At 46.5% G+C, this 576,716-nt stretch overlaps 2 long non-coding RNA genes across 4 annotated transcripts; both read left to right on the top strand.

The window, feature by feature from the left end:
* Positions 1-176,893: 176,893 nt before the first annotated feature.
* On the top strand, positions 176,894-180,728 carry LOC123044769 (uncharacterized). The gene is made up of 2 exons (XR_006420338.1): positions 176,894-177,480; positions 177,565-180,728. It is a non-coding gene; the product is annotated as an uncharacterized lncRNA (long non-coding RNA).
* Positions 180,729-549,269: 368,541 nt separating this feature from the next.
* On the top strand, positions 549,270-554,753 carry LOC123044770 (uncharacterized). Of its 3 annotated transcripts, XR_006420341.1 has the most exons (3): positions 549,275-549,986; positions 550,073-550,226; positions 550,326-554,753. It is a non-coding gene; the product is annotated as an uncharacterized lncRNA (long non-coding RNA). The 3 variants fall into 3 exon arrangements; XR_006420339.1 differs by having other exon boundaries at positions 549,270-550,226; XR_006420340.1 differs by lacking the exon at positions 550,073-550,226 and having other exon boundaries at positions 549,270-549,986.
* Positions 554,754-576,716: the final 21,963 nt, after the last annotated feature.

The raw sequence follows: 576,716 nt of genomic DNA on the forward strand, positions 1-576,716 counted from the left end.
AATTTGAATATTTCGTTTGTCGGTTTAAAGGAGGTGGACTTGGATCTTTTATCGAGTATCACGTCGTCCCTGTTCACCGTGGAGCGCAGCGCAGTCAGTTCCTCGGCCGCTAGGGCTTCGGATAGTGCCTCAAGGGCCAGTGCGGCTGTCTTGTTTTCGGTGCAGAGTGCTATGTCCGGGTCACTAGCAAGAGTGATGATTCCGTTGGGTCCGGGCATTTTGAGCTTCATGTACCCGTAATGGGGTATAGCTTGAAAGATTGTGAATGCCTCTCGCCTTAATAGAGCGTGGTATCCGCTGCTGAACAGGGCCACTTGAAACATGACCTCCTTGGACCTATAATTATCCGGTGTGCCGAACAACACATCCAGTGTGATCTTTCCTATACAGCATGCTTCCCGGCTGGGGATTATTCTTCTAAAGGTTGTGTTGCTTTGCTCAACGCGGCTCCAGTCTATTTCCATTTTTCGAAGGGTTTCCTCATAAATGAGGTTCAATCCGCTGCCACCGTCCATGAGTACCTTGGTAAGGCGAAAGCCATCCACTATTGGACTGAGGACCAATGCGGCTGGTGCTCGGGCTATTCAGAATTTAGGTTCATCACTAGCATTAAAGGTAATAGCCGTGTCACTCCATGGGTTTATTGTTGCTACTTGGTAGACTTCGGCAAGGCTGCAGAGTGTTCGTTTCCGCATATTATTTGATGCGAAAGTCTCGAAGACTTTTAATACCGTACTGGTATCCCTGGGCTGGTGCTCTGTGAATTCTGGAGTTAGAAGCTCCTCACCACTTCTGGCCACCTACCGGAGTATCCAACAAGCTCTAAGGCTATGAGTTGGTGTGGCGCCCTCTGTACTATGAATTTTACAGGGTCCATTGAGCCATCCCTCCAGTACGGTTCCATGCCCTATAGAGGGTTTTTGCTTTTTGGTGTTTAACCTAGGTGCCTGGCGATAATGCACCCTTTTATTTCGGACTAGGGTTGTATTCAGGACCGGATTGTCCCAAAATTTTATTTCGGTTTTCCAGGCGCTTTCCATCGCACAGTACTTTCGTACTATGGATGCCAAGTCGGCGAAGTGTGTAATTTCACGGCGACTTATGGTGTTGAGGATTCCCTTGTCCGTGCAATTATTGCAGAAGAATGAGATTGCATCCTCCTCGCGGCAGTCCTCTATCCTGTTCATAACCAGGAGGAATCTGGCCCAGTAATGGTGTACTGTTTCTGCGGGCTCTTGCCGAATTTGGGATAGATCCCTTATGTTAGGGTGGGCGGGTGGAATTAAATCCGGAACCTCGCCCAATCTGAGACTTTGGGGCCAAGGAGTTTCCGAACTGGGAAGCTTGGGTTCTTGTATGTTGTCCAATGAATCTAGCCTGCTGCCTGACTTTAGGTTCAGGGATCGAGTGACGTCCTCCCCTCCGCGGGTATCCGTCTTGGAGGGGTCGGGAATCCGAACATAACTAGTCCTTAAGATAAATGAAGGCTTGCCGCACTGTTCCTCCACCAATGTGACGCGGTGGGTGGCCTGGGGAGAGTTAATCTCTCTCAGATCGGGTTTAAGCCCAATCTGATCGTAGTCTGTAGCGACTCCCAGGGCGGCGATTCGATCCAAGAGCTCGTTTAAGGAAGAGAGCTCCATCGGATCTAACTGCTCGGCGAGTTCAGAGTTGACGTGGAGATTGCTTTCGATGACCCGAGAAGTCATCGTCGGTGCGGCGGCCGAACAGGCGGTCATAAGAAAATCGCCTAGCCGGAGAGTTTGGCCGATAGCCAAACCTCCTTTGGCCACCGCACCGTCTTTAAAGACGGGATGAGGCATCGTCCTTCCTGATGACGACGACATAGCGGAACTCTCAATGAAAGCACCAATGTCGGTGTCAAAACCAGCGGATCTTGGTTAGGGGGTCCCGAACTGTGTGTCTAGGCGGATGGTAACAGGAGACAAGGGACACGATGTTTTTACCCAGGTTCGGGCCCTCTCGAAGGAGGTAAAACCCTACTCCTGCTTGATTAATATTGATGATATGGGTAGTACAAGAGTAGATCTACCACGAGATTAGGGAGGCTCAACCCTAGAAGCTAGCCTATGGTATGATTGTTGTTCGTCCTACGGACTAAAACCCTCTGGTTTATCTAGACACCGGAGAGGGCTAGGGTTACACAGAGTCGGTTACAATGGGAGGAGATCTACATATCCGTATCGCCAAGCTTGCCTTCCACGCCAAGGAAAGTCCCATCCGGACAGGAGACGAAATCTTCAATCTTATATCTTCATAGTCCAAGAGTCCGGCCGAAGGTCATAGTTCGGCTATCCAGACACCCCCTAATCCGGGACTCCCTCACCAGCTCCTAAATCACATAAAGTAGCTTTAACATAATTTCTTTTAATGCACCATGGTATAGTTGGTATTCCTGAATTACCTAGTTTCTTAGGTACTCCATCCTTGAAAGAATAATTAGCAAGCATAGTGGAGATTTCAGCTTCATGTATTTTCCTTTTATTAGTGACAATGTCTTTCATGTATTTAGCATAAGGGGACATCTTTAAAATATCAGTCAAACGAGTATGCAAAAAGACTGGCCTAAGCATTTTAGCAACGCGTTGAAATTCTTCATCATCCTTTTTCTTAGATGGTTTAGGTAGAAAGGGCATGGGTTTCTAAACCCATGGTTCTCTTTCCTTACCATGTTTTCTAGCAACAAAGTCTCTTTTATCATAATGTTTATTTTTTGGTTGTGGGTTATCAAGATCAACAACAGGTTCTATCTCAACATCATTATCTAGTTCTTTTTCGTTGTCCTGTTGAGTATCTTCATGAACATCGTCATTATCATTCTCATTATCACTAGGTGGATGTTCATTACCAGATTGAGTTTCAGCATCAAAAATAGAAATATTATTATCATCAAGAGGTTTTTCTATTCCAGGTTCACTAGAAGTATGCAAAGTCCTATCATTTTTCTTTTTCTTTTTCTTTTTAGAAGGACTAGGTGCACCTGTCTTAATTCTTTGAGAGTCTTGTTCAATTATTTTAGGGTGTCCTTCAAGATAAAGTGGTTACTGAGTCATTTTACCTCCTCTAGTTGCTACCCTAACAACATAATCATTCATATTATTGTTCATTTCACTAAGCAATTCTCTTTGGGATGTAGCTACTTGTTCTAACCGAGTTTGAACCATAGAGGCATGTTTTCCCGAAGAACTTTTGTAAAACACTAAGTTACCTCAACAGGGATATGCTTCTCCCCAACAATACGTGTTTCCTATTTCTTTTTGACAGTAGGTAGAGGGAGTTGAAAACTTCCAATGGTAATTGTCGGAGATTTTTCAATAACATTAATACCATTCACTTGGAGTTGTTTCTTCGGAAAGTACACCGTATGCTCATTACCATTGATATGAAAAGTGACTTTGCTTTTATTGCAATCAATAACAGCCCCTGCAGTTTTCAAAAATGGTCTACTAAGGGTAATAGTCATGTTGTCGTCCTCGGGCATCTCAAGTATAACAAAGTCTGTTAAGATAGTAATGTTCGCAACAACATCGGGGACATCCTCACAATTACCGATAGGTATGGAAATTGATTTGTCAGCCATTTGCAATGACATTTCAGTAGGTGTAAGTTTAATCAAATCAAGTCTTTTGTATAAATAGAAAGGCATAACACTAACACCAACTCCTAAATCACATAAAGTAGCTTTAACATAATTTCTTTTAATGGAGCATGGTATAGTTGGTATTCCTAGATCACCTAGTTTCTTAGGTACTCCATCCTTCAAAGAATAATTAGCAAGCATAGTGGAGATTTCAGCTTCAGGTATTTTCCTTTTATTAGTGACAATGTCTTTCATGTATTTAGCATAAGGGGCTATCTTTAAAATATCAGTCAAACGAGTACGCAAAAAGTCTGGCCTAAGCATTTTAGCGCGTTCAAATTCTTCCTCATCCTTTTTCTTAGATGGTTTAGGTGGAAAGGGCATGGGTTTGTGAACCCATGGTTCTCCTTCATTACCATGTTTTCTAGCAACAAAGTCTCTTTTATCATAACATTTATTTTTTGGTTGTGGGTTATCAAGATCAACAACAGGTTCTACCCCAACATCATTATCTGGTTCTTTTTCAGTTTCCTGTTGAGTATCTTCATGAACATCATCATTATCATTATCATTATCACTAGGTGGATGTTCATTACCAAATTGAGTTTCAACATCACAAATAGAAATATTATCATCATCAGAAGGTTTTTCTATTCCAGGTTCACTAGAAGTATGCAAAGTCCTATCATTTTTATTTTTCTTTTTCTTTTTAGAAGGACTAGGTGCACCAGTATTAATTCTTTGAAAGTCTTGTTCAATTCTTTTAGGGTGTCCTTTAGGATAAAGTGGTTCCTGAGTCATTTTACCTCCTCTAGTTGCTACCCTAACAACATAATCATTCATATTATTGTTCATTTCACTAAGTAATTCTCTTTGGGATGTAACAACTTGTTCTAACTGAGTTTGAACCATAGAGGCATGTTTTCCTACTCCTCTAACATCATTAGTGATTGTAAATAACAAGTCACTCATGCAAGCAATCATATCAGATTTTTTAAGTGTTTCATAACATAGGCATTGAAGTGATCTTGCTTCATTATGTAGTTATCAAATTCGTACAAGCATTGACAAGGATGTTTATTATAAGGGATGTCACCTTCATCAAACTTTAAAAGAGAATTTACCTCCACTACCAATGGTGGTGTGTAAAGACCATGTATTTCTTCAATAGGTGGTCAATTCTTAACATATTCAGCTTTAATACCTCTTTCCTTCATACATTTCTTTGCCTCTTGCATATCTTTAGGACTGAGAAATAAAATAACCCTCTACTAGGAGTGGGTTTAGGCGATGGTCCAGGAAGTGTCCAATCATCCTAATTCTTCAATATATTATTCAATAATTCCTCAGCTTGTTCAAAATTCCATTCCCTGGAAACACAACCAGTGCAACTATTTAGGAAGTCCCTAGTAGCATCGGTTAGTCCATTATAAAAGATAACAAGTATTTCAATTTTCTTAAAAGGTTGATCAGGCAAAGCATTAAGCGATTGGAGAAGCCTCCCCCAAGCTTGTGGGAGACTCTCTTCTTCATTTTGCACAAAGTTAAATATTTCTTGTAATGCAACTTGTTTCTTATGAGAAAGAAAATATTTTTAGAAAAGTAATAGATATCTCTGACATAGCTTTTCTTGGGGACTACACAAACAACCAGGAGCAAGAGTATTGTACCATGTCTTAGCATAACCCTTTAATAAGAATGGAAATAACTTAAGAGTATAGTAGTGGCGGATTTTCTCATCATGAGAAAATAGGGTGGCTATATCATTTAATTTAGTAAGATGTGACACAATGGTTTGAGTTTCATAGCCATGGAAAGGATCAGATTCAAACAAAGTAATTAACTTTGGTTGACAGAAAATTCATAATCCTCATCAGTAACAAAGGTAGGTGAAGTAGCAAACTTAGGATCACATTTCATTCTAGCATTCAGAGATTTTTCTTTCAACTTGCATACTAGTTTGTTAAGATCATCTCTATATCTTCAAGCAAGAAAGTATCTAGTTACCTCTCCATCCATAACATAACCCTCAGGTATATCAGACAGTTCATATCTAGGAGAGCTAGGTCTAATAGGTGTTTCATAATTTTGAGTTTCAAAGACTACATCAGTTTCAACAATTTCACCAGTTTCAGCATTATCAATATCTTTAGCTTTGACAATTTGTTCATCAACAAATTCACCTAGTGGCACATTCTTATCAAGCAGAGTACTAGCATTATCATAAGCATCATTCATAGCAGAAGCAACATCATCAATAACTTGTGACATATCAGAATTAATAGCATGCGGTGGTGTCACAAGCTTACTCAAAACCGAAGGTGAATCAAGTGCAGAGCTAGATGACAGTTCCTTACCTCCCCTCGTCTTAGAGGGGAAAATCTTGGTTCTGGTATCTTTAAGATTATTCATAGTGATAAATAAATATAAATCCCAAGTGACTCAGCAAATATAGCTATGCTACCCGACAACGTTGCTAGAAAAAGGTTTTGATAACCCACAAGTATAGGGGATCACAACAATTTTTGAGGGTAGGGTACTCAACCCAAATTTATTGATTCGACACAAGGGGAGCCAAAGAATATTTGTAAGTATTAAAAGTTGAGTTGTCAATTCAACCTCACCTGGAGATTAAATATCTGCAGCAAAGTGATCAGTAGCACACTATGATAGTTTGATAGTAGTAGTAAAGATAGCAGTGGTAAAAGTAATAGCAGTAACAATTTCGTAGTAGTTGTTGTTGGGGAACGTAGCATGCAAATTCAAAAAAAAATCCCATGCTCACGCAAGATATATCTAGGAGATGCATAGCAATGAGGGGGAGAGTGTGTCTACATACCCTCGTAGACTGTAAGCGGAAGCGTTTCACAACGTGGTTGATGTAGTCAAACTTTCTTCGCAATCCACCGATCAAGTACCGAACGTACAACACCTCCGAGTTCTGCACACATTCAACTCGGTGACGTCCCTTGCCTTCTTGATCCAGCAAGATGTCGAGGTAGTAGATGAGTTCCCTCGGCATGACGGTGTGGTGACAGTGATAGTGAAGTGATCTTCGCAGGGCTTCGCCTAAGCACTATGAAGTTATGGCCGGAGGCGTAAACTGTGGAGGGGGCGCTGCACAGGATAACAATTGATCTGGTGTGTGCTAGGCACCCCCCTCCTCATACATATAGGTGGAGGGAGAGGGGAGAGGCCAAGGGGCGCCCCAAGTGGGGCTGAATCCCACTTGGGCTCCTGCCCTGGTTCGGCCCCCCTTCCTTGTATAGGCGCGAGGGGAAGGAAGGGGGAGGTGGCGCCCCCGTTTCCTTTCTCCCTTGATGAGGGGAAGGAAGGAGGGACTTGACCTCCCCCCTTTCCTTTCCCTAGGGCTGGCCGGCTTGGTGGACTGGCGCACCAGCCCCTTGTGGGCTGGTCTGTCCTTCCCTTGGCCCACTAAGCCCATATCTTTGCCGGGGGTGCCCGGAACCCCTTCCGGTGACCCTATATGTACCCGGTACCCTCCGGAACACTTCTAGTGTCCGAATACCACCATCCTATATATGATTCTATACCATTCGACCATTTAGAGACTCCTCGTCATGTCCGTGATATCATCCGGGACTCCGAACAACATTCGGTCACCAAATCACATAACTCATATAATACTATATCGTCATCTAATGTTAAGCATGCGGATCCTACGGGTTCAAGAACTATGTAGACATGACCGAGACACCTCTCTGGTCAATAATCAATAGCAAAACATGGATGCCCATATTGGCTCCTACATATTCTACGAAGATCTTTATCAGTCGAACCGTTATGACAACATACGTAATTCCCTTTGTCCATCGGTATATTACTTGCCCGAGATTCGATCGTCAGTATCTTCATACCTAGTTCAATCTCGTTACCAGCAAGTCTCTTTACTAGTTCCATAATACATCACCTCGTGGCTAACTGCTTACTCATTTGCTTACAAGCTTGTGATGTGTGTTACCGAGAGGGCCCAGAGATACCTCTTCGATACTCGGAGTGAAAAATCCTAATCTCGATCTATGCCAACTCAAAAAACACCTTCGGAGATACCTGTAGAGAATCTTTATAATCACCCAGTTACGTTGTGACGTTTGATAGCACACAATGCATTCCTCCGGTATCCGGGAGTTGCATAATCTCATAGTCGAAGGAATATGTATTTGACATGAAGAAAACAATAACAATAAAACTGAACGATCATTATGCTAAGCTAATGAATGGGTCTTTTCCATCACATCATTCTCCCGTTATCAAATGACAACTCATGTCCATGGTTAGGAAACCTTAACCATCTTTGATCAACGAGCTAGTCTAGTAGAGACTCACTAGGGACATGTTGTTTGTTTATGTATTGACACATGTATGAAGGTTTCCAATCAATACAATTCTAGCATGAATAATAAACCTTTATCATGAATAAGGAAATATAAAATATCAACTTTATTATCGCCTCCAGGGCATATTCCCTTCAGTCTCCCACTTGCACTAGAGTCAATAATCTAGTTCACATCGCCATGTGATTTAACACCAATAGTTCACATCGTCATGTGATTAACACCCATAGTTCACAATGCCATATGTCCAACACCCAAAAGGTTTACTAGAGCCAATAATCTAGTTCACATCGCCATGTGATTAACACCCAAAGAGTACTAAGGTGTGATCATGTTTTGCTTGTGAGAGAAGTTTAGTCAACGGGTCTGCCACATTCAGATCCTTACGTATTTTGCAAATTTCTATGTCTACAATGATCTGCATGGAGATACTCTAGCTAATTGCTCCCACGTTCAATATGTATCTAGATTTAGACTTAGAGTCATCTTGCTCAGTGTCAAAGCTTGCATCAACATAACTCTTTACGACGAACTCTTTATCACCTCCATAACCAAGAAACATTTCCTTAGTCCTATTTAAGGTAACTAAGTATAATTTTGACCACTGTCCAGTGATCTACTCCTAGATCACTATTGTACCCCCTTGCCAAACTCATGGCAAGGTACACAACAGGTTTGGTACACAACATGTCATACTTTATAGAACCTATGGTTGAGGCTTAGGGAATGCCTTCCATTCTCTCTTTATCTTCTGCCGTGGTCGGGTTTTGAGTCTTTACTCAACTTCACACCTTACAATACAGGCAAGAACTCCTTCTTGGAGTTATCCGTTTTGAACTCATTAAAACCTTGTCAAGGTATGTACTCATTGAAAATCTTATCAAGCGTCTTGATCTATCTCTATAGATCTTGATGCCCAATATGTAAGCAGCTTCACCGAGGTCTCTCATTAAAAAATTGTTATTCAAGTATACTTCTATGCTATCCAGAAATTCTATATAGCTTCCAATCAACAATATGTCATCCACGTATAATATTAGAAATGCTACAGAGCTCCCACTCACTTTCTTGTAAATACAGGCTTCTCCGAAAGTATGTACAAAACTATATGCTTTGATCACCTCATCAGAGCGTATATTCCAACTCCGAGATGCTTGCACCAGTCCATAGATGGATCACTGGAGCTTGCACACTTTGTTAGCAGCCTTAGGATCAACAAAACCTTCTGGTTGCATCATATACAACTCTTCTTTAAGAAATCCATTAAGGAATGCAGTTTTGACGTCCATTTGCCAGATTTCATAATCATAAAATGCGGCAATTGCTAACATGATTCGGACAGACTTAAGCATCGCTACGGGCGAGAAAGTCTCATCGTAGTCAACTCCTTGAACTTGTCGAAAACCTTCTACGACAAGTCAAGCTTTTTAGACAGTAGCATTACCATCAGCGTCCGCCTCCTTCTTGAAGATCAATTTATTCTCCATGGCTCGTCGATCATCGGGCAAGTCCACCAAAGTCCACAGTTTGTTCTCATACTTGGATCCTATATCAGATTTCATGGCCTCAAGCCATTTATCAGAATCTTGGCTCATCATAGCTTCTTCATAGTTCGGAGGTTTGCCATGGTGTAGTAACATGACTTCCAGAACAGGATTACCATACCACTCTAGTGCAGATCATGCTCTGGTTGACCTACGATATTTGCTAGTAACTTGATCTGAAGTTTGATGATCATCATCATTAGCTTCCTCTCTAGTTGGTGTAGGCATCATGGGAATGGATTTCTCTGATGAGCTACCTTCCAAATTGAGAGAAGGTACAATTACCTCATCAAGTTCTACTTTCCTCCCACTCACTTCTTTCGAGAGAAACTCCTTCTATAGAAAGGTTCCATTCTTGGCAACAAAGATCTTGCCTTCAGATATATGGTAGAAGGTGTACCCAATTGTTTCCTTAGGGTATCCTATGAAGACACACTTCTCCGATTTGGGTTCGATCTTATCAGGCTAAAACCTTTTGACATAAATGTCGCAACCCCAAATTTTAAGAAACGACAACTTAGGTTTCTTGCTAAACCACAATTCATACGGTGTTGTCTCAACGGGTTTAGACGGTGCCCTATTTAACATGAGTGCGGCTGTCTCTAATGCATAACCACAAAACGATAGTTGTAAATTGGTAAGAGACATCATATATCGCACCATATCGAATAAAGTGCGGTTACGACATTCGGCACACCATTACACTGTGGTGTTCCAGGTGGCGTGAGTTGTGAAACAATTACACATTGTTTAAATGAAGGCCAAACTCGTAACTCAAATATTCGCCTGTGCGATCAGATCATAGAAACATTATTTTCTTGTTACAATGATTCTCCACTTCACTCTGAAATTCTTTGAACTTTTCAAATGTTTCAGACTTGTGTTTCATCAAGTAGATATTCCCATATCTACTTAAGTCATCAGTGAAGGTGAAAAAATAACGATACCCGCCGCGTGCTTCAACACTCATCGGACCGCATACACCGGTATGTATTGGTTCCAATAAGTTATTAGCTCACTCCATTGTTCTGAAGAATGGAGTTTTAGTCATCTTGCCCATGAGGCATGGTTCACAAGTATCAAATGATTCATAATCAAATGATTCCAAAATTCCATCCATATGGATTTTCTTCGTGCGCTTTACACCAATATGACCTAAACGGCAGTGCTACAAGTATGTTGTACTATCATTATCAACTTTGCATCTTTTGGCATGAATATTATGAATATGTGTATTGATACGTCTCCAACGTATCTATAATTTTTGATTGCTTCATGCTACTTTATCTACCGTTTTGGACTATATTGGGCTTTATTTTCCACTTTTATATTATTTTTGGGACTAACCTATTAACCGGAGGCCCAGCCCATAATTGCTATTTTTTTCCTATTTCAGTGTTTCGAAGAAAGGGAATATCAAACGGAGTCCAAACGGAATGAAACCTTAAGGGACGTGATTTTCTCACCGAACATGATCCAGGAGACTTGGACCCTACTCCAAGAAGTGCCAGAGGCGGTCACGAGGGTGGAGGGCGCCCCCTGGGCGCGCCCCCTACCTCGTGGGCCCCCTGTTGCTCCACTGACGTACTCCTTCCTCCTATATATACCTACGTATCCCCAAATGATCAGGGAGGAGCCAAAAACCTAATTCCACAACCGCAACCTTCTGTATCCACGAGATCCCATCTTGGGGCCTGTTCTGGAGCTCCACCGGAGGGGGCATTGTCACACCCTGCATTTTGTAACATTTCATTTGCATTATTAAAGCATGAAAATTTCGACCAACAAAAACTTTTGCATTATTTGGCTTTTATTTGGAGTTGGTTTTCTCTTTGTGATTTTTTAAGTGCTCTTTAAAGTCAACACAACTCCACCTTATATACTTCATCTCCTTGCCCCAAACTTCTGCCCAATGATCATGCCATGTGTATAGAGCAATATAGTATTTTCTTACAAAAATAATTTGGCCAAATAGTATTTTCAAAAATTAGTTTTCCAAAAACCCGTAAATTGAGGTTTGCACTTCAAGTACTTGATTTGGGGCATGAAAAATATTTCAAAAGGTATATTTGAATCCTATTAGATGTAGGACTCCCATAAACCACAAAAATATAATTTAAAAAGCTATTTTCCTATTTTATTTAAAAGCTTTTTCTTAAGGCCACAAATGGTCTTTAATAGGGAAAAATTATTTTATTGTTGCAAAAATATTTGACAAAAATCAAGGAAACACAGTGGACATATATTTTCCATATATAAGAGTTTCAACACATGGTCATGTTCAAAATATTGGACAAAACCTCCCAAAACCATTTCTGCCCATTTCAAGGATTTGAAATATTTCTACACGAAATATTTTCAAAACAATCCAAGGAAAATCCAGCAAGTCACAAGTGCATATTGTGATCACCTTGCAAAGTCTCATGTCAATTAAAGTCATTTTGGTTCACCAAAATGCCCCAAAACCCTCTCTGACCAGAATCATATTTGAACAAGTTTGTACTACCAACTTTCTCTCCTTGACCCCAACTTTTGCGAGCATGTTCACATGACCAAATGAGGCCACTACACCAAGTGGGGCATCAAGGAGAAGTGATGTTCTCAACTAGATCTACACAAGTTCATTTCTGCTAATTTCTAGGGTTTGCCAAAGTTTCATTAGCAAACTCTTCCAAATGAGCTCATCTTCCTTTTTCCCTATCATTTTGTCATGACAAACATCCCTGCCAAGTTCCACAAGAAGTAAATTAGTGCAAGTACCCCAAAACCATATCAAACACCTTCTGCATGTTAACTAAAAACCCTGTTTGGGGCTCTTCCACTAATCTCCATGAGCCCTACTTTTTACCACAACCCCTCCTAGCCCCCTTTCACCTCCAGTAACAATGGAAAACCCACAGCTCAATTATTGGATGGGTAAAACCCCACTTTCTCTCTCTGGACAGCCCATTTCTCCCTCTTCTTCTCCCTCTCTCTTCTCCTACTGGCCACCCAGGGCATCCAAGGCCATCTCCTACTTCTTTACTCCCCCATTGAGCTATGAGACACCATGGGACGCGCCCACATTGCATAAAGAATGGCCATGCCGGCCATTTGGGCGCTCTGGAGCGCGCTACAGTGTGCTCCCGCACTATAGCCGCCCCCTTCCAACCGCCTCCGGCCACCTCGGGCCTCCCCAGCGCGCCCGACGATGCTCCTCGACGTCCTCAACACGCCACAGCATGGTCCCCCTCCTCCCTCTCCCTCCTCTCGCCTCAGCTCGCACACGCGCCGGTCGCCCGAGAGCTCCAATGGGCAGCCTCACACGCGCGGCGTCTCTGACCCCTCCCCGCTCTCTCCCTTAGGTCCACTCGGCGTAGTCCACGCCCAGAAACACCCCAGACACGATGCCAGCTCCTCCAGAGCCCTGTGGCAATGAGAAGGAGCTCGCCGGTGCACGGGTCCATGACACCCCGCTGTTCGCCTATTTAAGGGCCTCCCCGAGCCCTCCTTTGCTCACCGCTCGCTATCTCACTCCCCAAAACATCCCCCTGCACCCCCAGTTCGTCTCCAGAGACGCCTGAGCTCGAGATCGAGCTCGAGCTCTGCCTCTTGGGCTCGCCGAAGTTCGCGAGGTACATGCCTCCCCCGCTCCTCCTTGGCCTCGATCTAGAACCCCTGCAGCCCTCTGATCTTTCCCCCCTTGTTTCTCCTCTCTGTAGCCACCGGAAACGGCCGGAACCGCCGCCGGACGAAGCCCCTCCGCCGCGTGACCTCGTCGCCGACGAATCAGGCCACCCCGGCGACTGAAACCACCTCCACCCGAACGGCGACACGACGCTGAGCCCAGCCGTGCCCTCGCCCGACCTCGCCGTTCCCTGCATCGTCTCCGATGAGCACGCCGGCCATCTGGACTCGGGGTTAGGGATGACAGGCGGGCCCCGCCTGTCGGCCTCTCCCCTCCATCTCCCCTCTATCTCTCGCTGACGCCTGGGCCCCGCCCGTCAGGATTAAACCTGGCACGCGCGCGTGCACCAGCGCGCTCGGCCGCCTCTCTGGCTGGGCCTGCTGCGCTGCGGCTATTCTGGCCCAGCAGGCACGCAGCCCTTTTTCCTTTTTCTTTTTCTGTCACCCTTCCAAAAATTCCACAGGATAAAATATTTTTCCAAATAAATTAATTCCAACTCCCAAATTCCTAAAGTATTGCAACCTATTTAATGGTGCAACTTTCATTCAAATCCAACAAACTTTTCTTCACTGTAAATATTTAAATGTGACTTTAAGCATTTAAATATACCTTTGTAAATCCATTTCTCCTATTCTGCTACTCCAAATTCAAAACTAGGAATTTTCCCTTCTTAGTTTTCACCCTAGTATTTAACAAAAATGAGTTGACATTTTTCTGAGCACTTTGGTTTTTCTATTTTATTTTTGCCTTATTTTTCTCGTTATTATTTTGCGACGATAGATTGCGTTGCTGACGAAGGAGTTGGACCAGAAGACTTTGAAGACCCAGAAGACTTTGTTGAGCCAGGCAAGCAGCCCTTTGACCATGTCTATGAAACCCTTTTTATGCATGTCATATAGCACCATATTGTTGTTGCATCGGAATCATGATGAGGTGGTATCCACTTTGATGGTTTGCCACCGTACTTCCTCGTTGATACTTGCATTGTGCATAACCCTACCTTCTTATGAGGGTTATGACGGTGGGAGTAGATAGGATGCTAAAGTAGTGCTACGCAAAAAGGGACGAGAATATGCATGGTGATGGAGACAAAGTATTTTCAAAAGACTTTTCGAAAACCCCATCGGGTGCCACTTATGCTCGAGGAGATGATGAGATGGGCAACCACTTGATGACGAAGTGGTGTACCAAGGCAAGTGTGTGTGTTGTTTTCAAAAACGGATTAGATTTAAGATTTGTCGACTGTCCCAACCTTACACGCGCAACCACTCTACCCTTATATGGGAAAGGGCATTATTGATTACCTAGACCGATACTAGCTTGGAGCCCACATTACTAGTGACGGGAGAGTTGTTGGTGCACTCTCTCGGGACGGGGTCGTGCCAGGTAGGGCGGCCAAGAACATTTTTATGGGGCACCGGACACACCGTTGGTACCCTGTGCCAGTATGTGATGAATATGGGAGCGATGCTCCACAATTTTAAGATGTGAAATGTTGGGCACGGGGGTCACTACCAATCGAGTGGACTCCATGTTAGTGTCGTCTAGGGAAAGGTAGTGATCGGGTGCGTACCCCGGGTACTTGAGGTATCGCGGGTCGTGGATGACACGGAAGTTCCCCGGATCTTGTGGGTAAAGTGTGCAACCTCTGCAGAGTGTAAAACTATTCGAATAGCCGTGTCCACGGTCAAGGATAGTTGGGCGGTGCTGCTTAAACTATGTCCAGAGTTTACAAACCAGTGTGTGTGTTCGGATAACTACTTGGGTCAAGTCAAAGGACTTGACGTGATTGAGATGGGTTGGTGCCCACTCTATTTATGTTGATACATGTAACCTGTCCTCATGGTTACTTGAATTCTCTTGATGCATGTCTTACAAGTTGTTGAACATGTCATTGCACTCAAAACCAGCTTTCTGCAAAAATTTACCTATATCATGTATTGTTACATCTTGGACCAAAACATGGGTTGCTTGCGAGTACATTCAAAGTACTCATTGGATTGCGACTAGTTATTTAATTGACCAGGCATGGAAGAACCGGAGTTCGAAGAAGAGTTCTTTGGAGACGAACATGTGAACTAGGACGTTTCCCAGTCAGAATGCCTGTAGGGTTAAGGCAGATGGCATGGGTTCTACTTATCGACGAAGATTTCCGCTACTTGTGTTTCATTTGATGTTCAGCCCTTAAGGCTTTATCAACGTAAGACTTGACCATAATGGTCATAATTTGTGTAAGACAGTATGTACGGATGTAAGACTCTTGTTATTCAGCTTCTGTGTGTTCAGTGAGCATTGTCTCTGGGATCACTGTACACGTGCATTCGGTGATCTCGACTTATGAGTCGGGGTCCCCATAGAGCTGGTATCAGAGCCATCCTGACTGTAGGAAGCCTTAGTTAGCATGGACGTTAGTTAGCTTGAGACCATCTAAACTTCTCTTCTTTTCTAAAGCTTACCCAACCCAAGATATATTTACCTTATTGACCTCGCCCATTAAACCTTTGTAGATGGCTGCCGTACCCGAAGACTTCTTGACCACCGGATATCCCGTGCTTCTCGAGGATAGCCTCAAGAAGTGTCAGTTTCACAGAGCCCCCATTTTCACCTACCATGAGCATTGGATCAATGACACCGAGACGGAGTATCATGTGGAAGTGATCGTGAAGGCTAATGACTCTCCCACAAGCTGGTTCTTTGAGGGACCCCAGATGGCAACTCTGGTTCTTGCCGTCGAGACGGTAACCCTCAAGGCACTCACCCGCCTCCGGGACCTTCTTCCAGAGATGACAGACGAGTTGGCAACCCGCTTCTTGCCTTATCGGAAGGAAGGTGAGGATGAGAGCAGTGCACCAGCTCCACCATTAGAAGAAGGGCTTCCACTCTGATTCCAGACCTACTTCAGCCTTTGTGATGATAGTTTGGCACAACACTTGGCCTCAGAATCAATGGAGCTCCAAAAATAACTTCATGAGACCAAGGCACTTCTTCTCCAAGCTCAAGTGAAGATGGATAGGATCAAGAAAGAAGGTGCTCCCCCTGGACAACCCGCAATCGCATACAGAGGAGGAAGACCCCCAAAGGATGGAGAACCACCACAGCAACACCGCATGAGCGCAAGGGATTACCGCAAGCTCTTCACCCCACCAGCAAAGCAACACTGTGTTGAACTCCTCCACTCCCCCACCCCTTCAAGTGAAGAGGAAAGTTAGGATGCTGATGATGAGGAGGAAGACCCAGAAGAGCCAGACTACACGACGCATTCCACCACTTAGGCATCATTCACAACTTGGATATGCCCGTTAGTAACCCCTACGGTAGGATAGGTCATGTACCCCTATGTGAAGTCGAGTCCTTGTAAGGGTTCATATGAAACCATGTAGTGTTGTGTTTGCTTTTGATGTGTTTGATGGACGTCGTGCTTTCCTTCGGGAACTTGTAAGCGACTACATCACCCATTTGGACTTTAATGAATGTGTTTGGCCCTCTTGGCCCTTGCATGAAAACAATTAGTGTCATAACAACCCCCTTACTAGGCGTCCCATCTATATTGCTTTCCCCATCTTTCCCAATCATGAGACCTTGACCGCTCCAACAGGATGCCTGTTGTAACACGTACTGGTACCTCTACCCAGCAGCAAGAAGCCAGAGGTTCTACTGAAGCAGGAGTCAGCCAGGACCAAGCCCGAGGACAGACTCCACCCCCACCACCTCCTCCAAACATGGACATGGCTCAGCTTCTCCAAGCCTTCCGAGAGGAACGCCAAGCCAACACTGCAGCCCTCCAGATGATTGCTCACGCTGTCAATCGCCAGCCGGCGGGACACGGCAATGGACGTTCCACATTGGTGGAGTTCAAGAAGCATGCACCACCCACCTTCATCGAGACTGCTGAACCCCTGGATGCAGACGACTGGGTCCGCACCATTGAGGACTTGTTGGAACTAGTCGGCTGCACTGAAGACCGTGAGAGGGTGGCATATGCTGCCCACTGTCTCGGGGGCACTGCTAGAGCTTGGTGGGATGGATTCAAGGCCATGCATGCTGAGCAAAACATCACTTTGAATGACTTCAAGGCAGAATTCCGCAAGGCCCACATTCCTTCCAGAATCATGGCCATCAAGAAGTGTGAGTTCTGAGCCCTGAAGCAAGGAAGTAGCACTGTCAAGGAGTACATGCAGAAGTTCAGTGTTCTCTCAAGGTATGCTCCTGAGGATGTCAGCACTGATGCTGCCAAAAAAGAGCGCTTCATGGAAGGCCTTAACCAGACTCTGCAGTACTCGCTTGTTGTGTGTGACTGCCCGACCTTTCCTGATCTGGTGAACAAGGCACTCATGCTTGAGGACAAGCGACGTGCTTTGGATGATATCCGTAAGCGCAAGATGATCAGCAAGGGTAGCTCCAGCAACCAGAAGCCTCGCCCGTGGAAGCCAGCCCCGGTCAAGCCAACCTATCAGCAGCCAAGAGCTCCTGCACCCCGCACCAACTATCCACCTCAGCAGTATGCCAACCCCAGGCCAGCTTACAACAACCCCAATAACAATGCTGGCAAGAGCAGCAACCCCAACCAAGTCACTTGCTTTGGATGTGGTCAGCCAGGACACTACTCCAAGTATTGCCCCAACAAGAAGCCCGATGCCCCGCGCCCCAATGCGCAGAACCCAGGACAAGGCCGTGGAATGCCACCAAGGAACCAAGCTCCCCGCAACCTGCCCAACAACAGCAAGGGTCATGTGAATCATGTCACTGCAGAAGAAGCCCAGGAAGACTCGGACGTCGTGCTGGGTACATTCCTTGTCAATTCAGCACCTACAACTGTCTTGTTTGATTATGGAGCCACGCATTCATTTGTCACCCAAAAGTTTGCATTAAAAAGTGGCATGACCCCTACACCCCTGAAAAACCCTATGGTGGTACAAACCCCTGGAGCAGAGATGAGAGCCAAGATAGGATGTAAAGGAGTCGGGATTATCATTAATGGGGTAGAATTCCTAGCAGACCTTATCATCGTAAGATCACAAGGCTTGGATGTGATCTTAGGAATGAATTGGCTCATCAAGCACCAAGGCTTGTTAGATTGCGCCAACCGGACTGTCACTGTGACAAATGAGCAAGGAGTCGAAGTTAAATTTGCCTCCAACCCCTCCTCTGCTCAAGCCAACCAAGTCAACTGTCTGACTGAAGTTGGATTGGAGCAAGTGCCGGTAGTATGTGAATACCCCGATGTCTTTCCTGATGAGCTACCAGGAATGCCTCCTGACCGAGACATTGAGTTCATCATCGAGCTCATGCCCGGAGCAGCACCCATCTATAAGAAGCCTTATAGAATGGGATCGGAAGAGTTAGCAGAATTGAAGAAGCAACTGGAAGAGGAGTTGAGGAAGGGATTTATCCGCCCTAGTGCCTCCCCTTGGGGATCATCTATTCTGTTTGTGGCAAAGAAGGATGGTACCATCCGCTTGTGCATTGACTACCGCTCCCTCAATGAAGTTACAATTAAGAACAAGTATCCACTTCCCAAGATTGAAGATCTGTTTGATCAACTCAATGAGGCCAAGGTGTTCTCCAAGATCGACCTCAATCTGGGTACTACCAGCTGAAAATCAGACCCCAAGATATTCCGAAGACGGCATTTCTAACCAGATATGGCCTGTATGAGTGCACGGTCATGTCCTTTGGATTGACCAATTCCCCGGCTTACTTCATGTATGTCATGAATAAGGTCTTCATGGAATATTTGGACAAGTTTGTCGTTGTATTCATTGATGACATTGTTGTCTTCTCAAAGACGGAAGAAGAGCACGAGCAACACTTGAGGATGGTCCTAGACAAGCTTCGAGAGCACCAACTGTATGCCAAGTTCAGCAAGTGCGAATTTTGGCTGCGTGAAGTTGGATTCTTGGGTCATGTTTTGACCGAAGAAGGATTGTCGGTCGATCCCGCTAAGATTGAAGTCGTGACTGAATGGCAATCCCCAAGCAATGTGAAGGAAGTCAGAAGCTTCCTCGGACTCGCAGGATATTACCGCAAGTTCGTTGAAGGATTCTCAAGCATTGCCCGACCCATGACTCAGCTCTTGAAGAAGGACAAGAAGTTTGAATGGACTCCGAAGTGCGAAGAGAGCTTCCAGGAGCTGAAGAAGAGACTGACCACCGCCCCAGTTCTGGCCACACCAGATATATACAAGGAGTTTGTGATATACTGTGATGCGTCAAGAACCGGACTAGGAGGTGTCCTGATGCAAGAGGGCAGAGTCGTAGCTTACCTTTCAAGGCAACTACGGCCTCATGAAGAGAACTATGCTACCCATGATCTTGAGTTAGCAGCAGTGGTTCATGCCCTGAAGACATGGCGACATTACCTCCTAGGGAAGCGGTGTGAGATATACACGGATCACAAAAGTCTGAAGTATATTTTCACTCAAAAGGAATTGAACACGAGGGAAAGAAGATGGCTAGAGTTGATCAAGGATTATGACCTCAGTGTTCAATACCACCCTGGGAAGGCTAATGTGGTAGCAGATGCATTAAGCAGAAAGGCTTGTTCCTTGAATGCTATGCTTAAGGGCAAGCTACCCGCCTTGTATGGAGAACTTGAAAGCTTCGGGTTGGAACTGGTTGCACCAGGATTCTTGGCCAACCTCGAAGATAGGCCTACCTTGATGGATGATATTAAGGAAGCTCAAAAGGGACATGAAAGTATTGAAGGCATCAAGAGGAAGATCAAGGCAGGCAAGGCCCCAGGATTCTCAGAGGATGAGAAAGGAATTGTGTGGTTTGGGAATCACATTTGCCTGCCCAACAAGGTTGAGCTCAAGAATCTGATCTTGCAAGAATCTCATGACGTCCCATATTCCATCCATCCTGGAGGAACCAAGATGTATCAAGACCTGAAGGAAAGATTTTGGTGGCATGGGATGAAAAGGGAGACTGCCACCTACGTTGCAAAGTGTGATGTATGCCAAAGAGTCAAGGCTGAATATCAGCGACCTGCTGGATTGCTCCAATCACTCAAGGTTCCCAAGTGGAAATGGGATAAACTCGGAATGGATTTCATCACTGGACTACCTAGGTCAAACAAGGGACATGACTCCATCTGGGTCATAGTCGATCATTTGACCAAAGTAGCCCATTTCATTCCTGTTAAGACTACCTATGATGTTAACCAGCTAGCAACTCTATACATCAACAAAATCATAAGCCTTCATGGTGTTCCCAAGGAGATTGTGTCAAATCGAGGAACCCAGTTTACCTCAAGGTTCTGGAAGAAGTTCCAAGAAGCCATGGGGACCAAGTTGTCCTTTAGTACTGCTTTCCACCCACAGACCGGAGGTCAGACAGAAGGAGTGAATCAGATAGTCGAAGACATGCTCCGAGCCTGTGTCTTAGCATATGGAGCTAGGTGGGAAGATTGCCTCCCTTTCGCCGAGTTCTCTTACAACAACAGTTATCACTCAAGCCTTCAGATGGCACCATTTGAGGTGTTATACGGATGGAAGTGCTGCACACCCCTCAATTGGTCAGACACCGGAGAAGGACTTGTCTTTGGGCCCGATATCCTCCGTGAAGCAGAAGAGCAAGTCCATCTTGTCAGGGAGCGTTTGAAGACTGCCAAGTCAAGGCAGAAGAGCTACGCTGACTCACGTCGTAGAGGCGTAAACTTCCGAGTTGGAGACCTTGTCTATCTCCGGGTCACACCTCTCAAGGGGACCCAGCGCTTCCATGTCAAAGGAAAGCTCGCCCCAAGATACATCGGCCCCTTCAAGATCACTGACCGACGAGGAGAAGTGGCTTACCAGTTGGAACTGCCACCTGAACTATCCGATGTGCACAACGTATTTCATGTGTCACAACTCCGGAAGTGCCTCCAAGTTCCAGTCAAGCCTGATCTCTACAAGGACATTGATCACCAAGCCATTGACCTTCAGCCTGATTTGACCTACCGTGAGAGGCCCATCTGCATTTTGGATGAGGCTGAGCGACACACTCGAAGGCGCACCATCAAGTACTTCAAGGTCCAGTGGAGCAACCACACTGAAGCAGAAGCAACTTGGGAACGTGAAGAATACCTTAGATCCGAGTTTTCGTATCTCTTTAAAGCCTAGTTTAGGAATCTCGGGGATGCGATTCTTGTAAGGGGGTTAGGTCTGTCACACCCTGTATTTTGTAACATTTCATTTGCATTATTAAAGCATGAAAATTTGGACCAACAAAAACTTTTGCATTATTTGGCTTTTATTTGGAGTTGGTTTTCTCTCTGTGATTTTTTAAGTGCTCTTTAAAGTCAACACAACTCCACCTTATATACTTCATCTCCTTGCCCCAAACTTCTGCCCAATGATCATGCCATGTGTATAGAGCAATATAGTATTTTCTTACAAGAATAATTTGGCCAAATAGTATTTTCAAAAATTAGTTTTCCAAAACCCCTAAATTGAGGTTTGCACTGAAAGTACTTGATTTGGGGTATGAAAAATATTTCAAAAGGTATATTTGAATCCTATTAGATGTAGGACTCCCATAAACCACAAAAATATAATTTTAAAAGCTATTTTCCTATTTTATTTAAAAGCTTTTTCTTAAGGCCAGAAATGGTCTTTAATAGGGAAAAAATATTTTATTGTTGCAAAAATATTTGACAAAAATCAGGGAAACTCAGTGGACATATATTTTCCATATATAAGAGTTTCAACACATGGTCATGTTCAAAATATTGGACAAAACCTCCCAAAACCATTTTTGCCCATTTCAAGGATTTGAAATATTTCTAGAGGAAATATTTTCAAAACAATCCAAGGAAAATCCAGCAAGTCACAAGTGCATATTGTGATCACCTTGCAAAGCCTCATGTCAATTAAAGTAATTTTGGTTCACCAAAATGCCCCAAAACCCTCTCTGACCAGAATCATATTTGAACAAGTTTGTACTACCAACTTTCTCTCCTTGACCCCAACTTTTGTGAGCATGTTCACATGACCAAATGAGGCCACTACACCAAGTGGGGCATCAAGGAGAAGTGATTTTCTCAACTAGATCTACACAAGTTCATTTCTGCTAATTTCTAGGGTTTGCCAAAGTTTCATTAGCAAACTCATCCAAATGAGCTCATCTTCCTTTTTCCCTATCATTTTGTCATGACAAACATCCCTGCCAAGTGCCACAGGAAGTAAATTAGTGCAAGTACCCCAAAACCATATCAAACACCTTCTGCATGTTAACTAAAAACCCTGTTTGGGGCTCTTCCACTAATCTCCGTGAGCCCCACTTTTTACCACAACACCTCCTAGCCCCCTTTCACCTCCAGTAACAATGGCAAACCCACAGCTCAATTATTGGATGGGTAAAACCCCACTTTCTCTCTTTGGACATCCCATTTCTCCCTCTTCTTCTCCCTCTCTCTTCTCCTACTGGCCACCCAGGGCATCCAAGGCCATATCCTACTTCTTTACTCCGCCCTTGAGCTACCAGACACCTTGGGGCGCGCCCACATTGCATAAAGAATGGCCATGCCGGCCATTTGGGCGCTCTGGAGCACGCTACAGTGCGTTCCCGCACTGTAGCCGCCCCCTTCCAACCGCCTCCGGCCACCTCGGGCCTCCCCAGCGCGCCCGACGATGCTCCTCGACGTCCTCAACACGCCACAGCATGGTCCCCCTCCTTCCTCTCCCTCCTCTCGCCTCAGCTCGCACGCGCGCCGGCCGCCTGAGAGCTCCAATGGGCAGCCTCACACGCGCGGCGTCTCTGAGCCCTCCCCGCTCTCTCCCTTAGCTCCACTCGGCGTAGTCCGCGCCCAGAAACACCCAAGACACGGCGCCAGCTCCTCCCGAGCAATGTGGCAACGAGTAGGAGCTCACCGGTGCACGGGTCCACGGCACCCCCCGTTCGCCTATTTAAGGGCCTCCCCGAGCCCTCCTCTCCTCACCACTCGCTATCCCACTCCCCAAAACATCCCCCTGCACCCCTAGTTCGTCTCCAGAGCCGCCCGAGCTCGAGATCGAGCTCGAGCTCCGCCGCTTCGGCTCGCCGGAGTTCGTGAGGTATAGGCCTCCCCCGCTCCTCCTTGGCCTCGATCTGTAACCCCAGCAGCCCTCTGATCTTTTCCCCCTTGTTTCTCCTCTCTGTAGCCGCCGGAAACGGCCGGAACCGCCGCCGGCCGAAGCGCCTCCGCCGCGTGACCTCGTCACCGGCAAACCAGGCCACCCCGGCGACCGAAACCACCTCCACCCGAACGGCGACACGACGCTGAGCCCAGCCGTGCCCTCGCCCGACCTCGCCGTTCCCTGCATCGTCACTAGTGAGCACGCCGGCCGTCTGGACTCGGGGTTAGGGATGACAGGCGGGCCCCACCCGTCGGCCACTCCCCTCCATCTCCCCTCTCTCTCTTGCTGACGCCCGGTCCCCGCCCGTCAGGTTTAAACCTAGCGCGCGCGCGTGCACCAGCGCGCTGGGCCGCCTCTCTGGCTGGGCCTGCTGCGCTGCGGCTGTTCTGACCCAGCAGGCATAGAGCCCCTTTCCCTTTTTCTTTTTCTGTCACCCTTCCAAAAATTCCACAGGATAAAATATTTGTCCAAATAAATTAATTCCAACTCCTAAATTCCTAAAGTAATTCAACCTATTTAATGGTGCAACTTTCATTCAAATCCAACAAACTTTCTTCACTGTAAATATTTAAATATGATTTTAAGCATTTAAATATACCTTTGTAAATCCATTTCTCCTATTCTGCTACTCCAAATTCAAAACTAGGAATTTTCCCCTTCTTAGTTTTCACCCTAGTATTTAACAAAAATGAGTTGACATTTTTCTGAGCACTTTGGTTTTTCTATTTTATTATTGCCTTATTTTTCTCGTTATTATTTTGCGACGATAGATTGCGTTGCTGATGAAGGAGTTGGACCAGAAGACTTTGAAGACCCAGAAGACTTTGTTGAGCCAGGCAAGCAACCCTTTGACCATGTCTATGAAACCCTTTTTATGCATGTCATATAGCACCATATTGTTGTTGCATCGGAATCATGATGAGGTGGTATCCACTTTGATGGTTTGCCATCGTACTTCCTCGTTGATACTTGCATTGTGCATAACCCTACCTTCTTATGAGGGTAATGACTTTGGGAGTAGATAGGATGCTCAAGTAGTGCTACGCAAAAAGGGACGGGAATATGCATGGTGATGGAGACAAAGTATTTTCAAAAGACTTTTCGAAAACCCCATCGGGTGCCACTTATGCCCGGGGGAGATGATGACATGGGTAACCACTTGATGACGAAGTGGTGTACCGAGGCAAGTGTGTGTGTTGTTTTCGAAAACGGATTAGATTTAAGATTTGTCGACTGTCCCAACCTTACATGCGCAACCACTCTACCCTTATATGGGAAAGGGCATTATTGATTACCTAGACCGATACTAGCTTGGAGCCCGCATTACTAGTGACGGGAGAGTTGTTGGTGCGCTCTCTCGGAACGGGGTCGTGCCAGGTAGGGCGGCCAAGAACATTTTTATGGGGCACCGAACACACCATTGGTACCCCGTGCCAGTATGTGATGAATATGGGAGCGATGCTCCACAATTTTAAGATGTGAAATGTTGGGCACGGGGGTCACTACTAATCGAGTGGACTCCATGTTAGTGTCGTCTAGGGAAAGGTAGTGATCGGGTGCTTACCCCGGGTACTTGAGGTATCGCGGGTCATGGATGACACGGAAGTTCCCCGGATCTTGTGGGTAAAGTGTGCAACCTCTGCAGAGTGTAAAACTATTCAAATAGCCGTGTCCACGGTCAAGGATAGTTGGGCGGTGCTGCCTAAACTATGTCCAGAGTTTACAAACCAGTGTGTGTGTTCGGATAACAACTTGGGTCAAGTCAAAGGATTTGACATGATTGAGATGGGTTGGTGCCCACTCTATTTATGTTGATACCTGTAACCTATCCTCATGGTTACTTGAATTCTCTTGATGCATGTCTTACAAGTTGTTGAACATGTCATTGCACTCAAAACCAGCTTTCTGCAAAAAGTTACCTATATCATGTATTGTTACATCTTTGGACCAAAACATGGGTTGCTTGCGAGTACATTCAAAGTACTCATTGGCTTGCCACTGGTTATTTAATTGACCAGGCATGGAAGAACCGGAGTTCGAAGAAGAGTTCTTTGGAGACGAACATGCGTACTAGGACGTTTCCCAGTCAGAATGCCTGTAGGGTTAAGGCAGATGGCATGGGTTCTACTTATCGACGAAGATTTCCGCTGCTTGTGTTTCATTTGATGTTCAGCCCTTAAGGCTTTATCAATGTAAGACTTGACCATAATGGTCATAATTTGTGTAAGACAGTATGTATGGATGTAAGACTCTTGTTATTCAGCTTCTGTGTGTTCAGTGAGCATTGATCTCTGGGATCACTGTACACGTGCATTCCGTGATCTCGACTTATGAGTCGGGGTCCCCACAGAGCTGCTATCAGAGCCATCTTGACTGTAGGAAGCCTTAGTTAGCATGGACGTTAGTTAGCTTGAGACCATCTAAACTTCTCTTCTTTTCTAAAGCTTACCCAACCCAAGATATATTTCCCTTATTGACCTCTCCCATTAAATCTTTGTAGATGGCAGCCGTACCCGAAGACTTCTTGACCACCGGATATCCCATGCTTCTCGAGGATAGCCTCAAGAAGTGTCAGTTTCACCGAGCCCCCATTTTCACCTACCATGAGCATTGGATCAATGACACCGAGACGGAGTATCATGTGGAAGTGATCGTGAAGGCTAATGACTCTCCCACAAGCTGGTTCTTTGAGGGACACCAGATGGCAACTCTGGTTCTTGCTATTGAGACGGCAACCCTCAAGGCACTCACCCGCCTCCGGGACCTTCTTCCAGAGATGGCAGACGAGTTGGCAACCCGCTTCTTGCCTTATCGGAAGGAAGGTGAGGACGAGAGCAGTGCACCAGCTCCACCATTAGAAGAAGGGCTTCCACTCTGATTCCAGACCTACTTCAGCCTTTGTGCCAATAGTTTGGCACAACACTTGGCCTCAGAATCAATGGAGCTCCAAAAAGAACTTCATGAGACCAAGGCACTTCTTCTCCAAGCTCAAGTGAAGATGGATAGGATCAAGAAAGAAGGTGCTCCCCCTGGACAACCCGCAATTGCATATAGAGGAGGAAGACCCCCAAAGGATGGAGAACCACCACAGCAACACTGCATGAGCGCAAGGGATTACCGCAAGCTCTTCACTCCACCAGCAAAGCAACACCGTGTTGAACTCCTCCACTCCCCCACCCCTTGAAGTGAAGAGGAAAGTCAGGATGCTGATGATGAGGAGGAAGACCCAGAAGAGCCAGACTACACGACCGAGCATTATGAATCTTGATGAAACTAAAGATTATCTTCCTTTACCTAGAAGGCGTTTTAAGAATTCGGAGTTTCTAGATCTTGATGATGAAATTGATGAAAGTGGGATTGAAAGAAATAAAAACCTAGATTTTGCTAAACCCACTATTTTTGATCTCAAGGAATTTAATTATGAAAATTGCTCTTTGATTGGTTGTATTTCCTTGTTGCAATCTGTGCTAGATTCTCCTCATGCTTATAGTCAAAATAAGGCCTTTACTCAACACATTGTTGATGCTTTGATGCAATCTTATGAAGAAAAACTTGAGTTGAAAGTTTCTATCCCTAGAAAACTTTATGATGAGTGGGAACCTACTACTAAAATTAAAATTAAAGATTATGAGTTTCATGCTTTGTGTGATTTGGGTGCTAGTGTCTCTACTATTCCCAAAGCTTTGTGTGATTTGCTAGATTTCCGTGATTTTGATGATTGCTCTCTAAACTTGCATCTTGCGGATTCCACTATTAAAAAACCTGTGGGAAGAATCAATGATGTTCTTATTGTTGCAAATAGGAATTATGTGCCCGTAGATTTTATCGTTCTTGATATAGATTGCAATCATTCATGTCCTATTATTCTTGGTAGACCTTTCCTTAGAATGATTGGTGCAATTATTGATATGAAGGAAGGGAATATTCGATTCCAATTTCCCTTAAAGAAGGGCATGGAACACTTCCCTAGAAATAAAATAAAATTACCATATGAATCTATCATGAGAGCCACTTATGGATTTCCTACCAAAGATGGCAATACCTAGATCTATCCTTGTTTTTATGCCTAGCTAGGGGCGTTAAATGATAGCGCTTGTTGGGAGGCAACCCAATTTTATTTTGTGTTTTTTTGTTTTTTCTTCTGTTTAGGAATAAATAATCCATCTAGCCTCTGTTTAGATGTGGTTTTATCTTTTAATTAGTGTTTGTGCCAAGTAGAACCTATAGGATAACCTACGATGATAGTTTATTTGATTCTTCTAAAAAACAGAAACTTTGCGCGCACGAATATAATTTTGCTAAATCACAGAAACGTGATTTTGCGTTGATTCTTTTTTCTGCTGTTCAATAAAAAATTGTACATGACTTCCTATTTTTGTAGAATTTTTAGAGTTCCAGAAGTTTGCGTTAGTTACAGATTGCTACAGACTATTCTGTTTTTGATAGATTCTGTTTTACGTGTGTTGTTTGCTTATTTTAATGAATCTATGGCTATAGTTTATAAACCATAGAGAAGTTGGAATACAGTAGGTTTAACACCAATATAAATAAAGTATGAGTTCATTACAGTACCTTGAAGTAGTCTTTTGTTTTCTTTCTCTAACGGAGCTCATGAGATTTCTGTTGAGTTTTGTGTTGTGAAGTTTTCAAGTTTTGGGTGAATTCTTTTGATGGATTATGGAACAAGGAGTGGCAAGAGCCTAAGCTTGGGGATGCCCATGGCACCCCCAAGATAATCCAAGGACACCAAAAAGTCAAAGCTTGGGGATGCCCCGGAAGGCATCCCCTCTTTCGTCCACTTCCATCGGTAATTTACTTGGAGCTATATTTTTATTCACCACATGATATGTGTTTTGCTTGGAGCGTCTTGTATTATTTGCGTCTTTGCTTGTTAGTTTACCACAATCATCCTTGCTGTAACACCTTTTGAGAGAGCCATACATGATTTGGAATTTGTTAGAATACTCTATGTGCTTCACTTATATCTTTTGAGCTTGATAGTTTTGCTCATAGTGCTTCACTTATATCTTTTGAGCGTGATAATTTTTGCTCTAGTGCTTCACTTAGATCTTTTAGAGCACGGTGGTGGATTTGTTTTAAAGAAACTATTGATCTCTCATGCTTCACTTAGATTATTTTGAGAGTCATTAATAGCATGGCAATTTGCTTAATGTTAATATACTTGGTGTTCAAGATATGTGAAACTTTATTTTGAGTGAATTGAATACTAAGATAAGTTTGATGCTTGATAATTGTTTTGAGATATGGAGGTGATAATATCAAAGTCATGCTACTTGGGTGATTATGAATTTGAGAAATGCTTGTGTTGAAGTTTGCAAGTCCCGTAGCATGCATGTATTGTTAAAGTTGTGTAACAAATTTGAAACATGAAGTGTACCTGGCTTGTGCATCCTTATGAGTGGCGGTCGGGGACGAGCGATGGTCTTTTCCTACCAATCTATCCCCCTAGGAGCATGCACGTAGTACTTGATTTTTGATGGCTTCTAAATTTTTGCAATAAGTATATGAGTTCTTTTGACTAATGTCGAGTCCATGGATTATACGCACTCTCACCTTTCTGCCTTTGCTAGCCTCTTCGGTACCGTGCATTGCCCTTTCTCACCTCGAGAGTTGGTGAAAACTTCGCCGGTGCATCCAAACCCCGTGATACGATATGCTCTATCACACATAAACCTCCTTATATCTTCCTCAAAACAGCAATCATACCTACCTATCATGGCATTTCCATAGCCATTCCGAGATATATTGCCATGCAACTTCCATCATCATCATCATGACATACATTACTTTTGTCATATTGCCATCACATGATCATGTAGTTGACATCGTATTTGTGGCAAAGCCAGCATGCATTATTTTTCATACGTGTCACTCTTGATTCATTGCACCATCCCGGTACACCGCCGGAGGCATTCATATAGAGTCATATCTTGTTCCAGGTTTCGAGTTGCAATCAATAGAAGTGTGATGATCATCATTTTTAGAGCATTGCCCAAATAAAAAAAAGAGAAAGGCCAAAAGAAAAAAAAAGAAAGGCCCCAAAAAAAGAAAATAAATAAAAAGGGCAATGTTACTATCTCCTTTTCCACACTTGTGCTTCAAAGTAGCACATTGTTCCTCATGTAGTGAGTCTCACATATTATGCTTCAAAGTAGCACCTTATTCTTCATGTAGTGAGTCTCATTAAGTTGTCTTTTTATACTAGTGGGAATCTTTCATTATAGAACTTGGCTTGTATATTCCTATGATGGGCTTCCTCAAATGCCCTAGGTCTTTGTGAGCAAGCAAGTTGGATGCACACCCACTAGTTTTCTTTTATTGAGCATTCATAGCTCTAGTGCATCCGTTGCATGGCAATCCCTACTCCTCATGTTGACATCAATTGATGGGCATCTCCATAGCCTGTTGATTATCCTCGTCAATGTGAGACTTTCTCTTTTTTTGTCTTCTCCACACAATCCCATCATCATATTCTATTACACCCATAGTGCTATATCCATGGCTCACGCTCATGTATTGCGTGAAGGTTGAAAAAGTTTGAGATTATTTAAGTATGAAACAATTGCTTGGCTTGTCATCATGGGTATAGAAGTTGGGAACATCTTTGTGTGACGAAAATGAAGCATAGCCTAACTATATGATTTTGTAGGGATGAACTTTCTTTTGCCATGCTATTTTGAGAAGACATGATTGCTTTGATTAGTATGCTTGAAGTATTATTATTTTTGTGTCAATATGAACTTTTGTCTTGAATCTTTCGGATCTGAATATTCATATCACAATTAAGAAGATTTACATTGAAATTATGCCAAAGTATCACTCCACATTAAAAATTCTTTTTTATCATTTACCTACTCGAGGACGAGCAGGAATTAAGCTTGGGGATGCCTGATACGTCTCCAACGTATCTATAATTTTTGATTGCTTCATGCTACTTTATCTATTGTTTTGGACTATATTGGGCTTTATTTTCCACTTTTATATTATTTTTGGGACTAACCTATTAACCAGAGGCCCAACCCAGATTGTTGTTTTTTTGCCTATTTCAGTGTTTCGAAGAAACAGAATATCAAACGGAGTCCAAATGGAATGAAACCTTCGGGAACCTGATTTTCTCAACGAACGTGATCCAGGAGACTTGGACCCTACTCCAAGAAGTGCCAGAGGCGGTCACGAGGGTGGAGGGCACCCCCCTGGGCGCGCCCCCTACCTCGTGGGCCCCCTGTTGCTCCACCGACGTACTCCTTCCTCCTATATATACCTACGTATCCCCAAATGATCAGGGAGGAGCCAAAAACCTAATTCCACCACCGCAACCTTCTATATCCACGAGATCCCATCTTGGGGCCTGTTCCGGAGCTCCGCCGGAGGGGGCATCCACCATGGAGGGCTTCTACATCAACACCATAGCCCCTCCGATGAAGTGTGAGTAGTTTAGTTCAGACCTTCGGGTCCATAGCTAGTAGCTAGATGGCTTCTTCTCTCTTTTTGGATCTCAATACAATGTTCTCCCCCTCTCTCGTGGAGATCTATTCGATGTAATCTTCTTCTTTTTGCGGTGTGTTTGTTGAGACTGATGAATTGTGGGTTTATGATCCAGTATTATCTATGGAAAATATTTGATTCTTCTCTGAATTCTTTTATGTATGATTGAGTTATCTTTGCAAGTCTCTTCGAATTATCCTTTTTGGTTTGGCCAACTAGATTGGTAGTTCTTGCAATGGGAGAAGTGCTTAGCTTTGGGTTCAATCTTGCGGTGTCCTTACCCAGTGATAGAAAGGGTTCCAAGGCACGTATTGTATTGTTGCCATCGAGGATAACAAGATGGGGTTTTTATCATATTGCATGAATTTATCCCTCTACATCATGTCATCTTGCTTAAGGTGTTACTCTGTTTTTAACTTAATACTCTAGATGCATGCTGGATAGCGGTCGATGAGTGGAGTAATAGTAGTAGATGCACAATCGTTTTGATCTACTTGTCTCGGACGTGATGCCTATATACATGATCATTGCCTAGATATACTCATAACTATGCTCAATTCTGTCAATTGCTCAACAGTAATTTGTTCACCCACCGTAGAATACTTATGCTCTTGAGAGAAGCCACGAGTGAAACCTATGGCCCCCGGGTCTATTCTCATCATATCAATCTCTATCGCTTTATTACTTGCTTTGGTTTTACTTTGCCTTTTACTTTTCACTTTGCATCTATCTATCAAAAATACCAAAAATATTATTTATCATCTCTACCAGATCTCACTCTCGTAAGTGGCCGTGAAGGGATTGACAACCTCTAATCGCGTTGGTTGCGATTTGCTATCGTTTTGTGCAGGTACGAGGGACTTGTGCGTGGTCTCCTACTGGATTGATACCTTGGTTCTCAAAAACTGAGGGAAATACTTACGCTACTTTACTGCATCATCCTCTCCTCTTCGGGGAAATCCAACGCAGTGCTCAAGAGGTAGCATGTATCACTACGATGAGATTCAATAAACTATTCACATTGGGTGTATGACCATAGAAGGTTTTATTCATGTAAACAGAATAACAATTATTCTCTGAATTAAATGAATAATCGTATTGCAATGAACATGATCCAGTCATATTCATGCTCAACACAAACACCAAATAACATTTATTTAGGTTCAACACTAATCCTGAAAGTAGAGGGAGCATGCGATGGTGATTGTATCAATATTGCAATCATTTCCAACACACATCATCACCTCGCCCTTAACTAGTCTCTGTTTATTCTGCAACTCCTATTTTGAGTTACTAATCTTATCAACTGAACCAGCATCAAATACCCAGGAGCTACTACGAATACTAGTAAGGTACACATAAATAACATGTATATGAAATATACCTTTGTTTACTTTGTCATCCTTCTTATCCGCCAAGTATTTTGGGCAGTTCCACTTCTAGTGACCATTCCCTTTGGAGGAGAAGCACTCAGTTTCAGGCTTAGGTCCAACTTTGGGCTTCTTCACGGGAGTGACAACTTGCTTGTCATTCTTATGGAACTTCCCTTGCTTTCCCTTGCCCTTTCTCTTGAAACTAGTGGTCTTGTTAACCATCAACACTTGATGCTCTTTCTAGATTTCTACCTTCGCCAATTTTAGCATGGCAAAAAACTCGGGAACCGTTTTCATCATCCCATGCATATTATAATTCATCACGAAGTTCTAGTAACTTGGTGATAGTGACTAGAGAAGTCTGTCAATCACTATCTTATTTGGAAGATTAACTCCCACTTGATTCAAGCGATTGTAGTACCTAGACATTTTGAGCACATGCTCACTAACTGAGTTGTTCTCCTCCATCTTTTAGGCGAAGTACTTGTACGAGGTCTCATGCCTCTCGACATGGGCACGAGTCTGAAATACCAATTTCAGCTCTTGGAACATCTCATATGCTCTGTGGCGTTCGAAATGTTTTTTAAGTCCCGGTTCTAAGTCATAAAGCATGGTGCACTAAACTATCAAGTAGTCATCATACTGAGCTTGCGAAACATTCATAACGTCTGCATCTGCTCCTGCAATAGGTTTGTAACCTAGTGGTGCATCAAGGATATAACTCTTTTGTGCAGCAATGAGGATAATCCTCAGGTCATGGACCCAGTCCGCATCATTGCTACCATCATCTTTCAACTTAGTCTTCTCTAGGAACATATCAAAAAACATAGGGGAGTTACAACGCGAGCTATTGATCCACAATATAATTTGCAAACACCATCAGGACTAAGTTCATGATAAATTAAAGTTTAATTAATTAAATTAAATTACTTAAGAACTCCCACTGAAATTGACATCCCTCAAGTCATCTAACTATAACGTGATCCAAATCAACTAACCCATGTTCGATCATCATGTGAGATGGGGTAGTCATCAATGGTGAACATCTCTATGTTGATCATATCTATTATATGAGTCACTTTCAATCTTTCGATCTCCAGTGTTCTGAGGCCATGTCTGTACATGCTAGGCTCGTGAAGTTTAACCCAAGTATTCCGCGTGTGTAAATCGAGCTTACACCTATTGTATGTGAACGTAGAGTCTATCACTCCCGATCATCATGTGGTGTCCTGATACGTCTCCAATGTATCTACTTTTCCAAACACTTTTGCCCTTGTTTTGGACTCTAACTTGCATGATTTGAATGAAAATAACCCGAACTGACGCTGTTTTCAGCAGAACTGCCGTGATGTTGTTTTATGTGTACAAAACAAAAGTTCTCGGAATGTCCTGAAAATCCATGGAGGCACTTTTTGGAAAATATAAAAAATATTGGTGATAGAATCAAGACCAGGGGGCCCACACCCTGTCCACAAGGGTGGGGGGCGCGCCCTCCCCCCTGGGCGCGCCCCCCTGTCTCGTGGGTTCCCAGAGGCTCCGCCGACCTCAACTCCAACTCCATATATTCTGTCTCGCGGAGAAAAAAATCAGAGAGAAAGTTTCATCGCATTTTACGATATGGAGCCGCCGCCAAGCCCTAATCTCTCTCTGGAGGGCTGATCTGGAGTCCGTTCGGGGCTCCGGAGAGGGGGATTCATCGTCGTCGTCATCATCAACCATCCTCCATCACCAATTTCATGATGGTCACCACCGTGCGTGAGTAATCCCATCGTAGGCTTGCTGGACGGTGATGGGTTGGATGAGATTTACCATGTAATCAAGTTAGTTTTGTTAGGGTTTGATCCCTAGTATCCACTATGTTTTGAGATTGATGTTGCTATGACTTTGCTATGCTTAATGCTTGTCACTAGGGCCTGAGTGCCACGATTTCAGATCTGAACCGATTATGTTTTCATGAATATATGTGTGTTCTTGATCCTATCTTGCAATTCTATAGTCACCTATAATGTGTTATGATCCGACAACCCCGAAGTGACAATAATCGGGATACTTCTTGGTGATGACCATAGTTTGAGGAGTTCATGTATTCACTATGTGCTAATGCTTTGTTCCGGTTCTCTATTAAAAGGAGGCCTTAATATCCCTTAGTTTCCGCTAGGACCCCGCTGCCACGGGAGGGTAGGACAAAAGATGTCATGCAAGTTCTTTTCCATAAGCACGTATGACTATTTACGGAATACATGCCTACATTACATTGATAAACTGGAGCTAGTTCTGTGTCACCCTATGTTATAGCTATTACATGAGGAATCGCATCTGACATAATTATCCATCACCGATCCATTGCCTACGAGCTTTTCACATCTTGTGCTTCACTTATTTACTTTTCCGTTGCTATTGTTACAATCACTACAAAACTCCAAAAATATTACTTTTGCTACCGTTACCTTTATTATCATACTACTTTCCTACTAAATACTTTGCTGCAGATACTAAGTTATCCAGGTGTGGTTGAATTGACAACTCAACTGCTAATACCCGAGAATATTCTTTGGCTCCCCTTGTGTCGAATCAATAAATTTGGGTTGAATACTTTACCCTCTAAAGCTGTTGTGATCCCCTACACTAGTGGGTTATCAAGACTAATTTCTGGCGCCATTACCGGGGAGCATAGCTCTATTCTCTGAGTCACTTGGGATTTATATCTGTTGATCACTATGAAGAACTTGAAAGACGCGAAAACTACGATTTTCCCCTCAACTACGAGGGGAGGTAAGGAACTGCCATCTAGCTCTGCACTAGATTCTCCTTCTGTTTTGAGTAAGCTTGCGACACCTAAAGCTGCCACTGCTATGAATTCTGATATGTCGCATGTTATTGATGATGCCACTTCTGCTATGCATGATACTTATGATGAAACTACTTATGTGCATGATACCACTTTGCCATTAGGTGAATTTCTTGATGAACAACTTGCTAGGGCTAGGGAGAATGAAATTATTGAAGATGCTATTATTGATAATAGTGATGATGAAAATTCTCCCAATGATTATGAATTGCCTGTTGTTCCTGAGGGTTATGTTATGAATGAAGAAGCTGCTAGAGCTATCTTTGCTTGCAATGATAAATATGATCTTAAGAAGTTATTAGCTAGATGGAAGAAACAATCTCTTAATGCTAGAATGAAACCTGAACCTGCCTTTTCTACTTCACCTATCTGTGTTACTGATAAGGATTATGAATTCTCTATTGATCCTGAGATTATTACTTTAGTTGAATCTGATCCTTTTTATGGCCTTGAATCTAAAACTGTTGTGGCACATCTTACCAAGTTGAATGATATAGCCACCCTGTTTACTCATGATGATAAATCTCGCTATTATTATATCCTTAAGATATTTTCGTTCTCATTAAAGGGTGATGCTAAGACTTGATATAATTCTCTTGCTCCTGGTTGTGTGCGTAGTCCCCAGGATATGATTTATTACTTCTCTGCTAAATATTTCCCTGCTCATAAGAAACAAGCTGCCTTGCGGGAAATATTTAATTTTGTGCAAATCAAAGAAGAGACTCCCACAAGCTTGGGGGAGGCTTCTCCAATTACTTAATGCTTTGCCTGATCATCGTCTCAAGAAAAATGAAATACTTGATATCTTTTATAATGGACTAACCGATGCTTCCAAGGACTACTTGGATAGTTGTGTTGGTTGTGTTTTCAGGGAAAGAACAGTCGACGTAGCTGAATTACTATTGAATAATATGTTGACTAATGAAAATAATTGGACTCTTCCTGAGCCAATTCCTGAGGCAATTCCTAAACCAATTGAGCCAACTCCTGAACCTATTCCTAAACCCACTCCAAAGAAGAGAGGTGTTTTATTTCTCAGTCCTGAAGATATGCAAGAGGCAAAGAAATCAATGATAGAAAAAGGTATTAAAGCTGAAGATGTTAAGAATTTACAACCTATTGAAGAAATACATGGTCTTAATATACCGCCTGTTGAAGAACCACATTGTCTTGATAACCCGACACAGGTAGTAAAGGTAATTTCTCTCTATAGATATGATAAAGTGAAGTTCCCTCTACTAAATTTCATAGCCCATGCTTAGATGAATTTGATGACTTTATGGCTAGACAAGAAAGTTTTAATGCTTATGTTGGTAGAGAGTTAAAGAATAATGCTTTCGAGATAGGACGCGTGAGCGATCATATGGCTAGAGTTAAAGGTGAACTCAAACTCATTAGCAAATATGCTTCTATGGTTGCTACTCAAGTTGAGCAAGTACTTAAAGCTCAAGATGATTTGCTTGATGAATTAAATAATAAACCTGATTTTGCTGTTAGAGTGGCTACTAGAACTGGTAGAATGACTCAGGAACCTTTGTATCCTAAAGGCCACCCTAAGAGAATCGAGCAAGATTCTCAGAGAAATAATTTAGAGGCACCTAGTTCATATAAAAAGAAGAAAAAGAAAAGGATAGAACTTTGCATGCTTCTAGTGAACCTATTGTGGACACACCTGAGAATCCCAATGATATTTCTATTTCTGATGCTGAAACACAATCAGGTGATGAACATGAACCTAGTGATAATGTTAATGATAATGTCCATGTTGATGCTTAACCTAGCAAACACAATGATGTAGAGATTGAACCTGCTGTTGATCTTGATAACCCACAATCAAAGAATCAACGTTATGATAAGAGAGATTTTGTTGCTAGGAAGCAAGGTACAGAAAGAGAACCATGGGTTCAGAAACCCATGCCCTTTCCTCCTAAACCATCCAAGACAAAGGATGATGAGGATTTTGAGCGCTTTGCTGAAATGATTAGACCTATCTTCTTACGTATGCGCTCAACTGATATGCTCAAAGTAAATCCCTATGCTAAGTATATGAAGGATCTCATTACAAACAAAAGAAAGATACCGGAAGCTGAAATTTCCACCATGCTAGCTAATTACACTTTTAAGGGTGGAATACGAAAGAAACTTGGAGATCCGGGTGTACCAACTATACCATGCTCCATTAACAGAAATTATGTTAGAACTGCTTTATGTGATCTTGGAGCCGGTGTTAGTGTTATGCCTATCTCTTTATATCGTAGACTTGAATTGAATAAGTTGACACCTACTGAAATATCTTTGCAAATGGCTGATAAATCAACTGCTATACCTGTCGGTATTTGTGAGGATGTGCCTGTTGTGGCTGCAAATGTCACTATCTTAACGGACTTTGTCATTCTTGATATTCCCGAGGACGATAGTATGTCGATTATCCTTGATAGACCTTTTTTGAATACTGCAGGGGCTGTTATTGATTGCAACAAAGGCAATGTCACTTTTCATGTTAATGGTAATGAGCACACGGTACACTTTCCGAGGAAACAATCTCAAGTCCATAGCATCAATTCTATTGGAAAAGTTCCAACTATCATTATTGGAGGTTTTGAATTTCCTCTCCCTACTGTCAAGAAAAAGTATGATATTCTTATTGTTGGGGATGTTCATATCCCCGTTGAGGTAACTTAGTGTTATTCGAAATTTCTCCTGTTCCGTGTTATTCGGAATGAGTTTGTTAACAAGACTTGATCAACCTTGTTAGTGGATTCATTTTGATGATCATGAGATGGATGAAATAGAAGGCACAACCTTCTCTACCGTCTTTTTACTTTCTGTTATTTAGAATAAATAAAGCAAAAATAGTATTATCCGTCTGTTTTCTGAATTATCCGTGCATTAAAAAATATCCCGAAAATAAAAGTGCTCCAAATGCCCTGCAAATTTAGTATGATTTTTTTTGGAATATTTGAGGATTTTAGGCACTAAAATCACTGCAGGAGGGGCAAGCACCAGGCCACGAGAGTGGAGGGCGCGCCCACCTACCCTGGGCATGCCCCCCTGTCTCGTGGGCCCCTGGTGTCCCCCCTCCACTTATGCCAGCACCCACACACTCCATCTTCTTCCCTAAAAAAATCCCCATCCAGCTCAAGCACGAGTTCTAGCTTGTTTTGTTGCGATTTTTGATCTCCTTGCTTAAAGCTCCATTCACAAAACTGCTTTGGGAGATTGTTGCTTGGTATGTGACTCCTCCATTGGTCCAATTAGTTTTTGTTCTAGTGCTTTATTCATTGCAAATTTTTGCTGCATAGGTGACCATGTTCTTGAGCTTGCATGTTGAATTTATGAGGTCCCAAGCAATTCTAATGCATGATATAGGCTCTAGGCACTTGTGGGAGTAGTTGCTATCAATCTTGTTTAGTTTTATTCACTTTTATTTTGAAGTTACTAAAATTTCAGAAATTTTTCAGAAAAAGAATTATGTCTAGGAGATTGTATCAAGGTGGTTCCTCGGTAAAGAAAGGGCCCAGGATTGCTGTACGTGAGCAAGATGTTGAATTACCAAGGTACACGGATGTACGAGCTTGTGAGTGGCCATCCGATGATTGTATGATCGAAGCAAGCTTTAAGGAGGAATTTGACGCGTATGTGCGTAATGCTGAGCTGGAGGACTTCTTACAAGATAAGTGTCCTCGGTACTATCAATTGATTGATTCCTTTGTGCGGAGGTTTAAATATAACTGTACGCGTAATTCTCCTAGTGTCCTATTTGATATTTATGATACATCTTATACCATGGACTTAGAGGATTTTACAACTGCTTGCAAACTTCCGCAGTGGGGTAATATTAATGACCCCCACAAATATGAATTTAGAGATTTCCTTGCTAGTATTACTGTGGGAGAATCCAGGGACATAGCACAAGCTACCATAGGGAGCATTCATTTTCCTGCTATACATTATTTTGTTCTCTTCATTGTTAGATGCATTAACGGTAAAGACGAAGCATGTCATATGTGTGTCCCTGATCTTTGTGTCCTCAAGAGTGCTGTGTTAGGTTATAAAGGTTATAACTTGGGGGCAATAGTTGCACGTAGGTTGCAGAATAATGGTAGAGCTGGAGATTTATTTGGAGGAATTTATGCAACCCGTGTGGCTAATTATCTTGGTATAGCCCCACGAGAGGGGGATATGATGTTACCTCCTGCTTATTTAGATTATGACGCTATGGTCAACCATCATTTTCTTAGAGGAATGAACAATTCCTCCATTATCGACTAATCTATGATAGACGCAACGTCATCCATGTTACTCTTCCCGCTCCTCTCCTTTTTGATTATCAGGCAAAAGGAAGATATGTTGTTACCAGGGAGGAAGCAGCTAAACACGAGGGGAGAGCGGAGGCGGCTCGCCAACATGCCGCAGCTCAGGAGGCGGTTAATGCTGCATCTTAGTACGACCCCAGTTACAACTACGGATATCAGCCAGGCGGTCCTTGGTATTAGACCAACTTAGGCCAAAAGCCTAAGCTTGGGGGAGTACGTATTTCTCACTGACTTTACATTCATGTTCACACACTAGTCGTCGGTGCTCATACTCTTTCACTGTATTATCCATGCTAGTTTCATTTCCTTTTTCTAGCTTTCTTCTTGTGTGTTTGATAAACCTTAAGAAAAACCAAATAAATTTAGTTAGTTTAATTTCCATGCTTGTAGTAGAAATTAAAAAGAAAACCCAAAAAGATTTCTTGTTCTTCTTCTTACTCGTTGGGAGCTTTCCCGTGTAAATAGTTTTATTCTCTTTTCTTTTCTTTGTGGGTCGAGAGTACAAGACCATATTGAAAATGTTTAGTGGCTCTCTTATGCATGATTATTTATTTAATTTAGAGCCCATATTACTTTGTCTTCTCTCTTGAGTTGAATGCTTGCAGATTCCAGCTTAGTCCAGTGCACATGCACTATTATTATTATACACATCGTTCGGTCGTGCAAGTGAAAGGCAATAATGATGATATATGATGGACTGATTGAGATGAGAAAAGCTGGTATGAACTCGACCTCTCTTGTTTTTGTAAATATGATGAGTTCATCATTCCTGATTCAGCTTATTATGAAGTAAACATATTTGCAATGACATTTAGAGATTATAGTTTCTTGTCCCAAGCTTGATTAGCTATGAGTTATAATGGTTTACCTTGCGTGCCAACGTGCTACTAGAATGATTATGATGTGGTATGAAGGGATGGTATCCTCCTTTGAATGAATTGAGTGACTCGACTTGGCACATTTTCACGCATGTAGTTGAAACAAATCAACATAGCCTTCATGATATTTATGTTCATGGTGGATTATATCCTACTCATGCTTGTATTCGGTGTGAATTAATTTTAATGCATGTTTATGACTGTTGTCGCTCTCTCAGTTAGTCGCTTCCCGGTCTTTTGCTAGCCTTCACCTCTACTAAGCGGGAATACTGCTTGTGCATCCAAACTCCTCAAGCCCCAAAGTTGTTCCATATGAGTCCACTATACCTTCCTATATGCGGTATTTACCTGCCGTTCCAAGTAAATTTGTATGTGCCAAACTCCAAACCTTCAAATGAAATTCTGTTTTGTATGCTCGAGTAGCTCATGTTACAACTAGGGTTGCCTATATCTTCCATGCTAGGTGGGTTATTCTCAAGAGGAGTGGACTCCGCTCCTCATTCACGAGAAAGGGCCGGTAACCGGGATGCCCAGTCCCATGATCCTAAAAGGTCAAAGCAAATCAAAATAATTAAACAAAACTCCCCCAGAGCTGTTGTTAGTTGGAGGCACTCGTTGTTTCGAGCAAGCCATGGATTGATGCTTGTTGGTGGTTGGGGGAGTATAAACCATTACCATTCTGTTTGGGAACTGCCTATAATGCATGTAGTATGGAAGATACAACCATCTCATAGTTGTTGCGTTGACAACGAAAGTATGCCGCTCAAAATGTTATTCCTCTCTATTTTAAAATCGAGCTCTGGCACCTCTACAAATCCCTGCTTCCCTCTACGAAGGGCCTATCTATTTACTTTTATGTTGAGTCATCACCCTTCTTATTAAAAAGCACCCGCTGGAGAGCACACTTTCATTTGCATTCATTACTATTGGTTTATATTGGGTATGACTTGACTGGATCTCTTTTACCATGAATTACAATGTTTAGCCAGTCCTTGATCTTTAAAGGTGCTTTGCATTTATGTTTTGCGGTCTCAAAAAGGGCTAGCGAGATACCATTTTGTTATATCATGTTATGATTGTTTTTAGAAAGTGTTGTCATCCGAGTTTTATTATTATGGCTCGCTAGCTGATTATGCTATTGATATGAGTAATTGTGAGACCTAAGTGTTATTGTGAGTATGGTTAGTTCATAATATTTGATGAAACCTGAATGCTGGCTTTGCATGTTTACAACAACAAGAGCAATTAGAGTTTGTAAAAGTTTTTCTTTATCACTTTCAGTTTATCAACTGAATTGCTTGAGGACAAGCAAAGGTTTAAGCTTGGGGGAGTTGATACGTCTCCAACATATCTACTTTTCCAAACACTTTTGCCCTTGTTTTGGACTCTAACTTGCATGATTTGAATGAAACTAACCCGGACCGACGCTGTTTTCAGCAGAACTGCCATGATGTTGTTTTATGTGTAGAAAACAAAAGTTCTCGGAATGTCCTAAAAATCCACGGAGGCACTTTTTGGAAAATGTAAAAAATATTGGCGAAAGAATCAAGACCAGGGGGCCCACAGCCTATCCACGAGGGTGGGGGCGCGCCCTCCCCCCTGGGTGCGCCCCCCCTGTCTCGTGGGCCCCCTGAGGCTCCGCCAACCTCAACTCCAACTCCATATATTCCGTCTCACGGAGAAAAAAATCAGAGAGAAAATTTCATCGCGTTTTACGATACGGAGCCTCCGCCAAGCCCTAATCTCTCTCTAGAGGGCTGATCTGGAGTCCGTTCGGGGCTCCAGAGAGGGGGATTCGTCGCCGTCGTCATCATCAACCATCCTCCATCACCAATTTCATGATGCTCACCACCGTGCATGAGTAATCCCATCGTAGGCTTGCTGGACGGTGATGGGTTGGATGAGATTTACCATGTAATCAAGTTAGTTTTGTTAGGGTTTGATCCCTAGTATCCACTATGTTCTGAGATTGATGTTCCTATGACTTTGCTATGCTTAATGCTTGTCACTAGGGCCCGAGTGCCATGATTTCAGATCTGAACCTATTATGTTTTCATGAATATATGTGTGTTCTTGATCCTATCTTGCAAGTCTATAGTCACCTATAATGTGTTATGATCCGACAACCCCGAAGTGACAATAATCAGGATACTTCTTGGTGATGACCATAGTTTGAGGAGTTCATGTATTCACTATGTGCTAATGCTTTGTTCCGGTTCTCTATTAAAAGGAGGCCTTAATATCCCTTAGTTTCCACTAGGACCCCGCTGCCACGGGAGGGTAGGACAAAAGATGTCATGCAAGTTCTTTTCCATAAGCACGTATGACTATTTACGGAATACATGCCTACATTACATTGATGAACTGGAGCTAGTTCTGTGTCACCCTATGTTATAGCTATTACATGAGGAATCGCATCCGACATAATTATCCATCACTGATCCATTGCCTATGAGCTTTTCACATCTTGTGTTTCACTTATTTACTTTACCGTTGCTATTGTTACAATCACTACAAAACCCAAAAATATTACTTTTGCTACCGGTACCTTTATTATCATACTACTTTGCTACTAAATACTTTGCTGCAGATACTAAGTTATCCAGGTGTGGTTGAATTGACAACTCAACTGCTAATACTCAAGAATATTCTTTGGCTCCCCTTGTGCCGAATCAATAAATTTGGGTTGAATACTTTACCCTCAAAAGCTGTTGCGATCCCCTACACTTGTGGGTTTTCATGTCCCAACACGACAAACTGTAGCAACAGTGCATACTCAGGGAGAACACTTTTACCTTGAAATTTAGTGGAGGGATCATCTTATAATGCTACCGCCGTTCTAAGCAAAATAAGATACATAAAGGATAAACATCACATGCAATCAAAAATATGTGACATGATATGGCCATCATCATCTTGTGCTTTTGATCTCCATCTCCAAAGCATTGTCATGATCTCCATCATCATCGACTTGACACCTTGATCTCCATCGTTGTGTCATGGTCATCTCGCCAACTATTGCTTCGACGACTATTGCTAACTCATAGCGATAAAGTAAAACAATTACATGGCGTTTGCATTTCATACAATAAAGAGACAACCATAAGGCTCCTGTCGGTTGCCAATAGATAACAAAACATGATCATCTCATATAATAATGTATATCACATCATGTCTTGACCATATCACATCACATCATTGTTGGGGAATGTAGTAATTTCAAAAAAATTCCTACGCACATGCAAGATCATGGTGATGCATAGCAACGAGAGGGGGAGTGTATCTTCATACCCTTGAAGATCGCTAAGCGGATGCGTTTATCAACGCGGTTGATGTAGTCGTACGTCTTCACGATCCGACTGATCCAAGTACCGAACGCACGACACCTCCGAGTTCTACACACATTCAGCTCGATGACGTCCTCGCTTTCTCGGTCCAGCAAGACGAGTGAAGTAGTAGATGAGTTCCGGCAGCACGACGGCGTGGTGACGGTGTTGGTGAAGAACAATCTCCGTAGGGCTTCGCCTAAGCACTACGGAAACTACGACGGAGGATAAACTAGAGGGGACGGGGTTGTCGGCACAAGACTTGGTGTTTCTTGATGTGTCTTTGGTGCTAGCCCTGCCCCTCTATTTATATGTTGAGCCTTGGGGTCGAAACTCGGAGTGAAAGCCTCCACAAAGTCAGTTTCACCCGAAAGGCAAGAGTCCTTCTCGGACTCCAGGGCCAGACGTCAGGGTTCCCGGCGTCTGGCCCTTGGACTCCGCAAAACTTCCTTTTGCACTTTCCAAAAACCTTGTGGGCTTTCCCCTTTGGCCCAAATAACGTGTTCTCGTACCCAAACATTTCAAGAAACATCCGGAACCCCTTCCGGTGAATTCCGGAACCCTTCTGGAGACCAGACAACATTATCCCATATATTAAACTTCATCTCCGTACCATTCCGGAGTTCCTCGTCATGTCCGTGATCTCATCCGGGACTCCGAACAACATTCAGTTACCAACATACATAACTCATATAATACTATATCGTCAACGAACGTTAAGCGTGCGGACCCTACGGGTTCAAGAACTATGTAGACATGACTGAGACATCTCTCTGGTCAATAACCAATAGCGGAACCTGGATGCCCATATTGGCTCCTACATATTCTACGAAGATCTTTATCGGTCAAACCACATAACAACATATGTTTGTTCCCTTTGTCATCGGTATGTTACTTGCCCGAGATTCGATCGTCGGTATCCCAATACCTAGTTCAATCTCATTACCGGAAAGTCTCTTTACTCGTTACGTAATGCATCATCCCGTAACTAACTCATTAGCTACATTGCTTGCAAGGCTTATAGTGATGTGCATTACCGAGAGGGCCCAGAGATACCTCTCCGACAATCGGAGTGACAAATCCTAATCTCGAAATACGCCAACCCAACATGTACCTTCGGAGACACCTGTAGAGCTGCTTTATAATCCCCCAGTTGCATTGTGACGTTTGGTAGCACACAAAGCGTTCCTACGGTAAATGGGAGTTGCATAATCTCATAGTTATAGGAACATGTATAAGTTATGAAGAAAGCAATAGCAACATACTAAACGATCAAGTGCTAAGCTAACAGAATGGGTCAAGTCAATCACATCATTCTCCTAATGATTTGATCCCGTTAATCAAATGACAACTCATGTCTATGGCTAGGAAACTTAACCATCTCTGATTCACGAGCTAGTCAAGTAGAGGCACACTAGTGACACTATGTTTGTCTATGTATTCACACATGTATTATGTTTCCGGTTAATACAATTCTAGAATGAATAATAAACATTTATCATGAAATAAGGAAATAAATAATAACTCTATTATTGCCTCTAGGGCATATTTCCTTCAGTCTCCCACTTGCACTAGAGTCAGTAATCTAGTTCACATCGCCATGTGATTTAACACCAATATTCATATCTGTATATGATTAACACCCATAGTTCACATCGTCATGTGACCAACACCCAAAGGGTATACTAGAGTCAATAATCTAGTTCACATCGCTATGTGATTAACACCCAAAGAGTACTAAGGTGTGATCATGTTTTGCTCGTGGGAGAAGTTTAGTCAACGGGTCTTGTCACATTCAGAGCCATATGTATTTTGCAAATATTCTATGTCTACAATGCTCTGCACGGAGCTACTCTAGCTAATTGCTCCCACTTTCAATATGTATCCAAATTGAGACTTAGAGTCATCTGGATTGGTGTGAAAGCTTGCACCGATGTAACTCTTTACGACGGGCTCTTTTATCACCTCCATAATTGAGAAATATTTCCTTAGTCCTCACTAACGATATTCTTGACCATTGTCCAGTGATCTACTCCTAGGTCACTATTGTACTCCCTTGCCAAATTCAGAGCAAGGTATACAATAGGTCTGGTACATAGCATAGCATACTTTATAGAACCTATGACTGAGGCATAGGGATTGACTTTCATTCTCTGCCGTGGTCAGGATTTGAGTCTTACTCAATTTCACACCTTTGCAACACAGTCAAGAACTCTTTCTTTGACTGTTCCATTTTGAACTATTTCAAAATCTTGATAAGGTATGTACTTATTGAAAAAACTTATCAAGCGTCTTGATCTATCTCAATAGATCTTGATGCTCAATATGTAAGCAGCTTCACCGATGTCTTTCATCGAAAAACTTTTATTCAAGTATCCCTTTATGCTATCTAGAAATTCTATATCATTTCCAATTAACAATATGTCATCTACATATAATATCAGAAATGCTACAGAGCTCCCACTCACTTTCTTGTAAATACAGGCTTCTCCAAAAGTCTGTATAAAACCATATGCTTTGATCACACTATCAAAGCGTTTATTCCAACTCCGAGAGGCTTGCACCAGTCCATAAATGGATCGCTGGAGCTTGCACACTTTGTTAGCACCTTTGGGATCGACAAAACCTTCCGGTTGCATCATATACAACTCTTCTTCCAGAAATCCATTCATGAATGCAGTTTTGACATTCATTTGCCATATTTCATAATCATAAAATGCGGCAATTGCTAACATGATCCGAACAGACTTAAGCATTGCTACGGGTGAGAAAGTCTCATCGTAGTCAACCCCTTGAACTTGTCGAAAACCTTTCGCAACAAGTCGAGCTTTGTAGACAGTTATATTACCATCAGCATCAATCTTCTTCTTGAAGATCCATTTATTCTTGATGGCTTTCCGATCATCAGGCAAGTCAACCAAAGTACATACTTTGTTCTCATACATGGATCCCATCTCAGATTTCATGGCCTCAAGCCATTTTGCGGAATCTGGGCTCATCATCGCTTCCTCATAGTTCGTAGGTTCGTCATGGTCAAGTAACACGACTTCCAGAATAGGATTATCGTACCACTCCGGTGCGGATCTTACTCTGGTTGACCTACGAGGTTCGGTAATAACTTGATCTAAAGTTTCATGATCATTATCATTAGCTTCCTCACTGATTAGTGTAGTTGTCACAGGAACCGGTTCTTGTGATGAACTACTTTCCAACGAGGGAGCAGGTACAGTTACCTCATCAAGTTCTACTTTCCTCCCACTCACTTTTTTCGAGAGAAACTCCTTCTCTAAAAGGATCCATTCTTAGCAACGCATGTTTTTGCCTTCGGATCTGTGATAGAAGGTGTACCCAACAGTTTCCTTTGGGTATTCTATGAAGACGCACTTCTCCGATTTGGGTTCGAGCTTATTAGGTTAAAACCTTTTTCACTTAAGCATCGCAACTCCAAACTTTAAGAAACGATAGCTTAGGTTTACTACTAAACCATAGTTCATACGGTGTCGTCTCAACGGATTTAGATGGTGCCCTATTTAAAGTGAATGCAGCTATGTCTAATGCATAACCCCAAAACGATAGTGGTAAATCGGTAAGATACATCATAGATCACACCATATCCAATAAAGTGCGGTTACGATGTTCGGACACACCATTACACTTGGTGTTCCATGTGGCGTGAATTGTGAAACTATTCCGCATTGTTTAATATGAAGGCCAAACTCGTAACCCAAATATTCTTCTCTACGATCAGATTGTAGAAACTTTATTTTCTTGTTACGACGATTCTCCACTTCACTATGAAATTCTTTGAACTTTTCAAATGTTTCAGACTTATGTTTCATCAAGTAGATATATTTGCTCAAATCATCTGTGAAGGTCAGAAAATAACGATACCTGCCACAAGCCTCGACACTCATCGGACCGCATACATTGGTATGTATTATTTCCAATAAGTCATTGGCTCACTCCACTATTCCGGAGAACGAAGTTTTAGTCATCTTGCCCATGAGGCATGGTTCGCAAGTATCAAATGATTCATAATCAAGTGATTCCAAAAGTCCATCTGCATGGAGTTTCTTCATGTGCTTTACACCAATATGACCTAAATGATAGTGCCACAAATATGTTGCACTATCATTATCAACTTTGTATAAGTTATGAAGAAAGCAATAGCAACATACTAAACGATCAAGTGCTAAGCTAACGGAATGGGTCAAGTCAATCACATCATTCTCCTAATGATGTGGTCCCGTTAATCAAATGACAACTCATGTCTGCGGCTAGGAAACTTAACCATCTTTGATTCACGAGCTAGTCAAGTAGAGGCACACTAGTGACACTATGTTTGTCTATGTATTCACACATGTATTATGTTTCCGGTTAATACAATTCTAGCATGAATAATAAACATTTATCATGAAATAAGGAAATAAATAATAACTTTATTATTGCCTCTAGGGCATATTTCCTTCAATCATACCCTGCCAAAACAAGTTAGACGTCCTCTACTTTGTTGTTGCAAGTTTTACGTGGCTGCTATGGGCTTTTAGCAAGAACCGTTCTTACCTACGCATTAAAACCACAATGGTGATTTGTCAAGTTTGCTGTTTTAACCTTCAACAAGGACCGACCGCAGTCATATTCGATTCAACTAAAGTAGGAGAAACAGACACCCGCGAGCCACCTTTATCAAAACTAGTTGCATGTCTGTCGATGGAACCAGTCTCATGAACGTGGTCATGTAAGGTTGGTCCGGGCCGCTTCATCCAACAATACCGCTGAATCAAAATAGGAAATTGGTGGTAAGCAGTATGACGATCACCACCCACAACTCTTTGTTTTCTACTCGTGCATATCATCTACGCATAGACCTGGCTCATGATGCCACTGTTGGGGAACGTAGCATGCTATTTCAAAATCATGCAAGATCTATCTAGGAGATGCATAGCAACGAGGGGGAGAGTGTGTCTACGTACTCCTGTAGACCGTAAGCGGAAGCGTTTCACAACGCGGTTGATGTAGTCGAACTTTCTTCGCGATCCATCGATCGAGTACCGAACGTACAACACTTCCGAGTTCTGCACACGTTCAGCTCGGTGACGTCCCTCGCCTTCTTGATCCAGTAAGGTGTTGACGTAGTATATGAGTTTCGTCAGCACGACGGCGTGCTGACAGTGAGGGTGAAGTGATCTCCGTAGGGCTTCGCCTAAGCACTACGAAGTTATGACCGGAGTCGTAAACTGTGGAGGAGGGCGCCGCACACGGCTAACAATTGATCTGGTGTGTGCTAGGCGCCCCCTCCTCATATATATAGGTGGGAGGGAGAGGGGAGAGGCCAAGGGGTGCCCCAAGTGGGGCCGAATCCCACTTGGGCTCCTATCCTGGTTTGGCCCCCCTTCATTGTATAGGCGCCAGGGGAAGGAAGGGGGAGGTGGCGCCCCCCTTTCCTTTCTCCCTTGATGAGGGAAAGGAAGGAGGGACTTGCCCTCCCCCCTTTCCTTTCCCTAGGGCTGGCTGGCCTGGTGGAGGGGTGCACCAGCCCCTTGTGGGCTGGTCTATCCCCCCTTGGCCCATTAAGCCCATATCTTTGCCGGAGGTGCTCGGAAACCCTTCCAGTGACCCTATATGTACCCGATACCCTCCGTAATACATCATCCTGCAACTAAATCATTAGTCACTTTGCTTGCAAGGCTTCTTATGATGTGTATTACTGAGACGGCCCAGAGATACATCTCCGATACTCGGAGTGACAAATCCTAATCTCGATCTATGCCAACCCAACAAACACCTTCAGAGATACCTTTAGAGCATCTTTATAATCACCCAGTTACATTGTGATGTTTGATAGCACATAAGGCATTCCTCTGGTATCCGGGAGTTGCATAATCTCATAGTCGAAGGAATATGTATTTGACATGAAGAAAACAATAGCAATAACACTAAATCATCATTATGCTAAGCTAACGGATGGGTCTTGTCCATCACATCATTCTCCTAATGATGTGATCCAGTTATCAAATGACAACTCATGTCCATGGTTAGGAAACCTTAATCATCTTTGATCCACGAGCTAGTCTAGTAGAGGCTCACTAGGGACATGATATTTGTTTATGTATTCACACATGTATTAAGGTTTCCGATCAATACAATTCTAGCATGAATAATAACCATTTATCATGAATCAGGAAATATAAAACAACAACTTTATTATTGCCTTTAGGGCATATTTCCTTCAGTCTCCCACTTGCACTAGAGTCAATAATCTAGTTCACATCACTATGTGACTTAACACCAATAGTTCACATCATCATGTGATTAACACCCATATTTCACATTTCCATGTGACCAACACCCAAAGGGTTCACTAGAGTCAATAATCTAGTTCACATCACCATGTGATTAACACCCAAATAGTACTAAGGTGTGATCATGTTTTTCTTTGTGAGAGAAGTTTAGTCAATGGGTCTGTCACATTCAGATCCGCATGTATTTCACAAATTTCTATGTCTACAATGCTTTGCATGGAGCTACTCTAGCTAATTGCTCTCACTTTCAATGCATATCCAGATTGAGACTCAAAATCATCTGGATCGGTGTAAAAGCTTGCATCGACATAAGTCTTTACGACGATTTCTTTATCACCTCCATAACTGAGAAATATTTCCTTAGTCCTCTAAGGATAATTTTGATTGTTGTCTAGTGATCTACTCCTAGATCACTATTGTACCTACTTGCCAAACTCATGGAAAGGTACACAACAGGTTTGGTACACAACATGGCATACTTTATATAACCTATGGCCGAGGCATAGGGAATGACTTTCATTCTCTCTCTATCTTCTGCCGTGGTCGGGCTTTGGGTCTTACTCAACTTTACACCTTACAATACAGGCTAGAACTCCTTCTTTGACTGGTCCATTTTGAACTCCTTCAAACTCTTGTCATGGTATGTAGTCATTGCAAATCTTATCAAGCGTCTTGATCTATCTCTATAGATCTTGATGCCCAATATGTAAGCAGCTTCACCGAGGTCTTTCATTGAAAAATTCTTATTCAAGTATCCTTTTATGCTATCCAGAAATTCTATACCATTTCCAATCAGCAATATGTCATCCACATATAATATAAAAAATTCTACAGAGCTCCCACTCACTTTCTTGTAAATACAGGCTTCATTGTAAGTCTGTATAAAACCATATGCTTTGATCACCTCATCAAACTATATATTTCAACTGTGAGATGCTTGCACCAGTCCATAGATGGATCACTGGAGCTTGCACACTTTGTTAGCACATTTAGGATCGAGAAAACCTTCTGGTTGCATTATATACAACTCTTCTTTAAGAAATCCATTAAGGAATGCAGTTTTGACGTCCATTTGCCAGATTTCATAGTCATAAAATGCGGCAATTGCTAACATGATTCGGACGGACTTAAGTGTCGCTACGGATGAGAAAGTCTCATCGTATTCAACTCCTTGAACTTGTCGAAAACCTTTTGCAACAAGTCGAGCTTTGTGGACAGTAACATTACCATCAGCGTCAGTCTTCTTCTTGAAGATCTATTTATTTTCTATGGCTCGCCGATCATCGGGCAAGTCCACCAAAGTCCGCACTTTGTTCTCATACATGGATCCTATCTCAGATTTCATGGCCTGAAGCCATTTACCGGAATCTGGGCTCAGCATAGCTTCTTCATAGTTCGTACGTTCACCATGGTCTAGTAACATGACTTCCCGAACAGGAATACCATACCACTCTGGTGTGTATCATGTTCTGTTTGACCTATGAGGTTCTGTAGTAACTTGATCTAAAGTTTCATGATCATCATCATTAGCTTCCTCTCTAGTTGGTGTAGGTATCACTAGAGTAGTTTTCTCTGATGTACTACTTTCCAATTCGAGAGAAGGTACAATTAACTCATCAAGTTCTACTTTCCTCCCACTCACTTCTTTCGAGAGAAACTCCTTCTCTAGAAAGGACTCATTCTTAGCAACAAATGTTTTAGCCTTCGAATCTATGGTAGAAGGTATACCCAATAGTTTCTTTCGGGTATCCTATGAAGACGCACTTCTCTGCTTTGGGTTCGAGCTTTTCAGGCTGAAGCCTTTTTGACATAAGCATCGCATCCCCAAACTTTTAAGAAACGATAGCTTAGATTTCTTGCCAAACCATAGTTCATACAGTGTCATCTCAATGGATTTAGACGTGCCCTATTTAACATGAATGCGGTTGTCCCTAATGCATAACCCCAAAACAATAGTGGTAAATCGGTAAGAGACATCATAGATCATACCATATCTAATAAAGTACGGTTACGATGTTCGTACACACCATTACGCTATGGTGTTCTAGGTGGCGTGAGTTGTGAAACTATACCACATTGTTTTAAATGAAATATTCGCCTTCGCGATCAGATCGTAGAAACTTTATTTTCTTGTTACGATGATTCTCCACTTCACTCTGAAATTCTTTGAACTTTTCAAATGTTTCAGACTTGTGTTTCATTAAGTAGATATATTTGCTCAAATCATCTGTGAAGGTCAGAAAATAATGATACCTGCCACAAGCCTCGACACTCATCGGACCGCATACATTGGTATGTATTATTTCCAATAAGTCATTGGCTCACTCCACTATTCCGGAGAACGAAGTTTTAGTCATCTTGCCCATGAGGCATGGTTCGCAAGTATCAAATGATTCATAATCAAGTGATTCCAAAAGTCCATCTGCATGGAGTTTCTTCATGTGCTTTACACCAATATGACCTAAATGATAGTGCCACAAATATGTTGCACTATCATTATCAACTTTGTAACTTTTGGCATCAATATTATGAATTTGTGTATCACTACGATCGAGATTCAGTAAACCATTTACATTGGGTGTATGACCATAGACGGTTTTATTCGTGTAAACAGAACAACAATTATTCTCGGACTTAAATGAATAACGGTATTGCAATAAACATGATCTAATCATATTCATACTCAAAGCAAACACCAAATAACATTTATTTGGGTTCAACACTAATCCCGAAGGTAGATGGAGTATGCGATGGTGATCTTATCAACCTTGGAATCACTTCCAACACACATCGTCACCTCGCCCTTAACTAGTCTCTTTTCATTTTGCAACTCCTGTTTCGAGTTACTAATCATAGCAACTGAACCGATATCAAATACCCAGGGGTTGCTATGAACACTAGTAAAGTACACATCAATAACATGAATATCAAATATACTTATTTTCACTTTGCCATCCTTCTTATCCGCCAAGTATTTGGGGTAGTTACGCTTCCAGTGACCATTCCCTTTGCTGGAGAAGGACCCAATTTCAGGCTGAGGTCCAACTTTGGGCTTCTTCACGGGAGTGGCAACTTGCTTGCCATTCTTCTTGAAGTTCCCTTTCTTTTCCTTTGGCCTTTTTCTTGAAACTAGTGGTCTTGTTAACCATCAACACTTGATGCTCTTTCTTGATTTCTACCTTCGCTGATTTCAGCATTGCGAAGAGCTCGGGAATCGTTTCCGTTATCCCTTGCACATTATAGTTCATCACGAAGTTCTAGTAGCTTGGTGATAGTGACTAGAGAACTCTGTCAATCACTATCTTATTTGGAAGATTAACTCCCACTTGATTCAAGCGATTGTAGTGCCAAGACATTCTGAGCACATTCTCACTAGCTGAGCTATTCTCCTCCATCTTGTAGGCAAAGTACTTGTCAGAGGTCTCATACCTCTCGACACAGGCATGAGTATGAAATACCAATTTCAGCTCTTGGAACATGTCATATGCTACATGGCGTTCAAAACATTTTTGAAGTCCCGGTTCTAAGCTGTAAAGCATGGCGCACTAAACTATTAAGTAGTCATCATATCGAGCTTGCCAAACATTCATAACATCTGCATCTAATCCTGCAATAGGTCTGTCACCTAGCGGTGCATCAAGGACATAATTCTTCTATGCAGTAATGAGGATAATCCTTAGATCACGGAACCAGTACACATCATTGCTACTATCGTCTTTCAACGTAGTTTTCTCTAGGAACATGTCAAAAAACATAGGGGAGCTACAATGTGAGCTATTGATCTACAACATAATTTGCAAATGCTACCAGGACTAAGTACATGATAAATAAAGTACAGTTAATCAAATTACTTAAGAAATCCCACTTAAATAGACATCCCTTAAGTCATATAAGTGATACGTGATCAAAATAAACTAACCCATGTCTGATCATCACGTGAGATGGGGTAGTTGTAAGTGCATCTAGTGCCACCCCTAGTTGGTTTTGGAGTATTGATGACAAACGTGGTTGAGGGACTAATGTGTTTGTGAGAATTGTAGGATAACACAGGTAGTGTCCCTCATTGATTCAGTTTACCTACCAGAGACGACCCCTAAAAATGTGTGAAGACATTGTAGACAATGGTGGTTCATGAATACATTCACGATGAAAATTATGACATGTGAAGATATTCACTTGAAGACTATGGAGTGCGAAGACATAGCTGTTTTGTAGTTTCCTTTCTTCTTTATTGACTCATAGGAACCACCGTATTGTTAAGTGGGGTCCAAATGAACAAAGTCAGAGTGACTGAAGTGATGCTCATCCAAATCCTATGTCTTTGAGCGAAGACGATGAGAGCAAATCTTATCTAGAGCTGGATGAGTCAGCTTTGCTTGTAGCCCAAGCCAAGCTGCCGCGTGTGTTTGATATCTGACCGTTGGACACATGTCAGTTCCTTAGTGACCCATGGTCATTTCGGACATATCAGGTCGGGTTGCCTCCTGGCTATAAATAGCCCACCCCCTACACCATAAATTGGTGGCTGCTCAGAGTTAGTGCATGACTTTTGTCGTTTGAGAGCAACCCACCTCTGAAGCATTCGAGAGAGAGATCCTTGCGAGGACAAAGCCCAAAACACCCAGAGCCAAAGAGTGTTAGGCATCACTGAAGTCTTTCTGTCTACATGATCTAAAGACTTGTTACACTTGAGGAATGTTAATCCTCCAGCCGGTTAGGCATCGCGCATCCAAGAGTCATTATGGACTGCCGGTGAACGAAGTCTGTGAAGGTTTGGAAGTCTACCTCGAAGACTTACCAGAGTGATTGGGCGAGGACTGGGTGTCCTTAGCTCAAGGGGAATAAGGTGAAGACACAATCTTCTGAGTTCAATCTCAGCCCCCCTAACCAGACGTACAGTTGTCACAGCAACTCGAACTGGTCTACCAAATCCTTGTCTTCACCAAGCGATTGGTTCTATCCTCTACTCTCCTTACTTACAGTTTGTCTTCATGAAGTCATTGCTTGCCTGCCTGATTCATTTGACTTCATCATGTGAAGACTTACATCTGTTTAGATTCATACTATCTTCCATTCTGATCTTTTATACCTAGTTGCAGTTAGTCTTCATGCTTTCTCTGTATTGTATGCTTGACTAATGCTTGCCTAGTGTAGTCTTCATCCGCTGCTTACTATATAGGCTCAGTTTACCTGTTTGTCTTCAAAGCCACTGTGTTTTGAATACATTCATAAAAATCGCCTATTCACCCCCCCCTCTAGTCAATAACTAGCACTTTCAATTGGTATTAGAGCAAGGTACTCCCTTGTTCCGTGTGATTCGGTTTATCCACTTGGAGTTTTAGCTATGTCGACTGCAAGGATAATCAAGGTCTCCGCTGCGTGCCCCATCTTCGATGGCACTGACTACCCCTACTGGAAGAACAAGATGCGCATGCATCTTGAAGCCATTGATGTTGATCTCTGGTATGACGTCAAGACTGGCGTTCCCAAAGTCGGTGAAGGCGTCACCGCTGCTAATGTCAAGAGATTTGCTCAATTGGACTCAACCGCCAAGAACATCATCTGTGGTTATCTGACCAAAGGATAGTATGGCCATGTGAGTGCAGTGGAAACTGCAAAGCTGGTCTGGGACTGGCTGGGCGTAACTTAGAGAGACTCAAGAATCGATGTTCTTCGCAATCTCTTCAACCACTTCAAGATAAATGACAATGAAAATGTCCAGCTCACGTTCGATTGCTTGACTGATATCACCAATGAGCTATGTGCTCTTGGTGCCACTGAGATCACCAAGCATGAGATCATGAAGAAGCTTCTGAGATCACTGGACAGCTGGTTTGGCACCTTAGCCTTGATGATTCAAGAACGTCCTGACTTCAAAGATCTCGATCCGTCTAACATACTTGAGAGGCTCAACACACATGAGTTCCAGCTATCTAACAAGCGTGATATCTATGGATCCAACTATGGTCGAACCTGTGGTTTGAAGGCTAAAGTTGTTTCCTCGTCTGAAGAAGAATCTGACTGTAGCTTTGGTGATCCTAAAGAGCTTGGCAAAGAGCTTGCAATGCTCGTGAGGAAGTTTCAGAAGTTCTCCAAGAAGAATCGGTTCAGCAAGTCATCAAGATCTAGCTCCAAGAACGACGAGGCTTCATCATGTGATTACAAGAAGAGGACTTGCCACAAATGCAAGAAGATAGGCCACTACATCTCCGAGTGTCCTCAGTGGGATAAGGAATTGAAGAAGAAGAAGAAGAGCAAGGAATATGATTATGATGACAATAAGAAGAACAAACCTTCAAAGTCTTCTTCAAAGTCTTCGTCAAAGTCTTCATCTCACAAGAAGACCTCATCAAGCAACGCTCGTGCATTTATTGGCAAGGAAATGTATTCAGAGGAGTTTGCCTCCGATGAGGTGGAGGTCGAATCTGAGGAGTCTGACTCAGGCGTGGTAAGCCTGGCTCTGGTACCAGCGTTCGTCGCCAAGTAAATGTTCAACACTGAAGACAATGGTCGCAACATTGAAGCCAAAGCTGATGATGATGATGACGACGACTCTGCTCCAACCTACTGCTTCATGGCACGTGGTGCCAAGGCAACTTCATGCGATGCCTATTTACAAACCTCTAGTGAAGATGACCCTAATGTGAATCCAAACCTAGCTATAAGACACTTGCTAAAATTGCAACTGAGCAACAAACTGCTATGGAACATATCCAAACGCTACTAGACAAAAGTGATGACCTGTTGGACGCGGAAATGAATCACACTCAGTCCTTAATCGAAGACACTAAAGGTCTTCGCATTAAGTACGAAGATCTTGAAAGTTGCCATGAAACTCTCTCAGGCGCTCATGAGAAGCTTTCCTACGATTATCTTCAAGGGAAGCAGGATCTAGAGAAACTGGGAGCATCTCATGAAGATCTTCAAAAAGAGAACGATTCACTACTCGCCTAACAGATCAGTAAAGCTCAGGTAGAATTTGTTCCACCATGCTTAAAGTGTCTTGAGCATTATAATCCTGTCTCTGTTGCTGAATGTTCTACTGCTTCTGATGTTGCAATATCTTCAACTGCTGATGTGGTAACTAACCCCTCTACTGGGGATGCCACTACTATTGCTGATGAGAATGCTAGGTTGAAGACATTGCTTGAGACTGGAATGTACAAAAGCCTCAAAGGGCATCAAACCTTGTGCGATGTCCTCAAGAAATAGATTCTGAACCAAAACCCTAGGAAAGAGGGTGTGTTGGGTTCGAGAGGAAAATGAATGTTGATGGTTCATATTGGACGCCTGAGCAGTACCCCAAAACCACCTGGGTTGCTGCTAAGGATCCTTTAGTTGACCCATCCACTTTATCTCGCTTCGCTTGTGCTAACCCAATTGTCAATGATGAATCGTTTGATGCAAATTATAAACTGTTTAAGAATCAGAATGGTGAAGTGTTTGACAGGTACATTGGTACTAACTACAGGAACGGGTCACCCCAGAAGAAGATCTGGGTGCCCAAAGGCTGTCTTGAGAAGCTTCCCGTGAATGTCATCATGACACCAACTGGGAAGAAGGCAAACCCCTGACCAAAGGCGTTATATGGTCCAAAATCTTCATACAGACAGAGGACCACTTATGGTCACCCTAATGCCAATCTTTTGCAGGAGAACTATTATGAGACTCATGAATATGAGCGTGTTTCCTCTAACCGCTATGTTCACAAAACTAAGAACTTTTCTGCATATTCTTAAGAGTACTATTCTCCTCCTACAAAGCTATTTGCTAGGGCTCACAAGCCAAAGTTCTCAGATGCTGCACTTAGACTTATTGCTTCTAAGCCACCCCTAAAGATGTTGGTGGTTAAGAAGAATTAACTTCTCTTACATGGAAAGGTCTCCAGCAGGAAAGCAAAATCTTCTGACGACAATGCTGGAGACCTAAAACATCTTGTGGGACGCAAGATAAAATGCTCCAATGGTCTTATCATGTATTTCATACCAGGGTTCCTTGACCAGCATCCTAACTAGAATCTAAACTTTGATAATATGCTTGTTCGCTACATGTTTCTGCTTCACAATACTCTTGGTGAAGCCTATCCCGCTAACTGCACTGTAGGGTACAACTCCGAAAGCCACTGAATGGATCATGGACAGCGACTACACCAACCACATGACTGGTGATCGAAGTCTTCTTATGGATTCAACCCTTCGTCCATCTACTAAGAGCCACATCACATTCGCTGACACTGGTAAAAGCAGGGTATTGGGTCTTGGTAGAGTTTCTATCTCAAAGGATCAACACATGGATAAAGTGATGCTTGTTGAATCCCTTGGATACAACTTAATGTCTGTGTTAATGCTCTATGATCTGAACATGATTGTGATATTTGGAAAATATTGTTGTCTTGTGCTAATGGAATCTGAAAAATCTCTAGTCTTCGAAGGCTATCGAAGAGGTGATCTGTATATGGTAGATTTCTCAGTAGGACCACAACTTGTCGTATGTCTTCTAGCAAAGGCTTCAGAATACTGGCTATGGCATCGACGGCTAGGACATGCGAGCATGAGGAACCTGTACACTCTCGTGAAGAAGAAGCACATCATTGGCATCGAGGGCGTCAAGTTCAAGAAGGATCATCTATGTGGTGCCTGTGAAGCTGGAAAGATGACTTGAGGCAAACATCCCTCGAAGAGAATCATGAATACCTCACGTCCCTTCGAGCTGCTTCACATGGACTTATTTGGCCCTACTCACTACTCTTCCCTTACTACTACTGCACATCTCTATGGCTTCATTATTGTTGATGATTACTCAAGATACACCTGAGTGCACATAATTCTCTATAAGATTGAAGTGCAAGATGTCTTAAGACACTTCGCAAACAGGGCCATGATGAGTTATGGCATCAAGATCAAGCACATCCGGAGTGACAATGGCACCGAGTTCAAGAACGTTGGCCTCGACATTTATCTTGATACTTTGGGCACCACACATGAGTTCTCTGCTCCTTACACACCTCAGCAGAATGGCATCATGGAGTGCAAGAATAGACCACTCATTGAGATGGCGCGAATGATGCTCAATGAGTATAGGACTCCAAGAAAATTATGGCATGAAGCCATTTATACCGCATGCCACATCATCAACAGAGTATATCTTCACAAGTTCTTCAAGAAGACATCTTATGAACTTCTAACTAGTAAGAAGCCAAATGTCAGTTACTTTAAAGTCTTTGGTGCTAGGTGCTGGATCAAAGATCCACATCACACGTCTAAATTCACACTGAAAGCACATGAAGGTTTTATGCTTGGTTACAGAAAGGACTCACACACCTACAGAGTCTTCAACCTCTTTCACTATAAAGTGGTTGAAACTATAGATGTGCGGTTCGTTGAGACTAATGGCTCACAAAGAGAGTACCTGCCAAATGTGCTAGATGAAGCTACACCAGGTGAAGCTATCAAGCTGATGGGTACTGGAGAAATCATACCCTCCGAGGAACAGGATGAGGATGAGATCATCATTTCTACACCTAATCAACCTGAAGACAATGCTCAGTCTGAAGCCAATGCTGAAGATGAAGACAATAGTCAGTCAGATCAAAATCTTCGTCCAGCTCATCCTCGAGTCACAAATGAAGTCCAGATTGAGAAGATCATTGATAACATCAATGCTCCTGGCCCTCTCACTCGATCAAGAGCTACACAACTAGCAAACTTCTGTGGTCACTTTGCTTTTGTCTCTATATCTGAACCCAAGAAATTTAAAGAAGCCTTCATGGAACCTGAATGGATTCAACCTATGCAAAGGCTTCAAACCTGGTTCACTAGATCCCATTGTCTTCAAGAAGACATATGATGGTTGAGGGAGTCCTGGATTAGGGGGTGTCCGGATGGCCGGACTATGACCTTTGGCCGGACTCCCAGACTATGAAGATACAAGATTGAAGACTTCGTCCCGTGTCCGGATGGGACTTTCCTTGGCGTGGAAGGCAAGCTTGGCGATATGATATGAAGATCTCCTCCCATTGTAACCGACTCTGTGTAACCCTAGCCCTCTCCGGTGTCTATATAAACTGGAGAGTTTTAGTCCGTAGGACGAACAACAATCATACCATAGGCTAGCTTCTAGGGTTTAGCCTCTCTGATCTTGTGGTAGATCAACTCTTGTACTGCCCATATCATCAATATTAATGAAGCATGAGTAGGGTTTTACCTCCACCGAGAGGGCCCGTACCTGGGTAAAAACATCGTGTCCCTTGTCTCCTGTTACCATCCGCCTAGACGCACAGTTCGGGACCCCCTACCCGAGATCCGCCAGTTTTGACACCGTCATTGGTGCTTTCATTGAGAGTTCCTCTGTGTCATCACCTTTAGGCCCGATGGCTTCTTCGATCATCAACCACGACGCGGTCCAGGGTGAGACTTTTCTCCTCGGACAGATCTTCGTATTCGGTGGCTTCGCACTGCGGGCCAACTCGCTTGGCCATCTGGAGCAGATCGAAAGCTACGCCCCTGGCCATCAGGTCAGGTTTGGAAGCTTAAACTACACGGCCGACATCCATGGGGACTTGATCTTTGATGGATTCGAGCCATGGCCGAGCATGACGCACTGTCCCGATGGGCATGATCTAACTCTGCCGCCGGATAGCGCCCAGAGTGCCGCTCAGGTGTCCGCTCCGACCATTAGCTCGGAGCCGACTGCGCTAGTCGGGGACGGACGGTTGGACGCCTCCCCAGGAGCCACAATCCCTATGGTGATAGAGCCGAATACCAGCCTAGTCCTTTGCAAGGCCCGTGACTCCAAGGTGCCGGACTCTGTTCCGGACTTCGAATCTTCTGCACCCCTTCCGATCGAACCCGATTGGGCTCCGATCATGGAGTTCACCGCCGCGGACATCTTTCAACACTCGCCCTTTGGCGATATCCTGAACTCCCTAAAGTCTCTCTCTTTGTTAGGAGAGCCCTGGCCGGACTATGGTCAGCAGGTTTGGGATGCGGACGACGAAGAAATTCGAAACCCACCCACCACCCACTTTGTAGCCACTGTCGACGATCTAACCGACATGCTCGACTTCGACTCCGAAGACATCGACGGTATGGACGCCAATGAAGGAGACGACCAAGAACCAGCACCTATAGGGCACTGGAAGGCCACCTCGTCATATGACATATACATGGTGGACATCCCCAAAGCAGGGGATGGCGATGAAAAAGCGGAGGACGACCCCTCCAAGAAGCAACCCAAGCGCCAACGTCAGCGACGCCGCTCTAAATCCCGCCAAAGCAAGAACGGCGAATCCGGCACCGGAGACGTCAACACCCCGGACAGTGCCGAAGACATCCCCCTCTAGCAGGATTCAACGCAGGAGGACGAAGGAGCCAGCCCTCATGAGAGAGCGGCCGACAGAGAGGTCGAGGACGACAATTATATGCCTCCCTCCGAAGACGAGGCAAGCCTCGACGACGACGAATTCGTCGTGCCAAAGGATCATGTCGAACAAGAGCGTTTCAAACGCAGGCTTATGGCCACGGCAAGCAGCCTCAAGAAAAAACAGCAGCAACTTAGAGCTGACCAAGACCTGCTAGCCGACAGATGGACTGAAGTCCTGGCGGCCGAAGAGTATAACCTCGAACGCCCCTCCAAGAGTTACCCAAAGCGTAGGCTGGCACCCCAACTAGAGGAGGAAGGAACTAAACCTACATCACCAGCGTACGATGCGCCCGATCGGCCACCCCGTGGCCGCGACAGAGAGGCCCTTTGGCCCTCAATCCAAGGCACACCCCCGCGCCGCTCTAAGAATACCAGAGCACGGGGAAACGCAATAGACCTGCAAGACATATTGGAGGATAAGGAAAGGCAAACAAGATCGATCTACGGATCGCGCGAGTGCCCCACATCATGTGACGATAACCGTCACACCGGATATGATAAATACGGCCAGGCCGAATACAAGAGACCAAACTCATCTGAGCTGCGTCGTGGTATAGCCCAGTATAGGGGCGCCGCACACCCACTATGCTTCACAGACGAAGTAATGGATCATCAAATCCCCGAGGGTTTTAAACCCGTAAACATCGAATCATACGATGGCACAACTGATCCCGCGGTATGGATCGAGGATTGTCTCCTTCATATCCACATGGCCCGTGGTGATGATCTACACGCCATCAAATACCTCCCGCTCAAGCTTAAAGGACCATCTCGACATTGGCTTAACAGCCTGCCAGCAGAGTCAATTAGTTGCTGGGAGGACATGGAATCCGCATTCCTTGACAACTTCCAGGGCACTTATGTGCGGCTACTAGACGCCGATGGCCTAAGCCACATAATCCAGCAGCCAGAGGAATCGGCCAGGCAATTCTGGACACGGTTCCTAACCAAGAAAAATCAAATAGTCGACTGTCCGGACGCCGAGGCCCTTGCAGCCTTTAGGCACAACATCCGAGACGAATGGCTTGTCCGGCACCTAGGACAGGAAAAGCCGAAATCTATGGCAGCCCTCATGACACTCATGACCCGCTTCTGCGCGGGTGAAGGCAGCTGGCTAGCTCGTAGCAATAACATAACCAAGAGCCCTGGCAATTCGGATACCAAGGACAACAATGGTAGGTCACGTCGCAACAAGCACAAGCGGCGCATTAACGGCGACAATACTGAGGATACGACAGTCAATGCCGGATTCAGAGGCTCTAAACCCGGTCAGCGGAAGAAGCCATTCAAAAGAAACCCTCCGGGCCCATCCAGCTTAGACCGGATACTCGATCGCTCGTGCCAGATACACGGCACCCCCAAACAACCAGCCAACCACACCAACAATGGTTGTTGGGTGTTCAAGCAGGCAGGCAAGTTAAGTGCCGAAACTCGAGACAAGGGGCTGCGTACTGATGACGAGGAGGAGCCCCGACCGCCGAACAACAGAGGATAGAAGGGATTCCCCCCACAAGTGTGGACGGTGAACATGATATACGCAACCCACATCCCCAAAAGGGAGCAGAAGCGTGCTCTCAAGGACGTTTATGCGTTGGAGCCAGTCGCCCCAAAGTTCAACCCATGGTCCTCCTGCCCGATCACTTTTGATCAAAGGGACCACCCCACTAGCATCCGTCACGGCGGATTCGCCGCATTGGTCCTAAACCCAATCATTGACAGATTTCACCTCACCAGAGTCCTTATGGATGGCGGCAGTAGCCTGAACCTGCTTTATCAGGATACAGTGCAAAAAATGGATATAGATCCCTTAAGGATTAAACCCACAAAGACAATCTTTAAAGGCGTCATACCAGTTGTAGAGACCAGCTATACAGGCTCGGTTACACTCAAAGTGGTCTTCTGATCCCCGGATAATTTCCGAAGTGAAGAGTTAATCTTCGACATAGTCCCATTCCGCAGTGGCTATCACACCCTGCTCAGACGAACCACATTTGCAAAATTCAATGTGGTGTCGCACTACGCATATCTCAAGCTCAAGATGCCAGGCCCTCGCGGAGTGATCACAGTAAATGGAAACACCAAACACTCTATCCAAACGGAGGAGCACATGGTGGCCCTAGCGGCGGAAGTACAGAGCAGCCTCTCAAGGCAACTCCCCAATCCGGGTGTTAAGCGTCCGGACAACGTCAAGCGCGCACGAAGCAACCTACAACAAAGCCGACTGGCATGTTTCGAGCAAGCATAGCAGTGCGGCACCAACCCCAGCCCCCGCCAAACGGTGATAAAGAATGCGGCTCAACCGCACTTAGGGGCTCCCTATTTTGCCGTTTCTTTTTTTATATACTTTCAGGACTCAACTAGTCGGAGGGCCTGTCCGGCAATACACTCGCCGAACACACGATGCAACAACCAGGGCAAGAACAAGCCGCGTCGAATGTCCAGGTGGTCTCTAAAATGAGTTAAATACGTGTTTTTACTTGAAGTCCCGCAGCTTGCCCCTGGAGGGGGACATGTCAAATAATCCCACCTCTTGCTTATCGCACTATTTGTATCATTCTGCTTTCATAGTAGCCCTTTTTAATAAACAAGACATAGCTCTTATCTATTATTGTATTCATCTATTTTTATACATATATGTTCAGTCATGACATTATGCAACCGTACACTTTGGTACGACCAATACACCAGGGGCTTAAGCACCCCATAACGTGGTGTGAGAAGACCGAACACTCTTCTCAGTGCGGCACCCCGAACTTATAGCACTATATGCATCGGCTCCGAATCATGTCTTGGGTCAATAGTTGGGTTTGCCCGGCTCCCATGTTTTGGTACCTTATGTTCCGCAATGTTGGCTAAGGTAGCGCTGGGACAACTACTACGATTGTGCCCCAGCTGAGCTGGGTTAACACCTCAGTAGAGAAAGCTAAAACTGACCATCATGATAGTGCAAGCGACTGGTCGTTGTTCGCGAGGTTTTTCGAGTCCTTAAGGACTTATGCCGCTTAGAGCGAGGAGCCGGATTTATCTGGCCTTGGCGTGGATAGCGCCTCGAACTCGGTCTTCCGAATACTCTGGGCTTCGCCAAAATTTAAAATTATAGAATTCTATGGCTAAGTGAGAGTGATAAAGCATTATAAGTCCGATGGCCTGGTTCGTTGTGCTGAGCGCCTCCTTAGATGGACCCAAGAATGGGAACAAGAGCGCTCAGGTTTATCCCGAACACCCCAGCACTCGTGGCATGGGGGTAGAAGCCGACGACTTGCATCTCTCAGATTTGATAAACGGCCGCACAGAAGGTAATATTTTAAATTAACAAAGCGTTGCTTAACGCATATGAACAAAGTTTTCAGCGTACAGGATAAAAGATGCGAGTCTACTCAAAAATTACATCTTTGGAGCATTCACCCGCTATAAGGCGGGCACCCTTCAGGACACCCTTATAATACATCTCAGGCGTGCGATACTCCTTGCCCGGCGGTGGCGCGTCCGTCAAAAGCTTCTTCGCGTCCAGCTTGCCCCAGTGCACTTTAGCACGGGCGAGGGCCCGATGGGCACCTTCAATACAGACAGAGCGCTTGATGACCTCAATCCACGGACACACGTCCACCAGCCGCCGCACTAGACCGAAGTAGCTCCCAGGCATGGCTTCCCTAGGCCACAGCCGAACTATGAGGCCCTTCATGGCCTATTCGGCCACCTTGTGGAGCTCGACCAGCTGCTGCAGCTGGTCGCACAGGGGCACCGGATGTTCGGCCTCAGCATACTGAGACCAGAACACCTTTTCCGTCGAGCTCCCCTCCTCGGCTCGGTAGAACACAGCAGCATCAGACACACTAGAGGGCAGATCGGCGAACGCTCCTAGAGAGCTCCGGATTCGGGTAAGTAACAGATAATTTACTTTTATATTCTTGCTTTGCATAAAGAATGCCTTACCCGCCGCTATCTTCTTCATCGCCTCGATCTCCTGGAGGGCCTTCTGGGCTTCGGCCTTAGCGGTCTTGGCACTCTCAAGAGCCAAGGCGAGCTCGGACTCTCGAGTCTTCGAGTCACGCTCCAAACTCTCGTGTTTTTCCACGAGAGCCTGGAGCTCTTGCCGCACCTCCGCCACCCGCGCCTCCTGCTTCTCTCGCTCGGTGCGCTCCAAGGCCGCACTGTTTTCGGCCTTGGACACCGCTTCCTTTAGGGTCGCCACCTCGGCCGTGGCCCCTACAACATTTACGTTGGTCCTGTCATTATTTGCAACCAAGTATTTCTATATACATTCACATACGGTATTACATACCCTCCTTATCATCGAGCTGCTTTTTGGCACGGCCGAGCTCGTTCTCGGACCGCTCGAGGCTCTTCTTCAATATATCGACCTCCGCAGTCAGTGCGGCAGAGGTCAGCAGCGCAGCCTGCATTCCCATATTGACATATTTATGTTAGACTCCTGCGTATATCTTTTTAAGATCCTCAGCTCGGCTTTTCTTTCCGAACGCCGAACTGAGCATGAGGGGCTACTGTCTATGCGGTAACATTTTCATATGTTTTGAACACATACCTCAAAGCCTGTTAACAGACTTGTGCAAGCTTCTGTCAACCCGCTCTTGGCGGACTGAACCTTTTGAATCACCACGCTCATAACAGTGCGGTGCTCCTCGTCGATGGAGGCGCCGTTAAGCGCCTCTAGCAAATCATCCGATGCCTCCGGTTGGACGGAGGCCGCTAGCGTAGTAGGCGTGCCCTTCTGGCAAAGGCGCTTCCTACCGGTCTCGGGAACCGTTGATGGTTCTAGAGCAGTGTCCGGCCCAGGGCCGGACTTAGATCCCTCTGGGGCCTTACCCCCTTTGGGCCTGAAGTCCGGGAGGTCGCCTTGCGGAGCCTCCAGGACCACCTCCTCCTGGCTCGGTCCCTTTTAGGACTCCACCTCGACGTCGGCCGTAGGAAGAGGGGAGGAGGCCATCGGAAGTGAAGCATTGTTCACATCCGACGAATTCAGGGAGCCGCTCGACGAATCGTTGAGCTGAGCTTTGGGCGGACTACATAATTGAATTCGGCGTCAGAGAATACCGAATAATAGAGGAGCGCCAGAAGTTATTCGGGTATCCGGACACTTACGATTTTGCCAGGGGCTTAACCCTGGACGGCCATTCCTCACCGCCGTCTTCGGCATCGGAGGCATAGTCCGACAGAAGGGTCTTCCCCTTCTTGGACCCTCCGGCCTCCCCAGTTGGGGCGGCCTTCCTTTTCTTTCCTCCCCTTGCTGGAGGGGGAGAGGCTTCTTCTTCTTCCTCCTCCTCCTCGTCTTCAGAGGCGGAGGGTGCTTCGGGGTTGTCGGGCGATGAATCCGACACCACCAAGCGCCGGGAGCTCTTTCGAGTCCCCGTGGCCTTTTCTTGGCCTTCTTCTCCGGCACCACGTGAGGTGCCGGAACCAGCAGCCCCGTCAATCGGGCGTCCGCTAGGTCTGCTGGTAAGGGCGCCGGACAGATAACCTGCCCGGACTTCTTCAGCCAGTCCTATCAAAGGTAGGGGAGTTTAGATCCCGCATAGAGTCAGACTATGAAAGACAAGAATCCCGTAAAGGGTAGAATAGCTTACCTCGTTGGCCTGACGCCGCGAGCTGAATCCGCAATCTTCAGTAGCGGATGCGGGGGCCTCGGCGCCCTTAAACAACACCTTCCAGGCATCTTCGTACGTGGTGTCGAAGAGCCCTCTCAAGGTTTGGTGCTGTGTCGGATCAAATTCCCACAATTTGAAGGCCCGTTGTTGGCATGGGAGGATATTGCGGATAAGCATGACCTGTACTACATTGACGAGCTTGAGGTTCTTGTTCACCAGCTTTTGGACGCAGGTTTGGAGTCCGGTCAGCTCTTCCGAATCTCCCCACGTTATGCCCGTCTCTTTCCAGGAGGTGAGCCGTGTGGGAAAGCCGGATCGGAATTCGGGGGCCGCCGCCCATTTGGGGTCGCGCGGCTCGGTGATGTAGAACCACCCCGATTGCCACCCTTTTATTGTCTCCACAAAGGAGCCCTCGATCCATAGGACGTTGGCCATCCGGCCCACCATGGCACCTCCACACTCCGCTTGGCGGCCGCCCACTACTTTCGGCTTGATATTAAAAGTCTTCAGCCATAAGCCGAAGTGGGGCTGGATGCAGAGGAAAGCCTCGCACACGATGATAAACGCCGACATGTTGAGGATGAAGTTCGGGGCTAGATCGTGGAAGTCCAGGCCATAGTAGAACATGAGCCCCCGGACGAACGGGTGAAGAGGAAAGCCCAGTCCACGGATGAAATGGGGGAGAAAAACAACCCTCTCATGGGGCCTGGGGGTGGGGATGAGTTGCCCCACATCTGGAAGCCGGTGCGCGGTGTCGTCAGACAAGTATCCGGCCTTCCTCAACTTTTTGATTTGCCTGTGACACTCCACAAATTTTGTGGTTTTTGTTTTCAGAAAGAGCCTTGCTTGGTTTGAAGAAGGTCATTTAAACCCTTCTTAAAAACCCTCTTCTAAGTTTGCTCTCTAAAAATCTTTTCTTGCATTTAGTTTCTTCTAAAAAGAAAACCTTTTTGGTTTTGGGCTTTTATTTGGTTTTGATCCATTCTTGTTTTACCATGCCTCTTATGGTAAAACTCCTCAAAACCCCTCCTTCCACTTTGGGGCAATCCATATTTTTTGTCCCAACAAGTACAACTCATTTTTAGATTTTATTCCATTTATTTCTTTTCCCAAAACAATTATGTCCTTTATTTTGAGCCTAGGTGATTTGCAAAGCAAGTATCTTAATGCCTTCGAGATTTGATCTCAAATCAACTCCTCTGGATGGTCCTTGGTACCCACAACCTAGAACCATCAAGATCTACTCTTCTTCTTTTCAAAATTTTCAAATTTCACCCTCTGCAAGTTTGGACCAGATTTGCCAAATTTGGTGAAATTCATATCTCCACTTCTCCAAAAATTCCACCAAAATTCAGGCAACCTCTAGTTGCAATGAGAGACCACTCCACCAAAAATCAGCTCAAGGAAAAATCCCCACATGCAAAAATCATTCTGTCGAACACCTGGCATGCATTGTTACTATTCATATTCAGTAAAATTCAGAATTCAGTGTCGTTTCTTCGTCAGAGTTTCAGTCACAGGTAAACTGTGCACTTGGCACGTTGCTCACAGCCCCTCCTCCTTGTTCGGAGCACCACACGCGCGCTTGGCTCGTTCCTGGCGTCGGTGGCACCCTGGCCCGCCTGCGTCGGCGTGTCTTGTGGCGGCAGAACCACCGTAACGGCCGACAAGGGGGCACCCTGCGGCATAACGCCGTTCGGCACCGCCCAAACCTCCTGAGAGCTCCGCGTGGCCATCTCCTTGCCAGCGCAGGCATGCAGCACCGTCGCCGTGGCCTGGCACGCGCAGAGCGTGTTCTCTGCCGCCGACGTGCCGTGCGGCCGTTCCGTCGAGGACAGGTCGTAACCACCCCTTTCTTGCTGAGTTGGACACTGGAATGGCACCGGTGCTTCGTCTAGTCGATGCTCAAGCCTCTAATCCAACCGTCCAGCCACAGCGCCGCCGTAATCGCTCGCCGGACTTATCCGTTCACGGCAACCGCCTCGGGCCGGCTATAAATAGCACCCCCGAGCTTGCTCTCACCCCCGCACAACTCCACCACCTCACCAGACCCCGCCTAGCCACTAGAAGAGCCTCGAGGGGCCCTTCTTCCTCAACTCCGGCCGCCTCCGTCCGCCTCGGGCTCCGGCAACATTATCTTCGGTGAGAACTCCTCCACCGCCCTACTCTTGCTCGTAGCCTCGTACCACCTCTAGGAGGCTAACCCCCACTCCAATTTGACCCCCGCAGCCCTCTCCGGTGAGATCCACGATGACCCGAACCACCGTCCGCCGGAGAAAGGGCTGCCGTCGACACAGTGCTCGCCGGCGACCACCACCACCACCCACAGACGCGGAAGGATGTACTGATCACGGAGGTACCACCCGATCCCCCTGCCCCGCCGTGGATCGCCGTCAGCGACCACCGCATCTCTCGGGCGCCGTCGCGCCCTGTTTCCCTCGTTTGAATATTCAAACCTGATGGGTGGAGCCCTCCTGTCAGCCTCTCAGTCTTTTCTTTTAAACGAACTGTTTTCTGGACTTTTCTGCAAAACCCCCTCAGAGTTTTCTGTTTCATTACAGAAAGGTCCCTGGATGAAAATTATTTGGAGTACTTTTTGTGCACCTCGCGGTATTTACATTACGTACATATTTTCTTATACCGTAGATACCAGAGGAGGTGACGGAGCCGCAAACTTCACCCAGTTAGACTCCGACTACTCCGAACCAGGCAAGCATGTTAGAACTCTTGATATGATGAAGTGTTTGTTGCATGTTTGCATTTAGGAGTTTCATTGGCATGGTTATGATCATTTTTCATGCACAGAAGTGGAAAGTAAGTTTCGGAAAGCCATATGTTGTTGGATACATATTGGCATGGCCATGAGATGGCATGAGGATGGGTAAGATGGCAGTGTTGTGGCATGCCAGTCTTACGCTAGTCCATTTGACTTCAGTGCTATCGTGAATCAAATCACATTCCCATTCATTTCCATTCCTGTACTGCCACATGTTTTCGGCAAGGAATATGGCTTAGTAAGTTGCAAACCGTTTTCCTGGTACACACCAAATAGAGAGGCCGGGATGAGGGTTCCATGGCCCTGGATTAAAGCCCGTCGTCCTGTCAGGGGGCATGGGTGTTTCCGGTTGGGACCGAGAGGGGGGCACCCCTTAGAGCGCGCGTATAGAAATTTGATCCCATGCTATTCGAGGTTGTGACCTCCCCGTCTCAAAGTTTTTCTTGGACATTGTCTAGGGTGATTACTGGCATCGTGAGGTGGAATGGGTGTGTACTAGTTAAATGTGTTTCTACCGAAATACCATAAACGGAACTAGTCCTTCGTGACTACGGAAATCCGTTGGCTGTGGTCAGTTAGTGCAAACTCTACAGAGTCACAAATCCTTTAAATCATCTTGTACTTGTCCAAGTACTGTGTTCATCTTATCTTGTCAGATATCAGTCTCGGTGACAAAACCCGATGGACTACATGTGTGTAAATCCGGTTAAAAGTTTATTCTTGTGGATGGACTAACCTGTTGGTTACAATTGATATAAGCCCTTTCTGTGACGTCGCTCAGACGTCCGACTGTGGCATACTTGTTATTTATATTTGATATAAGCCCTTTCTGTGACGTCGCTCAGACGTCCGACTGTGGCATACTTGTTATTTACATTTGATATAAGCCCTTTCTGTGACGTCGCTCAGATGTCCGACTATGGCATTTCTTTTCAAGCCCTTTCTATGATGTCACTCAAACGTCTGACTGTGGCATTTCTTTTCAAGCCCTTTCCGTGACGTCGCTCAGACGTCCGACTGTGGCATTTCTTTTCAAGCCCTTTCTGTGATGTCGCTCAGACGTCCGACTACGGCATTTCTTTTCAAGCCCTTTCTGTGACGTCGCTCAGATGTCCGACTGTGGCATTCCTTTTCAAGCCCCTTCTATGATGTCGCTCAGACGTCCGACTGTGGCATTTCTTTATAAGCCCTTTATGTGGTGTCGCTTAGATGCCCGACTGCGGCATGAACTTTATTTGTTTAACTTTCGAGGCGTCACTCCATACACGCGATCAGTTTTCAGTTATTTGTTTTACTTATCAAGTCATGCAAAAATATTATTATTGGATCGAGCATTATTATTTTTGCTCATGATGCATTCATGCATGCATTTGTTATATCTTTTGTCCGAACTGTCTTGCGAGTACTTTCAAAGTACTCACCTGGCTTGTTGATTTGGCCAGATGTTGATGAAGGCGATCTCATGGATGAAGAGTTCGATAGCGAGTCCGACGCCTAGAGGAGTCCCAGTCAGTCCCATGCGATCCTGCTTTGGTTATTGTATCATATCCGCTTCCGCCACCCCAGATATAAATTCATCGAGCCTCACCTCGACGCTCGATGAGCTGCCAGTTAGGAGTCAAGTCATCCACCACCACTTTTTATCTCGAGCTAGTAGCATGTCACCACACCCCTGTGCCACAACCGCCCTTATGTAAGATATTGGCGAGTTTGTAATAAATTGTTGAGCAGCCTCAGCTCAACCCTGTAATATATTTATGCTACTGGTCTCCTGTTTATCAAGTATTTGTCTACCAGTGAGGATAACTTTTCCTATACTGGGAACTAAAGATCGTTTTTTTCAATAAGCATTTTATTGAAAAACCGGTCGTGACAGACTTGGTACCAGAGCCAGGCTGACTGTAGGAAGCCACTAGGTGCGATCGCTAATTGGTTATTAGCATGCTAGAGTTTATTCATGTTTTTACAAATGTAGTCATTTTTCTGAGAGTCAGCATAAAATTTATGATCTGATCATTCAGAATTTTTGCCTACTTTTGTAGATGGCTGGCGACGAATGTGAGTCACAGATGTTCGCCAACGTGCCTGAGGGGTTCATCAAACTCCTCTCCTTCATCGTTCAGGTCACGATGGGGCCATCCATGTGCCCAGTCTTCACACTTTATCCACACAAGATCAACGACAGTATGACCATGCACCAGGCCGCGGTGCAATTCAGGGGAGGGCGTGCTGAGATACGCCGCTTCCGATTCTTGGGGAGAGCCATGCCTACAAAGAGACATGCTATGCAGATGGCTGCCCGCGAGGCGATAGCTCGTCTTCGGGATGTCCTTCCTGCAATGAAGACCCGTCGCTACCGCTACCTTCCATGCCACGTGCCTTACACCTGTCACTACTCATTCTCTTGCCCCAGAGGAGAACGAGACGAGGCCTTTGAGATACTTGTCGAGTATCTCCGAGCCCTGGAGGCAGCCTTCGGCAGCATGGTGGACGACCTCGTAGCTGCCCGCATGGACTCAGTCCATGGCTGTGCCGCCAACAGGAGGGAACTCCTGCACACCGCTCCACCGCTGACTTTTATCTCGTCCTCAGCTTCTCATTCACCTACCATTCTCGCCACTGCTCGTCGTCTTCCTACCACTGAGGAGTTCAACCAGGCTATTACACCCACTCCCGTTCGCGCTGCACCACTCATTTCACCCACTCCCGTTCGCGTTGCACCACTCATTGCACCCACTCCCATACGTGCTACCCCACCTGTTTCGCCCATTCATATTCAGGTTACTCCGCCTATGGCACCTGTTCCATCAGCTCAGCATAGCGTTCCTCGTCTGGAACCTATTAGCGAGGAGGAGGTTGATTCCCCAGCATCACTGCGTCTCACCCTCGGTAGGCCAAGGGAGATCCTCACCATCCCCGACTGAGTACGTGTAGACGCCATGCGATGTGCCGACTTGTGTGATGTGTTTATATGTACATAGGTTATGAGAAGTAGCATGTTTGCGCATCATGTAGGATCTGGAGAAGTGCACTAGTCTCAATAACATGTCAGGATTATGTACGCATATCCTGAGTGATGTAATGTATAATTATGCCTGCGTGTAAGATATGTCATAGTCCTTCTCCGCGCGCAATCGTGTATTTTCAAAAAAAATCCTGGAGTTTTATGTGTGATTTTATTGACTTTTGCGACTCTCTTTCTTGTCTTACGAGTTTCACAAAATATATCCCCAGAGTGAAAGATGTCTCGTCCGTGGACGCGCTCTATGCCAAATCAGCCCGAAGAAAATTATGGCACACCACCAAACCACAATTTCACTCAGGGACAGACAAGTCAACAGGACAGTGAAACAGCATTTACCCAAGTGTGTCGTCTGTATGAACAGAGTCAGCAACAACACCAGGAAATGATGAACCAATTCATCAATATGGGAAATAACCATGGTCAGTATCAGCAGCAATCCAAGTTATCTGAGTTACAGAAAACGCGTCCCCAAACATTTTCTCACACTGACAAGCCTCTTGAGGCCGAAGACTGGCTTCGAGATATGGAGAGAAAATTTAATTATTGCACAGTGTTCAGACCGTGAAAAAGTATTGTATGCACCACATTATCTCACCGGAGCAGTTGCATCGTGGTGGGAAAACTTCCTGCACATGCACCCCAACGAAAACGAAATAACCTGGGAGGATTTCAAGGAAGGTTTTCATGGGGCACACATTCCTAAGAGTGTTATGAAAATCAAGAAGAGAGAATTTGACGACCTCAAGCAAAGGACCATGACAGTGTCAGAATACAACAGCCAATTCACTCTGCTGTCTCGCTACGCCAATGAAGAGTGCATGACCGAGAGCAAGAAGGTGGAAAAATTCTTGGAAGGCTTGGCACCCGCACTTAAATGCCAGCTGGTTGTACATACCTTCCCAGATTTTAAAACACTGGTGGATAAGGCCAATACTCTGGAAAATGAGCGATGCAGCTTAGAAGATTTCCGCAAACGCAAAAGGGACCAGTCTACTTTTGCTCGCAACCACAGAATCAAGACGGAAATTCAGAAGGGTGGTACACACAAAACCCCGACGAATAATTCACGCCCAATCAAGAATTTCCATGCAAGAGACAAGGAGTTCACATATCGCCCAGGCATTACTTGTTACGCTTGTGGAGAAGAAGGGCACTATGCCAAACAGTGCCCCAAGCCAAGGAACTCAACCCCGAAGCCTAACAATGGTGGCAATAATTCAGCGCCAAAGAGAAACAATTTCAACCCCAATAACAACCACCGGAAGGGTCACCTGAACCACGTGACCAAAGAGGAAGCACAGAACGCCCCAGATATCGTACTCGGTACGTACCCTGTCAACACAATACCTGCCATGGTTTTGTTTGATTCTGGAGCTTCTCACTCATTCATTTTGAAGAGTTTTGCTTTGCAAAATAATTTTTCGATGCTTCCCTTGGAAAAATCAATGATCATCAAGTCCACTGGAATTAAGCAAGTGACCCAGAGTTACTGTCAAGGTGTGGTTATTGAATTTGAAGGATTGAAGTTTTACGCCAACCTTATTGTATTGGAAAGCAAAGGATTGGATGTCATCCTAGGGATGGATTGGTTAACCACCAACAAAGGTTTTATTGACTGCTTCAACCGGACCGTGATTCTCACACACCATCACGGGAAGACAATAAAAGTTTCAGCCAAAGAGAGACAAATACCCCGGCAACCAAGATTAAACAAGGTGGACGTTTCTGAGCTAAACAAGGTTCCAGTAGTGTGTGAATTTCCAGACGTATTCCCAGAAGAATTACCAGGCATGCCACCGGACCGAGAGATAGAATTCAGCATTGAGCTAGCACCCGGAACCGCTCCTATTTACAAGAAACCATACAGAATGGCACCATCCGAATTGGTAGAATTGAAGAAGCAAATAAAAGAATTATTGGAGAAAGGATATATACGAGCCAGTTCCTCACCTTGGGGTTCTCCAATTTTATTTGCCAAGAAAAAGGATGGAACACTGAGATTGTGTATTGATTATCGAGCTCTTAACATGGTCACAATCAAGAACAAATACCCAATGCCCCGAATAAATGATTTATTTGATCAGCTCGCACAGGCCAAAGTCTTCTCAAAAATTGACTTGAGATCAGGATACCACCAATTAAAAGTGCGAACAGAAGATATTCCCAAGACAGCCTTCACTTCCAGATATGGACTGTATGAGTTCACAGTAATGCCATTTGGGCTAACCAACGCCCCCGCATATTTTGTTCACCTCATGAACAAAGTATTTATGAAGTATATGGACAAGTTTGTTGTGGTATTCATCGATGATATTCTGATATACTCCAAAACACCAGAAGAACACGCCGAGCATCTCAGGATTGTACTAGGAGAACTCAGGAAACATCAACTGTACGCCAAATTCAGCAAATGTGAATTTTGGCTAAGACAGGTGGGTTTTCTGGGCCACGTACTCACCCAAGAAGGTATTGCAGTAGACCCGGAAAAGGTCAAGGCCGTACTTGGCTGGAAACCACCAGCTAGCGTAACGGACGTATGGAGTTTCTTGGGAATAGCAGGCTATTATCGGAGATTTATTGAAGGATTCTCCACCATAGCAAAGCCAATGACGCAGTTGCTCAAGAAAGGCAAGAAGTTTGAATGGACGGAAGCATGTGAGAAAAGCTTCCAAGAGCTAAAAAGCAAATTAACAACGGCACCAGTATTAATTGTGCCAGACATACACAAGAATTTTGAGGTGTATTGTGACGCATCCCGGAAAGGCCTCGGATGCGTATTGATGCAAGAAGGCAAGGTAGTTGCGTATGTCTCCAGACAACTTCGCAAGCATGAGGAGAATTATCCCACTCATGACTTAGAATTGGCAGCGGTCATCCATGCACTCAAGGAATGGAGACACTTCCTACTTGGAAATCGTTGTGAAATATACACAGACCATAAGAGTCTTAAGTATATTTTCACACAGCCGGAACTTAATTTACGGCAACGACGCTGGTTGGAGTTGGTGAAGGATTATGATGTTGGGATTCACTACCATACCGGAAAAGCAAATGTTGCGGCAGATGCCCTTAGTCGGAATCCGAGCCCAGACAACGACAGTATACCAAATTTGAGGCCAGAATTTCAACAGGAATTTGCCAAACTCAATTTAATAATGGTCACCGAAGGCAGTGTGTCGAACTTGGAAATACAGCCTACCCTGATGGAAAAGATCAAGGAGGCTCAGCATGGACACCCCAGCATTGATGGCATAAAAAGGAAAGTGAGTTTGGGCAAGGCCTCAGAATTCAACGTAGATGAGCAAGGAGTATTGTGGTACGGAGAGAGACTTTGCGTACCAAATATCAAGGACCTCAAGCAGCAGATTTTGGCTGAAAGCCACACCGCTCCGTATTCAATCCATCCTGGAGGAACAAAGATGTACAAAGACCTTCAGGAAAATTTTTGGTGGCATGGTATGACGTTCATTGCATGCTGTGACTCTTGTCAACGCATCAAGGCCGAGCACCAGAAACCAGCCGGGCTGTTACAGCCAAACAAGATACCCGAGTGGAAGTGGGACGAGATTGGAATGGATTTCATTGTTGGACTACCACGGTCGCAACACGGAAATAATGCCATATGGGTCATAACCGACAGATTAACCAAAGTGGCACATTTTATTCCGGTGAAGACAACTCACACCACTCAGAGGCTGGCCAGACTTTATCTTGCCCGTATCGTCTGCCTGCATGGAGTCCCAAAGACTATCATATCTGACAGAGGCACACAGTTCGTCTCTAGATTTTGGGATCACCTGCAACAGGCACTGGGAACCCAACTATCATTCAGTACCGCATACCACCCCCAGACTGATGGGCAAACTGAACGCGTAAACCAAATTCTAGAAGACATGCTGAGAGCCTGTGTCCTCACCTACGGAACCAGTTGGGAAGAAAGTTTGCCATATGCAGAGTTCGCATACAACAACAGTTATCAAGCCAGCTTGCAAATGGCACCCTTTGAAGCTCTATATGGGAGAAGATGTCGTACCCCACTAAACTGGTCAGAAACCGGGGACAGCCACATCTTCGGCCCAGATATGCTCAAGGAGTCTAAGGAGAAAGTTAAGACGATTAGAGATCGACTCAAAACTGCTCAAAGTCGGCAAAAGAGTTATTACGATAGAAAGCATCGGGAAATCAGTTTTGAACCCGGAGAGTTTGTATACCTAAGAGTTTCTCCTATGAGGGGTCTGCAGCGATTCAGGATTAAGGGAAAGCTAGCACCAAGATTCATCGGACCATTCCGTATAGTGGCCCGAAGAGGCACGGTAGCCTACCAGCTAGACCTACCCGGAGATTTATCCGGTATCCACAACGTGTTTCACATCTCGCTGTTGAGAAGGTACATGAGCAACCCAGAGAAGCAAGTATCACATGAAAATATTGACGTGCAACCAGACCTCACCTACCGGGAGCACCCAATAAAAATATTAGAAGAGTTTGAGAGGAGGACCCGACAGAAAACCATCAAGTTTTTCAGAGTTCAGTGGAGCAATCACACCGAGAATGAAGCAACTTGGGAGAGCGAGGATTTTCTTCGGACAGAGCACCCACACCTGTTTAAGGATCAGCTGAAATCTCGGGGATGAGATTTTTCCTAAGGGGGTAGGTGCTGTGACACTCCAAAATTTTTGTGGTTTTTGTTTTCAGAAAGAGCCTTGCTTGGTTTGAAGAAGGTCATTTAAACCCTTCTTAAAAACCCTCTTCTAAGTTTGCTCTCTAAAAATCTTTTCTTGCATTTAGTTTCTTCTAAAAAGAAAACCTTTTTGGTTTTGGGCTTTTATTTGGTTTTGATCCATTCTTGTTTTACCATGCCTCTTATGGTAAAACTCCCCAAAACCCCTCCTTCCACTTTGGGGCAATCCATATTTTCTGTCCCAACAAGTCCAACTCATTTTTGGATTTTATTCCATTTATTTCTTTTCCCAAAACAATTATGTCCTTTATTTTGAGCCTAGGTGATTTGCAAAGCAAGTACCTTAATGCCTTTGAGATTTGATCTCAAATCAACTCCTCTGGATGGTCCTTGGTACCCACAACCTAGAACCATCAAGATCTACTCTTCTTCTTTTCAAAATTTTCAAATTTCACCCTTTGTAAGTTTGGACCAGATTTGCCAAATTTGGTGAAATTCATATCTCCACTTCTCCAAAAATTCCACCAAAATTCAGGCAACCTCTAGTTGCAATGAGAGACCACTCCACCAAAAACCAGCTCAAGGAAAAATCCCCACATGCCAAAATCATTCCGTCGAACACCTGGCATGCACTGTTACTTTTCATATTCAGCAAAATTCAGAATTCGGTGTCGTTTCTTCGTCAGAGTTTCAGTCACAGGTAAACTGTGCACTTGGCACGTTGCTCACAGCCCCTCCTCCTTGTCCGGAGCACCACACGCGTGCTTGGCTCGTTCCTGGCATCGGTGGCACCCTGGCCCACCTGCGCCCGCGTGTCTTGCGGCGGTAGAACCACCGTAATGGCCGACAAGGGGGCACCCTGCGGCATAACGCCGTTCGGCACCGCCCAAACCTCCTGAGAGCTCCGCGTGGCCATCTCCTTGCCAACGCACGCATGCAGCACCGTCGCCGTGGCCTAGCACGCGCAGAGCGCGTTCTCTGCCGCCGACGTGTTGTGCGGCCGTTCCGTCGAGGACAGGCCGTAACCACCCCTTCCTTGCTGAGTTGGACACGGGAATGGCACCAGTGCTTCGTCTAGTCGATGCTCAAGCCTCTAATCCAACTGTCCAGCCACAGCGCCACCATAATCGCTCACTGGACTTATCCGTTCACGGCAACCGCCTCGGGCCGGCTATAAATAGCACCCCCGAGCTTGCTCTCGCCCCCGCACAACTCCACCACCTCACCAGACCCCGCCTAGCCACTAGAAGAGCCTCGACGGGCCCTTCTTCCTCAACTCCGGCCACCTCCGTCCGCCTCGGGCTCCGGCAACGTTCTCTTCGTTGAGAACTCCTCCACTGCCCTACTCTTGCGCGTAGCCTCGTACCACCTCTAGGAGGCTAACCCCCACTCCAATTTGACCCTCGCAGCCCTCTCCGGCGAGATCCACGACGACCCGAACCACCGTCCACCGGAGAAAGGGCCGCCCTCGACACAGTGCTTGCCGGCGACCACCACCACCACCCACAGACGCGGAAGGACGTACTGATCACGGAGGTACCACCCGATCCCCCTGCCCCGCCGTGGATCGCCATCGGCGACCACCGCATCTCTCGAGCGCCGTCGTGCCCTGTTTCCCTCGTTTGAATATTCAAACCTGACGGGTGGAGCCCGCCTGTCAGCCTCTCAGTCTTTTCTTTTAAACGAACCGTTTTCTGGACTTTTTTGCAAAACCCCCTGGGAGTTTTCTGTTTCATTACAGAAAGGTCCCTGGATCAAAACCCTTATATCTCTTAAAAAGAAAAGTATTTTTGTTTGATTCCTTTTCTGTTCTCTTTAAAATTTTGTCTAGTTGTTTATCAGATTTATTTGAAAATTATTTGGAGTACTTTTTGTGCACCTCGCGGTATTTACATTACGTACATATTTTCTTATACCGTAGATACCAGAGGAGGTGACGGAGCCGCAAACTTCACCCAGTTAGACTCCGACTACTCCGAACCAGGCAAGCATGTTTGAACTCTTGATATGATGAAGTGTTTGTTGCATGTTTGCATTTAGGAGTTTCATTGGCATGGTTATGATCATTTCTTGAATGTTATATTTCATGCACAGAAGTGGAAAGTAAGTTTCGGAAAGCCATATGTTGTTGGATACATATTGGCATGGCCATGAGATGGCATGAGGATGGGTAAGATGGCAGTGTTGTGGCATGCCAGTCTTACGCCAGTCCATTTGACTTCAGTGTTATCGTGAATCAAATCACATTCCCATTCATTTCCATTCCTGTACTGCCACATGTTTTCCACAAGGAATATGGCTTAGTAAGTTGCAAACCGTTTTCCTGGTACACACCAAATAGAGAGGCCGGGATGAGGGTTCCATGGCCCTGGATTAAAGCCCATCATCCGGTCAGGGGGCATGGGTGTTTCCGGTTGGGACCGAGAGGGGGGCACCCCTTAGAGCGCGCGTATAGAAATTTGATCCCATGCTATTCGAGGTTGTGACCTCCCCGTCTCAAAGTTTTTCTTGGACGTTGTCTAGGGTGATTCCTGGCATCATGAGGTGGAATGGGTGTGTACTAGTTAAATGTGTTTCTACCGAAATACCGTAAACGGAAGTAGTCCTTCGTGACTACGGAAATCCGTTGGCTGTGGTCAGTTAGTACAAACTCTGCAGAGTCACAAATCCTTTAAATCATCTTGTACTTGTCCAAGTACTGTGTTCATCTTATCTTGTCAGATATCAGTCTTGGTGACAAAACCCGGTGGACTACATGTGTGTAAATCCGATTAAAAGTTTATTCTTGTGGATGGACTAACCTGTTGGTTACAATTGATATCAGCCCTTTCTGTGGGACGTCGCTCAGACGTCCGACTGTGGCATACTTGTTATTTACATTTGATATAAGCCCTTTTTGTGAAGTCGCTCAGACGTCCGACTGTGGCATACTTGTTATTTACATTTGATATAAGCCCTTTCTGTGACGTCGCTCAGACGTCCGACTGTGGCATTTCTTTTCAAGCCCTTTCTGTGATGTCGCTCAGACGTCCGACTGTGGCATTTCTTTTCAAGCCCTTTCTGTGACGTCGCTCAGACGTCCGACTGTGGCATTTCTTTTCAAGCCCTTTCTGTGATGTCACTCAGACGTCCGACTGTGGCATTTCTTTTCAAGCCCTTTCTGTGACGTCGCTCAGATGTCCGACTGTGGCATTCCTTTTCAAGCCCCTTCTGCGATGTCGCTCAGACGTCCGACTGTGGCATTTCTTTTATAAGCCCTTTATGTGGTGTCGCTTAGACGCCCGACTGCGGCATGAGTTTATTTGTTTACCTTTCGAGGCGTCGCTCCAGACACCCGATCGGTTTTCAGTTATTTGTTTTACTTATCAAGTCATGCAAAATATTATTATTGGGATGAGCATCATTATTTTTGCTCATGACGCATTCATGCATGCATTTGTTATATCTTTTGTCCGAACTGCCTTGCGAGTACTTTCAAAGTACTCACCTGGCTTGTTGATTTGGACAGATGTTGATGAAGGCGATCTCATGGATGAAGAGTTCGATAGCTAGTCCGATGCCTAGAGGAGTCCCAGTCAGTCCCGTGCGATCCTGCTTTGGTCATTGTATCATATCCGCTTCCGCCACCCCAGAATAAATTCATCGAGCCTCACCTCGACGCTCGATGAGCTGCCAGTTAGGAGTCAAGTTATCCACCACCACTTTTTATCTCGAGCTAGTAGCATGTCACCACACCCCTGTGCCATAACCGCCCTTATGTAAGATATTGGCGAGTTTGTAATAAATTGTTGAGCAGCCTCAGCTCAACCCTGTAATATATTTATGCTACTGGTCTCCTGTTTATCAAGTATTTGTCTACCAGTGAGGATAACTTTTCCTATACTGGGAACTAAAGATCGATTTTTTCAATAAGCATTTTATTGAAAAACCGGTCGTGACATTGCCCCTCCGTGACGGAGGAGGCCATCCATCTACCTCCTGGTCCGGACATGATTGGAGTAGGTTGAGGTGGGAAGTGCGGGCTTTGGCATTGGAGCTCGAGCGCGCAGGGACGGATAAGCAAAGGAGGAAGAAGGCGTAAATGGAAAGGGTAGATCCTTATCCCCTTATATGGGCGGCCGAAACTACGAGCCCCCACTGGCCTAATAAAACTCGCTTATCTCCTAAGCGTCGCGGTTAATGGCGCGGTTGGGTTACCCACACCCGTATTGATGAGAATCCCGGAATAAGGGGACACGATCTCTGCTTTGACAAGACGTGCCAAAGAAACCGCCTCGCTAAACGTGCTGAGGTGGAACAATAAAACGACTCGAATAAAGGTTTGGCCGTGGCGTGATGTCACGCTGCGGAATACGTCAGCAGATTAGATTTGTGCAGATATTATTCTCTCTATGATGGTATGTGGAACTTATTTTTGCAGAGCCGGACACTATCCTTGTGTTCAAACATCTTCTATGAAGTATTCGGAGGAGGAACCCGCCTTCCAATGCCGAAGACAATTTGCGCGCCGGACTCGTCGTCATTGAAGCCTGGTTCAGGGGCTACTGAGGGAGTCCTGGAATAGGGGGTGTCCGGATGGCCGGACTATGACCTTTGGCCGGACTCCCGGACTATGAAGATACAAGATTGAAGACTTCGTCTTGTGTCCGGATGGGACTTTCCTTGGCGTGGAAGGCAAGCTTGGCGATATGATATGAAGATCTCCTCCCATTGTAACCGACTCTGTGTAACCCTAGCCCTCTCCGGTGTCTATATAAACCGGAGAGTTTTAGTCCATAGGACGAACAACAATCATACCATAGGCTAGCTTCTAGGGTTTAGCCTCTCTGATCTCGTGGTAGATCAACTCTTGTACTACCCATATCATCAATATTAATCAAGCAGGAGTAGGGTTTTACCTCCACCGAGAGGGCCCGAACCTGGATAAAAACATCGTGTCCCTTGTCTCCTGTAACCATCCGCCGAGACGCACAGCTTGGGACTCCCTACCCGAGATCCGCCGGTTTTGACACCGACAATGGTGAATTGTTTGTGTGTCAAATATATGTGGATGACATTATCTTCGGCTGCATGGATAAGAGATATAGTGACAAGTTTGGATACATGATGCAAGAGGAATATCAGATGTCCATGATGGGGGAGCTGAAATTCTTCCTTGGTCTTCAAATTCGTCAATAGTGCAATGGCATCTTCATATCGCAAGAAAAGTACCTCAAAGATTGCCTAAATTTTTTTGGAATTCAAGACTGCAAAGGGTACACAATGCCAATGCCAACCAAAAGTCATCTCGGCCCTGGTAAAGAGTTCGATCAAAAGGTATACCGCTCCATGATTGGTTCTTTGCTTTATTTATGTGCATCTAGGCCTGATGTTATGCTTAGCGTTTGCATATGTGCCTGATTCCAAGCGGCACCAAAGGAGTCGCATCACCTTGCGGTGAAGCGAATACTTCGATATTTGGCTCACACCCCAACACTAGGATTATGGTACCCAAAGGGCTCAATGTTTGATCTAGTTGGATATTTTGATGCTGATTATGCTGGTGAAAAGGTTGATCACAAGTCCACTTCAGGAACATGTCACTTTCTTGGACGATCTCTTGTCTGTTGGTCTTCAAAGAAGCAGAACTACATATCTCTCCACTGCTGAATCTGAATATATTGCTGCTAGATCCTGCTGTGCTCAGCTTCTATGGATGAAGCAAACTCTCAAGGACTATGACATCAACATGAAGAATGTGCCACTCTTCTGCGACAATGAAAGTGCCATCAATCTTTCCAAGAATCCAGTTCAGCACTCGAAGACAAAGCACATCAAGATTCGTCATCACTTTCTCTGAGATAATGTCAACAAGGGCGACATTGATATCATTCACGTCAACACTGAAGAGCAACTGGCAGATATCTTCACTAAGCCCTTGGATGAGAAGAGGTTTTGCAAGTTGCAGTGTGAGCTAAATATCTTAGAATCCTCAAATGTCTAGTGAATGGACACACATCCTAACGCTTATGCATGTTCATGACTTAGATGTGCAACACACAAAGTAACGTATTTCTTCAATTAATGAAGACTTACCCTCTGAGTGTGAATACATTAATGCGGAATTTGATTTTGGAGCGCCATGATAGTTGTGCTCGTGTCTGGGTCTAATATTTCCTATACGGTGGGTAATGCCACCACCACAATTTTTTGAAGATTTTCATTTGGCTTCATGATTGCATTATGTTCGCATTTGGATTGTCTTCAAAATTGATTTTTTTTCAAAGTCTATATCTTCACAATGTTGGTTTGTCTTCAATATTATATATATGTGTGTTATGTCCTCTACATCACTCACTTATAGATATGTCTTCACGTTGCTATTTTGTTCTGACCTACGTGAATGTGATTGGACCCGAATCCCTTCTGCGCTACTCCTTCAAATTCTTTCTGTCTAAGTCATATGCATTCTGTTGACACTTGTCAAATATCTTCTCTGTGTCCTTGTCAGCAGAAGATACAGAGACACATTTTTAAAGCTGCTTTTAATGTCTTATCATTTGCCTGAAAACCGGAGAAGCCGGAATGACCATCCAACAATCCAGGCATGCATGGGAACATAGATAAACTCCTGATAAGTTGCATGCATGCCACATGCCCTTTAGATGTGAACCGCCAGGGGCACCTGCGTAATTGCGTTGTGCCGCCCTCCTCCTTCCTATAAATACTCGCCCCCTTGCGGTCAATATCTCTTCTTCCACCTCGCCATCTCGCTCAAACCCTAGCGCCACTGCTAGCTCGCGTCAACGCAGGAGACGAAGCGCTTAGCTGGCACGACTTCTTCGACGTCGTCCTCACACCGGCCGCGGACCTTGTCCTTTCCGCCGCCGCCGTAGGTGTCTTCCGTCGCCAAGTTAGGGTGCGGGAGATTGGACTGCTCGGCCTCCCTTCTACCTCGTCTAACAATTCATCTATGGTAATTAAATCTCACTTTTTACAGTCTTTTTGATCTGTCAAATCCATCCACTTCAACCAAAAGTGGTTTACTCACTTCCAAATATGGATATATCACTTTATCAATCTCATGTATTGCAAAGTATGTTCACTTATGCGTCAAAAACTAGTTAGATTCGTCACTTGTACCTATTTGTGGATTTGTACAAATCTGGAACCAACTTCCTTCAATAAGTGAATGTATTTGCATTGTGAGGTCAATGTCTTCTAAACTGATTTATCTTCAAAATCTTCTAACAATTCATATGACCTCTTCCCCTTCCCTCGAATCACTAATACTATCAAAAGTGCATGTCCATGTGAGAATCCCTTGGTTCTCATAGTCTGCATTCATTTGCAGAATTCTTACAACGACACATTGAGTCTCCTGAAGCCAGTTCTTGTCTGACCAGCAGATGAAAGCATTTCACTGTGTTGAAGCCAATCTGTCTGAACATTATGGCTACTGAGAAGTCTGCACAGAAAGGAGGCAGGAAACACCATGGCCACACCGCACTGGACTTTCCTGCAGATCTATATGAACTCTACAAGTCTGACCCTGAAGAAAGCTACACACAGCGGAAGAACCGGATCCAGTGGGTCCGAAGATATTGGGCAGAGTAGTGGTTCAAGTACAAGTTTGTAACACCTGAATACGCTGAAAAGAATGCTATCAAGCGTCCATGGGGTGATTGTCTGTATCGAAATTTTGTACCAAAGACCAAGGCTAAAGCTATTGATTAGGAGTTCTATCCTTGCATGGTCCGAGGACCTCTGCCTGAGAATGCAGACCCATCATCTCTCTTACGGTGTCGTGAAAACAATCTCTTCAAGCGCAACATTCAGTTTGCCAAGAATTCAGCTGTTAAGGACCAGAAGGAGTTTGGCCTCAACTTCAACCCTGGCCCCTCTACACCAAGGTCACATGGTACTCATGAAGCAAATGAGAACAGAATTGGCCCCTTCACCAACTTTGATGGGCTTCTGTCCCATATTGCTGCCCAGAGAGCTGCTGTGGAGCAATCTGCTAAAGAAGCAGACTCCGATGATGCTCCATCACCACCAAAGCAGAAGAAAAAGGCTAAAGCTTCAAAGCCCTGCTCCTGCTGCTCCAAAATCTTCGACCAAGAAGCCTCTAAAAACTACACCTCCTGAATCTAGTGTGCAATCTAAAGATTTGTCTCGTGTGTCCAAGAGGACCATGAAGCAATTGCCCAAGAAGGTTTCTGGGCAACCCCTCGCTATTGTTGTCATTCTGTGCAACGAGGAAGACACCATTGATCTGTCAAGTGATGAAGATCTTGGTGATGAAGCTCTAGAGATGCTGATCAAGAGCAAGCAAGAGGTGGAGATCTTCATTGATCTACCCCTCTTTGATGTTGATATACTGAATAACTTCATCGATGAATGGTTCGACAACCAGAGCATCAACATTGTCAGTCTGCAACTGCCAGTGGGCATCATCGTCACATTCCATGGAGCCATTGCTAATGAATTGGCCTTGGCTCAGAAAATCGTTAAGCTCAAAAACAAGATTGATTATGAGAAGGCGCATTTCAAGAAGCACATGCACAAGCTCAGTGTGGCTGATGTTCAAATTTACAAGAAGATTCTGCATGACCTCAAGACTGAATTTCACAAGAAGCGTGAAGAAGCCAAAGGCTCTCGAGAACGCATGAAGGCTTATGCAACAAGCACATAATGAAGCTGAAAATAGGAAAGCTCTTGGGCGTCCTGGAATTGACCCCAGAATGGCTGCTAAGAAGAACAAGAAGCCTGCCGAAGCTAATCCCCATGCTCCAAGGCGGGGACAACCCAACATTGTCTTCCCTGCTAGCATGACTGGCTCGAAGCCAAAGGTCCCCTCTGTTGCTTCTGAGCTCAAGAAGACCAGGCAAGCTGAAGCTGAAGCCAGAAAGAGGAAGCACAAGGATATATCTGATGATGCTCCCTCAAAGAAAGTGTTGAAGACAAAAGGCTTTAAGTCTTCAAGGAAAGAGCATGCTGCTACCCCAGAGCCCCTCATAGTTGAACCCATTTCTGTTGCCTACCCTGCCTCTGCAAATCGCGAGCGCCATCTCGTCGTCCATGAGCGTGCTCCCACAGAGGCTCCAGAAAGTGAATAAGTTCCAGCTGTTGACCCCAACGCAGCTGAAGACAATGGTCATGAAGACAATGTAATTGATGATGAAGTCCTTCCTCAGCTCGAGCCCCAGTTGGTATCATCACCTGCTCCTGCGAACGGTGAATACATTAGCATTGGTCGTCCATTGATGCCAATTGCTCAAGATGACTCATGGGCTGAGCGCCAACAAGAAGATACCCTAGTACAAGATGAAACACCCCGTACTCCACCTGCTCAAGTCACCTCTTCGGTGCTTGATGATGACAATTACATGGAGACCACTCCATCTCCTAAGGCGTCGCCAGCTTTTTGCAGGCTTTGCAAAGGTCTCAGGCCACCTGTCTCCATGTCGACCATTCCAGGAGAAGATTCACAACAATCTAGCTCAGTGGCACGTCAAGTGTTCCCTGAAGCAAATCCTTTTGAAGCTAAAGTTGCTGACGGCATTTTGGCTGCATCAGCCAAAGAAGAAAGAAGAGAAGAAGAAAGAGAGGCCACACCCCTTCTACTGATCAAGTCATTCTTGAAGAGAATGTGATTGTGCCTGACCCTCCTGTCGTTGACCAGATGGAGGTTGAAAACACTGAGGCTGCCACCAACAATGCTACTGAAGCCAATGACCCTGTCATGGCTGAAGACAATGTGGAGCGTGAAGCAAATGTGAATGCTGAAGCCTCAGTGACGACAATCACCATAGATGGTGTTGTTGCTCCACTGCAGCCTCATACCATGGAAAGGGCCTTCAATCATGAAGGTCGGCTTATCACTGTCCGATGGCCAATTATGGTTCCTCCTACTGTTCCAGGACCCCGGTATGATTATCATGTGGAGCAGAGGCCTTAAGTTCAGAAGCCAAAGCCACGTCGGCCAAGGCTTCCAAGAGCTGTCACTACACAAGGCTCATTCAGTGTGCTCAGCTTCTGAGACCACAACACTTTCTTTGACAGCGCGAAGAACCTATACAAGAAGCCAAAGATCTCCTCTGGCGGATTTTGGAGCCATCAACAGCGAAGCTATTACTCATGCAATATGTACAATTAAGACCAGATTTTTCCGCACAGACATCCGGATTGTGATGCTATGGCTGGGCTGCCATGTTTGGAAGAAGCCCTTGACTGCTTTAGGGATGTTGGTCTTCTGGCTTGACTGATAAAGAACACTGGAATGAAGAGCTTCTGCTGTAGTTCTATGCCACACTACACATTCGAAGCTACAACAGGGATCCAAAGACTTGGATCCTTAAGTGGATGACAGGTGATATACATCACGAAGCCAAAGCTCAGGATATCATTGAGCTTACTTCCCTGCCCACTCCAGGTGAGTTATACGAACCTGGTTGTTCACTCAGCAGAATGAACTGCAGAGCATATTTCAGAAGCCAGAGCCAAACATGAGCCAAATGCTTAGCATGATGAAGCCATTGCCCTAAGACGCTGAATATCCAAAGAACTTCTTTGTTAAGGACCTTGAGTACCTGCCATGCACAGTGTATCACATTCTGAGGCGTACTCTCTGGCCCATCAAAGGCCATTCTTCCGAAGCGAAACTTGAAGGCGCCATGAAGACTTTGGTATTCTATATCATCATTGGCATCAAATTCAACACTCAAGATTTCTTTATCAGACAACTTGCTACTTCCGGGATTGATCTGTTTGGTCTGAAGTTTTATGCTCCATGGGTGTTGGGGATATGACTATTGGGTATGACCCGTCCAGGAAGGGCCGGGTTATACCAATGGCAGTTCATCAATACAAAGCCCATGAAGATGCTGAAGATGGCGGTTCATGAAGCAAGGGTCCAAGGTCCAAAGGCGACTTAAGGCCCGTAGGGGTAAATCGCCATATGTGTATGACTTATATTGTAAGGCTAGTATATTTAGTCACCGAGCCGGACAAGTTGTTTATGAGCCGGCCTGGACTCTGTGAGCCACTAGGCATCAACCTATGTATATAAAGGGACGACCCGGCGGTAGTTCAGGGCAAGAGACAAGAGATCGAAAGCTAGGTCAAGCAGAATCACTCCCTGGTAATCGAGACATAAGCAATACCACCTCAAACTGGATTAGGCCTTTACCTTCACCGCAAGGGGCCGAACCAGTATAAACTCCCTGTGTGCTTTGTCCCGTTTAACCCCTTCAAGCTAACCTAGTTGTGATGGCTCCACGACTAAGTCTTCACACCAGGACATCTGCTGTGACGATTCCATGACAGTTGGCGCCCACCGTGGGGCCAGCGCATAGTGGTTTCGAGTTCTTGAAGGGCAACTTCGAAGGGATCAAGGGATACGCTATGGGCCGGATGACCAAGAGTTGTCGCGGCAAGCTCTACATCGACGATGCAGGTTGGGGCCTCGAGGCCGGCTCAATTGAGTACGGGTACCTGGTCCCCTTTGGCGGAATCCGTGTTTTCATCGGCAAGATCGGCGAACCGGACCTTGAGCCAGACATATGCACCGACATCATCAAGACGGCTCAACGTGCGCAACCCGCCCGAGTTCAGCCCGCCATGAATCGTGCCTCTGTGGGATTCATCCATGGGGCAGAATCTGAGGATAGATCGGTGTCTGGTGGTGAGACGGTCGTCTACTCCGATGGTGAGTCATCCTCTAGTTACACTGACTCGCTGTACTAACTTCAAGATGGCCAGCTTGGGTGCTATTCCGATGGTGATAGCATTCCGGATTCCTATGAGCCACCAAATAGGTTTGCGATTTTCATGGCCGGTACACAGCCAGCGCATAATTCTTCGACTGCGACAGCAATGGTCTCCGGGTCAGCAACGGCAATGGCAACCGGGGTAGGAGGTCCTGTGCACCCAACCGGCTCAGGTTTTGACTGATTTGCTGGATAGTCTGGCAACATTGTTAACTGCAGAGTTTAACCCGGCAAATCAAGTTCAGCACAACACAGAGGTTACAAAGTTTCATGATAAGATAGCACAGGCCAAGGAGGAGCTGAATGCAGGGAACGTTAGGATGGCCACGGAGCAGGCTGCTTTAGATGCTCAGGCACAACAGATTCAGTCAGAGGCCTTCCGGCTTACAATGGATCAGAACGCTTCAAATGAAGTCATGTGGAGGAGGCATCAGTCTCGTCTACCTCTGGTTTACGAGGTGAGAAACCTCTTTTGCACGCCTGGAGCAGGGACCAGTAACCAACCAGAGATAAACCGGGTTGAAGCGCCTGGGGCTGGAGCGCGGGCTCAGCCGCGCATGACGGAGCCGCCTCGTCTAAATACTACTCCGCCTCAGTATATACCAACACCACTAGGTCATTATTCTAACCCTTTGGATAACATAATTGTTGTGCCGACACGCTGGTGGTTCCGCCGGTTGAGGGCGAATCACCGACAGCGATCGAAATACGATGAGTCGGGGAGCTGCTCCAGACGGCTGTGGCTCAACAGGCGGCTTATTCATACAGTCGGGACCGTATCCACTCCATGCCACGTCTGAGAAAAATTTATAGCAGGCATATTGATGAACCGGCCATGTCAAGCAGTGGACGAAATCGCAACCCGCCTCGTGCGCATGAGCCAGTGCGTGGTGGAGGTAATGCTCACAATGTTGTGGATCAGGGTAGAGCACGTTGGGAGGCTGAGCTGGCGGCTCAATACGTGGCTCATCAGCATTCTCCGACTCATCCGATAAATTCCGTGGAAACAGGCTTGACCTTTAGAACTTTGGGTGTTCCATGTTTAGTGCCGGCTCTACGTAATGAGCGCTTGCCTAAGGATTGTAAGGGTCCTTGCAAGATGCCTAAGTACACCGTGACTTACCCCCTAAAGCTTGGGTCGAGAGTTATGAGATGGCCATGGAACTGCTGGATGTTAGCGATGCTGCATGTGCTAAGTATTTCACCATGATGTTGGATGGAACGACTCGCACTTGGTTGAAAGGGCTACCTGCCAACTCCATTGGTTCGTGGGCCGATTTAAAAGCCTGGTTTATTCAGAATTTTAAAGATACGTGCAAGCAGCCTATGTCAATTGTGTATTTGGATGCCTGTATCCAGGAAGAGGGCGAGTCAACAACCCATTGGGTGCGCCGGGTCTCAACTATCCTGCACTCATCGGATCGCATCAATGTCAGCTCAACAATATTGATGTTAGAGAAGAATTGCCGTGTTTTGCCCCTTAAACAAAAGCTAGGGCGGCTCAAGCACCACTACAGCGACATGGGTGAACTAATAGTGGCTCTGGTTAAGTATGCCAACTCTGATGGTACCAAGGACCCCGAGTCTGATGATGAAACCTGGAAAGGGAAAGAAGAGTGGCAACACCAAGAGCCAGCATCATAACCCGGTGAATCGGGGGGCAATGGCAAGGGCACGATGGATAATAGTTTGGACTTTGTGGCTAATACCAACACGTAGAATAATGGTCAGTGTCGTAAGAAAACCGCCTTCCCGGTTTGGAGGGTCAAGTTTCAATCTTGAGCAGATGCTGAATCAGCCCTGTCCGAAGCATAGTACACAGGAAAGATTGTTCGCTCACCTCTGGAAAGATTGCTTCATCATGAAAGAGTACAAAAATTCTAGTCTTTTCTAGAATAATCATGGGCCGGGTGGCGGCTCAGGTTTTGGTTCTCATGGTTCGGGTTACAGTGGTGGCGGTTCTAATTCCATTTTCCAAGGCCAGGGCAATCAAGGCAATCAGGGTAGTTATAATCAACAGCCTAGTCAGGGGGCTCAGCAACAGCAGTAGTCGGGTTATCAGAGTAATCCAAAGCAATTGAATAGTGGGGAGTATCATGCCTTCACCACAAGTCTATGCAAGCGGGATTAAAAGCTCCATAGAAGGGCTATGAACGCCGTTGAGCCGGTGATTCCCCATTACTTGCGATAGTCCGAGCAGCCCATTGTGTGGTGTCGATAGGATCACCCGCCCCGGGTTGATAATCCGGGTCATTTGGCTTTGGTGGTGGCACCTCGGGTTGGAGGATACAAGTTCACTAAGGTACTCATGGATGGAGGTAGCAACATTAATACCCTTTACTATGATACTTTCCGTCATATGGAGTTAACTGATAAAAATCTTTAGCCGTCCAATACTGTTTTTCATGGAGTGGTACCTGGTAAGTCGGCGTATCCTATAGGCAAGATTGATTTGCAAGTAGCCTTTGGGGATGAACATGATTCCAGGGCCAAGAGGCTAACCTTTGAAGTGGTCAAGATTAAAAGCCTGTATCACACTCTGTTTGGACGGCCGACTTATGCCAAGTTCATGGCACAACCTTGTTATGTTTATCTGCAGATCAAGATGTCGGGTTACAAGGGGACCATCACAGTGCATGGAACCGGGAAATAGCTTTGGAATATGAAGAAGGTGACCCTGCTTATGCTGAGTCTACCTGTGCAAAAGATGAATTGAAGTTCTACAAAGACAATGTTGTCCCGGCGGATATGGCGTCTTTGAAAAAGCCAACTACAGAGCATGATTCGATATTGAAGTTTAAGTTAGCCAATGACACTAAGCTAGTTGACTTTGTTCTTGGTGATTCATCCAAGCAGTTCAGCATCAGTGCTAACCTGGATCCAAAATAGGAAAGTGCGCTCATCGAGTTCATCCATGATAACCGAGAAATCTTTGCATGGAAACCTTCTGATATGCCAGGTGTACCGAGGGAACTCACTGAGCACACTTGTTGTGGAAATATCACGTTAGATGTCCTAGCAGAAGAACTTAGTCATGGAGCCATCGCAACGAGGTTAGCCTGAAGGGGTTAAACCGGACAAGGGACACGAGAGTTTATACTAGTTCAGCCCCTTCGATGAAGGTAAAAGCCTATGTCTAGTTGTGATGGAATTATTGGGGTTTCGATGACCAGGGAGCAGATACGCTTTGCCTGGGTCTCGATTTGTTGTCTGTTGTCCTTGAACCGCCGCCGGGTCGTCCCTTTATATACATAGGTTGACGCCCGACCGGTTTACAGAGTCCCGAGGCCGACTCATACAAGTGTTCGGCTCGGTCTCTCCCTTTCCCTATCTTACAACACAAGTTATACAACTATGACGGTTTACCACTATGGGCCCTAATCCGCCTCTAGGCTTTGGGCCTCTAAGCCTTATTAGTAAAACGCCATCTTCTTGTCTCTGTGGGTTTCAGTACAGTTGAGTGTGAACCGGCCCCTCCTGGGCGGTTTACACTCAAAAGTTATATCCTCAACATTAGGCCCCAGATTGATTTGAACCTATTCATGTCAATCTTCAATACTTAGAAAAATTCCGTGAGCATCTTCTGATGATTTTTGTAAACCACCATATTGTCATCTCCCTGTAAACTTTGGTGAACCGCCATGACGTCATCTTCTGTCACTTCAGTAATTTGTGATGATGTCATCTCTGCATAAAAAGATTTATGAAGATTCCCTTCTCTTAATTAATTCCTGAAGATCGAGGTGACAGCTACGCCCCCTTTTGCCGCTTCAGGCCCCTCGATCCTTGCGCCTGCCGTTTTATCCCCTTTTCCCTATAAATAGGGCCGGGGGTCTTTCCTTTTTTCCCCTTGCCTCTCGTCTTCCTTCTCACGACCCGAAGAGCTCTAGCGCCGCAGCCGCCGCCGTCGATCCTTGAATCTACACCGACTAGGCCGCTGCATCACCCTATTCGTACCAGAGCTCCTGCGATACTCCTCCGCTGCTGCGTGGCCCTTGTAAGCTTTCTTCCTGTAACCCTAGATCTCCATTAGGGCTTCGGGTTCATCCGTGTTCATCGACATTCATCAGTGCTTCTCTGCCTTTCCCTTAGCCTCTGTACTTAATCTAGCTATACCTGATAGTTTTCTTTTGCGGTTAGATCCATAACTTTAGTCCACCGCACCACAGCGTCTTGTTGTTCCTGGACAAAAACTCCATCTGGACCTTCTCTGTTCCTCTTAGCGCCATTGTAGGGCTCAAAAAAATTTCTTTATTGAACCACGATAGATCCAAAGTTATACTGCCATATTGTGAAACCTGTTTCTGTAAATACTTAGTAGATTTTAGCTCTGCCTCTTCTGTTTAAGGGCGGTTTAACCTTTAGTAGTTGATAATCCGCCATATGTCATTAGCCCTCACTTAAACCGCCATCTTGACTTGAGTAGTAATTTCCGGTTTACCTCACATACATGCCTTGATCAAATTCCCCGGTTTAACACCGAGTAGTGCACATCAACCTTCAATTGTAAACCGGCCTTCATTTTGCTTTTATAGTTTGTTTTCCAAGATGACCAAGCAATTCTCCGCTTGCAACTGGGTTCCTTCCCAGATAACGGAAACACAAGTCAATGGATATGTTGTAACTGGCGCTTTAGCCTCAAAAAATGTCCTTCATTGGCGAGTCCCTGGCTCTGAGTGCCCTCCTGAGCCTCAAGATGGAGAAGTGATTGTCTTCATGCAGCACCTAGACCGGGGATTCAGCACTCCTGGATCAAAAACTTTCCGGGATGTCCTTGCTAGCTTTCAACTCCATCCACAGGATATTGGACCTAATTCCGTGTCCAACATATGCAATTTTCAAGTATTCTGTGAAGTTTACCTTCAAGAAGAACCATCTGTTGAGCTCTTCCGGGACTTTTTCCATCTAAACCGCCGAACTGAGTTCTCTGATGGTCCCAACACTGAACTTGGTGGGGTGTCAATCCAGAAGAGGAAAGAAGTTGACTTCCCTCATGCAAAACACCACAGCCATCCCAAAGACTGGAACCAAACATGGTTTTATTGTCAGAACACTGCCCCTGCTAGAGAAAATCCTTTGTTGGGTTACCGCGCTCACCAGCTTAGCAACGGCCACCCGCTACCGCAACGACTAACTGCCAAAGAACGACAAGCTTATGCACCTCAACTCGCCAAGCTCTGGGCTCTCCTAGCCAATGGTTTGACTGGTGTTGACCTCGTTCGCTGCTGGGTTTCATGGCATATCCTACCTTTAAGCCGCCGCTCCGGATTGATGCATGAGTATACCGGCGATGCCAAGGATCCTCAACAGTTTAATGAAATAGAAATGACTAATGATGAAGTCAATGAATGTGTGAAGAAGATGCTTGACGAACCTATCGCCGCATGCAACCAAACTGGGCTGCTCCCTTTTTATGCCTCCAACAAACTTACAACGGTAAAACTTTAACCTTGTGCTTTTTTGATCCGTCTCCGCTTTAACACTGCTATAATAATCCTTTGTTTAATTTTTACAGGCCAAAGATTCCTTCTGGAAGAGGAAAACTCAAGATAAACCAGCGAGGGCTCCTCGTGCCAAAAGCAAGGTCACAAAGAAACTGGCCAAGAGGAAAACCGCCGAGTCCGCTGATCCACCCGAAGATATCGAAGAATCAGATCAAGAGGTAGAACTTGACTCCCTCGTCTCCTTTTTCATACACCTTATTAACAATGACTATTACCAGGATGATGCGGAAGCCAGCCGCGTTGATCATGTTGAGGTAATCTCCCTTTCCTCCGGTTTAGATCACATGCTGGTTCAAAAATTTCGCCGTGCAGTTCGGAAAGTAAAACGCTCTCACCCTCTTGCTCATTTGGATCCACAATTTTCTTTGAAGACATATCAACATGAAGGTCGTCGCACAACCCGGCACAGTGTCCAACAAGTCACTTCCTCCGGTTTACCAGACACTCCACCTCGAAAACATCGTCTAGAGGTCTCTTCCTCTTTTAATAAACCTTGTCCCTTGGCGGGTTGCTTCCGATACCCACTTAATCCATCTGATTCGAATTATCAGGTAACTTCTAATTCTTCATCTGGCGACTCATCAACCACGCAATTGCCTCCCCTTAAGACCGTCGCTGGGTAAGTACACTGCCCTTCAGCTTTTTTCTTCATGCGTCGGTTTACCATATTGATCTTTGTTTTGATATTGTAGCGCCAAGGCCCGATTGAGCAAGAAAGTCAAGACCAGTGGCCCCACTGATGAAGTTGAACCGGAGAAGACCCCTGAAGATGCTGGTAGAGACACTAATTAATGTTGTCATGGATGACTCTGCCCCACAAGATCTAGCCACTGATGCTAATCCGCCAGAAGCTGACCCGGCTACGCATGTTGATCCATCAAGCCCGCATGCTACGCCTCCAAGTCTAGCTGCTGATCCGCCGAGCCCAGCCGCTAATCCGTCGAGCCCAGCTGCTAATCCGCCGAGCCCAGCCAGGGATATTGTCAATCCGCCGAGCCCGTCAAAAGGTGGCGATGATGATGTTATTATCACCGGTACTGCTCACACCGTCCCAGGCAATACGGTTGCCTTATCAAAGCATACCGCCAAGGAAGAATTTGTTGCTATGGGCAAGGGGAAGACAGATTTATCCAGCTATGTCAACCTTACTGCCGAAGAACTTCATTCCGGCTTCTTACATCGCCTCTACACAAGCCGAGATTATGAAGCCGGCTTGGTGAACATGATGAAGGAGCGCTATGAGGTAACTTTCCAAACACTTTAATCTTGCTTGTTCTGTCTATCTCCATTGTAGCCCCCAAGGGTTGTTTGTCTCTTGAAGACAAACCAGGACTTGTGAATAAAGAGTGCTTCAACTAAGTAGCCCCCTATGGCCGGTTTAACCTTATCAAGGTGAACCGGGACTTCATGATCCAATATTCATTTTTGCCAACTCCTTTCGCCTTTGTACTTTTTGATCAAATATGCATTAGCCCCCAAGTGCCAAGATTCATACTTGTATTGAGCCTTGGGACTTTTAAATGAACAGAAGGAGAAAAGCATTCCGCATTAGCCCCCAAGTGCCAAGTGTATAACTGGTTATATGCTTGGGACTTTGAGAAAAATATCATCGTCATCTGATCTTTGCAGGCCAATATAAACAACAAAGACTCCAAAATTGCCGATCTTCAAGAGAATATCAAATCCCAGCAATCAGAGCCTTCCAAGGCCAATGATGAGCTTAAAACCTCTTTCAGAGCCATGGAACAACTTAAGGAAGGGTTTAAGAATGAACGTGCTAGCTGGGAAACTGAAAAGACTACATTGTGAAGCGGGTTGAAGACGCCGAGTCAGCTCTTAAACCGGTGGCGGAAGAGCTAACTGGGTTGAAGCACCAAGTAAATGCCATGACCTCTACAATATTTGATAAATACTCTTGTCAACATTTCTTGAATAACCATCTTTGAAATTGCCGGTTTAACATCAAAGTCTTAAACCGTTATAGGTGGCCGTGTTGCTCATCTGGGCGCTGACATGCGGATGAAGCTGAAGGCAGCATATACGTTGATAGAGCAACTGTATACCGATGCCCAATAGGTTATCTGTGCAGTCTCATACAACAAACTGGCACCAACATTGATCAAGGACACTCTAGCAAGTATATCAATGACGCCAGCGCAGATAGAGGAGATGAAGCGATCCGCTGCCAGGGCTGGCACTTTGTTGGCAGTTACTCAAGCCAAAGCATGGATAGCTGACCTGGATCCAGTTGATATTTCCAAGGGCTATCCCGGTGAACAAGAAAACGGGGTAGAATTTGATAATGAAGCCCTCAAAGCCTTGACAAAGGAGATGCGTCCTTTGGCAAGTCAATTGGCGGAAGAGGCTAATTTGACTATTCATTGGTCCTTCTATGATGCCAACAACCAACGGATTGACACTACTGTGAAGGAAGTGCAAAATCTTATCCCGCCAATCCGTAAGCACACTTACGCCCCTGACGTTGATCCGTCCGAACTTATAAGTGAAGAGGCTGTCTTTCAAGCTTTAACCCGGATTGGCTGGACCACCTTGACTTCCAGCCACTGCATGGGGAGGAGGAGGCTAAACCGACACCAGAAGATCCATCAACCTCTCGTCAACCCGACGATGAGTCTTAATCCGGCAACTGGGTTAATATTCACAAATTGTGTTATGTGTAGAGAACAATCATTTATTTTGGGCTTTAAAGCGCCTTGTAATAGGCTAGTTGGCATACTTTGATCTGCTGCCATTGTGCAATGCCACTTGATATTTTAATCCAGCATGATATTGCTATGCTTTATCTGTATTGGTATGCTGTATAAGTCCTGCTATCTGCATGTTAAACACTTAAACATGTCCTGGCGGTTTACCGCCGGACGGGTTATGATACCCAATACAGAAACAGAATCCTCATAACAAAGGTTTATAAGGTACTGAAATATGAATCATATCATACCTTTGATATTAAATCATTGTTGTTGGTCCACCAACTCGTTTAGTAAGGGTGAAAACCCAAATTTTGGGTGTTGGAAGATACCCACCATATTATGCTGGTGCGTAATAAGCCATACCGGGTATTGATAAACACCGGATGATCATTCTGGTGACTTATAGTCAATACCAGACCGGATTAAAAGATGCCGGTTCACCCTTGATTATATGCTTAGCAGCTGATATCTGCAGGCCACACCGGGTTAAAAAACGCTGGGTTGAGATGAAGACATATAGTCTGGCCGGGTCGAAAGACGCCGGTTTACGTGAAAAGTGGACCAATAAAGATAAAACTTGTAAAAATCAAAAGCAAATAAAACTTGTAGTCGAGGCTTTTCATGGGCTGCCAGGCACAAATTCGAGGATGTTCGTGGGCTGCCAGGCCGCTGACTTAAACCATTTGACAAAGCCTTTTAAGATGGGCCTCCAACTAACCAATCGTCGTTTTAACTTTGACAAGTTCAGGGTCTCAATGAGAGTAACTTGTCAAACATTCGGCGGGTCGTGCCAGGATTACCTGGATAGGAGTGGCTTACTTGATGAAAGCAGGTTAACCCGGGGTTTTAGGAGAATACACCAGGCTTCCAAGCCGTGGGTCAATACCCGGTTACAAGGGTCCTTTCAAACTCTTTGTTACTTTACACAAAGAGCCCCCAAGTAACTTTTGTGAGCTGTGATCAATGGGTGCCTATGTTTGAGTCGCGCTTTTAGCAACATAACTCTCTTTGGCCCCTTGGGTGTGAAGCTCCCAAGCTGTATGATGGCATGATAGCCGGTTTAATGGACAAAATGGGTCATTGCTTTGGAAGCAGAAGCCCCCTTGTAATCAGAAAATATGAGAAGAACGACAGAGGCCCTGCTTGTAGCAAGGATGTCGGTTTATTATATTGAGCATAATATATACATTGTCATAATATGTACATAGTGAGAGCCTGTAGCTTAGGTGTAGTAAGGCCGAAGGAGAGCTATGTTCCATGGACGCTGGGTCTCCTCCTCAGAACTGCGTGAGTCTTCTCGAACGTCAATGAGGTAGTATGATTCGTTGTGCAGATTCTTGCTGACCACAAAGGGTCCTTCCCAAGGTGGGGATAACTTGTGCATATCGGTCTGATCCTGGATGAGCCGGAGCACTAAATCGCCTTCTTGAAAGGTTCTTGTTTTAACCCGACGGGTGTGATAACACCACAGGTCTTGCTGGTAAACCGCCGAACGAGCCAAAGTCATGTCCCGCTTCTCATCTAACAGGTCTAGCGCCTCCTGGCAAGCTTGCTCATTGTCCGCTTCAACATAATTGGCAACCCGGGGCGAATCATGATGAATGTCACTGGGGAGAACTGCCTCTGCTCCGTAGACCATGAAGAAGGGCGTATAACCTGTTGATTGGTTTGGGGTGGTGTTTATGCTCTATAACACATATGGTAGTTCTTCCACCCAACAACCTGGCATCCGCTTCAAAGGGACCATGAGCCGGGGCTTTATACCCTTTAAAATCTCCTGATTAGCTCTCTCAGCTTGACCATTAGACTGGGGGTGAGCCACGGACGCTACTTCAAGCCGGATGTGCTCTCGTTGACAAAATTCCTCCATCTCACCTTTGGAAAGGTTCGTGCCATTATTTGTGATGATTCTATGTGGAAAACCAAAATGGAAGATCACCTTTTTGATGAATTGAACTGACGTGGCTGTGTCACATTTGCTTACTGGCTCCGCTTCAACCCATTTAGTAAATTTGTCAACAGCCACCAACAGGTGGGTGTTCTTATCTTTGGATCGCTTGAAAGGCCCTACGATGTCAAGCCCCCAAGTGGCAAACGGCCAGGTGATAGGAATCATCCGTAGCTCCTGAGCCAGAACATGAGCTTGGTGTGCAAACTTCTGACAAGCATCACACAGCTTTACTAGGTCCTCAGCATTAGCATGAGCCGTCAACCAGTAAAAACCATGACGAAAAGCTTTAGCCACCAAGGATTTTGAACCGGCGTGATGACCACAGTCTCCTTTGTGGATCTCGCATAAAATCTCACGGCCTTCTTCAGGAGAGACGCAACGCTGAAACGCCCCTGAAACACTGCAATGATGCAACTCGCCATTAACGATTGTCATGGACTTGGATCGCCAGACTATCTGTCTGGCTAGAACTTCATCTTCTGGTAACTCACCCCAGTTCATATACGCCAAGTATGGAACCGTCCAATTCGAAATGATATGTAAAGCGGCCACAAACTGTGCCTCCGGATCAGGAATAGCGAGGTCCTCCTCTGTGGGCAGTTGAACCGACGGATTATGCAGGACATCCAGAAATGTATTGGGTGGCACCGGTTTACGCTGAGATCCCAGCCGGCTTAAAGCATCAGCTGCTTCGTTTTGACGCCGATCAATTTGCTCAACCTGATAACCTTTGAAGTGACTAGCCACAACATCCACTTCTCGCCTGTAAGCCGACATGAGGGGATCTTTAGAGTCCCAAGTGCCGAGCCACCAGATCAGAATCTCCAAGGCATCGTACTCGGCTGAAGTTCATCTCCTTAGCCACTAGAAGACCGTGGAGTAAGGCTTCATACTCAACTGCATTGTTAGTACACGGGAACATTAAGCGAAGAACATAATGAATTTTATCACCTCGAGGGGAAGTAAGGACAACTCCAGCCCCCGAGCCCTCCAATTGCCTGGATCTGTCAAAGTAAACAGTCCAGTATGTACTATCCGGTTTGTCCTCCGGTATCTGTAATTCTGTCCAATCATTGATGAAATCCACAAGGGCTTGGGATTTGATTGCTGTTCGAGGCATATACTTCAAACCGTGCGGCCCAAGCTCAATAGCCCACTTAGCAACCCGGCCAGTTGCCTCCGTGTTCTGGATTATATCCCCCAAAGGAGCAGACTGACCACCGTGATGGGATGACCTTGAAAGTACTGTTTAAGCTTCCGGCTTGCCATAAAAACCCCATACACCAGCTCCTGCCAATGCGGATATCTTTGCTTCGACTCAATGAGCACTTCGCTGATATAATAAACCGGCCTTTGAACCGGGTATTCCTTCCCAGCCTCCTTGCGCTCTACCACAATAGCAACACTGACAGCCTGGGCATTAGCAGCCACATATAACAGAAGTGGCTCCTTATCAACTGGAGCGGCAAGAACCGGTGGTTCAGCCAACTGCTTCTTCAAGTCTTCAAATGCCGCATCAGCAGCCTCGCTCCAGACAAAATTGTTTGTCTTCGTCAACATCTGGTACAGAGGAATCGCCTTCTCTCCCAACCTGCTGATAAACCGGCTCAAAGCCGCAATACGACCCGCCAGACGTTGAACATCATTAATACATGCCGGTTTAGCCATAGATGTGATAACCTTGATCTTTTCTGGATTAGCCTCAATGCCCCAGTTGGACACTAGAAAACCCAAGAGCTTGCCAACTGGTACACCAAAAACACACTTAGCCGGATTGAGCATCATTTTATAAACTCTAAGATTATCAAAGGTTTCTTGCAAATCAGAGATGAGCGTCTCTGCTTTCCTAGATTTGACCACAATATCATCCACATAGGCATGAACATTGCGCCCAATCTGAGTATGAAGACAATTCTGCACACAATGTTGATAATTTGCCTGGGCACTCTTGAGCCCAAAAGGCATGGATACATAGAAGAAGGCTCCAAAGGGAGTAATGAAAGTTGTCTTCTCCTGGTCCTTAACTGCCATCTTGATATGATGATAACCGGAATAAGCATCCAAAAAACTCAAACACTCACTACCCGCCGTAGCATCAATGATTTCATCAATACGAGGGAGGGCAAAGGGATCAGCCGGGTAAGCTTTGTTCAAATCTGTGTAATCCACACACATATGCCAAGTGCCATTTTTCTTAAGTACCAGCACCAGATTAGCCAACCACTCTGGGTGAAACACTTCCACGATAAACCCTGCTGCCAGGAGCTGGGCTACCTCTTCTCCAATGGCCTTGCGCTGCTCCTCATTAAAGCGACGAAGAAACTATTTGAACAGTTTGAACTTTGGATCAATATTAAGAGTGTGCTCAGCGAGTTCCCTCGGTACACCTGGCATGTCAGAAGGCTTCCATGCAAAGATGTCCCGGTTCTCACGGATGAACTCGATGAGCGCGTTTTCCTATTTGGGATCCAAGTTGGCGCTAATGCTGAACTGCTTGGATGAATTGCCCAGAACAAAGTCAACCAAAATTTAGTCTCATCAGCTGATTTGAATTTCAAATCCGGATCATGCTCTGTAGTGGGCTTCTTTAGAGAGGTCATGTTTGCCGGATCAACATTGTCCTTATAAAACTTCAACTCTTCCGTTGCACAAACCGATTCAACATACGCCGCATCACCTTCCTCACACTCCAGAGCAATCTTACGGCTACCATGAACCGTGATGGTCCCCTTGTGACCCGGCATCTTGAGCTGCAGATAAACATAACACGGCCTTGCCATGAATTTAGCATAAACCGGCAGTACAAATAAAGCATGGTACGGACTTCTAATCTTGACCACTTCAAAGGTCAACGTCTCGGACCTAGAATCATGATCATCTCCGAAAACCACCTCCAGAGCGATCTTACCAACTGGGTAAGACGATTTACCAGGCACCACTCCATGGAAAACGGTGTTTGATGGTCTAAGATTCTTATCTATCAACCCCATACGTCGGAAGGTTTCATAGTACAAAATATTGATAATGCTCCCTCTGTCGATGAGTACCTTGGTAAACTTATAACCTCCTACCTGTGGTGCAACCACCAAAGCTCGGTGACCCGGATTGTCAACCCGGGGCGGATGATCCTCCCTGCTCTAGACAATAGGCTGCTCAGACCAGCATAGATAACGGGGCACCGCCGGTTCAAGAAAGTTCACTGCCATTTTATGGAGTTTCTGATCGTGCTTGCACAAGCTAGTAGTGAAGAAATGATACGGTCCACCGCTTAACTGCTTTGGGTTGCTCTGATAACCCGACTGTTGTTGATTCCCCTGATTACCCTGTTGATGGTTACCACCTTGGTTATTCTGATTGCCCTAATTATTCTGAAACCCTGAGTTTGAACCGCCACCACCATAACCCGGCCCATGTAATCCTGTACCAGAACCACCAGATGGACCCTGATCATACCAGAAAAGATCAGAGTTTTTGAATTCCCTCATGATGTGGCAATCCTTCCAAAGGTGCGTGGCCGGAGCATCCTTTGTCTCGTGCTTTGGGCAAGGCTGGTTTAACAGGCATTCCAGATTCATTCCTCCACCGCGCTGGGGCGGTTTACCCTTACAGCACTGCATATTACCCTGCATACTGGTGTTAGCCACAAAATTGGAATTGTCCGCTTTATGCTTACCATTATTTCTGTAGCCCGCCTGGTTATGTTGTCCCTTTGAACCGGCATTCTTCTTTCCCTTCTCATGTTTCTCTTCATCAGAATCAGGGTCCTTGGTATTATTAGAATCAACATATTTAACCAGAGCCACCATGAGTGTTCCCATATCATTGCAGTGACGCTTGAGCCGTCCCAACTTCATTTTAAGTGACTTAAACCGGCAATTGCCCTCCAACGTCACAATTGCTATATCCAGATTGATGCGGCCTGACGAGTGCAAAATTTCTGAAACCTGACGCACCCAATGGGTTGTTGATTCATTCTCTCCTTGGACACAAGCCGCCAGATCTACAATGGACATAGGCTGCTTGCATGTATCTTTGAAGTTTGCTATGAGCTTGGCCTTCAACTCATCCCATGAATTGATCGAGTTAGCAGGCAGGCTCTTCAACCAGGGGCGAGTCGTTCCTTCTAACATCATGGTGAAGTATTTTGCACATGCCACTTCATCCACATCTATCATCTCCATCGCCATCTCATAACTCTCAACCCACGCCTCGGGGGGTTGATCAGCGGTGTAATTAGGCACCTTGCATGGCCCTTTGAAATCCTTGGGCAACCGCACATTACGGAGAGCCGGGATGAGACACGACACTCCCTAAGAGCTGAAGGCAAGCCCTGTCCCTCGCTCTACTGACGCTATTGGCTGAACCGGGGCGGGCTGATGACGACCCGCATGTTGCGCTGCTAATGCAGCCTCCCTTCGTGCTCTGCCATTATCCACCACATCCTGAGCATTCAAACCACCGTTCGCCGGATTAGGCCCTCGAGGGGCATTACGATGCCACGCACTGCTTGACACGGCCGGTTCGTCCATTTGCCTGCTATAACTCTTGCTCGGACGAGGGGTTGAATGTATTCTGTCTCGGCTGTAGGAATAAGTCTATTGCTGAACAACGGCAGTTTGAAGAAGATCCCTGGCTCGTCGAGTATCAATCACTGCTAATGAATTACCCTCCATTGGAATAGCCGCCAAATGTGATGGTGCCGCAATCATATTATCCAATGGGCTGGAGAAGTGACCCGGCGGTGTTGCTACATACTGCGGCGGGTTATCCATCCGTTGAGGCGGGTCCATCGCCCGTGGCTGATCCGGTGCCGCCCCAGGTGCCTCGGTCTGGTTTACTCCTGCCGGATTGCTAGGCCCAGCTCCTGGTGTACTGAAGAGATTCAGACCTTCGTAAATTTGCAGTAGCCGAGATCAGCACTTCCTTCTCATGACGTTGTTTGATGCGTTCTGATCCAACATAAGCCAGTAATTCTGCGCCTAGATCTGTTGTGATTGGGCATCTAAAGCGGCCCACTCTTCATCCATCCTGGCCTCCTAAGCCGCCAAGTCTGCCTTGGCCTGAACTATCGGATCCTTTAGCTTTGTAACATCCGCATTGTGGTGAACTTGAGTCTCTGGAGTCACCACTGTGGTCAGCAGTGCCATCAAATCGTCTAGTAAACCGGCAAGAACTTGAGCCGGCCGGCGCACCGGGCCTCCTACCCCGGCTACCGATCCGGAGACCATTGCTGCTGTAGATGAAGATTGCAGGGTGGGCTGCATACCAGCCATGAAGATCGCAACCCGGTTTGGTGGTTCAAGGGGACCCGGAATACTATCGCCATCAAAGTATCCTTCAAACCGGCCATCGTGTAGTTGGTATAGTGACTCGGTTTCGCTAGTGGATGATTCACCATCTTAGTAGACGACTGTCTCACCATTGGACACCGGTTCAGATTCCACTCCATGGATGAATCCTACAAACGCACGCTTCACGGCAGGCTGAACCCGTGCAGGACCCGCATGCTGAGCCGTCTCAACGAGGTCGGTGGAGATGTCCGGCCCAGGGCCCGGTTCGTCGATCTTGCCAATGAAAACATGAATTCCACCAAAGGGGACCCGGTACCCGTACTCAATTGAGCCGGCCTCGGGGCCCCATCCTGGATCGTCGATGTAGAGCTTGCCGCGATGACTCTTGGTCATCTAGCCAACCACGTACCCTTGAGTCCTTCAAAGCTGCCCTTCAAGAACTCGAAACCATCGTGGGATAGCCCCATGGTGGGCGCCAACTGTCATGGAAATATCACGTTAGATGTCCTAGCGGAAGGACTTAGTCATGGAGCCATCACAACGAGATTAGCCTGAAGGGGTTAAACCGGACAAGGGACACGAGAGTTCATACTAGTTCGGCCCCTTCGATGAAGGTAAAAGCCTACGTCTAGTTGTGATGGAATTATTGGGGTTTCGATGACCAGGGATCAGATACGCTTTGCCTGGGTCTTGAGTTGTTGTCTGTTGTCCTTGAACCACCGCTGGGTCGTCCCTTTATATACATAGGTTGACGCCCGGCCAGTTTACAAAGTCCCGAGGCCGACTCATACAAGTGTTCGGCTCGGTCTCTCCCTTTCCCTATCTTACAACACAAGTTATACAACTATGACGGTTTACCACTATGGGCCCTAATCCACCTCTAGGCTTTGGGCCTCTAAGCCTTATTAGTGAAACGCCATCTTCTTGTCTCTACGGGCTTCAGTACAGTTGAGTGTGAACCGGCCCCTCCTGGGCAGTTTACACTCAGTAGTTATATCCTCAACAACACTCTTAATATTGATCCAAAGTTTAAGCCGGTCAAGCAATTCCTTCGTTGCTTTAGTGAGGAGAGACGTAAGGCCATTGGTGAAGAAGTGGCCCGGCTCTTCGCGGCTGGGTTCATTGTTGAAGTGTTTCATCCGTAGTGGTTGGCTAACCCGGTGCTGGTACTTAAGAAGAATGGCACTTGGCGTATGTGTGTGGACTACATGGACTTAAACAAGGCATGTCCGGCTGATCCTCTTGCTCTCCCTCGTATTGATCAAATCATTGATGCTACGGCGCGTTGTGAGCGTTTGAGTTTTTTGGATGCTTATTCTGATTATCTTCAGATCATGATGGCAGTTAAGGACCAGGAGAAGACGGCTTTCATCACTCCTTTTGGAGCCTTCTGCTATGTGTCTGTTCCTTTCGGGCTCAAGAGTGCCCATGCGACTTACTAGCACTGTGTGCAGAATTGTTTTCATGATCAGACTGGGCGCAATGTTCATGTTTATGTGGATTATATTGTGATGAAATCCAGAAAGAAGGAAACTTTGATAGATGATTTGAATAAGACCTTTGATAATCTCCGGGTCTATAAGATGATGCTTAACCCGACCAAGTGTGTCTTTGGTGTGCCAGCATGCAAGCTTTTAGGCTTTCTGGTTTCTCAATGGGGTATTGAAGCTAACCCAGAAAAAATTAAGGTTATTACTTTCCTGGTTAAGCCAGTGTGTGTCAATGATGTTCAACAGGTCGTATTGCAGCTTTAAGCCGGTTCATAAGCCGGTTGGGAGAGAAGGCCATCCCTTTGTATCAGATGATGAAAAAGACAGATAATTTTGTCTGGAGTAATGTTGCTAATGAAGCATTCGAAGACTTGAAAAAACAGTTGGTTGAGCCGCCGGTTCTTGCCACTCCTATTGATAAAGAGTTGTTGTTATTATATGTGGCTGCTAATGCCCGGGCTGTCAGCGTGACTATTGTGGTGGAACGGAATGAAGCAAGCAAGGAATATCCGGTTCAAATGCCGGTTTATTACATCAGTGAAGTGTTTATTGAGTCCAAGCAGAGATATCCGCATTGGTAGAAGCTTGTCTATGGGGTGTTCATGGCTAGTCGAAAGTTCAAGCAGTATTTCTTTGGTCATGCTATCACTGTGGTTAGTTCTGCTCCTTTAGGGGATATTATTCAAAACAGAGAAGCCACAGGTAGAGTAGCCAAGTGGGCTATTGAGCTTGGACCTTATGGTTTGAAGTATATCCCTTGCACGACCATCAAATCCCAAGCACTCATGGATTTCATCAATGACTGGACAGAGCTATAGATGCCCGAGGACAAGGCGGATATTACGGATTGGACTATTTATTTTGATGGGTCCAGGCAATTGCAAGGCAAGGGGGCTGGAGTTGTCTTAGCTTCCCCATGAGGTGATAAATTCGGCTGTCTTAAGGTTGATGTTCCCTTGTACTAACAATGCAGCTGTCTACGAAGCCTTGCTCCATGGTCTTCGGATGGCTAAGGAGATGAATTTAAGCCGGGTGAGATGTTTCGGCGACTCATATTTGGTGGCACAGCAAGTTTCAGGCAAATGGGATTCTAAAGATCCACTCATGGCAGCTCATCGTCGTGAGGTTGATGTTATTGCTGGTCATTTCAAAGGTTATCAATTTGAACATATTGATCGTAGGAAGAATGAGGCGGCGGATGCTTTGAGCCGGTTAGGGTCCCAACATAAGCCGATACCACCTAACACTTTCCTGGATATTCTGCATAACCCTTCAGTCAAATTGCTTACAGAAGAAGATCTTACTGTTCCTGACCCGAAGGCGCAATTGGTGGCGGCTCTTCACGCTATTACTGATTGGACAGTTCCAAATTTGGCTTATATGAGCCGGGGCGAGTTACCTGAGGATGAAACCTTGGCCAGACAGATAACCCGACGGTCTAAGTCGATGACAATTGTCAACGAAGAGCTGCACCATTGCAGTGTTATTGGGGCGTTTCAACATTGTGTTTCTCTTGAAGAGGGCTATGAAATTCTTCGCGAGATTCATGAAGTAGATTGTGGTCATCATGTCGGTTCTATGCCTCTTGTGGCTAAAGCTTTTCGTCATGGATTTAATTGGCTGATGGCTCATGCTGATGCAGAGGATTTGGTCAGTAAATGTGATGGTTGTCAAAAAATTTCACGACAAGCTCATGTGCCGCCTCAAGAGTTCAGGATGATTCCAATTACTTGGCCGTTTGTAGTTTGGGGGCTTGATATGGTTGGGCCTTTCAAAAGGTCCAAGGATAAAAGACCCACCTTTTGGTGGTAGTTGACAAATTCACAATGTGGGTCGAAGCAGAGCCGGTGAGTAAGTGTGATGCGGCAACAACGGTTCAGTTTATTAAAAAGGTGATTTTCCGCTTTGGCTTTCCCCACAGCATTATAACTGATAATGGCACTAATCTGTCAAAGGGAGCTACGAAAGAGTTTTGTCAACGTGAGCATATTCGACTTGATGTATCATCAGTGGCTCACCCCCAATCCAATGATCAAGCTGAGAGAGCCATGCAAGAAATTTTGAGAGGCATCAAGCCCCGGCTTATGGTTCCTTCATGGTTTACACACCGAGTTCATGTTATGGAGTGGAGTAGTTACCGTTCGTGTTATGGAGTATCAATACTACCCCAACAGATCTACGGGTTACACATGTTTCTTCATGGTTTACAGAGTAGAGGCGGTTCTCCCTAGTGACATCCGTCATGACTCGCCCCGTGGGGCGGCTTATGTTGAAGCTGACAATGAAAAAGCATGTCAGGATGCACTTGACTTGTTAGATGAGGAGCGTGACCTCGTGGCGGCTCGATCAGTGATTTACCAGCAAGATTTACGCCATTATCATAGCCGCCGAGTTACAACCAGAACCTTTCAAGAAGGCGGCTTGGTTCTCCGGCTTATCCAGGATCCATGTGATATGCACAAGTTATCCCCACCTTGGGAAGGGCCCTTTGTGGTTAGCAAAAATCTGAACAATGGGTCATACTACCTTATCGATGTTCGAGACCACAAGGTCTCACGCACGTCGAAGGAGGAGATCCGCTGGCCATGGAATGTTGCTCATCTTCGGCCTTATTACACCTGAGCCACCGGCTATTATGATGTACATATTTTTACAATGTATATAGTATGGTGAATATAATAAAGTCGGCATCCCTGATAAAGCAGGACCTCTGTCGTTTCATTTCTGATAATAATGAGTCTTTATTGATGCTTCATACGGTCACATGGGGGCTTCTTGTTCATTGAACGAAGCTATGATTACCCTTCAATCCGGCTTATACACCATGCTTACAAAACACTTGGGGGCTTGCTACCCAAGATAAAGGGGCCAAAGAGAGTCTGTTGCAAAGCACAACTCAAACATAGGTACCCTACTTTGAGATCATTTGGGGGTGACCTGCTTAATGAGCAGAGCCTTGATTACTCTCTTGATCCAACTTAATTAAATGTTATTTGGGGGCTCTTTGTTCAACGGACAAGAGTTTATGACCCTTGTAATAGGCTTAAAATCCAGGCTTGGAAGCCAGGTGTATTCACCTAAAAACACGGGTTATCCTGCCTTTTTAAGTCTGTCACTCTACCAGATTGACTGGAATGACCCATCATACTTTTGACAGTCAATCTTATATAAGACCCTAAACTTCTCAAAGTTAAAACAACGATTGGTCATGTGAGGCCCGACTTATAAGGTTTGCATGAAGGTTTAACCCAGTGGATGTGCAGCCGTTTGAACGCACTTGAGATTTCGGCTTGGCAGCCTATAAAAGCCTCATTTTTCTATTTTATTGTTTTTTAATCGAACTTTTTGGGTTCATCTTTGTACCATATTGGCATATGGTTTAAAAACCGATTCAGGCCCTGTAGCTTTAAATTCTATCGCTCATCCTTGAGTATATCCGTTGTTTTTGATAACCCGACTTGGCTTTGGACTATAAGTCGCCAGTATATGATGATATTACATACTTGAAAGCATTGTGCTCTAAGTTTTGGGATACTATGCCTTGCTGCAAACGGTGTTGTAAGACGACAGTATATAACAATTAAACATGGCATTATATGCTCAATATTTTGGGTTGTTACCCGTACTGCACTGGTATGATAAGCCGACAGTATGATTACATATCACAGGTATGATATTTTTTGTTATGATTATATATGGTTATGTTTAAACCGGACCTGGTCATGAACTATTTTAGTCACCAGTGTTTTATATGGGGTATTATGACCCGCCCTGCGGTAAACCGCCAGGGCACTTGTGATCTGTTTGTGTGCAGGATAAGGCTAATCTGCTTGACGCTATCATAAGCATAAAATTTTACTAGTGAATCAGCAGTGTTGCACAGAACGAAACGTTCACGATGGCACGGCAGCTTAAAGTTTTACTAGCCTATTACATGACTCAACGAGCCAAAATGATCAAGTGTTTTCATAAGATTAAATATATGAACTGCCCAGCGGATCAATTTTCTTGGCCTTGACAGCTTGAAGCTTCCGGATCATCCTTCTCTGGTTCTTCGTCCTCCTCTGCTGCCTGGAAGTTTGGTGATGACCAATCGATGCCACACAAGGCTTGGAATTCAGCTTCATCATCTACAAGTTCGGACGGATCAACTTCAGGGGCGAAAGTATGTTTATGGGCTAGAGGGATCAGATCTGTCACTTTGTAAGCCGGCGTGGGCATCTTCTGATTCTCCATATCGTAAGCCGGTTGATATTTTGAAATATCCGTGATGAGCACATGGGTACATCATACATGACATTTCAGAAAAGTGCACAATTTAGTTGGAAAGAATTACTAAGCCGAATCAAGCAAACATATGGCCAGGCGAACGCTAACTTAAGTTCATACCACAATCTTGAACACATGGCTGCACTTTCATCCCCATTGTTGTTGGTTGAACTTAGGTATCACATGGAAGAAATCCAACAACCTATGAGCTCTTGAAGCAACCGGTCTGGAGGAACGAGTTTGAAGAAAACAAGTTTCAAGTGAAGCCGATGTTGTCAATTTTTACCTATGATGTTTCGTGGTGGCACACCCATATGGTGGAGAGACGGGGCCATAGGGGTACATCAACATAAGCTACATCAAATTATCTTTCCAATGCAAAAAAACCTCACATCATTTGGAGTTGTGAGTCAAAAGTACTAGTCATTCTCGTGGAAGGTGTCCAGTCTGTCAAGACTTCGCGAATTTCCGAGGAGCTCTCCAACAACTCCCAAAGTTGACTGCTTATTCACCCAAGGAAGCCATGCAAACATGTTTACTTTTGAAACCATTTTCACACCTAGCTAAGGGGGGTTGTCCCTGCTATAAAACCCCATCTCCCCCATCCTCTTAGAAAAAACCTTTTGTCAAACCATTCAGCTACAAGCTTATGCAACAAGACTGCTAGAGAGATCCGAGAGATCTTGCTACCTTTGCTCTTGTGAGTTCATTCGAATTCGCGAGAAGGAGCCTCTGGTTCCCCCTAGTTCATGCTCTACGGTTCCGGCCGTTTTGTGTGGATTAGTCCCGGTTTGTGGTTCTGCGATTGTTCGGACAACGGGTTGGAGTTCTTGTAGCTTCGGTCAGCCATCCCCAATGTGTGGGTTGCATCCAACCTTGGCAGGTATAAAGCTAGTTATCCCGGCTGCTTGCATCTAGTTATCCCTTCCGATTTGATCCTACGACGTGAAGATCGGGCCACCCTCAGGCGTGAACTCGTTCATCGGGTTCCCACCTATCATCTGGCATCAGAGCCTTCGTTGACATGGTAGGATCTGTTATCCCAGTCTATCTTGCTATCATGCCTTTAGATCGAGTGTTTTTCATGCTATATTTTCTGTCCTAGAAGTCCAAAGCCCCACCAAAAATAAATCCAAGCCTTGTTGGTGCTGAGATCTTGTTGTTGCATACCTTGCATGTTCCTCATCTTTTAGATCTGCACCAAGTTCATCTTCATAATTGCTTTCAGATTTGGTTGTTGTGCTTTGGAAAAAGAGAGAAAAAAGAGTGGCAAAAAAATCAAAGAGAGAAAAAAAGAGTGAAAAAAAAGTCAAGTGAGAAAAAGAAAGTCTTGTGTAAGATCCAAAAGTTTCAGCTTGATAGAAAAAAATCAGAAGCTTGTGTGTTGTGTTTTTCAATCTTGGTGCGAAGGTATAGCAGACCCATCCACATATTTTTCTTGGTTTGCATCAACTTGATTTCAGCACAAGCCCCTTTTTGTTTACCCCATCGAGCTCCATCAAAAACCGAAGCTAGTTCTTTGATCCCTGTCTTTCAATCGGTTTAACACATCCGGGAGAAGCACAATCTGATGTGAACTCATAAGAACTTTGGTGAGTAAGAGGTGAGGTTGTGTGATTCCACAAAATTATCCTATTCCACTTTAGCCCTACTAACATGGCAGGATCTACACCAAGTGTGCGTCGAAAGAATCATGGAGAAGGAAATTGTTTGGCCACCCGCGCTGATGTGAAGCAACTCAAGAACAATATACTCCGAGTCATGGAGAGGATGCTTCACGAGTGTCCTCCAACATGTGGTGATGGGGTTCGACATCGACAATACCCTGTTGCTCATGAAGTGCAACAAAGAAGACATGCTCAAGAGTATGATGTTGCTGCTCGTGGACGTGTCACTAGTACTTATGAAGTGCGACAAAGATGACATGCTCGAGGGCATGGTGTTTCTTCTTATGGGCGTGACAATGCTGCACCTAAAGTGCAACAAGGATGTCATGCTCGAGGGAGAAGTTGTGGCACCCATCGGCACAACAACAACCCACCGCAAAGCATGACCGTGGTTGATGGAGCGGCTCCGGTGATTCATAGCCCATGTTCACCTAAGAGACTCACTCCTAATGTTGGCATCTCAATCACCACTGCTGTCCCAACATCCAAGAAACATGTCCCACAAATTACATGTGAGGAAGAGAGTCTACAATCCAAAATCCCACAACATAAGAGTGATAAGAAAAGCAAGCTGAGTGACTCCACCAAAAGTGAGGAAGAGTGTCCACTTTCCACAATTCCATATATTGAGAGTGAGAAAAGTGAGGTGAGTGAGTCCACAAAATGCGAGGATCAGGTTGTTCATCATGAGATTAGAGGAATGAAAGATCTCCACCTAGATATACCACACATTGAGGGAGAGAAGATTAATGAGTTGTGTGAGTCCACAAAATGTGAGATTGAGATCATTCCACACCTCATTAGAGAGATAAGCGATCCACAACCCAATATACCACACAATAAGAGTGAGAGGATAAGTGAGTTATGTGAGTCCACTAAATGTGAGGTTGAGATTTTTCAACAAGAGAATAGCGAGATGAGTGATCCACCACCATGGGAAATTATTAGTCCACCAAATGAAAAGAGGGAGGAACATTCAATAACTAACATTTCACAAAATTCTCTTTCTTTGCAATATGTGCAGGTGCAAAATGCATACCTATCAGCTCTCTTGCAACGATGGGAAATTGAGATCCAAGAACAAATATGGAGGACATGGAGTACCACTACACAAGGTGCATGTGTGAATATTGATTTTTGGAAAGGCATTCAGGTACTCAATGAGGTAAAACAAAAAGGATCTTCCATTTTGATGAAACCAGAGGTATGCACGTATGAGTTTTTGAAGCAATGGCGTGATAAGATTAGAGAAAAATTGTTTGGTACATCATCCGTCCAGCAATATGATTTTGCTAATCTTGAAGAGGCTATAAAAGATCCAATAAAACTTAATGTTGCACATGATTATTCATAATTTTCTTTTCCTAGTTATTTTGTATTGTCCTCGTGCTATAATTTTGCATACCAAATAAAGTTGAGGACAACTTTTCTCCTAGAGAGCGAGGCTGATAAGAACATGATGATGATGGGTTACAAATTTGTGCTCCATGGAAATATTTGCTGGAAGGAACTCCTAAGTCGAACAAAACATCATGTTTGCATTGTCCATAAGATAGCAAAGCTGAAAACTAAAATACTCTATATCATGAAACCTTTGCATTATGATTTGGTATTGACCTGCTTTCTTTTGTGTTATGACCAAGTAGAGTCAAGGACGACTCCTTTTCAAGAAAGGGGGGATGATGAGGACATCTCGGTCATTGAAACAAGACCAATCATCCCTGTACAAACTCCAAGTTCTAACAAACAAGTACATGATCAGATGCAACACAATTCAAAGGTGAAAGCTACAAATGAGAATTGCATCATTTCTTTGCATGGATATTATCTACTTCCCTTCTACTTATCCTTTGCAGATCAAAGAGTGTCGAGGACGACTCTTCATCAAGGGAGGGAGGGTGATGAGCACATGGGTACATCATACATGACATTTCAGAAAAGTGCACAATTTAGTTGGAAAGAATTACTAAGCCGAATCAAGCAAACATATGGCCAGGTGAACGCTAACTTAAATTCATACCAAAATCTTGAACACATGGCTGCACTTTCATCCCCATTGTTGTTGGTTGAACTTAGGTATCATATGGAAGAAATCCAACAACCTATGAGCTCTTGAAGCAACCGGTCTGGAGGAACGAGTTTGAAGAAAACAAGTTTCAAGTGAAGCTGATGTTGTCAGTTTTTACCTCTGATGTTTCGTGGTGGCACACCCATATGGTGGAGAGACGGGGCCATAGGGGTACATTAACAGAAAATACATCAAATTATCTTTCCAATGCAAAAAACCTCACATCATTTGGAGTTGTGAGTCATAAGTACTAGTCATTCTCGTGGAAGGTATCCAGGCTGTCAAGACTTCATGAATTTCCGAGGAGCTCTCCAACAACTCCCAAAGTTGACTGCTTATTCACCCAAGGAAGCCAAGCAAACCTATTTACTTTTGAAACCATTTTCACACCTAGCTAAGGGGGGTTGTCCCTGCTATAAAACCCCATCTCCCCCATCCTCTTAGAAAACCTTTTTGTCAAACCATTCAGCTACAAGCTTATGCAGCAAGACTGCTAGAGAGATCCGAGATATCTTGCTACCTTTGCTCTTGTGAGTTCATTCGAATTTGCAAGAAGGAGCCTCTGGTTCCCTCTAGTTCGTGCTCTACGGTTCCGGTCGTTTTGTGTGAATTAGTCCCGATTTGTGGTTCTGCGATTGTTCGGACAGCGTGTTGGAGTTCTTGTAGCTTCGGTCGGCCATCCCCAACGTATGGGTTGCATCCAACCTTGGCAGGTATAAAGCTAGTTATTCCGGCTGCTTGCAGCTAGTTATCCCTCCCGATTCGATCCTACGACGTGAATATCGGGCCACCCTCGGGCGTGAACTCGTTCATCGGGTTCCCACCTATCAATCCGTCTCATCAGCAATTAGACTGTCCAAAGGATGTATTTCTTTCACACAAGTAGTGAAGTATTTTTTGTCAAAGGGCATGTCGTCTTCTTTTAAACTTGGATAGCCAGTAGCTAGATCAGCTGGGTCTAGCTCCGGTTGCCATGCTTTAGCCCGACTTAAAACCGTCACGGCACCGGCTCTTGCAGATGACCGTTTTATCTCTTCAACCCTAGCAGGCAAAGTAGAAAGTTTTTTCAAGACGTCACTCAATAGAGTGGGTGCTTGGTTAGTTGGAGAAATCATGGCCTACATGCGCAGAGTTCTAGTATATAGCTGTTCAATGAGCGTATATATAGCTTTGAGCTTCACAAGCATCTCTTGACCAAGGTTGCTGCTCCTAGGACCTGTGTAACAATTGACGGTTGATCAGAGGCAGTTTATGACATGAAAGATAAGACTCGGTTATAATGCTTACCGAAGATAGCAGAAACCATCTGGGATATACGGCGTTGTAAACTGGTAAGCTCAGTGGTCACCTCTTGGAGAGCAGCTTCCGCTTTTTCAGCCCGCTGTGTTAGAGCACTTTTCTCTTTAGCCCGGGTGGTTCTTTCGGCATCAAAATTGTTCTTCAATTTTTCCGTTTCATCGAGACTAAATTTGAATTTTGAATCGGCTTTCCGGGTCTCAGATTCTTGGTGCTCCAGCCGGGTTTTCACATCAGTCAACTACGATTGAAGTTGAGTAGTGGTGTCCTGTATATGCACTAGTTTAAAATCATGTTCATATTTGGATTACAGAAATGAAGTCCCAAGCTTTTTGCAAGCAACAACGCTCTACACTTGGGGGCTAATGAGTACGGAAAAATTCTTCATACAAAGGTACATATAGACAAGCCCCAAGCACTTTAAAAGCAAGAGCACTTGGCACTTGGGGGCTAATGCATATTGCTCGTGTTTCATTATTGTTTTATGATGACCCGGTTGTGCTGTAAACAACCACAACCGGCTCATGGGGGCTACACAAGTAACTTTCATTTATAAACAATGGTGAATAGTACCGGTTCATTCATGCTGATTAAACCGACCCTTGGGGGCTACAGATACATTTGTTAAAGACCTGGTTTAACTCGGAGTGTTTGGACAAGACAGTAGGTTTTCCTGGCTCTTTGAAACCTGTGCTAGTGATTGTCACATCATCGGCATGTGTTCCATCCGGTTTAATTGGGCTTGATGATTCAGTATTCCAAGGATTGTTGTTTGTCTGGTCAACAGAAAGGTTAGGAATTTTTGGTGGAACATCATGAACAGTTTCTTCTGGTTGTGGCACAAAGGTGTCCGACGCTGGAATTTGTTGCTCCAGTTCAGGGACTTTGGGGTCTTCAGCCGGATTGATCACCTTTGCCTTCTTGCTAGTTTTTGCTTTTCCACTGCATGAGTTATGAGAGGTGAGTACAAGGATAAGTGCCCAAGGAGGAAGAAAATAATAAGTAATTGTTCTTACCCAGGGGCAGTTTTGAAAGCCGGTAGCTGGGTCTGTGATGAGTCACCGGAAGAGGAACGAGAAGTCTCCTGATAGTTTGACTCAGAAGAATTAAATGGCTGGCGAATGAGACCCACCAAAGGACAAAAAAGAGTTTAAATTTGGAATGACCTCGTTTCGACGTTTTCGTGGAGCTGGAGTATTTGGTAAGCCGGAAGATAATTCTTCACCTCCACTAGTCCGAGTTTGTCACCGGTTGTCGTGCTGCTGTTGCTTCAAAAGAAAGTGAGGATCCAGATGAGCTAAGGGATGTGAAAATCTTACTTTCCGGGTTATCCTCGAATTTTCTGTCTTGGAAAAGGCTCTGAGTCGGAGGAAATGATAGTTACCTCTTCTTCGACTGCTTGACTGGCCCCCATGTCATCCTGATGATAATCAGTGTCAATAAGATAGTTGAAAAAGGAGCCAAGGGAATAAAGAGCTACCTCCGACTCAGAGCTGTCGTCTAGTTCAAACATCTCGGAAGCACTTAATTTCTTCTTGTTCTTCTTGGCAGTTCTCTTGACAGCTTTTGTTTTGGCCCCAGCTTTCTTGGCAGCTTCATGTTCATATTCTTTATTCCAAAAATCGGATTCAGCCTATGAAAATCGTCAGAGGTTGAGTTAATAGAATATTTGAATGATAAGGTAAATAATTGATTTAGAGACTCACATCTGGTGCCGGGTTAGATTCATAGAAAGGGTTCAATCCCACTTTGTTGCAGTCTTCCGGGCTCCCATTCAGAAGGGTCTTTGTCATTTCATTGACTGCATTATCAGTTAAACAATCGGAGCTGTGGCGCAGTGGATCTTTTGCATCACCCGTATAAGTGCACATTAAGCCGGATCGGCAGATCAAGGGTATGATTCGCCAGGAAACCCAGCACCGAACCAACTCAACTCCGGTTAACCCATTCCCCAGAAGGGATTTGACCTTTCCAATAGTGGGAGCATGTTTGGCTCGTTCAGCAGCGGTGAGCTTTTCAGGAAGATGATGTTTTGGATCGAGTCGCTAGACACGATAACCCGATAGCGGATTCTCGTCAGCCGGAGAGGTTTCTTTACAATAAAACCATGTCTGGTTCCAATATTTGGGGTGGCTTGGCAAGTGGGCATAGGGGAAGATAGCATCTCTTCTCTGTTGAATGGAGACCCCACCAAGTTCTAAGATGGGGCCATTGGTAAATTGTTCTGCCGGTTCAGATAAAAATATTCCCTGAAGAGTTCAACACTGGGCTCCTCTTGAAGGTATACTTCACAGAATACTTGAAAGTTATAGATGTTCGACACAAAGTTGGGTCCGATATCTTGAGGATGCCATTGAAAGGAGTGCAGAATATCTCAGAAAAACTAGAATCCAGGCGGTGAGAAGCGCCGGTTCATATGATCAGTAACAACAATGACCTCACCATCCCGCGGCTAAGGTTTTTTCTCATTTGGCTAGGGAGCACGCCAATACATGACATATTTTGCGTGCAAATAACCGATTTTGATAAAGTCTTCGAGCGTATTTTTGGTGATAATGGAAGGAACCAATTGCATGAGGTAACTATCTTCGACATCATAAGAGAAAAGCCTAAAAGAAATATGTTTGGTTTAAGTTGATTTGCTAAGCCGGAGATAAGAGTCAACAATATATATTGGCGGCTTAAATGGGGCATAATGACATATGACTAGCTATAACTGGTAATGTAAGCCTCCATGACAATACTGATAGTTAAGATCTATCAAGAAGAAAAATTCTGCTAAGTGTTGGATAAACATGTTTTACAGATTGATACAATCAGTTTTGGATCCGACGCTGTTCGGAAAAGAAAAATAAAATCAAAGCCTAGTATTGCAACAACGGAAGAGCTAGTACGTTGGCAAGATTTCTGCATCTGGGAAGCCTATTCAGTGATTAAGAGAAGGTATAGAAATAGATTCCGCGTATTCTAAAGGTCATCTTTGGATCCAAGTAAGGATTAAGTAGAGGTATAAAGAAGAATGATGAAGAACTCCAAGAACTTCAGAAACCCTAATGGAGATCTATGGTGGGGAAGTTAAAATGCTTACTGGGTCTGCTGAGCAATGGAGAGAGGCGCCGCGTTTCTCTGGTCTCGTTCAGGTCGATGCAACGGCCGGAGTCGAGGAAGTTGGTGAGGTCGGCAACGGCGGTGTTCAGATGCGCAGATGCGTCGCGAGGTTGAAGACGAGAAGGCAGAGGGGGAGAGTGAAAAGGAACCCTTGGCCCTATTTATAAGGCTAGAAGGATAAGTGACATGTACGGGAATCGAGGAGACCAAAAAATGGATATGTGACGGCGGAGACGCCTCGATTTTCGGAGATTCATTAAAAGAAAATATTTATTAAGATTTAGGCTTTGTGTAATATTAATGACAGGTGACATCACGGCGGGTTACCACAATCGCAGGAGGTGACGTCATGGCGGGTCATGAGATCTCACAAGCATAAAGGAAGAAGGATTTTTCTAAGTGTTGAAGATTGACATGAACAAGTTCAAATCAATCTGGGGCCTAAAGCTGGGAATATGACTATTGGGTATGACCCGCCCAGGACGGGCCGTGTTATACCAATGGCAGTTCATCAATAGAAAGCCCATGAAGATGTTGAAGATGGCAGTTCATGAAGCAAGGGCCCAAGGCCCAAAGGCGACTTAAGGCCCGTAGGGGTAAACCACCATATGTGTATGACCTATATTGTAAGGCAAGTATATTTAGTCACCGAGACGGACACGTTGTTTATGAGCAGACCAGGACTCTATGAGCCATTGGGTGTCAACCTGTGTATATAAATGGACGACCCGACGGCGGTTCAGGGCAAGAGACAAGAGATCGAAAGCTAGGTCAAGCGGAATCGCTCCCTGGTAATCGAGGCATAAGCAATACCACATCAAACTGGATTAGGCCTTTACCTTCGCCGCAAGGGGCTGAACCAGTATAAACTCCTTGTGTACTTTGTCCCGTTTAACCCCTTCAAGCTAACCTAGTTGCGATGGCTCCATGACTAAGTCCTCACACTAGGACATCTGCCATGATAATTCCATGACAATGGGTGATGCGCTTGATTAAGCGTCATTCAATTATTGACTATCGGCCTTCAACGCGCAACCACATTGTCTTTCTGCCTGATGTTGATGTCTATTGAAGCCATCTACCCCAAGCCTGCCAAGAAGCCCCTCCACCTTCAGAATGCTGAATTCCAGAGTTTCACACAGCCCATTGAAGGTGTTCATGTGCCAAATGTTGCAACTCCTGCTTATCCGCTGGCTGGCAATCTGCGCCTACCGCACCATGCCAATACTGAAGCTACTACAAGCACCATAGCTCAAAGGCCTCAGAAGTGTCCTCATGTCCTAAATGATCGTGAGCTTCTGGTGGCTTTACATCAAAAGTAGGAGAGACATCATGACTGGCTGAAGCGTCAGATGCAAAGTGTCTTGGTGGATGTCAATCTCATTCACAGTTGGCCACCAAGAACTTGTTTGTAGCCCATGAAGCCTGTCGACGGTCCTGGAAGAGTCTCACCTTGCCCTGCGCTGAAGATGATCTTCGCGGAGATGGCTTCACTGAGAATTTCAAGTTTGACTCGAGGCCTCCTCAAAATGCAAGTTGGCGTTGCACACCCTCCATTGACAATTTTGAGTGCTCATCTTCGGCTGCAACTATTGTTGCAAGAGTCGTCGTTGAAGAAGATGATGCCACTTTGCCCGTTTTAACTGCACTGCATCACGATGCTTCACCAGGCCCGTCTGCACCACCAAACTCCAACATCGACCCTGCTGCTCCAACTTCGTCTCCACCTAGGAACAAGTAGATACTCTATGTCTTCAAACCTTTTTGCTCATTACTGACAAAAGGGGGAGAAGCATATGAGTTGATACTCTTCAAGCGGGTCCATATGGGTGGTTGCTTAATTTTTGCTGAGTTCTTACAACTCTCGTTCTGAAACTTTTGGCTTTTGAGTTGTAACACTTAAACTCGATGGTCGTCTGCTACTCTTGCTGCCACTTTGTGATGCGATGATAAATTCCGCATGTAGTCATTTTGCAGACGTCCATTTTCCATTATGCATATCATTATCTTCATTACCTTTTTATATGCATGATGAATTGTCTTCACACTTTTAAGATGGCCTCCACAAAGAAAAACCTGCCATGTGCATTTGCATTCAAAAGCAAACTATTTATATGCACATCTTTAGGGGGAGCCTCTTTATATGTATGAAGACAATGCTTACAAAACTGAACTTTCACATACTTTTATCCCCGTTGAAAACTTCAACCAGTTTGTCATCAATCACCAAAAACGGGGAGATTGTAAGTGCATCTAGTGCCACCCTAGTTGGTTTTGCAGTACTGACGACAATCATGGTTGAGGGACTAATGTGTTTGTGAGAATTGCAGGATAACACATGTAGTGTCCCTCATTGATCCAGTTTACCTACCAGAGATGACCCCTAACAATGCGTGAAGACATTGAAGACAATGGTGGTTCGTGAAGACATTCACGATGAATATTATGACATGTGAAGATATTCACTTGAAATTTATGGAGTGTGAAGACATAGCTATTTTGTAGTTTCCTTTCTTATTTACTGAGTCATAGGAACCACCGTACTATTAAGTGGGGTCCAAGTGAACAAAGTCAGAGTGATTGAAGTGATGCTCACCCAAATCCTATGTTTTCAAACGAAGACAGTGAGAGCAAATCTTATCCAAAGCTAGATGAGTCAGCTTTGTTTGTAGCCCAAGCCAAGCTGTCGTGTGTGTTTGAATCTGACCATTAGACACGTGTCAGTTCCTTAGTGACCCAGGGTCATTTCGGACATATTAGGTCGGGTTGCCTCCTGGCTCTAAATAGCCCACCCCCTACACCATAAATTGGTGGCTGCTCAGAGTTAGTGCACGGCTTTTGTCATTCAAGAGCAACCCACCTCCGAAGCATTTGAGAGAGAGATCCTTGCGAGGACAAAGCCGAAAACACCCAGAGCCAAAGAGTTAGGCATCACTGAAGTCTTTCTGTCCGTGTGATCTAAAGATTTGTTACACTTGGGGACTGTGAATCCTCCAGATGGTTAGCCATTGCATTCTGAGCATCCAAGAGTCATTGTGGATTGCCGGTGAACAAAGTCTGTGAAGGTTTGGAAGTGTACCTCGAAGACTTACCAGAGTGATTGGGTGAGGATTGGGTGTCCTTAGCTCAAGGGGAATAAGGTGAAGACACAGTCTTCTGAGTTCAATCTCAGCCTCCCTAAACAGTACAGTTGTCACAACAACTGGAACTAGTCTACCAAATCCTTGTCTTCACCAAGCAACTGGTTCTATCCTCTACTCTCCTTACTTTACAGTTTGTCTTCGTGAAGTCATTGCTTGCCTGCCTGATTCATTTGACCTCATCGTGTGAAGACTTACATCTGTTTAGCTTCGTACTATCTTCCATTCTGATCCTGTCTACCTAGTTGCAGTTAGTCTTCATGCTTTCTCTGTATTGTATGCTTGACTAATGCTTGCCTAGTGTAGTCTTCATTCCGCTACTTACTATATGGGCTCAGTTTACCTGTTTGTCTTCAAATCCACCGTATTTTCAGGACTTTCATAAAAATCGCCTATTCACCCCCCTCTAGTCGATAACTAGCACTTTCAGTAGTCATCAATGGTGAATATATCTATGTTGATCATATCTACTATATGATTCATGTTCGATCTTTTGATCTCCAGTGTTCCGAGGTCATGTGTGTACATGCTAGGCTCATCAAGTTTAACTCAAGTATTCTGCATGTGCAAAACTGTCTTGCACCCGTTGTATGTCAATGTAGAGTCTATCACACCCGATCATCACGTGGTGTCTCACACGACGAACTGTCGCAACGGTGCATACTGAGGGAGAATACTTGTACCTTGAAACTTAGTTAAGGGATCATCTTATAATGCTACCTCCATACTAAGAAAAATAAGATGCATAAAAGATAAACATCACATGCAATCAAAATATGTGACATGATATGACCATCATCATCTTGTGCTTTTGATCTCCATCTCCAAAGCATCATCATGATCTCCATCGTCACTGGCTCGACACCTTTATTTCCATTGTTGCGTTGTGGTCGTCTCACCAACTATTTCTACTACAACTATCGCTACCGCTTAGTGATAAAGTAAAGCAATTACATGGCGTTTGCATTTCATACAATAAAGCGACAACCATAAGGCTCCTGCAGGTTGCCGACAACTTTTACAAAGACATGATCATCTCATACAACAACATATATCACATCATGTCTTGATCATATCACATGACAACATGCCCGGCAAAAACAAGTTAGATGTCCTCTACTTTGTTGTTGCATGTTTTACGTGGCTATTACGGGCTTCTAGCAAGAACAATTCTTACCTATGGCACAAAACCACAATGGTGATTTATCAAGTTGCTGTTTTAACCTTCAACAAGGACCGGCTGTAGTCAAATTTGATTCATCTAAAGTTAGAAAAATAGACACCCACCAGCACTACAAAAAAAACACTTCCATGATGATATGTTTGTCATAGTAGGTCATGTTTTCTGTCATGCATGTACATCCATGACGATTTTATGACAGAATCAAGATAGTCATACATGTGCTGTCGTAGAAGTGTTCCATGACATTACCAAAATTATCATCACAGAAGTGTCCACTTCCATGACGATAAATCATGCATCATGGAAGTGCTTTCGTCAAGGGTGACCGACACGTGGCATCCACCGTAATGGGTCGCCGTTAAGCTATCTGGTCCGGTTTTGGATCTGATAACCCGCTAACATCCCAGACCAATGGGGATTTTCCACGTGTAAATTTCTCATTGGCCAAAGGAACCATGTGTCGGCTCACCGTTGGGACAGATGGCATCCACTCATTGGACCAAAGGCGCCTATGATACGTCGACACGTGGCACGACCCAACAGAGGCCCATTCCGGTGAAAGGGTCAGCCCGTTTGACTTGGTCAAAAGGTAGCAGTCCAGCCCATGAAAAGCCTATTAACGGCCTGTTTGCATAGCCCATTTACAACCCGTGAAGTCACGACCCGTTATGGCGTATCCGAATTAGGCCCAGTAGCGTCATCTGGGCCGTCCAATATGATTCTAGCCCGTTGTAACTTCCAGCCCATGTATGGCCCATGATGTCTCTCGGCCCATACGAGGCCCTTTGTAACTCTTGGCCCATTAACGACCCGTGGTGAAACTGGCCTGTAATGAACAGTGTATCGCTTTATACCCATTATCGGTCAATTATTCCAGTGGGTCATTTCCAGCCCTATTATCATTCGGCCTTCACAGGGACCATTTATTCTTGGGCTCATTTCCAGCATTCGGTTACTTATGGCCTATCACTGGCCTTTTCTACTTGTGGGCCATATACAGCCCGTGGCTACAGTCAGCCCGTTTGTGGCCCGTAAATCCATTGGGCCATTTTCATAGGGTCATCAAATACAACCGATTAATGAAGGCCCGTTATGGTTGGCCCATGAACGGGCGATTCCAACTCTAGCCCGTTTACGGACCATAATGTGGTCTGTTATTGGCCCATGTTTGGCCAATCAATCATACGGCCCGTAGAAGGTCCATTGATGCTACGACCCATATAAGGCCCATTGTTTCTAAGACCCGTAGAGGGCCCACTATTTCTACGGCCCGTAGGAGGCCCATGGTCACTATAGTAAATATGTAGCCCATGGTTATTGTGCCCTAGTTTTAAAAAAATAGGTTATTATGTCCACTAGCAAACTGCGGAAAAAGAACTGCACTGACTACAAGCAAACAAATAAAGAAGACAACAAGGAAATAAATAAGCAAACAACTTACGCTAGGCTATCATGGCTATTACTGTAACACCCATGATGTGACTATATCTCCCATGTGTCGAGGCACGATTTAGAGGCATAACCGCACAGTGGTTTTGTCGCAAGAAGGGTCATCTTCACACAATCCCATGTAATGAACAAGAATGGGATAAAGAGTTGGCTTACAATCGCCAGTTCACACAATGAACATATAATCCATACATCATTCAGAGTACACACATAGTCCGACTATGGACGAAGCCAAAAGAAAAGAAGATAACCCAACTGCTAGATCCCCGATCGTCCCAACTGGGCTCCACTACTGATCAACATGGAACGAAACATAGCAACGACCAAGATCTTCGTTGAGCTCCCAGCTGAGCTCGGTTGCATCACCTGCACTGGTATCATCGGCACCTGCAACTGTTGTGATAGTATCTGGTGAGTCACGAGGACTCAGCAATCTTGAAACCCGTGAGATCAAGACTATTTAAGCTTATGGGTAGGAAGTGGTAATGAGGTGGAGTTGCATCAAGCACTAAGCAAATATGGTGGCTAACATACGCAAATAAGAGCGAGAAGAGAAGCAACGGAACGGTCGAGAAGCTACAAGTGATCAAGAAGTGATCCTGAAACTACTTACGCACAATCATAACACAAAGACCGTGTTCACTTCCCGGACTCTGCCGAAAAGAGACCATCACGGCTACACACACGGTTGATGCATTTTAATTAAGTAAAGTGTAAAGTTCTCTACAACCGGACATTAACAAATTTCCATCTGCCACATAAACGCGGGCACGGCTCTCGAAAGTTTATACCCTGCAGGGGTGTCCCAACTTAGCCCATCACAAGCTCTCATGACCAACGAAGGATATTCCTTCTCCCGGGAAGATCGGATCAGTCTCAGAATCCCAGTTACAAGACATTTCGACAATGGTAAAACAAGACCAGCAAGACCACCCGACTGTGCCGACAAATCCCGATAGGAGCTGCACATATCTCGTTCTCAGGGCACACTGGATAAGCTAAGCGTACAAGTACCAACATAACCCAAGTTACTAAGGGACGGTCCCGCACGGTGCTCTAGTTTGGACCAACACTCAGAGGAGCACTGGCCCAGTGGGGTAAAATAAGATGACCCTCGGGTCTGCAGAACCGAAGGGAAAAAGGCTTAGGTGGCAAATGTTAAAACCAAGGTTGGGCCTTGCTGGAGGAGTTTTATTCAAAGCGAACTGTCAAGGGGGTCCCATACACACGGCCGCGTAAGGAACTCAAAATCAAGGAACATAACACCGGTATGACGGAAACTAGGGCGGCAAGAGTGGAACAAAACACCAGGCATAAAGCCGATCCTTCCACCCTTTACCAAGTATATAGATGCATTAATTAAATAAGAGATATTGTGATATCCCAACATAATCCTATCCATCATGGAGCAATCTTCGACTTCATCTGCAACTAACAACGCTATAAGAGGGGCTGAGCAAAGCAGAAACATAGCCAAGCAACGGTTTGCTAGGACGGGTGAAAAGGTTAGAGGCTGACATGGCAATTTGGGAGGCTTGATAAACAAGTGATAGGTAGCGCAGCATAGCAATAGAATGAAGAAACTAGAAAGCAAAGATGGAAGTGATATCGAGGGTAATGGTCATCTTTCCTGAAATCCCGCTAGGAAGAAGATCGAATCCATGAAGTAGACGAACCAACGTAGTCGAACGAATCCTCACGAACACAATGTTACCGAAACTATCAAGGGGAAGCACACCCGGAAAGAACCAAACAACATGGTAAACCAACAGGCATAAGCATGGCATGATGCACAAACAAGTATGATGCATGTCCGGTTTAACGAGGCATGACATGGCAAAGTGCAACAAACAATACTACAAGTTAAGTGGAGCTCAATATGCAATGAGTTGCATATTGACGAAACACCACATTCGAGTTATTTAGTTCGCTCTCATTTAGGTACCCAACAATATTAAATGTTATAATCATGGCAAGGGGTGAAGCATAAGTGAACTAACTATTTAGGCAAGTTTAAATGAGGCCGGAAACAACAAACAACAACTCCGAAAAATCCTCATGTCCATATTTCGAATTTGGTACTGTTCTGCCCTAAAACATATTTTAATGTTGTTAAACATGCAAAGTAAGTGCACCAAGTTAAACTAGGCATTTTTCCACTCCATTTACATATAAAGTTTATTAAATTTGGAGCTACGGTCATTTAGTTATGAACTAAGCCATTTTAACATCTTATTTAAGCAAAAATAAAGCAAACAACAAGTCTAAGCATTTTAACATGGATGAAAGTGGAATATTATGAAACTAGATGAAAATCTAAGCATTTTACATATTAAAAACATTTTAATCCGATGCACCATTTGTGAGTTATTAAATGCATGATCTAGAGGGACTTTTCTGTAAAACAGTAAACTCTGGATAATTGGGCAAATTCGCAAAACGGGAAAAAACATGACATGGGTTGAATCTGAGGCGGACTGGGCTGGGGGGAGCTGCTCATGTTGGGCCAACAGACCGAGGGGGAAGCAGATCAGTGGGCGCGTGGATCTGGGCCGCGAGGTGAGGCCGAAAGGAGCTGGCGAAGGCGGCTAGAAGACTTGCTAGCGAGGTCAATGCACGGCTCGGGTGTGCAACTGTGAGGCAGAGGAGGCCGAGCGCGAGCAGGGGAACTTGGCGCGACTTTGGCGATGACGAGGCAGAGCAGCGGCGCCCTGGAACTTGCGGGAGACGGCGAAGGCAAGGGGGGTCTGGTTGGATCCAAGGCGGAGCGACCGGATCAGGGCAGCGGTGGTGGAGAGCGCCGGAGACGAGCTTGAGGCATCGGCCATGTTAGCTCCGACGAGTTCCCTGAGGAGAAGGAGAATGAGCGGTTCCTATCCAAGGCAGAGAGAGAGCACTGAGAGAGAGAGATGAATACAGAGGGAGGAGGAAGAACGAGGGAAGGAGGCGGGGCATGGCGCTGGACCTGTGGCAGCCGGCGGCGACGCTTGCAGGGAGGTCCGGCGACCTGGGGAACGGATTCGGGCGGCGAGGAGCTCCTGTGCAGCACGGGAGCCTGCCTCCTGGTGGCTTGCACGGGCTGCAGGAGGGAGGCGCGGGGTCGTGAGGCCGAGGTAGGGGAACGGCGAGGCGACGCTGGTCTTGCAGGTGAGGAGGGATCGAGGCGCAGAGGGCATCGGGCTCCAGATTGATGCGAGGAAGGACGACCTTGGAGGAAGAAGGTTGCGAGGAGGCGTGGGCGCAGAGGAGCTCCACTCCTCTGGATCGAACAGGGAGGAGGAGGCGCTCGATGGTTTGGCTGGGCGAGGGGATCCCTAGGAAAATGCGGCGGCGGCGGCGCGAGGGACAAATGTCCTAGATTATAGGGTTAGTCTAGATTAGGTATGAAGTTGTTCTATATATAAGGAAAGGGGGATTTAGGGTAGATTTGGACCCTCCGATTAAATCGGACGGTCGACAATAAATAGGTAGCAAGTCCAATTAAGAAACAGAGATGTTTTATGGATGTTTGGGGATGATCCGGACCCATCGGTCACGACAGCCTGGTTCGGGTTCGGAGCAGTTTTTGGACTAGGTTGCGGAGGTGGTCGGTGGCTATGCAAAGAGGCTCAAACGGTCGGACAACAAATGAACGGTTGGTCTCGAAAGGGATATCGAAGGCAAGGGGGGAATGCGGCAACTACGAACGGATGCAAGCTTTATGAAAACATGCAAATGCGCATAATGCTATGTGATGAGATGTATGACATGAACAAAATGCAAAACGAAGACAGAAACCCAACCACGGAGAAAATAATATATCACATAGCCGGGAAAGGCAAGAGTTGGAGTTACAATTATGGAAAGTTACATCCGGGGTGTTATAATTACACATATTACATCCACTAGGCATCAAAGTTCGCCACTAGTGCAAATAAAGGAACAAAGCAACATATCACATACATTGGTTGTCAAAGTTGGCGACCAGTGCAAATAAACGCCATAGCAAAACAAGTACAGAACTGAAAACACTTTAGAAGAGCTCAAGAAACAATATCCTTGTTACCCATAGTGCTGACAAGATGCTTAGCAGGCTTATTAACTTTCTCTTGTTTGGCGCTTAAATCCTCCAGCACTTGCTGTTGCACCAGAAAGTATGCATCTGAATTCTGCAGGGACTTCCTCAGTCCTTCAGCTTCCTGTCACATAACATATGATCGATGTCTTTCAACTTGAAGTTAAGACTCAAGAAGCCGAACTGATTTAGGCAGCAAGTTCGAAGAGCTGGTGCCAGTAGTAGTAGCTAGTAACTCGAACACTACGTCAAGACATGACTTTGGGGTTGTCTTAGTGTCTTCAATATAGTTTTTATCAGCTTTCTTGGAGATCAACAGGGATATCTCACTATCTTGAACCTTATCTACATTACTTCCTTTACCATTGCATAACGGGGCACTCTTCTCCAATATTTTAACCGTATTCTAAAAAAGAAACAAATAGACACATCACATATTTACCATGTTGTATGTGAAACTCATTTTGGTAAACCAGTTCAGTAGTAAGGTGGACAGGTTAATAGCAAGAAACAAACATATTCTATGTAGTATGGTCACTGTATGGTCTATATCATTCTAGTTTATGTTGCCAAATCAAGATAGAGACAATTCAAATCATATCTATTTAAGACAAAGCAGCATACGCAAAATATAAGTGTGGGAAACTACACATCAATAACACACTTGTAATGTGCATGGCATGAGAACATAACTTTTTATTCAATTGAAACTGAAATCAACATAGAGCAAGTTACAACAACAAAGACGTTAAAGAAGCTGGTTTAAAACATACCTGTTGCGCCATTGGAGTTTCAATTGCATATTTCAAATTTGAAATTAGTTGGTATGAATGTCGGTGTCAAAACCGGCGGATCTCGGGTAGGGGGTCCCGAACTGTGCGTCTAGGCGGATGGTAACAGGAGACAAGGGACACGATGTTTTTACCCAGGTTCGGGCCCTCTCGATGGAGGTAAAACCCTACTCCTGCTTGATTAATATTGATGATATGGGTAGTACAAGAGTTGATCTACCACGAATCAGAGAGGCTAAACCCTAGAAGCTAGCCTATGGTATGATTGTTGTTCGTCCTACGGACTAAAACTCTCCGGTTTATATAGACACCGGAGAAGGCTAGGGTTACACAGAGTCGGTTACAAGGGGAGGAGATCTTCATATCGTATCGCCAAGCTTGCCTTCCACGCCAAGGAAAGTCCCATCCGGACACGGGACAAAGTCTTCAATCTTGTATCTTCATAGTCCGGGAGTCCGGCCAAAGGTCATAGTCCGGCCATCCAGACACCCCCTAATCCAGGACTCCCTCAGCAGCCCCTGAACCAGGCTTCAATGACGACGAGTCCGGCGCGCAAATTGTCTTCGGCATTGCAAGACGGGTTCCTCCTCCGAATACTTCATAGAACATGTTGAACACAAGGATAGTGTCCGGCTCTGCAAAATAAGTTCCACATACCACCATAGAGAGAATAATATCTGCACAAATCTAATCTGCTGACGTATTCCGCAGCGTGACATCACGCCATGACCAAGTCTTTATTCGAATCATTTTACTGTTCCACCTCAGCGCGTTTAGCAAGGCGGTTTCCTTGGCACGTCTTGTCAAAGCAGAGACCGTGTCCCCTTATTCTGGGATTCTCATCAATACGGGCGTGGGTAACCCAACCGTGCCTTTGGTATGATTCTCTAATTGAAAGCGAGTCCCAAATGGTTATGGGGAGGGCTCTTGGTATTCCTCCCCTTTATAAAGGGACCAAAGCTCGCCTCCTTTCTTTTCAATCCAATCGTATCCGCCCCTCACCTCGAGTTCCAACACCCAAGGCTCTAGTTTTAGGCGCTTCGGACCTTCGATGATGTTCGGCTCCAACCTTCAAGGCCGGCGGATGCCTTCCTCCGTTACGGAAGAAGATGTGCGAAAGCTGAGAGATGCCAGGTATCTAGCCAGCCAAATCTCGCATAGGCTGCCTGCTCAAGGGTAGGCCATTCCCACTCCCTAGTCCGGTGAGAGCATGGTGTTCACATATCACTTCCTTCGGGGGCTAGGCTTCCCGATTGATCCCTTCGTGAGGGGGCTGATGTTTTATTATGGGTTGGAATTCCACGACTTAGCTCCGGAGTCCATCCTCCAAATCTCATCATTCATTGTCGTGTGTGAGGCCTTCCTCCATATCGCTCCTCACTTCGGATTGTGGCTTAGAACCTTCAAGGTGGAGCCGAAGATGATCGAGGGGCAGCACGCTGAGTGCGGAGGAGCTATCATAAGCAAGATGACTGACGCTCCATGGCCCGAGGGCTCTTTCCAAGAGGAGTTCGGCTTATGGCAACGGGACTGGTTTTACATCACAGCCCCTAGGGGCACCACATGGGTGGCGCCACCTGCTTTTTGCTCAGGTCCCCCACCACGGCGAGCATCATGGGTCAATGAAGGGCTTATCTGGGGGCCGTCCAAAGATGTGCCCCTACTGCAGGACCGCATTTGAGATCTCCTAGAAAGAGATATTAACTTGACCGTAGTGGCGCAAGTTATGCTGATTCGCCGCACGCTGCCCTGCAAACGTCACCCTCTCCGCCTGTGGGAATTTAATCCGGAGGGACCGCGAGTCCTCCAACATTTTATGGGCCGACACCCGTGGAGATGTACAAATTGTTCTTCGGATCACAAGCAAGGTGTCCGGACTTATCCGAGGACGCAGGTCTGAGCTGCAATCGCCCGGATGCTAAGGTAAGTAGCCCCATATTTGGACACGCCATCCGCATTTTCATCATAAAATTGCCCTTTAACAGAGCCATCCTTTGAACAGGAGTGGATAACGAAGGCAAAGCTTATCAGGTGTCCAGCCCCCCTGCCCGAGACCGCGCCGGATCCCGTGTTAACCAAAATGTTGGAGATTATGCTTTCGGCAGAGGACGAAGAGGGGAACCAAGGAGCTACCGCCTCCATGAAGGAGGCTGTCAGGAAGGGAGGAATCGAGAATTCCCCCAACCTGGGAGAGAAAAGGACTGCCTCTGAAGACCCGGAGGGGATGACCTCGAAACGGGGGATGAAATCTTCGTCAGAGGATCGGGTGCCAGAGAATGCCCCGGCCGCATTGCGCCCTCAAGGGGATCAGCTTTCCTCCGAGCCATAAGTAAAGAGAGGGGTTCAAAAATGAGTGGCATCCCTGTTTTATTTCTGAGGAAGATAACCGAAATATTACCTTGCAGTTCGGATCTCAACCCTTCTCAGCAGAGCTCGTCTTCAGGGGATCTTCGTCCGAAGATGATGGAGAGCGAAATGCCTCCCCTAGTTGCACCGTCTTACGAGGCAGGCGACCCTGAGGTGTCGTCCCGGTGGGTTTCTCCAAGTCCGGATCCTAAAAAAGGTCGTCGGGCTAGTCCGGGCGAGCGTACGTCTCAGAAGAACACCGTATGTTGATAAACATGGTGATAGGAAGGATTTCATCCGTGGAAAGCGGATTGTACAAGGCCGCCAGGAGTTTACTTATAGGCTTTGAGGTACGTGAAAAGGTGTACCTTTTGGTAGAGCCGCATATATAAAATGCGCCCTGTATAAATAGTAGCCCCTGAGACTCTGTGTGTCGTCAAGAGTGATGGCGCACAGAGGATCATAACCCCAGGTGTAAAATGTCACCTTTTTATGAAGGTGGCGAGGCGTTTGGTGGCCAGCCGGACTGATGAATCTACTGAGCTAAATCGGCAACTTGACGTGGAGGATGCCGACATCGGCGCTTGTAAATAAGCGGCTAGACGAGGCACAAGGTATGCTCCACAGACATCTGATAAGAGTAGTTCGATGCTCGTGCCTTATAATATATGTGCTTAATGCAGATGGTGCTGCTGCCGTGGAGAACATTCGGGCGGAACTTGCCCGAGCCAAGGAGCAAGCAAGGAAAAGTGATGTGGCTGCCGTTAAGGCGGCTGAAGAGCTAAAAGCCAAACAGGCTGCTCACTGCCAGAGCAAGAAAGTAATAGCCGAGATGGCTATAAAATTGAAGGATGCTGCCGACCGCTGTAAATTTCTCGAACAGGAAGAAAGGGCGGCTTAGAAGGACCTTGAGAAGATCACTGCCGAGGCCAAGGATACTCGCTCTGCAATGAGAGATATGAAGGAGGAGCTGCGTCAGACCGGAGATATCACGGCTGGAAAGCCCTATATGCTGCGGATGAAGTTCGGGGATCCTAAGTATGCTCCATTAGACCGTCAGTGGAGTGCGGAAAACACTTATCTAGATTTGGAAGCGAGTGCGGCAGATGCAACCGAACACTTCCGAGGTTGAGGTGACCATCAATTGGAAGAACTTTTTTGGTCGCAGTTCCACAATCCAGAACGCCCACTTTCTGTATCCGACCGTTTGGCCGCCTGGGCGGAGCTGAATAGGTTATCTGGACTAGCCATGAAGTATGTTGTGAGTCGTTTGTGGCTGGGAGAGCCAGAGCCGAAGAGTTATTCTAGCTTGGTGCAGCAGTTCCTTGGTTCGGTGCCGCATGTTGATGCAATGAAGAGGTCGGCGTGCATAGAGGGTGCACGAATGGCTCTTGCCCGTGTCAATACATACTGGGCGGATATGAAGGCCAGTGTTGTTGCATCCCGGGATTCGGACGAAAGCCCAGTACCTGCCAGGCACTACTTTGAGGAAGTTCTTCCGGGCGCTCATTTAATAGAAGCGCAGTGCTCGAAGGATGTCGTGTTTGAATAGCATGTGCTATTGTAAAAGGAATATTTTGATAGAATATAAAAGCTTTTTATACTTGTGCTTGCAAGAATTATAATACCTCATGTGCGGCCGTTAATGTATATGTGTATATAACCTGAAAGATGGCAGTCGTTAGCTTCAGCCCCCACGCATATAATGTGGGGGTGTTCGCAAAAAGGCGCCTTTTCACACTTAATCCAACATCTTGGTCCTACAAAGGAGGTGATAGCGTGACGAACTAGGCAACCGGACTATAATGCTTTATCACTTTCACTTAGCCATAGGAGTTTCACAGTGGGGCTATTCAATAGCTCCTAGAGGCACCGCGCTCGCCCGAATTTGGGGCGCGTGTGTGCCTGACCGGGAAGCGGCCCTTCATTAATGCAGAGGAATCCTAAAGATTCCGAGAGTCATCGAGTGGTTGACCAGTCTCTCACTATATCATGACAGTCAGTTTTCGGCTTTCTCTACTGAGGTGCTCGCCTGGCCGAACTGGGGCACAATCGCAGTAGTTCTCCTGGTGTCGCGTTAGCCGATATAATGGAACGTAAGGCAGCAAAACACATGAGCCAGGCAAACCCAACATTTGACCAAAGACATGATTCGGAGCTGATGCATATAACGCCAAACTCGCGACGCCGAACACTCCCTAAGGTATTCGGTCTTTATGAAGATAGGCCGAACCAAAGCCCTTGGTAAAAAATCCCCTGGTGTCCAGGTACGCGCAAAATTCTGGCGTGGCCGCATGCCAAGGCGCCAGCCTCCTCCTTGGTTATAGCGAAAATCGGGGGATGTTGTCAACAAGAGACAGTAAAAAAGGTTTACGCAGGGTCTTAATCTGAAAAGAATCCTTGAAACGGGTTCCTACTGCACGTCTGCGCCTGTGTCTCCGTTGTGCCGTATCCTGGACGGGCGTAGCACGATGTTCGTCTGCGAAAGAGAGGAACTTAGTAAAAAATAATCGTGCGAGAAATCTATATTAAAATAAACAAAATATAGTACAGAGACATGAGCAAAATTGAGCCATATTGTCTTCTGGCGTAAACACGTGGAGCCCCTTGTACAGGGTTATGCGGCTATTAAGCCTTTGTATGTTTACGCCAGACTCATCAAGCCGTGTCCGGGATAGTAGGGCTAGATTAGTGTGCGGCTGTCCAGGCGACCGCACCATTACCCGTACTTTGGGGATCAATTGATATTTCCCTTTAATGAGATGATGCCTCATGGACCGGGCATTTTGAGTGTAAGGGATGCATAATGCGGTATTGCGTTAAAGAGGGTGAAAGCTTCACGTCCCAGTAGTGCTTGATAGCGACTTATGAATGGGGCGATGTGGAAGGTTAGCTTTTCGCTTCGGAAGTTGTCGGGTGAGCCGAACGTGACTTCTAACGAAAGGGAACCCATACTCTGGGTATCTGGGCCCGGCGTGACTCCTTGAAAGGAAGTGTTGCCATGGCGAATTATTGCTGGGTTTACCCCCAGCTTGTGGACTGTGTCCTGATATAACAGGTTTAGGTCACTATCGCCGTCCATAAGGACTTGTGTAAATTGGAGTCCGTCAATAATCGGATCCAAGACCAAGGCAGTCCAGCCTGCATTCCGGGCCCCTCTGGAGTAATCCTGGTGATCGAAGGTGATTGGTTGTAACAACCAATGGCGGTGCTCCTCTAGGGCGGGCCGTATGGCGCGTAGCGCCGTTCTGTTTTCCCCTTTTGTCATCTGAAGTGAATTTACTATTTTGACTTCTTGTGGGAACTTCTTTTGTTCTCCGGTGTTGTGCTTGTGGGGTGCGTCGTCATCCTCGCTTGGTGTGTCGAGCCCCTTGTGTTCGGCGTTGAGTTTGCCGGACTGCTTGAAGACCCAACAATCTCAGTGGGTATGGTTTGCAGGTCTCCTGGGGGTACTATGGATTTGACATATTTTGTCCAGGATTTTCTTGAGGTTAGATAGCTCGTCCCTGTCATCTTTGGGGGGCGGCTTTTTCTAATTTTGCTGAGAGCTTTTGAATCCGGCGTTGACTGCCGTGCTCATCGGGCTGTTATCCTTGATCCGGCGCTGTTCTTTGTTACGGCGCGGTTTCCCGTTTCCATCTCTGAGTTCGGATGTACTCGGGTCGCTGGTGCTGCTTCTTGCCAACCAGCTATCCTCTCCTGCGCAAAAGCGGGTCATGCGGCTTGTTAATGCGGCCATTGTTCTTGGCTTTTCTTGGCCGAGGTGTCTGGCGAGCCATTCGTCTCGGACGCTATGTTTGAAAGCTGCTAGGGCCTTGGCGTCCGGACAGTCGACTATCTGATTCTTTTTAGTAAGAAATATGTTCCAGAGTTTCTGGGCTGACTCTCCGGGCTGCTGAGTTATATGACTCAGATCATCTGCATCCGGAGGTCGGACATAGGTCCCTTGAAAATTTGCCCAGAAAGCGTCCTCGAGTGCTTCCCAACTTCCCATGGTGTTTTCGGGAAGGCTTTTAAGCCAATGTCGGGCTGGCCCTTTGAGCTTAAGGGGTAAGTATTTTATGGCGTGAAGGTCATCTCCTCTGACCATGTGTATGTGGAGGATATAATCCTCGATTCAGACTCCAGGGTCTGTTGTTCCGTCGTATGCTTCTATGTTCACGGGCTTGAATCCCGCTAGAAATTCATGATCCAGCACCTCATCGGTAAAACATAGGGGATGTGCGGCGCCCCTGTATGTAGGTGTGCCGCGATGTTCGGATATTTTTGGCGTTGCATTGCTCACTGGAGCTTGCTTTCTTGGCCCATAGATGGATCTAGTTGGACCAGTTTTTTGATGCGAATCCTTGGGCGGATCATGTGCCGTATTGAGTGCGGCGCTCTTTGTCGCTTGAGATCGATCGTGGGGTCGTCTATCCGACCTGGTGGCTTCCTTTTTTTTTGGCTGTGGGTACTCTAGGGCCTCTTCATCAAATTCCGGTAGTAATTTCCGCTTTGGATAGCTCTTTGTGTGACGACTGTTGCCGTACTTGTGTGTGGTATTGAGTACTTTGCCCCATCTGATCCTGAGTGCATCTTCCGCTGTTTTGAGCTTCTGCTTCTGCTTTTTCAGGCTACGTGCAGTGGCAACGAGCCTTTGGTGGAGGCTCTGGTGTTCCAGCAACTTGTCCGGCGTGAGGTCGTCTGGACTATTATCTTCCCCGGGGACGGATTGTTCAGTTTGTCCGCCCTATTTGGACGGTTGCTCGATGGCATGTTCATCTTCCGTTGATTCGGCCTGCTCTATGGCTGGGTCTTTGTCGAGGTGGGGCTTGGCGCGGCGCTTACGCCGCCGCTTTGATTGTTTTTCAAGGGAGCGATCCCTGGTTGCGCCCTTTTGGTCCTCGTCGTTGTTTCTTTTAGGTGTGTCCACCATGTATACATCGTATGATGGGGTGGCTTTCCAGTGCCCTATAGGTGCTGGTTCTTGGTCGTCTCCTTCATCGGCGTCCATACCGTTGATGTCTTCGGAGTCGAAGTCGAGCATGTCAGTTAAATCGTCGACAGTGGCTACAAAGTGGGTGGTGTGTGGGATTCAAATTTCTTCGTCGTCCGCATACCAACCATGCTGACCATAGTCCGGCCAGGGCTCTCCTGACAAAGAGAGAGACTTTAGTGAATCCAGGATATTGCCAAAGGGCGAGTGCTGAAAGACGTCCGCGGCAGTGAACTCCATGATCGGAGCCCAATCGGGTTCGATCGGAAGGGGTGCGGAAGATTCGGAGTCCAGAATGGAGTCCGGCACCTTGGAGTCACGGGCCTTGCAAAGGACTAGGCTGGTACTCGGATCTATCGCCGTAGAGATTGCGGCTCCTGGGGCGGCGTCCAACCGTCCATCCCTGACTAGCGCATTCGGCTCCAAGCTAGTGCTCGGAGCGGACACCTGAGCGGTGCTCTGGGCGCTGTCCGGCGGCAGAGCTAGATCATGCCCGTCATGACAGTGCGGCGCGCTCGGCCGTGGCTCGAATCCGTTGAAGATCAAGTCCCCACGGATGTCGTCCGTATAGTTTAAGCTTCCAAACCTGACCTGATGGCCAGGGGCGTAGCTTTTGATCTGCTCCAGATGGCCAAGCGAATTGGCCCGTAGTGCGAAGCCGCCGAATACGAAGATCTGTCCGAGGAGAAAAGTCTCACCTTGGACCGCGTCATGGTTGACGACGCCTAAGGGTGACGACACAGAGGAACTCTCAATGAAAGCACCAATGTCGGTGTCAAAACCGGCGGATCTCGGGTAGGGGGTCCCGAACTATGCATCTAGGCGGATGGTAACAGGAGACAAGGAACACGATGTTTTTACCCAGGTTCGGGCCCTCTCGTTGGAGGTAAAACCCTACTCCTGCTTGATTAATATTGATGATATGGGTAGTACAAGAGTTGATCTACCACGAGATCAGAGAGGCTAAACCCTAGAAGCTAGCCTATGGTATGATTGTTGTTCGTCCTACGGACTAAAACTCTCCAATTTATATAGACACCGGAGAGGGCTAGGGTTACACAGAGTCGGTTACAAGGGGAGGAGATCTTCATATCGTATCGCCAAGCTTGCCTTCCACGCCAAGGAAAGTCCCATCCGGACACGGGACGAAGTCTTCAGTCTTGTATCTTCATAGTCCGGGAGTCCGTCCAAAGGTCATAGTCCGGCCATCCGGACACCCCCTAATCCAGGACTCCCTCAATGAGTAAATACAGTGATGCAAGAGCAAAGGAGTATGAACCATAGCTACGGAACCTGACCTGAGAACAATTCTTCTTCTACTTTAAGCGTTGACTTGGGGTTCAGAGTGGTGGTACCTGTGCTTTGGGCACTGCAATTGCCTTACTGGAAACATGATGGCATGATATAATTCATGGATAGAATGACATAATTCAAAATATGATGACTATGTAAACATGATGAGATGATATAACTATATTACGTCTTTAGAAAATGGGTTGGCATGCCATAATTCAGATACTTGTTGTCTATGTAAACATCATGGCATGATATAATTCAAATATATGATTTATATACTAAGCAAGTGAGCAGAGGGCAATCGCATATATGATGTGTCAACTAAGGAGATGTCATTCAATATTGTGTATATGATGTAGAAACTAAGCATTGCAATACAACATTTGCATGATATGAATAATATAACCCTGCTAAGTTTGAGCATACATCTCAGGGGGATAATAGGACTGGTCATGTGCCTCTGAATCCTCCTCCAAGGAGCTACCTGTAACCAGCAAGATATCTGCTTCAGCAGGTAGCATTGTCTGCTTTGAAGACCTTGTTTTCACTCAAGATTTCTCCATCACCAATTCAAATGGCCGATGCACAGGAAGAGCAGTTGAATATACAAACATTGTCAACAAATGCAATGAGAAATACAAAAAAAGGACGACATGATATAATTCACATATATGACGCTTGGCTAAATAGCATGGCATTGCATAATTCACATATATAATGCCTTGCAATAAGATGGCATTGCATAATTCACATATATAATGTCTTGCAATAAGATGGCATTGCATAATTCACATATATGGTAATTAGACACTAAACAGGTGGCATTCACACAAAGCATGTCTAATCTAAGCAAATGACATAGCAATGCAAGACACCATACACATGATATGAGCAACATAACCCTGCAAAGTTAGAGCATGCACCTCAGGGGGGGGGGAATAGGACGGGTCATCTGTCTCTGAATCCACCTCTGAGGAGCTATCCGTAACTAGCAAGACATGCGCTTCGTTAGATAACATCGTCTACTCTAAAGACCTTGTTTCCACTCCATATTTTGCCATGACCGTGTCGAATGGCTGATGCACACGAAGAGTAATTGAATGTACCAAAATTGTTGACAAATTAAATACATAATAAAAAATGATGGCATGATATAATTCACATAGAAGATGACTGACTAACTAGGGTGGAATTGCAAAATTCACATATATGATGCCTGGCTAAACAAGATGGCATTGCATGATTCACATATACGATAAAGAAACTAAACAGATGGCATTCACACAAAGCATGTCTAAACTAAGTAGATGACATATTTGATGTATAAAGTAAGCTATGCAAGGCACCATATGCATGATATTACCAACATCAGCATGCCAAGTTAGAGCAAAAACCTCAGGGGGTAAATAGGAGTGGTCTTCTCCTTCTGAATCCCCCTCGGAACAGTTATCTTCCTCTTGATTACAATCCAAAATGGGTGGAGGGGGGGCTGCCTTTGCGCCCACCATGGAGCGACGTTTGCATGAAAATTTATTGCCATGCATGGCTCGTCTCTTTTTCTCTACATGTTCAGTTCCATTGTGTACAATAACTAGCATGCATAGGAATAAAACATAGTGAGATTATGTAAGGAGTCCATGCACAAATCCAGAGTGATGGTAGCAAACTATGGATAGACCCAAAACCAATGATAGCAGGCAGATAATAGCTTTAGGTAAAAATACAGATAATGGCTCCTTTAGTGTTTGTTTGCACCCAACATGAAACTCATAGTAGACACCCGAGATTAACCAGATAGTAGATAGATAGTACTGATTGTTGCCCCAATATGTACCCCACAATCATTTAAAAACTCAAGTTTTAGCATTATTTTGGACCTGACTCAGAGTCTAATAGGTGAACATGATGATAAAGTAGCATGTCATCATATTAAGCGATGCATAACGTAAGCATACATGGAAGAGTGTGGCCTCTCTTGCAGACCCGTGTAGTCCCCAAGGTCATCTGCTGAGTTGATGATGGTAATGTAGTTGTCGTGGCTGCTGGCGGCAGGGAAGAAGATCTGAGGCGGCGAAATACAGTCTGGAGAGCGGATCCCTGCTGTGGTGACCCATCCGTCGTTGGAGCAGCTGAGCTAGGGTGGAACACAACGCAACAGGAGCGGAACAAACCACACAAGATTTTCTTTGACACATATATGTAACAGAAGTAATTGTGTAAGGGCTTGTTTGCATTTGAGGATTCTAACAATGCAGGGATAGGAAATACACAATAATAGGATAGGAATGCACGTGCAAAACAGAGAATTTTAAAACACAAGATTTCTGCCAATCTGGGTCTTTGGTTCACAAGAATTGGAAGATCACAGGATGCAAAGATGTATGGTGAGATCAAGTTAAACCACAAGAAAATGTACAGTTATAATGCTATTATGCTACTATCCCTTAGTCTTTTTCTTCATGGATAGGAATTTGAAAAGGGGGACAAGTGGATATTAAGATTCCTACGGTTTTTCTTTCAAGGAGACACTAAAGGAACAAATCATACAGTTTTCCTTTGCTCCATTCCTTTGAACCAAATGCATGAATAGTAATACCATAGGAAACTTTCCAATTCCTATGTTTTTCCTTCACTTTTCCTTTGAAGCACGGGCGATTCTAGTAGGCAGGCTTGAGCAGGGAAAATCCTACACTCAAAAAATGTTTTTTGTGCTACTTCTACTACTTTGGACTCAGGCCACTGCCCTACTAGCTCAACTCCCAGGCCCATCTTCAAATGCACAGCTCAAATGCACAGAGATAAATAATGATGGCGTTCAAGAGAGTCCATCACAGATAGCTAAGTTGCATGGTACCTCACTACTTGTCATATAGTAGGAGAAATTAATCGTATTTCACGTTACTACATGTGCTCAGTGGACAATATATATAACATGTAGAGTAAAAAAGAGATGCAACAAGTGTACAATCTCTTTGGTGAAGCCATGTCGATCTCAGTGTGATTGGGTTAGTCGGTGAGGATGCTCTGGTTGATTTGGCTGTCGGAGGAGGGGAAGAAGATCTTAGGCATCTGTAGATGGAGCCGGGGGTACTGCTCCGCTGTGATGGAGGGTTTCGTCGTTTGAGCAGCTCTAGTGAGTTGTACAACGACGAGGCTAAAGCAGGACAAGAGAGACAATGTTAACCTGAGTGGAATTCTAATAGCATCTCCAATAGATGAGGTAAAATACATAACCACAAAGTTCTAGATGTAAAATACATCAGCCGCTCATCTCTGAACTTAACTGTCGAAACTAAATTTAACTGCCAAAACTGAATTTAACCGTCGAAACTAAATTTTGCTGTCGAAACTGAACGCACTAGTACTAAAAAAGCAGTAGCAGCAGCAGCAACGCCAGGAGCAGCAGCGCGTTTGAGAGTCGGGGTAGCTGGTCATGTAGCATCATGTCGGGTAGCAGCTGCAGGGGCTTGAGCAAAAGCAGTATCTGCTGCTCGTGCAGCAGCAGCGCGTGGAAGAGTAGAGCAGCAGGCAGGGTGAGGCTACACATCAGTCGACTAGCTTTTTCATCTCTTGTCAGTCAATTTTCTAGCCGTTGGATACGAAATCAAGGGCCTGCAGTTCACCTTCAACCTCCACCCCCTGAGCCGCCAGCCACAACAGGCCAAACCGCCGATCGGCGCTTCCGCGCCGCCTCACCGCCTAGCCCGCCCCAAAACCACTCCCCACCTCCGGTCCGCCTCCCCGGCCATCCCTCTTGCCCCCCCCCCCCCCGTGCCGAGCTTTTTCTCTAGCGATCCCCACGCCATCGCCCCACCACCGTCGGCGACCACCGCCCCCACCCTAAACCCTATTGTAGACAGTGGGGTACCTCTCCGGTGAGCCCCCCTCCCCGCTGCGGCTAGTTCTTGCTTAACTCCGGCGAGCCCCCACCCCCTAAAAATCGACTGACCCAAAAGTCGATTCAGTCGACTGAAGTGTAGCTAAATCAGAGTAGAAGCGCAAGCACGAGCAAGAGCGAGAGCAGCAGCGCAAGCAAGAGCAAGAGCGAGAGCAGTAGCGCGAGAAAGAGCAGGACAGGCAGGGGAACAAGAGCAAGAGAAGAGCAGCAGCCCGAGCAAGAGCCAAAGCAGCAGCAGGACCTACTGATGTGGATGTCGCCGCCGAGGGAGCGACGCCGTGGAGGAAGTGGCCGGCGATGCCACCATGGATGGAGCCTTGCCATGTCGGCTCGGGACCGAGCGCCGACAGCACCGTGAGATCAAATAAAGAAGAAAATGCGGCGATTATTGTAGAACCTCTTTGGTGGTGCCGATTAAGCCTCAGCTTCATCCGAGGAAACGGTGATGCTGGTGCTTGATAACCCACAAGTATAGGGGATTGCAACAGCTTTCGAGGGTAGAGTATTCAACCCAAATTTATTGATTCGACACAAGGGGAGCCAAAGAATATTCTTGAGTATTAGCAGTTGAGTTGTCAATTCAACCACACCTGGATAACTTAGTATCTGCAGCAAAGTGTTTAGTAGCAAAAGTGGTATGATAATAAAGGTAACGGTAGCAATAGTAAAGATAAATGTTTTTGGGTTTTTGTAGTAGTTGTAACAGTAGTAAAGGAAAAGTAAATAAGCGAAGAACAATATGTGAAAAGCTCGTAGGTAATGGATCAGTGATGGATAATTATGCCGGATGCGATTCCTCATGAAATAGTTATAACATAGGGTGATATAGAACTAGCTCCAATTGATCAATGTAATGTACGCATGTATTCCTAAATAGTCATACATGCTTATGGAAAAGGACTTGTATAACGTCTTCTGTCCTACCCTCTGTGACGCCCCCGATTCAATCGTACACTAATCATGCACGCAAATGTGTACGATCAAGATCAGGGACTCACGGGAAGATATCACAACACAACTCTACAAATAAAATAAGTCATACAAGCATCATAATACAAGCCAGGGGCCTCGAGGGCTCGAATACAAGTGCTCGATCATAGACGAGTCAGCGGAAGCAACAATATCTGAGTACAGACATAAGTTAAACAAGTTTGCCTTAAGAAGGCTAGCACAAGCTGGGATACAGATCGAAAGAGGCGCAGGCCTCCTGCCTGGGATCCTCCTAAACTACTCCAGGTCGTCGTCAGCGGGCAGCACGTAGTAGTAGGCACCTCCGGTGTAGTAGGGGTCGTCGTCGACGGTGGCGTCTGGCTCCTGGACTCCAGCATCTGGTTGCGACAACCAGAAAGGAAGGAAAAGGGGAAAAAAGGGGGGAGAAAGCAACCGTGAGTACTCATCCAAAGTACTCGCAAGCAAGGAACTACACTACATATGCATGGGTATATGTGTAAAGGGCCATATCAGTGGACTGAACTGCAGAATGCCAGAATAAGAGGGGGTATAGCTAGTCTTATCGAAGACTACGCTTCTGGTCACCTTCGTCTTGCAATAGGCAAAAGAGGGTAGGTCGAAGTCCTCCAAGTAGCATCTCCAAGTAACATCTCATAGCATAATCCTACCCGGCGATCCCCTCCTCATATCCCTGAGGTAGAGCGACCACCGATTGTATCTGGCACTTGGAAGGGTGTGTTTTATTAAGTATCCGGTTCTAGTTGTCATAAGGTCAAGGTACAACTCCAAGTCGTCCTGTTACCGAAGATCACGGCTATTCGAATAGATTAACTTCCCTGCAGGGGTGCACCACATAACCCAACACGCTCGATCCCATTTGGCCGGACACACTTTCCTGGGTCATGCCCGGCCTCGGAAGATCAACACGTCGCAGCCCCACCTAGGCTCAACGGAGAGGCCAGCACGCCGGTCTAAACTAAGCGCGCAGGGGTCTGGGCCCATCGCCCTGAGCACACCTGCACGTTGCGTACGCGGCCGGTGAGCAGACCTAGCAACCTCCATTACAAAGGAAGTTGCGTTAACGCAGTCCAACCCGGCGCGCGCCGCTCAGTCGCTGACGTCACGAAGTGCTTCGGCTGATACCACGACGTCGGGATACCCATAACTACTCCCACGTAGATGGTTAGTGCGTATAGGCTTGTAGCCAGACTCAGATCAAATACCAAGATTTCGTTAAGCGTGTTAAGTATCCGCGAACGCCGAACAAGGCCAGGCCCACCTGTCTCCTAGGTGGTCTCAACCTGCCCTGTCGCTCCGCCACAAAGTAACAGTCGAGGGCCGTCGGGAACCCAGGCCCACCTCTACCGGGATGGAGCCACCTGTCCTTTCAGCCCCCTCGTCAGGATCACTTGCGGGTACTCAATGAGCTGACCCGACTTTAGTCACCATCTGTATAGTATGTATGTATGTATAGTATATACCCGTGATCACTTCCCAAGTGATCACGGCCCGATAGTATAGCAAGGTAGACTGACAAGAATGTAGGGCCAATGATGATAAACTAGCATCCTATACTAAGCATATAGGATTGCAGGTAAGGTATCAACAGATGTAGCGACAATGTCAGGCTATGCATCAGAATAGGATTAACGAAAGCAGTAACATGCTACACTACTCTAATGCAAGCAGTATAGAGTAGAATAGGCGATATCTGGTGATCAAGGGGGGGGCTTGCCTGGTTGCTCTGGCAAGAGAGAGAGGGGTCGTCGGTGGTGTAGTCGACCACAGGGGCATCAGCATCGTCACGGGGCTATCGGAGAGAAGAGGGAGGAGAAACAGTAAATACATAGCAAGCAAGTGCATAACAGGTGAACAAGCAGAGCTAGACGTGTTCTAACGCGGTATGAGGTGATACCGGTGAAGGGGGAAAACATCCGGGAAAGTACTCCCGGTGTTTCGCGTTTTCGGACAGATGAACCGGAGGGGGAAAGTTGCGTGTTTGGTATGTTAGAGGTGTGTGGTGGACGAACGGGCTGCGTATCCGGGTTCGTCTCGTCGTTCTGAGCAACTTTCATGTTGAAAATATTTTAATCCGAGTTACGGATTAAAAGATATGATTTTCTAAAGATTATATTAATTTCTGGAATTTAATTAATTAATTATTTAATTCGAAAATGAATTTATGACGTCAGCATGATGTCATGCTGACGTCAGCAGTCAACAGGGTTGACTTGGTCAACCTGACAGGTGGGTCCCGTTCGTCATTGACTGTTTAGTCTAATTAATGTTTAGCTAATCTAATTACTGTTTAATTAAACTAATTAGTTAATTAGGTTAATCTAATTATGATTAATTAACTTAATTAATTCCTTAATTAATTAATTAATTTAATTATTATTTATTTATTTAATATATTTTTTTATTCTTTTTTTTATATAAAACCGTTCTGGGCGTGGGGGCCCCCTGTCATAGGCTCACAAGGGCCAAAAGCGGGTGTGGGCTAACGGGTTAACGAGCGCAGCCCAGATGGGTGGACCCGGCAGGGGCCGGATCTGGGAAGCGGTGACCACGGCGAGGTCATGGCCGGAGCGGGGCGCGCCGGCCGTGGCCTGTGGAGAGGCGACCGCGGGGAGGAGCGCTCGGGGCCGGCGCTGTCGGGGGAGCAGGGGGACGGAGGCGAGGGCGCCGTCGACGGGGCGAGCGAGGAGCGGTGGTGCTCGCGCGGGGACAGAGGGGAGAGGGAACCGGCGCGGGAGTGAGGCAACGGTGCGGGGCGAGGCCACGGTGAGCGCGGGCGGGGCGCGTCTTGAGGCCGGACGGGGCAGGCGCGGGCGGAGAACGACGGCGATGGGAGGGGGTCGGAGCATGGCAGGGAGCCATGCGCCGGCACGGACGACGCGGGCGTGGAGGTGCGCTGCTGGAGCGCGGGGAAGAGGAGAAGGAGGGGGGTCCTCACAAAGGGTTGCAGGGTCATGGCAATGGGCTCGGGGAGGACAGGGACGACGAGGTCGGGGTCGGGTCGGCGACGGAGATGAGGTCGAGGCGGCGAGGTCTCCGGGCGGTGGTGGCGTGACGACGGGCGACGACATCGGGTCGGTGACAAGGCGAGGACGCAGCTTCAAGCGAGCGCCGTGCGAGGGAGAGGAGGGGCGATGACGGGCGGCGGCGAGGTGGCCTCGGCCGGTGAAGCCACCGGGCGGCGACCGGCGATGGTGCTCGGGGCGAGGGGCGTCGTTGCCCCTCGATCTAGGTCGGGGGAGAGGGAGGAACGGGGTTGTGGGATCGGGGGGGGGAGGGAGTGGGGGCGAGAGGAGAGGTGGGGATCGTGCGGGTGAGTGGGGGAGGGGGTTAGGGTTTCGTCGATGGAGTCGGGCCATATAGGCCAGGGAGGGGTGCTGGGAATGGGCCGGCCTAACTGGTGGCCAGGTTGGCCGGCTGGGCCACGAAGCCCACTGGGGAAGGGGGGTTTCTGTTTTCTTTTTTTTTTGTTGTTCTTTGTTAGTTTTGTTTTCTGTTTTTATATTTCTTTTCTTTTTTTTTTATTTGTAGTTTCATTTATCTTTAGTTTTATAAAATTTACCCCTAGTGCCTAAATTTGTACTAATCAGCAAACTATTGTGGGATTAATTATTGACCCATAATAAATAGTTTTAGCATTTTACAAAATACAAAGGGCATTTAATTACTTTCTTTTGCTGCTGTTTTATTTTCCTTTGAGCATTTAAACTTTTTATAAAAATGTGGTTTCATCACCATAATTAGTTAGCTATTTTAGACAACCCCCGAACATTTTTAGTCTTTGTTTTGAAACCTTTTATCTTTGCTTTTGTTTTGATTTTGAATTCGAACCGGTTTCGAACTAACGCGAGTTTATCCACAGTAACCGAGGTGACGTGGCAACATTAGTGGGGATTACTGTAGCATAATTACCCGGGCGTCACAATTCTCCTCCACTACAAGAAATCTCGTCCCGAGATTTAAGAGGGAAGTAAGGGGAAAGTTCTGGTTACGATATTCTAACGGATCTTCTCGACGAAGTTAGTTCCTTTCGTTGATGTCTTCAATCCTTTATTTCGATGCATCATGATAAACTCGCCACCATTTCTTCATGAACTCCATCGTACTTACGAATAGGTAAGGGGTAGCTCTACAATGCAAGGATGTTATAAGTGAAAATCATCTGGGGGTATCCCCAGAGTGAACTAATGAGTATCTCGCGAGTTGAACAAACGACACACATCGAGAGCAAAGTAAGACAGGGCGATAAGAAGTTTCAAGCAGATAGGCAATCATTCATTGCCTGAAGCAGAGTGCGAAAGGGGTTCAGAGCAACGGAAATAAGTATTGTGTCCGATACCAGAATAGATCAACAGGCAAGTGGCCCGTGAATTACATACAAAGTCAAGCACGAGGAATAACTTTGACATCAGGTTGTACAGGAGAGTCAGGTTTCAATCCTGTGGAACTGTGGGTTATGGGCCCACCATGTGGATTAAAAGTAGGAAGGACAGTGACATCTTGCACGATCATGTAAGCAAGGCATGCCAGAGGATAGTCTGTCGGTTATGTCGGCAACAACATCGGTACCAAGGGCGAGGGACGAAGAGAACCATTTTCCTGCTCGTTGAACGAGGCGGGCCAATAGGCAAGGTTCTCGTCCATCGGTGGCTACCGAAATGTCATCAACAATAGTAAAAGGGTCTTACTGACACGGTCGTACACCAAGGTGTTTACATAAGCAGAAGAATATTACTGCTTAGATCATATAGACCTCAAGAAAGGTTAAACCAAACAATGGAAAGGACATATCATTATCAGATTAATCAGGCGATGGAAAGGAAAAATGTGTCTTAGTCACATAATTCAGGGATATATCCTTCCCAAGGATAAGCAGAGCATGGTATCCGTGGCAGGATATCATGTAGAAAACCCTTTAGGTAAGGGGAGAGAAATTTCATGACACTACCCATACAAAGGTGTTTGGATAATTGATAAGGAAAATTTAGCATTTGCTTTAAATGTTCTTGTTGAAAATCGGAGTATCACAGACATGCTTCGAGATAGCATTGACATGGTCATCAGGTGAAGATCAGACTTTGGAAACACAAAGGATCCATCAGGAATAACTTGTAGAATAAGTCTTACAATTTCCTCATGGATGAATGGATAACCTTGCTGAAAAGGAATCTATAATGATAGGTCCTCCAGCCGGGGGGGGGGGTGCTAGGCATAACATCATGTTACCGGGTCATCAAAGGATCATCATCATAACTCTTGGAAAGTTGTCCCAACCATCATATTGACCGAGATTCAGATCCAATTGGTGTCAAAATACCTCAGACTCAGGATGCCTGAGAGAAAAAGGTGTAATACCAAATTGACGAGATGACATTGTAAAGTTTCTCGAGAAATGAACTATGGAAGCGAGTTCCGAAACAAGAGTTCATCAGTAAACCAACGAGAGGATGAGGAGGTGGCTGATGGAATCAGCGGCAATTCATCGAGATTAACAAAAGATGGATTCCCACAATTATGTGAACAAGGAGATAACATTTGTCAGATCAAATGGTATAATGATGTATGCTCGAGGAAAACATACACAATTAAACATTGGTTGAAAGGTGCACCCGAAATATGGGCCGGGTTGCACGACCAATGTCAGAATGGTGATTCAATAATCAATAGTCTAAGAATGAATGGCCGACCATTAACTTCAAAGCAATAGGGTTGCTAGAAGGGCAGAATCCAAACAGCACCGTCCACTTGTTGGTACCCCGTTTGGAATCAACTCGAGGACCAAGAAAGAATGATGATGGGGAGAAGTATCACTATACCAAGAATTCTTAAGAGGTGGAGCAATCCTTACAACATTCTTGACATCAAAGATGGTAATACTCCGCGGTAGATCATAACATAAGTTGGATAGCATGGAACTCAAGGTACAACACAAAACAAGAAGAAGTTTTGTGTTGGAGGGAATGCAATAAAGTGGTCGATGAGAACAGGAATCATCGAGGGGCAAGGATGGTATTACCCATCATGAATTCAATTGAATTCCTGGAAGAGCTCATAAGGTTGATGATGATCACGACACAGTTGTCGAGAGATTTCATGCCGTTGTAATCAATCAGCAACGACATCAAGTCAAAGGAAAGACGAAGCAAGAGGTTATTGGATCCACAGTTACGACACAGACTCGAACTCAAGCTTGTTGTTTAAGGTGAAAGGTTATGACGAGGAAATCGACGTAAGCTTAGCTATCGTCGCAAATTGGTGCTCCGAGAATCAAGGACCAGGTAGCACGGTTAGAATCATCACGTCAATGATATAGCCAAACAGGCTAGGAATGGCGTGATCGGGTTCAAACTCGTACTTATAGAAGCTTACTGAAGAGTTGTTGAACCGTAGTGCGGACTTGGTTCAGTTATCGGTGTCTTTGAGTGTTTAATAACTCAGAGCCCGTGAAAAATTGGGATCAGTGGGAAGGTAGCACTTGATGAAGAACTCATAAGAGGTTATGCAGTTCCATGATAATCTCGAGATACCAGGGGTAACACTCAACGACAGATCAAAGTAGAGGTTGGACTGGGGGTAATGCTCTGCAGAAGACAAGTACTCTAACTTGTCTGAGAAATAGAATCAAGGGAGAACAACAATGGTCGGAACCACGGTTGCGTAGGATCAATTCACAGATACCAGATGATATTTATCAAGAAAATAGTTATTATTACAAGAAGTTTCCATGATAGGATCTACATCGTGTCAATGGGCATGAACACAAAGTTCAAGGTCGACTCCCACTTCTCCAAAGCATAACCTTACATTCACTTCTCGTTTCGATAATGGCATTAGTGTTGAAAGTTATACCTAGTGAAATACCAGATGAGTATGACCCGTGAAACTTCCGAGTTCACACATAGTAAGGAAGGCATAGGTTCAACCCATCAGGGCGTCTTACGAACATATACCACAAACTTCGGGGTAAATAATACCAGCTCGAAAGTAGAGCATTGTTCAAAAGCAGATGATACAATTTACCAAGGCATTATATACCCATGGAAAGGCTCTCAAGGTTATTCAATATGAAGGATACTGTCGGATAAAATCCAACAAAGGAACCGATGGTCCACAAGGGATCTGAGGTGAGCATCGGTACTCAACTAGAGGAAGAAGAGTGCAAGGAGATCAAATTATAGGAACAACTGACTAACTCAATTGTCAAATGCAAAGGAATTATGATTTCCAAATCAAGGGATCAGAAGCAATGCTCTGATTAGGGATGGATAAGTTGAATAGCCTTAGGGTACAATCAATGACAATTGGATTGGTCGAGAACCAATTCCAGTTAAAAGAATGGCAGCTTAGCCGAAGAAGTAATTTATAAGGATCAATGATGATTGCGTGCATTCGCAAACATATTGAGTCAACAGACTCAAAATGATAATGACAAGGAATGTCATTAAGACTACGAGACTTATGGCATTAACCATAATGCGAGCAAACAAGAATTTCAAGAGCCAAAGGCTCCAGAGGATTTTCGGAAGATCGAATAGTATTTTGAAGACTTTTGTGAAACTCATGAACAACTGGGGATGAGTGGATACTTGACAAGTGCGGCGATTTATTTGAAGGGGTATTCATGTGGCAAAGAACTGCTAGGCAGTAGGCACAAGATATTCTCGGATCAATAGAGAGAATTTCGGGGTATCTTGTAATAACAAGATCAACTGAGAATAAAAGTAAGAACGTCAAGTGTATGTATTTATCCATAGGGATATTTCGATGGTAGGGAATTGCAAAGGCAACGGGCACAAAGTCTCAAAAGAGTTTCGGCGAGTAACTTCGAAATCTTCTGGTGTAGCCGGCGATCACCTGGACTGAAGGGGCTCTCCGGGAGAAAGTATTTTCGAGAACCTAAAGTCAGATTTTAGTAAAAATCGCTTAACCCGAATAGAAGAGATGTCAGAGTCCCAGAGCATAGGTCGAGGAATAAAAGATCCTACTACCACCCAATGGCGACGTGGGCCCGTAAGGCACACAGCCAAATTAGTAAAAGTTTTGCAATGACTAGACTCAACTTCGGCCAAGGAGTTGGAAAGGGGATTCCTACAGGCAGTCGGCTCTGATACCAACTTGTGACGCCCCCGATTCAATCGTACACTAATCATGCACGCAAATGTGTACGATCAAGATCAGGGACTCACGGGAAGATATCACAACACAACTCTACAAATAAAATAAGTCATACAAGCATCATAATACAAGCCAGGGGCCTCGAGGGCTCGAATACAAGTGCTCGATCATAGACAAGTCAGCGGAAGCAACAATATCTGAGTACAGACATAAGTTAAACAAGTTTGCCTTAAGAAGGCTAGCACAAGCTGGGATACAGATCGAAAGAGGCGCAGGCCTCCTGCCTGGGATCCTCCTAAACTACTCCAGGTCGTCGTCAGCGGGCAGCACGTAGTAGTAGGCACCTCCGGTGTAGTAGGGGTCGTCGTCGACGGTGGCGTCTGGCTCCTGGACTCCAGCATCTGGTTGCGACAACCAGAAAGGAAGGAAAAGGGGGAAAAAGGGGGGAGAAAGCAACCGTGAGTACTCATCCAAAGTACTCGCAAGCAAGGAACTACACTACATATGCATGGGTATATGTGTAAAGGGCCATATCAGTGGACTGAACTGCAGAATGCCAGAATAAGAGGGGGGATAGCTAGTCTTATCGAAGACTACGCTTCTGGTCACCTTCGTCTTGCAACAGGCAGAAGAGGGTAGGTCGAAGTCCTCCAAGTAGCATCTCCAAGTAGCATCGCATAGCATAACCTACCCGGCGATCCTCTCCTCGTCGCCCTGTAGAAAAGCGATCACCGGGTTGTCTGTGGAACTTGGAAGGGTGTGTTTTATTAAGTATCCGGTTCTAGTTGTCATAAGGTCAAGGTACAACTCCATGTCGTCCTGTTACCGAAGATCACGGCTATTCGAATAGATTAACTTCCCTGCAGGGGTGCACCACATAACCCAACACGCTTGATCCCATTTGGCCGGACACACTTTCCTGGGTCATGCCCGGCCTCGGAAGATCAACATGTCGCAGCCCCACCTAGGCTCAACAGAGAGGCCAGCACGCCGGTCTAAACCTAAGCGCGCAGGGGTCTGGGCCCATCGCCCTGAGCACACCTGCACGTTGCGTACGCGGCCGAAGCAGACCTAGCCTAGTGGCGTTCCAGTCCCAATTCGGCGCGCGCCGCTCCGTCGCTGACGTCTGAAGTGCTTCGGCTGATACCACGACGTCGGGATACCCATAACAACTCCCACGTAGATGGTTAGTGCGTATAGGCTTGTAGCCAGACTCAGATCAAATACCAAGATCTCGTTAAGCGTGTTAAGTATCCGCGAACGCCGAATAGGGCCAGGCCCACCTGTCTCCTAGGTGGTCTCAACCTGCCCTGTCGCTCCGCCACAAAGTAACAGTCGAGGGCCGTCGGGAACCCAGGCCCACCTCTACCGGGATGGAGCCACCTGTCCTTTCAGCCCCCTCGTCAGGATCACTTGCGGGTACTCAATGAGCTGACCCGACTTTAGTCACCATCTGTATAGTATGTATGTATGTATAGTATATACCCGTGATCACTTCCCAAGTGATCACGGCCCGATAGTATAGCAAGGCAGACTGACAAGAATGTAGGGCCAATGATGATAAACTAGCATCCTATACTAAGTATATAGGATTGCAGGTAAGGTATCAACAGATGTAGCGACAATGTCAGGCTATGCATCAGAATAGGATTAACGAAAGCAGTAACATGCTACACTACTCTAATGCAAGCAGTATAGAGTAGAATAGGCGATATCTGGTGATCAAGGGGGGGGGGCTTGCCTGGTTGCTCTGGCAAGAGAGAGAGGGGTCGTCGGTGGTGTAGTCGACCACAGGGGCATCAGCATCGTCACGGGGCTACCGGAGAGAAGAGGGGGGAGAAACAGTAAATACATAGCAAGCAAGTGCATAACAGGTCAACAAGCAGAGCTAGACGTGTTCTAACGCGGTATGAGGTGATACCGGTGAAGGGGGAAAACATCCGGGAAAGTACTCCCGGTGTTTCGCGTTTTCGGACAGATGAACCGGAGGGGGAAAGTTGCGTGTTTGGTATGTTAGAGGTGTGTGGTGGACGAACGGGCTGCGTATCCGAGTTCGTCTCGTCGTTCTGAGCAACTTTCATGTTGAAAATATTTTAATCCGAGTTACGGATTAAAAGATATGATTTTCTAAAGATTATATTAATTTCTGGAATTTAATTAATTAATTATTTAATTCGAAAATGAATTTATGACGTCAGCATGATGTCATGCTGACGTCAGCAGTCAACAGGGTTGACTTGGTCAACCTGACAGGTGGGTCCCGTTCGTCATTGACTGTTTAGTCTAATTAATGTTTAGCTAATCTAATTACTGTTTAATTAAACTAATTAGTTAAATAGGTTAATCTAATTATGATTAATTAACTTAATTAATTCCTTAATTAATTAATTAATTTAATTATTATTTATTTATTTAATATATTTTTTTTTATTCTTTTTTTATATAAAACCGTTCTGGGCGTGGGGGCCCCCTGTCATAGGCTCACAAGGGCCAAAAGCGGGTGTGGGCTAACGGGTTAACGAGCGCAGCCCAGATGGGTGGACCCGGCAGGGGCCGGATCTGGGAAGCGGTGACCACGGCGAGGTCATGGCCGGAGCGGGGCGCGCCGGCCGTGGCCTGTGGAGAGGCGACCGCGGGGAGGAGCGCTCGGGGCCGGCGCTGTCGGGGGAGCAGGGGGACGGAGGCGAGGGCGCCGTCGACGGGGCGAGCGAGGAGCGGTGGTGCTCGCGCGGGGACAGAGGGGAGAGGGAACCGGCGCGGGAGTGAGGCAACAGTGCGGGGCGAGGCCACGGTGAGCGCGGGCGGGGCGCGTCTTGAGGCCGGACGGGGCAGGCGTGGGCGGAGAACGACGGCGATGGGAGGGGGTCGGAGCATGGCAGGGAGCCATGCGCCGGCGCGGACGACGCGGGCGTGGAGGTGCGCTGCTGGAGCGCGGGGAAGAGGAGAAGGAGGGGGGGTCCTCACAAAGGGTTGCAGGGTCATGGCAATGGGCTCGGGGAGGACAGGGACGACGAGGTCGGGGTCGGGTCGGCGACGGAGATGAGGTCGAGGCGGCGAGGTCTCCGGGCGGTGGTGGCGTGACGACGGGCGACGACATCGGGTCGGTGACGAGGCGAGGACGCAGCTTCAAGCGAGCGCCGTGCGAGGGAGAGGAGGGGCGATGACGGGCGGCGGCGAGGTGGCCTCGGCCGGTGAAGCCACCGGGCGGCGACCGGCAATGGTGCTCGGGGCGAGGGGCGTCGTTGCCCCTCGATCTAGGTCGGGGGAGAGGGAGGAACGGGGTTGTGGGATCGGGGGGGAGGGAGTGGGGGCGAGAGGAGAGGTGGGGATCGTGCGGGTGAGTGGGGGAGGGGGTTAGGGTTTCGTCGATGGAGTCGGGCCATATAGGCCAGGGAGGGGTGCTGGGAATGGGCCGGCCTAACTGGTGGCCAGGTTGGCCGGCTGGGCCACGAAGCCCACTGGGGAAGGGGGGGTTTCTGTTTTCTTTTTCTTTTGTTGTTCTTTGTTAGTTTTGTTTTCTGTTTTTATATTTTCTTTTCTTTTATTTTTTTTTATTTGTAGTTTCATTTATCTTTAGTTTTATAAAATTTACCCCTAGTGCCTAAATTTGTACTAATCAACAAACTATTGTGGGATTAATTATTGACCCATAATAAAATAGTTTTAGCATTTTACAAAATACAAAGGGCATTTAATTACTTTCTTTTGCTGCTGTTTTATTTTCCTTTGAGCATTTAAACTTTTTATAAAAATGTGGTTTCATCACCATAATTACCTATGTATTATTTGGTTCACTCCGAACATTTAAATTTTAATATTTGAAAACTTTTATTGTTTGCTCGATTTTGAATTTGAAATTCGAACTAGGTTCCGAACTAACGCGAGTTTATCCACAGTAACCGAGGTGATGTGGCATCATTAGCGGGGATTACTGTAGCTTAATTACCCGGGCGTCACGCCCTCCCGTTGCAGCGGGGTCCTTACGGAAACTAAGGGATATTAAGGCATCCTTTTAATAGAGAACCGGAACAAAGCATTAGCACATAGTGAATACATGAACTCCTCAAACTACGGTCATCACCGAGAAGTGTCCCGATTATTGTCACTTCGGGGTTGTCGGATCATAACACATAATAGGTGACTATAGACTTGCAAGATAGGATCAAGAACACACATATATTCATGAAAACATAATAGGTTCAGATCTGAAATCATGGCACTCGGGGCCTAGTAACAAGCATTAAGCATAGCAAAGTCATAGCAACATCAATCTCAGAACATAGTGGATACTAGGGATCAAACCATAACAAAACTAACTTGACTACATGGTAAATCTCATCCAACCCATCACCGTCTAGCAAGCCTACCATGGAATTACTCATGCACGGTGGTGAGCATCATGAAATTGGTGATGGAGGATGGTTGATGACGACGACGGCGACGAACCCCCCTCTCCGGAGCCCTGAACGGACTCCAGATCAGCCCTCCCGAGAGAGATTAGGGCTTGGCGGCGGCTCCGTGTCGTGAAACGCGATAAAACTTTCTCCTTGATTTTTTCTCCCCGAGACGGAATATATGGAGTTGGAGTTGAGGTCGGAGGAGGTCCAGGGGGTCCACGAGATAGGGGGGCGCGCCCTAGGGGGGGTGGCGCCCCCCTGTCTCGTGGACAGGCCATGGCCCCCTTGGCACTAATTCTTTCGCCAAAAATTCTTATTAAATCTGAAAAGTGCCTCCGTGGATTTCCAGGACATTTCGAGAACTTTTCTTTTCTACACATAAAACAACATCATGGCAGTTCTGCTGAAAACAACATTAGTCCGGGTTAGTTTCATTGAAATCATGCAAGTTAGAGTCCAAAACAAGGGCAAATGTGTTTGGAAAAGTTGATACGTTGGAGATGTATCAACTCCCCCAAGCTTAAACCTTTGCTTGTCCTCAAGCAATTCAGTTGATAAACTGAAAGTGATAAAGAAAAACTTTTACAAACTCTGTTTTCTCTTGTTGTTGTAACATGAAAGCCAGCATTTAAGTTTCAGCAAATATTATGAACTAACCATACTAACAATAACACACAGGTCTCACAATTACTCATATCAATAACATAATCAGCTAGCGAGCCATAATAATAAAACTCGGATGACAACACTTTCTCAAAATAATCATAACATGATATAACAAAATGGTATCTCGCTAGCCCTTTCTGAGACCGCAAAACATAAATGCAGAGCACCTTTAAAGATCAAGGACTCACTAAACATTGTAATTCATGGTAAAAGAGATCCAGTCAAGTCATACCCAATATAAACCAATAATAATGAATGCAAATGACAGTGTGCTCTCCAGCGGCTGCTTTTCGATAAGAAGGGCGATGACTCAACATAAAAGTAAATATATAGGCCCTTCGCAGAGGGAAGTAGGTATTTGTAGAGGTGCCAGAGCTTGATTTTAAAATAGAGATTGAATAACATTTTGAGCGGCATACTTTTGCTGTCAACGCAACAACTATGAGATGGTTGTATCTTCCATACTACATGCATTATAGGCAGTTCCCAAACAGAATGGTAAAGGTTTATACTCCCCCAACCACCAACAAGCATCAATCCATGGCTTGCTCGAAACAACGAGTGCCTCCAACATACAACAGCCCTGGGGGAGTTTTGTTTAATTATTTTGATTTGCTTTGATCTTTTTGGATCATGGGACTGGGCATCCCGGTTACCGGCCCTTTCTCGTGAATGAGGAGCGGAGTCCACTCCTCGTGAGAATAAACCACCTAGCATGGAAGATATAGTCAGCCCCAGTTGAAACATGAGCTGCTCGAGCATACAAAACAGAATTTCATTTGAAGGTTTGGAGTTTGGCACATACAAATTTACTTGGAACGGCAGGTAAATACCGCATATAGGAAGGTATAGTGGACTCATATGGAACAACTTTGGGGTTTAAGGAGTTTGGATGCACAAGCAGTATTCCCGCTTAGTATAGGTGAAGGCTAGCAAAAGACTGGAAAGCGACCAACTGAGAGAGCGACAACAGTCGTAGACATGCATTAAAATTAATTTACACCGAGTACAAGCATGAGTAGGATATAATCTACCATGAACATAAATATCATGAAGGCTATGTTGATTTGATTCAACTACATGCGTGAACATGTGCCAAGTCGAGTCACTTAATTCATTCAAAGGAGGATACCATCCCATCATACCACATCATAATCATTCTAATAGCATGTTGGCACGCAAGGTAAACCATTATAACTCATAGCTAATCAAGCATGGCACAAGCAACTATAATCTCTAAATGTCATTGCAAATATGTTTACTTCATAATAGCTGACTCAGGAATGATGAATCATCATATTTACAAAAACAAAAGAGGTCGAGTTCATACCAGCTTTTCTCATCCCAATAAGTCCATCATATATCATCATTATTGCCTTCACTTGCACGACCGAACGATGTGTATAATAATAAGAGTGCACGTGCATTGGACTAAGCTGGAATCTACAAGCATTCAACTCAAGAGAGAAGACAAGTAATATGGGCTCTAAGTTAAATAAACAATCATGCATATAAGAGCCACTAAGCATTTTCAATATGGTCTTCTCGACCCCCAAAAGAAATAAAATAAAACTATTTACACGGGAAAGCTCCCAACAAGTAAAAGAAAAACAAGAAATCTTTTTGGGTTTTCATTTTAATTTCTACTACAAGCATGGAAATTAAACTAACTAATTTGTTTGGTTTCTCTTAAGGTTTATCAAACACACAAGAAGAAAACTAGAAAAAGAAATTTAAACTAACATGGATAATACAATGAAAGAGTGTGCGCACCGACGACTAGTGTGTGAACATGAATGTAAAGTCGGTGATAAATACGTACTCCCCCAAACTTAGGCTTTTGGCCTAAGTTGGTCTAATACCAGTGACCGCCTGGCTGGTATCCATAAGTGAAACTGGGGTAATACTGAGATGCAAAGGCAACCGCCTCCTGAGCAGCAGTGTGTTGGCGAGCTGCCTCCATTCCCCTCTCCTATTCAGTGGCTTCTTCCTTGGTGACAACATATCTTCCTTTTACCTGATAATCAAAAAGGTAGGGGGCAGGAAGAGTAACAGGGACGACATTGCGTCTGTTATAGGTTAGTCGATAATGGAGGAATTGTTCATTCCTCTCAAGAAAATGATGATCAAACATAGCTTCTTTATCCAAATAAACAGGAGGTACAATCATGTCCCCCTCTCGTGGAGCTATATTAAGAAAATTAGCCACACAGGTTGCATAAATCCCTCCAAAGATATCACCCCTTCTACTATTATTCTGCAGCCTACGTGCAACTATTGCCCCCCAAGTTATAACCTTTATAACCTGACATAGCACTCTTGAGGACACAGAGATCAGGGGCACACATGTGACATACCTCATCCTTACCGTTAATGCATCTACCAATAAAGAGAGCAAAGTAATGTATAGCAGGAAAATGAATGCTCCCTATGGTAGCTTGTGTTACGTCCCTAGATTCTCCCACAATAATACTAGCAAGAAAATCTCTAACTTCAGATTTGGGAGGATCATTAATATTACCCCACTGTGGGAGTTTGCAAGCAGTTGTGAAATCCTCTAAATCCATGGTATAAGATGTATCATAAATATCAAACATAACACTAGGAGAATTACGCGCAGAAATATATTCGAACCTCCTCACAAAGGAATCAGTCAATTCATAATATTGAGGACACTATCTTGTAAGAAGTCCTCCAGCTCAGCATTACGCACATACGCATCAAATTCCTCCTTGAAGCCTGCTTCGACCATAAAATCAGCAGATGGCCACTCGCAAGCATGTACATTTGCGTCCCTTGGCAAATTAACATTTTGTTCAAGTATAGCAATCCTTGGCCCTTTCTTTGCCGAGGAACCTCCTTGGTACATTCTTCTAAGCATATTTCTTTTTCTGAAAATTTCTGAAATTTTAGTAACTTCAAAATAAAAGTGGATAAAACTAAACAAGATTGATAGCAACTACTCCTACAAGTGCCTAGAGACTATATCATGCATTGGAATTGCTTGGGACCTCAAAAATTTAACATGCAAGCTCAAGAACATGGTCACCTATGCAGCAAAAATTTGCAATGAATAAAGCACTAGAACAAAAACTAATTGGACCAATGGAGGAGTCACATACCAAGCAACAATCTCCCAAAGCAGTTTTGCGAATGGAGCTTTGAGCTAAGAGATCGAAAATCGCAGCAAAATGAGCTAGAACTCGGGCTTGAGCTGGATGGGGATTTTTTTGGGTAGAAGATGAAGTGTGTGGCTGCTGGCATAAGTGGAGGGGAGCCACCAGGGACCCACGAGACAGGGGGTGCGCCCTACAGGGGGGGCGCCCTCCTCTCTCGTGGCCTGGTGCTTGCCCCTCTTGCAGTGTTTTCAGTGCCTAAAATCCTCAAATATTCTAGAAAAAATCATACTAAATTTGCAGGGCATTTGGAGCACTTTTATTTTTAGACTATTTTTTAATGCACGAATAATTCAGAAAACAGACGGATAATACTATTTTTGCTTTATTTAATCTAAATAACAGAAAGTAAAAAGAGGGTACAGAAGGTTGTGCCTTCTAGTTTCATCCATCTCGTGATCATCAAAATGAATCCACTAACAAGGTTGATCAAGTCTAGTTAACAAACTCATTATGAATAACACGGAACCAGAGAAATTTCGAATAACACTAAGTTACCTCAACGGGGATATGAAAATCCCCAACAATAGGAATATCATACTTTTTCTTGACAGTAGGGAGAGGAAATTCAAAACCTCCAAAAATGATAGTTGGAACCTTTTTAATAGAATTGATGCTATGAACTTGAGATTGTTTCCTCGGAAAGTGTACCGTATGCTCATTACCGCTAACATGAAAAGTGACATTGCCTTTGTTGCAATCAATAACAGCCCCTGCAGTATTAAGAAAAGGTCTACCAAGGATAATAGACATACTATCGTCCTTGGGAATATCAAGAATAACAAAGTCCGTTAAGATAGTGACATTTGCAACCACAACAGGCACATCCTCACAAATACCGACAGGTATAGCAGTTGATTTATCGGCCATTTGCAAAGATATTTCAGTAGGTGTCAACTTATTCAATTCAAGTCTATGATATAAAGAGAGAGGCATAACACTAACACAGGCTCCGAGGATTCATAAAGCGGTTCTAACATAATTTCTTTTAATAGAGCATGGTATAGTTGGTACACCCGGATCTCCAAGTTTCTTGGGTATTCCACCCTTAAAAGTGTAATTAGCAAGCATGGTGGAAATTTCAGCTTCCGGTATCTTTCTTTCATTTATGATGATATCCTTCCTATACTTAGCATAAGTATTTACTTTAAGCATATCAGTTAAGCGCATACGTAAGAAAATAGGTCTAATCATTTCAGCAAAGCGCTCAAAATCCTCATCATCCTTTGACTTGGATGGTTCAGGAGTAAAGGGCATGGGTTTCTGAACCCATGGTTCTCTTTCTTTCCGTGCTTCCTAGCAAAAAAATCTCTCTTATCATAATGTTGATTCTTTGATTGTGGGTTATCAAGATCAACAGCAGGTTCAATCTCTACATTATTGTCTTTGCTAGGTTGAGCATCAACATGAACATTATCATTAACATTATCACTAGGTTCATGTTCATCACCTGATTGAGTTTCAGCATCAGAAATAGAAATATCATTGGGATTCTCAGGTGTGTCTATAGTAGGTTCACTAGAAGCATGCAAAGTTCTATCATCTTTCTTCTTCTTCTTTTTAGAAGAACTAGGTGCCTCTAAATTATTTCTTTGAGAATCTTGCTCGATTCTCTTAGGGTGGCCTTCAGGATACAAAGGTTCTGAGTCATTCTACCAGTTCTAGTAGCCACTCTAACAAGAAAGTCATTTTTATTATTCAATTCATCAAGCAAATCATTTTGAGCTTTAAGTACTTGCTCAGCTTGAGTAGAAACCATAGAGGTATATTTGCTAACGCGGTGAAGTTCATCTTTAACTCTAGCCAGATTATCACCTATGCGTCCTATCTCGAAAGCATTATTCTTTAACTTTGTACCAACATAAGCATTAAAACTTTATTGTCTAGCCATAAAGTCATCAAATTCATCTAAGCATGGGCTATGAAATTTAGTATAGGGTATTTCAACTATATCATATCTATAGAGAGGATTTACCTTTACTACCTGTGTCGGGTTATCAAGACAATGTGGTTCTTTAGGTGGTAAATTAAGACCATGGATTTCTTCAATAGGAGGTAAATTCTTAACATCTTCAGCTTTAATACCTTTTTCTTTCATTGATTTCTTTGCCTCTTGCATATCTTCAGGACTGAGAAATAAAACACCTCTCTTCTTCGGAGTGGGTTTAGGAATAGGCTCAGGAGTTGGCTCAATTGGTTCAGGAATTGCTTCAGGAACTGGCTCGGGAAGAGTCCAATTATTTTCATTAGTCAACATATTATTCAATAGTATTTCGGCTTCATTGACTGTTCTTTCCCTGAAAACACAACCACCACAACTATCCAAGTAGTCCTTGGAAGCATCGGTTAGTCCATTATAAAAGATACCAAGTATTTCATTTTTCTTAAGAGGATGATCAGGTAAAGCATTAAGTAACCGGAGAAGCCTCCCCCAAGCTTGTGGGAGACTCTCTTCTTTGATTTGGACAAAATAATATATTTCCCGCAAGGCAGCTTGTTTCTTATGAGCAGGGAAATATTTAGCAGAGAAGTAATAAATCATATCCTGGGGACTACGCACACAACGAGGATCAAGAGAATTATACCAAGTCTTAGCATCACCCTTTAATGAGAACAGAAATATCATAAGGATATATAAATAGCGAGACTTCTCATCATTAGTAAACAGGGTGGCTATATCATTCAACTTGGTAAGATGTGCCACAACAGTTTCAGATTCAAGGCCATAAAAAGGATCAGATTCAACTAAAGTAATAATATAAGGATCAACAGAGAATTCATAGTCCTTATCATTTACACCGATAGGTGAAGTAGCAAAAGCAGGATCGGGTTTCATTCTAGCATTAAGAGACTGCTGCTTCCATTTAGCTAATAATTTCTTAAGATCATTTCTATCATTGCAAGTAAGAATTTCCATAGCAGCTTTTTCATTCATAACATAACCCTTAGGAACAACAAATAATACATAATCATTGGGGGGACCTTCATCATCACTATCATCAGTAATAGGATCTTCAGTAATTTCATTCCCCCTAACTCTAGCGAGTTGTTCATCTAGAAATTCACCTAATGGCAAAGTAGTATCACGCACAGAAGTAGTTTCCTCATGCATAGCATAAGTGGCATCATCAATAACATGCGACATATCAGAATTCATAGCAGTAGCAGGTTTAGGTGTCGCAAGCCTACTAATAACGGAAGGAGAATCTAGTGCAGAGCTAGATGGTAGTTCCTTACCTCCCCTCGTAGTTGAGGGCAAAATAGTAGTTCGATCGTCTTTCAAGTTCTTCATAGTGATCAACAGATATAAATCCCAAGTGACTCAGAGAATAGAGCTATGTTCCCCGGCAACGGCACCAGAAATTAGTCTCCATAACCCACAAGTATAGGGGATCGCAACAACTTTTGAGGGTAGAGTATTCAACCCAAATTTATTGATTTGACACAAGGGGAGCCAAAGAATATTCTTGAGTATTAGCAGTTGAGTTGTCAATTCAACCAGACCTGGATAACTTAGTATCTGCAGCAAAGTGTTTAGTAGCAAAAGTGGTGTGATAATAAAGGTAATGGTAGCAATAGTAACGATAAATGTTTTTGGGTTTTTGTAGTAGTTGTAACAGTAGCAACGGAAAAGTAAATAAGCGTAGAACAATATGTGAAAAGCTCGTAGGCAATGGATCAGTGATGGATAATTATGCCGGTTTCGATTCCTCATGTAATAGTTATAACATAGGGTGATATAGAACTAGCTCCAATTCATCAATGTAATGTAGGCATGTATTCCGTAAATAGTCATACGTGCTTATGGAAAAGAACTTGGATGACGTCTTTTGGCCTACCCTCCCGTTGTAGTGGGGTCCTTACGGAAACTAAGGGATATCAGGGCCTCCTTTTAATAGAGAACCGTAACAAAGCATTAGCACATAGTGAATACATGAACTCCTGAAACTACGGTCATCACCGAGAAGTGTCCCGATTATTGTCACTTCGGGGTTGTCGGATCATAACACATAATAGGTGACTATAGACTTGCAAGATAGGATCAAGAACACACATATATTCATGAACACATAATAGGTTCAGATCTGAAATCATGGCACTCGGGCCCTAGTGACAAGCATTAAGCATAGCAAAGTCATAGCAACATCAATCTCAGAACATAGTGGATACTAGGGATCAAACCCTAACAAAACTAACTTGATTACATGGTAAATCTCATCCAACCCATCACCGTCCAGCAAGCCTACGATGGAATTACTCACGCACGGCGGTGAGCATCATGAAATTGGTGATGGAGGATGGTTGATGATGACGACGGTGACGAATCCCCCTCTCCGGAGCACCAAACGGACTCCAGATCAGCCCTCCTGAGAGAGATTAGGGCTTGGCAGCGGCTCCATGTCGTGAAACGCGATGAAACTTTCTCCTTGATTTTTTCTCCCCGAGACGGAATTTATGGAGTTGGAGTTGAGGTCGGAGGAGGTCCAGGGGGCCCACGAGATAGGGGGCCGCGCCCTAGGGGGGAGGGCGCGCGCCCCCCTGTATCGTGGACAGGCCGTGGGCCCCCTGGCACTAATTCTTTCTCCAAAAATTCTTAATAAATCTGAAAAGTGCCTCCATGGATTTCCAAGACATTCCGAGAACTTTTCTTTTCTACACATAAAACAACAACATGCCAGTTCTGCTGACAACAGCGTCAGTCCGGGTTAGTTTCATTCAAATCATGCAAGTTAGAGTCCAAAACAAGGGCGAAAGTGTTTGGAAAAGTAGATATGTGGGAGACGTATCACTACTCTTCTAGTGGTGCGGGTGAAGACGATGGTGTGGGAATGGAGGTGGCGCGAAAGACGAGGGGAACATCGGGGCAGCTCCTTGGAGATGGAGGAAGTGGTGGCTGAACCGGCGAGACGGTGAGATCAACGATGGATCCTCATCCGATGTGGTGGATGAGGGACATCGAGGTGTTGCTATGGACGACGTCGTCGGGGAAGAGGCTCCGGCTGGGTGGCGGACGGAGGAGGGTGTGGGGCTTCGCGGGTTTGCAAGGCCTCGGTGTATGTATGGGTGGGTGGATGGGATGGGAGGGGGAACCATGGCTTAGGGGCGCATTCGTCCGAAATGTGGGGTAAGTTATGAAAGTACCCCACCAATTTGAGCTAGGTGGTTCTTTCGGTTCAGGGGTATCATGGGCATTTCGCTTGTCGGGATTTCGCAGGAGGTGGGAGTTTTCACGCGCGTTCTAATTTTGGGAGAGCAAGGTGCGGGTTGAGATGGAGAGAGTTTTCACAGCACAAAGAGACAAAGATATATGCTAAATATTTTGGGCTAACAAGGGGCGGGTTGAAGAGGCGGGAGTTTCGCAGCCCGATAGACAGAGATGCTAGCTTGAAATTTCGGCATAATAATGCGCGGCTTGAAATTTCGGGAGAACAAGCTTAATGTGTACAACAAAAAAAGACAATTCACACCTCATCACTAGAGAGTGCCATGTCCCGTTTTACTATATTACTAGAAATGCATTCAAATACAACAACAAAAAAACTAAAAAAAATCAGGACAACAAACACAAAGTGTACAGTATCAAATCAATTTGCACTTCCCTCAATAATAAAAAAAGAATTCATGTTGTCTAGCATATGGACAAAATTTGAGTACATTTTCCCTGTTTGAATGGGATTGTACTCGGTAGTAAATTCCTATACAAATACGAACTACATGTACATACAATCTGAAATTCAAATATATGTATCCATTTTATGTTGAATTAAAATCATAGTACATGTACTCTAGCTAGATGTTCGGAATCTAAACCCTGTATGATACTACGTACAATGTGTTTAACACGCACAACACACACACAAACACCATTTAGACTAGTAAGGTACATATGCATTGCATGCATGAGATTTGGCAACCAAATTATGAATAAATACCACATTATAGCATGTAAGCTTTGAGTCATATATGCATCATGTAGATGTTTGTTTAATTCTTATAGTTCATCTCATTCAAAATCATCTAGTTTTCATAAGAAAGCTAATCTATTTTAAGATTCATGGAATTATACGTTGTAAAGCATAAAGTAAAAAACAAATAATGGCAAATCATGTAGAAAAACATTTGGGAAATTATGATACAGAAGATTCTATAACAAAGAAGACGTGCTTGTGCTTTGAGGTTTGTGCATCATGCTTAAGTTCAACCATGGAGTCTTCTAGATTGCACATGTGGCAAAATCTGGTGGAATGTAGATGATATCCAATGACCAGTAGTGCTCGAATTTTTCCATCTCTGCACCGTCAGGATGGCTTCATCCAACGACCATCTTTCAAAGTTAAAGTTATTCACACACTATATATAAACTAAAATATAATATATAGGGGTATAGATATAGATATGTGATGCGAAAGCCACCCATCATCTCCAATTAGAATAGCGTGTCCATGTATCGGTGTTCTGGGAACAGGGGTCCCTAGACTTGCCTGCCTGCGGCCCGCGGCGTGGCTCCACCAGTGGGCCAGTACGGCCTGTATTCATCAACCAAACACTCAAGACCCTCGCGAGGGGCCAAGCCTCGCGGGGCGGATGACACAAGGCCTCCTCAGGGGCGGCCTCACCAGGCAGGCTTGCGAGGAGGCGGAGAGATCAAGGCAAAGGGTACCTCGCGAGGTTCCTGTGACGCAAGCCAGGACGACCAAGGCCAGGCGGGCGCTAGCCCGCGCAGTGTCCTCGTTTCCCCTTTGGTGCTAAGGGGGCAAGCGCAGGCGCGGAGTACTAAGGCATCGGGCAAAGGTTTCCATATCCGTGCAACAAGACCAAGACCAGTAGGACGACAGGACGGAGGTCACCGTGGAGCCCAAGATGGCATCACCACCAGCACCTTTGACAGGCGAAGACTACCTTTAGTCAGGATAGCTTGTACTAGCTGTCCCCTTTCACAATGGCCGTTGTTGGATCCCTTCCCGCTCAATATTGGGGAGAGGACCAGGGCCTCAATAAATAGGGCTAGCCACCGCAATAGAAGGGACGGATCGAATCCTTCCCAAGAAGAACACCTCACCAGCTCAAGAACACCTCTCCTCATGAGGCTGTTCTTCCCTTGTACTGTTCATCATCAGCCCAAGAGGCAATCCACCACCACACACATGAGTAGGGTATTACACCACAATGGTGGCCCGAACCTGTATAAATCTTGTGTCTCTTGTGTTGTGAGTTCATCGTGTTAGCTTAGAGATCACGGCGAGGTTGGGAGCGAGATTCGGTAGGGAGAAATCTTTGTGCGCACCCGAGTGTTCAAACCTTAAGGGTTTTGCCGGAACCCAATATCCGACATTTGTCGTGCTAGGTAGGGGTGCGTCGAAGTCTTCCTTCCGCTGATCCGCGTCCCATCGCTTCGTCACGTCCATGTCTGGCGATTCGATAACCAGCGCAGACCGCTAGGCGGCCTGCCCGGGCCATGCCGCCTGCCCAAGAAGACCTCAACCCCACACCCCAGGCGGCCCGTGCACCGTAGAATGCTGCAGGGCACTGGCGGCGCAGTCTCACATCACCCGGCCTTACTCCGCGGCAGGTGCGGGCAACTGCAAGGGCCTCAAGCCATGCCGCGGCTACGGCACCGCACACCCGACGAGAACATGCAAACATGAGAGCCGCGCTCACAGTAGCTCGGGAGCTGCTGTGATGCAGGTTGATGGGGAGCGGTTGGGACGCGTTGCTGGAACGCGTCGCCGAGCTCCTGGATGCCGCGGCCTCGGGGGCACCGCCCTTCTGCTTCCAGCTTGCACCCCGGGCCTCGGCCGGACCACACGGCGGACCTCTCCGCACCCGCGCACCCCCAAGCACGCCCCAAGGCTTCATCGACACCGGCTCAACCATCGGCACCGGACGCCAAGTCGCATCCGCGCCACCATCAGTGAATGAGGGTGCGCGCGCTGCCGCCTACAGTACGGGCGGGCCGCTGCCCTACCATCCTCAAGACAGCGCGCTAGGCCGAGCGACATGGAGCATGGGGCACTACGGCAAAGTCTTCGAGGTGGCGGCTTCGGAGGCTTACGTGCCCCTCATGGTGGAGCGGGAGTACGCACTGGAAGGCGACCCTAGCTCGTTCCTCGGGCCAGGATGGGAAGAAGAGACGCCAGAAGCCGAGCCCTTCCAGGAGCCTCACCAACCGCGTCGACAACAGCAGTTACCGGGTACCGTTAATTCCTCAGCAGCAAGCTTATGCTAACCATGGGTCACAGGAGGGTCAGGTCGCAGCAGAGGGCTACTGCTCGAGCTCGGCAGCATCCCTTCCACTGGGAGGAGTGCACTGGGGGCTGCAGGAGAGGTGCCGGGAGCCAGGCCCCTCCCCACGATGCACAGAGCAAGGCATCCCCCGGAGGTAGGCCCTCTGCCGGGGAGGTGCTGGAAAGCCTACCCCCGGCAGAGGACCCATGGTCCCCGAGGGCACCGCTGGCGTCCCCTTTACCCCTTTGGCGTCGTCCTGGTTTCCGGTCACCGCCAATGGTGGTCGAGGGTGGCGCAAGGCGGGGCCCTCGTCTGGCTATATGAAGCAATGCCCGGTGCCTGTGAAGAAGGCCCAGTGCCTGTGATGCTCGCCGCCCGTGACACTCTCACGTAATAATGAGTGGGGCTGTACACGCCCCGGAGTCTCCGGAGTGCCGCTCTTGGGCCTCGGTGGCTCCCTCCCACGCCAAGTGGAAGCACTTAGCTCCGCGCTGGTGAGAAGACGTCGAAGACTAGACTAGACGCCGGACGCAGCCATTTGCTTTTTGACTCCCTTTTTGTAGTCATGCTTCCTTGCTTTGGATTTAAGTTGGAGTTGAATTTTCGTTTCTGTATGCGGGGAGGGTGACTTTTCTCGTTCGTGTGATTTCTTGCGGTCTAGTTCCTGCTTTAATTTGGAGTCCGCACTGGCTGCCTCCCCCTCGCGAGCCCCTCGTAGGCGGGGCTGGGTGAAGCGCACGCACACTGCGCGTATACCGCACTACGGCCGGCGCTTGCTCTCGCAAGGCCCTCTCGACCAGGTCGGCAGGTCCCTCAGGGGATCCTCGGGAGCTCACGACCTCACGAGCTGGTTCAGCCTGTCCTAGCTAAAGGTAAACTACAACAGCAAGCTCGCCACAGAGCCCGTAGACTCCTAGAAGCAAATATTCAGCTTGGCCCTGAAAGCATAAAAACGACAATCTTTTTACATGAGGGGCATCCCCTCCCAAAATGCTCTTACAACCTTTGGGGCCACGCCCGAGCTTGTGTATGCAGGATAAACAACAGAGAAACACGGGATCAATCAGACATATCAATCACCGCATACTCCTGGTCGCCTCCAGACGCATCGCTGGCGCCACTGTCGCTATCACTGGCATCACCATCACCATCACCGGCGCCACCGTCACCACCATCGACCACGTCGCCTCCATCCACATCGACTACCACCCCGTCGTCGTCAGAAGCAAAGGCCCTAACAAGCGCATCCATGTTATCCTCCACCCACCGCGCCAGGTCGCCCCGGATGGCCTCGGGCACCGGGGCAATGACGGCGTCAAAGTCAAAGTCAGGATTGGTGTTCTGAAGATGGCTGAATACGCGGGAAAACGCGTGCCCAAGCAGGCTGCGGCTCCTCTGCTCAACAAGCTGGTGAGCTCTCTCGGAGCGGTTTTCCAGGTGTGTCACCACGTCAGTGAAGAAGCGGAGATTACTCGCATAGTTGTTCACATGGGGATGCAGGGCGTTCTCGTTACAGATGTTGCCCAGAGCCGCGTTGGCCCTGTTCCTGAGGTCCTGGAGCATGGGGCCGTGCACGTGCTCTAGCGTCTGCCGTTGAAGCACTTCCTCTCTGTTCTGTCGTGCGATGGACTCGGCGTCGGCAACCCGCTGCTGAAGAGGAAGCAGCTCGGCGCGGGCTAGGCCAGCTCGGCCTGCACCGAGACCAGGGTGGCCGCGGTGGCCTCTGCGCGCCGTTCCTCTTTGATTATCCTGGACCTGAGGGCGGCAGCCTTACCCATAGCCTCGGCTTCAACCAGCTTTAGCTTCAGGTCATAACCGCTCAAAAGATCTGCGCGAGCCTCGGCCACGTGATGGTCAACCTCTTCCTAGACCTGGGCCTCACGCACGCCAACATCGTCCTCTGCTTGGGCAACCTGGCGCTCCCTTGTCTCCAATCGCTCAAGATCAAGACTGCGCTCGGCGGCCTCCAGCGTCAGCAGTTCCTCACGCTTCCGGAGCTCCTCCTCCTCGACAGGCGTCCCCCTCAGCGATGCAAGGGCGGCTTGGTGCAACTCCACTTTCTACTCCAAGGAGGCGCTCCAGGCTTGGAGCTCCCACGCGCGCTTCTCTGCAATCTCGCGATGACGGTCTGCCTCACGGGCCTCCTCCAAAGCTCGGGAGCAGGCCTCTCACGAGGTTGCGAGGTACGCCTTGGCCTTCGCGTTGTCAAGCTCGCGCTGGTGGCACGCGAGGTTGATGGCCACCTTCAGCTTATGTCGCTCCTCGATCAGCTGCAGGCCCTCGGCTTCAAGGCGCACGTCTACATCCGCGAGCTCTCCACCAAGCTGGCCCATCGCGTCCATCGCCTTTTGGAAGAACTCGTGGCGGACGATGCTTCATTCACGCACAAGCTTGAGCACGCTGCTGATGTCGTCCCCTGTTGTCGGCGCTGTCGACGGGGTCCGAAGCGGTGCGCCCCCTCTCGGCAGGGGGCTGGGGGCTGGAGCCCCCATGATCGCTGGCTTAGTCTCGCCACTTGAAGAGGAGCCCAGATTGATGCCAACCAGCTACCGTCCACGACTAGAGGAGGAGCCCTAGGTAGGATGGCCGCGTTCCAGGCAAGGTTGGGAAGGAAAGACGGGCTCATGGCACCTTGCAGGCAGGCTTGCTTCTCCGGCCAACCCCACGCCAGGGGCGGCGTGTAGGCTTGGGATGCTCAAGGCTAGCGATGAAGGCGAGGCCGGAAGAGGCTGCCTCTTGGGAGATTCCACAGGCTTGGCAGGAGGGACCCTGAAGAGCCACAGTCAGGAGAGAAATCAGCAATTGGGGAATCACAAGGATAAAGTACTTACTCGTCTATGGCGATGTACTTTCTATGTTTCAACGGCCGGATGGTGCCACCACTGCAGCTTGAAGACTCCTTCCCCTTGCGGAGTGCGGCGAAGTCCACGCGGAACCGGCCCAGGCGTTGGACGTGAGGGCGAGCGCGGCGCATGGCTGGAGAGGCACCCCAGCGGTCGACCTCAGGGGCGCCAAGCTGGGAAGAGCAATCAAGCTCAGCCTCATGCCGGCTTGCCAAGGCCTCAGGAGCTCCAGCTTCAGGAGCCGCAGACTGCATCTCCCTCTCAACAACCGTCCTAGGACAAGCTTCATGGGTTTTGGAGGATGGCGCCTCGGGATCCCCAGGCGGCATCGGCGCCTCGACACCCGAGCCTCCAGCCTCAAGCGATGCTTGCCTCCCTGCGACTACTCTCGGGGAAAGCTCGATGCTGGCGGCGAGGAGGGGAGCCACGGTGACAGGATTCTCGTGAGGCCCCACAAGGCCAACCGGGCGCAACCCCCATTCGTCGAAGGAAGGCATCTGTCCCGCGAACTCAACCCTGTTCGAGCAGAGATACAAGAGGCTACCCTCTTGCGGCATATCGCCGGGCGAGGGGTTGCCAGTCAAGACTTAAAGCACCGTCCTCAGCGCTTCGGGCGAGAGCCCCGACTCCTGAAGCCTCATGTGATCCTGGTCACCGGTCAAGGCCCACATCAGCCGGGAATGGCGCTGGAGAGGAGCAATCCGACACTGGAGGAACTCCTTCACCACCTGGGGCGTAGTCACACTGAAGTCTCTCAACCTCTTCAACCAGAGCCAAATGAAGGAAAGGCGAGGGCTCACAAGCCTCTTGTGGCCCTAGCCGGGGTTGGGGACAGCGGGCAACGATGAAGGCGAGAGCAGGGGGCTGAGCACTCCGACATCCACATACACCCACCGTGTCCGGAACCCACTCTTGGATGGCGGGAGATCAAAATCAATCCCTGAGGTGGCCGTCTCTGCCACAGCCTGGAAGCTCACGCACCCCGAGCGCTGCAAGGGGTCGGTCAGGTGCATCAAGAAGAAATGGCGCAAGAGGGCAACAGAAGGAGCAATGCCCACCATGGCTTCACAATCAAAGGCAAAGATGGCAAGAAGGGCAACGGATTGGGGATCAAGATGCATCATGTGGATCTGGTAATGGCAAAGCACTATGTTGAAGAAGGCGGAGAAAGGGGGAACCAGGCCAGCCCATAGGGCATCGAGAAGAACCATACCTCAGTGACTGTCTTGTCAATGGAGGCGCGGGACGCAGGCTAAGTCATCGTCTTTCTCCACTCGTTGTAGCTGGAAGCGAGCGCGGGGAAGACCTTGCCCATGGCCTCTATGTTGAGCACCAGCGACTGGCCGACGGCGGGTTCGATTGTCGGTGGCGGATTGGCTGAGGACAGAGACTTCTTCCCCTTCTCCACGCTGGTCGGCGCCATGGCAATGGAGGGAGCAGAGCTCGAGTCAGAATGGGAGCGGAAGCATGAGCTCGAGGAAGAAGGGAGAATAGGAAGCACACTACCAGCAAGGAGGAAATAACTGTGTAGGGTGCCGTGGCCGCCTAGCCAGGCGGATATTGGGGCAAGCGGAGACGCCCACGTCCAATCAGTCGCCACGCATCAACCAAGGCCGCAGGCTGTTGGGGCCCGCGGTGCTCTGCCCTTGCCCTTTGGCTTCGCCGCTAAGCCAAGTCCGAGCGCACGTTGGGCCCGGGGGCTACTGTCGGCGTTCTGGGAACGGGGGTCCCCAGACTTGCCTACCTGCGTCCCGCGGCGTGGCTCCACCAGTGGCCCAGTATGGCCCGTCTTCATCAACCAAACACTCAAGACCCTCACGAGGGGCGAAGCCTCGCGGGGCGGACGACACAAGGCCTCCTCAGGGGCGGCCTCACCAGGCAGGCTCGCAAGGAGGCGGAGATATCAAGGCAAAGGGTACCTCGCGAGGTTCTTGTGATGCAAGCCATGACGACCAAGGCCAGGCAGGTGCCAGGAGGGTGCCAGCCCGCGCAGTGTCCTCGTTTCCCCTTTCGTGCTAAGGTGGCAAGCGCAGGCGCGGAGTACCGAGGCATCGGGCAAAGGTTTCCATATCCGTGCAACAAGACCAAGACCACCAGGACGGGCAGGACGGAGGTCATCGTGGAGCCCAAGACGGCGTCACCACCAGCACCTTTGATAGGTGAAGACCACCTTTAGTCAGGATAGCTTGTACTAGTTGTCCCCTTTCAAAATGGCCATTGTTGGATCCCTTCCCGCTCAATATTTGGGGAGAGGACTAGGGCCTCTATAAATAGGGCTAGGAACCGCAATAGAAGGGACGGATTGAATCCTTCCCAAGTAGAACACCTCACCAGGTGAAGAACACCTCTCCCCACGAGGCTGTTCTTCCCTTGTACTGTTCATCATCAGCCCAAGAGGCAATCCACCACCACACACAGGAGTAGGGTATTACACCACAACGGTGGCCCGAACCTGTATAAATCTTGTGTCTCTTGTGTTGTGAGTTCATCGTGCTAGCTTAGAGATCGCTGCAAGGTTGGGAGTGAGATTCCGTAGGGAGAAATCTTCGTGCGCACCCCAGTGTTCGAACCTTAAGGGTTTTGCCGGAACTCGATATCCGACACCATGCATGGATGCAATATGGCCAAATGATGTCTGCCATCAGTATCTCAAATTCAAATCAGTCTGACCTTGTTCAATGTGTATACAGTATGTCATGCTCATTTCCAAACCACACCGCGCATATCTCAGTTATATTCATGCATGCTTGGTTTCAAACATCATGATCTCTTATTCAAATATTTGAATTCAACTTTACATTGATTATGACCTCACCTAGTCTTTTACACCCACAAAGTCATCTTCTCTTTATAATTGTACCACTAACTTTGTGTCATGCATGCATGCACACACACTACCACTCGGCATTATCCATTGCACACATGCAATCTTTTTCTTCAGGTTGGTCTCCCATGCATGCACACACACACACCTCCCCCTCTTCATCATATTGGGCATTCTTTATCTCTCACGTGCATGTGCAACAATCAATGTTCCTCTATGTGTGTGTATATATAGCTAGGTTTTTCCTAGTTTTCCACACAAACCGATCAATCTATATATCTAGTGAGGTCTAACCGTCGTTCTGACGTACACATCGATCAATCTATACCTTTCTGTATAGTATTACATAGCTAATACACACACATTAATTATATAACCAACATCCCCCTCTCATCATCCATGCCTTCCGCTTCATCTCTCAGACGCGCGCACAGTGGCGAAGACAGGGGCAACAAGGGCCCTGCCCCCCGAACATCACTATATATTGAGGCTAATATGAATGTGATAAGTAGATCAATTGCTGGTAAAATGGTTTAAGTTGATGAATTGGCCCTCCTCATAAAGGATTAGCAATGCTTTCCCCCTAGCTCATTTACTTTTCATGGCTCCGCACTGCGTGCAACAGCGCATGTTCTCGCCCCCTCTCTTTAAATATCGATCTCGCACTTGTGCCCTCCTTCATAGTCTCCCTCCACTTGCCCCCTCGCACCATCTTCTAGCCTCCCACCTAATTTTGCCACATGTACAATCTAGCAGACTCCATGGTTGAACTTAAGCATAATGCACAAACCTTAAAACATAAGTGCTTCTCCTTTGTTCTCGAATCTTTTGTATCATAACTGCCCAATTTTTTTTCTAGTTGAATTGCCACCATTTGTTTTTACTTTATGCTTTACAATGCACAATTCCATGAATCATAAAATAGATTAAGGTCTTCTTTGATTCAAAGGATTCTTAAAGGAATTTTGGAGGATTCTAATCCTTAGGAATTTTTCCTATCTTGGTTGTTTGATTCATAGGATTGTAAACCATAGGAATTTTTCCATAGGATTCATTTGCACTAGATTTTATAGGAAACTTTCCATCCACTCAAACCTCTTTGAAAGAATCTTACGTTTTTTTCTCTACACAATCAAACACTCGTATAATCCTGTAGGATTCAAGACGACATTCCACTCTAATCCCATGTTTTTCCTATTCCTGCGTTTTGGAAATCCTACGAATCAAAGAGTCCCTAACTTTTTTTTATAAAAACTAATTGATTTTGAATGAGATGAACTATAAGAATTAAACGAACATCTAGATCATGCATATATGACTCAAAGTTTACATGCTATAGTGTGGTATTTATTCATAATTTGGTTGCCAAATCTGATGCGTGCAATGCACGTGTACCTTACTAGTACTTCCAGTATGTGCAAAACACGTAAATTAGAATTCCAATGGCACGCTACACAGTGTCTCTCTTTCAGTTCATGAAGCCATGTGGCACATGTGGAGGCGTTGTCGCGACCTCCTTGTGTGGATTGATCACAGTGACATGCTGCTGGTTCCAGAAGAATGTACTCGTCCTCTCTCAGGCACACTGGCAGTACATGCATGAAGCGAAGATGTGCACGCATGCACACACGGGTACACGGTGTGATGCATTTTTGTACAAAGATCCACCCCATGTGATAATTTGACATGTGTAAAGTCCTTCACTTCATTGATGGTCAATTAATACAGCGCATGCAAATTGAGTGGATGTTAGGGAGGAAGTAGTTGAGAAAGACATTACTACTCCACTTCATGCATGCGAGTAGTTAAATCATGGGTTGCCACTTCCATTGGTCTGCTTTGTATTTTGTGCCAACTTTTGACCATATCTTTAAGTACTAACATAATATTTATGCATGTCATAAAAAGTGGCATAAAAAAAGGGGGCCAATAAACTAGGACACAGGCAGCATGATCAATTTTTGTGAGGGCTACTGTTGGTGGCCTTTGTATTTAAATATGGATGGAGTGGAGTAGTACTATCTTTATCTTAGCCTCGTAGGGCTCTCCCAGCGCCTAGGCTCGCCTCTCCGCCTCGCCCACCAGATCCCGCCATGGAGGATTCTGCCATGGATAATCTCGCATCGACTGGAGAGAAGTTTGAAGGAGCTGCGCCTAGTGCAGCACCAGAGAGAGGCGCAAGTCGATCTCATGGGAGAGATGCTGAGGGATCTGAGCATCTGGCAGTGTCGCATTGATTTCGAGCTAGGGCTAATGGCAGAGATCATATTCACGAAGTCAATTGCGAACGAAAGAACATGCATGCCTGCGGAATGGCATGAGTAGCCGGTGCAACTGTTCAAATGGGCGGTAGGAGAAGACAAATCGCGAGACCAGCTGCGGCGGCGCCGCTAGGCATGCATCATAGGCGAGGTGAGATGCCCTCCTTCCCCGCCGGCGATGCAGTGACCTACTAGGTTGCTGCTGCAGTGAACTTGCGGCGCCATGGCGGTTTGCAACCGTGACAATCACTCCATCTATTGTATTCCTATGAAAATACTTGGTCGTTTGGAAAAAGATGGTAATTGATTTATCACTAGTTTTGAATGCTTGGTCGTGACAATCGCCCGAAGCCACAACCACAAGTCTCCATCGTGTAATACTTACGGTCGGTCCCACAAATAAACGGTCGGTCGGATCAGCTACATGCATCGGCTTGGTCTGACATGTACGACCAATTACATCACTGATCTGTGCGACGGTATTTGAGCAGTAGTCCAGGAAACTCAGAGGGAGCTGTTTCGGGCCTCGAAACCAAAACCATCAATTAATCTTTAACTTGTTCCCATCTCATTCCAAAGTGTATAGTATAATTATAAGTGCAAACCTTCTCACACCTAGTAGTACATATCAAACATGAACGTGTTCCCACTTTGAAGGTTTTAGTACTAGTGCTAGTACTAGGTTATAAAAAGGGGAACTAGTACCTAGCCGAAAATCACTCTACATATTCCTCCTCATAAGTCTTTCTTGTTCGTCCGTCCTTGCCATGGCCGGTGTGCAGAGCTCTAGGTCGAGAACTACTTGTAACAAGGGAGCACCAACCAAGGCCGTGGAAAAAAAAGCGGGCTCGCCGCCTGTTAGAGACCAGCGAGGGATCCCAGGAGTGCCCTAGCCGCGGAGGCGAGGGCTCCCAGGACCGCCCTAGCCGCAGAGGAAAACATGCCGTGCTGGCGGTGCTGGAGTCGTTATCCCTCGACGACATGCCCGATCAACTCAATAAGCAGGAGGAGTTCATCGACAGCTTGATGGAGCTGCTGAAGGAGAGCCTCGATGACATGCCCGTTGAGCTCAATGAGCATGGGGAGTTGATCGCCAGCTTGGTTATGCCGCTGAAGAAGAGCATTGCGTCAGATAAGAAGGCAATCGGCGAAATCCTTCAACTTCAGGAGGACAAGCCGAAGCTCTACCACGAGCTCGACCTGCTAAAGGAGGAGAACACCGGCTGGAAGAAGCTGCATGAGAAGAGTAGTTCCTCGATGAAGATGCTACAAGCCCTCGTCATTTAAAACAATACAGAGGCTAGCCAACTCGCATGGAGAAGGCTCCCCCGATTTCAGCCTTCGTTAGCCGTTCGATTTTGGTCAACGCAGTCTTTTTTTTTGCTGCTGGCCGTTGGATCATGGCTGAAAAACGTTGGTGCAATTTTGACCAGGCGGTGAGTTGTGGACAGGGAAGGCTCTCCTGCCGCGCCGCATGCGCACGTCGTGGCCTCGTGGGCGCTGTGCCGTTCCCGGATCTTGCTCGCCCCTCTCGTTCTCCTGTTGGTGCAGCTGCAAGTGGGTCTACCTGCTCCTTGGTCCCACACACCGGTCTGATGGCTGTGACTTTTTCGTGTGATTGTTGGCTACCGCGTCGTGTTGTGGGTCAAACGCGCGCTGCGCGCGTCGTCCGTTACGGGGAGCAGTTGCGCAGGGATGGGCCGATGCGTGTGTAGCCGGCTTATGCACCCGCGTCTGCCCTATAGTGATGACGAGTGGACCGAAGTTGCTCTGGTCCCATTCGTCAGTTGCCCTGGCTGCACGTCTCGTCGCGGTCGGGATTCGCCCGTGCGTTGCACTCACTCTGCGGAACGTTCAAAAGGGTCAAAACCCTAGCCGCCAGCAGTTCTCGTCAAGCCCGCGCCCCCTCTGCCTCGTCTGCTCCCTGCTCCCTCCTCTCCCACGACGCCGCCCTCGAGCCCACGCCGCCTCCACCTCGTCTCATCCCCGCTCCCTCCTCTACAACGCCGCCGCCCTCGATGCGCCATAAGGGACGCTATTGACACGTCGGGGATACGCAGCGACGAAGCTCAGCCGGAGCACATCAGTAACCCACTCCTAACCCTATTCGCTCGATTGATAAGAGAAGGGCAACGGATTGGATCGAGGGCGCCCTGGCCTCGCCGCCGCTGCACCTGGATTCGGTAGCCGCTGCTTGGAGTCGCCCTGGCCACCACGTCGAGTCACCTCCGTCGCCGCCGCGAGTCAGCTCCACCGTTGCCGCCAGGAATCCCTTCCCGACAAGGTAGCTTCCTCTAAATCCCTGCTCTCCATGGTCCTACTGCCCTGCTTGATGCATGTGTGCTGTGTGTGTGGCTTCTAACTTGAGAGGGTCTCCGCCGGCGTCGGCCTGCACCGGCGATGCCGGGCGCGACCTGGCTACCAGGGCAGCTTGACTACAGTCTATAGGTGACCACGTCCCTTTTCTCCCCTTCTCCCGTATGTATCTCTCTATGTTGTTTCTCCTCCTTTCTCACATGAAGAAACACACAGAGCAATAAACAATGGGAGAATTTGGGGGCTGCTCAGTTCTGGATATGGGGGCTGCACGGGCTTGGAGCAGCAAGCCATGGCAACGAATGTGAATAAAACACATACTTGTACTGTAAATAAGGTTTTTTCATAGTGAAACTGACAAAGCTTATGCATGAGATAGCGCATCATTGTATTTTGTGATTCAGTTTCGTAGCACAGGGTAAATGCTCCTCTTGACCTATTCTATTTTCGAATAAGGTTGCGCCAGATTTTATTCAAATGAACATTGTAAAGTCTGTACTGTCATGTTCTAGATATGTCGAAATTTCAGACCAAACAAGTTTCCTACTTCTCCCCTTCATGATCTCTTCATTTTTTCTTAATATCATTTAGCTTGCCATTTGTATTTTTGTGATTGGTAGATAAAAGCTTGCACAGTTGCACTTGGCATTTATATTACTATATATTCAGCTAATCGTACAAGAACCATCTTTGTAACAGATCCAGGTTTTGATCTGTCTCCCTATACTTAAGGCCTATGTTGTAAGGTTCAGTGGTCAATTGGACTTTTAATTTCCTAGCTGTAGCTCTAAATAAGGTTTCCTTTGTTATGTAGTATATCCATATTATAATTAGAGGAGAGGAGTTGTACTGCCTTGCACATAATGCATTTTAATTCCTTATTTCTCACATCCCGAAAGTCGCATTACATCTATGAACCATAAGAACTAGAGGTATCAAACTCCCAAGAGGAAATATTCGCCTCCCTTCCGATCTTCAGATCTCCATATTTGGTGAATGCGGTGTTTTGGTTTCGTTGGATTACTATCTCTATTTGGGGTTTAGATATGAATTGATGTTTTAGTTCGAGCGTGGATACTCGGCAGTGGTGATTTAGATATTTTTGTAGAACAGAATAGTTAACTCGGTCTATTTCTGGAGAACTGCAGTGTAGATGATATATGTATGAGCGATCGTAACACTGAAAATGCAAAATTTACAGTATGGTGTAATGATGGTCGGTGGGGTGACTTTTTTGATGGCATTGCCCAATGCAGTTTTTGGATTTCTACTGAGTGGTACTGTGTTTTGAGATTTGTTTTTTTGTGTTGCTATCTGCAGGAAAGTTCCTAGGGATTTGATTGATGGAGGCATCACTATTTGGAGCTGGATTATCCATTTTTGCAGCATCAGCAATGTTGTTTTCGTTTGGAATGGCCATTTCTCAATTTCTAAATCGGCTATACTATACTTCTTGTCAGGTTACATTATCTTGCTTGGTTTCAGTCTATATGTAGCACAGCAATAGGTGACATGGTTGGTTTGTATGTTACACTAAGGAACACCACCATAAGGAAAAGGGCATTGCACTTTGTTTATATTTGGTCTGTTCCTATTCAGTTTGCTGTAGTACTTGCTACACCATTTGAAGTTTCTTACTGTTTGCTTCTTGCTGTTTCATTGTATTCAGTTATGATATATTTTTCAACTATACAAGCACTTGGGTAAGTCAGGAAAACTGAACCAACGACAAACATTTTACTGGTGATGTTTTTTATCTGAGATGTGAAAGATGCATCTTGTCCCCTGATATATTGGCTTAATCTCTTGATTTTTTCCCTGACATGCTAATATAGAGCCAGATATGCATGATTCATCATACACATTACAGCCAATTATCCATTGGTTCTTTTATCCATAGAGGTGATTTTGTTTGGACCATTAGTCTAGGTAGTGACATTTTGATCGATAAGGCACAAGTTTATTTTCTTTTTCACTCAGGCTACACTAAAGTAAGCATCACCGTCAGTGAACAGAAGGCATACAAATCATGAAGTTTTTGCCTTGGCTATGTGCCTTGTTTAGTTGTCACTTATTTATTTCTGGGAAGTTATTAAATTCTCATCGAGCTTTCCTTATGCTTTCCATTGCTAAATAAGAAATTTAAATACGCAATATTTTTAATATCTGAGGAGGCAAGAGGAGATGAAAAAGGGTTGTAACCTGTAAGGTTGTACTTTGGTGCGTCTCTGGGCAATGATGGCTGGATCCATCTGACGCTCTTCCAAGCAGAGTAGTGCAGATTTGCTGACTGGTACAACATCTAAACCTTGGCTACTCTAGCTTCTTTTCACATCTCTTAGTATCAACAAATAAGTTCGTTATAGTATATACTTGAAGATTGCAGCAGGCACAAAATGCTTGGCTAACCAGCCGGTTACTTGAGTTGTGCCTACGAAGGATCAGTAGAGTAGTTGGTTTTTTCTAAAATAAATGAGGATTAGTTTGGTTGCCATGTAACGGTAAGGCCAGAATGGTGGTACTGAGAAGTGGTTCTGTAATGGTCATATGAGTTGTGGAGTTGGAACTTGATTCTTTTTAAGTTGGAGTGGCTAGGTTGTCTATATGTATTGCATTATTTTTCTACGACATGCTGTTCTTTCTAATGATTTATTTTAAAGTTTAGTATTTAAATTTACGGCATTATTCTGCGGCATACTGTTCTTTCTACAACATACTGTTAATATCTTATGCTTTTCAACATTACACGGTTAAAACCTTCTGTATAAGATCTTGCGCTTTCAACATCTGCTCATGGTGCTGTGCGTATTCTGCTATGAACTGTTTACATTATAGAGAGTTGTGGTACCTACATTTGTACAATTCCGTTTAGCTGATGTTGGTTGCTCATACTGACAAAAGGTGCGTTAACAAATGATCGCAGAGCAGCGGAGAAACGTGTTTCTACAAATGTGCCAAAACTGATGGATTTAACTACAGGTATTGCACTATTATTCTACAGGTATTATTGTATTTCATTATCCAACTGTAAGTCTGTTCTAAACTCTAAGCCTGATGTAAATCTGATGGAAGATTGGGCCATTTAATTGGAACCAAAAGGGTGATATGCTCTCAGTTGCTTGAATCTGTCCAGACCTGAAAATTAGATATACTTTGAAAGCTTGATGTATGAGTAGGAGATAGTTGATAAAGGTGTACTCTTGTAGGATATTATTAGTTGATTACCTGCTTCTATGTGGTGAACAAATGAGTAAGCAGTTTTAGTTGATAAAGGTGTAGGCAACAGACCATTTTTGCTCCATTTTTTGGTTTGTAAGTCAAGGATGTTTAGCCTTTCCTGAATATGTTAATTGTGAAACAGTTTTGATGCAATTTTTGAACCGTTCAGTCTGTTTTGTTTGTGCAGTTCATGATACCACATCTGCAGGCTACATCTTGTGTAGATTTGGCTACCACATTATATGATGATGTTTCACTTTGCGCACTCAAGGTTTCAGTAAAAAATTGAATTGAACATATTTTTGTAGACATACAAAAATGGTCTGCATTTTTTACATCGCCCTGAGATCCAATTCAAACTATATTTTCTGCCTAGACTATTGTGTACCTATGAGATCATGTGATAACTCAGACATGAGCCGGTGTCGAGTGTGCAGTTGGGTGCTTATTTGGTGACATCCAGTGCTAACTGTTTTTTTAAGGCCACCCAGTGGAGCGAGGGTGAGTAATGTGGCATCAGCCTATTCTGGACCTGTGTATTATACTCCTTCCGATCAAAATTAAGTGTCATGGTTTTATTCAAAAACCACGACACTTATTTCGGATCGGAGGGAGAGCATTTAAGAGATTCCTTGCATACGCATGATTCAGAAAAGTACAGTGTGGGATGCCATTATAAACTCACGAAGTCTGATCCTGATAGTGACATGATTTACTCTGTTTGATGAAACAGGTCGAAGCCAAAGCTGTTCTTATTGAATCTCATGATGCCCTTGATGCTTGCTGCTGTAAGCAAGGAAATTGAGTACAAGTTTCAACGTCAACCTGAATTTTTATTGTGGATGTTTGAGAGTTAACCTGAATTTTGAAAAAAGCTTTTAGGATGATTAGCTGTAGTACTGTGACAAATAATCAGGAAAGATCATTTTGTAGGATGATCATAATCTTTCATAATAATATTATAGCCGCCGGCCAAACAATGAAGGTTGCACTACAACTACTCGACTACAAGTTTTATGTGGAGTTTCTCTGTATAGCTTGCACGAACTCAGTGAGATCAGGAATCATAGTTGCTCACATTTTTTTCTCTTGAAACGGATGTGTCACCCCTGCATTTTTTCTCGGAATCAAGGATGTTTCAAACATTGTGTGTGAGCTCACCTTCAAAATGTGGCAACAGACCATGCCCATATATGATCAAACAAACCAAACAAACACGTGTATACTGAACCATCTTTAGAGACTTTCCATAGAATGGTTTGCTGTATTTATCCCTCTTCTCTACATTGTTGTGAGTGCAACTGTCTAAATCTGAAGTATTCCGTTCTTCTGTTTGCCATGACGTTCAATGTCGTAACAAATTTCAGGATCAAAGCAAAAAAAATTGCTATGCGTCTGAATTCCCTTTTTCAAGATGATACAAACTTACAATCAAATATTAGTACCCTAATTCCTAATGGTAAAACCTACTTCTACTGACGAAGTCAAATATTTGTAACACTTTGGTGGTTGACTCTATACTCTTATTCAAAAATAAAGTTAGTGAAAAAATGCAAATATTTTCTTCGCATGCATGGTTTTAAAAGGGACTTTGCGCCATTTGACGCAACTGGTCATTTAGAATTCTTTTTGGGGCAATGGGTTATACATTTTTTTTTCAAACTCGGATTTCGCAATGTGATAGACGTTTTCAAAATAGCATGGTTTAACACATGGGCTTTCTACTACGAGTATTGAATATGTCTTTGCAGAATAAAACTATTTTCATCGACAACATGTCTTTAGCGAGTCTTTGAGCCATTTGGCGCAACGGGTCAACTAGTGAAACAAAAGGAGGAGTTGGCGAAGCTCCGCATCGAGCACCCGGCTGCTGTCAAGGTATGTAATGCGGCCATGGAACAGATATGAAGGCTCGCGTCGAGAAATCCTGCGTCATGGACAGAATGAAAAAGATGGTGGAGGAGACGCGCAAGGAGATGGAGGTCGTGGAGGCGTTGAAGAAGCAGTTACGACTCCGCAGCTAGCAACCCTTGATGTACTAGTAGAGAGCAGCGCCCCAGACTTGTGTGTGCGTCTTCTTTTTTTGGGGCAATAATCTTCGTTCTTCTTTTTCTCCTGTGTTTCTTCTTTTGCTTCGGGTGTTTCGCCGCACGTGTCATGTTCTCTGCGAGGCATGAATAGAACAATGCTAACGATGAGCGGCGCCGTGGGATCGATGACTAGCAAATTAGATCATTGTTATCGCCATATGGCACTAGGCTGCCGTGTTTCGTGCTCCTCCGTTGTACTAGTACTCCAGTGGAAAACTTGAGTATACCGCATGGTTCTTTGCTCCTCCTTAGGTCGTCGGCAACATTTATACGAGCAGTCAAATCACAAAGGCCCTCGCCTCTCGTGAAACCGACCAAGCGAGACTGCCCCGCCCTCTAGCCTTTAAAAAAATGTATACTTTGTACAATAGTAGTATTGACGGATTGCACCATGGAGCAAAACAAACAAGATGAAATTAAAAAAAAAGGTGGTACATATAGAGAGCGCTCGTCGCCAAATTCTGCATATAGTACTACTGAAAAAGCTAGTACGTGCTTAAATGGGGTGCTATATTCTATTAAAGAAATTAGCATACCTATTTAATTCTTGGGTTCTTATTATTTATGCCACTAGTTGTGTATCACTACTCAGTTTTATCATTAGAAGTTACAACTACTTAAAAATGCCATCGATCCGTGAGATGCTTGCCCAAAAATGCAATTAGATATCTAAAAAATGCCATCGTTCCATTCAATGTTTGCTCAAAAATGCCATTAGACATTGTTATTTTCACGTCAAACCCATTGACCATGTTATATGACAAAAATAAGCTGATTCTCACAATGATAAGTGTGACCCCACTTGTCAGGAGTAACCAAGCGAATAATTTTACAGGAAAATAAGAACGATGTTGGGATCAAGTATGCCCCACACTTTATTGTACTATAGTGAGATAGAGGGAGAGCTCGCATGTTGGTCCATAGGTATTTATGTCATTATAACCTGGCAAAAGAGATTTGAGTCACAATAATGGTGTCCAGCACAACACACCCCTCAAATAAAACTGAGCACCCTAAAATTATTTGACAACTAAACTACTGGCTATATGATGTTGGCCATATATATTGTACGTATATAATGTGAAGAAACGAGTGGTAGTTCTACCCACTACAAGATGAACTATAAGAAATAATAGTATGTACGTAATGAAGAGTTAAAGTAACGAGAAGGAACATAACATAGTTTTGTCGGGGGCTCAGCACAACACACCCCTCAAATAAAACGAATCACTCTGAAATTAAACTAAGCAACTAATCCAGTAGACACTGCATTACAACCACCAAGAGCAACGACACTGCCACCTTATTCGGACTCCTTGTCCACGTGCTCGACTTCGTCCTTGTCCCTCTTCCTCTTGGCCTATACTTTTTTGCTTGAACCGCGCACTTGGCTCTCTCTCTTCATCCAACCCTTGTAGATATTGAAACAAAGGTAGGCATCCATTGCAGCGTAATTGATGTGCTCTCTATCTAGTACATTCCACTCCCATGCATGATGAAACTTGTACGGAGGTTTCGTCAGTTTACCATACGAAGGATCAACCATGGCTGCTGCCAGGGTTAGCATTGAAGGTTAACGGGAGGACACCAGAACATTCCTCTAGAGGTTGAAGGTCTAGCCTACAACGAGGCCTATCCGACCCAGGACTTCGTTGTCATTCGTAAATTCTACAGAAATGAATTTGACTAGGCCGCCCGTGAGGAAATTATTAAAACCTCTCACTCAACCTCGCATATGTGGTAGACCAAGCACAAGTTATGCACTCAAACCTGGATCACGGCAAGCTTCTTGTTCTCTTCCTCCTTTAGATTCTTCTCTTTTCCCAGGACTATGGGGTATTCAATATCTAGCCTAGCGACCCACTCTGCCTTTGAGCTTTCGAACATGCGTCTGAAGCGAGCAAGGCATCCTTTCACCATCGCGGAAGAACGGGTGTAGATGATGTCAAACTCATCGCCGATGATGGTTCTAACCTTGTACTCACCGCTGATCATGGAGATTTGGTAGGTCATGGATTTGGAAGGAGGGTTAGGATAGTGGAACTGCTATAATGTGAAAGGACGGGACAACTAGGAGCGAACTACCGTAATGTTAAAGGACGATCGGGGACGAGTAGGAGAGAACTACTAGCGGTTTTCCGATTGTAAAAATGTCGAGTGGGGCATGCAAATGGCAGGGCTTCCATGCTCCCATGATATGGGCTTCCGAGAGCCCTTGGATCTGAGATCGAACAGTTGCATGGCGTGATTCTAGACCTATGGGTGAATATCCTATCCTGCAGGGTTATTTTGCAAATTTTCAGCAACTTAGCATGCGAGTGTTCGATCTCAGATCCAAGGGTTGTTAGCTGCCCGTATCATGGTCTTGCCTACCATGATCGTCTCCTCGCTCATGCGGTCGCTCCCTTGGAGATTTCAGACGGCCATAAATGAGCATTTTTTGGCCTACTTCGCATGCATGAAACTACTTCCTCCGTCCAGGTGTGTTAGGCAATCTGATGTTGGCATGTCATACATAATCATCACTTAGTCACTCATACAACAAGGTTAGCTGTAAGGTTGGCAATAAGAGTAATTTTTTTACTTCTCTCTATCTCTTTCTTCGTACTCCCTCCGTTTCAGTTTAGAAGTCCTGCGCGTATACCTAGGTTGTCAATTTTATCACCGTAATATAAACCATATAACACAAAAATTATACCATTTGAAAATAGAACATCTGAAATTTATAATAGTATGTTTTTTGTAATACTGTATATGAATTCTATTGGGTTGGTCAAATTGACGACCTAGGGGTACGCGCACGCCTTGTAAATTGAGAGAGGGAGTAGTATTTATTGCATTTGCCAAAAGGAGTATACATTACTTGGCACCTGTATACCATGGAGGTGGTCAGGAATCGGGAGACTCACGCCAGTCATAGCCCCGCAGTTAAAATGATAATGACAAGTCAAATCATGGGGCCCCACTTGTCCAACAGTAACTCGCCGTCAAATCACATAGCCCTATGTTTGCAGCAGCCTACTCCCTCATCTTCTCGCCTCTCTGTCATACCGACTAGGCGGAACTGCCCCACCTACCGCGCGGGAAAAGCCCCGCCCTTGACTCTTAAATATAATTTTGTATCCATGGATTGTGCCATGGAGCAAAGCCTCAAGAAAACGTTGATACACTTGTATATAGCACGCCCGTCGCGTTCATGTCGCACCCAAGACGGCTGGTCGGTCTGGCACGCCGCTGTCCGATAATATAATTTTATATCCATGTTATAGGTTGCAAAAATAATATAATTTGTAAGTACATTCAAATACGAACCAAACGATAAATTTTTTTGTGACATGCATTCCCATTTTGCTTCAAATACAGTATGTGGTCAAACTTTGACACAAAATATGCAAAACAAAAAAAAATACTTCCAAGACCAGCGCCGCTCCTCTCCTCTTAAACCACCGCCGCTCCTCTCCTATTCCAATGCAAATCCAGCGCCTCTCCTCTCCTCTTCCGTTTCAAAAGCACCACCACTCCTCTCCTGTTCCAATCCAAAACTAGCGCCGGCCCTCTGCTCTTCCATTTCAAAGCCACCGCCTCTCCTCTACCGTTCTAGTCCAAAACCAATGCCGCTCCTCTCCTCTTCCATTCAAAAACAACCGCCAGCGAGTGAAGGTGTTGCGGAGAAGTAGAACGATGGAGGAGTACAACCGATACATGTGGCTTACAGGCGGTGACCCTATGAAGCTAGCTAGAATGTTGGAGATGCAGTCTTGGTTTGACAACCCGGAGCAATTAGCAGCAACAGCGAAAGCGATGGCCCAATATGTGGAAATAAGCGAAAAGGAGGTGATACACCAGCAGGGAGTCGCGTTGGAGTCCATAGAGCTGCTCCTCTGGGCCATGGAGAAAATAGATTCACCAGATCCGATCGTGAGGCTGCAGTGGTGGGAGTATCGATCAAAGATGGAGCATCCACCCGAGATTGAAGGATCAAGCATCTATGCGGTGCCATTTCTGAGTGTGCCATGGCAGAGCGAGCAGGTGGAGTCTTTGTCGACCAAACCCAACTGCAAGAGAAGAAAAACAGTTGGCGCGACAACGCTTCCCTGCCATCCTCTCCCTTGCCGTTCACCTCGTCCCACGGGGTAGCTGTCTGCCCCCAAATAGTCTGAGTGGGTGCTTAGGGGTGTCAGTATTTGTAGGTTATGTTTTGTCTTTCAGATTTGAGAGTACTTTCAGATATGAATGTCTTTTGAATTTCAGATCTGCAGTATTGAGCATATGAAGTATTTCATGAATTCTAGAGATCTATTTTTAGCACTTAGAAATGTAGTTTCATATAGAAGTGCATACAATGTGATTTTCAGAGAAGAAACTATAAATTTCAATTTTAGATAAGAAACTGCAAGTTTCAGAGGCAAAACATTTATATTAACACACCCTTTACAAACAAGGATAACATCATGTTGGAATTTCTATTGATGGTCGAAAATGGAACTACCAGCCAGTTAACATCATGCTGATCAATATTCTTGCATAGCACATCCATATGATGCACAGTCAAAAACATATGATATTTTCAAAATGCCCACATAATGTCGAGTGTGCAAAAAATAAAGAAAACTAGGGACGAAGTTTTTGCAAGTGTTGGACGTGGCGTGCATAGATGACAATGGGGACCCACATGTCAAGAATGGCAGAGGCAAAAAATAGTCCGGCAGGTTGTGAATTGTCAGGAGGAGCTTAGGGTTGTCAGTATTTGCAGGTTGTGAATTGTGTTTTGTGTTGTGTATTTTGAGAGTAATTTCTGATATGAATGTCTTTTGAATTTCAAATTTGTAGTACTGAGCATATAAGTATTTTATGAATTCTAGAGATCTATTTTTAGCACTTAAAAAATGTAGTTTCATATGAAAGTGCAGACAATGTGATTCTCAAAGAAGAAACTGCAAGTTTCTGTTTCAGATAAGAAACAACAAGTTTCAGAGGCAGAGCATTTATATTAACACGCCCTTTTCAAATAGGGATGACATCATGTTGGAAGTTTAATTCATGGTCTAAAATGGAACTACCACCCAGTTAACATCATGCTTGTCAGCATTCATGCATAGCACATCTTCATATGATGCACAGTCTACTGCTATTTTCAAAATGCCCACATAATGTCGAGTGTGCGAAAAATAGAGAAAACCAGGGACAAAGTTTTGGCAAGTGTTGGACGTGGTGTGCGTAGATGACAATGGAGACCCACATGTCAAGAATCGCACAGGCAAAAAAATTGGAGGCATTTTCACTACATCAGGTGGAATCGAACCCGGGCGGAACAACGGTCGTGTAGTGTCACTTGGCCACTGGGCTAGTTCAGTTGTTTTAGTAGAGGTAAGGCACATCGTCTGCCATTACTGTAGCATGTCTTCCCCGGCTCCGGTGGTTCGTTCTCGTCCTCTGCCTTTGTGCGCTCGCTGCGGCGCCACTGTCTGCCATTGCGAACATGCTAAACAAACGAGAGGAAGCTGGAGAGGACTGTACGTGGAGAGGCGGATAGTCGGGACCCACCAGGTCTATGGCCGTACACAAGCAAGTGCCTCATTGAAAACATACTTCCTCCTAATGCTATACTTACGTTGGGGCCCACAGGTTTGTCAACATAGTTAATTTTTTTTGAGGTGCTTCAATCTAGTTACTAAAGGAGATAAATTTACAACCAAGCCGGGGAGCTGGTAGGTATCATTTATTATCAGTGGGCCAGCAAGTATCAGCTGGGTTGTGGGATGCTCCGTCTAGGCTTTGTTTTTTAACGTGCGCGGCCCATGACATGCTGATTTGTATTTTCTTGAGGGCAATCATGTATGGACAGGCTTATGGACCTCCCATCCTAAATTTTATTTTTTCTGAAACATCCGCAAACCAACTTATGTATTTTTATGAAGAAAACGCATAGGTCAGTTTTATTTTTCTATATAAGAATAGGAACGCCCGGTCCAACTTATGTTTCACTTCTAACTATATTATATATATTTATATTATTTTATATGTTATTATATATTATTGTTATTGTCATCATACATTTAACAGATACTTATATATATATAAGAAAACAATATCCCAAGTCTTATTAACTTATAAAATAATTTTTTAACAATTAAATCCTTGATTTTTTTACATTAAGGCAACGAAAATCCTGGTGATTGTGTACAAAAGCTTGCTAACATTTAAGGACCAATGTAATAATAAAGCACTTATTATTTAAATATATTTAATACAAAATGCTTAGCCCCTGTTTATTTTTTGATAATATTGCTGCACCCAACCCAACATTATAATTAGAACCAGCCCAACAAATCGTGTATTTCAAGAAAGTGCAAATGGGCTGTAATTTTTTAGGAAAAAATAAATGGGCCGCATGGACGCTACATTATTTGTTCACCCAGCCCAGCAAATGGATTGTAATTCTAAAAAAGAAGATCAAATGGAGTGTAAATTCTGAAAAAATGGGTTGAATATGTGCCACATTTTTGGAGGCTGAAATGTGGGACAATAGGTCGAATCCCACACAAGTCATTGTCAACTTAGTCAACAAATGATTCTGACATCAACAGTCATTGGATTTACATCCAACAACTGGCATCCATCTTCAATCTCTCATCTTCTTCCTCCAGCGCTGCCAAGACCACCTGCTCCCGCCTCCTGCTGCTAGCAGTTCTGCTTAGCATGCTTCGCTGTGAAGCGCTACCCCACCGTCGACCAGGCCATCCCTCCACCCCTCCACACCTCCTGTTCTTCTCCACCGACTGCTGAACAACGCTGCACCAGAACTAGTTAACCCTCGTACACCTCTCCGTTAGTGAGTCCACTCCCGCGTCTTCCCATCTCAGGCTCATTGTTGTCCGGGGCCTCGCCGTCATCCACCACCTTGGATGTGCCTGGCACGACGTGGTCAACACAAAAAAATGAATACTCCCCCTGCTAGCTAGGACCCACCATGGTGGGAGGCTGACTTGTGGGCCTACTAACTTGACGTGGACGGATGGCTTTGTCAACTTAGTCAATATGAACGATAGCTCCAGTGACTGTACGATGTCCATCCAATGGCCGTAGTGCTTCTTCAACCTCTGGTCTTCTTGCTCCAGCCGCCCAAACGAGCGCCGATCGTGCCACCTGCTCCTGCCTTCGGTGACCGGCTCTGCTGTCGCGCAGGCCTGACCGCCCCACCCTACTCCAACCTCTGGCCAGGCAATCGCTCTACTCGCCCACAACCCCTGTTATTCTGCGGCAACAACAACCTCACACCGCAGCCGAACCCGTCAACCCTCGTACTCCTCTCTGCGTGGGCATCCACTTCCATGTCCTCCCCGGATCCACGTCGTCCCCTTCCTAGGCCTTGCCGTCGTCCACCGCCTTGGTGCTCTTGGCCCGGCGTGGTCAATGTGGTCAAGGAACGACTTCCATCGGAAGAGTACTGTACATGGAGAGGCTGACAGCTAGGTCCATAGCCGCAGCAAGGAAGTGCAACCTTATTATGCATAAAAAAATTATTCCTCCACCTGACAGCAGGGACCCACCGTAAGGGCCTGTGTATTTCGTGAAAAAACGTTCCCCCCGCTGACACCTCGGACCCACCAGCTGTATTGTCACAGGCAAGGAAGTGCCTCCTTATTACACAAAAAATGAAGACCCCCCTGCTAGCTGGGACCCACCATAGTGGGAGGCTGACTTGCGGGCCTACTAAGTTGATGCGGACGGAGGTCTTTGTCAACTTAGTCAATATGAACGATTCTAGCTCCAGTGACCGTATGATGTCCATCCAATGGCTGTAGTGCTTCTTCAACCTCTGGTCTTCTTGCTCCAGCCGCCCAAACGAGCACCGGCCGTGCCGCATGCTCCTGCCTCCAGTGGCCGGCTCTACTATCGCGCAGGACTGACCGCCCCACCCTACTCCAACCTCTGGCCCGGCCATCCCTCTACTCACCCACAACCCATGTTATTCTGCGGCAACAGCAGCCTCACACCGCAGCCAAACCCGTCAACCCTCGTACTCCTCTCCGCGTGGGCATCCACTGCCGCGTCTTCCCAGGCTCCGTGTCGTCCCCTTCCTAGGCCTCGCCATCTTCCACCGCCTTGGTGCTCTCGGCGCGGCGTGGTCAATGTGGTCAAGGAACGACTTCCATCGGAAGAGTACTGTACGTGGAGAGGCTCACAGATGGGTCCACGGCCGCAGCAAGGAAGTGCAACCTTATTACGTGTAAAATAATTATTCCTCCACCTAATAGCAGGGACCCACCGGACGGGCCACCATATTTTGTGAAAAAACGTTTCCCCCTGACTGCTGGGACCCACCAGCTACATTTTCGCATGCAAGGAAGTGCGGCCATATTACAAAAAAAATGATTCTCCTCCTAACAGCTGGGACCCACCAGCAATAACTTCGCACGCAAGGAAGTGCCTTCTTATCCTCCCTGACAGTCGGGACCCACCTGGTCGAAGTGTACGTAGTGTTGTCATTCTGGTCGCGAACGTGTACGTACATACTGGTCGATCGGTGTGTCTGCAGGATGCAGCGATGAACCATAGGCGAGTAAGGAAGGGCACATGTCGTACTGTAGGCGCGGACATAGCATGTCACGCAGTCTTGTCAATATCGTGTACACTTACGTACAGCTTGTCGGCATCCTGGACTTGGGGTATCCAGTCCTGCCTGCCTGTGGCCCACCGCGTGCCCTGAGAACGAGATATGTGCAGCTCCTATCGGGATTTGTCGACACTGTCGGGTGGTCTTGCTGGTCTTGTTTTACCATTGTCAAAATGTCTTGTAAACCGGGATTCCGAGATTGATCGGGTCTTCTTGGGAGAAGGAATATCCTTCATTGACCGTGAGAGCTTGTGATGGGCTAAGTTGGGACACCCGTGGAGGGTATTATCTTTCGAAAGCCATGCCCGCGGTTATGAGGCAGATGTGAATTTGTTAATGTCCGTTTGTAGAGAACTTGACACTTGACTTAATTAAAATGCATCAACCGCGTGTGTAGCCGTGATGGTATCTTCTCGGTGGAGTCCGGGAAGTGAACACAGTTTGGGTTATGTATGAACTCAAGTAGTTTCAGGATCACTTCTTGATCACTTCTAGCTTCTTGACCGTTCCGTTGCTTCTCTTCTCGCTCTTATTTACGTAGGTTAGCCACCATATCATGCTTAGTCGCTGCTGCAACCTCACCACTTATCCATTCCTTTACCCATTAAGCTTTGCTAGTCTTGATACCCATGGTAATGGGATTGCTGAGTCCTCGTGGCTCACAGATTACTACTACAACAGTTGCAGGTGCAGGTTATGCGATGATCATGACGCGAGAGCGATGTTCACTTGTTTTGGAGTTCTTCTTCTGCTTCTTCTTCGATCAGGGATAGGTTCCAAGTCGGCAGCCTGGGCTTTTGCAAGGTAGAGCAGGAAAATAACATGCTAGATTACTCCATAATTGCAAGCAGGGGCATGGATTGATAGAGAATAACCATATGTTCAAAACATCCTTACTGAAGAATCTCAAAATAAGCATGGATCACTCTGTAGCATCAAGTTTACATGGCATCAAAATAACAGCAGAACAAGGACTTAAGTCAGCAACGTCACGAAGCCTAGTTTGCATGCTTGTGCTAGTCACCACACTGATCACAAAAATACATGGCAAGCACCTTTGTAAAGATGGCATGACATAGATCAAAACACATGTAGAGCTCATGCTCATAGGGTGCACACACAAAATGCAATGAAAAAGAGAAATCACCAAGTTCTGATAACAGACAGCAGTTAACATCATATAGCACTCTTGCAACGATGATTTAGGCATCAAGATAAACTCAAACAAGCATGGCACAATGGAACAAAATGAAGAGCATCTCCTGATGAAATTTTTTCCATATCATGCGCATGAAACGGAGCTACGGTCATGGAGTTATGATGCGATGAACAGAGCCACATAATGTAGAAAAATAAGGACTTGAAAGGAATTTCGGGGTCAACTTTCTATCCAGATCTAGGGTTTGCATGTTCTTCGAGGAACGTCGGAGACGGGGCAGCGCGGCGGCCGGAGTTGGACGGGGGACGTCGGAGACGGGGCGACGGAGGGCAGTGCACGGACGGCAGAGCTTGCGTCCGGCGAGGTTGCACGGGCGGCGCCGGAGTGACGAGGTTGGTACGGCGGCGAGGCAGACGGGCCCGCGGGGAGGCGCGGGGAGGCGCTCGGGCGCGGTCGCCCGCGGGCGGCGGCGGCGGGGAGACGGGCTGCGGGGGCCGGCCTCGGGCCCGGGCGGGCCGGCGGCGCGAGAGGCGGCGGTGCCCACATGGCGCGCCCCGATTGGCTCGGGTGCGGCAGCGGATGCGTCCGGCTCGGACCGGACGTGTCCAGCGACGGAGAGGGGTTAGGCTAGGGTTTTGCCCGAAAATTTTGGATGGGGATGTGTATTTATAGGTAGAGGGAGCTAGGAGACTCCAAATGAGGAGCGGTTTTCGCCCACACGATCATGATCCAACGGCGGAGAGCATGGAGGGGGCTTAGATGGGTTATTGGGCTGTTTGGAGGGGTGTTGGGCTGCAACACACAAGAGGCCTCACGGTTCCCCGGTTAACCGTTGGAGTATCAAACGGGCTCCAAATGACACGAAACTTGACAGGTGGTCTACCGGTGGTGTACCAAGGCCACTTGAAAAACCTCGGTCCATTCCGAGAACATTTAACACCCGCTCACGAAATAGACAAGAGGGGTGCGCCGGGTACATGTGGGAGTGTCGGATTGCGAAATGGACAACGGGGAAAATGCTCGGATGTATGAGACGAACACGTATGCAAATGTGATGCGCATGATGACATGGCATGAAATGCATGACATGAACAAATGCAAAACAAAAACAAAACCCAACCACGGAGGGAATATCATAACACATAGCCGAAAATGGCAAGAGTTGGAGTTACAAATATGGAAAGTCACATCCGGGGTGTTACAACACTCCACCACTACAAGAGGATCTCGTCCCGAGATCTAGGACTGAAAGAACTCCGGATATTCGGAACGGAGGTGATCCTTGTGCTCCCAGGTGGCTTCTCGGTCGGAATGGTGTGACCACTTCACTTTCAGGAATTTGATTGACTTGTTGCGAGTCTTGCGCTCAGTTTCTTCAAGAATAGCAACGGGGTGCTCATGATAAGACATATCTTCTTGGAGTTCAATCTCTTCGAAGTTGATAGTGTGCTCATGAGTCTTGAAGCACTTGCGAAGCTGTGACACGTGAAACACATCATGCACATTGGCAAAGTTGGACGGAAGCTCAAGTTGATAGGCGAGATCGCCTCTTTTGCCAATGATCTTGAAAGGACCCACGTATCTAGGGGCAAGCTTCCCTTTGATATCCACCTTGCAAAAGCGTCTCCAATATGCGCTTCTATCATTGGTGGGACCTTCAAGTTCCTTTAGGATAGGAACGCATATTGGGCATGACACGGCCGTAGCCCCGATCGTTGCGCTCGGGGCGTCGACCGACATGGCCTTCTCGAATGGCCCTGAGTTCTTGGCATTCATTGGTGTTGTGGGTGTGGAGATCGTGGTACACATAGTACCGGCTGCCCTTGGATGACTCTGGCTGGTCCCTGCCGTGCTTTCTGTCCGGCTCTACTGCGAGCACGGCTGCTCCCTTACGCTTTACATCTTTGGCCTTGGCTTTCCTCTCTTCTGGGTCTGCGGCTGGGAGCTCGAGAAGGGAGAGGCGTCCTTCCTCAACCCTTGCGCACTTGGTCGCCAGGTTGAACAGCTCCAGAGACGTACACGGATCTTCATGGATTGCCAGCTCCTCCTTCATCTTGACGTCGCAGACGCCATCGGAGAACGCAGAGATGATGGCCTCCTCATTCACCCTGGGAATCTTGAGGCGAGCGTTGTCGAAGTGCTGGATGTATTTCTGCAAGGTCTCTCCGGACTGCTGCTTGATGCAGCGCAGGTCACCCACGACTAGTGGACGGTCGCCGTGCCCTGGAAGTTGGCGATGAAGCAAGTGCGCATCTCGTCCCAGGAGGAGATCGTGCCGGGAGGCAGGTTCAGGAGCCAAGTGCGGGCGCCGTCCTTGAGTGCCATGGGAAACCAGTTCGCTATGACTTTTTCGTCCCTGTTGGCGGCTTCGATCCCCAGCTCGTAGAGCTGTAGGAATTCCGCGGAGTCCGCAGTGCCGTCGTAGCAAGGAGGCAGGTTAGGTTTGAACTTGCCTGGCCAGGCGACACCACGTAGCTCGGCGGTGAAGGCATGGCAGCCTGCGGTGGCCACCAGAGCTCTTTGCTAATGCGGGGCTTGCTCTTGGGGGTTCCCGCGCACCGCTGCCCGGAGTAGCGTGGGGTCTTGACGTGCTGGCGCAGGGATGCGGTCGTGGTGCACTGGTGCCGGGAGCAAACGTACACCTTCTTCGGGACGAGGGATTTCTTGGCAGCTCCTTTCTTGTCATGCTGGCGCCGGGCGCGGTGTGTCTCGTCCTGGGCTGCGCGTCTTGGAGCCAGGGCACCTTCTTGGGGAGGAGGTGGCGGAGGCACCTCCTGATCTGCGCCTCCTGCGCAGGACGGAGGACGAGGGAGCGAGAGGGACGGCACAGGGGAGCCCCGTGCGGTGCTGACGAGCTCGGTGATGCAAGCGAGCCACTCCTCGTAGAGGTTGTCGCCGGGATGGTAGTGCAGGAGCTCACGCGCCAGGAGCAACGCGGCGTGCGCATCCATGGGGGCGCGACGGGCGTGAGACGACGAACCAGCTGGAGTCAGCGACGGGGTGGCGGTGCGGCCTTCCCGCCGCACGGAAGGATGCAGCGACGAGGCCTGCTGCTCGTTCCCCGCCAGGCCGGTGGCGGCGTTGGCGGCAGGCGACAGGGAAGGACGGGGACACCCACCGACGGGAGCCGTCTGGGCGACGCGGGCGGCGAGAGCAGCCCGACACTCGGCTCGAGCCCGGCGAGCGTCTGCCATGGACACGACGTAAGATCGACACGAAACAGTGGAAGAAAGATTCCGGTGCACGCCTACCTAGCGCGCCAAATGTCGGATGTTGGGTTCCGGCAGACCCTTAAGGTTCGAACTCTGGGGTGCGCACAAAGATCTCTCCCCTACCGATCTATGTCCGATCGACTCGTGAGATCGAAGCTACGATGAACAACACGAGGGATCCAAGATTTATACTGGTTCAGGCCACCATTGTGGTGTAATACCCTACTCCAGTGTGTGGTGTGGTGGATTGCCTCAGGGGCTAATGATGAACTGTACAAGGGAAGAACGACCTCGCGAGAGGTGTTCTTAAGCTTGTGCGATGATCTGCTTGGGTGAGTTTGATCGCCTCTCTCTCTGATGAGCACTCGATCTGTCCCCTCTTTGCTCTGTGGTGGCTAGTCCTATTTGTAGAGGCCCTGGTACTCTTCCCAAATATTGAGTGGGAAGGGCGCCAACAATGGCCATTTCAAAGGGGAACATCTAGTACAAGTTATCCTGACTAAAGTTGGTCTTCGGCTGCCAAAAGCACTGGTGATGACGTCGTCTTGGGCTCCAAGGTGACCTCCATCCTGCCGCTCTGCTGGTCTTGGTCTTGTTGCACTGATGTCTGATGCCACGGTACTCCACGCCTATGCTTGCACCCTTTGCACCTAAGAGGAAACAAGGACACTACAAACCCCTGTTCCCAGAACACCGACAGTCGCAGCTCTCCTGGGCGGCTCACAGGTGCCACCCTTCGACCGCCATGTCAAGCAGTTCTATCGGCGAGCAGGCAACACTCAGGGGGGCTCGGGGGCTCCCCCGGGCTAGGCGGCGCCCAAAGCTGACCTCGCCTTCGGCCCCGAAGATCACCCTGTTGCCACGACGGGAGCAGGTGCGCTCCCAATGCTGTGCACCCCCACCATCTGCCACGTGGCGATCACCAAGACCCTCATAGACGGTGGAGCTGGCCTCAACGTGCTCTCCCAGAGGCGTTCGGCCTGCTCCATGTATCGCCCAGCCGGCTCTGCCCCTCCAAGCCCTTCTCTGGAGTTGGAGAAGGTTCCACCAGGCCCCTGGGGCAGATCTGCCTCACTGTCACCTTTGGGACCCGCAACAACTACCACACCGAGCTCGTCGACTTCGACACCACCAAGATCAACTTGCCGTACAACGCCATTCTGGGATACCTAGCCTTGGCACAGTTTATGGCTGAGACCCATCCCGCGTACAACCTCATGAAGATGCCAGGCTGCAACGGTGTCCTCACGGTGGCAGGAGACACCAAAGGCACGCTACAGTCCCTCAAGCTCGCCTTCAAGACAGCCGCGACCGCAATACCCGGCAAGAAGGAGGATCAGGAGGCCCTAGAGGCAGCGCCTGCCAAGAAGAAGCAGTTGTTCTCCCAGGAACGAGCTGAGATGAAGCAAATGCCAGTCTGCGAGGACGGGCCGGCCAGCGCCACCTTCACCATATGGGCTGGCCTCCCACATGATCAAGAGGAGGCATTGATCAACTTTCTGTGAGCCAACAAGGATGTATTTGCCTAGGAACCCAAACACCTGGCCGGGGTCCCGAGGGGGATAATCCAGCACCATCTGAGAGTATGCCCAAATGTGCGGCCGGTGAAGCAGAAGGCTCGTCGGCAGTCCATCGAGAAGCAGGCCTTCATCGTCCAAGAAACCCGTAAGCTACAAGCCGCAGGGGTCATCAGAGAGGTGTGGTACCTAGAGTGGCTGGCGAACCCCGTCATCGTCCCCAAGAAAGGAGGGAAGGAGCGCATGTGTGTTGACTTCACCAACCTCAACAAGGCATGCCCTCAAGATCCCTTTCCGCTCCCTCGCATCAACCAGATTGTCGACTCCACCGCCGAGTGCGACCTGTTGTGCTTCTTGGATGCCTTCTCCGGCTACCACTAGATCAAGATGGCCGTGGAGGATGTGGAAAAGATGGCATTCCTCACCCCATGCGGGGTGTACTGCTACACCTGCACGCTCTTCGGGCTGTGCAATGCCAGAGAAACATTTCAGCGGTTGATGCACATCGCCCTGGGTTCGCAGCTCAGGAGAAACGGGGAGGCCTATGTTGATGATATAGTGGTGAAGTCTTGGGAGGCCAGGACTCTCATAGAAGATCTGGAGGAGACGTTCTCTAGCCTGCGCATGGTGGATCTTTGGCTTAACCCCGAGAAGTGTGTGTTCGGGGTCCCCTCCGGCAAGCTGCTGGGCTTCTTGGTATCGCACAGAGGGATCGAGGCTAACCCAGCAAAGGTCAAGGCAATAGAAGACATGAACCCCCCGCAGACCTTGAAGGAGATGCATAAGCTGGCTGGCTGCGTAACCTCGCTTGGACACTTCATTTCCAAGCTGGGGTTGCGCGCCCTCCCATTTTTCAAGCTGATGAAAATGAAGGAGCCATTCGAGTGGACCCCCGAGGCAGACGCAGCCTTCTAGGACCTCAAGAGATATCTGACCAGTCCGCCCGTAATGGTGGCACCGCGCCCTCTCGAGCCCTTGGTGCTCTATCTGGCAGCAACCCCGCACTCAGCGAGCGCCGCCCTGGTGGCGCTAAGGAAGGAATGCCCGGTCAATAAGCCGTAGCAGGATGCACAACCAGCAAGCGAAGTGTAGCACACCCGAGGGAGGGCATCTGAAGTCTCTGCCGGCACAGCGGCCAACATTCCTCCTGAGGCTACGAATGACCCCATGGTTATCGAGGCTCCGGAGCACATGCCTCATGAGGCCAAAAGGGACCTGTACCCCCGTGAAGAACAAGATTCTACTGATGCCTCCTCCCTCGTTGAGCACCCATCTACTTCGTCAGCACAGTGCTGAGGGAGGCCCGGGCACGATACCCCATGCCACAGAAGCTCTTGCTCGCACTTCTAGTTGCCTCCAGGAAGCTGCGCCACTACTTTCGAGGCCACCCCATCAAGGTTGTCTTAGCATACCCGCTAGAGAGGGTTCTCCGGAGCCCGAATGCAGCCGGGCGAGTTCCTGAATGGAACATTGACCTTCAAACATTTGATCTCGAGTTCAGTACCACCAGGGTCATCAAGGGCGCGGCCCTCGCTAACTTCATGGCCGAGTGAACCAACGCTCCAGATCACGGAAAAGGCGAGGACTGCTCCCCCCTTCTAGGAGATGAAGAACCAGACAGATGGGTCATGTACTTCTGTTGGTGTTCTGGGAACGGGGGTACCCAAACTTGCCTGCCTGCGGCCTGCGGCGTGGCTCGAGGAGTGGCCCAGTATGGCCCATCTTCAACGACACATGCTCAAGACCCTCGCGAGGGGCCAAGCCTCGCGGGGAAGGGCAACAGGAGGCTTCCTCAGGCACGGCCTCGTTAGGCTGGCTCACGAGAAGGCGGAGAGATCAAGGCGGGGTACCTCACGAGGTGCCCGTGACGCAAGCCATGACAACCAAGGCCAGACGGGCGCCAGGCGGGCGCCGGCCTGCGCAGAGTCCTTGTTTCCCCTTTGGTGCAAAGGGGGCAAGCGTAGGCAAGGGTATCAAGCAAAGGCAACAATTTTGGTGCAACAAGACCAAGACCAGCAGGGCGGCAGAACGGAGGTCATCGTGGAGCCCAAGCCAGCGTCATCGTCAGGGTCTTTGGCACGCGAGGACCAACTTTAGTCAGGATAAGTGTACTAGATGTTTCCCTTCAAAATGGCCAATTGTTGGCGCCCTTCCCGCTCAATATTTGGGAAGAGGCCCAGGGCCTCCGCCTATAAATAGGGCTAGCCACCCCCAGGGTAGAGGGGACGGATCCATCGGCATCTCGAATTGATCCCTCCAAAGGGACAACACCACCATAGGAACAGACCCTCGCGAGGCTGTTCTTCCCTTGTATTGTTCATCAGCCCAAGAGGCAATCCACCACACCACACACTGGACACTGGAGTAGGGTATTACAGCACAATGGTGGCCCGAACCAGTATAAATCTTGTGTCCTTTGTGTTGTTCTTCGTGTAGTTTAGGTCCTAGTGAGGCGGTGAGACATGGGTAGGCTGGGGGTGTGATCTCTGCGTGCACCCCAGTTTTCGAACCTCAAGGGTCTGCCGGAACCCGAAATCCGACATTTGGCGCGCCAGGTAGGGGTGCACCGGAATCCGCCTTCCGTCGCCTCGTGTTTCGCCGCCCGTCGCACCATCATCAACATGTCCGGCGACCCGACGGGCAATCCTGATCCCTGGCCGGCGTGGCCTGCCCGCGCAGAGCCGCCTGCCTAGGGCGACCTCAACCCTGCGCCCCAGGCAGCCCGCGGTCCGCAGGGCGCTGCGGACCGCGGGCGACGCGGCCAAGCGGCACCAGCTCTCACGTCGCGGCAGTTGCGGTCGGCAGCGAGGGCCTCAAGCCACGCCATGGCTGCGGCACCATACTCACGGCGAGAGCAGGCGAACTCAAGGGCTGCGCTCATAGTAGCGCGAGAGCTGCTGCAATGCAGGCTGCAAGAAGGTGGCTGCGACTTGCTACTAGAGCGGGTGGCAGAGCTTCTCGGCTCCGCTGCCTCGGGGGCTCACCCCTTCTGCACCCAACTGCCCCCTCAGGCCCAAGCCGGATCGCACGGTGGCCCCACACGCGCCCGCACAGCCTTGAGCGGGTTTCAGGGCCACTCCAACACCACCCTGGCTGTCAGCACCTGGTCACTAACGGCGCTGCCTCTGCCCCCGGCCAGCGAAGGAGGACTCGCCGCAGCCCATGGTCCCAGCGGGCCGTCGCGCCACCACCCTCAGGTGGGCGCCTCAAGCAGGGCTGCATGGCACACGGAGCACTATAGCGAAGCGTTCGGGGTGGCGGCCCCGGAGGAGTACGTGCCCCACATGATGGATCAAGGGCACGCGCAGGAGGAAGATCACAACTTGTTCCTCGGCCCAAGCTGGGGGGAAGAGACACCCGAAGCAGAGCTCTTTCATGAGCCCCGGGAAAGCCTCGTCGACCGCGCTAGATGCTGCAATTATCGGGTACCGCTAATTCCTCAGGAGCAAGCATATGCTAACCGTGGGTCGCAGGAGGTATAGGTCATCGCGGCAGATGGCTGCCCCAATCCAGCAGCTTCCTACCCCTCAGGAGGAGAGCGCCGGGGGCTGCAGGAGAGGGGCCAGGATCCGGCATCACCACCGCGGCCTTCGGAGCAAGGCGTCCTCAGGAGGTAGGCCCTCTGCCGGGGAGGTGCCTCAGGGCCTACCCCCGGCAGAGGACCCGTGGTCGTTGGGGGAACCGCTGGCGACCGCTCTACCCCATCGGCGGCGTCCTCGGTCTCCGACCGTCGTTGATGGCACTAGAGTGTGGCACAAGGCGGGGCCCTCGTCCGGCGATATGAAGCAAGGCCGGTACCTGTGAAGAAGGCCCAGTGCCTGCGAAGCTTGCCGCCCCATGACACTCTCACGTAATAATGAGTGGGGTTGTACACGCCCTGGAGTCTCCGGAGAGCCGCCCTCGGGCCTTGGGGTCTCTGGCCCATGCCCAGTGGCAGCACTTAGCTCCGCGCTGGTGAGAAGACATCGAAGACTAGACTAGGTGCCGGACGCGGCCTTTTCTGCTTTCCTTGCTTTTCCCCTTGGTTGTTGCTTTTCCGTGTTCGGATTTAAGTTGGATTTGAGCTTGAGACTTGCTTGCGTTCGGGGAAGGGGTGTTTAGTCTCGTCCGAGCAATCTCTCGCGTTCTGGTCACCGCTTTGCGTCCGTCCAGCCTGAGCCGCCTCCCCTCATGAGCCCCTCGCAAGCCGGGTTAGGCCCAGCATGCGCGCAGCCCAGGCTACCGTCACCGCGCCCTCTCCGGAGGTTCTCCTTGCCGGTCCAACAGGCTCGCTCAGGAGACATTCATGACACCACGGCCCCCCTGAAGGCTAGGGGCCCGTACGGGTCAAAGGTAATAGGCCAGTCGACTTGCCACGAGACCGGTCGGCTGGCGCAGGCACACGGGTGATATCATGTCTACAAATACGCTAACTGCAAGTTTTTACCTGAGGGGCACCCCTCCCAAAATGCTCTTACAATCCTCTGGGCCAAGCCCGAACTCTCTCTGCGCAGGATGAAAGCAGGAACACCACGCGGTCAATCGGATAAATCCCCCAATGCATCCTCAGGGACACCTCCGGAGTCGCCACTGGCATCACTTGCCTTGCCATCATCTTTCGTGCCGCCGCCGACAGCACCTGGGCCGTTCACCACTCTGCCCTCATCAGCGGCCACAACCATGCCGTCATCGTCGGACGTGAAAGCCCTGACAAGGGCGTTCACGTTGTCTTCCACCCAACGCGCTAGATCGCCCCGGATCGCCAGGGGTACCGGTGCGATGGCGGCGTCAAAGTCGAAATGGTGATCCATATTCTGGAGATGACTGAAGACGCGAGAAAAAGCACGCCCCAGTAGGGCACGGCTCCTCTCCTCCACCAACCTGTCGGCTCTGCCTGCCCGAGCCTCCAGCTGCGTCACCATGTCGGTGAAGAACTGAAGATTACCAGCATAGTTGACCACACGAGGTTCCCCAACGGCTGCCTCGCAGATGATACCCAGGGCCGTGTTGGCTCTTTCCCGGAGCTCACGGAGCATGGGGCTGTGCACGTGCTCCATGGTCTGCCGCTGGCGTATCTCGTCCTCGTTCCACCATGCAACAGCCTCGGCCGCGTCCACCCTTTGGTGGAGAAGAAGCACCTCAGCACGGGAGGAAGCCAGTTCTGCCTGTGCCGCGCCAAGAGCGGCTTGGGCAGCGTCCCCATGCCGCGTCACTTCATCCAGCTTGGCCTTCAGGGCAGCGGTCCTCCCCTCTGCTTCAACCTTGATCAACTCCAGCCTCTCCTTGAACTCGCGCTCAAGGTTCAAGCGGGCCGCCGCCACCCGGCGATCAACCTGTTCTGCGGCTCGGGCTTCTCTCTCAGCAACATCATCCTCCGCCCGCATCACCATGCGCTCCCTTGTCTCGAACCGCACGAGGTCCAGGGTGCGTTTGGTGGCTTCCATCGTCAGCGCCTCCTCGCGTCTCTGGAGCTCCGCCCGGTCGGCCGAAGCCCCCTCCATCGATGCAAGGGCCGCCTCACGCAACTTCACCTGCTCCTCCAGGGAGCTACTCCAGGCCCGGAGCTCCCACGCCCGCTCTTCTGCGACCTTGCGCCGACGGTCAGCCTCCTGAGCCTCCAAGATGGCCTGGGAGCAGGCCTCTCGAGAAGCTGCCAGCGACACCTCGGCCTTCTCATTGTCATGGTCACGCTGGTGGCCCGCAAGGGCGACGGCCACCTTCAGCTTGCGCCTCTCCTCAGCTAGGCGCAGGCCCTCGGCCTCAAGATGTGCATCCTCGTCATCGAGTTCTACACTAAGCTGGCTCACCGCGTCCGCCGCCCTCCAGAGGAACCCTTGGCGGAGGGCGCGGTGCTCCCGAGCGCGCTCGAGCACGTCTTCCGCATCGCCTTCCGCCTCAGGCGCGTGGGGAGGGCCACGGACCAGCACTCCCCCTCCGGGCAGGGGGCTAGGGGCTGGCGTCCTTGCGGTGACCGGACGCGCCTCACCGGAAGCCTGGCCCGGGACCAGTTCGCCCTCCAAAGAAGACCACAGGGCTGACCACCGCCCGACGCCGTCCATAGCCAGTCGAAGAGCCCAGGGCAGGCTGGCTATGCCCCGGGAGGGCTCGCGAAGGATGGTCACGAGGTGCGCAGAATTGGGACGCACCACAGGATGGCCCACCTCTCCGACCGGCCTCACCACAAGGGCAGTGCTGGAGCCCCGGGCGCTTGGGGAAGGAGGAGAGGGCGGGGCCCGGAGGGATGGCTCCCCAGCCATCTCCACGAACTCGGCAGGAAGGGCCCTGCAGGGCGATAATGTCACGCGCAATATGCGATACTATCCTAAAGAGACTCGAAGGTCCCACCAAGGATAGAACCGCATATTGAAACGCTTTTGCAAGGTGGATATCATTACATCAACATTACATAAATAGATGGGGATACATACAAAAGGCATACAATGCCACACGAATACAACATCACAATACATTAGAGCATCATCCGACTACGGATGAAACACAAACAGAAACTCAAATGACAACCACCTTGCTAGCCCAGGCTGCCGACCTGGAACCTATCCCCTGATCGAAGAAGAAGCAGAAGAAGAACTCCAAAACAATCAAACATCGCACTCGCGTCATGATCATCGCATAACCTATACCTGCAACTGTTGTTGTGGTAATCTGTGAGCCACGAGGACTCAGCAATCCCATTACCATGGGTATCAAGACTAGCAAAGCTTAAAGGGGAAAGGAAGGGGTAAAGTGGTGAGGTTGTAGCAACGACTAAGCATATATGGTGGCTAACATACACAAATAAGAGCGAGAAGAGAGCAAATGGAAAGGTCGTGAAGCTAGCAATGATCAAGAAGTGATCCTGAACTCCTACTTACGTCAGACATAACCCAAAAACCGTTTTCACTTCCCGGACTCCGCCGAAAAGAGACCATCACGGCTACACATGCGGTTGATGCATTTTAATTTGTATCTGGTGTCAAGTTATCTACAACCGAACATTAACAAATTCCCATCTGCCCATAACCGCGGGCACGGCTATCGAAAGTTTAAACCCTGTAAGGGTGTCCCAACTTATCCCATGATAAGCTCTCGCGATCAACGAAGGATATACCTTCTCCCAGGAAGACCCGATCAGACTCAGAATCCCGGTTTACAAGACATTTCGACAATGGTAAAACAAGACCAGCAAGACCGCCCGCTGCGCCAACAATCCCGATAGGAGCTGCACATATCTCGTTCTCAGGGCAACACCGGATGAGCAATCCGTACAACTAAAACCGGACCTCAAGTTTCCCTGAGGGGGCGCTGCAAAGGGCTCTGGTTCGGACCAACACTTAGAGAAGCACTGGCCCGGGGGGGCTAAAATAAAGATGGCCCTCAGGTTGGCCGACCCAAGGGAAGGGTATAGGTGGTGGTGAGGCAAATGGTAAAACCAAGGTTGGGCCTTGCTGGAGGAGTTTTATTCAAAGCGAACTGTCAAGGGGGTCCCATAAATCACCCAACCACATAAGGAACGCAAAATCTGGGAACATAACACCGGTATGACGGAAACTAGGGCGGCAAGAGTGGAACAAAACACCAGGCATAAGGCCGAGCCTTCCACCCTTTACCAAGTATATAGATGCATTTATTAAATAAGAGATATTGTGATATCCCAACATAATCCTGTCCACCATGGATCAATCTTCAACTCCACCTGCAACTAACAACGCTATAAGAGGGGCTGAGCAAAGCGGTAACATAGCCAAGCAATGATTTGCTAGGAAAGGTGACAAAGGTTAGAGGCTGACATGGCAATTGGGAGGCTTGAAGAGCAAGTAATAGGTAGCACAGCATAGCGATAGAACAAAGCAACTAGCATAGCAATGATAGTAATTGGATCCAGGGTAGCGGTCATCTTGCCTGAAATCCCCCTAGGAAGAAGAACGAGTCCATGAAGAAGACGAACGGGCGTAGTCGAACGAATCCTCACAATCGCAACATTACCGGAACTAAGAAGCAACACCGGAAAGAAACAAACAACATGGTAAACACAGAAGCATAAACATGGCATGATGGACAAACAAGTATGATGCATGTCCGGTTTAAAGAGGAATGGCATGGCAAAGTGCAACAAACGGTACTACAAGTTAAGTGGAGCTTAATATGCAATGAGTTGCATATTGAAGAAACACCGCATGGAATTATTTAGTTTGATCTCGGTTATGTACCCAACAATATTGAATGTTATTAGCATGGCAAGGGGGTGAAGCATAAGAAAACAACCTAACTAGGCACGTTTAAATGAGGCCGAAAGAACTAACAACAATTCCCGAAACTCCTCATGTCTATATTTTAGATTTGGTACTGTTCTGCCCTAAACACAATTTTAGAGTTGTTAAACAGTAAAACAAAGTGCACCAGGTTAAACTAGGCATTTTCCCACCCCATTTACATATAAAGTTTATTTAAAACCGAGCTACGGTTATTTAGTTATGAAATAAACCATTTTAGCATGGCATTTATGAAAATTAGAGCAAATAGCAAGTTAAACATTTTAAACATGGATGAAAGTAGCATATTATGAAACTAGATGAAAAACTAAGCATTTTACATGTTAATATCATTTTAAACTGATGCATGGTTTATGAGTTATTAAATCTATGATATATGAGGGGTTTTCTGCAAAACTATAATACACTGGATAAAGTTAAAATCACAGCACGGGAAAAAACAGGAGCTGGGCCGAATCTGGTTGGCCCGAAAGTGCACAGGAGAGGGGGCGGGGCTGCTCACCCTGGGCCAAGGCCCGGTTCGGGCGCGGTGCCGGAGACGGCAGGGGAGCGAGGTCGCTCGGGGCCTGGTGGTGCTCGGGCGTAGAGGAGCTCCACGCGGCTGCGGGCTAGAGGTCGAAGAGGATCTCCTCTCTTTGGGTTCGTACGAGGCAAGGAGGAGGAATCGCTCGGGAAGGAGATGGCCAGGGATCGAGTGGAGGCGCGGGGAGGTGGATTTGGATCGGGGCGAGGTGGAGGCTGCCGGTTGGGGTGCTGCTGAAAACGAAGGAGGAAGTGGTGGCTGGCAGTGGATCGGGGAAGACCCGAGGTGGAAGAGAACTAGCGGCGACGGCTGAGGGGATTTGGTGGATGGGGCAAGGCTCCTAAATTCTAGGGTTAGGTAGGTAGGTGGTCTATTTATAGACAGAGGAGAAGGTTTAGGGACTCATCGATTTAGATCCGACGGTCAGAAGAATAGGCTAGGGAAAACAAATAAGAAACCGAAGATATTTAGGGGATGATTGGAGATGATCCGGACCCAACGGTGACGACTGCTTCGGTCGGGTTCGGGAAAGGTTTCAGACGCGCACGCGAGTGGTCTGAGAGAGACTCCGGTTTAGGCAAGAGGAAAAAAACGAAGAACAAGGTTGGTCTCGGAACGGTCAACTAAAGCAAGAGGGAAACACGGCAACTACGAACGGATGCAAGCTTTATGAAAACATGCAGATGCAATGCGCATGATGCTATGAGATGAGATGCATGACATGAACACAGAGCAAAACAAAAGACAAAACCCAACCACGGAGGAAATAACATATCACATCTCCGGAAAAGGCAAGAGTTGGAGTTACGAATATGGAAAGTTGCATCCGGGGCATTACAAGACTCCACCACTACAAGAGGATCTCGTCCCGAGATCTAGGATGGCACCGGAGAGATACGGAAGAGGAAGAGAAGAGGTAAAACTAAGTTGCTTCTTTGACGAATGAGTGAAACCACGAACCTTGAGAGGTTGAGCAATTAAAAAGAAAGAGTACAACAGAGATGAACGAGATTGCAAACAATCTGTTAGAAAAGAGGAACAAGGAGTACGATGAGAACCAAGAGGTTTAGTGATAAGATAGATATTGAAACCACTCCGGTTAAAACTAGATAGAGAAGGAATAAGATTGATATAATTTAGGCAGCACTCCGACTGAAAGAAGAAGGAAAACTTGATAAGATGAAAATAACTTGAAGAGACGACACAACACTCTGGTTAAATGGATAAGCATGAAAAGAACACGGTCCTCTCAATTCGAGATGATGAGTGAGGAGAGCAACATCACCATGCCTCCGGAAGAAAGAATAGAAGATATATCATTGGAATAAAAGAATGGAGAAGAAAATGCCAACTTCTGCCACAAATGATCTTGGAAAGCACCCTTCCAAGAAGGTTAGAACGGAGTTGTTGGAAAACCAACAACGAAAAGAACAAGCTTGTTGTGGGCTTATGGAACACATCTCAAAATTATGAGGAGACAACCCGCCACTAACGGAAACAGTTGATCGGAGTAAGATCAACAAGAAGATGAAAAATTCTTCACCAAGATGATAGAGAGATAACTTGAATCATTGATAAGCACCACAATAGCAACATTCCTTAGGGAAGTCTTTAGGTGAAATATGACACAAGATAACTCCAACAGAGAAGTTGATTGGTCGAAAAGATCTCTTGAACGAAGAGAAAATGATGGATTTAAAATACCTCATTCTTGACAACATATGAATCATGAAACATGAAGGAAATTGTCAAGAGTGACATAACACCACCTTAAAAGATAAGGTAGAAAGAATTGCACTTTGGAATGCAAGATGAAGAATACTTGAGCTCCTCAAAACAAAACATGTGTTGAGCACCATGTTTATTTAGAGTATAGCTTGGCGGGTCATAACTTCAAGAGAAATCTTGAAGAACAAATGAAGAATGAAAAGAATCCTTGACGAACCACCATGTAGAGCCTCCATGAAGAACTCCGGTAATAAAAGGATGATAGAAAGAAAGAGAAGTTGAAAACACAAGGTGAAGCCTTGCGATGATTTGGATGGAGCTATGAAATGAGTAAACTTTGAAATCCGGACAAGAAAGATGAATAACTTGGAACCGAGAATTGCTTCTTGATGAACAAACTCCAGAAGAAGGAATTAATCACTTGGATGAGACAAGAATAAGAATTATGTTATGCGTATCCTTCATCAATTCAAATTGATGACAATAATGGATTTGGCATACTACTTATTCCCGTAGAAAGGATTAAGAGAGATATAGCGCAAATTTGAGAAGGTATTGATGGAACCACCGGTGGGATTGGAAACAACGAATGAATTGATATGATAACAAAGGTAGTAAAATCTTGAACGAACCACCGTAAAAATTGCAAAAGAGAGTAGCAAGGGCACAATTCACCGGGAAGAATTGGAAAATGAATGAAGATACTTGAAGGGATTTAGATACATGAGAACGAAGAGGCCATGAACTTATTAGAGAAAACTTGAATGATGCACATGATAGATTTGGAGAACAAGAGTTGAAGGTTGAGAATGAGTAATATTCATAAATGATGGCATTCGGATTATCAAGAAAGGAAGCAACTCCTGAAATGCATTGGATGGTTGAAAACAATTCTCACAATCGAAAACAATTATGAGAGGATGACATAAGCTAGAACTATGAATCTTCGAGAGAAGGGACAAGATTTAGAGGAAAAACTCTTCTTCAATCTTCAACTGACGACGAGAAACACCACCAAAATTACTGAGATACTCCGTGAGAATGAAAAGCGAAGAGGTTGAGCCAACAATGAAAAGAATTTGAAAGCGATCTTGGAGAAGGCATGTGACTGATGGAATCCATTCTTACGTCACACTTGAATAGAATTTAAGAATAACTCCGGAATAATTGAAAGAGTCAGGTAAGATCCTGGAAAACACCTGTGGGTTAGGGCCCACTCGAAAGAAACATCATTGAAGGATTGCTTGAAATAGAGATTGCACCGGTAGAATTAAATGGCTTGAATGAGATAACAACCTCAAAATAACTTGAACGGATTGAGAATGGAAACACAAATCTTCCAAGATATCTTCAACACTCTGGATAAGAACTGGGAAAGGTGAATAAATAAGAGAGCCTTGGATAAGAAATTCACATGGGAATATATGTGAAACAAAAGGAAGAGACATGATCAACACCAAAACTTGAAATTAATCCACCGGAAAAGAAAATAGATGAAGAGTAATGAACTTGAAGCTCCGTTAGTATCTTCGTGAGAATCACCTGATAAGAACATTGGTTGAAAAGAGTGAAGAGACTTCACATGAATAAATGGATACATGATTAAAATATATGAGTCCTTGAAGAAAAGGGTGGGAGGGCGGTAAAACAAAGGCAACTTGGGGAAGATGGAACAAACACCGTTGAGAAAACTTAGAATTGATCTTGCGGATGTTGAAAATGATCGGATCCACTTGAATATACGCACACCGGTCGGAAAGAATTGACATGACAATCTCGATGATCAAGAAGGATTAGTATTCACATAGCAATATGAGAACACCATTTAGGAAAGGTATGGATTCAACATTTGACTTCGAAGCAACTCGAATACCACAAATAAAACAAAACAAAGGATTTGGCTTGCAGAGTAAGGCGGAACAAACATATGATAGAGATTTACCCAATCCCATATCATGCATCTGTTGGAAAGATATTCTAGGAGCTACTTGAATTCCCACCTATAAACTCCCTAAACTTTCTGGTTATGCAATCTGGTGTTGGGGATACAGGGGAAGCAATATATATCTCACCCAAACTAACAATCCCTACATCCAGCTGTATCCATCCGTCAACACATAACCAAGAAAACTCCGGAAATCATGTACCTCAACCTTCAAAAAGCATCCGTTATACAAGCTATGGCAATACTCCCAAACTCTCGCCCCAGTACTGGGTGGCATCGAGGTTATCTCACCAACAACTGCATAAAAGAGATTTTTGATGTCGGCAAAACTCAGGTATTCCAGAACTGCAACAATAAAATTGTGACGACAACACCTCGGAGCTCAACTCCCCGGGTCACTGCCACATAAAAGACAGGAGGCACAAAGAACAATGTTCTCATCACAAAACCATCGGAACGATTCCAAGATACCCGCGTGATCCTAAAAAAAATTTAGTGAAATTTGAGGAGAGGAAAGTCAAAACATCTACGTCAGGAGACCTCACCAGAGCGACGAAGCAACTGAGGAGTAAAAAGAATCCTACTCTCTGATATATATAATCATAAGACACAAAAATATTTTTCTTCTAGACTCAACAACGGCCAACCATCAAGGGGGCTCCTATGGTCGGTCGAGGCTCTGATACCAACTTGTCACGCCCAATATGTGATACTATCCTAAAGAGACTCGAAGGTCCCACCAAGGATAGAACCGCATGTTGAAACGCTTTTGCAAGGTGGATATCATTACATCAACATTATATAAATAGATGGGGATACATACAAAAGGCATACAATGCCACACGAATACAACATCACAATACATTAGAGCATCATCCGACTACGGATGAAACACAAACAGAAACTCAAATGACAACCACCCTGCTAGCCCAGGCTGCCGACCTGGAACCTATCCCCTGATCGAAGAAGAAGCAGAAGAAGAACTCCAAAACAAGCAAACATCGCGCTCGTGTCATGATCATCGCATAACCTATACGTGCAACTGTTGTTGTAGTAATCTGTGAGCCATGAGGACTCAGCAATCCCATTACCATGTGTATCAAGACTAGCAAAGCTTAAAGGGGAAAGGAAGGGGTAAAGTGGTGAGGTTGCAACAGCGACTAAGCATATATGGTGGCTAACATACGCAAATAAGAGCGAGAAGAGAGCAAATGGAACGGTCGTGAAGCTAGCAATGATCAAGAAGTGATACTGAACTCCTACTTACGTCAGACATAACCCAAAAACCGTGTTCACTTCCCGGACTCCACCAAAAAGAGACCATCACGGCTACACACGCGATTGATGCATTTTAATTTGTATCTGGTGTCAAGTTATCTACAACCGGACATTAAAAAATTCCCATCTGCCCATAACCGCGGGACGGCTTTCGAAAGTTTAAACCCTGCAGGGGTGTCCCAACTTAGCCCATGATAAGCTCTCGCGATCAACGAAGGATATACCTTCTCCCAGGAAGACCCGATCAGACTCGGAATCCCGGTTTACAAGACATTTCGACAATGGTAAAACAAGACCAGCAAGACCGCCCGATGCGCCGACAATCCCGATAGGAGCTGCACATATCTTGTTCTCAGGGCAACATCGGGTGAGCAATCCGTACAACTAAAACCAGACCTCAAGTTTCCCTGAGGGGGCGCTGCAAAGGGCTCTGGTTCGGACCAGCACTTAGAGAAGCATTGGCCCGGGGGGGCTAAAATAAAGATAACCCTCGGGTTGGCCGACCCAAGGGAAGGGTATAGGTGGTGGTGAGGCAAATGGTAAAACCAAGGTTGGGCCTTGCTGGAGGAGTTTTATTCAATGCAAACTGTCAAGGGGGTCCCATAAATCACCCAACCGCATAAGGAACGCAAAATCCGGGAACATAACACCGGTATGACGGAAACTAGGGCGGCAAGAGTGGAACAAAACACCAGGCATAAGGCCGAGCCTTCCACCCTTTACCAAGTATATAGATGCATTAATTAAATAAGAGATATTGTGATATCCCAACATAATCCTGTCCACCATGGAGCAATCTTCAACTTCACCTGCAACTAACAACGCTATAAGAGGGGCTGAGCAAAGCGGTAACATAGCCAAGCAATGGTTTGCTAGGAAAGGTGACAAAGGTTAGAGGCTGACATGGCAATTGGGAGGCTTGAAGAGCAAGTAATAGGTAGCGCAGCATAGCGATAGAACGAAGCAACTAGCATAGCAATGATAGTAATGAGATCCAGGGTAGCGGTCATCTTGCCTGAAATCCCGCTAGGAAGAAGAACGAGTCCATGAAGAAGACGAACGGGAGTAGTCGAACGAATCCTCACAATCGCAACATTACCGGAACTAAGAAGCAACACCGGAAAGAAACAAACAACATGGTAAACACACAAGCATAAACATGGCATGATGCACAAACAAGTATGATGCATGTCCAGTTTAAAGAGGCATGGCATGGCAAAGTGCTTCAAACGGTACTACAAGTTAAGTGGAGCTTAATATGCAATGAGTTGCATATTGACAAAACACCACATGCAATTATTTAGTTTGATCTTGGTTATGTACCCAACAATATTGAATGTTATTAGCATGGCAAGGGGGTGAAGCATAAGAAAACTACCTAACTAGGCACGTTTAAATGAGGCCGGAAGAACTAACAACAATTCTGGAAACTCCACATGTCTATATTTTAGATTTGGTACTGTTCTGCCCTAAACACAATTTTAGAGTTTTAAAAAGTAAAACAAAGTGCACCAGGTTAAACTAGGCATTTTTCCACACCAATTGCATATAAAGTTTATTTAAAACCGAGCTACGGTTATTTAGTTATGAAATAAACCATTTTAGCATTGCATTTATGCAAATTAGAGCAAATAGCAAGTTAAACATTTTAAACATGGATGAAAGCAACATATTATGAAACTAGATGAAAAACTAAGCATTTTACATGTTAATATCATTTTAAACCGATGCATGGTTTATGAGCTATTAAATCTATGATATATGAGGGGTTTTCTGCAAAACTGTAATACACTGGATAATGTTAAAATCGCAGCACGGGAAAAAACAGGAGCTGGGCCGAATCTGGCTGGCCCGAAAGTGCACAGGAGAGGGGGCGGGGCTGCTCACCCAGGGCCAAGGCCCGGTTCGGGCGCGGTGCCGGAGACGGCAGGGGAGCGAGGTCGCTCGGGGCCTGGTGGTGCTCGGGCGTAGAGGAGCTCCACGCGGCTGCGGGCTGGAGGTTGAAGAGGAGCTTCTCTCTTTGGGTTCAGGCGAGGTAAGGAGGAGGAATCGCTCGGGCAGCAGATGGCCAGGGATCGAGTGGAGGCGCGGGGAGGTGGATTTGGATCGGGGCGAGGTGGAGGCTGCCGGTTGGGGTGCTGCTGAAAACGAAGGAGGAAGTGGTGGCTGGAAGTGGATCGGGGAAGATCCCGAGGTGGAAGAGAACTGGCAGCGGCGGCTGAGGGGATTTGGTGGATGGGACAAGGCTCCTAAATTCTAGGGTTAGGTAGGTAGGTGGTCTATATATAGACAGAGGAGAAGGTTTAGGGACTCATCGATTTAGATCCGACGGTCAGAAGAATAGGCTAGGGAAAACAAATAAGAAACCGAAGATATTTAGGGGATGATTGGAGATGATCCGGACCTAACGGTGATGACTGCTCCGGTCGGGTTCGGGAAAGGTTTCAGACACGCACGCGAGTGGTCTGAGAGAGACTCCGGTTTAGGCAAGAGGAAAAAACGAAGAACAAGGTTGGTCTCGGAACGGTCAACTAAAGCAAGAGGGAAACACGACAACTACGAACGGATGCAAGCTTTATGAAAACATGCAGATGCAATGCACATGATGCTATGAGATGAGATGCATGACATGAACACAAAGCAAAACAAAAGACAAAACCCAACCACGGAGGAAATAACATATCGCATCTCCGGAAAAGGCAAGAGTTGGAGTTACGAATATGGAAAGTTGCATCCGGGCATTACAGTTAATCAGTTGAAGCAGCAGGAAAGTAAGGAACAGAGAAAGGGAAAGGCTTACTCATCGGTGGCGAAGTACTTCCTGCGCTTCAGTAGGCGGCAAGGGTAATCATCACCCAAGGCCTCCCTCCTCTTTCGGAGAGCCTCGAAGTCCACTCGGAAGCGGCCCAGGAGCTCGGCGCAAAGGGTCATCCTACGACGAGGAGGAAGCGCCGATGAGGTCGACATCGGGGGCATCACCCTAGCGCCTGCTGCCAGGCGTCGCACCATGGAGGGTGGCTGGGGCATCAGAGGCCTTTGCCACTAGGACTGCGGGCTGCGGCTAAGCCCCTTCTATCACTGCAGGATGGACTTCAGGAGCTACCGCCTCAGGAGCCCCACTTGGCGTCGTTGTCCCGATAGCGGTCGCCTCAGCCCCCGGTGGCCCGTGCCTCCTAGCTCCACCACTTGAGGAGGGACCGTCGTGGGCAACCGGAAGGGCGACCACCACGACTGGGTTCTCGCGAGCCCCCCTGAGGCCTGCGGGGCGCAACCCCCATTCGTCGAAGCTGGGCATCTGCTTCATGAAGTCACCCCTGTTCGAGCAGAGGTACGGCAAGGCGCCACCATGCTGGATGCTGCCAGGAGAAGGGTCGCCAGTTAGGATCATGAGAACCTTCCTCAGCACTTCAGGCGTCAGATCTTCCACTTGGAGCCTCATGCAGTCTCCACACCCCAAGAAAGACCACATCCGGCGGGAATGACGCTGGATAGGGGCAATGCAGCGCGGGAGGAACTCCTTCACCACCTTGGGCGCCGTCACATCGAGCGCCCTCAAGTACGCGAAGCGATGCCAGACGAAGACAAGCCGGGGGCTCATGAGTGTCTCCTGGCCCCAGCCCGAATTGGGGACGACAGGCAAGGTGGGCTCCGAGAGCAGGGGGCTGAGTACTCCGACATCCACGTACAACCACCGCTCTTGGAACCCAGTCGCAGGAGGAGGGAGTCTGAAGTCAATTCCCGAGGCCTCTGTTTCTGGCGCGGCAAAGAAGCTCACGCACCCCGAGCATTGGAAGGGGTCACTGAGGCACAAAGAGAAGAAATGGCGCATCAAAGCAATGGAAGGAGGGATGCCCATCATCGCCTCGCAAACAAAAGCGAAAACAACAAGAAGAGCAATGGAATCGGGACCCAAATGCATCATGTGGATCTGGTAGTGGGAAAGAACCGCATTGAAGAAATCAGAAAAGGGGGAACCAATCCTGCCCACAGGGCGTCAGCAAAGTACTGAACCTCGGTGGCTATCCTATCAATGGAGAAGTGAGACACGGGCCAGACCGTCGTCCTCCCACACTCGTTGAAGATGGTGGCAAATGGAGGAACTAACCTTGTCCAAGCCTTCCAGGTTGAGTATGATTGACTTATCGACGACGGGAGCCGTCGACGGTGACGGGCCGAACGAGGGCACCAACCTTTGCCCCTTTCCCTTCTTCATCGGAGCCATGGAGACGGGAAGGGGGAGGATTCGAGATTGGATTGGAGGCGGAGGCTGGAGCTCGAGAGAAGGAAGAGCAGGAGGCGTGCGAGCGGTAAGGAGAGGGGAGATTGTGTGCACCCACGGGTCCGCCTAGCTGAGTGCAAAATAAGGAGGCGTGGGGGAACAGGGACGCCCACGTCCAATCAACCGCCACGCGGCGCCCAAGGCCACATGCTATTGGGGCCCGCGGTGCTTCGCACTTGCCTCTTCGCTTCTCTGCTAAGCCAAGTCCGAGCGTGCCTTGGGCCCGGGGGCTACTGTCGGTGTTCTGGGAACGGGGGTACCCAGACTTGCCTGCCTGCGGCCTGCGGCCTGGCTCGAGGAGTGGCCCAGTATGGCCCATCTTCAATGACACATGCTCAAGACCCTCGTGAGGGGCCAAGCCTTGCGGGGAATGGCAACATGAGGCTTCATCAGGCACAGCCTCGTCAGGCTGGCTCACGAGAAGGTGGAGAGATCAACACGGGGTACCTCACGAGGTGCCCGTGACGCAAGCCATGACGACCAAGGCCAGGCGGGCGCCGGCCTGCGTAGAGTCCTTGTTTCCCCTTTGGTGCAAAGGGGGCAAGCGCAGGCAAGGGTATCAAGCAAAGGCAACCATTTCGGTGCAACAAGACCAAGACCAGCAGGGCGGCAGAAGGAGGTCATCGTGGAGCCCAAGCCAGCGTCATCGTCAGGGTCTTTGGCAGGCGAGGACCAACTTTCGTCAGGATAAGTGTATTAGATGTTCCCCTTCAAAATCGTCAATTGTTGGCGCCCTTCCCGCTCACTATTTGGGAAGAGGCGTAGGGCCTCCACCTATAAATAGGGCTAGCCAACCCCAGGGTAGAGGGGACGGATCCATCGGCATCTCGAATCGATCCCTCCAAAGGGACAACACCACCATAGGAACAGACCATCGCGAGGCTGTTCTTCCCTTGTATTGTTCATCAGCACCAGAGGCAATCCACCACACCACACACTGGAGTAGGGTATTACACTACAATGGTGGCCTGAACCAGTATAAATCTTGTGTCCTTTGTGTTGTTCTTCGTGTAGTTTAGGTCCTAGCGAGGCGGTGAGACATGGGTAGGCTGGGGGTGTGATCTCCGCGTGCACCCCAGTGTTCGAACCTCAAGGGTCTGCCGGAACCCAAAATCCGACAACTTCGATGGGGCATTTGCTCGGCAAGGCGCAGGGGAAGGGGCCATCCTCATCTCGCCCACCAATGACAAGCTTTGCTATGTAGTACAACTCTGCTTTCAGCGAGGCAAGAAGGTCTCCAACAACATCACAGAATTCAAGGGCTTGCTCAACGGGCTCAGGGCTGCGGCCGCGCTAGGGGTAAAGTCCCTCACCGTCAAAGGGGATTCACAACTTCTTGTCAATTTCTCCACCAAGGAGTACATGCCTAAGGACGAACACATGGAAGCTTACCTAGAAGAGGTGCGCAAGATGGAGAAGCGGTTCATGGGCGTGGAGCTGCAGCGCATGTGCCGCGCGGGACGAACAAGGAAGCAGACGACATCGGTAAAAGAGCCTCTCACAGGCTCCCTCAGGACCCAGGCATGTTTGAGGAGCGGCTCTTCAAGCCTTCTGCGGTTACGGACCTGCCACAGGCACCGGAGACGGGAGCTCCAGCCTATGGTCATCCCTCAGGAGCCCACTTGCTACTCGCGCTTCAGCCCGAGGAGGGGTGCTGGACGGAAGAGTTCAAGGCGTATTTGCTTCAGGGGACTCTACCAGAGAAGGAGGAGGACGCCGAGCGCGTGGCCCACCAGGCCACCACGTACTTCATCAAGGATGGTGAGTCATACTGTAGGAGGCCCAATGACGTTTCTTTGCGGTGCATCTATAGGGAACGGGGGCTCGAGCTGCTGGCGGACATACATGGTGGGGACTGCGGGCACCACTCCTCGGCCCGCACCTTGGTGGGCAAGGCGTTCTTCAGCGGCTTCTACTGGCCCACCACGCTCAACGATGCTACAGAGCTGCTGCGCTCTTGTGAAGCATGCCAGTTTCATGCCAAGCATATCCATCAGCCCGCTTAGGGCCACCAGACGATACCGCTCACATGGCCGTTCGTGGCCTGGGGGTTGGACATGTTGGGGCCATTCCCACGGGTGCCAGGAGGCTACCAATACCTCTACGTCGCCATCGATAGGTTCACCAAGTGGGCGGAAGTAGAAGCCGTGCGCACCATCCCAGTAGGATCAGCCGTCAAGTTCATCAAGGGAATCATGAGCCGATTTGGGGCCCCCAATCGCATCATCATTAACAATGGCTCGCAGTTCACGAGCAATCTTTTCAATACATACTGTGCTAACCTTGGAACGCAGATCTGCTATGCCTCAGTAGCACACCCACAGAGCAATGGATAGGCTGAAAGTGCCAATGCGGAGGTCCTGAGGGGCCTAAGACCCACACTTTCGAGAAGAAGCTCGAGGCCTTTGGCAGGGGCTGGCTCGATGAGCTGTAGTCCGTGTTGTGGTCCATCCGCACCATCGTGACCAAGCCAACAGGAGAAACGCCTTTCTTCCTCGTCTACGAAGCTGAAGCAGTTCTCCCTCACGAGTTCAGGCATCGCTCCATGTGGGTCCTGGCATTCGACGAAACGCAGTAGGATGCCATGCGGAGGATGGATCTCGTGCTAGGGGAGGAACACCACCGTCAAGCCTCGCTCCGGGCAGCGAGGTACCAGCAGGCGCTATGGCGGTACCACTGCCGCACCGTCCGCTCCAGGACGTTAGAGGTGGGCGATCTCGTCCTGAGGCGGGTGCTCTCCAGGGAGGGGCTGCATAAGCTCTCTCCCATGTGGGAGAGCCCATTTAGGGTTGCCAGTGTCTCTAGGCCTGGCGCCGCGCGCCTGGAGACATAGGACGGGGTCCCCATCCAGAATGCTAGGAACATCCAGTACCTCCGGAAGTTCTATCCCTGAAGCAAGGCTCTGGCCTGTGAAGGTCTCCGCTCGTGACACTATCACGTAATAATGAGTGGGGTTGTACACACCATGGAGTCTCCTGAGAGTCACCCTGGGCCTCATGGGGGCTCCCTCCCATGTCCTAGTGGGAGCACTTAGCTCTGTGCTGGTGAGAAGACTAGATTAGGTGCCGGACGTGGCTGTTCATTTGCTTTCCGAAGTTGCTTGCGGTTTTCTTAGTAAGTTTTTCAATAGATTTGGTATTCTCGAGCGCTGGTTCCTCAAGTGTGTTTTCTCTTAAGCTACTTTGGTCCAAGGATGTGAGGGAGGTGGCAGTCGCTCGCCACTTCTCCTCGTGCTCCTCGCACGTGGGGCCAGGAAGATGTGTGCGCCTTGGGCTTGCCTTTGCGCGCATGCACCACGCCAAACCCCATTATTTCTGCTTTATCCTCGCGAGGAGCCCTCGATCGAGTCCACTGGCGTCAGCACCCCTCATGTCCATGCCCCCCAGGCAGCGCGACGTGGTGCATCAGGCCCTTAACCTACGTCAGGGGGCCCACGTAGAAGGGAGGAGGTTGCTCGACAAATTTTCTCTTCCTACAAGGACGACTCTGCCCTGATGCAGTTCCTGATGGCACAAGATGTATGTCTTGAGGGCACAGGGTGTACGCCCTAGGGGGCCTATCAAGTACCTAAGGATAGGTTCTCATGAGGAGGAGAAGGACCGCACGTATAAGGCTAAGCCTTCCTACCTTGACCCATTAAAATTACTAATACTACAACACAACATCAAGTACAACAACCATAACATAAAAAGGCATAACAGCAGCAGTTCATTACACGCCCTCGCAGGGTACATTCTTTTTTTTCGATTCGATTTGCAGGAGAAAGAAAAAGCTAAACAAAGAGGGCCCAAACACGTGCATGCTTGACACCAGTGCCGCATCCTCAAGTAGCACCTCAAGGTAGCCTGGCGCTCCACCAGTTCTCCCACAGGAGATTTGAGGCCACCGGCCTTGAGTCCAAGTTCGCCGGTCCCTAGCTTCAGGCCGGACTCCTCTCCGGCTTCACCGGAGCGCTGCGAAGGGATGAGCCACCGGCGTCCTCGACACGAGCACGACGACGCGGAGGCCGGTCGTAGCCACTGCTGCTCGAGCTCTCGTCCGAGGAGGAGCTGCAGCCAAGAGTGGAGGAGCGCGCGTCGCCAAGGCCAAGTTAGCCATCGCCACCGTCGTCGTCGCTGCTGTCCTCCATGCAGCACCCCACGCGGTGGTCGTCCCCCTGAATACCCTCACGTAGATGGTCGCCAGGCCGTCGTACTTGAAGTGGAGGGTGCACCTTCCGCCCAGGTCATGCGCTCGAGCGAAAGTCTGCCAGCCACGGGTCAGCACCACGCTGCCAGAGGCGGAAACTTCTGTGCTGACCCACAAGGCTCTACTGCAGCACCCATCAGACTGCAGCAAGAGGCGAGCAAGCCCAGAAGAAGGAAGCTCGCCAGAGAAGAAGCGAGGGAGCCGAAGCAAGGTGCCAGCCGGGTTCTCCGACCACACCATGAACTCGGGAAGCACCTCCAGCAAAGAATAGCGCGGCCGAGGTGGGCGCATGATCACGGTACGCCTCCCTCCGTCATGGGGGATGCTCCGGGGCCGGTAGCCCCTGCCGCGGGGATAGGCGCCATCACGGGCGCCCGGAGCAACGCTGCCTTTGGGGGGTGCGCGCCCGCGCCCCCTGGATGTTGCCGGAGGGACCGCAGGGTGCTTGCAGGGACGGCCACGAACCCTCTCGGGAGGAGGGGCCCCTCCCTAGGAGCCTTCCCCTTTCTCGGTCGCTGAGAACCTCTTCAGTGATGCCATGGGAGCAGGACGGAGAGGAAGGAAGCACGCAGGAGCAAGACAAAGGGAAGATGGATAGGGGCTCCGCCCCCTCTCACATTTATAGTCAAGGGAGGCCAACCGCCGGCCTCCACGACCTTGCGCCATCATGACCCCCTGCATGCAGCATCGACTAGTCAAGTGGAGCAGTTGCCGAGGCAACGTGGGGAAGTGGAGTCGCCCACGTCCAATCAGTTGCCACGCGTCATCAAGGCCGCATGCGGTTAGGGCCTGCGGTGCTCCGCACTTGCCCCTTGGCTTCACCTGGAAGCCAAGTATGAGCGCGCCTTGGGCTCGGGGGCTACTATTGGCGTCCTGGACTTGGGTGTATCTAGTCCTACCTGCCTGCGGCCCACCCCATGGCTCCATCGGCGGCCTGGTACGGCCCAGGTTCGACATTAACACCATAAGACCCTCACGAGGGGCCAAGCCTCGCGAGGCGGACGACGCCAAGACCCCTGGATGAGTTGGCCTCCTCGGGAGGGCTCTTGAGGGGTGGAGAAATCTATGCAGCTACCTCATGAGGCTCAGCTGACGTGAGCCATGACGACCAAGACCAGGCGGGCGCGAGGTGGGTGCAGAGCACATGTTTCCTCTTTGGTGCAAGGGAGGCAAGCCACAGGCGCGGAGTCCCGATGAATCAACCAAAGGTTTCCATTCTGGTGCAACAAGACCAAGACCGCCAGGACGGCAAGACAGAGGTCATCACCGAGCCCACTGCAGCGTCATGGACAGAGGCTTTTTGTAGGAGAAGACTACTTTTGTCAGGATAGACTGTACTACTTGTCCCCTTTTGATACGTCTCCAACGTATCTATAATTTTTGATTGTTCCATGCTATTATATTACCCCTTTTAGATGTTTACGGGCTTTATTTTACACATTTATATAATTTTTCGGACTAACCTACTAACCGGAGGCCCAGCCCATATTGCTGTTTTTTTTGCCTATTTTCAGTATTTTGAAGAAAAGGAATATCAAATGGAGTCCAAATGGAATGAAACCTTCAGGAGCATGATTTTTGGAACAAATCTGATCTGGAGAGCTTGGAGTGCAAGTCAAGAAGCTCACGAGGGCCCCACGAGATAGGGGGCCCCGCCCCCCCTGTAGGGCGCGCCCCCTGTCTCGTGGGCGCCTCGGGTGGCCACCGACGTACTTCTTCTTCCTATATATACCTACGTACCCCGAAAACATCCAGGAGCACCAAGAAACACAATTTCCACCGCCGTAACCTTCTATATCCGTGAGATCTCATCTTGGAGCCTTCGCCGGCGCTCTACATGGGGGAATCAACCACGGAGGGCTTATACATCAACATCCTTGCCCCTCCGATGAGTTGTGAGTAGTTTACCATAGACCTACGGGTCCATAGTTATTAGCTAGATGGCTTCTTCTCTCTTTTTGGATCTCAATACAATGTTCTCCCCCTCTCTTGTGGAGATCTATTCGATGTAAACTCTTTTTGCAGTGTGTTTGTCGAGATCCGATGAATTGTGGGTTTATGATCTAGTTTATCTATGAATAATATTTGGATCTTCTCTGAATTGTTTTATGTATGATTGAGTTATCTTTGCAAGTCTCTTCGAATTATCAGTTTGGTTTGGCCTACTAGATTGGTCTTTCTTGCCATGGGAGAAGTGCTTAGCTTTGGTTTCAATCTTGCAGTGTTCTTACCCAGTGATAGAAAGGGTTGCAAGACACGTATTGTATTGTTGCCACCGAGGATAACAAGATGGGGTTTATATCATATTGCATGTGTTTATCCCTCTACATCATGTCATCTTGCTTAATGCCTTACTCTGTTCTTATGAACTTAATACTCTAGATGCAAGCAGGAGTCGGTCGATGTGTGGAGTAATAGTAGTAGATGGAGGCAGAAGTCGGTCTACTTGTTATGGACGTGATGCCTATATACATGATCATGCCTAGATAATCTCATAACTATGGGCTTTTCTATCAATTGCTCGACAGTAATTTGTTCACCCACCGTAATACTTATGCTTTCTTGAGAGAAGCCTCTAGTGAAACCTATGGCCCCTGGGTCTATCTCTTATCATATTTGCTTTCCATCTACTTTTATTTGCATCTTCACTTTTTGCATCTATATCATAAAATACTAAAAATATATTTATCTTATCATAATATCTTTATTAGATTTCACTTTCGCAAGTGGCCGTGAAGGGATTAACAACCCCTTTATTGCGTTGGTTGTGAGTTCTCAGTTTGTTTGTGTAGGTGCGTGTGACTTTTGAGGAGCCTCCTACTGGATTGATACCTGGGTTCTCAAAACTGAGGGAAATACTTACGCTACACTTTGCTGCATCACCCTCTCCTCTTCGAGGAAAACCAACGCAAGCTCAAGACGTAGCAAGAAGGATTTCTGGCGGCGTTGCCGGGGAGGCTTCCACCAAGTCAAGTCAAGATTCGACCTCCTGCCAACGTGCGATTTCTGGCGCTGTTGCTGGGGAGGCCTTCGCCCAAGTCAATACATACCAAGTACCCATCACAAACCCATCTCCCTCGCATTTACATTATTTTCCATTTGCCTCTCATTTTCCTCTCCCCCAGTTCACCCTTGCCGTTTTATTCGCCCTCTCTTTCCCAATCTCCTTCTTTCCTTTTCGCTCTCTTTCTCTTGCCTTGCTTTTGTTTGCCGCTGATCAGTTGTAATATAGCGGGGTTTTTACGCCCCAAACTACGGATGTCGTGTTCTCCACAGGGACTAGGCAAGTCAATGATCGTTCTCAGATAAAGCTAGGTAACACAACTCAGATTATAAATGCAAGAAAATAAACCTAAACTAAACAAGGTAGTTCCCGAAGATCGTCGCCAAAGAAAATGTAAAATAAGCAAAGGGGAGGTTCAGATTGTCTGTATTGTCTTTTTTGGTGTTTTCCTATTACTTGAGAAACTAAGATGCTAACACAAAAGGAAACAGCAGGACATGAACACATATATTTATCTAAAAAGCGTATGACAGAGGGAAGAAACAAGATAATGGACAGGGATGCAAATGCTTCATGTCACAACATATATTACAGGTACAGAGCTAATACATAGACTGAAAATTGAATGATCACACAACTGGCTACCACAGAGAGTAATTTCAATAGAAAATAAAACCAAGAATAGTAACATGAATTTGTTACAGTGAGCTAGCTGACATGGTTTACATCACAAAACACACATGTATTTATATAGTACATGTACTGGAGCTAAAACATGGAAAACTGAATCAATTTCTGCAGTAAGGAACAAACACATAAGGGATCTCACACATACAGTAGCAGAATACTAATTAATAGATGACAAGTACGAACTAAACATATAGCAGGTTATAGGCACTTAGATAATCTGAATATTACAAAGCTTCTTACTACTCCTATTACAGAAAATTCAGAGAATATAGAGAGGGGGGAAGGGATATAGCAGCAGAGGAGGTAAGGAAGAAGCGTAGAAGTGAGGGGAAGGGAGTAGTAGTGGCAGTTGAAAGAAGAAGCCGCGGGGCGCAACAAGGAAGGAGCAGCAGCTGGACTTGGAGAAGAGGAGGCAGCAGCAGGAGGTCGAGGAGAAGAAGGAAGATGCAGCAGGGGGCGTGGAGTTCAGGAAAGCGCAGTAGCAGCAGGAGGTTCAGGTTCAGACTTTGAAGAGGAACAGCAGGGACGCGAGGTGCGGGGAGCAACGGGACAAGGGGAGAAGAAGCAGCAGTAGGGATGGGGAAGAGGAGCAGCAGCAGAAGATAGGGTCGCGCGGGTACCCAGACACCCGTCTGGTCGGGCGCGCGAGGTGCAGCGGTGTAGTGATGGCGCGATGGTGGAGATGGTGGCGCTGGTGGAGATGGTGGCGCTGGTGGAGATGAGTGGATGGATGGCTGGGAGGCGCAGGTGGATGGATGTGATGGTGGTGCTGGGTGGATGGGCTGCGGAAGCGCACCACCACGCCGGCCTGGCCGTGGCGGCGGCCGGAGTTGGAGAAGGAGAGGTGGGGAAGAAGAGAGATGTGTAGCCAGGCCCAAGGAGAAAGAAGGATGCCGCTAGGGATTTTGTTCCCCTCTAATCAGATCTGCTAATTCGCACATTGGCCCTTCTCCTTTTCTTCTTCCTTCACAAGAAGGTCCCTCCCTCCTTTAACTTGCCCCTCTGCTTACTTCGTTTCTTGTCACCCAAGTCCTTTCTTCATCTCTTCTAGCTCCTTGTCTTGTTCCTCTTCTTCTTTCCTGCCCTTAACTCTTATAGTTATCCTCAATGTCGGAATCATGAAGATTTATAGTGCCTTCTCGCACTTTTCTGCAAAACAAACCACTGAGTAGTAAATGATCTTTTATATGATTTTCATCCAACTATATCACAGTTCATAGTACGAATGGATGGATATATCACGATAGATGCTAAATTTGAGTGCCAAATTATATATATGAAATGCACTTATCAAGTTCCCCCACACTTAAATCTTTGCTTGTCCACAAGCAAAGGAATATGACAAAGGCAAGATAATGAACAGTAAACTAAGTAAGGAATGTCCTGGTAAAATAGATCTCCAAACAAGGCATGCTTCAGACTTAGCTAGTGAAAATTAATGGTTAGGAGTGCTACAAAGCAGTAGGATACTAGTAAGCATGACCATTTTAAACTTTTACAGTGATAAAAGAGGATCAACAAGTTTAAATGATGACTGCGCCAAATGGTTCCTAAAGAGAGCATGATCCCGAGAACAAAAAGAACTAGAACTAAATCTCTTATTTGCAGAAATATGACTTTGTGGTTAAACCTATTATTGAATTTGAAAGAAACACACATATTATTTTATTAGTCTCACCGAAGGAACATACCACCGATCCCGAGAACATGGTATACACCTGGCTCAACCAATTTTTATTAATTTTTTTGTTTGTCTCCCCAAAGGAACATACCACCGATCCCAAGAACATGGTATACACCTGGTTCGACAATTACATTTTTATTATTATTAATTACTGCCCAAGCTAACCCGATTTCACATGCCACCGATCCCGGGAACATGACATGCTACTGTAGGTAGCCAGACTTATTTATTCATTATTATTTATCTTAAATGAACAATGCATAAGCACAAAAATAGGAATCATCACTTCTCCATGTCTGGTTCACATGCTACCGATCCAGGGAACATAGCATGCTAATCCATAGTGGTTAGGTGATTGCTCTCAATGGGAACACACTTAGCACAAATTCAGCATCTAAACATGGTGATCTAGGTGTATCAAGGCAAAAGCAGAAAATGATCAAGTTTTCTAGTGTACTAGGGATTTGAGCACTCAAAACTAATAACTTCCACAAATTTCAGCAAAGCATGCATGGTGTAGATCACTAGTTTACAAGGCATTCAGAAATCAAGTTCACAAATTCACATCAAGCACAATGCCAAAGGTGAATTTCAGCTTGACAACAAGTAATAACTAGCTCAAGCAACCCAACTAGCAATTTAATTCAGCATGTATTTATGATATTCAGAATGGGTCATGAAACAGCTCACCGGGCTTTGATGATGTAGCACTCGCTCGATCACCTCACCAGCTGCAGCTCTTCTCCCTTGCTTCCTCATGGATGATCCAGCTTCACTCTTCCATATGTGTGCCCCATTGCTTCTCCTCATCGCCATGCTCTGACTCCACCAGGATCCCAAGGAATGTCACCTCGAACCTGGTCAGCATGTAGTAAACAATACAGTAGCAAAAGCCTGAAATAGGACTCACACAAACAACTACAAGTGATACGGTCGATGCCCTCCAAGTCATCAATGGAATATCCAATTATATAAGCATAACTATAAAGCACATGTTTAGGATGGCAGAAATCAGCATGGTCAATACTCACACGAGGATGACATTTATCATTAAGCTCAAGACTAGCATGAGGAAAGTAATTGTGATCATCACAAATGAGAGCAATGCCACCAATAGTGCATGTATCATCATATCCAAGTAAATGATTTTTCAAATCAATCTTAAGTGATGGCATCATGTAATGCAAGGTAGAAGCAAATAAATCATATGAAGACATGTCATTAAGAGGATTAGATAAACCTGACACATCACGCTCTGTTATGACAATAGGCAAATGAATCTCAGGTTCTTCATCTTCATCTACAGCATCTTCTTTTACTTCTTCGGGAATGGTAGACATTGGATCTTCAACTTGTTCACTTTGTTGTTCGAGCTCTGGATCATCTTGTGCCTTGGCTTCGAGAATTTCTTCTTGGATCTGAAGTATCTCTTCCTCTGGACTCTCGCTATCTTGCTCAGCTGAATGTGAAGGTGTTGGAACCTCACATGTATCAATGGATATCTCAGCCACACTCAACTCAAACTGTGATGATATAGTACTGCCAGCGTTGATGTTCTTCTCAATCTTCCTTACTTCTTCCACTAGCTCCTTTTCACTCTTAATCTTCTTCATTTCCTCTAGTATCACCGGCCTAATTGGATCATCTTCGGCACTCCAAGTGAACTCGAGACTCAAAAGTGTGAGCTTGTCTATGTCATCGAACTCATCTTGTGTGGGCACTTGCACATGAGATTGCACTAATGACTCATCAGGTGCTGGAGTTGTTGGTTGCCCAAATGGAGGACCATTTAACTCCATTGGACACATCTCCTGGTGCTGGGGTATATGAGTGGGAGGTGAATAAAACTGTTGTGGAGCATAGTTGTGGCTCTCCTCTTCATACCTAACTCCCTGCATTGGATAACTAGAGGCAAACGATGAGATCTAAGGGTTATTGCTCCTATATGACATATTCTGGTTTTCAGGCCACCCATGTGTGTAATTGTTTTGGTATGAGCTATGCTGTTGAGCGAAGCTCATGCCAAAACAATCCGGAGGATGGGAGTAACCACGCTGACATTCAGCGGGCGAATGGCCCTGAAATCCACAAATATGGCAAGTAGGAGCAACATAAGGATGGCCTCTGGAATAAGGATCATAAGAACTAGGCCTATCCTCAAAAACTCCTTCTTGCTGTCGAGCTAAATCATCTAATCGATGGGAAATCTTACCTATTAGTTCTTGAACACTTTCCGTGCTGTTTGTAGTGTTGCTCGCATAAGCATGATGATCTGAATAGTAAGCCATATCCGAGAAGATGGTTCTAACCTGCAAAAAGGAAAAGAAAACAAAGAGGAAATAATCTATAACAAGGGTTAGGAGTTAGAGATATATCACAAATATATGGCACAAAATAGAAAACGAAGAAAAACCTAGTCTATAGCCTAGCACAATCGCTCGACGCTAGTCCCCGGCAACGGCGCCAAAATGATCAGTTGTAATATAGTGGGGTTTTTACGCCCAAACTACGGATGTCGTGTTCTCCATAGGGACTAGGCAAGTCAATGATCGTGCTCAGATAAAGCTAGGTAACACAACTCAGATTATAAATGCAAGAAAATAAACCTAAACTAAACAAGGTAGTTCCCGAAGATTGTCGCCAAAGAAAATGTAAAATAAGCAAAGGGGAGGTTCAGATTGTCTGTATTGTCTTTTTTGGTGTTTTCCTATTACTTGAGAAACTAAGATGCTAACACAAAAGGAAACAGCAGGACATGAACACATATATTTATCTAAAAAGCGTATGACAGAGGGAAGAAACAAGATAATGGACAGGGATGAAAATGCTTCATGTCACAACATATATTACAGGTACAGAGCTAATACATAGACTGAAAATTGAATGATCACACAACTGGCTACCATAGAGAGTAATTTCAATACAAAATAAAACCAAGAATAGTAACATGAATTTGTTACAGTGAGCTAGCTGACATGGTTTACATCACAAAACACACATGTATTTATATAGTACATGTACTGGAGATAAAACATGGAAAACTGAATCAATTTCTGCAGTAAGGAACAAACACATAAGGGATCTCACACATACAGTAGCAGAATACTAATTAATAGATGACAAGTACGAACTGAACATATAGCAGGTTACATGCACTTAGATAATCTGAATATTACAAAGCTTCTTACTACTCCTATTACAGAAAATTTTGAGAATATAGAGAGGGGGGAAGGGATATAGCAGTAGAGGAGGTAAGGAAGAAGAGTAGCAGTGATGGGAAGGGAGTAGTAGTGGCAGTTGAAAGAAGAAGCCGCAGGGTGCAGCAAGGAAGGAGCAGCAGCTGGACTTAGAGAAGAGGAGGAAACAACAGGAGGTCGAGGAGAAGAAGGAAGATGCAACAGGGGGCGTGGAGTTCAGGAAAGCGCAGTAGCAGCATGAGGTTCAGGTTCAGACTTTGAAGAGGAACAGCAGGGACGCGAGGTGCGGGGAGCAACGGGACAAGGGGAGAAGAAGCAATAGTAGGGATGGGGAAGAGGAGCAGCAGCAGAAGGCAGGGTCGCGCGGGTACCCAGACACCCGTCTGGTCGGGCGCGCGAGGTGCAACGGTGGAGTGATGGCGCGATGGTGGAGATGGTAGCGCTGGTGGAGATGGTGGCGCTGGTGGAGATGGTGGCGCTGGTGGAGATGAGTGGATGGATGGCTGGGAGGCGCAGGTGGATGGATGTGATGGTGGTGCTGGGTGGATGGGCTGCGGAAGTGCACCACCACGCCGGCCTGGCCGTGGCGGTGGCTGGAGTTGGAGAAGGAGAGGTGGGGAAGAAGAGAGATGTGTAGCCATGCTCAAGGAGAAAGAAGGATGCCGCTAGGGATTTTGTTCCCCTCCGATCAGATCTGCCCATTCGCACATTGGCCCTTCTCCTTTTCTTCTTCCTTCACAAGAAGGTCCCTCTCTCCTTTAACTTGCCCCTCTGCTTACTTCGTTTCTTCTCACCCAAGTCCTTTCTTCATCTCTTCTAGCTCCTTGTCTTGTTCCTCTTCTTCTTTCCTGCCCTTAACTATTATGGTTATCCTCAATGTCGGAATCATGAAGATTTATAGTGCCTTCTCGCACTTTTCTGCAAAACAAACCACTGAGTAGTAAATGATCTTTTATATGATTTTCATCCAACTATATCACAGTTCATAGTAAGAATGGATGGATATATCACGATAGATGCTAAATTTGAGTGCCAAATTATATATATGAAATGCACTTATCATACTATCTTTATTAGATCTCACTTTCGCAAGTGGCCGTGAAGGGATTGACAACCCCTTTATTGCGTTGGTTGCGAGTTCTCAGTTTGTTTGTGTAGGTGTGTGGGACTTTTGAGGAGCCTCCTACTGGGTTGATACCTGGGTTCTCAAAACTGAGGGAAATACTTACGCTACACTTTGCTGCATCACCCTCTCCTCTTCGAGGAAAACCAACGCAATCTCAAGACGTAGCAAGAAGGATTTCTGGCGCCGTTGCCGGGGAGGCTTCCACCAAGTCAAGTCAAGATTTGACCTCCTGCCAACGTGCGATTTCTGGCGCTGTTGCCGGGGAGGCCTTCGCCCAAGTCAATACATACCAAGTACGCATCACAAACCCATCTCCCTCGCATTTACATTATTTTCCATTTGCCTCTCATTTTCCTCTCCCCCAATTCACCTTTGCCGTTTTATTCGGCCTCTCTTTCCCAATCTCCTTCTTTCCTTTTCACTCTCTTTCTCTCGCCTTGCTTTTGTTTGCCGCTATGTCTGAAATTGGGGAGATTATCGTCGATATGGACAATTATGATTACACAGAAAATCCCGAGGCTCCGGCCGATGAACCCCCTATCTTGCATACTAAAAAGTTTCGAATCGGTAGTGGTAACATCATTGACAAAGGTGTTATTCAAGATTTCTTTACTTGTGCCGGTGCTTCACCTTCCATGGGGTGTTCTACTCTTCATAGAACTAGTAGTCTTGCGGATGCTGTCGCTGTGCTTATAGTTGAGCTTGAAAGGCAATTTATGCACATGCATCCTTGCATACAAAGAATATTTCTAGAATTCTCTAATATTGAGCATTCTTCTGTTAAGCGTGCTGTTACTATATTTTTGGCTCATGAATTTAGATTTATCATAAGAGAGGCCAAAGAAATCTTTGCGCACTATAGGGTGGACGCCGGTCATCCTCCCATAGAGGCGATCCTCTATGATCAAGAGGAAATTAGACGTTTTCAATCTTCGGACTATGTCGCTTTTAATGAAAACCTTAGAAAAAAGGTCCCTACCAATGTCTTGGTTGACTTCATTAACGAGCTTAATAATGATTTTGCCCTTCGAAATAATGAGCTAGGATACTCTCTTGAGTATAGGCTCACAAGATTTTGCCAAAAGAATTCTTTTAGTGATGAAATAGTTGTGCACTATGAAGGGCCAAAGGAGGAACCCGTTCCTCCTGTGATTGATCTTGGGGATCTTTGTCCCACTAAATTTAGCCCTTTTGATTACTTTTGCTTACCTCAAAGGAAACTTGCTGCCGAACATAGATAATATGAGATGAGCTTTCAAGATCTATCTTATTATTACGGCACCACTTAGATCTATCCTAGCTTTTATGCCTAGCTAGGGGCGTTAAACAATAGTGCTAGTTGGGAGGAAACCCAATTTTCTTTATGTTTTTTTGTTTTTTCTCCTGTTTAGTAATAAATCTTGCATCTACCTTATGTTTAGATGTGTTTTTATCTTTTAATTAGTGTTTGTGCCAAGTAGAACCTATAGGATAACCTACGATGATAGTTGATTTGATTCTGCTGAAAAACAGAAACTTTGCACACACGAATATAATTTTGTTAAATCACAGGAACGTGATTTTGCGTTTATTCTTTTTGATTCTGCAATAGACAAATTGTCCAGGACTTCCTATTTTTGTATGATTTTTAGAGTTCCAGAAGTTTGCGTTAGTTACAGATTGCTACAGACTGTTCTGTTTTTGACAGATTCTGTTTTTCGTGTGTTGTTTGCTAATTTCAATGCATCTATGGCTAGTTAATCAGTCTATGAACCATAAAGACGTTGGAATACAGTAGGTTTAACACCAAAATAAATAAAGAATGAGTTCATTGCAGTACCTTATGTGGTGGTTTTGTTTTCTTTCACTAACGGAGCTTATAAGATTTCCTGTTGAGTTTTGTGCTGTGAAATTTTCAAGTTTTGGGTAAAGCTTTTATGGACTATGGAATAAAGGGTGGCAAGAGCCTAAGCTTGGGGATGCCCATGGAATCCCAAGATATTCAAGAATAGCCAAAAGCCTAAGCTTGGGGATGCCCCGGGAAGACATCCCCTCTTTCGTCTTCGTTCATTGGTAACTTTATTTGGAGCTATATTTTTATTCGCCACATGATATGTGTTTTGCTTGGAGCGTCGTGTATTATATTAATATTTGATTTTTATTTTACCACAATAATCCTTGCTGTACACAACTTTTGGGAGAAGCCTATTTGATTAGAATTTGCTAGAATACTCTATGTGCTTCACTTATATCTTTTGAGCTTGATAGTTTTTGCTTTAGTGCTTCACTTATATATTTTAGAGCACGGTGGTGTCTTAATTTTGAAGAAATTTCTAGTCTCTCATGCTTCACTTATATCTTTTTTAGAGTCTTTTAGAACAACATGGTATTTGCTATGGTCATAAAGTTGGTCCTAGAATGATGAGCATCCAAGTTGGGTATAATAAAAACTATCATAGAAAAGTGAATTGGATGCTATGATCAACTTGATACTTGATAATTGTTTTCAGATATGGAGGTAGTGATATTAAAGTCATGCTAGTTGGGTGATTATGAATTCAAAGAATGCTTGTGTTGAAGTTAGCAAATCCCGTAGCATGCACGTACGGTTAAACTTGCGTAACAAATTTGAAACATGAAGTGTACTTGGCTTGTGCATCCTTATGAGTGGCGGTCGGGGACGAGCGATGGTCTTTTCCTACCAATCTATCCCCCTAGGAGTATGCGCGTAGTACTTTATTTTTGATGACTTCTAAATTTTTGCAATAAGTATATGAGTTCTTTTGACTAATGTTGAGTCCATGGATTATACGCACTTCTACCTTTCCACCTTTGCTAGCCTCTTCGGTACCGTGCATTGCCCTTTCTCACCTTAAGAGTTGGTGCAAACTTCGCCGGTGCATCCAAACCCCGTGATATGATACACTCTATCACACATAAACCTCCTTATATCTTCCTCAAAACAGCCACCATACCTACCTATTATGGCATTTCCATAGCCATTCCGAGATATATTGCCAGGCAACTTTCCACCGTTCTGTTCATCATTTTCATGACATACTTTACTTTTGTCATATTGCCATTGCATGATCATGTAGTTGACATCGTATTTCTGGCAAAGCCACCAAGCATTATTTTTCATACATGTCACTCTTGATTCATTGCACCATCACGGTACACCACCAGAGGCATTCATATAGAGTCATATCTTGTTCTAGTTTCGAGTTGTAATTCTTATGTTGTAATCAATAGAAGTGTGATGATCATCATTATTAGAACATTGCCCAAAGAAAAAAAAGAAAAAAAAGAAGTAAGGCCAAAGGAAAAAAAGGAAGGCCCAAAAAAAAGAAAAAGAAAGAAAAAAAAGAAAACAAATAAAAAGGGCAATGTTACTATCTCTTTTTCCACAGTTGTGCTTCAAATTAGCACCTTGTTCTTCATGTAGTGAGTCTCATATATTGTGCTTCAAAGTAGCACCATGTTTTTCATATAGTGAGTCTCATAAGTTGTCTTTTTCATTCTAGTGGGAATTTTTCATTATAGAACTTGGCTTGTATATTCCTACGATGGGCTTCCTCAAATGCCCTAGGTCTTCGTGAGCAAGCAAGTTGGATGCACACCCACTAGTGTTTTTTGTTAAGCATTCATTTATAGCTCTAGTGCATCCATTGCATGGCAATCCCTACTCCTCATGTTGACATCAATTGATGGGCATCTCCATAGCCCGTTGATTATCCTCATCAATGTGAGACTTTCTCCTTTTTTGTCTTCTCCACACAATCCCCATCATCATATTCTATTCCACCCATAGTGCTATATCCATGGCTCACGCTCATGTATTGCGTAAAGGTTGAAAAAGTTTGAGATTATTTAAGTATGAAACAATTGCTTGGCTTGTCATCGGGGGTATAGAAGTTGGGAACATCTTTGTGTGACAAAAATGAAGCATAGCCTAACTATATGATTTTGTAGGGATGAACTTTCTTTTGCCATGATATTTTGAGAAGACATGATTACTTTGATTAGTATGCTTGAAGTGTTACTATTTCTTATGTCAATATGAACTTTTATTTTGTATTCATTTGTATCTGAACATTCATGCCACAATAAAGAAAAATACATTATGAATTATGCTAGGTAGCATTCCACATCAAAAATTCTCTTTTTATCATTTACCTACTCGAGGACGAGAAGGAATTAAGCTTGGGGATGCTTGATACGTCTCCAACGTATATATAATTTTCGATTGTTCCATGCTATTATATTATCTATTTGGATGTTTTATATGCATTAGTATGCTATTTTATATCATTATTTGTGACTAACCTATTAACCTATTGCCTAGTGCCACTTGCTGTTTTACCTTGTTTTGTTTTTTCAGAAAGGAATATCAAATGGAGTCCAAACAGAATAAAACTTTTGCGATGATTTTTCTTGGACTAGAAGACACACATCTAGCTTGGAGAGGGGGCAGAGGAGTCCCAAGGAGACCACAAGCTCTCAGGGAGCGCCCCAGGGGGGCGCCCCTGGCTTGTGCCCCCTTTGGGAGCCCCCAGCCCTAAACTTTGTTCTATAAATTCCAAAGTATTCCGAAACCACTAGAAGCGTCCACATAAATACTTTTCTGTCGCCGCAAGCCTCTGTTCCCATGAGATCCCATCTTGGGGCCTTTTTCGGTGATCTGCTGGAGGGGGATTCGATCACGGAGGGCCTCTACATCAAACCTATTGCCCTACTGATGATGCGTGAGTAGTTTACCACAGACCAATGGGTCCATAACTAGTATGTAGATGGCTTCTTCTCTCTCTTTGATCTTCAATACAATGTTCTCCCTGATGTTCTTCAAGTTCTATCCGATGTAATACTATTTGTGGCTTTGTGGATTTATGACCAGATTATCTATGAATATTATTTGAGTCTCCTTTGAATTCTTATATGCATAATTTGATATCTTTGTATTTCTCTTCGAACTATCGGTTTGGTTTGGCCAACTCGATTGGTTTTTCTTTCAGTGGGAGAGGTGCTTAGTTTTGGGTTCAGTCTGATGGTGTCCTCACCTAGTGACATAGTAGGGGTAGCGTATTGTTCCCATCAAGGATGAAAAGATGGGGTTTACATCATATTGCTTGAGTTTGTTGATACGTCTCCAACGCATCTACTTTTCCAAACACTTTTGCCCTTGTTTTGGACTCTAACTTGCATGATTTGTATGGAACCAACCCGGACTGACGCTGTTTTTAGCAGAATTACCATGGTGTTATTTTTGTGCAGCAATAAAAGTTCTCGAAATGAACGGAAAATCCACGGAGACACGTTTTGGAATTAATAATTTTTTTGGCAAAAGAATCAACGTAAGGGGGCCCACACCTGTCCACGAGGGTGCAGGGCGCGCCCACCCCCATGGGGCACGCCCCTACCTCGTGGGTCCCCTGGACCTCCACCAACCTCAACTCCAACTCCATATATTCATGTTCGGGGAGAAAAAAATCAGAGAGAAGGATTCATCGTGTTTTACGATATGGAGCCGCCGCCAAGCCCTAATCTTCCTCGGGAGGCCTGATCTGGAGTCCGTTCCAGGCTCCAGAGAGGGGAATCCGTCACCATCATCATCATCAACCATTGTTCATCACCAATTTCATGCCACTCACCGTCGTGCGAGAGTAATCCCATCGTAGGCTTGCTGGACGGTGATGGGTTGGACGAGATTTACCATGTAATCGAGTTAGTTTTGTTAGGGTTTGATCCCTAGTATCCATTATGTTCTAAGATTGATGTTGATATTACTTTGCTATGCTTAATACTTGTCACTAGGGCCCGAGTGCCATGATTTCAGATCTGAACCTATTATGCTTTCATGAATATATTTGAGTTCTTCATCCTATCTTGCAAGTCAATAGTCACCTACTATGTGTTATGATCCGGCAACCCCGAAGTGACAATAATCAGAACCACTCGCGATGATGACCGTAGTTTGAGGAGTTCATGTATTCACTAAGTGCTAATGCCTTGGTCTGACACTCTATTAAAAGGAGGCCTTAATATCCCTTAGTTTCCAATAGGGCCCCGCTGCAACAGGACGGTAGGACAAAAGATGTCATGCATGTTCTTTTCCATAATCATGTATGACTATATTCGGAATGCATGCCTACATTGCATTCATGAATTGGAGCTAGTTATGTGCCACCATATGTTATAACTGTTGCATGATGAATTGCATCCGACATAATTATCCATCATTGATCCTTTGCCTATGAGCTTTTCACATATTGATCTTTGCTTAGTTACTTCTCAGTTGCCACTGTTACGATTGCTAAAAAACTGCTACTGTTACTTTTGCTACCCCTACCTCTAATTCCATACTACTTTGCTACTAAATACTTTGATGTAGATATTAAGTCCTTCAGGTGTGGTTGAATTGACAACTCAGCTGCTAATACTTGAGAATATTCTTGGGCTCCCCTTGTGTCGTATCAATAAATTTGGGTTTAATACTCTACCCTCGAAAAGTGTTCCGATCCCCTATATTGTTGGGTTATAAAGACCTTTTTCTGGCTCCGTTGCCGGGGAGCATAGCTTTATTCTTTGAGTCACTTGGGATTTATATCTGTTGATCACTATCAGGAACTTGAAAGATGAAAGAACCAAGATTTTTCCCTCAACTATGAGGGGAGGTAAGGAACTGCCATCTAGCTCAGCACTTGATTCACCTTCTATTATGAGTAAATTTGCGACACCTACACCTACACCTGCTATTGATTCTGATATGTCGCAAGTTATTGATGATGCCACTTCTGCTATGCATTATGCTTACGATGAAACTACTTCTACGCTTGATAATACTGTGCCATTAGGTGAATTTCTTGATGAACAACTTGCTAGGGTTAGAGAGAATGAAATTATTGAAACTGATAATATTGATGAAAGTCATGATGAAGATTCTCCCCCTATATATGAATTGCCCGTTGTGCCCGAGGGTTATGTTATGGATGAAGAAACTGCTATAACCTTTTTGTTTGCAAAGGTAGATATGATCTTAAGAAACTATTAGCTAAGCTGAAAGAAAAGTCTCTGAATGCTAGAATGAAATATGACCCTGCTTTTGCTACTTCACCTATATGTGTTACTGACAAGGATTATGATTTCTCTATCAATCCTGAGTTAATCACTTTGGTTGAATCTGATCCTTTTTATGGCTATGAATCTGATCCCTATTTACTCATGAGGAAAAATTCATTATTAATATATCCTTAAATTGTTTCCTTTCTCATTAAAGGGTGATGCTAAGATATGGTTTAATTCTCTTGCTCCTGGTTGTGTGCGTAGTCCCTAGGATATGATTTATTACTTCTCTGCAAAATATTTCCCCGCTCATAAGAAACAAGCTGCCTTAAGGGAAATATTTAACTTTGTGCAAATTGTAGAAGAGAGCCTCCCACAAACTTGGGGGAGGCTTCTCCGATTACTTAATGCTTTGCCTGATCATCCTCTCAAGAAAAATGAAATGCTTGATATTTTTTATAGTGGACTAACCGATGCTTCTAGAGACCATCTGGATAGTTTTGTTGGTTGTGTTTTCAAGGAAAGAACTGTTGAGAAAGCTGAATTGCTATAGAATAATATATTGAGCAATGATAACGATTGGACACTTCCTGAACCAATTCCTAAGCCAACTCCGAAGAAAAGGGGTATTCTATTTCTCAGTCCTGAATATATGGAAGAGGCAAAGAAATCTATGAAAGAAAAAGGTATTAAAGCTGAAGCTGTTAAGAATGTACCACCTATTGAAGAAATACATGGTGTTGATAACCCGACACAGGTAGTAAAGGTAAATTCTCTCTATAGATTTGGTAAGTGTGAAATCTCATCTACTATGTTTGCTAGCCAATGCTTGGATGAGTTTGATAATTTTATTGTTAAACAAGAAAATTTCAATGCTTATGTTGGTGACAATTGAAATGCAATGCTTATATGGCTGAACACTTGAGTGATTATATGTCTAGAGCTAAAGGTGATCTTAAGCTTATTAGTAAACATGCATCCATGGTTACCACTCAAGTAGAACAAGTGCTTAAGGCACAAGATGATTTGCTCAGTGAGTTAAATAATAAAAATAATGATAATGCTGTTAGAGTTATGACTAGAGGTGGTAGAATGACCCCAGGAACCCTTGTATCCTGAGGTCCACCCTAAGAGAGTTGAGCAAGATTCTCAGAGAACTAATGTTGATGCACCTAGTCCTTCTAAGAAAAAAAAATGAAAAATGATAGGACTTTGCATGCTTGTAGTGAACCTGTTGTTGACACACCTGAGAATCCCAATGATATTTCTATTTCTGATGCTGAAACACAATCTGGTAATGAACATGAACCTAATGATAATGTTAATGATGATGTTCATGTTGATGCTTAACCTAGTAATAACAATGATGTAGAGATTGAACCTACTGTTGATCTTGATAACCCACAATCAAAGAATCAACGTTATGATAAGAGAGACTTCATTGCTAGGAAGCACAGTAAAGAAAGAGAACCATGGGTTCAGAAACCCATGCCCTTTCCTCCTAAACCATCCAAGAAAGAGGATGATGAGGATTTTGAGCGCTTTGCTGAAATGATTAGACCTATCTTCTTGCGTATGCGTTTGACTGATATGCTTAAAATGAATCCCTATGCTATGTATATGAAAGATATTGTTACAAATAAAAGAAAGATACCGGAAGCTGAAATTTCCACCATGCTTGCTAACTATACCTTTAAGGGTGGAATACCAAAAAAAACTAGGAGATCTAGGAGTACCAACTATACCATGCTCCATTAAAAGAAACTATGTTAAAACTGCTTTATATGATCTTGGAGCCGGTGTTAGTGTTATGCCTCTATCTTTATATCGTAGACTCGATTTGAATAAGTTGACACCTACTAAAATCTCTTTGCAAATGGCCGATAAATCAATTGCTATACCCGTCAGTATTTGTGAGGATGTGCCTGTTGTGGTTGCAAACGTTACTATTTTAACGAACTTTGTTATTTTTGATATTCCCGAGGACGACAGTATGTCGATCATCCTTGGTAGACCTTTTCTAAATACTGCAGGGGCTGTTATTGATTGCAACAAAGGCAATGTCAATTTTTATATTAATGGTAATGAGCATACGGTACACTTTCCGAAGAAACAACCTTAAGTCCATAGTATCAATTATATTGGAAAAACCTCAACTATTACTATTGGAGGTTTTGAATTCCCTCTTCCTACTGTCAAAAAGAAATATGATATTCTTATTCTTGGGGACATGCATATCCCCGTTGAGGTAACCTAGTGTTGTTCGAAAATTCTCCGGTTTCATGTTATTCGGAAGAAGTTTGTTAACAAGACTTGATCAACCTTGTTAGTGGATTCCTTTTGATGAGCATGAGACGGATGAAGTTAGAAAGCACAACTCTCTGTACCCTCCTTTTACTTTCTGTTATTTAGATCGAAGAAGGTAAAATTAGTATTTTTCTGTTTCTCTTCTGAATTATCCATGCAATAAAAAATACCTCGAAAATAAAAGTTCTCCAAATGCCCTGAAAATGGAGTATAATTTTGTGTAGAATATTTAAGAAGGCATTTAGAACACACCAGGGGGACCCACCATTTGGCCACGTGGGCACATGGTGCGCCCACCCCCCTAGGGCGCGCCACCTACCTCATGGGCCCCATGTGGACCCCCTCCACTTATTCCAGCACCCACACACTTCGTCTTCCTCCAGAGAAAATCATCTCGTAGGTCAAACCCGTGTTCTAGCTCGTTTTGCTGCCATTTTCGATCTCCTAGCTCAAAGCTCCATTCACAAAACTGCTTTGGGGGATTGTTCTTTGGTATGTGACTCCTCCAATAGTCCAATTAGTTTTTGTTCTAGTGCTTTATTTATTGCAAATTTTTGCTGCTGAGATGACCCTGTTCTTGAGCTTGCATGCCAAATTTATATGGTCCAAAGTAGTTTTAATGCATGATATAGCCTCTATGCACTTGTGGGAGTAGTTGCTCTCAATCTTGTTGTGTTTGGTTCACTTTTATTTTGAGTCACTAAAAATTTCCGGAAATTTTCAGAGAAAAAAAATGATGAAGAGATTGTTGAGGGGCTCCTCGAGCCGAAGCTCGAAGGACAAGCAGAATGAGGAGAATAAAAGGCCCAAGTACAATCTTCCTCGCACCATGGAGGTCTGCACGTGTGAATGGCCTTGTGATGCGTTCTTGAGGGCCCTCAGAATTTACGACGACTTTTATTATTTGGCTGAAAATGCAGGCCTCACCGACTTAATCCACGACCAGCATGAACAATATCTCCCACTAATATTTTCATGCAAAACTTTTACTTCCATGCTAGAAAATCACCACCTTCAGTGGAGTTTTACTTATATGATGAGTTTAAGGAGATGTCACTATGATTTTTGTTTGGTTTGCAAGTTGCACTTTGTGGGAAGCATCGAGGAACCACACCCTAGTGATCTGGATGGATTTATTGATCAAATTGTTGTAGGGGAACCGAGAAAAGTTTCAGATGCAAGGACTTCTAGTATACATTTTCCTGTTCTATGTTACATGGCAATATTTGCTAGTAGATGCTTAATTGGTCACGGGAACAGTGGAAACCTTAGTGCTCCTGACCTTGCTATTTTGCACGATGCTTTATTCCATGATACAACTTTCAGTTTAGGCGCCATTGTTGCCAAATGGTTAAGTCTGGACCGTACAAAAGGCCCCACCTTTGGAGGTGTCTTTGCTTCACGCCTTGCTAAACACTTTGAGATACCTATCAGGCATCATGAGAAAGAGGAAAAGATGCTACCCACTATTTTTCTACCACATGACTTTATTGTTAAAAATAAGAAGAAGATACTTAAGTATAACTTGATTTTTGCTAAAATTAAATGTGAGACTATTACCTTCCTGGCACCCTCTTTGTTTAACATACTTTCAGGCATGTACCTCATCCTGCCCGAGGACATTTATGCATACTGGAAGCTGAAACAAGTCCCATAGCTTTAGCCAGAGCCATCACTTGACCCATATAGAGAGTCTGCTTATCACTGGGATCTGGAGGAGCTCGCTAACCAGTGGCACCCCGAGGACCCTCCTCAGTACACCAGAGATGATAGCTTCGATCCGTGGGCATACACCAACTTAGGCCAAAAGCCTAAGCTTAGGGGATTACGTATTTCTCACCTACATTACATTCATGTTCACACACTCATTCGAGTTGTGAGTGCTCATACTTTTTCATTGTACTATCCATGCTAGTTTAATTTCTTTTCTTGCCTTCATCTTGTGTGTTTGAAAAACCTTAAGAAAAACCAAAAAAATTGTTGTTGCCTTTAGCTAGTTTACTTTTTCATTGTACTATCCATGCTTGTAGTAGTAATATAAAAAGAAAACCCAAAAAGATATCCCGTTCTTCTTTTGCTTGTTGGGAGCTTTCTCGTGTAAATAGTTTTAGTTCTTTTCTTTTCTTAGGAGGTCGAGAGGAGAAGATCACGATGAAAATGGTTAGTGGCTCTCATAAGCATTATTGTGATCTAACCAAGAACCCATATAACCTTGTCTTCTCCCTTGAATTAAATGCTTGCAGATTCCAGCTTAGTCCAATGCACGTGCACTATTATGATTATCCACGCCGTTCGGTCATGCAAGTGAAAGGCAATAATGACGATATATGATGAAATGATTGAGATGAGAGAAGCTGGTATGAACTCGACCTATCTTGTTTTTGTAAATATGATTAGTTCATCGTTCTTGATTCAGCTTATTATGGATGAAACATGCTTGCAATGACAATTAGAGATTATAGTTGCTCATGCCATGATTAATTAGCTAGGAGTTTATAATGGTTTACCTTGCGTGCCAACATGCTATTAAAATGGTTGTGATGTGGTATGATAGGGTGGTATCCTCATTTGAATGATTCGAGTGGCTTGACTTGGCACATGTTCACGCATATAGTTGAAACAAAATCAACATAGCCTCCATGATATTTATTATCATGGTGATTTATATCCTACTCATGCTTGCACTCATTGTTGGTTAATCTTAATGCATGTTCATGACTGTTGTCGCTCTCTAGTTGGTCGCTTCCCAGTCTCTTTCTAGCCTTCACTTGTACTAAGCAGGAATACTGCTTGTGCATCCACTTCCATAAACCCCAAAGTTATTCCATATGACTCCACCATACCTTCCTATATGCGATATTTACCTGTCGTTCCAAGTAAATTTGTATGTGCCAAACTCTAAACCTTCAAATGAAATTCTATTTTGTATGCTCGAATAGCTCATGTATCAACTAGGGCTATCTATATATTCCATGCTAGGTGGGTTATTCTCATGATGAGTGGATTCTGCTCATCATTCACGAGAAAATGGCAGTAACCGGGATGCTCAGTCCCATGCTTAAATCAAATCAAAATAATTGAAAAGAAAACTCCCCCAGGATTGTTTTTAGTTAGACGGCACCCATTGTTTCGGGCCAACCATGGATTGATGCTCGTTGGTGGTGGGGGAGTATAAACTTTACCATTCTGTTTGGGAACCGCCTATAATGTATGTAGCATGGAAGATATCGAGATCTCTTGGTTGATTATGTTGGCAATGAAAGTATGCCACTCAAAATATTATCTCTGTTTCAAAACTCGAGCTCTGGCACCTCTTAAAATCCCTACTTCCCTCTGCGAAGCGCCTATCTGTTTACTTTTATGTTGAGTCATCATCCTCTTCTTAAAAAGCACCAGTTGGAGAGCACCGCTGTCATGTGCATGCATTGCTATTAATTTATATTGAGTATGACTGTGACTGGATCTCCTTTGCCATGAATTACAATGATTAGTCAGTCCTTGATCTTCAGGGGTGCTCTGCATTTATGTTTTGCGGTCTTAGAAAGGGCTAGGGAGATACCATCTTGTTATATCATATTATGATTGTTTTGAGAAAGTGTTGTCATCTGAGATTTATTAATATTGCTTGCTAGTTGATTATGCCATTGATATGAGTAAACATGAGACCTAAGTGTTATTGTGTTTCTGGTTAGTTCATAATCTTTGCTGAAAACATGAATGTTGGCTTTACATATTTGCAACAACAAGATCAAACAGAGTTTGTAAAAGTTTTTCTTTATCACTTTCAGTTTGTCAACTGAATTGCTTGAGGACAAGCAATGGTTTAAGCTTGGGGGAGTTGATATGTCTCCAACGTATCTACTTTTCCAAACACTTTTGCCCTTGTTTTTGACTATAACTTGCATGATTTGAATGGAACTAACCCGGACTGACGCTGTTTTCAGCAGAATTGCCATGGTGTTTTTTTTGTGCAGAAATGAAAGTTCTCGGGTTGACCTGAAAATCCACGGAGTTTGGAATTAATAAAAAATAATGGCAAAAGAATCAACATAAGGGGGCCCACGCCCTGTCCACGAGGGTGCAGGGCGCGCCCACCCCCCTGGGGCATGCCCCACTGCCTCATGGGCCCCTTGGACCTCCACCGACCTCAACTCCAACTCCATATATTCACGTTCGGGTAGAAAAAAATCAGAGAAAAGGATTCATCATGTTTTATGATACGGAGCCCCCCCCCAAGCCCTAATCTTCCTCGAGAGGGCTGATCTGGAGTCCGTTCGGGGCTCCGGAGAGGGGAATCCGTCGCCATCGTCATCATCAACCATCGTTCATCACCAATTTCATGATGCTCACCTCCGTGCGTGAATAATCCCATCGTAGGCTTGCTGGACGGTGATGGTTTGGATGAGAATTACCATGTAATTGAGTTAGTTTTGTTAGGGTTTGATCCCTAGTATCCATTATATTCTAAGATTGATGTTGCTATAGCTTTGCCATGCTTAATGCTTGTCACTAGGTCCCGAGTGCCATGATTTCAGATCTGAACCTATTATGTTTTCATGAATATATTTGAGTTCTTGATCCTATCTTGCAAGTCAATAGTCACCTACTATGTGTTATGATCCAGCAACCCCGAAGTGACAATAATCGGGACCACCCCCGGTGATGACCGTAGTTTGAGGAGTTCATGTATTCACCAAGTGCTAATGCTTTGGTCCGGTACTCAATTAAAAGGAGCCCTTAATATCCCTTAACTTCCAATAGTACCCCGCTGCCACGGGAGGGTAGGACAAAAGATGTCATGCAAGTTCTTTTCATGCCTATATTCGGAACACATGCCTACATTGCATCAACAAACTGCAGCTAGTTCTGTGTCACCCTATGTTATAACTGTTGCATGATGAATTGCATCTGACATAATTATCCATCATTGACCCATTGCCTACGAGCTTTTCACATCTTGATCTTTGCTTAGTTAATTCTCCATTGCCACTGTTACGATTGCTACAAAACTGCTAATGTTACTTTTGCTATCGTTACCGCTACTTCCATACTACTTTGCTACTAAATACTTTGCTGCAGATATTAAGTCTTTCAGGTGTGGTTGAATTGACAACTCAGCTGCTAATACTTGAGAATATTCTTTGGATCCCCTTGTGTCGAATCAATAAATTTGGGTTGAATACTCTACCCTCAAAAACTGTTGCAATCCCCTATACTTGTAGGTTATCATTTGTCCCTCTACATCATGTCATCTTACTTAAAGCGTTACTATGTTCTTATGAACTTAATACTCTAGATGCATGTTGGATAGCGGTCGATGTGTGGAGTAATAGTAGTAGATGCTGGCAGGAGTCGGTCTACTTATCACAACTGATGCCTATATTCATGATCATTGCCTTAGATATCGTCATAACTTTGCACTTTTCTATCAATTTCTCAATAGCAATTTGTTCACCCACCGTATGCTTTATTCAAGTGAGAAGCCTATACTGAAACCTATGGCCCCCGGCTCTATTTTCCATCATACATTTCCAGGTCTATAAACCAAAAAATACCTCATTGAGTTTTATTTACTTTTATTTTGTTTTACGTTTTAGTAATCTTTTATATCTATCTCTATCAGATCTCATCCTTGCAAATGACCGTGAAGGGATTGACAACCCCTTTATCGCATTTGGTGCAACTGTTTGATTGTTTGTGCAGGTGCATAGATTGGAGACGTACTTGTACCTCCTACTCGATTGATACCTTGGTTCTCGAACAATGGGAAATACTTATCTCTACTTTGCTGCATCACCCTTTCCTGTTCAAGGAAAAAATGAACGCAAGCTCAAGAAGTAGCAGGAAGAATTTCTGGCGCCGTTGCCGAGGAGGTTCTACATCAGGCCTACCAAGTACCCATCATAAACTCTCATCTCTTGCATTACATTATTTTCCATTTGCCTCTCGTTTTCCTCTGCCCCTCTTCTAAAACATTTTCAGAAAAACACAAAAATATTTGCCTTTTTATTCGCCCTTCTTTCATTTTTCTTTTTGTTTACTTCTTGGTTGCTCATGTGCAGGATAGGTTTCTTGCCGCCATATCTGAATCTGGGGAGGGCATCATTGAAAAGGATAGTAGTAATCTTGAGGGAAACTTTGTTGACTTTGCTAATATTGATCCTCATGAAGAACACACTATCATACATACTGAAAAATTCCGCATGGGTAGTGGCAATATTATTGGAAAAGAGGTTATCTAAGATTTCTTTACTTGTGCCAGTATGATACCCATGCTAGGAGGGTCAATCCTTAATAAAACTATAGCCTAGTGGATGCAATATCTTTGCTTGTGATTAAGCTTGAAAGACAATTTGTTCATATGCTTCCGTGTAAACAAAGGATTTTCCTAGAGTTCTCTAATTTTCATCATCCTTCCGTTAAACGTGTTGCCACCATATTCATTGCTCATGAATTTAGATTTATTTTAAAAGAAGCGGGAGGAATATTTGCTCATTATAATATCAATGGTGGTTGTCCTCCCACAGAGGAGATCTTTTTTAATCAAGAAGAAATAATGAGATTGCAGTCTTCTGATTATGCTGCTTATAATGAAAACTTGAGAAAGAAGGTTCCTCCCAATGATTTGGTTGATAAGATTTCTGAACACAATAACAATTTTTCTATACAAAATAACGGATATGGCTTTGTGCTAAGAGATAAATTAAGAGAATTCACTCAAAGGAATGGTTATAATGAAGAGATATATCAAATACAAAGGGCCAAAGGAGGAATCTATTCCTCCCAAAATTGATGTTATAGATCCATACCCTATCAAATTTAGCTCCTTTGATTATTTTTGCTTCCCACAAAGAAAGCTTGCTGCCTAGAGGAAGGAGTATGATATGAGCATGGATGATCTCCCTCACTTCTATTACAATACCTAGATCGCTGCAATATGCCTAGCTAGGGGCGTTAAAAAATAGCGCTTGTTGGGAGGCAACCCAATTTTATTTTTATTTTTATTTTGTGCACCTGTTTTCCAATAAATATATCTTGTAGCCTCTGGTTAGAGGTGTTTCATGTTTTAAATTAGTGTTTGTGCCAAGTAAGACCTTTGGGATGATTTGGAAGATAGTTAATTTGATTTTGCTGAAAAACAGAAACTTTTGCGTCCAGTAGCAGAATTTTGATAATTCACAGGAACGTGATCTAGTTCTGAAATTTTTAAACTAGATTAAAATACAAATTTCCTAAGCTGTCCTAATTTTTCAGAATTTTTGGAGTTACAGAAGTATACGAAGTTTCCTGATTACTACAGACTGTTCTGTTTTTAGACAGATTCTGTTTTTCTTGTGTTCTTTGCTTATTTTGATGAATATATGGCTAGTATCGGGGGGTATGAACCATAGAGAAGTTGGAATACAGTATATATGACACCATATTAAATTTAGAATGAGTTAACAACAATACCTAAGTGGTGATTTGCTTTTCTTATACTAACAGATCTTACGAGTTTTTTTGTTGAGTTTTGTGTTGTGAAGTTTTCAAGTTTTGGGTAAAGATTTGATGGACGACGGAATAAGGAGTGGCAAGAGCCTAAGCTTGGGGATTCCCAAAGCACCCCAAGGTAATATTCAATGACAACCAAGCATCTAAGCTTGGGGATGCCCCGGATGGCATCCCCTCTTTCGTCTTTGTCGGTGTACTAGAGTAGGGGTACCCTAGTATTCCGAACTTGTGCACGGGCAGTTGCAGCACCCCGCGGCAAGGCTTGCCGGGTGACCACCAAGGTCCTCCGTGGTTCCTTTGGAGCCATTCAAGAACAAAGTATTCAAGCCAAGGAGACAAGGCCCCGGCAAGAGGATCTTGCCGGGAAGGCCAACCAAGGCATCTCAAGGAACTTGCCGCGGCGTGCCACGCGTCCCGGGGAGGCCCGGTGAGCGACAAGCTTCCGGACGCGAAAAGACAACGACCACGGCAAGGTGCTTGCCGCGGAAAACTACCACTCTGTACCCGCGCTCCAGCACATCCACCAACGTGTCGCCCTGGGACCTTTCCAGGCGCGCGTGGCAAGAGGCTGTGCGGCCAGCGGTGCGCGGTGGCAAGCGACGCTGACAAGATTGCCATCGTGGCAAGCGGTGGCATCCCCGACGGTCCCTTTTTGCACTATTTGAGCGACGTAGACAGGCATTTAATGCCTTTGTCCCCTGCCGTCAGGGTACACTGTACAGGTAGTTGTACCAACCGCAATTCCTTTTCCATTTTTACCCTTGTCTACGTTGCCACCTGTCGGAGACCCCTTTAGCATATAAAAGGAGGCCCATGCGCAACGTAGAGAGGGGGTTTTCGAAGGCAGAAAAACACTCACGCTCGGTATCACTAGCAGCTAGTGTGTACTGTAGCACTCTGCGCTCCCGAGCAAGAACTCAATACACTCAGACATGCAGCAGTAGGAGTGTTATCTCTCCGGAGAGCTCCGAAGCTGGGTAAACTGCTCGTGTGCTTCGCCTCGATCCGCTCTTCGTGCGATCTCCGCCCCCCGCCGAACCGAAAGGGGCTCGGTCCGCCGGTCCCATAGGTGTTCGTGGATCAGTTTCCCCGACATCTTTGGCGCGCCAGGTAGGGGAAATCGAGGTTGTGTGAACCTGATCCGACGTTCACACGAGCTAGGTGTTCATCTTCTTCATCGACATGCCACCGAAGAAGAAGGCTTCGGCGGCAGCTGTTCCGTCCACGTCGATCCCACCACCACCGGAGCAAACGGGTGGTGGGGTAGACGTTGGCGGAAGAACGGGCATCGACGAGGGAGCTCACGGTGCTGCCAAGTCCAAGGACAAGGCTGCGCAGACCTCGGCGTCCGTACATGCACCGCACCCATCTCAGGAGGTGCAGGACCGACAGCGTCATGGTATTCGCAGTGCCATACGTTCGTTGGACCAAGATCGAGCTGGTGGATCTCGGGGTGCTCAAGACCAGCATGCACGCCAACATGCTGGCACGAGCGAGACACGGTCGCCTGGACAGGATACTGCTCCTTCTAACATAGTTAGAAGTCCGAGCATATCCCGCTCCTCGCGCCGTTTGCCACTGCCGCCCACCACTCCAGCAGAAGCTTTGGCGCGAGCTCAACTGCTCCTAGATTACCCTCCAATGGCAGACAAGATCGATGAATGGAGGGCCACCATTCAGAGTCTCATCGGCTTCGCCAACGGCGACACTCCGCGGCAGCCGAGTACATCGCTGCCGCGGCAGGACTGCCAGGCACGAGCCGATGGCGACGAAACCGGTGGGGGTGCAACCACCATGCACTCTCCACCCCGAAGGCCAAGATCGCCGACTCGCCGGATCCACCTCGACAGCGACTCCACCGCATCATCAAATCCACGAGCTCGTCGCGATCAGCGCCAAGTTCTTCATGAACGACAGCAAGAAGACGCTCGTACTCGCACCGAGCGCCAAAGAGAAGCGCGGCGTCAACCAGACCAGCGCACTGGGCCCTCTGTCGACATGCATGCACCAGGGGAACCAGGCGACTTTCCGTACGCGGTAGGTTGCCCTGCGTTCACTCGTGAGCTGCGGCAAGTCCAGTGGCCCAGCACGAAGAATTTCAAGCCAGACGTACCAGAGAAGTACGACGGCAAGTCGCATCCGTCGGAGTTCCTCAGCATCTACACCATCGCGGTGCAAGCTGCCGGGGGGCGGGACGACAAGATCCTGGCCAACTACTTCCCGTTGGTGCTCAAGCCCAATGTCAGATCTTGGCTCATGCACTTGCCGGACAACTCCATATCCTCCTGGGCAGACCTATGCCATTAGTTTGTCGGCGCCTTTACAGGCGGCCACAAGCCTCATGGCCAAGAGAGCGACCTTCATCTGCTCGCCTAGAAGGAAGGAGAGCCCCTGCGCAAGTACATTCAGAGATTCAGCCGCGTATAGCACAACATCCCAGATGTCCACCCTGCCGCGGTAATCAGCGCGTTCCATCAGAACGTGCGAAACCGCAGGATGCGGGAGGAGATGGCGATGTGCAAGATCAGAGACGTCAGTGAGCTATATGCCCTGGCCGACAAGTGTGCACGTGCTGAGGAAGGGAGGAAAATCCCCGGAGAGAATACAGAAGCAGGAGGATCTGATAGTGAGGAGGCTGCCCCAGCAAAGAAAAACCGGCGGCGGAACAACAGGAAGAAGAAAGGCAAAGATGTGCTAGTCGTTGAGCAGTCCGGCAACGGAGGTGGCGCCAAGAAAGCCAAAGCTGGTAGCTCGGGCGAGGAGATTGCCGCAGGCACCAACTACTAGGCTGTGGCGGTCGCCGACAAGCAGGACGGCACCAACAAGCAGTACTGCAAGATCCACCGCACCAAGGGCCATGACCTCCAGAGCTGCAAGAAGGTCGAGCAGCTTGTCGAGCAGCAAAAGGCTGAAAACGAGCGACGCGACAAGGAGAAGGCCCAGGAAGGTGCTGGAGGAGCCGGCAAGAAATGCCCCGGCCGAGGAGGACGCCGCGGCAAGGCCAAGCAGCGGCAAGGAGACAGACCTCCCCACGGCCGCGACAAGGATGAAGATGACGACGACGATGAAGATATGGATGATGACGAGACTGGTGAGCAGGAGTTCCAGAAAGCCATAGAGGTCCTGTGCGTTGACGGAGGTGCTTCTCTGCATACTTCACACCGCCAGCTCAAGCAGTGGGTGCGGGAAGTCAATGCGGCAGAACCACCCGTCGAGTCACGCAAGCCTCTGAAATGGTCCAGCACGCCTATCATCTTTGATATTGAGGACCACCCTGATCGCATAACTGCGGTCGGGTGCTTGCCAATGTTGGTTTCACCAACTATCCGCAACCTCAAGGTCACTAAGATGCTAGTTGACGGCGGGGCCGGCTTGAACCTGATCTCCTCCGCGGTACTCCAGAAACTCCAGATCCCTGATGGCGAGCTCGAAGAGACCGGCACATTCCAAGGAATCAATCCGGGAAGGAGCAAGCCAAAGGGAAAGATCACGTTGTCGGTGACATTTGGCAGCGAGTTGAACTTCAGGACTGAGAGGGTCACTTTTGACGTTGCTGACTTTCCATTGCCTTACAATGGGATACTCGGCCGTCCAGCACTCGCCAAATTCATGGCAGCCTCTCACTATGCATACAACATGCTGAAGATGCCAGGCCCGATAAGTGTCATCTCTGTCCCTGGCAACAAGAATGATGCTCTTATCTGCGCCGACAAGATCTACCGGGAAGCAGCAGCCGCAATAGATCGCAAGTCACTTGCCGTTGAAGCTCCCGGGGAAGAAGAAGACCAAGTCCGGCAAGAGTTCTGATGCCCACTCCGGCAAGCGCACCTCTTCAGAGTGCTGCGCTACCGTCGAGGACGCACCATCGAGCTCCACCGGCAAGTGTAAGAAGATAATGGCAGCTCCACCAGAGACCAAGAAGGTGTCCGCCAAGGAGGATGGCACTGGTGGTACCTTTACCATCAGTGCCACTCTCGACCCTAAATAGGAAAGCGCGCTCGTTGCTTTCCTGCGGGCGAACGTCGACGTATTTGCGTGGCAACCGTCTGACATCCCCGGTGTTCCCAGGAAAGTAATCGAGCACCATCTTGTCGTCTGTCCTCATGCGCGGCCCATCAAGCAGAAAGTCAGGAAGCAGGCAGTGGAGCGCCAAGAATTCATCGCAGAAGAAATCAAGAAATTGGAAGCAGCAGGCCTTGTCAGAGGAGTGCTCCATCCTACGTGGTTGGCCAACCCTGTAGTCGTGCGCAAGGCAAACGAGAAATGGAGGCTTTGTATCGACTTTACCGATGTCAATAAAGCTTGTCCCAAAGACCCATTTCCCTTGCCGCGCATCGATCAGATTGTTGACTCCACGGCCGAATGTGACTTACTTTCATTTCTTGATGCATACTCAGGATACCATCAGATCTTCATGGCAGAAGAGGATGAGGAGAAGACCGCATTCATCACCCCATGTGGCACATACTGTTTCGTACGGATGCCTTTCGGTTTAAAGAATGCTGGTTCAACATTTGCAAGGGTAGTCCATGACGCTTTTGAGCCGCAAATACACAGAAATGTGGAAGCCTACATGGATGACATAGTGGTCAAGAGCAGGGACAAGGCGACTCTGATTCAAGATTTAGACGAAACCTTTGCAAATCCGCACAAGATCAACCTCAAGCTTAACCCCGAGAAGTGTGTGTTTGGAGTCCCCTCCGGCAAGCTTCTCGGGTTCTTCGTGTCTCAGCGGGGAATTGAAGCCAATCCCGACAAGATCAAGGCCATTGAGCAGATTGAAGCACCAAAGCGCGTCAAGGATGTACGAAGACTTGCCGGTTGCGTAGCTGCTCTTAGCAGGTTTATCTCTAGGTCTGCTGAGCGCGCCCTGCCATTTTTCAAAATATTGAAAAAGGCAGGTCCAATGAAATGGACTCCTGAAGAGGAGGCTGCACTACAGGAATTAAAGAGATACCTGTCCTCCACTCCAACACTTGTCGCACCTAAGCCACAAGAGAAGTTGCTGCTATATATAGCGGCAACCAATCAAGTGGTTAGTGCTACGTTAGTAGCGGAGAGGGAGGCGGATGATGAGCCAGCAACCACGGCAGATGCATCCAGCGACAAGCAGGGGACTTCATTGGCAAGCTCTGGTCCCGACAAAGATGGATCTGCGCAGGCGCGTGAGAAGATGCAGAAAAGAATGGTGCAGCGCCCAGTTTACTTTGTCAGTTCCCTTCTGCAGGGGGCTAGGTCAAGGTACTCTGGTGTGCAGAAATTGCTTTTCGGCCTTCTCATGGCCTCGAGAAAGCTGCGCCATTACTTCCAAGCACATGAGATCACAGTCGTCACTCGTTTTCCGCTGAAGAGGATACTGCAAAATCCAGAAGCAACAGACAGGATTGTCGAGTGGGCACTGGAACTGTCAAGCTTTGGCCTCAAGTTTGAGAGCACTTCAACTATCCAAAGTAGAGCATTGGCGGAGTTCATAGCAGAATGGACGCCAACACAAGATGAAGAAATTCCAGAAACGAGCATCCCCGTCAAGGAAGCAAGCAAAGAGTGGCTGATGTACTTTGATGGTGCCTTCTTGCTGCAAGGCGCCGGTGCGGGTGTGCTACTTGTTGCACCCACCGGAGAGCACCTCAAGTACGTAGTCCAGATGCACTTTCCCAAGGAGCAAGCAACAAACAATACCGCAGAGTATGAAGGTTTGCTTGCCGGTCTCAGGATCGCAGCAGACCTTGGGATCAAGAAGCTCATTGTCAGGGGTGACTCACAGCTTGTCGTCCGCCAAGTGAACAAGAATTATCAGAGTCCGTTGATGGAAGCTTACGTTGATGATGTGAGAAAGCTAGAAGAGCACTTTGACGGCCTACAGATGGAACATGTTCCAAGAGCTCAGAACGACATTGCCGATGCCCTGTCGAAGTGCGCCGCACTTAAGTTACCTGTGGAACCAGGGATCTTTGTGCTCAAACTGACTCAACCGTCTGTAACGCCATCAACTGGACAGAGCAAGAAGAGGAAGTTGATTTCTGGTGACTATTTTCCGGTAGAGCTCCCCGAAGCCGCCGCCAAGAAGGTCCTCAAGATCAACACCAAGGGTGCTGAGGAACAGTCTGCTCCGGCAAGCCCTAGGGTTTGTTCCATTGAAGCAGACGCTCCCGACAAGTTTTGCTCCGACAAGCTTGCCGGGGAACTTCAAGCTCCGGCTGAGCCGCAGGTTCTCGCCGTAGAAGCGGATGTTCCCGCAGCAGCAGATGTGCCTTTAGTCCTTGTTGTCGAGCCGCAAGCTCCAGCATGGGCAGAGCAGATTGTCCGTTTCCTTCACACAGGAGAACTTCCCGAAGAGCAAGAAGAAGCGGAAAGAGTAGCCCGACAGTCAAGTATGTACCAGTTTGTCGACAACACACTGTACATAAGAAGACTCAACAGCGTGAAATTGAAGTGTATTCACCGGGAAGACGGACAAAAGCTGTTGGCAGAGATACATGGAGGCATATGTGGTCACCACATTGGCGCAAGATCACTTGCCGGCAAAGCGTTCCGGCAAGGTTTCTTTTGGCCGACAACCCTCCAGGATGCAACTGCACAAGTAACCAAGTGTGAAGCGGGCCAGTTCCATTCCAAGCAGATACACCAGCCAGCTCAAGCTCTCCAGACGATCCCTTTATCCTGGCCATTTTCGGTCTGGGGGCTCGACATCCTCGGCCCCTTTCCCCGAGCTATCGGGGGCTTTGAGTACTTGTACGTTGCAATCGACAAGTTCACAAAGTGGCCAGAAGTGGAAGCAGTGAGGAAGGTGACAGCACAGTCAGCAGTCAAGTTCTTCAGGTCGATTGTTTGCCGCTTCGGGATCCCTAACAGGACCATCACCGACAACGGCACGCAATTCACGAGCCGCACCTTCATACAGTACGTCCAAGATCTTGGCGCCAAGGTCTACTTCGCTTCTGTTGCTCATCCGAGAAGTAACGGTCAAGCGGAGAGGGCGAATGCTGAAGTGCTGCGCGGGCTCAAGACCAGGACTTTCGACAGGCTGCGCAAGTGCGGAAAGAACTGGATTGAGGAGCTGCCGGTGGTTCTTTGGTCGATCAGGACGACGCCAAATCGAGCCACTGGCCAGACACCTTTCGCTCTAGTCTATGGAGCAGAGGCAGTTCTCCCCACGGAACTCGTATACGGGTCACCTCGAGTGCTCGCTTATGATGAGCTTGAGCAAGAGCAGTTGCGACAAGATGACGCGCTGCTCCTTGAGGAGGACCGTCTTCAGGCCGCTGTACGAGCTGCTCGATACCAGCAAGCTTTGCGCCGCTACCATAGCCGCAAAGTTAATGCCAGAAGTCTCGAGGAAGGCGACCTTGTTCTTCGGCGCGTTCAGTCTGCCAAGAATTCCAACAAGTTGACGCCAAAGTGGGAAGGCCCTTACCGGGTGAAACGAGTCACTAGGCCTGGCGCTGTCCGCCTTGAGACCGAAGATGGCATTCTGGTGAGCAACTCCTGGAACATTGAGCATCTTCGTAAGTTTTACCCGTAAGGCGCGGTTGCCGGAACCTGTTCCGGCAACCACCTTTTGTACAAGTCTTGCCGATGTTGCATGTAATCCTTTGTACGAAGCCGGGCGTAGACCCCGTGCATAAGTAAAGCTCATGTGCTCCGCACATCTTGTCAATTTCATGCTTTTTTTGCATGCGTTATCTGACACTTTGTGCAGCGCCTACCCCCGGTAAGCAATAACGAGCCGTAAGGCTCCATATCTTTATTTTCTCTTCTTTCTCTTTCTCAAAGAAAGGAAGGTTCCCTCGCCCACAAGTTTGCCGGGGGGAAAGGAGAAGATAATGGTGTGGACCAAGCGTCGTTCGAGGAAGTTTCGCCTTACCGGAAGCAAACGACAGAAAAGCTAAGTTGCTAAAGTTTGAGCAATCAATTTTAAAATTTTTAAGTTATCTTCCTCGAACGACCGTGCTTTGTATGGAAAACCTGTGCGTGGAGGAACCAACTCGTAGCTAGTTGCGCCCTTACTTTGTTTCGAGTCCGCTCAACAACTTAAGTGAGCTGCGACTAGTTGCGACAAGGTTTCTTGTCGGTAGCGGCACCGCCAGCAGGCTGCTGACGTCCCGCACTCAGCGCTCGCGGCTAAGGTGCCTGCGCCGACAAGTTCCCTAAAAGCGTAGGGCAAAAACATACAAAGGAAGGAATCAAGTAAAGGAAATAACATAGCAATCGCTACCCGAAATAGAGTCATATTACAAGATAGCTTGTTGCAGCTCTAACAGATTGTTCTCATAACATGACCAGCAGCGACAAGAAAAAGAGAAAACGGGCGGCCTAATCTACGCGATCGCCCTCAACCCTCTTGATCCCGCTCACCTTGTCCACAATGGGTGCGACAAGGGTCTTGAGTGCTTCCAGATCAGCATCCGGCGGCAAGGTCCTGAGGACGTTGGTGAGGTTGAGGCCTGGGTTGCGGAAGGCCACCTTCACCAGCACCTTTTGAAGAGCTCCTGCACAGATCTTGCGCGACTCGTCGGCCAGCTGCTTTGGGATCTTCTCCCGGAGTCGCTGGAGGGCCGTCGCCACGCCTTTGAAGAACAAGCTGAGCTTGGCGCTGGGTTGAAGGTGCTCATTGGAGGAATACCCGAGATCCTCCATCCCCAGCTGCACCAGCTCCCTGTCGATGGCTGTGGCAACATCCACGAGACCCTCGGTCCAGTGCTCCACATTCTCCCTAAAAGTGTTCTGGGCGGCAGCAGCACTCGCCAGCAGTGCCTCGTCGGCCTTGATCTTCTCCTTCAAGGCCACCTCCTGCTCCCTGGCGCCGTCCAGCGTCTTGGTCAAAGTAGTCAGCTTCAACTCAAGATCTGCGTTGGAGTCCTTGGCGGTGCTAAGCTCCTTGCTCCTCTCGGCGAGACGACCCTGCAGCTCGCCAAGGGTGTAGGCGTCCTTCTCGCACTCACGCTTGAGCGCAGCAAGCTCCTCGCCGCTCACCTTGAGATCGGCCTCCAGCTGCGCCACCTTCATCTCCAGCTCCTTCTTGGTGGCCTCAGTAGCTGCGGCAGCATCCTCTGCTTCCTTGAGAGCCCCGCCGAATGTTTGCTCGCGCGCGGCAAGCTCCTCCTCGTGGCTGTCAAGGTTAACCTTCCGCTGCGCCAACTCGCCTTCCTGCGCAGACAGCTTCTCGGCAGCAAGCCGCTGTTGCTCTTCAACTTCAGCCTTCTCGAGGAGGAAGGCTTTATGCTCCTCGGCAAGTTGCTCCCGCTCCTCTGCCAGGGACCAGAGAGCTTCCTGGTTGAGGCCCCGGAGCTCCTCCGCGCACTTCTCGATGTCCACTCTCGCCTTCGTGACAAGCGCTTCTCGGGATACCAGCTTGGCCTGTCGGGCGCGGTAGAGCGACAACAGCTTCCGCAGCAGCTGCTCCTCCTCAGGCTCGCCGCTGCTACTGCTCGGCGCGTCGACCAGCGTCAGCCCAGCGGAGGCGAGCAACTCTTCATCAAAGATTTCTCCTACGATCGGCGCCCTGGAGCTCGACGCCCAGGGGAGCTTGATGAAGATGCCATCGCCGACCTTCAAATAGGCGCCAGGCTGGGGCTCTTCAGAGCCTGACGCTGCAGCAGCGGCGGAGGGATCAGCGGTCGGTGTAGCGCTTGACGCTCCTGTGGCCTCGGGGCCGTCAGTGCGATCGTCGGACCCCTCGCCAGCTTCTGCGGCGGCAGCTTTGGCGGCCTCTCCGCCGGCGGGATCATCAGCGCCGGCTTCTTCTTCGGTGACAGCAGCGTCGTTGGTATTGCCGCGCGCGTTCTCCTTGCCGGCGACCTCAGTTTCCATCGGCTCCGTGGCAGATGGACCTGACGACCGGAAAAGGAAGAAAAGTCAAGCAAATATTCAAAAACAAAATCAGAAGAAGAAGAACCCAAGGGAAGTTTTCAAGCAAGAGGATTACCTGTACTAGGATCTACAGTCGTGGTCTCCGCCACCGGGGGGTCGCTGGTGCTGTCCCTTGCCGGAGAACTGTCCCTTGCCGGAGACTTCTCCCTTACCGGAAAATTCTCCCTTGCCGAAGAACGCTCCCTTGCCGGGGAATCCTCCCTTGGCGGTGTAGTCGAAGCAGATGGCATGTCGGGAGCGGCTTCCGGGCACTCCTGGTGAGACTGCTCTGCGCCTACGCAAACAAATAGTCAGATGTCAGCAAAGAAAGAGCACCCATGCGCGCCTAATAGCAGGAAGTAAACCATATACTTACGCTGGGGGCTGCGCTGGGGGCTACTTTGGGGAATAGTTGCCGGGTCCGGCAAGGTGGTTATGAACACACTCCCTGCTGTCGCGGTGGGTTCGTCCTCGATGACAATCACCGGGACCTTGGCTCTCTTTGCTGCTCTTTGGGCCAGAGTCCTGAAAAGGAATGGGTTCGGAGTAAAGCAAATCAGATACAGGACAAAACAGCAAGAATTGAAGAACTACAAGTACAGCAAAGAATCTTACTCTTCCTCTTCCTCGTCGGAGCTGAGCGCGGAGAGGTCGAAGTCCGGCCCACCTTCGGCGCGACAAGGCGGAGGAGTAGGTTCCCTTAGCCGCTTGGCGGGAGCAGAGGCGGTGGTCCGGGAGGGCCCCGCTCCAGTTGCCGCAGCGGCGTGAGGTGCTCCCGCGGCAACAGTGCTTGCCATGATGGAGCGCGTCGTGCGGTGCGGCGGCTGTTGACCCGTCTGCCGCCCCGCTACGTCCCCGGCCTTGCGGAGACGCCTTCTTGGTGGAGCTGGGGGCTCCGCTTGCGGCGAGCTGTCTGAAGGTGAGAAAGAGGAGGAGTCGATCTTCAACGAGTCGCTCGCGCCCTCGACGGGCTCGCTCGACTCAGCTTCAGGCCCGACAAGCTCTCCCTCGCTGGCAAGCTCCTCTCGCTCGGCAAGGCTTGCCGCCTCTGCTGCCTCTGCCTCCTCCATGGTGAATCCAAACTCGCCCGCGGCAGCGGCTGGCGCCGCCTCTTCCAGCCTAGTGGCGATGCGCTGCATCTCCGCATCGGTGGTGTCACGAGTAAAGCTCTTCTGTTCATCGGAGCGGACCGGCACTTCTACCAAGCCGTCAAAGAACTCCTGCACGACGTCGTCTGCAGGCTCTTGCCAAGTTGGGACAATTCCATGTGAATCGCACAACGGCATCATTGCATGGATGCGGTCGAGCGAGGAGTTGTTGCACAGCGGAACGACACCCCTCGGCAACCTGAACACCTCGGGATGTTGAGGATCGTGCTTGAACAGTTCCAGGAGCATCACGTCCAGTTCCAGGACAGTGAAGTTGAAGTTGAGGCCCGGGCACAGCCTCATGATATCCGCCGCATTCTGGTACTCCCAGGCGGGTCTCCTCCTCTCCTGCAGGGGGGCGATGCGGCAGCGAAGAAAATCTGCGCCAACGGCGCCTACGGTGAGCCCGGCAAGCCTGAGGCGTAGGATCTGGGTGATGGCAATCTTCAGCCTATCGTCTTCCGGGGCCACGCTTCTCCAATCGTTGCCGCGCGCTACTGGGGCTTGGCGCTGGGCGGTAAATGGCTGCGGGTTCTCCTCGACAATCCAGCACCAGTCTGCTCTCCATTCATCCCACTTGCTACGGAGCTCTCCCTCCAGATAAGCTTCCTTCTTGCCAGTTCTTGAGATCCAGGCGATTCCGCCGGATAAAGGCTCCCCTCTCTCAACTCGGGGCATAAAGAAGTGGCGAAAAAGAGCTACATTTGGATAGACTCCGACAAAGTTTTCACAGAGATGTGCGAAAACTGCCATGGTCAGAACGGTGTTGGGGGTGAAGTCAAGGAGGCGGAACCCGTAGGTGTTCATAATGTCACAGAAAAACTCAGAGAAAGGCGGGCAGAGCCCGCAGTAGAAGAACAACGCGAAGAAGGGATATCCATTCGGAGCCAGTTCCGAAGTGGCAGCTGAGAGTACCTTCGTGCGCGGATGCGCTCGCGTCTCCGTCGACCAGAAGAGGTAGTAATACTCCCTCAGCTCCTTGGCGGCGAGCTGAGGGGGGAAGGTTGCCCGCTCCTTTCGCAGCGCCACGAGCCGCTGCGCCTCGGCCGACTTCACAACCTTCCCGGCTTTCGGAGCCATGGCGGAGGTGGTGAGAGAGATCGACGGCGTTGGTGGTGCCGGTGGTGATGGGGGGCGGAGCGCTGCTCTCTTTCAGCTTTGGGAAGAAGGGGGGAGCGGCGGAGGTTTTTGAGATTGGAATAGCAACTGGCAAGATGGGCGAACTGCCCCTGTTTCCCCTGCTTATAAAGAGGGAGGGGGCAGACGTTCCGTCTTTCCAAATAAAGAAACCACCCACGATCTCTCCCACGACGCCGCATTCGACGCGTGCCGTTCGAGGAGGGCGCAGTGGATACAGAGTGAGATACGGTGTAACCCAGGCCGCGCGTGCCCGTGCCCTGTTTTGGGCCTGGCCCAACAGCGCTCGGCACCGTGTGTGGCCCAGGCCCGGGGGCTCCTGTCGGTGTACTAGAGTAGGGGTACCCTAGTATCCCGAACTTGTGCATGGGCAGTTGCAGCACCCCGCGGCAAGGCTTGCCGGGTGACCGCCAAGGTCCTCCGTGGTTCCTTTGGAGCCATTCAAGAACAAAGTATTCAAGCCAAGGAGACAAGGCCCCGGCAAGAGGAGCTTGCCGGGAAGGCCAACCAAGGCATCTCAAGGAACTTGCCGCGACACGCCACGCGTCCCGGCGAGGCCCGATGAGCGACAAGCTTCCGGACGCGACAAGACAACGACCGCGGCAAGGCGCTTGCCGCGGCAAACTACCACTCTGTACCCGCGCTCCAGCACATCCACCAACGTGTCGCCCTGGGACCTTTCCAGGCGCGTGTGGCAAGAGGCTGTGCGGCCAGCGGTGCGCGGTGGCAAGCGACGCTGACAAGATTGCCATCGTGGCAAGCGGTGGCGTCCCTGACGGCCCCTTTTTGCACTATTTGGGCGACGTAGACGGGCATTTAATGCCTTTGTCCCCTGCCGTCAGGGTTAGGTATGATACACTGTACAGGTAGTTGTACCAACCGCAATTCCTTTTCCATTTTTACCCTTGTCTACGTTGCCACCTGTCGGAGACCCCTTTAGCATATAAAAGGAGGCCCATGCGCAACATAGAGAGGGGGTTTTCGAAGGCAGAAAAACACTCACGCTCGGTCTCGCTAGCAGCTAGTGTGTAGTGTAGCACTCCGCGCTCCCGAGCAAGAACTCAATACACTCAGACATGCCGCAGTAGGAGTGTTATCTCTCCGGAGAGCTCCGAAGCTGGGTAAACTGCTCGTGTGCTTCGCCTCGATCCGCTCTTCGTGTGATCTCCGCCTGCCGCCGAACCGAAAGGGGCTCGGTCCGCCGGTCCCATAGGTGTTCGTGGATCAGTTTCCCTGACAGTCTTCAGTCCATCGGTAAATTTACTTGAGGCTATATTTTTATTCACCACATGATATGTGTTTTGCTTGGAGCGTCTTGTATGATATGAGTCTTTACTTTTTAGTTTGCCACAATCATCCTTGCTGCACACACCTTTTGAGGGGGACACACATTAATCTTGAATTTATTAGAATACCCTACGTGCTTCACTTATATCTTTTGAGCTAGGTAGTTTGCTCTAGTGCTTCAGTTATATCCTTTTAGAGCATGGCGGTGGTTTTATTTTATAGAAATTTATGAACTCTCATGCTTCACTTATATTATTTTGAGAGTCTTAAACAGTGTGGTAATCTGCTTAGGTTATGAATTTAGTCCTAATATGATGGGCATCCAAAATAGATATAATAAAAACTTTCATATAAAGTGCATTGAATATATGAGAAGTTTGATTCCTTGCATTTGTTTTGAGATATAAAGATGGTGATATTAGAGTAATGCTAGTGAGTAATTGTGGATTGGTAGAAATACTTGTGTTAAATTTTGTGATTCCCATAGCATGCACGTAAGGTGAACCATTATGTGATGAAGTCAGAGCCTAATTTATTTTTTGGTTGTCATCCTTTGTGTGGAGGTCGTGATCGCGTGATGGTTAACTCCTACCAACCCTTCCCCTAGGAGCATGCATATTAGTACTTTGTTTCAATGGATAATAGACTTTTGCAATAAGTATGTGAGTTCTTCATGACTAATGTTTCCATGGATTAGACGCACTCTCACCCTTCCACCATTGCTAGCCTCTCTAGTACCGCACAACTTTCACTGATGCATTTAACCCACCATATACCTTCCTCAAAACAACCACCATACATACCTATTATGGCATCTCCATCGCCATTCCGAGATATATTGCCACGCAACTTCCGTCGTTCCGTTTATTATAACATACACCATCATTGTCATATTGTTCTCATATGCATGAGGCATTCATATAGAGTCATATTCTTGTTCTCGCATTGAGTTATACTTCTTGAGTTGTAAGTAAATAAAACTGTGATGATCATCATTATTAGAGCCTTGTCCCATGTGAGGAAAGGATGATGGAAGCTATGATTCCCTCACAAGCTGGGATGAGTCTCCGGACTTCAAAGAAAATAAAAGAGGCCAAAGAAGCCCAAATAAAAAAAAGAGGATAAAGAAGACCAAATAAAAAGAAAAAAAGAGAAAAAAAATAAAGAAAATGAGAGAAAAAGAGAGAAGGGACAATGTTACTATCCTTTTTCCACACTTGTGCTTCAAAGAGCACCACGATTGTGACGCCCGGGTAATTAAGCTACAGTAACCTCTGCTAATGGTGCCAAGTTATCACTCCTACTGTTGATAATCCTCACTTGATCCAAATCTCTGTTCTCATTCGAACCAACAAATTTAAGTAAAAAATTCAAATTTGTGAAACATGAAAGCTAAAATGTTCAAAGTGTGGCAAATAATCCCTGGATATTTGTCATGTTGGAACCAACCTCTTTTGGATTTCCAAGTGCCCATGGAATTGTATTTAGTGGTCCAGCAACATATTAATTGACCTTCCCAATTTCTAAAAATGCTTGAACAATTCCATTGGCCCTGAAACTTTTTAGGCAACACCATAGTGTTGTGCCTGAATTATTTGCTAAGTTTTTCACATTCAACAAAGGTCTCACTTGATGCCTTGTTTTCATCCAAAACAGTAGCTATCCTACTATTCCAAAATAAAAGAAATGAAAAAAGAAAAATAGAAATCTCCCCTCCCCCAGTGGGCCTCGTGGCCCCGTTGGCCATCCCACCAGGCCAACCCCAGGCCGGCCCACACCTCGGACTACATACCCCCACGACCTCTCGAACCCTAACCGCACCTGCTCCCAGAACCCCCCCACGACTCTCTCTCCCTCTCTTGATCTGATCTGGATTGGGCCGTTCCCCCCATTGCGCCCCCGACGCCCCCGCCCTATCCCGACGACCGCAACGCCCTCCTCCCCGGACCCCCACTCGCCTGGTTTTGGATCGGGGAGGGTTCCGATCCCGCGCCTCCCGTGTCCTCAACACCGCCGTCCATCCTCGACGCCACCCCATCACCGTCGCTTCTCCTCCTCAACTCTCCCTCGTCGGCTTCGTCGAGCCTCGACGCCCCCTCCCCTCCAATGCCGGTGAGGTCCGGCCTCTCCCCTCTGACCCCGACCCCCTGGCCGTGGCCACGCGCCGGCCGCGCCCGTGTTGCGCCGGCCATGCCCGACGCACGCGCCCGCGCACCGCGGCCTTTCTCGGCACCCTCACTACCCTGTCGTTCGCGCGCTGACTGCTCGTCGCATGCCCCGCTGCCGCCCTACTACGTAGCCGCCCCGCCTGGCCGATCGCGTCCGCCAGCGGCGCCGCCCCGTCTCCTCCGCCCCGTCGTGCCATCCCGGCCAGCCGTTGCCACCAACCGCCCCCCTGACTGTCCTCCCTGGCCTCGCCCGCTCTCCCCCTGCGGTGCACGCCGCCACCCGCGGCCAGCGGCCGCGTCCGCTTCGGACGACCCCACACACGCGCCCGCACCCGATAACAACTACACAGTAGGCCCTTGTGTCGCTGCCATATGGGGCCCACGCCCCTTTTATTTTAAAAAATGAATAAAAATAATATTTAAATTAATTAATTAATTTGTTAATTAATTAACTTAAACCTAATTAGTCTAATTAACGTGTTAGTTAGTTAAAACAGCCAATGACAAGGGGACCCCACCCCTCTTTGACCATTCAAGCATTGACTCGTCAACTGGGACCCCTGGCCCACCTGTCAGCCACTGTATGCAATTCTGTGTACACTGTGCTGGGTGCACCTAGCATTTTAGCATTTATTTTCGGATTAAAATTAATTTCAGAATATTAATAAAACTTTGAAAATGCATATAAAATAATCCGTAAGTCAGATGAAAATGTTTTGTACATGAAAGTTGCTCAGAACGACGAGAAGAATCCGAATACGCAGTCCATTCATCCGCCACACGTTCCTAGCATAGCAAACGTTAAACTTTTCCCTTCGGTTCATCTGTCTTACGGACGTCCGGAACCGGGAAAACTTCCCGGATGTTTTCCCCCTTCGCCAGTATCATCTAGCACTGCATTAGAACACCTCTAACACCAATTGTTGTCTTGTTATGCATATGTTTGCGTATATTTACTGTTTCTCTCCCCTCTTCTCTTTGGTAGACCCCGAGACCGATATTGATGTCCCTGTGATCGGCTACATCACTGACGACCCCTTCTTCCCTTTCAGCGGAGCTTCCAGGCAAGCCCCCCCTTTGATCATCCCGATATCGCCCATTCCATTCTCTCATGCTTGCATTAGATTTTGCTACTGTATTTTATTGCTCCTATTCTGATGCATAGCCTGCTTTTGTAACCTGCTTATTGTTACTTACCTGCTTATCCTAAACTGCTTAGTATAGGTTGGTTAGTGATCCATCAGTGACCCCCACTTTGTCCTTGTTGCCCCTGCTTCATCTTCAACGACTCGATCAAGGTGATCGATGACCAGACCCCGACACCTCACATCACATCACGCCCCTTTAGTTGCTCGACTCTGCAGAGCTACTATCGAGTGCCGAGGGTGATCCCTCATAACGCACTCCTGATGATAATTCTGTAGTGTAGCTATTCGGTCGTGGTCAACGAGGGTGGTTCCTCTTTCACCATTCCCGATACAGATGTCGTGCAATACCTCAAGTGTGAACCTCGAGGGTGGATCCTCTTACGTTCACCTTGATGATTACATCGAGTGGAATCCTCCATGGGTGATTCCTCGGGTTTTCCCCGTGATGTTTGGACACACGGTTACCTTGACTTTACTTGAGACCATTCTTGAAGTCGGGTCGGCCCTGAGGGGTACTCGCGAGTTGATGTGAAAGTCGGGCGGGCCTGTTGAGCAACCGTGAGTTTTCTACGTGGCACGACCGGGAAGTCTGGGCCCTTGCTATAAGTCCATGAGACGGGGCGACGGGGTCACATTATCGCGAGTCTCTGCTCGTCTCTGCGAGCACCCAATGCATTAACATGTTTGGGTATTTGTTCTGAGTTGGCCTTTGGACTTTACGCACTAACCACCATGCGAGAAAAGATATGGGCCTCGACGTCACGGTATCAACCGAAGCTTTGTCAGACGTCCAATTCAACATTGTGGCACGGTCGGATCGTGCTGGCCATCCGAGGCGGTGCTGGTATCCACCCTGGACACAACGACCCGGAGTGCTGTAGGCGATGGGCCCAAGACCCTGGAGTGCTTAGGATGTAGACTGGCAGGGACCTCTCTGCTGAGCCTAGGTAGGGCTGCGATGTGTTGATTTTCCGAGGCCGGGAATTGACCCCAGAAAGGTGTGTCTGGCCAGAGTGATCGAGCGTGTTGGGTAACGTGGTGCACCCCTGCCGGGAAGATATATATTCGAATACCATGTCCACGGTAATGGACATTCGGACTTGTATCCGGATCTTATATAACTAGAGATGGATACTTGAGATATGTGATGGATATGTGGCCCAAGGATTGCTTGCTTGCAGGGAGTCCAGGAAGGATCTCTAGGCGTTGATGCTACAACATGCTTGTTAAATGTTAAAATGCTACTCTTTACTCTTCTACATGCGGCAAGATGCTTGGAGCTGCTTGAAGATGCTAGTCTTTGATAGGCTAGGCCTTTCCCCCTCTATTCTGGCATTCTGCAGTTCAGTCCACAGTTACAAACCTTCCATTTGATACCAATGCATACTTAGTATAGATCTGATGCTTGCGAGTACTTTGGATGAGTACTCACGGTTGCTTTGCTACCCCCCTTTCCCCCTTCTTTCTTCTTTCCGGTTGATGCAACTAGATGGTGGATCCCTGGAGCCAGATGACACCACCGACGGATACTGCTATGTGGAGACCGCCGAACACCAGGAGTAGTTAGGAGGTCCCAGGCAGGAGGCCTTGCCCCTTCGATCATTGTTGCTTTTGTGCTAGCCTTCTTAAGGCACACTTGTTTAATGTATATCTGTACTCAGATATTGTTGCTTCCGCTGACTCTTGTGTATCAAGCTTGTATTCGAGCCCTCGAGGCCCCTTGCTTGTAATATAAAGCTTGTATTATTTTGATTTGTGTCTAGAGTTGTGTTGTGATATCTTCCCGTGAGTCCCTGATCTTGATCGTAAACATTTGCATGTATGATTAGTGTACGATTGAATCGGGGGCTGTCACAAGTTGGTATCAGAGTCGACTTCCTGTAGGATCCCCCTTTCCATCTCCTTGGCCGAAGTTGAGTCTAATCTTTGAAAAACTGTTTTACAAACATGGCTGTGTGGCTTACGGGCCCACGTCCTCATTGGGTGGTATAAGGATCTTTTATTCCTCGTCCTTACTCTGGGAATCTGATCTCTCTTCTATTCGGGTTAAATGATTTTGTTGACAATGCTAGGTTCTCGTAAATACTTTCTCCCAGAGAGCCTCTCACTCCAGATGATTACTTGGTGCACCAGCAGATTCTGAAGATAGTCTCTGATGTTTTCCTGAGACCCTTGTGCCTTTGCTGATGCGATCCCTACCACCAATAAATCCTTATGGGTAACTACCCACATTGTCGTTCATACCTTCATCCCCAGTAGCTCTTCTTATTACAAGATGTCCTGAAAAACCAATTGATCTTCCAAAAATGCTCAGTAGCCTATTACTCTTGTTCCTCCTTATCTGCTTGCATTATGGTTACTTCCATATGTCTAGAAATACTCATTAGCATGCTTTGTCATTGTAATTTGGAGCATTTGATTTGATAAGTTTGTGAATGCTCGCGATCATCGGTCCTAATTAGAATTCTTCCCTTGGCTAAGACCTCACTGGACATGAGCTGGTGTTCGACAAATCAAACCTTGTTTGATTGTCAATCTATGTCTATTGAACTTGTCCTTGATCATAGCCTCTACTTCTGATTCCCCAATTTGGAAACCATAATTTATTTGCATTTGAGCTTTGAATTTGTTAGTTGTTTCTATAACCTGACCTCCTTGCATTCTCTCTTCTTCTGGTTGAGTACCGATACTCACATAAGATCCATTGTGGACCTCCAGGTCCTTTGTTGGGTTTTATCCGACAGTGTCCTTCATATTCATTAACCTTGTGAGCCTTTCCTCGGATACACAATGCCTTTGGTAAATTGTATCCCCCACTCTCATCAACCCTACTCTGCTTCCGGGCTTGAGTTATTTCCTCGTGACGTTTGTGGTATATGTTCCTAAGATGCCCCTATGGGTTGAATCTATGTCTTCCTAAATCCGCGTGAACTCGAAAGTTATGCGGGTTATATGCTACTGACTTTTGGCTAGGTAAAATTTCAACGCTGCAACTTCTTCAAATGCGAGGAGTGAGTGGAAGTTGTGCATTAGAGAATTGGGAGTCGACATTGAACCTTTGTGTTCATGCCCATGGACCCGATGTGTAACTTATCATGGAAGCTTCTTGTAAATAGTAACTATTTCCTTGATATAATATCTTCCGGTACCTATGTATTGGTCCTTTGCAACTGTGGTTTCGACCATATTGTTCTCTTTTGATTCCATTTCTCGGACAAGTTAAAATACTTGTCTTCTGCAGATCTTTTCACCTGTCAAACCTCTATCCTTTTCTACCCTCGAGTATTACCCTCTGGTATCTTGAGAATATCACGTAACTACATACCTTCTTATGAGTTATACATCAACTATAATTTCTTTCTAATTCCAATTTTCCACGGGTTCTGAGTTGTTAAACACTCGAGGACACCGATAACTGATTCGAGTCTACACTTTCCTTTCCATTGTTTTGTTTAACCTATTCCCTGCTTATGTAAACACCTCGGTGTACAAACTCTGTCAGTAAGACCTTGTTACTATTGTTGATGACATTCTAGTAGCCACCGATGGACGAGAACTTTGCCTATTGGTCCGCCTCGTCTTAACAAGGAGGAAAATGGTTCCCTTCGTCCTTCGCCCTTGGTATCAACATTGTTGTCAACATAACTGACATGCTATCCTCTGACCCACCTTGCTATGATGATCGTGCAAAATGTTAGTGCCTTCCTGCTTTTAACCCACATGGTGGGCCCATAACCCACAGGTCCCAGGACCGAAACCTGACTTTGTTGTACATCCCAGTTTTCCCAAAATTGTTCCTCGCACTTGGCTTCATAAGTAAATCACGAGCCACCTTCCTAGTAATCTTATTCTGGTATCAGATGCAAAACTTATTCCCATTGCCTTGAACCCCTTCCCACCCTTTGTTTCAGGTAACGAACAACTGCCTACCTGCTTGAAACTTCTTATTGCACCTTCTTACCCTGCTCTCGGGAACTTCCTTGAGTTTCAACTCGAGAGATGCCTCTACGCCACGTTCACTAGGGTAGCCCCCAGGTGCCTATCTTGCGTTGACCTCCGTTCTACCCGAGCCTATCCCCCTTACTCCCCTCCTAAATCTCGGGAAGAGATTTCTTGTAGTGGAGGAGAATTGTGACGCCTGGGTAATTAAGCTACAGTAACCTCTGCTAATGGTGCTAGGTCATCACTCCTACTGTTGCTAATCCTCACTTGATCCAAATCTCTGTTCTCATTCAAACTCAAAAATTGAAGTCAAAAATTCAAATTTGCAAAACCTGAAAGCTAAAATGTTCAAAATGTGGCAAATAATCCCTGGATATTTGTCATGTTGGAACCAACCTCTTTTGGATTTCCAAGTGCCCATGAAATTGTATTTAGTGGTCCATCAACATATTAATTGACCTTCCCAATTTCTAAAAATGCTTGAACAATCCCATTGGCCCTGAAACTTTTTAGGCAACACCACAATGTTGTGCCCGAATTATTTGCTAAGTTTCACATTCAACAAAGGTCTCATTTGATGCCTTGTTTTCATCCAAAATAGTAGCTATCCTATTATTCCAAAATAAAAGAAATGAAAAAAAACCCCACCCCCAGTGGGCCTCGTGGCCCAGTTGGCCATCCCACCAGGCCAACCCTAGGCCGGCCGACACCTCGGCCTACATACCCCACGACCTCTCGAACCCTAAGTGCACCTGCTCCCAGAACCCCCCACCCCCATGACTCTCTCTCTCCCTCTCCGGATCCGATCTGGATCGGGCCGTTCCCCCCATTGCACCCCTGACAACTGCCCGATTGCGACGACCGCATCGCCCGCCCCCATGCCGGATGCCTCGCCCTCCTCCCCGGACCCCCACTCGCTTGGTTTTTGATCGGGGAGGGGCCTGATCCGCGCCTCCCATGCCTCCAACGCCGACATCCATCCCCGGCGCCGCCCCGTCGCCGTTGCTTCGCCTCCTCAACTCTCCCTCGTCGGCTCTGTCGAGCCTCGACGCCCCCCTCCCCTCCAACATCGGTGAGGCCCGGCCTCTCCCCCTTTGACCCCGAGCCCCCTGCCTTGGCCACGCGCCGGCCGCGCCCGTGTAACGCTGGCCACGCCCGACGCGCGCGCTCGCGCACCGTGGCCCTTCTCGGCGCCCTCACTGTGCACTGACCGCACCTCTCTCCCCTGTCTCTCGTGCCCTGACCGCCCGTCGCGCGCCCCGCTGCCGCCCTACTACCTAGCCGCACCGCCTGGCCGACCGCGTCCGCCAGCGGCACCGCCCTGTCTCCTGCACCCCGTCGTGCCTTCCCGGCCGGCCTTGGCCACCGACCGCTCCCCCTGGCCGTCCTCCCTAGCCTCGCCCGCTAGCCCCCTGCGGCGTACGCCGTCACCCGCGGCCAGCGGCCGCGTCCGCTTCGGGGGCCCCCGCTCACACGCCTGCACCCGATAACAACCGTCCCGCTAGGCCCTTGTGCTGCTCCCATATGGTGCCCACGCCCCTTTTATTTTAAAAAATGAATAAAAATAATAGTTTAATTAATTCATTAATTAATAGGTTAATTAATTAACTTAAACCTAATTAGTCTAATTAACTTGTTAGCTAGTTTAAATAGCCAATGACAGGGGGACCGCACCCCCTGTTGACTAGTCAAGCGTTGACTGGTCAACTGGGACCCCCCTGGCCCACCTGTCAGCCACTGGGTGCACTTCTATGTATACTGTGCTGGGTGCTCCTAGCATTTTGACATTTATTTTTGGATTAAAATTAATTTCAGAATATTATTAAAACTTTGAAAAGTCATATAAAATAATCCGTAACTCGGATGAAAATGTTTTGTACATGAAAGTTGCTCAGAACAAGGAGATGACTCCGAATACGCGGTCCATTCTTCTGCCACACGTCCCTAGCATAGAAAATGTTGAACTTTTCCCCTCCGGTTCATCTGTCTGACAGACGTTCAGAACTGGGAAAACTTCCCGAATGTTTTCCCCCTTCGCCAGTATCATCTAGCAATGCGTTAGAACACCTCTAACACCGCTTTTTTTTGTCTTGTTATGCATATGTTTGCATGTATTTACTGTTTCTCCCCCCTCTTCTCTCCGGTAGACCCCGAGACCGATGATGATGTCCCTGTGATCGACTACGTCACCGACTTCCCCTTCTTCGCTTTCAGCGGAGCTTCCAGGCAAGCCCCCCCTTTGATCATCCCGATATCGCTCATTCCATTCTCTCATGCTTGCATTAGATTTTGCTATTGTATTTTATTGCTCCTATTCTGATGCATAGCCTGCTTTTGTAACCTGCTTATTGTTACTTACCTGCTTATCCTAAACTGCTTAGTATAGGTTGGTTAGTGATCCATCAGTGACCCCCACTTTGTCCTTGTTGCCCCTGCTTCATATTGAACGACTCGATCAACATGATCGATGACCAGATCCTGACACCTCACATCACATCACGCCCCTTTACTTGCTCGACTCTGCAAAGCTACTATCGAGTGCCGAGGGTGATGCCTCATAACACACTCCTGATGATAATTCTGTAGTGTAGCTATTCGGTCGTGGTCAACGAGGGTGGTTCCTCTTTCGCCATTCCCGATACGGCTGTCGTGCAACACCTCAAGTGTGAACCTCGAGGGTGGATCCTCTTACGTTCACCTTGATGATTACATCGAGTAGAATCCTTCGTGGGTGATTCCTCGGGTTTTCCCCTTGATGTTTGGACACACGGTTACCTTGAGTTTACTTGAGACCATTGTTGAAGTCGGGTCGGCCCTGAGGGGTACCCGCGAGTTGATGTGAAAGTCAGGCGGGCCCGTTGAGCACCCTGAGTTTTCTACGTGGCATGGCCGGGCAGTCTGGGCCCTTGCTGTAAGTCCATGAGACGGGGCAACAGGGTCACATTATCGTGAGTATCTGCTCGTCTCTGCGAGCCCCCAATGCATTAACAAGTTTGGGTATTTGTTCCGAGTTGGCCTCTGGCCTTTACGCACTAACCACCACGCGAGAATAGATATGGGCCTCGACGTCGCGGTATAAGCCGAAGCTTTGTCAGACGTCCATTTCAGCATTGTGGCATGGTCAGATCGTGCTGGCCATCCGAGGCGGTGCTGGTATCCACCCTGCACACAACGACCCGGAGTGCTGCCGGTGATGGGCCCAAGACCCGAGAGTGCTTATGATGTAGACCGGTGGGGACCTCTCTGCTGAGCCTAGGTAGGGCTGCGACGTGCTGATCTTCTAAGGCCGGGCATTGACCCCAGAAAGGTGTTTTCGGCTAGAGTGATCGAGCATGTTGGGTAACGTGGTGCACCACTTCAGGGAAGATATATATATTCAAATACCGTGTCCATGGTAATGGACATTCAGACTTTTATCCGGATCTTATATAACTAGAAATGGATACTTGAGATATGTGATGGATATGTGGCCCAGGGATTGCTTTCTCGCAGGGAGTCGAGGAAGGATCTCTAGGCGTTGATGCTACAACATGCTTGTTAAATGTTAAAATGCTACTCTTTACTCTTCTACATGCTGCAAGATGCTTGGAGCTCCTTGAAGATGCTAGTCTTCGATAGGCTAGGCCTTTCCCCCTCTATTCTGGCATTCTGAAGTTCAGTCCACAGATACAAACCGTCCATTTGATACCAATGCATACTTAGTATAGATCTAATGATTGCGAGTACTTTGGATGAATACTCACGGTTGCTTTGCTACCCCCTTTTCCCCCTTCTTTCTTCTTTTCGGTTGATGCAACCAGATGGTGGATCCCTGGAGCCAGATGCCACCACTGACGGATACTGCTACGTGGAGACCGCCGACGACCAGGAGTAGTTAGGAGGTCCCAGGAAGGAGGCCTTGCCTCTTCGATCGTTGTTGCTTTTGTGCTAGGCTTCTTAAGGCGCCCTTGTTTAACGTATGTCTGTACTCAGATATTCTTGCTTCCGCTGACTCTTGTGTATCAATCTTGTATTCAAGCCCTCGAGGCCCCTGGCTTGTAATATAAAGCTTGTATTATTTTGATTTGTGTCTAGAGTTGTGTTGTGATATCTTCCCGTGAGTCCCTGATCTTGACCGTACACATTTGCGTGTATGATTGGTGTACGATTGAATCGGGGGCGTCACAATGATCTTCATGATAGAGAGTCTCCTATTTTGTCACTTTCATATACTAGTGGGAATTTTTCATTATATAACTTGGCTTGTATATTCCAATGAAGGGCTTCCTCAAATTGCCCTAGGTCTTCATTAGCAAGCAAGTTGGATGCACACCCACTTAGTTTCTTTTTGAGCTTTCATAAACTTATAGCTCTAGTGCATCCGTTGCATGGCAATCCCTAGTCACTTGCATCAATATCAATTGATGGGCATCTCCATAGCCTATTAATTCGCCTAGTTGATGTGAGAGTTTCTCCTTATTTTTGTCTTCTCCACAACCACCATATTCTATTCCACCTATAGTGCTATATCCATGGCTCACGCTCATGTATAGCGTGAAAGTTGAAAAGGTTTGAGAACATAAAGTATGAAATAATTGCTTGAACAACACCGGGGTTGTGCATGATGAAATACTTTGTGTGGTGAAGATGGAGCATAGCCAAACCATATGATCTTGTAGCGATAACTTTCTTTGGCCATGTTATTTTGAGAAGACATGATTGCTTTATTAGTATGCTTGAAGTATTATTTTTTAGGTCAATATTAAACTTTTGGTTGAAACTTATGGATATGAACATTCATGCCATAATGAAGTTTACATTGATAAATATGTTAGGTAGCATTCCACATCAAAAATTCTATTTTATCATTTACCTACTCAAGGATGAGCAAGAATTAAGCTTGGGGATGTTTATATGTCTCCAACTTATCTATATTTTTTGATTGTTCCATGCTATTATATTATCTATCTTGGATGTTTTATATGCATTAATATACTATTTTATATCATTTTTTGGGACTAACATACTATCCTAGTGCCCAGTGCCAGTTGCTGTTTTTTTTCCATGTTTTGGCTTTTTCAGAAAGGAATATCAAACCAAGTCCAAATGGAATAAAACTTTCATGATGATTTTTCTTGGACCAGAAGACATCCACGTAGCTTGGAGAGGGGCCAGAGGAGTCCCTAGGAGCCCACAAGCCCTTAGGGAGCGCCCCAGGGGGGCGCCCCTGGCTTGTGCACCCCTTAGGAGTCCCCTAGTCCTAATATTTGCTCTATAAATTCCAAAATATTCCCAAACCTCCAGAAGCATCCACCAAAATACTTTTCCACTACCGCAGGCCTCTGTTCCCGTGAGATCCCATCTTGGGGCCTTTTCCGGCGAACTTTGAGTTTATGATCAGATATATTTTATCCATGAAAGTTATTTCAGTTTTCTTTTGATCTCTTATATGCATGATTACTTATAGCCTCGTATTTCTTCTTCGAATCTTTGGTTTAGTTAGGCCGACTAGATTGATTTTTCTTGCCATGGGAAGAGGTGCTTTGTGATGGGTTCGGTAGTGCGGTGTTCTTTCCAAGTGACAGAAGGGGAAGCAAGACACGTATTGATCGATTCCATTAAGGATAACACGATGGGGTATATTCCTACATGAATAGGTCTTGTCTACATCATGTCATTGTTCTGCATTACTCCATTTCTCCATAAACTTAATACATTAGATGCATGTTGGATAGCGGTTGATTTCTTGAGTAATAGTAGTAGATGCAGGCAGGAGTCGGTCTACTAATCTTGGACATGATGCCTATATAATGATCATTGCCGGGATATCATCATAATTTTTTGAATTTCTATCAATTGCCCAACAGTAATTTCTTTACCCACCGTATGCTATGTTCTCGAGAGAAGCCACTAGTGAAATCTATGGTCCCCGGATCTATTTTCTCATCATATATTTTCAAATCTATATTGTTATTTGCCTTTTTATTTATTTGCATATTTTATATTTAGATCCATATTATCAAAGACCCAAATATAAGTCGCTGAGTTTTTTTTGCTTTTATTTGCATCAATCAATCTACTACAATTTTTATCCCGTCAACGCGACAATTTCTGGCACCGTTACCCGAAAGGGATTGACAAGAATTTGTTCTTTGTGTGTAGGTATCGTTTACATAGTGTTGCTTGGTTCCTACTAGTTCGTTAACCTTGGTTTCATAACTGAGGGAAATACCTACCGAAGTTGTGCTGCATCATCCCTTCCTCTTTGGGGAAATACCGACGTAGTTCAAGCGACATCAAAACGAATTTCTGGCGCCATTGCCGTGGAGACATCATCAACATCTATCAGGTTCCTAATCACAAATCTCATCTCCTTGCAATTTACATTATTTTCCATTGGCCTCTCGTTTTGATCTCCCCCACTTCACAAAATTTGCCGTTTTATTTGCCCTCTTTTCGTTCGTCGTTTTCTCGTTAGATCTCTTATTTGCTTGAACTTGTCATCATGAGTGACTTTGGTATGTTAGAAACAAATGATGGCCTGACTCCTAAAATTGGATGATCCGGCAATCTGGATGCTAAAACTTTTGTTTTGGGGCAAGGGAATATTATGGGGAAAGAACATATCCAAGAATTTTTGAATTGTGTCAGAAATTTAACTCTTGATGATGCTCCTATACTTAAACGAAGTAAATCTTATGCGGAAGCTATTTCAGCACTAGTTCTGAAACTTGAAAATAAATTTATCCGTACCCATCCTACCTTGAGAAGATTGTTTTATGAGCAACCTATTATAAAGAATCCCAAAGCTAAAAAGTTGGTTACCCTTGTTCTTATGAATGAATTTGATTACATAATACGGGAAGCTAGGGAAATCTTTGATTTTTATGAGATCCTTTATGATAGCAATTATATGTTGAGACACTTTCTTGGAAATAATCAAATTTTCGATGAGAATATTAAAAAGGAAATTCCCGTTTTAGATATAATCAAACAAGTTTTCAATGATGTTAATCAACACTATTCTTGGATTGTTGCCGGTAATCAAAGGGGATATGATGATAAGCAACTTGATAGTGCTAAAGTTAATATGGACAATGTGTTTCAAACTATTTTTGCAAAACCTCCTGACAAAAATACATCAAAGGGAAATAAGGATAAATATGACAATACTTGAATCTTTGCATTATGCCTAGCTAGGGGCATAAAATGATAGCGCTCGTTGGGAGGCAACCCATTCTTTATCTTTTCACTTTTCGGTTTTCTTTCTATTTTGCAATAAATATGTAAATATGTCTCTAATTATATGTGTTTTTACGTTTTAATTAGTGTTTGGGCCAAGGAAGGCCTTTGGGATCATGTTGGGTGATAGTTGATTCTACCTTTGTTGAAAAACAAAAACTTTTGCACTCAGTAAAATAATTTTCATAAATCACAGAAATATTCTTTTGCTCGGATTTTTTTTACAAAAGATTGATATACAAATTGACTACCTTGTGCTAATTTTTCAAAATTTTGGAGTTACAGAAGTATATGAAGTTTCATATTGCTACAGACTGTTCTGTTTTTGTCCGATTCTGTTTTCTTTGCATTGTGTGCTTATTTTGATGAATCTACGGGTTGTATCGGGGGTATGATCCATAGCAAAGTTGGAATACAGTAGATATAATGCAATAATAAAATATGAATGGGTTTCAACAGTACTTATAGTAGTGATTTGCTTTGTTATACTAACAGATCTCATGAAGGTTTTGTTAAGTTTTGTGTTATTGAAGTTTTCAAGTTTTGGGTGAGATCGCGATGGATGAAGGAATAAGGAGTAGGAAGAGCCTAAGCTTGCTGATGCCCATGGCACCCCAAGGTAATATCCAAGGGTGAAAAAGCAGCTAAGCTTGGGGATGCCCCGAGTGGCATCCCCTCTTTCTTCTAACGACCATCGGTATTTTACTTGGAGCTATATTTTTATTCGTCACATATCATAAGTTTTTCTTGGAGCGTCTTGTATTATATGAGTCTTTGCTTGTTTTGTCTTTAGTTTTGAGTCAAGTATCCTTGCTGAACACACCTATTTGAGAGAGCCAAAATTATGCTATGATTTGTTAGAATTTCTCTATGTGCTTCACTTAAATTTTTTAAGCTATGGAATTGCTCTAGTGCTTCACTTATATCTTTTTGAGCATGGTGTGCTTTAATATTTTTTGAATAAATGCTCTCATGCTTCACTTAGATTTATTTGAGAGTTAGTAATTTTTGAAGAAATTCTCTCATGCTGCACTTATATTATTTTGAGAGACGAAAATCTTTATGCTCATGTTCTTCACTTAGATTTGTTTTAGCTATCAAATGAAACATATGAAACTAGTCCCAAAGTGTTAGATATTAAAGAGGGATATACTAAAAACTTTCGTGAAGATCATTGCACAAAAAATTGATTCTTTGTATTAGTTTTTCGATATGATGATAGTGATATGTGAGTCATGTTGATGAGTAATTGTGCTTTAGTAAGAATATTGGTGTTAAGGTTTGTGATTCCCTATGCAAGCACGAAAGTAAATAGTTATGCAATGAAATTACATCCTACTTGTGGCACACTATTTGGTGTTAGTTATGCTTAATGCTCACTTATGAGATTTTTTGTTTCTTGGTTGGATGATTCTCAATCTTTTTGCTAGCCTTCACTTGTACTAAGTAGGAAAACTACTTGTGCATCCAAAATCCTTGAACCCAGTTTTGCCATATGAGTCCACTATACCTACCTATATGTGGTATTTTCATGCCGTTCTAAGCAAATTTTTATGTGCCATCTGTAATTTTCAAAATAAATTGCCTTTTTGTGTGCTTATACCGCTCATGAAACAGTATGGGGTGGCTGATATTTGTCCATGCTAGATGTGTTATTCTCAAGATGAGTGTTTATTCACTTGTCATTGCATGAGAGTACAACAAAGGTATTAGGGATGCCCAGTCCCGAAATGAAAAATGAATTTACTTTATGTCGTCAAATAATAAATTCCTTGGAAAGTGTTGGTATGGACGGTACCCATGGATACGGCTAGCCGTGGAATGTGAAAGTATGGTGGAAAAAGTAATAAACTTTATTTTTTGTTTGGGAATCTCCTATGATATATCTAGCATGGAAAGTATTGGGATCTACTCAATCGTTTTCTTTGACAGGAAAATCATGCCACCCAAAATTTTCATCTCTCAATTTAAGCTTTGAGCTCTGGCACCTCTAAAAATCCCTATTTCCCTCTGCGAAGGGCCTTTCCATTTACTTTATGCATTTTTTTATTTTTAGAGTCTCCATCTTCTCCTATAAAGCACCAATTAAGGGGCACTACGATCGTACTTGAGAATTGGGTGTAGCTAATATGCGAGTGTGTTTCATGAATGTATTAATGATTGAGCATAATGTGCTAGGGATAACTTGCTTTAGTGTTGATATTTCGAAAGACATGGTTGCTTGTTGATATGCTTGAGTATTGAAATATGATGTCAAAACTAGACTATTGCTTTGAACCATATAAAAGGCCAAATGTCCATGCTACAAAAGAAAAGAACGTGATGAACATGTTAGGCATCATTCCACATCAAAAATTCTGTTTTTATCATTTACCTACTCGAGGACGAGTAGGAATTAAGCTTGGGGTTGCTGATACGTATCCAACATATCTATAATTTTTGATTGTTCCACGCTGTTATATTATCATTTTGGATGTTTAACAATCATTTTATAGCAACTTTATATCATTTTTCGGGACTAACCAATTGACATAGTGCCCAGTGTCAGTTATTGTATTTTGCTTGTTTTTTACTTCGCAGAAAATCAATACCAAATGGAGTCCAAATGCAGGAAAACTTTTTGGAGATTTTTTCTGGACCAGAAGACACCTGTTGGGCCAAAGAAGTACCAGAGGGGGGCTCTGACGAGAGCACAACCCACCTGGGCGCGCCTGGGGGCCCAGGCGCTCCTTGGTGGGTCGTGCCCACCTCGGTCGCCTCCCGCACCACCTCTTTTCTCTATAAATACCACAAAACTCAAAAAACCCTAGGGGAGTCGACGAAACACAATTCCAGCCGCCGCAAGTTCCAGAACCACCGGATCCAATCTAGACACCATCACGCAGAGGTTCATCATCCTCATTGGTGCCTCTTTGATGATGCGTGAGTAGTCCATTGTAGACCTATTGGTCCTTAGTTATTAACTAGATGGCTTCATCTCTCTATTTTGATTCTCAGTACAATGATCTCTTGGAGATCTATTTGATGTAACTCTTTTTGTGGTGTGTTTGTTGGGATCTGATGAACTTTAAGCTTATGATCAGATCTATTTTATCCATGAAAGTTATTTGAGTCTTCTTTTCATCTCTTATATGCATGATTACTTATAGCCTTGTATTTCTTCTTCGACTCTTTGGTTTAGTTAGGCCGACTAGACCAATTTTTCTTGCCATGGGAAGAGGTGCTTTGAGATGGGTTCAGTCGTGCAGTGTTCTTTCCCAGTGACAGAAGGGGCAGCAAGACATGTATTGACCATTGCCATTAAGGACAATAAGATTGGGTCCATTCCTACATGAATAGATCATGTATACATCATGTCATTGTTCTTACTGCTTTACTCCGTTTCTCCATGAACTTAATACACTAGATGCATGCTGGATAGCGGTCGATGTGTGGAGTAATAGTAGTAGATGCAGGAAGGAGTCGGTCTACCAATCTTGGATGTGATGCCTATATAATAATCATTGTCGGGATATCATCATAATTATTTGAAGTTCTATCAGTTGCCCGATAGTAATTTGTTTACCCAACGTATGCTATTTTCTCGAGAGAAGCTACTAGTGAAATCTACGGCCCCCGGGTCTATTTTTTCATCATATATTTTCATACCTATATTGCTATTTGCCTTTTTATTTATTTGCATATTTTATTTTCAGATTTATATTATCAAAAACCCAAAAATATCTCGCTGAGTTTTATTCGCTTTCATTTGCTTCTATCAATCTACCATAACTTTTACCCCGTCAATGCGACAATTTCTGGCACCGTTACCCGAAAGGGATTGACAACCCCTTTTACACGTCAGGTTGCAAGTATTTGTTCTTTGTGTGCAGGTAACGTTTACATAGTGTTTCTTGGTTCTCCTACTAGTTCGATAACCTTTGTTTCATAACTGAGGGAAATACCTACCGAAGTTGTCCTGCATCATCCCTTCCTGTTTGGGGAAATACCAACGTAGTTCAAGCGACATCAGGATTTGATCACGGAGGGCCTCTACATAACACTATTTCCCTACCGATGATGCGTGAGTAGTTTACCACAGACCTATGGGTCCATAGCTAGTGGCTCGATGGCTTATTCTCCATCTTTGATCTTCAATACAATGTTCTCCTTGATGTTCTTGGTGTTCTATCCGATGTAATACTTTTTTGCGCCGTGTTTGTTCAGATCCGATGAATTGTGGATTTATGATCAGATTATCTATGAATATTATTTGAGTCTCTTCTGAATTCTTATATGCATGATTTGATATCTTTTTATTTCTCTTCGAATTATCGATTTGGTTTGGCCAACTAGATTGGTTTTTCTTGCAATGGGAGAGGTGCTTAGTTTTGGGTTCAATCTTGCGGTGTCCTCACCCAGTGACATAGTAGGGGTAGCGAGGAACGTATTGAATTGTTGCCATCAAGGATAAAAAGATGGGGTTTACATCGTATTGCTTGAGTTTGTCCCTCTACATCATGTCATCTTACTTAAAGCGGTACTCCGTTCTTATGAACTTAATACTCTAGATGAATGCTTGATAGCGGTCGATGTGTGGAGTAATAGTAGTAGATGTAGGCAGGAGTCAGTCTACTTATCACAGACATGATGCCTATATTCTTGATCATTGCCTTAGATATCGTCATAACTTTGCGCTTTTCTATCAATTGCTCAAAAGTAATTTGTTCACCCTCCGTATGCTTTATTCAAGAGAGAAGACTCTAGTGAAACCGATGGCCCCCGGGTCTATTTTTCATCCTATATTTGCAGATCTATAAACCCAAAAAAACCAAAAATACCTCGCTGAGTTTTATTTACTTTTATTTTGTTTTACGTTTTAGTAATCTTTTATATCTATCTCTATCATATCTCATCCTTTCAAGTGACCGTGAAGGGATTGACAACCCCTTTATCATGTTGAGTGCAAGTGTTTTAGTGTTTGTGCAGGTGCATAGATTGGAGACTTGCTTGTACCTCCTACTTGATTGATACCTTGGTTCTCAAACTGAGGGAAATACTTATCTCTACTTTGGTGCATCACCCTTTCCTCTTCAAGGAAAAAACTAATGCAAGCTCAAGAAGTAGCAGGAGGTTAGCGGCGGACGTCCCTGAGAGCCCGGCCCACCACTACCAGGCCTTTTGAACCCGCCACTACTAGGCATTCCTATAATAGTTCACGGTTGTGCGTGACAATGATAGCGCCTACTTCGTGTGGAAGACGCTCAATGGCATCTCCATCGACAACCAGCTTCAGCGCCTCATTTTTCTTTAACAAGAGTTCTTTGGGTGTCATTAAAATGACTCATCCATTGATGGTTATTACATGCGGTTGAAGGTGCTCTTGAATGAGTTGTGGGACATCGGTGAGGTGGCCTCCAGTGAGCTTCTTCCCAGTACACTCACCGCCAGGCTCAACGAGGACTTTGGTAATGCCGCCTCGAACCTCACCTTGCTGCCCTCGCCGACCTTCTACAAGGTTATGGTATACCTACACTTGGAGGAGCGTTTGAAGAAGCACGTGAAGGTTTGGGCAACCCACACCGGTCTTGCCACCGGGACTTCTCGCAGCAGACCAACACAGCCGCTCGCACTGTTCCAGCAGCAGTCCCTGCAGGACCCCTCCAACAATCATGGCAAAGGAGGCCACAAAGGGCAACAACAGAAGAGGGCTCCTAACTCCAGGGTTGAGGGGGTGCGGCCGGCCCAGCAACAGCACCTACACCAGCAGCCTATGCCGTCGTGGTCAGCCGGATATAACCCCTGGACCGGGGTAGTCCATGCCTACCCGATGCCCGTGCCTCGCGCACCCGTCCCTCGCCTCCCATCAGGCCTATCTCACTACTGCTAAGCATTCCGAAGTGTACCCGATACTCCCGCTACCTCCACAATAGCAGGACGACGCCCCCTTCCTCACCAACTCAGCACCCCCGCTGCTACTTGCGCCTTGGGTTCCTACTCTCCTGGCAGCTCTTCACTCTACGCCTTCACTGAACAACTACAATGGCAACTGGTATACGAAAACTGGGGCTGCTGCTTATATGGATATGTTTAGATTGTGGCCAAAGTGTACCCTACCAAAAATTTGGTCATGTCCCAAAGATTGGTCTTTGTTTGGATGGTTGCCAATTTTTTTGGCATGCCAATGAACTCTATCCAACTCTAGTTTATTTTTCTTGCCAATGTTGGCTAGATCGTGGGCAACGGGGTATGTTTGGATTGTGCCCAAGGTGTACCCTACCAAAATTTTGGCCGTGACCCAAATATTGGTCTTTGATTGGATGGTTGCCAGTTTTTTGGCATGCCAACGAGTTCTACCAACTCTAGTTCATTTTTCTCGCTAATGTTGGCAAAATCATGGGCAACCAAAACCTCAACCAATATTTTGGCTAGCCAATGTTTTGATGGAGCAACCTTGAGCATAAATCAAACACACCCCAAAACTCCAATAAATATTCTGGCTAGGCAATGCTTTGGTGGGGCTACCTTGGGCATAAACCAAACACACCCTATGTCCTCTCATCCCGGTATCCTTCATACTCTAGGCCCCGAAGGGATTCTTTTCCCTGGGTTTTTTCAAAACAATTATGCCTTATGGTGGCCTGCTGCGTGTAAAGGATAGAAAAATAAGAATGCTCTTGATTGGCTGTTCGGCACGCTTGCTAAGAGCATGGTTAATAGTATAGCCAACAACCGGCTATATGAAGTTGCCATGCCACCTGTAGCCAACCTAATAGCCCACTCATACAATTGTTAGAAATACTAGTATACTAAACAATTAATACATGGTCCACTTGTTTCTCTCACAGAGGGTGTTGGAGCTCGTGTTATAGCCGGTTGTAAGCTTGTAGCTCGCTTCTCTTCTATCTCCTCCACGTAGACATAAATCTGATTTGGCATCTCTTATAGCCCTCCTATGTCACCTTATTGTACTTTCTCTAACGGGGCTTTCCCTGCTGCGAAGAAGAAAATGCTAACGTGGCATCCAATGGATTGGTCATGATTTATGTGTCTCTCCATGCGGTCTGCATGTGGCTACGTCGGCTCCAAGGTTAGCCTGCTGGCCCTTTCTTTACCCTTCTAGGCTTCTCTGGAGAGATATTTATGTCTGTGGATTGATCCTCTCCATCTCTCCAGAAGAATACCATGAAATCCAGTGCGATTACTCCAACACGTACGTGCCAATAAAAAAAGGTGCAAGAATATCTTGCAGTCGACATACAGCTGAATAACTGATTTACTTCATGTCTTCTATATCATCTTCAGATATGTTCTTTTTTATTTTTCGTTCCCTTGAGATGTGTATCTGTTTTCTTAAATAGTGGCAACAAAGGATAATCTAAAGCTTATATTATTGATTTTCTCTTACAGTTTCATTTCTAAAAATAACATAACAGGTGATCTGCCCTCAAAGTTTTCTATGGTAAGATTCTTTCTAGTGACAGGTCCCAATTTTGACAAATTGAACAACTTGCTATCAGAAGTACCAAGGGCTTGTTTCATTATTGGGTTCTTATATTATGTTCTCTAAATTACACAGAGCTGGAAAATTAAACATGCACTGCAAAAATATACACTTCCGTGATGATACGTGTTTGGCACAGTAGGTCACGTTTTTTGTCATGCATGTACATTCATGACGATTTTATGATAGAATCAAGATAGTCATACCTGTGCTGTCGTAGAAGTGTTCCATGACATTACCAAAATTATCATCATGGAAGTGTCCACTTCCATGACGATAAATCACGCGCTAGAGAAGTGCTTTCGTCAAGGGTGACCGACACATGGCATCCACCGTAACAGAACGTCGTTAAGCTATCGGGTCGGGTTTTGGATCTGATAACCCGTTAACAGCCCCGACCAATGGGAAATTTCCATGTGTAAAATTCTTATTGGCCGGACAAAACACGTGTCAGCTCGTCAGTGGGTCAGATAGGCGCCTATGATATGTCGACACGTGTTACGGCCCACCACTAGCCCATTTAGCTTACAAAGCCAGCCCGTTTGACTTGGTCAAAAGTAAACGGGCTGGCCCATGAAAAGCCTGTTAACTCACGGCCCGTTAGGCCCTAAAGGAAATCGGCCCAACAATGTCATGTGGGTCGTCGAATATAACACCAGCCCATTTCACTTTCGGCCCATGTATGGCCCACGACTTCTTTCGGCCCATATGAGGCCTTCGTATCTTTCAGCCATTTATAGGCCCACGGTGACTCTAGCCCATAAAGAACAGTAATTTTCTTTATACCCATTAACGGCCCGTGATTTACAAGGGCCGTTTCCAGCCCGTGTTAGCTTTCGGCCTATTGACAGCCCATACGTTCTTGGGCTCCTTTTCGGCCCTCGATTACTTCCGGCCTGTTACTGGCCTGTTCCCCTAATGGGCCAAATTCAGCGCATGGCAAGAGTCGGCCCATTACTGGCCTGTTCCCCTAATGGGCCAAATTAGCCCATGGCAAGAGTCGGCCCGTTACTGGCCTATTACCCTAATGGGCCAAATTCGGCCCATGGCAAGAGTCGGCCCGTTGCTGGCCTGTTAACCCGTTGCGCCGTTTCCAACCCATCCTATATTCTCGCCCATTAACGACCTGTTATGCGTGTGACAGAATTAAGCCTTTGTTGTCCTACGGCCTTTTAACGGCCCGTTATCGTGCTGGGCCAATACCAATTATGCCCGATTACGTCCCATGTAGACCCATTTATCCGATGACCCGAGGACCACCGATTACAGGCCCATTTATCGACGGCCCGTAGGAGACCCATGGATCCTACGACCCGTATATGGCCCATGGTATTTGCGGCCACTAGAAAACCAGGGAAAAAGAAGACTAGGAAATAAATAAGTCCAAAACTAACGCTAGGCTATTAAGGCGATTGCACAGATTACATCCACTCGGCATCAAAGATCGCCACCAGTGCAAATATAGGGAACACCCTACACTATACAAAAATGGATTGCTGTTTTCTTCAGCCGGTGGCTACATGTTAAGAATAAATTTTGTATTGCACCAAAACAAATTACAACTATATAACAAAAGGAAGGTTGGCATAAAACTTAATAGTGTAGAAGATAAATGCACCACCAGAAGTTCAGAAGCTCAGTTCATTTGACCTGGCTGTTACGTTTTCATGCTGTATTTTCTGATGGAGCACCATAACCCTCGCCTTCATTTCCCCTAGGCTCCTGAACAACATAGCAAATGTCTGATAGTCTGGTTTCAAAACCATGCATATCTTAAAGACATTGAGCAATGTTTCTCCTTCTTTCACAAAGGGTCTCTGTTAGGGAATGGACTTGTGTCTGGAGCGTAGATACAACATTGCTTTGAGCTTGCATATCTTGATCATGAGGTAGTTTGGACAATATTGCCTTAACAACCAACCCAGTATTACGCAGGAACGTGCTTTTGGCACTGTTAGTGGACAGGTACTGACCCACTGCAACAAGAGCTGACATTGCGGTTATAGTTGCCTCGCCACCTTCAGAAGGTGGCGGTTCCACCATTTTTTCCATAGCTCGCTGAAAAGTTGAGGTTTTACATTAGTAGTACCAGAACAGAAGATATTAATGAGGCAGCAAAACCAAACAAAATAGCTTTGGTCTATATATAGAACTTATTCTGGTGAACCCATGTAAAATATTAGTTGTATTTTATTGCAAAGTACATAATAAAACCAGCTTCCAAACATATGACCATGTACCATCGCTAATGTATTGTCTATTTCTTCACATTGTATTGAGGGCTGAGGATAAAGGGACGAAGTTTATAATACAGTAAGCATAGTATGACATCATTCATATCACAAAACAACTGAGAATAGACAAACAGGCAATTGTAACGTTGTGTGGGCAAGTCCAGCACAGAACTAGATTACGGGTCAAGATCAAAGGAACATCACTCCTCTCTTTTAAACCTTGTAACGTGCAATGATACACTAAGAGAATTGTGTATAAAATTGAAAAGAGTAATAGACATTGGCTGCAAACCATGCAGTTCAAGGCACAAGTCGAAGTAAGTAGTAGTTAAAAGGCATGAGGATTAAGGACTTACAACAGCAACTTTGACTGGTGTAGTCATGCCCTTCTTCTTGCTGGTGTGACAGTCCTTGAAGATTTCCACAGCATTTGGTTCAGGTACTTTTTGGTCCTTGTGGGCTTTCCTCTACATTTCTAACAAGTCAATATAGATCTGATAATATGGTACAGCGAAAAGAGTGAAACAACAGCTAATTACAAGAGCCTCGCAGTGTGCGATATAGCTACGAGATCCTGTCGTCTGTTGGAGTTTTACTTTCGTATGGTTGGCCTTGTTCTTTGAACAGTTCACCTACAAGAAGATAGATTTGTGTGGCACATGCGTAAATAGGACTTCAACATGTGATCTGATCACATATATATATAATGTACCTAATACTTCGGATCAAACCAGTGTTTAACAAGGCCCCTCCAGTCCTCATACGATATATTTTCCACTAGAGATGTTTGGGAAAGTTCACTGTTAGCCTTGCCTTCAAAGTGAATTTTCCTCAAGTTATACCGATACTATCGCAGAGCAGAGTTCAAAACATGGGTGCAAGCTTGTCTAGTTGCATCATCTTGGCTATCCAACTTGAACCTCATCTGTTGAAAATTATGGGAGTCTCATTATCAGCAACCTAGAAAGTATGGGACAGAGCAAGACGATATTTACTAGTTTCCATACACAACCATACTTATAGATAAATGGTCGAGGATGGTATTGAACTGAGTTTCGTCTTTGTCATTCCTGTACTGAATCCATGTTGGGAGGATACGTACATGACACCTAACGGCAACCACTGCCTCTGATACTAACTTGGCTGACTCTGTAGCATTACGTGGCCTTTTTAAACCTGCCTCAAAACGGATCTCCATTCTTCCTCCTCTAGATTTAGTTAACCTATCGAGCATTATCCCTGATGTTCGTTTCCTCTTGCGCCTAGGTGCTAGTCCAACAACGAACATAGGAAGTGTTAGTGTACATCAAACTGTGGGACTACATATAAAGAAGCATGCAACTGTAACTTGACTCCAGCAACTACCTTCTTGTTGTTGAAGCTCACAAGGTTCATCTGATATTGCCAACTCGTCTTCTGTCAAGAGTGCTTGGGAAGTAGTGTCAGGTGGCAAGGGAGCTTGGGAACATGCTGCTAGCTCAGTTGACGCACGAGTAAGTCGTGCAGCTGGTAGTACTATGGTAGGTGTTGCAAGAACTAGGGCTGTCTCTGCTTGTTTGGTGGCAGCTATTTGTTTCTGTTTGGCTTTTTTTGCAGCTCGTGTAACATGGGATGCCGTGTTTGTAGAATTTTCCACTGGACTTTGACTTTCTATTGCACCATCAGTACCAACAGAATCTGCAGGATTCATCCGCTTCTCATTCCCTGCCATTCTGTGTTTCTTCCTCTTTCTCTGTGCCGTTTCAAGCCGACAAGAAAAACGAATAACAATTTAGTTCTTCAGAACAAATTGATGCGTGATGCAGACGAACTGAACTTTGATGTTAGACAACCACATGATAGGAGGATGCAATATGTATGAAAAACAAGACGGAAGAGATAACCAGAACTATGATGTGTAAACTAAGAAGAAGACATTTCACCAAATTAGAAGCAATGCAATGGAAGGTAGACACCATATGAAAGATGCTACAAATATCGCTCTGCCAAGTTAACAGTGTCTCATCATAAATGGCGTTTTAACAAATGTGAAGCAGTACAAGAAATAAATCATATGCAAGATGCAAACAACATCACACTACCATGTTAGAGGTCTCTCGTCATTAGTGCCATTGCATATTCACAGCATTGCATATGCACAGCTTATGATGTGTAAAGTAAGGAGAAGGCATTTCAACAAATTAGAAGCAATGAAAGCTAGACACCATATGAAAGATGCAACGAATATCACTCTACTAAGTTAAAACTGTCTCGTCATAAGTGCCATTTCAATAAATTAGTAGTACAAGCTAGAAAAGAATGTGAGATGTAACCTATATCACACTCCAAAGTCAAACGTGTCTTATGATAAGTGATTGTTGCAGGTTACACAACAATAGTAATTTGATGTAAGAACATGGTGTGATAGACAGATATTGTATGTTCGAGAAACAGGAACACATGTCTTATTCAAGTATAATGTGTAAAGTAAGCAGATGGAATTCAACAAAATTAGAAGCAATACAAGCTAGACATCACACATAACATGCAACCACATATAACAGTGCCAAGTTAGAGGGAGCACCGGTGATGCTGCACTAGGGGAGACGTGCTCATCATAAACACAACTCTGTTGAGTGTCTATGCATGTGTTGTCTTGGAAATCATCTTGGGGGTGTGGAGGAGTAGAAACTGTAGAGGCCCTCCGTTCGGAAGGAGCACCTTTATCTGCTGCCTTGCTAACTTCCTTCCGCTTTATTGATTTTGAATTGTCAAGTAAAACCGAAAAGAAAAAGCAATAAAATTCTCTCTTCAGAACTCATTCATGCATGATACTGACAATCACTACTTTGATGTAAGGCAAACACATGATACCAGGATGGAATATGTACGAAAACCAGGACGGCATGGCATGTTCACAACTATTTGTGTAAACTAAGAAGAAACCATTCCAGCAAACAAGAAGCAATGCAAGCTAGACACCACATGAAAGATGCAACCAACATGATTCTGCCAAGTTAAAAGCGTCCCATCATAAATGGAATTTCAACAAATTAGAAGCAGCGCATGCTATAAATCATAAGAAAGATGCAACTAATATCACACTGCATATACTAAAGGTGTCTCGTCATATTGATTGATGCGGGATACAAAAAATAATAGTTTTATGTAAGGACATGCTTAATAGACAGATGTACTATGTACTAAATACAGGAAGGCATGTCACATTAATAGGTATAATGTATAAGCTAAGCAGACTAGCACATGCAGTTTAACCAGATTGGAAGAATTACAATCTAGACACCATATGCAAGATGCAACCACATATCACGCTGCCAAGTTAGAGCAAGCACTTGCGATGCTAGTGTAGGGGAAATGCTGTAATCAACTACAGAGCTACGTTCACTATCCTCATCTAGCATTTCTGTTTCTTGAGAATCATGTCGGGAGGCTGACGCTGCATTCTTTAAATGAGGAGTAGTCCCCTTGCCTGCCTGCCTCATCATAAGTGATTGATGAGGGATACACAAGAACATTAGTTTGATGTAAGAACATGGTTAATACACAGATGTACTAGTATTTACCAAAAACAGAAAGGCATGTCATATTCAAAGGTATAATGTGTAAGCTAAGCAGACGCAATTTAACCAAATTGGAAGCAATACAAGCTAGACATAGGACCTGAGAGCCTGGTGGGAGGCGGGCTACTTCGCCACCATCGCAGCTTTTTAGTTGGCTTCCAGGTGATGCATATCTTTGCTGGGCTTGTCACTGGCTCGGCCAGTGCCCTGACTAGCTATTTGTCTTCTGGTGCTCACGGGATGGTGGTTCATGTAAAAATATATATTTCCTTATCAAGGGGGCTGTTTGGTTTGTGACTAACTTTGCCAAATGTTGCCACACCTAAAGCTAGGCAAGTTTGACTAACTTAGGTGAGTGTTTGGTTCAAGCCACACCTTAGGCAAGCCACACTTGGACCCCACATGGCATACACACTAAAAATGTTGCAAGATTCCCTTAGGCTTGCCAACTTGTGGCTTTCATTTTGATCAACTAACCTTAGGCAAGTTTGGCAAAAATATGTGGCAATGTGTGGCAATGCTAGGCCTAGAACCAAACAGCCCCAAAGACCGACTTTGGCCTTTCGAATACAAACTAGACACCATATGGAACATGCAACCACATATGACACCGCGAAGTTAAAGCAGGCACCTGGGATGGTGGTTCATTGCGAGCGAGGTCATCAACTCCAGAGCTACGTTTACCATCTCCATTTGCTGACACTGCACCCTTTATAGCGCTGTAACGTGTCATGCATACCCACGAAGAAAGCTGGCGCGACTTCTCTCTTTTCTTTGCTGCTTCTCTTTTGGCAGACTCTAAAATACCCTTGCATAAAAACACAATAGTGAGAGTATGGGTGAAGTGTGTGGAGAACTAGTGCACTGTAAAAGTAGCAGATAGCAGGTGGTTGAAAAACAAATGACACGAGACATATGATAGCTCTACAACATTGCATGGCAAACAAAATTAGATTCTACTCCATATGATTTTGTAATATATGAGCACAGGAAATGTAGGTACTCCTCCAGCACACCACCACATGTGGTCATATCTAAGATAATAGTCGACTGAAAATAAATAGGTCAGTCGATTTTTTTAATGAACCGTCCGATCTATAAGGAACGGGTAGATGGCCTTCGTCTACCTCCCGCCAATCACTGTTGACGATCTTTCTCGAACCGCCAGCGACCACCGGCCCAGACCCCTGCCTCCGCCACACGGCCCTCCCATCGACCTCACACCACCGCCGTGCTTGGCAGCGCCCCAGGCCATCCCTTTAATCCCAGCCGACCTCCAGATCAGGCGCCAGTAGCTCTAGGCCGCACACGCCCCTAAGATAAATACCAAGGCGCTGCTTCCCCGGCGTAATAGGCGTACTAGCGCCTGTTACGCCGGGGAATGCTTCCGTTAATTGGGAATCAATTGGCCAGAAATTGAAATTCAGGGGGGCGACGGACCTCTAGCTAAGGTGAAATAGTATATGAGGAGAAACCTTGTGCATCACGAGTTACTAGGAACATCTAGTATCAAGAAGAAGCGGTCAACTAGTGTCTTCTGTGGGACGAATACCGTGCAAGCAGAGATGTAAGATTTGCACGAAAAAGGGAAGAGGGGTACCTTTTTCGGTTGCCGGTGTGGTCACCTCCATATGTCGCGCCGATCTTCTTCTTTTTACCGGGGAAATCGATGTTCTGGAGGGTGCAAGCTTGGACGAATCCATGGCCAAATTTTTTACTGTGTTGCCATGGCCGTATGTCGGCGGAGGGGAAGGAGATCCGAGGTGGTGAAGGACGGCATAGCAGGAACAACTCCGGTGGGGTGGAGGGTGGCGAAGTTGGAGCGGCAGCGGTGAGGCGCAGGACGGTGTGGTTGAACTGGCTCGAGTACGGACGGCTCGGCCTCAGCTTCAACTACTAGCCGTGGAGGGCGTTGCGGTTGAGGTTGCAGTGGACGATGATGTCGGGGTATTGGCTCCAGCGTGATGGAGGAGGGCGGCGGTTGATGGGTGGGATGGGGTGGCGGACGGAGGACGCCGGGGTTTAGCAGATGGTGGAGAGGTAGTTTTGGCGCCCACGGAGTACGAATGGGGAATCGAACGGGTGGGGGGACCATGTTTCGGTCTGGGACACACTTGTTTTTTGCTTTTTTGAACAGAAGATGGGACGCGCTTGTTTGAAATTTGGGGAAAGTACAAACTTTGCCCCCCTCTTAAATTTCGGACCTACTGCGGGTTGGGGGTAGGATGGTAATCCCAGGTGTCCCAAATAGTGCGCGAGAGTGATTTCTGCCGCGCGCATGTGTACTTAGGCGACCATTGTGTATGAATATTTTTCGGAGGCGGTTGCGTGGCGTCTAGATGAAGCTACAAACCTACCCCGGTTTAGACCTTTGGACGTCGGGCCGATAGGTTTCATGGGTCGGAGTTATTAGAAAAGTAATTTCCTTGTACTACCAAACATTGGTGTCACGCGGTTTTGGGCGAGTAGAGGCTCTTTTGGCACTTCGTTCGAAATTTTGAAACACAAGCATTCACGTTTAGAGTACTCTTGAACTATGAGGATTGACCTAAATAGACAACGTTATATTTGACCTTGTATGTTTGAAAACCTCATTAAATTATCCGCTTCTTTTTGAAATTTTGACACTTGAAAATCCTATAACTACTATTATTTTGGAATGGAGGAGCTAAATTTGAATCTATTTTGTACAGGACTACCTATGCTATTATGTACAAAATCAGAGCAAAGATTGGTGCCCCCATAATTTAGGTATGGTTTACAAATGCCATGATATCAAATTCAAATAATTGACCGGACTTCATGTTGAATTCGAATTTTTTCAACCACCTTAAGTTGAATTCAAATGTATGCTAGTTCATACGTAGCTATTTATAATGTTCATTGTGTAACTTTCGTATGTATAATGTGCTTTACACACACAACATGAACTATAGTCACATTTATATTCGATTGCTAAAGCGATGCATTGTCTGGAGTTCAAAATACTAACTATGTGGATCAATTGTGTCGAATAATAACATAGACATGCTCAAATTCGATAGAATCTAGATGTCTGATGGATCAATGACCGCTCCTTACGCGAATTGAAAATATCATGATCCCATGCTAATATTTGGATACAATTTATATCTTTAATCAATGTGTACAGCAGTCTTTTACGTGTAGTTTCACTCTCCATCGGTGGTCTCTCACACATGCTCACAAACTCTCTCCCGAGGTGTCTTTCTCGCACACATGCTCTAGATATAACCCTCCCTCCCTCTCATAACCATTTACAACTGTTTTCACTAACCTTTATCACAAGCACCCTTCCTCTCGCAAACATACACACGCACAATCCCCATCGACCCTTTCTATATACATGGACATGCCTACGTGTCTCATGTACGCACATTATCTTTAGGCTTGTCTCTCACGCATTGTCTCACACCTCTCTTCCTAATCGACGAGTATGATTCAAGCAGAGCATTCTGTAGGATGCCCCTTAAAGTTAGGTTGGATGAATAGTAATATCAAAGATAAAGGGGTTACCTTAGTCCGAGAACCTAGGGTTACAAATCCTAGCTGGCTTTGTCAGTGGACACAGAGTCCTTCACAATTCTGCTATCTTTGTCTTGTATGACTAGTCATCCATGGGTCTTCCTAAATGCGTCACGGGCCGACCAATGTGGCACAGGACGGAACCAAACAAAGGGCCTCACCTCGACCCACCGGACCTCACGCGGTGACACACCCTCTGCCCCCACGTCTCATTATCTTCTCACACCCACACATACCAACACAAACACCACACACACAGAAAATTTCTCCTGGTGCCTCTATTCCCTCCCCCCTTGCATATACACACTCAAGGGAATGGAATCTCTTGTCGTGACGTCATATTCGTCTCTCTCTTTCTAGACCACTCTCATTTCTCATGCTATCTCTCCCACGCCCCCCCGTCGTCCCCTCTATCCATGCCTCTCGAATACGTAATACACACACATACCTCTCTAGGCCCCGCCAAATGCATCAACTACACATTCACACATGTTACATTACGTACCCCATTGATCTAAAAAACCCTCTCTTCACGTTTATTTTGCATACAACATTCCTTTTGAATAAAGTGTGGCCAAAAAATTATTTTAGAGTTTCTACATATATACAACATTACAAAGTTATATGGAGGAGTACGAACACTAATTTGCATTGCATGGTTCCCACAATGATATTTATTCCGCACTGTGAATTTGTATATTTTTATACTCTATACAAAGTTAGTCATAATAAATAGAAACGAAGAGCATCTCTCTCTCCATCGCATACCCCCCCTGTACGCCCCTTTCACGTTTGCACACAAAACTATCTCCAGGTCCTCTAAAAGTAAGCCCCCAGAAAATTCACGCATGTTTCATCTTCCTCTCGCGATATATGCAATGACGATCATTGTATTTGAAGCGAAAGCATGATACATACATTGGACTTCAGATCCACTCATTACGGTCACCATTTACGTTTAGTTGTTATTATACAGTCAAGGGCTCACCGTACAACTCTGTATTTGCTCATGACATGACTAGTTGACCAATTAAACGCTCCACGTGGCACCTCTAGTCTTGCATCACATTATCTCACTACCATCGTGCCCAGCTGTCGACTTGTATCTACTCTACATCTACACTCTTATAAAATACATAAAATACACTCTTATAAAAAAACAGAGTTGGTGATGATGGTGTGCCTGCCGTCCTGCAATATAGGTCGTCCGATTTATATCTGACGGATAGGAAAGAAACTATGGCAATTTTGCAAAAAGGTACCCACACACCTCTCCACATTTGCAAATAAGGCCTTCCCTCATTCATCCTTTTCTCTCACAAGATAAACAAGTCATACAAATGCATGTTGATGTTACGTGCAACACACAGGCATCTTGCTAGTAAGAATGAAAACAAACGATAAAAAACATTTGGACAGTGGTTCGAAGTCATGACCGCGGGCACATCAGACAAGGTGGCCTTGTATTGCTATGCTGAGCCGTTTAACACACAGGAGCTGGTGTGGTGATTATACACACATGCATGCATGCACATGAACTGCATCCACGCAACACTCACGCAAACACATGCACCCACGCACGGACGCAACACTCACACGTACACATGCAGGCACGCACGCATGCAACACTCACACGCACACAAGCACGCATGCATGCACACACCAGTACACCACACGACCAACACACACTCTCACGCTCAAGTGCTCAACCTACATGTACATGCGCACACATCAGGCCCTGACATACACATACACAACCAGGTGATTCCCACACATGGGTTGGAGCCTTGTCGCGTCTGCGTAAATTTGTGTTTATCTAACCTTTTCCCTATGCGAACTGACAGGTGGGACCCGCAAGGAACATGGTCAATTTAACTAGTCAACATGGCACCACGCAGACTATTTTCCCAGTCAACAAAGTGCAATTCGATGATGAACTGTGAGCAAGTGACCATATAATCACCGCCAAATGTATATAGTGACCGTAATCAGCTTATTCTGAAGTTCGGTGACCGTATTACGCTTTTCTCTCTGTAGGCCCTCCAAAACTACATCTCTACACATTCTGGCATGTTACATCTAACAACTATGCAATACAACACTACTACTACACTCTAACACAATAAATCATATGTGTTTTTAGTTTTACTAGATATCATATTGTTACTTATAATTATTCAGTTTGCATACATTAAAAATGCCTTTGAAATGTATGGCCAGTATCATCTACCGCGCGGGAAAAATCCTGCCCTTTCCTGTTTAATCAGGTTTGTATCGCTGGATCGTGCGAAACAACAAAACTATAGTACTATACAGTACAAGTGACAGTTCACTGGGTCGTCGTGTCGTCTACTCCTCTATCGTAAGAGTGGAGCGCTCGCTTTCATAAATCTTCTAGTCCCTTTCGCCGACATGTGGGACATCAAGCTACTGGGTCCACGTGCCATATCGGAATACAGTGTAGAGCAGCCGGGGTGAAGCACCCCAGTCATGGCGCCGGCGTAGTAATGAGCAATGAGGCGTCAAATCACAAAGCTGCACCTTTCCCGCAGTTAAGTTGGAGGGACGAAGTAATAATGCTAAGAAAAAGAAGTTGGAGGGAGGAAGCAACCATCATTTCACTCGTTGCTGAATCCGCTTCTCCCTCATCTTCTTCAACATAACCACGTGTTGCTTCTGCCATTGTTCTGCCTCATGTGGGACGCGAATCGGCTTGGTAAAGCACTGACACGTGGGACCGGATGTTAGCAAACCGCCAGGACAGTGTCCTCCAAAAATAAAGGGCTACGTAGCTGCTACGTATACTTTCCATCTAATCTATATATGCCCCCCTGATTTTCAGGTGGGGTGCGCCTAATCCTCTTCTTTAATACAATCAAATAGTCCCACATCACATCAGTTTGTAACTTTACGTAAACCATTAAGAAACCTCCCCCGCCATCCACGCGGCAAAATCACCTCCTTTTTACTAATCTTGATTCTATAATTTTTTAGATCAATATAATTGAGATTTTTATAGATAGCACACAGGAGCAAAACCAAGTTGTATGGTTAAGGGCATCCACAATGTGTAGCCAAATGTGAAAATAGCTTTTGGCATCGTGGGAACCATTGTGGACGGTGTTGCCAAAGCCAAAAAGATGGAACCGAAGCTCCCTGATTGATTGATTGAAGGAATAGAAAAATGCAACGTCTCTCCTCTTTCTCCCATGCTTGGACGCATGTAGTGCAATATAGAGCACATAGTTTACTCCCCTGTTCCTTCTATCACAAATCACAAAGCAGTGAGGCATCAAATCACAAAAGCACGGACGAAGCAACCATCATTTCACTCTTCGCTGACTCCGCTTCTCCATCGTCTTCTTCGAGAAACCATCTCACCGCCCTAGTACTCCTAGTAGTACTAGTAAAGGACTTCCTGGATGAAAATAAGGAGGTTGTCTCGGCTTGCAGGTGGCACTTGCAAATGACTTACCATGGCTCCCTCAATGGTGTTCTCCGTCGAACGCACTTTACCAAACCACAATATATATATATATATATATATATATATATATATCTTCGACGTCACCGCAATGGGGAAGGAAGTCAAATATAGTTACTACCTCCATTTTCTTTGTACACAAGGCCAGTATGTCAAAATTACAAGTTGCAAAGGGCCACTAACACTAATCGAGGCAAAATTAATGGGGTTAGCAACAAGGACATTAATATCCCCTACATGCGTGAGAAGGTTGGTTTGCATGGTGCTGCATTAATCAAGCGATGAGGAGTGAGATGGTTAGCTCTTTGGTCTTTGGAGAAAAAAATACTTATTAATTGACACGTGAAACGAGGATTTGTATCGATTAAATCCCGTGAAGGAAAACCCCGCCTTTCTTTTTTAACACTAGTACTCCTAGTACGTACATACTTATCCTGTTGGGGTCTAAGCCTTACATTGGCAAACTTCGCCACACATTTTTTCCAAGCTTGCCTAAAGTTTTCAAAATGAGAAGGAGGTACACTTGCGCACGGCTATCGCGGTCACACCGCACCCTCACACGGTCGCTCCTGCACGCCACAGTTGCACCGCACCCTCACACAGTCACTCCTGCATGCCGCAAATCCAACCAAGGGAACGTAACCTCACTGACACGTGTTGTCGCATGTGAACAAACCAAACTCAGCCATCCTATCGCTGACACATAATTTTCATTCATAGAGTATGTTTATCCAACCGCATGTTGGGGAGTATCCGTACGGCCCGTGCGGTGGTCTGTTGGGGAAGAAGAAGAGGTGAGGAAGAAGGAAAGAAGGGTTAGGAGACGTAGGATACTCATCCAACCACCTGAAATGGTAGACTGACCCAAGTCAGGCGACTTGCATAACAAATATATGTTTTTACACAGCAAAAGATCCATAAAAACAACAACATAAAGAAAAACTATCACTGCTCGCGGAAAGAGACGGCCTCGTCGTCTTTGGCTGCCGGCGTGAACCAGCCGTCGCTACCGACGTGTGTCTCCGCACCGTGGTTATCCTCGGCCTCCAGCTACTCGTTCAAGCGAAGCGTGCAGGCGCTCTACACGGATGAGAGCACAGCCCGGTTCAAGTCGAGGACGTCCGGTTCCGCCTGCAGGAGGGCCTCGATGGCAGCGGCATCCGCGAGCTCCGTGTCGAGTCGAGCCTCCACCGCCCGGTTCAAGTCGAGGACGTCCGGTTCCACCTGCAGGAGGGCGTCGATGAGAGTGGCATCCACACGCTCTGCATCGATTTGAGCCTCTGCCACCCGGTTCAAGTCCAGGACATCCGGTTCCGCCTGCAGGAGGGCCTTGATGGCAACGGCATCCGCGCGCTCTACCTCAAGTTGAGCCTCCGCCACCCGGTTCACATCCACGACATCCGGTTCCGCCTGCAGGAGAGCCTCGATGGCAGCGGAATGCGCGCGCTCCGCGTTGAGTTGAGCCTCTGCCTCCCGGTCCTCCTTTAGTACTGCCATGTTGAACCGCTGGTCCGCCTGCACCATGGGGGACTCGAACGCCGGCACGAAGTCGACGTCCATCTTCTCATACCCATCGGGGGCCTGCTGCGTACCGACCTCCGCCATGAACATTGGATTGGCTTCCTCCTCCTCGTAGCTTGGCTCCAGAGAACTCGGGGATTGGCCTGCCACAAAGCGAGCTTGGGAACGGAAGTCTGTGGCACCGACCGCCGCTGCAATTTCTGCATGGCGCTCTGGCGTCAACATCTTGTAGTAAGTGATCTTGCGGTGCACCATGGCTTTCCGGCGAACTAGGGGACGCTTGATGCGGGCTAGGGGATCGAAAGGTAGGGGAATGGGCTGGATATTTGGTGTGGTTTTAGGGCAGTGGCTGGCGTAGGCCGAGCAGCGAAGGTTCTGGTGTGAATAGTGGTTCCGGTGACGACCGGTCAATCGGTTTTGACTGTACATCGCTCTTGTCGCTTTTGCGTTGCAGCCCGGCACGCTGGACCCTCCACGTCGCTCATCGAATGGAATGCGCTTCATTTTGCATTTTCGCTTGCTTGTGGGACCGCTGTTGAGAGCAAACCGACGTCCCTTCCCCTCCCCCGCCCGCGTCATTTATTATACCACCCTTCGTTTTATGCGGAGTAAATAAAAACAAAGGGAGTATACTACGGATGAGGATCCCTTGACGTGGCCGAACCCATTGAGTAACTGACATGCGGGGCCTAGCAAGCATGGGGTCCGCCAGTAAGTGACCGAAAGGGAGGGTAAGGCAGGGATACCTACGTCTGAGGATCCACTTCCACTATACTACTTTGACCAAATGTTAGAGTAATAATATATGACATGCAACTTACACAAATGTTAGAGTAATAATATATGACATGCAACTTACACAAAGCATACAGGGTCTAATGCATTTTTTGAGGCTAACTTTGACCAAATGTTAGAGCAATAATATATGACATGCAACTTACACAATGCATACGGTCAAATTCGTATGTGAAAGGAGTTTCCAATGATATAATTTTCACATTATACATCTCATGTACTATTAATCTTGTCAATAGTCAAATTTGAAACCATCTCGAGTACAAATCTAGGAGTACGTACGAATCTAAAAATATTGATTGGGCATTGTTGAATGTTGATACCTTTTTGATCAAAGTAGAGATACTTTTACTACACATAAAACTTATATGTAAACTAGAAACGATAGGAGGGAGTATATTGTACGTTAAAAAACGAAACAAACATTGAATACCCTTTATATATGATTTGCGGATGCTATGATCACCAGTTCAAAATTTTGAATCCACCTTAGGTATCATGTGCCCCCACTCGTTCCCTCGCGATTTCATCTCGGGGTCCGAAGATCTATTGAAAGAGGACTAGGGTGGGTACATGCGAATGATACTCGGCAGAATGTTTAAATGAGGCATGCCGGAGGATGCACTCGACTGGAGGACGACATGATCGATGGAGAAGAGGGTTGGAGAGGAATGAGAAATAAGCAAACGCCACATGATTATACTTGAACGGCTCAAATAAACAATAACTTGTCTCGCTTGGCCTGCATAGTGAAAGGCCTAATGCGCAACGCGGAGCACTGACGCTCGAATATGGCCGGGAAAACAGGGAAACCGACATGTGGAGCACACCCGTCGGGACGACGTAGCGGAGACTAATCGAATGGAGGAGCTGGCCCACGACCTCCTCGCTACCGACAACCGTTCATGTGGGTCGTTGGGGCCAACAATGGGGCGCAGCTCCAACACCGCCTCTGGAGACGGCGACCGCGGTGAGCGACACACTCGTATCGTCGCTAGACACGGTCGGTTTCAGTGTCCCGAGGGTGGCGTTTGGTTTGTGCCCAAGGTTGCCCCATCAAAGCATAGCGTAGCCAAAATTTTGGTTGAGGTATTGGTTGCCCATGATTTGGCCGACATTGGCAAGAAAAATGAACTAGAGTTGGCTAGAGTTCATTGGCATGCCAAAGAAATGGAAACCATCCAAACAAAGGCCAATCTTTGGGTCATGACCAAAATTTTGGTTGAGGTATTGGTTGCCCATAATTTGGACGACATTGGCAAGAAAAATGAACTAGAGTTGGCTAGAATTCATTGGCATGCAAAAAAGGGCAACCATCCAAACAAAGACCAATCTTTGGATCATGACCAAAATTTTGGTAAGTGCACTTTGGCGACAATCCAAACACACCCCAACACCCGACTCATCGAGGATGCACGGGGCACCGCGATGCATCCGCGGAGTGGTGTAGCACGGCCAACTGCATCCTATGGACCTGAGACAATGCCGGGTCGTCTTGCTTTTTCAATGACATGCTGGGATCGCATGTGAGCAAAGGGCATCTCCAACATTGCCACGACCGCAGTTGGCTACCCTGGCACACCGAAACCCTTGTCCCTCGCACCGTCGTGCGATGCATTCCTAGCCGGCGCCAGCTGCCCGCATACATGTCATCCGTTCGTATGTCGTCGTTAAGAGGCTCGGTGCCCGAGGAACCAACTCCGATGAATTAATGATGCACTCGGATGCTTGGCCTCATCAGAATGAGCTACTTAAAGCGACAACGCCTAGCTAACCTCCATACCATAGCGCATCATCATCCTACCTGGCACCACATCCGCCATGACCGCAAGTGCGAACGATCTGCGGGGGAGCTTGTCTTTGGGGATGAAGCTCGCGATGCAATAGCGGCGTAGCCGGACGCGGATGTGACCGCACAAGCGGTGGCCACGCTGGCGGCCGTCGATGGGAGCACCGTCAGACACGTGTCCTACTTGCCGCCGTCCAACGTACGGCACTGCCGAGGTCAGGGACTCTTCCGAGGATGAGTACGGCATGGGAGGTGGCAGGGCATGGTGTGCCAACTGGCCGGTCCGTATCCCGTGTTCTACTCTTCCTCGCCGGAGACCGCACCTTCACTTCACGGGTCTTGAACCCCGCCCCCGTACATAGAGATCGCAGATGGAGGACATTGGTCGCCGCCGTAGAATAGGTTTAGGGTCTGGTTTCGTTTATTTTTCTATCCTATAAAAGTTTGAAATGTAATGAAAATCTGCCGTGTTTGCATTAATCTCGGCTGGTCTATATGAACTTTCACAATAATATACATATTGTAGGAGTACTAGCAAGATGCCCGTGCATTGCACGGAAGATCAAGATCTTGTGGGAGAAAAGGATGAATGAGGGAAAGCCTTATCTGCAAATGTGGAGAGGAGTGCGAGTAAATTGTCATAGTTTCCTTCCTATCCGTTAGATATAGATCGGACGACCTATATTGCAGGATGACAGGCACACCATCATCACCAACTCTGATTTTTATTGAACTGAGACAAATCTAACATGCGAACTAAAATAAACACATAGGGTCTATACATACACAAATTATCTTAGGCACTCCAATAGTACGTCCAGTACACATTCACGCATTTCACATCTTTCTACATCTACGGGAACCTACGAAAGGGTTAACGTAAATTGCCTCTCTCTCTCCTCCCCTGATTTTCATGGTGGTGGGCCCCTCCCTCCCCCAATCTACAATCAACAGCTCACACGTTTCACATTACGTTAATTACGTAACAGGGATTACGTAGGTGTACCATTACTCGTCCTAAAAAAACCAACTAAGCCAACCTCCCAGAATACCGCTCGGGAAAAGACCTGGCCGCGCCGTTTTAGTCGGGATTACCGGATTACTAGTAGTAGTATCAATGGATCGCACGAAGCAACAAATTTTTTTTTGAGGGGGCGAAGCACCTAGTTTAAAAGGAAAAAAGGCGGTACACTCACAACACTCCTGTCACGGTCACGTTGCACCCCACACACGTTTGGTCCTGCACACGGCTCACACAAACGGAACGTGCTTCGGCTTGCCTCTTCACTGACATGTGGGACTACACCTAGTGAAACCGACCATACGCCAAACTCCCCCAAGCCACCGCGCGAAAATCCTCCCCCCCCACACCCAAAAATTCGCACCAAATCCGATTCAACCGTCCTTCGGCCAACTAGCCAATAATATTCACCAAACCCCCTCCCCCCTGTCCCCCTCCACTCCATTCTCTCCGCCAAAGCCGCCCTCCCCGCTGCATCGATACGTCGGCGCCGCGGTTCAGCGATCCTCTCGCTCCCATAGTACGCTCTCATAGACTGCCGTCCTCTAGCCACGCCGCCACCTCGGGCTACGTTCTTGTGGAGGCGCACGGCGGTCAGCGCCACCACCGCTGGCGATGTTCATGTGGAGATGCACGGTGGTCAGCTTCTCCCATGGTATGCGCATTCTAGATTGAGGCCCCGTTCATGTCGGTGTAGCGCTGAATGTTAGCTAATAGACGCTGTTAATCTTACTGTTTGCCGAAGTAGTTTACTATCAATATGCTCTGCTTAAGAAGCTTCCTTGCCCTGTTCTGCACTCAATCTGCTTAGCTGAGATGGCATGCCAAGGCCGATTAGTTGCTAAAATATCCTGCCATATATTTATTGTGATGTAGATTGCCATGGTCTAGTAGCCAATCTGTTAGGTGAAATAGCTCTACACCATTTTATACTCGATCTTTGTTGCTGCGATGGCCTTCGATAGTTTGATGGCTGTGTGCTCGGCCTCATTGACTGCTGAAACAGCCTGCCATAATTTGGCACTCAAATCTGTTTGCTGAATTAGCTTTACATATATTTTGTTACTTAGATCTTCTCGTCCAAATATCTTGCCATAGCTTTAGACATCGACCTAGGTATTTTTTTCTGGACTTCATAAAAAAGCATATATATTTTTCCTATAATATCTAGTAGAAGAACTAATTTGTATGTCTAAAAGATGGATTGGACTTGGATAACTTCAGCTCAAAGATTCTCCGCTGCATATGTCAAGGGGGTTGAAAACTTCATGAACTTTATCAGAGCTGAGTACGGTGGTCCGAAATCAGATGTGCTCTGCCCGTGTAGCAGTTGCATGAATTCAGTTACAACACCCCAGTCAACTGTGCAAAATCATCTACACTTGTATGGGATGCGGTTACATGTACTAGGTGGGTTCATCATGGTGAAGCTGTGAACGTCAATGTTATTGACTACGTGGAAGCAGCAGATCACCCTCTTGATCTCCCTGATGCTCAGGTGGAAGAGGAGGAGGAAGTGGCGGTGGCGAAGCCAGTGAGTTTGACCAACATTGAAACAATGATACGAAATGCTCATGCATTCCGTGAACTTTCACCTGCAGAAGAAAAACGGTGGGCCCGCATGTTGGAACAATGCAACGTTGCTGTCACCCCAGGAAATAAGCTGTCAGTATTCTCAATTATGGTCACCTTTCTTCAGGTGAAGACATCTGAGCGGATGACCAACAAATCATTCGATGCGATGTTGGCTGCTTTCCGCAAATCTTTCCCAGATGCATCTGAGCTGCCACACACCTACAGTAAAATGAAGAATTTCCTTCATGTAGTTGGAATTGGATATGCTACGATCCATGTTTGTAAGAATAATTGTGTTATGTTACGGAAGGATTATGCCAACTAAACTGAATGCCCGAAATGTAAATCATCAAGATGGAAAGATGGCGATGTTGTGAAGAGGATTCCTCATAATGTTGTGAGACATTTTCCAATTACACCAAGATTGCAGAGGTTGTTTCATGATGCTGAAACAAGAGAGGATGTACTGTGGCATTCTAGGAACCAGGAGTACAGAGATCAGAATGTAATGAGCCATCCATCTCATGGTAGTGAGTGGAAAAGCTTCAATGATAAACACAAAGAGTTTGGTGCTGACCCGAGAAACATTAGACTTGGCTTAGCTTCAGATGGATTTAACCCATTTGGCCACCAGAGCGCCACATATAGCATGTGGCAAGTGCTTGTTATCCCTTACAACATGCCTTCAAATGTCTGCACCAAAGAATCAAACTACATGATGGCCTTGCTCATCCCAGGTCCAAAAAGTCCTGGAAAAGATTTTGATTTGTTCATGGAGCCTCTTGTGGAGGAACTTCAACAGCTATGGAAGGGTGTTCTCACTCGAGACCTATATAGCAGCCCACCAGCTGATTTCTTTCTTCGTGCTGTTATAATTTGGTGCATCCATGATTATCCGGCTTTGGGCACTATGTCAGGGCGAATGACACATGGTTACAATGCATGTGTTTGCTGTGACAGGAATCCGCTGTCATACACAATGCTTAGCAAGATCTGTTACATTGGACACCACCATTTCCTTGCCAAGGACAAGCCGCATCCTAGAAAATACCGAAGACATGTGTTCAATGCAAAGCATGAAAACCGTGATGCACCAAAGAGGCTCACCGCCGATGAGTTGCAAGTGGAATTAGAGAAGGTCAGGCATATTACACCAGGAAACCATCCTGGTAATGGTAGCGGGAAAAGGAAGCATGGCAGTGTAGAAGAGAGATTATTATTTACCCACAGGTCCACTTTGTGGGAGTTGGAGTATTGGAAAGATTTGGATCTGCGGCATAATCTTGATGTGATGCGCATCGAGAAAAATATATGTTACAGCATTATCGGCACTCTTCTTAATATTGAAGGCAAGACAAAAGATACCTTAAAATCTAGGATTGATTTGACAAACCTGGGTATCAGAAAGGATTTGCAGGTGCAAGATGAAGGTAAACCATGGGATATGGCACCAGCTTTGTACGTCTTGGACAAGGTAAAAAGAAAAGAATTCTGCGAGGTCCTGTCACGTGTGAGATTCCCACATGGATTTGCTTCCAACCCTGAAAGCAGAGTCAGTGCAGATGGAAACAAGGTACAAGGGTTGAAAAATCATGACTGCCATGTCCTACTTCAAAGGGTTTTACCTGTTATTCTTAGAGGATTGGGCCGCCCTGACTTATACAGAGCAGTTGCAGAGTTGGGACAATTCTTCAGGATAGATGCTTTGGAGCGTCTTAGAGACAAGATACCAACTATCCTATGCGATCTTGAGAAGATGTATGCTCCAGCCTTCTTTGATGTGATGGTGCATTTGGCTGTTCATCTACCTGATGAGGCACTATTTAGAGGTCCAGTACAGTATGGCTAGATGTGCCCTATTGAAAGGTGGCTAGGCACTTTCAAGGGCTATGTTAGGAACAGAGCTAGACCCGAGGGTTCCATTGGAGAGGCCTACATTGCTACAGAAGCATTGACATTCTTCTCAAAATACATTGAAACAGCTGATCAGCTTAGCAAAGAGGTGGGTGAAGACAATCCCGGGCTCAATGTTTTCGATTATTCTGTTCGAGTTACACGGAAGAGTCGACAAGAGGACAAACCTAAAGATTTGGACAAAATGGTTTGGTATGTGTTGAATAACCGTCCTGAGATACTACCTTATATCAAGTAAGTGTAGTACTGCAGCTTATACATCATAATATACTAAACTTGCAGCACATTCTTATATGTTTAGATGTTTGACGCGATCACTATGTTGTGCAGCATCTACAAAGAGGAGTTACTGCCGCAGAATTCGAGAAACATTGACAAACAAGTTATGGCAAGATTTTTGAAATGGTTCAAGAACCATGTAAGTTTTTGAAGTGCACTGTTAGTTTTTTTAATATATTGAGTACATAAGATGATCAACTTGTCTATTTTCTAACCATAGGTTAAGAAGATGCGGGAGGATGGGCAGGCAGTTGATGATGCCCTTTACTCACTAGCAATGGGTCCTGATACTCGGGTAAGACATTATGAATCTTGCGTTGTTGGAGATGTGCGCTACAACACCCTTGCACGCGACGAAGGCAGGAAGACACAAACAGTGCCATCATGAGCACGGATACGTATGACAAAGAGACAACTGAAATGTATGCTAACATAACAGACATTGTTCAGTTGCAATATATCTCCAGTTTCGAGGATCATTGGTGTGTGGTTCTGTTGTGCTGTCGTTGGTATAACCTTCTTTCCAGGATCGCAAAGCCCAGAGTTGATGATTATTTCAAATCCATCAATGTCAAGGCGGCATACCAGACCAACAAGCCTTTTATTTTGGCAAATCAAGCAACACAAATATTTTTCTTGGAAGACACATTTGCATGTAGCGATGACTGGAGAGTATTGCAAAGGTTTGAGCAGAGGAATTCGTTTAATGAAGTTGCACAACAAGATGATGCTTAAACTGCTCCTGATGTACAAGATAACGCAGATGTTCCTAATATCTTTGAGAACCATCACGTCAATGATGCCGGTGAAAAGATTGCATGTCGTGCTGTGGACATACAAGAGTTGATCAAGAAGAAGCCAACGTTCGAGGACGTTGAGGACGAAGAAGAAGATGACACCCTTGGGAATTACGATTCAGACTGATACACAGGGCGAAGATGTTGACGCTGCTGCTGTGGATGATGATTACATTGCTTTTGTCGTATTTGCCTGTCAGAAGACGTTTTTTATCTACTATGTGAAATTATGTTTGCTATGACAACTGAAACCTGATGAACATGTTGTTTAGTATTTTGCTGTGAGAACATCACTTGTTATGTATGATGATTTGTGTTTGGTGATTGTATGACAACTAAAACATGATGACATTGTTGTTTAGTTGTACTCATATTTGGCTGTGAAACTTGAATTTGATGATATAGTTTGCTCTTGGACTGCAATTTTCTCAATGTCTTCGAATGAGAACAAAGCTGACCCAACAGGGCCTCTGCTATTTATTTATTTATATGAGCAAAAGGGGATACCCCATGATTCCCGTTGATAGAAATCATTAGATGTTCACAACACTACGCCCATCCTGCTACACAGGTTTCATTCATTACTAGTTTCAACAAAGTGCTCATGTCGTAGCCACTGAATACATCACAAGTTCTACATACACTACAAATAAAGAGACAATCATCCCACAAAGCACATCGATTTTGCCAATTATCTTCACAAGCTCTTTCATCTCCTCATTGCTGTCAAGGCCTTCAGCAGCTGTTTCTTGGCCATGATCAGAGGTACTGCATCTTTAACCTTCTGCTCTGCATCTTCCTCTTCTGCTTTTCCTTCAGTTACTTGTCCAACACCCCAACCTGCTGGTATTGGGATTCCTTGGCTAACCAAATAATCAGCGTAGTTGCATTCCCCCACATCAGTAACTTCCCAGAAATACAAATCACACAAATCTTCCCTTTTCTACACGAATCAAATTGGAAGATCATCAACCAAACTATTAAAAAAATCAGCAACTAAAAGTAGCAGAACAACACTTAAACATATTATTACCCCATGATTCGGGCATTTGTAGAAAACTCGGCCAGGGTTGTGGATTGTGGTTGAGACGCGACGGATGACTCTGCGTGATTTGCAGTAGTGGCACCACACCAACGGCAGCGGGTTGCGATGAGCAATCGGTTGCGGTGCGTGTGCCGGCGGGGGTGTGATGAGACCCACAGGCGATGGTACGGGTGGCGACTAGGCGCATACCTGGTTGTTGCCTGCTGAAGAGCAGGTGGATGAGCAGCCAGCGGACGTTGCTGCGGCCAGAGCTTCTGATGCTAGGCAGAGTAAGTAGAGAAGAGGAGAGGCGAACGTTGGTTATGTTAGTTTCATTACTTGCAGAGTAGCATAGCACCATATATAGTCATAGTCTAGGTTTGGATTCGAACCAGCTACAGGAGCACGTCTTTCTTTTTTCTAAAACCCGGAAACGTCTCTTTACTGGTACACTAGCTTGTTCTGTACGCCTTCCCAAGTCTTTGATTTTCTTACCCTTTTTTTGCAAGGAAGGAAGGAGGACAAAATTGAGAGTTCCTCGGACTCGAACCCAAGACCTCTCGGTTGAAAACCAAGGGTGCTAGTCACTTATGTGGCAAACGTTCCCTGTAAGGAGGACGGCAGACGAATGCATTTTCCTTGCAGTTTTCTTCCTATATATAAAAAAGTATGCTACTTGGTGTCCGCTTAGTCAACAAACGATTGTGCCAACCTTGACCGTTGGATTGACATTCAACGTCTGTCGCGTTTCTTCAGTCTCTTCTTCCTCGAGCCGCCAAAGCCAAACCAGCGCCGGTGGGACCGCGTGCTCCTGCCTCCCACGGCTGGCTGTGATCTTCCCCGGTTCATGTTCGTTCTTGTCCGAGGCCTCACCATCGTCCTCCGCCTTGGTTCGCTCACTGCGGCGTCGCCCTCCGGTGTTGTCTTTTTACATGACTATACATGGTGAGGATGACAGTAGGGACCCAGTAGCGCGCGTAGTAATTTTGTTTTTTTAGAACGGAGAAGGGTATCAACTGGGTTGTGCGGGACCCGTGGCCCGTCTAGCCCAGGCTTTTATTTCATATGTTTAGCACATGACCACCCCAGTTTGTTTTTTTCCTTTCTGAAAATGGCTAGCCAGCTATTTTGTTTTTTGCAGAATAACCAACGTAGGCCTACTTGCTTTTCTACGCCCTGCTGGGCCAGAAATCTTTCAAGACGAGGAGGGATGCATTTTGCCCAGAAAATGGGCTATAAGTAATAAGAAATGCGCTATATGTAATAATAAATGGGTTGTAAAATGAAAAAATACAGCAAACAGGCAATTAGTTCCAAAATACTGTTTTCTTTCGGATTTTGATATTTTAAATTTCATTGTTTTTATTGCGGGTAAAATTTCATTGAATTTAAATTAAGGTATATTTAGATTTAAAATTAATTTGAATCTGGCTAGAAATTTCGGGTTGTATGCTGTTTGGGACAGATTTGGAGGCTGACTTGTGGGTCTACTAGGTTGACGTGTACTTTGGCTTTGTCAACTTAGTCCACAAATGATTCTAGCTGCAATGATCGTTGGATGTTAATCCAACAGCCGTGCTGCTTCTTCAATATCTGATCTTCTTGCTCCAGCCGCCCAAACCAGCTCCGGTGGGACTGCCTGCTCCCGCCTCCCGTGGCCAGCTGTGCTGCCGCACATGCAGCACCACCCCACCCTACTTCATTGATGGCCAGGCCATTCCTCTACTCACCCACACCTCCTGTTATTTTCCAGCGACGGCAGCCGGACCAGTAAATCCTCGTACTCCGCACCGCGTGGGTAACCATTGCCGAGTATTCCCCGGCTCCGTGTCGTTCCCTTCCTAGGCCTCGCCGTTGTCCACCGCCATGGTGCTCTCGGCGCGGCCTGGTCAACATGGTCAACGAACGACATCCATCGGCCGTGGACTGTACGCGCAAAATAATGATTCCTCCACCTGACAGCTGGGACCCACCGGAAGGGCCTCTGTATTTCATGAAAAAAACGTTCCCCCCACTGACATGTCGGACCCACGAGCTATATCTTCACACGCAAGGAAGTGTCTCCTTATTACGCACAAAAAAATGAATACTCCCTGCTAGCTGGGACCCACCATAGTGGGAGAATGACTTGTGGGCCAACTAAGTTGACGGGGATGGAGGGCTTTGTCAACTTAGTCAATATGAACGATTCTAGCTCCAGTGACCGTATGATGTCCATCCAACGGCCGTAGTGCTTCTTCAACCTATGGTCTTCTTGCTCCAGCCACCCAAAGCAGCACCGGTCGTGCCGCATGCTCCTGCCTCCCGTGGACGGCTATGCTGCCGTGGAGGCCTCACCGCCCCCTACTATTCCCACCGCTGGACAGGCCCTGCGGCGACGGCAACCTCACACCGCAGCCAAACCAGTGAACCCTCGTACTCCTCTCCGTGCGGGCTTCCACTGCCGCGTCTTCCTCGGCTCTGGGTCGTCCCCTTCCTAGGCCTCGCCGTCGTCCACCGCCGTGGTGCTCTCGGCGCGGCCTGGTCAACATGGTCAAGGAATGACTTCCATCGGACGTGGACTGTACGTGGAGAGGTTGACAGCTGGGTCCACGGCCGCAGCAAGGAAGTGCCTCCTTATTACATGAAAAATAATGATTCCTCCACCTGACAGCTGGGACCCACCGGACGGGCCACTGTATTTCACGGAAAAAATGTTTCCCCCTGACTGCTGGGACCCACCAGCTTCATCTTCGCATGCAAGGAAGTGCATACGGGCAAAAAGACAAACGATTCGCCCCCCTGACTGCTGGGACACACCAGCTACACCTTCGCACGCAAGGAAGTGCGTCCGAGCAAAAAAACCATTCGCCCCCTGACTACTGGGATCCACCGGCTATATCTTCGCCCGCAAGGATGTGCGTCCGGGCACAAAAAATGATTCGCCCCCTGACTGCTGGGACCCACTAGCTACATCTTCGCACGCAAGGAAGTGCCTAACAGTCGGGACCCACCTGGTAGAAGCGTACGTAGCATTGTCATTCTGGTCGCGAACGTGTACGTTCATATATACTGGTCGATGTAGAGGTGCGCACGTGTCATAGTAGAGGCGCGCACGTAGCATGTACACATATGTACAGCGGCCAGGGTGAAAGAAAGAAAATACAGCCACGTACGTACATACGGGCAGAGTCTCGAACGCCTACTCGCGCATACGTACATGGCTGGGTCGGAACAGAGAAACAGTGTCGTCGTCATCGTGTTCATCGGGAGCCAACCGGCTGGGTCGGAACGGAATGCGTGGTCGTGTTGATCGGGAGGGCTTGGACAGAACAGGCGATGGATATGAGGCCTGGCATACCGCACAACAGAGGAAATGGACCTCCTACGTTTGGAATGGGGTCCTGTTGATCGGGAGGGGTGTGGCGTACTGCAAACCGGAGGAAACAGACCTCCTACGGTCGAAACGGGGGTCCTGTTGATCGGGAGGGGTTTGGCGTAACGCAAAATGGACGAAACGGGCCTCCTACGGTCGACGGGGGTCCTGTTGATCGGGAGGGGTGTGGCGTACCGCAAAACGGACGAAACAGACTTGTGTTGGAGCGCTACGGTCGAAACAGGGGTCCTGTTCATCGGGAGGGGTGTGGCATACCACAAAACGGGACTCCACGAGATACTGTTCATCTCCACCGTCGACCTCCTCCAGCCTCCACGGGCTCCTGTTCATTCAGCCTCCACCTTGCGCTACTCCACCGGCTACTGTTCAACCACCCCTCCACGGGCACCCCTCCACCGTCTACTGTTCATCCAACCATCCACACCACGGGGTCCTGTTCAACCACCCCTCCATGGGCACCCCTCCACCGTCTACTGTTCATCTAGCCCTCCACACCACGGGGTCCTGTTCAGCCAGAGGCAACGCCACCACTCACTGTTCATCCAAACCCCCCCGCAACACTCACTGTTCGTCCAATCGATCGGCTTTAGTTAGCAGCAGTAGCGAAGGAATTGCTCGATCGGGTTCAGTTAACAGCCATTGATCGATCGCTCGGGTTCAGTAACGCGTAGCCTGCAGTGCAATCGCACAGGTTCAGTTAGAGCCCAACGCCTCCCTCGGGTTCAGTTAGAGCCAACGCCTCGCACACACGCGCGTACGTGTACGAGAGAAACGCGCATCGCTCGGCCCCCGACCTCCCACCGTAACTGGGAACTCCCCGAAATTTTCCTCCCCCTCGCTTCTACCACGGTTTTTGCCGTCATGGATGGCCCAAAGAATGTCATGCAGCTGTGTCTCCAGCCCACCCAGGACAAAAAGCCCATTTTCTATCATGATTTTTTGTCATAGAAGTAGGATCCCACCACATCTATGATGATACCGGGTTTTTTCACAATTATCGTCATAGAAGTGTCATATGTATGACAGAAAAAAAATTCGTTCGGCCGAAAATGTCACGGATGTGTCTTTTTTGTAGTGATGGTAGAATACATTCTTTCCTTGTGTAACACCAAAATGTTGGTACCAGTTCATATTGTGCTCCCTTGGGTTGTTCCATTCCTTCACAAACAGGTAAATTTATGAGCACCATTGGCTGGATATGCTACTTTAAGATTGATGACTGGTTATAAGCATTATTTTGTCACAATTGCTCTTTTTAAATTGCAATGGTGCAGCTCCATGTGCGGGTATCTTTTGTTGCAAGATAACCGGTCTCAAGGGGATAATTCAACCCAGGGACCGGGTTCATCTGAGCCTGGTGAATAGTACATTGATTTGAAATAGAAAGAACTTAAAAAATCCATTTTTGTGGTGCAAGATGGTCCTATGCGTCAACTCCATGCAGAATTTTGTTAAGTTTAGACATTTGAGGAGCTCGTGGCAAAACAGACAAAATCAGACATGAACAGTGCGATTTCCAAAAGTTCTTCAGACATCCGAAATTTGTCTTTTTTGCCACGAGCTCCTCGAATGTTCAAACTTGACAAAATTTTGCATGGATTTCACGCAGAGGATCATCTTGCACCATAAAAGAATTAGATTTTTAACCTTTTTCTATTTCAAATCAAGGTACTGTTCATGCCCGAGCTCATGTGAGCCTGGACACAAAATCGCTGCACTCATCTCAAGGCCTTCTTTTTCTTTACAAGGACCGGTTGTCAGTGTGAAATCTAGTAGACCTCGGGGTAGGGGGTCCAAGCTGTGTATCTTGGATGAGTGGTAATAGGAACAAAAGAGACGATGTTTACCCAGGTTCGGGCCCTCTTGATGAAGGTAAAACCCTATGTCTTGTTTTTGTTTGTATTCATGGAGATGTATCAAGTACACAGTTGATCTACCTCAAGATCGTAAGTTGTGTTCTATGTCTAGGGCTAGATGAAGGTAATTGTGATTTGGTCTTTGCTACCTCTTGAGCATGCGTAGGTTTTCCCTTGAAGAGGAAAGGGTGATGCATCAAAGTAGCATAAGTATTTCCCTTAGTTTTGAGAACCAAGGTATCAATCCAGTAGGAGATGACACACAAGTCACCTAGTTCCTGCACAAACTATCAAGAACCTTGCAACCAATACGATAAAGGGGTTGTCAATCACCACTTTAAGGTATTGTAATGAACTCATTATTTATTTATATTGGTGTTAAACCTACTGTATTCCAACTTCTCTATGGTTAATACCCCCGATACTACTCATAGATTCATCAAAATAAGCAAACAACACACGAAAAACAGAATCTGACAAAAACAGAACAATCTATAGCAATTTGTAACTTTCGAGTACTTATGTAACTCTAATAATTCTGAAATAAATTGGTGGACGTGAGTAATTTTTCTATTAATCATCTTCAAAAATAATCAACCTAAAAGCACTCCCCAGTAAAAAAATGATAGCTATTGTCGTGAGCACAAAACTTTCTGTTTTTTACAGCAAGATCGCAAAGACTTCACCCAAGTCTTCCCAAAGGTTCTACTTGGCACAAACACTAACTAAAACATAAAACCACATCTAACCAGAATCTATATGAATTATTTATTACTAAACAGGAGCAAAAAGAAAGGAAATAAAATAAAATTGGGTGGCCTCCCAACAAGCGCTATCGTTTAACGCCCCTAGCTAGGCATAAAAACAAGGATAGATCTAGGTATCACCATCTTTGGTATGCAATTCTTTAATTGAACACACATAACCCTTAGGAGGTTCTTAGGTTTTGTTAATTATCAAACTCCTAGGCAAGAATTCTAGAAATTCATTTGTGGCATAAGGTTCCTTAATGATATCGAAAAAATTGGTCTGAATACTTATTGATTTGAGATCTTCATTTTCCTTACTAGAAGATTCACCCTTATTCTTAGGAACATAAATAAACGTGGAAACTTTGGTAGGAGGAGGATGCGAGGGATTTTTAATGGCGGAAAAAGCGAAACCCAAGTTGGTAATAATATCTTCGAGTTTATCAATTCTAGTAGAATCTTGATCTATCCTTTCATTAAATATGGGTTCCTTTTCCCTAAGATTTTTCAGAGTGACTTCTACCTTAGATCCATATTGTGTAATTTGGTTGTGGATCTTTTTATCTAAATTTTCTATTAACTCAACAGTGGCAATTTTATTTTCAATTGGATCAAGCCTTTGCATCACATGTTCCAAGGTTAAAATAGTTCCATTGACCAAAATGGGTGGTGGGCCTAACAAATCTATCATGGCATTATAAGAATCAAAAGTATGGTTTCCCAAAAAAATCCTTTCGGTAATGGTGTCAAGAACATGTCTATTCCAAGGAGTAATTCCTATATAAAAATTGCGAAGAAGAATGGAAGTGGATTGCTTCCTAGTAGATCTATTTTGAGCATTGCAAATTCTATACCAAGCATCTTTTAGCTTTTCTCCCTCCCTTTGTTTAAAATTGGGAACTTCATTATCTGGAGTACTGACAATGATAGGAGGACTAGCCATCAAGGGATCTAACAAACAAGAAGCAAGCGAAAAGAGGCGAATGGAAAAGGGGCGAAGGAAAGGCAAAGGTTTCCGAAAATCATTTTAGAAGTGGGGGAGAGGAAAACGATAGGCGAATGGCAAATAATGTAATGCGAGGGAGAAGAGTTTATGATGGGTACTTGGTATGTCTTGACTTGGCATAGATCTCCCTGGCAACGGCGCCAGAAATCCTTCTTGCTACCTCTTGAGCATGCGTTGGTTTTCCCTTGAAGAGGAAAGGATGATGCAACAAAGTAGCATAAGTATTTCCATCAATTTTGAGAACCAAGGTATCAATCCAGTAGGAGACGACACATAAGTCACCTAGTACCTCCACAAACAATCAAGAACGATGCAACCAACGCGATAAAGGGGTTGTCAATCCCTTCACGCTCACTCGCGAAAGTGAGATCTAATAAAGATAGTAAAGTAAATATTTTTGGTATTTTTGTTGTATAGATTAGAAAGTAAAGATTGCAAAATAGTAAACGAGATGCGATCTAAATAAAAGGGATGTAATATGATAGAAAAGAGACCCGGGAGCCATAGGTTTCACTAGTGGCTTCTCTCAAGATAGCATGTATTATGGTGGGTGAACAAATTACTGCCGAGCAATTGATAGAAAAGCGCATAATTATGAAGACATCTAGGGCAATGATCATGAACATAGGCATCACGTCCGTGTCAAGTAGACCAAAATGATTATGCATCTACTAATATTACTCCACACATCGACCGCTATCTAGCATGCATCTAGAGTATTAAGTTCATAAGAACAGAGTAACACATTAAGCAAGATGACATGATGTAGAGGGATGAACTCAAGCAATATGATATCAACCCCATCTTCTTATCCTCAAGGGCAACAATACAATACATACCTTGCTTCCCCTACTGTCACTGGGAAAGGACACCGCAAGATTGAAACCAAAGCTAAGCACTTCTCCCATTGTAGGAAAGATCAATCTAGTAGGCCAAACTAAACCGATAATTCAAAGAGACTTGCAAAGATATCAAATCATGCATATAAGAATTCAGAGAAGAACCAAATAATATTCATAGATAATCAAGTTCATAAATCCACAATTCATCGGATCTCGCAAACACACCGCAAAAGAGTATTACATCGAATAGATCTCCAATAACATCGAGGAGAACTTTGTATTGAGAATCAAAGAGAGAGAAGAAGCCATCTAGCTAATAACTATGGACCCGAAGGTCTGTGTTAAACTACTCACGCTTCATTAGAGAGGCAATGGTGTTGATGTAGAAGCCTTCCATGATCGATTCCCCTCCGTCATATCACCGAAAAAGGCGCCAAGATGGGATCTCATGGGTACAGAAGGTTGTGGCGGTGGAAAAGTGGTTTTGTGTCTCCCCCTGATGTTTCTAGGGTATAAGTGTATATATAGGTGAAAGAAGTACGTCGGTGGAGCTACGAGAGTCCCACGAGGGTGGGGGGCGTTCCTACCCCCATGGGCGCGCCCTACTGCCTCGTGGCCTCCTCGTAGAGTCCCAGACTTCAACTCCAAGTCTTCTGGATTGCTTTTGGCCCAAGAAAGATCCTCTCGAAAGTTTCATTCCGTTCGGACTCTGTTTGATATTCCTTTTCTACAAAACTCCAAGATAGGCAAAAAATAGAAACTGGCACTAGGCCTCCAGTTAATAGGTTAGTCCCAAAACTAATATTAATGGGCATATTAAAAACCATTAAACATCCAAAATAGATAATATAATAGCATGGAACAATAAAAAATTATAGATACATTGGAGATGTATCAGTCTTCTGTATGGGCTAAACCCCTTGGCTTATATACACGCCAGGTTGGGCATCCAGGGATACATGGTCGGTATCCAGAGGATCACATGGAGGTAATAAGAGATGTCTTGGAGTATATGTCATGTCTTCGATATGCATAGTCTTGATCATAACCAGGCGTGTAGCTTCCAGAGTCCATCTCAATGGGAATGAGGGCCCACCGGCCCAGCCCGAGGACTATGGGCCGACTAGGTTAGTATCCCCTAGTCCAGGACACCATCAGTAGTCCTCGAACTGGTCTTCTATGCCAAGGACGACCTCCTTGAAGTAAATAACTTTGGATCCAAAGTCCTTGGCTTGACAGACGAGTTCTCCTTCACTGGTAATTCGAGATTTCTTCCCTTCAAAGGATACCATGAACCACCTATCAAAGAAACAACATTCCCTGACCCCGGTGTCGGTGTCAAAACCGGAGGATCTCGGGTAGGGGGTCCCAAACTGTGCATCTAAGGCTAATGGTAACATGAGGCGGGGGACACAATGCTTACCTAGGTTCGGGCCCTCTCTATGGAGGTAATACCCTACTTTCTTCTTGATTGATCTTGATGAATATGAGTACTACAAGAGTTGATCTACCACGAGATCGTAATGGCTAAACCCTAGAAGTCTAGCCTATGAGGTTATGATTGTTGTGGCTCTAACCCTATAAGTCTAAACCCTTCGCTTTATATAGACACCAGGGGGGACTAGGGTTGTACAAAGTCGGTTACAGAGAAAGGACTCTACATATCCGAATCGCCAAGCTTGCCTTCCACGCAAAGGAGAGCCCATCCAGACACGGGACAAAGTCTTCTATCTTATATCTTCATAGCCCAACAGTCTGGCCAAAGTATATAGTCTGGCTGTCCGAGGACCCCTTAGTCCGGGACTCCCTCAATAGCCCCTGAACCAGGCTTCTATGATGATGAGTCTGGTGCGCAGATTGTCTTCGGCATTGCAAGGCAGGTTCCTTCTCTGAATACTCCAACATAGCCTTCTGAAGATAGAAAACGTGTCTGGCTTTGCAAAACAAGTACCACACACAACCGTAGAGAGTATAATATTTCATGAGTCCAATACGTTGACAACTTTTTGTAGTGTGACATCATGCCACAGCCCGACCATTATTCGAACCGTTTCTTAGCTTGCCACTCTGTATTTCGAGGTGCGGTTTCACTAGCACGTCTTGTGACACGTCTCCAACGTATCCATAATTTATGAAGCATTCATGCTATTATATTATCTATTTTGGATGTTCATGGGCTTTATTATACACTTTTATATTATTTTTGGGACTAAGCTATTAACCGGAGGCCTAGCCCAAATTGTTGTTTTCTTGCCTATTTCAGTGTTTCAAAGAGAAGGAATATCAAACGGAGTCCAAAAGGAATGAAACCTTCAGGACAATTATTTTTGGAACGGAAGCAATCCAGGGGACTTGGAGTGCACGTAAGGAAAGCAACGAGGAAGCCACGAGGCAGGGAGGCACGCCCTACCCCCCGGGCGCGCCCCCCACCCTCGTGGGACCCTCGTGGCTCCCTCGACCAACTTCTTTCGCCTTTATATGTCCAGATACCCTAAAAACATCGGAGAGCACAGTAGATCAGGATATCCGCCGCCGCAAGGCTCTGTAGAAACCAAAAACCAATCGGGACCCTATTCCGGCACCCTGCCAGCGCGGGGGGGGGGGGATCCCTCATCGGTGGTCGTCTTCATCATCCCGGCGCTCTCCATGAAGAGGAGGGAGTAGTTCACCCTCGGGGCTGAGGGTATGTACCAGTAGCTATGTGCTTGATCTCTCTCTCTCTCGTGTTCTTGAGGTGATACGATCTTGATGTATCACGAGCTTTGCTATTACAGTTGGATCTTACGATGTTTCTCCCCCTCTACTCTCTTGTAATGGATTGAGTTTTCCCTGAAGTTATCTTATCGGTTTGAGTCTTTAAGGATTTGAGAACACTTGATGTATGTCTTGTCGTGCTTATCTGTGGTGACAATGGGATATTCACGTGATCTACTTGATGTATGTTTTGGTGATCAACTTGCGGGTTCAATGAACTTATGCATAGGGGTTGGCACACGTCTTCGTCTTGACTCTCCGATAGAAACTTTGGGGCACTCTTTGAAGTTCTTTGTGTTGGTTGAATAGATGAATATGAGATTGTGTGATGCATATCATATAATCATGCCCACGGATACTTGAGTTGACAATGGAGTATCTAGGTGACATTAGGGTTTTGGTTGATTTGTGTCTTAAGGTGTTATTCTAGTACGAACTCTTCGATAGATCAAACAGAAAGAATAGCTTCGTGTTATTTTACTACGGACTCTTGAATAGATTGATCAGAAAGGATATCTTTGAGGTGGTTTCGTACCCTAGAATAATCTCTTTGTTTGTTCTCCGCTATTAGTGACTTTGGAGTGACTCGTTGTTGCATGTTGCGGGATAGTTATATGATCCAGTTATGTTTTTATTGTTGAGAGAACTTGCACTAGTGAAAGTATGAACCTTAGGCCTTGTTTCCTAGCATTGCAATACCGTTTACGCTCAATTTTACCACTTGTTACCTTGCTTTTTTATATTTTCAGATCACAAAAACCTATATCTATCATCCATATTGCACTTGTATCACCATCTCTTTGCCGAACTAGTGCACCTATACAATTTACCATTGTATTGGGTGTGTTGGGGACACAAGAGACTCTTTGTTATTTGGTTGCAGGGTTGCTTGAGAGAGACCATCTTCATCCTACGCCTCCCACGGATTGATAAACCTTAGGTCACCCACTTGAGGGAAATTTGCTACTGTCCTACAAACCTATACACTTGGAGGCCCAACAACGTCCAAGAATGAGGTTGTGTAGTAGACATCATCTTGTCAAAGCATAGATCATGTCCCCTTATCACGGGATTCTCATCAGTACGGGCATGGGTAACCCAACCGTGCCATCTGCACGGCACTTGGGGAATAGGCGGATTTTAAGGCGAGCGAGGAGGCGCATGACTTTTACTGCCTTTATAAAGGATAAGGATTCATCCTCATTCACCCACGCCTTCTCCTTGCTCTGCCCATCCATTCTTGAGCCCCAGCGTCCAAGCTCTCGCCTTCTCCGCCAAAAAAAGCACTCCAGTCATGTCTGGATCCGGAGCCGGAGGCAAGTGGATGGCCTCCTCCGTCAAGAAGAAGGACATCAAGGAGCTCCGGGAAGCCGGGTACCTGGCCAAGGAGATCGTTCACCGACTTCCGGCCCAGAGACAGATCGTCCCTACCCCAGAGCCCCATGAGAGGGTTGTGTTTCTCACACACTTCGTCCACGGGCTGGGACTCCCTCTCCACCCGTTTGTCCGTGGACTGATGTTTTACTATGGGCTGTACTTCCATGATTTGGCCCCCAACTCTATCCTCAACATCTCAACATTTGTTGTCATTTGCGAGGCCTTCCTCCGCATCCCACCTCACTTCGGCCTATGGCTGAAGACCTTCAATGTGAAGCCCAAGGTGGTGAGCGGCCAACAAGCTAAGTGCGGAGGTGCCATGGTGGGCAAGATTCCCTTGTGGAGACTGTCAAAGGGTGGCAATCGGGGTGGTTCTACATCACCGAGCCGCACGACACTAACTGGGTGGCGGCCCCCGCGTTCCGATCCTGAGTCCCGATGCGGCTCACCTCCTGGCAAGAGAAGGGCCTGTCCTGGGGCTCTCCGGACGAGATGACAGTGCTCCAGATGCGTGTCTAGATCATGATTACTGAGAAAGTCAAGCTTGTCAACGTGATCCAGGTCATGTTCGTCCACCGGATTCTTCCGTGCCAACGCTGAACATGCTATCTATGGGAGTTTGATCCGGCCAAGCACAAGACCCTACTAGAGATCTTCGGCACGACACACGAAGAAATCTGGAAAGTGCTCTTCAAGGCCAACAAGGTGCCGCCGGCCACGGACGAGGACCATATGCATGACCTAACTCACCCAGCTAATTCGGTAAGTTCTCTCATGTTCTCAAGGTGTACCCTTTACTTGCATATTAGAGGAAGGCATCTAAGTTTCCCTCTTGATTATTTCAGGACTAGACAGAGATAGCAGAGTAGATTAACTGTCCGCTCTTCTGCCCGAAGGCCTAGAGACTACGCTCCTAATGAAGATGCTATTACCGGCGCCTTACGAGGTGCCGGAGAAGAAGACCAAGAAGAAGGCCAAGGGGACAAGAAGTGGTCTCCGCCATAAGGGCACTTCGGATGTGACGTCAGAAGACGCCGAGGCGCGCTCCTCCATCGAAGATAACGAGGAAGAGGAGGAAGAGGAAAAAATCCACTCCCCTCCTGTAGGGAAAAAAAGAGAAGGACGGCCACCACACATCCGGAGGCCGAGGCGTCCAAGAAAGGGAAAGCTTCCTTTCCGGACAGCTCCACAGCAGCCACCAACAACAGCTGGGAGTGGAAGCCCAGGGAGAAGCCCCTGGCCGAATCGTAAGTGTCGGGACACATATTTGTATCCGGATTCTTTACTCTATTATTTTAATGTGCTTACATTATGCACTTGCAGTCTGGCTCAGTCCCGCCTCGAGCGGTCCTCATTGGAGGATTCGCTGGACCTAGCGGCAATGAACAGTGAGACCCTCCCGTCGGCCACCTCTCCCCCGGACCTGGATGGTGCTGGAGTATCGTCCCGAAGGATCACCGTCCCGGGAGAGAATCCAGCAGCCGTCCGGAAGGCGCCAGAGGGTGAAGCCTCAGCCGCTGGACACACGGGGGAGAAGATCCCCATGGATACTAACGATGGGGACCGTACTCAATTCGGCCCTCATCCGAATATAATTCCGGAGACCCCTACGTTTCCAGAATAAGGCGAGCAGCCCCCTTCGAAGGGAAGGGGCGCCCCTATTCCGTTGGTGACCTCTGTCCAACCAGGGGCACCGGACAGTTTGCTGGAAGCGCTGTGTGGCGCTTCCATTGCTGACGAACACCGTACCCTAATGGGTATGGTGATTGGAAGGTCCAGTCTGTGAAAAGAGGATTGACTGATGCCTGCACTAGCCTTCGAACATGCTTCGAGGTAAGTAATGTAATTGTAAAAAGAATATCATAGTGTAGACAATAGCCCCTGATGCTCTGTTCGGTGTTCGGAAAGAAAAGCCAAACGGAGGATCAAAATAATTTTTGTAGGACTCTAACATAAGATATCTATGTGAATAAGCAGGCGTCGCTGTTGGCTGCTGCCGGTCAAACTATAGAAGTCTCCGAACTGAAGCAGAATCTGGAGCGGTCCAAGCAAGAGCTCGACCTCGTGAAGAAGCAGCTGGAGGAAAGCAAAGGTATGTATTTAACCTGCGCATATATTTAGGAAGGATGAATGGTTCATGCTGACTAAAGTGTCATGAACTTTAGGGGCCACGACCGAGGTGGCGGCCCTCAAGAAGGCGTTGGCTGAGGCCGAGGACAGAGCGGCCAAGGAACGAGCCGCGTGCGAGAAGTAGGAGGCCCGGGTCAGCGAGGTCCAGCTAGAGCTCTGGACGCCATCAAGAAGTACGAGTCCTTGGAGCGTGATTCTAAGACTCGGGAGTCCGAACTTGCCAAGGCCCGCCAGAGCGCACAAGATGCCTGAGCCAAAGCCCAGAGCACCCTCCAGGAAATCCAAGCGGCCAAGAAGATCGCGGCGAGTAAGGCTTTTATTATGCAAAGCTAGTATGTGAAGGAAATGTTCCTTTTACTTACCTGAATTTGGAGTTCTCCAGGAGCGTTTGCGGATCTGCCGTGCAGCATATCGGATGCTGTAGAGTTCTATCGAGCCGAAGAAAAAGGGAGCTCTATGGAGGAGTTGTTCTGGTCTCAATACCTTGGACCAAAACATCCAGTGCCCTTTAGCGACCAGCTGAAACAGCTGGTCGAGCTGCACAAGGCGGCCGAACTAGCCATGAAGGACCTAATAGTCCGGCTATGGCCTGCTGAGCCCATGCCCAGCAACTACTTCGGTCTCGTGAAGCGGCTTGTAAGTGCCTGCCCACGGCTTGAAGTTATAAAGTGGTCGGTCTGCATTGAAGGTGCGCGGATGGCCTTTGCCCGCGCCAAGCTACACTGGGCAAAGATGGATGCCAAGAAGCTGATGACCGAGGGGCCGCCTGAGGGCAAGGAGCACCGCCGACCCGAGCTATATTTTGATAGTGTCCTGGAGGGATCCCGCCTTGTGGTGGAGCAATGTGCGAAGGATGTTATATTCCCATGAAAACATTCATGTTATCCTGTCCTGTAATATGAAACAAGGTCGTTATGTAATATAATGCTTGTTACTTTAAAATTTTACCTCCTGTGCGGCCGTTTATGAAAATCTAAGAGTTGGCCAATCATCGGCTTCTACCCCCACGTAAATAGTACGAGGGTGTTCGGGATAAATCTAAAAACTCTTTACTCCACCTTCCGGTCCTTAAGGGAGGTGTTTAGCGCAACGAACAAGGCAATCGGACTATACGGCTTTATCACCCTCACTTAGCCATAGGAGTTTGACAATGAAAATTTTGGCGCAGCCCCTGGTATTCTGAAGACCGAACTTGGGGCGCTATACACGCCTAATCAGGTACAAACTGATTCATCGCATAAAGCGTAAAAAATCTCTAAGGATTTTAAAACCTCTCGAACAGCTGACCAGCTCTCGCTGCATCATGATAGTCAGTTTTCGGCTTTCTATACTGAGGTGCTCGTCCAGAAGAACCGGGACACAATTGCAATAGTTCTCCCTTTACTACCCTAGCTCATATAGCGGAATGTAAGGTAGTAAGCACAGGAGCCGGGCAACCCAACTATTGACCAAATACATGATTAGGAGCCGATGCATATAATGCTATAAGTTCAGGGTGCCGGACTGTACTGTAAAAGTGTTCGGACTTTATTGTCGTATTGCGGGGCGTGATGGAGCCCCTGGCAAAGTAATACGAACTAGAGTGTAGGGTTGCAATAAGTAATAAACACAAATACAAGGAAAGGATCAAGTAATAAACCGACGCCACAAATATTGAGCCGCAAACTATTTTCCACTGTAATTTGATTGATATGTCAAGGCGTATTTGTACAAGTAATGCGATAAGCAAATAAGGCTATTTGACATGCCATGATGAAGAGCGAGCTGCGTGCGGGTATGTAAAATAGGTATAACGATCGTTCGTAGAGACCACGTGGGGATTCCCTTGTACGTCAAAGCTCATCGCCTTCTTGGTGGATCCGTCCTGTTGTAGGTCCGATGATCAGGTTATCAGAAAAGCCTCGAGAAGAGAAAAAACTGAAATAGAAAGGAAAAGTTGAAGGTATGCGGATCCAGGCGCGGTCGAGCCGCATTATGGACCATAGTCTAGCTGTGCCTAAGTCTATGCCCATAGTATTTTGAGTGCGTAGTTATGTACGCGCGGCACGAATGTCATCGCTTGATTGGGACTGGGACAGAGGACAAATTGCTAGTTATGCTCTGGATGAGCTAGACTGTCCTGCTTCAGAGTAGTTCAGACTCGTTTAACAGTGTCCGGGGGCTTTACTGCCGAACTCAGGTTCTGCCAAAGAAGGCTGCTCTGTACTTCTGCTGCAAGGGCCGCGGTGTGCTCCTCAGTATGGAGGGAGTGTTCTGTATTTCCGTTGACTGTTATGACACCGCGTGGTCCGGGCATCTTAAGCTTGAGGTAGGTGTAGTGTGGCACCGCATTGAATCGAGCGAATGCGGTTCGTTCGAGTAGTGCATGATAACCACTGCGGAAGTGGACAATATCGAAGATTAACTCTTTGCTTCGGAAATTATCTGGGGATCCGAAGACCATTTCTAGTGTGATTGAGCCCGTACAGCAGGCCTCTACACCTGGTATGACACCTTTAAAGGTGGTTTTGGTGGACTTCATCCTTGAGGGATCGATACCCATTTTGCGGACTGTATCCTGATAGAGCAGGTTCAGGCTGCTGCCACCATCCATGAGTACTTGCGTAAGGTGGAATCCATCAATAATTGGGTCAAGGACCAGTGCGGCTAAACCGCCATGAATACTGGTCGGATGGTCCCTGCGATCGAAGGTGGTCGGATAGGAGGACCATGGATTGAAGTTTGGGGCGACTCGCTCCATCGCGTAGACGTCCCTGAGTGCACGCTTGCGCTCCCTCTTGGGGATATGGGTGGTGTATATCATGTTCACCGTTTTGATTTGGGGGGGGGGGATTTCTTCTGTCCCCCTGTGTTCGGTGGTCGGGGTTCCTCGTCATCGTCATCACTTTGCGACCCTTTCTCCTTATTCTCGGCATTTAACTTGCCAGCCTGTTTGAAGATCCAACATTCCCTATTGGTATGGTTGGCTGGTTTATCAAGAGTGCCATGGATTTGGCATGGTCGGTCTAGTATGCAGTCCAGACTGGGCGGGCCCGGAATATTTCGCTTGAATGGCTTCTTCCGCTGACCGGACTTAGAGCCACGGAATTTGGTGTTGACCGCCGTGTCTTCGGTGTTGTCACTGTTGTTTTGACGCTTATGTCTATTGCGTCGGGGCTGGCCATTGCTGTTTCTGGCTTCAGAGGTGTCAGGTTCGCTTGTATTGTTGTTGCTGTGGGCTAGCCAGCTATCTTCGCCCGCACAGAAGTGGGTCATGAGTGCTGTAAGGGCTGACATGGACTTCGGTTTTTCCTGGCCGAGGTGTCTGGCCAGCAATTCGTCGCGGATGCTGTGCTTAAAGGCCGCTAGGGCTTTGGCATCTGGACAATTGACGATCTGGTTCTTTTTAGTTAGGAACCGAGTCCAGAATATCCTAGCTGACTCTCCGGGCTGTTGGATTATATGACTTAGGTCATCGGCATTCTGAGGTCGGGCATATGTGCCTTGGAAGTTGTCGAAGAAGGCGCCCTCCAATTCCTCCCAGCTGCCAATGGAGTTTTCGGGCAGTCTATTTAACTAGTATCTAGCTGGTCCTTTGAGTTTGAGCGGGAGGTATTTGATGGCATGAAGATCATTGCCGCGGGCCATATGAATGTGGAGGAGAAAATCCTGAATCCACACCGCGGGGTCTGTCGTGCCATCATATGATTCGATGTTTACGGGTTTAAACCCTCCTGGGAAATCATGTCCCATTACTTCATTAGTGACGCAAAGGGGGTGTGCGGCGCCTCTATATCGGGCCAAGTCGTGATGTAGCTCAGATGGATCTCATCTGCGGTTTTTAGCCCGGACGTGGTTATGTTTGTCACGTTCATCCAAATGGCCATTGTCACGCGTCGAGGCGCGCCCCCGTGAGCCATAAATTGATCTTGTCTGACCTGCTCTCTTTTCCAAGTCGCGTCACAGGTCATGTGTATATCCCCGAGTTGTTGTGTTTCTGTTTGTTCGGGGAGGTAGCGTGGACTGGTGTTCGGCTTGAAGTGCCGCTTTGTCCCGGCCACTTGGTGGTCGGTCAGCCGTATTGTACCTTGCTAGGATGAGCTTCAGCGCCTTGTCATCAAACTGTGGTAACAATTTGCGCTTCGGGTAGCTTTTGGTTGGGCACTCAAGGCCATATTCCTCGGCTGCCAGGACATCAGTCCATCTTTCATTGAGCAAATCTTGATCAGCTTGAAGCTGCTACTGCTTCTTTTTAGGCTTCTTGCATTGGCAATTAGCTGACGCTTAAAGCGTTCCTATTCGTTGGGCTCTTTAGGCACGATGAAATCTTCGTCACCGAGGCTAACCTCGTCCTCGGAGAGCGGGAGGTAGTTGCTATCCTCCGAGTCTTCGTTCATGGCCTGTTTACCAGGGCTGACTCGCCCATCATCCCATTCCTCCTGTTCGGAGGTTGGCTCAACGGGGTCTTTATTGTTTTTGGCACCGTCGGGAGTGTTGTCCTCTTCTGTGATGGTACTGCTGTTTTTACTACGGCGTGGCTTAGAGCGGCGCCGCTGACGTCGGTGCTTCGGCTATATCTCAGGAGGTTTATCCTCGACTGGATTTTCATCGTAGCCGTTATTTTCTTTGGGTGTATCCACCATGTATATAACGTGCGAGGAGGTGGCTGTCCAACACCCTGTAGGCAGTGGTTCTTGCTCCTATCCGGCATCATTGTCCATACCGTCAATGTTTTCAGAGTCGTAGTCAAGCATGTCGGTTAAGTCATCGACAGTGCCTATAATGTGGCTGGTGGGTGGGACACAAAGTTCTTCGTCATCCACTTCCCACTCAAGCCGGACATAGTTCGGCCAAGAGTTCCCCTACAGGGAGAGGGATTTTAACAAGCTTAACATGTCGCCAAAAGGCAAGTGCTGGAAGATGTCCGCGGAGCTGAACTCCAAGACCGGCGCCCAATCAGGTACGATGGGCGCGGATGCACGCGGTCCGGAACCCATGGCCGGAGACCAGTCCGGGGTTCCGGTGACGCAAGCCCGGCTCGATATTGGGTCTACATGCTGCTCGAGCGCCGCCGAGTCTGCGGCCTCTATGGCGGGGTTAAGCTTCCCGTCTACGGACGATGCAGTCCGCTCCGGCTCTAGGGCCAGGGCGGTCATAGGTGCTATCTCCTGCGTATGGCCTGATGACAGATCTAGGTCATGTTCATCGTGGTGGACGGGGGCAGCCATCATGGACTTGAACCAGTCGAAGATCAAGTCTCCATGGATATCGGCCAAAAAATTCAGGCTCCCGAATCTGACCTGATTGCCAGGGGCGTAGCAATCGATCTGCTCTAGATGGCCAAGTGAGTTGGCCCGTAGTGTGAAGCCGCCGAATACGAAGATCTGTCTGTGAAGGAAGATCTCTCCCTGGACTACGTTGTTGTAGATGATTGATGGAGCCATCATGCCTTCTGGTGACGATGCACCGGGACTCTCAATGAAAGCACCAATGTCGGTGTCAAAACCGGCGGATCTTGGGTAGGGGGTCCCGAACTGTGCGTCTAAGGCTAATGGTAACAGGAGGCGGGGGACACAATGTTTACCCAGGTTCGGGCCCTCTCAATGGAGGTAATACCCTACTTCCTGCTTGATTGATCTTGATGAATATGAGTACTACAAGAGTTGATCTACCATGAGATCTTAATAGATAAACCCTAGAAGTCTAGCCTATGAGGTTATGATTGTTGTGGATCTAACCCTAGAAGTCTAAACCCTCCAGTTTATATAGACACTGGGGGCGACTAGGGTTGTACAAAGTTGGTTACAGAGAAAGGAATCTACATATCTAAATCGCCAAGCTTGCCTTCCACGCAAAGGAGAGTCCCATCCGGACACGGGGCGAAGTCTTCTATCTTGTATCTTCATAGCCCGACAGTCCGGCCAAAGTATATTGTCCGGCTGTCCAAGGACCCCTTAGTCCAGGACTCCCTGACCCAGCGTAGCCGAACTCGCTCAACGTCCGAAGACACAAGATTACTTAGCCCCGAAGGCCAACCCGCATAGGTGTGAATAGTGTTTTCTAGCCTAACAACTTTATTGGAGCGGCACTACCCACGACTAGTCAAGCAGCTACTGCTCACCCAAATCATGGCCCGCGGCAATCTTTTTACTGGCGCATCCCATTGAAGTGGAGATCTTGCCTGCTTTTTTGGAATATCAATAAGATTTTGTTTATCCCCATATGCATAATGGCATCTTTTGTAGGGAGTGGCGATTTCACCGGCGCGACAGAGGGACTCTTCCCCTTTCACCAACCTATAAGGTTAAAAAGATAGCAACAAAAAGAAGTACGCTCTCAATTCCCTTGCATGTAGACTCTCGAGCTCCAGCACCCAGATTCAATCTCACCCTCCTCCGTCGCAGTGCACCCTAGATCCCATTCCCAGCAATGGCCGATGCCACCCTCAAAAGGGCACTGGGCTGGTTCCTCTGTTATAGAGGGCACCATCTTGGAGCTACGCACAACGGGGTACATCCCTAAGGAGGTCGTCACCCTCGTGCCAGACGTCAACCAATAGGTGCTCTCTCCCAATCCAGGGAGAGGATAGTTTTTGTTCCCCACCTTGTTAGATGTTTGGGATTCCTACTGCACCTCATCGTGCATGGGGTCATGTTCTACTATGGGATGGATTTCCATCATCTGGCCCCGAACTCCATCCTCCACCTCACCTCCTTCATCACGGTATAGAGGCCTTCCTCCCCATCGAGCTGCACTTCGGTATGAGGTTGAAGATCTTCGGCGTCAAGCCGAAGTCTAGCGGCTCCGATCTGGCGGAGTGTGGAGGTGCCATGATCATCAAGAACCAGAAGGTCAGCTAGTTCAAGGGTACTTTCATAGAGACCATCAAAGAATGGAAACGCGAGTGGTTTTACATCACTGAGCCGCTCACCGCTGGCCAGGGCGAAGTCCCAGCGTTCTCGCCTTGGCCCCCGAGGAAGTTGCTGTCCTCGAAGAAGGGCATCGCCTGTTCGAACCCGGGGGAGTTGGAGGTGCTGATCAAAATGATTCAGTGGTGGTCCGATAAAAAAACCTCCAACTGGCGGACGTGGTAAATGTCATGCTCCACTGCTGCATCCTCCCACTAACTTCGCGCTTCTCCAATGTCGGTGCAACAAACCCTGGGTCTGTTGCCCAGACAATGCATAGGCCAAAAGGAGCAAGGTTGAAACATCCAAGACAAGGCCAAGCCGAAGAGATCAACTCTTTGAGAAATAAGAGGGCAGATCAAGAAGACCAAGTCAAGCCAAAGGAGCAACACACCACTAAGGAAAAACCTACCTTGCCGGGTAGGCATGCTTGGCAAGGTCAAGGTGGCTCCAAGAGTAAGCATCAAGACTGTCCCGGCAGGCCTACCGGGCACAACGAAGGCAAAATACCCCGCCAAGGCTCCACCGCTCCACCTCGTGGCGACGCAAGTCATCGATCGGTGCGGTGTCAAGCCGCCAAGTGACTAAGTGGCTGTTTTTTGCCACATGGCAACCACTTCCTACGGAAATCACCTCCAAATGACACCCGTCCAGTGATTTGTCAAGCATACAGACAAGAAGGTGGTAGAACAGCCCGGCAAGGCTTGCCGGGCATTCCATGATGTGACACTAAGTGACACATTTAATGCGCTCTGCCCTGTCTGTAGAGTTAGGTATGATAGCACTGTTCTCTATCTAATCAGGGTGCAATGACTGATTTTCCATTGTGGTGACCCCTTGATCTATAAAAGGAGACCCGTGGCAAGCATAGAAAGGATTCGGACCCCCTGTACACTCAGACGTGCATAGCTGCCCTAGCCCCGAGGTAACCCTGCCGGGCGAGAGCACCGCTTTTCCACCACTATCCACCATCAATCCACCAAAGGAGGAGTAGGGTTTTATGCCTCACGGCGGCCCAAACCTGGGTAAAAACTGCCCGTGTGATCTATGCCGTGCTGTGCGATGTTCTCCGATCTTTGTGCAACATGCTCATCCCCCTGCTGAACCACATGGGGATCATGGCCCCATAGGTGGCTGTTGTTTCCCATGACATCTTTGGCGTGACAGGTAGGGGAGGCGCTTGCATGAACCCAAGAAGCATACGCAGCACGCCATCTTCATCGTCAATTTATTCATCGACGGCTCCATCGCCCATGGCGCCCAAGAAGAAGCCCGGTGCTGCAGCCCATCCGTCGACCTCACAGGCCTCGTCGCACGCGGGCGTCGACGCTGCGGGGGCTACGGGAACACACAGAGATGTGGACACCGCAGGGGACATGGTCGGCGTAGGCAGCGCTGTTGAGGGAATCCTGGATAAGGGGGTATCCAGAAAGCCGGACTGTATACATCGTCCGGACTATTGAAGCGTGAAGATACAAAACTCAAGACTTCAGCCCGTGTCCGCATGGGACTCTCCTTTGCGTGGAAGACAAGCTTGGCGATCCGGCTATTGTGTTTTCTTCCTTGTAACCGACTCCATGTAAACCCTAGCCCTCTCCGGTGTCTATATAAACTGGAGAGGTTGGTCCTTAGAAGGCCGATCACAATTACAATCATACCATCATAGGCTAGCTTCTAGGGTTTAGCCTCTATGATCTCGTGGTAGATCTACTCTTGTACTACTCATATCTTCAATATTAATCAAGTAGGAAGTAAGGTTTTACCTCCATCGAGAGGGCCCGAACCTGGGTAAACATTGTGTCCCTTGCTTCCTGTTACCATCAGCCTAGACGCACAGATCGGGACCCCCTACCCGAGATCCGCCGGTTTTGACACCGACATTGGTGCTTTCATTGAGAGTTCCTCTATGTCATCGCTGCAGGGCTTGATGGAGCCTTCAATCGTCAACAACACCGTCCAGGGGGATACTTTCCTCCCCGGACAGATCTTCGTGTTCGGCGGCTTCGCACTGCGGGCCAACTCGCTTGGCCATCTGGAGCAGATCGATAGCTATGCCCCCGGCCACCAGGTCAGGTTTGGAAACTTGAACTACACAGCTGATATTCACGAAGACTTGATCTTCGATGGATTTGGACCTACGCTAGGAGCACCAAACAGTCATGATGAGCACGACTCAAACTTGCTGTCGGACAAAGCTCGGGATATCACCTCTGTAGTAGCACCAGATCTAAATCCGGAGCAAGTTGCATTGCCTAAGGACGGAGGGGTGGACCTCGCCCTGCAGGCCGCACACTCATCAGCGGTGGAGCCGAACACAGGTATCACCTCTGTAGAGGCCTGTAACCCCGGGCCCCCGGACTCGTATTCGTTTCTTGGTTCCGGTCCGCACACCCTCGAGCCAGCCAAGCTTGGTTGGGCTCCGGTAATGGATTTTACCGCTGCGGACATCTTCCAGCACTCGCCCTTTGGCGATATGCTGAACTCATTGAAGTCTCTCTCTTTGTCAGGGGGCTCAGGGTCGAATTACGTCCGGCTTGAGTGGGAAGCAGGCGACGAACGAATTCGCTGCCCACCCACCACCCACTTCATTGCCACGATCGACGATTTAACCGACGTGCTAGACTTCGACTCCGAAGACATCGACGGTATGGACGACGACGCAGGAGAATTACAGGAGCCATCGCTCACAAGGCGGTGGACGGCCACCTCCTCATACGATATATACATGGTGGACACTCCAAAGGAAACCAATGGCGACGAGGCAACGAAGGATAACCCCTCAGGAGGAAAAGCAAAGCATGGGCGTCTTCGGCGCCGCTCCAAGCCCCGCCACATCAACACCGGCCCCGAAGATGAAAGCAATCCAGATGGTGCCGAAGAGGAATACAGCCCTGATCACCCTACCTTCAAGCAGGTCGGACCGGTCATGATGGGATACTTGGAGAGGGACAACTATACACCCCCCTCCGACGACGAGGTAAGCCTCGGCAATGACGAATTCGGCGTGCCTGAAGATCCAGTGGAACAAGTTCGCTTCAAGCGACGGCTCATGGCCACGGCAAGGAGCCTGCAAAGGAAGCAAGAACAGCTTAAAGCTGACCAAGACTTGCTAGCGGATAGGTGGACCAAGGTACTGGCCACCGAAAAGTACGGACTCGATAGCCCCAACAAAGGGCATACAGGGCACAACTGGCTACCTCAACCTAAGCAGGAGAACCCAAGGCACACACCACGACATCCACACATCATTACGGTCCAAGACAGTAAGAAGGATACACGAAGAGGCACCCTCAAGCCCTGACGCAATGGTAATAAACATCAAGTCAAGCAAACTGGTGCCAAGTCCAGCAACTCCCAGTCTGGTCAACGGACAAAGAGCAGCTCAAGCCTATTCGGCCTGAGCCACACACTCGATCAACCATGTGAAATTCATGTTACTCCTAGAAGGGCGGCAAAGCACACAAATAGAGAATGTCAGATCCTCAAAACAAAGCGTCTGGTCGTGTGCCGGAAACAATGAGGGGAGGCATCTAGTCAAGAGAGCCCCCAGAGCATAAAAGTACGGCCGATTGCCCCCGATCACACCAACCACAACAATTTAATTGCCGTACCCCTAGACCTAGTAGTCCGGGGGCTCCATAACACATAAAGCCCCCGCGGGTATGAAACCACAAATAACATCTTCTCAAAAGCTGCCAGGTGCAAAGGCCAAGTTTATTGGCCCACCACTCTAACGGTTGTTTTCGGATCTCCAAAAAATGCCACGCCAAAGAATAATTCTTTGACACCTTCCCCCCATGCGGTAATTTACCATATGCTAACGGGATGAACCACGTTGACTAAATTTCACGTGGTAAACCATTAGGCCAACACCGTGTGATATAATCACACTTATAGGCAAGGCCGAACCCCGCCCTTACAACGGAAATCATACAGCTGCCGGAATAGCAAGTCGTGCATGCCCATCGAAATTTTGATACGACAGCCAACTATCCAGACACCCACTAAGGAGTCCGCGCTACTTCATGGTATAACGGCTGGGTCCACCGGGATCCGATCAGGAACCCTTGGACCAACCACAAGAGAACCACAAGAGGACGTTCAGCTGCCTCCAAGCATTTGCCTTTACAAACTAACTTTGACGCAGGACAGGATTGGCGGCGTGGAATCAGCCCGGACACACAATGGCAAGAACGTACAAGTAGAAGGCAATTCAGATTCACTCTTGATCAACTCACAACCCCCTCTAGTCCGGCCATCACAGGTTCCGCAAAAAACCACCTCTTTTCATACATAGTACTCATATGCATAGACATATCATCCTACTACAATGCGTAGACTTACTTAACACTTACAGGCCGTCGCTTATCGCCGACGCCTCTTTGCCAAAAAAATGGCAGCCATGCTTCGTGTTACGCCCGGTTATGCCAGGGGCTTCACAGTATGGCAATAATGTCCGACCACCTTTTCGGTCGCTCGGCGCCCCGAACTTATAGCATTATATGCATCAGCTCCGAATCATGTCTTGGGTCATTGGTTGGGTTTGCCCGGCTCCCATGTTTTGGTACCTTACGTTCTGTTCTATCGGCTAAGGTAGCGCTAGGAGAACTACTGTGATTGTATCCCGGTTCTACCGGACGAGAACCTCAGTAGAGAAAGCCGAAAACCGACTGTCATGATGCAGCGAGAGCCGGTCAGCTGTTCGAGAGGTTGTAAAATCCTTAAAGATTTATTCCGCACAACGCCATTATAAATGCAGAGCGCGACGGATCGGTCTTCTGATCAGGCGCCAATAGAGCCCCTAGTTCAGCCTTCCGAACACTAGGGGCTGCGCCGACCATATTCGAATTCCTATGGCTAAGTGAGAGTAATAAAGCCTTATAGTCCGATTGCCTGGTTCGTGGTGAGAAACACCTCCTTAAAAGGACCCAACTATTGGGATAAAGAGCGTTCAGATATACCCCAAACACCCCTGTATTATTTTTACGTGGGGCAGAAGCCGACGACTGGCCAACTCTCAGGATTTACATACAATAAACAGCTGCATAGGAAGAACATATGTTCAAACAAAACAGGAAATATATAATAAAAATGCCATCATCCCGTATTACAAAAAGCGGCACGAATGCCCTCAGGGAAATATAATGTCTTTGGTACACTTATCCGCCGCAAGGCGGGCCCCCTTCAGTAGACCTTCATAGTACAGCTCGGGCTTGCGGTGCTCCTTACCCTCCGGTGGCCCCTCAGTCATTAGCTTCTCCACATCAAGCTTCCCCCAATCCACTTTCGCACGGGCGAACACCATGCGCGCACCTTCTATACAGACTGATCGCTTGATAGCATCAAGCCGAGGACAGGCTCCCAAAATCCGCTTGACGAGTCCGAAGTAACTTCTTGGAATTGGCTCCGCAGGCCACAACCGGACAACCAAGTCCTTCATGGCTAGTTTGGCCACCTGGTGCAGTTCGACCAACTGCTTCAGCTGATCGATAAAAGGCACCGGATAGTTCGGCGCCAAATACTGCGACCAGAAGTTCCTCTCTGCAAACTTCTTCTCCTCGGTCCGGTAAAATTGGGCGGCATTTGATATGCTGCGAGGTAGATCCACAAACGCCCCTGCAAAAACAAAGAATTCAGCTTGTCGCTTAAGAGTTCTCCCCACTATGATGTAAAAATGGCCATGAACACAACAGGCCTTACCAGCCGCAACTTTCCGGGCCTCCTGAATGTCCCGTATAGCACCTCGGGCTTCTTCTCGAGCAACTTCCGTGACTTGGAGAGCTTGGGCGAGCTTGGATTCTTTCCCTATTAGACTCTGCTCCAAACCCTCGCTTTTCTTCATAGCCTCCTGGAGCTCCCACTCAGCTGTGATGACCCTGGCCTCGTGTTTTTCACGAAGGGCCTGCTCGGCGGCAGCCTTCTCATTGGCATCAGCCACAACCTTCTTTAGTGCCTCATATTCGGTACTCGCTCCTAGGGCATACAACAAAAAACTTTTCAATAGGAACAATTACTCATTCATGCCTAATGCAAGACAATGTTTCAACATACCTTGCTTATCCTCCAATTGCTTCTTCACACGGCCAAGTTCTTCCTCGGCCCGTTCCAGGCTCTGCTTCAGTTCGGACACTTCCGCATTATGAGCGGACGTCCTCTCCGCACACGCCTATTTTCAAACAAAGAGATACATGTCATTAGCAAAGGATTTGATCCCCTTCCCGGCTCCCTCTCTCTTTCGTTGGACAGTGTATCAGGGGCTACTACCCATATTACGACGATTCCTCAAAGGTTTCTTAGGAAACATACCTCGAAGGCCTTTATAAGGCCAAGGCAGGACTCGTTCAGCCCGCTCTCGGTGGACTAAATCTTTTCAACCACCGCACCCATGAGGGTCCAATGTTCATCGACGATAGACACATTCTTTAACGCTGTCGACACACCGCCTAGCAACTCTGCTTGGAAAGAGGTTGTCGGCGGAGTAGGCAAGCCTCTCACCGACGAAGGTGGCTGCTTGCCCAATCCAGGAGCCTTAGAGGTCCCCTGGACCTTGTCTGGCCGTGGGCCGAACCCAAGATCGCCCCCGCTGACGGCACGCTCAGGGGCCATTGCTCCCGTGTGTCCGGTTCCAGTGATATGCCCCCCTGGTCCGGGTCCCGTTGAGACGACACCTCAGTGTCGTTCCTGGACCTTGGGGAAGGGGCCTCTGGAGGCGTCTCGCTCGCCAAGGCGTTCGAGCTCAGCGAATCCCCCGATGAGGACTGTCCGGCGCGAGACCTTGCTGGACAATGCAAAATATGGCAACAGTCAAAACTACTATATCCAAAAACAATCTCGGACGCATATGCCTGTTCAGATTTCATATACTTATAACTTCTCTAGGGGCTGGGCCCTGGGATCCCACTCCGGGCTGCTATCGGTAGCCGTGGTGGATGCCTCTGGGAGGGAACCTTTCCCCCTCTTGGGCGATTCGGCCTCCAGGGATGAGGAAGCCGTTCTTTTCTTCCCACCCCCAGGGTGAGGCTCGTCATCCTCTACCTCCTCCTCTTCGTCTTCGGAAGAAGGAGCGTCGCTGGAGTCTTCGAATTTTGCATCCGAAGCCTCGCGGAGATGGAGGCCAATCCGGGTCTTTTTGGCCCTCTTGGAGGCCTCTTTCTTTGGCGCCTCGTAGGGCGCTGGGACAAACATCTTCGTCAGAAGGGGTCCGGCTAGTTCCTCCGGCAGCGGCGCCGGACAATGTATCCGCTCCACCTTTTTTATCCATCCCTGGGGTCATAATAGAGCACGATAAAAATGTCTCCCTCAGGACATGCCAACTAAAGCCTAGATGAACAGAGCGTGGCTATAACTTACCGGGCTTGCAGAATGGGATAATTGATACCCACGGTCCTCGGCGGAGCCTGGCCATGATTTGCCGGACTTAAAGAGCACATTCTAGATATCCTCGTGGGAGGAATCGTAGAGCTCCCGGAGGGTTTGATGTTCGGTTGGGTCGTACTCCCACAAATGGCAGGCTCGACGCTAGCAAGGGAGAACCAGGCGAAATAACATCACCTGGACTATGTCGACGAGCTTGACGTCCCTGTCGACCATACTCTGAACGTGCGTCTGGAGCAGTGACAGCTCATCAGACGAGCACCAGTTCGGGCCCTTCTTGGGCCAGGATGTGATCCGCAGTGGGGCTTCGGATCTGAATTCAGGAGCTGCGGCCCACTTTTTGCCGCGTGGTTCGGTGATGTAGAACCAATGTTGTTGCCACTCCTTGACGGAGTCGTTGAAGGCACCCGTCGGCCAAACGACCTTGGGCATCTTGCTCACCATGGCGCCGCCGCACTCGGTGTGCTTGCCATTCACCTTGGGCTTCACATTGAAGATCTTCATCCACAGGCCGAAGTGAGGCGAAATCCGAAGAAAAGCCTCGCACACGACGATGAATGTCGAGATATTGAGGAAAGAGTTGGGGGAAAGATCACGAAAATCAATCCCATAGTAATACATGACTCCGCGGACAAATCGATGAAGGGGAAACCCGAGCCCACGGAAAAAATGAGGAAGAAACACGACTCTCTCATGGGGCTCTAGAGTAGGGACGATTTGTCCCGCCAGTGGAAGGCGATGCCCGGTCTTCTTCGCCTGGTACCCGGCCTCTCGGAGCCTCTTGATGTCCTTCTCTTGGACGGTGGAGGCCATCCATTTGCCTCCTACTCCAGATCCGGACATCTTCGAAAAACCCTCTCTTCGATGAAGAGGAGGAAGGCTTGGGCGCTAGAGCTCGAACAGTGGGGAATCGACTAGCGAAAGGAGGAGGCGTGGGTAAAGAGGAAGAGACCTCTGCTTTGACAAGGGGGCATGCGCTCATCCCCACTCGCCGCAATTAGCGGTACGGTTAGATTACCCATCCCCGTATTGATGAGAATCCCGTGATAAGGGGGCACGATCTCTGCTTTGACAAGACGTGTCAAGAAAACTGCCTCGCAATATGCACTATGGTTGGTTGTAAGAAAACGGTTCGAATAATGACCCGACCATAATGACATGTCACGTTGTCTAAAAAAGTTGTCAGTAGATCGCATTTGTGAAATATCATTCTCTCTACAGTGGTATGTGAAGATCGTTTTGCGGATCCGGACACGGTCTATGTGTTCGATAACTATATTGGAGTATTCGGAGAAGGAACCCGCCCTGCAATGCCGAAGACAAGACTATGCGCCGGACTCATCGTCATTGAAGCCTGGTTCAGGGGCTACTGAGGGAGTCCTGGATAAGGGGGTATCCGGACAGCCGGACTGTATACATCGTCCGGACTATTGAAGCGTGAAGATACAAAACTCAAGACTTCAACCCATGTCTGGATGGGACTCTCCTTTGCGTGGAAGACAAGCTTGGCGATCCGGATATTGTGTTCCCTTCCTTGTAACGACTCCGTGTAAACCCTAGCCCTCTCCGGTGTCTATATAAACTAGAGAGGTTGGTCCTTAGAAGGCCGATCACGATTACAATCATACCATCATAGGCTAGCTTCTAGGGTTTAGCCTCTACGATCTCGTGGTAGATCTACTCTTGTACTACTCATATCTTCAATATTAATCAACCAGGAAGTAGGGTTTTACCTCCATCGGGAGGGCCCAAACCGGGGTAAACATTGTGTCCCTTGCTTCCTGTTACCATCAGCCTAAACGCACAGATCGGGACCCCCTACCCGAGATCCGCCGGTTTTGACAATGATAGCTGTCACCACCTCCCCTGCAGCCGAAACGGGATCCAGAGACACTGGAGAAGGACAACATCAACAGCACCCCAGTGGCAATGCTCCTTGAGGTATGGGCGGAGAGATCATTCCGTGTGCACCCCTCCGCCTGGCCGAAGGGCACAGCCACAGCGGCGGCACTCGCTCTGGGGTGAATCACAACTCTCTGGCCGCTCCCGCTGCGGGCGCGACCGCAGGGCATGCACCATCCTGGAGCGAGCTGACCCAGCCATTGTGCCCAATGGAGCTGTTGGTCCTCAAGAGCCTCCACCTCATCACCACGCTATCCTGGCAACTGGCTCACGGCAACGCGAACACTACGTGGCCACTACCAGCTGCATCAGGAGCCGGGCAACGTTACGATCTACATCATCATTCATGCCAAGCACAGCTTCAGAGGCCGTGGCACGGGCTCAGCTGCTATTGAGATTTCCACCGGCATCCGATCAAATGGATGAGTTGTCGGCTTCCTGGACTTCGGGGTGTCCAGTCCTGCCTGCCTGCGGCCCACCACGTGGCTCCATCGACGGCCTGGTACGGCCCAGCTTCAACACCAACACAGCAAGATCCTCGCGAGGGGCCAAGCCTTGCGAGGCGGATGATGCCAAGACCCTTCAAGGACTTGGCCTCATTTGGAGGGCTCCTGAGGTGCGAAGAGTTCTATGCAACTACCTCATGAGGCTCAGCTGACATGAGCTGTGACAACCAAGGCCAGGCAGGCTCCAGGTGGGCGCAAGCGCGTGTTTCCTCTTTGGTGCAAGCGAGGCAAGCCACAGGCGCGGAGTCCCGAGGAATCAGCCAAAGGTTTCCATTCTGGTGCAACAAGACCAAGGCCGCCAGGACGGCAGGACGGAGGTCATCACCGAGCCCACCGCAACGTCACGACCAGAGGCTTTTCACAGGCGAAGACTACTTTTGTCAGGATAGACTATACTATTTGTCCCCTTTCAAGTCCCGCCATTGTGGATTCCCTTCCTTCTCATATTTGGGAAGAGGACCAAGGCCACTAAATATAGGACTTAGCCACCACCATAGTAGAGGGAGATGGATTCCACCCGAAGCATCACACCAGCTCAAGAACACCTCACCTCCTGAGGCTTGTTCATCCTTTGTACTAGTTCATCCATAGCCCCTCGAGGCAATCCACCACACCACATTGGATTAGGGTATTACACCACAACGGTGGCCTGAACCAGTATAAATCTCTGTGTCTTTGTGTCTCTGTGAGCTCTACGCGCTAGGCTAGGGAGGATCGCGAGTAGGCAGGATGGGCAGGTTGAGATCTCCGCACGCACCCCAGAGTTCGAACCTTTGAAGGTTTGCCGGATCCCGAAATCCGAAATTTGACGCGCCAGGTAGGGGTGCGTCGGACCTCTTCTTCGATCGACCAATCCTCCTCCTCTCCACTGACGACATGGCCGACGCCCCGAGAGCCCACGTCGAGCACTGGGTGGTCTAGACCTCCTCGACAGCACCCACCGGCGAAGAAGACCTCCACTCTGCCCTGCTCACGGCCCGCGTTCCACTGGGGGCGACCATCCGCGGGGGGTGCACGGTGCAGCCTTCTCCTCTGGCGCTGCGCCGTAGCCGCGCAGCTGCGCGATCTGCGAACTACGCTCCAGCAACTGCTCCGCACTCGCGTAGGGAACAAGCGAACATGTGGACGGCGGTCATCGTGTCCCGTGAGCTCCTGCGGTGCAGGCTGCTTGAGAGCGGAGGCTGCTTGAGAACGGCCACGACGCCTTGCTGGAACAGGTCACTAAGCTGCTGGTTGAGGCATGCAGGGGGGCGGCGCCATTCTGCACCCTCCCCACGTTGCAGGCAATGGTGGGGGCGTGTGCTCATCCCCGACACAACCGCGTGCCCTCTCCTAGGGGCCATGGAGAGCCTCTCGACACTGACCAACCTCGTTGAGCAGCCCGCGCCGCCCCAAAGTGCCCCCTCAGTGCGGGGCTGCTTCGGACGACACCATCAGGGGCCGCGCTGGAGTGTCGGACCCTGGCCAACAGGACCAACGGATGGCAGAAGGGAGCGGGAGCGTTAGGCAGCCTGGCGGCGCCCCTGGTGCAAACATATCAGAAGCCTATGTTCCCATCGCAATGGATCCAAGGCACGCACTAGGAGAGGGCCCCAGCCGATCCCCCACACTAGGATGGGCACTGGACATACACGAGGCCGATCTCTCCTTCGAACCACCACCAAGCCCTACCGATGTCCCCAACAGTGGCAGCCTCTGGGTACAGTTAACGCCGCAGGGGCACGCTTACACTGACCATGGATCGCAGGTAAACCAAGATGATGCGACCACCAGGACACTCAGGACAGTGGACCCTCCTTAGGAGCGCGAAGGACGTTGGGAGCAGCGCGGGGGAAGCCCAGCGGCAGGTCCCTCCTCACGCTGCATGGAGCATGATCCAGCCTGGAGGTAGGTTCCCTGCCGGGGAAGGCGCCGGCAAGCCCTTCCCCTCGACATGGGGCCTATGGTCGCCGAGGACGCCGTCAGTGTCCCCTTGGCCCCTTGGTCTTATCTTGGTCTCCGATCTCCCCAACGGTGGTCAGGGTGGCGCACGGCGGGGTCCTCGTCGGGCGACATGAAGCAAGGCTCCGGCCTGTGATGGTCTCCACTCTTGACACTCTCACGTACTAATGAGTGGCGCTGTACAAGCCCGGAGTCTCCTAAGTGTCCCCCTGGGGCCTCACGGGGGCTCCCACCCACGTCCTAGTGGAAGCACCATGCTCCGCGCTGGCCGTCGACACTGTCCCCAATGACTATGCCCAGCCAGAGGAAGCACTTAGCTCCGTGCTGGTGAGAAGACCGAAGACTGAAGACTGAAGACCAGTTAGGCGCCGAACGTGGTGATGACCCAATCGTAGTCCTTTCGATAAGTAAGAGTGTCGAACCTAACAAGGAGCATAAGGAAATGATAAGCGGTTTTAAGTAAGGTTTTCTCTGCAAGCACTGAAATTGTAGGTGATAGATAGTTTTGTGATAAGATAAATGGTAACGTGTAACAAGTAAATAAAGTACACAAAGTGCAGCAAAGTGGCCCAATCCTTTATGTAGCAAAGGATAAGCCTGGACAATTTCTAATAATGAGAAAGAAGCTCCCGAGGACACATGGGAATTATTGTCAAGCTAGTTTTTATCACGTTCATATGATTCGCGTTCGGTACTTTGATAATTTGGTATGTGGGTGGACCGGTGCTTGGGTACTGCCCTAACTTGGACAAGTATCCCACTTATGATTAACCCCTATTGCAAGCATCCGCAACTACAAAATAAGTATTAAGGTAAACCCAACCACAACATTAAACATATGGATCCAAATCAGCCCCTAACGAAGCAACACATAAACTAGGGTTTAAGCTTCTGTCAGTCTAGCAACCCATCATATACTTATTACTTCCCTATGCCTTCCTATAGGCCCAAATAATGGTGAAGTGTCAAGTAATCGACGTTCACATAACACCAATAGAGGAAAAGACAACATACATCTCATCAAAATATCGAACGAATACCAAATTCACATGACTACTAATAGAAAGACTTCACCCATGTCCTCAGGAACAAACATAACTACTCACAAAGCATATTCATGTTCATAATCAGAGGAGTAATAATATGCAAAAAGGATCTGAACATATGATCTTCCACCAAGTAAACCAATTAGCATCAACTACAAGGAGTAATCAACACTACTAGCAACCCACAGGTACCAATTTGTGGTTCTGATACAAGATTGGATACAAGAGATGAACTAGGGTTTTGAGAGGAGATGGTGCTGGTGAAGATGTTGATGGAGATTGACCCCCTCCCGATGAGAGGATCATTGGTGGTGATTTCCCCCTCCTGGAGGGAAGTGTCCCAGGCAGAATAGCTCTGCCGGAGCCCTAGATTGATTCCGCCAAGGTTCCGGCTCGTGGCGGTGGAGTTTCGTCTCGTAAGCTTTCCCACGATTTTTTCCACTATAAAAGCTATGATGTAGCAGAAGATGGACACCTGAGGCCCACCAGGGGGCCCAGGAGATAGGGGCGCACATAGTAGGGGGGCACCCTCCTGTCTCCTGGATAGGGTGTGGGCCCCCTGGTGTATTTCTTTCGCCCAAAAATTCTTATTAATTCCAAAAAGTTGTTTCCTGGAGTTTCAGGACTTTTCGAGTTGTGCGGAATAGGTTTCCAATGTTTGCTCCTTTTCTAGCCAGAATTCCAACTGCCGGCATTCCCCCTCTTCATGGTAAACCTTGTAAAATAAGAGAGAATAGCCATAAGTATTAAGATATAATGTGTAATAACAGCCCATAATGCAATAAATATGGATATAAAAGCATGATGCAAAATGGACGTATTACGCGGTCGCCTGCTTTTTGCCTCCCTGTTTGTACTCGCTTGCGGACTTTTTGAAGCAGTTTGTTTTTTGTGTGTCTATAAAACAGGGGAGTTTTATTTTCTCGTTCATGTCGCTCTCTTGACTTCAGTTCTTGCATTCTTTTCTTGGAGTTCATGACCACTACCCTGCCCTCTAGCACCTACCGAGCGGGAGCTGGGTACGGCGTATGCGCTGGCATTGATCGCTCCCCTCGAGGGCTCGAAGGTGCGGCCGCTCCGCACACCCACCTTGCCACAATCTGGCGGTTGGCTCCTCACGAGGCACTCCACGGTAGGCCAGCAGGCCCATCAAGAGGCACTGGGCCTCGCGAGCCAGCAGGCTCGCCTCAGGAGAAGGGGCTCTGCCGCGACACCAGGCCTCACTCAGGACCCATGAAACCCAAGATAAGTCAAAAACAACTATCCCGTTCATCGGCCCACAGCCCTAATGGGACCCCTCCGGGTGCTACTTCAAAAGCATTTAGCAATCTCATATACCATAAGGGGCACCCCTTTCCAAAATGCTCTCACCAGGATGTGCTCGAGTTTTCATTCAGGTCGAAGCAAAAGAAACACGGGCCTAGCTGGACGCCCCTTCTTCATCACCTTCGTCCGCGCTGCTTGCGTGGAGGCTGTCGTCCCCATCCACATCCGTGCCAACTTCTCCGGCCATTATCACGACCGTGTCGTCCTTCGGGGCAAATTCTGCTACCAAGGCGTCCACGTGGTCATCTACCCATCCGGCCAGGTTGTCCTGTACAACTGAGGGCACGGGGATCAGCACATCATCAAAGTCAAAGTGGGGATCGCGGTTGAGGAGGTGGCTGAAGACACGCGAGAACGTGCGCCCCAGAAGACCACGACCCCTCTCTGCTACAATTGCGCAAGACCTTGCAGCCCGAGACTCCAGGCGGATCACGATGTCGGTGAAGAAATTCAGTTGGCTGGCGTAGTCGTTCTCGTGTGGGTGAGGAGCTCTCTCATCGCAGATGGTACCCAAGGAGGAATTTGCTCCAAGTCTGTGGCCCTGAATCATTGAGGCGTGCTCCCGCTGCAGCGTCTGGCGGCTATTCGCTTCACCTGCAGTCCTCTCCGCCAGGGACGCGGTGTCCTTGATTTGCTGCTGAAGAGAAGACAGCTCGGCTCGGATGGAGGCCAAGGCAGATTCAGAAGAAATCAGCGCTTCTCCACCCGCGCTCTCACGCTGCTCCGCAGACTGTAGCTCAGTCCTCAGGATGGAGGTCCGGCCCTCAAACTCAGCCTTAAGCAGCTCCAAGTCCAGGCGATGCCTTCCATCCAGCTCGACATGTGCCTTCACCACCCTCTTCTCCACCTCCACTTGGACCTGAGCTCGCCCGGCGACGGCGTCCTCAGCAACGGCGGCCTGACGCTCCCTCACCTCCAGCCTCTCCAGCGCCAAGCTATGTTCCATGGCCTCCAGCTTCAAGTCCTCATGGCTCCTCAGGAGCTCCACCTCGGCAAGGGCCACCTCGCCGGGAGAGGAAGCCAGGAGGGCACGGGCTCCTCGACTTCGCGCAGTAGGGCCACATTTGAAGATAAGAGATCTCGCTCCCGCTCCTTAGCCGCCTCACGGCGTCGGTTGGCTGCCTCGACCTCTTCCATGGCGCGGGCACAAGCTTCATGAGAAGCCGCGAGCGAGACCGCCACGCGTGCTTCAGCCTCGTCACGCCGAAGCTTCCCAAGGTTGATGGCTACCTTCAGCTATTACCACTCATCCTCCAAGCAGCGGTTCTCTGCCTCGAGCCTGGTGTCAACGTTGGCAAGCTCCCCGCCAAGATGGACCATCACATGCAATGCTTCACCGAAGAACCCGAAGCGCACCGCTCTATGCCCACGAGCAAATGCGAGCTCATCGACAAGATCTTCACCGGCTCCAAATGTCACTCGGAAGGTGCTGGGCACTCCACCAGTCGCCGGCCGGGGGTTGGCTAGCATAACCCACAGCTTGAAGACGAAGGCTGCCTAGAGGACACCCCCTACCGGCAATGATGAGAGGGAGGATCACTGGCGCACCCTTCGCCTCGCGAGCAGAGTCGCGAGGGGAGAAAACATGAGGCCCGGCTCCAGGGCACCCTCGCGGCGTCGTATTGGATGGAGTTGGACTCGCGCCCTGCGCACGCTCGTGGTGCTGGTGGCGGCGCACATGCGCTGAGCCGGTATCCTAGGGGATGCCCGCCTCTCGAGGTTTGATCTTCAGGAAGATCCTGCAAAAACATCAGCCATGAGAAGACGCGGCGCGTTTGGGGATCAAGAGCGAAGATACTTACTCATCGATGGCCATGTATCTCCTCCGCTTCAGCGGACGACGGGTGACATCATCGCGGCTCGGGGACCTATTCCTCTTCAGGAGCGACTCGAGGCAGAGGCGGCGTAGACCCGGTCCCGACGGGTGATCCTCGGGAGGGGGAGCACCCAGGATGATACCTGGAGCAGGGGTCCCAAGGGCAGGGGCACCCGGTGAGGCTTCGTGGCTCACGACTCCGGAGCCATTGGTGGGCTCCTCATCGCCAGCGGCCGCTCTGGAGCCACCATCCCGGGCGTCAGAGGCTCCTGCCTCCGGAGCCCGGTGTCACGCCGGCTCTGCAACAGCCCCTTCTGAAACCCTAGAAGCCTGAGGCTCCTAATCCTCTAACGAGGCTGAGCCTCCGGAGGAGCTCTCAATAGCTGACGGAGGCACGCACCCCCTGCCTCCACACTCTGGGCGCACGCGGCAGGGGCGATCAGGAGAGGAGCCACAAAGACGGGATTCTCGCGGAGCCCCTCAATGCCCTCGGGAAGCAACCCCCACTCATCGAACAGAGGCTTCTTCCCCGCGAAGGCCTCCTTGTTCGAGCACAGATAAATAAGACAACCACCCCCTAGAAGGTCAGTAGGCTCGGGCTCACCAGTCAAGAGCTTGACCACCACGCTCAAGCTGTCAGTAGCAAGCGACGGCTTCTGCAGCCTCATCGGATCCTTGGCGCCGGTGAAGTCGCATCTCAGGCGAGCATGGCGCTGGAGGGGAGCAATGCGCTGCTTCGCGAATTCCTTCACCACCATTGTTACCGTCACCCCCGGCTCCTGGAGCCTCGCAAACCTCTTCCAGAGGAAATCAAGACACCGATCGATGAGCCTCTCATGGCACCAGCCAGAGCTCGGCGAGGCCGGTGACCCAGGAATCGTAAGCAGAGGGATGAATGCGCGGGCATCCATCAGGAGCCACTGCTTTCAGAATCCCTTCTCGACAGGCGATATCTCGAAGTCGATCCCCAAGCCAGCGGTCGTGGCCACGGCTTCAAAGGCCGCGCACCCAGAGCATTGGCAGGCATCCACCAACCGGAGTAGGAAGAAATGGCGAAACAAGGCCACGGAGAGAGTAATGCCCACCATGGCCATGCAGAGGTAGGCGAAGACCACAAGGAGGATGACGGAGCGGGGATCCAGATGCAGCAGATGGATCTGGTAATGTGACATCACGGCATTGAAGAATGGGGAGAAGGGAGGAATCAGCCCAACAAGAAGAGCATGGAGATGGACAGGAATCTCAGTGGCACTCATCTCTCTGGTACACCAAGACGCAGGACGGACAACCATTGCCTTCCCCTCATTGGAATTGGCGGCGAGCGCATGGTGAACCTTGTCTAGCCCCTCCTTGTTGATCACCGTCGACTGCTCAAGGGCCAGCTCTAGGGCCAGCGAAGGACCGGCCAGTGCATGTGGCTGCACCCTCCTCTTCCTCGACTTGGGGGCCATGGCGAACACCAAGAGAGGGCAAGGCGCCGGCACCAGATCTATGGACGCGGTGGCAATATTGGGAAGGAGAAAGAAAGAGCCAAGCACGATACTCTGCAGAGGGCGAGTTGCACTGACAACAGGCGGCTGTTGTGTCTACCGGATATCAAGGCAGCGTGGGGAAGTGGAGACGCCCACGTCCCATCAATCGCCACGTGTCTTCGGGGCCGCAAGCTGATGGGGCCCGCGGTGCTCCACCCTTGCCTTTTGACTTCGCCTGGAAGCCAAGTCTGAGTGCACCTTGGGCTCGGGGGATACTGTCGGCATCCTTGACTTGGGGGTATCCAGTCCTGCTTGCCTGCGGCCCACCACGTGGCTCCATCGATGGCCTGGTACGGCCCAGCTTCAACACCAACCCAGCAAGACCCTCGCGAGGGGCCATGCCTCGCGAGGTAGACGACGCCAAGACCCCTGAAGGAGTTGGCCTCCTCAAGAGGGCTCCTGAGGGGCGGAGAGTTCTATGCAGCTACCTCATGAGGCTCAGCTGAGGTAAGCTGTGACGACCAAGGCCAGGTGGGCGCAGAGCGCAGGTTTCCTCTTTGGTGCAAGCAAGGCAAGCCACAGGGTCGAGTCCCGAGGAATCAACCAAAGGTTTCCATTCTGTTGCAACAAGACCAAGGCCACCAGGACGGCAGGAGGGAGGTCATCACCGAGCCCACCGCAACGTCACGACCAGAGGCTTTTCACAGGCGAAGACTACTTTTGTCAGGATAGACTGTACTACTTGTCCCCTTTCAAATCCCACCGTTGTGGAAGCCCTCCCCTCTCATATTTAGGAAGAGGACCAATGCCACTATATATAGGACTTATCCACCACCATAGTAGAGGGAGATGGATTCCACCCCAAGCATCACGCCAGCTCAATAACACCCCACCTCCTGAAGCTTGTTCATCCTTTGTACTAGTTATCCATAGCCCCTCGAGGCAATCCACGACACCACATTGGATTAGGGTATTATACCACAACGGTGGCCCGTACCAGTATAAATCTTTGTATCTTCGTGTCTCTATGAGCTCTACGTGCTAGGCTAGGGAGGATCGTGAGTAGGCAGGATGGGCAGGTTGAGATCTTCGCACGCACCCGAGAGTTTGAACCTCTCAAGGGTTGCTGAATCCCGAAATCCGACATGAGTGGAGAGGCACCATTCAAAGCCTGATTGGTTTCATCGGGGTGGGAGGATCACAGCGAGTTGGCCCGCCACGACCTCCCCAGGCGATGACAATGGCCTGCGTTGTTGGCCGTGCCGAAGGGGCCGCCCCCAGGATGCAGTCCCCTCCGTGGCGGCTTGCACAGGGGCCATGGCCAGAGCCATGCAATCAAGAACATGATGATGTGTTGATGGCTTCGTCTGACCCTCGAGCGTGTCAAGGCCAACGACGACGCCTAGAGGACAGGCAATGGGAAGGTGCATGCATCACCATCGCGTGACAGCACGACAGCCACCGCCAGTCCGATTGGCACGATGGCCCCAACATCGATGAGCCCGCACTCGGCAAAGGTGGGTACCTGCCTTTCGAGGCTAGGTGCCCTACCTTCACACGTGAGTTGTGGAAAGTCCGTTGGCCGTCCTCTCGCACGTTCTAGCCAGAAGTACCAGAGAAGTATGATGGGAGACTCAATGCGACAGAGTTCTCGAGCATCTACACAATCGTTGTTCAAGCTACAGGGGGAAGAGACGAGAAGGTGTTCGCCAATTACTTCCCTTTGGCACTCAAGCTAGATGTGAGGTCTTGGCTAATGCACCTGCCGGAGAACTCCATTTGGACCTAGGCTGATCTATGCCACGAGTTCATTAACGCCTTCATGGGTGGCCATAAAGAACCAGGGCATCCTAGAGTTCATTAACGCCTTCATGGGTGGCCATAAAGAACCAGGGCATCCTAGCCACTTGCAGCTCCTCTTGCAGAAGGAAGGAGAAACTCTATGGAAGTACATGCATAGGTTTAGCAGAGTACACAGAAACATCCCAGACATCCACCCGACAGCTGTGATAGCTGCTTCCAATCCAACGTGCGCAATCGTCGGATACGTTCTAAGATGAATGTTCGATTGCCCAAGACTACGAAGGAGCTTTACACTCTAGTGGATAAGTGTGCTCGAGTAGAGGAGGGAAGGTGACTTCCCAGAGAAGAGTATGGCGTCGACATCGACTCAGAGGATGATGACGAGGCCACCAGTCTGAAGAAGAAGAACAAGAAGTGAAATAAGAGGCGCAAGGATAAGGCAGTGATGACCGTTGAAGGATCGGGCACACCTAGTACCGGCAAGAAGGCCAAGACTGAGGTTCCCGATAAGGAAGTTGGCGCGTGCGCTGACAGCCGGGAAGCTGCGGCTGCCGAGAAGGCTAGGAAAGGTGATGGGCTGTACTGCAAGATCCATCAAACCAAGGGCCACAATCTCTAGGAGTGTCATATGGTTGAGCAGCTCGTCAAGAAGCAGAGGGCTGAATATGAGAAGCATGATATGGAAAAAAGGTCAAGGAGGCACTGGGGGGGAAGGGCTGAGGTAGTCGATAAAGCCGCCCCGGCAAGGCTCCTCAGGATCAAGGGAAACCCGCCAGAGGACATAAGAAGGAGGATTGTAATGATGAGAGTGATAGAGGGGATGAGGAGAAACCAGCGAGCAGGAGTTCCAAAAAGCCACTGAATCCATGTGCGTTGACGGGGGTGCATCTTTGCACTCCTCCCACTGCCAACATAAGTAGCACGTGCAGAGCATGCAATCAATGCCGTGGAGCCAATGGCAGATTCTCGAAAGCCGCTCAAGTGGTCCCGCACGCTCCTCATCTTTGATGAAGAAGATCACCCCGACCGCACCACTGCGGTAGGGTGATTGTCGTTGTTGGTCTCACCAGGATCTGGAACCTCAAGGTCACGAAGATGTTGGTTGACGGCAGGGCTGGGTTGAATCTGATCTCTCCAAAGGTCATCAGCAAACTTTAGATTGCAGAGGAAGAGCTCGAAGCTACTGACACGTTTCAAGGGATCAACCCTGGCAGGAGTCGTGCAACAGGGAAGATCACGCTGCCGGTGACGTTCGGGGGGGGGGGGGATTTGAATTAATGTACTGGGAAGGTCGTATTTAATGTGATTGACCTTCCCTTGCCATACAACGGAATCCTTGGTCGTCTAGCCCTGGCCAAATTCATGGTGGCATCTTACTATGCCTACAACACCTTGGAGATGCTAGGGCCGATTGGCGTCACTTCCATTTCGTTGGACGAGAAGGATGCCATCATTTGTTTTGACAAGATGTACCGGGAAGCAGTCATGGCAGAGGCCGCGGAAGCCAGTGTTCCCGCCACGGAAAACAAGAGAAAGAAGAAAGCTAACAAGGGCCCCAGCGAGGAATATGGGAAGCGCACCTCTTCGGAGTATACTGCGCCTGTTGATTACTTGCTGGAGGGTTCCAATAGCAACAGATCCAAAGCTGCTGCGCCTGCTGTGAAGAAGGTCCTGACAGTGCTAGCTGGCGCTGATGGTACCTTTGCTATCAGTGCCACCCTTGACGACAAATAGGAAAGTGCGCTTGTTGCCTTCCTGCGGGCTAATGTCGATGTGTTTGCATGGTAGCCATCTGACATCCCCGGTGTTCCCATGGAGGTGATTGAGCACCACCTTGTTGTCTGCCCACATGCTCGACCCGTCAAGTAGAAGGTCTGAAAGCAAGCTTTGGAGCGGCAGCAGTACATTGCCGAGGAAATGAAGAAAGTTGAGGCAGTTGGTCTTGTCAGAGGAGTACTACATCCAACATGGTTAGCACATCCTATGGTGGTGCGCAAGGCTAATGGGAAATGGAGGCTTTGCATAGATTTCACGGATATAAACAAGGCATCCCCTAAGGACCCTTTTCCCTTGCCGTGCATCAACCAGATTGTGGATTCTACCTCCAGGTGTGACCTGCTTTCTGATCAGATCTTTATGTCTAAGGAGGACAAAGAGAAGATGACATTCATCACCGCCTATGGCACGCACTGCTTCATACGGATGCCCTTCAGATTGAAGAGCGCCGGATCCACTTTTGCAAGGTCAGTCTAGATTGGCTTTGAGTCCCAGCTGCATAGGAACATTGAAGCTTATATGGATGTTATTGTGGTCTAGACCATGGACAAATCAACCCTTATCCAGGATTTGGAAGAAACCTTCACTAGTCTGTGCAAGATCAACTTGAAGCTGAAGCCGGAGAAGTCTGTGTTTGGTGTTCCTTCTGGCAAGCTACTTGGCTTCTTTGTGTCCCATCACGGGATAGAGGCCAACCCCGACAAGATCAAGGCTATCGAGCAGATTCAAGCACCCAAGATAGTTAAGGATGTGAGGCGCTTGATAGGATGTGTTGCCGTGTTTAGCAGATTCTTTTCCAAGTCTGCCGAGCATGCCTTGCCTTTCTTCAAAATCTTGAGGAAGGCAGGACCCGTGGAGTGGACCCCGGAGGCAGACACTGCACTACAAGATTTGAAGGCCTATCTTTCCTCTGTGCCCACTCTGGTTGCCCCAAAACCACAAGAGGCATTGCCGCTATACTTAGCGGCAACTAATAAAGTGGTTAGCGTAGCACTGGTGGGCAGTGGGAAGTAGATGAAGCAGCAGCAACAACCATTGTCCCCTCGGGAGAGGAAGGTGAACACGTCCCAGCAAGGTCAGATGCAGTTCATGGAAAGGTAGGGCAAGGCAGTGGAGATAATCCCAAGGTTGCGGCAAGGAAGAAAGTGGTGCAGCGCCCAGTGTACTTCGTCAGATCCCTGTTGCAGGGGGCTAGGTGGAGGTACTCCGGTGTGCCAAAGTTGATTTTTGGTCTCATCATGGCCTCAAGGAAACTGTGCCACTACTTCCAAGCGCATGAGATCACGATTGTCACCCGCTTCCCTCTGTAATAGATACTCAGAAACCCTGACGCCACTAGCAAGATAGTGGAGTGGGCCTTGGAGTTATCCTGCTTTGGTTTGAAGTTCGAGAGCACATCAAATATCCAGAGCAGAGCACTCGCAGTGTGGACACGAACCCCTAATGAAGAAGTGTTGGAGACAGTTATTCCCGGCAAGGAAGCGCCCCAAGAATGGATTATGTATTTTGATGGTGCCTTCTCCCTACAAAGTGGAGGGGCTGGCGTGCTTCTAATTTCTCCCACTGGGGAACACCTTAAGTACATCATCCAGATTCATTTTCCCCGGGAGAGGGCTACCAACAATACTGCAAAGTATGAAGGGCTCCTTGTCGGGCTCATGATTGCAACAGAACTGGGGATCAAGAAGCTGATCATCCGTGGAGATTCACAACTTGTGGTGAGACAAGTAAACTAGGATTACCAAACTCCATTGATGGAGGCATACTTTGAGGAAGTGAAAAAGTTGGAGGAGCACTTTGATGGATTGCAAACAGAGCACATATCTCGTGTGGAAAACTCCCCGTGGAACCAAGGACTTTTGTTCTCCAACTGACTCAGCCCTCTGTATCCCCGACAACAATGGCTAGGAAGAGGAGGAAACTGGACTCCCAAACCAGTCCTGGTAGAACCCCTCGAGGCTCCCGGCAAAGAGCTTGGCGGGAACAACTCCCCTTCGGTCGCTGAGATGCCTCCTTCCGCCAGACCATCAGTCCGCGCGGTCAAGTAGTGCAGTCCCACAAAGGAGGAGGTGCCGGTAGTCCTCGTTGCCGAGCCTCAGGCTCCAACTTGGGCGCAACACATAGTCCATTTCCTCCAAACTGGAGAACTTCTTGAAGAGCGAGAAGAATTTGAAAGAGTAGCCTGGAGGGCCAGTATGTATCAGTTAGTTGACAACATGCTGTACAGAAGAAGGCCCAATAGTGTGAAATTGAAGTGCGTTTGTCGAGAAGGAGGAAAGGAACTATTGGCAGAAATACACCAAGGCATGTGCGGCTCACACATCAGATCGAGGGCCCTTGTTGGAAAAGACTTTCGACAAGGATTTTACTGGCCCACAGCCCTCCAAGATGCAGTTGAGTTGGTCACCAAATGTGAAGCCTGCTAGTTCCATTTGAAGAATATCCATCTGTCTGCCCAAGCTCTTCAGAAAATCCCTTTATCATGGTTGTTTTCGGTTTCGGGGCTCGAATCCTGGGCCCCTTCCCCCGTGCTACCGGGGATTTGAATTATTGTTTGTTGCAATCGACAAGTTTACAAAGTGGCCGGAACTAGAGCCTATGAGAAAGGTGACTGCTCAGTCAGCTATCAAGTTCTTGAAAGGATTGGTGTGGCGCTTCGGAGTCCCGACCTGAATCATCACTGACAGTGGCACCCAATTCACGAGCTACGCCATCATGCAATATGTTCATGCTCTCGGAAGCAAGATCTCATTCGCCTATGTTGCTCATCCAGGGAGCAAGGGGCAAGCTAAGAGGGGGAACGCTGAAGTGTTGCGAGGAATCAAGACGAGAACCTTTGATAAGCTGTGGAAGTGTGGTAGGGAATGTATCGATGAGCTGTCGGTGGTTCTTTGGTTCCTCAGAATGATACCAAATCAAGCAACCAGGCAGACTCCCTTCTCCCTAGTTATGGGGCAAAAGCACTTATCCCCACATAACTCATTTACGGGTCACCTCGAGTGCTTGCCTATGATGAAGTAGCAGAGGAACAACACCAGCATGACGATGATGTGCTACTCGAGGAGAACCGTTTCTGGGCTGCTACGCATGCTGCATGCTACCAACATGCCCTGCATCCCTATCACAGCCACAGGGTTCATGCCCGGAGTTTTGAGGAAGGTGACCTTGTCCTTAGGCACGTTCAGTCCGCCAAGGGTACAAACAAGTTGACGCCAAAGTGGAAAGGCCCTTACTGGGTAGTACGAGTCACGGATCTGGCACAATCCGTCTGGAGACTGGAGATGGCACTCAGTTGCAAAACTCATGGAACATTGAGCATCTCTGTAAGTTCTATCCGTAAGGCGCGGCTGTCGGGCCCTGCCCGGCAGCCACCCTTTTGTACATGCCTTGCCTCATTTGCATGTAACCCCTTGTACAAAGCCAGGCACAGACATTGAGCAATAGAGATATAAATGAAGCACTGGGCCCCCTGACAAATTGCATGCTGATACGTCTCCATCGTATCTATAATTTTTGATTGTTCCATTCCAATATTCTACAACTTTTACATACTTTTGGCAACTTTTTATACTATTTTTGGGACTAACATATTGACCCAGTGCCCAGTGTCAGTTCCTGTTTGTTGCATGTTTTTTGTTTCGCAGAAAACCCATATCAAACGGAGTCCAAACACGATAAAAACTTATGGAGATTTTATTTGGAATCTATGTGATTTTTGGGACAAAGAATCAACGCGAGACGATGCCCGAGGAGTCCACAAGGACAGGAGGTGCGCCCCAGAGGTAGGGCACGCCCTTGGTCCTTGTGGCCACTCCGTAAGGCGGTTGGTGCCCTTCTTTCGCCGCAAGAAAGCTAATATCCGGATAAAAATTCTGTTAAAATTTCAGCCCAATCGGAGTTACGGAGCTCTAGGAATTTAAGAAACGGTGAAATTAAAGGCCAGAATCTTGGAGCACAGAAACAGAAGGAAACAGAGAGAGAGAGAGATCCAATCTCGGAGGGGCTCCCGCCCCTCCGCCTCCATGGAGGCCATGGACCATAGGGGAATCCCTTCTCCCATCTAGGGGGAAGGTCAAGGAAGAAGAATAAGGAGGGGGCCTCTCTCCCCCTCTCTCCCGGTGGCACCAGAACGCCGCCGGGGCCATCATCGTGACGACGATCTACACCAACAACTTCACCGCCGTCATCACCAACTCTCTCCCCCTCTATGCAGCACTATAACACCCCTTCTCCCACTGTAATCTCTACTTGAACATGGTGCTCCATGCTAAATATTATTTTCCAATGATGTATGGCTATCCTATGATGTTTCAGTAGATCTATTTTGTCCTATGGCTTGGTTGATGATCATGACTTGTTTCAGTTGCATGTTTTATGATTGGTGCTGTCCTATGGTGCTGTCCTATGGTGCTCTCCCTGTTGCGCAAGCGTGATGGATCCCCGTTGTAGGGTTTGCAATATGTTCATGGTTTGCTTATTGTCTTTGTTGCGTGAGTGATAGAAACACAAACACGGATAAATGGGTTATGGCGTATGGGAATAAAGAGGACTTGATACCTTATAATGCTATGGTTGGGTTTTACCTTAATGATCTTTAGTAGTTGCAGATGCTTGGTAGAGTTCCAATCATAAGTGCACATGATCCAAGAAGAGAAATTATGTTAGCTTATGCCTCTCCCTCGTATAAAATTGCAATAGTGATTACTGGTCTATTTATTGATTGCCTAGGGACAAATAACTTTCTCGTGACAAAAAGCTCTCTACTAAAACTAACTTAGTTGTTTCTTTATCTAAACATCCCCTAGCTTTTATTAATGTGTTCTTTATTATCTTGCAAACCTATCCAACAACACTACAAAGTAATTCTAGTTTCATACTTGTTCTAGGTAAAGCAAACGTTAAGTGCATGTAGAGTTGTATCGGTGGTCGATAGAACTTGAAGGGATTAAAAATCCTACCTTTAGCTCCTCGTTGGGTTCGACACTCTTATTTATCGAGAGAGGCTACAACTGATCCCCTATACTTGTTGGTTATCAAGACCTTTTTCTGGCGCCGTTGTCGGGGAGCAATAGCGCGGGGTAAATATTCTCGTGTGTGCTTGTTTGCTTTTATCACTAAGTAGATTTTATTTTCTATTCTAAGTTGTTCTCTATCTTTAGTTATGGATATGGAACACGAAATACCAAAAAAAATAGGTGTACTTGCTACTCCTGGAGATGGGGAACCTCCTAAAACCTTTTATGCCCCAATACATAAAAAATACACTTCCGTGATGATACGTGTTTGTCACAGTAGGTCGCGTTTTCTGTCATGCATGTACATCCATAACAATTTTATGACAGAATCAAGATAGTCATACATGTGCTGTCGTAGAAGTGTTCCATGACATTACCAAATTATCATCACGGAAGTGTCCACTTCCATGATGATAAATCGCGTGTCATAGAAGTGCTTTCGTCAAGGGTGACCGACACATGGCATCCACTGTAACGGAATGTTGTTAAGCTATCGGGTCCAGTTTTGGATTCGATAACCCATTAACAGCCCCGACCAATGGGGATTTTCCACGTGTAAAATCATCATTGGCTGGAGGAAACGCGTGTCGGCTCACCATTGGGACAGATGTCATCCACTCATTGGATAGAAGGTGCCTATGATACGTCGACACGTGGCACGGCCCAACAGAGGCCCATTCCTGTGAAAAGTCCGGCCTGTTTGACTTGGTCAAAAGGTGGCGGGTCGGACCATGGAAAGCCTGTTGACGGCCTGTTTGCATATAGCCCATTTAGAGCCTGCTAACCCAGGGGCCATTACGACCTATCCGAATTAGGCCCAGTAGCGTCATATTGTAAGTGCATCTAGTGCCCCTTAGTGATTTTGGTGTATTGAAGACTTATAGGTTAAGGGACTGATGCGTTTGTGAGTGTACACAGGTCTATAAGTCTATGAGGAGTTTGATATTTACAGAGAAAGTCGACCCCTAAAAATGAAGTTCTTCATCTGAAGACTTTGGATATCTGAAGACTTTCTGAAGACTTTGAAAGTGAAGAAATTTGTGTGATCTTGAAGACTTGGCATTCATTCGAGGAACATGAAGCGTGAAGACTTTTGTTTTCGAAGTTTCATTTTCTCTTTCTTGAGTCATAGGAAACACCGTACTGTTAAAGGGGGTCGAGGAAATACTAAGGAAAAATTTTCATGTGATGCTCAACTCAAAATCCTACACCTACCAATCCCTTCGAGTGAAGCCACACTACTAGGGAAAAGCCTAGCAGTAGCGCGGGTTTTGGGCCTCTCAGTAGCGCAGGGACAGGCGCTACTAATAAGGCGCTACAGCTAACGTATAGCAGTAGCGCCTGTTGTCCCACGCTACTGCTATACATGAATAGCTACAGCGATCTTTAGAAAAGGGCACTGCTGATATTATCTGCAGCGCTGTTTACAGGGAAGCGCTACTGGTAAGGCGGCGCTACTGCTAAATTTTCCCCCCTCGCTACTACTAGTTTTATTAGTTTTTTTCCTGCATATTTGTTTTGTATTTGTTTTGTATTTGAATAGGCTTTGTACAATAATCTTTAGCATATCATACACATACAAATGTAATCATAGCATATACATACAATTAGTCTCATCAAATCATGTCATCATCATAATCATCATCCAACACAAAGTGGTCTCTTGTCATCAATCTCGAAAATAGCGATACAAGTCTCGATTACTTGCAAATACATCGTCATCCATCTAAACAATGATATACGCGAGAAGAGCTATCACTTTGAGTACATGAGTTCGTATCCCTCTCTCGCATTAGTGTGAACCTAAATTAACTACTGCCTGTCGCTCGGAAACCGGAAACCGGTACACCTGGGCCTGACACTCCGGCCACTTGTCGTATATATACTCCTGGCGTAGCACTTCTTCGCCATCTATGATCTATGCACCTGCATCGTCACATGAGTCGATAATATGCAACATATATAGTTGAGCAACAAAATAGAAACAACATATCATAAGCATAAATAACAAAGTTCATCATACCCAAAATTCCCTAACTAGAGTGATTTTCGCTAGTCGAGGAGGAGTACGGTTTAATTACATCACAAATAAAGTTTCACCATGCATAACTCAAAGTTTTGTCATACAGAAAGTATGGACTAAACGGACACATTGTCTTATATCAACAATCACTCCAACATGTCATGCCATCCATCCATGTCAGGGAGATAGTCCCCGAGCTTAGTGAAAGGCTTCATGTCGAGATGCTGAGAGACTATCCATGTTCGGACGTCTTCCCGCGACATTTGTCCTTCTCCGTAGAACATCCCTGTTTTTTTGATGACCTCCTTCATGATGATTTGGGCAAGTTCGCGCTGGATGTTATAGAACTCAGCTCGAAGTTGATGATCCTCGATATCTCCTATGTCCTTTGCCCATTGCAGAATATGGGCATCGCCAGATCTAGGTGACATGCGAAGGTTCTGGTGATCCCGTCTGTACTCCAGCATGTTGTGTAGGACATAGAATCCATCATTAAGAGAATCGTTCGGTTGCTGGATGCAGCAGAAGTCGGTCTTATGGCTGAAGGCGACCCGTGCCACCCCTTCTCTTCTTGTCCCTAACCTCTCCACCCCTTTCTTGGTAGTAGAACATAGCGCCGGTCTCAGTCTCACCACCGGTCTGCGTGTCGGTCTCAGTCCCTGATGCCACCGGTGGGCCCAGCAACAACATCGGTTGATCGTCGATAAGGCTAAAAAATTCGTCTGCCGCCCGGTAGACGTCGTCGCAATCACCAGAACCTTGTCCTTCATCGTTGCTAGCCATGTTTCCTATGATTAAATCTAGTCAATTAATTCTAGACCTAATAAAAATGAATAATGACATAAAAAAGGCCTATTGTTTTGCAGGAATGTTGACTCCTTCCTGGTGCAGCAAATCCCTGGCACTCGATATGTCCTAGTTTGTAGCACAAGTCATGCCGAAATTCATGGAACATTTCGGCATGACCTTTGCTAAAAAGTGGACAAATCAAGAACCTGAAATTTGCCGGAACAGAAATGAAACAACATTCCGGCAAAACATAGGCCACTCAGCATCATTCCCTGGAAACAGTGCTCAAATATCCCTCTTCGACACCACAACACATGTCCAAATATACACGAGCAACCACATGTCCAAATTTCACAAGCTAATTCAAAAACAAAGTGTAGAAGAAAATTCATTTAACTACTAATAGACCTAATTAACCTACTAATTTCAGTTAACTACTAATTTCATTTAACTACTAATTAACCTACTAATTTCATTCATTTAGGTTATTCATTTAACATCACCTAATTAACCTACTGTACCACTACTACTAACAGCACTACTAACCTAATTAACCTAGCAAAACTCTAGTGCCCTAACTGAAAAACATCTAATTAACAACTACTACTACCACTATTTCCCTAACCTAATTAACATCTAAACTAATTTTTTGCTCTAACATCTACTACTTAACATCCTTTGCTCTAAACTAATTTTTTTGCTATAAACAAACTTTTGCTCTACTATTTTTTTCTCTAAAATGCAGAGAGAGAGGAGTGGGGGTGGGGGACTTACAGAGAGGGGAGAGACGGTGGAGGGGAGGTGCTCGTTGACGGAGGCAGGGGCGGAGAGGGCGGGCTCGGGCACGGGCAACGGCGGTCCTGGGCGGGCTCGGGCGGCGGTGAGGTGGAGGGCGCCGGCGGTGACGTCGAGGGAGGCCTTGGGCCGTGGCGGTGAGGCTGAGGGCAGCCTCGGGCGGCGGCGGTGAGGATGACGGCGGCCTCAGGGGGAGACGGTGAGGTTGCGGGCGTCCACTCCGGCAGGAGACGGCGGCGAAGTGGGGCGACGTCGAATTGGGGAGAGAGCGGCCAGGGCGAGGGATTTGGGGAAGAAGTGTGGTGGACGGGGGGCGGGGGGGGGGGGGAACCGCTGTTTAAGTGAAATGTAACGGTAGGGCGTTTCCGAAAACACGCTATAGTTAAGTAAGCTACAGCGCGTTTCCTGAAACCCGCTACTGCTATTCCTCTCTCCTTTTTTTCCTTTTTTCTTTTATTTTTATTTACATTTTATTTTTTTCCTTTCTCCTTTTTCTATTTCTTTCATTTTCATTTACTTTTCTACTTGTTTTTTAACATTATTTTATTTCCATTAGCAGTAGCGCCTTACACGTAAGCGCGCTACAGCTAAGGAGAGTAGCAGTAGCGCTGGGCCATTATACGCGCTAGTGCTAGGTTGGGCTAGCCATGTGCGCCCAGTTCAAACAAAGCAGCAGCGCTTTTTGCTAGTACGCGCTACTGCTAAAGTCATAGCAGTAGCGCGGTTTATTTATGCGCGCTTCTACTAATTAGCAGTAGCGTATGATTTTGTACAGCGCTACTGGTAACATTCTGTGTATAAGGTTTTCCCTAGTAGTGCCATTGGAAATCTCATACAGTTGAGTCATATTCTTTAGTGACAGAGACAAAGTTCTTTTGGTCGCTGAGGAATTTGTTCTGACTGGGGAGTTAGGAATTCGCCAGTGTGAATTGCCTACACAGTGAGGAAAATGATAGCCCTGAGGAATTTGATAGTCAAAATTCCGACCATTGCTGTGCTATGCGCCAGCTGTTCCAAAATATCTACCCACCTAATGGTCATATCAGACAAGGGCATTTATGTCTTATCATGTCAGGCTGCTCCCTAGGCTATAAATAGCCGCCCTATTCAACCACTAGCTAGTTGGCTGCTCGAAGAGAAACTAACACTTGTCAATTGTGAGTATCCCATCCTCCGAGGACTTTGAACGAAAATCATCAAGTGAGGAAAACCCAAACCCAACACCTACAAACCCAAAGTGATTGAGCTTCACTTAAGAGATTGATCCTGCGTGGATCCGACGCTTGTTTCCTTTGAAGCTATGCTTCTTCCAGACGGTTAGGCGTCAAGGTCTAGAGCATCCAAGAGGAATTGTGGATCACCGAGTGATGAGTTTGTGAAGGTTCGGAAGTCACCTGAAGACTTACCACGAGTGATTGGGCGAGGTCTATGTGACCTTAGCTCAAGGAGAATACGGTGAGGACTATGTGTCCGGGACTGGGTGTCCTCGAGTTTAAATACTCAGCCGCTCCAACCAGATGTACAACTGAGACAACAGTTGGAACTAGTCTACAAAATCATTTTCTTCACCAAGCTTACTGGTTCTATTTCCTCAACTCTTTCATTTCCTCATGTCTGTTGTTGTGTGCTTGTTCATATCTGTTTGAAGACTTTGACTGAAGACTTTCTCAATTTCCTCAGTTCAATTTCTTCAGTCTGTCCATCTTCTTTGGTGTGTTATCCTGTGTTTACGCTTTCTGTACTCTATTCTTGTCTTCATTTCATCATGATGACTATGGTTGTGTTCTGTTATGTTTACTTCTGAGTTCTTATTCCGCTGCAAGTAGATCTTCAGTTAGGAATTTCCTCACCAGCAAATTCCTCAGTGAAGAATTCATAAAAATCACCTATTCACCCCCCTCTAGTCGATATAACGCACTTTTAATTGGTATCAGAGCATGGTACTCCCTTGTTCTGTGTGATTTTGGTTTAACCGCCTGGAGTTTCAGTTATGTCGACCGCATGTATGATCAAGGTCTCTGCTGGGTGTCCTACCTTCGATGGAACGAACTACCCCTACTGGAAGAATAAGATGTGAATGCATCTTGAGGCAATTTATAGCCATCTCTGGTATGTTGTGGAAAATGGTGTTCCCTCAGTCACACCTTCTCTGAACGCTACTGATGTGAAGAGATTCAAGCAACTCGATTCTCAAGCAAAGGATATCATATGTGGCCACCTGAGCAAAGGACAGTATGGAACAGTGAGTGCTTTGGAAACTACTAAGCTTATCTGGGATAGGCTGTCCAAAGTGAATGAAGGAGTCTCAACTCAACGTGACTCTCGTGTTGACGTTCTTCGCAATCTCTGCAACCGCTTCAAAAGACTTGACAATGAAAATGTCCAGCAAACCTTCGATCGCCTCACTGACATCTCAAATGAGCTTCAAGCGCTTGGCGCCACTGACATCACCGACCATGAGGTGGTGAAGAAATAGCTGAGATCGCTTGATTCTTCATTTGATACTCTGGCACTGATGATTCAAGAGCATGCTAACTACAAGTCACTTGATCCCGCGGATATCCTCAAGAGGTTAAATACTCATGAGTTCCAGCTTGTAGAGAAGAGAGATCTCTATGGTTCGAGCTATGGCAGATCACGTGCTCTGAAGGCCAAGGCAGTCGCTGATTCTGAAGATGAGGAATCTGCTAGCAGCCTTGGTGACCCTGAAGAACTTAGCCAGGAACTAGCACTGCTCATGAAGAAATTTCAAAAGTTCTCAAGATGTGGTTGTCGGTGTCAAAACAGGCGGATCTCGGGTAGGGGGGGCCGATCTGTGTGTCAAGGCTGATGGTAACAGGAAGCAAGGGACACAGATGTTTACCTAGGTTCGGGCCCTCTCGATGGAGGTAAAACCCTATTTCCTGCTTGATTAATATTGATGATATGGGTAGTACAAGAGTAGATCTACCACGAGATCGTAGAGGCTAAACCCTAGGAGCTAGCCTATGATGGTATGATTGTAATTGTGATTGGCCTTCTAAGGACCAACCTCTCCGGTTTATATAGACACCAGAGAGGGCTAGGGTTTACATGGAGTCGGTTACAAGAAAGGAAACACAATATCCAGATTGCCAAGCTTGCCTTCCACGCAAAGGAGAGTCCCATCCGGACACGGGCCGAAGTCTTGAGTCTTGTATCTTCATGCTTCAATAGTCCGGACGGTGTACACAGTCCGGCTGTCCGGACACCCCCTAATCCAGGACTCCCTCTGTAGCCCCTGAACCAGGCTTCAATGACGATGAGTCCAGCACGCAGTATTGTCTTCGGCATTAAAAGGGGGGTTCCTTCTCCGAATACTCCAAAGCAATTATCGAACACTCAAATCGTGTCCGGATTCACAAGATGACCTTTACACACCGCTGTAGAGAGAATGATATTTCACAAATGCAATCTGCTGACAACTTTTTCTGATGACATGACATGTTATTACGGTCGGATCGTTATTCGAGCCGTTTTCCCACAACCAGCTACAACGCATATTATGAGGCGGTTTCCATGACACGTCTTGTAAAAGCAGAGATCGTGTCCCCTTATTACGGGATTCTCATCAATACGGGTATGGGTAATACCACCACGCCATTAATCGTGGCGCTTGGGAAACACGCGATTCCCAACGGGCAAGTGGGGAGGCACACCGCTTTCGGTGCCTCTATAAAGGGATAAGATTTCCCCATTTTCACCCACGCCTTCTTCCTCCTTTGCCCATTCTTGCCCCCTCGAGCTCCAGCGCCCAAGCCCAAGTCTTCTCCGCATAGCTAAATATGTTCGGAGCAAGAGGCAAGTGGGTGGCTTCCACCGTCAAGGAGGAGCACATCAGAAATCTTCGGGCGGCCGGATACTTGGCCGCAGACATAGCGCACCGTCTACCAGATGCCGGGCAGGTCATTCCGACCCCAGGACCCCACGAGAGGGTCGTATTCGTCACCCACTTCATCCGTGGACTGGGATTTCCACTCCATCCCTTCGTCTGCGGGCTCATGTTCTACTATGGGCTAGATTTCCATGATCTGGCCCTAAACTTCGTCCTCAACATCTCGGCGTTCATCGTATGAGAGGCCTTCCTCCGCATCCAGCCTCACTTCGGCCTATGCCTGCAAACCTTCTGCGTGAAGCCGAAGGTTGTAAGCGGCCAACAAGCGGAGTGCGGAGGGGCCATGGTAGGCAGGATGCCTAACGTCACATGGCTCGATGGCTCCTTTGCGGAGACCGTAAAAGGATGGCAATCGGGGTGGATCTACATCACCGAGCCGCGCGGCGCCAACTGGGCAGCGATCCCCGAGTTCCGATCCGGAGCCCCCATGCGGCTCACCTCCTAGGAGAAGAAAGGCCTGTCCTGGGGCGATTCCACGGAGCTGGCCGGTCTCCAAACATGCATCAAAAGCATGAAGGATAAGAACATCAAGCTTGTCAACATGATCCAGGTCATGCTCGTTCGCCGGATCTTGCCCCGCCAAAGGTGGGCAGTCAATCTCTGGGAGTTCATCCCAAGCGAACACCATACGCTCCAGAAGCTCTACGACATGACGCACAAAGCCGCATAGAAGGTGCTATTCAAGGCCTCCGAAGTACCTCCTCCCACTTCCGAGGACCGCGGTCTTCACGCCGCGCGGCCTCCTAGGCCGGTGAGTTCTCAGACTAACACCGGACCCAGTTCTTCCTAATATATTCATGGGAGTGCCTTAAGTAGTTGCGCATATTTGCTTCATGATTACATGGAGACAGGGAGCAGGTTTACTATCCGGCTCCGCTGCCAGAAGGCCCAGCTGATGCTCTCCTGACAGAGATGCTGGTCCCGGCACCGTACAAGGTGCCGGAGAAGAAGGCCGAGAAAAAGGCTCCGGGGACCTGACAGGGTCTCCGGCGTAATGTTGTGCCAGAAGCCTCGTCCGAAGACGACGAGGCAGACTCCTCCCACGAAGGGGAGGAGGAAGAAGAAGAAGACGCCCCATCCGGAAAGGATGAGGGATCCGGGGAGGCAGACCAGGGGGCCAAAAAAGGCCCCCTGTGCAAGGCCGTCATACCCCTATCGTCGGATGACGACGAGATAGATTCCTCCCGCGGAGGCGGGGGGAATCAAGAAGAAATTCCACCTCCCCGCACTAGGGAGGGGAAGAAGAGAAAAGCCGCCCCGGAGGGGGAGGCTGGGGCATCCAAGAAGGGGAAGGTGCCCCTTACGGACTACTCTGCCACAGCCGCTCATAATGAGGAGGGGTGGCTGCCGAGGGGGAAGCCCCTAGTGCAATCGTAAGTGTCCACATTCTATCATGATTTCACATCATAGTTTTTGTATTTATAATGCCGAACATATGTGTAGTCCGGCCAGGGATCACCCTGAGGTATCTTCCTCCGGGTCCCTGAGCGATTCAGAGAAGAATTCGCTTCCGACAGCCACTACTCCTCAACCCGCAGACGACACGGAGGTGGTGTCCCAAAGGCTCCTAGAGCGGGGGGAGGTGACTCTGGAGACGCCCCGAGGAGGGGTCCCAGACGTCGGACACGTGGGGTTCAAGATCCCCATGGATCGTATCGATGAGAGCCTTGGCCAGCCGGGCTCTCAGCCGAACACAATTCCAGAACCTTCGATGGTTCCAAACTCAGGCGGGCGACCCCTCGTTAGGGAGGGCGAGCCGTCTGTATCGAGGACTTCCGTTGCGCATGAGGCGCCGGACTGTCTGCTGGAAGCGCTTCGCGGTGCTTCCATGGATGAAGAGCACCGTACTCTCATGAGTATGTTGATTCGGAAGGTTTTGTCCGCCAAAAGCGGACTAACCGAAGCTTGCACCAGCCTCCTGACAGGCTTTGAGGTAAGTAATAAGTATATGCAAAATTACCACCCGATAGGTAGTAGCCCTAGATACTCTGTTTGGTGTTCGGAAAGAAAATCCAAACGGAAGGTCAATTATAATCCGCAGGAGTCTAATGAGAAGTATTGTTGTGAATAAGCAGGCTATGATGCTTGCTGCTGCTGCCCGTACTGCTGTGGTTGCCGAACTGAAGCAGGACCTAGAGCAGGCGCAGGGAGAGCTCGACCTCACGAAGAGGCAGCTCGAAGAGAACAAGGGTAAGTGATTCCCTCTCTTATGCATTTGAGGCTACTCAAAATTGGTGAGCCTAACACCTAAGTGTCGTGACTATGTAACAGGGGCCACAGCCGAAGTGGCGTCCCTGAAGAAGGCGCTGTCCGAGGCCGAAGACAAGGCGGCCTCGGAGAGTAAGGAGCGTGAAAAGCAAAGTGCTAGGGTAGGTGAGGTACAGCAAGAGCTCCAGGACCTCGACAAGAAATGCGAGTCCGTGGAGCATAATATGAAGGCGAAAGAGGCCGAGCTTGCGAAGGCCCTTGTGAATTTAAAAGACGCCAAGGCCGAAGCCGAGAAAGCACAGCAGGAGATCCAAGAAGCCCAGAAGATAGCTGCGGGTAAGAAGTTCTTTATGCAAAGCAAACATGCGGAGGAGGCGTTTCTTTTACTTACTCGGATTCGGAGCTCTCCAGGGGCATTCACAGATCTGCCACGCAGCGTATCAGACGCTGTGGAGTACTACCGTGCCCATGAGTGGAAATCAACGGAGAAGCTGTTCTGGTCCCAGTATGTTGGGGCCGAACACCCGATGCCTCTGAGTGACCAACTGAAGCAGTTGGTCGAACTCCACAGGGCGGCCGAACTGGCTATGAAAGATTTCATAGTCCGGATGTGGCCTGGTGAGCTCATGCCCAGTAGCTACTTTGGCCTGATCAAGCGGATGGTGGATGCCTGCCCGCGGCTTGAGGGGATCAAGCGACCCATTTGCATCGAGGGTGCTCGCTGAGCCTTTGCCCGCATCAAGGTGCATTGGAACAAGCTGGATGCAGAGAAGCTGGTCAAGGACGGGCCACTGGAGGGCAAGGCGCATCGCCATCCCGAGCTGTACTATGATGGCGTTATGAAGGGTGCTCATCTCGTGGCTGATGAATCTACCAAGGACACCGTTTTTGAATGAATTCGCTTCTGTCATGCTTGTAATTTAAGGACGAAGTTACTTGCGCTACGTAGCGCTTTTGTTATTTAAAATATTACCTTCTGTGTGGCTGTTTATAAAATCCTGAAAGTAGGCCAGTCGTCGGCTTCCGCCCCCACGTGACTAGCACTGAGGTGTTCGTGGAAAACCCGCAAACTCTTTATCCAAATGTTAGGTCCCTTAAGGAGGTGTCCGACGGAGCGAACGAGGCAATCGGACTATGCAGCTTTATAACTTTCACTTAGCCATAGAAGTCTACAATTTTAAATTTCAGCGAAGCCCCTAGAATCCGGAAGGCCGAATTGGGGCGCTATATACGCCTAGATCGGACAAAGCCGATTTATCCCCTAAAGCGGAAAATCTTTAAGGATTTTAGTACCTCTCGAACAGCGACCAGCTCTTGCCACATCATGCTGGTCAGTTTCCGGCTTTCTCTACTGAGGTGCTCGTCCGGAAGAACTGGGAAACAATCGCAGTAGTTCTCCCTGCGCTACCTTAGCCGATATAACGGAACATAAGGCACCAAAACAAGGGAGCCGGGCTATCCAAACTGTAGACCCAAGACATGATTCGGAGCTGATGCATATAGTGCTATAAGTTCGGGGTGCCGCACTGTTGAAAGTGTTCGGACTTTATTTGCCATATTACGGGGCGCCATGAGAAGCCCCTAGCAAACTGACCGTACCAAGGTGTACGGGTGCAATACCAAATAAACATTTATAAGAGAAGAAAATGCTTAGATAAGGATAATAAGCTGATGCTATATACAATCTCCCATTGACGAAAAATATGTTTAAGCGTATGTTTACAATGGGTGCATTAAGCGAAGATAAAAATAGGACTATTTGACATGTCCTATCCAGGGGCAGGCTGTGTACATATAGATAAAGCAGGTATAATGATCGTAAATAGATTCCACTGGGGTATTTCCTTCTGTGCACAACGTCGGTTGCCTCCTTGGATGTCTCTCCCATATGAGTCTGGGAATTTGGCTCTTCTGAGGATGCTGCACTAACGCGGTGTCCTAAAATGTAAGAGAAAAAGAGTATGAAGGTATTTGGCGGTTACCCGCACTATTGACTGAGTCATTGATGTGCCTCTGCCTATGCCCATGGTATCTTGAGTGCGTAATTGTGTACGCGTGGCACGAATGCTACTTTGAAGGGGCTTGAGCAGAGGCTGGACTGCTAATCACGCTCTTGATGATCCTGTTGCTGGGTGCTTCGGACTCTCTTGACTGTGCTCAAAGTTGTCGCCGGATTGGTTTGTCGGAGTAGGCCACATTGTACTTCTGCCGCGAGGGCTGCCGTATGCTCTTCTGTTCAAAGGGAGCGGTCCATATTTCCATTGACAGTGATGACCCCGCGCGGTCCTGGCATCTTGAGCTTGAGGTATGCGTAATGTGGTACCGCATTGAATCTAGCGAATGCAGTTCGTCCGAGCAGTGCATGGTAACCACTACGAAAAGGGACGATATCAAACATTAACTCTTCACTTCGAAAGTTGTACGGGGATCCGAAGACCACTTCCAGTGTTACAGAGCCCGTACAACGAGCCTCTACTCCAGGAATTACACCTTTAAAGGTAGTTTTGGTGGGCTTGATCCTTGAAGGATCAATGCCCATCTTGCGCATTGTGTCCTGATAAAGCAGGTTCAGGCTGCTGCCGCCGTCCATAAGGACATGCGTGAGGTGGAATCCGTCGATGATTGGGTCTAAGACCAGTGCGGCTGAGCCACCATGACGGATGCTAGTAGGATGATCCCTACGATCAAAGGTGATCGGGCAAGCTGACCATGGATTGAACTTGGTGTGACTGGCTCCATCGCATAGACGTCCTGTAGTGCCCGCTTCCATTCCCGCTTGGGGATATGGGTGGCGTAGATCATGTTTACCGTTTTCACCTGGGGGGGGGGGGGGGGGAATTTCTTTTGTCCCCCCGTGTTCAGACGCCGGGGCTCTTCGTCATCGTCGCTGTGCAGCCCCTTGTCCTTGTTTTTGGCGTTTATCTTGCCGGCTTGTTTGAACACCCAGCAGTCTCTATTGGTGTGGTTGGCTGGCTTGTCCGGTGTGCCATGAATTTGGCACGAGCGCTCCAGTATGCGGTCCAGACTGGACGGTCCCTGATTATTTCTTTTGAACGGCTTTTTCTGTTGTCTGGACTTAGATCCGCTGAATCCGGTGTTGACTGCCGTGTCTTCAGTGTTGTCACCGTTGTTCTGTCTCTTATGTTTGTTGCACCGTGGCTTGCCGTTAGCATCGCGGCCGTCCGAGGTGTCGGAATGTAGCGTAGTGCCGCTGCGAGCCAACCAGCTATCCTCACCCGCACAAAAACAGGTCATTAGGGTTGTGAGAGCTGCCATAGACTTGGGTTTTTCCTAGCCGAGGTGTCGAGCGAGCCACTCGTCAGGGATATTATTCTTAAAAGCCGCCAGGGCTTCGGCGTCCGGACAGTCGACTATTTTGTTATTTGTAGTGAGGAACCGAGTCCAGAATTTCTGGGCTAACTCTCCGGGCTGTTGAGTAATGTGGCTCAGGTCATCGGCGTCTCGTGGTCGCACATATGTGCCCTGGAAGTTGTTGAGGAATGCGTCTTCCAGGTTTTCCCAACTGCCAATGGAATTTGCTGGCAGGCTGTTTAACCAGTGTCGGGCTGGTCCTTTGAGCTTAAGGGGGAGATACTTGATGGCGTGCAGATCATCTCCGTGGGTCATGTGAATGTGGAGAATAAAAACTTTGATCCATACTGCGGGGTCTGTTGTGCCATCATATGATTCGATGTTTACGGGTTTGAACCCTTCTGGGAATTCATGATCCATTACTTCGTCAGTGAAGCAGAGGGGTTGTGCGGCGCCTCTATGCTGGGCTATGTGGCTATGCAGCTCGAATTGGTCTGGGTTGCTATGTTCGGCCCGGCCGGACTTGTCGATGATGTATCCGGTGCGACGATCATCGTCGCGCGTTGGGGCGTGCCCCCGTGAACCATAGTTCAATCTTGGCTTTCCTGCTTTGTTTTCCAGAATATCTTGCAGGTCTTGCCTGTTGCCCTGAGCCGTAGTGTATTGGCGCGGGGGTGCAGGCTGGTATCCGGGATGATATCCCATTTTATCCCGGCCACGGGGTGGCCGGTCAGCCGTTTGGCGTTCGAGTCCATATTCCTCGGCTGCCAGGACTTCAGTCCATCTACATGTGAGCAGATCTTGATCAGCTTGGAGTTGCTGCTGCTTCTTCTTCAGGCTCCTCGCAGTGGCTATAAGCCTGAGCTTGAAGGGCTCCTGCTCTACGAGATCCTCAGGCACGCTAAATTCGTTGTCGCCGAGGCTAATCTCGTCTTCGGAGGGGGGCATGTAGTTGTCCTCCTCCGGGTATGCGTTCGTCGCATGTTCTTCTGGGCTGACCTACTCATCTTCCTGTTCGGCTTGCTCGAAGGCGGGCTGGTCAAGGTCATATTCTTCTTCGGCGCCATCCGGATTATTTTCGTCTCCGGGGCCGGTATTGCTATGGCGGGGCTTGGAGCGGCGCCGACGACGCCCATGCTTTGCTCCTTTTCCCGAGGGGTTATCCTCCGTTGCCTCATCGCCACTGGTTTCCTTCGGAGTGTCCACCATATATATATATATCGTATGAGGAGGTGGTCGTCCACCGCTCTCTGGGTGGTGGCTCCTGTAATTCTCCTACATCATCGTCCATACCGTCGATGTCTTCGAAGTCGAAGTCAAGCACGTCGGTTAGATCATCGATTGTGGCAATGAAGTGGGTGGTGGGTGGGCAACGAGTTCCATCATCGTCTGCTTCCCACTCAAGATGGACATAGTTCGGCCCAGAGTCTCCTGACAAAGAGAGAGACTTCAATAAGTTCAGCATGTCGCCAAAGGGCGAGTGCTGAAAAACGTCCGCCGCGGTGAACTCCATCACAGGAGCCCAACCAGGTTCGGCGGGCTGAAGGACACGCGGACTGGAACCTACAACCGGATATGAATCCGGGGGTCCGGAGTCACAGGCTCCCTCAGAAGTGAGGCCTGTGTTCGGCTCCATCACCGATAGGGTATGGCCTGCGGGGCGGGGTCCATCCCTCCGTCCTTAGGCAACGCAACGTGCCCTGGATTTAGTTCCGGGGCTTCTGCCGGGGTGATATCCCAAGCATCGTTTGATAGCAGGTCTAAGCCATGCTCATCGTGATTGTTCGGCGATCCTGGTGCTGGCCTGAATCCATCGAAGATCAAGTCTCCGCGAATATCCGCTATGTAGTTCAAGTTTCCGAACCTGACCGGGTGGCCGGGGGCATAGCTATCGATCTGCTCTAGGTGGCCAAGCGATTTGGCCCTCAGCGCGAAGCCGCCGAACACAAAGATCTATCCGGGGAGGAAAGTCTCGCCCTGGACAGCGTCCTTGGTGATGATTAAAGGAGCCATCGAGCCTGATAGCGACGGCACAGAGGAACTCTCAATGAAAGCACCAATGTCGGTGTCAAAACTGGCGGGTCTCGGGTAGGGGGTCCTGATCTGTGCGTCAAGGCTGATGGTAACAGGAAGCAAGGGACACAGATGTTTACCCAGGTTCGGGCCCTCTCGATGGAGGTAAAACCCTACTTCCTGCTTGATTAATATTGATGATATGGGTAGTACAAGAGTAGATCTACCACGAGATCGTAGAGGCTAAACCCTAGCCTATGATGGTATGATTGTAATTATGATTGGCCTTCTAAGGACCAACCTCTCCGGTTTATATAGACACCGGAGAGGGCTAGGGTTTACATGGAGTCAGTTACAAGGAAGGAAACACAAAATCTGGATCGCCAAGCTTGCCTTCCATGCAAAGGAGAGTCCCATCCGAACACGGGCCGAAGTCCTGAGTCTTGTATCTTCACGCTTCAATAGTCCGGACGTTGTACACAGTCCGGCGGTGCAGATACCCCCTAATCCAGGACTCCCTTAGTGTTCGCTTTGGAAAACCCTCATGGAGCAATGATTCCTCATCCAATGACTACAAGAAGAGGTTATGCCACAAATGCAAGAAACCTGGTCACTACATCCAAGATTGTCCTCAGTGGGACAAGGAATCAAAGAAGAAGAAATATAAGGATTACAGTTCTGATGACGCAAAGAAGAAGAAGAAATCTTCAAAATCTTCATCACCAAAATCCTCGAAGTATTCATCTCACAAGAAGAGCAGCTCCAAGAAGGCTCGGGCATTCATTGTCAAGGAAATGGACTCTAAGGCTGAATCTGAGGAGCATGAGGACGAGGAGGCATCTGAGGAGTCCGAGTCTGGTGTGGCGAGCCTAGCTCTCGCTACTGCATTCGTCAGCAAATCTATCTTCAACTCTACGGAAAATGGCTTCTCCAACTAGGCTGATGAAGGCAATGATGACTATGCTCCCACCTATTGCTTCATGGCAATGGGTGCCAAGGTAACTAAATACGCCTCCTCTAACTCTAGTGAGGATGAATCTGATGAAAACCTCAAGCCCAGCTACTCTAAATTTGCTAAAATTGTTGTGAAACAACAAAAGGACTTTGAAAAGGTTCAAAACATGCTAGATAAAAGTGATGATATGTTGGGTGAAGAAATGGATCGCACTAAAACCTTGACTGAAAATCTTCAGAGACTTCAGTCCAAGTTTGACAATCTTTAAGGTCATCATAACACTCTGTTATCTGATACAAGAAGCTTTCTTATGAATTTCTTCAAAGAAATCAATATCTTGAAAAGCTAAGAGTGGATTATAAAGATCTTCAGAAGGAGCGCGATTCATTACTTGCTCAACAAATCAGCGATACTCAGGAAGAATTTGTTCCTCCATGTCTGAAATGCATTGTACGTGAAACTGCTAACTCTTCACCTGAGTGTTCAAATGCTTCTAATGCTACAAATTCTTCATATGTCTCTGCTATCACTAATTCCTCATCTGAGGACAATGCAAGTATCACTGATGATGCAGGGCTGAAGGAATTGTACATGACAGGCATGTACAAAAGCCTCAAAGGGCATCAGACTCTTTGTGATGTGCTCAAAAAGTAGACCCTCAAGAGAAACCCTAGGAAAGAGGGTATTGCCTTTGAGAGGAAACTCAATGCTGATGAAACATATTGGAAGCCTGAGCAGTACCCAAAACCTCATGGGTTGCTGCAAAGGGACATCCAGTTGATCCATCTAACTTATCTGGCTTTACATGTGAATCTCCTCATTCTTCTGATGAGTCATTTGACTCCAACTATAAACTGTTCAAAAATCAGAATGGTGAAGTATTTGCTAGATATGTTGGCACTAACTGCAGGAATGGTTCCCCTATGAAGAAAATCTGGGTTGCCAAAATTTGCCTTGAAAGTCTTCAGGTGAATGTCCTCATGACACCACCTGTGAAGAATAGGAACTCCAGATCAAATTCCTCATATGAACCAAATTCTTCATATGAACCAAATTCTTCATATGGATCCAAGTCCTCATATGGACCAAATTCCTCACGTGGATCAAATTCCTCAAAAGGATCAAAGTCCTCATATGATCATCATCGTGCTAACTCTTCTGTTTCGCATGGTAGAGCTAAGGGCTATGAATATGTGCATTATTCTTCAAATCATTATGTTCATAAGTCCTTGAAGAATTTCTCTGCCTATTCATATGCTTACCCTAACCCCTATTATGTGAAATGAAGTGGACTGGCGTATATGCCACCTTTCTCATATGGCGCTCGCAGAATGATGAATTCTTTTCCACCCCTTCAGATGTGGATGGTGAAGAAAAAGAACTAATCTCTTATGCAGTGTCAGGTCTCCAGACGTGCTCAAAACGTCTGTAGAATTTGCTGGAGACCTGAACAATGCCTAAAAGGATGCAGGCTAATCATGATGAAATGAATTTTCATTTCACACGTCCTCTTACTGTTTATCTGTTCAAATTGCTCGAAGAAATCGATCTGATGATATTGATGTGATATTCTTCACTGATGAAGTATATGAGTTTGTAAATTGCACTAATTCATCTACAGGATGAACAACCCAAAGCCAATGAGTGGGTCCTCGACAGTGGATGTACAAATCACATGACTGGTGACAAGAATCTATTCATAGATGTTCCTTTATCACCGTCACATCTGAAGCATATCATCTTCGCCGACAAAGGCAAAAGTCAGGTATTGGGTCTAGGTAAGGTTGCGATCTCTAAGGACATACACATGGACAAAGTCATTCTTGTCGAGTTCTTAGGATACAACCTCATGTCTGTCTTAATGCTTTGTGATCTTGATATGGTTGTTGTCTTTGGCAAGTATCATTGTGTTGTGATCATGGAAGCTGACAATTCCAAAGTCTTTGAAGGCTTTAGGAGAGGAGACTTATACATTGTTGATTTCTCTACAGGACCACAACCGGATATATACTTACTTGCAAAAGCTTCAGAAGGCTGGCTATGGCATCGACGACTTGTTCATGCTGGCATGAGGAATCTGCACACGCTCGCGAAGAAGAAGCATGTCATTGGCATTGAGAATGTCAAATTCCTCAAGGATCACTTATGCGGAGCCTGTGAAGCTGGCAAGATGACAAAGGCCAAGCATCCAGCAAAGGCTATCATGACTACCACTCGACCGTTTGAATTGCTTCACATGGATCTCTTCGGTCCTAATCATTATTCTGCTGTTACAAATGATGCATCTCTATATGGCTTTGTTATTGTTGATGATTATTCTCATTACACACAGGTACACATTTTCACTTACAAACATGAGGTGCAGGAAGTCTTCGAACAATTTTCCTCGAGGGCTTCAACAAACTTTGGTGTGAAGATCAAGCACATCAGGAGTGACAATGGAACTGAGTTCAAGAACTCCGGTCTTGATGACTATCTTGATGAACTTGGTATTACTCATGAGTTATCTTCTCCTTATACTCCTCAACGGAATGGCGTCGTGGAGCGCAAGAACAGAACTCTTGTTGAGATGGCTCGCACTATGCTTGATGAATACAAGACGCCTCGTCATTCCTGGAGTGAGGCAATTGATACTGGGTGTCATATCATCAATAGGGTATATCTTCACAAATTCTTCAAGAAGACTGCCTATGAACTCCTCACTGACAAGAAACCCAATGTGAGTTACTCCAAAGTCTTCGGTGCTAAATGTTGGATTAGAGATCCTCATCGAACTTCTATATTTGCACCGAAATCACATGAGGGTTTCATGCTTGGTTACGAAAAGGACTCACACACCTACAAATCTTCAACAACGTTCTTCACAAGGTTGTTGAAACTATAGATGTGCAGTTCGATGAAACTAATGGCTCGCAAAGAGAGCACCTACCTTCTGTGATAGATGAACCAGCACCTAAGGATTCTATCAAGTTCAAAGCTACCGAGGATGTCATTCCCACCGAAGAATCTGTTGAAGAATTCATTCCAAAACGTGATGAACGTCGAGCTGGCGCACCTGAAGAAAATGGTGCTGAGGAAAATGCACCTGAAGAAAATGCAGATCAAATTCCACAAAGACAACCCGCTCATCCTCGCATTGCAAACGAAGTGCAAATCGAGAAGATCATCGATGACATTGAAGCACCAGGTCCTCTCACATGCTCAAAAGCTTCACATTTGTCTAACTTTTGTGGGCACTTTGCTTTTGTCTCTATCACAGAGCCCACTAAGGTAGATGAAGCATTTCTGGAGCCTGAGTGGATTCAAGCTATGCAAGAAGAATTACATCAGTTCGAGCTCAACAACGTCTGGGAACTGGTCAAACATCCAGATCCTCGCAAGCACAACATTATTGGCACAAAGTGGATCTACCGCAACAAGCAAGATGAAAATGGCCTTGTGGTGAGGAATAAGGCACGGCTTGTAGCTCAAGGCTACACACAGGTTGAAGGAATTGACTTCGATGAAACTTTTGCACCTGTTGCTAGACTTGAGGCTATTCGCATATTACTTGCTTATGCTAACCATCATGATATTATCTTACAACAAATGGATGTGAAAAGTGCATTCCTCAATGGTAAGCTTGAGGAAGAAGTATATGTTGCTCAACCCCCAGGTTTTGAAGATCCAAAGAATCCTTACAAAGTCTTCAAGATCAACAAGGCCCTGTATGGCCTCAAGCAAGCCCCTCGGGTGTGGTATGATACATTGAAGGAATTCCTCATGAAGAAAGGCTTCAAACCCGGTTCACTCGACCCAACTCTTTTCACTAAAACTTATGATGATTAATTGTTTGTGTGCCAAATATATGTTGATGATATCATTTTTGGCTTTACTGACCACCGATATAGTGATGAATTTGCCTATATGATGAGTGAATAATATCAAATGTCTATGATGGGAGAATTGAAATTCTTTTTAGGTCTTCAAATTCGTCATCAGCGCAATGGGATATTCATATCTCAGGAGAAATACCTCAAGGACGTATTGAGGAAATTCGGCATGCAAGATTGCAAAGGGGTCAAAATTCCAATGCCCACAAATGGCCATCTATGCACTGATGAAAATGGTCAAGACTTCGATCAAAAGGTATACCTCTCCATGATTGGCTCCTTATTGTACTTATGTGCATCTAGGACGGATATTATGCTTAGTGTTTGCATGTGTGCAGATTTCAAGCTACACCAGAGGAATCACACCATAAGGTTGTGAAGCATATTCTTCGATACTTAGCTCACACACCAACACTTGGTCTATGGTATCCCAAGGGCTCCTCTTTTGATCTCATTGGATATTCAGACTCTGACTATGCTGGCGATCGCGTGGACCGCAAGTCAACATCTGGCACATGTCATTTCCTCGGACGATCCTTGGTCTGTTGGTCCTCGAAGAAACAGAACTGTGTATCACTCTCCACTGCAGAAGCTGAGTACATTGCTACTGGATCATGTTGTGCTCAACTACTATGGATGAAGCAAACACTCAAGGGCTATGGCGCCAATGTAAAGAATGTGCCTCTCTACTGTGACAATGAGAGTGCTATAAAGATTGCTCATAACCCAGTTCAACACTCGAAGACAAAGCACATCCAGATTTGTCATCATTTTCTTCTGATCATGTGTTGAACGGCGACATCTCCATCGACCACGTCAGCACTGGAGATCGACTGGCCGATATCTTCACTAAGCCCTTGGATGAGAAGATATTTAGCAAGTTGCGGTGTGAGCTAAATATCCTAGAATCTTCGAATGTTCTCTGAAATGGGCACACATCCTAACACTTATGCTGACTTGATGACTTAGATGCGCAACACACGAAGTAACGTTTTTCTTCAATCAATGAAGACTAACCCTCTAAGTGTGAAGAAATTAATGAAGAAATTGATTCTCGGAGCCCTACGACAATTGTACGCGGTGTCTGAAATCAGCTTTCTTATACGGTGGGTTACGCCACCACCCAAAGTTGGAAATATTCAATTTGAGTTTTTTTCGTTTTTGAAATTCCTCAGTTTTTTTAATTCTTCATCTTTGCGTTGTATTTACTCTTTCCGGTGTTGTTCTTCATTTGAATATATATATATATGTGTGTGTGTGTGTGTGTGTGTGTGTGTGTGTGTGTGTGTGTGAGTTTTATGTCCTCTACAACATTCACTTATTGCTAATTCTTCAAGTTGATTTCTTCTACTAAGTGAATCTAATCGGACCCTTCCCCCTCTATGATAAACTCAACCCAGTCTATTCACAAATTCTTCATGTGCGTTCTATTTGAAACTCGTTCAAAATCTTCACTGTGTCCTTGACAGCTGAAAAAATTGCGAACGGAACTTTTAACTTATCTAATCAAATTTTCGGCTTTACCGCTCAAACCGTTCAGCTCCTCAGGACAATACTTATCTATTTACCCATGATCCTACACGATCGCCACCTCTCAGTACCTGGGTGAAACATGTCAAGTGAATGAGAAGGGCCAGGGGCACGTTCGTCCGATTTCCTCGGGCGTACAGTTTTGCACCCCCTCTATAAATACCCTTGCCTCTTCCTCACTTCACATTCACCTCGCTTGCTCTCACTCTCGCTCGAGCTTCCCAAAATCCTAGCGCCGCCGCTACTTCATCGTCACCGGTGAGGAAGAGCTTCACTGCCTCGACCTCGTCGCCGTCGCACTCGCGCTGGTTGCGGATTTCTTCACTCCGCCGCCGCCGTAGCCGTCTTCCTCTGCCGAGTTAGGGCGTGGAAAATCTGACTTGACGAACTTCACATCTACTCTTCCCAGTTCACCGAGTTCTTCACTTCGGGTAAATAAAAGTTACTTTTACTGCCCTCTTTGATTCTTCTGATTTCTTGAAAATCTTCAAAGGTGTTTATTCTTCAAATCTTCACACACATGAACACCTCACATGTCATCGGCTCTTGATTCGTTTCTCTAAGCAATGATTTTCTTCAAGATTCCTCAATTGTGTGGATTTATAATCTATACAACTCTGGAACCTAAGACAAAGAACGCTTAGTGAAATTTCTCAAGACTCATCTAGTCAAATTCCGCAAACCTTTTCATTTTTGAAAAACCTTCTGAGAACTCATATGACCTCTCCAAGTTCCTTGCATCTATACTCTGTTCATAGGTACAAATGTCCGCTGCTGAATCACTGGGTTCTCATCAACTTAACTCATTTGCAGCATTCCTCGAAGAAAAGTTGCACACCTCTTCAGAAATTTCAGTTGTTCATATTCCTCAGCTGAAGAAAATGGCTGACAAGAAGCCACAAAAGGGAGGAAAGAGGCCTGAGGTCAACACTGCGTTTGAAATTCCTAAGGACATTTATGCTGGATACTGCACTCCTGATGAAGCCAAGTTCGGCAAGGAGGACAAGAATAAGCGCAAGGTGCGCATAAAACGGATAGAGAGGAGATGGGCACAAGAATGGAGGGAGTACATGTATGTTACTCCCAAGTATATGAAGAAATTCGCGCTCAACCCTCCATGCTCAAGACCTCCTTTGGCACCAGGCCAAGAGGCAGATCCCACCAGCCTCAAGCGCGGTGAGGACTATGCTGATGAATGGGCAAAGCGCCAGGCCAAACTAGCCAAGCAAGCAAAGGAAGCGGTGAAGAAATTCAACGCTGACTCTGCTGCTGCTGCCTCTGCTAAGGCCTCTGCAAGTCAGCCAAAGAAGGAAATGCACAAGAAGCTTGCGTATAAGTCAAGCGCTTCTTCTTCAATGCCCTCATGGCCAAGCTCCTCTGCTATGCCCTCAAGGCCCTCACGGCAAATTCCTCAAGCTGCTCCGTCAAAGTCCTCAGCTCCTCCGTCAAAGTCTTCAGCTGCTCTGACCAAATCCTCGGCACCTATGCATCTCGCCTCGTGCCAAAGGACTCAAGGCTTCTCAATTGCCTCAGGAGCATCTGCAAGCTCCTTAGCTGCACGAAATTCCTCAGATGGCCCCTCACTTCTGAAGAAAAAGGCCACTGCTGGACGAGGCATTCGACCAAGTCCTCATAAGAAGCAGGTCGCCTTCCAAGTTCCCTCTGATGATGATGAGGCTGATGATGAAGAACTTGCCAAAATCATCAGAGACAGGCAAGCCAGGGCCGCTAGAGCCAAAGGTAGCAATGTGCCACTTATGTTGGATCCAAAGTTGATCTTCGATTACATTGATCTATGGCACAAGGACCCCAACACGCCTTTGCCGGAGATGAATCTCACTCCTGGTCAAAGTCATGTCTTGACTGCCTTTATTAAGGAACAAAAGTGGAAATTTGAACAAGGCATAAGTTTGAAGAAAGCGCAGTACAAGAAACATCGCTACCTCAAGGACAATGTCCTCACTCTCACCCCTGATCAGCTCCTTGCTTTGCAAGCTGAAATCAAGCAATTAAGTGATGAATTTGATCGCTACCATGTTGATTGGAAGGGCGCCAAGGTACGGTTTGTCAATCTGACGAAGAAATTCACTTCAAGTGCTGCTCCTCCTGTGCACATTGAAGTTATTCAGGCTGAAGCATCTGCTCAGCCTACTGAAGAACATGCCAGCACCGCTGATGACAATCAGGCTGCTGAAGAAAATGAGAGTGCCAGGGCTGATGACTCTATTCCAGCCGCTGAAGATATTGCCAGGGCATCCACTAGTGGTGCGCCTGAAGAAAGTGAACAAGTCAGGGCAACTGCATCAGTTGCGCCTGAGGAGAATGAACCAAAATCCTCTGCACCTCCTGCGCCTACTCCAACTCCGATCCTTCCATCTGCATCAGATGCAAAGAAGACCAAGGCTGCAGAGCATGCAGCTCTGAAGAAAAGGAAGGCACCAACTTCATCAAATTCTTCAGCTCCGAAGAAGATGAAGCCACTGACCAGCTCAATTGACAATCCAATTGATGCCATTCCAGTCTCCTCCATGCCATCAAAGGACTTTGTTCCTTTTGGTGAAGATTATGTGATTCCCAATGAATCTGATGAAGAAACTCCTTCTGCTGCTTCGACAGAGCAGTTGGATGAAGAAATTGAAGTGGATGCAATCCCTTCAACCCCTGTCATTTCCTCACCTATGCCTCAGCTCACTGTGAAGAGGCCGGTGTTTAAGAAATGGACGATGAGGATGTGGACATTGGTTGTACCACTCCCGTGCTTAATGATGAATTTTTGGGACAGTCAGCACCCCAACTCACCAATGTTCACTCCACTCCAAGCAATTCCTCAGTCCCCTGCTGCTACTGAAGTGCAAATGGGATCTGAAGAACCTCATGCAACCCCAAGTGTTCATGAAGAAATTCCAGCCACTAGTGCTGAAGAAAATGTCAATGACGAAATGAAGACCCAGGCTGAAGCTGCAGAAGAGCCTGAAATTCCTCAGCCTGAGGAACCTGAGATTGCGATTCCTGAGGTAGTGATGCAATTGACTAACACTCCTCAGCCCAAGCCAAAGGATCCCTTCTTAAAGAATCAAAAATTCAAGGCTGATGATTTCTTCGGCGAGCACGTGTTCTTCACTGAATTCAACCCCTATGACAATGCTCGTCTTTGAAGGAAGCATTTCTGGACTGCCTGCCAGGCGAACTTCTATTCCTCACTGCTTTTCAACAAGGACAAAATCTTCGATCACGAGCATATTCCTCATGTGGACATGGAATCAATGTCGTGCTTCTCTCAAGTCCTCAACATGCTTCATGATGCAGGCTTGCTCAACTTCTGCTCTGACATAGTTGATTGGAATGAAGAGCTCATTCTTCAGTTCTATGCAACTCTGCATATCACATGTGATGCCACTAAAGCCTGGTCAAGCCCCAAGGACAAAATTCATCGTGAAGGAATTGCTCTCTGTGCCAAGAACTATCTACCGCATTCTGACGAAGACCATGAGTCCTATCAAAGGCCATGACTCATCCGATGAAGAAATTATCGGGATGATGAAGAATATGCTTTTCAACATAATGCATGGCATCCCCATAAACTATCATGATTTCTTCATGAGGACTCTGGCAAATGTTGCACTTTCTCCATTTGAGCTGAAGCCTTACGCGCCGTGGATCATGAGATTCTCAGAACAAGGTCTTCACTCAACTACAAGGCTGATTTTCAGAATCACCTCAGCTACTTGCCACCTATTGAAGTCCTCAAGAGGACAATTTCCTCATCTGATGAGAAGGGCAAGTCACCAGCCATTATCGATGAAGGCATTCGTCCATTGGATGGTCAGTTCGGAAAAGCTGCATCTTACTCCATGAATGATGACTCTGCCACACATGATTCTGCTGCCAATGATACCAAGTCAAGTCCTCAAGCTACTGCTCCTCGTGTGATGACTGACCGTGAATTGCTTATAAGTCTTCACCAGAAGGTGGATCTAAACCACAAGTGGGTTAAGCGTCAGTTTGGCTCTATTCTTCACAACATGACTTCCACACATAATGTTCTGAAGAAAAACCATTACTGCCTCCATGAAGTGTTTGATCGCACATGGGCTATTCTGTCACATCTATATGGTGAAGAAGACCTGAAGCAAATGTGCTTCAAAGAAGATTTTGACTAGTCTGCTCCTCCATCGAAGAGATGCAAGAAGGTCAAGGTTCTTTCCTTGGTGGCCAGCTCATATTCTTCATCGCGCGCCACGGACGAGCATGAAGACTTGGACGACGCTGCAGCAGGCCCTACAACGACTCAAGACCCTGACATCGCTGGTGCTCCTCCATCATCATGATATTCTTCAGGGTCGTTAGTCCTCAGTTTCAACCCTTTTGGTAATTCGATGACAAAGGGGGAGAAATTTGAGTTAGTCTTCAAGCGGGTCTATCCTATATGGGCGTTTTTTGCTAAGTTACAACTCTCGTTCTTCTGATGACTTTGCTAGCCTAATACTTCTGTTGTGTTCTTCTGCATGCTTATTCCTCATTAACGTTAATGCACGCATGCTGAATTACATCAGTCACCATATTTCATCATGCATTTCAAATTCTTCATATTATTTGTCAAATGCGTGTATGAATTATAAGATATAGGGGGAGATCTCCATGATTATACTCTTCAAGTGTGCATTGCTTCAAAAGCAAATTCCTCACTATGCACATCTTCAGGGGGAGTTCTTCTATATCTTGCAATCAAATTCCTCAATATCAGTATTTACACCTCACATGTTTATCCCTGTTGAAAACTTAACCTATATTGTCATCAATCACCTAAAAGGGGGAGATTGTAAGTGCATCTAGTGCCCCTTAGTGATTTTGGTGTATTAAAGACTTATAGGTTAAGGGACTGATGCGTTTGTTAGTGTACACAGGTCTATAAGTCTATGAGGAGTTTGATATTTACAGAGAAAGTCGACCCCTAAAAATGAAGTTCTTCATCTGAAGACTTTGGATATCTAAAGACTTTCTGAAGACTTTGAAAGTAAAGAAATTTGTATGACCTTGAAGACTTGGCATTCATTCGAGGAACATGAAGCGTGAAGACTTTTGTTTTTGTTGTTTCATTTTCTCTTTCTTGAGTCATAGGAAACAGCGTACTATTAAAGGGGGTCGAGGAAATACTAAGAAAGTTTTTCCATGTGATGCTCAACTCAAAATCCTACACCTACCAATCCCTTCGAGTGAAGCCATTGGAAATCTCATACAGTTTAGTCAAATTCTTCATTGATAGAGATGAAGTTCTTCTGGTTGCTAAGGAATTTGTTCTGACTGAGGAGTTAGGAATTCGCCAGTGCGAATTGCCTACATAGTGAGGAACATGATAGCCCTGAGGAATTTGATAGTCAAAATTCCGACCGTTGCTATGCTATGCGCCAGCTGTTCCACAATATCTACCCACCTAACGGTCATATCAGACAAGGGCATTTTTGTCTTATCATGTCAGGCTGCTCCCTAGGCTATAAATAGCCGCCTCCTTCAACCACTAGCTGGTTGGCTGCTCCGAGAGAAACAGACACTTGTCAATTGTGAGCATCCCATCCTCCGAGGAAGTGGTTGAGCATCACTGAAGAGATTGATCCTGCGTGGATCCAATGCTTGTTTCCTTTGAATATTGTGCTTCTTCCAGATGGTTAGGCGTCAAGGTCTAGAGCATCCAAGAGGAATTGTGGATCGCCAAGTGACCGATTTTGTGAAGGTTCGGAAGTCACCTGAAGACTTACCACGAGTGATTGGGCGAGGTCTGTGTGACCTTAGCTCAAGGAGAATACGGTGAGGACTGTGTGTCTGGGACTGGGTATCCTCAAGTTTAAATACTCAGCCACTCCAACCAGATGTACAACTGAGACAACAGTCGGAACTGGCCTACCAAATGATTGTCTTCACCGAGCTTACTGGTTCTATTTCCTCAACTCTTTCATTTCCTCATGTCTGTTATTGTGTGCCTGTTCATATCTGTTTGAAGACTTTGACTGAAGACTTTCTCAATTTCCTCAGTTCAATTTCTTCAGTCTGTCTGTCTTCTTTCTTGCGTTATCATGTGTTTACACTTTCTGTACTTTGTGCTTGTCTTCATTTCATCATGATGACTGTGCTTGTGTTCTGTTATGTTTACTTCTGAGTACTTATTCCGCTGCAAGTAGTTCTTCAGATAGGAATTTTCTCACCAGCAAATTCCTCAGTGAAGAATTCATAAAAAGTTTCCTATTCACCCCCCTCTAGTCGATATAACGCACTTTCACATATGGGCCATCCAATATGATTCCAACCCATTTTAACTTCCGGCCCATGTATGGCCCATGATGTCTTTCGGCCCATATGAGGCCCTTTGTAACTCTTGGACCATTAACGGCCCGTGGTGAAACTGGCCCGTAATGAATAGTGTATCACTTTATAACCATTAACGACCCATTATTCCATTGGGCCATTTTCTTCTTGTGGGCCAAATTCAGCCTGTTGTTACGGTTGGCACGTTTGTAGCCCATTAATACGTTGGGCCGTTTTCATAGCGTCATCAAATACGACCTATTAACGACAGCCTATTCTGGTCGGCCCATGAACGGACGATTCCAACTCTAGCCCGTTTACGGCCATAATGCAGTCTGTTATTGGCCCATATTTGGCAAATCGATCATACGGCCCATATAAGGCCCATTGATGATACGGCCCGTAGAAGGCCCGTTGTGTCTACGGCCCATAGAAGGCCCATTGTTTCTACGGCCTGTTGGAGGCCCAGTGTCACTAGAGTAAATATGTAGCCCATGGTTATTGTGGCTTAGTTTTAAAAAATAAGTTATTGCGGCCACTAGCAAACCGCGGAAAAACAACTGCACTGACTACAAGCAAACAAATAAACAAGACAACAAGGAAATAAATAAGCAAGAAACTTATGCTAGGCTATCACGGCTATTACACATATTACTTCCACTAGGCATCAAGGTTCGCCACCAGCGCAAATATAGGGAACAAATCAGCATATCATATACACTGGTTGTCAAAGTCGGCGACCAGCGCAAACGCCGCAGCAAAACAAATCCAGAACTGAAACCACTTCATAAGATCTCAAGAAACAATATCCTGGGTACCCATAATGCTGGCAAGATGCTTAGCAAGCTTATTAACTTTCTCTTGTTTGGCGCTTAAATCCTCCAGCGCTTGCTGTTGCACCAGGATGTATGCATCTGAATTCTGAAGGGACTTCCTCTCTCGTTCAGCTTCCTGTCGCAGCATATCTGATCGGTGTCTTTCAACTTGAAGTTGAGACTCAAGAAGACGAACTGATTTAGGTAGCGAGTTCGAAGAGCTTATGCCAGCTGTAGTGGCCAGTAACTCAAACACTGCACCAAGATAGGACTTTTGGGTTCTCTCACTGTCGTTAAGATAGTTTTTATCAGCTTTCTTGGAGACCAACAGGGATGTCTCACTATCTTGAACCTTATCTGCATTACTTCCTTTAGCATTGCATAACATGGTACTTTTCTCCAATATTTTGTCCACATTCTAAAAGAGAAACAAGCTTACACATCACAGGTTTACCATGCTGTATATGAAACTCATTTCGGTAAATGAGTTCAGTAGTAAAGTGGACAGGATAACAGCATGAAACAAACATATATATATGTACCATGGTCACTTTATGGTCTATATCATTCTAGTTTTTGTTGCCAAATCAAGATAGAGACACAGTTCAAATAATATTTGTTCAAGACAAAGCAGAATAGAGGGAATATAAGTGTGGGAAACTATAGAGCAATAACAACACTTGTAATGTGCATGACATGAGAACATAACTGTTTATTCAATTGAAACTGAAATGAATATAGAGCAGGTTACAACAGCAAACTAGTTAAAGAAACAGGTTTAAAACATACCTGTTGCGCCATTGGAGTTTCAATTCCATCCTTCAAATTTGAAAATAGTTGGTATGAGTAAATATAGTAATGCAAGAGCAAAGGAGTATGAACCATAGCTACAGAACCTGACCTGAGAACAAATCTTCTTCTCCTTTAAGCGTTGAGTTGGGATTCAGAGTGGTGGTCCTCGTGCTTTGGGCACTGCAGTTCCCTTACTAACTGCTCGTGTTTGGGTGCTCTGAGGTGGAGACGGTGTTGTGTCAACTGGAACTGGGTTACTATCTGCTGGGGGTGGGGTTAGAAGGGGTGTAGCTGGTTCTCTATCCAACTGGGTAGGGGTACAATCTGCGAGAGTCTGGGTTATGTGTGGTGGATCTGGTCCTCTGTCAAGTACAACCGTGGTTCTATCTGCACAAATTGGTAGCACTATCTTTTCTGAAGACCGTGTTGTTACTCCCTTAGATACTGCCATCACCCTCTCCAAATTCAAATGGCTGATAAACAAGAAAAGTAATTGAAAGTATAGACATTGTATGATAGTCAAGTGCAATGGATAGTGGGGAATAAAAGAGGGCATGAAATAATTCACATTTATGTTGTCTAACCAAACAGGATAGCACAACACAATTTCACATATATGATGGCTAACTAAACAGGATAGCATGACACAATTTCACATTATGATGGCTAACTAAAAAAGATGGAAAGACATAGTTCAAAATATGATGACTATGTAAACAGGATGACATGATATAACTATATAATGTGTGTATTAAATAGGTTGGCATGCCATAATTCACATACATTCACGGATAGAATGCCATAATTCAAAATGTGATGACTGTAAACACTAAACATGATGAGATGATATAACTATATGATATCTTTATTAAATGGGTTGCCATGCCATAATTCAGCTAGATGATGTGTATGTACTATGTAAACATGATGGCATGATATAATTCAAATATACGATTTATATAGTAAGCAAGTAAGCAGATGGAAATCCATATATGATGAAAAAACTAAGCAATGCAAGACAACATGCATGACATGGGTAATATTACCCTGCCAAGTTTGATCATAGACCTCAGGGGGGAAATAGGACTGGTCATCAGTCTCTGAATCCTCCTCTAAGGAACTCTCTGTAACCGGCAAGATGTCTACTTCAGCAGGTAGCATTGTCTGCTCTGAATACCTTGTTTTCACTCCAGATACTTCCATCACCGCTTCAAATGGCTGATGCACAGGAAGAATATACAAACGTTGTCGACAAATGGAACACGTAATACAAAAAGATGATAGCATGATATAATTCACATACATGATGATTGGCTAAACAACATGGCATTGCATAATTCACATATATAATGCCTTTGCAACAAGATAGCATTGCATAATTAACATATATAATGTCTTGCATATATAATGTCTTGCAACAAGATGGCAATGCATAATTCACATATATGGAAATTAGACACTGAACAGGTGGCATTCACACAAAGCATGTCTAAACTAATCAAATGACATAGCAATGCAAGACACCATACGCACGATATGAGCAACATAACCCTAGCAAGTTAGAGCATACACCTCACGGGGGAATAGGACTGGTCATCTGTCTTTGAATCCTCCTCTGAGGGGCTATCCGTAACCAGCGAGATATACGCTTCGTCAGAAAGCAAAGTCTTCTCTGAAGACCTTGTTTTCACTCTAGAATTTTCCATCACCGTGTCAACTGGCTATTGCACACGAAGAGCAGTTGAATGTACTAACATTGTTGACAAATGTAATACGTAACGAAAAAAGGATGGCCTGATATAATTTACATATAACATGAGTGGCTAAGCAGGATGGCATTGCAAAATTCACATATATGATGCCTGGCTAAACAAGATGGTGTTGCATAATTCACATAAATGATGAATAAACTAAACAGATGGCATTCGCACAAAGGATGTCTAAACTAAGCAGATGACATATTTGATGTATAAAGTAAGCAATGCAAGGCACCATATGCATGATATAACCAACATCAGCATGCCAAGTTAGAGCGAAGACCTTAGGGGGTAAATAGGAGTGGTCTTCTCCTTCTGAATCCCCCTCAGAATAGATATCTTCCTCTCGATTACAATCCGAATTGGGTGGAGGGGGATGCCTTTGCGCCTACCATGGAGCGATGTCTGCATTATTGCAACGCAAGGCTTGTCTCTTTTGCTCTACATGTTCAGTTTCATTGTTTACAATAACTGTCATGCATAGGAATAAAACATAGTGAGATTATGTATGGAGTGCATGCAGAAATCCAGAGTGATGGTAGCAACCTGTGGATAGACCCAAAACCAATAATAGCAGGCAGATAATGACTTCAGTTAAAAAATACAGATAGCACGCAGGATGAGGTGAATCTTGCTTACTAGTAGTAGTAATGTATGCCTTACGCTCGCTCCCTCACCCACGCACGCGGTGGCTCGCAGGACGAGGAGAAAATTTTACTACTCCCTCCGTTTACTCCTCGTCCCTACTACCTTGGTTAGAGAGATTATCATATTGTTTGGAATATATATGTACTTTAGTAGATTTCAATACGAACTACTACACATACTCCAAACACTGATGTATATGGACGTATTTTAGAGTGTAGATTCACTCATTTTGCTCTGTATGTAGTCCATATTGAGGCCCTGTTTGGTTCATAAGTCCTAGGACTTTTTCTAGTCCCAACTAAAAGTCCACACTCCTTAAAAAGTCCCTCCCTATTTGTTTTCAGGGACTAAAAAGTCCCTAGTACCTCCCTAGAGGTTATTGAATAACCATGTTACCCCTAGTATACATAAAAATAACAACCAAACAACACAATGGGGCGGCGGGGCAATGGGTGCAGGGAGGAGCATTGTTGGAGAAGTCCCAAAAAAGGCTCTCCTTGAGAGTCTTCTTCATTAAGTCCCAAAAAGCAAGTTTTAGTCCCTAGTAGTCCCTCCTGTTTGGTTAAAAAGTCTCTAAGAGGGACTTTTTCTAGTCCCTACACTAAAAAGTCCCTGGAAACAAACACCCCCTGAAACGGACGTAATAGTACGCACTCTCCCTCGCCCCTTGACCCTTGCCCACGTGGTGGACGTGCAGCAATTCATTCGGTCTCATATAGCCAGAACGATATATACTGCAGTACCATTATTGCTCGACTTCCCGAAGAGGCGAAGAGCCAATCGCAAGGTTAATATTTTGGAGATGCCAAGCGCAAGGTTATGGGAGAACGAGTAATAGGTGCCGCGTCATTTATAAATAAAGTTTTTTTCTTTAGTGGCACGTACGCAATATGATAGGTTCATATGGAGAGAACAGCAAACAGCTCCACTATATACATAGTCAAGACGGGCCAGCCTACATGGTTGCTTGCTAGGGTTGCTCTCTTCACACACTCTCACACAAAACGACTGTGGCCACATCTCTAACATCCTGGCAGATCACGTCCACCGGGGGAAGGGGTGGATGCTTAGTGTGGATGCGGTCACCGTCGCCGATGGCGAAAACCCACTGTCGGCACATCCCGATCAGGGGTCCCCGCCGTTCTCTCTCACAAAGCCGGTGAGATTGCCTTCATCCCTTTCTCACTGCCGCAACGTGGGTAGTTGCCGCCTCCTGCCGCCCTCCTCAAGGTTGAGCTACGTCCCAACATCCCTCAGGTAGAACTCCCTTTACAGCCGGCTTGCACCACTGCTCCAGCTGCCCACATCACTCCATGTGGATATTTCTCTACTTCTTTTCCCCGCACATACCTCTATTGGCTTCTACATACTATATTTGCAATGATTTTATGTCTCATCAACTAGTCCAAGTAATCTTATTCTAATCATTCTTCTTCAATTTCTTTGCCACAGGGATGCTCATCTCAATTTTGAAGAAACTGCCCAAAATTATCAGATGGTCAAAAGGTTGCAAACTTCATTTCTTAGGAATCTCGAACGTTGCCAGCAAATTGAAGCCTGCTTTGGGTTTATGGTTCAAGGTCTAGGGACTGCATGGATCATTTTTTTCTTTAGTTGCCTCTGTTCCAAAATAAGTGTCAACTTCAGTAGTAGTACAACTTTGTACTAAAGTTTGCATAAAGTTGAGACACTTATTTTGGAACAGAGGGAGTACATAAGTGCTATGATCTGTCAATCATTGAGATGCAATAGCATGCATGTTAGTCTCCCTTGTATTTGATGAAATGTTGCAATGGGCAACCTTGGATTTAAGATACATGTAATAGAAGCTGGAAGCTTCATAGCATTGTACGGTTTTATCTCGCTGATAAATTACAGTATGTACTATACTAGTACTTCCTCCATTCCTAAATATAAGTCTTTGTAGAGATTTCACCGTGAACGACATGCGGATGTATATAGATGCATTTTAAGTGTAGATTCATTCATTTTGTTCCGTATGTAGTCCACCAAGTGGAATCTCTACAAAGACTTATCTACTATATCTAAATAGCTAGCCCCCACTACTAGGAATTCTCTATCCTCTCCTTGAGCCACATCATCAAAATTAATGTAGCCGTTAGATGAACTAAATCAGTCCATAATAGTCGTCTGATCTAGACGTTGAGAGGCTCCACACTAAGCCACATGCAAGCATGCAGAAATACCGTGGCATGCATGTGAGTGGGTTTTAAATCACATCAACATGTTTGCATGCAAGCATGCACCGGTAGCATGCATGTAAGTGAGCTTTTAAGTCCCATTAACATGTCAAAAAGAAAAATATAATCCCATTATGCAGTAGGAGTTGGCTGATCTTTTTTTCTTACGTGGGATGATCTAAATGATGATGGGAGTTTTTTTATTTTGGCTACCACATTTGTCATGCGGTAATAGAGTTTTTTAGTTCTATTAAATCGATAATTTTATGCATAGAGATATACGGTTGTTCCGCGGCAACGCGCGGAGACTCATCTAGTATTTAGGAACGGAGGGAGTACTATGTAAAGAGTTAGGTGTCGCACGGTGTCCAGAAAATATGGTGATAGTGTGATGTGGGCCATGTAATCACTGAGCCTGCGTGTTTTCACTACTCTTGCACTCCTCCGCTGTAAGAATGGAGAAAATTGTAGTCTAGTAGTACCTCCTTTCGCCAAAAGCGTGGGACATCCAGCAGTCTTACCACCTCAGTAATAATGACGAATGAGCCGTCAAATCACATAGACCCTGCAGTAAGTTGGACGGACGACGCAACCATCACTCTTGAATCCGCTTCTCCCTTTGACGCAGGCGCCAGTGAGAGGTTGCGTCCGCTCTGCCCGGGCATGAATGCGGCACCGATTCTTTGGAGCGACGCTGACCGTTTCGGGCGAGAAGCGCGCACGGGCGATGGGGGGGCTTTGGGTGGGCCAGGCTGGTCAGGAGTGGGCGTGGTAGCTGTCCACCTCTCCCTACCGAACACCTGGAAATGAGAGGATGCACCGACTCTCGCGGCTAAAATCATACACTACACACCATCTCTCTATAGGAGTAGGTCGATCTGTCACTCTCTCTAACACACACATGTTGTTAAACACACACACACACACACACACACACGAACGCACACAGAGGTTCATAGAGTAGGAAAATCATGCGATTGCGAAGCCACAGGAAGTGAGATACAAATGAAGTACGTACAAGAAGAGAAGAGGTGACGAATATTCCATCAAACCTAGACTGAAGAGTAGTACTCCCTCCGTCTAGGTGTTAAGTCATCTTACGAAAATCAGATATTCCGGAAATGTTTAGGCGTCGCCCATTAACTTCGCATCTCAATCCCCTCCTGGCCTTGTTGCTAGCGAGCGTTCTTAGTTAGGGAGCATTTGGATCCTTAGAAAGAACATCTTATAGCATAGCCGGGCCAGGTTAGGCGTTTGGAACTGTTAAAATATGTTAGCTTTTGTGGGCCAGCTAGCTTGGGTGGGCTAGAAAAACCTTGCTAGCTCAGGAGAGCCAGATCGGCTCGCTTCCGATAGCAAACTTCGTGTAGTAGTAACATGGACTAGTGACATATGCAAGTTACTAGTCCAAGTTAGTCACCTCTATGACCAGCCTAAGCAATGTAACCAAATGCTCCTTACTCTTCCTTGTTATCTCCCCTAGAAACCCAATGCATGGAGCGCAACTACGCGTTGATCAGTCAAGAAATCAAAGTCGGCTTGCATGCGAGTTAATATGTGGCTCTGCATGGTATCAAAATGACATATCTTAGTTGTTTGGATTAATTGTTGCGTTTAGAGACAGAAATCAGGGCTTTGATTGGAGGAATGACCAGTCGAGTTTCTCCTTCTCCTCCAATCTGCTTGCACCTTGGTCCCGCTGCACCTTCTAACGAGACTTATTACACGTAGACGGAAGGAGTAGTTTGAGATACGGTGGCACATTGACTTAGGTCAAATACAAGTGCCCAAAATTGTGTGCATGTTATAATAAGGATTCACTTAAAATAGTACGTGAGCGAACCGAGGGATCAATTGGACAGTTTTCCCGAGCAGTAGCGAGATATGAGGTAAGATACATCGCTGGCACTTTTAATTTTTCTTATTAGTTTGTTTGTTTCACCCTCTGACTGGTGGGACCCAACGTACTATGTGGAGAGAGGTAAGGTGACTAAGGCTGCATTTTTTGTGCACCACTATGGATAGTCTTACCACCAAAGCCACATGACACTATTATGATTCAAATCCCAATGACTCCCATACACAAAAACCACGGCATGCTTGTCACATGAATGAAGGAATGTATAAAAGGTTATTTTCCTCTCGTTGAACATAACGGGAGGGTTGTGTAGCTGGTTAACATGTTCGCTCATCAAACTTGAGGTCTCAGGTTTGATAACTACACTTGAGCATAATTCGTTCCATGAGGATTCTTTGACTGGTCAAAATGGATGGATACGGAGCTATACGAGCTCGTAGTGACCGTATAATCAACTCATCATGTATAAGCTGCAGCCTCGGCGCTTGTTTTCTAGGATTTGCACTCTTCACTCTCTCTCTCTCCAGTATATATATACATGCTGGAGCGTCAGCGCTTGTAGTTGCTCTATTCACACTCTCTCGCCCTCTCCAGATCTAAACAAGACATTGTTGCCCTCTCTCTCTCAACACTTGTAGTTGCTCTCTTCACACTCTCTCACCCTCTCCAGATGTAAACAAGACTTCGTTGCCCTCTCTCTCTCTCTCTCTCTGCGCTTGTAGTTGCTCTCTTCACACTCTCTCACCCTCTCAAGATCTAAACAAGACTTCGTTGGCCTTCTCTCCCCTCACTGTTGGTCAAAGAGCCGACAAGATCTGTCCACCGGGAAGGGAAAGAGGCTTAACGCTGTCCCCGTCGGCGAGGGAATCCACTACCAGCGCAGCTGTTCACTTTCACCCAGCGGCGGAGCGGGAGGGCCTCCGACCCCTTCTTCTTCTCCACCGTCCGGTCGCCCACCAAACCACGCCCCAAGAACCTTAAGGTATAATTTATGTATTCCACATGCATTGCTCCAGCTGCATGTGGGCTTTTTCCGCTTATGCACTCGAATCTAGGTGTTGGATCAAATAGGAAAGTAGCGGGGAAAGTTGTATACCATCAATCTAGGACGTGGTTCAAAGAGGAAAGGAGTGGGGGAAAGTAGTGGGAAAAGTTGTATAGCATGAATCTAGGACATGGTTCAAAAAGGAAAGTAAGGGGAAAAGTAGTGGGGAAAGTTGTATCGCATAAATGTAAGACATGGTTCAAAGAGGAAAGGAATGGGGGAAAGTAGTGGGGAAAGTTGTATAGCATAAATCTAGGACGTGGTTCAAAGAGGAAATGAAGGGGCGAAAGTACTAGTACAGAGTGGCTATCCAGCACCTACCTTGGTCGAAAAGGGAAAACAATGACAAATGCAGTACGCACATCTGTAACGAACTGATCTTTTGCTTTGGGGGACAAGGCCGTAGAGTTTGAGCAGGACTAGATTTGCTGCGCTCACATAGGGAAAGATGTCTAAAGATAACAAAACTAGGACCAACACAAATATGCACCTTGGTTGTTTGTTCTTTGTTGCAACAGAATGTGCATCACCCCAGTACATCGGTAGATGCACATGGTGCTGGTGCATCCACTATCATGTGCAACTCTTTAGTTGTTGTTAATCTAAGGCCATGTTTGGTTAAAAACTCCCTAGTCCCTACCAGCTTGGTTCCAGGGACTAAACATGGACTAGAGGTTATTAAATGACATGCTAAAAGACCATGTTACCCCTACTAATGAACTAATAGAGACAAGGTGCGATGCGTGGTAGGGGCAACTGTTGGAAAAAGTTCCAAAAAGACTCTCCCTCGGGGTCTACATTCTTTAGTCCCAAATGCCCACTTTTAGTCCCTAAAAGTCCCTCCTGTTTGGTTTAGATGGGACTGACACAGAGTTTTTTTAGTCCCTACACCAAAATGTCCCTGTAAACAAACACCCTCTAATAATGCCACAGGAAAATTGATGCAATGCCACAGTTAAAAGCAAATTACATGTTTAACAAATTTTGTTGTTAATATAATCTCTATGTTAATATAATCAATGCCACCATTTGAGAAATGCTACTGTCTTGCTTTCTTTCCCATTTAGATAAGGTAGATGCTTCTTTTTGTTGGCTTCTGTGTCATCCACCGTTATTGACCACTAGTTGTTTCCTTTGCACCTGTGTGTAAACAGGGTTATCTACTTCACCTCGTTGCCATTGTGACCTTTTGTTACACTGCACAAAACACTTTTGTTTTATGAGTGTTTTGTGCAGTTCAACCAAAATGTCACACCGACAACGTTGCTTGATTGCTTGATCTTAGTGGAACTGCACAAGAGGAGATCTTACTTCCTATTCGTGTTGGCAAATTTGGTTCAGATCTTCTTCTTGTGAGTTGTTTGAATTCCGCATCATGAGAGGTCAGTACTAGCCTTCTTTCACTGATTCTGCAGTGTGCTTTCATATGTTGTGCTACTTGTATGGTAATGTTGCTTGATTTTAGTGAACTGCACAAATGGGGACAAGACTTCCAATCTGTATGTGCACCGTAATATCCCATTGAGGTAAGATAAGGTAATTTCACAACCGTTGGCCTGTATTTTGCCACTTTCATCAGAAAATTAATGTCATTGATTAGTGCTATACTTGTGCTCCCTAATTGACATGCCAAATCTTACATTGAAGGCGAAGCTTGTCTATTATTGAACCAAGTGATGAAGGCGAAGAACAAGGGGAAGAAAAACAAAAAATCAACTCCCGGTGCTATAATGTAGCACTAGAACTGTCATGACACAAGTAATGATATAGTTTTGCATCTTAATTTATTACTATGGCTGGAACGAGCAACTATTTTGCCACTGATTTGATGCCACTCTTAATGTAATACATAATTATCTCTACTTGTGCAAATAGGGATCTTATTTGAAGATACCATATATTTTAGTGCAACTGCACAAGAAGATGTTGGAAACATTAAACTAATCGAGGAGTATATAGTAAGCATGGCCACCATAGTAGATAGCAACAGATTGTTCCGGAGAAGTGCTTCATCTGTATTCTCTACACAATAAGCCTCCTGACAAAGGTTGGTACTCGCCCACTGATTTCATCCATATGATTGAGCTTTGTCATCTCTATAGGTGTTGTGCTACTGTTTAGACATTGTCATGAAAAAGTGGTATTGTCCTTGAGAACTGCTTCATCTGTGTTGTTTTAAATATTTCCTTTCCTTTTTTTCGAGCAAATAGGGATGCTAGCATTTAGTTGTCCTCTGGTGTTTGCACAACAGGATCATCCTCCTCTGAAGAAGAATATGGAGTATGTGAAGTGACTAGTTCCGATTATGCCAGGATGAAGAAGCCCTGTATATCTTCTCATCAGAGGATGGTTACATTACTCCCCACAAGACCAAACTAACTTCAGCTCAGAAGGACTGACAAATCTCCATTTTCTTGCTGTGATGCACGAGTACAATGTTGTTCTAGGATTCTTTCCGGTGAGTTCCATTTTTCTAAAAGTTTGCTCGACATGGACCATGTAGGTGCATGTTTAAATTGGCAATTCATAGTACAGTTTGCTTTATGCTAATCACTTTTTTTGTATTTGTGCAAACAGGGGTGCTCATCTTGATTTCAATGGGAACTACACAAAATGTTCATGAATACATCGAATCATTCATTTCCACCACAAGAAAGGAGGTGCCGATAAGTTCAAGGCATTGCAACATATAAGGGCGAAATCATACAAGCTACGCGTGAATTTGGTTGATTTTGGTGGAACTTCACAAAAAGAACAGCTGGTTTATTTAGCACGAGGTGCCATGTCAATGTACAAACTGATGGAAAACCTTGCCTATTCCACAATCGTAGGCATTTGATATTTTGGAATGGGACAACCTTGCCAAATTTTGCTCACTGATTTTAGCAAGAAGACATGCGTTTGATATTTTTGAATGGGATGCCCTTTGCTGTTAGCTGCGTCGATCAATTTTTTCTTTATTCTTTAGTTGTGACATAAGTATTGGCTCTGACATGTGTATCGCTGAGATGCATAATCATTGATTGTTTTGAATGTTATCTATGAATTGCCAAGCCCGTGTGTTTGATTGCAATGTACAAGAACGCTAAAAAGCTGCTCAAACTCTTTGTACTCCTTCTATTCCTTTTTACTTCGCACATTGTGAAAGTGCATACTTTTTTCTATAAGATTGGTGAAAGTAGAGATACTTTGACTGTAGAAAAAACTTGTATGCAGACTAGAAAGGACCTGAGGGAGTACATGTGAAACTGCTGCAAACGAGGTGATCACCCTGGGAATAATGCTAGTACGTATTGTTTTGCATGTTCATCCAATGCCAGTGATACAAGAATTCGAACTAATCGAAATAAATGCATTCATACATGGTCGGATTTCATATAAACATGCCAGATTTCTTTACATTTCATACATTCTTCAACTAAAAAGGGGTGCGCCGGAGGTATACTTAATTAACCGAAGCTACCTACCTGTGTCCGGCTGAGCCCAACAGAAGCTTCAGTGACTTAACTGCAGGTGTAGTTGTGTAACTGACATGTGGGATGTTGGGCCCACGTGTCAGTCAGCGAACTCCACCAGCAGTTAAGTAGAAGCAACGTCCTTCTCCAACATAGCTCTCCGACTCCACCTCGCCGCCAAGAAGCTAACCGGCCGTCAATGGTCAACCCGCCTAGCTTGGATTCAACCGGAGGGTTGCAGCGGTGGCCTTACTTGGACCCGAGAGGCGGCGAACTACCATGTTCTACTCTTCCTCGTTTTCTGTGTGGCACGGCCTCGCTGGCAGCGGGGCGGGGCCTCGGCGGAGCCGGCGATGTCCTCTGTCTCGTTGCCTGCGGGCGGCGCCTTAGCGGAGTGGTGGAAATCCTCCCCCTCGTTGCCGGCAGGGTGGGGCCTTGGCTGAGCCGGCGATGTCCTCTGCCTCGTTGTTGGCGGGGCGGGGCTTCGGTGGAGCCGACGGTGTCCTCTGCCTCGTTGTTGGTGCCGTGGGGCCTCGGCGAAGCAGGGCTTCATTGATGCCAGCGGAGCGGGGACTCGTCGGAGCCGGCATTGTCCTCTGCCTCGTTGACGGTGTCCTGGACTAGGGGGTACTCAATGCGTCGTCTCCCGATCAGTTGGATTGGGCCGAGGACCCCCATGGCCGTATACTCATGGGCCAGTCCGGACAGCTGCCGCATACAAGGAAGAATCAACAAGACTTGGCAATCAAGACAAGGACTCCTCCCCCACCGGCGTATTCGGCTAGGACTCTTGTTATCCTAGGCCTCTGGTGCATTATATAAACCAGGGTCAGGCAAGTTGATAGACAGACAACGACAATCATACTATAGGCTAGCTTCTAGGGTTTAGCCTCTCTGATCTCGTGGTAGATCAACTCTTGTACTACCCATATCATCAATATTAATCAAGCAGGACGTAGGGTTTTACCTCCATCGAGAGGGCCCGAACCTGGGTAAACATTGTGTCCCTTGCCTCCTGTTACCATTGATCCTAAGACGAACTGCTTGGGACCCCCTACCCGAGATCTGCCAGTTTTGACACCGATGTTGGTGCTTTCATTGAGAGTTCCGCTGTGTGATCGGCGAAAGGATCAATGGCTCGACTGCAGGTCAACTGCGACGTCGGCTTCTTCGTCACCAGCTCGACTGGTCACCTTGGCTTGACCGAGGACTGCGCCCTACCTCCGATTGTCATGTTCGGATGAAGGCTTTCATCAACACCGACTCCGATCTCTAACAAGATCATGGAGGAGTCATCCATGGAGCTCGGGGGCTCAACGTCAACATTGCTCTCAGGCGACCGTGCTATTTTTCTGGACAACAAACTTGTATCCGCCGCCACCGCCTCCTCGAGTGTCGCCTAAACGATTACTTCGGTGGAATTATGTGGAATTAAGTCTATAACAACCCTGCAAAAATCTCATCGAGTTCCGATGGAGGAATCTCCGGCAATCTCCGATATACCGGAGCCCTGTTGAATCTGGACGAGAATCCGGACGAGTTTAGGGCGTGGTATCCAGCGTCTAGCTCGGGTGTCCTTTGGAGGATCCAACCGTTGATTTGCTGCGGAATTCCCTTATCTACCACCTTCCAAAAATTCAGCTCGATCCGACCGTCCAAACTCCGGGAAACTTCCAATTAGTGCATCACTTTTTGGATCTGTTTTCTGCGCGAGAACGAATCCGACCCGAATTCATCTTCTTTATGAACGGGATCTCGGACATCCTTTTTGAAGGAAGTTTTCGTATGGGGTGTTGTGTTTTATTCTCAAACACATCCCAGGAGTATTAAAAGTATTCTCGCAATACGAATTTCACCATCGCGCCGGTGTCAAACCAGCCCGACAACATCACTCCATGGCGGCCGACCTGCGTTAGACACGTCGTCGCTTTGTTGAGCCGAGCTCAACTTCTTCGGATCATCATCTCGGCAAGCCGAACAAGAGTCTGGCATCGCGAAGGATAAATCATCACCAACATCGCCTCCCGTGGATTACACGGAGCGGGCATACCGGCATCACCGCACGGTCGCTTCATCAAGCCGGCATCGACCACGTCATGACCTGCATCGCCGGACCGGGGGCTTCATCATCTCTTCATCAACCTACTCCGGATACTTCGGCGTCGCTGGCCGACCAGCTCCGTCACGTTAGCTGGACTGAGGGCTTTGCCTCGGCGAGCCAACCTTTGCCACCATCGCCATGCCGTTGCTTTATCGCCCATCAGGCGATAGGTGTGCGGATCGAATCCCAATTTTGGGAATCACCTTTCTTCAGATTGCTACAACAAATAAGCTAGGTGCTATTAATCCTAGTATTTTTTGCTTGTTAGGGTTCATTTTTTCCAATGAATTATTACTCTGGTTTGTCCGTCATATGTACGCAGGTCTATCAAATGGTGGCCGCATTAACGACGGTCGCATGGTGGTTCGGTCAGTTTCCGTGCATAGTCCGGCGAACGCTGCATCCGGAACTCGAACCGACCTGTGAATTCAGGCTTTGTCATGCCTTTACCGCATCACGTCGCCGCCCTGCATCGACATTGACTTCAGCGCCAGGCCATATTTTTTTATTACTCACTTTGCATAAATTATTTGTTATGCAATGAATTTATTTTTATTTTTATTATTATTACTATTATCTCCGGTTTGCACTATTTTTTGTGCACAGGAAAATGATCCATCCGGACTATATCCTTTGGCGTCACCTCGGCTGGACGGGGGGCTTCGTCAACACTTGATTACCCCATGTCGGGGTCTTCGGCATCACCCTGCCGTCCTGCATCTACCGTGCTATGTCACCACTTTGGAGTGCCGAGCTCTTTGCTCCGCCACCTCGGGACCGGCTCAGGGATGGAACCTTGTCCCGCATCAAGCTCGGACTAGGTCATCAATACCGAACACATTAACCAGCTAAGTTGTCTTCATGCTCAAAGTTTTAAATTCTTAACTTGTGTTCGGCTCGGCCAAGCATTATACTTTTTTGGAAAAAAGCTGCTTGTAAAATTTCCTTGTCCAAACTTTGTTTGTGACGCGCAAATTCAAATACCCCGTTTACTTGGGGGCTTCCTTCACGAAGCTTTTTTCCCTTGCATATGATTATACTTGTACGGCTTCGTTCCTTGTTCGTGTATTATGCCACAATATGCACCATATTGACTTAAGCGATTTGCAAGCTGGGTTGCCTGGCTCCTGTGCTTACCCCTACATTCCCGATTGTTTGGCTAGGGAGTAAAGGGAGCACCTCTGCGATTGTCATAATCGGGTCAACCGAGCCGGACCTCAGACTGGGTGAAGCCGAAAGCTAGCACTCTTATTGTTTTCAACCATGGTCGGCACACAACGGAACTCATGAGTACAAAAAATCTGTTGCACAAGTCTCATAATAATAATGAGCACTGAAGAAAGGTATCATTGGGGGTACTATTTTCTTCGAAGATGCTTCTTACACTTCGCAGTAATATAGCATAAGTTCCCTGAGCGCGCTTTGTCTGTTACAGCCTTATGGCCTGATTGCCTGGTTATTGGAAACACCGTCGATATTCTCGACAGATGGAGTACATAACACTTTTCGGTCCTTGACCGAAGAGGGAGAAGCCGACGGTCGGTTAAGACGCGTTTAAAGTTCGGTTGAACATAGATATGATATAAGTACTTCGGTACATGCAATCATTCTTTTACCCAAGTCACTTGGGGGCTCTTAAATTTATATGAGCCGTTTTATGATAAGTGTTTTTCTTCTTAGTCGTTGCAAAGTTTTTATTATTATTTATCACTCCTTTTTTCGACACAAGTGTGCGGTCACTAGCCGGGGAGCCTAATTTGTCTCTCAAAGAAGTCGTAGGCTGACCCGCTTGAAGTTTTGAGATAGGATGTGTCATGTTAAAGCACGGCAGAAGCACCTTTTTTTCTAAAGTCCAATTTTCAGATTGGCACCGAACACTTGATCTAGTTCGGACATTAACCTTTTGAATAAGTTTTTTGGCTTTTCGAGCCCATGGCACTTTTAAACTATTTGTGTGTTTTCAGCACAAGTCTCGCAGTGCAACGCCGGACACCTTTAGAGATTCGGCAAAAACATTCTCGGATATTGCTATATATGCATCGGTTTCAAATTGTGTCTTCGGTGAATAGTTGGGTTGCCCGGCTCCTGCGCTTGCCTCCTATGTTCCGCTTTGTTCGGCTAGGTGTGCAAAGGGAGAACCACTACGATTGTGCTTCCAGCTCACATGGTTAAGCACCTCAGTGGAGAAAGCCGAAAACTGACTGTCACAATAAGCGTAAACTGGTCAGCGATCCAATGACGGCGTTAAACGATGGGCCATTCATAACAATGGCCGAAGCGTTTACGGCTTGACTTCGACTGTCGCCGAACACTATCGGGGGCTATTAACTGGCCTCCCAAACTAAATCCTCAATATTTTGCTCTTACATTGGAGCTGAGGTTTCATGATCATGCTTAGCATGACAACCCAAAGAAAGGAACCGATAGCGGGACTATTCTCTTTGGAAGACATTTCTTCTGTTAAACAGTAATATAACATGTCTCTCCGCATACCTTTGTTTATAAAACCGTATGGCCAGATTGCCTTGTTTGTTGTAAATCTTTGGCCTCATAAAGGCTTTATAAAGTAGGACAAACACTCCTCGGCTATTGGCCGAGGAGGTGGAAGCCGATGGTCGGTCAACAAAGTTTTGTACAATGCGGATCCGAGCATTAATGACGTAAAGTACTTGGATACATAGAGTCATTACACATAATTTATGATTTTACTATGGATATCGATCCTTAATTCAGCCTCCCGTGCCCGCATTAAGGCTCGGGGGCTACTAGGCTTCAGGCTTATTATTTACAAATATTAAAGGGGCACATCGATCCCCTGATCTAGTGTTGCCACCCGACCAATGTCTCGGGGGCTACTGCATTGCCTGTTCTAGGCAAAAAAATTTAAGTGCAATACAGTTTCCGAGGAGATCTTGATCCTTAGGTTGGTCGGCCGCACCCAACCTGAGTCTCAAGGACTGAGCACGCCGCTTTTTGTGTCCTGAAGTATTCTGCCGAGCTAGGACTTGATCCTCAGACCGATTTTGCAAATCAACCTGAGTCTCAGCGGCTACGAGGATCAGCGGTCTTATGTCATCCTTCATGTGCATCTCGGGTTTTAGATCGATACCCACCTTGAGGGCTACTGGCACCAATCAAAAATATTGACAAAAATCGGCCCACATTCGGGGTGGTGCACCACCTCGGAAGCAGTCTGGCATAAAGCTCGGGCGCTAGTGGCTGGCTCCATAGAGGGCACTTCCGGCATTAAGCTCGGCTAAACTCCTTCAAACTTCTTTGAACCAAGGTGATTTACGACACCTCGGATACAGTCCGGCGTTGGAGCTCGGATACATAGTCCGGTATTGGAGCTCGGATACCGTCCGGCATTGGAGCTCGGATACATAGTCTGGTGTTAGAGCTGGGAAGCAGTCCGGCATTGGTGCTCGGCTGCAAAAGATACCTCGAATGCAGTCCGGCGTTGGAGCTCGGACGCAAGAGGACGTTGCCGCCCGGGAACAACCTCAAACCCGAGGCATGGCATAAAAATAACAAGGCATTGATAAAGGATGTAAACTTAAATGGGCTCCTCGCATACCCAACGTGTAAACTCGTCGAATGCATTTCGGCGATCCTTAAGATAGAAGATGAGAAGATTTGTTGAACCAGTTTTCAAGACCGGCAACCGAAGATGAAGAATAGTTTGGAAGAATCGAGGAGCGTCCCTAACTTGAAGACCGCTTCAGGGGGCTACTGACGGTGTCCTGGACTAGGGGTACTCAACGCGTCGTCTCCCGATCAGTTGGATTGGGCCGAGGACCCCCATGGCCGTATACTCATGGGCCAGTCCGGACAGCTGCCGCATACAAGGAAGAATCAACAAGACTTGGCGATCAAGACAAGGACTCCTCCCCCACCGGCGTATTCGGCTAGGACTCTTGTTATCCTAGGCCTCTGGTACATTATATAAACCAGGGTCAAGCTAGTCGATAGATAGACAACGACAATCATACCATAGGCTAGCTTCTAGGGTTTAGCCTCTCTGATCTTGTGGTAGATCTACTCTTGTGACACCGAAACTCGTTCTCGGTCTCGCCAAACTGCGCCTCGCCCACTTCATTGCCCTCTTTGTAGCCGGCTGCAGCCTCCGCCACCCGCATGCGGTACCACCAGCGCTCAAGGCGGCCCTCGCGGGCGGAGCAGTACGAGTCGAGCAGCGCCTCCCGCTCCGCCCGCTCCGCGGCGATCTCCTCCTCCACCTGCAGGTGCTCCTGGAGGAGATGGTTGTTGTAGGCGGCATCGGCCTGCGCCTCCTGGAACTGCTCCTCACACTTCTGCCTCACCGTGTCCATATATTGGGCACGGGCCTCGCCGATGGTCATAGTGCAATGCACCGGCGAGGATGTCGCGGAGGAGGGGGTTGGCACCGGATCATCGACTACCATGTTCTCCACTAGGACATTGTCGTCCTCCGCCTACCTGCTAGCCAGCCAGTTGGTAGCAATGGCTGCCATCTCCTTGTGGTCTATCGTCCGCCCGTCCCAAAGAGCACTGGAGCGCGAGGAAGCCATGGTGGGCAGTAGTGGTGTGGACAGGAGAAAAGGAACAGATGCGGATGACTGTGGCTATGGCCGGCGCAGCAGTTTACATAGCAGTGGTGCGCGGCGGAGGGACGGACATGTGGCGCCGGAGTAGCCCCCTCGGCAACCGCGTATCATTAATGTGGGCGGCAGACGGACGGACGGACGGCACTTGTGTCGTTTGAAGGCAGAGCAACCGCATGCACCGGGAAGCGGGGCGGGCGGCACTGACCGTTTTAGGCGGAAAGTGTGCGCGGGTGAGGAGATGACTTTACTTGGAGAGGATGATAATTGGGACCCACCAGGGCCATAGCCTCACGTATGCAAGTGGCTCATTATATAAAACTATATTTTTTTGCTTCCTCCTGGTTTCCTGACATCGCGGTCCCACACCATTGTCAATCTATGTAGTCAATAAACGAGAGAATTGCACAGGAAGCGGCCGACAACTGGGACCAAGCAGCTCGATCAGTATTTGTGTTTTTGAGGTGTGAGCACTTCAGAGTTTTTCTTGAGCGATGTTTAGCCCATATATTATTTTTTCTCCTCTGAACAACAACGAAAACTTCACTGCACGTATTAACTGGGCGGGCTGTGACCCGTGTAGCCCAGGCCAGATAGCCAGCCCAGATATTAATTTTTTTCAAGCTAAAAATGGCTAGCCCAGCCATACTTTTTTTAGGAATACCCAGGCAAGGTCAAGTTGTTATTCTCCGGCCCGCTGGGCTTCAAATCTTTCCTAGGAGGGATGCATTAGGCTTAACAAGAAAATCGGCTTTAAGAAATAATAAACGGGATGTAATTATAAAAACTAGGCAGTAACTATAAAAAAATGCACCAAACACGTAATTACTTTATAAAATATTATTTTTGGGTATTGAAAATTTTAATTTCATTAATTGTTGCGAGCATAATGTTTTGTTGGATTTTTACGTAATATAAATTTATATTGAAATTGTATTTAATCCGACTAGAAATTTTGGGATAAAAATATTGCGGATCACATCAAAATGTGGGAAATTTTATTGAATTCTGTTTTGAACGGTTGGTTGAAATGGGTTGTACTTTTAACAAACTGTAAATGGGATGTAGTAAATTCCATTAGAATTCAAAAATGGGCTGCACATTCTTACAAATCTCAAATGGGCTATAAGTTCTCTGCCACACACTTGTGGCCTTATTAAATTGACGCGTCCCCTCAAGAAAAAAGAGATTTTACGCGTATGCAAGACTTTGTCAACTTATAGTCAACACACGGTTCTAGTAGTAGTGGCCATTGGATGTCCATCCAACGGATGCCGTGCTTCTTCTTCAATCTCGGGTATTCTAGCTTCACCCGCCCAAAAAATGATTCCTCCCCCTGACATCTGGGGCGCACCGTTTCGGAAGCTGACTTGTGGGCCTACTAAGTTGACGTATACCAATGGCTTTGTCAACTTAGTCAATATAAACGATTCTAGCTGCAGTGACCGTACGATGTCCATCCAACGGCCGTCGTGCTTCTTCAACCTCTGGTCTTCTTGCTCCAGCCGCCCAAAGCAGCGCCGGTCGTGCCGCCTGCTCCTGCCTCCCGTGGCTAGTTGTGCTGCCGCGGAGGCCTCATCGCCCCCTACTACTCCCACCGCTAGCTAGGCCATCCCTCCACTCACCCACACCCCCTATTATTCTACGGCGATGGCAGCCTCACACCGCAGCCGAACCAGTGAACCCTCGTACTCCTCTCCGCGTGGGCATCCACTGCCGCGTCTTCCCCGGCTCCGCGTCATCCCCTTCCTAGGCCTCACCGTCGTCCACCGCCGTGGTGCTCTCGGCGCGGCATGGTCAATGTGGTAAATGACCGACTTCCATCGGAAAAGTACTGTACATGGAGAGGCTGACAGCTGGGTCCACGACAGCCGCAAGGAAGTGCCTCCTTATTACGCGCAAAATAATTATTCCTCCACCTGACAGCGGGGACCCACCAGACGGGCCAACGTATTTCACGAAAAAAATGTTTCCCCCTTGACTACTGGGATCCACCAGCTACATCTTCGCACGCAAGGAAGTGCGTCCTGGCAAAAAAACATGATTCGCCCCCCTGACTGCTGGGACCTACCAGGTACATCTTCGCACGCAAGGAAGTGCCTCGCAGCCGGGACCCACCTGGTCGAAGCGTACGTAGCGTTGTTATTCTAGTCACAAACATGTACATACATACTGGTCGATGTAGAGGCGCGCACATGTCGTAGTAGAGGCGCGCACGTGTCGTAGTAGAGGCGCGGACGTAGAATGTACACGTATGTACAATGGCAAGGGTGCAAGAAAGTAAATACAGCCACGTACGTACATACGGTGGGTTCTCGAGCGCCTACTCACGCATACGTACGGCCAGGGCTCGTGTACATGGCTGGGTCGGAACATAGAAACAGCGTCATCGTCGTGTTCATGGGGAGCCAACTGGCTAGGTCGGAACGGAATGCATCGTCGTATTCATCGGGAGGGCTTGGACGGAACAACCGATGGAAACGAGGCATGGCGTACCGCACAACAGAGGAAACGGCCTTGTGTTCGACCGGCCACGTTCGAAACGGGGGCCTGTTGATCGAGAGGGGTGTGGCGTACCGCAAAACGGAGGAAATGGACTTGTGCTGGAGCGCTACGGTTGAAACAGGGGTCCTGTTCATCGGGAGGGGTGTGGCGTACCGCAAAACGGGAGTCCACGGGATACTGTTCATCTCCACCATCGACCTCCTCCAGCCTGCACGGGCTACTATTCATCCACCGTCGACCTCCTCTAGCCTCCACCTGTGACTGTTCATCCACGGGCTCCTGTTCATCCAGCCTCCACCGCGCGCTACGCACTACTCCACCGGCTACTGTTCAACCAGCCCTCTCCACGGGCTCCTGTTCAACCACCCCTCCACGGGGTACTGCTCATCGACCCCTCCACCTTCTACTGTTCATCCAGCCCTCCACGTGGTCGTCCTGTTCATCCAGCCCTCCACGGGGTCCTGTTCATCCATCCCCAACCGGCTAGATCGATCGGGGTCCTGTTCATCCAGAGGCAACACCACGGGGTCCTGTTCATCCACCCCCACCGGGAACTATTCATCCAAACCCCCCAGCAATGCTCACTATTCATCCAACCCCCCCCCCCAGCAAACGCTCACTGTTCATCCAGAGGCAACATCGATCGGCTTCAGTTAGCAGCAGTAGCAACGGAATCACTCGGGTTCAGTAACGTAGCTAGTGCAATCGCTCGGGTTCTGTTAGAGCCCAACGCCTCGCTCGGGTTCAGTTAGAGCCCAATGCCTCGCACACACGCATGTCTGTATACAAGAGAAACACGCATTGCTTGGCCCCCGACCACCCACCGAAACCGGGAACTCCCCGAAATTTTCCTTGCCCTCGCTTCTACCACGGTTTTTCCATCATGGACGGCCCAAAGAATGCCAGGAAGCTCCGTCTTCGGCCCGCCCAGGACGAAAAGCCCATTTTCTCTCATGATTGTTTGTCATAGAAGTATGAGCCCACCACATCTATGATGATACCGGGTTTTGTCACAATTATCGTCATAGAAGTGTCATAAGTATGACAGAAAAAAATTCGTTCGGCCCAAAATGTCACGGATGTGTCTCTTTTTTGTAGTGCTCATTATGTGAAAAATATTATGCACTACTTTAATAATTCTTAGAAAACCCCATTCAACAATATAATGGGAGTTACATTGGATCAACATGAATAATTTATGGATTATCGCTTGACTCAAAAAGGGAAATTGTTATGGGATCAAGTTTATATGTTGCATTGGTATGCTTGGAATTTATGCCAGAGATATGATTACACTTGTTTCTCTAGGATGAAGGCTCGACACCTTCCCTTTTCTTGTAGATTCGATGATAATGAAACCTTGGCTTCTTATGCTAATGGTATATATGATTACTAGGGTGTGGAACGAATAGAAGAATTCGTTGCTTTTAATGGTGGTTACGAAATTGAATCTTTGTTTGAAAAGTATGAACCTTTTGAAAATGGTGTTTATAGGCCTGGAAATTTTGCTATACTAAATATTTCTAGGAGAATTATGAATACAATGCCTATATTGATGCATTTATTGAGAAAGTATCCTCTCTCCAAGAAGAGTCTAATATGTTACAGGAATCTATGGAAGAAGAAAATGCTGAAATTGTGAGCTCATTGGATGAAAAAGATGATGAGGAGAGCAAAGAACAAAAGGAGGAAGAGTGGATTAGCTACCCGTGCCCACCTTCTAATGAGAGTAACTCTTCAACTCATACATTGTTTAGTTTTCCTTCGTGCTGACCGAAGGATGATTGCTATGATAATTGCTATGATCCCTTTAATTCGTTTGAAATATCCTTTTTTGATTAACTTCATGATTGCTATGCTTGTGGCCATGATGCCAATATTAATGATGATTATAGAGATGAACTTGCTATAGTTCCTTATGTTGAGAATGAAATTTTTACTATTGCACCCACACATGATAGTCCTATTATCTTTTTGAATTCTACCAACTACACTATATCGGAAAAGTTTGTGCTTATTAAGGATTATATTGATGGGTTGCGTTCTACTATTGCACATGATGGTTTTTATAATTATAATATGCATGTGCTTGCTGATCCTACTTGCAATTATTATCAGAGATGAACTACATCTCTACCTCTCTATGTTTCCAATATGACAAAATTGCAAGAAATTGTTTATACTATGCATTGGCCTTTACTTTCACTACAAAAAAATACACTTCCGTGATGATACGTGTTTGTCACAGTAGGTCGCGTTTTCTGTCATGCATGTACATCCATGACAATTTTATGACAGAATCAAGATAGTCAGACATGTGATATCGTAAAAGTGTTCCATGACATTACCAAAATTATCATCATGGAAGTGTCCACTTCCATGATGATAAATCGCGCGCCATATAAGTTCTTTCGTCAAGGGTGACCGACACGTGGCATCCACCATAAAGCGACGCCGTTAACCACCGTTATGCTATCGGGTCCGGTTTTGGATCCGATAACCCGCTAAAAGCCACGACCAATGCCAATTTTCCACGTGTAAAATTCTCATTGGCTGACGGATCCACGCGTCAGCTCCGCGTTGGCATAGGTGTCACTCATGGAACGGTTGAGATGGGCCTATGATATGTTGACACGTGGACGGGCCCAAAAGTGGCCCATATAGTTTAGATGGGCCGGCCCAACTGAAGGCCCATAAGATTTAGCGACCATAATGGGTCGGCCCAGCTAAAGGCCCACAAGATTTTGTAGACCATAATGGGCCGTCCCAACTAAAGGCCCACAAGATTTAGCGGACCACAATGGGCCGGCCCAGCTAAGGGCCCACAAGATTTTACAGACCATCATAATGGGCCGGCCCAGCTAAAGGCCCAACATTCTCTGTCAAATCGGCCCGTCAACGTCCTGTCCTAAACTTGTCATCATCGCGACCCATGGTCACTTTTGGCCCATTAACAGTCCGCTAAGTAATTGGGCCGAATTACAGCCCGGTGTACTTCCGGCCTGTTAAAGGTCCTGCTTCATTTGGGCCCATTTACAGGCCATCAAAACTTTCGGCTCATAAATGATGATGAAGGATTTGGGTCATATTCGGCCATGTCTGACATTCGGCCTATTAGAGGACCACTATAGATTTGGGCCACTTTTGGCCTGTTGTTATTTTCGTCCTGTTAACGCCGGACGAAAACCATCGGCCATATGTGGCCCAACGTCATATCAGGCCCATTAACGGCCCATATAAAAATGACGATAATCTAGCCCGACTTAAGTTCCGGCCTGTTAAAGGCATGTGTATTAGGTCGGCGCATTTACGGCCCGTCCGAATTTTGGCCTGTCAAAGATCCGCATCGTAAATGGGCCACCATTTCGGCCTGCTAAGGCCAGTGGTTATTTGGCACAATCAGGGCCCAATCTCACTTTTGGTCTATTAAAGGCCCATGTTTTTTATGGGCTCGAGATATTTACACCTGTAAACGGCCTATTTTTACTGAGGGCCCAAAATATGTTTAGGCATGTTAAAGGCCCACTATGGGCACAGGCCTACCAGAATAATATGAAAGCTTATGCTGATTTAGGCCCAGATATTTTTAGTGGGCTACATGCCAATTTCGGCCCGTAATCATTTTTAGCCCAATTGGAATGGGCCCAACGAATGTTGGCATGTTGGGCTCCCACGAAGCTTTCAGTCAAATACATTACTAAGATAGACCTACACTATACAAAAATAGCATCGTAATTACTGCAGCCTATCACAACAAAATAAATTCCAACCATACAACAAAAGGCCTATTGGCATAAAGTTTACAGTCCTTCCAGATAAAAGCACCATCATATGAATAGAAGCACAGATCACTTGACCTGAGTGCTAATGTTTCAGGCTGTAGAATCTAATGGAGCAGCACGATCTTCACCTTTTTTCTGCCATTGCTCTTGAACAACGAAGCGAATGTCTGATAGTCTGGTTTCAAAACCATTCATATCTTGACGACATTTTTCAACCACTATTCTTGTTTCCGAAATGATGTCCATTAGGGATTGGACTTTTGTTTGGAGCACAGATATATCACTCTGTCTAGCAGGAAGATTTTGTTCAGTAGGCGATTTGGACGAGGTTACCTTGACAACCAACCCAGAATTATGCAGGAAGGTGCTTTTTGCACTATTAGTGGAGACATACTAATGCACTGCAGCAAGAGGTGACATTGTGCCTGCGGTAGCCTCGTCACATTCAGGTGGTTGTGGTTGTTCAATCATTTGTTCCATAGCTTGCTGAAAGTTTGAACTTGTAGATTAGTGTACCAGATAAGTTACTAATGAGATAAAAACAAACAAAGTAGATTAAACCTTTATACATAACTTATTTTGGTGAACTACTGTAATGCGTTAGCATGTATTGTAGTGCCAACTACATAATAAAATCACTTCTGGAACATATGTCCATGTAGCATGCCTACTGTATTGTCTATTTCCTCACATTCGTTGACATCTAAGGATAAAGAGACATGGTTTAAAGTAGGATGAACATAGTATGACATCATTCATATCATGGGAAAACAGATATAAAACAGACATGCTATTTTATCATTGTGTGCGCACGTGAACATAACAACTCGATTATAGATCAAGACCAAAAGAATATCCTTCATCTCTTTTAAACCATGTAAGGTGAAATGATACGTTAAGACAACTATGTATAAAAGTGAACAGAGTAACTGACATTGGCGGCAAACCAAGTAGTTAAATGAACACATCACAGTAACAATCAGTTCAAAGGCAGGAGGAGTAAGGACTTACAACACCAGCTTGAACTGGTGTGCTCATGCCCTTCATCTTCCTGGTGTGGCAATTCTTGAAGATTTGCACTGCATTCGGTTCAGGTTCTTTTTGGTCCGCATGGGCTTTCCTCTGTATTTGGAACAAGTCAATATAGATACGATAATATGGCAGAAAAAAGAAGGAAGTAGCAGCTGTTTACAAGAGCCTCGCAGTGTGCAATATAGCTACGAGATCCTGTTGTCTGTTGGAATTTCACTTTAGAACGGTTGGTTTTGTTCTTCAAATAGTTAGCCTAGAAGAAGATACGCTTGTAAGACACATACATAAATACAAGTTCAATATGTGGTCTGATCAAATATATATAGCCTACCTGATACTTTAGATCAGACCAGTGTTTAACGAGGGCTATCCATTCTTCATCCGTAATATATTCCACCAGAGATGTTTGGGCGATTTCATTGTTAGCCTTACCTTCAAAGTGAGATTTTCTAAGGTGGTACCGATACTGTCGCAGAGCAGACTGAAAAACATGAGTGCATGCTTGTTTAGTTGCATCATCTTTCGGACCCAACTTGAACCTCATCTGTTGAAAAAAGAATGTGAGTCTTATTAGGAGCAAGCAAGAAAGTATGGGACAGAGCAAGACAATATTACTAATTGCGATGAATAACATTACTTATGGATAAATGGTCAAGGAAGGTGTTAAACTGGGTATTGTCTTTCTCATTCCTGTATTGGATCCACGTTGGGAGGATATGTGCATGAAACCTAACGGCAACGGTTGCCTCTGATACTAACTTGGTTGACTCTATAGCATCACGTGGCCTTTTTAAACCTGCCTCAAAATGGATCTCCATTCTTCCTCCTTTAGATTTTGTTAATCTGTCAAGCATTATCCCTGATGTCTATTTCCGCTTGCGCCATGGTGCTAGTTCAACAACGAATATGGAAAGTGTTAGTATACATCAAACTATGAGAGTACATATAAAGGAGCATGCAACTGCAACTTGACTCGGTCAGGTACCGTCTTGGTGTGATGCTCATGAGGTTCATCTGATCTTGCCATGTCCTATTGTGTCAGCAGTGCTTCGGAAGTAGTGTTAGGTGTGAAGGTAGCTTGGGAACTGGCCAGTTCCGGAGCAAACGAATGAGTAACTCGTTGAGATGCTGGTACAGTTGAAGTGGATGCTGCAGCTGGTGGAGCAGGTGATACTGTGTTTGTAGATTTAGCTGGTGGACTTGGACCTTCTACTGCACTATAAGTACCAGCAGAATCTCGACGGCAGATCCTTTTCCGTTTCACCCGACGAGTGACACCACTCCCTACTATATTATTTTCCTTGCTCTTTTTTGACTTTGCCATGTCAAGCCGTACCCACAACAAATAAGAATAAAATCGCTCTTCAGAACTCATTGATGCATGATACACACAAGCAATACTTTGATGTAAGACAACCATATGAGGATGGAATATGTAAGAAAAACAGGACGGCATGACATATTCACAGCTACGATGTGCAAACTAAGCAGAAGGATTTTCAAGAAAATAGAAGTAATCCAAGCTAGACACCATATGAAAGATGCAACCAATATTACTCTGCCAAGTTAAAAGTGTCTTGTCATAAGTGGCAATTCGAAAAATTAGAAGCAGTACAACATAGAAAGATGCAACCACTATCAAACTGCCATGTTAAAAGCGTCCAATCATGAGTGACTGATGCGGGATACACAACAATAGTACTTTGATGTAAGAACATGGTATGATAGATAGATGCAGTGTATTCTAGACACAGAAAGCCATGTCATATGCACATGTATAATGTATAAACTCAGCAGGTGCAATTTAATCAAAATAGAAGAAATACAGGCTAGACAACATATGCAACATGAAACCAATTATCACACTGTCAACTTAGAGCAAGCACCTGCGATGGTGGAGTACGGGAGATGAACTCATCATGTAGACTTGGGACTTCAACTTCATTAGCAGTAGCAGTGGCAAATCTAGAGAGTCTCTGTTTGCGTCGGTGCGGAGGACCACCAACATCCCCTAACTTACTCTTTTCCTTCCTATTTTCTGATATTGCCTTATGAAGTCAAAACCACAAGAAGATGAATAAAATTAGCTCTGCATAACTGGTTGATGCATGATACAGACGAACACTACTTTGATGTAAGGCAAGCGCAGGATAGGAGGATGGAATATATACAAAAAAAGACAGCATTTCATATTCACACGTACGATAGGAGGATGGAATATGTATGAAAAAACAGTAAGCAGAAGGCATTTCAACAAAATTAGAAGAAATGAAAGCTAGGCACCATATGAACATGCAACCAATATCACTCTATCAGGTAAAAAGTGTCTCGTCGTAAGTGCCATTTCAAGAAATTAGAAGCAGTACAAGCTAGAAGACAATGCAAGATGCAACCTACATCACAGTCCCAAGTTAAATGTGTCTTATGGGTAAGTGATCGTTGCAGGTATAAGTTGTAAGCTACGCAGATGCAATTCAACATAATCAGAAGCAATACAAACTAGACATCATACGGAAAACGCAACCACATATAACAGTTCCAAGTAAGAGCAAGCACCTATGATGGTGGAGTAGGGGAGATGTGCTCATCATGTACACGTATGTTCTAGAAACAGGAACACGTGTCATATTCACAGGCATTATGTGTAAAGTAAGCAGATGCAATTCAAGTTAGAAGCAATACAAGCTAGACATCATACGCAACATGCAACCACATATAATAGTGCCAAGTTAGAGCAAGCAACTGTGATGGTGGAGTAGGGGAGATGTGCTTATCATGTACATAGCTACATTGACTGTCCAGCCTTGTGTTGTCTTGCGAATCTTGTTGGGAGGATGGCGGAGTAGAATCTGTAGAGACCCCCTTTTTGAGTTGCTCCGAAGGACCACCATCATCCACTGCCGGACCAATTTCCTTCAGCTGTAATGATTTTGCATTGTGAAGTCAAACCGATAAGAAAAAGGAATAAAATTCGCTCTTTAGAACTCATTCGTGCATGATACTGACGAACACTACTCGGATGAAAGGCAAACACATGATGCGAGGATGGAATATGTATGAAAAATAGGATGGCGTGACATATTCACACCTATGATGTGGTAACTAAGCAGAAGGCATTACAACAAATTTGAAGCACTGCAAGCTAGACACCATATAAAAGATGCAACCAATATCACTCTGCCATGTTCAAACTGTATGGCGTTTCAACAAATTAGAAGTAGTACATGCTAGAAATCATATGCAAGACACAACCAATATCAAAGGGGTGACTTAAAGGTTCCTTATCATAAGTGACTGATGCGGGATATGCCAGAACAGTAGTCTGATGTAGAAACCAGAACACATGTCATATTCACAGGCATTATGTGTAAAGTAAGCAGATGCAATTCAACAAAGTTAGAAGCAATAAAAGCTAGACATCATACGCAACATGCAACCACATATAATAGTGCCAAGTTAGAGCAAGCACCTGTGATGGTGGAGTAGGGGAGATGTGCTCATCATCTACACAACTATGTTGACTATCTAGCCTTGCATTGTCTTGCGAATCTTGTTGGGAGGATGGCGGAGTAGAATCTGTAGAGAACCTCCATTTCAGTTGCTCGGAAGGACCACCATCATTCAATGCCTTGCCAATTTCCTTAAGCTTTATTGATTTTGCATTGTGAGGTGATACTGACAAGAAAAAGTAATATAATTCGCTCTTCAGAACTCATTCATGCATGATACTGAGCGAACACTACTCTGATGAAAGGCAAAGTCATGATACGAGGATGGAATATGTACGAAAAAATGGACGGCTTGACATATTCACACATATGATGTGGTAACTAAGCAGAAGGCACTTCAACAAATTAGAAGCACTACAAACTAGACACCATATGGAAGGTGCAATCAATATCACTCTGCCTAGTTAAAACCGTCTCGTCATAGGTGGCGTTCATCAAACTAGAATCAATACATGCTAGAAATCATATTCAAGATGCAAACCAATATCACACTGCCAACTTAAAGGTGTACCATCATAAGTGAGTGATGCAGGATACACAAGAAGAGTAGTTTCACGTAAGAACATGGTATGATAGACCAATATAGTATGTGCCAAAAACAGGAAAGCATGTCATATTCACACGTATCATGTGTAAGCTAAGCAGATGTAGTTTACACTAATTAGGAGCAATACAAGCTAGACACCATATGCAACATGCGACGAGATATCGCACTGCCAAGTTAGAGTAAGCACCTTGGATGGTGGAGTAGGGGAGCGGAGACTTGGACCTTGTAATGCACTATCAGTACAACGATAATCGATACAGATGCTCCGTTTACGTTGCTGGAGAGGACCACCATCATCGCCTTCCTTACTCTTTTCCTTCCTCTTTCTTGATTTGCCTTATCAAGTCAAACCCACAAGAAAAAGGAATAAAATTTGCTCTTCAGAACTCATTGATGCACGATACTGACAAACACTAATTTCATGTAAGGGAGCCACATGATAGGAGGATAGAATATGTATGAAAAACAGGATGGCATGACATATTGACATGTATGATCTATAAAGTGTAAACTAAGCACAAGGTGCTTGAACTTGTTAGAATCAATGCAAGCTAGAAACTATATGAAAGATGAAACCAATATCACTCTGCCAAATTAAAAGGGTGCCCTAACAAATGTATTTGACCAAATTAGAAGCAATACATGGGAACAGGCTAGAAATAATATGCAATATGGAACGAATAAAGGTGACTCATCATAAGTGATTGATGCATGATACAGAAGAGAGGTAGTTTCATGTAAGAACAAGGTTAACACATAGATGTAGTGTGTACCAAAAATAGGAAGGCATGTCATATTCACAGGTATAGTGTGTAAACTAAGCAGATGCAATTTACACTAATTAAAAGCATTACAAGCTAGACACCGTATGCAACATGCAACCACATATCACACTGCAAAGTTAGAGCAAGCACCTGTGATGGTGGTGTAGGGGAAGTGCGGTCTTCAAGTACAGAGCTACGTTCAATATCTTCATTTAGGCCTGCTGGTTCTTGAGAATCATGTGGAGATGATGAAATTGCATTCTTTATAAGAGTAGTGTGTCTCATATTAACCCACACCCGTCACTGTCTCATCATAAGCGATAGATGCAGGATAAACAAGAACAGTAGTTTGATGTAAGAACATGGTGAGATAGGCAGATGTAGTATGTACCAAAAACAGGAAGGCGTGTCATATTCACATGTATAATGTGTAAGCTAAGGAGATGCAATTTAACAATTTAGGAGCAATACAAGCTAGGCACCATATGCAACATGCAACCAGATATCACACTGCCATGTTAGAGCAAGCACCTTGGGTTGTGGAGTAGGGGAGATGAGATTTGGAACTAGCACTGTAGTACGAGTAACAGGAGAATCTGCATAGATATCTGTTTTGGTTGCTCCAGAGGACCACCATCATTCCGTGCCTTCGTCCTTTCAGATTTTGCCTTGTCAAGTAAACACACAAGAAAAAGCGATGAAATTCGCACTTGCAAATTCGTTGATGCATGATACTGACAAACACAACTTTTATGTATGGCAACCACATTGTAGGAGGATGGAATATGTATGAAAAACGCTAAGCAGAAGGCATTTCAACAAATTGGAAGCAATGCAATCTAGACACCATATGAAAGATCCAACCAAAATCACTCTAGCAAGTTAGATGTGTCTCATTATAAGTTGCACTTCAACAAATTAGAGTCAATACATGTTTGAAATGATATGCAAGATGCAACCAATATTACACTATCAACTTGAAGGTGTATTGTCAGAAGTGATTAACGAGGGATACACAAGAAAAGTAGTTTGAAGTAAGAACATGGTTAATAGAAAGACGTACTATGTACCAAAAATAGGAAGGCATTTCATATTCACAGAAGGAGATGCAATTTACCCTAATTAGAAGCATTACAAGGTAGACACCATATGCAACATGCAACCACATATCACACTACCAAGTAAGAGCAAGCACCTGCGATGATGGTGTGGGGGAATTGCGGTCATCAACTAGAGAGCTACATTGACTATCTTCATTTAGCATTGCTGTTTCTTGAGAATCATGTGGGGAGGATGACACTGCACTCTTTAAACGAGTAGGGTGTCTCACATTAACCCACGGGGGTGATTGTCTCATCATAAGTGATTGACGAGGGATACAAAAGAGCATTAGTTTGATGTACAAACATGGTTAATAGACATATGTAGTATGTATCAAAAACGGGAAGGCATGTCATTATCAAAGGTATAATGTGTAAAGTAAGAAGATGCAATTTAACCAAACTGGAAGAAATATAAGCTAGACACCATATGCAACATGCAACCACATTTGATAGCACGAAGTTAAAGTAAGCACCTGGGATGGTTGTGTGTGGCAATTGAGATCATCAACTGCAGAGCTACGTTTATTGTCTCCAACTGCTGACACTGCACCCTTTAGAGCGCTGAAACGCTTAGTGCTTATCTTTGAATTACACTGGAGTGACTTCTGTCTTTTCTTTTCTGCATTCATCAACACTGCGTCTGAGTCTGAAATACCCATGCATAAAAAAACAATAGTGTGAGTATGGGTGAAGTGTGTGCACAATTAGTACAGTGTAAATGTAGAAGATAGCAGGTCGGTGAGAAATAAATGATGGGAGACATATGATAGCTCTACAACATGCATGGCACACTAAATTACTACATGATTCTATGAAAATAACAGTCGACTGAAAACAAAAAGGTTAGTCCATTTTTTCTGCACTGTCCGATGTACAAAGAACGGGCAGATCACCTTCATCTACCTCCAGCCAGCCAATGTTGACGATCTTCCTCGAAACGCCAGCAACCACCGGCCCAGTATTCCTCCCCTGCCTGCACCCTCCCCTCAACCTCACCGCACCGCCGTGCTTGGCACTGCCCCCGGCCATCCATTCAAGCCTCGTCGACCTCCAGATCGGGTGCAAGCAGCTCCTGCGCCCCACACCCCTATGATAGACACCGGTGCGCCACTTCCCCAGCGAACAGGCGGACTAGGTGCTCCACACGCCCAAGCGGGTGCTGCTTCATTTAATTGCGGTTCGGCTGACCCTGAATTGAAATCCAGGCGGGCTACTGACCTCTAGCAAAGGTGAAATAGTAAAGGGAGGAAACCTTGTGCATTTAGTATCACGAAGAAGATGCAGTAAGAAGCGCTCAACTAGTTTCTTTCGTGGGATGAATAAGGTGTGAGCAGAGACGTAAGATTTGCACGAATAAGGGAAGAGGAATACCTCTTTCTACTGGCAGTGTTGTGTCCTCCTTCTGTTTTTCCAACGATCTTCTTGTGGTTCGCTGGAAACGAGAAGTTGTGGAGGACGGTGGTGAAGGAAATATGCCCTAGAGGCAATAATAAAGTTATTATTTATTTCCTATAGCATGATAAATGTTTATTATTAATGCTAGAATTGTATTAACCGGAAACATAATACATGTGTGAATACATAGACAAACATAGTGTTACTAGTATGCCTCTACTTGACTAGCTCGTTGATCAAAGATGGTTGTGTTTCCTAGCCATAGACATGAGTTGTCATTTGATTAACATGATCACATCATTAGGAGAATGATGTGATTGACTTGACCCATTCCGTTAGCTTAGCACTTGAACATTTAGTATGTTGCTATTGCTTTCTTCATGACTTATACATGTTCCTACGACTATGAGATTATGCAACTCCCGTTTACCGGAGGAACACTTTGTGTGCTACCAAACGTCACAACGTATCTGGGTGATTATAAAGGAGCGCTACAGGTGTCTCCGAACGTACCTGTTGAGTTGGCGTATTTCGAGATTAGTATTTGTCACTCCGATTGTCGGAGAGGTATCTCTGGGCCCCCTCGGTATTGCACATCACTATAAGCCTTGCAAGCAATCTGACTAATGATTTAGTTGCGGGATGATGCATTACATAACGAGTAAAGAGACTTGTCTGTAACGAGATTGAACTAGGTATTGAGATACCGACGATCGAATCTCGGGCAAGAAACATACCGATAACAAAGGGAACAACGTATGTTGTTATGCGGTTTGACCGATAAAGATCTTCCTAGAATATGTGGGAACCAATATGAGCATCCAGGTTCTGCTATTGGTTATTGACCAGAAATGAGTCTCGGTCATGTCCACATACTTCTCGAACCCGTAGGGTCCGCACACTTAAAGTTTGGTGACGATCGTTATTATGAGTTTTTGTGTTTTGATATACCGAAGGTAGTTCCGAGTCCCGGATATGATCACGGACATGACGAGGAGTCTCGAAATGGTCAAGACGTAAAGATATATTTGATGACTATGTTCGGACACCAGAATTGTTTCAAAAGGTTTCGGGCATATACCGGAGTACCGGGGTGTTACCTGAACCCCTTGGGGGGTTTATTATGCCTCATGGGCCCTAGTGGAGAAGAGGAGGGGTGGATAGGGCAGGCCGCGCGCCCCCTCCCCCTCCAGTCTAAATAGGACAAGGAGGGGGGAGGTGCACCCCTTTGCTTCCTCTCCTCTCTCCCTTCCTTTCCCTCTCCTACTCCAACTAGGAAAAGAGGGAGTCCTACTCTCGGTGGGAGTAGGACTCCTCCCTGGCATGCCTCCTCGTAGCTGGCCACCCCCTTCCCCTTGATCCTTTATATACAGGGGAAAGGGGGAACCTATAGACACAACAATTGATCTTTGATCTCTTAGCCGTGTGCGGTGTCCCCCTCCACCAGATTCCACCTCGGTAATATCGTAGCAGTGCTTAGGCGAAGCCCTGCGTCGGTAGCATCATCAACACCATCAACACATTGTCGTGCTGACGGAACTCCCTCGCAAAGCTCTGCTAGATCGAAGTTCGTGGGACGTCATCGAGCTGAACGTGTGCTGAACTCGGAGGTGCCGTACGTTCGGTACTTGATCGGTCGGATCGTGAAGAGGTACGACTACATCAACCGCATTGTGCTAACGCTTCCGCTTACGGTCTACGAGGGTACGTGGACAACACTCTCCTCTCTCCTTTCTATGCATCACCATGATCTTGTGTGTACATAGTACTATATTTGAAATTACTACGTTCCCCAACAGTGACATCCGAGCCTGATTTGATGCGTAGATGTTATATGCACGAGTAGAACACAAGTGAGTTGTTGGCGATACAAGTCATACTACTTACCAGCATGTCATACTTTGGTTCGGCGGTATTGTTGGATGAAGCGGCCCGGACTGACATTACGCGTACGCTTACGCGAGACTGGTTCTACCGACGTGCTTTGCACATAGGTGGCTGGCAGGTCAGTTTCTTCAACTTTAGTTGAACTGAGTGTGGCTACGCCCGGCCCTTGAGAAGGTTAAAATAGCACTAACTTGATGAACTATCGTTGTGGTTTTGATGCGTAGGTAAGAACGGTTCTTGCTCAACCCGTAGCAGCCATGTAAAACTTGCAACAACAAAGTAGAGGACGTCTAACTTGTTTTTGGAGGGCATGTTGTGATGTGATATGGTCAAGACATGATGCTAAATTTATTGTATGAGATGATCATGTTTTGTAACAAAGTTATCGGCAACTGGCAGGAGCCATATGGTTGTCGCTTTATTGTATGCAATACAATCGCCCTGTAATTGCTTTACTTTATCACTAAGCGGTAGCGATAGTCGTAGAAGCAATAGTTGGCGAGACGACAACGATGCTACGATAAAGATCAAGGTTTCGCGCTGGTGATGATGGTGGTCATGACGGTGCTTCGGAGATGGAGATCACAAGCACAAGATGATGATGGCCATATCATATCACTTATATTGATTGCATGTGATGTTTATCCTTTATGCATCTTATTTTGCTTGATTGATAGTAGCATTATAAGATGATCTCTCACTAAATTTCAATGTATAAGTGTTCTCCCTGAGTATGCACCGTTGTGAAAGTTCTTCGTGCTGAGACACCACGTTATGATCGGGTGTGATAAGCTCTACGTTCAAATACAACAAGTGTAAGAAAGTTTTTACACACGCAGAATACTCAGGTTAAACTTGACGAGCCTAGCATATAAATATATGTCCTCAGAACACTAAGACCGAAAGTTCGAGCGTGAATCATATAGTAGATATAATCAACATAGTGATGTTCACCATTGAAAACTACGCCATCTCACGTGATGATCGGACATGGTTTAGTTGATTTGGATCACGTGATCACTTAGATGATTAGAGGGATGTCTATCTAAGTGGGAGTTCTTAAGTAATATGATTAATTGAACTTAAATTTATTATGAACTTAGTACCAGATAGTATTTTGCTTGTCTATGTTTGTTGTAGATAGATGGCCCGTGTTGTTGTTCCGTTGAATTTTAATGCGTTCCTTGAGAAAGCTAAGTTGAAAGATGATGGTAGCAATTACACGGACTGAGTCCACAATTTGAGGATTATCCTCATTGATGCACAGAAGAATTACGTCATGGAAGCACCGCTGGGTGACAGGCCTGCTGCAGATGCAACTGACGACGTTAAGAACGTCTAGCAGAGCAAAGCTTATGACTACTCGATAGTTCAGTGTGCCATGCTTTACGGCTTAGAACCGGGACTTCAACGATGTTTTGAACATCATGGAGCATATGAGATGTTCCAGGAGTTGAAGTTAATATTTCAAGCAAATGCCCGAATTGAGAGATATGAAGTCTCCAATAAGTTCTATAGCTGCAAGATGGAGGAGAATAGTTCTGTCAGTGAACATATACTCAAAATGTCTGGGTATAATAATCACTTGATTCAACTGGGAGTTGATCTTCCTGATGATAGTGTCATTGACAGAATTCTTCAATCACTGCCACCAAGCTACAAGAGCTTCATGATGAACTATAATATGCAAGGGATGAACAAAACAATTCCTGAGCTCTTCACAATGATAAAAGCTGCGGAGGTAGAAATTAAAAAGGAACATCAAGTGTTGATGGTCAACAAGACCACCAGTTTCAAGAAAAAGGGTAAAGGGAAGAAGAATGGGAACTTCAAGAAGAATTGCAAGCAAGTTGCCGCTCAAGGGAAGAAGCCTAAGTCTGGACCTAAGCCTGAGACTGAGTGCTTCTACTTCAAAGGGACTGGTCACTAGAAGCGGAACTGACCCAAGTATTTGGCGGATAAGAAGGATGGCAAGGTGAACAAAGGTATATGTGATATACATGTTGTTGATGTGTACCTTACTAATGCTCGCAGTAGCACCTGGGTATTTAATACTGGTTCTGTTGCTAATATTTGCAACTCGAAACAGGGACTGCGGATTAAGTGAAGATTGGCTAAGGATGAGGTGACGATGCGCGTGGGAAATGGTTCCAAAGTCGTTGTGATTGCGGTCGGCACACTACCTCTACATCTACCTTCGGGATTAGTTTTAGACCTGAATAATTGTTATTTGGTGCTAGCGTTAAGCATGAACATTATATTTGGATCTTGTTTGATGTGAGACGGTTATTCATTTAAATCAGAGTATAATGGTTGTTCTATTTATATGAGTAATATCTTTTATGGTCATGCACCCTTGGAGAGTGGTCTATTTTTGTTGAATCTCGATAGTAGTGATACACATATTCATAATGTGTAAGTGCATCTAGTGCCACTTAGTGATTTTGGTGTATTGAAGACTTATAGGTTAAGGGACTAATGCGTTTGTGAGTGTACACAGGTCTATAAGTCTATGAGGAGTTTGATATTTACAGAGAAAGTCGACCCCTAAAAATGAAGTTCTTCAACTGAAGACTTTGATATTCTGAAGACTTTCTGAAGACTCTGAAAGTGAAGAAATTGGTGTGACCTTGAAGACTTGATATTCATTTAAGGAACATGAAGCGTGAAGACTTTTGTTTTCATAGTTTCATTTTCTCTTTCTTGAGTCATAGGAAACACCGTACTGTTAAAGGGGGTCGAGGAAATACTAAGGAAAAATTTCCATGTGATGCTCAACTCAAAATCCTACACCTACCAATCCCTTCGAGTGAAGCCTTTGGAAATCTCATACAGTTCAGTCACTTTCTTCAGTGACAGAGACGAAGTTCTTCTGGTCGCTGATGAATTTGTTCTGACTGAGGAGTTAGGAATTCGCCAGTGCGAATTACCTACACAGTGAGGAACATGATAGCCCTGAGGAATTTGAGAGTCAAATTTCCGACCGTTGTTGTGTTGCGCGCCAGCTGTCCCAAAATACCTTATCCACCTAACGGTCATATCATTGAAGGGCATTTATGTCTTATCATGTCGGGCTGCTCCCTAGGCTATAAATAGCCGCCCCCTACAACCACTAGCTGGTTGGCTGCTCCGAGAGAACTTGACACTTGTCATTTGAGAGCAACCCATCCTCCGAGGACTTTGAGCGAAAATCATCTAGTGAGGAAAATCCCGAACCCAAACACCTACAAAACCCAAAGTGATTGAGCATCACTGAAGAAATTGATCCCGCGTGGATCCGACGCTTGTTACCTTTGAAGACTGTGCTTCTTCCAGACGGTTAGGCGTCAAGGTCTAGAGCATCCAAGAGGAATTGTGGATCGCCGAGTGACCAAGTCTATGAAGGTTTGGAAGTCGCCTGAAGACTTACCACGAGTGATTGGACGGGATCTGTGTGATCTTAGTTCAAGGAGAATACGGTGAGGACTGGGTGTCCTGAGCTGCGTGCTCAGAGACTGGGTTTCTGGGACTGCGTGTCCTCGAGTTTAAATACTCAGCCGCTCCAACCAGACGTACAACTGAGACAGCAGTTGGAACTGGTCTACCAAATCATTGTCTTCACCAACCTACTGGTTCTATTTCCTCAACCCTTTCATTTCCTCATTACTGTGTTGAGTGTTTGTTCATATCTGTGTCTGAAGACTTTGACTGAAGACTTTCTCAATTTCCTCAGTTCAATTTCTTCAGTCTGTTTGTCTTCATCTTGTGTTATCCTGTGATTACGCTTTCTGTACTCTGTGCTAGTCCTCACTTCATCATGATGACCATGCTTGTAATCTGTTATGCTTACTTCTGAGTACTTATTCCGCTGCTAATAGTTCTTCGCTAAGGAATTTCCTCAGCGGCAAATTCCTCAGTGAAAAATTCATAAAAATCACCTATTCACCGCCCCCTCTAGTCAACATAACGCACTTTCAATTGGTATCAGAGCAAGGTACTCCCTTATTCTGTGTGATTTTGGTTTAACCGCCTGGAGTTTTAGTTATGTCGACCGCAGGTATGATCAAGGTCTCGGCTGGGTGTCCTACCTTCGATGGAACAGACTACCCCTGCTGGAAAAACAAGATGCGAATGCATCTCGAGGCAATTGAGAACGATCTCTGGTATGTTGTGGAAAATGGTGTTCCCTCTGTTTCACCCTCACTGAATGCTACCGATGTGAAGAGATTCAAGCAACTCGATTCTCAAGCAAAGAATATCATATGTGGCCATTTGAGTAAAGGACAGTATGGAAGAGTAAGTGCTTTGGAAACTGCTAAGCTTATCTGGGATAGGCTGTCCAAAGTGAATGAAGGAGTCTCAACTCAGCGTGACTCTCGAGTTGATGTTCTTCAGAATCTCTTCAACCGCTTCAAGAGACTCGACAATGAAAATGTCCAACAAACCTTTGATCGCCTCACTGACATCTCAAATGAGCTTCAAGCCCTCGGTGCCACTGACATCACTGACCATGAGGTAGTGAAGAAACTGCTGAGATCGCTTGATTCCTCATTTGATACTCTGGGTCTGATGATACAAGAACGGGCTGACTACAAGTCTCTTGATCCTGCCGATATCCTCGAAAGGCTAAATACTCACGAGTTCCAGCTTGCTGAAAAGAGAGATCTCTATGGTTCGAGTTATGGCAAACCACGTGCCCTGAAGGCCAAGGTTGTGTCTGAGTCTGAATGTGAGGACTTTGGTAGTAGCCTTGGTGATCCTGAAGAATTGACCCAGGAGCTAGCACTGCTCGTGAAGAAATTCCAGAAGTTCTCAAGACGTGGTCGCTTTGGAAAATCCTCAAGAAGCAGTGATTCCTCATCAAGTGACTATAAGAGAAGGCTGTGTCACAAATGTAAGAAACCTGGTCACTATATTCAAGATTGTCCTCAGTGGGAAAAGGAATTGAAGAAGAAGAAATACAAGGATTACAGTTCTGATGATGCGAAGAAAAAGAAGAAATCGTCAAAATCTTCGTCATCAAAATCCTCGAAGTCTTCATCTCACAAGAAGAGCAGCTCCAAGAAGGCTCGGGCATTCATTGGCAAGGAAATGGACTCTGAAGCTGAATCTGAGGAAAATGAGGAAGAGGAAGCGTCTGAAGAATCCGAATCTGGGGTGGCGAGTCTGGCTTTCGCTACTGCTTTCGTTAGCAAGTCCATCTTCAACACTGAAGAAACTGACCCCACCGACAAGCCTGATGAAGATGATGATGACTACGCTCCCACCTATTGCTTCATGGCAAAAGGTGCAAAGGTACTCAAATACACCTCCTCTGAATCTAGTGAAAATGAATCTGATGAGAATCTCAAGCCCAACTACTCTAAACTTGCAAAGATTGCTGTAAAACAACAAAGGGCTTTTGAAAAGGTTCAAAACATGCTAGACAAAAGTGATGATATGCTGGGTGAAGAAATGGATCGCACTAAAGCCCTGACTGAAAATCTTCAGAGAATTCAGTCTAGGCTTGATAACCTTCAAAGTCATCATAACACTCTCTTATCTGATCATGAGAAACTTTCTTATGAATTTCTTCAAAGAAAGCAAGATCTTGAGAAGCTAAGAGTGAGTTATGAAGATCTTTAGAAGGAGCGCGATTCATTACTTGCTCAACAAATCAGCACTTCTCAGGAAGAATTTATTCCTCCATGCTTAAAGTGCATTGAACGTGAATCTGCTAATTCTTCACCTGAATGTTCAAATGCTTCAACTGTTACAAATTCTTCACCTGCCTCTGCTATCACTAATTCCTCATCTGAGGACACTGCTAGTATCACTGACGATGCAGGGCTGAAGGAACTGTACACGACAGGCATGTACAAAAGCCTCAAAGGGCATCAGATTCTTTGTGATGTGCTCAAAAAGCAAATCCTCAACAGAAACCCTAGGAAAGAGGGTATTGCCTTTGAGAGGAAACTCAATGCTGATGGAACATATTGGAAGCCTGAGCAGTACCCCAAAACCTCATGGGTTGCTGCAAAGGGACCTCCAGTTGATCCGTCCATGTTATCTGGCTTTACATGTGAATCTCTTCATTCTTCTGATGAGTCATTTGACTCCAACTATAAATTGTTCAAAAATCAGAATGGTGAAGTATTTGCTAGATATGTTGGGACTAACTGCAGGAACGGTTCCCCTATGAAGAAAATCTGGGTTCCCAAAACTTATGTTGAAAGTCTTCAGGTGAATGTCCTCATGACACCACCTGTGAAGAATGGGAACCCCAGAAAAAACTCTTCATATGGACCAAATTCCTCACGTGGATCAAATTCCACAAATGGATCAAAGTCCTCATATGACTATCATCGTGCTAACAACTCTGTTTCGCAGGGTAGAGCTAAGGGCTACGAATATGCACATTATTCTTCAAATCATTATGTTCATAAGTCCTCGAAGAATTTCTCTGCTTATTCATATGCTTACCCTAACCCCTCTTATGTGAAACGAAATGGTTTGGCTCCTATGCCACCATTCTCGTATGGTGCTCGCAGAGTGATGAACTCTTTGCCACCCCTTCAGATGTGGGTGGTGAAGAAAAAGAACTAATCTCTTCTGCAGGGTCAGGTCTCCAGACGTGCCTTTAACGTCTGAAGAATTTGTTGGGGACCTGACAAAAATGCCTGAAAGGACGCAGGCTAACCATGATGAAATGAATCTTCATTTCACACGTCCTCCTACTGCTATATCTATTTACCGCTTGATGAAATTCATCTGATGAACTTGATATCATATTCTTCACTGATGAAGCATATGAGATTGTAAGTTACACTAATTCATCTGCAGGATGATCAACCCAAAACCACTGAATGGGTCCTCGATAGTGGATGTACAAATCACATGACTGGTGACAAGAATTTCTTGATGGATGCTCCTTTATCACCGTCACATCTGAAGCATATCATCTTTGCTGACAAAGGCAAAAGTCAGGTATTGGGTCTTGGTAAGGTTGCGATCTCTAAGGATAAACACATGGACAAAGTCATGCTTGTTGAGTCCTTAGGATACAATCTCATGTCAGTCTCAATGCTTTGTGATCTTGATATGGTTGTTGTCTTTGGCAAGTATCGCTGTGTTGTGATTATGGAAGCTAACAATTCCAAAGTCTTCGAAGGCTTTAGGAGAGGAGATTTGTATATTGTTCATTTCTCTACAGGACCACAACCAGCCGTGTGTCTACATGCAAAAGCTTCAGAAGGCTGGCTATGGCATCGACGACTTGGTCACGCAGGCATGAGGAATTTGCACACGCTTGCGAAGAAGAAGCATGTCATTGGCATTGAGAATGTCAAATTCCTCAAGGATCACTTCTGCGGAGCCTGTGAAGCTGGAAAAATGACTAAGACCAAGCATCCAGCGAAGACTATCATGACCACTACTCGTCCATTCGAATTGCTTCACATGGACCTCTTCGGACCTAATCATTACTCAGCAGTCACTAATGCTGCTTCTCTATATGGTTTTGTTATTGTTGATGATTACTCTCGATATATATGGGTACACATTGTTACTTACAAACATGAAGTGCAAGAAGTCTTCAAACGATTTTCCTCGAGGGCTTCAACCAACTTTGGTGTGAAGATCAAGCACATCAGAAGTGACAATGGAACTGAGTTCAAGAATTCCGGTCTTGATGACTATCTTGATGAACTTGGTATTACTCATGAATTATCTGCTCCTTATACTCCTCAGCAAAATGGCGTCGTGGAGCGCAAGAACAGAACTCTTGTTGAGATGGCTCGCACTATGCTTGATGAATACAAAATGCCGGATCGTTTTTGGATTGATGCAATTGATACTGCGTGTCACATCATCAACAGAGTATATCTTCACAAATTCTTCAAGAAGACGGCCTATGAACTCCTCACTGACAAGAAACCCAATGTGAGTTATTTCAAAGTCTTCGGTGCTAGATGCTGGATTAGAGATCCTCGCCACAATTCTAAATTTGCACCGAAAGCACATGAAGGTTTTATGCTTGGTTACGGAAAGGACTCGCACACCTACAGAGTCTTCAACATTGTTCTTCACAAGATTGTTGAAACTATAGATGTGCGGTTCGATGAAACTAATGACTCGCAAAGAGAGCACCTACCTTCTGTGTTAGATGAACCAGCACCTGAGGATTCTATCATGTTCAAGGCAACTGAGGATGTCATTCCTACCGAAGAATTAGCTGAAGAATTCATTCCAGTACGCGAAGAACATCGAGCTGTTGCACCCGAAGACCATGGTGCTGAGGAAAATGATCAAATACCTCGGCGTCAACCAGCTCATCCTCGCGTAGCAAAAGAAGTACAAGTTGACAAGATCATCGATGACATTGAAGCGCCAGGTCCTCTCACATGCTCAAAAGCTTCACATTTATCTAACTTTTGTGGGCACTATGCTTTTGTCTCTATCACAGAGCCCACTAAGGTAGATGAAGCATTTTTGGAGCCGGAGTGGATTCAGGCTATGCAAGAAGAATTACATCAGTTCGAGCTCAACAATGTCTGGGAACTGGTCAAACGTCCAGATCCTCACAAGCATAATATCATTGGCACAAAGTGGATCTACCGCAACAAGCAAGATGAAAATGGCCTTGTGGTAAGGAATAAGGCACGACTGGTAGCTCAAGGCTACACACAGGTTGAAGGAATTGATTTCGATGAAACTTTTGCACCTGTTGCTAGACTTGAGGCTATTCGCATATTACTTGCTTATGCTAATCATCATGATATCATCTTATATCAAATGGATGTGAAAAGTGCATTCCTCAATGGTAAGCTTGAGGAAGAAGTATATGTTGCTCAACCCCCAGGTTTTGAAGATCCAAAGAATCCTGACAAAGTCTTCAAACTGAATAAGGCCCTCTATGGCCTCAAGCAAGCCCCTCGGGCGTGGTATGATACATTGAAGGAATTCTTCGTGAAGAATGGCTTCACACCCGGTTCACTCGACCCTACTCTCTTTACTAAATCTTATGATGGTGAACTGTTTGTGTGCCAAATATATGTTGATGATATTATCTTTGGCTGTACTGACCAACGTTATAGTGATGAATTTGCCTATATGATGAGTGAAGAATATCAAATGTCTATGATGGGAGAGTTGAAATTCTTTTTAGGTCTTCAAATTCGTCAACAGCGCAATGGCATATTCATATCTCAGGAGAAATACCTCAAAGATGTACTGAGGAAATTCGGCATGCAAGATTGCAAAGGCGTCAAAATTCCTATGCCCACAAAAGGCCAACTATGCACTGATGAAAATGGTATTGACTTCGACCACAAGGTATACCGCTCCATGATTGGTTCTTTATTGTACTTATGTGCATCTAGGCCAGATATAATGCTTAGTGTTTGCATGTGTGCCCGATTTCAAGCTGCACCGAAGGAATCACACCATAAGGCTGTGAAGCATATTCTTCGATATCTAGCTCACACACCAACACTAGGATTATGGTACCCCAAGGGCTCTGTTTTTGATCTCATTGGATATTCTGACTCTGACTATGCTGGTGATCGTGTGGACCGCAAGTCAACTTCCGGCACTTGTCATTTCCTCGGACGATCTTTGGTCTGTTGGTCCTCGAAGAAACAGAACTGCATATCACTGTCTACTGCGGAAGCTGAATACATTGATGCTGGATCGTGCTGTGCTCAACTGCTTTGGATGAAGCAAACGCTCAAGGACTATGGCGTCAACGTGAAGAATGTGCCTCTCTTCTGCGACAATGAGAGTGCCATCAAGATTTCTCACAACCGAGTTCAGCACTCGAAGACAAAGCACATTCAGATTCGTCATCATTTTCTTCGTGATCATGTGTTGAAGGGTGACATCTCCATCGAGCACGTGAAGACTGAAGAACAGCTAGCTGATATCTTCACTAAGCCCTTGGATGAGAAGAGATTTAGCAAGTTGCGGTGTGAACTAAATATCTTAGAATCTTCGAATGTTCTTTGAAAAGGACATGCATCCTAACACTTATGCAGAATTGATGACTTAGATGTGCAACACATGAAGAAACGTGTTTCTTCAATCAATGAAGAATAACACTCTAAGTGTGAAGAAATTAATGAAGAATTTGATTCTCAGAACCCCACGACAATTGTACACGGTGTCTGAAATCATCATTCTTATACGGTGGGTCACGCCACCACAAAAAGTTGAAAATCTTCAATTTGAGTTTTTCCTCAGTTTTGAAATTCTTCAGTTTTTTCAAATTCCTCAACTTTGCAAAATCTTCACTGTTTCCTTCGTTTTTTCTTCATTGGATATATATATATATATATATATATATATATATATATATATGAGTTTATGTCCTCTATAGCATTCACTTATAGCTATTTCTTCAAGTTGTTTTTTTGCTAAGTGAATGTGATCGGACCCTTCCCCTCTATGCTATACTCAACCCAATCTATTCACAAATTCTTCATGTGCGTTCTATTTGAAACTCGTTCAAAATCTTCACTGTATCCTTGTCAGCTGAAGAAATTGCGAACGAAACTTTAAAACAAATCTTATCCAAATTTTCGGTTTTGCCGCACAAAATGTTCCGCATCCCATGATGCATTATTCTATTCACCCACGATCGTACATGATCTCCACTACACAGTACGTGGGTGCCACATGTCGCGTGAAGGAGAAAGGGCAGGGGCACGTTCGTCCTAAATCTTCGGGCGAACTGTTTTTCACCGTGTCTATAAATACCCCTGTCTCCTTCATCACTTCATTTACTCCGCTCGATCTCTCTCTCCCGCTCGAGCTCCTCAAACCCTAGCGCCACCACTACTCCATCATCGCCGGTGAGGAAGAGCTTCACTGCCTCGACCTCGTCGCCGCCGTACTCACGCCGACCGCGGAAATCTTCACTCCGCCGCCGCCGTAGCTATCTTCCTCCGCCAAGTTAGGGCAAGGAAGATCTAACCTGACGAACTTCCCATCTGTTCTTCTCAGTTCGTCGTGTTCTTCACTTCGGGTAATTAAAAGTTACTTTTATTACTCGCTTTGATTCTCAAGCTTTCCTAAAAATCTTCAAAGGTGTTTATTCCTCAAATCTTCACACATATGAACACCACACACTTCATATGATCTTGATTCGTTTCTCTAAGCAATGATTTTCCTCAAGATTCCTCAATTGTGTGGATCCTCGATCTATACAACTCTGGAACCTAAAAGGCTCATCTGGTCAAATTCCTCAAAACTTGTTCTTTTCTAAAAACCTTCTCAGAACGCATATGACCTCTCCAAATTCCTCGCACCTGTACTCTGTTCATAGGTACTCATGTCTGCTGCTGAATCACTAGGTTCTCATCAACTTAACTCATTTGCAGCGTTCCTCGAAGAAAAACTGCATACTTCTTCAGAGAACTCAATTGTTCAAATTCCTCAACTGAAGAATATGGCAGACGGTAAGAAGCCGCAGAAAGGAGGAAAGAAACCTGAGGTTATGACAGTGTTTGAAATCCCTGAGGAAATTTATGCTGACTATTGCACACCTGATGAAGCAAAATTTGGCAAAGAAAACAAAAATCAGCGCAAGGTGCGCATTCAAAAGATTGAACGGAGATGGGCAAGGGAATGGAGGGAATACAGATATGTGACTCCAAAGTACATGAAGAAATTTGCCCTCAATCCTCCGTGCCCAAGAGCTCCATTGGCACCTGGCCAAGTAGCTGATCCCACAAGCATCAAACGTGGTGAGGACTTTCCTGAAGAGTGGGCTAAGCGCCAAGCCAAATTGGCAAGACAGGCCAAGGAGGCAGTGAAGAAATTCAATGAGGATTCTGCCACTGCTACTGCTACTGAGGCCTCGGTCCAACCGAGGAAATCCATGCCAAAGAAGCCTGCTCGTAAGCCAAGTGCTTCACCATCAGCGCCCTCACGGCCAAGTTCCTCAGCAGCGCCCTCACAGCAAATTCCTCACACTGCTCCTGCTCCTCCCAAGTCCTCAGCAGTTCCGACAAAGTCCTCAGCTCTTGTGCATCTGACTACATGTCAAAGGACTGCTGGTTTCTCGATTGCCTATGGTGTCTCAGCAAGTTCCTCAGCTACACCAATTTCATCATCTGGCCCGACTCTGCTGAAGACCAAAGCAACAGCTGGACGAGGTCCTCAGCCAAGTCCAAAGAAGAAACAGGTCGCATTCCATGTGCCATCTGATGATGAAGCTTCTCATGATAAACTCGCAGAAATCATCAGAGACAGACAGGTGAAGGCCGCTAGAGCCAAAGGCACTTCTGTGCCACTGCTGTTGGATCTGAGGAAAATCCTCGATTACATTGATCTCTGGCACAAGGATCCAAACACCCCCATGCCTGATTTTCATCTGATCGCTGGTCAAAATCACATGCTGACCCATTTCATCACTGAAGAGAAATGGAAGTTTGAAAAGGCAAGAGAGATCAAGAAAGCTCAATACAGAAAGGAGAAGTTCCTGAAGAAAAACATTGTCAAAATGACACCTGAAGAACTTCTCAAGGTCCAGACTGAAATTCAAGACCTCAGCAAAAACTTTGATGCTTATTATGCTGATTGGCAAGGGGCCAAAGTCAGATTCGTCAACCTGACGAAGAAATTCACCAATGTTGCAGCCTCAACGCAACATGAAATTCCTCAGGCTGAAGCCTCAGCTCAGCCGACTGAAGAACATGCCAGCACCGCTGATGAAGTTCAGGCTGCTGATGAAAATGCTAGTTCCAGGGCTGATGATCCCATTCCAGCTGCTGAAGAAATTGCCAGGGCATCCACTAGTGGTGCGCCTGAAGAAAATGAAGAAGTCAGGGCAACTGCATCAGTTGCGCCTGAAGAAAATCGACCAGATTCCTCAGCTCCATCTGCACCTACACCAACTCCAATTCTTCCATGTGCATTTGATGTGAAGAAAACCAAGGCTGCAGAGCGAGCTGCAGTGAAGAAAAGGAAGGCATCAGCTATGTCAAATTCTTCGGCTGCAAAGAAAATGAAGCCAATGACCAGCTCACTTGAAAATCCAATTGATGTTGTTCCAATCTCCTCCATGCCGTCAAAGGACCTTGTTCCTTTTGGAGAAGACTATGAGATCCCCATCGGATCTGATGAAGAACATCATTCTGCTGCTTCGTCAGAGCAGATTGATGAAGAAATTGAAGTGGACGCAATCCCTTCAACGCTAGTCATTTCCTCACCTATGCCTCAGTTCACAGCTGAAGAGGCAGGTGTTGAGGAAATTGAAGATGAAGATGTGGATATTGGGTGCACCACACCTGTGATGAATGATGACTTTTGGGAAAGTCAGCACCCCAATACTCCTCTCTTCACCCCGCTCCAACAGATTCCTCAGTCCCCTGCACCAACAGTTCAAATGGGCTCTGAAGAAACTCATCCCACTCTCTCTGTGCATGAAGAAATTCCAGCCACTAGTGTTGATGAACCTGCTGCTGCTGATCCTCAGACTGCACTTGTTGAGGAACAAGAAATTCCTCAGCCTGAAGAACCTGAGCTTGCGATTCCTAAGGAGGTGATGCAACTCACTGACATCCCTCTGCCAAAGCAAAAGAATCCATTCTCAAGCAAACAGAAGTTCAAGGCTGAAGATTTCTTTGTCGAGCATGTATTCTTCACTGATTACAATCCATATGATTCTGCTCGCATAAGGAAGAGGCGTTTCTGGACTGCCAGCCAAGCCAATTTCTATTCCTCAGTGCTCTTCAACAAAGACAAAGTCTTCGATCATGCACATATTCTTCATGTGGACATGGAGTCTCTGCCCGGTTTTGAGCCAGTCCTCAGTGTTCTTCATGATGCAGGACTTCTGAATTTCTGCATTGATATCTGTGACTGGAATGAAGAACTCATTCTTCGATTTTATGCAACCCTGCACATCACCAGAAACGCTGAAGACGTGAACACATGGGTATTAGACTGGGTGTCTGAAAATACTCACTACAAGGCACCAGCAACTGAATTGCTTCGTGCTCTACCACTCAGTCCTCCAGTTGATGATGCTCATTGTATCTACAATGAACCAGAACTTTCAAATCACTATATGCAAGTGCTGATGAAGCCATTAAAGCCAAGGCAGGCCCCAAGAACCAAATTCCTCGTTAAGGAATTATTGTATGTGCCTCGGACTGTCTATCAAATTCTGACAAAGACAATGAGTCCCATCAAAGGCCACGACTCCAATGATGAAGAAGTCGTTGGCATCATGAAGAATATGCTTTTCAACATCATTCATGGCGTTCCCATAAACTTCCATGATTTCTTCATGAGGACTCTGGCCAATATTGCTATGTCACCATTCGAGCTGAAGCCCTATGCTCCTTGGATTATGAGATTCATCAGGGCAAGATCTTCACTGAATTACAAAGCTGACACTCTGAACCATGGTAGCTACTTGCCTCCAATTGAAGTCCTCAAATGGAAAATTTCATCAGCTGATGACAAAGGCAAGGCCGCTGCTGTGATCGATGAAGGCATTTGTCCATTGGATGGTCAATTTCACAAGGCTGCATCCTACTCTACCAATGACGATTCTGCCACACATGACTCTGCCGCCAATACCTCAGCCAAGCAAAATCCTCAAGCCACAGCACCCAGGGTGATGACTGACTGTGAGTTACTCCTCAGTCTTCATCAGAAGGTTGATCGCAATCATAAATGGGTCAAGCGTTAGTTTGGTTCAATTCTTCACAACATGATCTCAACACACAATGCAGTGAAGAAGAACCACTACTACATCCATGAAACCCTCAACCGCACCTGGGCTGTTCTCTCTCATGTCTACAGCGCTGCTGATCTGAAGACTATGGGTCTCAAGGAAGAATTTGACTGGTCTGCACCTCCACCGAAGAAATTCAAGAAGGTCAAAGTTCCTTCCTTGGTGGCCAGCTCTTATTCTTCATCGCGTGACACTGATGAGTATGAAGATTTGGACGACACTGCGGCAGGCCCTGCTACAACAAACAACCCCGACAACGCTGGCGCTCCTCCATCGACTTGAAATTCTTCAGGGGCGTTAGTCCTCAGTTCCAATCCTTTTGGTCATTTGATGACAAAGGGGGAGAAATCTGAGTTAGTCTTCAAGCGGGTCTATATTAAGGGCATTTTTTGTTAAGTTACAACTCTCGTTCTTCTGAAACTTTATTTGGATCGAGTTGTAATCTTAAACCCGATGGTGCTCTGATACTTTTGTTGCATTATGCTCTGCATGCTTATTTCCTCGTTAATGACATTGCACGCATGCTGAATCTCATCAGGCACCATATTTCATCATGCATTTCAAATTCTTCATATTATATATCAAATGCGTGTATGAATTACAAGATATAGGGGGAGATCTCCATGATTCAACTCTTCAAATGTGCATTGCCTCAAAAGCAAATTCCTCACTATGCACATCTTCAGGGGGAGTTCTTCTATATCTTGCAATCAAATTCCTCAATATCTGTGTATACACTTCATATATTTATCCCCGTTGAAAACTTAACCTATGTTGTCATCAATCACCAAAAAGGGGGAGATTGTAAGTGCATCTAGTGCCCCTTAGTGATTTTGGTGTATTGAAGACTTATAGGTTAAGGGACTAATGCGTTTGTGAGTGTACACAGGTCTATAAGTCTATGAGGAGTTTGATATTTACAGAGAAAGTCGACCCCTAAAAATGAAGTTCTTCAACTGAAGACTTTCATATTCTGAAGACTTTCTGAAGACTTTGAAAGTGAAGAAATTGGTGTGACCTTGAAGACTTGGTATTCATTTGTGGAACATGAAGCGTGAAGACTTTTGTTTTCGTAGTTTCATTTTCTCTTTCTTGAGTCATAGGAAACACCGTACTGTTAAAGGGGGTCGAGGAAATACTAAGGAAAAATTTCCATGTGATGCTCAACTCAAAATCCTACACCTACCAATCCCTTCAAGTGAAGCCTTTGGAAATCTCATACAGTTCAGTCACTTTCTTCAGTGACAGAGACGAAGTTCTTCTGGTCACTGATGAATTTGTTCTGACTGAGGAGTTAGGAATTCGCCAGTGCGAATTGCCTACACAGTGAGGAACATGATAGCCCTGAGGAATTTGAGAGTCAAATTTCCGACCGTTGTTGTGCTGCGCGCCAGCTGTCCCAAAATATCTTATCCACCTAACGGTCATATCATTGAAGGGCATTTATGTCTTATCATGTCGGGCTGCTCCCTAGGCTATAAATAGCCGCCCCCTACAACCACTAGCTGGTTGGCTGCTCCGAGAGAACTTGACACTTGTCATTTGAGAGCAACCCATCCTCCGAGGACTTTGAGCGAAAATCATCTAGTGAGGAAAATCCCAAACCCAAACACCTACAAACCCAAAGTGATTGAGCATCACTGAAGAAATTGATCCTGCGTGGATCCGACGCTTGTTACCTTTGAAGACTGTGCTTCTTCCAGACGGTTAGGCGTCAAGGTCTAGAGCATCCAAGAGGAATTGTGGATCGCCGAGTGACCAAGTCTGTGAAGGTTTGGAAGTCGCCTGAAGACTTACCACGAGTGATTGGACGGGATCTGTGTGATCTTAGTTCAAGGAGAATACAATGAGGACTGGGTGTCCTGAGCTGCATGCTCAGAGACTGGGTGTCCGGGACTGCGTGTCCTAGAGTTTAAATACTCAGCCGCTCCAACCAGACGTACAACTGAGACAGCAGTTGGAACTGGTCTACCAAATCATTGTCTTCACCAACCTACTGGTTCTATTTCCTCAACCCTTTCATTTCCTCATTACTGTGTTGAGTGTTTGTTCATATCTGTGTCTGAAGACTTTGACTGAAGACTTTCTCAATTTCCTCAGTTCAATTTCTTCAGTCTGTTTGTCTTCATCTTGTGTTATCCTGTGATTACGCTTTCTGTACTATGTGCTAGTCCTCACTTCATCATGATGACCATGCTTGTAATCTGTTATGCTTACTTCTGAGTACTTATTCCGCTGCTAATAGTTCTTCGCTAAGGAATTTCCTCAGCGGCAAATTCCTCAGTGAAGAATTCATAAAAATCGCCTATTCACCCCCCCTCTAGTCGACATAACGCACTTTCATAATGCTGAAGCCAAAAGGTGCAGAGTTGATAATGATAGTGCAACTTATTTGTGGCACTACCATTTAGGTCATATTGGTGTAGAGCGCATGAAGAAACTCCATACTGATGGACTTTTGGAATCACTGGATTATGAATCACTTGGTACTTGCGAACCATGCCTCATGGGTAAGATGACTAAAACGCCGTTCTCCGGAACTATGGAGCGAGCAACAGATTTATTGGAAATCATACATACTGATGTATGTGGTCCAATGAATATTGAGGCTCGTGGCGGGTATCGTTATTTTCTCACCTTCACAGATGATTTGAGCAGATATGGGTATATCTACTTAATGAAACATAAGTCTGAAACATTTGAAAAGTTCAAAGAATGTCAGAGTGAAGTTGAAAACCATCATAACAAGAAAATAAAGTTTCTGCGATCTGATCGTGGAGGAGAATATTTGAGTTACGAGTTTGGTCTACATTTGAAACAACGCGGAATAGTTTTGCAACTCACGCCACCCGGAACACCACAACGTAATGGTGTGTCTGAATGTCGTAATCGTACTTTACTAGATATGCTGCGATCTATGATGTCTCTTACTAATTTACCGCTATCGTTTTGGGGTTATGCTTTAGAGACGACCGCATTCACGTTAAATAGGGCACCATCAAAATTTGTTGAGACGACGCCTTATGAACTATGGTTTGGCAAGAAACCAAAGTTGTCGTTTCTTAAAGTTTGGGGCTGCGATGCTTATGTGAAAAAACTTCAACCTGATAAGCTCAAATCCAAATTGGAGAAATGTGTCTTCATATGATACCCAAAGGAGACTATTGGGTACACCTTCTATCACAGATCTGAAGGCAAGACTTTTGTTGCTAAATTTGGATCCTTTCTAGAGAAGGAGTTTCTCTCGAAAGAAGTGAGTGGGAGGAAAGTAGAACTTGATGAGGTAACTATACCTGCTCCCTTATTGGAAAGTAGTTCATCACAGAAACCGGTTCCTGTGACGTATATTACCAATTAGTGAGGAAGTTAATGATATTGACCATGAAACTTCAGATCAAGTTACTAACGAACCTCGTAGGTCAACCAGAGTAAGATCCGCACCAGAGTGGTACGGTAATCCTATTCTGGAGGTCATGTTACTTGACCACGGCTAACCTACGAACTATGAGGAAGCGATGATGAGCCCAGATTCCGCAAAATGGCTTGAGGCCATGACATCTGAGATGGGATCCATGTATGAGAGCAAAGTGTGTACTTTGGTTGACTTGCCCGATGATCGGCAAGCCATTGAAAATAAATGGATCTTCAAGAAGAAGACTGAAGCTGATGGTAATGTTACTTTCTACAGAGCTCGACTTGTTGCGAAAGGTTTTCGACAAGTTCAAGGGGTTGACTACGATGAGACTTTCTCACCCGTAGCGATGCTTAAGTCTGTCAGAATCATGTTAGCAACTGCCGCATTTTATGATTATGAAATTTGCCTAATGGATGTAAAAACTGCATTCCTGAGTGGATTTCTAGAAGATGAGTTGTATATGATGCAACCAGAAGGTTTTGTCGATCCGAAAGGTGCTAACAAAGTGTGCAAGATCCAGTGATCCATTTATGGACTGGTGCAAGCCTCTCGGAGTTGGAATAAACGTTTTGATAGTGTGATCAAAGCATATGGTTTTTATACAGACTTTTGGAGAAGCATGTATTTACAAGAAAGTGAGTGGGAGCTCTGTAGCATTTCTGATATTATATGTAGACGACATATTGTTGATTGGAAATGATATAGAATTTCTAGATAGCATAAAAGGATACTTGAATAAAAGTTTTTCAATGAAAGACCTCGGTGAAGCTGCTTATATATTGTGCATCAAATCTATAGAGATAGATCAAGACGCTTAATTGGACTTTCACAAAGCACATACCTTGATAAAGTTTTGAAAAAATTCAAAATGGATCAAGCAAAGAAAGGGTTCTTGCCTATATTACAAGGTGTGAAATTGAGTCAGACTCAATATCCAACCACTGCAGAAGATAGAGGGAAAATGAAAGATGTTCCCTATGCTTCAGCCATAGGCTCTATCATGTATGCAATGTTGTGTACCAGACCTGGTGTGTGCCTTGCTATTAGTTTAGCAGGGAGGTACCAAAGTAATCTAGGAGTGGATCACTGGACAGCGGTCAAGAATATCTTAAAATACCTGAAAAGGACTAAGGATATGTTTCTCGTTTATGGAGGTGACAAAGAGCTAGTCGTAAATGGTTACGTCGATGCAAGCTTTGACACTGATCCGGACGATTCTAAATTGCAAACCGAATACATGTTTATATTGAACGGTGGAGCTGTCAGTTGGTGCAGTTCTAAACAAAGCGTTGTGGCGGGATCTACGTGTGAAGCGGAGTACATAGCTGCTTTGGGAGCAGAAAATGAAGGAGTCCATATCCGATCTAGGTGTCATACCTAGTGCATCGGGTCCAATGAAAATCTTTTGTGACAATATTGGCGCAATTGCCTTGGCAAAGGAATCTAGATTTCACAAGAGAACCAAGCACATCAAGAGACGCTTCAATTCCATCCAGGACCAAGTCCAGGTGGGAGACATAGAGATTTGCAAGATACATACGGATCTGAATGTTGCAGACCCGTTGACTAAGCCTCTTCCACGAGCAAAACATGATCAGCACCAAGGCTCCATGGGTGTTAGAATCATTACTGTCTAATCAAGATTATTGACTCTAGTGCAAGTGGGAGACTGAAGGAAATATGCCCTAGAAGCAATAATAAAGTTATTATATATTTCCTCATATCATGATAAATGTTTATTATTCAAGCTAGAATTGTATTAACTTTAAACATAATACATGTGTGAATACATAGAGAAAGATAGTGTCACTAGTATGCCTCTACTTGACTAGCTCGTTGATCAAAGATGGTTGTGTTTCCTAGCCACAAACATGAGTTGTCATTTGATTAACAGGATCACATCATTAGGAGAATGATGTGATTGGCTTGACCCATTCCATTATCTTAGCACTTGATTGTTTAGTATGTTGCTATTGCTTTCTTCATGACTTATACATGTTCCTACGACCATGAGATTATGCAACTCCCGTTTACCCGAGGAACACATTGTGTGATACCAAATGTCACAACGTAACTATGTGATTATAAAGGAGCTCTACAGGTGTCTCTGAAGGTACATGTTGAGTTGGCGTATTTCAAGATTAGGATTTCTCACTCTGATTGTCGGAGAGGTATCTCTGTGCCCTCTCGGTAATGCACATCACTATAAGCCTTGCAAGCAATGTGACTAATGAGTTAGTTGCGGGATGATGCACTACATAACGAGTAAAGAGACTTGCCGGTAACAAGATTGAACTAAGTATTGAGATACCGACGATCGAATCTCGGGCAAGTAACATACTGATGACAAAGGGAACAACGTATGTTGTTATGCGGTTTGACCGATAAAGATCTTCGTAGAATATGTAGGAACCAATATGAGCATCCAGGTTCCGCTATTGGTTATTGACCGGAAACGAGTCTCGGTCATGTCTACATAGTTCTCGAACCCATAGGGTCCGCACGCTTAAAGTTTGGTGACGATCGCTATTATGAGTTTTTGTGTTTTGATGTACCAAAGGTAGTTCGGACTCCCGGATATGATCACGGACATGACGAGGATTCACGAAATGGTCGAGACGTAAAGATCGATATATTGGATGATTATGTTCGGACACCGGAATGGTTTCAGAAGGTTTCGGGCATATACCGGAGTACTCGAGGGGTTAACGGAACCCCCTGGGGGTTTGTTGGGCCTCATGGGCCCTAGTGGAGAAGAGGAGGGGCGGCCAGGGCAGGCCGCATGCCCCCTCCCCCTCTAGTCTAAATAGGACAAAGAGGGGGGGTGGCGCCGCCCCTTTCCTTCCTCTCCTCTTTCCCTTCCTTTCCCCCTCCTACCCCAACTAGGAAAAGACGGAGTCCTACTCCCGGTGGGAGTAGGACTCGTACCTGGCGTGCCTCTTCCTGGCCGGTCGCCCCTTCCCCTTCATCCTTTATATACAGGGGTAGGGGGGCACCTCTAGACACAACAATTGATCTCTTTATCTCTTAGCCGTTTGCTGTACCCCCCTCCACCAGATTCCACCTCGGTAATATCGTAGCGGTGCATAGGCGAAGCCCTGCGTCGGTAGCATCATCAACACCATCAACACGCCGTCGTGCTGACAGATCTCTCCCGCAAAGCTCTACTGGATCGGAGTTTGTGGGACGTCATCGATCTGAACGTGTACTAAACGCGGACGTGTCGTACGTTTGGTACTTGATCAGTCAGATCATGAAGACGTACGACTACATCAACCGCGTTGTGCTAACGCTTCTGCTTACGGTGTACGAGGGTATGTGGACAACACTCACCCTTCTCGTTTCTATGCATCACCCTGATCTTGTGTGTACGTAGGAATTTTTTTGAAATTACTATGTTCCCCAACAGGTGGAGACTTGGACGAACCCATGGCCAAGTTGTTGAGTGTGGTGCGGTGGTTGTCTGTCGACGGCGGAGAACCAGATCCGAGGCGGCGAACGATGGCGTAGCAGGAATAGCTCCTGTGCGGTGGACGGTTGCGATAATGCAGCAGCAGCAGTGAGGCGCAGGACAGTGTGGTCAGAGTGGTTCTGGTACGGTGCATGTCGACGTCAGCGTCATGGATGCAGCTCTGCCTCGGCTTCAGCTGCTAAGTCCTTGAGGGCATTGCAGTTGCGGTTGCGTTGGACGACGACGTCGGGATACCGGCTTCAGTGTGATGGAGGAGGGCGGCGGTGGATTGGCCGCTATGGGGTGGAGGACGGAGGAGGCTGGGGTTTCGTGGCTGGTGGAGAGGGCATTTTGGCGCCCACGGAGTAAGAATGGGGAAACAGAGGGAGGCGGGGAACTAAGGGGGAACAATGTTTCGGTTTGAGATGCGCTTGTTTGAAATTTGGGGAAAGTTACAAACTTTGCCCCCATCTAAAATTTCAGACATATCGCGGATTTGGGGTAGGACATTAATCTCAGGTGTCCCAAATGTGGGCGGGATAGATTTCGGCCGAGCACATGGGTGTTTAGGCGCCCACGGCGTATGAATGCTTCTCGGAGGCGGTTGAGACTGTCGTCTTGGTGAAGTTACAAACCTACCCCGGTTTAGACCTTTGTACATCGGGCCGATAGGCTACACGGGCAGAGTCAGGACAGTAATTTCCTACCACCAACCATTAGTCTCGCGTGGTTTCGGGTGACCAGAAGCCTATTTGGCACTTCGTTCAATATTCGGGAGCAGAAGCATTGACGTTTTCTTTTCTCTTGAATTGAACCTTCATTACCTCCAGCCAGTCAATGTTGACGATCTTCCTCGAAACGCCAGCAACCATCGGCCAGTATTCCTCCCCTGCCTGCACCCTCCCCTCAACCTCACCGCACCGCCGTGCTTGGCACCGCCCCCGGCCATCCATTCAAGCCTCGTCGACCTCCAGATCGGGTGCAAGCAGCTCCTGCGCCCCACACCCCTATGATAGACACCGGTGCGCCGCTTCCCCAGCGAACAGGCGGACTAGGTGCTCCACACGCCCAAGCGGGTGCTACTTCATTTAATTGTGGTTCGACTGACCCTGAATTGAAATCCAGGCGAGCTACTGACCTCTAGCAAAGGTGAAATAGTAAAGGGAGGAAACCTTGTGCATTTAGTATCACGAAGAAGATGCAGTAAGAAGCGCTCAACTAGTTTCTTTCGTGGGATGAATAAGGTGTGAGCAGAGACGTAAGATTTGCACGAATAAGGGAAGAGGAGTACCTCTTTCTGCTGGCAGTGTTGTGTCCTCCTTCTGCTTTTCCAACGATCTTCTTGTGGTTCGCTGGAAACGAGAAGTTGTGGAGGACGGTGGTGAAGGAAATATGCCCTAGAGGCAACAATAAAGTTATCATTTATTTCCTCATATCATGATAAATGTTTATTATTAATGCTAGAATTGTATTAACTGGAAACATAATACATGTGTGAATACATAGACAAACATAGTGTTACTACTATGCCTCTACTTGACTAGCTCGTTGATCAAAGATGGTTGTGTTTCCTAGCCATAGACATGAGTTGTCATTTGATTAACAGGATCACATCATTAGGAGAATGATGTGATTGACTTGACCCATTCCGTTAGCTTAGCACTTGAATGTTTAGTATGTTGCTATTGCTTTCTTCATGACTTATACATGTTCCTACGACTATGAGATTATGCAACTCCCGTTTACCGAAGGAACACTTTGTGTGCTACCAAACATCACAACGTAACTGGGTGATTATAAAGGAGCTCTACAGGTGTCTCCGAACGTACCTGTTGAGTTGGCGTATTTCGAGATTAGGATTTGTCACTTCGATTGTTGGAGAGGTATCTCTGGGCCCTCTCGGTATTGCACATCACTATAAGCCTTGCAAGCAATCTGACTAATGATTTAGTTGCGGGATGATGCATTACATAACGAGTAGAGACTTGTCGGTAACGAGATTGAACTAGGTATTGAGATACCGACGATCGAATCTCGGGCAAGTAACATACCGATAACAAAGGGAACAACGTATGTTGTTATGCGGTTTGACCGATAAAGATCTTCCTAGAATATGTGGGAACCAATATGAGCATCCAGGTTCCGCTATTGGTTATTGACCGGAAATGAGTCTCGGTCATGTCCACATAGTTCTCGAACCCGTAGGGTCCGCACACTTAAAGTTTGGTGACGATTGTTATTATGAGTTTTTGTGTTTTGATATACCGAAGGTAGTTCGGAGTCCCGGATATGATCACGGACATGACGAGGAGTCTCAAAATGGTCAAGATGTAAAGATCGATATATTGGATGACTATGTTCGGACACCAGAATGGTTTCGAAAGGTTTCGGGCATATACCGGAGTACCGGGGTGTTACCTGAACCCCTTGGGGGGTTTATTATGCCTCATGTGCCCTAGTGGAGAAGAGGAGGGGTGGCTAGGGCAGGCCGCGCGCCCCCTCCCCCTCTAGTCCGAATAGGACAAGGAGGGTGGAGGTGCCCCCCTTTCCTTCCTCTCCTCTCTCCCTTCCTTTCCCTCTCCTACTCCAACTAGGAAAAGAGGGAGTCCTACTCTCGATGGGAGTAGGACTCCTCCCTGGCACGCCTCCTCCTGGCCGGCCGCCCCCTTCCCCTTGATCCTTTATATACGGGGGAAAGGGGGAACCTATAGACACAACAACTGATCTTTGATCTCTTAGCCGTGTGCGTGTCCCCCTCCACCAGATTCCACCTCGGTAATATCGTAGCAGTGCTTAGGCGAAGCCCTGCGTCGGTAGCATCATCAACACCGTCAACACGTTGTCGTGCTGACGGAACTCCCTCGCAAAGCTCTACTAGATCGAAGTTCGTGGGACGTCATCGAGCTGAACGTGTGCTGAACTCGGAGGTGCCGTACGTTCGGTACTTGATCGGTCGGATCGTGAAGAGGTACGACTACATCAACCGCGTTGTGCTAACGCTTCCGCTTATGGTGTACGAGGGTATGTGGACAACACTCACCCCTCTCGTTTCTATGCATCACCATGATCTTGTGTGTACGTAGGAATTTTTTTGAAATTACTATGTTCCCCAACAGGTGGAGACTTGGACGAACCCATGGCCAAGTTGTTGAGTGTGGTGCGGTGGCTGTCTGTCGGCGGCGGGGAACCAGACCCGAGGCGGCAAACGACAGCGTAGCAGGAATAGCTCCAGTGCAGTGGACGGTTGCGATAATGCAGCAGCAGCAGTGAGGCGCAGGACAGCGTGGTCGGAGTGGTTCTGGTACGGTGCACGTCGGCGTCGGCATCATGGATGCAGCTCTGCCTCGGCTTCAGCTGTTAAGTCCTTGAGGGCGTTGCAGTTGCGGTTGCGTTGGACGACGACGTCGGGGTACCGGCTCCGGTGTGATGGAGGAGGGCGGCAGTGGATTGGCCGCTATGGGGTGGAGGACGGAGGAGGCTGGGGTTTCGTGGCTGGTGGAGAGGGCATTTTGGCGCCCACAGAGTAAGAATGGGGAAACAGAGGGAGGCGGGGAACTAAGGGGGAACAATGTTTCGGTTTGAGACGCGCTTGTTTGAAATTTGGGGAAAGTTATAAACTTTGCCCCCATCTAAAATTTCAGACATATCGCGGATTTGGGGTAGGACATTAATCTCAGGTGTCCCAAATGTGGGCGGGATATATTTCGACCGAGCACATGGGTATTTAGGCACCCACGGCATATGAATGCTTCTCGGAGGCGGTTGAGACTGGCGTCTTGGTGAAGTTACAAACCTACCCCGGTTTTGACCTTTGTACATCGGGCCGATAGGCTACACGGGCCAGAGTCAGGACAGTAATTTCCTACCACCAAACATTAGTCTCGCGCGGTTTCGGGTGACCAGAAGCCTATTTGGCGCTTCGTTCAATATTTGGGAGAAGCATTAACGTTTTCGGTTCTCTTGAATTGGACTTTCAGGATTTGTCAAACTTGACAAATCTTTACTCTTGAAAATTCTAAAGCTATGATTATTTTGGAATGGAGGGGGTACATTTGAATATACATTATACACGAGTATATATTAAAAAATATGCAACTTACCTCAGTTCATGCATGGTTCCAAATATAATCTCCTTGGTTGTAAAAAAAGTTAGACATGCGTATGAATATATATAGCATGTTCAATCTCACAACAAAGAATGATGCCCCCTTTTACATCTTATTTACAAATGCCATTATCTCGGGCTCAAATAGATGAATGCACTTCCTATGAATTCGAATCTTCAAAACCCCCTTTATGTTGAATTCGACATGTATTCTATTTCGTAGCTAGCAATTTGGAATGTATCCTTGCAAGTGACAAATGTATAAAGTGCTTCACACTAACAACATGGAGTGCACTAATTAATGTTTATATCTGAATTGCAAAAGCATCCATTGCCTGTATTTCAAACCGCTCTCACTCTATGGATTGATAATATGAAATAAACACATGCACATGCTAGAATTCAATAGAGTATGGGTGTCTGATAGACCGATTTTCGTCCATACGCAATTTGCAAAATTCATGATCTCATCCAAAAATAATAATGCCATTTATATTTTAATTTAATGCGTAGAACCGCCTTTTACACGTAGATGCACTATGCCTCGGCCCGTTCTCACAAAAGTGTTATATATCTCTCTATCTAACGCATAAGTGCACACACTTTATATGCATTGGCATTTCTCTTTTACACATGCTCACAATCTCTCTCAGGGTGTCGGGGTGTCTCACGCACATTCTCTCTCTATTTCTCTCTCTCTCTCTCTCTCTCTCTCTCTCTCTCTCTCTCTTTCTGACTACTATGTACCACTCCTTTCACTAATCTTAGTTGGAAAACACTATTTCTCTCACATGCATATATACACACGCATGGTCTGTACCAGCCCTCTATACGCACATATATGTGCCTACGTGTCTCCCGCACGCACATTATCTTTAGGCCTCTCTCGCACACATTGCCCCCCTCCCTAGACACACCTCGCTCTTAGTAGTTGGCAGATATGATTTCATCGTATCATTCGGTAGGATATCCTTGACTATTAGGCTGGATGGTAATACGAGGCAAAGTTTTACCCTAGTTTGGACCCTTGCAGTTGAAGAAAGAGCATACTCTTGGTACTGTATATTAGTGATAGGGGTGTGTACAAAGTACATGTGAATACCAGGCATTGTGTGTGTGTATACTATCGACAAACTAGCTCCCAAGCTTCTATAACATACTGGGGGCCTAGGGCTACAAATCATATATAGTCGGCTTATCACCAGTGGGTCTGGTAGCTTCGTGTTGTACACCGAGTCCTCCACATGGGTCTTCGTATAACATGTCCCGGTCCAACCTATATGTGGCGCAGGATGGAACCAATCCATGAGTCTTCATGTTGACCCACCATAACTAGAAATGATGTGCCCACCACACCACACACGCAATCGGCCACTAAGAAAATAAGCATATACAATAGTACAATGTTATACATGAAAGTTAATTGCATGGTACATCCAATAATATTTGTTCTGCATTGGGAATGTTTATATATTCTCCTAAAATATTAGTCACGGGAAAGAGAAACGTAGGGCATATCTCTCCTTGTCTCTACCGGACACCCCCTCTTTCTACACCACTTCCACGTATGCACACAAACTATATCTCGGCCCTCTAAAATATGCATGCCCACGACACATTCACACATGACGGTCAATGTATTTCAAGCTAAATCACTATACAGTCACTGGACTTCAGAATATGCTCAGTACGGTCATCGTATACATTCTCGTGGTGATCATACAGTATCTAGCTCACGATACATCTCCATATTTTGTTGATGACACTGACGGACTTCGCATTTGATGCGTGCTCCGTATTTTGTTGACGACACTTATGGTCATTGTATTTGAAGCGAAAGCACGATATGTTCACTGGACTTCATAATAAGCTCATCACGGTCACCACATACATTTTGTCGTGCTAACCCACATGTGGTTGGATGGTTAGGAGGACATTGGTTTCTCGATTCCACCAAGGTTAAAGTCCCGGTGCTCGCATTTATCTTGTGTTAATTTCAGTATTTTCCGGCGATGTGCGTTCAGTGGGAGGAGTCGTTCCACTCGACTACGAGGCACCTATGGTGACTTCATAAAATCTCAAGATCATATGTTGTCCCACTCTCTCGAAGGTGCTCATAGGGGTAGGGTCCGCGTGTGTGCGCTTATAGAGGTGAGTGCTTATGCGTATATATGAGCCTTTGCGTCTGTACCGTGTTAAACAAATACATGTCATGATTATACGGTCACTGGCTCACCCGTACAACTCCGTATTTCGTTGATGACACAATCAATTGACCCGTCAAACGTTCCACGTGGCGCAACTAGTTTTGCACCATCGGGGTGCGAAACCGTGGGGCCCACCTGTCAGCCCGTATATGAAAGAAAGAAATGGTAGTTTGAGTCTGTACTGTGTTAATAAAATAGGAGTACATTCAAGGGTGATCAAATGGTCACTAGCTCACCATATAGCTCCGTAATTTGTTGATAACACGATCAATTGACCAGTCAAACGGTCCACATTCAGCAGCGCACATTACCATAGGGCCCACCCGTCAGCGCGTATATGAAGGACAAAAATGTAATAAATTACTGGTCGGTGGGTATTCGAAGTTGTGAGACCTCTGGTTGGCAGTCGCCAGCGGTGGGGGGCGTTGATTGGGCGGTGGGGTGGGGATCGCCGGAGAAAAAGCTCGGCGGAGGGGGGCCTAGAGGGATGGTCGGTGCGGCGGCAGACTGGCGGTGGGGGGTAGTTTCATTGAGGGCATGGCGGCAAGGGCCGGCCGCGGGCCGCGGGGGCCGGCGGTTCGGCTGGTGGTGGCTGGCGGCTCAGGGGGGTGGAGTTTGATGATAAACTAGAGGCCCTTGATTTCGTATCCAACAGCTGGAAAATCTAATGACCAGAGATGAAAAAGTCAGTCGACTGACGTGTAGCCTCACCCCGCACGTACATATGCACGCACGCAAGACATGCACGCATGCAGGCGTGCAACACTGACACATACACATAACGTACACACGCACGCATGCAGCCATGCAACACTGATACATACACATGCACTCATAACACATGCATGTACGCACCCATGCATGCAACACTGAAACGTACCCTTGCACGCACGCAACACTCGCACGCCTGCATGCACACAGCACACGACGCAAGACACCCACTCATCCTATACGTGCATGCACCCTTTGTTAAGGACATGGATTGTTACGGGTATTAATCAATCTTATCTGTGATAAGCAGAACATTGATGTTTGCAGCGGTCTTTATGAATCACAACGTATCGAACGGGCTATCAACATAGTAGGCTTATCTACATGAAAAAGATGATGTCACACTCCATGAACAATCATCGGTTTGTGAAATGCCCGCTTCTGACCACCTTGGCCCACCAAAGGTTCCTCTGTTGTGCGCTGTCTGTGTTGGGACATTGACATGCAGGCCATGTACCCAAAGAGCCCACACATCAGTGGAAGAATGGTGCGGTGTCCTAGGTCAGAGTCGAGGGCACCACTCGCCGCATGCCCGACTGAACACGCCTCCTTGCCGCATTCAAACGCCTCCATGAAATTCGCCCGTGTGGAAGCCAAGAAACCCACTCTAGACACACGTTCGTTCATGATCTGGCCGACATTAAACGCAACACCGGCCGAGCTCCTCCCGTCTGTCGTATATTTAATCTCCTATTTAAACAAGTCCAAACGCTGGCCAAGAATCGCACACCTCCACCGCTCCCCTATCCCCTCCTTCACCATTTTGTCCACTCTTACAATGGCTTACGAAGAGTAGTTATTCCGCATCCAAGCCGACTGGGTAGCCCGCCGGATACGAGCTATGCAACTCACTGATCCACCTCCCTCCCCTCGCCCGACGGAGCCAGTTGCCACCCCAAGCCGGCGTGCAGTTCAACCACTCGCCGCTCCAGGCCAGCTCGACGAGGAGCAGTGCATGGGCGTCGTTGATACCATCCACGCCGCCTCCTCGTACCGCATCTCCCGTTTCTGTGGCCGAGACTCCCATGCCGGCGGCCGCGCCATGCAAGCAGCGACAAAAGCCGGGTGTGCGGCCAGCGCCTCCGCATCCGCCGCCATCATCAAGGAGAAGTAGAACACGGGAGGCCGCCGCCGCTTGGGTCCCATGAAGGCCACCGCGGAGGCGACGCCGGCATACACAGCAGGTGTCTTGCCGGATCCTTTTGTTGCGAGGACCTTCATCGACCCTGCATGGGCTCCACGAAAGAGGGGAATGTTAGGATGAAGTCGAGCCAGTTCTCGCCATGGCGAAGTAGTGGCCGGTGATGAACTCGAACCGGTGCCAGCCACCATCATCTTCGGCATCAGCTAATGATATCAGTTGGGCAGTGGGGAAGCGAGCTGTCCTTTGCGCTGAAGCATATACCTCCGGGGCTCCCGGCAGTCTGGTGATCATGTTGCCGGACATGAGGAACACAAATCGATCAGCGGGCGACCATTTAGGCTAGGTATTATATACATGTGCTGTCTAGAACTAGCACCGCATAGTTCATTTGAATGTAATGAAATCCGTCATGTTTGTATGAAAATTCGGTATTTTATATGATTTCCGTCGTTGGTTATATGAAATATCAGTTTGTCTACGTGTTTGCATGAATTTCGTCCGGTTGGTTGACTTGCTGTCATAATGTGCGCGGCTACGGTTGGATGGCGTAATATGCAGGTCGCCGGTCGGTCTGCGGGCGGCTCGGGCGGTGTGGTGGGAAAAAAAGCACAACTCGTGCGAGCTCGTCTCCAACGTGCGTGCTAGAGGATGCATGAGCAACTGAGCCATTCCTCATTCATCGGTGGCAAAGGCACCGGTGGAAAAAGGGTCGCCATTATTTTGGCTACCCCGGGCAAGATCCAAACAGCCCCTCCCAACATATTCAAATCCCTCGTTCACCGTGGAATTTTGCCATGTGTTGTTTTCATGGACTAGCAAGATACTTGTGCATTGCACGGAACATTAAGATGCATTTTTTTCCAAACACCTGTTGTCATTGACCCATGCAGGAGTAATCCCATTTTGCAAAAACTAATGATATCTCGAGAATTTTATCGGATAAATGGTATCTCGAGAATTTTATCAGACTCCATTTTTGTATACAAGGCCAAAAACCCATATTAAAGGTACCAAGGCAAAAATTAATGTCATCTATGTCAATGTTGCAAGCCACCTTGTTTCCTTGTTTGCCGTATATTCTTCTCTTTCATGCACATCAAGCCAATGCTCACACTCCCGCATGCTTGCAAGGGATAATTAATGTCCTCCTTTGCTAGTACTACGAGGCAAACACCATTAATATTGCATCGATTAGTGTTAGTGGCCTTGTATATCTGCAAATTGTAATTTTGATAGTGGCCCCTTGTATATAAAAATGGAGGGAGAAAGATGAGAGATAAGGTGAGGAGGAGTGGGGCATGGTGGTGACTGGTGGTCGGACTGGGCGGAGGCATGGGGATGGACAGCGCATTATGTCTAGGTTTGTATCTCTCTCGCACACACCCACGTAGGTTGGGGACGTGCACGAAGAGAAGAGGTGCACGCACGGCGCACGTACTCCCATCTCTTTCCCAACCACACCCGCACGGGTACATGGTGGAGCTCATTTCTATACGAAATGGCAGCACACGTGGTAATTTGACACGTGTACTGGTTGTCCACCTAGTGGAGGGAGGATCGTCTACCACGGGTGAACAAACAAATTGCGACTTGACGTGTTATGTTAAAAAAGAGGCAAACCATGTGGGGCCTACCTTAGAGGCAAGGCTCTATACACTGGAGTACTTTTGATGTGTCCCGTGAACTCGTAGAACCAGGAGAAGCTTGCTTAGTACGCCGTCTCCCCCGTCCACGGGCGCGGTGGCTCGCAGGATGAGGTGAAGCTTGCTTACGAGTAGTAGTAGTAGTACTACTACATGCCTTACGCCCACTCCCTCGCCCACGCGTGCGGTGGCTCGCAGGACAAGGAGAAAATTTTACTACTCCCTCCGTTTTCTCCTTGTACATACTACCTTGGTTAGTGATATTATCATATTGTTTGGAATATATATGTCCTTTAGTACTCCCTCCAGTTACTTATACAAGGCCACTATAAAAAAATACATTTTGCATCTATACAAGGCCACAAATAGTAATCAAGACAAAAGTTACTACTCCCTCCTTTCCAGTTTATGGCTCAATTTCAAAATCTCTCCAACCAAGGTAGACTGTGAGTGGTCGAATTAATTTTGTAGTTTGCACAAGTAATTAGTATGCTCATTTTTTCAAGAAGTTATGCTTACCGAGGCATTAATTAGAACGAATGCATGAATGAACACTAAATTTCCATGAACTTCTACATGAATCGGTAAGTTTCCTATTGACACTGCTTGCATCGAGTGATCTAACGCACCTCGAAATCCAACATGTGATGGTACTACTACTAGTAATAGAATTGAGACTTATCAAACGGAAAAATGAATGTTTTTTAGATGAGCCCTATAAACCCTAGTGGGTACGTACTCCGTAAAATCAGATTTTTCCCAAACTAAGTCGCTCAACCTTTATTTGCTTGTTTCCCTTCCTGCCTCCTTGCCTCGAATAGACTATGCCAAACTCCCCTGCCTGCCGCGCGGGAAAAGACCCGCGCTTGCCTTTTTTAGTCCGGGTTTGTATCGGTGGATCGCGCGAAGCAGCAAAAACCCAAACCGTGTCTTGTAGTATACTCCTTCATCGATGCTCCCTTTCATGAATTTTGTACTTCCTGTCGCCGACATGTGGGACATATAGCAACCGGGTCGACGTGTCAAGCACCCAATAACAGTGCAGAATAGTAGGGGGACGCACCCCACTCGTACCAGCCTAGTAGTAGTAATGAGCAATAAGACATCAAATCACAATGCTGCACCTTCCCAGATGGACGAAGCAACCATTATTTCACACTTCGGTTCGCCATCATCTCAAACCACGTAGTATTGCTTCTGCCTCAAGAGGGACACGCGCATTGCCTGGGTACATCATGACACGTGGGATGGCATGACAAGCCATGCTCCCCCGCCGATCGCTCGGTAAAATCACCTCATTTTACTATACTTCCTCTGTATCGGTTTACATGGCATGCATGTTGTTCTAGGTTGAGAATTTAACTGGCTATATATGTGATGAACAGTACTCTAGCCTTTTAAAAAATGTATACTTTTCTACAGTAGTAGTATCGATGGATTGCGCCATGGAGCAAAAATTGAAATTCAAAAAAAGTGGTACATATAGAGAGCGCTCGTCGCCAAATTATGCATATAGTACTATTGAAAAGCTAGTACGTGCTTAAATGTGGTGCTAAATGAAATGTAAGAAATACTAGTATGTACGTACTGAAGAGTTAAAGTAACAAGAAGAAACATAACATAGTTCTACTGGGGGCTCAACACAACACACCCCTCAAATTAAACTAAGCACACCTGAAATTAAACTATGCAACTAATCTGGTAGACACTGCATTAGAACCACCATGAGCAACGACACTTCCACCTTACTCGGAGTCCTCGTCCACGTCCTCCACTTCGCCCTTGTCCCTCTTCCTCTTGGCCGATACTTCTTTGCTTGAACCGCACACTTGGCTCTTGTTCTTCATCCAACCCTTGTAGATATTGAAACAAAGGTAGCCATCCATTGCAGCGTAGTGGATGTGGTCTATATCTAGTACATTCCACTGCCATGCATGATGATGAAACGTGTGATGAGGTTTCTCCAGTTTACCGTATGAAGGATGAACCATGGCTCCTGCCAGGGTCAGCATTGAAGGCTGGACACTGGAGGGCAGAAGCCGATTCTTCTGGAGATCGAAGGGGTTGCCTACAATGAGGCCTATCTGACCCAGGACTCTTTTGTCGTTCATAAAGTCTACAGTAACGAATTTGACTAGGTTGCTCTCGAGGAAGTTCTTAAAATCCAGGCATTGAACGTCGGCATGGCATATGTGTTATACCAAGCATAAGTCATGCACGCAAACCTGGATCACGACATGCTTCTTCCTCTCTTCCTCCTTTAGATCCTTATCTCGTCCCAGGACTGTGGTGTACTCAACATCTAGCCCAGCGACCCACTCGTCATCTGAGTTTTCGAACATGTGTCTAAAGCGAGAAAGGCGTCCTTTCACCACTGTAGAAGAACGGGCGTAGATGACATCGAACTCATCGCCGGTGATGGTTCTAACCTTGTACTCACCGCCGATCATGGAGATTTAGGACGCCATGGATTTGGGAGGAGGGTTAGGATTAGTGGAACTGCCGTAATGTGAAAGGAGGGACGACTAGGAGCGAACCGCCGTAATATTAAAGGACGTGCGGGGATGAGTAGGAGCGAACTGCCAGCGTGCGAACGGCAGGGTAGTGGCTTTCCATTCTCCCATGATACGGGCTTCCGAGAGCCCTTGGATCTGAGATCGAACGGTTGCATGGCGTGATTCTAGACCTATGGGTGAATAACCTATCCTGGAGGGTTATTCTGCAAATTTTCAGCAACTTAGCATGCGACCGTTCAATCTCATATCCAAGGGCTGCCAGCAGCCCGTATCATGGTCGTGCCTACCACAACTGTCGTGTCGCTCGCGCGGTCGTGCCCTTGGAGATTTAGCACGGTGCGTTAGGCTATAAGGTTGGCTATAAGTGTATTTTTTTACTTCTCTCTATCCCTTTCTTCATACTAGTATTTATTGCATTTGCCAAGGAGTGACCCCTTCCAATGAAATGGTGCTTTAGATGAGGTGCTAAGGGCATTAAATGGCTTAGCAATCTAGTCCCCAATGCATAGGTGCTTATTAGTTTTTTATTGCTAAGTTTGCTTCATTTCATTAGCTATAGACTCAAAATTGTCTTTTCACTTAGGTACACAAGCTTAGCAGCATTTCTTCCTCGGGTCACCAAACTTGCCACATCACACTTTATGCCTATGTGGCAAGCTTAGCACCTATAGGAGCAAGTAAGTACTACAATAGTGGGCTATAAGCCCGCTTTACATGGCATTTTTGCATATGTGGAGGAAAGAGGCAAGGAAAAAGTGGAGAAGTGGGATCTCATGCGACAACCAGCCTCTACTACATGGTGGAGCATTGGGAGAGGCACCTGTATGGAGGTGGTTAGGAATCGGGAGACTCACGCCGGTCGTAGCACTGCAGTTAAATTGATAATGGCAAGTCAAATCATGGGGCCCCACCTGTCCAGCAGTAACTCGCTGTTAAATCACACAACCCTGCATTTGCAGCAGCCTACTCCCTCATCTTCTCGCGTCTCTATCGAACCGACTAGGCGGAACTGCCCCGCCTACCGCGCAGGAAAAGCCCCGCCCTCGACTTTTAAATACAACTACATCCGCTTAAGAATCCAATGATATACTTTCTGTGACATAGTAACTCATATTTAGTTAGTCAAATGGATGACCTAGAACTATGTGCACGCCCTATAAACTGAGACGCCTAAAAATAAAAAACCGAGACGGAGAGGGTAGTTCAGCACATATCTTTTTAGATCAATATAGTCAGGATTCACCAAGGAACAAAACCAAGTGGTAGGCTGCTCCTGTCGTGTTGGTGTAGCAACTCAAGCAGGGTCAGTCCGCACACGAAATGGCAACATGCTTAACAGGACCCCTTTGGCCTACATGTGGCTCATCCACCGTCTTGTTCCACGTGCGATGCAACAAATTACAGTTCAGAGCAGCGGTTGGAATTGGAGGCACCCCGGTCGTAGCGTCGCAGTAGTAGAAGGTGAGCGATGAGGGGTCAAATCACAAAGCCCCACCTTTCCCGTATTAAGCTGGACGAACGAAGCAACCATGATTTCACTCTAGAGCCAAGAGCATAAAGAAAAGAGAAAACAATGATGCATGCGGCAGCTACCTATGGCACCCTAGGGTAGGGGTCTCCACTACAGATCCTGTTTTTTTGAAAGTGCCTCCACTACAAATCGGCTTCTGCCTCATCCTCTTGAAGAAAACCGATGATGAGTGCGGTGGTAGGGTTTGTAGGAGTACTACGACATGCAGGGCCATGTCGTAGTAAATGGGTTCGAGTCGACGCCTTAAATATGTGTGGGCCGCTTGGTTTTTACGGGAATGAGGCAACATTTTGGGTTCGGGGACCCGTGGAGATATAGTATGTTCAAAGAATTGTGGACGTAGGTTCAACCGAAAGGCAACGATGCATGGGCCCTGCATTTTGATATACCCGGGGCCGCGTGAAATTTGCTACTCTACTCAAAACTAGTAAGGTACACATGCATTGAACGCATGAGATTTCGAAACCAAATTATGAATAAATACATACTATAGCATGTAAAGCTTTGAGTCATATATGGATGATGTAGATGTTCATTTAGTTCTTATAGTTCATCTCATTCAACATCAATTAGTTTTATCAAAATGTTAAGATTCATGGGGTTGTGCATTGTAAAGCATAAAGTAAAAAACAAATAATGGCAATTCATTTTTAGAAAAAAAATCAATTATGGTACAGAAGATTCTAGAACAAAGGAGAAGTGCTTGTGTTTTGAGGTTTGTGCATTATGCTTAAGTTCAACCATGGAGTCTTCTAAATTGTACATGTGGCAGATCTGGTGGAATGTTGATGATATCCAACAGCCAGTAGTTCTCAGATTTGCCATCTCCGCACTATCGGATTAGCTTCATCCAGCGACCATTGTCAAAGTTATTGGCACACTATATAGTTCTTGTGCCATAGTTGCATGTCTTGGAAAAAAGCTACTAGTGGGTTGTACTAGCTATTTAGGAATAGAAGATGTATACATGGAAGTTGTAGGGAAAGATATGACATGGAGTATCTCATTTCCTATGAGTAGGGATTGGAAAAGAGATGTCATTTGGTTCACATCATAGGAACTTTTCTATTGAATCTAGAGATGACATGTATCTCAATTCCTATGAGGAGGGACTAGAAAAGAGATGTAATTTGGTTCATATCATAGGAACTTTTCTATTGAATCTAGAGATGGCATGTATCTCAATTCCTATGAGGAGGGGCTAGAAAAGAGATGTAATTTGGTTCATATCATAGGAACTTTTCTATTGAATATATGCTAATGTTTATTTTCCTTTGAAATTAAGGGAGTATAGCAATCCATTTGTATGAACCAAGTGGCTCTAAAGCTATAGAAATGATATCATGTTTATTGCCTTTGAAATGTGGAGTATATGACTCTATTCCTATGAACCAATTGGCTCTAAAGGAAAAAAATCCTATAAAAATCATATCATATAGAGTTCCTATGATATTCCTCGACACCAAAGGATGGTTGAAATTGATGTGGGTAATACGATGGTCTTTCTTTGTAGACTCCTCCCCCATCTTTATAGTTACCTCTCGAAGATGAATGAAATGATATATATAGGGTATTCTACAAGTGCAATTTGGTACACGAAAACTCGGTAAAAGTTTGCGAGGTTCGAATTTTCAATAAAGCTATATGCACTGCATTTTGGAATGGAGGGAGCATACGGCAGTTGCTAACACTAACTTGGAAGATTTGTGTGTAGGAGGAGTGACTGTTCTGTTAAATGACATGGCAAAACTGACACTGTCGGATGCCGATCTAACGGTTCTTATGGCATTCATTGAGAAAAGGCTTGTGGCGAACATTTGTCGGATAATGATTTACGGACACATGCATTGCATTGATATGTGCCCCCCTCTCTCTCGCGCACATGCACCCTCACGAGTCACAACTCTCCCAAGTCCTCTCGCAGACTCGCACGTCGCACCCACCATCTATCTGCAGGTAGACGTCACGCACATATGTGCTCTTCACACCCTACCCTCAGAACTTCTAAAAAACAAAAGACGTCATGCACATTATATTTTTGCTCACATGTCACACATTTATACTACTACTCTTGCGGCGAACATTCTTTGGGCATAGTATATTGTACTCTCACGAAGAGAAGCGGTGCACGCACACACTAGTTCTCTCACACACACTCGCGGGTACACATAGGAGCGCATTTTTTTGAAGCTGGTACAACAAAATCACTCCACTATATATATAAGCAGGAGCCTTAGCGCTTGCTTTACTAGGGTTCCTCTCATTCACTCGCTCATACTCTCTAGATCTAAGCAAGACATAGGTGGCCACACTCTCTCTCAGCTCACGGCTGGTCACAAATCTGGCCGGACAACCTCGACCGGGGTAGGGGTGTAGGTGCATTGTTCACGCTGTCGTCGGCGGCGAGGGAGGAGACCAACGGCTGCCCGCGCGTCCTGATCGGCGGTCGTGTCATTCTCTCTGAGAGAGCGCCGGCTCGGGAGGGCCTCTGAACCCTTCTTCCTCCTTGCGGTATTGTGGCCAAGATGCAGCCTCCGGACACCGTCTTTGCCACATGCTGACGACCCTCAGGTATATATTCCTTTGAAACCTGCCTTGCTCTACTACCAGAGCTCCCTTCGTGAGGATCTTTTTCTACTTTCGTCCGCTGTTCCAAGGCCACCTAGACTTTTGGTATTATTAGAGGTAAAACTAGTTCATATAGTCGACTCTAAGAGTTGGTTCAAACAGGGAAGAAAGTGGGAAAGCTGTAGCATGAATCTAGGACTTGGTTCTAAGAGGAAACGGGGGAAATTAGAAGATACTGGCTACCCAACCGGTCTCTTGGTTGAAAAGACGAAGAAAGCATGGTGGATGGCGAAGGCTGGGGGGGAAGTGGACCTATCTCTTGGTTGAAAAAGGAAAGAAAGTGATGGGTGTTGGGGGACAACGCAAATGAGAATGAGCAGGTCTAGATTTCCTGTGCTCACATAGGAAAATGTCGCCGAGGAGATAAAAAATGGGACAAATGAAAACATGCTTCCTGAGTGTTTGCCTCTCTCGGCATCCACATCTGCCTCACCACTTTATGGCCCTGCTGTCCCTATGCCCATATCGCTACCGTTAATGTAAAATCACATGAAGCATTAAGCAATGCCACTGAATGTCACTATAAGTAATGGTCTAGTGCCGTCGATAAATTGAAGCAATGCCACCACCATTTTATAAACTGCTTCTGTCTTGCTTTATTTCCCATGAATTGTGTTTTTGCAGTTACACTTAAATCTCACACCGCTAACATTGCTTTATCCAGTGGAACTGCAAAAATTTGATTGCACATTTACTTACCATGTGCTACTCTCATGACAGTAATACTAATGCTATTGTTCTGCATGTTAATCTAGTGGCAGTGTTGATGTGATGCGATGCTCCTTACTTAAGGACACTTCATACTGTCAATGTAGTGCCAATTATAACACAATAGATGCTGCTATTAATCATACGCCACTGAAAATATCTATCACTGTTTAAATAACTGTATTTCGTATTTGCGCAAACAGGCATGTCTGTCTCCATATTGTTTCTTGTCTACACAATCAAAAGTACACACCTCAGTTTTAGTACAACTGCACAAACTGAGATGGCTATTCCTAGCTACCGTCCTCTAACCTCCAGTGTTCAAGGTATTCCTACATTGGTAGTAACTAAGGTAGAATTACCAACACAATCTAAAATAAGCTGATTCGTACATTTTACTTCCTGATTGCAGTACAGGGATGAGCGAAAACAACTGCATCCTAGTCTGGAATGCACTTTTTACCAGTTCATCCATGGACCGAGGACTAGCTGGCATGGCTGCACGACGGTTTTTTGCACAGATGCGCGGATAAGGGGCATTGTGGTCTGCTTATTCTGCAAATAGCGGTGCTTAAATTTAGTGGAATGCACTTCACCTGGTCAGTACACTGCATGGTTTAGTTCAGCATTCCAGCTGAGACCACAATTATAATTGGTTATTCTGGAATGAGAGAACCTAACCCTGGATGGTGGCAACAAGAAAAAACTAGAGTGAATTCCAGGAATTTAAAGCCTGCCGGGAGGCCCTTTGCTCAGAGAAGCCTTGCTTGTTTTTTCCTGATTTATAAACCTTCTCACAACTTTGTCTTTTGCTGTGAACTAGTATATGTTTGTTATTCTATGAATCATTGAGATGTATAAAATTCCTTAACTTATGCTTTTCAAGTGTTTTATGAAGACGAGTTTAATGTGAGTGTTCCACATGAGTGTTGGACTAGCGTGTGAACGTTTGGAATTTACATTATGGCCTTAGTTAACTGCATGAACCACTGTAACAAGATACATAGTTGCTTATATGTTAGACAGCGGATTGTCGATTGTTAGCTGCTCGATAGCCTAGTGTTGAAGCGAGCTAAGCCAATGTGTCATGTTTTGCACAACTGTTTACAAGTGGGGTAGCACCAACAGTGTTTACAAGTACTTATGTATACGTCAGCGCACAGTTCTCGAACGAGTGATCTATTTCATCAAAACACACACTGCTCGTATGATAAACCGTGACAACTTATGTCTTACCATGCCATATTCAGGAAAAAACTAGTGAGGACGCATCTGTTTCGGCAACAATAATGATGGTTCTCACATGATTCACGGGCACACAAAAGTAGCAGCAGTTCCCATAGACGAATTCAAACAGAGTACTAGCCCCAGAGGGGTCGATAACAAGCAAGGTTCGGATAATTAGACACAATACAAACTACTACTAAACACTAACTGGGGCAACTATTTCATGCCTCGATCTAATTTGGGCTGGACACAAGACGGACCTTGCCATGAACGTGATCAAGGATGTCCCGCAGCAGCTCAATCCTGTGAACCTTCATGAAGACAACCTTGTTGCCTTGCCACTGATAACCTTGTTTGTGGAGCCATGCCACGTCATCTTCCACCGTAAGCTTGACAAGAACAGTATGCCTCACAAACGAAGGAGTAGCTTTGAACTTCTTGTGGTTCAGTACACCCTAGACAACACGCCTGACAACAGTGAGGCTGGAATACAACTCTTCGTTGGTATAACCGCAAATGGCTTCCAGGATCCAATAGCCTAAGAACTCTATTTTCCCAGTGCGTATATTCAGGTCATCCGCCCCATAGCGAGTGACATGTACAACCACACAATCCTTGTGTGCATCAGGGCTCTAATTGGAACAGAAACAAACTCGGAATTACTTTTCAGTATAAGAAACACAAGTTATTTAAACCACTATGTATAGCATCGCATCGAAGCTAATAAAATTTTGCATTATTCATCACCACATACTTAGATGAAAAACCACAATCGAGATCGGCAAAGAAGAAAATCACCTTGGGTAGCTCAGCGGGGGGGGCACATCCTCGAAGGTGGAAAGTTGCTCCTGCAGTGCCATGGGGGCTGTAACCTCAAAAGGGGCGTTAACCATCTCAGTAGTGTCCGTGAGCATATCTGGGGTCGGCTCGGTGGCTGCCTCCATCTTCTTGGAGCTCTCTGTCTCGTGGGGATCAACCTCCCGCGTATGCTCCAATATCAGCAGATCTTTGCCTGGTTCTCCTTGCTCCATCATGAAACTGATGAATACTAGGAGATCACTGAAAGGAAAACACAATCGCAATGACAATGAAACAAAAAAGAGTGAGGATCGGTTACTGCTTTGCAAAAGTTCTTTTTTTTCTCTGAATGAAAATATACCAACATCACAGATCTGCTTACCTTCTCTTTGTTGGGAGAGAAGAACAGTGGCAGATGCGAGTGTTGCCTTTCTTGAAGATGGTGAGGGAGAAGGGGATTTAGCAAAGAGTGAAATGATGGTTGCTTCGTCCATCAAACTTAGACTGCGGGGAGGTGGGGTTTTGTGATACGACGGCTCGTTACTGCCGCGCTACGACCGGGGTGACTCTCCGCCTGCATACTGCCTTCTAATTTGGTGGATGGCATTTGGGCCCGCGTGCTGCATGGCCCGCATGTCGGTGAACAAAAGTATAATGACATTCAGTAGAGGGAGACGTTTCAATGACCTAGGAGGAGCCAGAAGCGGTATTGTATCCACTGTACTAGTAGTAATTCTTTTTCTAGGTAGCTGTAGAGTGTCTCCACTGTACTAGTAGTAATTGTTTCTCTGGGCCCAAGACAAAACAGCCCATCCACACTAGTAAATAGTAAAATCAATTCAAAAGCCCATATATTTACTGAATGAGAAGCGCTACCCACACCCGGCACATCCCCCCGCCCAAAAAAAACCTGGGTGCTCTTCTTCCTCCTCGCTCCCACCCACCTCACGTCAGCTCGCTCCACTCGTACCCCCAAATTCCTCTCCTCTCTCCTACAGAAAACCCAGCTCCCCTTCTTCCTCACTACTACAGAAAACCCCCAGCTCCCCTTCTTCGTCACTCGCACTACAATTAGGCTTGTCATTCGTTACTCTGCTCAAATCCGTGAGCACGACGTGATGCCCTCGAGGAAAATGGAGTTGGCTGACCCTAGCGCCAAGAAGATGAGGCTCCTGCTAGCGGCGACGCCTGTTGTGTTGGAAATATGCCCTAGAGGCAATAATAAAATGGTTATTATTATATTTCCTTGTTCATGATAATTGTCTATTATTTATGCTTTAATTGTGTTATCCGGAAATCGTAATACATGTGTGAATATATAGAACACAACACGTCCCTAATGAGCCTCTAGTTGACTAGCTCGTTGATCAACAGATAGTCATGGTTTCCTGATTATGGACATTGGATGTCATTGATAACGGGATCACATCATTAGGAGAATGATGTGATGGACAAGACCCAATCCTAAGCATAGCACAAGATCGTGTAGTTCGTTTTGCTAGAGCTTTTCCAAATGTCGAGTATCATTTCCTTAGACCATGAGATTGTGCAACTCCCGGATACCGTAGGAGTGCTTTGGGTGTGCCAAACATCATAACATAACGGGGTGACTATAAAGGTGCACTACGGGTATCTCCGAAAGTGTCTGTTGGGTTGGCACGAATCAAGACTGGGATTTGTCACTCCGTATGACGGAGAGGTATCTCTGGGCCCACTTAGTAATGCATCATCATAATGAGCTCAATGTGATCAAGTGTCTGGTCACGGGATCATGCATTATGGTACGAGTAAAGTGACTTGCCGGTAACGAGATTAAACGAGGTATTGGGATACCCACGATCGAATCTCGGGCAAGTAACGTACCGATTGACAAAAGGAATTGTATACGGGATTGATTGAATCCTCGACATCGTGGTTCATCCGATGAGATCATCGAGGAGCATGTGGGAGACAACATGGGTATCCAGATCCCGCTCTTGGTTATTGACCGGAGAGGCGTCTCGGTCCTGTCTGCATGTCTCCCGAACCCGTAGGGTCTACACACTTAAGGTTCGATGACGCTAGGGTTGTTGAGATATTAGTATGCGGTAACCTGAAAGTTGTTCGGAGTCCCGGATGAGATCCTGGACGTCACGAAGAGTTACATAATGGTCCGGAGGTGAAGATTTATATATAGGAAGTCCAGTTTCAGCCATCGGGAAAGTTTTGGGGGTCACTGATATTGTATCAGGACCACCGGAAGGGTCCCGGGGGTCCACCGGGTGGGGCCACCTATCCCGGAGGGCCCCATGGGCTGAAGTGGGAGGGGAACCAGCCCCTGGTGGGCTGGTGTGCCCCCCTTGGGGCCCCCCTGCGCCTAGGGTATGATTGGAAACCCTAGGGGTGGGGGGCGCCTCACTTGCCTTGGGGGGCAAGCCACCCCCTTGGCCGCACCCCCCCCCTTGAGATTGGATCTTCAAGGAGGCCAGTGCCCCCTCTGGCCCCTATATAAAGAGGGGGGAGGGCAGCCGTACCCTAGCCCCTGGCGCCTCCCTCTCCCTCCCGTGACACCTCTCCCTCTCGCTGTGCTTGGCGAAGCCCTGCCGAGATTGCTGCTGCACCCACCACCACGTCGTCGTGCTACAGGATCTCCATCAACCTCTCCTTCCCCCTTGTTGGATCAAGAAGGAGGAGATGTCTTCCAAACCGTACGTGTGTTGAATGCGGAGGTGTCGTCCGTTCGGCGCTAGGATCTCCGGTGATTTGGATCACGACGAGTACGACTCCCTCAACCCCGTTCTCTTGAACGCTTCCACGCGTGATCTACAAGGGTATGTAGATGCACTACTCTCTCTCGTTGCTAGATGACTCCATAGATTGATCTTGGTGAAGCGTAGAAAAAATTTATTTTCTACAACGTTCCCCAATAGTGGTATCAGAGCTAGGTCTATGCGTAGTTACTATGCACGAGTAGAACACAAACTTGTTGTGGGCATAGATGTTGTCAATTTTCTTGCCACTACTAGTCTTATCTTGCTTCGGCGGCATCGTGGGATGAAGCGGCCCGGACCGACCTTACACGTACGCTTACGAGAGATAGGTTCCACCGACTAACATGCACTAGTTGCATAAGGTGGCTAGCGGGTGCCTGTCTCTCCCACTTTAGTTGGAGCGGATTTGATGAAAAGGGTCCTTATGAAGGGTAAATAGAAATTGGCATATCACGTTGTGGCTTTACGTAGGTAAGAAACGTTCTTGCTAGAAACCTATATAAGCCATGTAAAAACATGCAACAACAATTAGAGGATGTCTAACTTGTTTTGTAGCATATGCCTTGTGATGTGATATGGCCAAAAGGATGTGATGAATGAAATATATGTGATGTATGAGATTGATCATGTTCTTGTAATAGGAATCACGACTTGCATGTCGATGAGTATGACAACCGGCAGGAGCCATAGAAGTTGTCTTTATTTTTTGTATGACCTGCGTGTCATTGAATAACACCATGTAAATTACTTTACTTTATTGCTAAACGCGTTAGCCATAGAAGTAGAAGTAATCGTTGGCGTGACAACTTCATGAAGACACGATGATGGAGATCATGATAATGGAGATCATGGTGTCATGCCGGTGACGAAGATGATCATGGCGCCCCGAAGATGGAGATCAAAGGAGCAATATGATATTGGCCATATCATGTCACGATTTGATTGGATGTGATGTTTATCATGTTTTACATCTTATTTGCTTAGAACGATGTTAGCTTAAATAAGATGATCCCTTGCACTAATTTCAAGGAAGTGTTCCCCCTAATTGTGCACCATTGCAAAGGTTCGTTGTTTCGAAGCACCACGTGATGATCGGGTGTGATAGATCCTAACATTCGAATACAACGGGTGTAAGCCAGATTTACACACGCAATACACTTAGGTTGACTTGATGAGCCTAGCATGTACAGACATGGCCTCGGAACACGGAAGACCGAAAGGTCGAGCATGAGTCGTATAGAAGATACGATCAACATGAAGATGTTCACCGGTGATGACTAGTCCATCTTACGTGATGATCGGACACGGCCTAGTTGACTCGGATCATGTTTCACTTAGATGACTAGAGGGATGTCTGACTGAGTGGGAGTTCATTAAATAATTTGATTAGATGAACTTAATTATCATGAACTTAGTCTAAAAACCTTTGCAAAATGTCTTGTAGAAGAAATGGCCCACGCTCATGTCAACCTCAACTTCAACGCGTTCCTAGAGAAAACCAAGCTGAAAGATGATGGCAGCAACTATACGGACTGGGTCCGGAACCTAAGGATCATCCTCATAGCTGCAAAGAAAGATTATGTCCTAGAAGCACCGCTAGGTGAAGCATCCATCCCAGAGAACCAAGACGTTATGAACGCTTGGCAGTCTCGTGCTGATGATTACTCCCTCGTTCAGTGCGGCATGCTTTAAAGCTTAGAACCGGGGCTCCAAAAGCGTTTTGAGCAACACGGAGCATATGAGATGTTCGAAGAGCTGAAAATGGTTTTCCAAGCTAAACGAGGAGTATTACTATGTTGAATGCTTGTTGAGATATTAGTATGCGGTAACCCAAAAGTTGTTCGGAGTCCCGAATGAGATCCCGGACGTCACGAGGAGTTCCAGAATGGTCCGGAGGTGAAGATTTATATATAGGAAGTCCCTCCAGTTTCGGCCATCGGGAAAGTTTCGGGGGTCACCGGTATTGTACCGGGACCACCGGAAGGGTCCCGGGGGTCCACCGGGTGGGGCCACCTATCCCGGAGGGCCCCATGGGATGAAGTGGGAGGGTAACCAGCCCCTGGTGGGCTGGTGCGCCCCCCTTGGCCCCCCCTGGGCCTAGGGTTGGAAACCCTATGGGTGGGGGCGCCTCACTTGCCTTGGGGGGCAAGCCACCCCCTTGGCCGCCGCCCCCCCTTGAGATTGGATCTCCAAGGGGGCCGGCGCCCCCCTGGCCCCTATATAAAGAGGGGGGGGAGAGGGCAGCCGCACCCTAGCCCCTGGTGCCTCCCTCTCCCTCCCGTGACACCTCTCCCTCTCGCTGTGCTTGGCGAAGCCCTGCCGAGATTGCTGCTGCATACACCACCACGCCGTTGTGCTGCTGGATCTCCATCAACCTCTCCTTCCTCTTGCTGGATCAAGAAGGAGGAGACGTCTTCCCAACCATGCATGTGTTGAACGCGGAGGTGCCGTCTGTTCGGCGCTAGGATCTTTGGTGATTTGGACCATGACGAGTACGACTCCCTCAACCCCGTTCTCTTGAACGCTTCTGCGCGCGATCTACAAGGGTATGTAGATGCACTTCTCTCTCTTGTTGCTAGATGACTCCATATATTGATCTTGGTGAAGCGTAGAAATTTTTTATTTTCTGCAACGTTCCCCAACATGTTGTAGATCCCGCACCCAGCAGCACGGGGAGAAGCAGCGACCCCGCCCCCACCGGATCCCAGGAACCCGTAGAATCTCAGTTGGACCGCATCAGTGATCTCCCAGACACCGTCCTTGTGGAGATCATCTCGCTTCTCCCCACCAAGGATTGCTGCCGCACCCAAGTCCTCTCAATTCGGTGTTGCTCTCTATGGCGCGCCGTGCCCCTTAATCTCGACTGTCCTCAGCTATCTCTATTCAATGATTTTGAAATCCCCAGAGCCATCATCTCCTCCCACCAAGGCTCCGTTCAGAGCCTCTGCATCCCGTCATGCTACCTGAGCAAGCATACCATGCCCTGCACGATGGACGCCTGGCTGAAATCCCCTGAATTCACAGAACTACAGCTGCTTGAGTTCTACTATTCCCCTGGAAATCACATACCACATATCGAACTCCATGTACTTTTGCCCTCAGCACTGATGTCCATCTCGCGGTTTTCCTCCTCTCTCCACACCGCCACCTTTGCACTGTGCTACCTACTAGACAATCTGGTACTAAACCTTCAACTCCCATTTCTCAAGAAACTTTCACTTGTGCGGATTCGTATATCGGAGGCATCATTGCACAGCATCATCCACTCCAGTTGCCCTGCCCTGGAGTGCTTGGTGCTTGATTTCACAGTTAGAATCGGTTGTGTGCAAATAAAGTCGCCTAACCTTGTAAGAATTGGAATTTCTTTTGACGGAAGGAAGCTCATCATCCAAGATACCCCTTCACATCAAAGGTTGATCCTTGATTCTAGTTATTCACTGTTGCAAATAACCGTCCTCTCTGCACCTAAACTGGAGACCTTGGGTGTAATACATGATCTCTGTGCTCATTTCAATATGGTGTTTGGCTCCACAGTTCTTCAGGTACTTTATATTATCATCTACACTTGTAACCATAAGCTGCATTTTAAATTTCTGCGCATAAGTTATATATCATCTTGGAGTACACATTTTGTACTAATATTATGTTCTATGCACAATGAAGAGTTTCTCCATGGATGGCCTATCAATGGTGCTGGATTCTATCAAGATCTTATATATCCAAATGAATAGTTTTGATCTGAACAAGATTATTGGCTTGCTGCAATGCTTTCCATGTCTGGAGAAGTTGTATATATAAAGGTGATAATTTCACGCACATTGGAAGCCCACATATAGTGTACTAGAATTAACCGTTAAGTTGTTGCTCTTTCGACACTCTTTTTTAAGACCTTAACTGTTTTCAATCTTCATGTCTATTTAGGCAACAGGACGGGGTAAGAAAGTTATAACCAATTGGTGGATTTGTAAGCATCGGAATTTTCTCACTTCTCATGAGATTCGATTGAAGACAATAACGCTAGAACGATATGTAGCCAACCATGCAAACACTAGATTTGTCACATTCTTCCTGCTGAATGCGAGGTTACTATTGTCCATCAGGCTTAAGTTTGTCAGCAGCATGGTTTTGACGGATAGGTATGTCGAAGAGCAAAAAAGGAGCTTTAGGTGGGCAAAAGAGCTTCTGAATGTGTCAGGCTTCTATTTACAACATATTGTGGTCATAATCCAGTAAATTTTACGACCCAGGATGTTCATTCTATGGACCTGACCGACCCGTTTGACTGTGACTGCCGAAAACAGTGCTGGAGTTAGATGTTGTTGCCCTTTTCAACCTGGGTTGTTTTGTAAACCTGATGAACAATTAACCCTCATGCTTTTGTACAGTTTGTAAGCTGGAGGTAGATGTTCCTGCCCTTTTCAACCCGACTGTGACTATCATATTTTCTTTGAAACACGGCAAATGGCTTGCCATTCGTTTAATTTAGAGTGAAATATTGTAACAAATCCCAACCAAGGGAAATAACATCACTCTCACCGGCTGCTTGAGCTCACTGTGCATTACAGAAGCCAAGTGATTAGCCCCCACCAGCACCCACAAACTTATTTCGAACTAGCACATCAAATGGGCTGTAAATTTTCATAGGAAAGGCTGCATGACCATGATAGATTTGGATTCTGACATTTGGGACCCGCGAGGAAATAGCCTATCCAAGGTGGTGTCGACTTACTAGCCAGTTAACAAACGATTCTGCCTACCAGCCATTGGATTGACATCCAACATCTGTCGTGTATCTTCTATCTCGTATCTTCTTCTTCCTCCAGCCGCCCAAACCAAACCACCCCGTCGGCTCCGCCTCCCGCCTCCCATGGCCGGCTGTGCCTCCGCCGCCCTACCGTACGTACCCTCCAATGTTGCCTAGTCCCTCCCTCTATTCCCCCACATGTCCTATCATTCTCCGACGATGTCGGCCCCAACACGCACCCTCACCCGAACCAGTCAACCCTCGTACTCCCCTCCGCCCGCGACTGGACTGGCGCATCTTCCACGGCTCTTGTTCATTCTGTCCGAGGACTCACCGTCGTCCTTCGCCTTGCGGCCTTGGTTCGCTCGCCGTGCACGGTGCACCACCCTCTTGCGTTGTCAATGTCATCAACAACCGAGAGGAACAAGGAGATGACTGTACGTGGAGAGGATGACAGTAGGGACCCACCAGTGTCATGGCAGTACGCAAGCAAGTGCCTCTATATTACAAGACCAAAAATATGGTTCCTCCTAATGGTTGGACATCTGGGGCTCACGCAATTGTCAACGTAGTCAATAAGCAAGAGAATTACTCTACGAGCGGCTGACACCAGGGACCCAGCAGGTCGTGTAGTTTTTTTAGGAACTAGCCATTGTTATTTATACTAGTTTTAGCGACGGGTCAGGGTAACAACGGGGCTGTGTGGGGGCTGTGGCCCGTCTAGACAGTGTTTTATTTACGTTTACCACATCATGAGCCCAGTTGTGTTTTTTTCTTGCTGAAAATGGCTACCACCGTTCTATTTTTTAAAAAGAAATACCCAAACGAGGCCTACTTGCTTTATCGTCCCAGCTGGGGCTGCAAATCTTTCAAGACGAGGAGGGTTTCATTCGGTTTGCCCAGAAATGGGTTGTACATTTTTAAAACACATCAAACCGGGAATTAGTTTCAATTTTTTTTCATTACAAGATTTTAAATTCCATTGATTTTTATGCATGGACAATGTCGGTGTTCTGGGAATGGGGGTCCCCAGACTTGCCTGCCTGCGGCCTACGGCGTGTCTCAAAGGGGGCCTAGCATGGCCCATCTTCATCAACACAAGCTCAAGACCCTCGTGAGGGGCCAAGCCTCACAGGGCGGACGACAAGGAGCTTCCTCAGGAACGGCCTCGTCAGGCTGGCTCACGAGGAGGCGGAGAGTTCAAGGCGGGGTACCTCACGAGGTGCCCATGACGCAAGCCATGACGACCAAGGGCGCCAGCCGGGCGCCAGCCCGCGCAGTGTCCTTCTTTCCTCTTTGGTGCAAGGGGAGCAAGAGCAGGCGAGAGCATCAAGCTAAGGCATCCATTTTGGTGCAACAAGACCAAGACCCGTCCAACGGCAGGATGGAGGTCACCGTGGAGCCCAAGTCGGCGTCACCACCAGAGCCTTTGACAGGCGAGGACCAACTTTAGTCAGGATAAGTGTACTAGATGTTCCCCTTCAAATTGGCCAATTGTTGGCGCTCTTCCCGCTCAATATTTGGGAAGAGGCCTAGGGCCCTCGCCTATAAATAGGACTAGCCACCCACAAGGTAGAGGCACCTGGATAGGAATCTGGAGATAAGATAGGCAGCTAGAATCAACCCCTCCAAAGGGACAACACCACCGCAAGAACAGACCCTCGCGAGGCTGTTCTTCCTTGTATTGTTCATCATCAGCCCAAGAGGCAATCCACCACGCCACACACTGGAGTAGGGTATTACACCACAATGGTGGCCTGAGCCAGTATAAACCCTGTGTCTCTTGCGTTATTCTTCTCGTAGTTTAGATCTTAGCGATTCGGTGAGGAACAGGTAGGTAGGAGGCGAAACCTCCGGGCGCACCCCAGTGTTCGAACCTCAAGGGTCTGCCAGAACCCTAAATCTGACATTTGGCGCGCCAGGTAGGGGTGCGCCGGAATTCTTCTTTTGTCGCCCTGCTCTTCTCCGACCGTCGTGTCCATGGCTGACGCTCGTCGGGCTGCTTGCGCCGCTCGAGTCACCCGGATGGCTCCCGTCGGCGCACGCCCTCGTTGCTCCCCGTCGCCCGCCGTCAACACCGCCACCGGCCTGGCAGGGAACGAGCAACGAGTATCGCCCCTGCATCCCTCCGTGGCATCTTGGGAAAAGCCGCGTGACCTCTTCCTCGCCCGCCACGCCGCTCCGGCCTCCCCGGTCGTCGCGGCCCTCCTGGGCGGCTTGCAGGCGCCGCCCTCCAGTCACCATGTCAAGCCGTTCATTCGCCAGGACGGCGCCACCTCCGCGCGGCAGGGGGCTTCCCGGGACCGGCCGGAGCCGCAGGCCAGGCTAGCCTTCAGCTCGGAAGACCACCCCTCCAATTCAGCCTGCTCGGGTACGCTCCCGATGTTGTGCACCCCCACCATCTGCCAGGTGGTTCTCACCAGGACCCTCATTGACGGTGGCGCGGGCCTCAATGTGCTTTCAGTCGAAACTTTCGACCTCCTCCGCATACCCCGGGGGCGGCTGCGGCCGAGCCAGCCCTTCATGGGCATCTTGGGCGGGTCATCCAGCTCCTTGGGACAGATCCGGCTCCCGGTGACCTTCGGCACCTACGACAATTTCCGCATGGAGCTGGTCGATTTCGACATCGCCCTCGTCGGCCTCCCCTACAATGCCATCCTCGGCTACCCAGCGCTGGCCTAATTCATGGTCGCGACTCACCCGGCATACAACCTCATGAAGATGCCCGGGAGCAGCGGAGTCCTCACCGTGCTAGGGGACACCGGGGACGCGCTGCGAGCGCTCCAGCTCGCCTTCAAGACGGCGGCGTCAGCACAGCCCGTCACGCGGGGGCCCCCGAGCCTAAGGGGGCTGCGCCAGCCAAGAAGAAGCAATTGTTCACCCAAGACAAAGCGGAGACCAAGCAGATACCTGTCGACGAGGACGGGACCACCAGCGCCACTTTCACCATAGGCGCCCACCTCGGGCCCGAGCAGGAGGAAGCCCTGGTCAAGTTCCTGCATGCAAACAAGAAGGTGTTCGCTTGGGAGCCCGATCAGCTGGCAGGGAACCCACGGGGCGTGATCGAGCACCACCTCAACATGTGCCCCAACGTGCGCCCCGTAAAGCAGAAAGCAAGGCGGCAGTCCACTGAAAAGTAGGCCTTCATCGTCCAGGAGACCCGCAAGCTAGAAGCCGCGGGGGTCATTCGCGAGGTTCGATATCCAGATTGGTTGGCCAACCTTGTGGTGGTACCAAAGAAGGGAGGGAAGGAATGCATGTGTGTCGACTTCACCAACCTCAACAAAGCATGCCCGCAAGATCCTTTCCCGCTCCCACGCATCGATCAAATTGTTGATTCCACCGCTGAGTGTGACCTGTTATGCTTCTTGGACGCCTTCTCCGGGTATCATCAGATCAAGATGGCGGTGGAAGACGTGGAGAAGATGGCCTTCCTGACCCCGTGTGGTGTATACTGCTATACATGCATGCCCTTCGGACTGTGCAACGCGGGGGCAACCTTTCAGCAGCTCATGCACATCACCTTGGGCCCACAGCTCGGGAAGAACATGGAGGCTTACGTCGACGACATTGTAGTAAAGTCTCGCGAGGCCAAGACCCTGATACAAGACCTGGAGGAAACCTTTGCAAGCCTCAACGCAGTAAGCCTGAGGCTCAACCCGGAGAAGTGTGTGTTTGGAGTCCCCTCGGGCAAGCTCTTGGGTTTCCTCGTATCCCACTGGGGCATCGAGGCCAACCCGGAGAAGGTCAAGGCGGTTGAGGATATGAGCCCGCCAAAGACCCTCAGAGAGATGCAGAAGCTCACCGGGCGCGTGACCGCACTGGGGCGCTTCATCTCCAGGTTGGGGGAGCGAGCGCTGCCTTTCTTCCAGTTGATGAAGAAAAAGGGGCCCTTTGAATGGACTGAAGAGGCCGACAAGGCATTCCAAGATCTCAAGAGATACCTGACCATCCCATCGGTGATGGTGGCCCCACGCCCACAAGAGCCCTTGGTACTCTACCTCGCCGCCACTCCCTATTCAGCCAGCGCGGCCCTGGTGGCGGTTAGGGAGGAGCGTCGGACCAAGGCCGCGGCAACTGCCCGCGCCAAGGCAAAACAGGACCAAAAAGGACTCACGGAGATCACTACCATGATTGAGGAAGATCAGTCGCCGTAGGGGAACGCACCAGGAGCGGGAAAGGCCCTTCCCCCAGGCAACCAGCTTCTGGAGGCTCCGCCGCCTCAGGAGGCACCACGGTTTCCGGAGGACGCCACCAGCACCGACGCTCCAAGCCTCGTCGAGCACCCGGTGTACTTCGTCAGCACGGTGTTGCGAGATGCGAGGGCACAGTACCCCATGCCTCAGAAACTTCTCCTCGCGCTACTGGTGGCCTCGCGCAAGCTGCGGCACTACTTTCAGGGTCACCCTATCAAGGTTGTCTCCGCGTACCCCATGGAAAGAGTGCTCCGGAGCCCTAACTCAGCCGGAAGGGTCACCGAGTGGAACATTGAGCTACAAGCATTTCAGCTCGAATTCAGCATGACCCGAGTCATCAAGGGGGCTGCCTTGGCAGATTTCATGGCAGAATGGACAGAGGCGCCAGGCCTAAAGGTTGATGAGGATCGATCCCTCTCCCCGGGAAGTGAGGTGTCGGACGGTTGGGTCATGTACTTCGACGGGGCGTTCTCCAGGCACGGTGCGGGGGCTGGCGCGGTACTTATATCTCCTACCCAAGACAAGCTCTACTACGCCGTGCAGCTCTGTTTCCAACACGGAGAAAAGGTCTCCAACAATATAGCAGAATATGAAGGCCTGATAGCGGGCCTGAAGGCCGCGGTCGCCCTCGGAGTAAAGCACCTTACCATCAAAGGTGATTCGCAACTCCTGTCAACTTCTCCAACAAAGTATACGAGCCCAGGGATGAGCACATGGAAGCCTACCTCGCGGAGGTCCGCAGGATGGAGAAGCAGTTCTGGGGGCTGGAGTTACAGCACGTGCCCCGTGGCACCAATCAGGAGGCCGACGACATCGCCAAACGAGCGTCTAGGCGACTGCCTCAGGAGCATGGCGTCTTCGAGGAGTGGCTCTTCAAGCCCTCGGCCACACCGTCACTGTCAAGCGCGGTGCAGCCTCGGGAGGAGCTCCCCCAGCCGCCAGCCTCGGGAGCCCCAGTCTGCGAGCCGGCCTCGGGGGCGCGTTTGCTCTTGACTATGGAGCCTCGGGAGGAATGCTGGGTCACGGAGCTCTGGAGCTATCTGACACAAGGGATCTTGCCAGAGAAGGAGGAGGAAGCAGAGCGCGTGGCGCGGCAGGCTACCGCATACTGCATCAGGGATGGGGAACTCTACCGGAAGTGACCAAATGATGTATCCCTATGCTGCATCTCCAGGGAGCAAGGGAAAGAGCTGCTGGTGGACATACACGGTGGAGACTGCGGGCACCACTCGTCATCGCGAACCCTCGTGGGCAAGGCATTCCGAAGCGGTTTCTATTGGCCTACCGCGCTCAATGACGCCGTCGAACTAGTAAAGGCCTGCGAGGCCTATCAATTCCATGCAAAGCAGATCCATCAGCCGACGGGGGGTCTGCAGACCATACCCCTCACGTGGCCATTCGCAGTCTGGGGGCTTGATATCCTGGGCCCGTTTCCCCGGGCACCAGGGGGCTATCGCTACCTCTACGTTGTCGTGGACAAATTCACCAAGTGGGCTAAGGTGGAAGCCGTCCGCACCATCCCCGCGGGTTCAGCGGTCAGGTTCTTCAGGGGCATCATGAGCCGGTTCGGGGTGCCGAACCGCATCATCACTGACAACGGTTCGCAGTTCACCAGCAACCTCTTCAAAACATACTGTGCTAACCTTGGAATGCAGATATGCTACGCTTCAGTGGTGCACCCCCGAAGCAACGGCCAGGCCAAGCGGGCCAACGCGGAGGTCCTGAGAGGCCTCAAGACCAGAACATTCAAGAAGAAGATGGAGGCTTGCGGCAGAGGCTGGTACGACGAGCTCCAATCCGTGTTGTCGTCCATCCGCACGACCGCGACCAAGCCGACTGGAGAGACCCCTTTCTTCCTGGTCTATGGAGCCGAAGCGGTCCTCCCTCACGAGGTCAGACGTCGGTCCGCACGGGTCCTGGCATTCGACGAAGTGCAGTAGGACGCCATGCGGGCGATGGACCTCGTGTTGGGGGAGGAGCGTCGCCGAGAAGCCACGCTGCGAGCGGCGAGATATCAACAAGCACTGCGGCGATACCACTGCCGCAACATCCGCCCCAGGACTCTCAAGGTAGGGGACCTCGTGCTCAGGCGGGTTCTCTCCAGGGAGGGGCTTCATAAGCTCTCTCCCATGTGGGAGGGCCCGTTCAAGGTTGTTCATGTTTCCAGGCCCGGCTCCGCGCGCTTGGTGTAACGCACCGGATTTGATGCGCCAGGTGTTTGCCAGTTATTCGCCGTAGTTGCCATGTCATTTTGCTTGCGTGTTGCATTTCATCATGTCATCTTGTGCATTTCATTTTGCATACGGCTTCGTCTCATGCATCTGAGCATTTTCCCCGTTGTCCGTTTTGCAATCCGGCACTCCTAAGCCCTCCGGCGTCCCCCTTTTCTCTCCTGTTGTGAGCGGGTGTTAAACGTTCTCGGAATGACCCGAGTCTTGCCAAGCGGCCTTGGTATAGCACCAGTAGACCGCCTGTCAAGTTTCGTTCCATTTGGAGGTCGTTTGATACTCCAATGGTTAACCGCGTAGCCCGAAACCCCCCTTTCTCTTTGCAGCCCAACACCCTTCCAAAGTGGCCAAAAACGCATCTAACTCCCCTCCATGCTCTCGGTCGTTCAATCACGATCGTGTGGGCGAAAACCGTGCCTCATTTGGACTCTCCTAGCTCGCTCTACCTATATAAAGGCCCTCCCCTTCCATTTTCGCGGATGAAACCCTAAATCTCCTCCCTCTCCGTGCTGGACACGTCCGCCCCCGGCCGGACATGTTCGCCGCCGACTCCCCAGCCAATCGGAGCGTGCCACGTCGCCGCCGGCTCCCTCTCTCTCCTCTGCCGCCAGGGCCCGCGCGGCCCAGATCCGGCCTGCGGGGCCCGCACTGCGCCCGCCGCCGCCCGTCCGCGCCGCCGCCTGGGCCTGAAGTCGCGCCGCTGCCTCCGCCCGAGCTCGCCCAGCTCCCGCCGCCGCCTCCCGTCGACTATCGTGCCCGGCCCCGAGCGCCGCCGCCTCGCCTCCTCCCGTGCCTGCCGCGGCCGCCGCTCGACGGCGCCGCCCGCGCCCGGAGCGCGCCGCCCCGCCCCTTCGCCGGTGACCCGAGCCCCTGCTCCGGCCACCGCGGCTCCGCCCGCCGGCGCCCGTCCGCCGCCCCGGGTTCCTCTCCTCCGTCGGCGCCTCCCCGGCCTCGCCCCGGCCGGATCCCGGCCTCCCCGAGTGCCTCCGGCCACCTCCTCCCCGAACTCCAGCGAACCTCGTGAAACGCGCCCTGGATCCAGATCTAAACCGAGAGGTTGACCCCCGAAATTCCTAAGTCCCTGATATTTTGCATTATCATGCCATGTTCATCGCGTCATAACTCTGCATCAGTAGCTCCATTTTGTGCGTGCAATACGTCAAATTGTTCGTCTCAACGAGTACATCATTTCATTTCATTGCATCATATTCATTTGAGGTCATCTAGATGCTTGAATCATCGTTGCAAGAGTGCTTCATAATGTTTTCTGCTGTCTGTTAACAGAACGAGCTCTTTTGTCATTTTTGCTATGATTGATGTGTGCATCCTATGAGGTTGATGTCTACATGTGTTTTGATCTATGCTATGTCTTCTTTACAGAGGTGCTTACCATGTATTTTTGTGATCAATGTGGTGACTAGCACAAGCATGCAAACTAGGCATCGTGATATTGCTGATTTTAGTCCCTGTTCTGCTGTTATTTTGATGCCATGTAAACTTGATGCTACAGAGAGATCCATGCATATTTTGAGATACTTTAGTCAGGGTGTTTTGAACATATGGTTATTGTATATCCATTCATGCCCCTTTTTGTAATTATGCAGTAGTCTAGCATGTCATTTTCGTGCTCTACTTTTGCTTCAAAATGTTTCCTAGCAGATTGTTTACATGTTATTCAATTTTGCCAAGGTTGTTGTAGTTGATCCTTGCATGCTATGAACTTGTTCTTGCCTTGGTTTGTTTCACAAACATGTCTTCTTTCTAATGCTATGCTTATCTTGTCATGCAATGCTCTGTAGTGAGTGCATCGAGCTCACGAAGATGCCTTCGTAATTCTGTCAATGCCATGCTCTGTTTGCTGAATCTGTTAACGAAACTTGCTATGTTTACATGGGTGCCATCATATCTTCTGGTCCTTTTTGGCTCATGGTCACTAAGGGACTTTTGATCTATGCTTTGAGTAGAACCATGCCATGTCTTGTTTTACTATTATAAGTTGCTGTAACATGTTGTTTGATAGCTCTAAACATTGCAACCTGATGTTATTTTCTGCAAAGTCTGGATTGTTATTACTTGCAATCTTACCATGTGTGTTTGAACATGTTCTAGTGATTTCTGGAGATAGCTCAGTGTTCATGTTTTGTAATGCTTTACCTGTACATCATGCCCATGACTTTTGTTTTCTTGTTGAAGTCCTGTAGCATGTTTTTTTGATGCTTGCAATATGCCTAGTTGCTGTTTTGGACAGCTTGTCCTTTAAACTTGTTTCATGTGTGTGTGTTTGAACCGTTGCTCCGTTTTGAGTGTGCTCTATATGAAACTTGCTTGTTACTGCATGTGGCTTCATAATATCATGTTGCATCCTTGTTTTGAGGTGTTTGCTTGATGTTTGTATGCATTTTGCATCAATGCCATGTTTAACTTGTTTTGCTCATATCTTCTAGGCCGTAGCTCCGAACTAAATGAACTTTATATGTAACTTGAGTAGAATCTCGTGTAGATCATCTTGGTGCATTTTAACTTGCTGTTTAACAACTTCAACATAAGGTTTATTCAGATCTGGACCAATTTCGAAATATGCATATGAGGATTTACCGGAATTGTTATATGTTGTTCCCGGCCTCATTTAAACTTGTCTTGATGTGTTGCTTTTGTTTGCATCATCTCTTGCCATGAGTAGCTTCATGTAGCCTTGTCATGCATCATGCTTGTTGTGCATCATGCCTTGTTTATGTGTGGTGTGTTTACCATGTTGTGTGCTTCTTTTCGATAGTTCCTGTTTTGTTGCGATCGTGAGGATTCGTTCATCTACGCTTGGTTCGGCTTCATCCGTTCGTCTTCTTCATGGACTCGTTCTTCTTCCTTGCGGGATTTCAGGCAAGATGACCACTACCCTGGATCTCACTACTATCATTGCTATGCTAGTTGCTTCGTTCTATCGCTTTGCTGCATTACCTATCTTTTGCTCATCAAGCCTCCCAAATTGCCATGAACCTCTAACCTTTGACACCTTTCCTACGCAAACCGTTGCTTGGATATGTTACTGCTTTGCTCAGCCCCTCTTATAGCGTTGCTAGTTACAGGTGAAGTTGAAGATTTCTCCATGGTGGACAGGATTTTGGTTGGGATATCACAATATCTCTTATATTTTTAATGCATCTATATACTTGGTAAAGGGTGGAAGACTCGGCCTTTTGCCTGGTGTTTTGTTCCACTCTTGCCGCCCTAGTTTCCGTCATACCGGTGTTATGTTCCCGGATTTTGCGTTCCTTACGCGGTCGGGTGATTTATGGGACCCCCTTGACAGTTTGCTTTGAATAAAACTCCTCCAACAAGGCCCAACCTTGGTTTTACCATTTGACTCACCACCACCTATACCTTTCCCTTGGGTCGGCCAACCCGAGGGTCATCTTTATTTTAGCCCCCCCCGGGCCAGTGCTTGTCTAAGTGTTAGTCCGAACTGAGCTGCCTGCGGGGCCACCTCGGGGCAACTTGAGGGTTGGTTTTACTCGTAGCTAGTCTCATCCGGTGTTGCCCTGAGAACGAGATATGTGCAGCTCCTATCGGGATTTGTCGGTGCATCGGGCGGCTTTGCTGGTCTTGTTTTACCATTGTCGAAATGTCTTGTAAACCGGGATTCCGAGTCTGATCGGGTCTTCCTGGGAGAAGGTATATCCTTCGTTGATCGCGAGAGCTTATCATGGGCTAAGTTGGGACACCCCTGCAGGGTATAATCTTTCGAAAGCCGTGCCTGTGGTTATAGGCAGATGGGAACTTGTTAATGTCCAGTTGTAGATAACTTGACACCAGATCCGAATTAAAACGCATCAACCGCGTGTGTAGCCGCGATGGTCTCTTCTTAGTGGAGTCCGGGAAGTGAACACGGTTTCTGTGTTATGTTTGACGTAAGTAGGAGTTCAGGATCACTTCTTGATCATTGCTAGCTTCACGACCATTCCGCTTGCTCTCTTCCCGCTCTTATTTGCGTATGTTAGCCACCATATATGCTTAGTCGCTGCTGCAACCTCACCACTTTACCCCTTCCTTTCCTATTAAGCTTTGCTAGTCTTGATACCCATGGTAATGGGATTGCTGAGTCCTCGTGGCTCACGGATTACTACAACAACAGTTGCAGGTACAGGTTTATGCGATGATCTTGACGCGAGAGTGATTTTTACTTATTTTGGAGTTCTTCTTCTGCTTCTTCGATCAGGGGATAGGTTCCAGGCCGGCAGCCTGGGCTAGCAGGGTGGATGTCGTTTGAGTTTCTGTTTGTGTTTCATCCATAGTCAGATGATGCTCCTATGTATTGTGATGTTGTATTCGTGTGGCATTGTATGCCTTATGTATGTATCCCCATCTATTATGTAATGTTGATGTAATGATATCCACCTTGCAAAAGCGTTTCAATATGCGGGTCTATCCTTGGTGGGACCTTCGAGTTCCTTTTGGATAGGGTCGCATATTGGGCGTGACACTTGGAGACTCAGGAGGGGGTGCCAGTCCAGAATGCGTTGAACATCCAGCACCTCCGGTGGTTTTACCCCTGAAAAGGCCCGGAGCCTGTGAAGAAGGCGAATGCCTGTGAAGACCATCTTTTTGGAAAAGGCCCGGAGCCTGTGAAGAAGGCGAATGCCTGTGAAGACCATCTTTTTGGAAAAGGCCCGGAGCCTGTGAAGAAGGCGAATGCCTGTGAAGACCATCTTTTTGGAAAAGGCCCGGAGCCTGTGAAGAAGGCGAATGCCTGTGAAGACCATTTTTTTGGAAAAAGCCCAGAGCCTGTGAAGAAGGCGAACGCCTGTGAAGCTATCGCATTTTGGGAAAGGCCCGGAGCCTGTGAAGAGGGCCAATGCCCGTGAAGCTTGCTTCCTCGAAGAAAGGCCCGGAGCCTGTGAAGAAGGCCAACGCCTGTGAAGCTCGCCGCCCGTGACACTCTCACGTAATAATGAGTTGGGGCTCTACAGGCCCCGGAGTCTCAGGAGCGCCGGCCTCAGGCCCTGGGGCTCCCTCCCACGCCCAGTGGTAGCACTTAGCTCCGCACTGGTGAGAAGACGTCGAAGACTAGACTAGGTGCCCGATGCGGCTTTTTCTGCTTTCTGCAGTTGGCTAGTTCATTCTCATTTGAAGTTTTATTGAAACTGTCGCTATCTTTTGACTTTTGGCTCTTTGGTTTTTCGCCCTCCGGTCCCGATTTCTCTTGCGCGAGGTCTCGCGAGGGGACGGCCCTGGTGCCCTCGCGAGTGTTTCGATCCTTTCGGTCAAGACCTCACGACCTGGGTCCACTACAGGAGCATTCCTCCAGTCCATGCCTCACGGACACCGCGACATGAATACAGGACCTGTGTCGGTCGCCCCATGGCCAAGGCTGGGGATTACCTACGCGTTGGCGCTCAGCAAGAAGGAACAATACCAGAATAACGGAAACATTACGATGATTGACAATGATAACACAAACACGCCCCCGCGGGGCCCCCACATAGCTGTCTTTTTGCGCAGGAAAAGGGAGAAGGGGGAACAAATCAGGCAAAGCTCGCCAGGCGCCGGGCCCGAGCTGCCTCCGGAGCTCAAGCGGACTCCCTCTCGCGCTTCACCAGGGTGCGATGGCGGGCGGACCCGCTACCACCCTCCAAGCAGGCACGACGGCGCGGAGGCAGACCGTGGCCGCTGCTAGAAGAATCGCTACCCGAAGAGGAACCAGTGAAGCTTGAGGAATCTCGGGCGCCACTAGCCACGCGCTCGCTTCCCTCTCCATCCTCGCCGAGGCTGGGTCCCCGGCCGAGGCCGTCGTCTTCAGGGCAGCACCCAGCGCGGCGGCCATCATCCCCAAACCCCCTCACATAGAGGGTGGCGTCACCGTCGAACTTGAAGTGCAGGGTGCACCGGCGGCTCAGGCCACGCGCGCGGGCAAACGTCTGCCAGCCACGGGTCAGGGCCAGGCCCCCGGCCGCGAAGACCTCCAGCGAAGCCCACGAGGCCCGGCTGCAGCAGCCGTCTGCCTGGAGCCAGATGCCACCTGGGGCGCCGGCCGGGAGCTCACCTAGGAGGAAGCGAGGGAGCTGAAGCCGGGCACTCGCCGGCTCCACTGCCCACACAACAAACTCCGGCAGCACCTCCGCAGTGCGAGATAGCGGCCTCGGGGGCCGCACAGCCAAAACACCCCCCCCCCCGGCCGCGGTCGGCCGCCCGTCGCCACGCGGAAAGTCACCTCCGCGGTCACGGGGAACCGCCGTGGAGGCCACGGGGTGCTTGCGATGGCGGTCGCGACCGCGCTTGGGCGGGGGAGAGGCAGGCCCGGTCTAGCGAGCTTTTCCCTTCTCTGTAGCCGAGAGCCTCCTTGGTGGGGCCATGAGGAAGAAGGAGAAGCAAGAGGGGATGAACTGGAAGGGCACGCGGCGTGCCTTACTTAAAGCCGGAGGAGGCCAACCGTCGGCCTCCGCGACCGCAGGTAATTATGACTCGTTTCGCGTGCAGGGACTTGTCGAATCCGTGCAGTTGTCGAGGCGTCATGGGGAAGTGGAGGCGCCCACGTCCAATCAACCGCCACGCGGCGCCCAAGGCCGCAGGCTGTTAGGGCCCGCGAAGCTTCGCACTTGCCCTTTCGCCTCTCTGCTCGGCCAAGTCCGGGCGCGCCTTGGGCCCGGGGGCTACTGTCGGCGTTCTGGGAACGGGGGTCCCCAGACTTGCCTGCCTGCGGCCTGTGGCGTGGCTCAAAGGGGGCCCAGCACGGCCCATCTTCATCAACACAAGCTCAAGACCCTCGCGAGGGGCCAAGCCTTGCGGGGCGGACGACAAGGAGCTTCCTCAGGCACGGCCTCGTCAGGCTGGCTCATGAGGAGGCGGAGAGTTCAAGGCGGGGTACCTCGTGAGGTGCCCATGACGCAAGCCATGACGACCAAGGGCGCCAGCCGGGCGCCAGCCGGGCGCCAGCCCGCTCAGTGTCCTTCTTTCCTCTTTGGTGCAAGGGGAGCAAGTGCAGGCGAGGGCATCAGGCAAAGGCATCCATTTCGGTGCAACAAGACCAAGAACCGTCCAACGGCAGGATGGACGTCACCGTGGAGCCCAAGTCAGCGTCACCACCAGAGCCTTTGACAGGCGAGGACCAACTTTAGTCAGGATAAGTGTACTAGATGTTCCCCTTCAAATTGGCCAATTGTTGGCGCCCTTCCCGCTCAATATTTGGGAAGAGGCCCAGGGCCCTCGCCTATAAATAGGACTAGCCACCCACAAGGTAGAGGCATCTGGATAGGAATCTAGAGATAAGATAGGCAGCTAGAATCAACCCCTCCAAAGGGACAACACCACCGCAAGAACAGACCCTCGTGAGGCTGTTCTTCCTTGTATTGTTCATCATTAGCCCAAGAGGCAATCCACCACGCCACACACTGGAGTAGGGTATTACACCACAATGGTGGCCTGAACCAGTATAAACCCTGTGTCTCTTGCGTTGTTCTTCTCGTAGTTTAGATCTTAGTGATTCGGTGAGGAACAGGTAGGTAGGAGGCGAAACCTCCGTGCGCACCCCAGTGTTCGAACCTCAAGGGTCTGCCAGAACCCTAAATCCGACAGACAATTATTTGGATTTTATATTTGTATAAATTATTTTTCAAAATAGTTTGAATGTGAATCAATATTTCTGGATTAAAAACAGTTGACCCCACCAAAATATGCAAAGTTTCATATACTTTTTAACCGTGGCCACAATATGGGGTGTAATGCTAACAAAAAGAAGATGGGTTCCAAAAAAAATCTTAAGAATTAGCAAATGGGTTGTACATTATTAGAAATAATGGCAGATGGGCCTTATGTTGTTTCCCACAGATTTGAGGCTGACTTGTGTGCCTACTACAGGTTGACGCGTATGCTTTCATAAAAAAAAGGTTGACGCACACGCACCGCCCTGTCAACTTAGTAAACACACGAGAGCAGTGACTGTTGGATGTCCATCCAACGGCTGTCGTGCTTCTTCAATCTATGCTCTTGATGCTCCAGCCGCTCAAACAAGCACCGGCGGGACTGCCTACTCCCTCCTCCCGCAGCCGGCTATGCTGCTGCGCAGGCCTCACAACCCCACCGTACTCCCAACGCTGGCCTAGCCATCCCTCTACTCACCCACACCTGCTGTTATTCTCCGGGACAGCAAATGAACCAGTAAACCCTCGTACTCCTCCTGTTGGAAACAACTGCCGAGTATTCCCTGGCTCCGTGTCGTTCCCTTCCTAGGCCTCGCTGTCGTCCACCGCCCTGGTGCTCTCGGCGCAGCCTGCTCAACGTGGTCATTGAACGACATCCATCGGAAGTGGACTGTACGTGGAGAGGCTGACAGCTGGGTCCATGACCGCACACAAGGAAATGCCTCCTTATTACGCGCAAAATAATGATTCCTCCACCTGACAGCTAGGAACCACAAGAAGGGCCTCTATATTTCGCGAAAAAAATGTCCCCCCACTGACAGGTCAGACCCACCAGCTATATCTTCGCACGCAAGGAAGTGCCTCCTTATTATGCCAAAAAAATGAATACCCCCTGCTAGCTGGGACCCACTATATTGTGTGGCTGACTTGTGGGCCTACTAAGTTGACGGGGACGGAGGTCTTTGTCAACTTAGTCAATACTCCAGTGACCGTATGATGTCCATTCAACGGCCATAGTTCTTCTTCAATCTCTGATCTTCTTGCTCCAACCGCCCAAAGCAGCGCCGGTCGTGCCGCCTGCTCCTACCTCCCGTGGATGGCTGTGCTGCCGCGGAGGCCTCACTGCCCCCATACTACTCCGACCATTGGCCAGGCCACCCCTTCCCTCACCCACACCCCCTGTTATTCTGAGGCGACGGCAGCCTCACACCGCAGCCGAACCAGTAAACCCTCGTACTCCTCTCCCCGTGGGCATCCACTATCGTGTCTTCCCCGGCTCCGCGTCATCCCCTTCCTAGGCCTCACTGTCGTCCACCGCCGTGGTGCTCTCAGCGCGGCGTGGTCAATGTGGTCAACGACTGACTTCCATCGGAAGAGTACTGTACGTGGAGAGGATGACAGCTGGGTCCACGGCAGCCGCAAGGAAGTGCCTCCTTATTACGCAGAAAATAATTATTCCTCCACCTGACAACAGGGACCCACCGGACGGGCCACCAGTATTTCGTGAAAAAACCGCTTCCCCCTGACTGTTGGGACCCACCGGACGGGCTACCGTATTTCACGAAAAAAATGTTCCCCCCGCTGTCAACTCAGACCCACCGGAAGTGCCTCCTTATTACGCACAAAAAAATGAATACTCCCCCTGCTAGCTGGGACCCACCTTGGTGGGAGGCTGACTTGTGGGCCTGCTAAGTTGATGGGTATGGAGGGCTTTGTCAACTTAGTCAACTGAACAATTCTAGCTCCAGTGATCGTACGATGTCCATCCAACCCCGTAGTGCTTCTTCACCTCTGGTCTTCTTGCTCCAGCCGCCCAAAGCAGCGCCGGTCGTGCCGCATGCTCCTGCCTCCCATGGCCGGCTGTGCTGCCGCGGAGGCCTCACCACCCCCAACTATTCCCACCGCTGGCCAGGCCCTGCGGCGACGGCACCCTCACACCGCAGCCGAACCAGTGAAACCTCGTACTCCTCTCTGCGCGGGCTTCCACTACCGCGTCTTCCCCGGCTCCGCGTCGTCCCCTTCCTAGGCCTCACCGTCGTCCACCGCCCTGGTGCTCTCCGCGCGACGTGGTCAACATGGTCAAGGAACGACTTCCATCGGAAGAGTACTGTACGTGGAGAGGCTGACAGCTGGGTCCATGGCGGCCACAAGGAAGTGCCTCCTTATTACGCGCAAAATAATTATTCCTCCACCTGACAGCAGGGACCCATTGTACGGGCCACCGTATTTCATGAAAAAAACTTTCCCCCCTGACAGCTGGGACCCATCAGCTACATCTTCGCATGCAAGGAAGTGCGTCCGAGAAAAAAACGATTCGCCCCCTGATCGCTGGGACCCACCAGCTACATCTTCGCATGCAAGGAAGTGCCTGACAGTCGGGACCCACCTGGTCGAAGCATACGTAGCATTGTCTTTCTGGTCGCGAACGTGTACGTATATACTGGTGGATGTAGAAGCGTGCACGTGTCGTAGTAGAAGCGCACACGTAGCATGTACACGTATGTACAATGGCCAGTGTGCAAGAAAGAAAATACGGTCACGTACGTACATACAGGAGGGGTCTCGAACGCCTACTCGCGTATACGTACGGCCAGGGCTCGTGTACATGGCTGGGTGGGAACAGAGAAACTGCGTCCTCGTCGTGTTCATGGGGAGGCAATGGAATGCCTCGTGTTCATCGGGAGGCAACGGAATGCCTCGTGTTCATTGGGAGGCAACAGAACACGTGGGAGCCAACCGGCTTGGATGGGACAGGCGATGGAAACGAGGCCTGGCGTACTGCAGAACTGAGGAAACGGCCATGTGTTCGACCGGCCACATTCGAAACGGGGTCCTGTTCATCGGGAGGGGTCTGGCATACCGCAAAACATAAGAAATGGACTTGTGTTGGACCTCCTTACGGTTGAAACGGGGTCCTATTGATCGGGAGGGGTGTGGTGTATCGCAAAACGGACGAAACAGGCTTATGTTGGAGCGCTACGGTCGAAACGGGGGTCATGTTCATCGGGAGGGGTGTGGCGTACCGCAAAACGGGACTCCACAGGATACTATTCATCTCCACCATCGACCTCCTCCAGCCTCCATGGGCTACTGTTCATCCACTGTCGACCTCCTCAAGCCTCCACCTGCGACTGTTCATCCACGGGCTCCTGTTCATCCAGCCTCCAGCGCGTGCTACTCCACCCGCTCCTGTTCAACCACCCCTCTCACGGGCTCCTGTTCAACCACCCCTCCACGGGCTATTGTTCATCCACCCCTCCACCATCTACTATTCTCGGCGTTCTGGGAACGGGGGTCCCCAGACTTGCCTACCTGCGGCTGTAACATCCCAAATTTTCAATTTGGAATGTTATACATTAGATCATCATTGCACATCATATTTTATTGCATTTTGGCTTGATCCTAGAAATTCTACACAACTCAAGGACCCACGAAGAGAGTCGGGGATTTCGTTATTTTCATACTTGAGTTTTCTCAAATTTTGAAAATAGGATCATTTGATTTTAATTATTTTATCTTCGTATATTTCTTTTATAAAAATAAGAGAGAGGGAATAAAATGACTTTCCTAAAATAAAGAAATATTGGAGAGTTAATAATAAAATCAAATAAGATTTTATTTCGGAGTTTTACCGCTATTTTATTTGAATTAGGAAAAATACGCGTTTTTCAAAATTGCATTTTAGGCCTAAATAAATGTCCATCTTGTCCAGCTTATTTTTAGAGGACGGGAAAAATTTATTTCGAGATTTTTGGAGTCCTTTAGTATTTCTTTTCTTTCTTTTTCTGCATGTCATAATTATTATTTTTTTTAAAAGGAAACCGACTTCGGGCCGTACCCGAGCGCGACACCTCGGGCCGGCCCTTATAAGCCGCCACCCCCGGCGCCCCAGCCCACCCAGCCGCCCCACCCCGAAACCCTAACCCTAGCACACCGTCACCTCCGGTTGCCGCCGCCGCCTGCCCCGCGCCGCCCGCCCCGCCGCCCGTAGCCGCAGCCGGAGTCCGCCGCCACCTTGCCGGAGTTCCCGCCGGACCCGAGGTAGCCGCCGCCGTTTTTTATAAAAAGCCGTTCGGTTTTTTGAAAAAAAAACGCAAGATCCGTTTTTTAGATCGGTTCGTCGGTTTTTTCTCGGTTTAGTTATCTCGCGGACGTTCGTCCGTACATTCGTTTTAACGAACAGTTTTCGTCGTTTAGCCGCAGACAGCGAACGTTCGTTCGTTAGCCTGCTCGTTCATTTTCTTTTCTCGGATTTTTCGCATTTATTTTCGATCGCGGTTTCTGATCCGATTTTCGTTTTAGTATAACTTTTGGCTCGTTTATCGAAATCAGGCGATTCAACCGCCTAGAGTTTCGTCTCGAAACCCTCTTTCCGTTTAACCAACTCAAACAAGTTTTTGCTACTGTAAAATTTGACTTAGGTCCATATTAGCGCCGTTTGAGTTTTGTTGCTTTGTTTGGTTTGATTCTTTTTGCAAAGCGGAGTTCTTAAGTTGAACCCGTGCATTAGATGAGTACTTATTGTATGCTTGTTTGTTTGCGATAGAGTACACGGAGTGCGCCGCTTGCTACTATGAGTCTCTAGGTTTCACGGATCATCAGCAAGGCAAGTAACACTTTGATCATACCTCTTTACTACCCAATTTTATTGCACTAGATCAATCCTCAAACAATTGCATGGTTAGGATCCGATTAATATGGGGGTTCTAGGAAGTAGATGAGGTAGTACCTATTACCTGTTTTATTTATAAAACCTTTGGGAGTTACTTCTACGTTTTCTTATATTGCTATGTTATGGTAGTAGACTTGGATTGGGTGAGTGTATCCATGACAAATGTGAGATTGTTAATTAATGGTTTACTTAAGGTGGTAACTTTAATGCACATATGGGTGGATTGAGGCACCTGGGGAACCCAGTGTTGTCTGTATTTTTGGAAATCCCGGGGTACCATGTGATTCTCCTATGGACCGCCATCCTGGCTCAAAGGGATCATGAGATTATTCATGCTAGAAACTTCTGTGTGCAGCCGCAAGCTACTATGGGCTCTAGCATAGTTGATTAAGTCGTGTGAACTCTTATAGTGGTAGACTAGGAGAAGTAGGGAAAGTAGGTGTAACTGTCTATCCATCGTAAGGTGCTAACACTTCTGAAAGACTGTGTCTCGGTCATCCGTTTCTCAAACACCATGTAGTGCGAGAAATCCAACGGAGGAGATCGAGTCTTGTGGGGAAAAGTGTGCAAACCTCTGCAGAGTGTATATACTAATCATGGTTAGCCGTGTCCCCGGTTATGGACGTTTTGAGTATCTAGTACCTGGATTATCATGTGAATCTCATCATGTTACTTAATTAATTCTGTTTGGGTTTATTTGATGTTGCTTAATTGGGATTGAGTTGGGTGAACCTTCTCAATGTTTAACAACCACCATGATAGTTAAATAAAAGTTATTCCTTTGTTGTAGGAAAAAATTGGCTTTATGCAAAACTGTAACCATAGAGCTTTCCACCAGCCATATATGCATGTAGTGATAGCATTATTTTGTTCATTACTCTCAATGTGTTACATTGCCAGCATATTCCATGTGCTGACCGGTTTTCGGGCTGCAACGTTCATGTTGCAGACTTTTCAAACAATGAGTAAGGTGCCTTAGGTTGTGATCTTTCACTCAGTGATGCTGTTGGAGTTGATGGACTCACTTTATCTTCCAAGCCTTCCGCTATTATCGTTACTAGATGGCCTTAAGCCATATTTATTGTAATAAGTTCTCTTTTGAGACATTCGATGTAATAAGTGTGTGATTGCTACTCTATTATAAATCCTTCAAGTACTGTTCATGTCAGCATTACCGATCCAGGGACGACACTGATGCACAGAGATCAGACTGTTTGAGGTATGGTCGCTACAAGATGGTATCACAGCACACGCTGACTGTAGGACGCGACCACTAAGCTAAAGCCCTAGATCACTACTCTCTTCTCATTTCTGACTCCTCTCCTTTTCTACTCTTTTAGGATGGCGGATGCAAGGAACAAGTTTACACAACCGGATGAAGATACACCCTTTGGACGCCACTTGAAGGAAGTCACTAGGTACCTGAACATCGGAGTATCAAGCTTCACCGGGACCTACATTGCCACTCTACCAGAAGAGGAGCGTTGGATGATTCAAGTTCAAGTTCCACGAAGGAAGTTCATGCCAGTCAGTGAGCCCATAGAGTTTTCCTTTGATGCACCAACCTGGAGTCTAGGAAAGAGCATGGTAGCCCACATCACCATGAGACGCATTGGAGAAGTTTACCACAAGGATCTCAAGGATACTATCTACCAGATTTGTGGGCGCCGAGATAAGCAATGGGAGATGATCAGCACTAGGAAAGAAAGATCCATTGCAACATTCATCCAGGAGTTCATACGCAAAAAAACATTCATCCAGGAGTTAAACTAGCACATTCGTCACCAGGAGAACCAGATGTGCGCAGGCATGATAGATCTGAAGAAGGCAATGACCAAGATCATGGAGCTAGAAGAAGAACTCAAGTCTACACGCGATGGATATCAGGAGGAAATGACGACACTTGTGGAGAAGAATGATGATCTGAAGAAGAAGCTAAAAGTATTCATGGAATTCCCTGCGACTGGAGGAGAAGATGATGATTGCACTTGCACGGAGAACTACATCATCATCGACGACACCGACTCGGACCCAGACGATGGCGATGATAACTTTGTTGATGAAGCTGGAGCAGATATCATGGAGTCTTCGACCGACCAATTTTTCTAGTCGACCACCAAAATAGTAGTAGTATTTCCCCATGTATATAGTATAGTCCGAGCACTTTTGTAACAATAGTTAGACCATTGTATGCCCTTGTTTGAATTGATTTAAGTGATATTGATTATGTTTGTCTCATGTGCATATGGGTGTTTTTCTCTCTAGACCTCACTCTATTCTGTATTCTCATCTTTTCTAAACCCTCAGATGCCTCCGCAACGTGACAATGGATTTGCTTTCCCACCGGAGCTCACTCAGTTCCAGCAGCAGAATGCATTGATGCAAATACTAGTCCAGAATCAGAATCAGGGGAACAACAACAACAACAATAACAACAACAACAACAACAACAACAACAACAACAACAACCCACCACCACCGTCTGTTGATCACTTAGCCCGTTTCTTGAGGCTGCATCCGCCGGTGTTCTCCAGTAGCATTGAGCCGATATTTGCAGATGATTGGCTCCACAAGATGGGAAGGGAGTTGACCACTCCAGGATGCACAGATGTGGAGAAGGTGCGTTTTGCCACACATCAACTTGATGGACCCGCAGCATCATGGTGGGAGAATTTCACAGCCACTTATCCCATCGACACTGTCACATGGGACCAGTTTCAGCAGGCTTTCCGTACTGCTCATGTTTCCGCGGGCGTTATGGCCATGAAGAAGCGTGAGTTTCACAACTTGCGCCAAGGAGGACATACAGTTGGCCAGTATGTGGATGACTTTAGTAAGCTATCACGTTATGCCCCAGATGACGTTGCTACGGATGTAGCTAAGCAAGAGAAGTTTCTGGAAGGACTGAATGATGAGTTGAGCATGCAGTTGATGGTGGCAACCTTCAACAACTACCAGGAGTTGGTAGATAGAGCTCTCATGATTGAAGGGAAGCAGCAGCAGATTGACAACCGCAAGAGGAAGTATGGACAAGGGAAGTACAATTCTGGAGCTCAGCAGAAGCCTCGTTTTACCATGAACTCAGGAGGACCTTTTCAGCATACCCATGGAGGACGGAGGTCGCACAACCATAGTGGCCCCAAGAATGGCAATGGGAATGGAGGAAGCAACGGCCAGAACCGTACCAACCCATCAACCCCAGCCAAGAAGGACCTGAGCCACGTCACTTGCTACAAGTGCCAGAAGACTGGACATTATGCTAATGAATGTCCTGCAGCTAAGAGTGGAAATGGCAATTGAAGCTCTCGGAAGAATCCAAACCCTTTCAACACGGGACAGGTGAACCACGTTAATGTGGAGGAGGTTGAAGCTCAGCCAGATGAAGTAATAGGTAAGTTTTTGGTTAAGTCATTTACTGCAATCGTTCTTTTTGATACTAGTGCATCACATTCATACATATCAAGGGGATTTGTGGATAAGTATAAACTGCCCACCAAGGTTCTTAGAACACCTATGTTAGTAAGCTCACCAGGAGTGGAGTATATGGCCACTTAAGGATGTTTTCAGATGCCATTGACCATAGGTAGGCATGTTTTCCCCTCGGATCTAATCATTTTGGAGTCGCAAGGTTTGGATATGACTCTGGGTATGGATTGGCTATCTATGTATGGAGGAAACATCGATTGTGCCAGTAAGTCGATTTTGCTTACCACCCCAGAAGGAGGAAGGATCAAGATGTGTCCCGGCATGTGCCGAAGAGGACTCAAGTGAATTCCTTATCAGGAGGAAGTACCAGTGGTGAAGGATTTCCCTGAGTATTTCCAGAAGAGTTGCCAGGCATGCCACCGTACAGAGACATTGAGTTTTTGATTGAGCTTTTGCCAGGCACAGGGCCGATATCTAAGAGACTGTACAGGATGCCCGCAAAGGATTTGGAGGAAATCAAGAAGCAGGTTAAGGAGTTACTAGATAAAGGCTATATTCGCCCAAGTTCGTCACCTTGGGGATCATCAGTGCTTCTAGTGGAGAAGAAGGATGGATCATTGAGGATGGTTGTGGATTATCGAGGATTGAATGAAGTGACAATCAAGAACAAGTACCCACTGCCGTCGATCAACGATTTGTTTGACCAGTTGCAAGGAGCTAAGGTATTTTCCAAGATCGATCTGCGATCAGGATACCACCAGCTGAAGATTCGAGAGCAGGATATACCTAAGGCAACTTTTACCACCAGGTACGGGCTATATGAGTATACCGTTATGTCATTTGGTCTGACTAACGCACCTGCCTATTACATGAACATGATGAACAAGGTGTTTATGGACTTTCTGGATAAGTTCATCGTGGTGTTCATTGATGATATTCTGGTCTACTATAAGAATGAAGAGGAGCATAAGGAGCATTTGCGTTTGGTACTTGGGAAGCTCAGAGAACATCAATTATATGCCAAATTCAACAAGTGTGATTTTTGGTTGAAGGAAGTTGGATTCCTCGGACATGTGATATCCAGAGAAGGGCAGTAGACCCCACCACTGTTGTCACTGTGACAAATTGGGAAGCACCGATGTCAGCTGGAGAGATCCGGAGTTTCCTTGGACTCGCAGGATACTACCGGAGGTTCATTGAGAATTTCTTGAAGATTACCAAACCCATGACGGAGTTGCTAAAGAAGGATACCAAGTTCAATTGGACTGAGGAATGTGAAGCCAGTTTCCAGGAGTTGAAGAAACATTTGGTTACATCGCCAGTGTTGATTCTGCCAGATCAGCGCAAAGATTATGAAGTATATTGCAACGCTTCTCGTCGAGGACTTGGAGCAGTGCTTATGCAGGAAGGAAGAGTTGTTTTGTATGCCTCACGACAACTTAAGCCCCATGAGTTGAATTATGCCACACATGATTTGAAGTTAGCAGCCGTAGTGCATGCATTGAAGACATGGAGACATTTTCTCATCGGAAACCATTGTGAGGTGTACACGGATCACAAGAGTTTGAAGTACAGCTTCACACAGAAGGAGTTGAATCTCAGGCAAAGGAGATGATTGGAGCTCATTAAGGATTACGATATGAGATTGCATTATCACCCCGGAAAGGCTAACGTAGTAGCCGATGCATTGAGCCGCAAGAGCCATGTCAACACACTCATGATCGGAGAGTTACCAAAGGAGCTAGCCGAAGATCTTCACGAGCTATGTTTGGAGATAGTTCCGAGAGGCTATGTAGCAGCATTGGAGATTCAGCCTACTTTGATGGATAAGATCAGAGAAGCTCAGAAGACTGATAAGGAGATTGCCGAGATAAAGGAGAAGATGAGCAAAGGAAAAGCTAAGGGATTTCGTGAGGATGAGCACGATACCTTATGGTTTGAGGACCACGTTTCTGTGCCTAATGACCCGGAGATCAGGAAGTTGATTCTACAAGAGGCCCATGATCCACCATATTCGATTCACCCAGGAAATACCAAGATGTATCTGGATTGGAAGGAAACTTTCTGGTGGACCGGAATGAAGAAGGATATTGTGGAGTATGTAGCAGTTTGTGATGTATGTCAGAGAGTGAAGGCAGAACATCAAAAGCCAGCAGGGTTGCTACAGCCATTGCCGATACCTGAATGGAAGTGGGATAAGCTAGGCATGTATTTTATCACGGGATTACCCAGGACTCGTTCAGGCTATGACTCGATATGGGTTGTAATTGATCGTTTGACGAAGGTAGCCCATTTCATCCCAGTGAAGACCACTTACACCAGTGCTAAGTTGGCAAAGATATACATGACCAGGATCGTATGTCTGCATGGAGTTTTGAGGACCATTGTATCAGATACAGGAACCCAGTTTATGTCAGAGTTCTGGAATCAGTTGCACGAAACTTTGGGTACCAGGCTAGAGTTCAGCACAGCCTTTCATCCATAGACAGATGGGCAGACCGAGAGAGTCAATCAGATTCTGGAGGACATGCTGAGAGCTTGTGCGCTAGATTATGGATCTAGTTGGGACGATAATTTGCCATATGCAGAGTTCTCTTACAACAACAGTTATCAATCCAGTTTGAAAATGGCCCCTTTTGAAGCCTTGTACGGAAGGAGGTGCAGGACACCGTTGTTGTGGGATGAAGTTGGAGACCGTCAATTGTTTGGACCAGATTTGATTAAAGTGTCTGAAAAGAAGGTGAACTTAATTCGCGATAGGCTCAAGGTAGCCCAGTCCAGGCAGAAGAGCTATGCAGATTCGAAACGCAAGGAGACAGTTTACGAAGTCGGAGACAGAGTTTATCTTTGTGTGTCCCCACTTCGAGGAGTCAAGCGTTTTGGAGTTAAGGGAAAGTAAGCACCACGTTTTTTGGGACCATACAAAGTGTTGGAGCATCTGGGAGAAGTTGCTTACAAGTTGGAATTGCCCGACGGATTGTCAGGAGTTCATGATGTGTTCCACATTTCCCAGTTGAAGAAGTGCCATGCAGAGATGGCCGATATACCTCTGAGAGACACAGTGCCACTGGAAGCGATTCAGCTGGATAGCGATTTGACCTATGAGGAGAAACCAGTGAAGATTCTCGAGTTTGCCAGCCGAGTCACACGCAACAAGGTTATCAAGTTTTGCAAAGTTCAGTGGAGCCACCACACCAAAGATGAAGCCACCTGGGAGCGAGAGGAAGATCTACTGAAGGACCACCCTCACCTATTTTCTAGCCAACCTGAATCTCGAGGGCGAGATTCATCTTAAGGGGGTAGGTTTGTAACATCCCAAATTTTCAATTTGGAATGTTATACATTAGATCATCATTGCATATCATATTTTATTGCATTTTGGCTTGATCCTAGAAATTCTACGCAACTCAAGGACCCATGGAGAGAGTTGGGGATTTTGTTATTTTCATATTTGAGTTATCTCAAATTTTGAAAATAGGATCATTTGATATTAATTATTTTATCTTCGTATATTTATTTTATAAAAATAAGAGAGAGGGAATAAAATGATGTTCCCAAAATAAAGAAATAATGGAGATTTGATAATAAAATAAAATAAGATTTTATTTCGGAGTTTTCAAAATTGCATTTTAGGCCCAAATAAATGTTCATCTTATCCGGCTTATTTTTAGAGGACGGGGAAAATTTATTTCAGGATTTTTGGAGTCCGTTTAGTATTTCTTTTCTTTCTTTTTCTGCACGTCATAATTATTAAAATAAAGGAAACCGACTTCGGGCCGTACCCGAGCGGGACTCCTGGCGCTGGCCCTTATAAGCCGCCACCCCCGGTGCCCCAGCCCACCCAGCCGCCCCGCCCCGAAACCCTAACCCTAGCACGCCGCCGCCGTCGCTGCCGCCGCCGCCGCCGCCCGTAGCCGCCGTCGGAGTCCGCCACCGCCTCGCTAGAGTTCCCACCAGACTCGAGGTAGCCGCCGCTGTTTTTTTATAAAAAACCGTTCGATTTTAAAAAAAAAACTAGATCCATTTTTTTAGATCGGTTCGTCGGTTTTTTCTCCATTTGGTTATTTTGCGGACATTCGTCCATCCGTTCGTTTTAACAAACGGTTTTCGTCGTTTAGCCGCACACAGCGAACGTTCGTTCGTTAGCCTGTTCGTCCGTTTTCTTTTCTCGGATTTTTCGCGATTATTTCCGATTCCGATTTCTGATTCGATTTTTGTTTTAGTATAACTTTTCGCTCGTTTATCGGAATCAGGCGATTCAAGCGCCTAAAGTTTCATCTCGAAACCCTCTTTCCGTTTAACCAACTCAAACAAGTTTTTGCTACTGTAAAATTTGACTTAGGTCCAGATTAGTAACCGAAGCTTGTTTCTTTCGCCGTTTGAGTTTCGTTGCTTTGTTTGGTTTGATTCTTTTTGCAAACCGGAGTTCTTAAGTTGAAATTTCTGGTTAGTTTCTCTTATTTGATTTTTACCCATGCATTAGATGAGTACTTATTGTATGCTTGTTTTTTTTTGCGAAAGAGTACCCGGAGTGCGCCGCTTGCTACTATGAGTCTCTAGGTTTCACGGATCATCAGCAAGGCAAGTAACACTTTGATCATACCTCTTTACTACCCAGTTTTATTGCATTAAATCAATCCTAAAACAATTGCATGGTTAGGATCTGATTAATAAGTGGGCTCTGGGAAGTAGATTAGGTAGTACCTATTACCTGTTTTATTTATCAAACCTTTGGGAGTTACTTCTACGTTTGCTTATATTGCTATGCTATGCTAGTAGATGTGGATTGGGTGAGTGTATCCATGAGAGATGTGAGATTGTTAATTAATGGTTTACTTAAGGTGGTAACTTTAATACACATCTGGGTGGATTGAGGCACATGGGGAACCCAGTGTTGTCTGTATTTTTGGAAATCCCGGGGTACCATGGGATTCTCCTATGGACCGCCACCCAGCCTCAAAGGTAACATGAGATTATTCATGCTAGAAACTTTCGTGTCCAACCGCAAGCTACTATGGGCTCTAGCATAGTTGATTAATCGTGTGAACTCTTACAATGGTAGACTAGCAGATGTAGGGGAAGTAGGTGTAACGGTCTACCCATCGTAAGGTGCTAACACTTCTTGTCAGGACCCCGACTCAATGCCACATCGATCTAGCATGTAACACCTCATATCACTTTGCGGCCTCACGCACGGTATTCCCACGGGTGTCGCCTTACCTTTGCCCGAGACCGTTTGCGCCTTTTGGCACACGTATATGATAGTGTCGCTAGCATCCATATGATAAGGAGCCCGGGCTGACATGGCTAGTCGTAAACCCAAAGTGGCACTAACTTACAGGGACAGGCATCCATGACCCAGCATCGAACGTGTCGGTCATCAGCGAGTGAATCCAGGCTGTAGCACTGGGCTAGCAGGACTCCGGTGAACCGGGCTGTAGCGGGCTAACAGGACTTCGGTATTCATCGCGTGACATTTCCCCGAAGGGACAGACACAGGAACGAAGAAGGACACATGCCGGCCAGCCTAAGTGTTCCGGAGCAGTAGCAAGCTACCATGGCTCAGTGGAAACACTAGGAGACATTTCCCGGTAAGAGAGGCTACTAAGGATAAACAACTAGATAGCCAGATCCCACACATACCAAGCATTTCAATCATACACACAATATGCTCGATATGTGCAAATACAACATGGCATCACAACATGACTCTACAACTCAAGTATTTAGTCAATAGGCTCCGAGGAGCGAGATATTACAACCAGGGGTCTCATGACCCAACATTCAGAGCATACATATCAAAGCACAAGCGGAAGCTATCATGTCTGAGTACAGACGTCTATAACTGAAAAAAAGGCTAAGAAGCCTGACTATCTACCAGATCCTGCCGAGGGCACAAGATCGTAGCTGAGGTATCAAGCTAAACGTCGAAGTCCACGTGGAACTACTAGTGAGACCGAAGTCTCTCTGCAAAAACATAAAATAGGCAAACGTGAGTACAAATGTACCCAGCAAGACTTACATCAGAACTAACTACATATGCATCATTATCAACAAGGGGATGGTGGGGTTTAACTGCAGCAAGCCAGCTTTGACTCGGTGGCTATCCTAAACTACGACTGCAAGCAACTCTTTTGAGGTGGCGCACACGAGTCCACATATTCACCATATCAATACACCACTATGGATCCGCTCCCGTCTCCCTACGAGAACGCCATCCATAGCACTCACGCTTATCTTGCGTATTTTAGAGTATCCACTTTCACTTGTCTATGAACTGATATAAGCAACCCAGAAGTCCTTTACCGTGGACACGGCTATTCGAATAGATGATGTTAACCCTGCAGGGGTGTACTTCTTCATACATGTTTCCACCACTTAGCGTCTGCACACGACATGTGCTCGGCAGACTTCAAGCGAAAGCCGACGTGGGTGTAGACCACGACCTACCTAAACACTCAAGTCTCTAGTCCAGGTTTATCGCCTATTCGGGTTCCATCCATGAGGAGATCCGGCCGGAGTTTCGCTCACAGCCCCAAACGATGTGAACAGGGTTCCGTGACACCAAACGGGCGCCCGGTATACCCGGCCACGTGCCTACCGCATCACAGCCCACCCCTCCGGTCAGCGCTGTGCACGGCCTCCAGCATACTACAAACACCAGAAACTACTTGCAACTCCTGGACAGAGGACTTGGGTGAATAAGAAGCCGAGCGGGGTCATATTTCAGGGCCCAATGTATGGTAGTAGCTGAATCATGGATCACAAACACAGAACTCAGTTCCTGAGGACGGCTGCAATGAGACAACCCACCATGTACTCCTACATGGCCTCTCACCGCTACCTTTACCAAATCGTGTTCACACACTTAGTTCACACGCAGTAGGACATGTTCACGCACCTCTGATTCATCCCCGATGAATCAGACCTGACTCAACTCTAAGCAGTAGCAGGCATGACAAACAAACATGAATGAGTAGGCACAACAGGGCTCAAACAACTCCTACTCATGCTAGTGGGTTTCATCTATTTACTGTGGCAATGACAGGTCATGCAAAGGATAAAGGGTTCAGCTACCGCAGCAAGTAACAGATGAATCGGTGTTGTCCTAATGCATTAAAAGAGAGCAGGAGCGAGAGAGTAGGATTGTATCGGAATGAACAAGGGGGTTTTGCTTGCCTGGCACTTCTGAAGATAACATTGAGTCTTCATCAGTGTCAACGATCACAACGTCGGAACATCGTCTACCGGGAGGGAACAGATACCGGCAACAAAGAAGAAATACAATCAATGCAATGCACAATATGATGCATGCTCATGACATGGCAATATGAATGTGTTTTGAGCTAATGCAACTAGCAACAGATTAAATGAAGTTGGTTTGAATACAAGATTCAAATTCAAACTCCATATGTGATTATTCAAATGCCAGTAATTGATTTGTGCTGAACAGCAGTTATAAGTTGTTCTAACATGCATGAAAATGGTACAGATGGATTCCTTGAATTTTTCTGATAATTTTTCATATATAAATTATTTAATTTGGAGTTACGGTTGAATTTCTATGATTTATTGAAGTTTAGGGCATATTCTGAAAATAAATAAATCATTTCTGATTTATTTAAAATCCCAGAAGCATATACTGCGTCAGCATGACGCCGGGGTGACGTCAGCAGGTCAAAGGCGTCGACCAGGTCAAACCTGACCAGTGGGACCCACTGGTCAGTGACCCAGTCAACTAACCAAGTTAGTTAGCCCTAACTAACTGGATTGGGCCCACTGGTCAGTGACTAACCTAAATATGATTAGCCCTAACTAACTTAGTTAGCCGGGCGGGGCCCGCATGTCAGTGGCTCACCTAATTAACTAAGTTAATTAACACTAACTAACCTAACACTAATTAGGCAGGCGCCTGGGCCCACACGTCAGGGGGGGTCAACCCCTGGGCCGATCAGGTCAAACCTGCCGGCGACATGTCGCCGGCGACGACAGTAGCGGCGGGGCGGCTCGGAATTGCGATACAGGGAGCCATTCGAGGCGCCGCTGGGCTCTACGGGAAGCTGGCGATCCCGCGCATCCAACAGTGCAACCGGGGCGAGCTGGGGTGGCCGTAATCCTCGCCGGCGTCGAGCTCAGCGGCTGCCGGACCTCGGGCGTTGGCGGAAACGGTGCTACGGTGCACAACAGGGAGAACCCGTGGGTGCTGCAGGTTCACAGGAGCGCGGCGAGCACGCTGGTGATGCTCGGGCGAGCGGACGAGCTCAGGAGCATGGAGCTCGTCGGCCGTGGCGGCGGCGAGCTTCGGCGGCGGTGGGGAACGGGGCTAGAGCAAGAACGCGAGCAGGAGAGGAGGGGGAATCGGTCCATGAGCTCACTGTGGTTGCAGAGCGCGTCTCAGTGGGCTCGGGGGCGACCTGGAGACGGAGAATCGGGCCGGCGATCTTCGATGCCCGTCGGTGAAGATGGCGGCGATGGCGTCACTGCAGGGCTCCTGGTGTTGCTTGGAGTGGTGGGGAGGAAGAGTAGGTCGAGGCAGAGCTTTGGGAGGCGTCGGGGAGGCGAGGCGGTGGTTGTGGCCGCGGCGAACGGCGTCGGTGGCGACGGGGCTCCGCTCGGTGGAAGAGAGAGGGAGCCAGAGAAGGGGGGGAGAAGGCACGGGGAGAGTGCGAGGCCTGGGAGGGTGCGTGGCGTCGCAGACGGGGTCCAGGGCGACGAGAGGAAGCAGGAGGTGGCCAGGGGAAGCAGGAGGTGGCCGAGGCCTCTCGGGCGCGCGCCACGCCTCGGTCCTTCTGGCGAGGAGGAAGACGACAGGGGGAGTGGAGATGGGCTGGGCCGTGCTGGGCCAGGTAAGTGGGCGCCAGGTAACTTCCTTCTCTCTCTCTCTTTTATTTCTTTTCTATTTCTGTTATTTTGTTTTTGATTTGATTTAAAATACCAAATCATTTAATAAAATCCTGGAAACAATTGTGGGTGCTTTCTGAATTATTTCAGTGACCCTTAAAAATTTCCAACATTTATTTGAACATTTAAATTATTTATAGTGTTTAAATGCCCAAAGTCAAATACAATATGATTTAATTCAGAAATCCAAAAATGACCTAAGAATATATTCATCATTTTTGGCAGAGGTTTCCACCTTAACCAGAAATCATGAACTTTTCTTAGGAACTTTTTGGGTTTATTGAAAAGATTTTAATTCACCCTAGTTGAGTTGATTTAATGCTAGGGTTTGAACATCCCCATTCCAATTTTAGGCAAAATTTAAACATGATGCAACACATGACTAGCTAGCTCAGAGCAAACCAGAAGTTAGGGATGTGACAACTCACCCCCACTAAACAAGAATCTCGTCTCGAGATTCAAGCGTAGGGTAAGATGAAAGGGGAAACGCAAACTAGTATAATCTTCACGATCCAGGTTGCACTTCAACTGAACGTTGATTCGTTCACCATCATTGTCTCGAAGTCTTGCTCTGAGAACTCCTGCCAACATGACATGGAGAGAAGAAGGAGACTCTAGAAGGGTCGATCTTCTCGAAGATCGAACAACTCAGGATTAACTCACGGAATGAGACATGGCAACCTCTCTCGAGCTGAGACACGAAACATTCATCCAAATGAATGGAGTGGAACAGATGTCGAAGGTTCACTAGGTAGACAACAATTTCACACTTAAAAAGGTGGTAACCGATTGTCAACGTAGCGAGAAGTTGAGTTGCCATGATACCACAACGAGACACCTTAGGAACCGTGACTCGTAGATATATCCCCTTAAGTGGCAAAAAGAATTACCTTTGATTCAGAGATCATTGAAACTCTTTAAACCAACCTAAGGCAATTCTCGAGCGATCGTTTAGAGGGGTTCGGTAGAATGGCATACTCGGACTTGGATGATGTGGATTACCTTGTTGAAGACAACGTAATGGATGAATTTGCTTATCACCGGAAATGGAAGAGACCCGTGGTAGAATGGCACATTGGCGGTGCAGGCTGGGAACAAAATGCAAATGCTGGGAATGGTTCTGGTAACTGGGGAAGAACCCAACAATAGAGAGTGAATTCACTGTTTGAAAAGGTCATAGCATTGCCGAGGAAACTGAGAGGAATCCCAGTTAGTGCCGATGATAACACGTAGCGCTTGTGCGTGCTCTCAAGAACTTGAGCATTTCCACAATCATCAAGGTTTTATCAACAACCGCGTCAAGGGTGCTGACAACACAACATACTACCACGATGAATAGCGATGGACGATGCAGATGCAAAGGAGGATAACACTTTCTCAGATTTCACCTTAGCGAGGCCAAGCAAATAAAATCTGGATGATCGACCGAGAGACATTTAGCACTCCGCTTCTAATGTTCTCCTTGATGTGCTAGTGTAACCCATTCATAGATATGGTTTGATATCTAAAACATCAAGTAAAAAGGTCGGACTTCGGGAACACAAAAATCCATAGGGGCAACTAGGGAGTAAATCCTACGAAATCCCTATGGGGAGGTGGCCAACTTCTTCAATCAAGATACTGCAATAATAGGTCTTTCGGCTGGGAGGTGCTGGCCACGACATCCACTTGATCAGTTATCGAGGGACCAATATTATAGTTCTTGGGAAATGTTCCAAATCATCATATCTGCCTGAGATTTAGATCTGGTTGGTGTCAGGATATTCCAGACTCATCGAGTCTAGGAAGATAAATGAAAGTTTGCAACACAATTCGACGAGATAACGTTGCGAGATTCTCGGAAAATGAACTACGATAGCAAACTCCAAAACATGAGCTGGTTCTGCTACACACGTGTGAACACGATGTCCTAGACAAGCATGACCACGTGGTAGTCTTACAATAAAACACTACCGAGTTCAGGTTGGGAACCATCAACGAGGGTATCGAAGTCCTTACATAAGTCCGGATTAGCTCTTATGAAGGAACTCCTTCTCCTTGAACAAATCAATCAGTGGCTTGGTGTGCTAGGGACACATATAGATTGAAGGTTTGCAAGTCTTCAAACCACAGAATTCTTCGCACGTGTGCATGACTGACTTGCGATGATTCCAGAGGAAGCAACATTGACTTTCTCGAGTCCACGGCGGCAACTTGCATCAAATGCACATGAACTAGAGGAAGTCACTTCTTACATCCGAACATATGCTTCATGAGCTAGCATGAACAAATGCTTTCAAAAGTTTCCAACACTAGCTTAATGTTCAGCAAAATTATGGAGAAGACAAGGATGTTGTCAATGAGCACAACAACAATTCATCTGGGTTTCCTTTCAAAAGGAATTCCATAGTTAAGTGAACACGGTGATAGCATTGGTTAGACCAAAGAATATAATGGTGTATGCTCGAGGAAAAACCACGAGTAAGACAACATTACGAATATCGTTGGTTCTGATTTGATTTGACGATAGCCCATACTCAATCAAAGGATTGATAAGACAATAAGTCCATCAACTGATCACAGGGACCCATCGATGAAGATATCATCTTTCTTCAACACACTCTACACAAGAATATCCCTTTGGAACGAACTAAGTTAGGCAAGCTTTTATCTTCCAATTCTCCAAGTTGTTGTCTAGCTTAACCAACTAGCTCCGGGATATCCAACACAGATTCTTGGAGAAAGGGTGGTTCACAAGAAAACGACTTGATCACGAGCTCAACATAGCAGTCAGGGGACAACCTGGTAATACTTCCGAGAAAATATTCGGAAAACCACGAACCACCGGTATGTTACTGAGCTCGAGAACAATCTTGCTTTTTGAGGCAAGACGATATGATCAATAGAGCGAAGATTTGAAATAATCCTAACTCATCGATCGAGGAGTGCACCGAGAACAAGGACTAGGTAGCATGATCAACCTTAGAATGATGATTCAAAACCAACACGCCAAGAATGAAATTATTGTCCATTAACTACCAAGCAACAAGGTTGCTAGGAGTATTGAATTCACACATCACGATTCACTTGTCGGCATTCCGGTTGCGACAACACGGAACCGAGGGATGAATAATGATGGCGAGAAGTATCACTACATCAAGAATTCACAAGAGCCGGTGCAATCCCCATGAAAATCCTGACATAAAGACGGTAATATTTCAGGGTAGAACAGAATCAAAAGCTGGATTAGCAATTTGTTCTGCGGAGCACAACTTCTTTGACCCAATCCTGGATATGGAAGAGGTACTGGAGTTTGTTTCTCCTAGTCATTCCGCGATAGAATGGCTTGACGGACCACAAGAGTAATAGGCATCGATAAACGAATGCACGCATACTCTTGACTATCAATTGATAGACGAGGGTCAGAAGACAACTAAAGAGGGACAACTCAAAGGAACATACGATTTTCTGAGTTGTGGATGCATAGATTAGTATGTCGAACCAAGTTCAACATTTCTTCCAGATAACCCATGCGGAAAGGTAGGACTGGCAGAGCCACAATATATCATGGAGAACTCATCGAGAGCACTCTTGTTGTCATCTTTTGGTTCAGAAGAACTCCTGCCAAGAATGGTTCATGGTAATTGGAAAAAGGATGTATCATGAACCTCGAGGATTATCGCAAAGGTTACTAATATCCTAAAGGAACTAGCAAACACTATCAACATGAAGTAAGTAGAGTGAATCTTGGGTTCAAGAACCCAGGAACAGAATGCCTACTAACTAATAACATCACGGGATGCTTTCAAAAATAATGGCCAGAATCATCACACTGGGGATACAAAAGCATTGCTAAATTGCTAGGTGACTTCCTAAACACCTAAGGTCATAATAATAGCTCCAACATCTACGCCGAGGCAACAAAGTACCTCAACCTACCGATTAGTGTGCTTATTCCGACCAAAAGGGACATCGGAGACGGAAGGAAAGGATTTGCAAATGCATCAGACTGTTTAGAGACCTGGGATGACTTGGACAGCATAACGGCTGTAAATGCTCAGAAGAGATTTGAGACATTCACAAAAATGGTGGCATAACCACTCAGAAGCACAATATCAAGGTTTCGAGATCAACAATTAACATACGGAAGTAGTAGAAACTGAACTCAAGCTTAAATCCAACAATCTTATAAGTCTACGGATTAGTAACGCGTGATCCTGATAGAAAGAAGAGATAGCCTAGCTCTTAATCCCCGTAGGAAAGATAAGATGACTCAGATCAGAAGGGCATGAGGTATAAGGAGTAAAAAGAGCCTTACGTTCCATCCCACAATCAATTCCCTTATATAACTAAAGAATTTCTAGACTCAACTTCGACTAGTTTGGCTTGGTAATCCTACAGGCAGTCAAGCTCTGATACCAACGCTGTCAGGACCCCGACTCAATGCCACATCGATCTAGCATGTAACACCTCATATCACTTTGCGGCCTCACGCACGGTATTCCCACGGGTGTCGCCTTACCTTTGCCCGGGACCGTTTGCGCCTTTTGGCACACGTATATGATAGTGTCGCTAGCATCCATATCATAAGGAGCCCGGGCTGACATGGCTAGTCGTAAACCCAAAGTGGCACTAACTTACAGGGACAGGCATCCATGACCCAGCATCGAACGTGTCGGTCATCAGCGAGTGAATCCAGGCTGTAGCACTGGGCTAGCAGGACTCCGGTGAACCGGGCTGTAGCGGGCTAACAGGACTCCGGTATTCATCGCGTGACATTTCCCCGAAGGGACAGACACAGGAACGAAGAAGGACACATGCCGGCCAGCCTAAGTGTTCCGGAGCAGTAGCAAGCTACCATGGCTCAGTGGAAACACTAGGAGACATTTCCCGGTAAGAGAGGCTACTAAGGATAAACAACTAGATAGCCAGATCCCACACATACCAAGCATTTCAATCATACACACAATATGCTCGATATGTGCAAATACAACATGGCATCACAACATGACTCTACAACTCAAGTATTTAGTCAATAGGCTCCGAGGAGCGAGATATTACAAACAGGGGTCTCATGACCCAACATTCAGAGCATACATATCAAAGCACAAGCGGAAGCTATCATGTCTGAGTACAGACGTCTATAACTGAAAAAAAGGCTAAGAAGCCTGACTATCTACCAGATCCTGCCGAGGGCACAAGATCGTAGCTGAGGTATCAAGCTAAACGTCGAAGTCCACGTGGAACTACTAGTGAGACCGAAGTCTCTCTGCAAAAACATAAAATAGGCAAACGTGAGTACAAATGTACCCAGCAAGACTTACATCAGAACTAACTACATATGCATCATTATCAACAAGGGGATGGTGGGGTTTAACTGCAGCAAGCCAGCTTTGACTCGGTGGCTATCCTAAACTACGACTGCAAGCAACTCTTTTGAGGTGGCGCACACGAGTCCACATATTCACCATATCAATACACCACTATGGATCCGCTCCCGTCTCCCTACGAGAACGCCATCCATAGCACTCACGCTTATCTTGCGTATTTTAGAGTATCCACTTTCACTTGTCTATGAACTGATATAAGCAACCCAGAAGTCCTTTACCGTGGACACGGCTATTCGAATAGATGATGTTAACCCTGCAGGGGTGTACTTCTTCATACATGTTTCCACCACTTAGCGTCTGCACACGACATGTGCTCGGCAGACTTCAAGCGAAAGCCGACGTGGGTGTAGACCACGACCTACCTAAACACTCAAGTCTCTAGTCCAGGTTTATCGCCTATTCGGGTTCCATCCATGAGGAGATCCGGCCGGAGTTTCGCTCACAGCCCCAAACGATGTGAACAGGGTTCCGTGACACCAAACGGGCGCCCGGTATACCCGGCCACGTGCCTACCGCATCACAGCCCACCCCTCCGGTCAGCGCTGTGCACGGCCTCCAGCATACTACAAACACCAGAAACTACTTGCAACTCCTGGACAGAGGACTTGGGTGAATAAGAAGCCGAGCGGGGTCATATTTCAGGGCCCAATGTATGGTAGTAGCTGAATCATGGATCACAAACACAGAACTCAGTTCCTGAGGACGGCTGCAATGAGACAACCCACCATGTACTCCTACATGGCCTCTCACCGCTACCTTTACCAAATCGTGTTCACACACTTAGTTCACACGCAGTAGGACATGTTCACGCACCTCTGATTCATCCCCGATGAATCAGACCTGACTCAACTCTAAGCAGTAGCAGGCATGACAAACAAACATGAATGAGTAGGCACAACAGGGCTCAAACAACTCCTACTCATGCTAGTGGGTTTCATCTATTTACTGTGGCAATGACAGGTCATGCAAAGGATAAAGGGTTCAGCTACCGCAGCAAGTAACAGATGAATCGGTGTTGTCCTAATGCATTAAAAGAGAGCAGGAGCGAGAGAGTAGGATTGTATCGGAATGAACAAGGGGGTTTTGCTTGCCTGGCACTTCTGAAGATAACATTGAGTCTTCATCAGTGTCAACGATCACAACGTCGGAACATCGTCTACCGGGAGGGAACAGATACCGGCAACAAAGAAGAAATACAATCAATGCAATGCACAATATGATGCATGCTCATGACATGGCAATATGAATGTGTTTTGAGCTAATGCAACTAGCAACAGATTAAATGAAGTTGGTTTGAATACAAGATTCAAATTCAAACTCCATATGTGATTATTCAAATGCCAGTAATTGATTTGTGCTGAACAGCAGTTATAAGTTGTTCTAACATGCATGAAAATGGTACAGATGGATTCCTTGAATTTTTCTGATAATTTTTCATATATAAATTATTTAATTTGGAGTTACGGTTGAATTTCTATGATTTATTGAAGTTTAGGGCATATTCTGAAAATAAATAAATCATTTCTGATTTATTTAAAATCCCAGAAGCATATACTGCGTCAGCATGACGCCGGGGTGACGTCAGCAGGTCAAAGGCGTCGACCAGGTCAAACCTGACCAGTGGGACCCACTGGTCAGTGACCCAGTCAACTAACCAAGTTAGTTAGCCCTAACTAACTGGATTGGGCCCACTGGTCAGTGACTAACCTAAATATGATTAGCCCTAACTAACTTAGTTAGCCGGGCGGGGCCCGCATGTCAGTGGCTCACCTAATTAACTAAGTTAATTAACACTAACTAACCTAACACTAATTAGGCAGGCGCCTGGGCCCACACGTCAGGGGGGGTCAACCCCTGGGCCGATCAGGTCAAACCTGCCGGCGACATGTCGCCGGCGACGACAGTAGCGGCGGGGCGGCTCGGAATTGCGATACAGGGAGCCATTCGAGGCGCCGCTGGGCTCTACGGGAAGCTGGCGATCCCGCGCATCCAACAGTGCAACCGGGGCGAGCTGGGGTGGCCGTAATCCTCGCCGGCGTCGAGCTCAGCGGCTGCCGGACCTCGGGCGTTGGCGGAAACGGTGCTACGGTGCACAACAGGGAGAACCCGTGGGTGCTGCAGGTTCACAGGAGCGCGGCGAGCACGCTGGTGATGCTCGGGCGAGCGGACGAGCTCAGGAGCATGGAGCTCGTCGGCCGTGGCGGCGGCGAGCTTCGGCGGCGGTGGGGAACGGGGCTAGAGCAAGAACGCGAGCAGGAGAGGAGGGGGAATCGGTCCATGAGCTCACTGTGGTTGCAGAGCGCGTCTCAGTGGGCTCGGGGGCGACCTGGAGACGGAGAATCGGGCCGGCGATCTTCGATGCCCGTCGGTGAAGATGGCGGCGATGGCGTCACTGCAGGGCTCCTGGTGTTGCTTGGAGTGGTGGGGAGGAAGAGTAGGTCGAGGCAGAGCTTTGGGAGGCGTCGGGGAGGCGAGGCGGTGGTTGTGGCCGCGGCGAACGGCGTCGGTGGCGACGGGGCTCCGCTCGGTGGAAGAGAGAGGGAGCCAGAGAAGGGGGGGAGAAGGCACGGGGAGAGTGCGAGGCCTGGGAGGGTGCGTGGCGTCGCGGACGGGGTCCAGGGCGACGAGAGGAAGCAGGAGGTGGCCAGGGGAAGCAGGAGGTGGCCGAGGCCTCTCGGGCGCGCGCCACGCCTCGGTCCTTCTGGCGAGGAGGAAGACGACAGGGGGAGTGGAGATGGGCTGGGCCGTGCTGGGCCAGGTAAGTGGGCGCCAGGTAACTTCCTTCTCTCTCTCTCTTTTATTTCTTTTCTATTTCTGTTATTTTGTTTTTGATTTGATTTAAAATACCAAATCATTTAATAAAATCCTGGAAACAATTGTGGGTGCTTTCTGAATTATTTCAGCGACCCTTAAAAATTTCCAACATTTATTTGAACATTTAAATTATTTATAGTGTTTAAATGCCCAAAGTCAAGTACAATATGATTTAATTCAGAAATCCAAAAATGACCTAAGAATATATTCATCATTTTTGGCAGAGGTTTCCACCTTAACCAGAAATCATGAACTTTTCTTAGGAACTTTTTGGGTTTATTGAAAAGATTTTAATTCACCCTAGTTGAGTTGATTTAATGCTAGGGTTTGAACATCCCCATTCCAATTTTAGGCAAAATTTAAACATGATGCAACACATGACTAGCTAGCTCAGAGCAAACCAGAAGTTAGGGATGTGACACTTCTGAAAGACCATGTCTCGGTCATCCGTTTCTCACACACCATGTGGTGCGAGAAATCCAACGGAGGAGATCGAGTCTTGTGGGGAAAAGTGCGCAAACCTCTGCAGAGTGTATAAACTAATCATGGTTAGCCGTGTCCCCGGTTATAGACGTTTTGAGTATCTAGTACCTGGATTATCATGTGAACCTCATCATGTTACTTAATTAATTCTGTTTGGGTTTATTTGATGATGCTTAATTGGGATTGAGTTGGGTGAACCTTCTCAATGTTTAACAACCACCATGATAGTTAAATAAAAGTTATTCCTTTGTTGTAGGAAAAAATTGGCTTTATGCAAAACTGTAACCATAGAGCTTTCCACCAGCCATATATGCATGTAGTGATAGCATTATTCTGTTCATTACTCTCTATGTGTTACATTGCCAGCATATTCCATGTGCTGACCCGTTTTCGGGCTGCAACATTGATGTTGCAGACTATTCAGACGACGAGTAAGGTGCCTTAGGTCGTGATCTTTCACTCAGTGATGCCGTTGGAGTTGATGGACTCACTTTATCTTCCAAGCCTTCCGCTGTTATCGTTACTAGATGGCCTTAATCCATGTTTATTGTAATAAGTTCTCTTTTGAGACATTCGATGTAATAAGTGTGTGATTGCTACTCTGTTATAAATCCTTAAAGTACTGTGCGTGTCAGCATTACCGATCCAGGGATGACACTGATGCACAGAGATCAGACTGTTTTAGGTCTGGTCACTACAACGGCCTGTGGCGTGGCTCAAGCAGAGGCCCAGTACGGCAAGTCTACATCAACCCAAGCTCAAGACCCTCGCGGGGAGCCAAGCCTCTCGGTTTGGACGATGCAAGGCTTCCTCAAGGATGGCCTCACCAGGCAGGCTCGCGAGGAGGCGGAGAGAAAAAGGCAGGGGTACCTCGCGAGGTGCTCATGACGCAAGCCATGACGATCAAGGCCAGGTGGGCGCCAGGCGTGCGCCAGCCTGCGCAGTGTCCTCGTTTCCTCTTTGGTGCAAAGGGGGCAAGCGCAGGCGCGGAGTACTGAGGCTTCAAGCAAAGATTACCATATCGATGCGACGAGACCAAGACCAGCAGAGCGGCAGGACGGAGGTCACCGTGGAGACCAAGACGGCGTCATCGCCAGTGCCTTTGGTAGTCGAAGACCAACTTTAGTCAGGATAACTTGTACTGGTTGTTCCCCTTCAAAATGGCCGTTGTTGGCTCCCTTCCCTCTCAATATTTGGGAAGAGGAGCAGGGCCTCTATATATAGGGTTAGTCACCACAGTAGAGGGGACGATCTCATCCAGAGACGATCGAATCCTTCCCAAGCAGAACACCGCACCAACCCAAGAACACCTCTCGCGAGGCTGTTCTTCCTCTGTACTATTCATCATCAGCCCCTGAGACAATCCACCACACCACAAACTAGAGTAGGGTATTACACCACAATGGTGGCCCGAACTAGTATAAACCTTGTGTCCCTTGTGTTGTTCATCGTGTAGCTTAGATTCGCAGCAAGGCGTTGGGACGTGGATCGGTAGGGGAAAGATCTTCGCGCGCACCCCAGAGTTCGAACCTTAAGGGTTTTTCCAGAACCCGATATCCGACATTTGGCACGCCAGGTAGGGGTGCCCGGAATCGTTCTTCCGCTGTTCCGCGTTCGATTGTTCGATCATTCGTCGACCCTGCAGAAGTACATCCAGCGCTTCGATAGCGCTCGCCTCAAGATTCCCAAGGTGACTGAGGAGGCCATCATCACGGCATTCTCTGACGGCGTCCACGACGTCAAGATGAAGGAGGAGCTGGCAATCCACGAGGATCTATGCACATCTGTGGAGCTGTTGAACCTGGCGACCAAGTGCGCAAGGGCTGAGGAGAGACGCCTCTCCCTTCTCGAGCTTCTAGCTGCTGACCCAGAAGAGAAGAAAGCCAAGGCCAAGGACGTGAAGCGCAAGGGAGCAGCTGTACTCGCAGCAGAACCAGACACGAAGTGCGGCAGGGACCAGCCAGAGTCGTCCAAGGGCAGCCGATACTGCGTGTACCATGACCTCCACACCCACAACACCAATGAATGCCAAGAGCTCAAGGCCGTCCGAGAAGGACGCATCAGTCGACGCCCCGAGCGTAACGATCGGGGCTACGGTCGAGGAGGAGGAAGAGGTGGAGGACGATGGGACGACCCAGGCCCTCACCAGGAGTGGCGTGACCGACCTCGTGAGAATCGCTGGCAGGACCAGCCTTGCGAGGGGGCTTGGAGGGATCAGCCTCGAGAGGATCGCCCACAGGGCAACGCAGGCCTTCCTCCTCTGCCACCACCGCCAAGAAGGAATGACGACCATCATCAGGACGAGGGGGCTGGGGGCTTCCAGGAGCCACGTGCTATCGCTTGCATCCTGGGCGGTGCCCAGGCCCCAGCCTCTCAGCGCATCTTCAAGCAGTTTGTTTGCGAGGTGAATGCAGTCCTCCCCCAAGCTCGAGGCCACGCGCCCTCTCAGGTGGTCCACGTGCGCCATCACGTTCAGCTCAGCGGATCAGCTCAAGTGTGCGGCTACAGCCGGTGTCCTCCCAATGCTTTGTTCCCCAGTCATTAGCAATGTGCAAGTTACCAGAACCCTCATCGATGGCGGCCCAGGGCTCAACGTTATGTCCGTCGAGACGTTCAACAATCTCCAAGTACCATATGATCAGCTCCATACAACCAAGCCTTTCTCGGGAGTCACTGAAGGCTCCACTACCCCGATAGGGTAGGTTCGCCTCCCTGTCACCTTCGGGCAACGCAAGAACTACCGCACCAAGCGCATCGACTTTGATGTTGCCCACATTTGCCTGCCATACAATGCCATCCTCAGGTATCCAGCCCTGGCCAAGTTCATGGCAGTGACTCACCATGGCTACAATGTCCTCAAGATGCCGGGAGGCGGCGGAGTCATCACAGTCCCCTGCGAAGAGAAAGATGCGATGTGCTCCCTCGAGCATGACTTCCAAGCTGCATCAGTCGAGGACCCACACAGCAAGAGCGGGAACCCTCTCGAGGCAGTTCCCAAGAAGAAGAAGAAGAAGACATCACCCTGCTCAAGGCCTCAGGAGGCAGGCATCTCCGGAGGCACCCTGCCAGGATCTGCGCCCGTCCAAGGGGCACCTCCCTCCGTCAATTAGGAAGGTGCGCCCGGCGCCGTCCTCGGGCAAGGCTCAAGGGCTCTCTCCTAGAGGGCCTCAGACTTTGCCAAGATCATGAGGGAGGCGCTCGGGCACCACTTGGAGGCGTGCTTCACGGCACGTTTCCCTTAGGAAGGCATGACGCAAGGAGGTCCCAACCCTTAGGAGTTCATCACCAAGGTCATTCAGGAGCTGCAGGAATCAAGAGTCATGCGCGGCAATCGCCGCCTACTCGGCATAGCTCCCCATCCAGGCGAGGATGGCGGGCTGCACATCTGCATCGACTACCCAGGGCTCAACCGAGTCGCGTCTCGGGAGCATCTCTGGCCCTCACGCGTGGGATGCTGCGAGGGTCCACCACACAGCTACGTTTGCGTGCCTTTCGTCCTGCCGAACATGGCTGCTACTCACCAGCGTCTAATGCGGAGCATTCTGGAAGCTCAGGAGGCCAGCCACCACGCGGTCCTGGCGGAGATGGAGATGGTCCTCGAGGAGCCGCTCGGACCCCCAGAGCCTCCCGAGGCTCAGGGCTCTGATGGCTCGTGAGGATCGGCTTCTTCACCGCGCATCGTCGGCTACCTCAACACCACCTCTACAATGGTATCAGGCGACATCTTTCGAGTTGCATTTCAGCTTTGAGCTCACTAAGGGCTACATTATTCCCGGGTCGCGTGGGTCTGTCCCTGCGGCATGTATCCATTTTGCTTACGTCTTAGTTCACTTTGCTGGGGGCGCCCCTCAGGCTGTATCATCCCCAAGCCGCTCGGGCCTGACTCAGTGGCATGTATCCTTCCTGCAGTTACCTGAGTCAATTTGCTTTTCATGCTTAACCTGCCTATGATCATCATCTCTCGCCTATCGTGGGCCCTTTTTCTTCCTCATGCAAACCGCTTGCACGTTAAAAGGGGGGCGCCTGAGCATCACGACTCGGGGGCTCTTACTGGCTCTCCAGCCCTCACCCCTGGCCTTGTCCACGGCATCGCGACCTGGCATACCAGCGGCGGCTGAGCTTGCTCGAGGGCCGAGACCTGAGGACGTAGAGCATTTGTGTCTAACCACCCTGCAGGAACACTCAGCCGCCCAAGGCTCAAGATCAGGCACAACCCGCTTTGAGGTAGGGCCTCGTGAGTCCCGCGCTAGCTCACGGGTGCCCAGATACACCTCGTCTAGCCCTACCACGCCGGCCACGTGTCAGGGCGGGGCTGTAACGCCCCGGGGGCTTCTCCCGAAGGGGCCCCCCTCCCACGTACCAGTGGAAGCACCATGCTCTGCGCTGGCTGACGACACTGCCGAGGAGCGGCTATGCCCGTACACATACGGAAGCGCTATGCTCCGCGCTGGTGATAAACAGGTGAGGGCAGCCCACGGCTGTATCAACCTCAGGGAGCCCAGAGCTCAGTGTCTAGCCTCATCGCAACACCTCCCCTGGGGAGCACCACGTAAGGGGGCTGGACACGGGGGCTGCACCCGGGTCATGCCCGAGCGCATGCCACCTAGCCAGGTCCCTCGGACCTGGTCGTCGCGTGCCTCTCCACGAGCGGAGCCAAGGTATGAAGACCGTTTGAGCGTCAAGGGGGACTCATGAGCATCGTGACTCAGGAGCCTAACTGGTCACGTAGCCCCTCACTCCTTAGTTCCGAAAGGCTAACCGCGGTTGAGGTATGCTCAGGGCCGGGCCCTGCCGACGTAGAACGCCAGATCTACTCCTACACCCCCTCCCTATTTGATGTTTGTGTGTCAAGGGGGACTCCTGAGCATCGCGACTCAGGAGCCTAACTTGCCATGTAGCCCCTCACTCCTTGGTCCCGTCCTGGTTATCCGGTCGGGGCTAATGGCGGCTGAGCTATGCATGGGGTCGGGCCCTGCCGACGTAGAACACAAGGCAAATAGGAAGGAAACGCAAAATCTCGCAAATTCAGAAGCAAATATTACAAACCATAAACTGTCCTCATGATACCAAACACAAGTTTAAACGCCTCCACGAGGCACGGTGCATGTTGCAGGAGTAGAAGCAAGAAAGAGGCCGCGAGGAGATCACCCTTGAGCAGCGCCGTCACTCGTGGCGGGGTTGCGCTTGTCAGCTCCACCTCCCGAGGCCGCAGAACCAGTAGCACCTGCCTTCGACGCAGTGGCGAAGGCGCGGAACTTCGCCAGCAAGGCCTCCGCTTGGCCCTTCACAGCCTCAGTAGCAGCGGTGGAGCGCTCGGCGTCCACAGGCTCCAGCAGATTGTCAAGGTTGGCATCGGGGTTGCGAAGGTAGACGTGGCTGAGGATCCGCATCAGCGCTGCAGAGGAAAGGACGCGAGCTTCAACCTCAGCCATGGGGCCGATGCCAGTCACGACCTCCTCAAGCGCTTTGACCAGGAAGGGAAGTAGCTTGGTGGGGCCGTCCGTGGCTCCGGCCAGCGGCTTCTCCAGACCATCATCATAAAGTGACTTCAGCGCCCTGCGAGATCTCACCTCGTAATCCGTGAAGGCCGTGCGATCCTTGGCCAAGACCTTCGCCTTGGCATCCAGCTCAGTCCTCTCCGCCTTCTGCTTCTGGTCCAGTATCTTCAGCCAGCCGCGATCAGCGGACAGCTCGGTGTCGCGGTCCCCGATGGCGGCCTCCCGAGCCTTCATCTCTTCCTCCTTTTCTTGGCGGGCGCAAACCTCCTTGGCGAGCTCATCACGTAGGCCTTGCAGCTCGTCCTCCAGCGCCTTGCAGCGGCCCTGGAAAGTTGAAGCATCCTTCAACACCGCATGGCGAGCGGCTATGGCCTGGGTGGCGACTTGCTTCTCCTTGCCGGAAGCCGCCACAGCCTGGCTCAGTGCCGCTCGAATGGAGGCATCAGAGCGAGCCCAGCCAGAAATTAGCTCCAGGCGCCCGGCCACCAGGCGGGGGTTGGTGCCCTGGAGATCTTCTCATAGCTGACCCAACTCAGCAGCGGCACGGTCCAAGGCGACAGAGGAAGCAGAGGAGTCAGGGACCAGAGGAGCAGGAGGAGAAGACGGCAACATAATCACGACCTGGGAGGTTGGGACCTCCTGAGCCTTGGCAACCTCGGCGACAGCATCAAGCAGCAGCGCCCCCAAAGTCAGCGGGGCCACGGGGGCTACCCCCCACCAGAGCGTCCCTCCTGGCCTCGCGAGGACGACCGGGCAGGGGAGGTGCGAGCTCCACTGCCTCCCCTTCCCGCAGGCGAAGGCGCAGCCACAACAGATGAGCTTGCCCCAAGCGGAGCCTACCCAAGCAACGGAGGATGTCAAGCCCTAACAGCAAAACCCAGAGCAGAGCAGAGTTCAAGTACTTACTGGTTAGTCGCGGCGAGCTCCAACGGCCTGCTGCCGAGCTTAAAGCCCGAGAGCCTCTTGCGGGGCGCAGCCTCGGGAGGTCCGGCAGCAGAGGAGGGCGCACTAGAAGGGCTGGAGCTAGCTTCGGGTAGTACCGGAGCCGGAGTAGACCCTCGGGAGATCAGCCCCGACATGTCCTTCTTCGGGATCACGGGCAGGTCCTCTCCCCCTCGCGTGGTGTCAGCCTCGTCGTCATCCCACATGGAGCGGAGGACGTTGGCCCTACGCCAGGGGGAAGTCTCCCTCGTCTCCTCAGTGGTCGCCTCGGAGTCACGCTCCTCCTCTTCCTCGTCTTCCTCCTCTCCTCCGTGGGAATCATCAGAGGACAGCTCCACCGGCGCCGCCACTTCCTTGCCCTCAGGAGGCACCTCCGGCACTTGGCCGCTCCCACTGAAGGTGGGCACGGCATTCACCACCTGTTCCCAGTCGTCACGAAGGAACAAGGGGACAGGAGCTCCCTCCAGACCTTCCACATCCTCCCCAACCAGGAAGCGGAGAGCTGTGGTCAGATCTTCATTAGCCAGGGCCTCCGAGTTCAGGCGGAGATCGGCATCCGCATCTCCGAGCATCCACAACAGGCGCGAGTGCCCCTAAAGTGGAGCCACATGGTGCTCCAGGAACTCCCTCAGGAGCGTTGCCCCGGTCAGCTTCGCCGCCTTCATGTTGCCCGGCCTCAGGTTGGTGTTCACCTTATCCAGCACCAGCTTCGCTCGCCGGTCGTCAATCTTCACACGGGACCACGCCTCATCAGCCTAGGGCTGCTCCATGGGCAGCGCGAGTCGAGAGTGGATGCATCCGGCATCCAGCATGACCCACTTGCTCCGAAAGCCATCGGCCCTCTTCCCAGCCTTCGAGATCGCGTTGGCTTTGGAGTATGCAACAAAGCCAGCGCACGCCGAGGTATGGGTGCTGGTGACTCGGAGGGAGAGGAAGTGGCGCAGCAAGGCCATGGAAGGCATCACCCCGACGTGCGCCTCGCAGTAGTAGGCAAAAATTGACAGAAGGAGAATAGAGTTAGGATGAAGATGCAGAGCCTGCAGCTTGTAATGGCGGAGGACAGCATAGAAAAACTCGGAGAAAGGAGGCACCAGACCGGCAATGACGGTGGTCATGTAGAAGGGATAGTAGGTGCTCCCCTTATCCTCCAGTTGTGCGGAGCCGGCTCGGAGCGCAGTCCCCCCATCTCGCTGCCCTACGCTGCCGTCATTAGGCGCGTGAAGGCGAGATTCTTCTCTGTCATGTTGGGGGGATCCAGAGCCGGCGAGTACCAGGCCGGTGGAGCCTCGACCGCTGTCTTGCGGGCCACCATTGCTCGGTGGAGGAGAAAGGATGGGGCGGATCTGGAGATTTCGGAAGCAGGAGGGCAAGAGCAAGAAAGGGGATCTGGAGCAAGGCAAATGAGAGCAATGAAGGTATGCCTAACCCAGGCCAACCTTTTGTCAGACGGGCAGTTGCCGAGGTAGCATGGGGAAGCGGAGACGCTCACGTCCAATCAACCGCCATGCAGCGACCAAGGCCGCAGGCTGTTGGGGCCTGCGGCGCTCCGCACTTGCCCTTTCGCTTTGCTGCTAAGACAAGTCTGAGCGCGCCTTGGGCCTGGGGGCTACCGTCGGCGTTCTGGGAACGGGCGTCCCCAGACTTGCCTGCCTGCGGCCTATGGCGTGGCTCAAGCAGAGGCCCAGTACGAACCGTCTACATCAACCCAAGCTCAAGACCCTCGCGGGGAGCCAAGCCTCGCGGGAAGGACGATGCAAGGCTTCCTCAGGGACGACCTCACCAGGCAGGCTCGCGAGGAGGCGGACAGATCAAGGCAGGGGTACCTCACGAGGTGCTCATACGCAAGCCATGATGATCAAGGCCAGGCGGGCACCAGCCTGCGCAGTGTCCTCGATTACTCTTTGGTGCAAAGGGGGCAAGCGCAGGCGCGGAGTACCGAGGTATCAAGCAAAGATTACCATATCGGTGCAACGAGACCAAGACCAGCAGAGCGGTAGGACAGAGGTCACCGTGGAGCCCAAGACGGCGTCATCGCCGGTGCCTTTGGCAGTCGAAGACCAGCTTTAGTTAGGATAACTTGTACTAGTTGTTCCCCTTCAAAATGGCCATTGTTGGCTCCCTTCCCGATCAATATTTGGGAAGAGGACTAGGGCCTCTATATATAGGGCTAGTCACCATAGTAGAGGGGAGGATATCATCCAGAGACGGTCGAATCTTTCCCAAACAGAACACCGCACCAGCCCAAGAACACCTCTCGTGAGGCTGTTCTTCCTCTATACTGTTCATTATCAGCCCCTGAGGCAATCCACCACATCACAAAATATAGTAGGGTATTACACCACAACGGTGGCCCGAACTAGTATAAACCTTGTGGCCCTTGTGTTGTTCATCGAGTAGCTTAGATTCGCAGCAAGGAGTTGGGATGTGGATCCATAGGGGAAAGATCTTCACGCGCACCCCAGTGTTTGAACCTTAAGGGTTTTGCCGGAACCCGATATCCGACAACTGTTCATCCAGCCCTCCACGGGGTTGTCCTGTTCATCCAGCCCTCCATGAGGTCCTGTTCATCCAGCCCCAACCGGCTCGATCAATCGGGGTCCTGTTCATCTAGAGGCAACACCACGGGGTCCTGTTCATCCACGCCCACCGCTCACTGTTCATCCAACCCCCCCCCCCCCCCCCCCCCGCAACGCTCACTGTTCATCTAGGGGCAGCATCGATCGGCTTCAGTTAGCAGCAGTAGCGAAGGAATCACTCGATTGGGTTCAGTTAATAGCCATCGATCGATCGCTCGGGTTCAGTAACGCGTAGCCTACAGTGCAATTGCTCGGGTTCAGTTAGAGCCCAACGTCTCGCTCGGGTTCAGTTAGAGCTAATGCCTCGCACACACGCGCGTACGTGTATGAGAGAAACGTGCATCGCTTGGCCCCCGACCACCCACCGTAACAGGGAACTCACCGAAATTTTTCTCGCCCTCGCTTCTACCATGGTTTTTTCCGTCATGGACGGCCCCAAGAATGTCATGCAGTTGCGTCTCCGGCCCGCCCACGACGAAAAGCCCATTTTCTGTCATGATTTTTTGTCATAGAAGTAGGAGCCCACCACATCTATGGTGATACCAGGTTTTGTCACAATTATCGTCATAGAAGTGTCATAAGTATGACCGGAAAAAAATTTGTTCGACCCAAAATGTCACGGATGTGTCTTTTTTTGTAGTGTTTGTGTGCATGTATTGTTCTTTTATGACATGCCGATGCATAGAAAGAGAGTTAGACTTAGTCATTACATGATATATGTTACTTTGTTCTCACTACTAAATTACAAAATCATTGTTAATTAAAATTGGCTTTGATATACCTTGGGATCCGGGTGGATCCATTACTTTAGCACTATATGCCTAGCTTAATGGCTTTAAAGAAAGTGCTGCCAGGGAGACAACCCAGAAGTTTTAGAGAGTCATTTATTTCTGTTGAGTGCTTTTACAAGTTTAAAAACAAAAAAATAAAGTGGGGAACCTAAAACTTTTCAAAAAGAAAAGTGAACGTAAGAAGGACGAGCATCGTTGAAGTGGGGGAGCTCCTTGAGCTTTGTTCATGCCCATGGAAACTTTGAAAATCTTGAATTACAGGAACTTTTCAACAAAATAATTATCCCCTTGCATAAATTCATTGTATTATAAAAATAATGTGTCAAGATTTGCCTTTAGGATGATTAGATTGCTTGCTTGGTATGTGCAGTGAAAAAATAGAAACTTTGGCTGTAGCGCGTGAATTTACAATTTTTACTGGAAAGTCAAACGGTTCTGAAACATTTTGCACAACACTTTTATACAAACTGTTTATTTTGTCCTAATTTTGCATAATTTTTGGAGTTACAGAAGTATGGTAGATGTTCAGATTGCTACAGACTGTCCTATTTAAGACAGATTCTGTTTTTGATGCATTGTTTTGCTCGTTTGGATGAAACTATCTATTTTATTGGTGGTATAAGCCATGGAGAAGTTATAATACAGTAGCTACAATAAAAATAAAATATGAATGGGTTTGCAACAGTACTTAAAGAGGAAATTTTCTTTATTATACTAATGGATCTCACGAGGGTTTCTGTTAAGTTTTGGGTGATTGAAGTTTTCAAGTTTTGGGTGAGATCACGATGGATGAAGGAATAAGGAGTGGGAAGAGCCTAAGCTTGGGGATGACCGAGGCACCCCAAGGTAATATTCAAGGACTCCCAAGCAACTAAGCTTGGGGATGCCCCGGAAGGCATCCCCTCTTTCTTCTAATGACCATCGGTAATTTTAGTTGGAGCTATATTTTTATTCTTCACATGATATGCGTAAATCTTGGAGCGTCGTGTGCTTTTTTTTGAATGCACCATGCTGGCATGAGATAGTCCATGGTTGATTTATAGAATTCTCTATGCACTTCACTTATATCTTTTGAGTATGGCTTTATAGAATGCTTCATGTGCTTCACTTATATCATTTGAAGTTTGGATTGCTTGTTTCCTTACACATAGAAAACCGCCATTTGTAGAATGCTCTTTTGCTTGACTTATATTTGTTAGAGAGTGGGCATATCTTTTGTATAAAGTATTCAACTCTCTTGCTTCACTTATATCTAGTGAGTCATGCTAGTTAGTAATTGTGGATTGGTAAGAATACTTGTGTTAAAGTTTGTGATTCCCGTAGCATGCATGTATGGTGAACCGTTATGTAACGAAGTGGGAGCATGATTTATTTATTGATTGTCATCCTTCGTGTGGAGGTCGGGATCGCACGACAGTTAACTCCTACCAACCCTTCCCCTAGGAGCATGCGCGTAGTACTTTGTTTGATAACTAATAGATTTTTGGAATAAGTATGTGAGTTCTTTATGACTAATGTTGAGTCCATGGATTATACACACTCTCACCCTTCCACCATTGCTAGCCTCTCTAGTACCGCACAACTTTCGCCTATGCATTACACCCACAATATACCTTCCTCAAAACATCCACCATGCCTACCTATTATTGCATTTCCATAGCCATTCCGAGATATATTGCCATGCAACTTCCATCGTTCTGTTTATCATGACACGCTTCATCATTGTCATATTTCTTTGCATGATCGTAAGATAACTAGCGTGATGTTTACATGGCTTGTCCTTTTTTGATGTCATTTGCTATGCTAGATTGTTGCACATCCCGGTACACCACCGTAGGCATTCATATAGAGTCATACTTTTGTTCTACATATCGAGTTGTAATATTGAGTTGTAAGTAAATAAAAGTGTCATGATCATCAATATTAGAGCATTGTCCCAGTGAGGAAAGGATGATGGAGATTATGATTCCTCCACAAGTTGGGATGAGACTCCAGACAAAAAAAAAGAGGCCAAAAAAAGAGAGGGCCCAAAAAACAAAGAAAAAACAAAAAAAATGAGAGAAAAAGAGAGAAGGTGCAATGCTACTATGCTTTTACCACACTTGTGCTTCAAAGTTGCACCATGTTCTTCATGATAGAGAGTCTCCTATTTTGTCACTTTCATATTTTACTAGTGGGAATTTTCCATTGTAGAACTTGGCTTGTATATTCGAACGATGGGCTTCCTCAAATGCCCTATGTCTTCATGAGCAAGTGTGGCACCCCGGCTCAGAGAAAACAGGAACGCCCCATATTCCAGCCCAGAGATCAAGGAGAAGTCTTCTGGAATATGACGCTCCTTAGCATAGAACAAACCAGCTTTCTGTTATTAAACGAATATGAATACAAGGTCTCCGATATTACAATGATTAACATCGGTACGACGACACTACACCATCCTCAGTTGCTCTATGCAAGCAGCAGAACAACTCGAAGCAGCGGAATAACTCTAGCAGCAGAACAACGGCGACGGTTGTGAAACTCCACTCCGCAGGGACTCTGGCTGGAACGCTGATCCTAGCTCGCACGAACGGAAACCATGACAAGCAAGCAATCAAATCCGGCACGACCTGCAAGCTGGCATGACACGCCAGGTCAGTACATTGAATGTACTTGCAAGCTCACAATAAACCAGAAGCATTCAAGGCAGACAACCGCATGGCAATTACAGGTTAAATAGGAATTATCATGATATCACTAGAATAACATGGCCTGACCAACATAAACATGATACAGCTATCTAAACATGAACATATTAATCCGACAATACTAGCATGCAACATGATGACACCATATTCACCACTTATTCTGCTCGGTTACCTCATAACCAACACATGCATCACTTACCAACCTCGGACATCACACGATCATCTCAGGATCAAATCAAGCTTGGCATAAACAATACCGTAACGATCAGTAAATGAACACAAGGAGCTTGATCTTTACCCACGACTCTCGTACCACATCACGAATATACAACAACTCGGTATCCTTGATACCATTGTGATCCTTACGGCGATCACCACCCGTCCAACACTCAAATCGTGATCCTTACAGTGATCACAACCCGACCAATACATGGCCCGTGATCCTTAGGGCGATCACAACCCGACCACTACATGGCCCGTGATCCTTACGGCGATCACAACCCGACCAACACTTGGCCAACTTATCTCATTGTTATTACGCATATTATTATTATTACTGTTGACTCATGGTGTGACCTTCTCTCGACCTGGGCCCTTATCCGCGGGCGCGGCTATCGATAGATTTAATATACACTCTGCAGAGGTTAGTACACTGTACCCACACTACAGAACCCATGGCCTCGCACTCCCATTCATGTGGACCAACGGCGTTCCGACAAAACCGATCTATTGTCATGACACTCTCCCGGCCACTCCGACTCACTCCTCACTGAGCTAAGTCATGGGTGGCCCCGTGCCTACCTCCAGGCACAACGACCACCATCGTGGCCCGTCCCACACGGGGACACGGATCCAAAAAATTAACTCAACAACGGGCACACAAGGTTATGCTTCACCTACCTGATCTGGGTAGCATGCGCCCATAACCTTCCCTCGTTGGAGGCACCATGAGAGGCACAACAATAGACCCAATTAGGACCGTCCCATACCGGTAAGCGTGGTTGCACTGGTCAGCATCGATTCAGCGGCACCATGACTCAGCCAACAGGTGTTCAAGTTCAATTTAATCAGGTTAAACTTGAACGCAAATATGATGAACCATGATAAAATAACATGATGCCAACAATAACACATGAACATGATATCAACATCATCATGAGAGTATCACAAAACTTTCCACCATATCAACAATAACTCATATCCACTGAACATGGCATACAGACTGGCATGACCATCACCATCATCGACATGTACTACTAGCAAGCATAAACATATGACAGGTAATACTAGCAGGTATAACATGATCACAGAGTACAAAACAACATAGCACAAAATTGAGTAAGCAAATCAAAACATTTCCGGAACAACGATAACCATCTTTTCAACAAACAAACAATTATTAAATATTCAAGTTGAAAACCATGGCTACTGCATGACTATCATGCAAGTGGGTATTGTGGCTTGCCTAAGGATGAAGAACACACCGGGGAGAAGTGCGGTGAAGCCGCGGAAAGAATCCCCGGAACTCGTTCTCTCTCGTAGGTGGCCGAATAAGGGCAAGGGCATAAATGTCATTTTCATAGTGTCAAACCGTAGTGAAAGTGCGACCAACAGAAAGGGCTCAATGAAACAAAGAAGTGGGTGTTGGATTCACCTCAAACGGAGTTATGGATAAAAAGATATGAGGGTTTTTTTGCCAGGGACCTATCTGTAAAAGTTTATTTTAGAGACTGGGCCAAAACAGAAAACTGGAAAGCGTATTTTGGGTATACGCTTACACTTAAATAACGTGGCAGTGCCGGGTCCGGGGCTGGTCAACGGGTGAGAGACTGACGGGTGGACCCCACCTTATCCACTCCCTCTCTCTCCTCCCTTCTCTTCTTCCTTTCTCCTTCTCCCGACCAGAACAGGCAAAGGCGAGGAGCGCACGTCGCCAGCGACGGGCTTCGGCACCACAGGCCATCTCCAGCCAAACGGAGGACACCGGTGGCCTCGGGGTGGCGCGCCGCCTCTATCCCAGGGCAGAGGGAGCGCCGGGGAGGGGCGTGGCCGCGGCACCGTGCAGCAGCAGGAGCTACAGACAGCGGCGGCTATGGTTGGGGACGGTGGCAACAGAGTCTCCGGCGATGAGCGAATGGGTTGGGGAGGCCCTACGGGAGGTGGGGAGGCCAGTGGTGGTGGCTATAGGTGGAGGGTAGCTCGGCTTCGGCCGAATTTAGGCCAGAGGGGGCGGCGGCCATGGCGGCTATGGGAGGGCAGGAAAGCTCCTGGAGCTCGAACGAGTGGACGGGGAGGTTGCTGGGAGAGTGGTGAGGGTCGGGGTGAGCTCGGAGAGGCTCGGGGATGCTTAAATAGCCGCGGGCGAGAGATGCCGAGCTGGCACCGCCGGCGACGCGTGGCCGGCGCCACGGGCGCGTGCCCGCACGCATGGGCTCGGGGGAAAACGACGGAGAGGGCACAGGGGAAGAACTCACGAGGTAGAGGAGGCCAAGGGAGGGCAGGAGAAGAGGCCGAGCGCCATTAAAGCTCGATCGGCACTGTGTGCTCGTGGACGCGCGGCGGCTTGCGTCGGTGAGCAAGCGGACGGAGGGGGAGAGGGGTCCAGGTGATCAGCGACGACGAGAAGAGGACAATGGAAATGCTCACGAGCTCGAAGACGCCGAGAGGAGGAGGGGGTCCAGCACAAACAGCCACTGGACGCGTGCAGTGCACACAGAGCGCGTGCACAGACACGCCATTGTCATGGTCACCATGTGCAACGGCATGTAGTGGTAGGAATGGGTTGTCAATTGTTGTCTAGGGGTAAGTCTCTCCTGGTTAAGAGGTAACTGAGGTGGTAGATCAATGAAAACTGCCCTGGTTAAAAGGTAAAGGAGGTGTGAAGTTTACTGCAGTAAACTTCATCAGCTCAATGATGTCAACTGGGATCTGCTTGAGGCCAAACAAGATGTATGGGATGTTTAGGATAGGAAGGACTACAGTCCTGGAGGTTGTTAGGGTAAATGGACCAAGTTAACTCATAGTTGCTTTGCAACTGCCAAAATGGTCTAGAAATGAAGATTAGCAAGATGCACTCACGTGGAGTGTCCTCTTGAGCTAATATTGGGCAAGGCTTAGTCATTTGGCCAAATGAAGATGCTCACCAAGTATCATGCCATTTGGCAAAGCCAAAATGGTACTTGCTTCACAAATATCTCTACTGACCAGAAACTTGAAATAATTATGGTGGTCAAATAAGTCAATGAAATGATGCCAAAATGGGTGGAGAGATGGTTTATGGGTATAAGAATGATCTGGTAATTTATCAGGAGTTTTGAAGCAATATAAAATATACTTGCTTCACAACTTGAAAATTTTGCCAGAAACAAAGATTTGCTCATGTGCTCACATAGATGATTGGATGGGGCTGCAAATGGGTTTAAGGAGTTAATATGAGCACATTAAGGAGTGTGCAAAAGTTCAACTCATTTGGGTACTCCTAGCTAGCACTTCCTTCACAAAGCCTTCTGTCAGACATAAACTTTGAAAATTCATTGAGGAAGATTGGCTAGGCAAATAAATTTGAACTTGTGCATGGGGCAATTATGTGGACATATAAACATGCCTAAAAATGTTGGGAGTCAATAGGTGAAATATAAATGACACTTCCTTCACAAAGTGCCATTTAGGGCAGAATAGGAAAAGGAATATTGGGGAATTCTTTTTGAACATGGCAATGAAAAGTTTTTCCATATTTTATCAATATATGACCCAAAAAAATTATTAGAATTATTTGGGAATTTTGGGAGTGATGGAAATATAGGTTGCTTCACAACCTAGGGCAATTGGAGTTATTCCTTTAATAGAAAAGGAATATTCCCAATAAAAAGAATATTGGGATTTGGGCTAGGATGGAAATGACAGGGTCTAGGGAAAGATTTGGGAATGACAAGCCACTCTGGAACCAAAGAAGAGGTCATCTTCTTCAGTTTCCAGACCACATAGCCATGGAAAAAGAAAACTCAGGCAAAAACCTCGGAAAAAACAAAAGAAAAAGAAAGGCCCAAAAATCAGGCTGTGAAAAACCTTACCTAAAGAAATCCCGTCCTCGAGATTTGGTTGCTCAGGGAACAAGTATGAATATTCTGACTTAAGGGAACCGTTTCCAACTCGGGTATCCTTTTTCCTTTATTGTTGTTCCCATTAAATCTTTATCTGACACGCCCTGGGATGGTTTGCTTTACTGTATCCATATTCTGACAAATCTTACCTGGATTGCTCATTCTTATATAGGCTCCATTTTATTTTTAGATCTGCTGACTAGCTGAGTGTGATTTGATTATCACGACTGAAATATATGTCCGTCTCACAAATCCAAAAGTGATTTCCGTTGGGTGTGCCACCCGACACTGACAAACTTTTCATGTAATGATGATCAGATTTTTCTGATGAAAACTCAAGCCCTGACTCATTGCATTGGGTTTCTCCACTAAATGCAGGTCCTTTGGGTTCCAAACAGTGAGTTAAAACATAACCGTTTCCTGACAGATTCTGACTCATCGCAGAAGTTTCTGAATCATCTTAACTGGTTCCACTGTCGTGAGTATCGGATTCGTACCAAATATTTTATTGTCTCCTGTCGCGGCCAGCATAAAGGGTTTGGCCTGTATGATAATATCTGCAGACTTGACTGACGGCGGTTCTGGCAGAAATTTTTTGTTCACGACAGGCTATCTAAGATGATTCATATAAGTGAGGACTCAGGCTTCTAGACTGTTATTCTTCATTTTACTGATAAGGTAACCCATTAAATGGGAGGTTCAACACCTCTCAAGTTCTGATTGTTGGGAAATGATCATCTGAAACCCTTGCAAGAAATCAGCAAATAAATCAGTAGCCACCAGAATGGTCTTTACAACTCAGATCTGGGACATTACTGAAATAACTCAATCACGGCTCAAGACGACCGAAAAGCAGCTCAGAGCATGAGACCGGGTCGATAAGAAGAAGGTGGCAGCTCCCTAAAATAGCCAAAAAGCAGCTATAGGGCTACTGTCACAAAAAGAAACTCAACAGCTGTACGAGACGGCCGAAAAGCAGCTCAGACTCGTGACAGTCGTTGAAGAGAGAAACAAAAATCGGCATCCACCCCGGATAGCTAGAAACAGCTCAGATCACAGGTGTGGTGCCGTCATTGGCGAAAAAGGGGCAAGGGCTCATCAAGATCATTTTCTAGGTTCACGGGTACTTGTATTGATCTCACTAAGGTCTTCAATCCTCATAATCCTTTGTCATATTGCGGTCTATACTGGCTTTCTTCTCTTAATCATCCTCACGTGGTTATCAGATCCTCATCCGAGTGACTTGTAAGATCTTGATGGTATGCTCATTGCATATATATGAGGACCTAATTCCTAGACAAACATGCATTCTGACTAATTCTTGATTCTGACCAAAATGTTGCAGATCTGATTCTTGGGATTCACTACCATATGCTGTCAATTCACAGCATACTACCTTGTACCAATGTCTTACTGAGGAATATTTGCTGGCTTGTGCTCGAAACTTTCATCGGACAGCTTGCTGAAGAAGACTGGATATCGTGCTTCAGAAGCTTACTCCCTTAAAGACTTTGTTGGGGAAAGACACATTACCTTATGCTGGAAGCTTTTGCAGTTTCTTACTGAAGAAGGCAGGGTACCTTGCACGAGAAATCATCCGCGTATCGTACTGAGGAAGATAAATGAATCTTGCCTTGGAAGCTTCTCTGGTATCTTGCAAGGGAAAGGTGGGTTGCTTACACCAGAAACTTCTTATTGTGATATGCGGACCAATTTCCACATATATAACCATCTGAATATTTTTGATGTTGATTTCTTGCATGAAACGGGGGTTTACAGGACTATTCTCCTTGCTGAGTATATGTCATATTTTTGCTTGCTTCCAGGTACATCGAGTTCCAAAATCATCCTCAACAAAAAATTTAACTTGTATCTGAGCCATACCTTTGATAATATTCTGTCAACCTTGCACAATATTTATCTTCTTGCTGATTCAATCATTTTGTTGTGCTGAGTGCACGCTAATGCAAACTTGATACTGACGGTCCATCCAGGATTCCTTTTGCATCCAGACAAGATATTCTCAATTTACTGTTGTGTGGTGATAATTCTATTCTGTTTAGCTGAGTTTCCAAATATATGCATTTCTTGCTGACTCTTCGGGTCTAGTGTCGGCTGATGAGCAACTTTAATAGGGGAAAACTTTGTAACACCGAAGGCCCAAAGAAATGAACAACAGAAACGACTAAAATAAAAGCACACAAGCATACTACTAATATAATAAATCAAGCAATCATCACATATTGCTGGTACTCACACAATAATATGCATGCACACCTAAGCACACAAATCTCGCAGAAACTCCGGTATTGCGATCTAATATGCTGTGATGATGTGCATGAGGACGAATAAATGTGTGGAAGAATTGGTGTAAACAGTGCTACACCAAATGCTAGCTTAGCCAGGTAGCAACCTGAACTAGCTCGGAGGCGAGGACGTACTCGGTAATCATGTAGTGGGACACGAAGGTCGCAACCACATTATTATCAAGCAGACGGAAAAAGATCCGTACTCGTCCAAGAAATAGGGTAGCAGGGAAAAACTGAGGCTGCTAACAGTGCCCTTTCTTGATAACTAAGATCATTAAGGGTTGCCAACACGACAAAATAAAAGAACAATCCGGGATAGAAACATGTCCATCACCGAAACGATAGGCGGGACAGAAGGAAAGACATCAGTGCGATACCTGAGCACCATTTTTGCAAACAGTGTCGGGATCACTTGGCATCCCTCTGCTGGGACAGAAATGACACCAAACACCGAAAGAAAAAGGGACTGGAGAAATAAAAAGGTTGAGTTGTAGTGGATCTAACCGATGCCAGCTACACTCACCAGATAAACCGTTAGCGACTAAATAAAAATCTATATGCATGCTATGCAACAAACAAATGCAGCAATCAAGTGCAACAAACCAACTAGGGTCTATACTACCGCTTTCTAACGTTCGCGCGGTCTAGGGCGTCCTACAGCCAGACCTGCTCTGATACCAAGCCTGTGGCACCCCGGCTCAGAGAAAACCGGAACGCCCCGTATTCCAGCCCAGAGATCGAGGAGAAGTCTTCTGGAATACGGCACTCCTTAGCATAGAACAAACCAGCTTTCTATTATTACACGAATATGAATACAAGGTCTCCGATATTACAATGATTAACATCGGTACGGCGACACTACGCTATCCTCAGTTGCTCTATGCAAGCAGCAGAACAACTCGAAGCAGCGGAATAACTCTAGCAGCGGAACAACGGCGACAGTGGTGAAACTCCACTCCGCAGGGACTCTGGCTGGAACGATGATCCTAGCTCACACGAACGGAAACCACGACAAGCAAGCAATCAAATCCTGCATGACCAACAAGCTCGCATGACACGCCAGGTCAGTACATTGAATGTACTTGCAAGCTCACAATAAACCAGAAGCATTCAAGGTAGACAACAGCATGGCAATTATAGGTTAAAGAGGAATTATCATGATATCACCAGAATAACATGGCCTGACCAACATAAACATGATACGGCTGTCTCAACATGAACATATTAATCCGATAATAGTAGCATGCAACATGATGACACCATATGCACCACTTATTCTGCTCGGTTACCTCGTAACCAACACTTGCATCACTTACCAACCTCGGACATCACACGATCATCTCAGGATCAAATCAAGCTTGGCATAAACAATACCGTAGCGATCAGTAAATGAACACAAGGAGCTTGATCTTTACCCACAACTCTCGTACCACATCACGAATATACAACAACTCGGTATCCTCGATACCATTGTGTCCTTACGGCGATCACCACCCGACCAATACATGGCCTGTGATCCTTACGGCGATCACAACCCAACCACTACATGGCCCGTGATCCTTACGACGATCACAACCCGACCAACACTTGGCCAACTTATCTTACTGTTATTACGCACATTATTATTATTACTGTTGACTCACGGTGTGACCTTCTCTCGACCTGGGCCCTTATCCGTGGGCGCGACTATCGATAAATTTAATATACACTCTACAGAGGTTAGTACACTGTACCCACACTACGGAACCCATGGCCTCGCACTCCCATTCGTGTGGACCAACAACGTTCCGACAAAACTAATCTATTGTCATGACACTCTCCCGTCCACTCCGACTCACTCCTCACTAAGCTAAGTCATGGGTGGCCCCATGCCTACCTCCAGGCACAACGACCACCGTCGTGGCCCGTCCCACACGGGGACACAGATCCAAAAAATTAACTCAACAATGGGCACACAAGGTTATGCTCCGCCTGCCTGATCTGGGTAGCATGCGCCCATAACCTTCCCTCCTTGGAGGCACCACGAGAGGCACAACAATAGACCCGGTTAGGACCGTCCCATACCGGTAAGCGTGGTTGCACTGGTCAGCATCGATTTAGCGGCACCATGACTCAGCCAACAGGTGTTCAAGTTCAATTTAATCAGGTTAAACTTGAATGCAAATATGCTGAGCCATGATAAAATAACATGATGCCAACAATAACACATGAACATGATATCAACATCATCATGAGAGTATCACATAACTTTCCACCATATCAACAATAACTCATATCCACTGAACATGGCATACTGACTGGCATGACCATCACCATCATCAACATGTACTACTAGCAAGCATAAACATATGACAGGTAATACTAGCAGGTATAACATGATCACAGAGTACAAAACAACATAGCACAAAAGTGAGTAAGCAAATCAGAACATTTCTGGAACAACGATAACCATCTTTTGAACAAACAAACAATTATTATATTCAAGTTGAAAACCATGGCTACTGCATGACTATCATGCAAGTGGGTATTGTGGCTTGCCCGGGGATGAAGAAGGCACCGGGGAGAAGTGCGGTGAAGCCGCGGAAAGAATCACCGGAACTCGTTCTCTCTCGTAGGTGGCTGAATAAGGGCAAGGGCATAAAGGTTATTTTCACATTGTCAAACCATAGTGAAAGTGTGACCAACAGAACGATCTTGATGAAACAAAGAAGTGGGCGTTGGATTCACCTCAAACGAAGTGGGCGTTGGATTCACCTCAAATGGAGTTACGGATAAAAAGATATGAGGGTTTTTCTGCCAGGGGCCTATGTGTAAAAGTTTATTTTACAAACTGGGCTAAAATAGAAAACTGGAAAGAGCATTTTGGAGAATACGCTTCCACTTAAATGATGTGGCAGTGGTGGGTCCGGGGCTGGTCAATGGGTGAGAGACTGATGGGTGGGCCCCACCTTATCCACTCCCTCTCTCTCCTCCCTTCTCTTCTTCCTTTCTCCTTCTCCCGACCAGAATAGGCAGAGGCGAGGAGCGCGCGTCGCCGGCGACGGGCTCCGGCGCCACATGCCATCTCCGGCCAAATGGAGGACACCGGTGGCCTCAGGGTGGCGCGCTGCCTCCATCCCAGGGTAGAGGGAGCGCCGGGGAGGGGCGTGGCCGCGGCACCGTGCGGCGGCAGGAGCTACAGACGGCGGCTGCTACGGTTGGGGACGGCGGCAACAGAGGCTCCGGCGACGAGCGAATGTGTTGGTAAGGCCCTACGGGAGGTGGGGAGGCCAGTGGTGGTGGCTATAGGGGGAGGGGGGCTCGGCTTCGGCCGTATTTAGGCCGGAGGGGGTGGCGGCCATGGCGGCTATGGGAGGGCAGGAAAGCTCCTGGAGCTCGAACGAGTGGACAGGGAGGTTGCTGGGAGAGTGCTGAGGCCCGGGGTGAGCTCGGAGAGGCTCGGGGATGCTTAAATAGCCGCGGGCGATAGAGGTCGAGCTGGCACCGCCGGCGACGCGTGGCCGGCGCCACGGACGCATGCCCGCACGCATGGGCTCGAGGGAAAACGACGGCGAGGGCACAGGGGAAGAGCTCACGAGGAAGAGGAGGCCAAGGGAGGGCAGGAGAAGAGGTTGAGCGCCATTAAAGCTCGGTCGGCACTGTGTGCTCATGGACGCGCGGCGGCTTGCATCGGTGAGCAAGTAGACGGAGGGGGAGAGGGGTCCAGGTGATTGGCGACGACGAGAGGAGGACAATGGACATGCTCACGAGCTCGAAGACGCCGAGAGGAGGAGGGGGTCCAGCACAAATAGCCACTAGACGCCTGCACTGCACATACACGCCATTGTTCTGGTCACCATGTGCAACGTCATGTAGTGGTAGGAATGGGTTGTCAATTGTTGTCTAGGGGTAAGTCTCTCCTGGTTAAGAGGTAACTGAGGTGGTAGATCGATGAAAACTGCCCTGGTTAAAAGGTAAAGAAGGTCTGGAGTTTACTGCAGTAAACTTCATCTGCTCAATGAGGTCAACTGGGATCTGCTTGAGGCCAAACAAGATGTCTGGGATGTTTAGGATAGGAAGGACTACAATCTTGGAAGTTTTTAGGGTAAATGGACCAAGTTAACTCATAGTTGCTTTGCAACTGCCAAAATGGTCCAGAAATGAAGATTAGCAAGATGCACTCACATGGAGTGTCCTCTTGAGCTAAGATTGGGCAAGGCTTAGTCATTTGGTCAAATGAAGATGCTCACCAAGCATCATGCCATTTGGCAAAGCCAAAATGGTACTTGCTTCACAAACATCTCTGCTGACCAGAAACTTGAAATAATTATGGTGGTCAAATGGGTCAATTAAATGATGCCAAAATGGGTGGAGAGATGTTTTATGGGTATAAGAATGATCTGGTAATTTATCAGGATTTTTGAAGCAATATAAAATATTGTTGCTTCACAACCTAATTTTTTGCCAGAAACAAAGATTTACTCCTGTTCTCACATAGTTAATTGGATAGGGCTGAAAATGGGTGGAAGAGGTTAATATGAGCACATTAAGTAGTGTGCAAAATTTCAACTCATTTGGGTACTCCTAGCTAGCACTTCCTTCACAAAGCCTTCTGTCAGACAGAAACTTTGAAAATTCACTGAGGAAGATTGGCTAGGCAAATAAATTTGAACTTGTGCATGGGGAAATTATTTGGACATATAAACATGCCCAAAAAGGTTGGGAGTCAATAGGATAAATATAAATGACACTTCCTTCACAAAGTGCCATTCAGGGCAGAATAGGAAAAGGAATATTGGGGAATTCTTTTTTAACATGGCAATGAAAAGTTTTGCCATATTTGACAAGATATGACCCATACAATTTATGAGAATTATTTGGGAATTTTGGGAGTGATGGAAATATAGGTTGCTTCACAACCTAGGGCAATTGGAGTTATTCCTTTAATAGAAAAGGAATATTCCAAATAAAAAGAATATTGGGATTTGGGCTAGGATGGAAATGATAGGGTCTAGGGAAAGATTTGGGAATGACAAGCCACTCTGGAAGCAAAGAAGAGGGCATCTTCTTCAGTTTCCAGACCACATAGCCACGGAAAAAGAAAACTCGGGCAAAAACCTCGGAAAAACAAAAGAAAAAGAAAGGGCCAAAGATCAGGCTGTGACAGCAAGCAAGTTGGATGCACACCCACTTAGTTTCCTTTTGAGCTTTCATACATTTATAGCTCTAGTACATCCGTCACATGGCAATCCCTACTTAGTTGCATCGATATCGATTGATGGGCATCTCCATAGCCCGTTAATATGCCTAGTTGATGTGAGACTATCTCCTTCTTTTTGTCTTCTCCACAACCACCATATTCTATTCCACCTATAGTGCTATGTCCATGGATCATGTTCATGTATTGCGTGAAAGTTGAAAAAGTTTGAGAATACTAAAGTATGAAACAATTGCTTGGCTAAAACCAGGGTTGTGCATGATTTAAATATTTTGTGTTGTGGAGATGGAGTGTCACATCCCTAGTTCTGGTATGACCTAGACTAGCTAGTCATGTGTGCATCATGTTTAAATTCCATTTAAACTTGAAATGAGGATTTGTGAAACCCTCAGAATCATTTCTGGAAATGACCCAAATAAAAATTACTCCAAAAGGGTCCAAGAAAATGCTCATATTGCTCTCTGAAAATATTGGACAGAGATAAAAATCAAACCAATATTTTTAGGAGCTCATAAGTATTTATTGTGGGCATTTGGAATTAATGCATAAATATTTGCATTGCATATATATATATATATATGTTATATATATATAATATGTCCAAAAATTGTGCCACTTGTTGGGGAGCTCTGGAATAATACCACTAGTTCCTACAAAAAATGGCATACGTAAATAAAATGATTTAATGTTTAAAACTAAATCAAAACAAATGTCAGAATTAGAAAACAGAGACAAAAATAAAGAGGATCTTACTTGTGCAGCCGGGCACTATGCAGCCCAGCGACCCAACAGGCCGGCCCAGCTCACTGGCACTGCCAGTCATCGTCTCCACCGCGCCGGGAGGACGCCGAGCACGCGCTCACCGCACGCGGCCACACGCCCGGCCACCTCCTGCCTCCCTGCCTGCTCCGCGACTCCCTGCAGCGTCACCACGTAACCCCCCCGGCTCCCCTCGCTCTCAGCCATGCTCATCCCCTCCCCTTTCTCTCCCTCGCGAGCACCACCGAACGAGCCTTCGCCGCCGCTGCTCGCCGCCATGGCCACCGGCCACCCCTCGCCCTGCCGCTGTGCCCAGAAGATCCGCCACATCGTTGGCTACCTCCACGTCAAGCCACGCGCCTCGGGAGGCCCTGGAGAGCCGCCTCGCTGCCGTCTTCATCTCCGGTCGCTGGAGATCGTCTTCACCACCCCGCCGTCTTCAGCGCGTCCCCGAGCACGCTGACACCTCCACCGAATCTGTTGTGAGCTCCGCCGCACTCTCCCCCTAACCCCGCCGTCTTTTGCGCTCTGTAGCTAGCCCCACCGTCGAAGCCAAACTCTGGCCGCCGCCGAAAGCTCGCTTCCGGCAAGCACTGACCTCCTCGTGTCCAACCACTCGCACCACTGGATGCGGCAACTCCCCAGCTACGCGTAGCACGTCTCCACCATCGATTTGGTCACCGGAGGACCAAATCCGAGGCCCTCTGCCGCATCTGGCCTCGCCGGCGTCGAGTCGCCGGAAGGTTTGACCTCTTCGACGCGGGGTTTGACCTCCCTGGGGTCAACACACGTGGGCCCCGCCCCTGACTAGATTAACTTAGGACAAATTACCCCTGCTGACAATGACCAGTGGCCCCAGTGCCACTAATCCTTTAATTAAGATAAAACTAACCCCCCAGTTTAACCCGTGTCACTGACGTGTGGACCCCACACGTCAGGTTGACCAGTCAGCACTGTTGACTTGCTGACGCAAGCATGACGCAGTGCTGACACAAATTATTTTCTGGATTTAAATTAAATCAGGAAATTCTAGAAAATTAGCAAAACTTCAAAAAATCATAGAAATTCAACCGTAGCTCAGATTGAGATAATTTATATATGAAAAATTATCAGAAAAATGCAATCTTTCCATATGTACTAGTTTCATGCATGACAAAACAACTTATACCTACTGTATAAGTGAAAACATGTAAATGGCATTTATAAGAGCTTAATTTGGAGTTGCATTTGAACTCTTGGTTCAAATGAACTTCAACCAAATGATTGCTAGATGCATTAGCACAAACAACATCACATATACATGCCATGATCATGCATCATATTGTTGCATATGTTGTGCATTGATTGTCTGCACCGTTCCTTCTCGATAGGTCCTGCTCCGGAGAGTGTTCCAGAGTACGTGTCTGAGGAGCAGTGCGTTCCTTGTTGATCTACCAGGCAAGCAAACCCCCTTGTTCATTCCGACACAATCCTACTCTCTCGCTCCTGCTCTCAGTTATTGCATTAGGACAACACTGATTCATCTGCTACTTTGTGCTGCGGTAGTTGAACCCATTCCTCTGCATGACCTGTCATTGTCACAGTAAATAGTTGAAGCCCACTAGCATGTGTAGGAGTTGATTGAAGCCATTGTTGTGTTCCTACCATGCCATGCCTGCTATTGCTTAGAGTGTGTCAGGTTTGATTCATTGGGAATGAATTGGAGTGCAATGCCCTATGTTCTGATGCTGAGAGTTAAGTGTGTGAACACGATTTGGTAAAGGTAGCGGTGAGAGGCCATGTAGGAGTACATGGTGGGTTGTCTCACTGGAACCGTCCTTAAGCACCGAGTTCTGTGTATGTTATCCAATGACTAGCTACTACCACACATTGGAATGCTTAAGTGCCCCTCTCGACTTATTAACCAACTTGAACTCTGTCCAGGAGTCGCAACTAGTTTGTGGTGTTTGTAGGTAGTGCTATTTTTCTACCAAGTGGCACCCGGCAGGGTGGGCTTGGGACAGACTAGGCACACGTGGCCTGGTGTACCGAGTGGCACCATGATGGTGGGCTCGGGAACCCTGCACAAATCATTTGGGGCCGTGAGCGACACCTCGACCGGATCTCCTTGCGGATGGAACCCGAATAGGCGATAAACCTGGGCTAGAGTCTTGTGTGGTTAGTCAGGTCGTGGTCGACACCCTCGCCAGGCTTCCGCTTGAAGGTTTCCGAGATACATGACGTGTACATGGCGGTAAGTGGCGAGAGCGTGTGTGAAGAAGTACACCCCTGCAGGGTTAACATGATCTATTCGAATAGCCGGGTCCGCGGTTATGGACTTCTTGGATGCTTACATGGTACATAGAAAACTTAAAGTGGATACTATAAAATGCTCAAGACAAGTGTGAGTGCTATGGATGGCCTTCTCGTAGGGAGACAGGGATGAATCCATAATAGTGTATTGAGTGGTGATTAGTGGACTCGTGTGCGCCATATCACCTCAAAAGAAGTTTTGGTAGTCGTAGAACAGGATAGCCACGGAGTCAAAGATGGCTTGCTGCAACTAAACCCCACATTACCTTTTTGATACAAATGCATGTATGATAGGATCTGATGTAAGTCTTGCTGAGTACCTTTGTACTCATGTTGCTTTATTTATATTTTGCAGCGGAGACTTCGGTGTTACTAGTGTTCTCTTGGACTTCGACGAGTAGCTTGTACCTCAGCTACGATCTTGATAGGATGTTGTAGATAGTCAGGCTCTTCAGCCTTTTTCATTTGTAGGTGTCTGTACTCAGACATGTAATGCTTCCGCTTGTTGCTTGTCTGCTCTGAATGTTGGGTCATGTGATCCCTGCTTGTAATAAATGCTATGATGGCTCTTCTGAGCCTTTATGTATATGAGTTGTTGAGTTTTGTTGTGATGCCATGTTGTACAACACATACTTGCATGTTATGCGTACATGTAATGTGTATTGTTGTGTGGTATCTGCCTATCTAGTTGTTTATCCTTAGTAGCCTCTCTTACCGGGAAATGTCTCCTAGTGCTTCCACTGAGCCCTGGTAGCTTGCTACTGCTCCGGGACCCTTAGGCTGGCCGGCATGTGTCCTTCTTCGTTCCTGTGTCTGTCCCTTTGGGGAAATATCACGCGGTGTCTACCGGAGTCCTACTAGCCTAGTTGCTACAGCCCGGATTCACTCGCTGATGACCGACACGTTCGATGCTGGGTCATGTATGCCTGTCCCTGTAAGTTAGTGCCACTTCGGGTTCACGACTAGCCATGTCAGCCCGGGTTCTTTGTCATATGGATGCTAGCGACACTATCATATATGTGTGCCAAAAGGCGCAAACGGTCCCGGGCATGGTAAGGCGACACCCGTGGGAATATCGTGCGTGAGGCCGCAAAATGATATGAGGTGTTACATGCTAGATCGGTGTGACTTAGGATCGGGGTCCTGACAGCTTTGGTATCAGAGCCTGACTGCCTGTAGGATTACCAAGCCAAACTGGTCGAAGTTGAGTCTAGAAATTCTTTAGTTATATAAGGGAATTGATTGTGGGATGGAACGTAAGGCTCTTTTTACTCCTTATACCTTATGCCTTCTGATCTGGGTCATCCTATCTTCCTGCGGGGTTAAGGGACTAGGCTTTCTCTTCCGTCTATCAGGATCACGTGTTACTACTCCGTAGTCCCATAGGATTGGTTGATCAGAGTCATACCCCAGTTTTCAAGTACTTTCGGTGTAACCTATTCAATATGGTCTCAGAACCTTGAGTGATGATGTTGAGTATGTTACTACCCCATTTTAGCAGGATGTCTCATTCTGAGCATTTTACTGTCGTTATGCTGCCGGAATTGCCCTAGGAGTTTGAGAGATACTAATCTCCTTGTCCTACATTCTATAGCTTATAGTTGATGATGATTCCGTCCTTGGTTTCGTTTCTCAGGATGTCATCAGTTAAATGAAGTTCTGCTGCTTGTAGCTAGAACCACGGAGATGGAAGGGATGAGGATCCTCCTGACCAGCCTTTGTTGGCAGAGTTCATGTTAGAGATGGAGAGGAACAAGCGCGAGTCTAACCACTTGTTGGCACGTATCGAGGAGAACACGGCACATCAGTTCAAAGGGTCTGTAACCATTCATGACTTCATTCGCTTGCACCCACCTACCTTTCATCGTTCCATCGAGCCACTCAATGCAGATGACTGGCTCCGTAGCATCACTCATAAGCTGCATTTCCGCGAATGTAGCTGAAAATGACAAGGTCACCTGTGCCACATACCACCTGGTAGGTCCTGCTAGTCTTTGGTGGCAGAACTATGAGGCTATGCTTCTAGCTGGCCAGATTCCTACCTGGAGGGATTTCACTGAGGCTTTTCGCGAGCATCCCCTCAGGCCCTCATCGATCGCAAGAGAGAAGAGTTCTGTAGTTTCACCCAGAGTAAGATGGCTGTTGATGCTTACAGTAGAGAGTTTGAGAACCTTGCGCGCTATGCCACAAAAGAGGTGTCCATGGACGCCAAGAAGCAGGCTAGGTTCCAGAAGGGTCTCAACCCCAAGTTGCGCCGTGATCTCCACCTGCATCATTGTGATACATTCCAAGCTCTTGTGAACAAGGCCATCAATGCAGAGACAGCTTAGCTCACTTACGAGGAGTCTCGTAAGCACACCCGTGATTTGGGATCTTCCTCCGGCTCTAGCTGTCAGAAGCACCGGATTTGGGTTCTAAACTCCGCTCTTCCTCCTGGATATACACCGAGACCATCCTATGTGGTGCCTCACCCAGCTCAGTCGTATGTTCCACCCAGGCCTACTGGTAGACCGCTTGTCAGTGCGTGTCCATGTCCAACCTCAGGGACTTGCTTCACATGCGGGAAGCCAGGACACTATGCACGTGACTGCTCTCAGGCCAGATATGCACCACCCCCGCCTGAGAAGTCTGTTGGTCGTGGTAAGCCATCACGCAAGATGATCAGTGTCAAGTCAGCCCCCACTGAACGTGGACGTGTGCATCACGTCTCAGCAGAAGACGCTCATGATGATCCGGATGTCGTTCTTGGTACACTCCTTGTCAATTGTCATCCAGCATCGGTTCTGTTCGATACTGGAGCATCTCACTCCTTCATTTCTGAAGGCTATGCTCATTTGCACGACATGTCATTTTGTGATATGCTAACTCCGCTTGAAATCCAAACCCCAGGGTCTAGATGGCAAACTACCAGAATCAGCTATGGTAATGAAATCCTTGTTGATAGACTTGTATTTCTTGCATCACTTGTAGCCCTCAAGTCCTCAGATATTAACATCATCTTGGGTATAGACTGGATGACAGCTCATCATGCCAAGATTGATTGTTACACCAGATCTGTTCAGCTTACACACCCATCTGGCAAGATAGTCACTGTCTCCACCAGAGTTGCAAGGAGTCAGCTCTATTCTCTTAATGCCAGCCCTCTTCCAGACCTTGAAGATATCCCGGTAGTCCATGACTTTCCGGATGTCTTTCCAGAGGAACTACCAGGTGTTCCACCTGACAGAGATGTAGAGTTCGTCATAGATCTTATCCCAGGAACCGCTCCAATCTCTAGGAGACCTTACAAGATGGCACCCTTAGAACTAGCCGAGCTTAAGAAACAACTTGATGAGTCCTTGCAAAAGGGTTTCATCCTTCCTAGTTCTTCTCCTTGGGCTTGCCCCGTCCTCTTCGTCAAGAAGAAGGATGGTACGGACCGGATGGTTGTAGATTATCGTCCCGTTAATTTGGTCACGATAAAGAACAAATATCCGCTCCCCAGGATCAACGACCTGTATGATCAGCTCGCTGGATCCTCAGTCTTCTCCAAGATGGATTTGAGGTTAGGCTACCACCAAATCAAGATCAGAAACGGGGACATTCCTAAAGCGTCTTTTGTCACTCGTTATGGCCAGTACGAGTACACCGTCATGTCCTTCGGCCTAACCAACGCCCCAGCCACTTTCTCCTGCTTGATGAACTCAATCTTCATGCAGTACTTAGATAAGTTTGTCGTGGTTTACCTCGATGATATTCTTATTTACTCGAAGAACGAGGAAGAGCATGCCGAACATCTTAGACTTGTGTTAGAAAAACTCAGAGAGCACCGCCTTTATGCCAAGCTCTCAAAGTGTGAATTTTGGTTGCCAGAAGTGACCTACCTAGGCCACGTAATCTCTGGTAAGGGCATTGCTATCAATCCCGAGAGAGTTAAGGCCGTTCTTGATTGGACTCCACCTGAAACAGTCAAACAAGTTAGAAGTTTCCTTGGTCTAGCCAGCTATTGTCGCCGCTTTGTTGAAAACTTCTCCAAAGTAGCCAAACCTCTCACAGAACTTCTCAAGAAAGATAAAAAGTTTGAGTGGTCCCCATAGTGTGAGTACAATTTTTAGGAACTGAAAAGACGCCTGACATCTGCTCCCATACTTGTGCCACCTGATTTCACGAAGGACTTTGTTATCTACTACGATGCCTCACGACAGGGACTAGGTTGCATTCTTATGCAGGATCGTCATGTGATTGCCTATGCATCTCGACAGTTGCATCCACATGAGGAGAATTATCCTACACATGATCTAGAGCTTGCAGCCGTAGTCTATGCACTCAAGACCTGGCGACATTACCTCCTTGGTAAACGTTGCGAGATCTACACCGACCACCAGAGTCTCAAGTATATCTTCACCCAACCAGATTTGAAACTTAGGCAAAGACGTTGGTTGGAGTTGATCTCAGATTACGACTTAGGGATTACTTACACTCCAGGCAAAGCCAATGTCATGGCTGATGCGCTAAGCCGTAAATCCTGTTGCAACAATCTTATGTTGCAGCAGGGCCAACCACCTCTCCATGAGGAATTCTATAAGCTTAACCTTCACATTGCTCCTCACGGATTCCTTTCTACCTTGGTGGCGAAACCTACCCTCGAGGATCAGATCATTATTGACCAGAAATTTGATAGGGGTGTTATCAGCATCAAGAGAAACATTAAGAAGGGAGTTGGTGGACGTTTCTCTATGGATGATCGAGGTGTTGTTTTCTTTGAGAATCGCTTGGTGGTTCCCAAGAATCAACATCTATGACAATTGATTCTTAAGGAGGCGCATGAATCCCCTCTCAGGATTCATCCCGGTAGTACTAAGATGTATCAGGACCTACGCCAGAGGTTCTGGTGGACTAGGATGAAGAGAGAAATTGCTCAGTTTATTGCTAACTGTGACGTTTGTCGTCGCGTTAAGGCAGAGCATCAGAGACCTGCTGGCACCCTTCAGCCTTTAGCCATTCCTGAGTGGAAATGGGATAAAGTTGGTATGGACTTCATCACCGGCTTTCCCAGGACCAAGAGAGGGAATAATGCTATCTTTGTAGTCATTGATCGTCTCTCCAAAATGACGCACTTCCTACCTATTCGAGAGAATATCACCGCTAGTCAGCTCGCTGACTTATATATTTCTCAAATAGTGTCACTCCATGGTGTTCCACTAGAGATCAATTCAGACCGTGGCAGTCTTTTCACTTCTCATTTCTGGGAGAGTTTCTAGACTGCCATGGGAACCCATCTTTCTTTCAGTACCGCTTTCCACCCTCAGTCGAGTGGTCAGGTGGAAAGGGTCAACCAAATTCTTGAAGACATGCTTAGATATTGCGTTATCTCATTCGTATGGGTTGGGAGAAATGTCTTCCTTTTGCCGAGTTTGCTTATAACAATAGCTATCAATCTAGTCTCAAGAAAGCTCCTTTTGAGATTCTCTATGGACGAAGATGTCGAACACCTTTGAACTGGTCAGAAACTGGTGAAAGACAATTCTTTGGACCAGACATGATCCAGGAGGCATAAGAGCAAGTTCGCATCATTCGTGAGAATTTGAAAACAGCCCAGTCTCGTCAAAAGAGTCAGTATGATCGCCATCATAAGGATATGACTTATGAAATTGGCGACAAAGCTTACCTTCGGGTTACTCCTTTGAAGGGTACCCATCGATTCGGTATCAAGGGCAAGTTGGCTCCTCGTTACATTGGTCCTTTTCGCATTCTCGCTAAACGAGGAGAGGTTGCCTACCAGTTGGAACTACCCCCACATCTTTCTCGGGTTCATGATGTTTTCCACGTCTCTCAACTCAGGCGTTGCTTCTCGGATCCTATCCGCGGAGTGGACCACGAAACGCTTGATCTCCAAGATAATCTCACATATCGAGAGTATCCAGTTCACATTCTTGATCAAGCAGAGCGTGTCACTCGACGTCATAATATCAAGTTTCTCAAGGTTCAGTGGTCTCATCATTCCGAGAGAGAAGCTACTTGGGAGCGAGAAGATCGTCTTCGACTGGAGTACCCCGCTTTCTTTCCGTCGACCCCTGAATCTCGGGACGAGATTCTTTCAAGTGGGGGCGAGTTGTCACATCCCTAGTTCTGGTATGACCTAGACTAGCTAGTCATGTGTGCATCATGTTTAAATTCCATTTAAACTTGAAATGAGGATTTGTGAAACCCTTAGAATCATTTCTGGAAATGACCCAAATAAAAATTGCTCCAAAAGGGTCCAAGAAAATGCTCATATTGCTCTCTGAAAATATTGGACAGAGATAAAAATCAAACAAATATTTTTAGGAGCTCATAAGTATTTATTTTGGGCATTTGGAATTAATGCATAAAATATTTGCATTGGATATATATATATGTTATATATATAATATATGTCCAAAAATTGTGCCACTTGTTGGGGAGCTCTGGAATAATACCACTAGTTCCTACAAAAATTGGCATAAGTAAATAAAATGATTTAGTGTTTAAAACTAAATCAAAACAAATGTCAGAATTAGAAAACAGAGACAGAAATAAAGAGGATCTTACATGTGCAGCCGGGCACTGTGCAGCCCAGCGACCCAACAGGCCGTCCCAGCTGTCTGGCACTGCCAGTCGTCGTCTCCACCGCGCCAGGAGGATGCCAAGCACGCGCTCACTGCACGCGGCCACGCGCCCGGCCACCTCCTGCCTCCCTGCCTGCTCCGCGTCTCCCTGCAGCGTCGCCACGCAACCCCCCGGCTCCCCTCGCTCTCAACCGTGCTCATCCCCTCCCCTTTCTCTCTCTCGCGAGCACCACCGAACGAGCCTTCGCCGCCGCTGCTCGCCGCCGTGGCCACCGGCCACCCCTCGCCCTACCGCTGCGCCCAGAAGATCCGCCACATCGCCGGCTACCTCCCTGTCAAGCCACGCGCCTCGGGAGGCCCCGGAGAGCCGCCTCGCCTCCGTCTTCATCTCTGGTCGCCGGAGATCGTCTTCACCGCCCCGCCGTCTTCAGCGCGTCCCCAAGCACGCTGACACTTCCACCAAATCCGCTATGAGGTCCGCCATACTCTCCCCCTAACCCCGCCGTCTTTTGCGCTCTGTAGCTAGCCCTACCGTTGAAGCCGAACTCCGACCGCCGCCGCAAGCTCGCTTCCGGCGAGCTCCGACCTCCCCGTGTCCAACCACTCGCACCACTGGATGCGGCAGCTCCCCAGCTACGCATAGCACGTCTCCACCATCGATTTGGTCACCGGAGGACCAAATCCGAGGCCCTCCGCCGCGTCTGGCCTCGCCGGCATCGAGTCGCCGGCAGGTTTGACCTGTTCGACCCGGGGTTTGACCTCCCTGGGGTCAACACACGTGGGCCCCGCCCCTGATTAGATTAGCTTAGGACAAATTACCCCTGCTGACACTGACCAGTGGGCCCAGTGCCACTAATCCTTTAATTAAGATAAAACTAACCCCCCCGTATAACCCGTGTCACTGACTTGTGGACCCCACACGTCAGGTTTGAACAGTCAGCGCTGTTGACTTGCTGACGTAAGCATGACGCAGTGCTGACGCAATTTTTTTTTCTGGATTTAAATTAAATCAGGAAATTCCAGAAAATTAGCAAAACTTCAAAAAACATAGAAATTCAACCGTAGCTCAGATTGAGATAATTTATATATGAAAAATTATCAGAAAAATGCAATCTTTCCATTTGTACTAGTTTCATGCATGAAAAACCAACTTATACCTACTATATAAGTGAAAACATGTAAATGGCATTTATAAGAGCTTAATTTGGAGTTGCATTTGAACTCTTGGTTCAAATGAACTTCAACCAAATGATTGCTAGATGCATTAGCACAAACAACATCACATATACATGCCATGATCATGCATCATATTGTTGCATATGTTGTGTATTGATTGTCGACACCGTTCCTTCTCGATAGGTCCTGCTCCGGAGAGTGTTCCAGAGTACCTGTCTGAGGAGAAGTGCGTTCCTTGTTGATCTACCAGGCAAGCAACCCCCCTTGTTGATTCCGATGCAATCCTACTCTCTCACTCCTGCTCTTAGTTATTGCATTAGGACAACACCGATTCATCTGCTACTTTGTGCTGCGGTAGTTGAACCCATTCCTCTGCATGACCTGTCATTGCCACAGTAAATAGTTGAAACCCACAAGCATGTGTAGGAGTTTATTGAAGGCATTGTTGTGTTCCTACCATGCCATGCCTGCTATTTCTTAGAGTGTGTCAGGTCTGATTCATTGGGAATGAATTGGAGTGCAGTGCTCTATGTTCTGATGCTGAGAGTTAAGTGTGTGAACACGATTTGGTAAAGGTAGCGGTGAAAGGCCATGTAGGAGTATATGGTGGGTTGTCTCACTGGAACCGTCCTTAAGCATCGAGTTCTGTGTATGTTGTCCAATGACTAGCTACTACCACGCATTGGAATGCTTAAGTGCCCCTCTCGACTTATTAACCAACTTGAACTCTATCCAGGAGTCACAACTAGTCTCTGGTGTTTGTAGGTAGTGCTATTTTTCTACCAAGTGGCACCCGGCAGTGTGGGCTTGGGACAGACTAGGCACACGTGGCCTGGTGTACCGAGTGGCACCCCGATGGTGGGCTCGGGAACCCTGCACACATCGTTTGGGGCCATGAGAGACACCCCGGTCGGATCTCCTTGCGGATGGAACCCGAATAGGCGATAATCCTGGGCTAGAGTCTTGTGTGGTTAGTCAGGTCGTGGTCGACACCCTCGCCAGGCTTCCGCTTGAAGGTTGCCGAGATACATGACGTGTACATAGCGGTAAGTGGCGAGAGCGTGTGTGAAGAAGTACACCCCTGCAGGGTTAACATGATCTATTCAAATAGCCAGGTCCGCGGTTATGGACTTCTTGGATGCTTACATGGTACATAGACAACTTAAAGTGGATACTATAAAATGCTCAAGACAAGTGTGAGTGCTATGGATGGCCTTCTCGTAGGGAGACGGGGATGAATCCATAGTAGTGTATTGAGTGGTGATTAGTGGACTCGTGTGCGCCATATCACCTCAAAGAAGTTCTGGTAGTTGTAGAATAGGATAGCCACAGAGTCAAAGCTGGCTTGCTGCAACTAAACCCCACATTACCTTTTTGATACAAATGCATACATGATAGGATTTGATGTAAGTCTTGCTGAGTACATTTGTACTCATGTTGCTTTATTTATGTTTTGCAGCGGAGACTTCGGTCTTACTAGTGTTCTCTTGGACTTCGATGAGTAGCTTGTACCTCAGCTACGATCTTGATAGGATGTTGTAGATAGTCAGGCTCTTCAGCCTTTTTCATTTGTAGGTGTCTGTACTCAGAGATGTAATGCTTCCGCTTGTTGCTTGTCTGCTCTGAATGTTGGGTCATGTGACCCCTGCTTGTAATAAATGCTATGATGGCTCTTCTGAGCCTTTATCTATATGAGTTGTTGAGTTATGTTGTGATGCCATGTTGTACAACACATACATGCATGTTATGCGTACGTGTAATGTGTATTGCTATGTGTGGGATCTGACTATCTAGTTGTTTATCCTTAGTAGCCTCTCTTACCGGGAAATGTCTCCTAGTGCTTCCGCTGAGCCCTGGTAGCTTGCTATTGCTTCGGAGCACTTAGGCTGGCCGGCATGTGTCCTTCTTCGTTCCTGTGTCTGTCCCTTCGGGGAAATGTCACGCGGTGTCTACCGGAGTCCTGCTAGCCCAGTTGCTACAGCCCGGATACACTCGCTGATGACCGACACGTTCGATGCCGGGTCATGTATGCATGTCCCTATAAGTTAGTGCCACTTCGGGTTCACGACTAGCCATGTCAGCCCGGGTTCTTTGTCATATGGATGCTAGCGACACTATCATATACGTGTGCCAAAAGGCGCAAACGGTCCCGGGCATGGTAAGGCGACACCCGTGGGAATACCGTGCATGAGGCCGCAAAGTGATATGAGGTGTTACATGCTAGATCGGTGTGACTTAGGATCGGGGTCCTGACATGGAGCATTACCAGACCATATGATTTTGTAGGGATAACTTTCTTTGCCCATGTTATTTTGAAAAGACAAGCTTGCTTTATTAGTATGCTTGAAGTATTATTGTCTTAATGTCAAATGATAGACTATTGCTTTGAATCACTCGTGTCTTAATATTCATGCCATGATTAGATTACATGATCAAGATTATGCTAGGTTGCATTCCACATAAAAAATTATCTTTTTTATCATTTAGCTACTCGATGACGAGCAGGAATAAAGCTTGGGGATGCTGATACATCTCCCTCGTACCTATAGTTTTTTATTGTTCCATGCCAATATTCTACAACTTTTACATACTTTTGGCAACTTTTTATACTATTTTTGGGACTAACATATTGATCGAGTGCCCAGTGCCAGTTCCTGTTTGTTGCATGTTTTTTGTTTCGCAGAAAATCCATATCAAACGAAGTCCAAACGCGATAAAAACTTACAAATATTTTTTTGGAATATATGTGATTTTTGGGAAAAAGAATCAACGCGAGATCATGCCCGAGGATTGCACAAGGACGGGAGGCGCACCCCAGGGGGTAGGGCACGCCCCTGCTCCTTGTGGCCACTCCTTAAGGCGGTTGGTGCCCTTCTTTCGTTGCAAGAAAGATAATATTCGGATAAAAATCGTGTTAAAATTTCAGCCCAACCGGAGTTACGGATCTCCGGGAATTTAAGAAACGGTGAAAGGCCAGAATCTGGGAGCGCAGAAACAAAAGGAAACACAGAGAGAGAGATAGAGATCCAATCTCAGAGGGTCTCCCGCCCCTCCGCCGCCATGGATCCATGGATCATAGGGGAAACCCTTCTCCCATATAGTGGAAGGTCAAGGAAGAAGAAGTAGGAGGGGGCACCGGAACGCCGCGAGGGCCATCATCGTGACCGCGACCTACACCAACAACTTCATTAAAATCGGTCCCTTACGAAGTAGCGCATAAACTAGGGTAGCTTCTGTGACTCTAGCAACCCATCATCTAATAACTACTCCACAATGCATTCCCTTAGGCCCAAAGATGGTGAAGTGCCATCTAGTCGACGTTCACATGACACCACTAAGGGAATCACAACATACATATCATCAAAATATCAAACACATATCAAGTTCACAAGATTACTTGCAACATGACTTCTCGTGTGACCTCAAGAACAAAAGTAACTACTCACAAATGATATTGATGCTCAATATCAGAGGGGTATTAAATAGCATAATGGATCTGAACAAATAATCTTCCACCAAACAAACCATATAGTAATCAACACTACTAGTCACCCACAGGTTCCAATCTAAGGATCCAGTACAAAGATTGAACAAAGGACATGAACTAGGGTTTGAGAGGAGACGATGTTGGATGTTGATGGAGAATGCCCTCCCAAAGATGAGAGGGTTGTTGGTGATGACGATGGCTTCGATTTCCCCCTCCAGGAGGGAAGTTCCCTGATGTCTACCATGCAACTTTATTTTTGTAGACTCTTGTTGGGCCTCCAAGCGCAGAGTTTTTTAGGACAGTAGCAATTTTCCCTCAAGTGGATGACCTAAGGTTTATCAATCCATGGGAGGCGTAGGATGAAGATGGTATCTCTCAAACAACCCTGCAACCAAATACAAAAAATCTCTAGTGTCCCCAACACACCCCATACAATGGAAAATTGTATAGGTGCACTAGTTCGAAGAAGAGATGGTAATAAAAGTGTAATATGGATGGTAGAAATATAATTTTATAATCTGAATAAATAAAAATGGTAATGTAGAAAACGATAAAAGTGAACACAAACGGTATTGCAATGCTTGAAAACAAGGCCTAGGGTCTGTACTTTTGCCAGTGCAATCTCTCAACAATGCTCATATAATTGGATCATATAACCATCCCTCAATGTGCGATGAAGAATCACTCCAAAGTTCCTATCTAGTGGAGAACATAATAAGAAATTGTTTGTAGGGTACGAAACCACCTCAAAGATATTCTTTCCGATCGATCTATCCAAGTGTTCGTACTAAAATAACACCAAAGCAAATTCAGACTTGTAATACTCAATCCAACACAAAGAACCTCAAAGAGTGCCCCAAGATTCCTACCGTAGAAACAAAGACGAGAACGTGCATCAACCCGTATGCATAGATTGCCCCAATACCACCCCAGGAATCCGCGAGTTGAGTGCCAAAACATATACCAAGTGAATCAATATAATACTCCATTGTCACAACGGGTATTAATATGCAAGACATATATCAAGTGCTCTCAAATCCATTAAAGTATTCAATCAGATAAAACAAAATCTCAAAGGGAAAACTCAATTCATCACAACAAGATAGAGAGGGAGAAACACCATATGATACAACTATATTAACAAAGCCCGTGATACATCAAGATCGTGCCATCTCAAGAACATGAGAGAGAGAGAGAGATTAAACACATAGCTACTGGTTCAAACCCTCAGCCCCAAGGATGGACTACTCCCTCCTCATCATGGAGACCATAGGGATGATGAAGATGGCCTTCGGTGAGGATCTCCCCCTCCAGCAAGGTGCCGGAACAGGTTCCAGATTGGGTTTTCGTGGATACAGAGGCTTGCGGTGACGGAGCATCTGATCTATCGACTCCCCTAGGGTTTTTGGAATATTTGGGAATTTATAGGTCGAAGAGGCGGTGCGGGAGGCCACCGAAGTGGGCACAACCCATCAGGGTGTGCCTGGGCCCCCAGGCGTGCCCAGGTGGGTTGTGCCCCCTCGGGGAACCCTCAGGTACTTCTTTGGCCCAAGTTGTGTCTTCTGGTCCATAAAAATTCTCCAAAAAGTTTTCTTGTGTTTGGACTCCGTTTGATATTTATTTCCTGCAAAGTAAAAAACAAGAAAAACAACAACTGGCATTGGGCACTATGTCAATAGGTTAGTCCCAAAAAATGATATAAATTTCCTATAAAATGATTGCAAGACATACAAGAATGGTAATATAACAACATGAATACTTCATAAATTATAGATACATTAGAGACGTATCAGCATCCCCAAGCTTAATTCCTACTCGTCCTCGAGTAGGTAAATGATAAAAGAAATAAATTATGAACTGTGAATGCTAGCAAAGTTCATAAGTTTTATCAATGATAATTTCAATCACTTCTCCTAGCATGATAACAACAATTCTTTCTCATAAAACTCATCATGTTAAAGTAGCAACCAATTCACATGTTAAGTTCAAACAATTAATTCTCTTGAAACTCAACAACCTATATTCTTAGTCACCAAGCAATTGCAATTCAACTTATTCAACAAAGTCTAAGTAGGAGCTCCACATACTCAATCATCATATAGTCTTCTAACATTGCTAGTACTCAAAGCATATTCTTAGAACAAATGGCATCCACTGAACACAGAGAAATATAGTTCTTAATTTTTGCCTCCCAACTCATTTATCATAGAGATAATTATCAACAATAATAATTCATGATCAAATATATTTGGCTGGTCATATGTGCCTAGATCTTTCCCGACCACATAATGCTTGCCAACTAGAAAATAGTTGAGGTTGAAATGAGAATTCATACTATTGACTCTTTGCATAAAAGTAAATACTGAAAAGTAAAAGATAGGCCCTTTGCAGAGGGAAGAAGAGGTTCTCATGCGCTTTTTATTTTTGGATGTCGAGGCTCTTAATGCAAAGGAACATCACGTTATATTGCTCCTTAAGCTAGCAACCTTTATTACGCAGTCCGTCACTTTTATTACTTTGCCATCAAAAGTTCATACAACACTCAATTTCCCTTACAATAAAAGATCAAACATATTTAGAAGCAATTTTTATTGCCTTGTTGCACCGATGAAAACTAACTTGAAGGATCTTACTCAATCTATAGGTAGGTATGGTGGACTCTCATGGCAAGAAACTGGGTTTAAGGGTTTTTGGATACACAAGTAGTATCTCTACTTAGTACGGATTTTTTGCTAGCAAAAGATCCTAAGCAAACACCACATGTTAGAGGATCCATTACAATATAACTTCTATGCAAATATACACAACCATAACTCATTACGTTGTCTTCCTTGTCCAACTTCAACTAATTTTATCAAGTTTGAAAATAATTAATGGGTATTCACAATCATAGATTTCCAAGATAATATATTTGTATGCAAAAGTTCTCTTCCTTATACAAATCATTCATGAATTGCTTGTATGACCAATATTGTGATTGTCAAGCTTCAAAAAATTCCACTTTCTAAACCCGATGTGAAGCTACTACTAGGCATGATATGAACATATAATTTCAACTTCATGATATTCAATTCATTCAACAATTTACTCATAGGATATAAGTGAAGCACAAGAGTAAAAGACAAACTACTCCAAAAAGATATAAGTGAAGATCAAGGGAGAAGTTAAGTAAAGGGGTAGCTAACTGAGGACTCTCTCTTATTTAAAAACTTTTAGATGTAAGTACTTTATGAAAACGGCAAGCAAAACAAAACAAAATGATATTCCAAGAATATCACAACTCATGTGAACAAGCAAAAACTTAGGCTCAACCGATACTAACCGATAATTGTTGAAGAAGAAAGGTGGGATGCCTACTGGGGCATCCCCACGCTTAGATGCTTGAGACTTATTGAAATAGTATCTTGGGATGCCTTGGCCATCCCCAAGCTTGATATTTTGCGTCTGCTTAATTCTTTTTTATATCACGGTTTCCCTAAATCTTAAAAACTTCATCCACACAAAACTCAACAAGAACTCGTGAGATACGTTAGTATAAATCAGTGAAACACCTTATCATCCTCTACTGTAGAACTCACTAAAATTATTATTTAACATTGCGTACTAAATTCCTCTGCATATTTAATAGTCCTATACTCAAACAAAATCATTAAACAAGCAAACATATGCAAACAAGGCAAACATAACAACAATCTGTCTAAACATGACACTTTGTAAAGAATGCAAGAACATCCATACTTTTTTGACTCCAAAAATTCTAAAAATTACCACACTGTAGAAAACTTGGCATAGCTTGTTTTCAAAAAGTTTGAACATTTTATGACATTCTGAATTTTCTAGTGAATTCACGCAAGAACAGAAAACTTTCTGTTTTGAAACAACCACATATAGACTTGCAAAATAAGCATGGCAAAGGCTATACTTGACACTTTTATTGAAACAAAAGGGGCAAAACATTATTGAAAATAAATACTAATAAAATAAGATGACGCTCCAAGCAAAATACATATCATGTGACGAATGAAAATATAGCTCCAAGTGAAGTTACCGATAATGTTGGACACGAAAGAGGGGATGCCTTCCGGGGCATCCCCATGCTTAGTTGCTTGGATATTCCTTGAATATTACCTTGGGCGTGCCTTGGGCATCCCCAAGCTTAGGGTCTTGTCACTCCTTATTCTCCTCATATCGATATCTCACCCAAAAGTTGACAACTTCAATCACACAAAACTTAACGGAACTTCGTGAGATAGGTTAGTATGATAAAGACAAATCATCCATTTGGTACTGTCAAAGACAAGATACATAATTGTTTCCACATAGTGCCTACTATAGCATATCATTTCTACAATTTATATTGATCAATATAAGCCATAGAAACTAGAAAACAAGCAAATTATGCATTGAAAACAGAATCTGTCAAAAACAGAACATTTTGTAATGATCTGGATAACTACCATACTTCTGTTACTACAAAAATTCTGAAAAACTAGGAAAGCGTAGGGAGTTTGTATGTCTATCACCTTTAAAAACTTCAGATCAGAAGCACGTTCCAGTGAATTTTGAAAATTCCTTGACTGAGCACAAAAGTTTCTGTTTTTGCACAAAATCAAGTCAACTATCATCCACACCATCCCAATGGTTGTACCTGACACTTTTTTGAAACAAAAGCTATAAAACACGATTACTACCGTAGAATAATCATGTGAACACACAAAAACAATAGGTAAAAGTGTTTGGTTGTCTCCCAACAAGTGCTTTTCTTTGATGCCTTTTTAGCTAGGCATGATGATTTCAATGATGCTCGCATAAAAGTAAAGAATTGAAACACAAAGAGAGCATCTTGAATCACATGGCAAACACATTTAATCCTAACCCACTTCGTATGCATAGGGACTTTGTTAGGAAACAATTTATGGGAACAAGAATAAACTACCATAGGAAGGCAAAACAAGCAATACTTCAAAACTTTCAACACATAGAGACGAAACTTGATATTATTGAAATTCCTACAAGCATATTTTCTTCCCTCATAATAAATTCAGTAGCATCATGAAAGAATTCAACAATATAGCTATCACATAAAGCAATCTTTTCATGATTCACAATCATAGAAATTTTATTACTCTCCACATAAGCAAATTTATTCTCATTCATAGTAGTGGGAGAAAACTCAACAAAATAACTATCATGAGATATTTGATTGGCATAATCCAATTGAAAATAAAAAATCAGGATGACAAGTTTCATGGTTATCGTTATTCTTTATAGCATACATGTCATCACAATAATCATCATAGATAGCAACTTTGTTCTCATAATCAATTGAAACCTATTCCAACATAGTGGATTCATCATGAAATAAAGTCATGACCTATCCAAATCCACTTTCATCATTATAATCATCATAAATAGGAGGCATGCAATCATCATAGTAAATTTTCTCATGAAAACTTGGGGGACAAAAAATATATCTTCATCAAACATAGCATCCCCAAGCTTATGGCTTTGCATATCACTAGCATCATGGATATTCAAAGAATTAATACTAGCAACATTGCAATCATGCTCCTCATTTATGTCAAACATTTTATTAAATTCTTCTTCTATCAATTGAGCACAATTTTCCAACCCCATCATTTTCGAGAAAGACATTACAAGGATGAACAATATGAGACCACCTCAATTCCATTTTTTGTAATTTTCTTTCTATAAACCAAACTAGTGATAAAAGAAGAAACTAAAAGGTTCAATTGAAAGATCTAAAGATATACCTTCAAGCACTCACCTCCCCGGCAACAGCGCCAGAAAAGATATTGATGTCTACTACGCAACTTTATTCTTGTAGACTCGTGTTGGGCCTCCAAGCGTAGAGTTTTGCAGGATAGTACCAATTTTCCCTCACGTGGATGACCTAAGATTTATCAATCCGTGGGAGGCATAGGATGAAGATGGTCTCTCTCGAACAACCCTGCAACCAAATACAAGAAATCTATTGTGTCCCCAACACACCCAATACAATGGAGAATTGTATAGGTGCACTAGTTCGGCGAAGAAATGGTGATAAAAGTGTAGTATGGATGGTATAAATATATTTCTATAATCTGAATAAACAAAAATAGCAAGGTAGCGAACAATAAAAGTGAGCACAAACGGCATTGCAATGCTTGAAAACAAGGCCTAGGGTCTGTACTTTCGCTAGTGCAATCTCTCAACAATGCTAATTTAATTGGATAATATGACCATCCCTCAACGTGCGATGAAGAATCACTCCGGAGTTCTTATCTAGTGGAGAATATAAGAAGAAATTGTTTGTGGGGTACGAAACCACCTCAAAGCTATTCTTTTCGATCGATCTATCCAAGAGTTCGTCCTAAAATAACACCAAAGCAAATTCAGATTTGTAATACTCAATCCAACACAAAGAACCTCTAAGAATGCCCCAAGATTCCTACCGGAGAAAGAAAGACAAGAACGTACATCAACCCCTATGCATAGATTGCCCCAATACCACCTCAGGAATCCGTGAGTTGAGTGCCAAAACATATACCAAGTGAATCAATATAATACCCCATTTTCACCAGGGTATTCATATGCAAGACATATATCAAGTGCTCTCAAATCCATAAAAGTATTCAATCGATGAAATGAAATATCAAAGGGAAAACTTAATTCATCACAACAAGATAGAGAGGGAGAAACACCACATGATCCAACTATATTAGCAAAGCCCGCGATACATCAAGATCGTGCCATCTCAAGAACACGAGAAAGAGAGAGAGAGAGAGAGAGAGAGATTAAACACATAGCTGCTGGTACAAACCCTCAACCTCGAGAGTGTACTGTCCCTCCTCAGCATGGAGACCATAGGGATGATGAAGATGTCCTCTGGTGATGATCTCCCCCTATGGCATGGTGCCGGAAGAGGGTCCAGATTGGTTTTCGTGGATACAGAGTCTTGCGGCGGTGGAACTTCCGATTTATCGACTCCCCTAGGGTTTTTGGAATATTTCGGAATTTCTAGGGAGAAGAGGCGGTGTGGGAGGCCACCGAGGTGGGCACAACCCACCAGGGCGCGCCTGGGCCCCCAGGCGCGCCCAGGTGGGCTGTGGCCCCCTCAGGGCACCCCTCTGGTACTTCTTTGGCCCAAGGTGTGTCTTCTAGTCAAAAAAAATTCCTCTACAAAGTTTTGCTGCATTTGGACTCCATCTGATATTGATTTCCTGCAAAGTAAAAAACAAGCAACAACAACAACAGGCACTGGGCACTATGTCAATAGGTTAGTCCCAAAAAATGATATAAAGTTGCAATAAAATGATTGTAAAATATCCAAAAATGATAATATAACAACATAAATTCTAACATATAAGGTTGCTAGCCAACTTGGCTCCTCGGTGATCCCTCGATTTTCTGCCTTCCTGGCCATTAGTTCGTCCTCATTTTGCACCTGAACCGTCAGATCTTCACCTTCTGGTAAATCTTGTTTTCACCCTGTGGTTGTTTTTCCTGCCCAACGACGGGTGGGCTCGTCTCGCCTTCGTATTGGCTAGGTCAGCCGCGCTCGTGTGCGAGAGGGATTCACTAGACAGCCCCGCGCGTGCCGCACCGCGTCTCTTCTAAGTGGTGCAGGTCCCCAACCCCCACGGCCCACCACACAAACCCTAGCCTCCCACGCCCCGCAGCGCCGCACTCCCTCCACCTCCTCCGTCCTTCCTCGTCAGCCGCCGCCGCCACTGTTCCGCCTCGCTCCTCTCTATCCGACAACCACACCACCGCGAGGAAGCCGCCGCGCAAGTGGTCAGGGGACGGCCGCCACCGTGGGCCAGGAGACGCCCATTGGCGAGCCTCTGGGCAGGAAGCCGACGCGGAGGACGCAACAAGCTGCCAGGGTCTTCTCGCTAGAAGGTGGAGGAGTAGAGGATCCCCGGATCCGAGGCGTGCGGCGCGGCGGTGAGCGTCTCCGGCAGCGGTGGTGGCCTACGGGCAAATGGTGATGGCTGGGGTGCTAGATTCGATCCAGCGCTAGGAAGGGAGGTAGAGGAACGATGGGGAAGGGGATGGGCAAGAGCTTCATGCCCTGAATCTAGTCGCCCCGGGCCGTGCCTACATGAGCAGCGCCGCGGCTCGATGCTTCCCCGCCCAACGAGGATGACAAGCTAGGTGTTGACAATGGCAGCCCCAGGCCATCCGATCTGTCACCGGCGCCATTCTTTTGGTCGAGGTAGCCGTGGTCCACGTGGTCCTCGTCATCCCCACGGCTGGACGCTGGCGAGGCCAACCTCCCCTCCAAGCGTGGGTACTTCCCCGCTCCTTCCCGTGCTATCTCTCTTCCCCTGATATATCTCTCTATTGTAAAGGGAAGCAAATTTGTACAATTCTCAGTCTAGATTTAATGAAGAAAACTGCGTTTCATACAACGCCAATGGATATGGATCCATCTTGCTGCGCTGGATATGGACCCATCTTGTTCATACAATGCTAATTATGGATATGGATCCATCTAATACAGTTCTTCACAAATCCCAAGAATCGCAAGGTCATGTACATGTAACAATGCAGGCCTAGAATTAGTGGTGTATCCAAATTGTTCAGTTCCAGTTCAGTTATGAGCTAACAAGATCACCTTAATGTGCAGGGTTCAATTGCTTCCGGGGTCATACTTTTCCTGGTCCTTATTGGTTGGCCTGTCTTCGACATGATGGCTAAGTCGTATGGCTTTGCCCTGCTATTCTGGTTATCCTCTATTGTGCATTAATACTTCTGATGTCTGTTTTTCAGTGTGCATTAAGAAATGGTAGAAACTTTTGGGTATTGTATCTGACTGGTACTGAATTTCCTCACAGCAGCTTCTGGCCTGCTGCTGTTGTTTACCTGCAAAAAAACCCACCATCGGTTGGATTTTCTAGCACCCTTATGTGATATCGGTAAGATCATACTTGGGGCATTGTTGTTGCTGAGCTTCCTAAATTTTCTTTGAGTCCAGCCCAGTTTGGTCGCCACTTTATTTATATGGTCTTGTTCTTGCGAGGGATTGTTTTTATCAAGATTGATGAACTATATGACTGGATCCCAGCCCCCATTGTTCTTACTGTTGTTTCCTACTTCTGTAATTAACCTTTACTTAGTGCTGTTAGGTCTTTAGCATAACACTCTAAATATTTAAGCTAATAAGGATACCCTTAGATGACTGACCCTGTAATTAACCTTATTCAGTTATGAACATATATGTAGCTACAGAGCATGAAATTGGGAAAATACAAATATGATTGGTGGTTGGTTCACCATTTAAAAATTTGATCCACCAATTGTGTCTCAATGATTTCTACTTGAGCTAAAACCACGCCAATAATTTTGCAATGATGGAGTAGTTATTTGTTGTTGTGTATTTGATGGTTTGATAAAGATATCATGAAGGTTAAATCGGGCGTGGTTTTGATATATTTTTGTTACAAGATATTACATCGGCTTTCTGGTTTGAAAATACTTATAATCGTTTTCGTCTAACTGCATGTGAGCCCACACTTTTGTAGACTACTTAGGATAGAGATGATATGAATGTGTGCAACAAAATTCTTTACTCGGGATGGCTTGGTAGGTCTCTCGACTATTCAGTTTCATCCGTAGGATTAAAATTTCTTCAACTTGCTCTCCTCCAACCTTCAATTACTTTAAAATCGTTGTATTGACAAGTAGAAACAGTAGCTTGTTTGAATTATGCAAAGTTCATCCATGTAACAGTTGCCTCTTAAAGACTGCTGACAAAGTGCAAATTTGATATAATTTTGCTGATGATGCAAAATGATCGTACACTGAAACCGAAGCCTTTGGAATTGAAACACAAACCTTACTTAAGAGCAGGCAGAGGCGCAGAGCCAACGGTATGCTCTTGGATCAATATTCCACAGGTTAAACAACATTCATATGTTCTAGCATCTTTAGATTTACATTTTCTTTTTAACAGTCTAATTACTCCATGTAAAAACTGCATCCATTTTGGTATGTGATACTACAAGTGTAAATTAAGAAAGTAGCCTTCACGGTCTAGCTTCAGCATCTGTAAATCATGGATATGTACATAGTACATAAAAATGGAGCATCCTTACTCGATTGCGTTCTTCTGTTTTACAGGTGATGTTGTTGCCTGGTCTTCTAAACTGCCGCTTGTTTATCGTTTGCTGTTTTGCTTATCAAGGTTTGTGCTTTCTCTTTAAGCTATATTTTCTTTTGATTATTGTTTTTGTCTGTATTTTTTTTCTTCTCTATGGCAATGTATTTGGATCATGTTTCTCTGTGAAGCTTAGCACATTGGTTGTCTGGCTTGATCTTTTTACTAGCAAGAGGGTAATTACCGGAAGCAGTTGGCAAGACAAGCAGTCGATGGATCTCAAAGCGTTGATCCTGAAGGAAGGTAACTACTCAAAGGTATGCACATATTCATGTTGGAGCAGTTAAGTTTGCAAGGATCTGCTGTTGGAGGGCATGGTATGTGCTCTCAAGAAGTTCTTTATGATCCGGTGACATCTTTTGGCCTATTGAGGAACTGGACATGATTTATATAGCGAAGTTAAGCGTATGGATGACAACTTCCTCTCATACCTCTTTTGGCCTATTGAGGAACTGGACATGATTTATATAGCGAAGTTAAGTGTATGGATGACAACTTCCTCTCATACATGTTATCTGTATATTTTATATACATGGCTTTTGTGTTCTGTCATGTGCGTTCCTGCTGCAGACTTTTGTAGGAAATTCACCATGGGAATTTAAATAATGGTTCCCTGCCCATCAGTTTACTTTCTTGCATTTTATAGGCCACACTTTTCCTATTTTGTTAAAGAAGTGAACTCATTCCTAAACTTCCACCGTATATACATTAACACCGGGATACTGTACCAACCCAGCAATACTAAAAAACTATGAATTGTGTGTCAGTGTAGTACTATATCCCACTGATGATGCTTCTCTGTAACACGTTTATCTATTTGGTTGCATGCCTTGAAGGAGTAGTATATTGAGCACCCTGAGATAATCATCGAGAAGTTTGGTGGAATTTTAAATGATTTATTAAGCGACCTTTTATGATTGACCATTGTACGAGAGCATGTTTTAGTACTACTTGAGCGAGTTAGAATGTATATATTTTCAACTAAAACCAATTTTTTCAAAAGGCAAAATAATTTCTGCATGATCACATATCATGATTATCTCCATGAAGAATGCTTTAGACAGTACAATAATGAAAATAAGCATTTTTGGCCTTCGAAACATATACTATTGTTGGGACATCTGATTGGACCTTTCTATGTAGAAAATGAGAAGTGCTAAGTGTACAGAAACCTGCACTTCATATTTCTTACATGCATGATTTATCGTCTATGATACTCTTTTATATTGCTTACTTGCGTGATTTGTCTGATTGCCAGTAGAAATATTTATGTTAGCATGTCAGTTTGCTAACTTAATACCTTCCATCTTATACATTGATAATGCTTTGAAGACACCGACAAGAATAACTAAATTAAATTGTGCCTGAACATGTCAATTGCAATGGCAGGTTCTCACCTTTCAACGCAGGATCTCATTTAAATCCTAATTTTGGATGTCCCGGTGGTTGGCTGATGGAGAGTGTTGCACAACCGCTTATTTAATGATCAGTAGTGCAGCTCACGATTTGATTTAATTAGCGTTTTCTTAGTGAAAAATATGAAGACAAATTTCTAAAGAACTTTAGGGTATCTTCGAAAGAATGTGCTAGATTTTGGTCCTATTATATTTTCTCAATTCCTATGTCATCTCTCACATGGCTATGTGGTCTCCCCGGTTTTGTCTTTACATTATATCTATGTTGTTCTACTGCTACCCCCTCACTACAGAAAGTAATTTTTATATCAGCTTTGCTCTCGTGTGTGTGCAAGGATTCCATTCAGGTATGAAAAATACCACCCCTCATGAAGTTACTTCTTTTCAGAGAGAGAATAATCATTGGTTTTTATATGGATTCAGTGCACATAAATAATTAGCTCGCATTTTAAGTTTGGTTTTAGAATTAGCTTTCCAGTTCTGTACATGTTTTCCTCGCTGATGATGGATTTCTTCTTGTAAGATGAATTGGTAACTTTAGCACCAAATATGAAGTTATTTGGACAAAGAAATGCTTCCTTCCTCTTTGCTATTTTCTCTCTTTAGTGTTGCTTTTTTTAGAACACACTTTAGTGTTGCTTTGATGTTCCTTTGTCACTGTTCAATATTCTGCCTTGTGTGCCTCTGTCTTGGTTTACGCTCCATATGGCTACCTATGTATATATATGTAGGTTTTGTTTGAACTATACTCAAACCGTGCAGATGTTTCCATATTCTAGCCTTCATCTTTTTAACTCGTGACTTTGTTAGATAGTTGAATATCATTGGCCTCTGTCGGCATTCTATTTTTGCAGTTTGAAATGAGTATTGGTCCATTGATATTAAACTTCACAATAGGTGGTGGCATCTCCAGGAAAAAGTAGTGGCAGATATGCTGGACATTTCTTTTCTGCTGTCCTCAACACATTTTTTAGTAACGGAGAGGATTAGTCACCTTTGGTGTTGCAGGTGTTCAAGACCTAGCATGGCTGGGCCAACCGGTCCTTTGTGTTTGAAGATCCCTGACACCCCATGCTACCAGCTGGGCATCTTCTTCCTGAGCCATGTCCGGAACCAGACCACCAGGGGCACCCTGAGTCAGTACTCGAGGCATGTTGTCAGGTCGGAGGGGTACAACCAGGCTAGCTGCCGTGTGTGTCCACGGTTCATACAGTCAAGGTGTTCGCTCATCTCCCAAGATGAGCCAGAACGAGCATGACAAGAGGAACCCCCCATATTTTTCATTCCTTGATAAATGGTGTTGTATGTTGGTTAAAGACTGTTTTTCTTCTTTAATTATGAAACCTCAAACAATAGCAAGATATAAGATTTTTGTTTGTTTTGCAATCAAAGCTTCCATCGAATAATTTATTAGAATATGATCCATCTTAGTCAGAAATTGTGGCTATTTTTTATATTTATACAAGATACGGCTTTGTGTGCATTGAAATAGCAGCGAGTTGGCCTCTCGGTCTTATTTCGTTATACATTTGACGCATACGCACAACCAGCATGTCTGTGATTTGGATGAATTTCTCTATCCTGTTTTATGTTGTGACGTCTTTGATTTTTGTCTCTCGTCCAGATTTACATAGAGATGCGTCGGTCAGTACTTAAGAATTTTGTCTTCTTTTTGATTGATGGCCTTTAAGTACTTTTTAGTTTTAGAATGATTCCAAAACGAGGTCACTCCTGCTTATCTTGAGCTTGATCTTCACGTCTGGTGGTAGGATGCTATGTCAAGAATGCAGGGTGAGCAAAAGAAAAAGGAAAACTCTGAACGCTTTTATCTCTGGTCATTTGGAGCATAATGGAGGGAGCAAGACAATAGGCTTTGACAGTTTGCATATGGATTCAGCGGGTCTCTTAGGATTCTATACAACCAACTCAGCGGGTGTGTGTGTGTGTGTGTGTTTGTGTGTGTGACATATATTTAGTTTTAGATGACTCTGTACTATCAAGTTAAAATGTGTATATTCATCTTATTGTACACAACAATTCATCATGTTTTCTATTAGAGGGATCAAATCATGTATTTTTTTTCATTGCAGACATGGCTTTAGCGTGCCTCTATGCCATTTGGCGCAACAGGTCCACTTGTACTTCATAAATTATAGATACGTCGGAGACGTATCATTTCCCCGGCGGAATCGCTCCACCGGACGATAAAAGTGCTCCTACCCAAGTTCCGCCTCGAGACAATTGTGCTCTGTATCGGAAGTCCTCCCCTTACTTGTTCTAGGTCAAAATGACCTAAATACCAGAAGATGGGCACTAGAGGTGGGCTGGGCTGAGGACAACCCACCAGGCCGCGCCTAGGGGCCTGGCGCCCTTGTGTCTTGTGCTCACCAGGTGGCCCCCTCCCGTAGTTATTTGCTCCGGTATTTTCCATATATTCCAAAATAATTCTCCGTAAAATTTCAGCTCTTTTGGAGATGTGCAGAATAGGTGCCCTGACGTAGCCTTTTCAGGTCCAGAATTCCAACTGTTGTATTCTCGCTCTTTGTGTAAACCTTGCATATTATGAGAGAAATGGCATTAGAATTACTCCGTAAAGCATTATTATGCATAAAACAATATAAATAACATTAGGAAAACATGATGCAAAATGGATGTATCAACTCCGCCAAGCTTAGACCTTGCTTGTACTCAAGCGAAAAACTGATATCGAAAAACATGCACACATGCTTAGAGAGAGAGGTGTCGATGAAAAGAAAATACAGACATAGTAGCATTGTGCTTATTATTATAACAACAACAAACTTTATCATAAAACTTTGTCATATAACTTCTCATGAACAAGTAAGAATTCATCACAACATCGAAGTAAAAGCATAAACTCTATTGGAAACCAACAAACCATGTTCTCACTTCTTAGTAAACTTTGCAATTACAATTCATCATATTTTTAGGAAGGGTCTCGTATCGGAGCCTTTTGGCAAGTCCACATACTCAACCATTATTTAATCTTCTATGATTGCTAACAGTCACCGTATAAGCAAAAAGTTTCAACCGGACACATAGAAAGATACAGGCTTAAAGTTTTGCCTCGAACGTATTCACCTCAAGGATGATGTCAACAATAATAACTCACGCTCACCCACATCCAACTGGATATATGTGCCTAGATCTTTCCTCACCGAATGATGCTTGCAAAAAGTGCAAATAAAAAGGAAGAGGGAGGAATACTTTGACTCTTGCATGAAAGTAAATACATAAAATTAAAAATAGGCCATTCGCAGAGGGAAGTAGAGGTGTCATGCGCTTTTTTGTTTGTATGCTCAATCTCTTAGTGCAACAGAACGTCACGTTATATTAGCCCTTATGATAGCAACCTTCATTATGTACTTCGTCACTTTTATTACTTTGCCATCACAAGTTTGTACAACGCTCAATTTTCTCTTACACTAAATGATCCAACACATTTAGAAGCAATTTTTATTGCCTTTTTGTACCGATGACAACTTACTTGAAGGATCTTCCCTAGGTAGGTATGGTGGACTCTCAAAACAAGATTTTAGGTTTAAGGTTTTTGGATGCACAAGTAGTATCTCTACTGAGTGCGGATTTTGGCTAGCAAATATATTGAGCAACCACCACATCTTCAAGGATCTATGACAATATAACTTCTATGTGAATATGAACAAACATAAATAATTATGTTGTCTTTCTTGTCCAACGTCAACAATTTTGGCATATAATATTTGATGGGGCCTCACAATCATAAAAGATGTCAAAGATAGTGTATTTGCATGTGAATCTTCTCTTCCCTTATTAATTCTTTCATTCATGAATTGCATCATTGACCAACGCTATGTTTGTCAATCTCCAATAATTTTACCACTTATAATTTTCCTTATGTGATGTCGTTACTTAACATAAGATTAGCATATGATCTTTTTCATTATTTTCTTTTATTTTGATTGAAACATAAAAATAAAGAAGCAAAAAATCAAACTAAACTTTATTATATAACTCTCACTCGATTACATAGATAGATGGATCAGAACTAAAACTCGAAAATAAACCATGCTAAACTTTTATTCAACTAATTCAAAAGATAACTAAAGATCGAACTAAGATAGGTAAAGGTAATGGAAGTGATGGTGATATGATACCGGGGCACCTCCCCCAAGCTTGGCACAAGCCAAGGGGAGTGCCCATACCCGTGTACTTAAGTCTCCTTTAGTGGTGCTGGTGGTGGTGATGAGGTAGTGGCAAGTTTATCCTCCGGCTTCCATGGAAGTGGGTCACCATCATAAGAGGAAGCACGAGTCTCGCGAGTCCTGCAATTGGCAGCCAAACTCATACCTTTAAATCTTGCCTCATATTCAAAGACTTGATTTTAGAGATCGTAGATTTGGCTTTGCAGAAAGTTGATTTTCTCGTTGAGGGTGAAGACGATGTCCTTCATGGACCAGCCATCCACCTTGTGATCACAGGTGAAATCCGTAATCATGAGGTGATTGGCACTGAGTCCGCGCTCCACCATTCCATTGCACTTGAAGACCTCCTGCTCCATGGCTTCGAGCCTCGCCTCCACGGTTCCCTTCCCCTTGGGCCCTTGAACATCCCGGATGTGGAACACCCCCTCATGCATCCCGATGGTTTGAGGGTGCTTCATCACCTCCGACAAGTAGGGGTTGATTACCCTCTCGACAAAGTCATCCTTAGAGGAGATCGGTGTGTCCATGGCGATCTAGATCTATCGCAAAACAATAAGAAACAAGAAATGAAGATTTCTTTGTGATACGGTGGTCAGTACGTCCGGGGGGGGGGGGGAGGGGGGTATATAAAGATTTTTTATCTAGGGAAACAAGCAAAATGGAAGGAAAATAGAGTCGGGAAGGTTCTCGAGGTGGGTAAAACCCACCTGGGTGCGCCAGGCAAGGCAGGCGTGCCCTGGTGTATCGTGCCCTCCTTGGTTGCCTTCCTGGTTGTTTCTTATTTTCCTAATTTTTGTTATATTCCAAAATTGATAGAAAATATTTTTGCGGATATTTTGGAGTCCATTTACTTACCGTATCACGTACCTTCTCTTTTCAGGGTTCTGGAGTAATCTGGAAGGTTTCTATTATTGTTTCCCCTAGTGTCATGTTTTGAATAATATTGCTTTCAACATTAATAGGCGTACCTGAGATATAGTGCTAAATTCCTTGCCCATTAACTATCTTCAGATTACTGCCCTCGACATTATTGATCTTGATGGCTCCAGAGCGATAAACCTCTTCGATAATATAAGGTCCTTCCCATTTGGAGAGAAGTTTTCTTGCAAAGAATCCAAAAGAGAGTTATACAAAAGAACATATTCACCAACTTTGAAGTCCTTCTTTTGGATTCTTTTATGGGATAATTGCATTTTTGCCCCCAGTTGGAACCTAGCCATGGGTTTTGCCCTTACTTTTCGACTCTGCTCAGTTTTGCCCTTAGATTTTCCCCCGATGTCACCCGAATGCCCTTTGACCGTTTGACCAATACTTTGAAAATTCATAACAAATTCATATGAACTCGGAAAATGCAAATAAGATAGCAAAATGTTCAAACAAACATTACACTACTAGGAAAAGGCCTACTAGTGGCGCACCAGTTTTGCCTACTAATGGCGCACTACTAGTGCGCCACTAGCACCACGCCACTAGTATTAAATACTAATGGCGCACCACTGGTGCACCATTAGTATCTGGTATACTAATGGCGCACCAGGTAGTGCGCCATTTGTGTAGCCCATGGTGCGCCATTAGTATACCAGATACTAATGGCGTACCACATAGAAGTGCGCCATTAGTAACAATTTTTTTTCAGAATTTTTTTTTCAATTTTTTTTTTCGTTTTTTTCTTAATCTCGGGTCACTATGGCTTAATCTCGGGTCAATATGCTTAATCTCAAGTCAAATCGCACTAAGTGGTCAAACTTCCCAGAAGGTCACCCATCCTCACACTACTCCAGCCCAAGCACGCTTAACTTCGCAGTTCTATCCAACCCCAGCACCACCTCACTTAACATGCACTTGTTGATATATCTATCATATCAATCCTATTATACTTTGTTAATGTCTAGGACTTTGTCCATGTTCATGACTATGATGAAATTTTGAAAAATATTTCAAACTTCCCGGTCATATTATGTATCATTTTTTGAAAAACAATTCCAAAAAAAAAATTCGAAACCAATTTTTTTCTGTTACTAGTGGCGCACCTAGCAAATGGTGCGCTACTAGTAAGTTTGAATTTTTTTTGCCTCTAGATCTTGAAAGCCCCGTAACTTTTTTCTGTTAGGTTTTTGAGGATTTTGAAAATGTTTAATGGGCATAACTTTTTGACTAGATGATTTTTCATATAAAAAACTTTTTAATCCGAGTTCGTCTGCAAAAGTTATGCCCATTTTACAAATTCCAGAGAGATTTTGCAAATAAAGTCGAAATTCATATTTGTAAATTTAACCAACAGCTAGACCACATATCACATGGGAAACTTATTTTCTTTTATTTTTTTGACATTCCATCATTTTCTTTTATTTTTTCAAAACTGATAAGGCGGTCCACGGGGTGGGGGGGGGCATTTGGTGGATTTTTTGGGCCAAGTTAGTAATGGTGCACCGTGGGAGTGTTGCGCCATTACTAGTTCAATTTGTAATGGCGCACTATCCCCTGGTGCCCCATTACTAGTTTTGAAAAAAAACTAAATTTTTTTTGAACAAAAAGTACTAGTGGCGCACCGTGGATGTGGTGCGCCATTACTAGTTTAGCTAGTAATGGCGCACTATCCGCTGGTGCGCCATTACTAGTTTTGGAAAAAAATATAAATTTTTTTGTTACTAATGGCGCACCGTGGATGTGGTGCGCCATTAGTATTTGGACACTAATGGCGCACCAATACATGGTGCGCCATTAGTATATAGTAGTGGCGCACCACATATCTGGTGCGCCATTAGTGTCCATATCATCTATAGCCCTTTTCCTAGTAGTGTTATGTGCATATCATTTGCATTAAGGACAAAAGTATCGTTTAAACTACCCAAGGTTATTAATGTTATTAATATTATTAAAAATAAAAAGGGTATAGAAATACTTTTTCAAGAATAAAAATTACATGCAAATGTAGATGATATTTTCTGAACATCCTGATATCTTTTTTGCATTTTTTTGAGTTCATATCAACTTGTTATGAATGTTCAAACGACTTTGACCATTATTTTGAAACTTCATAACAACTTGACATGAACTCATAAAAATACAAATAAGATATCACGATTTTCATAAAATGTCACCTACACTTGCACGTAATTTTTATTCATGAAAAGAGTATTGTTTATACCTTTTTATTTTTAATAATGTTAAAAACATTAATAAACTTAGGAAGTTTAAACCGTACTTTTTTCCTGAATGAAAATGACATACAAATAAAGGTAATGTTTACCTAAACATTTTGATATCTTATTTGCATTTTTCTGAGTTCATATCAATTTGTTATGAATTTTCAAAGTGTTGGTCAAATGATCAAAGGGCATTCGGGCGACCTCAGAGGAAAATCTAGGGGCAAAACTGAGCAGAGTAGAAACGTAAGGGCAAAACCCGTGGGTAGGTTCCAACTAGGGGCAAAAAAGCATTTGTCCCTTCTTTTATCGTGCCACCTTTTAACTTTTTCTTTAAATAGTTCAGCATTTTCATAAGCTTGGGTTCTCGATTCATCTAGTGAGCTAATATCAAATAACCTCTTTTCACCGGCAAGTTTTTAATAAATAGTTGAGTCCTTTAATTGCCCAATATGCTTTATGTTCTAACTCAAGAGGCAAATGACAAGCTTTTCCATAAACCATTTTATAAGGAGACATACCCATAGGATTTTTATAAGCTGTTCTGTAAGCCCAAAGTGCATCGTACAATTTCTTGGACCAATTCTTTTGGGACCTATTGACAGTTTTTTGTATTATTGATTTTAGTTCTCTATTGATAAGTTCAACTTGACCACCAGACTGAGGATGATAGGGTGATGCAATTCTGTTGGTGAAACGAACACCTATGAGATCACAAGAATCCCTTCTACGTACGGTGGGGGAGTAGCTGCACGAAAAGCAGGTCTATCAATCAGCACAAGGGAATTTTACCGAGGTTAGGTCCGCAAAGATGCGTAATACCCTAGTCCTGCTTGTCTGGATATATGTGTTCTTGAGCTTTTGAACTAGCTGTGGTGCATGCCCAGTCCAAAAGTTTGAATCCTCTCTCTGTACGCCTTGGGCCTCCTTTTATACATAAAGAGGTTGCCACAGTGGCACACAGGAGGTGGCAAGCTATAGTGTACGAGCTTATCGCTCGGCACCGTAGGACCAATGCATTGAATGTGTTGCCTACGTGCCCTCTTGCTTTATCGGGGATGGCAACAGAAGCCATCCCGTCCATCGCCGCTCCTCCTTGCTTCGACACGCGTCCAGGCTGACGAGGCATGCAGTGCCACACTAGCTAACTAGCTGATGTGTTGACGTGATGGTAGAGCCTCCACGAAGATTTGCATGCCGCCACGCAGGTGCCTGTTTAGTTGGCACACTAGTCGTCGCACTGGAGTGGTGGTGAGGTGGCAAATCCTTGCCAGGCGCAGGTCTGGCCACGGCCCAACGGTCGTCCCCGGCAAGGCTTGCCGGGGGTCTTCGCAATCGTCCCCAACAAGGATCTAGCCAGGGGTCTTCATCTTATGGTCCCACGTGGACCCGCAGGGTATTAATCTTTATGAAGATCTGCATGCTACCACACATGCATTCCCAAATCGTGGTCTTAACATTGTCGATGGTGTCAGAATTCTCAACTTCAAGGGTGAGGGGTGTATGTGCATCTAGTCCCCCTTAGTGATTTTGGTGTATTTAAGACTTATAGGTTAAGGGACTAATATGTTTGTGAGTGTACACATGCTCTATAAGTCAATGAGGAGTTTGATATTTACAGTGAAAGTCGACCCCTAAAAATGAATGTCTTCGGCAGAAGACTTTGGTTCTCCTGAAGACTTTGAATGTGAAGAAATTGGTGTGACCATGAAGACTCGATATTCATGCGAGGAATCTGAAGCATGAAGACTTTTGTTTTCGTAGTTTCATTTTCTCTTCCTTGAGTCATAGGAAACACCATACTGTTAAAGGGGCTTGAGGTAATACTAAGGAAACAGATTTCCAAGTGATGCTCATCTCAAAATCCTACACCTACCCAATCCTTGGAGTGAAGCCATTGGAAATCTCATATCAGTTCAGTCAATTTCTTTAGTGATAGAGACGAAGATCTTCTGGTCTCGGAGGAATTTGTTCTGACTGAGGAGTTAGGAATTCGCCAGTGCGGATTGCCTACACAGTGAGGAACATGATAGCCCTAAGGAATTCGAACCTCAAATATCCGACCGTTGCTGTGCCGCGCGCCAGCTGTTCCAAAATATCCTACCACCTAACGGTCATATCTGCCAAGGGCATTTATGTCTTATTATGTCGGGCTGCTCCCTAGGCTATAAATAGCCACCCCCTACAACCACTAGCTAGTTGGCTGCTCCGAGAGAAACTGACACCTGTCATTTGAGAGCATCCCATCCTCTGAGGACTTTGAGTCAAAATCATCAAGTGAGGAAAACCCAAATACCAAAGCCAAACCTACAAAACCCCAAAGTGATTGAGCATCGCTGAAGAGATTGTTCTTGTGTGGAACCGACACTTGTTACCTTTGAGGACTATGTATCCTACAGACGGTTAGGCGTCATGGTCTGAGCATCCAAGAGGAATTGTGGATTGCCGAGTGACCAAGTCAGTGAAGGTTTGGAACTCACCTATGAAGACTTACCACTACTGTTGGGCGAGGTCTGTGTGATCTTAGCTCAAGGAGAATACGGTGAGGACTGTGTGTCCGGCACTGTGTGCCTTCGAGTTTAAATACTTAGCCGCTCCAACCAGACGTACAACTGTCACAGCAGTTTGAACTGGTTTACCAAATCATTGTCTTCACCAAGCCAACTGGTTCTATTTCCTAAACCCTTTCATTTCCTCGTTATGTGTTGATGTACCTGATCATTATTGCTTGAAGACATTGACTGAAGACATTCTCTATTTCCTCAATCCTAATTCTTCAGTCTGTTTGTCTTCATCCTGCTTATCCTGTGTTAACGCTTTCTGTACTCTCTGTTTGTATTTCATTTCATCATGATGACTATGCTGTTACTCTATTTTGCTTATACCTGAGTACTTATTCCACTGCAAGTAGTTCTTCGCTTAGGAATTTGCTCACATGGAAATTCGTCAGTGAAGAATTCTTAAAAATCGCCTATTCACCCCCCTCTAGTCGATGTAAGGCACTTTCAATTGGTATCAGAGCAAGGTACTCCCTTGTTCCGTGTGATTTTGGTTTAACCGCCTAGAGTTTTAGTTATGTCGACTGCAGGTATGATCAAGGTCTCAGCCGGGTGTCCTAGCTTTGACGGGACAGACTACCCCTACTGGAAAAACAAGATGCGTATGCATCTTGAGGCAATTGATAATGATCTCTGGTACGTTGTAAAAAATGGCGTTCCCTCAGTCACTCGGTCTCTGAATGCTACCGATGTGAAGAGATTCAAGCAACTCGATTCTCATGCGAAGAATATCATATGTGGCCATCTGAGAAAAGGTCAGTATGGCAGAGTGAGTGCATTGGAAACTGCTAAGCTGATTTGGGACAGGTTGTCCAAGGTCAACAAAGGAGTCTCAACTCAACGTGACTCCCGAGTTGATGTTCTTTGTAGTCTCTTGAACCGCTTCAAAAGACTCGACAACGAAAATGTTCAGCAAACCTTCGATCGCCTCACTTACATCTCAAATGAGCTTCAAGCACTTGGTGCCACTGATATCACCGATCATGAGGTGGTGAAGAAATTGCTGAGATCACTTGACACCTCATTTGATACCCTCACACAGATGATTCAAGAACGAGCTGATTACAAGTCACTTGATCCCGCTGATATCCTCGAGAGGCTAAATGCTACGTCTTGAGCTTGCGTTGGTTTTCCTTGAAGAGGAAAGGGTGATGCAGCAAAGTAGCGTAAGTATTTCCCTCAGTTTTTGAGAACCAAGGTATCAATCCAGTAGGAGGCTCCTCAAAAGTCCCATGCACCTACACAAACAAACAAAGAGCTCGCAACCAACGCAATAAAGGGGTTGTCAATTCCTTCACGGCCACTTGCGAAAGTGAGGTCTGATAGAGATAGTATGATAAGATAAATATATTTTTGGTATTTTATAATATAGATGCAAAAAGTAAAGATGCAAATAAAAGTAGATTGGAAGCAAATATGATAAGAGATAGACCCGTAGGCCATAGGTTTCACTAGTGGCTTCTCTCAAGATAGCATAAGTATTACGGTGGGTGAACACATTACTGTCGAGCAATTGATAGAAAAGTGAATAATTATGAGATTATCTAGGCATGATCATGTATATAGGCATCACGTCCGTGACAAGTAGACCGGCTCCTGCCTGCATCTACTACTATTACTCCACACATCGACCGACTCCTGCCTGCATCTAGAGTATTAAGTTCATAAGAACAGAGTAACGCCTTAAGCAAGATGACATGATGTAGAGGGATAAACTCAAGCAACATGATATAAACCCCATCTTTTTATCCTCGATGGAAACAATACAATACGTGCCTTGCTGCCCCTGCTGTCACTGGGAAAGGACACCGCAAGATTGAACCCAAAGCTAAGCACTTCTCCCATGGCAAGAAAGATCAATCTAGTAGGCCGAACCAAACTGATAATTCGAAGAGACTTGCAAAGATAACTCAATCATACATAAAAGAATTCAGAGAAGATTCAAATATTATTCATAGATAAACTTGATCATAAACCCACAATTCATCAGATCTCGACAAACACACCACAAAAAGAGTTTACATCGAATAGATCTCCACAAGAGAGGGGGAGAACATTGTATTGAGATCCAAAAAGAGAGAAGAAGACATCTAGCTAATAACTATGGCCTCGTAGGTCTGTGATAAACTACTCAGAACTCATCGGAGGGGCAAGGATGTTGATGTAGAAGCCCTCCATGGTCGATTACCCCTCCGGCAGAGTGCCGACGAAGGCTCCAAGATGTGATACGGCGGTGGAAATTGTGTTTCGTTGGCTTCCTGGATGTTTTCGGGGTACGTAGGCTTATATAGGAGGAAGATGTACGTCGGTGGACGCCCGAGGGGCCCATGAGATAGTGGGGCACGCCCTATAGGGGGGGGGCCCTCCTATCTCGTGGAGGCCTCGGCTGCTTCTTGACTTGCACTCCAAGTCCTTTGGATCACGTTCGTTCCAAAAATCACGCTCTCGAAGGTTTCATTCCGTTTGGACTCCGTTTGATATTCCTTTTCTTTGAAATACTGAAATAGGCAAAAAACAGCAATACAGGCTGGGCCTCCGGTTAGTAGGTTAGTCCCAAAAATGATATAAATGTGTAAAATAAAGCCCATAAACATCCAAAAGGGGTAATATAATAGCATGGAACAATAAAAAATTATAGATACGTTGGAGACGTATCAAGCATCCCCAAGCTTAATTCCTGCTCGTCCTCGAGTAGGTAAATGATAAAAAGAGAATGTTTGATGTGGAATGCTATCTATCATAATTCATAATGTAATTTTCTTTATTGTGGCATGAATGTTCAGATCCAAATGATTCAAAATAAAAGTTCATATTGATAAAAGAAATAGTAACACTTCAAGCATAATAATCAAAGTAATCATGTCTTCTCAAAATAACATGGCAAAAGAAAGTTCATCCCTACAAAATCATAAAGTTAGGCTATGCTTCATTTTCGTCACACAAAGATGTTCCCAACTTCTATACCCGCGATGACAAGCCAATAAATTGTTTCATACTTAAATAATCTCAAACTTTTTCAACCTTCACACAATACATGAGTGTGAGCCATGGATATAGCACTATGGGTGGAATAGAAGATGATGGGGCTTGTGTGGAGAAGACAAAAAACAGAAAGTATCACATTGACGAGGATAATCAACAGGCTATGGAGATGCCCATCAATTGATGTCAACATGAGGAGTAGGGATTGCCATGCAACGGATGCACTAGAGCTATAAATGATTGCTCAACAAAAGAAAACTTGTGGGTGTGCATCCAACTTGCTTGCTCACGAAGACCTAGGGCATTTGAGGAAGCCCATCGTAGGAATATACAAGCCAAGTTCTATAATGAAAAATTCCCACTAGTATGAAAAAGACAACTTACGAGACTCTCTATATGAAAAACATGGTGCTACTTTGAAGCACAATATATGAGACTCACTACATGAAGAACAAGGTGCTACTTTGAAGCACAAGTGTGGAAAAAGAGATAGTAACATTGCCCTTTTTATTTATTTCCATTTTTTTTCTTTTTTTGGGCCTTTCTTTTTCTTTTTTTGGCCTTTCTTCTTTTTTTTTTCATTTTTTGGGCAATGCTCTAATAATGATGATCATCACACTTGCATTGATTACAACATATGAATTACAACTCGAAACTAGAACAAGATATGACTCTATATGAATGCCTCCGGCGGTGTACCGGGATGGTGCAATGAATCAAGAGTGACATGTATGAAAATTAATGCATGGTGGCTTTGCCACAAATAAGATGTCAACTACATGATCATGCAATGGCAATATGACAAAAGTAAAGTATGTCATGATGATGATAAACGGAACGGTGGGAAGTTGCATGGCAATATATCTCGGAATGGCTATGGAAATGCCATAATAGGTAGGTATGGTGGCTGTTTTGAGGAAGATATAAGGAGGTTTATGTGTGATAGAGCGTATCGTATCATGGGGTTTGGATGGACCGGCGAAGTTTGCACCAACTCTCAAGGTGAGAAAGGGTAATGCACGGTACCGAAGAGGCTAGCAATGGTGGAAAGGTAAAAGTGCGTATAAACCATGGTCTCAACATTAGTCAAAAGAACTCATATACTTATTGCAAAAATTTAGAAGTCATCAAAAATCAAGTACTACGCGCATGCTCCTAGGGGGATAGATTGGTAGGAAAAGACCATCGCTTGTCCCCGACCGCCACTCATAAGGATGCACAAGCCAGGTACACTTCATGTTTCAAATTTGTTACACAACTTTAACCATACGTGCATGCTACGGGACTTGCTAACTTCAACACAAGCATTCTTTAAATTCATAATCACCCAACTAACATGACTTTAATACCACTACCTCCATATCTCAAAACAATTATCAAGTATCAAATTGATCATAGCATCCAATTCACTTCCTATGATAGTTTTTATTATACCCAACTTGGATGCCTACCATTCTAGGACCAATTTTATAACCATAGCAAATACCATGCTGTTCTGAAAGACTCTCAAAAAGATATAAGTGAAGCGTGAGAGACTAGCAATTTCTTCAAAATTAAGTCACCATAGTGCTCTAAAAAGTATAAATGAAGCACTAGAGCAAAAACTATCAAGCTCAAAAGATATAAGTGAAGCACATAGAGTATTCTAGCAAATTCTAATCAAGTAGGCTTCTCCCAAAAGGTGTGTACAGCAAGGATTATTGTGGTAAACTGAAAAGCAAAGACTAATATAATACATGACACTCCAAGCAAAACACATATCATGTGGCGAATAAAAATATAGCTCCAAGTAAAGTTACCAATGAACGAAGATGAAAGAGGGGATGCCTTCCCGGGGCATCCCCAAGCTTAGGATTTTGGCTATTCTTGAATATCTTGTGGTGCCATGGGCATCCCCAAGCTTAGGCTCTTGCCACTCCTTATTCCATAGTCCATAAAAGCTTTACCCAAAACTTGAAAACTTCACAACACATAACTCAACAGGGAATCTTATAAGCTCTGTTAGTGAAAGAAAACAAAACCACCACATAAGGTACTTCAATGAACTCATTCTTTATTTATTTTGGTGTTAAACCTACTGTAATCCAACTTCTCTATGGTTTATAAACTATTTTACTACCAATAGATGCATCAAAATAAGCAAACAACACACGAAAAACAGAATCTGTCAAAAACAGAACAGTCTGTAGCAATCTGTAACTAACGCAAACTTTAGGAACTCTAAACATCCTACCAAAATAGGAAGTCATGTACAATTTGTCTATTGATCAGAGGCAAAAAGAATCAATGCAAAAGAACGTTTTTGTGATTTAACAAAACTAAATTTGTGCGCGCAAAGTTTCTGTTTTTCAGCAGAATCAAATCAACTATCATCATAGGTTATCCTATAGGTTCTACTTGTCACAAACACTAATTAAAAGATAAAAACACATCTAAACAGAAGGTAGATGCAATATTTATTACTAAACAGGAACAAAAACAAAAAACACAAAGAAAATTGGGTTGCCTCCCAACTAGCGCTATGGTTTAACGCCCCTAGCTAGGCATAAAAGCGAAGATAGATCTAAGGAGTGCCATCTTAATTTTCAGTTTTTTAGCGGAGTCATGCTCGAATCCGGGAGGTTCTTTACGTTTCCCTTCATACTCAGAAATTTTTAGATCTAAAGAATCCAACCGCTTATTGCAAAGAGTAATCAACATATTCATGCGGTGAAGATTTCCGCTAACACTTTTAAGAGGCTCAAGAGACTTTTGTAAATTTTTGTTACTTCGCAAATCTTTCCAAACACTTGTGTTTCTTCTTGGGTAGGATGTGATCCTCCCTTTTGAGGTAGTGTTCCCACTATTCCCTCTATAATTTCATGAGCAATACTAGGATCAATTTCGATAAAATTTCCCTTGGCAATGCAATCCAAGAGTTGTCTATGCGTCATATTTAACCCAACATAAAAATTGCGAAGAAGAATTCTAAAGTTCACCTCTAGGGTGCACTTGCGATAAGATTCCAGCATCCTATACCAAGCATCTTTTAAGTTTTCTCCTTGCCTTTGCTTGAAGTGAAGAACTTCAAACTCGGGAGACATAGGAGCAGATAAGGAACTAGACATAACGACGAGCAAACAACGGGCAAGCGAAAGAGAGGAGGAGATTGGGAAAGAGAGGGCGAATAAAACAGCAAGGGTGAAGTGGGGGAGAGGAAAATGAGAGGCAAATGGCAAATAATGTAAATGCGAGGGAGATGAGTTTGTGATGGGTACTTGGTATGTCTTGACTTGAGCGAAGACCTCCCCGGCAACGGTGCCAGAAATCCTTCTTGCTACGTCTTGAGCTTGCGTTGGTTTTCCTTGAAGAGGAAAGGGTGATGCAGCAAAGTAGCGCAAGTATTTCCCTCAGTTTTTGAGAACCAAGGTATTAATCTAGTAGGAGGCTCCTCAAAAGTCCCACGCACCTACACAAATAAATAAAGAACTCGCAACCAACACAATAAAGGGGTTGTCAATCCCTTCACGGCCACTTGCGAAAGTGAGATCTGATAGAGATAGTATGATAAGATAAATATATTTTTTGGTATTTTATAATATAGATGCAAAAAGTAAAGATTAAATAAAAGTAGATTGGAAGCAAATATGATAAGAGATAGACCCGGAGGCCATAGGTTTCACTAGTGGCTTCTCTCAAGATAGCATAAGTATTACAGTGGGTGAACACATTACTGTCGAGCAATTGATAGAAAAGTGAATAATTATGAGATTATCTAGGCATGATCATGTATATAGGCATCACGTCCGTGACAAGTAGACCGACTCATGCCTGCATCTACTACTATTACTCCACACATTGACCAACTCCTGCCTGCATCTAGAGTATTAAGTTCATAAGAACAGAGTAACGCCTTAAGCAAGATGACATGATGTAGAGGGATAAACTCAAGCAATATGATATAAACCCCATATTTTTATCCTCGATGGAAACAATACAATACGTGCCTTGCTGCCCCTGCTGTCACTGGGAAAGGACACCGCAAGATTGAACCCAAAGCTAAGGACTTCTCCCATGGCAAGAAAGATCAATCTAGTAGGCCGAACCAAACTGATAATTCGAAGAGACTTGCAAAGATAACTCAATCATACATAAAAGAATTCAGAGAAGATTCAAATATTATTCATAGATAAACTTGATCATAAACCCACAATTCATCAGATCTCGACAAACACACTGCAAAAAGAGTTTACATCGAATAGGTCTCCACAAGAGAGGGGGAGAACATTGTATTGAGATCCAAAAAGAGAGAAGAAGACATCTAGCTAATAACTATGGACCTGTAGGTCTGTGGTAAACTATTCACAACTCATCGGAGGGGAAAGGATGTTGATGTAGAAGCCCTCCATGGTTGATTCCCCCTTCGGCAGAGTGCCGGCGAAGGCTCCAAGATGAGATCTCGCGGATACAGAAGGTTACGGCGGTGGAAATTGTGTTTCGTTGGCTCCATGGATGTTTTCGGGGTACGTAGGCTTATATAGGAGGAAGAAGTACGTCGGTGGACGCCCGGGGGGCCCACGAGACAGTGGGGCGCGCCCTATAGTGGGGGGGGGGGGGGCGCCCTCCTATCTCGTGGAGGGCTCGGCTGGTTCTTGACTTGCACTCCAAGTCCTCTGGATCACGTTCATTCCAAAAATCACGCTCCCGAAGGTTTCATTCCGTTTGGACCCCGTTTGATATTCCTTTTCTTTGAAATACTGAAATAGGCAAAAAACAGCAATACACGCTGGGCCTCCAGTTAGTAGGTTAGTCCCAAAAATGATATAAATGTGTAAAATAAAGCCCATAAACATCCAAAAGGGGTAATATAATAGCATGGAACAATCAAAAATTATAGATACGTTGGAGACGTATCAAGCATCCCCAAGCTTAATTCCTGCTCGTCCTCGAGTAGGTAAATGATAAAAAGAGAATGTTTGATGTGGAATGCTACCTATCATAATTCATAATGTAATTTTCTTTATTGTGGCATGAATGTTCAGATCCAAATGATTCAAAATAAAAGTTCATATTGATAAAAGAAATAGTAACACTTCAAGCATACTAATCAAAGTAATCATGTCTTCTCAAAATAACATGGCAAAAGAAAGTTCATCCCTACAAAATCATATAGTTAGGCTATGCTTCATTTTCGTCACACAAAGATGCTCCCAACTTCTATACCCGCGATGACAAGCCAAGCAATTGCTTCATACTTAAATAATCTCAAACTTTTTCAACCTTCACACAATACATGAGCGTGAGCCATGGATATAGCACTATGGGTGGAATAGAATATGATGATGGGGATTGTGTGGAGAAGACAAAAAAGAGAAAGTATCACATTGACGAGGATAATCAACGGGCTATGGAGATGCCCATCAATTGATGTCAATATGAGGAGTAGGGATTGCCATGCTACGGATGCACTAGAGCTATAAATGATTGCTCAACAAAAGAAAACTAGTGGGTGTGCATCCAACTTGCTTGCTCACGAAGACCTAGGGCATTTGAGGAAGCCCATCGTAGGAATATACAAGCCAAGTTCTATAATGAAAAATTCCCACTAGTATGAAAAAGACAACTTACGAGACTCGCTATATGAAAAACATGGTGCTACTTTGAAGCACAATATATGAGACTCACTACATGAAGAACAAGGTGCTACTTTGAAGCACAAGTGTGGAAAAAGAGATAGTAACATTGCCCTTTTTATTTTTTTTATTTTCCCCTTTTTTGGGCCTTTCTTTTTTCTTTTCTTTTGGCCTTTCTTCTTTTTTTTTCTTTTTTTGGGCAATGCTCTAATAATGATGATCATCACACTTGCATTGATTACAACATATGAATTACAACTCGAAACTAGAACAAGATATGACTCTATATGAATGCCTCCGGCGGTGTACCGGGATGGTGCAATGAATCAAGAGTGACATGTATGAAAATTAATGCATGGTGGCTTTGCCACAAATACGATGTCAACTACATGATCATGCAATGGCAATATGACAAAAGTAAAGTATGTCATGATGATGATAAACGGAACGGTGGAAAGTTGCATGGCAATATATCTCGGAATGGCTATGGAAATGCCATAATAGGTAGGTATGGTGGCTGTTTTGAGGAAGATATAAGGAGGTTTATGTGTGATAGAGCGTATCGTATCATGGGGTTTGGATGCACTGGCGAAGTTTGCACCAACTCTCAAGGTGAGAAAGGGCAATGCACGGTACCGAAGAGGCTAGCAATGGTGGAAAGGTAAAAGTGCGTATAATCCATGGTCTCAACATTAGTCAAAAGAACTCATATACTTATTGCAAAAATTTAGAAGTCATCAAAAATCAAGTACTACGCGCATGCTCCTAGGGGGATAGATTGGTAGGAAAAGACCATCGCTTGTCCCTGACCGCCACTCATAAGGATGCACAAGCCAGGTACACTTCATGTTTCAAATTTGTTACACAACTTTAATCATACCTGCATGCTACGGGACTTGCTAACTTCAACACAAGCATTCTTTAAATTCATAATCACCCAACTAGCATGAATTTAATATCACTACCTCCATATCTCAAAGCAATTATCAAGTATCAAATTGATCATAGCATCCAATTCACTTCCTATGATAGTTTTTATTATACCCAACTTGGATGCCTACCATTCTAGGACCAATTTGATAACCATAGCAAATACCATGCTGTTCTGAAAGACTCTCAAAAAGATATAAGTGAAGCGTGAGAGACTAGAAATTTCTTCAAAATTAAGTCACCACCGTGCTCTAAAAAGTATAAGTGAAGCACTAGAGCAAAAACTATCAAGCTCAAAAGATATAAGTGAAGCACATAGAGTATTCTAGCAAATTCTAATCAAGTAGGCTTCTCCCAAAAGGTGTCTACAGCAAGGATGATTGTGGTAAACTAAAAAGCAAAGACTAATATAATACATGACGCTCCAAGCAAAACACATATCATGTGGCGAATAAAAATATAGCTCCAAGTAAAGTTACCAATGAACGAAGATGAAAGAGGGGATGCCTTCCCGGGGCATCCCCAAGCTTAGGATTTTGGCTATTCTTGAATATCTTGGGGTGCCATGGGCATCCCCAAGCTTAGGATCTTGCCACTCCTTATTCCATAGTCCATAAAAGCTTTACCCAAAACTTGAAAACTTCACAACACAAAACTCAACAGGGAATCTTATAAGCTCCGTTAGTGAAAGAAAACAAAACCACCACATAAGGTACTGCAATGAACTCATTATTTATTTATTTTGGTGTTAAACCTACTGTAATCCAACTTCTCTATGGTTTATAAACTATTTTACTACCAATAGATGCATCAAAATAAGCAAACAACACACGAAGAACAGAATGTGTCAAAAACAGAACAGTCTGTAGCAATCTGTAACTACTGCAAACTTCTGGAACTCTAAACATCCTACCAAAATAGGAAGTCCTGTAAAATTTATCTATTGATCAGCAGCAAAAAAGAATCAATGCAAAAGCATGTTTCTGTGATTTAACAAAACTAAATTCGTGCGTGCAAAGTTTCTGTTTTTCAGCAGAATCAAATCAACTATCATCATAGGTTATCCTATAGGTTCTACTTGGCACAAACACTAATTAAAAGATAATAACACATCTAAACAGAAGGTAGATGCAATATTTATTACTAAACAGGAACAAAAACAAAAAACACAAAGAAAATTGGGTTGCCTCCCAACTAGCGCTATGGTTTAACGCCCCTAGCTAGGCATAAAAGCAAAGATAGATCTAAGGGGTGCCATCCTTAATTTTCAGTTTTTTAGCGGAGTCATGCTCGAATCTGGGAGGTTCTTTACGTTTCCTTTCATACTCAGAAACTTTTAGATCTAAAGAATCCAACCGCTTAGTGCAAAGAGTAATCAACATATTCATGCGGTGAAGATTTCCGCTAACACTTTTAAGAGGCTCAAGAGACTTTTGTAAATTTTTTATTACTTCGCAAATCTTCCAAACACTTGTGTTTCTTCTTGGGTAGGATATGATCCTCCCTTTTGAGGTAGTGTTCCCACTATTCCCTCTATAATTTCATGAGCAATACTAGGATCAATTTCGATAAAATTTCCCTTGGCAATGCAATCCAAGAGTTGTCTATGCGTCATATTTAACCCAACATAAAAATCGAAGAAGAATTCTAAAGTTCACCTCTAGGGTGCACTTGCGATAAGATTCCATCATCCTATACCAAGCATCTTTTAAGTTTTCTCCTTGCCTTTGCTTGAAGTGAAGAACTTCAAACTCGGGAGACATAGGAGCAGATAAGGAACTAGACATAACAACGAGAAAACAACGGGCAAGCGAAAGAGAGGAGGAGATTGGGAAAGAGAGGGCGAATAAAACAGCAAGGGTGAAGTGGGGGAGAGGAAAATGAGAGGCAAATGGCAAATAATGTAAATGCGAGGGAGATGGGTTTGTGATGGGTACTTGGTATGTCTTGACTTGAGCGAAGACCTCCCCGGCAATGGCGCCAGAAATCCTTCTTGCTACGTCTTGAGCTTGCGTTGGTTTTCCTTGAAGAGGAAAGGGTGATGCAACAAAGTAGCGTAAGTATTCCCCTCAGTTTTTGAGAACCAAGGTATCAATCTAGTAGGAGGCTCCTCAAAAGTCCCATGCACCTACACAAACAAAGAAAGAACTCGCAACCAACGCAATAAAGGGGTTGTCAATCCCTTCACGGCCACTTGCGAAAGTGAGATCTAATAGAGATAGTATGATAAGATAAATATATTTTTGGTATTTTATAATATATATGCAAAAAGTAAAGATGCAAATAAAAGTAGATTGGAAGCAAATATGATAAGAGATAGACCCTGAGGCCATAGGTTTCACTAGTGGCTTCTCTCAAGATAGCATAAGTATTACGGTGGGTGAACACATTACTGTCGAGCAATTGATAGAAAAGTGAATAATTATGAGATTATCTTGGCATGATCATGTATATAGGCGTCACGTCCATGACAAGTAGACCGACTCCTGCCTACATCTATTACTATTACACCACACATGGACCGACTCCTGCGTGCATCTAGAGTATTAAGTTCATAAGAACAGAGTAACGCCTTAAGCAAGATGACATAATGTAGAGGGATAAACTCAAGCAATAGGATATAAACCCCATCTTTTTATCCTCGATGGCAACAATACAATACGTGCCTTGCTGCCTCTGTTGTCACTGGGAAAGGACATCGGAAGATTGAACCCAAAGCTAAGCACTTCTCCCATGGCAAGAAAGATCAATCTAGTAGGCTAAACCAAACTGATAATTTGAAGAGACTTGCAAAGATAACTCAATCATACATAAAAGAATTCAGAAAAGATTCAAATATTATTCATAGATAAACTTGATCATAAACCCACAATTCATCGGAGCTCTACAAGCACACCGCAAAAAGAGTTTACATCGAATAGATCTCCACAAGAGATGGGGAGAACATTGTATTGGGATCCAAAAAGAGAGAAGAAGCTATCTAGCTAATAACTATGGACCCGTAGGTCTATGGTAAACTACTCACAACTCATCGGAGGGGCAAGGATGTTGATGTAGAAGCCCTCCGTGGTCGATTCCCCCTCCAGCAGAGTGTCGGCGAAGGCTCCAAGATGAGATCTCGCGGATACAGAAGGTTATGGCGGTGGAAATTATGTTTCGTTGGCTCCCTGGATGTTTTCGGGGTACATAGGCTTATATAGGAGGAAGAAGTACGTCGGTGGATGCCCGAGGGGCCCATGAGACAGGTGGCACGCCCTATAGGGGGGGGAGGGGCGCCCTCCTATCTCGTGGAGGCCTCGACTGCTTCTTGACTTGCACTCCAAGTCCTCTGGATCACGTTCATTCCAAAAATCACGCTCCCAAAGGTTTCATTCCGTTTGGACTCCGTTTGATATTCCTTTTCTTCGAAATACTAAAATAGGCAAAAAAACAGCAATACGGGATGGGCCTCCAGTTAGTAGGTTAGTCCAAAAATGATATAAATGTGCAAAATAAAGCCCATAAACATCCAAAAGGGGTAATATAATAGCATGGAACAACAAAAAATTATAGATACGTTGGAGATGTATCACTAAACACTCATGAGTTCTAGCTTGCTGAAAAGAGAGATCTCTATGGATCAAGCTACGGAAGATCACATGCGCTGAAGGCCAATGCAGTATTTGAGTCCGAAGCTGAGGATTCTGGTAGCAGCCTTGGTGATCCAGAAGAATTAAGCCAAGAGCTAGCAATGCTCATGAGGAAATTCCAGAAGTTCTCTGGCCGTGGCCGTTTTGGAAAGTCTTCAAGAAATGATAATTCCTCGTCTCGTGACTACAAGAAGAGAACTTGACACAAATGCAAGAAACCTTGTCACTACATGTCTGATTGTCCTCTATGGGAAAATGAATCAAAGAAGAAGAAGTACAAAGATGATGATTCTGATGATTCAAAGAAGAAGAAGAAATCCTCAAAGTATTCGTCTTCAAAATCCTCAAACTCTTCATCTCACAAGAAGAGCAGCTCCAAGAAGG

Source organism: Triticum aestivum, chromosome 2B, assembly GCF_018294505.1.
Source record: "Triticum aestivum cultivar Chinese Spring chromosome 2B, IWGSC CS RefSeq v2.1, whole genome shotgun sequence".
Classification (NCBI taxonomy): Eukaryota; Viridiplantae; Streptophyta; class Magnoliopsida; order Poales; family Poaceae; genus Triticum; species Triticum aestivum.